Source organism: Capricornis sumatraensis, chromosome 2 (genome assembly GCF_032405125.1).
Source record: "Capricornis sumatraensis isolate serow.1 chromosome 2, serow.2, whole genome shotgun sequence".
NCBI classification, from domain to species: Eukaryota; Metazoa; Chordata; class Mammalia; order Artiodactyla; family Bovidae; genus Capricornis; species Capricornis sumatraensis.
This window is the reverse complement of record NC_091070.1, coordinates 184009041-184496627: the sequence shown is the minus strand read 5'-3', so window position 1 is coordinate 184496627 and position 487587 is coordinate 184009041. Positions and strand designations below refer to the sequence as shown.

Below are 487587 nucleotides of genomic sequence, written 5' to 3'. Positions count from 1 at the left end.
CCAGTTACTTCACATTTTTGTCACCACTTACAATGATCTGTTTTGCTTTCAAGTTTTAGCCATTTTAGTGGCTGTGTATGGCTTTTAATTTGGATTTCTTGAATGAAATATTTTGATGGAGAATGTTCTTGAGGTTTTCTTTGACTTTTCTATAGGACTGTAGAATTGTATACACTAATGGAAAATAATTTTTCTCTATATTTAAATTTTTTTCTTTAGGTTTCTTTAAAAGTGATTGAAGACAGTAATTCAAAATGCCTGAAAATCCTGCTACAGGTAAACTAGATATATACTTCTTTCACTAAATTAATTATTCAAAAATGGAATGTAAGATGAGATTTAACTTGTACTCATTATCCTTTTTAAAAAAGATAAACTGCAGGTCCTGCAAGTTCTTGATCGCTTGAAAATGAAACTGCAGGAGAAGGGTGACACTTCGCAGAATGAAAAGCTCTCTCTTTTCTATGAGACACTAAAGAGCCCCCTTTTCAACCAGATACTCACACTTCAACAGTCCATCAAGCAACTGAAGGGGCAAGTAAGTTACCCATCAAGGTTTTACCTGTTGCTATTATTCAAACCAGCAAAGAAAGATAGAAGGAAATAGATACAAACAGTCTACTCTTAATTCTGCAAAGAGGCTGTATTGGGACTTGTGTGCAGGTAGCATTGGCATAGATAGTTTAAAAATGTTGATAATAAGTTTTGTGTTTGGCTTTGGATTCTAGTTTTTTATACTTATTTATGTAAAGTTCAGATGCTTTGAAAATTCTCAACATTTTCTTCAGAATTACAGGACACATAGCCCCTCTGCTTGGAGTGATATTAAGAGTTTTACCTACTCTTTTGGTTGTTCTATTTTGGGGTCAGGGATGGCAAATTGATTTTAAATAATCTATTCTAGATGCTGAACTTGCATAGTAGCTATCTTATAGATTAAATATGGGCAGAATTTTAAATGTAGTTAATGTAGCAGAGTTGTTATGTGAAAATTAACAAAATTTGCGGAAAAAAATGCTTTTTGCTGATAAACCAAAATGCCTATCCATAAATATTTAGCAAGTGATTTTTCTATAACTAACTAAGGATTAAATTCTGCACATATGTCTTTCTGTGAATTACTTTCTCTAGATCAAAATTTATACCAGAATTTTAGCACTCCCCATATTGAGGCTTCTATATTCTGACAATGGAATGAGTACATCACAGCAGTGAATGCTATTGGTGGCAATAGAAGTTGGGAAAGATCCCTACAAATCTATCACTCATACTGGACTAAAATTGGACTTAAGCAACTGTTCCATCATAATAACAATCTTTTATGTTTATTTAGTGTGCAGTTATTATGTAAATAATCATATTTTATTCAGTCAGCTATAAAATCCATATGATTTTTCATATCTGTGTTTTCATAGAGTTTTTATGGGTGTTGATATTTTTCTGTGAGTCTTATGACATTTGTTCTAGATATTTCCTTTGTTCTATTGTGTTGGTACTTGTATCGGCCAGTGGTATTTTTAAATCAATCAATTAATTAATTTGGTCCCACCATGAGCCGTGACAGATTTTAGTTCCCTGACCAGGGATTGAACCCATGCTCCCTATATTGGGAGTGCAGAGTCTTAATCTTAACCACTGGACCAACAGGGAAGTCCCTCAGCCAATGATATTTTAAAAATTAACCTCTATTTTTCTTTTTCCTTAATTTCCCACCTTCCCCCCGCCCCCCACTAGTGTTTAAGTGGCTTTGCAATACATTTGCTACTAATGGGCAGGTTATTTAATCCCTGTGTGCTTCAGTTTCCATGTTGACAAAATGAAGTAAGAGTATCTCTAGGGCTATTGTAAAGATTAAGTGAGATACTATATAGGAGTTTGGGTATAGTGCTTTACTTATAGCAAGCACTTAATAAATGCTGAGTTACCTTTGAATATACTACCTGCAGATCTTCTGTGTTTCCCCACGTGGAAATGTATGAAAGTGAAAGTTAGTCGCACAGTTGCATCCAACTCTTTGCGACCCCATGGACTGTAGCCTGCCCTGCTCCTCTGTCCATGGAATTCTCGAGGCAAGAATACAGGAGTAGGTTGCCATTTCCTTCTCCAGGGGATCTTGCTGACCCAGGGATCAAACGTGGGTCTCCTGCATTGCAGGCAGATTCCTTACCAACTGAGCCACAGAAATGTATAGATGAATGCAGAAGGGCTCAGGGCCTTACATGCATGTTTATGTGACTGGACATGTCTGTGTATGTAAAGTATAATGAGCTATACTACATGCTATATTAACCTGAGGTAACGGTAGAGGGCAGGAAATGAGAATAAGTTAAACATTTTGTATAATACTGAATAAAACATTTATAGCCTTATAAACACAGATTCATGTATCTGTATCATTTCTTTCACATGTCTATATTTAGCATGCCATTATACATGTGAGAGATAAAATATAATATTTAATAAATAGAAATACTTCTTGTCTGTAGGTTTCTGTTGATAACTCTCTCTTTTTTTCTCCAACAGCTCAGCCATATACCCTCAGATTGTTCAGCCAACTTTGATTTTTCTAGGAAAGGGTTATTGGTGTTCACGGATGGTGCCATTACTAATGGGAATGCCCACAGGTCCTCTAATAACTTGACTGTATCTGGGTTATTTTCTTGGACTCCAAAGTCAGGAAATGAAGATTTTAACTCAGTCATACAACAGATGGCCCAGGTAAAGTTATATCTTGTCAAGGGGCTATTTAGTTTTATTTCTATTGTTGGAGGTTAAAAAAGAAACCTACACTCACACTTTTTGCCTCTAAAATGTGTTACTCTGTATTTTGTTTGTTTGTGTTTTTACATTGTTAGGAGGAGTTGATACTACTTTCTAATCTGTGAGTTGGAAATTTGTTTAAAATTACATAAGAAAAATATCCATGTGCCTGGTGAGGATAGGTTTTAAGACAATGACTCCAGTCTGACACATCTGTACACTTGTAAGGAAAGAGATTCTCATAGTTTTGATCATAGAAGGAAAAATAATGTGTCTGCCGAAGTAATATAATTCCTTTGAAATTATTTTAAATTTTATATCAAAACAGAATTAATGGGAGTTAAAACTAATATAATTTGGAAAATCTAGTATATATAATTTGGAAATCTAGTATATATAATTTATAGTATATATAAAATCTAAATGTAATTTGGAAAATTATAATTTGGAAAGTCTAGGAAAACATTTGAAAGTGTAATCCCATTTCATCCTTAGTATCTATTAAAATCAAATGATAGTTGAATTTTTAGATGTGCTAGATTCCTTTATTCACCTTGCCTTCTAACAAGTACCCTAAAAAATGGAACTTGAGTTTGAAAGTTAAAAAGAATCTATTTAAGGTGTGATAGTTAAATAATGTTCTATACCTAATTCCTTTTTTGATTTAATTGCTCTATCCCCTTAATTTGACTAATAATTATTTTTATGTGATGCTTTTTTTAGTTGATTACATTTATGAAGTTCTCATGTAATAAATACAATTAATTATTCACCAAAGCAATAAAATACTTGTTTGTCACAGGTAGCCCCATTTGAATAGTGGCCTTTCTGTAATCTTTTGAATTAACCTAATAAAATATTAATTTATCACAATAGAATTAAAAACAGAATCCCAAAAAATGCAGCTGATTCTGATTTAGGTCTCAACACTAGAATATTTTTTGATAAGTCTAGTTTACTTTTCTTATTTAAAAATAATATTTTGCTTCAAGAGAATTTAGAGAAATTCATTATAAAAAGTAATTTAGAATTTACTATAGGAAAAGACATTTTTTCTCAGGAATTTTCATCTAGCTTGGGATTCGTCTCATACTGTGAATGAAGTGTGAAAATATCTCTCCAATTCTCTGAGGTTGCAGAACAGTGCACATGCCCCCTTATGTTCTACTGAAAATAATCAAGTGAGAGGATTTACAGAAATAAATAATTTATTACTGAAATGCTGAGTTTATTTGGTTTCGTAGAAATGACTGAAGAGAAGCTGTTTGGGGGCTATTTACAAAATAGAAATGTTAGTTCCTTAAAAAGGGCAAATGTAAATTTCATTGACTTTTTTAAACCCCTCTTCATTAGGGCCGGCAAATCGAATACATAGATATAGAACGGCCTTCAACTGGAGGCCTTGGATTCAGTGTGGTGGCCCTTAGAGGTCAACATCTGGGAGAAGTCGACATCTTCGTGAAGGAAGTGCAGCCAGGGAGTATAGCTGGCAGGTGAGGAAGCGTGGTCATTTGCTTTTTGCTAATTTTTTTCTAACAATTCTGAAGACATTAAGGAGAATAAGAGACTAGTCATACCAGAACAGTTAACGACAGCAGCTAATGCTTTCCTCTTCTTATGCATTTTTCAGGCCTTTTGCATATATTCTCACATACACTTGTGGCATCAATCTAGCTAGTAGTATCATTATTCCATTTTATAGATGTGAATGTTCAGAGAAGTTCAGTGGTTTCCCTATAGGCACAGAGCTATTAATGCTGGAACCATGATGTGATTCTCAGACTGTCTGATGGCAAAGCTCATGTTCTTTCCATTCCATCACACTCTCTCAACAACTGAATGTGGTACAGCAATGGTTTGATCAGTAAGATGGGCATATTGAAATTTACATTCTACATATTCTATTATTTATTAAACGAGATTGTAACAGCTTTTTCATTGGGCATAACATGCTGTTTATTTCACTTATTGTCAACAAAAATCTCCCTGAAGTCTATGTAATTCCCCGTCTGCACTTGTGGCTGAGCTTTATTATTTTAAAGGTTATGTATAAGACCTGTATTTTGTCTCTACTTGACTTCAGCTCTTTTTTTCATATTTTATTTTATTAATATTATTATTTTTTTTATGTTACAATATTGTATTGGTTTTGCCGTATATCAGTATGAATCCACCACGGGTGTACATGTGTTCCGAATCCTGAACCCCTCCTCCCACCTTCCTCCCTGTACCATCCCTCTGGGTCATCCCAGTGCACCAGCCCCAAGCATCCTATATCCTGCATCAAACCTAGACTGGCAATTCGTTTCTTATATGATATTATACATGTTTCAATGCCTGATTTCAACTCTTTAGTTTATTACTTATTTAAAAAGCACACTATTCATTATATTATTACTTTTTAAAAATATATATTAGTATTACTGTTGCCTTTTAGAAAGCTAGCAGCAGTAGCATAACTATTACAGAAAATTCAGTCAATAATAATATTTTTAGATTCACGTTATCCACGTATTAGGGGTCAGTTCTAATCTCAACTGAAAATTCAGAAATGATGGATTTTTATGACCTTTGTACCTTTATTCTACAATCTAATGGAGCATTTCCTGAAGTTTGTTCCAAGGAGTTATAGCAGTAGTCAGCTATATATTTATTTTATAATATGCTTTTATTTTCATCTGGCTTCTCTTGTTCAACATCACGTTTGTGAAATTCATCCACATGGTTGATTGTAGCACTTCATTCATTTTCATTGTTGTATAGTATTCAGCTATACAAATACACTGTGATATATTCATTCATTACACTTAAAGAATTTTTTTAAATTTATTTTTCATTCCGCTGAGTCTTTGTTACTGCATCTGGGCTTTCTCTAGTTGTGGCGAGCAGGGGCCACTCTTCGTTGGAAAGTGGACTTCTTTCCAAGTCCACTTGGACTTCTCATTGTGGTGGCCTCTCTTGTTGCAGAGCATGGGTTCTAGAGCGCATGGGCTCTAGATCACACAGGCTCAGTAGTTGGGGTGTACAGGCTTAGTTGCCCTGACATGTGGGATTTTTCTAGACCAGGGATCAAACCTGTGTTCCCTGCATTGGCAGGTGGATTCTTAACCATTGGACCACCAGTGAAGTCCAGTAGTCAATTATATTTGAGAAACTCAATCCTCTGTTTGGAGATTAGATATACATACCTCAGTTCAATTCAATTCAGTTCAGTCACTCAGTCGTGTCCGACTCTTTGAGACCCCATGAATCGCAGCATGCCAGGCCTCCCTGTCCATCACCAACTCCTGGAGTTCACTCAGACTCACATCCACCGAGTCAGTGATGCCATCCAGGCATCTCATCCTCTGTCGTCCCCTTCTCCTCCTGCCCCCAATCCCTCCCAGCATCAGAGTCTTAGGATAGTCATATAATTTATTGTCCAAGTTGGGACATTTTGTTGGAGAGTTAGAGGCTGTGCCATTAATATGACCCTGAGACAGGAGGTATAATTAGGACTATTCTGGCAAAGCTAGGCAATCCAGGGTAAACTGGACTTAGAGTCACTTGACAGCAGCTTCTTTAAGGCTATGGAGTCCCTTGACAAAAAGCCTACTTAACTTTGATTGACTCAGATTTTCTTTTAAATTTTTTTTGACTTAAGAATCATTATTGGGATATAATTCACGTAATGTAAGTGTCACCATTTTGGGGTATGTAATTCAGTGGCTTTAGCGTATTTTCAATGTTGTTAACCATTTTGTGGTCCATTCTTACGTCTCAATTACCCTCTACTAATAGGTCTGTAAGTACAACCTGAGGTGAGCACTTCTGAAAAGAAGAGTTTCATATTTGAGTGTGTAAAGACTTGTCCCCACAGCTAAGCAGTCAGGGAGCTTTCTGGAACCAGTGGTGCTTAAGGGAAATATGAGAGGCAACAGTGGAGTCTCCAGAGGGCAGAAGGTGCTGGGGAGAGGAGTAGATACTTAACCTAAAGCCCTGAGAAGAGGTGGAACACAGCTCATATCTTAGGAGTGTGTCTGGTGTTTAGCTGATGTGGTAGCTTAGTGCAAGGCAGTGCAAAAAGTCGCTAGAGAGAGGTAGAGGCCAGCCATGCAGGACCTTCTGGATCATTTTAAATGGTCTTTCTTTCTTCTGAGGATTCTCCACATAGAACTGTGTTATATCAGGAGCTTACTGAACACCCTTTGGCTCTTGAAGTCATGGAAATCCATTATTTCTGAATGTTGCAGTGGAGAGAAAAGAACTGGTCTCACCCTGAATGCACACTGTGAATTCATTTATATATGTAGTAGGAGAGAGTTAAATTATAAATAATAGTAGGAGTAAAATGAGTTCAGCTTTAGAATGCATCAAAATAATATTTGCCAGAAGACTTCTGCAGTTTGTTTATTTTGGGTTAAGTTTATATTCCCTAAGCAGATAATGACTGGAAAGAAATGAGATGTCCTGGCAGTCTACTGGGTAGAAGAAAAGGTAGATTAAAATAGAATTGATTTCCAGAAAATAGGAAATTTTAATGTGAGTAAATTAAAGACCAATGTATTGCAAGATGAGTTATTAATATATCAGGGTCAAAAAGATTCAAGAGTAACTCACTCATTTGGGATTAATTAAGAAATTTCCCTTAATGAATAAGCTGTGAGTAGGAATTTAGGTGAAGAAGTTAGAGGAAGGAGGATGTGGGAGATAGGAAAATGGAAGGTGATTCCTGGATATTGTCATGGAGAGGTCATATTTAAAAATAAATGTTCCTTAAAAAAAAAAAAGATTTCTTCAGGACTAGGGAGAAGTTCACAAGCAACATTTTCAATGTTAAAAAATATATATTTCAAAATTATGAAGATCATTATGAAAGTAATACATGGCTATAATATAAAATATAGAAATATATTAACTCCTCCTATACACCAAAAAGCTCCTGGACTTTGACTACCCTGAGACAACTGTAGGAAGCACATTGGAATGTTTTTTTTGGCTGCACCGTGTCACTTGCATAATGTTAGTTTCCCAACTAGAAATTGAACCCAGGCCACAGCAGTGAAAGTGCTGAGTCCTAACCACTGGACTGTTGAGAAATTCACTAGAACATTTTCTTTTTATATAGACAAGGTCTTAAAGTATGTACAATTTTATATCACACTCTTGTTCTCTAATATAAGCCTTTCCTAATATAATAAAAGGATATATATAAGCAACATTTTTAATGCAATGTGATCTATTGTAAGAGCCAACCACAATTTTGGCATCAAAAATGAAATAACCAATTTGTTAGTTCCAAAGGAGAGTAGACAATGGCACCCACTCCAGTACTCTTGCCTGGAAAATCCCATGGATGGAGGAGCCTGATAGGCTGCGGTCCATGGGGTCGCTAAGAGTGGGGCACGAATGAGTGACTTCACTTTCACTTTTCACTTTCATGCGTTGGAGAAGGAAATGGCAACCCACTCCAGTGTTCTTGCCTGGAAAATCCCAGGGACAGGGGAGCCTGGTGGGCTGCCGTCTATGGGGTCGCACAGAGTCGGACACGACTGAAGTGACTTAGCAGCAGTAGCAAGGAGAGTATAAAACATAAGAGTCCCTCTTCTCAGGAAGCTTAAAATCTAGTAGAGGAGGATGTAGCTAGCTCTGTGGACAGCGCACTTAGTAAAAATGAACGCTCAGTGAGTGATAAGCAAGTAGCTCAGAGCATCATGATAATGAGGTGAGTGATGAAGAGACAGGAGACAGAAGCAAAGACACTTTATTGCAACATGGAGGGTGGATTGAATTTGGCTGAGTGGAGGGGAAGGGCATTAGAGATGGAGAAACCCATTTACACAAAAGCAGGAAATACCAGACATGTTTGAGAGGAAAAGGGTAGATCAGGATAGTTGGAAAAGGGGTTTAACTATAGAGAGAGGAAGCCAAGTTAGAAGAGTACTTTGGGGCCAAATGGGGCCTTTGAATACCAGTCAAGTTTACATTGTGTCCTAGAGGTCAGGAGCTACTGAATTCTGGTCCTGGATGAAGTTTTGCTGAATCTGCTGCTGTGACCTGAGAAAAGCATAAGGGTGATATAATGAATTTTCATAATTCTAAATTTATGAATTATACTTCTCTGTTCTGAGATGAATCCCTTCTCAAGAGATTTTTACTTTTGAAGGTTAAAGAAGTTCTTTTATGAAATAGTCATGGCAAAATTCTTTCCTTTGACGCTCCGCTCCTTACTGGCCAACAACCATAGACAGTCATTATATACTTTTGAGATGAGAAATACCGGCACAGTTCAGTTCAGTTCAGTCGCTCAGTCGTGTCCAACTCTTTGCGACTCCATGGACTGCAGCACGCCAGGCCTCCCTGTCCATCAGCAACTCCCAGAGTTTACTCAAACTCATGTCCATTGAGTAAGTGATGCCATCCTACCATTTCATCCTCGCCTTCAATCTTTCCCAGCATTGGAGTCTTTTCAAATGAGTCAGCTCTTCGCATGAGGTGGCCAGTGTATTGGAGTTTCAGCTTCAACATCAGTCCTTCCAATGAATATTCAGGACTGATTTCCTTGAGGATTGACTGGTTGGATCTCCTTGCAGATTCAGCACAGGAGAGCCTAGAAAAATAAACCTTGAGTAATTTTGCAAGTCAGGCTTTAGGATTAGATATGGATCTCAGTTAGATGGTTGACATTGAGAACAGAAGGAAGAGATGGGTGGATACAACAGAGATAAAGATAAGAAGGAACTGTGGAGATAATGAAGAGGAGGAGGGGTGTTTGGGAGATAATGAAGTCATATATAGTAAACCAGAGTAAATCCTATTCTTAGTATGCTCTTTAAGAAGTTACAGAGTATGGTTTACAGTCAGACTCTTAGATAAGATGCTAAACTCCCTTTAATTTCTTACATGTAAAATTTAACTAAAGTACTTTAAAAGGTGATTGTAAAGACTAAAGTAGATAATGCCTGTAAAGCATTTAGCAGAGTTTCTGGCTCCTAATAAGTGCTCAATAAATATTAACTATATTGAACATTTCTGGAGGAGGGCATGGCAAGCCAGTCCAGTATTATTTGATACTTGAATATTCAAGACTGATTTCCTTGAGGATTGACTGGTTTGAACTCCTTGCAGTCCAAGGGACTCTCAGGAGTCTTTTCCAGCACCACAGTTCAAAAGCATCAATTCTTCGGTGCTCAGCTTTCTTTATAGTCCAATTCTCATATCCAGACATGACTACTGGAAAAACCATAGCTTTGACTAGACGGACCCTTGTTGGTAACAAGTCCTCTTGCCTAGAAAATCCCATGGATGGAGGAGCCTAGTGGGCTACAGTCCATGGGGTCACAAAGAGTCAGACACGACTGAGGGACTTCACTTTCTTTTTTGGTAAAGTAATGCTTTGTAATATGCTGTCTAGGTTTGTCATAGCTTTTCTTCCAAGGAGGAAGTATCTTTTAATTTCATGGCTGCAATCACCATATGCAGTGATTTTGAAGCCCAAGAAAATAGTCTCTCACTGTTTCCATTGTTTCCCCATCTTCTTGACATGAAGTGATGGGACTGGATGCCATAATCTTTGTTTTCTGAATGTTGAGGTTTAGCCAACTTTTTCACTCTCCTCTTTCATTTTCATCAAGAGACTCTAGTTCTTCAATTTCTGCCATAAGGGTGGTGTCATCTCCATATCTGAGGTTATTGATATTTCTCCCTGCAATCTTGATTCCAGCTTGTGCTTCATCTAGGCCAGCATTTCGCATGATGTACTTTGTATATAAGTTAAATAAGCAGGGTGACAATATACAGCCTTGACCTACTCCTTTCCCTATTTGGAACCAGTCTGTTGTTCCATGTCCAGTTCTAACTATTGCTTCTTGAGTTGCATACAGATTTCTCAGGGGGAAGGTCAGGTGTTCTGTTATTCCCATCTCTTGAAGAATTTTTCACAGTTTGTCAAGATCCACACAGTCAAAGGCTTTAGCCTATTCAATAAAGGAGAAGTAGATGTTTTTCTGGAACTCTTTTGCTTTTTCAATGATCCAACGGATGTTGGTAATTTGATTTCTGGTTCTTCTGCCTTTTCTAAATCCAGCTTGAACATCTGGAAGTTCATGGTTCATGTACTGTTGAAGCCTGGCTTGGAGAATTTTGAATATTACTTTCTTAGCGTGTGAAATGTGTACAATTGTGCGGTAGTTTGAACATTTTTGGACTTTGTCTTTCTTTGGGATTGGAATGAAAAATGACCTTTTCCAGTCCTGTAGCCTGGAATTTGGCTGAATTTTCCAAATTTGCTGGCATATTGAGTACAGCACTTTCACAGCATCATCTTTTAGGATTTGAAATAGCTCAACTGGAAATCCATCATCTCCACTAGCTTTGTTTGTAGTGATGCTTCCTACATAGTCCACCGGAGAAGGGAATGGCAAACCACTTTAGTATTCTTGCCTTGAGGACATACGTATCCCTATGGCTGATTCATGTTGATGTATGGCAGAAACCAATTAAAATAAATCAATTAAAAAATATGAACTATAATGGCACTTTTTTCCCTTAAGATTTTGCTGATTTCTTTTTAAAAATATCCTTTTTTCCTTGGTTAGCAGCTGGGGATTGGTGATGGGAAGGAGATAAGGGCTCAGATATAGATTTGGAAATAATCTGTCTTGCTTTTCAAGGAGAGTTTAGCTTCTATTGACAAATGTTGGAGAAGTTAGGGACAATGGAGATGGGGTGAATCTGCTAGAGTGGAGGTTACTGGTGACCATGTAGCCCTATATGGTACATGGAGAAGTCAGATTGGAAGTTCAGGGGTACAGGGTAGTGCCGCAACGAGGACAATGCCTGTACTTGCAAAACTTTAGCACTAGGGCCCTATACATTGTTTTTGCTTATTTTCCAGCCAAATGGCTTTTAAAATGGTGTGGTGTGTAGGGATGCACTACTTAATTGGTTAATTAGCTAATAAGTGCTTTGATGAAAAGCACTCTGAAGAGCTCTGTTACATTATGCAATTAAATATTTCAATAATTGTGTTACGTGAAGTAGTACCATAAGGTATAAACTACTTGAATAATACATCTTGAAAACCAGGCTATTTGGATGGGAGGGGAGTTTGGGGGAGAATAGATACATGTATATGTATGGCTGAGTCACTTTGCTGTTCCACCTGAAACTATCGCAACATTGTTAATCGGCTGTACTCTAAAATAGAAAGTTAGAAAAATCTGGCTGTTATATCACTTACTATTTTCTTCTATCATCAAGGGATCAAAGGTTAAGGGAAAATGATCAGATATTGGCTATTAATCACACGCCACTGGATCAGAACATTTCCCACCAGCAAGCAATTGCATTGTTACAAGAAACCACTGGATCTTTGCGTCTAGTCGTGGCCAGGGAGCCAGTCCACACAAAAAGCAGCATTTCTACCAGCCTACCTGATGCAAATCTGCCTGACACAGTGAGTTGCAAATTTGGAAAAATCCTTAATTTTCAATCATACCTTCATTTTTTAATAAGTGTAAAGATATTTAGAAGATGTCATTTTACTTGTCATAGTTCAAGAAAGATTACATCTCCAAAGACAGCATTGGCATGTTAAACAAGATAGTTCATGAACAGTTTTTGTTGTGTTTTTCAGTGTCCTCTGATTCTCCTTGTTTAAGGTTATTATTTAACGTAGGGGGTAATTTATAGTATTGGGTGTAATTTGTTTGGTAATGGAAAGAGTTCCTTGGTCATGTAACCACTTAACTAATTAAGCTGAAACTCTAGTACTTTTGCTGCCTCGTGTGAAGAGTTGACTCACTGGAAAAGACTGATGCTGGGAGGGATTGAGGGCAAGAGGAGAAGGGGACGACAGAGGATGAGATGGCTGGATGGCATCACCAACTCAATGGACGTGAGTCTGAGTGAACTCCAGAAGTTGGTGATGGACAGGGAGGCCTGGCATGCTGTGATTCATGGGGTCGCAAAGAGTTGGACACAACTGAGCGACTGAACTGAACTGAATTAAGCTAGAAGTTTTTATTAGAGATTTACTGTGAGTATCTTAAGACTTGGTTATTTGCTTTAAAAATATTATTTTTATAAATTGGATTTTTTATGCCTAGATTATGGATACTGCAAAATTACAGAAGTGTGTGTGTGTGTGTGTGTGTGTGTGTGTGTGTGTGGATGTGTACTGAACAATTTAAAAGAATAAAAGTTTTTTAAAAAAAGAATAAAAGTTTATGTTCCTTTGGGAATCTTTAAACTTGCTTTGTAACATTTCACAGCTTTTGACCTGCATCTTCAGAACACAATCTAATAAATCTTATTTTCTTATAACACTAAGTGCTGGCTGATTTATTTAATTTTCATTCATTAGGAAAAAGAAAAAATAGACTTTCTGGGTACAGTACAAGGTCACAACACTAATGTACAGACATTTTCCCTATTGTAATCAGTAATATTTATACAACACAATTTACATAATAAATGGAATGAACAAAGTGGGAAGTTGCTTAGCATAGTGGTTAAGGAGTCCGGAGTCAGGCTAAGGTGAGTTCAAGTCCAGCTCTTACTTCATAACTGAGTCTTACTGGGCAGATGCTTTGAGTTCTCCACATCTCAGTTTCATCCTCTGTTGCTTGGAAGTTAATAACAAAGTGTCTAGTTTACAGAGATGTTGTCTAGTTCACAGAGATGTTGTGAGGATTAAATGAGATTGCATTAAATGTGAGGCTTAAATGAGAATGCATGTGAAGAGCTAAGCATAGTGCATGGGGCAGAATGTTAACTGCTGTCCCTAATTCAGGCAGTTTTAGCAAACATTGTTGCTTCCTGGATACTAGATATTGTGCCAGGTGTGAATCTATTAGATATTCCTGATAACTCTGGTTATTTTTAACATTGTGTAATAACTTTCCAATTTAGTATAATAGAAAAACTAAGTATGTCCTAATGTCTTGAGGGGTAGACTTTTGCCCTGCAGGTGAATTATGTGGATTTAATGTATACTTCTGATGGAGCCTGCTGTTAGAGGAAACATGCTATGTCTTTTAGTCTGATTTTGTATAATCCTTTTGCCAATATCTTCAGTTGGGTCTACATTTCTTCTTCAGAGTCTCTTCAATCATTCTGATCACTCTGTCCTCCTTACCATCTTATGCTTCACACTGCTGCCAGATTCTTTCTAAATCACTGTTTTGCTCCTGTTGTTTCCTCTTCTAAAACCTTCATTTATTCTCCTTATCTAAGCCTAGCTTTGTTCTTAAATTTCCCTTTTGCTTGAATGTATTTTTTCTTTGTAGAGCAATTAATGCTGCCTTTTCCTTGAAAGTGTTAGTTGCTCAGTCATGTCCAACTCCTTGCCCGTGAGGCTCCTCTGGCCATGGAATTCTCCAGGCAAGAATACTGGAGTGGGTTGCCTTTTTTCCTTGAAGTCTTTCATAATTTTTCATTGGATTTGACCTCTTGTCTCTATTGCCCTCCCATCTTTATAATATTTTATGATTCTCTTTTAATTCAGATAAACACATATTTATTGGTTCCTACTAGATGATTGGCACTGTGCTAGGTATCATACATAGACAGGGGAATGAGGCAATGTGTTTCTGTCAGCTTGGAGCTACAGTGTCTTATGATCCAATATTCTGTCTTGTATTTTAATTGTTTATGTTTTAGTTTACCTCTCTACCAGGTTATAAAATCCTTAAGAGGATCTCTGATCCTATAGAAATCATCTCTGAGTCACTAGAAAGTTGACTTGATTAATTACATAAATGAATATTAAATTTTTTTGGCATATCTGTTACTCTAATAATTACTGTATTGGTAAGCAATGAATGTATGTGTTTTTACTAACACTTTGATTTTTGCTTGCTATTACTTTGCAGATTCGTTGGGGTCATATTGAAGATGTTGAGCTCATTAATGATGGCTCTGGATTAGGTTTTGGAATCGTTGGGGGAAAATCAAGTGGTGTCGTTGTAAGAACTATAGTTCCTGGAGGATTAGCAGATCGAGTAAGTTGACCTTCTTTGATTTCATTTTGGTTTTATACAATTTAAATTGTACAGCTTAAAATGTAATTATGTAACATGGGTTACTAGAATTATGATTCTGTGACCAGAACTTAAGGATAGCTAAAAATTTTTTTTTTCTATAAGTGTTAATGTGTACTCACTCTGCTTTATTTTAAAAAGCTCCTAAATCAACTTTTTTCGGTGTGTGTATATGGTTTTTTTTTTTTTTGCCCTGTGATTGACAGTCATCTTGACTCTATCAAAAGACAATATTTTTTATTGAAGGGAATCATTAATGGGTATGGCATTCTGAGTATCTATGTTATTTTCTCCCTGTGTATCTCTCAAGGGTGTAAATGTTAAGATCAGATAGTACAATGATTACAAAATTTTATCCCAATATTGCATGAGATAAATTTCACGAGAATTATAATTTTTTGACAGTATAAATAAAAATACTACCCTTTATGATTTAGCAGTGTTTAAACTGAAAGTGGGCCATTTAAAAATTTATCAACTATTTCTGCTTAGTTTTACATCGAAGAAAATGTTAAGTACTACAGTGAATTTTTAAAAAGCACTTTAGAAATTTGAAGCTACTTAATAATGAGTTCATGTTGCATAGACTGTCCGTGATAATCAGTATGACATGTAAATTGTATGGGTTCACATCTTTATTGTTGCTGTTTGGTCACTAAGTTGTGTCTGACTCTTTTGCTACCCTATAAACTGGAGCCTGCCAGGCTCCTCTGTCCATAGGATTTATGTCTAGTTACATAGACATTTATTCCTTCATATAAAATATTAATGAAAACATATAAACATAAAAGTATCAATAAATGTGAACATACAGAGTATTAGTAAAAAACATATAAAGTATCAATAAAAATGAACTTCCTGTGCATGTATAGCTTTGAGGAAAACTTCTCAGCTCCCTATTTCTAGTCAAGATGGTTTCTTCTTCTTTTTTTTTTTCCTTTTTATTTTTTTATTTATTATTTATTATTTTTTTTAATTAATTTTTTTTAATTTAATTTTAAAATCTTTAATTCTTACATGTGTTCCCAAACATGAACCCCCCTCCCAAGATGGTTTCTTCTTATACAAACTGGAGCTACGAATATTCCTATTATTCTTTCAGCAGCTAAGTTTATTTACTTAGCATAATGGCTTTCAGAGTTTTGTCTGTGGGCCCTGAGGGTCCCTGAGTTTCTTGCAGAGGGTTTATAAGATCAAAATGACTTACATAATAATACTAAGATGTATTAGCCTTTTCACCATGTTGACGTTTGCACTGATGATGAACAAGCAGCGGTAGACTAGGCCTGCCGTTCCCTTTGTATGTATTAGAGCAATGGCACCGAGCTGTACTAGGACTCACTGCTTTCTTCTTTACCATGTGCCGCAACAACAACAAAAATGGCAGTTTCACTTTAAAAAGTGGAATAAAAACTAATTTAAGTAGAGTTTGACCTTTAAGTGCATGTCTTTTTAATATTGTGTTGCAGAATGGAGTATACCATAGAGCACTTCTGCCATACACTGAAGTATGGTGGTTGTCTTGAGGAAAAACATTTGAGAGACAAAGTGGCCACTTTTTAATATGGAACAGCATTTTAATTTTTAAAATTTATTCGATTTTTTAGTTTTTTGCCTTTATTTACAAAATTTTTTGAGATTTAATTTTTTTTAGATATATTATTTTAGTTTTAGGTGTAAAGAATAATGATATGCACTGAGTCTAATTAACGTCCATTACCACATAGTTAAAATTTTTTTTCTTGTGAAAAGAGCTTTTAAGATCTACTCTCTTAGCAGCTTTCAGGTATACAATAGAGCATTTTCACCTATAGTCACCGTGCTATGGTTTACATCCCTATGGTTTACTTATTTTATAGCTGAAATTTTGTTTCTTTTGACCTTCTTCATCCATTTTGCCCACCTTGCACCCTGCCTCCCCAGCAGCTGCCAATCTAGAATGTTATTTTTATTTTTGAAAGAATAACTGATAGAAAAATTATTATTCAGCCTTGGCTATCTGGTAGACGTTTCCTTGAAATGAATGAAGTAAGCCTGTTACTTAAAGGAAAATAGCTAGCAGCATTTGTTACTGATGATAATTTGAATTTTCAAGCAGAAATTAGAATTTTAGAAAATATTTCTCTGATTAGATTCTTAGTGATATTCAGTTCAGTTCAGTTCAGCCACTCAGTCGTGTCCGACTCTTTGCAACCCCATGAAGCACAGCACAACAGGCCTCCCTGTCCATCACCAATTCCCGGAGTTCCCTCAAACCCTTGTCCATTGTGTTGGTGATGCCATCGAGCCATCTCATCCTCCGTCATCCCCTTCTCCTCTTGCCCTCAATCTTTCCCAGCATCAGGGTCTTTTCAAATGAGTCAGCTCTCTGCATTAGGTGGCCAAAATATTGGAGTTTCAACTTCAACATCAGTCCCTCCAAAGAACACCCACGACTAATCTCCTTTAGATGGACTGGTTGGACCTCCTTGCAGTCCAAGGGACTCTCAAGAGTCTTCTCCAACACTAGGGTTCAAAAGCATCAATTCTTCGGTGCTCAGCTTTCTTTATAGTCCAACTCTCACATCCATACATGACCACTGGAAAAACCATAGCCTTGACTAGACAGACCTTTGTTGGCAAAGTAATGTCTCTGCTTTTCAATATGCCATCTAGGTTGGTCATAACTTTCCTTCCAAGGTGCAAGCGTCTTTTAATGTCATGGCTGCAGTCACCATCTGCAGTGATCTTGGAGCCCAGAAAAATAAAGTCTGATACTGTTTCCACTGTTTCCCCATCTATTTGCCATGAAGTGATGGGACTGGATGCCATGATCTTCGTTTTTTGAATGTGGAGCTTTAAGCCAACTTTTTCACTGTCCTCTTTCACTTTCATCAAAAGGCTTTTTAGTTCCTCTTCACTTTCTGCCATAAGGGTGGTGTCATCTCCATATCTGAGGTTATTGATATTTCTCCCAGCAATCTTGATTCCAGCTTGTGGTTCTTCCAGCCCAGGATTTCTCATGAGGTACTCTGTATATAAATTAAATAAGCAGGGTGACAATACACAGCCTTGACGTACTCCTTTCCTGATTTGGAACCAGTCTATTGTTCCATGTCCAGTTCTAACTGTTGCTTCCTGACCTGTATACAGGTTTCTCAAGAGACAGGTCAGGTCGTCTGGTATTCCCATCTCTTTCAGAATTTTCCACAGTTTACTGTGATCCACACAGTCAAAGTCTTTGGCATAGTCAATAAAGCAGAAATAGATGTTTTTCTGGAACTCTCTTGCTTTTTCCATGATGCAGCAGTTGTTAGCAATTTGATCTCTGGCTCCTCTGCCTTTCCTAAAGCCAGCTTGAACATCTGGAAGTTCACAGTTCACATTTTGCTGAAGCCTGGCTTGGAGAATTTTGAACATTACTTTACTAGCATGTGAGATGAGTGCAATTGTGTGGTAGTTTGAGCATTCTTTGGCATTACCTTTCCTTGGGATTGGAATGAAAACTGACCTTTTCCAGTCCTGTGGCTACTGCTGAGTTTTCCAAATTTGTTGACATATTGAGTGTAGCACTTTCACAGCTTCATCTTTTAGGATTTGAAATAGCTCAACTGAAATTCCATCACCTCCACTAGCTTTGTTCACAGTGATGCTTCCTAAGGCCCACTTGACTTCACATTCCAGGATGTCTGGCTCTAGATGAGTGATCACTCATCGTGATTATCTGAGTCGTGAAGACCTTTTTTGTGCAGTTCTTCTGTGTATTCTTGTCACCTCTTCTTAATATCTTCTGCTTCTGTTAGGTCCGTATCATTTCTGTCCTTTATCGAGCCCATCTTTGCATAAAATGTTCCTTCAGTATCTAATTTTCTTGAAGACATCTTAGTGATATTAATGAATATGATTTTTAATATTAAATAATGTATTGATCGTATGTCAGCATTTAGAAGATCTGCATAGCTGTGAGTCAGTATTTTCCGAAGATAAATGTTCAGAATGGCAAAATAATATACAGGTAAAAAAAAATCTATTGATAATTCAAGATCGATGAATAGATTTTAATTAAACATTATCTGAAAACTTGTTGATGTTTCAGATTCCTCATTGCAACTAATCTTTAAGAAATCATCACTTGTCAAGTTTTGGTGTGTTATCAAAGAATTAGGCTGAAAGAGCTATGGAAATAGTCTCCCATTTTCCAAATATATATCTGATAAAGGCCAGATTTTCTTTGTATACTTCAATCAGAGAAACACATGGCAACACACTGAATGCTGAAGCAAATATGAAAATTCAGCTGTCTTCTTTTAAGTCAGATACTAAAGAGATTTGTAACAATTTAAGAATACTGTTTTTCTCACAATTTTTTGTTTGTTTTAGAAAATAGAATTTTTATATAATTTGGCACCAGAGTTTAACCAAGATGACACATTAAGTGTAACCATGGTACCATCTATCACTACAGTCAAGATAATAAACATATTCATCACCCACAAAGGTCTATGCCCTTTTATAGTCCCTATTCCTTCATCCCCAATTATTTTTGAGTGTAAAGGAGATCAAGAAGGTTTAGAATGTCTTTTTATGGGTGTTCAAAACACATCTGTGGCACAAAACAAATAATAATCTTTAAGGTTTTTTTTTTTGAAAAATTTAGCAACTTTGAGATGAAATATTGTGGAATATTTTGGCATCTTTTCCCACTCAATCCCCCTCCTTTCAGTTCAGTTCAGTCGCTCAGTTGTGTCTGACTCTTTGAGACCCCATGGACTGCAGCGTGCCAGGCTTCCGGGTCCATCACCAGCTCCTGAAGCTTAGTCAAACCTATGTTCATCGAGTTGGTGATGCCATTCCAACCATCTCATCCTCTGTTGTCCCCCTCCTTTAGCAATTTTAATAGACTTATTTGGTAGAGTAGCATTTTTCAAGATGCAAAGTGGTTATTTTTAAATAACAAAGGGTCAAAGAAATTTAGAAAGTACCAAGTTAAACAAAATCAAGTAGATTTCTTTACTGTAAGAATTATCCGAGCTATTAAATACTGATGTATATTATGAATTTTCACAAGCAGAATGTGATGTGCAGATTTTTCATTGGTGGCACTGTTAATAAAAGCCCAGGTCTGATTTTCACCCTTTCCTGGAAGGGATTGTCACTGTTTCAGGTCTTCAGAATGGGGTGGTCATGTGCGCATCAAAGTCATAATGTAGACATGAGTTTTTATGCTAGACTTTGTTGTCTGCCTAATATACAGTATTCTTGTATAATTCTTAAAACAGTCATAGATTTTATTACCAAATTATAGATATGGAAACTTAAGGAATTGCCCAAAGCTACACAACTTAAAAATGGCAGAGTCAGAATTGAGCCCACATGTGGCAGATTTACTGTTTAAATCTCCCTACTCAGAGTTGATCCCAGTGTTTTCATTTTCTTGTGTACACCTGTCCAGGGTTGGTCGAGCCTATCAGGGAATTGCCAGCTGTAACAGTAATATTGCTGTTGGCTCTCTTATATAAGGAATATATGCTGTGCTGTTTTAATCCCTCAGTCGTGTCCAACTCTATGGGACCCCATGAACTGTAGCCCACCAGGTTCCTCTGTCCATGGGGATTCTCTAGGCAAGGGTACTGGAGTGGGTTACCATGCCCTCCTCCAGGGGATCTTCCCAATCCAGGGATCAGACTCAGATCTCCTGCATTGCAGGCAGATTCTTTACTGTCTGAGTCACCAGGGAAGTCCAAGAATATCGGAGTGGTCAGCCTATCCCTTCTCCCGGGGATCTTCCTGACCTAGGAATCAAATTAGGGTCTTCTGCCCTGCAGGCAAATTCTTTCCAGCTGAACTACCAGGGAAGCCCATGGTGAGACCTAAATATAGGGGACAGAGCAGTATTCTCTTTTCTCTCCTCCTCATCCCAGCTAAATGGCAGATCAAATCTCTTCAACTAACTCTGTGTTTTGTTGCTAAATCTTTAGAGTTGTTGCTTATGTAGCCTGATTATGGCTTTAAAATTATTAAAGGGAATATTGTTTTTCATTAAAATGTACTCATACTTTTGACTATTAGTACTCACTGTTGACTATGGCAATCTTCATGGTAAGGGCGTATCAATGTCTTAGGTCCTTAGTTAGATGTGGTTGAGATTGATTGTAAAGTGATACTTACATTCTGCTAAAGGGGTTAATTAATACTAAATACTTTCTTTAAAGGCTATGAACTTGTGTAACAGAAAGTTAGAAAAGCAAGTCAGTGTTTCTTATTTTAAAAAGTTCATAAAATGGCCCCTTGTATTTCCTTTTGTGTACATATCAGTCAGTATGGGGTAGAGTTGGGGGATATGGCAAAGAAAACCTGAGTCTACAGAAGTATCAGGAATGGATGCATCTGAGAATGCTGTAAGCAAGACACTAGGCTGAAGCTTTTGACATGTAGTATTGAGTTTAGTGCTTACAACTCAATGAGAGAGGAATTTATCCCCATCTTGCTTAAAGAAGGACCTGAGATTTATGTAGGATCAGTAACTGATCTGTGGCCCTACACCTTAACCAAAGTAGTGCCAGGATAAACTTGGATGCGTCTGACTCCAGTGCCTTTACTTGTCATTTTACTGTTTACTGCCTCTAATGTTGTAAATGAAATGAAAAAATATTGATTTATATGAATTTTTTAGAAATGTTCATTGGTACATAGTTACAATGAGGGGTCTTCCTTGGTGGCTCATTGATAAAGAACCTACTAGTGCAGGAGAGGTGAATTTGATCTTTGGGTCAAAAAGATTCCCTGGAGAAGGAAATGGCAATCCACTCCAATACTCTTGCCTGGGAAATCCCATGGACAGAGGAGCCTGACAGGCTGCAGTTCATGGTGGGGTCTCAAAAGAGTCAGACAGGGCTTATTGACTAAACAAGAACAACAAGTTACAATGAGCAATCAGTAGATGTTATTAGGATTAATTCCATGGATAGGAAAATTATTTGATATTGTCCCAAGGTACTCTCCAAAATTCACAGTACCTGAAACATACATCTTTTGAGGATTCTGTTCAGCTATTTCAGAAATTTTCAGCAGTTAGAAGTGTTTTTTTTTTTTTTTAATTGGTATTGGTAGTGTAAAACTTCTTTGTTTTGCAGAAATGTCTTTCATGTGCTGTGGAGGAATTCTAGGGACATCACATATATTGAGTTACCCTGTTTTCTCCCAAAGGTGACTTGTAGAGCACAACCTATTTAAAAGTTGTCATGAATTATTGACTTTTTGGTATCAGGCAATTATGAATCATGTTATAATAGCTATCCATTAACCTTTAATATTAGGCTTCCGTGGTAGCTCAGCTGGTAAAGAGTCTGCTTGCTATGCAGGAGACCCCAGTTTGTCAGGAAGATCCCCTAGAGAAGGGATAGGCTGCCCACTCCAGTATTCAAGGACTTCCCTGGTGGCTCAGATGGTAAAGATACCACCTGCAATGTGGGAGACCTGGGTTCAATCCCTGGCCTGGGAAGATCCCCTGGGGGAGGGCATGGCAACCCACTCCAGTATTCCCTCCTGGAGAATCCCCTTGGACAGAGGAGCCTGGTGGGCTACAGTCCATGGGCTTGCAAAGAGTCGAACATGACTGAGTGACTAAGCACGCACAACTTTTAATACTAAGAAGGAATGGGACCAGCCAAGGATTAGAGAGTGGGCGTGAACTATTGAGGAAAGTGAGGAATTTTCTTTCTAGAATAATCAAGCATTCCCTGGTGGCTCAGATGGTAAAGAATAATCAAGGCCCAGCTTGAGGCCCCTGAACAGTTGGTTATTCCCAGTAATTTTGCTTTATGTCTATAAACTGGTATTTTTCCTATCCTTCAAATTATTGGCCAGGGCTTTGGAAATGTGAGTAGCATAAGGTGGGCGTACTTATTTTGGTTTGGCCAAAATTTTCATTTGGTTAGTGAATATGTTCAGTAAAATTCTTAATGAAAATTAAAATGTCTTTTATTTTTACTTAAAACAGTGTGCACTTTTTGGCCACCCAATACTTAGTACCTTCCTTTAATTCCTTAAGGGAAAGAGCATTTATTTTATAAAGTCATTATATTCTCAGAGAAGGCGATGGCACCCCATTCCAGTACTCTTGCCTGGAAAATCCCATGGACGGAGGAGCCTGGTAGGCTGTAGTTCATGGGGTCGCACAGAGTCGGACACGACTGAAGCAACTTAGGGGCAGCAGCAGCAGCAGCAGCAGCAGCAGCAGCAGCAGCAGCATTATTTTCTGCCAATGACATGCTGCCTTTTAATTAAAGACCAATGATAGAAATAGCTTGGAATCAAAAGTGGTAATAATTTCATTTTCTGAATTGGGTAGGTATTTAGTGTTATTTTTTAATTTTTGGAGAAACATTTATTTCTTTTGTAGCTCAGACCTAAAATCCTTTAGATTTTCAAATAGTTTTTGAATTGAAATTATCATGTATAACAATCTAGCAGAGAGCTTATAATACAGAGTAATAAATATTTTTTAAACCCATAAATGCTATGGATTATGCTAATTTAGCATGGACATGCTAACTTGAATTAAAGTATTTTTTTCTTAAAAAAATATATATAAATGATACTGTGTTTTCTCTGTAATAGTATATTACCCCTTTCTCAGCTATTTTAATTTTTTGCCTTTCATACTATCTTTGCCCTTATGCATAATTTTTTCTCTCTTTTGAAAGAATCTGTGAGTTAATAAACTTTTACATTTGAATGTGTGATTAGCATGCTATGACTTTGAATTTTGGCATAGCTATTTATTGGCTATCATTGATTTATGATTTCTGTTAAAGAACTAAAAGGATTCTATACCTTTTAGTTTCCTTCCACAATAGATAGGCTATGAAAGGAGAATGTTAATCAGAAAGTATCAGTAATATGCAGTATTTGGGGCTGCCGGACTTTAAAAGCTAGCTGTCATTTTGGTGTCTTTCCTATCAATCTGATTATGATTGTTTTTGCACTTGTGAATTCTGTATGACACCTGTTTTTCTGAAAGAAGAAAATGTTTGACTTTCAGTGACAGGTGCAAATTATCTGCATCATTTTAAATTGAGTTGAGGTAAAATAGGAAAAAAAATAATGCTTAGGAAATTATTAAATATGTACTTAGCATGAAATGTCCTTTGTCCAAGTCAAGTATGCAAATACTTATCTCCATATTCTTTATTCTGTGTTCAGGGCATAATTTTGTTCAAGAATCATTTATTCACAGAAGCATCTTACCCTTATTTTTCATGAATACTGACTGTCAAGTAGCTGGTTATTTTATTTCATGTTTGTTGCCTTAGTAAAAATAGAATATCAAATTATCAATGCTTAAAGTAGAAATCCAGCAATTAGTATTTTCTTCTTCCATAATAATTTCCTCCTTGCATCTATTACTTTTCTCTAAGTCTTTCCAAATGGTTCTGAATTGAATTGCCTTTCTGTTTCACAACTTCTGTTTGCTTGCAGTAGCTTCTAGTGCCTTCTGCAGAATTCACAGTAAAACATATAGTTTTCTACTCATTATTTTGATCTAACACCTTCTTTCATTCAGGCTTCTGCAAAACTGGGGAAAAGGAAGGGTGGAAAAAGGAAGGATGGGGAATAGACTTTAGTTTTAAGGCCTCCTTCCTTTCTCCTTCTGATGAATTGTTATTATGAGTGAAATTAGATCAATGATTTCTCAGAATAATTTTGTTTTTCTGTTTTCTTGGATTAAAGGATGGAAGACTCAAAACAGGGGATCACATCTTGAAGATTGGTGGCACAAATGTGCAGGGAATGACTAGTGAGCAAGTTGCGCAAGTGCTAAGGAACTGTGGGAATTCTGTCAGGATGCTTGTTGCAAGAGACCCAGTTGGTGAAATTTCCATAACCCCTCCTACTCCTGCAGCCTTGCCTGTTGCTTTGCCTGCTGTGGCCAACAGGAGCCCTAGTTCTGTGAGTATATAAATTATTCTTTCATCATAGATTCAGTACTGGGTGTGATACATTGCCGGATTAGAAATGCTTTCAGTTCCAAGTGCCGTGTGAATGTGGGTCATGTCTCAGTGCTCAACAATGAAGCAGAGGAGAGCCCAACTTGGAGACACTAGACAAGTTTGATTTTCTTCTTTGTCATTTCTCAGGGTTACGGTTTCAACAGGAGAAGGCAATGGTAACACACTCCAGTACTCTTGCCTGGAGAATCCCAGGGACTGAGGAGCCTGGTGGGCTGCAGTCCACGGGGTCGCACAGAGTCGGACACGACTGAAGCGACTTAGCAGCAGTAGCAGAGCCTCTACTACTCATCCGTAAATTGGAGACTAATAATATCTGCCATTCCTATTTCATTAGATTGGGAAAGAAATATCCAGGTAGTGGAGGGGAAACTGTAAATACTGGTCAATGTATGAGTATTATCATTGATAAGACCAAACTGGCCAAGGGCTGCTGCTGCTACTGCTGCTGCTAAGTCTCTTCAGTTGTGTCCAACTCTGTGAGACCCCATAGACGCCAGCTCACCAGGCTCCCCCGTCCCTGGGATTCTCCAGGCAAGAATACTGGAGTGGGTTGCCATTTCCTTCTCCAGTACATGAAAGTGAAAAGTGAAAGTGAAGTTGCTCAGTCGTGTCCGACTCTGTGCGACCCTATGGACTGTAGCCCGCCAGGCTCCTCCATCCATGGGATTTTCCAGGCAAGAGTACTGGAGTGGGGTGCCATTGCCTTCTCCAGGTCAAGGGCAATAGACACTAATAATAATAATATTCTGATTGCTAACAATTGTTATAGTTATATAATAATAATTATTATTAATCATTATCAAGCACCTAGATTTATCCAAGTCATCTGAATTCTTTGGAAGAATTCTGCAAGATAGGTCTTATCCATTCAATAAATGAGAAGATGGGAGTCCAAATAACTTATTAAAGGTCATATAGGTAGTAAGTTGCAAACTGGAATTTGAATTTAGATCTTTCTGGTCCCTTTTAAGCGCTTTGTTTTTTTCTTCCAGTCTTACTGAGATATAATTGACATACAGCACTTTATAAGTTTAAGGTGTACAGCATAGTGATTTGATTTATATACATCATGAAGTAATCATCACACAGTAAGTTTAGTGAACATCCATTATCTCTATCTGTATAGGTACACAATTAAAAAAGTAGAAAAAAAATTTTTCTTGTGATGAGAACTCAGGATTTACTCTCAGCTTTTATATATAACATACGATGCTAATTATACTTATCATGTTGTACCTTACATCCCTGGTGCTGCTGCTAAGTTGCTTCAGTCGTGTCCGACTCGGTGCGACCCCGTAGACGGCAGCCCACCAGGCTCCCCCATCCTTGGGATTCTCCAGGCAAGAACACTGGAGTGGGTTGCCATTTCCTTCTCCAATGCATGAAAGTGAAAAGTGAAAGTAAAGTCGCTCAGTCGTGCCCAACTCTTAGTGACCCCATGGACTGCAGCCTACCAGGCTCCTTCGTCCATGGGATTTTCCAGGCAAGAGTACTGGAGTGGGTTGCCATTGCCTTCTCCGACCTTACATCCCTAGGACTTATTTATCTTAAAACTGAGAATTTGTAGCTTTTGAACACCTTAATCTGGCCTCCTTACCCTTCAATTCCAAGCTCTTTCCAACCATATCACAGGCTCTGAATCAGGAGATAATGAGGTGAAAGGAAAGAAATAGTTTTTAAAAGGAGGAGCCAGGACGAAGAGGAAAGAAAAGAGAAGTGATTATGGCAGAAGAGGGTGGGAAGCCACCTCTCATATTCATTTGAGGAACCATTTGATGTCTTCTGGAAAGGCCTTCCCTAATGGGAACCACATGAGAAGAAGTTTTCTGTCAGAGATATTAGAATCTGTCTGAGGTAATAGAATTAGATATATAATTCTAATATCTCTGACATATATTCTTCTTTTGATTTCTTCTCCAAACTTGTTAGAATCATTTTCTTTTCCCTCCATTACTTTGGATATCTGAAGACTTCTACTTTGTAATGAGGGACCAATGTAGCTGCGTGGTCAGTGAAAATTTGATGCAAACAATTATTTACTTTTTATTGTTAAAGGTTTGAATTGAAAGCAAGGTGTTATGTTTTTAGACACCTTGAAGTTCAAGCTGGTTTTAGAAAAGGCAGAAGAACCAGAGATCCAATTGCCAACATCTGTTGGATATTTGAAAACACAAGAGAGTTCCAGAAAAACATCTATTTCTGCATTATTGACTATGCCAAAGCCTTTGACTGTGTGGATCACCACAAACTGTGGAAAATTCTTAAAGAGATGAGAATACCAGACCACCTGCCCTGCCTCTTGAGAAATCTATATACAGGTCAGGAAGCAACAGTTAGAACTAGATGTGGAACAACAGACTGGTTCCAAATTGGGAAAGGAGTAGGTCAAGGCTGTATATTGTCACCCTGCTTATTTAACTTATATGCAGAGTACATCAGGAGAAGGCAATGGCAGTCCACTCCCGTACTCTTGCCTGGAAAATCCCATGGATGGAGGAGCCTGGTAGGCTGCAGTCCATGGGGTCGCTAAGAGTCAGACACGACTGAGCAACTTCACTTTCACTTTTCACTTTCATGCATTGGAGAAGGAAATGGCAACCCACTCCAGTGTTCTTGCCTGGAGAATCCCAGGGACAGGGGAGCCTGGTGGGCTGCCATCTGTGGGGTCCCACAGAGTCGGACACGACTGAAGTGACTTAGCAGCAGCAGCAGCAGCGCCAGCACAGTACATCATGTGAAATGCTGGGCTGGATGAAGCACAAGCTGGAATCAAGATTGCTGGGAGAAATATCAATAACCTCAGATATGCAGATGGTACCACCCTTATGGCAGAAAGTGAAGAAGAACTAAAGAGCCTCTTGATGAAAGTGAAAGAGGAGAGTGAAAAAGTTGGCTTAAAGCTCAACATTCAGAAAACTAAGATCATAACATCTGGTCCCATCACTTTTTGGCAAATAGATGGGGAAACAGTGGCTGACTTTATTTTTTTGGGCTCCAAAATCACTGCAGATGGTGACTGCAGCCATGAAATTAAAAGACGCTTACTCCTTGGAAGGAAAGTTATGACCAACCTAGAAAGCATATTCAAAAGAAGAGACATTGCTTTGCCAACAAAGGTCCGTTTAGTCAAGGCTTTGGTTTTTCCAGTAGTCATGTATGGATGTGAGAGTTGGACTATAAAGAAAGCTGAGTGCCAAGGAATTGATGCTTTTGAAATGTGGTGTTGGAGAAGACTCTTGAGAGTCCCTTGGACTGCAAGGAGATCCAACCAATCTATCCTAACGGAGATCAGTCCTGAATATTCATTGGAGAGACTGATGTTGAAGCTGAAACTCTAATCCTTTGGGCACCTGATGTGAAGAACTGACTCACTGGAAAAATCCCTGATACTAGGAAAGATTGAAGGCGGGAGGAGAAGGGGACAACAAAGGATGAGATGGTTGGATGGCACCACCGACTCAATGAACATGAGTTTGAGTGAACTCTGGGAGTTGGTGATGGACAGGGAGGCTAGTTGTGTTGCAGTCTGTGGGGTCACAGAGTCGGACACCACTGAGTGACTGTGCTGAACTGAACTGCTTTTTTACAGAAAATTTTTAATTAGAAGACAAATAATGATAAGTTTTAGGTTAACATTTTTTGCTCGTAATAATTATTACTATAATTAGTCTTCCATTTGTTTCTTTTTCTTTACGTTAAATTCTTTCAGATACAAATTTATGGTGAGTTTTTTCTAAGTGGTTGTATTAATTTTTTGTCATTGTGTGACAAATTATCACAAACTTAGTGGCCTGAAGCAATACCCATGGTTGGTCCACATTTCTGTAGGTCAGAAGTCTTGGTGAACTTGACTGGGTTCTGCTTAGATTCTTACAAAAGCTAAATCAAGATATTGGCCTGGCTGAGCTCTTAGCTAGGTACTCTAGGGACGGTTCATTTCCAAACTGTCATATTGTTGGCGGAATACAGTTTCTTATAGCCGTAGAACCAAAATCTCTCTTTACTGTCTGCCAGCATAGGACATCTTTCAGCTCTTTAAGGCCCTTTGTATTCCTTCTCACATGATGCCTCCTTCTTTGAACCACAGGTCCAGTCCTTACGCTTCACATCTTTTTCACATCCCTTTCTACCATCAATAGGAGAAAACGCTCTGCTTTTGAAGGATGCCTTCTTAGGTTAGACTCACCTGGATAATTTCCCTTTTTCATGACATAAACACAAGAATGGCATCAGGGATCAAAAGACATGGGGACAATCTTAAAATTCTGTGTACCACAGGTCTTCAGAAAATACTTGACAAACCATTCACAAATTGCTTTTATACATACAGTTATATAACTAAACATTATACATAATAAGACTATTTTTCTTTTCAGGACAATTCTACTCTTTTTGAAACTTATGATGTTGAACTCATTAAAAAAGATGGACAAAGTCTTGGGATTAGAATTGTTGGTTATGTTGGAACGTCTCAGACAGGTAGATGAATCATCTCTGTTTTATATTTGGAAATAATTGTAAAGGATGTTAAAGTTTCTAGATAATAAAATTAAATATCTGCAGATTTTAGTTTAAACATTGAACAATAAAACCATGAATCTATAATAGCAACTAGTTACAAAAAATGATTAGAGAATCACAGTTTTATCTCAGTAGTTTTATAGCTGGCTCAATAGTCATTAACAAAAGAATTTAATTATCCAACACAATGTATAACATTTGAATTATACCTCCTCTTGTGTCTAAGATATATATTTTGAATATTGTGAGTGTTACATATTATGGCATTTTATATGTGATAAAGTAAAATGATTACTGTGTGTATTTCATATTGTGAATGTCAAAAAATATTGCTATTATGTTTAATCATCAAAAGAAGATAAAATGAACACTTTAATTAGAATTATTTTTCTTTCATATAAAGGGAATACTTGTAAGAATAAGTGTATACAAGAATAAGTGCCCAAGTATCTCTGAATAATATTCCCTGAACTCCTTCATGCAAAGCTCTGGTAATTTTCACTGTAAGAGTTATCCTATTATGATAAGAAATAACTGTAAAAAGGAAAAATAAATCTTTTCCATGAATATTTGCTTGTAAGATGAAAAGTTAGAGTTATAAAATGTTCTAGTGTTTTAAAACTTGCAAGGTTAGAGAGTTAATTTTTTTAAGTTATTATTTTGCATTTTATAGCAGGTGGGAAAGATTAAAAGTGCTAATGTATTCAGAGTCCTGAATGAAATTCATGTCAGACCACCTTGTGCTATTTTAGCCTAATGAAATAGCTGTTTTCAGACCTGTAGATTTTCCTGAGTGCCACCATTTTTAGGTTTAGAATTTAAATGAGTTCCAAAAGAGCTAAGTATGGATTATATAATAATGTTGCCAAAAAACTCTGTGTTGAGTAGCTCTTTAATATGCTGTCCCGTTAGAGAAATCATGGCTAAGTTCCTAAACTTGTGGTTTATATATACTAGCAGTATACTTACAGAGTAAAATGAAGTGAGTAGCTGATAGATAATTGAGAAAAATTCATGTTTATGTTACCAAATGAAGAAAAGAAACATTTTACTTTATCCTCAAAAGAAGTTTTTGGGACTTGAGCAGGGAATGGAGAAGTAGCATTGAATCAAAAAACTAGAATATTCCATAACTCAGTATGCTTTTTAATGTGCAGTCTTTCAAAATAATTTTTGCTTTATTTTTTGGAACTTTTGAGCAGTTGGTTTGCTTAGTTTCAGAGGGAGTAGAAAAATGAATGTAAGAAATGTCTGTTCAGGGAGACAAATGTGTAAATAACTCTCAGTTGTTTGAGGATAAATGAAATGTATGTTTTAGCAGAGATACAAATAAACTCATCATATGGCAGATGAAAAACTCATTCTGTCAGAGGGAAATGGAGAATTCACAAAGAAATAGATATTTGTACTAAACATGGTAAAGGAGAAGGATTTTGACGGCGGGAATGAGATCAACAGGAAGAAAAAAATGAGAAAAGGGATACAATCATGAAAATACTTGGAGCTTTGGTGGAACATCATGAGTCTCGTGTGTCTAGACTTCTGTCTTATTGGAGTGGATGGTAGTTGGAAGTCGAAATAAAAAAGAAAGTTTGGGGCAAATTATGGAAGTCCTTGAATGTGATTCTATCAAATTTACATTTTATTTCATAGGCTGTAGGAACCAATGATGTTTGTTTTCCTTCTATAGACAATATTTTAAGTGCATTTGAAATTAAAAGTATAAAATCATCCAGAGCTATGGTCTTTCTTTTTCTAACTTCTCTTCCAACCCCTTCCCATAGGCATGTATAGTTTCTATACAGTTGTAATTTATATATATGTATTATGAGATCTAAAGATAGATGGTCAGATAGAAGCGAATGTGAGTAGTCAACTAACTATAGGCAGGAAGACCTACTAGGACCCTCTTGTCTTCATGCTGGTAAGTAATGAATGATGAAGGCTTATGCCAGGTCACCAGTGAGAAGGGAGAAAGACTAAGAGAAGGGGAGACTTAATCTGAGCTCTCCTAAATTCCAGCTGATATTGGAGTGCATTTCATCGAGGTTCCATTACTGATTATTTTTCCAAAAATAGGTATCAGTCAAGTCATTTCAAATTCGAGTCACTTGTGATGGTGACAGTTTTAAATAATCCATCAGTTTCTCTGCTTGTGTTCAGAACAGCATTTATCAAGCCTCCAGTGAGCCCCTTTAGCTAATTAACCTCTAGATATGAATTTTGCAATCAAGGCCTAATTAGAGCTTTTTTCCATATGTTTTGTGCATCTTAGGAGAAGCTTCAGGGATCTATGTGAAAAGTATAATACCTGGCAGCGCCGCATATCACAATGGTCAGATTCAAGTGAATGACCAGATAGTTGCTGTAAGTAACTGCCCTCTGTTACAGGATTGAATCAAGTTGAGGGAGGGGGGAGTTATCATTATTATAATATATATGCAATGGAAATGGCTTAATTTAGTTTTATAATGTTTTAAAAAATTAAGTTTGTACAGTGAAATTGTATCATCAATTTGGACTCTCATGGTCCTTAATTTTTTTAATTAAAAACTTTTTTTTAATTGAAGTATAAGGTGATTTGCAATGTTGTGCCAATCTCTGCTGTATAGCAAAGTGACTTTGTTTTACACATATATATATATATTCATTTTTAATATTCTTTTCCACTGTGGTTTATCCCATGAAATTGGATATTGTTTTTCATATTATACAGTAGTCATTTATCCATTCTAATTTTTTTTAACTGTCTGTGAAGAAAGGAGTCATTAATGGTTTTGGTAAGGAAAAAAATACTATATACATATGTATATTATATAATATGCATACACATATATTTGAAAGATGCTCTAACATTCTCCTAGAAAACACTTTTCAAGCACCTCTTTGTGTTCTTCAAATTCATCAATTTTATATGCAACCAATAGACCATTTACTGGAACTGTTTATCATTGTGAAAGTAGTTTTTCTATTAACAGTAATTAAAAGAAATTTTTAATTGAAGGATAATTGCTTTAGAATGTTATGTTGGTTTCTGTCATACACATGAATCAGCCATAGGTATACATATGTCCCCTCCTTCTTGCATAGTAATTTTGAGTATATACAGAATTGAGATATTCTATGTATTTGAGAATATAGTCATTGCCTTTCATCAGTTGAGATTGGTATTTCCTCCATTTAGTAGAAATTAGTTTAATTTTGCAGTTTATTTTCATAATAATTTTGAAGCAGGTAGACACACATTTAATTTAGTGATTCAATCAGAAACAAATGTTGGTATAATTTGAATGTTTGTCCTTCAAGTCCATTTAAGGAAGCCCCTTTCATGACCCTTGGCTTTCCAGTGTTGGCTTAGGAAATGTTGCTGGAATTGACCATTTGGGGACTGGTGATAAAACTTTGGAGAAAATCTTAGGGAAAAAGTTAAGCAGTGGTTTGACTAGCTTGAAGATTGAGTGAGGAGACCTACTAGTTCTGTTGGACTTAAGAGTGTGATTCCCTGGGCCCAGCAAAGAGATGAAGTTTCCAGAGCCCTGAAGACAAGGAGTCTGCAAAATATGGACTCATTTTCCACTCTACCTTCATTGGCTGAGCAGCTGCTAAGAGCAAACACCGCATCTCCTGATGCCTGGCAAGCAAATGCAACTTTGCTCTACAAGTTGGTTGCTTCTCTGAGGTACCCACCTGTACATTTGGGGAAAGACTTAGGAACAAGGTGACAAGCAGCAGTCCTTCAGTGAGACTGGAGAGACCCTAGGAAAAAATCTGTTATGAAGGAGGGAGTGGGTCAAGTAGAGGAAATGGCTGTTAAGATGACTAGGACGCTGGCGAGACAGAAGAAATGCTTGAAGAAGGAAACGAGAGGGCTGGCTGCAGTTGCCCTGGCATCTTCAGAAAGCAGTAGTATCCCAGAGGAGTGTGAGGAGACAAGAGAAAGACTCAAAAAGAAGAAAAATGAAGAGCCCCAGGAGGCTCTCAGAAGAATGAAATGGAAGACCCATCTGTCTCCTCCTTCAAACCCAAGAAGAAGAAATCATTTTTCCAAGGAGGAGCTGGTTCGTAGTGATCTTGAAGAAATAGCTGGCAGTAGAAGTCTTTCCAAGAGGAAGAAAACTTTCACCAAAGAAGAACCAGTTAGTGACCCTGAAGAGTCAGGAAACAAGAGAGTCCCAAGGAAAAGAGGAAATTGTCTTCCAAGGAGGAGCCACTCAGTAGTGGACCTGAAGAGGTTACTGCCAGCAAGAGCAGTGACTCCAAGCAAAAGCAAAAGCTCAGAAAGCTCCCCTAGGAAAACCAGAATGGACATCTCCCTGGTGGGTCATAACTTGCAGAGATATTTCACAACCGTTTGTCTAGAGCCCAATAAAAACAAAAACAAAACAAACCCCTTCCAAAACAAAAAGAATGTATGACTGGACTTGATTGAGATTAGTAAATGCCTTCTTTCACATGCTTTTTAAAAATACTGGAAAACCTAATGGAGGGAGATTAGTTCCTTCTGGAAAATATCACAGTGTTATATGGTACAGGGGTGAAGTATTGGATGGTCTCTTTAGGCTTCTATTAATACATCTTGAGAGCTGTGTATAAAAATTGACCACATTTTATGGCACTTTGCCTGTTGAATAGCATCAGAGACTAAGATCCACTGCCTCTTTCAGGCTGTAAGTCAAATGTATGACTTAGGAATATGGGTTTCAGTTTGCTTTCTAGTTTCTCAGGAAGTTTGTCAACATGTTTTACTACTAAATTTGCATTCAAAAGAAGCTAACTCGAAACCTCTGTTTAATGTATCTCTTAATGTTGTAGGTTGATGGTGTGAATATTCAGGGTTTTGCCAACCAGGATGTTGTTGAAGTGTTACGAAATGCAGGACAAGTGGTACACCTAACCCTAGTTCGAAGGAAAACATCCTTGTCTGCTTCTTTACCTGAAGGCCCCTCAGACAGAGGTAATTAATTCCTTTGTCCCTCCTCCAACCTTGTAGTCTGGGTTTAGAAGAATAACTTAATTATGATGTTCTGTAAGTCTGGGAAGGAAAAACTGCCTACCTTATGTAACCCAGTGATGGAGAAGTGAATCAGCTCATTTATGCATTGAAGAAGAGTTTCCTTTGCCTATTATAATATGTCAGTCCAAATGTTAGAACGTGAACCCTGATATGCATTCATCTCTGACAGCATCTCTAAATGGAGATGGAAGTCATTTTCCCCAAAAGCTTCCAAATTTCATTTATTACTTGCATTTAAATAGTAAAGCTTTGCCAACCTTTGTTCCAGAGGCTCTCATTTGTCTAATGCTTTGACATTTGCAGACTTCAGGTTTCATAGTACTTCTAATATTTGATTCTAATATTTCTTGATTTACTCTGTGAACTATAGCAAGAGAAACTAAAACATGGATTTCAAAGGAAGCTTTGATTTATAAAATTATATTGTTATTTTGATTATAAGAATAGCAGATTTATGGAACAAATACATAATTCTATACATGCCAATTTTTAATTCTCAACTTACAGATAGATCAACAAATTTGGTAATTATGGGAACGCATTCAATTTAAGTTGAATGACTACTTACATAACTAGTGAGTGGGAAATAGTTTCATTAAAATTTGTTAGAAATTGAATATTTTTTTTTTCCCATTCTCTGAAGGTATATTATTATATCCTGGAAACTTTTGCTTTCAATTGATATTGAATTATATTGATATTTACATTGGAACTTTTAAAGTTTTGTATGATAGTGAAAATTTTGCTGAAAGGTAGATGTGCTGTCTACTGCATTGTATGTGTGAAATTTAAAATTGGCTAAATAATACAAATTGTACATATGCTATATTGACCTTAAAAGGTTTGCATAAATATTTATACCAATATAATAGTTTTCAGCAGCTCTGATAGAACCCTTGGCTTTAGTCTGCTGTCTCAAATGAACTGTGTCATCTGTGAATCGGCAGTTCTTTACTGGGCATGCCTACATTTTTAATTTTTATTGCGATAGGTTTTGACCCTAAATCTGCACTTCTTCCATGGTTTGGGTGTCCTTCCTATGTGTTTCATACCCTTTAGTACCCTTTGAAGAGCACTTTGCTGGAGCGTTTATCATACTACGTTGTGGTCACCTGTTTTGTGTGTGGCCACTGTAATGCAGGGGAGTGGTTATGTCTCTATCCACTGTCCCATCTAACACATCTCTGTGTGCCTTCTTTATAGGCAGCAGTTAAGTCTATTTTACTGAAACGGACTGCACAGCTTCTAGCTCTTGAGTGATTCCCCTTCCCCTGCCTTTCAAAAATCTTACCTTTTCTCCTCTAAACTCTTTTTATTTGCATACCTTGTGCATTCTTATTTGTATATCAATTTGCATACTATTTGTAACACACACACAATCGTGTATTGCTTTGTACTTTGCACTCTGCCTAGTGTGTAACTCTTTTCCCCAAGCTACATCAGCAGCGTCTGGCTGGCATTTGTTTTACTGGCACTGGGCTGTACATTTAGTGTGTATTAAAAGTTAGAACTGGACATGGAACAACAGACTGGTTCCAAATAGGAAAAGGAGTACATCAAGGCTGTATATTGTCACCCTGCTTATTTAACTTCTATGCAGAGTACATCATGAGAAATGCTGGACTGGAAGAAACACAAGCTGGAATCAAGATTGCTGGGAGAAATATCAATAACCTCAGATATGCAGATGGCACCACCCTTATGGCAGAAAGTGAAGAACTAGAGCCTCTTGATGAAAATGAAAGAGGAGAGTGAAAAAGTTGGCTAAAACCTCAACATTCAGAAAACGATCATGGCATCTGGTCCCATCACTTCATGGGAAATAGATGGGGAAACAGTGTCAGACTTTATTTTTTTGGGCTCCAGAATCACTGCAGATGGTAACTGTAGCCATGAAATTAAAAGACGCTTACTCCTTGGAAGAAAAGTTATGACCACCCTAGATAACATATTCAAAAGCAGAGATTACTTTGCCAACTAAGGTCCGTATAGTCAAGGCCATTGTTTTTCCTGTGGTCATGTATGGATGTGAGAGTTGGACTGTGAAGAAGGCTGAGCGCTGAAGAATTGATGCTTTTGAAGTGTGGTGTTGGAGAAGACTCTTGAGAGTCCCTTGGACTGCAAGGAGATCCAACCAGTCCATTCTGAAGGAGATCAGCCCTGGGATTTCTTTGGAAGGAGTGATGCCGAGGCTGAAACTCCAGTACTCTGGCCACCTTATGCGAAGAGTTGACTCACTGGAAAAGACTTTGATGTTGGGAGGGATTGGGGGCAGGAGGAGAAGGGGACAACAGAGGATGAGATGGCTGGATGGTGTCACTGACTTGATGGACGTGAATCTGAGTGAACTCCGGGAGTTGGTGATGTACAGGGAGGCCTGGCATGCTGCGATTCATGGGGTTGCAAACAGTCGGATACGACTGACTGAACTGAACTGAACTGAAAAGATGAATGTTCTAAAAATCCTATGGAACTTCCTTGGTGGCGCAGTGGATAGGAATCTGCCTGCCAGTGCAAGACACACAGGTTCGATCCTTCAACTAGGAAGATTCCACATGCTGTGGAGCAGCTCAGCCCATGTACTGCAACTGCTGAAGCACTGCAACGACTGAAGCCCGAGTGTCTGGGGCCTGTGCTCTGCAACAGGAGAAGCTACCACAATGTACTACAATGAAGGGTAGCCCCTTTTCATCACAACTAGAGAAAGCCAGCATGCAGCAACAAAGATCCAGTGCAACAACAACAACAAAAAAAGTGTGGTTTAAAATGTCATATTAAGATCTTAAGGTCATATTAAGTTTCATATAAGAACTTTTAACTTATTTTTTTAACTTTTTATTGTAAAAATGTTTGAACACACAGGAAAATTGGAAAATGATATGAAAAATAACCACAGAATCCATCATTTAGATTTCAGCAGTTAACTTAGCCATGTTTGCTTCATCTATTTAGCTTTTTCTGAACCATTTAAGAGTGAGTTGTAGATATCATTAGTCCTAGGTACTTCAGTTTACAGCTTCTAAAAATAGCCATGATATCATTATCCAGAGAAAATTAATAGCAATTCAGTTCAGTTCAGTTCAGCCGCTCAGTCGTGTCCGACTCTTTGCGACCCCATGAATCGCAGCACGCCAGGCCACCCTGTCCATCACCAACTCCCGGAGTTCACTCAGACTCACGTCCATTGAGTTGGTGATGTCATCCAGCCATCTCATCCTCTGTCGTCCCCTTCTTCTCCTGCCCCCAATCAAATACCTAACACATAGTTAAATTTTCCCAATTGCTCCCAAATGTCTTTTCTAACTCCTTTTTCCACTTCCCTTACTCCTCTTAAAATCCTCATAAAATCAAGATAATTGATTTTTATGCATTGTACTCATTGCATGTATTATACTTCTTCTTCTTTTTTTTTTTTTTAGTATAGAAGAATCCCTTGTCCTTGCCTCCATAGCATAGACTTTTTGGAGGGATTTGCTCATTTGTCACTGGAATACTACGTTCAGAATTTGATTGTTTCCTGTGGTGTTATTTAACTTGTTCCTCTATCCCGCATGTTTCTTGTGAGTTGGGAGCTAGAGCTAAAGCCTGATATTCAAGTTTATTTTTTTTGTTGTTGTTAAGATTTATTTACTTATTTAGTTTTTTGGCTGTTCTCGGTCTTCATTGTTGCACACAGGCTTTCTCTAGTTGCAGTGAGCAGGAGCTACTCTTTGTTGCAGTGTGCAGGCTTCTCAATGTGGTGGCTTCTCTTGTTATAGTGCACGAGCCCTAGGTGCAAGGACTTCAGTAGTTGCACCACATGGGTTCCAGTAGTTTTAGATTGCCAGCTCTAGAGTGCTGGATCAGTAGTTGTGACTTGTGGGCTTAGTTGCTCTCCTACATGTGGAATCTTCCTGGACCAGGGATTAAACCAGTGTCCCTTGTATTGCAAGGCAGATTTGTAACCACTGGACCACTAGGGAAGCCCGAGTTCAATATTTTTGTAGGAATACTTTATAAGTCACTTGTAGTTATTTATGCATGCAGGTCAATCTGTATGCAGGTTAAGAAGCAACAATTAGAACTGGACATGGAACAACAAACTGATTCCAAATCAGGAAGGGAGTACATCAAGGTTGTACATTGTCACCCTGTTTATTTAACTTGTATGTAGAGTACATCATACGAAATGCCAGGCTAGATGAAGCACAAGCTGGAATCAAGATTGCCGGGAGAAATATCAATAACTTCAGATATGCAGATGACACCACCCTTATGGTAGAAAGCAGAGAACTAAAGGGCCTCTTGATGAAAGTGAAAGAGGAGGGTGAAAAAGTTGGCTTAAAACTCAACATTCAGAAAACTAAGATCATGGCTTCCAGTCCCATCATTTCATGGCAAATAGATGGGGAAACAGTGGAAATAATGAGAGACTTTTTTTGAGTGGCTCCAAAATCACTGCAGATGGTGAATGCAGCCATGAAATTAAAAGATACTTGCTCCTTGAAAGAAAAGCTATGACCAACCTAGACAGCATATTAAAAAGCAGAGACATTACTTTGCCAACAAAGTTCCATCTAGTCAAAGCTATGGTTTTTCCATTAATCATGTATGAATGTGAGAGTTGGACTGTAAAGGGAGCTGAGCACCAAAGAATTTATGCTTTTGAACTGTGGTGTTGGAGAAAACTTGAGTGTCCCTTGAACTGCAAGGAGATCCAACCAATCCATCCTAAAGGAAATCAGTCCTGAATATTCATTAGAAGGACTGATGTTGAAGCTGAAACTCCAATACTTTGGCCACCTGATGCAAAGAACTGAGTCATTGGAAAAGACCCTGATGCTGAAAGACTGAAGGCAGGAGGAAAAGGGGATGACAGAGGATGAGATGGTTGGCTGGCATCACTGACTCGATGGACATGAGTTTGAGCAAGCTCCAAGAGTTGGTGATGGACAGGGAAGCCTGGTGTGCTTCATTCAAGGGGGTCGCAAAGAGTCGGACATGACTGAGCGACTGAACTGACTGACTGAACTGTGGTTATTTAAAAATAACCTAAAATGGTTCTGGCGGGCTTCAGTCCCTGCGGTCACAAAGAGTCAGACACGACTGTGTGACTAACACAACAAAATGGTTCTCATACAACCTTCTTGTGTTTAAGAGAGAGTAATTGACATTCTTGAGATTAAAAGCTTAGCTAAGAGAAGAACCTCTGCAACCAGAGGAATTATCTCACTTTTCCTTCTCATTCACAAGCTTTCTTCTGTATAGTTCTTTGTTAAACTCATGATGACATCATACCAGAACCAAAATTGCCCAAAACAATGGAACTGGCTTCTGCTTATCTGCTCCCTGCCCACCACAGCAGTGAGCACTATGGCCCCCAAGGTTCTCCTCCTCCCCCACTCCCCAAGGCTGTATTGTCATCCTGCTCCGTGGTAAACTTTACCTTGCTTTTTTCTTCTTGTTGCCTAGTTCCTTGTTGTTCACTTGTCATTCAGTTGCTCAGTCGTGTCCTGTTCTTTGCAACCCCATGGACTGCAGCATGCCAAGCTTCCATGTCCTTCACCATCTCCCAGAGTTTGGTCAAACTCATGTCCATTGAGTCGGTGATGCCATCCAACAGTCTCATCCCCTGTGATCCCCTTCTCCTGCCTTCAATCTTTCCTAGCCTCAGGGTTTCTTCTAATGAGTCAGCTCTTTGCATCAGGTGGCCTAATACTACAAGTGTGTTTTCTAAAGAATTGAGCCATTATCGCAAATGGCATTTTAAAAAAAGGAATAAAATGTGTAAGTTACCTGAGATGTTTGTAATAAGGTTGTGAAATGGAAGAACAGCAGTGAAATAAGCTGACTTAAATATGATCTTTATCTGATAGTGATTCAAATTAACAATTCCTATTTTAGGAACTGTGGTAGAACCACCGAAAACACCAGCCTTGTTTCTGACTGGAGCAGTGGAAACGGAAACTAATTTGGATGAAGAGGAGAAAACTGAAGAAAGAATGGAGGATCTAAAAAACGACAACATGCTAGCCTTAGAAATACTGGGTAGGCACAAAGCATTCAATTCAAAGCAGTCAAAGTAATCTGACTTTATCATTTGTTAACCATTATCTCTCTTTATAGTTAACATAATGTGAAGAATTTTAGAGGTATTTTTGAAGATATAAAATAAGATATTCTTAATATCAGCATCTTAACACTTATGGCAGTTGATAATAAGCATATTTTTGTTTAATCGCTGTTTAATTATGTTGATTTCGAATACATTTTTATTAGTGTGATGATGTCAGCATTTTTAATTACTGCATACTTTAGCTTGTGTATTAACATTGATATAGCTATCTGTATACATATAGTAATATTTCCTTTTCACCATAACAATAGTGTATACATTTTTATATATCTTACCAAATTTCCCAGTTGCTATATATTTATTATTTAATTTTCTTTGTAATTGATGAGTACCTTTACCTTTGGGCTTTGTGGTATGTCTCCTTTGCTACTCTAGTTGACTCTATTCAGCATGCATTTTCAGTCAAAATCTCACTCAGTTCCCTGTACAAAGGCATTCAGGAAAGGCTTGCCAGTTGAATGAAATGGAATGCTTAAACTTCATCCATGTCCAGAGACACTTTGACTTTTGGCTTTGTTTGTCTTCTGTCAGGAAAGAAGGGCCTGAAGGAAGGAGTAAACACTTCAGTCAAATTTTAAAACTTCATATTGTTTGGAAATTTAGGTTGTTCTTTTTGATCCAGGTAAATTGCAGTTAATTTTTTCTATTTAAATTCATGTGAGCCCAGATAGGTGAACCGTGAATTATCAAGTGAAAATCAAATACTTTCTAAAGTTAGAAATACGGGTTTTCCTGATGGTCCAGTAGTTAAGACAGTGCGTTCAGAGCGTGTGGCACAGGTTTGATCCCTGGTCAGTGAACTAAGATACTACATGCCATGAGGCTCAGCCTAAAAGAAAAAAAAAACAGTAAAAAAGATAAAGTGAGAAATATTTTTAGAAATATCTGCTCAAAGGATCAACCTCACTCCTTTTTTTTTTTTTAATGTGTGTATATAATTTCAGTTAGAGAGTTAGACCAATTTCTTCCAACTTGTTATCATGTTAACTCTTTTTGCTGTAGGGGCAGACCCATTTTCCCTCTTCCCTTCTAGTTTCTTTGGTTGGTCTAATAATTAAATTAACATAAGATAGAGTCACACAGGAGAAACACAAATTTTCTATGTGTAGGAGTCCCATAAAAATGTGAGCCCTTAAAAGCAAGTTGGGCAATTGAGGCTTCTACGCTATCCTGAGCTAAGGAATGGGATGGGGGCCTGGGCCTTCCAATGGGAGGAGTAATTTACAGGATGACAAGAAGAGCAGATGTTTGATAATTAGAAATTTGCCCAGCTATGCAGATAGGTTTTTCAGATTTAAAAAGTTGTCTCTGGTGTGATATATATATACAATGAAATGTTGTGTGCTTAGTTGCTCAGTCATGCCTGACTCTACGATGCCATGGACTGTATCCCTCCAGGCTCCTCTGTCCTTGGAATTCTCCAGACATGTGTACTGTAGTGGGTAGCCATTCCCTTCTCTGTGGGATCTTCCTAACCCAGGGATCGAACCCTGGTCTCCTGTGTCACAGGTGGATTCTTTCCCATCTGAGCCACCAGAGAAGCCCACAATAGAATATTACTCAGCCATTAAAAGGAATGAAACAATGCTCTTTGCAGCAATGTGGATGGACCTACAGAGTGTCCTATTGAGTGGAGGAAGTCAGACAGAGAAGTAGAAATATCATGTGACATCCATTATATGTGGAATCTAAGAAGAAATGGTACAAGTGAACTTGTAAGACAGAAACAGACTCACAGACTTTGAGAATGAGGCTGTGGGGATGGGGCTGGGGGGAAAGTTGAGGGGAAGGGATAGTGAGGGAGTTTGGGATGGATATGTACACACTGCTATATTTAAAATGGATAACCAACAGGGACCTACTGAATATAGAACATGGAACTCTGATCAGTGTTATGTGGCAGCCTGGATGGCAAGGAAGTTTGAGGAGAATGCATGGCTGAGTCCATTCTCTATTCACCTGAAACTGTCACAGCTTTGTTAACTGGCTGCGTGCTTAATGTGTGCTTGATCACTCAGTCATGTCCAACTCTTTTCAACTCCGTGGACAGTAGCCCACCAGGCTCCTCTGTCCATGGAGTTTTCCAGGCAAGAATGCTGGGGTAGGTTGCCATTCTCTACTCCATAATCAGCTATACCCCAATATAAAATAAAGGTTTAAAAAAAAAGAAAACTCTAGGAGGGTCTGGTCATACAGGGGGGCCTCCACAATATTGTGGAAAAAAAAAAAAAAAACTTGTCTCTGGTTATAGCTCTCTTTCCGGTACATGTTCCCTAGCTAGATTCCTTTAGGTGGTTAAGGGAGGGATGAACGTATTTCCTGAGTCTGCTGGATCTTGGCTGTCTTTAGTTCAAAACAATCCACATTCCGAGGTGGCAATAGTTGGCATATTCTTAGTTGCCAATGAAATAATTGCGTCAGATCATCTTAATATTCACTTTTTGGGTGTGATCATTTTGTGTTGCCTAGCACTTATTGAGCTGCTGAAAGTAATCTCTTTCCTCTGGTACATAGGCCTTTGTTCTCTGCTTTAAAACTCAGGACTGTGACTTCGTTGTATGACTGAGGTAAAAATAAACTCAAAAGAATTATAGGTGAAATAAACATCTTATACATGTGTATAAAATTTCTTTAGATATCATGTTTGCAAGCTTATAGGTCAACCAACACATTACAAATTTTTTTAAATTAGCCTACCACAAAAGAAACTGGTGTCTGTAAGAAATGTAATAGAACTCTTAATGTAATTTCTTATGGAAATGTTAATAGAGTAGGCACAAAGGTGCAGTACCCACATGAAGGATATTTTGTTTTTAATAGGCTCTTTAGTCAGTTATCCTCGAAATGTAATCTAGCACATCAGTTAATGCAGTTACTTTGTGGATATGCTTTTGTAAATCTAGTAATGTAAGTTTTTTAGTGTTCATTAGTCTTAGTTTCTGATTTTTGAGGTTAGTCTGTTTTACTTAATGATTTGTACTACGTAATTAAGCATTATATGCATCTGAGATTAGATGTCTGCAGAAGGCTTGAAAAAGCTGATCTTGCAAGTTTGATTTTAGACAGATGGTTATATCAGTTGTGGTAAGTGTTCTGTGACTTGTCCACTCTTGTGACAAAATTGAGTTTTTCTTAAAGAAAAAAGGTGGAGATCTGTTTATTGTCTGCTACCATTGTGGATCTAAATTGAAATTATAGTTTTAGTACTTTGATTTTTGTCTATTAGGTATTATTCAGACTGCAAACTGCATTGAGCTTCTGGCTAAGGTCATATGGAGGATAAGCAGGACACTTAAAATCTGTCTTCACTTTTAAAAATCATCTGACCTATGCAAAAAAGGCAGTACCCCTTAAGTAAGAAAATCATAAAGGTATGATAACCACATAGCCACAAAGGACCAAAGTAAAACCAAAGTTTTTGTTACATTAAAGCTCATGCAACTCATTGGTTGAATTAGATCAGACAAACTTTTATATCCAGCCAAGTAAAAAGCTTGATTGGGTCATATTGGTGTGCCTTGTTGATAGTAAAGATATCTTGATAGGTTTTTACACTTCTGTGGGTGAGTGAAAGGTACTACGCTGAAGCGATTAACGTTCACCTTAAATTTTCTTTTTCCTAACATAGCATAAAGCAAAGACAGATAACATTTTACTTATAAACCACAGGATGTTTGCATATAAACTATATAATTCAGATTTCATTGATAACTTATCATTTCCTTTTTTGTTTAAAATATTCCTTAACAGCAGAAGCCCTATTCATAGTTTGGTCACCGCCAGTCTTTTACATGTCTTATAAGTCACCTCTGATTAACTTTACCTAAATAGACCTAAGTTAATACACTTTCCTTTTTATTCATTTCCCTTTTACTTACTCAAACTGTGATGTTATGGAAGAATTCAGTAGTTTAGTGGGTTTAACTCACAGTAGCTTCAACTTTTTTTTTTTTTTTTTAAATCCAGAAAAAGCCCCAGACTCTCCAGAAAATGAGCTGAAATCCAGATGGGAAAATGTACTGGGCCCTGATTATGAAGTAATGGTATGTAAAATCTTCTAATAAAATACACTCATGTCTCATTCTATGTCATTCTCCTAATGCCACAATTGAAAGAAATGGGAGACTCAAAGAATAACCAGCCTGCCTTTATTTTTTCTTCCTGTGCTTTTTTCCCTATTGGATCAATTAATTAATTTTATTTTTTCATTTTAGACTGCAAGAACAGGTAAGGACTGCAAACAAGTTTCAGTTACAATTAACAAACACTCAGTTCATGTTGGGACCATTAAAGTTAACAATAGGCTGAAAAATGTTAGGGGAGAGAGCACTTGCCTCTAAATTTATAACCTGTATCAGCTGCTTAAAATTGCTGGCATTTTTATGATTGCTTTTATGATCTGTTTGTTTTATTGTACACTGAAAGGGCTGTGGATATTAGTCCTATGTTTCACAAAGAATGTTACAGTTTTATGAGAAAAATGAAAGAATGATTATCAAATGTATTTGGGAGAACAGGAAGTAATTTAGGTTAGGTATAAGTTTATAGTGCCAGTGGTCCATTAGACTTCCTTTCACCTGTTATTAGATTCATTGAGTAAAGGATTGATTACATTTCCCCAAATGAATCCACATGAAACCAGAAAGCTGCGCTTAGAAAAGCCTCTGCAGTGCCCATTAAACGTGTTAGTAATAAAGTATTCTATTAAATTTCTATTGTTATTCACATTTTCTTACATATGTTTGTCATTAGTATTTGTTGGCTGGTTGGAGAGATTTTTTTTCTGTTCTAGCCACTATCTATTGTCACACATTTTCCAGTGTCATTAACATGAGTCAAAATCGTTTATACTTTCTCTTCTTGCTGGTTTTGAGCTTGCATGTTGGTCATCATGAACCGCTGCTTCTTTACTTCGTAGATTTTGGAGCTATTTTGTCATTCGCCTATCACCTAGCAAATGACCTTTCTACAGTTCAGAGTGGTTAATATTCAAAATAGTTTGGTGTACCAGTGTTTTTAAATGGTTGGTTTTAAATGAGCTCTTTTTGGTTAAAAATTTGTCCTCTTTGGGGCATCCCTGGTGGCTCAGCGGTAAAGAATCTGCCTGCAGTAGAGGAGACATAGGAGATGTGGGCTCGATCCCTGGGTTGGGACGATCCCCCAGAGGAGGAAATGGCAACCCAGTCCAATATTCTTGCCTGGGAAATCCTATGGACAGAGGAGCCTGGTGGGCTACAGTCCATAGCGTCACAAAGAGTTGGACACGACTGAATATGCACATTCTCCTCTTTATAACGACCCTTCCAAATTTAATCTCTCACATGATGAGGTCATAACTAAGGGGCTTGAAAGAGGAGACAGAATTTGGAGTTGGAAATTTAAAGTGAAAGGGATGAGGCAATGAAAGGAGAAGCCAGGCAAGATGGATGAGTGAATGTGTACATACAAATGTGCATATCTGCCTGCGTGCACATACTCTGGTGTTTCTTACTGTATTTTCATCCAGAATCTATTTATCTGAAGTGCAGTACTTGTAGAAGATTTAGCTGAACCACTGTTAAACTTATCCCCTCCCTCCAGACGCACTGTATTTTATTAACAACTTACAGATGCAAATCATCAGTGAAATGTTTTTCTTGCAAGGAATTCATTTCTGTGGATGTCTACCACTGAAGCTCAGAACAATAGTTTTAGGCCAGGATTAAAAGCTTTCAGGATTCCACCGTCTGCCCACCAGTCCAGGTCTTTTGTTTCTGTCCTCGCTGACTCTTTCTCCTAGGGAAATGGTTTGAGCTTGCTGTGGAAATTCAGGTGCTTCAGTTTTTCCAAACTTCTCTGATTTTAATGACCTTTCAAACTTTGTTTCAAGGATTAGGTTTAGAAATAAAAATGACCATAGTCTTGGTTTTGTGAAAAGAAAAACATTTTTATGGCTTTAATATAATGGAGGATTAAATTAAAATTTTAGGTGTCATGGATTTTTAAAAATAGTACATATATTTGCCTATCACCTTCTAGTTCCACTTTTGAATCATTTATGAAAAAAGATTGTTGTGGAGAACAATGACAACAAAAAAGCAAATATTCTCTGAGATTTTATATTGTGTGTTATGGATTTTAGAAACATAGAAAAAAGATTAGATGGAGTTATCAATATATAGGTTTTATACAGATTTTTTTCAGAAAGCCTAGGAAGAAATAAAGTTATGCTTTTACAAATATTGACAGTATCTTTTCTTGTGAATTTAGGTCGCTACTTTGGATACACAGATTGCTGATGATGCTGAATTACAGAAATATTCGAAGGTAAGCACATTGTTTAAACTGTTGTCGGTTTTTTGTTGTTTGAAGAACTTTCTCTAAATTCTTGTCAAAGTAACTCTACTAATGCTGTGACCTAAAGTTTTCAGAATTTAATTTTAGAAGGTTTTCTGGAAATGTAGTAGGTTCTGACTGGTATGAAGTGTGATAGTTAGATGTGCCTGGGAAGAACATAGGCCACTTCAGATGCCAAAATTCCAGGCTTGAGTGCTTCGCCCACCTTAAAGGTAGTATGTAGAGCAGGCTTTGCAGAGTGTGTCAGTTTTTCAGATATTATAAGTCCTTTTAAGTTGTTTCCCGGACTTCCCTGGTGGTCTAGTGGCTAAGAATCTACCTGCCAATGTAGGGGATATGGGTTTGATCCCTGGTCTGGGAAGATTCCACATGCCGGCAGATCAACAAAGCCCATGTGCTACAACTACTGACCCTAACAAATATGCAGTTAGACTGAATATTTGATATTATGTACGCCAGCTACAGAAGGCTTAAGGTGATGTTATCTCTGTCCAAGGAGACACTGTGCGTGTGTGTGTGTGTGTGAGTGGGTGTGTGCAGTGAGGCAGAGGAACAGTTCGGGTAAGGTTTGGACTCTCTTGGGTTGCCTTTGCTCCTAACACATGACCTCCAGGTATTCCATCAAGTCTGAGGTATTTATCCGTTCTCGCTCCCTGGTGGAACCTGGGAACTCCAAGTCTCCCTCAGTACTTTGGGATTGTAGAAATCTGCTTAGCTCTTCAGGGGTTTCCTGATTAGCCTTCAGCTTGCTGTTAGAACTCGAGATGTCCTTGGAGGAAACCATGCCCTCGCTCAGGCTCAGTTCATCATATAGGTCAGCTTTAGTTGTTCTTACATATTCCAAGCCACAAGACCCCATATCATCATGTTCTGTCCTGAGGAAAGAGTATAGTGAGCACACTTTGTACATCTTAAAGAATGTCATTGTCTTTCTCCAGGCAGAACATCTTCTCTTTCATCTTCATCCCTAGTTCCTTGCCACCAGTCTACTTATCTTCTTCCTGATCAGCTTCTATGCATTGTATCTATATGCACTGAGTTACTCTGATATAATGGTGTGGAAAGGTTTTGAATAGAACAGATGTTCAGAACCACCTCACCAGTACATTCAGCTGTTCATTTGTTCATTCATCAAGTATTTATTGATACCGACTCAGTGCCAAGTCCTCCACTGGGTCTGGGATTTCAGAAGAGAACAGGAAAAAAAAAAAAAAAACAATCCCTGCCCTGTAGAACTTACATTTTAGTAGGGGGAGATAGAAAATAAGTAATAAATTATATAGTATAGATGATATGCGCCAAGCAGGAAAGATGAATAAAGAATTCAGGAGAGAATGTGAGTTTGCAATTTTAGATAGGTTGATCAGGAAAAGCCTTATTAAGAAGGTGACATTTGAGGAAATACTTTGGGGGTGAAATAAGCAGCCTAATTTTTCTTCTATATAACACAAACAATAATATCTACATTGTAGAAGGTTGCATATATTTAATATATGCCCCAGTTAGTATAGCTCAGAACCATTCCATAAATGATAGTTTTGTTTCCTAGTTGTATGCTTCTAGTACTTTTAACCTCTGGCCTATTAAAGTCTCCTTTAAAAAAAAAAAAAAGCTGTTTTAAAACATTTAATTGAAATTGGAGTAGTAAACAATCCACTTGCCAATGCAGGATGCAGGTTCGATCATCCCTGGATTGGGAAGGTCCCCTAGAGGAGGAAATGGCAACCCATTTCAATATTCCTACCTGGAAAGTTCCATGGGCAGAGGAGCCTGGTGGTGGACTATAGTCCAAGGGGTTTCAAAGAGTTGGACACGATTATGTATGCACACACTAGATTATAGCAAAAACTTCGTTTTTAAATTTTTTTGCACTAGAAGAATTTCGCTGTTAATCCTTAATAGTGCAATCCTTAATTGCACTATTCTTTTTTTCATATTTTGTTGTTACCTGTATATGTTTACATACTTGTAGTTGGTATACTCATTTTTTTGTATATGTGGCAGAGAAGGGATGTGTGCCTTTTTTAATGTAACATTATCACACGTTTACTTTTTTAAACATTGACTATTAAATGTCCACAGATTATTTTAATGACCTATAATTGAAAAAAATCCTCTTAAAATTGGAAGTTTGGTTCTTGATTTAGTAGTTTCTACTTTCTGTCTGCAATATGTAAAGAAAACTGGCCCGTCCAAACCCATTTCTCACACGAGGATCCTAAAGTTTGCGTAAGTTGAATGAGTCACCTCAGATTATACAACTGGATAATATAGTAGCAGAGGCAGCTTTCAGCTTAGAGAGCATTTTTTTCCTTCCTGTAATATTTACAGAGCTCCTACTTCACACCAGACACTGCTGCCAGCTGTGGGGAGCAGAATATAAAGGGTCCTCTCTCTCCTGGAGCCTGGGTTCTGGGCTAGGTTTGTTGTGCTGTGCTTAGTCACGCAGTCATGTCCAACTCTTTGTGACCCCATGGGCTGTAACCTGCGAGGCTCTTCTGTCCATGGGGATTCTCCAGGCAAGAATACTGGAGTGGGTTGCCATGCCCTCCTCTGGGGGGGGTCTTCCCAACCCAGGGATAGAACACAGGTCTCCTCCATTGCAGGCAGATTCTTTACCATCTGAGCCACCAGAGAAGCCCAAGAATATTGGAGTGGGCAGCTTATCCCTTCTCCAGAGGATTTTCCTGACCGAGGAATCAAACCAGGGTCTCCTGCATTGCAGGTGGGTTCTTTACCAGCTGAGCTACCAGGGAAGCCCTGGGCTTGGTTTGGGTCATGATAATAAACAAGTGAAAAATAACCTGAGAAGATAGCTATAAATTGTAAAAGTGATGCAAGGTAGTGATTGTAAGAAGTGATGATGATTTAAGAAGCATAAAAAGAATGATGAAAGCAAGTACAGTTGGGAAAGAGTTGGCCTGTGTGGGGAATGGAAGTTGTTTTGGAGTGTCCAGGTCAAACTAAATGAGCAGGAGGATGTTTTTAGGTGAGGAAGACCAGGTAGGTACTCCAGGGCCTTGAGCTCCACACTGATAAGCCTGGGCTTTATTCTCAGTGCCAGGTAACACCAGTGGAACATTCTTAGCAGGTTAATATCATGCTCTGAGATCAAGGCTGTAGGTTTTTCCTCTGTCTTATTAGCTTTCTGATTAGGAAAATCATATTTCATGACTATTGCTGGTGTTTCTAATTGTTTATCTGTCTTTAGTTGGTCACTGTGGTAACCACTTCATAGCCCGAAGAAATTGTTTTAAGGGATGCAGATTCAGGAAGCATCTCCCTTTATGACAGGCCAGTGTTAATAGAGACTTTCTTTTGAGGTGGATGGCGTTGTAGGGAAAGAGAGAGGTGAAAGCACTTTATAGTGGTTTGAGCATTAGCTGAACTGCTTCTAGGAATCTGTTAATCATGACACAAGAACAGTTTTCCCGCATCTGGGGAGACTTGCACTCTTAGGGATGGCTTTCTTGGCAAGTGTTTACTCTTAAGATAATCACAGAGCTATGAGGGAGAAGCATTATGCTCATGCCAGTGACCTTTCTGCCGGCCATCAATTGTAATACAAAGTGAGCATTAGTAATTAGTGATATCCCTAGTGTGGGCAACAAAAAGACCAGGCCCTGTTCTCTGGCTTTGACAAGACAGACTGACAAATTTCACTTTGTTTCCTTCCTAAATTACTTTCTCAGAGCCAGAGGGCATTAAGATATGAGTTTGCTCCTCGATCTGTTTGAGCAAGTAGAGTTGTGAAGGCAGTGGAATGTACTGGGGCCCACTCACCCACCAGGGGTAGTGCTTTGCTTTAAAGACATTTCTCCAGAATAACTCTATTGGTTAGCATCTATTTCCTCCTTTCCATTTTTAGTATGTGGAAACTGAGTGTCAGGTAGGTGAAGTGACTTGCCCAGGATCATACACAGCTTTTGCTCTTCAGTCGCTTGGTCATGTCCAACTGGGGTCTTTGTGACCCCATGGACTGCCGTATGCCAGGCTTCACTGTCCTTCACCATCCCCTGGAGCTTGCTCAAACTCATGTCCATCGAGTCGGTGATGCCATACAACTATCTCATCCTCTGTCGTCCCCTTCTCCTCCTGTGTTCAATCTTTTCCAGCATCAGGGTCTTTTCCAATGAATTGGCTCTTCATGTTAGGTGGCCAAGGTATTGCAGCTTCAGCATCAGTCCTTCTAATGAATATTCAGGATTGACTTCCTTTAGGATTGACTGGTTTGATCTCCTTACAGTCCAAGGGATGCTCAAGAGTGTTTTCCAACCCCAAAGTTTGAAAGCATCAGTTCTTTGGGACTCGGCTTTCTTTATGGTCCAACTCTCACATCCATACATTGGAAAAACCATAGCTTTGACTAGAGGGACCTTTGTCAGCAAAGTAATGTCTCTGCTTTTTAATATGCTGTCTAGGTTTGTCATAGCTTTTCTTCCAAGAAACAAGTGTCTTTTAATTTCATGGCTGCAGTGACCATCTGCAGTGATTTTGGAGCTCAAGAAAATAAAGTCACTGTTTCCATTGTTTCTCCATGTATTTGCTGTGAAGTGATGGGACCAGATGCCATGATCTTAGTTTTTCAAATGTTGAGTTTTAAGCCAGCTAGTAAATGGCAAAATTAGAAAACAAATCAGGAGTTTTCTGGCTCCTGAGTCTGTGCCATTTTTTATGCTTTTCCTTTTGGGTAGATAATATATGGACAAGACATGAAATCTAAAAGTTTCAGAGGCAAGTACTGCAAAATATGTTTCCCACCCATCCCAGTCCCCTTGTTCTCCCCAGAGGTGACCAGCCACTGTTACCAATTCTTAAGTATGTGTTTTATATTCATAAGTATATAATTTTCTGGCCTCTTTTTGAGTGAATAACATAAGATACAGAATCAAATAACTGTAGTGACAGTGGTTATCTAGTAGGGCAGGTGGCCTGTCAGAAACATCAGAGCAGCTTTTTCAAAATAGGCATGCCCTATCAATAACCTCAGATATGCAGATGACACCACCCTTATGGCAGAAAGTGAAGAGAAACTAAAAGCCTCTTGATGAAAGTGAAAGTGGAGAGTGAAAAAGTTGACTTAAAGCTCAACATTCAGAAAATGAAGATCATGGCATCTGGTCCCATCACTTCATGGGAAATAGATGGGGAGACAGTGGAAACAGTGTCAGACTTTATTTTTTTGGGCTCCAAAATCACTGCAGATGGTGACTGTAGCCATGAAATTAAAAGACACTTACTCCTTGGAAGAAAAGTTATGACCAACCTAGATAGCATATTGAAAAGCAGAAACATTACTTTGCCGACTAAGGTCCTTCTAGTCAAGGCTATGGTTTTTCCTGTGGTCGTGTATGGATGTGAGAGTTGGACTGTGAAGAAGGCTGAGCGCCGAAGAATTGATGCTTTTGATGTGTGGTGTTGGAGAAGACTCTTGAGAGTCCCTTGGACTGCAAGGAGATCCATCCAGTCCATTCTGAAGGAGATCAGCCCTGAGATTTCTTTGGAAGGAATGATGCTAAAGCTGAAACTCCAGTACTTTGGCCACCTCATGCGAAGAGTTGAGTCATTGGAAAAGACTCTGATGCTGGGAGAGATTGGGGGCAGGAGGAAAAGGGGACGACAGAGGATGAGATGGCTGGATGGCATCACTGACTCGATGGACATGAGTCTGTGTGAACTCCGGAAGTTGGTGATGTACAGGGAGGCCTGGCATGCTGCGATTCATGGGGTTGCAAAGAGTCGGACACGACTGAGCGACTGAACTGAACTGAACTGAACTGATTTTGTTCCTCCTGACTAATATTCTGATTTTGTAGGTTGAGGGTGAGGTCCCTAAGGGGAACTGTGATTCCTTCCTTGCCTCACTTTATTGAGAATTATTACTCAGGTTTTGCTAGGATGCCTTATGTGTACAGTTTACCCTTGAACAACATGGATGTGAACTGCATGGGTGCACTTACACGCAGACTTTTTTAATGGTACATTCTATAGTGCTGTGGTCTTCCTGAGTGGCGCTAGTAGTGAAGAACCCGCCTGCCAATATAAGCGATGTAAGAGACACAGGTTTGAGCTCTGGGTTGGGAAGATCTTTTGGAGCAGAACTTGGCAACCCACTCCAACATTCTTGCCTGAAGAATCACATGGACAGAGGAGTCTGGCAGGCTCCAGCCCGTTGGGTCATAAAGAGTAGGGCGTGACTGAGTGAGTAAACAACAGCAACATTACAGTACTACGCCTTCCTCAGCTATGGAGGGACCTCAGCTGTGGAGGGCTGACTGTGAGTTATACCCAGCTTTTCAGTTGTGCAGAGAGTCAGTGCCTCTACCCTGAATTATAAATGGTCAGCTGTATTCAAGGAGGGAGGGGTTACTCCCTCAAGACAGATGAAGGAGGCTTATGTAAGGATGAACTATCCTCTCAAGAATGAGTCTGGAGAAATAAGAACAGTGCATTTTCAAGGTGGATGAAATCCCGAGAGCAAAGGTAGAGAGAAGGAGCCATAAGGGCAGAGTGTTAGGTTAAGTGTCAAAAGCTCAAATATCTCTTGGGCCAGACAGGTAACAAATGCTATCTGAAATGAAAAATGGCAGCTAATGCTTGACCTCAGTGTAAAGTAGCTGAAGAGATCTTCAATATATTTCTCTACAGCAGAGTATGTAATGTTTATTTTTTGAATATTCAGAGTTAAAATGTTAATTTTTTTTTAGTCCATGACGTGTGACCTGTGGCATCTTAGTTCCTTGACCAGGGATTAAATATGGGTCCTTGGCAGTGAAAGCATGGAGTCATAACCACTGGGCTGCCAGGGAATTCCCCAGAATTAAAATTTTAGACAGATGAGAGAAACTAATATAAATCAAGCTCTGCTAGGCTGACTGTCTTGCACAACCTCTGCGTGAATATACCTCACTTTGGAGGCCATTTTCCTGTGTTTCATCATGAGTTTAAAAGTCGTAGCTGCATTCTTAGAAAGTTTGTTTTTATTTGGGGTAAATTTACCAACTCTTTCTACCTAATCTTTAAACATAAATGGTTATGTAATATCTCCAGTGAAAGAAAGAGAGAGAGAGTGTGTGTGTGTGTATAAGAACTAATCATAAGATCCTTTCTGTTCTATTTGAAGTTCAGCTTTTTTGGAAGCCTCCTCCCCATACCACTGACCATACCACTGACATAGCTAGTCCTTTCAAGAAGCTTTTTTTTTTTAACCCCGGAGCAACATTTATATTCCTACTTGAATACTTTAATATCTTATTTGGGAGACAAGATAAAAGGAATGAACTGCTGCTTATTTCCTGACTGTTCTCTCCACTCATAGGTTGAAGGCCTCTAGCTTTCTTGATCTCATTTGATCTTCATCATTTTAGCATCTACAGTAAATCACCCAATGATCACACTTTCCTTGGATCGGTTTCCTTGTATCCTTTACTTGTCATATCAGGATCATGAGCATCCTGCTGCTCAATTAACTTTGTCAAGTTAAGTAGGACCCCTTGCAAAGCACATTGAATTAGCAGCAAAAAGCATAATGTGCTTTGTGTGTGAAGGCATCAATCATCTGTTGACACCTACTCCTGTCATTTTAGCACTTTCTGCTCTCAGAATTCTGAAAGGGTGGACTACTGAAAGAGACAGATGAAATGGTTGATTTGTTTAGTTGCTAAATGCAGCTGGGACAAGTAATTAAATAGTCCTGCTCCCACAGAGACACCTGGAGCCACATAACATGAAGTCTCAGAAACCCAGCTGTACTCGGATTTAGATTTGGAACTAATATTAGGTAGGCATCTTTCAGATTGACAGATTTTGTAAACATCATTTCTGGTTTATCTGTTCAGCGTGATTGAAGGTGGAGCATGCGTGTTTCATGCAAGCTTCTAGGGAGCGTGTGTTATTCACAGATACCTAGGGGCGTAGCCTAGAGGAGCACAGCTCTGCCTCTGGCGGGCAGGGTATTCCCTGAGTAAGCTGCTGTGGCTCTGCCGTGCTCCAGCCTGCTCCTGACATCAGCTGTTCCATTGAGAGGGGAAATAGAGCAGGTTTAGTAAGGGGCTTACTTTCATGCATTGGAGACGGAAATGGCAACCCACTCCAGTGTTCTTGCCTGGAGAATCTCAGAGACAGAAGAGCCTGGAGGGCTGCCGTCTATGGGGTCGTGCAGAGTCGGACACGACTGAAGCGACTTAGCAGCTTGGAGGGGAGCCTGGGATCAATTCCCTCCTTAATCCTTCTATTTTTTATGGGGACATGCTATTATACAAGCAGTAAATATCTCCCTGTGCCCCAATGTCTGTTTTAATTTGGGCACTTATTTCTATGTAGGAATTACTACCACTGTCTACCCTGTTGCTCAAACCAAAAATTTAGCAAATACCTTTCTCACTTACCTCCCACAAGCAATCTACGAGCAGGTTCTTTGTAGGGCTGACTCATTCTTATCCTTGGAATCTCACCTTACATGTCCCCATCTGTGTGAAACCTACTCTGACCAACTTTTCAAAACAGCCATGACGGTTGTGTCTGATGTCCTGACATTGATTAGCTCCTTCATAGCACTTACCACAGTAATTTGGGGTTTATATTTCACTTGTTTCTTGGTGCATTGTTTATTGACTTATTTTGTTTTGCTTGAGCCTGCCTGCTCTCTTGCTTGTTTATATTATCTGTCTTCTACACTAGATGTTAGTACCATAGGATAGAGACTGTGGACTCTTCCCAGAACAGGGGTTGAACTGGTGTCCCCTGCATTACAACATGGATTCTTAATCACTGGACCACCAAGGAAGCTCCATGATATTTATTTGTTTAATTGTTAAATAAAACATAAATTCATTTATTATTTATAAATTTATTTTTTATTTTTAAAACTGTTAAATAAATTTACTTAATTTATTTTTAATATTACTTTTTGTTTAATTATTTGTGTAATTTCATGTTTAATAATGTCTGTCATCAACAACTGGCTTGCAGAATTCTTGAAAATGGAACAATCTGCTCTTACAAGCACACTTCAGCAAATATTTGGGGATGACTTACAGGGACCCACTGGCCACTCTCTGCTCTAGTGTTTGGCTCGTAAGGAAGGAAGGAAGAGAGCTGGCAGAGATGGTGGGTAAACTGCCATTACAGAACATTTCTCAGAGCTTTTATTCACCTTTCAGTGCTAAAGGAAAGGACCCTAATATCTCCTAGCATGATAGCAAAAGATCGGGTACAATGACGAAACAGAATGAGATAGCAGCAGTGACAAATGAAGAAATCACAGAGAAGAAACAAGAATAAAAACAATCTTACTTTCACACTGCTAAAATAGCTCATTGCCCGAGATGACTAGGTCCTGAGGTGCTTGGTCAAGAGCGTTTAATTTTCAGAAAATTAGCCCAAGGCCAGGAGTTCCTCATGCCTGGTTTAAGCCATTGCAGCCACGGACAGCTGGCTTCATTGCCACTTCACATTTGTCTGTGTGTCTGTAGTGGAATGGAAATGAGCCCCAGGTGGTGTCTGAAGCAAGGTGTGTGGAACTCTGGGGACTCAGAGCAGATGACTAAGGGGAGGTGACAAGCTTCAGGATAAATAATCACAGAGAAAAGGAAATATGAGGGAAAGAGCCATGTCATGAGTGTATTGCCACCTTGTGTAGGGTTTTCTCCTCAGCAAATACACCATTAGAGATGGGCCTGGTATTTTAGATAAATGGACTGTTGATATAGGAAGTATAAATCCTAATTAGTTTACCATATTTGAATTTATATTGCCACAGTGAGAAATCATTAGCTCTAGTTTTGAAAGTGAACGGCTTGGAGTTTGGTGATTGCCCTTGACCTTTATAGCCAACAACACTAAGACACTCATTTTCTCACCTTCTGAGAGTAGAATAATGATTGCCTTCTTTATTTCACACCCATGCCTTCCCCACATCAGAAAGTATTCTAACTTAAACTGGTGAGATGGAAAAGACACTTGAAAGAGGTACAATCTTTCATGCTGCTGCTGCTGCTGCTGCTGCTGCTGCTAAGTCGCTTCAGTCGTGTCCGACTCTGTGCGACCTCATAGACGGCAGCCCACCAGGCTCCCCTGTCCCTGGGATTCTCCAGGCAAGAACACTGGAGTGGGTTGCCATTTCATTCTGCAATGCGTGAAAGTGAAAAGTGAAAGTAAAGTCGCTCAGTCGTGCCCAACTCTTAGCTACCCCATGGACTGCAGCCTACCAGGCTCCTTCATCCATGGGATTTTCCAGGCAAGAGTACTGGAGTGGGTTGCCATTGCCTTCTCCAATCTTTCATGAATTAGTTCAAATAACATGTTATGAGCCCATCTTCAGAGGCCTGGTACTATTCTAGGGTCTAATGTTATAGAGAGAAAAGATATCCTCAAGTAGGGGGCAGTTAAGAAAACAGCAGTTTTAAAGACAATGTGTTGTGAACTGTGATAGAGATGTATACAGGGTGGTCTTATAGCCACCCTTGTTTACGGCTATATGGTTATATGGAGGTGATATAACTCTGATATCAGGAAGGGGTTCATGGAAGTGACACTGCTTTTGGTATTGAGGTGTGAATGGAAGTTAAGTTACATAAAAATGAGGGATGAGAAGCCCTGCAGAAAAGTGAAACACAGAACACGTTCTGGGACCAGTTGGATGTTTGGAGTGCCAGAGCTTAGAACTGGAGACTTTGCATGTCTGTCTCTATTCCCAGGGAATCTGAAAGGGAAAGAGTGAGAACAAGATGACAAATGACTTCATATTTTACTCGAGGCTAGTCTTCCAGTTCTTGTCTCTTTGAGGATTTTCGTGATCTGACTCAAGGGGTGGGACTATCATGTCAAACTGACATTTGACGGAGGTCTACCAGCCAGATGTGTCCACGTCATGCTTACACTACTGCTCTGTGTTTCTGTGCAGCTCCTGCCCATTCACACTCTGAGGCTTGGCATGGAAGTGGATTCCTTTGATGGGCACCATTATATCTCTTCGATTGCTCCAGGTGGTCCTCTTCATACACTGAACCTCCTACAGCCAGAGGATGAACTTCTTGAGGTAAAATATTTTGGGGGGGGGGGGGGGAAAGATACAGGGCAAGAATATTTAAGTTGTAGGAAAATGTGTCCTCGCCAGAAATCCACTGAGTTATATCACCAATGCCAATATAATGTGAGCTACTAGAAACTGAAAAATACTTGTTGACTATTCACGGGGTTGCAAAGAGTCAGACATGACTGGGTGATTGAACAACAACAACAAATACTTAACAAAACTGTACTGTATACTTGAAAGTGGCTGAAATAGTAGATAAGTGTTCTTGCCACATACACACACACACAGTATGAAAACTATGTGGGGTGATAGATATATTAATTGGCCTCATTGTGGTAATGATTTCATAATATATTTATCAAGTCATTTACATTGTACGCCTTAAATTTGTACATGTTACATGTCAATTATATCTAGATAAAGCTAGAAAAAATAAAGATGAAGAAAAATGCTAACAACTTTATGTAGTGATAAGAGAAGCAGATGATATACTTTCAGTTCATTATCTCTATCCTTTGAGACTCCTGAGATGTTCTTTTTTTGAGAGTTTATTTTCATGATTAAGAAAGAACCTAATGTCCCACTTCAGTTTGATAGCATTTTTTTTTTCAAAATTCTTTTTTAAAGACTCTAATCCCTGATCCTTGTTTGAAACATGCACTTGTATTTCTTTGCAGGTTTTGATGATTATTTCTAGTAAGGATTAGAGCTGGATAACCTCCAGCTAATATTTTACTGACTGGCTTTCAAACGGTCTCTTTGGGACTCCCTCCCCCTAAGATGGCCCCCTCTGGTGGGCTTACTCAGGTTTCTGAGCCTCTCTTCAGTTGGAGCATTTCTAGAGCACTTATGCTTTGACCTGACTCCTTGAGAGATTGTATTAGATTGGAAAGTTCTATCTTCAGCAGAGCAGACAAATCCGAGCAACAGCCCTTAATTTTATAGATGAGAAAACAGGGCATTGATTTCCCCCAACTTTACCCACTGATAGAATTATGACTTTAGTTCGACTTTTGTAACTCCCATTTCACTGGTTTTTCAATTCATCACACTACTTCCAGAGTGTCTAAAAAAAAAAATGTGGGCAATAGTCAAACTTAGAGAAGGCTGTGTAGAAAAGGGTTCTTCCAAGTGTTAGATCCACGAGACATCCTAAGTTGGGTGTAATAGAATCAGCCTAGTTGCCTTGGCCAAGATGAGAATTTCCTGGGCCTGGAAGTGGAGGCTTCTTTCTAAAATTATATGTGTTTAAAGTGAAGTGGCAAGGATAGCAAATTGGTTTCTTGTTGGATTTTTTCTGAAGTAGTGCTCAGTCACCTGGAGGAGTATGTTGAGAATTTCGAGTTGAATTTTAAGGTCGGAGAAAAAAGTACTATGGCTATTGGCAAATTCGTTCATAAGCATAGGAGGCCAGGTGTTGGGATGCTGTTTTAAAGTGTAATAAATGGCTTATTTTTTATAAGTGTTCAAGAAATGATGTTGGGATGCTTAATGTGAATTAATGCCGTAGACTTTATCATTTATGGGAACTTGGTGCTGAATCATGTCTTTCTCTTCTTATTTGCACAGTATATGGCCTAATTTTATGGTATTACACATGATAATCTACAGATTGGAGGCCATTTGGAAAATATTTCCATAATATGTAGTTATGAGATATTGAGAAATGGGATATATTTATTTGGGAGATATGGAAATATGAGTAAAAACCAGTTTAGTTTACATTTTGTAGTAAATATACATAACATAAAATGTATCATTTAAAGCATTTTTAGCTTACAACTCAGTTGCAGTAAGTATAATTCATTACTAGTACATGGTAGGTGACAAAGAAATGTTGGCTGGATCTGAGTAAAGAAAGAGTGGGTGATCCCAGCCATCAGCTGAGTCCCCCTGTGCCTTAGCTGAGATTGGAATTCCAAGGGCCTTCTGCCCTTGTAATAGAATGTGTTGTAACAAGGTAGCATTACAGGTTGAATGAAGACTGGTTGAATTCTTAAGTGTAAATTTGTGGTGAAGGAACTTGGAATAGGGGAAGAAGCACAGATTTGGAAGTCAAAAGAACTGCTTTTGGTTCTGAGTTTGCCGCTGCTGAACCATATGTCCTAGCATATCCTCCCCCCCCCCCACCCTTTTTTTGAGAATCATTTCGTCATCAATAAATGCCTGCTTCACTCTCTGTGAGGATTAAGTGAAATATCGTCCATGTAAAGATAATGCTTTATAGATTATCTCACTGTAAGATACTGGCAACATCACCACCATGTAAAGTTATAAGCAACCTTTATGGGATAGAATTGAATGAATAGTGGGACAATACTAGTACAGTATTATATTCTCTGCAGATGAATGCATGTGGGTGTGTTTTCTAAACCCCAAATTCTGAGTAACTGAGACTTGACAGTACTTAAGAGGGTTTCAAGAGTCTAGAAAAATATTGTAAACTCTAAAATAAAAATTGGCTTCTTCTGAGCAACCAAATATAGAAATTAAAAAGTCGCTTAAAGTTAGCCAAATAAACTCCTAAACTCTGTGTGTGTGTTTAATGTACTGCTTAGAGCCTAAAACCAGGAACACAAATATGCTCAGGGTTAGAACACTGTGCCAAGTCTCAGCCCAGAGCAGCTATTTACAGTGGCCATAAATCCCCTTAGATAGGAGTTGCTAATGGGAAATGTGACCAGTCCCTTTAGCGATAGAGAGTGGTGAAGAGGACCACCAGGCATTGCTATAATAATTGGAGACAATTCAAATGAATAAATAATGAGCTAAATAAATATTTAAGTGTACTCCAAGATAAAAACCTGAAAAGTGATTTTCTAATTTATTGAAGTAGCATAAAGCACAAACTAAAATACTTGTGCATGGGTAGGATTCCTGCTTTGGTTATATCCACTTGCCTTATTTTCAGTATGAATTACTCCCTATTTGATTCATTTTAGAACTTTCTATGCTTGTGGTGCTGGTTGGCACCATGGATATGGTGTGAGCAGTGACATGGATCTCCCCGTTTTTGTGTGAAGATTGACTTGCAGTTCTTCCAGGAAAAAAATCTTTCATCCGATAACTTACTCTCCTCTGGACCCCTTCCTCAGTCATGAAGTCCTGGGAGACTTCTTAGGACTAGTTCCCTGAAGTACATGTGGGCCTCTTTATTACGTGGTGATTCCTTTGTAAATAATTAAGAGGCAGGGAGATTATGTCTGGTCTGATGCTAAGTGCTGGGTATGTTATAGGTGAGAGTAGTTCCAAGGGATGAATGACTGGGCTCAAACCACTGTTGATGGGATGCTTCTAACAAACCACTGTGCTCGTATTCTCTGAGCAATGATAGATTTTGTGGAAAGGTTCTCCCAGGAAAGTCAGCCCTGTCAGTTATCTGGACATTAGCACTGCGCCTGTCAGAAATTAAGACCAGACCAGAAATACCTTTAAAACTAATAATGCTGCTGAACTCTCCCAGGAAGGTAGGAGTCATATGTGAAAAGATTATTTGTTGCCTGGATTGTGTTCATACCTTAGCTTTTTGGGAGTGGCAGATGGATGAGAGAGCTCCTGGAGCTAAAGTCATATGTATGAAAAATTAGAATAAACTTATTTTTATTAGTTTATTTATTCTAATAAACTGACTAGAATAAACTAATGTTTCTAAATCATCTTTAGTGTAAAGAATTGTTACTATGCACTAAATATATGAAATTTGAATAATCTTTTGGTGATAAGCAATAATTATTAATAATGAACAGTTGATTATCGTTTTGTTCTTTTAAACATGTGGGACCCTGTGTATAATAATTTGGAAATCTGACACACTTCTTACACTTGATAGCTGTGTAAGGGCAAAGTGTGTAAGAATAAATCTGAGGCCAAGTTATGTGTATTTTTTTTCTATAGAGGTGATTTTTCTAGGATGATATTAAGAGTTTATGGAATGAGAAATAAAATTGTGAGCTGATGCTAAATTTGACAGCTGAGTATCTTAGATTTTGTTACCTACACATTGTAAGTTGAACAGTTTGTAATAGCCTTAAAAATCAGTGTTAATATCTCTATCAATATGCCTACAAAATGAAAAAGCAAAAGGAGGCAGTCTTAAGGCTGTAATTGGTGTTTAGCGTGTTTAAGGAGAGATGGGGAGTAAATGAGAGAATACTTTGGGATATAGCAAGGAGAAAGCAGGGAGGTGTGAAAAATTAGGCAAATCACATTCCCAGTAATAGTTGAACTCTGAGCACATTTTATACTTTATTCACCAAACTCCATAAAACCTTAACCTTCATTTTTATCAGTTTTAGAGATTTCTGTTTTTTTTTGTTGTTGTTGTTACTACTAAAATGATTACACTTAGGCCCTTTTGTTTATAGGGAAAAGAAAGTGATATCCTGCTTTCATTTTGATGGATTGATGCAAGCAAGAAGTTTATTTATTTATTTATTTTTTAATTTGGGTCCTCCTCAATTCTGACTTATCCCTTGTCTTTCTAGGTCAATGGCGTGCAGCTCTATGGGAAATCTCGCCGAGAAGCAGTCTCCTTTCTTAAAGAAGTGCCACCCCCCTTTACCTTGGTTTGTTGTCGACGGTTGTTTGATGATGAAGCCTCTGTAGATGAACCAAGGACCACTGAAGTCTCCCCTCCTGAAGTGAAGGTACTGAGTGGATACATGTACTGTGGTTCTCATAAGCAGGTCCTGTCATCAAAGATGCCCCAACGATGTATTGAGATATGAAGGAGGTGGGAAAAACCTCCTACATCTCTTACTTGACAACAGTATCTCTCAAAGACAACAATGTATAGCTTTTCAGATGGTTACTTTACATTCATGTCATTTTTTTTACTTGAAAGATTGGTGACATTAATGTGCATGCTCTTTGATTTTAGAAAACCCCTTTTTGGTAATTGCCTGAACTCGTTACTTTTAGCTCCCAGTTCTACTCAGTTTATCTTAATAAGTTTAAGATGTTGGTAAGTGTGGAATATCTAATGGACTTCCCTTTTTCAGAGCTTTAAAAACATGAAGATCTATGGCCAATTTTGAAGTGAGTCTAAAAATTGCTGTAAAAGCCTTTTTAAGGTCAGAGAATAAAATAACACTTTCTGTGCCTCTGGAAGTCTTTTTTTAAGGAGCATTTTATTCATGAAAACAGTTTTAAGCACAGGCTTTGCCATCTTATGTTATTCGTAGCTTTATCTTTTTATGTCACCTTTCCCCTTTCTGGACCCTTTTAGGTTGTGATTCATTAATACCAGTTTAGAGGCTCAGGGCTGGCCCTTTTATTCACCTACCATCTGATTTTCAAGATACGTAGACTCTAATGCTGCCTCTACCTCTTAATGATTTTGAATCCTTACGCAAATAGCTTGACTTTCTATTGATCTCCTTCTTCTGAAAACAAGGGTTCTTATTGTACGTACCTCATCAATGGTGAGAGAAGGAATTGAAGTAATGTGTGCATTCTTAGCACAAGGTCTTGCATAAAGACAGTGCTCACTGAAAATCAGTGATGGCTGTTCTCAACTCCTCCCACCCACCTGTCTTTGTTTTGTGATTTCCTAAAATACAAGAGTTAGTACTGTCCTGTAATCACAGATACTTTAGTGTATGTAAAGTTTGTTTTTATGGCTCCTGTGGGCAGAGACCAAATCTTAAAATTATTTTGTATCTCTAGGTGTTTTTATTCTTTACTGAGCATATAAGAAATGTTTAGTAAATCATTGATTGTTGATGATGATTTTTTAAAATGTTTATCTTGGTATTTGTATTTCAAGAAAGGGACTCAAGTACCACACTTTGTGATTTTTGCAGTCTTTACTAAAATTAAATGTGGGCAATAGCTTACCTCAAAAGGTTGATAAAAATGCCGTTAATCTAATCTTACGGTGTGTGTAAATCACCAACTCAGCTTGCTGACTGTACTACCATCCGTCATGCTTTACCACAATGGGTAAACAACAGCTTTGAATTATGCTGAATGTCAACCTTGCTGGCCATTAGTTGATTGCTTTCTATTCTGTAAATACCATAGTTATGCAGAATTGATTGTATCAAAGTGATATATATATCAGGTTGGCATATAATATCTTATCTACTTTTGGTGCCTTGAAATTTATATAAACTTGGGTTTTAAAATTACATGTGGTTTCTTAAAATCTGGCTCTCTTTTCCATCTGTCTCTTTCTCATTTATCTCAATACACTCTTAGGTTCTTAAACCCTCTCTGGTTAGGCAGCTCAGCCAAAATTCTAATGCTCATTAATCAGTGAAGGTATTAAATGCCCCAGTAAAACATCAATCATATTGTATTAACCATTGTGACTTTACTTTTTATTGGAAAGTATAGTTTTCTTTTTAAATGTATCATTTCCTCACATCAGACTGATATAAACAGAAGTTTATTGATCCAAAATATTCCCCCTTATTTCAAGTTCTATAATTCAAGAACCAAGAAATTGTTCCCTTGTTTAGATTCAATCTACCATGTCCTTCAGGGACAGTTTGAGATCTGGTCCAGCCCTAATTTTAAAATGTTTTTGTATTAGCTATGGTGCCTTACTCTTCCATAATAGAGGAGTGTCATGACCACCAGCTTTGATTCTGTTATATGGATTTTCTTAAACCGGTCACTCAAAATTATATTTGTAGGAATGATATCAGTTCAGTTCAGTCACTCAGTCATGTCCGACTCTTTGCCACCCCATGAATTGCAGCACGCCAGGCCTCCCTGTCCATCACCAACTCCCGGAGTTCACCCAAACTCATGTCTGTTGTGTCGGTGATGCCATCCAGCCATCTCATCCTCTGTCGTCCCCTTCTCCATTTTATTTACTAAGATCATTCAAAGTTTTTAGAAGTAGACTTCTTAAAGTCTTACAGCTTTGTTTAGAAAGAGTGTCAAGGGAAGGCCACTCAAAGATAGATTATCGATTCATTATGTATTGAGCAAGCATTTATTGAGTGTCTGCTATGAGCCATGCAATATTTTGGGTTGAGGGGATGACCATGGTAAACTCTATGATAGCCCACATCAGTGTAGCCCAGAAGCCAGGCATTTTGTTAATTGCCAAGGCCACAAAGAAAAAGAAGATAATTCTTGAGCCTTAGTTAGAAGTTTAGACTATTTGGAAAAGATAAGTCACATGAAAGTAACGTATGTGTGTGTGCTCAGTTGCTCAGCCGTGTCCAACTCTTTGTGACCCCATGGACTGTAGCCCCAGCCAGACTCCTCTCTCCATGGGATTCCCCAGGCAAGAATACTGGAGTGGGTTGCCATTCCCTTCTCCAGGGTTTCCTCCTGACCCAGGGATTGAACCTGCATCTCCTGCATTGGCAGGCAGATTCTTTACCAAAGCACCACCTGGGAGGCATGCAAATAATACAATGCTATAAATAGTGTAAAAGCAGAAGATTGGAGCAGCTTATTCTGCATAGTCAACTCATTGATACTCTATCATTTAGCTTCCTAGAAGTGTAAATGGCAGTGACTCTCCCTGAAAGGAGGAAGCTTGGAATAGCGGGGTATAGGAGTGTGAAGTCAGGGAAAGTAACAAGGATCTGTGTACTGTGGACAGTTGTGCACGCCTGCTTCCTCCAGGATCAGGGGTTCATTGTTTCAACTCTGCTTTTCCCCTGTTTTTAGACTTACATGAGTCCCAAAGACTTGGATTTTTTTCAGCTTACTTTTCTAGTTAAATTTTTCTTGAAAACATCTAGGAGCCAAAAGAAGTGGCATCTCTGTGTCCTGTCTTAGCCTCTCTCTGTGTTGGTATCTTTCTCTTTCTCACTGTAATTATAAATTCAGGTGTTGCTACTGAAATGTCTTATAAGCTTTGACTTTGTGTGATGTTTTCATATTTTCTTAAATTGCATATTTTTCCTTTTATGCTTCTAATGGGATGACAAAGAACTCATTTTAGTATAAGAGGTCAGTGTTAATACTTTGAATGAAACAGATACTTTAACTTAAAAAAAGAAACTATATGAACAGTCTGGTTTTTTTCAGTGCTTTAATTTTCATGAAGATTTTATATTAAGTATATGTGCCCCAGTGCATGCTCCTTTTAAAAAGATTAAAAACAAAAACTATGCATGCCAAAAAGTATCCTCAGTTTGAGGAGAAGCAAAGAGATTGCAGATGTGTTCATTCTTTTCAGTATTGAAAGGAGAGTGTTTTGAAGCATTTATGTTTCTTGTTATTTCAGGCTGAATACAATGTAGATGTCAATACCGAAGATGATGATGATGGGGAATTAGCACTGTGGTCTTCTGAAGTCAAGATTGTTGAACTAGTGAAAGATCATAAAGGCTTGGGATTCAGCATTTTGGATTACCAGGTATAAGAACCTGTATAGAATTTTTTGAAGCAATTAGTTGGTATTAAAGTTATATGAAGTAGTAATTGTTTTAAGCTCCCACTGACTTAGGCAAAACTGAGTTGTTTAATGTAAAATGCAACTGTCCAAAGGCAGGGTATTGTAATTTTTATTGTTACCTTGAAAGTTGATAAGTCCCTTAGTTAATAAAATGCTAGATGATATAATAACTGGACAATAAGGGAAGCGATAGTTTTATACCCATGGATGCTTTTAGAGACTGGAACTTGATGAATTTTTTTATATGGAGGTTTTTTTTTTTCCCTCCAACTTTATTGAGATATATTTCACATACCATAAAATTCACCCATTTAAAGCATACAGTTCGGCTGTTTTAGTATATTCAAGTTGTGCAACCTTCACCACAGTCTAATTTAAGAATATTTTCATCACCCCAGAAAAAAAACCTATACATATTAGCAGTCATTGCCAATTCTCACTCTCCTCTCCCTTCCTTTCACAGGAAGGTTTTTATAGTTTTGCTTACCTATTAATCTCAGTGAGCGTAACTAAGTAGAACTGTTCTTGGTGAAATTTATATTTATATTTAATATAGAACATATAATATTTATGTATTTGTATGCCTCCTAATTATAACTACAGTAAAGTTACTGATGCATTTGGGGTGGGGAGAACAATGTGAAAGGTCATAATAAGACATTTATATGTTATACCAATTTACCAGTTAAAGTATTTTTAGACCATCTGATTATCATGGGGAATTAAAACTGTTGGCAAGAAATTTCTTCACTTTTAAGATGCATATTTTAATACATTAGTGCTGCCTAAACACATTGTGGTTTAATAAAGCAAAATGTACTCTATCAAAGCACATAAAATGCCAAGTGATATAAAAATCAATTTTTTTTAAAATAAGGCAATCGGGAATAGATGGAAAGAAAAATACTTTGAGAATTATGTAAGAACATTAAATTCCATATTTTGGCAGTGTGATTTAAGATTACTGAAATAGATTATGTCTATTTTATTTTTGCTGGCATATTTCTGTGCCAGATAACCCTCTTCATTATTGGAAGTTCTCTTTGGAATATTATTGAATTGTGAGTTGTTGATTCCAAATAATGCATATTTTGAGAAATCTTTATCAAGAAATATTAATACTGTAAGATTCTGGAAGTTTATATGTTGGTTAATATTAGGGTATATAAAATAAATGGCTGATACTTTTTCCTCTTCAGTGTTGCCTAGTACAGATGGTAGGTGATTGATAAATATTTGCATAATGATCAAGTAACATTTAGGTTAGATGAAATTAACTGGGACTGAATGAACACATTCAGTTGTCTTTATTGTTGTTGTTAACATGTTGATAGTTGTGATTTAGTTTAGAAAACGCCTTTCAGATGTGGTCTTAGATATTCAGCTGTATTTCCACTATTATTGGAATCTATATGTTTTTGCATTCTTATAATGATTGCTCTTATCCATTTAAAAATGTTATCTGCAAGTTTTATTTTTAGAATATTGCACATGTTAGAGAAATGCTTCAGAAATTAAAGAAAACTCAAAAACGTCAGTAGAAGATGGAAAGAAAAACTTGATAGTCTTTAACAGTTTAATCCCTAGCTAAGAGAAAAATTCTTTTAATCAGTTCTGAGCTTTAAACACACACACGCATATAGTATAGTATATATGTGTGTGTGTATTATATATGTATATGAGTCAGTGCTTAACACCTTTCATTGTATTCATTTAGGTATGTGTTGTAACAACCTTTGTTTTTTTTTTTTTTTGCAAAATTCTAGGTACCCCCCGCATCCCATCTTCCTCACAATCACCATTATACATATAGATGTTTATTTCTGCACAGATTTTATAAAGTAATTTTACAGCAAAAGAAATGTTAGATATTCTTGCTTTTGTGCTTATGGGAGAACTGATTGAATAAAAATTTCATTTTCTAAATGCTACTGTGATTCACATTAAAGGGCTCAGCATATTTATTTCTACAGCTAAACCTTGAAAGAAAAAGCATTGTCTTAAGTTGAATGTTTTTCTTAAGTCAGTCTTAAATACGCTTATAGTTGTACACAGTACGGTTTCACCATTTGTCAGCTGTATGTAGAACTTTGACATTTAGATGGCATATAAACACAATTTAAAATTTGGTTTTGAGCAAGTTAATTAATCAGTTGTACCATCCCTTGTTGATAATTAGGTAATAAATTCTAAAGTTCAAAAATATTTTTTGCAGGGCCAGGTGAAAGTTTAGCAAAAGCCATGAGAGGCCACGTTCCTGGCTATTATTGAATTTGACGCTTCATGTATGAATTGATTAGGCAAGCTGAATAGGGCTGATGCTGATCTTCACCCCCAACTCCAGGCTTAGCATATTTCGAATAAGAAGTGCTATAGGAATATCTTAACCACAGAGAGAATACTTTAGTAGAGCAGGAGAGCTTCCAGGTTGTAAAGGACCTGCATCAGCAGTATTGAAGAGACTGAAAAGTTAGTTTGGAATTTTAAGTTAACCATGTTTCTCACTAATGAGTTCTTCTCTAGAAAAATAAGAACTTCCTCAAAAGCCTGACAAAATTAGATACAATATCTAATTTGTAGGTGTTTTTACAATGTCTTTATGTATAAAATGAGGATAATATTTGGCTGAAACAATTGTTTTGGACTAAGTAAATTAATATGTGAAGAAGTGGGAAATGTTATATTTATTTTGGAAATGTCAGTGTTACTAGTAATCATCTAATTTAGAAGACAAGTACAAAAAGTCTTGATACTGTCCTCATACTATAGTGTAACAGGGAACCATACCACAGTATTTTTGTATGCTATCAATTTTAACAGTCTAGTTAGATTCGAGAAGCTGATGAGTAGATGCCTTTGTAAGGACTTCCCTGGTGGCTCAGACGGGAAAACGTCTGCCTACCATTCGGGAGACCTGGGTTCAATCCCTGGATCAGGAAGATCTCCTGGAGAAGGAAATGGCAACCCACTCCTGTATTCTTGCCTGGAAAATCCCACGGACAGAGGAGCCTGGTGGGCTACAGTCCATGGGGTTGAAAAGAGTCGGACACGACTGAGCGACTTCACTTTCACTTTACCTTTGTTTTAGACTGTAGCCTATCAGGCTCCTCCGTCCATGGGATTTTCCAGGCAAGACTGCTGGAGTGGATTGCCATTTCCTTCTCCAAACCTTTGTTTAGTGAAGTTTAAATTTAAGCGTGAAATTATGTTCTGAAATGCAGCCAATGCTTGATGACCATATGTGAATTACCCAATTGTGGTTATAGCCCAGAAATTTACTTTTTACCTAAATTGAGCCAAACCTTAGGAAGAGATAAGTGAGCAGACAAAGGATCTTGAATTGGCCTTGGAATGATGGGGTGACAATCTGGGCAGGGAATTCAGTGAGTGACCAGTGATAGAAGTTGTGTAGCTGAGCAGAGAAAAGAAGGAGGTCTCTGTACTTCAATGAAAGAGCTGAATCTGATACACAGTTCTACAGCTGAGTCATATGGCCAAAGAGGAAAGTATGGCAATTCATTTTCATGAAAAGTATTTTAAATAGACTGGGGCAAAGGAAGAGGAGAAAGCAACACAGAAGACTTCGTAAATGTAACTCAGGTTGTAAGTCTCCTCAATAAATTCAGGGTAAAGTGATTGTAGCTTTTTTGGCTGTGATTTGAATGGAAGTAGGACATTTGTTAGTCTCATGTGTGTCTAGATATTGCTTCATGTCATGGTTACTTAAATTCTGGCCCGGTGTGTGTACCATATTGAAGGAGTCCTTTGTCACATAACATCATGCCTTATAGGGTTGTGTTATAGAAAACAATGATGTGCACTGTTTGTCAAGGACATGAATGTTATGGCTCAACTGTGTACTGTTTCTAAGCAACATAGAATTCTTCAGAAATTTGGTTGTAAGTTTTTAGAGTATATATATATATATTTTTTTTTTTTTTTGCCAAAGATAAGTAGATTACATACTGTGCCCTACTTATCTTTGTCTTGATTCCCCGTTACTGATATGTATTATCTTTATTCTTGGAAATATAACTAATGCTAATATTGATACTGGGCTTCCCTCATAGCTCAGTTGGTAAAGAATCTGCCTGCAATGCAGGAGACCCTTGTTGGATTCCTGGGTTGGGAAGATACCCTGGAGAAGGGATAGGCTACCCACTCCAGTATTCTTGGGCTTCCCTTGTGGCTCAACTGGTAAAGAATCTGCCTGCAATGTGGGAGACCTGGGTATGATCCTTAGGTTGGGAAGATCCCTGGAGAAGGGAAAGGCTACCCACTCCAGTGTTCTGGCCAGGAGAATTCCATGGACTGTATAGTCCATGGGGTCGCAAAGAGTTGGACACGACTGAGTGACCTTCACTTTTATATTACTATTAATCCTAATATTAATCCAGATAATGAATACAAATTCAATAATAGCTAACATATAGTGAGTGTTTTCTGTTCACTAGTCTCTGTTCTAATTGCTTAATGTATTCCTAGTGAGAACTATATGTTATCCTCATTTCAGAAATGAGGAACCTAAGGAACAGAGAGGTTAAGTTAGTTGTCGAAATTCACACAGCTACTATATGGCAAAACTAGAGTTTGAACTGCCAGAATCTGTGCTTTTAACCACCACACATACTGCTTCTTTACTTATCAGTGGTATTTCCATGCTCATTTTATTATAGAGAATTCCTGTAATAAATTTATTGCAGCAAATCTTCCTGTGTTTTTCAGCTTGCTAAACAGTTTTGTATCTTAAAGACAAGCTGCTAGATAGTATTCTCATTTTCAATGGTTATATGAAAGTTTACTAAGTATTAAAAATTAATAGAGTGTGCTTATATGCACTGTGTAAAAGCTAGTGTTTATTGCTTCAAATGAAAATGATTACAAATTTAAGAATCCTAAATTAGTGCAAGTAATTTGTTGTGGAATAATGTTCAATAATGAAGCAATTATTAGGTAGTCTGAGAGCCTGTAATTTTTAATTTCTACCAAAAAGCTTGAGATAAATTTGGAAGTGTGTGGATTTTACCTTCAGTTGACCTTATAAATTAAACATTGCAAGTGGATATTTTCTGGTGTTTTGATTTATGTTGAACTTTAAATAACCTCTCATGATTATAATTCACTGGAAATGTTTGACGTTAGCCAATTTTTGAACATTAGCCATGATATTGCCATTCTTGATACTTTTGAATTTCAGTGATTTAGCAGGTAAAATTTATTAACCAATAATTCTCGTCCCTCCTACATCCCATTCCTCAGTTCTCTCACTTCCTGATATGGAAACCAAATTCAATTTTTGCCAAAGCAGATATTTTTGAAGGGCTTTGGGTTTATCTCAGATACTGAGAGAAAGAAAAATAGAAAGCATGATAGCACAGCCATTGAGAGGTAATTCATATGTAAATTCATACATAAATACTGTTAGTAACACTTGAAGAACTCGTTTGAAAGACCAAAGATTGCTGATTTTTTAAAAAAAATTGTAAAAATATAACTCCCTATAAAAATTAACAGTGATTATTTTTTCTTAGAAGAAATGGGTTATAAAACTTAAATAGTATAAATATGAATATAAAACATTGTGGTACTGCTGAGTCTTGGATATATTATTCCTTAGTATATGTGAGAAAAACCTAGTGTGCAGTTTTTACCTGACTTACTCTATTAGATGGAATTGTTAAAAATTTTTTGAAAATTATTGGAAGGGAGTCTATACATTTCATGTATTTTCTTTTTCTTATGTGTGCAACATAATAACATTTGGTACATATTAAAAGTGTTTTTAAAATAAGTACTATATACATAGTGTATAAAAATTCAAAGGTACGTAATGCTATCCTGTGATGGGTACTTCTGACCATATCCTATGATATGTATCCATCCTCTGATATGTATCCACAAGTATCCTGTGATGGATACTTCTGACCATAATCCCTCAATTTTTATGTCCCAGATAAAAACTCCTGATTTTCTTGTCTGCCCTTCCAGAGATATTTTATACAGGTACAATTATATAGTGGTAGTTTTCTGATAGTTTAATATTTTTTAATTTTTAATTTTTTTAAATGCATAAATAGAATATGTCATACAGTCTTGCAATACATTGCTTTCCCCCCTTCCATTATATGTTCTTGAATTTTGGTATTTATGTGCTAAGTCGCTTCAGTTGCGTCTCACTCTTCGTGACCCTATGGACTATAGTCCACCTTTCTCCTCTGTCCATGGGATTCTCTAGGCAAGAATACTGGAATGGGTTTCCATTCCCTCCTCCAGGGGATCTTCCTGACCCAGGGATCAAACACTTGTCTCTTGAGTCTCTTGCATTGGCAGGTAGGTTCTTTACTGCTAATACCACCTGGTAAGCCCTTAGGGCTACCTTATATTTTTAAATGCCTGCATACTATATTATTGCTGTTGTGTAATAAGTTATTTAACCAAGCTCCTGTACTCAGTTGAGGGGTATTTCAAATGAGACTGTAGTGTATATCCTTATCATACTCTTTTATAAAAAATATGCAAGTAAATCTTGTGACAAACTCCTAGAAGAGGAATTGCTCATCAAAAGAGCATTCATCTCTTAAATTTTGGTACGTTTTTACCAAACTGCTTGAGCATAAATGTTTGTGAGACCCATGTACTTAGACCACTTAAAATTGATATCTTCTGTAATCTCTTTGTTTAAATAATTTTCTGAAAGATAAAGTGTAAGTAGGTGCATAATTCATGGGTTTGCTAATGGTTTTCCACAATATAGACAGATTAAGTAATAGCAATATATAACTATCAACTTTGTTTTAACTGTATATTGTCAGTAATTAATTTATTGACTTTTATAGCTAAGAGATGGAGAAAGGAATGGCAACCCACTCCAGTATTCTTGCCTGGAGAATTCCAGGGACAGAGGAGCCTGGCAGACTACAGTACATGGGGTTGCAAAGAATCAGACATGACTGAGCGACTAACACTTTCACTTACTTTCACGTGTAGCTAAGAGAAGACATAAACTATTTATATTCAGACTATGATATTAGTGCACCAAAATCTATTTCTACTTTTCCCACCACTTTTAATCTTGTTATCAGAAGCTGGACTTTTAAAATGGAAGAAATTAAGGCTTAATATTTGCAACAAGAGTTGAGATTTTTGAGGGGCTTCCCTGTAGCTCAGCGGGTGAGATTTTGGGTGAATGCTGCTATCATTACATAGTCTTTAGTAACTTGTAGAAGCCCAGTATCTTTATGTTCATGCCAATAGATTAGTTTATAGAATCTGGGGTATAGAATTTGATAGATAGATATTGATATAATTTAAACATGTAGTAGTACCTATATTAGTAACATTAAAAAGTCAGGTTCAAACCTGTACTGTTTCCAGAATCTAAAATATTCAGGATGGAAATGTATTGTAAATTGTTATACAGTTCCATTTTAATGCTCAAGGAATCTTATAACGTGGCCACCAGGATCTGGTTTTGTTTTATTTTTTTTTTCTTTTTCTTTCTGTTTTTATCTTTCTTTTTATTTTAAAGGAACTCTGGGTCTTATTCATCCATGTAGGATTAAGATATTGGTACTAGGTAAAATGCAGTCAGTCTGCTCCTAATGGTAGTATCTGTGTTCTTGGAAATATCAATATATCCCATAGCCTACTGTTGAACAAACCATGCAGCTACATTTAAAGGTCACTTTTGCTCAGTGGAACTTAGGACTGATAAAGACCCAATCTTTGCTCATCCCTGATCCCTATCTACATTTATTTTTATTAACATCAAAGTACTGTAATCTCCAGTGCCAACTGGGCTGAAGATTTCTTTTCACAGAGGATTTGCTTCCTTCCCCTCTATGGGAAAGTTCCATATCCTTTAAATCATTTTAAGCTGCTTCATTTGAAAAATAATTCTTCATAGTGTGTTCATGGAGTGGATTGATTGTGGCTACTGGGGAAATTCTCTCATGGCTTAAAGATTGCTTTTCAAGCCTGCGAAGTGGGTGAATGAAGGGAGGCCACTCCTGGTGTGTGGAGTTTGTAGTGTGCTCAGGATGATGACTGACTCGCAAACACCACAGTGCAGCAAGACTAAAGGCATCAGGAGACCAGAAGCCACTTAATCAGAGATCAAAGAGGCTGTGTGTATATCAGCTTGAAACCCAGATAGTACAGATCAAAAGCTTGCCTTAGCAAGACAGCTGCAGGGGGATGAGGTTAGCAGGAGGCCTTAAAGATCTTAAGTCAGGCCTGATGTTGAACTTTGCGGGAATTTCATGGCTCCTCTGGAATATGAATTTGGCAAAAAAATCCCATTGTGTCTAACGGGGGAGAGAGAGAATAGAGGGCAGGCAGCAAATGCTTCTCAGCTGGATGGTGCTTTCTCATAGGGTCGCTCTCCTTTTCATAAATGTTTCTTAAGGACTGTTTCTGCATTAATAGAAGGCATTGCTGAGGAGGAGGAGATTCTGAAAATGATACATTTGTTATATTTAGTGAGTATTCCAGAAATGACAGAATGATAAATATTAGTGTTTATGAAACGACCATGGAAAGCTAAAATATAGACACAAAGGTGCTCAGGTTTACTGCAATACCTGGTAAATATTTCTTTTCTGTGAAATGCTCAAGATATTCCAGGAAGTCAGTTACTGTCAGTCTGGCTTTGCATCTCTGTGTCCCATGTAACTAAACACAGAAGAATAACTTTTTTTTTTTTCCTAAAGCGGAGTTTGTCTAAAGAGAAAACTCAGCCTCTAGAGGTGTTTCGTCACCAGTCTACCTCTACGTGTGGGTGTGTTTGGAAAGTTCCGCTGGATTCTGATGTCAGTGTTGAGAACTATGCTAGTAGATGAAAGTCATAGCCCTTCCTAGAGTATGACAGAAGGATGGAATCAGATCCACCTACAGGTATTACAAACCTGTTTTCCTAAGGCATGGTGGTTTCTACTGCGCTGCCCTGTTTGCAGGTGTCATCTGGAGCTGGGCAATGATCCAGAGAAGCCATGCTTTCCCAGTGAGGGCTGGACAGTGGTGTTGCCTCCTTCTGGTACCAAAAGCCTAATTTGTTAATGAGGCATGAAAGGAGATCGTCCGCCTGATCTTGACATACCTCTTTCTAGGGCTCAAGTTTCACTTACGGCAGTTCCCACTGTGTTTTACTTTAATTAGGTATTATGTTCACCAGTATGCCGCTGTGAACATAGCATCAGAAAGGACCGGGATTTGCCTTCTGGCTATGACTCCCTCCTAGGACTTCGGACAAGCCTGTTAATCTTTTTTATATAATAATCTCTAAAATAGAAATAATATTTGCCTTTTAAAGCTGTAAAAACTAAATAAAAGATGTATATAAATGCCTATGCTTTTCTGGATATAAAATAATGTGTTCCTAGTTACTGAAAAATGATGACGATGATTCATAAAAATAAAGTCTAAGCATAGACTTGCTATACTTATTATTCATTATCTCCTTCCAAAAATTATTATTCATTTATGAACTGGTATGGGGATATAAAGATGAAAGGACCCACTTCCTTTCAAGATCTTATTTAACAAAAGTATATGGGGCATCTCCTATGCTAGGCATTGTTCCAGACACTGGGAATATAGAAATATACAAAATAGATAAGAGACCCTGTGTCCTTACGGAGTTTAAATTCAACTAGGAGTAAAGAGACAGTGGATAAATAATTGTATGTTAAAATAGAATGAAAGAAACAGACTTTGGGACAGTTCTCTATAACACATTATGATTTGACCAGTGGTAAGAGGCTTTGTGATGATTGTTTCTTAGGATCCAGAGAGGCCTCATGGGGAACTGAGGAACACTTTGTACACAAACAGGTAGTAGGCACAGGAATGTCCTAGAATTGATAACTTGGCCCTGATTTCATGTCTTTATTTTCTTTAGTAACTGTGAACTGTTTAATATCTATCTAAACTTTCATGTTTTATTCCTTTTAATGAAAAAAATCCCTTGAGAAATTTTCTAGTATTTATAAGATACGGCTACCATTTCACATGATGATAATAATAGCCAGTAATTATGTACTGCTTACACATACTGGTTTAATTATCCCTGTAGCTCAGATTGTAAAGAATCTGCCTGCAATGCAGGAGACCTGGGTTCAATCCCTGGGTCAGGAAGATCCTCTGGAGAAGGGACTGGCAATCCACTCCAGTATTCTTGCCTGGAGAATCCCACGGATAGAGGAGCCTGACAGGCTACAGTTTGTGGGGTCGCAAAGAGTCGGACACGACTAAGCGACTAAGCCACCCACCCACCCATAGCACCTTGAGGCACATCCTACAATCATCCTCACTTTATAGATGAGGACCTTGATGACAGGAGGCTAAGGAATTTGCTCAGGATCATCCAGTTAGTAAGCAGGGGAGCTGGGCTCCCAAGTCTGTGGTCCAGCAGCGTGAAAGTATGGCTTTCAGACCGGAAGCAACACCGATTCTTCATAATTGTGGCTTCAGTGAAAGATGATAAAAATTTCTAATTTTCTTTCCAGAGAGAAACATTTAGTACGGTCCCAGAAGGTTGACTTCACATTTCCCTGAATCCTGCGGTCTCTCGCTTTTCCTCCTCTTAGCTAGCCGAAGCTCTTCAAAGACCCAATGGCCATTTCACTGCCAGAGAGTAGAAACTGTACATGTTTTACCTTGTGTTTCCTAGTAGGACTCCTTACCGTTTCTCTGGTGTGGTTTCAAAGTTGGCGAAGTTTTGTTCTTCATATCCCAGAGTGCTGGTTGCCCTTTCAAGGACTGAAAAAAAAAAATTACAGAATCTTTCCTAAAGAATGGAAAGCGTCCTGTGTCCTTTGATGGTGGTTGTCAGAGAAGCTCACAGGGTAGAGATGGCTCCTGTCTTTCAGTATCTGCTTTAAGAGGGAGTGAGGACTAAGGAGCCCATGCTGCTTTGAGCCTCCCTTCAGGTACAGAGGTCTGTGTATCTGGAGAGTAGGAGGTCAACACTTCACTGTCATGTATTAACATGTAAATGTATTATCAGGGATGGTTTAGCAAGAGCCTCCCTTCAGGTGCAGAGGTCTGCATATCTGGAGACTGTGAGGTCAACACTTTGTTGTCATGTATTAAAATGTAAGGGTAATTAATACCAGGGATGATTTAGCAATTGATAGCACTGTTGGTCTAAAGCACACATGCTCAGTTGAATTTAGAAGGCAGTAGATAAGACAGTAATTGTTAACTCCTCAAACACATATGTCCAATCAACTTCTTTTCCATCATCTTCCTGGTAAATGATAATAAAAGGAGTTATAGCAAGAATAAGAGTAAAAGCACTTATGAAGTGATTACTGTGGGTTTTCCAAGTACTTAATCATGCCTTATCTCATTTAGTGCCTTAAATAACTCTACAAAATCTGTATTATTGCCATTTCCACTTACAATGAGAAACTCAAGTCTCAGAGATTAAACAGCTTGAACAGTATCACTCAGCTGGTATCTGTAACTGTTTAGCTTAAGCTGAGAGTAATTTGTTTGGATAATTAAAATAAATTTCAAAACTAATTCTTTAAAAAAGCTTTTAAAAGTTTTCTGTGTCTATACTTTTCTGGCATCATAATAACTTTCAACTAATATAGTTTTTCTCTAGAAGATAATGGGATATCAGTTTCAGTTTAGTTCAGTTCAGTCGCTCAGTCACGTCTGACTCTTTGTGACCCCATGGACTGTAGCATGCCAGGCTTCCCTGTCCATCACCACTCCAGAAGCCTGCTCAAACTCATGTCCGATATATCTTATTTATAAATTCATTTTCTTCTAAAAATTTTTTCCTTCTAAAAATTCATTTTCTTCTAAAAATTTTCTTAAAAAATATTTAGATATTTTAGATAATATACATAACATATAATACACATAACATAAAATTTACCACCTTAATTTTTAAGTGTACAGTTCAGTTGTGTTAGGTATATACACATTTCAACTGTTACTTTAAAAATATTTTAATATATTTATTAATTTATTTTGGCTGGGCTGGGTGTTCATTTCTGTGTGGACTTTTTTCCTAGTGTGCTGAGCAGGGGCTGTTCTCTAGTTTCAGTGCATGGGTTCTCACTGTGGTGATTTCTCTTGTTTCAGAGCATGGGCTCTAGGGTGCCTGGGGTTTAGTAGCTGTGGCACGTGGCCTCAGTAGTAGTGGCTCCCCAGCTTTAGAGCACAGGCTCAATAGTTGTGGCACATGGCCTTAGTTGCTCTGTGGCATGGGAGATCTTCCCAGATCAGGGATCAAATCTGTGTCTCTTGCATTGATGGGCAGATGTAATGTAGTTAAAATAGAGGGTGGGACTTTGTCCTTGAGTACTACCATCAGCCTGGTGGAATCCCAGCCATTTCGACCAAGTGACGGTGGGGCTTTGAGATAAAGGACAGCTGTGTGGTTCATTTTGTTTTGTTTTCCTTACAAATAGTAAAATTCCTGGGCCAGAAGTGAATAGTAAATATGTAAACAATTACAGCATGATATAAAATTTTCAAAAGATGAGATATCCAGAGACAATATTTAGTATTCAAGGAGAATACCAACTAGGAGGTTAAGAAGGGGAAAAGGTAAAGTCACGGGACTCTGCTTGAATCAATCAAATTGTTATGATGTTTAAAATAGATTTTTAAAATGTGAAACTATACAGAATAAAATGCTGTGCAAGCCTATGTGTTTTTTCCTCTACTTTAGATTATATGTTGATCTTTTAGCAAGTTTCTCTGTCCACTTCTCTTCTGTTGCGCTTTTAATTGCCTTGTGTGCTGTACTTACTGTGCTGCTCAGGGACGGTTTCATTCTACGTGTGATGCGTGGAAAAATCTATTCTTAATGCCTAAGAGTATTTAGGAGGTAATAAGACACAAGGAGCCAGGAACCATATCAGTTTAATTTATCTCGAGTGCACTGAAAGTATTTTGTGGGCACTTACATTTTGAATGTGATGGTATTGTGGTAATTGGTATGATTAGTGTACAACTTGGCTATATTATAAAATAGTAAAAAATGGGGTTAGATTCTGATAAGATAGCATAGTCATTATTCATTAGAATCATTTAGTTATTGCCTTGCATTCACTATAAATCCATTTCTTTCTCTTTCCTAAAAGTAAATGCTTAGCTTATTGGTCAAGTCAGAAGATGCTCTTTTAGTGTAATTAATTACCTCCTGTTATCTTAAACCAGAACTGATTTTAATTCAACTAATAGTCTCTAACATGTCTTTTGTTGCTATCAAGAAATGGCCAAAAAAAGTTGTTTTAATATTCATCTTATAAAAAAGAGCACATGTAAATATTTTGTTGTATCTTTTGTTTTGATGGTGGAATACTCAAGGAAGTTAGAGATTGTGTAGTTAAGCAGCATTTTTATGAGTCCTTTAAAGACATTAGTAACTGCATTTATTCCATGTTTGTGACCAAAGTGTAGTCTTTTTCATTGCTGATGCTGTGTTTTGAATTAACTTCTGCCATTCCCTACTTTTTATAGTGGTTTTGTGACTGTTTTGGTAAAAATTAGTAACAAATTTGACTCAAGCTATTCTGTCAAATTTAGTTATAGGATTTGGGAGTTGGGGAAATGGATCACAACTGTCACGTATCCTACTTTCTCATTTTACAATTAAGGAAACTGACACAGAAATCAAGAACTTGTGAAATTGTACACAGTCAGGCTGGGGGCTCAAAACTTGTTGCTTGACTTCTAATATACACCCATTCTACCACTAGTGGATTGAATGGCTGTTTTCACTGTCTTCTCTTTATCTATATTTTCTTCTTTTTAGAAGAATGTTTGGATTCCTGTTTCCTGACTGACATCAGGCACTGAAAATTTTAATTCACGCCAGTTGTGCATCAGAGCTCCTACAGATCACTCTTTTTTCATTAAGATCTACACATCTCCGTGTGTCTGTGCATGTGTAAAAGAACCTTTGCTTTGCCCTTCTTTACACTCAATTCCTTCTTCTGCCTACCTCTACTATGAAATAGCTGGCTGTCTTGTTTTTAATCTTAATGGTTTCTTTCTATGTTCTCCATTTCAGTAACTTCCTTGAGATTTAGCTGTTAACTCACTTATATTTTAACTTACTACTCTTTGGTTCAAAAAATTATTACCACATTTAAGAATATAGTCTTCAAACCTAGAACAAATTCATAGAGACAGAAAAAAGAATAGTGGTTACCAGGAACTGGGTATTGAGTGGCCAGCGGTGGGGCGGAGTGGGGGAATAGAAACTCTTTTAATGGGCATGGCGTTTCAGTTTGGGAAGATAAAAAGGTTCTGGGGTTAGATAGTGGTGACAGTAGTTACAGCCATGTGGATGTGCTTGCCACTGAACTGTACAGTTAAAAATGGTTAAAATGGTAATTTTTCTGTTATGTATTTTATTTATAGTGTTTATTTATTTTTGGCTGTGCTGGGTCTTCGTGGCTGCGGGGGCTATTCCCTGCTGTGGTGCACAGCCTTCTCTGCAGCGGCTCTCTTGTTGCAGAGCGCAGGCTCTAGGTATGCGGGCCTCAGTAGTTGCTGCACGTGGGTGGGTAGCTGTTGCTCCCAGGCTCTAGAGCACAGGCTCAACAGCTGTGGCGCATGGGCTTAGTTGCTCTGCAGCGTGTGGGATCTTCCTAGACCAGGGATCAAACCCATTTCCCCTGCGTTGGCAGGCAGATTCTTTACTATTGAGCCACCAGGGAAGCCCTATGTTGTATATTTCAATGCAACAAAAGGTAATAAGTCAAAAAAGAAACGAGTATACCCTTCAAGAAACAAATATTGGTCTCCTTGCTACTTTCATAGTTTTCTCTCAGTTGACCATTATTTAGTTGGAGCAATTCTCTTATCAAATAGTCTGTGCTAGCTGCCTTGTGTTTTCCAGAAATTAATGTATGTAGAGACTTCCAAATAATCCTTGAAAACACAATTCCTCACTCTAATGTGAGTAACTATTTATGGAGTAAAATTCAGTAGCCTGATTCTGTAATAATGTCACCACAATATTGAATTCATTGGTTGGGAGCTCTGGTTCATAGAGCACTTTGTGTCTCACAGTTGTCTGAAGTTGTTTTCCTGGTCATTCTTTGGAATCACTTCCTTTTGGTGAAGGACTCCTGTAAAAGAGGAGAACAGGTGATTTGGTGTGGTGAACTACCAGCATAGAGCTTTAGTGACGTTGAATTAAGGGACCATGTTTTCCTCTCATGAGCTTACTATAGGCCAGATTTATATTTTATTTTACCTAGTTGACAATAAGTGTGAACGTTATCTCAGGTAAATAATTTATACCCAACTTTTTACCCGAAATAAACTATGGCCTATGTCTTTGCCATCCTATTGTGGTCTCTACATTCTTATTCCATTATTTAATGTTTTAAAAAATCTGATCCATCACCTAGGGTGGATTTTTCAAACAAGAAGAACAACCTCAGATTTAGCTGTTGTTTTGCATTCGTGTAGTTAAGTCACTGTTACACCTTGATTTTTGTTTTCCTTCATTGGAGTAATATCGCAAGCATCTAAAAGATGAATGTCAGAAGTGTCCTTGGTTTATATGTCTTATTCCTGTTTTTCTAAAAAATGCCTCTTCCTGAGGCATTGGCCAGTTATTCACTGTGAGCACTTTTCTTCCCGCTTGTTTCCTCTCTTTTTTATGCAACATTTCCTGCTCCCTGCCTTTCCACTGAGTTTGCCTTGGTTGCTTGCTTGTGTCTGTTGTTTTAGTTTTGGAGCAGCTTTAGGGACAGAGCTCCCTACATCTTCTGCTTGATACCCTTGTCTCTGAGAGAGCCCAGTTCCAACTGAACCACCCCTGTACAGTGCTGTCGTTTATGTGAACTCCTGTCTCTTTGCTCTAGGGGAATGTATACAAATATTCATATAGTACATTTTTATAGACACTTCAAACTTTGAATTCCATCCATTCAGTCATAATGGTTGTCACATGTTTGTATGTATTCACCTGTAAATGTTCTTAGCTCACCAAAGGAATGGATTCTTGAGAACCTAAGTGTAAATTAATATTGGCAAGGTACTTCTTTGGTGGTCCACTGGTTAAGAATCTGCCTTGCAACACAAGGGACACAGGTTGGGGCACTAACGTCTCACATGCTGTGAGCAGCTAAGCTTGCCTGCTGCAACTACTGACGCCTGCGTGCTTTGGAGCCTGCATGCCACAACTTGAGAGACCAGGCACCACAACTAGAGCGTACGTGGGCCACAGTGAAGATCCCACATGCTGCAGCCAGGACTCGACAGAGTCAAAGAAAATAAATAAAAAATGAAATCAGCAAGCGCATGTTTTAACTGTCTATGTAGGCTGCTGTACATTCTGTGTGCTCTAACTTTCGACTAAGTACCAACATATAAACCTCTGGTGGTCAAGTGTGGTATGTAAGGGGCTCAGTTTTATACTCTTTGGCAAGGTAATAATAAATATATGTTCTAACAGTTTGCTTTTTCTCAACATTCATTCACTCAGCAAATGCTTACATGAAGAAGCTGTATCTCATAAGTGGCTAAAAGCATAAACTCTGGAGCTTAACTGGCTGGTTTAAATTCTGGTTCTATTACTTACCAATTGTGTGTTTTGGTTATTTATTTTTCCTCTGTCTTAGTATTTTCATCTGCAAAGTAGGAATGATAATGGAACCTACCTGACGTTGCTGTGAGTATTAAAGTGATTCAAAGATGTAAGATATTTAAGTCATGCCTTGTGGCATGGCAAGAGCTCAGTAAGTGTTAACAGTTGATTGTTACAAATGATGGAATGTGGCCTTTGCCTTTGGTGTACTTACAGTCCAGCAAAGAGTATGAAACTAAATAGATTCAGTCATTTGATGTTTCAGCTATTATTCAGTCCCTTCTATGTGGCAGGCTCTGTAGTCAGCCCTGGGAATAAAATAGCAATAAGCAAACATATCCTTGTACTCATGAAGCTTATTTTTAGTAGGGAAGACAGTTAAAATAATTCCAGTAAAATGTCAAAAGAGTTGTAATAGGAATAAATGCAGAATCCTGTGGATACATCTAGCAAGAGGGCCTTCAGTTCAGTTCAGTCGCTCAGTCGTGTCCGACTCTTTGTGACCCCATGAATTGCAGCACACCAGGCCTCCCTGTCCATCACTACCTCCCAGAGTTCACCCAAACCCATGTCCATCAAGTCGGTGATGCCATCCAGCCATCTCATCCTCTGTCGTCCCCTTCTCCCCCGTCCCCAATCCCTCCCAGCATCAGAGTCTTTTCCAATGAGTCAACTCTTCGCATGAGGTGGCCAAAGTACTGGAGTTTCAGCTTTAGCATCAGTTCTTCCAAAGAAATCGCAGGGCTGATCTCCTTTAGGATGGACTGGTTGGATCTCCTTGCAGTCCAAGGGACTCTCAAGAGTCTTCTCCAACACCACAGTTCAAAAGCATCAATTCTTCGGTGCTCAGCTTTCTTCACAGTCCAACTGTCACAAAAGATCAGGACACTAAGGAAACTATATTATGAAAAATGCTGTAAGGAAAGGTCTTTTTTAGGTTTAGAGATATTCAGAGTAGGAAGTGCCTGAGTCTTATTTGGGAGATCAGGGAAAGCTGCTCATTGGAGGAAACGTGAACTGACGCTAGTGGCAAAAATACAGATAAGGGCAGTGGGGCGGGGAAAGCATTTCTGGCCGATGGAATGGTTTGCAGAATGTCATGAAGCATACCAGTGCCTTTCACAGTCATGAACTTCAGTAGTTCTGGATTGTTGGGACAATGTGTGGGGCAGATGAAGGTGGGCAGTGGCATATGTGGGAGGATCAAAGGGAGATCCGAGGAGAGTGGGAATCTGAAGGAATTTCTCTGCCAAAGAGTTAGCACTTTATTCTGAAGGCGGTGGAGTCATTGAAATGCTTTATGAAGAGGAGGAATTGCAATCCCATTTTTACCTTTAAAAATCATTAGTTTCTCTCTGTAAACAATAGACCGAAATGGGTAAGACTGGAGGCGGGTAGACCTTTGGGGAGACTGAAGCAGCTGCATAGGCAAGAAGTAACGAGAAGCAGAAATGAAGAGGATCGGATAGAAGAGACAGAAGACGAAATTAATATGCCTCAGGTAGCAACTCAGTGAAGGGGCGAGGGAGAGCGAGTGAATGCTTGGGCATGTGGCGGTGCCGCTCGGGGACTGTGGGAGAAGACGTGTTTATTTGTCACCCTGGGTTTCCTCCAGCATCGAAACATCCTGTGTTTATAGTAACTATCAAACATTAGAATCACCTCAAGAGACCTCAAAAATCCTCATACGCTCTTTTCTTCAGGCACTTTTATTCCCCTACGAGACAGAGCAGTTAGATTGGTTCTCTGTCGATTTCATAGCTCGGTAGTGAGAAGTCAGGTTAGAGCTCCTATCTTCCCATGCAGCATTCTGGTGAAAGTTGGTTGTGCCTAGTGGATGTGTAGGGAATGACTTTCATAAATGGTTGAGTTAAAGCAAATATATGAGATACTGTTAGAACATGTGTAAGAATATAAGGGTTTTGAATAAATAGGAAAAAAAAAAACAGAGGAGGAGATGGCTTGCATAGTAGAGGATGTATCTTGTCTTCTGTGGTTGGTATTTAGTGCCCCCTATTGGCTGTTTAGTTTAAAGCAACACCTTGGTTATTGAATATGATGTTCCTTGCAGTATTATTTACCTAAATGAGAAAAAACCATAGATTTTAAGATTACAATAAAAGGTGATAAAATATGATATGGGCCTGAAAAAAATCTGGTAGAGGTCTTGAGAAATGTCTTTATAACATTTTGTTGTATTTAACATGGGTATGATCTTACAGTGTGTATTTTCAGAAAACAGACTTTTCTGACGAGAAGCAAGTTGGTTTTGAAGCATATTGTATGTGGCAAAGCCTTAAGAACAGTAGCTGCCCTGGTAGGCAGTGACAGCTGCTGTTTTTCCATAGAGTGGCCACTACATGTCATGACAATGAAAGGAAATGACTGTAGCTCAACTCCATTCAGCTACTTGAGAAATCACCTGGTCAGAGAACTCATCACAGCAAATAAAGTGGTGATTATCCACAATGGGGTATCACCAGAAGCGGGTGGTTTGTCTTTTTACAAGTGACAAGGAAGCTGCCGTTGGGTTCTCTCCTCCAGGAAAAGGAGTAGTAGGTTAGACTTAGTGTTCAGAATAACTGGGAAGTCCAAGCCTGGATAAATTTTAGTAAGCAAGCCCACCTGGTACTACTTTGTGGTTGAAAGACGGTTGCATTTTGTAGAAATAAGTCCTCACCATGATTTTCCTGTAAAGGAAATCTAAAATCTATTTTCTCTTTCCATTATTTCCTGGTTAATCTTCCTTTGAAATGTTTCTAATTATTATTTCAACTGGATTGCATCTTGAAAACCAGTTCAGCTATTTATTTGGCTTAAAAATAGTACTTTTTGATTAGGTGTTATATGAAACTACAGAGATGGCTTACACTACCCAGTGAAATCATTTATTTGCTTTTGGTATATTTTACTGTTGCAGTTTTCTCTGAGAAAGTTTAGTAATTATTAATAAGAAGTAATGCCAGCTGCTTTCTGTGCATTTCATGAGGGGAATAAGCTATTATGTAGTTTCCCTTCCCCCCCAATAAAAAAGCCTTCCATCAAAAACTGACATCCTAAATGAAGGACATAATGGTGCAGCTTATTTATTAGCGTGTCAAACTTAAAATGTAACGGTTTCATATTTCAGAATGAAAAAGTGTGTTGTGATTCATGGTTGTCGGCGACAAAACAGACAGCTCCTTTACATTACTGCACTGATTGCCGCTGATATACCACTGTACTTTTTTTTGTGTGTGTTCCTTTCTGTTTTCTTCTTATGCAACAGCTCCCTCTACTTGAAAATATTGGTGTAATTATAGTTTAACACTGTACTTTATTAGTGAGTTCCCATGACTATTTTTACTTCCAATCCTCTTGATAAGTATGTGGTGTTATACAACAGAGTATATTAGAAATTTACCTAGGATCTCTTGGTACTGGAAACGCAAGGCTTCGTTAAGGAAAGTAAAATAAATGGTTTGAAGGCATTTTTCAAGGGATTAGCTCTGTAGCCTTTGTTGATATAAATATGGTATATTTGGTTAAGATTCCATGCAGTGTGGAAAATAAGCCTCGATGTCTACAATAGAAAGGTATAGAAAACTGCAACAGAAATCTTCAAAAGAACCATCAGCCAACTTCAAACAGACATAGCCTGGAACATGGCAAATTCTCACTTTTGTGATTTCAAAGTCTTGCAATTCTAACACAAAAGGTGGTCGTTGTTACTTTGTCAGGAGGGGTTTAATAGAAACCAGCAGTAGTAGAATCTCAGTTCAGTTCAGTTCAGTCGCTCAGTCGGGTCTGACTCTTTGTGACCCCATGAATTGCAGCACGCCAGGCCTCCCTGTCCATCACCATCTCCTGGAGTTCACTCAGACTCACGTTCATCGAGTCAGTGATGCCATCCAGCCATCTCATCCTCGGTCGTCCCCTTCTCTGCCTGCCCCCAATCCCTCCCAGCATCAGAGTCTTTTCCAATGAGTCAACTCTTCACATGAGGTGGCCAAAGTACTGACCTATATGGAACAGTATGTGCGTAATGAAACAGTAGGAGCAAAGTACACAAGCCAAGCAAGGGATGGGTTTGCTGTAAGGAATAATTGAATTAATGATTGTCAAGCACTTAGAACACAGCCTGACACATAGTAAGTGCTATATACCAGTACTGAATAAAATAAAAAAATGATAGTGTGGCTATAAACCGGTTCATCAGCCAAATTTATTTATAGAGTTTTAGTGTTATTTTCCAGCACTCTTGCCTGGAAAATCCCATGGACGGAGGAGCCTGGTGGACTACAGTCCATGCAGTCATGAAGAGTTGGACAGGACTGAGTAACTTCACTTTCACTTTTCACTTTCATGCATTGGAGAAGGAAATGGCAACCCACTCCAGTGTTCTTGCCTGGAGAATCCAAGGGATGGTGGAGCCTGGTGGGCTGCTGTTTATGAGGTCGCACAGAGTCGGACACGACTGAAATGACTTAGCAGCAACAGCAGCAGTGTTATTTTCTGTGCTTAATGAAAAGAAATAGGGGGCCGTCCCAATAGATGAGGGCCCTCCCAATAAAACATCAGCTTTATTCATGAATTGATATTCATTTTCTCTATATTAGAATAGTTTTCACCTCAGTTCAGTTCAGTTCAGTTGCTCTGTCGTGTCTGACTCTGTGACCCCATGAATCTCAGCACGCCAGGCCTCCCTGTCCATCACCAACTCCCGGAGTTCACCCAAACTCATATGCATCGAGTCGGTGATACCATCAAGCCATCTGATTCTTTGTCGTACCCTTCTCCTCCTGCCCCCAATCCCTCCCAGCGTCAGGGTCTTTTCCAATGAGTCAACTCTTTGCATGAAGTGGCCAAAGTATTGGAGTTTCAGCCTCAGCATCAGTCCTTCCAATGAACACCCAGGACTGATCTCCTTTAGGATGGACTGGTTGGATCTCCTTGCAGTCCAAGGGATTCTCAAGAGTCTTCTCCAACACCACAGTTCAAAAGCATCAATTCTTCAGTGCTTAGCTTTCTTCCCAGTCCAACTCTCACATCCATATATGACCACAGGAAAAATCATAGCCTTGACTAGATGGACCTTTGTTGGCAAAGTAATGTCTCTGCTTTTGAATATGCTATCTAGGTTGGTCATAACTTTCCTTCCAAGGAGTAAGCGTCTTTTAATTTCATGGCTGCAATCACCATCTGCTGTGATTTTGGAGACCCCACCAAAATAAAGTCTGACCCTGTTTCCACTGTTTCCCCATCTGTTTCCCATGGAGTGATGGGACCAGATGCCATGATCTTAGTTTTCTGAATGTTGAGCTTTAAGGCAACTTTTTCACTCTCCTCTTTCACTTTCTTCAAGAGGCTTTTTAATTCCTCTTCACTTTCTGCCATAAGGGCGGTGTCATCTGCATATCTGAGCTTATTGATATTTCTCCCGGCAATCTTGACTCCAGCTTGTGCTTCTTCTCGCCCAGCATTTCTCATGATGTACTCTGCATACAAGTTAAATAAGCAGGGTGACAATATACAGCCTTGATGTACTCCTTCAACTAGGGGTATCTATACCATGTCATAATTTTAGGTTATATTATTTTTAAATATACTTTTGAAATGCAGTGATATATGCCATGGTTTTCATTTCTTTTTGGAATTTAAATGATTTAGTGAGAAGATTTTATACTGGTCGAGTGCTGAAGAATGGAGTATCATTTCCCATAATACACTTATCTTAGAGCTTGCCTGTTGCCCAAGAACGATCATAGATGGGCTTGTTTTAGGTCCATAGTATGACTGTGCTTCAGGATGTCAGAGCCTTTCCCAACTCTCCCTACACCTTTTGTGCTGTGTCCTTAGTCGCTCAGTCATGTCCAACTCTTTACGACCCCATGGACTGTAGCCCACCAGGCTCTTCTGTCCATGGAATTTTCCAGGCAAGAAAATTCCTGCTGAAGCAGGTTGCCAGTTCCTACTCCAGGGAATCTTCCCAACCCAGGGATTGAACCTGTATCTCTTCCCTAGACCTTTTGTGATACAACAAAGTATTAATTACCACAATTTTAAAAAAGAAATTTATATGTATTGAGCAGTAACTCATACATACAACTAAAATTGTTAAGTTTATATCTTTATTTTGATACAAGCTGATATTCTTGTGGCTGTATAGAGTGATATTTGAATAGATTTTGTCTCTGGAAGAATACCACCAGAATACTGGACACATAAAGTAAATAGTCAGACATACTCTTTTCTGTTGAGCTCTGCTGTATTGCACTCTGTAGATATTTCATTTTTTACAAATTGAAGGTTTGTTAATAACCCTGTATCATCAGATGATGGTTAGCATTTTTTAGTGCTAAGGTATTTTCAGTTAAGATATAACATTTTTTTGAAACATAATGCTATTGCACTCTCAGTAGAGAGAGTGTAGTATAGTGTAAGCTTAACTTTTATGTGCACTGGGGAAATGAAAATACTCATGTGACTCGCATTATTATGGTAGCTGCTTTATTATAGTGGTCTGGAACCAAATGCACAATATCCCTGAAGTGTGCACAAAGAAGTGCACACCTGTCTTAAGGCTCTCTATTTGTTTTTAGAGGACTGACTCATCTTTCTATTTTCGCTTGATCTTTAGGACCCCTTAGATCCCACCAGATCAGTGATTGTGATCCGCTCCCTGGTGCCGGATGGTGTGGCAGAAAGAGGTGGAGAACTATTGCCTGGTGACCGTCTGGTCTCAGTCAATCAGTACTGTTTGGATAACATCACACTTGCTGAAGCTGTGGAGGTGTTGAAAGCTGTGCCACCAGGCTCTGTGCGCCTTGGCATCTGTAAACCTTTGGTGGTAAGTGTCGAATTTTGTTAATATAGTAAATGATAATACTGTAATAGTTAAAAACATGGATTTTGCAGACAAATTCATCTGGCCTGACATCTCTGTTCCTCTGCATATTATACACGTGTCCTTGTGCAAGTTTCCTAATGTCTTTGACTTAATGCTCAGAAAAAGGAATGTCTACATCATAGGATTTTGAGGATTAAAGATGATATTTATTAAGTGCTTAGCACATTACATACTAGCTGCCAGCATTAGTAGTCCAACTACTACTACTTTTATCTTCATACCTTTGGCACAGAACTCTAAGTTCTCACTGCATTCCATATTGCATGAATTAAAATAAGCCTGTTTACGTGTTTTAACTTTCATTTGGGCACAATGTCAGAATGGTTCAGCAAGTTGAAATCAGTTAACCATTATCATTTTAATGATGTTGCAATGAAATCATATGATTTTCTGACCATCACAGTGCCTTGTAACCCCTAGCATCTAAACTCTGATTTGGTTAAGCTACCCTGAAGTCATCTTATTGTTTAATTTCATGTACTACGTCAGATCACTGTTTCTTTTTCTTTCTTTTCTTTTTTTTTGCAACTTCCCTAGATCACTGTTTCTGGCTGAAGTATTATTAGTTATGATGCTATTGAGGTTCCCCAATGCCCCACTTAAAAAACGACTAGTTGATAATTGGTATTGAAGTATTATTGAGTGCTAACTTTATGTCAGTCCGTATTGTAAGCTCTTTACACAGACTAGTTTACTCATCACAGAAACTTTAAGAGGAGGTAGTCCTCTTATTACCATCATTACAGATGAGTTAGTCCGGACATAGAGTTGAGTAACTTATCCAAGATGATATAATTAGTAAGGGGCAGAGTTGAAATATGAACTCAGCGGAGTGACTTCAGACCCTGTGTTCTTAGTCGCCATGCTGTATATTCCTATTTTAAGTTGTTGTCACTAGTTCAGTTTCATGCAGCATGTCTGAAACAGATACCATGATTGTAATAGAGTGTTGGACTGGATTTCAAGAAATCTGGGCTCTGTTTCTAATTTTGCTGCAAGTTACCTCAGTGGGTCTCAAATTCACCCATATTACATAGACATAAGAATCACCTTGAAGATGTTTAAAATGCAGTTTCCCAGGTCCTACTCTCAGAAATTCTGATTTGGAGGTTCTCAGATTCTTAGGAATCTGCCTTATGTGAGTCACCATTGTATTTCTGACGCAGAATTTTGTACTTTGAGAAACATTGTACTGGTAATTTGGTCATAGGTACCCCATTTTTCTAAGCCTACTTTTTCATTTCTGAAGACTGAAAAAGACTAGAGAATCGATAAGATCATTCTTAACTCTAAAAGTTCTTTTATTCTGTGAAATATATTAGCATACTATGGGCTTCCCTCCTGTCTCAGTGGTAAAGAATCTACCTGTCTATGAAGGAGATGCAAGTTTGATCCCTAGGGTGGGAAGATCCCCTGGAGAAGGAAATGACTACACACTCCAGTATTCTTGTCTGGGAAATCCCATGGACAGAAGAGCCTGGCAGGCTACAGTTTATGGGGATCACAAAAGAGTTGTACATGACATAGAGACTTAACAACAACAATGAGTGTTCATATAGATAGATATCTGTCTATATACAGTTATATGTTCATTTGTAAGATGTAGATAGATTCATGTATTACGCATAATATTTTTGCACTGGAGAATTTCACATGACCTTCATATATTATTCATCACATATTACACATAAAGATGCCTATATATTATACCTATCAGTTACTTTAAGCACTTCAAAATGGAATATGGCACATAGCTAAGGCAAGGTCTTGACTGTATTATGTATTTGGTGTGTGAGTTTTGCCATGGTCAATATATACCATGAGACGCTTGGTTTGATTTTGGGACAGATTAAGGAGGGGGAAGTTTGATGTGTTTTGGGGGACCTCTTTATTGGCATTTTGGATCGTGGCAAGAACTTTGTCTAGATTTTCCCTGATGATTATTTGCCTGATTATTGGGGTTGCCAGAGGAAGTCCTAATTATTTATGGCCTAAAGGACCTAAACAGTGTGACTTTACTTTCAAGCAGTTTAAAGAAGTCTCAGGCAGTGTAAAGAGCAGAACGTAACACCAGCTGGCTGTGGGTTCCTGCTTCTGTTTCTGGTAGAGCTAGAGCTGCAGAAACCTTGGGGCCTTGGAGTCCTGCTCTGAGAGGTTTTGAAATGCACAGTTGTGAGGGGGCTCCTTGCCTCAGCTTCCCTCAGTGGGTAAAAGGCTGCCAGGGTGCTGGGGAGTATGAGGCCAGTAAAGGAATGAGAGAAAGTCACTTTCAAGAACATAGAAATTCTTAGTGGAATTACCACTAAGCATTGCTTCTTTAACATCTGGGTTCTTTAAGCAAAACTGTCTGTGAATGGTAAATAGCCACGCATGGGTCTTTTCTGAGGCCTATCTGTCTCTGTCTCTTTCTCACAGTCCAGTGGGTGGCCACTTATGCCATCACCTAGTGTTTGCTGAGCATTTGTTCTGTCCTCAGCAGAACTGGGGGGAGAATGTGAATAAAAAGGTCCAAAGTCAAGTTCAGGCAGAAAGACTATGCATATGTAACAGGAGAACAGAATTCTTTTTTGTTAAGTCTTATACCATAGGTATAGATATGTACTATCTATATAATATAGATATTATGTAATCATATATTATAATCTCATGTAGATACTTATTTGCCAGGGTCCAGCCCCAGTGGATCCAGGGAATTCGAAGGTGGGGATGGCGTCAGCGTCCTTGGAAAAATACATATTTAATTGCAGATATAGAGAGAGATTAGAAACGGATAGTGTAGTAGGAAGATTAGTGAAGAAAAAGAGGCTGAATAACTTGGATTACGTGGAATAGCATCCATGCTCCAGATGGGAATTCAGCCAGAAAAACGAAGAGCAAGAAAGAACGACATGGGGGTATCAGTCTTTCCGGAAACTGACCCCATTTCTTTATTTTTGGGTTTGCTTATATACCTTTTGTTACACATAGGGATGAATACAGAGTCATGTGGGGGTCAGCAGTCCTGACCTTTATCAAAATCAGGTGCTTCACATAAAAAGGTCTTAGGGATTTTATGATCCTTTCTTTCTGATAACCAAAAAACTTATTTCTTCCAAGGGTGTTTTTTCTTAAACCAGGCACCACCCTCCAAATAAAGTTACATTCCTATAGGGTGAGGGTGTAGTGAGTTACAGTCAAGAAAGGAATTTATTTAACCCAAGGTTAACATGATTAATCTTAAAGGTTAATACTTATTTCTCCTATATGTTAGTTATATTCATTATAAGGGCAGGGAACATGGAGATTTAGCAACAAACATCAGCCCAACAAATGAAAATCCTTTCACCAATCCTCCCCTTAAGATCTATTTAGTCTTAAGATAGCGATAAAGTTACATTTTTACATAGTAAGGACACAGTGATTTATAACAAAGCACAGTGATCTATTACAGAAGAGAAAACTCATTAACTCAAAAGTTCTAGTATTGCTAACATCAAAAACTACTATATTTCCTTTGCTATATTCCAAATACATTGATTAATATATTCCCAGGTGCCTAAGGATATGGAAGCCTGGCGGCAATCATTGACTCAACAAGAAGAAAAAGCCCTATGCTAATTAAGACTCTCAAAATACTCCAAAACTCTCTGTGCTGTTTATGGTTAAGAGGTAGTAAACAGTCATGTGCATAGTGGCAGGAGTATGGATAATCTTGTCACACAAGCTAGTCTGTCAGCAGAGAGGTTTGACCTGAGACATCCTTGTCCCACCCAGAGCAGGGAATTAGCAGCAATTATTGACACAACAAATGAAGAACCCTTCATCAATATAATTCCTAACCAACACACTATACTAATAATTTCTAACTCCCCAAAAGATTTTGCCTTTAGTAAGTCTAAAACATCTCGTGCCTCTCAGATTGGGAGGCTGTAAACAATCACATGTGGCCGGACTAACCTATACAGGTGGGCTAGATAACCTTCAGAGGAGTCCGTAAGCTGAAACACTCTCGTCACACCCAAGAATTTTTATTGCCTTGGAGCTGCACGTTTACTCCTTCTCCGAGAGAAACGGTTATGGGGGAGAGCCCCCGTAAAGTCAGAGGTGTAGGTGAGAGCATAAAACAGACTCTGGCTTTGAGGTTAGATGCTCAGGAACAGGGGGTTTCCTGAGGCTTGATCACGCCTTTGCGTATGCCAAGCCTCCTTCCTCCTGACCTTTGCCATGGGCGGAGTTCCTCATGCTGGCCCCCGGCACTTATTATCTATATATTTTCCTGTTAACTACAAATGTGACTTCTCTTTTCCACAAACTCACCTCAAAGGTCCTAGATAAAAAATGAATGAGCTGACTTTAAAAAGTGCATCGTATCGGACTTCCCTGGTGGCACAGTGGATAAGAATCTGCTTGCCAGTGCAGGGCACATGGATTTGATCCCCGATCTGGGAAGAGTCCACATTCTGCAGAACAACTAAACCTATGTGCCACAACTACCAAGCTCGCGCTCTAGAGCCTGCGAGCCGCAGCTACTGAAACCACGTGCCGCAACTGCTGAAGCCCACATGGTCCAGGGCCCGTGAGTCAAACTACTGAGCCTGTGCTCCAGAACTACTGAAGCCCGTGCACCCTAGAGCCTGCACACCCCAACTATTTATTGAGCTCACACACTATAACTATGAAGCCTGTGTGCCTAAATCTTGTGCCCCACAAGAGAAGTTGCCACAGTGAGAAGTCTGTGCACTGCGGTGAAGAGTAGCCCCCACTCACCGCTGCTAGAGAAAGCCTGTGCAAAGCAACGAAGGCCCAGCACAGCCAAAAATAATACGAGAAATAAATTAATGAAACAAAGACACTGTATCTTCAGAACTCACAGGACAGAACTGTTGGTGGAGTTACTGAGCCAGACAACTGTGGGTTTGGCTTAGCTCTGTGATTTGCCAAGCTATGTGTCTCTGTGCCTATTATTTAACCTCACCAGTTCCTCCTTGGGACCATGTAGTATGCTAGAGTCAGACATGACTGAGTGACACTTTTCTTTTTCATGCATTGGAGAAGGAAATGGCAACCCACTCCAGTGTTCTTGCCTGGAGAATCCCAGGGACAGAGGAGCCTGGTAGGAGATCATCTATGGGGTCGCACAGAGTCAGACACGACTGAAGCAGCTTAGCAGCAGCAGCATGCTAGTTTAGAGCACAGGCTCTAAAACAAGATGGCCAGGATTCAAATTCTGGGTCTGTAACTGCCTAGTTATGTAACTTTGAGCAAATTACTGTGCATCTGTTACTTATCTGTTAAATAGGGTTATTAAGGGCACCTACTTCTTAGAATATATATTAATATGTTAATAAATATATTAAATAAATTGATATATTTAAAGTGCTAAGACCTGTACCTGTGATATACATATACATAAATATATATATTTGCTATTATTTTTATGTAAATATAAAATCCTGACTTAATAGAATAAATAAATAGAACTGGTACTCAGTTCTTAATATAAAGATTAAGCTGAGACAAAGCATGTAAGTGTCTACCATGGATTGTGATGTATAGCTAGGACTTGGTAGATAGTGGCTGTGTTATTACCTGGAACTGATGCTGAGCTGGTGAGCACTAGGATGGTTGTCCTTCTGATGGAGAGTGGCTACACTGTACCATTGTTAAATATTTTGAGTATCATCCTGTATAAACTTAGGCATTTCTTAATATTAAGGTCTGTTCCTGGGAAAGTGATTTTTTATTTAAGGAATACCTAAAAAGAATTAAAAGTTGGAGAAGTTTTGACCTGAATATGGCTTTTTAAAAATTATTAAATCCCGGGGTCCAGCCCCAGTGGATCCAGGGTGATTCGAAGGTGGGGACGGAGTCGGCGTCTTTGGAAAAATACATATTTAATCACAGATATAGAGAGATTAGAAATGGATAGTGTAGTAGGAAGATTAGTGGAGAAAAAGAGGCTGAATAACTTGGATTACGTGGAATAGCATCCATGCTCCAGATGGGAATTCAGCCAGAAAAACGGGAGCAAGAAAGAAGCGATATGGGGGAATCAGTCTTTCCGGAAACTGATCCGATTTCTTATTTTTAGGTTTGCTTATATACCTTTTGTTACACATAGGGATGAATACAGAGTCACGAAGGGGTCAGCAGTCCTGACCTTTATCAAAATCAGGTGCTTCACATAAATGTATAAAAAAGGGTACATCATCTTCTGGCCATGAGTGAGACCTGCTGACATTTTATGATCCTTTCTTTCTGATAACCAAAAAACTTATTTCTTCCAAGGGTGTTTTTTCTTAAACCAGGCACCACCCTCCAAATAAAGTTACATTCCTATAGGGTGAGGGTGTAGTGAGTTACAATCAAGAAAGGAATTTATTTAACCCAAGGTTAACATGATTAATCTTAAAGGTTAATACTTATTTCTCCTATATGCTTAAAGGTTAATACTTATTTCTTCCTATATGCTAGTTATATTTATTATAAGTGTAGGGAACATGGAGATTTAGCAAACATCAGCCCAACAAATGAAAATCCTTTCACCAATGCTCCCCTTAAGATCTGTTTAGTCTTCAGATATGATAAAGTTACATTCTTACATAGCAAGGACACAGTGATTTATAACAAAGTACAGTGATCTATTACAAAAGAGAAAATCCATTAACTCAAAAAGTCTAGTATTGCTAACATCAAAAACTACTATATTTCCTTTTCTATATTCCAAATACATTGATTAATATATTCCCAGGTACCTAAGGATATGGAGGCCTGGCGGCAATCATTGACTCAACAAGAAGAAAAAGCCCTATGCTAATTAAGACTCTCCAAATACTCCAAAATTCTCTGTGCTGTTTATGGTTGAGAGGTAGTAAACAATCATGTGGCAGGAGTATGGATAATCCTGTCACACAAGCTAGTCTGTCAGCAGAGAGGTTTGACCTGAGACATCCTTGTCCCACCCAGAGCAGGGAATTAGCAGCAATTATTGACACAACAAATGAAGAACCCTTCACCAATATAATTCCTAACCAACACACTATACTAATAATTTCTAACTCCCCAAAAGATTTTGCCTTTAGTAAGTCTAAAACATCTCGTGCCTCTCAGATTGGGAGGCTGTAAACAATCACATGTGGCCGGACTAACCTGTACAGGTGGGCTAGATAACCTTCAGAGGAGTCCGTAAGCTGAAACACTCTTTTCACGCCCAAGAATTTTTATTGCCTTGGAGCTGCACGTTTACTCCTTCTCCGAGAGAAACGGTTATGGGGGAGAGCCCCCGTAAAGTCAGAGGTGTAGGTGAGAGCATAAAACAGACTCTGGCTTTGGGGTTAGATGCTCGGGAACAGGGGGTTTCCTGAGGCTTGATCACGCCTTTGCGTATGCCAAGCCTCCTTCCTCCTGACCTTTGCCATGGGCGGAGTTCCTCACGCTGGCCCCCGGCAATTAAAGAAAAGTTTGGTCTAATGAAACAATGTACATTAAGTACTATGTACTTGCACTTAATCAAAAGATGAGAATTAATTTGAAAAACATTTGAAACCAAAATGTTTTCTTCAGTACAGAAGTGCTTCTTTGGTTGCCAGAGCTGGGGGCTGGGAGTCGGCGAAATGGGTGCAGGTGGTCAAAAGATACAAACCTCCAGTTATAAGTCCTAAGGATGTAAGGTACAGCATGAGGACTGTAGATAACAATACTGTGTGGTATATTTGAAAGTTGCAAATGTTTTCATGGTGATTATTTTGCAACATATACATATACCAAATCATTATGTTGTATACTTAACACTAATATAATGTTGTATGTCAGTTGCTGCTGCTGCTAAGTCGCTTCAGTCGTGTCCGACTCTGTGCAACCCCATAGATGGCAGCCCACCAGGTATCCCCATCCCTGGGATTCTCCAGGCAAGAACACGGGAGTGGGTTGCCATTTCCTTCTCCATTGCATGAAAGTGAAAAGTGAAAGTGAAGTCACTCAGTCATGTCTGACTCTTTGCGACCCAATGGACTGCAGCCCACCAGGCTCCTCCATCCATGGGATTTTCCAGGCAAGAGTACTGGCGTGGGTTGCCATTGCCTTCTCCATGTATGTCAGTTCAGTTCAGTTCAGTCGCTCAGTCGTGTCCGACTCCTTGAGACCCCATGAATCACAGCATGCCTGGCCTCCCTGTCCATCACCAACTCCTGGAGTTCATTCAAACTCATGTCCATCAAGTTGGTGATGCCATCCAGCCTCATCCTCTGTCTTCCCCTTCTCTTCCTGCCCCCAATCCCTCCCAGCATCAGGGTCTTTTCCACTGAGTCAACTCTTCATATGAGGTGGCCAACGTATTGGAGCTTCAGTTAGAATTCAATAAAAAATATGTTCATGGTTTACAAAACAATTCTTCAATCATGCTAAAAAAATTTTAAATGCTTCTGTTTTCAGGAAGGTGATAAAGAGGAAGAAAGTCACATTTTACTTTCAAGCAATAATGAAGACAAGACTGAGATTTCAGGAACAATTCATGATATAAATTCATCTTTAATACTTGAAGCACCCCAGGTATTTAGTACATTTTTTTCCCATGTAAACAGTTGCTATTATAAAGAAGACAAAAGTTTGTTCTTACTGTCTTGGCTAAATAGATACAAATTAAATAGTCTCCCCCTTAAAAAAATTTTTTTAAACTGAAATCTTTTCTCTTTTGTATCACATTGCCTCCATAAATGACATCGGCTAGGTATAAGACATTTTCAAAGAACAAACATACCTGACTTTATATCACTAATACACTCTTAAAATTTTGAGAGCAGAGAGTTTTGAAAATAGACCTGCATTTAAAATGCTGTAGAACAAGAGCTATACTAAAGAACTTTTTTTTCCCCAGAAGAACTTATTGAATACTTTCTAAAGAAGAATTATTTAGTCAAATGTTACTTTATACTTTAATATTAGAAAGTATATTTTGAAACTGTTCCTTTTTCACTCTTAAAGTGAATTGTGTTTATTTTGCTTTTAGCAGTTAGAGTATGGTTTTTCTTAACTTGATAACAACTGTCTTTTGATATTCTTTGCATAGTTTGTTGACAGTGTCGAAACCTGATATGTAGTACTGTAGTGTCCATTATATATTTTTTTCAGTTTATACATTTTTTGTTACAATTTCTTAACTGTGTGACATGTTTAAATATACCTTCTAAATACAGTTTTTTTTCTTTTTTTAAATAGGTTACAGTATTTGCCTCACTATATTAACTTAAAAGCATCCCTGCAATGATGTCTAGCTACAAGTGAGGAAGCAATGGGAAGGTGTAGATTCTTTTCACGAATGTACATTTATTGATATTTAATGACTAGGACTTAAAATAGGAAATGTCATTGATCCTTCAGAGGGAATTGGGCCTTATTGTGCTTAGCACCCTCAGGTCCCTTGAAGTTAGGTCAAAGGCTCAGCTGATTCATATATTCCTCAAGTGTTCCTAAGAACTCAACAAAATTCCTGCTCATGTGTGGGGACCATCTAGCTTTAGTTCTATATTCTTGCTCTTTTGATTAGTGAAGTTTGAATTAATAATAAAAAATAATTAAGAAATAATTAATTCCTTTTTGTTTTATATTATTAGTGCAAATGCAAAAATCAACTTTTGTTAAATGGTGTATTATGAAAGAGTCATACTCAAAGTAGTTGCACATATTCCTTGTATCTTTAGTTTATAGAGAAGGTTTTGTAAACATTCAAAGAGCCATGAACTTTTGAGTTACATAAACCTGATAATCCTGACTTTTAAGTCTTTGTTTTCTTCTGAGATGGTATGAGTGCATCCATACTTATGTGTTACTTTTTATATGAGATGCATAAGTTAAACATTCAGTGTAGCAGTTTAACAAAATTCCTGCTTCTGAGAATTTTCAGGTGGTTAATGTGTAAGGAACCTTTTAGACTACTCAGTCACCTTGCCAAAGGCAGATTGTTGCCTCTTTTGTTGTTTCTTTTCCAGGTTGAGGTTTGTGTGGCAGTAAGGTTATATTTTCCTTTATTGTAATGGAGAGCTGTTCGGGTTAACCATGCATTGGCATATAATACTGTTACTGCAGTTATGCCAGGGGTTAATTTTCCAGTTAATGTGTAGAGTGCAGCTTTAAGACAGAGTTTAAAGTTTCGTTTTGTTTTGCAATTTTTATTCACAGGGATTTAGAGATGAGCCCTATTTTAAAGAAGAGCTTGTGGATGAACCGTTTCTAAATTTGGGAAAGGCTTTCCAGTCCCATCAAAAAGAGATAGACAATAGCAAGGAGACCTGGGAAATGCATGAATTCATGGTCCCTAGGCTGCAGGAGATGGGTGAAGAAAGAGAAATGCTTGTTGATGAAGAATATGAGCTCTATCAAGACCAACTTCAGTCCCTGGAGTCGTATCCCTCATCACACATTCAAGAAGCTGCTCCTGTTCCGTCCATGAAGGAGGTTCACTTTGGTACACAGTGGTTCCCGGATCGTGAACTGCCCGAGCCTCAAGAAGTGGGACACATGATGAGCATGTACCCTCAGGACATGCAACAGTGCAGCTGTAACCCGGACGAAATGGTAAGGGATTAGAATGCATTTTCCGCATCCTTCCTGACTCCTCCCCTCCCCATCTCTGTGCATCAATCATGTAACTTTTAAACACACGAACACAATTTAATGGATATTTTCATCATTGAACATTTTTTTCCCCAAAAATGTACCATACAATGTGTTGGTTTTAAGTAAAAGCTCATCATTTCTTTATTGTATAGCTTCTAGTTGGAGTCAATAAGCTACAGTTGCTTTGCTGTTATGATGTGGTTTTTGTTGTTGTTGTTGTTTTTAACCTTGCCTTTTTAGTGATGTTTTCCTCCTGATACCTATTTCAAGGAAGAGTTCTTTCATCATTTGTGATTTAAAAAAAAAAAAAATTCCCTCAGGGAGATATAGCTCTGTATTTCTCACATAATGTGTTTGTCAAGAAAAATCAAGGCAAAATTGATTAAAAGATTTGTTATTTCTGTCTTGCTTACCCACATTGTCCTCTGTTTTATATATAATACTAAACAGGAAGTCACTGAACTCTAGACAACTATCTTTACATTTGTGATACTGCCTGTGGACAACTTGGCAGGAAAACATTGTATTTACTAAGTTTGCTCTTGCTATTAAATCACCAGTAAACTTATTTTTAAAAATAAAATTAAGGTTAACTGGCCACCAACTGGAATCTTTTGGTAGGGATGTTTTTAATGTTTTATTTTTGTTTATTTCCTGACCCAAATTAACTTCCAAGCAAATGAAGAGAAAGTTTTCTGTATGGAGTACGTAGTGGCGTGTTCGGAACAGTACGGTACCCTCCTCAGTGAGGTCAGCAACTTCCCTGCAGTGGTGTGCAAAGTGGCCTTTGTTTGTTCCCTCACAGGGCAGATAGAGCTGGGTATTGTCCTTGCCTCCCTTCGACCTTCCTCCGCTTTTCATTTCATTATGGGTCTCTCTGCTATGCGAGATGCTATATTTATGTATTTAAGGAACCCTTGAGGATTACCCTTGGTACTGGACTCTGGGCAGTCTACCAGAGAACAGATGTTTTGGAATTATGTGAATCATGAGGGAAGAGGTGACATAGAATCACCTGGTATGTTGCTGTTGACACTGGTTCTTTCTATCTCCGCCAGTCCCATTCAGTCCCATTCCTGTGTCTGTTAAGTGCTTGACCTCAAACAGAATATTTAGTTATATGGAGCAAATTATGAATATATAAATAAATACTCTTGTTATATCTGTTTTCTTCTATAAAAATAAAATTTTCCATTTACTCAAATATAAGGCAACCTGAAATATAGTCCCATTTTAATATATAAACTTTTAGAGATATAGATGAATAATATATTCACAATATTTACTTTATATATTTAGTTAAGTGTCCCTGTTTTAAACGCTGTAAAATATCAGGTGTTTGCCTGTTCTTGGATTTAATGAGGGAATTTTACTCATATTCCTTCAATGCATATTTAATGTCAGAGTCTACATTATTACTAGAATCACTTTTTGGTCTTCCAATACTGTTTTTCAGCCATACCATCTTCATTTCCATCTATGTTGTTTGAGATATAGTAACTTTTGAATCCATACTATCAGTCAAAAGTTTATTCTCAATTATCATGGCGTAACGTTAGGTTTTAAAAAAATTCCTCTTGTAAGTTTATATTGATGACCCAATCAATCCACAGTGTAGCCACTTCCTCTATTATTTATCAAGCTCATTATAAAGCTTGTTTTAACAACATTCAGTGCTCACAGTTTGAATGATACACATCCTAGTTACTAACTTTGTTAAACTTCCCAGCTTTCTGATTCTGCTAGGTAACCTGTAGGAAACTACAGGCTCCTTAAACTGGCATTGATTAAGATTGTTTTAATCTTACCTAACAGTACCTAACAGTACCTAATCTTACCTAACAGATTGTCTTACCTAAACAGTATTTCTTTCTTTAAGTAATTATATGTTCCTGCTTTTGGGCATTAACTCTCTCTTTTAAATTGAAGTATAGTTGATTTGCAGTGTTGTGTTAATTACTGCCGTACGGCAAGATGATTCAGTTATACATACGTTGCTGTTCAGTGGCTAAGTTATGTCTGACTCTTTGTGACCCCATAGACTGCAGCATGCCAGGCTTCCTTGTCACATTTTTACCTGTTCCATTATGGTTTATCATAAGATATTAAATATAGTTCTCTGTGTTATACAGTAGGATCTTGTTGTTTATCCATTCATCTATAAAAGCTTATATCTACTGACTGCAACCAGGAGGAGGGCCATCTCTTCCCCAACTCCATTCCCATTGGCAACCACCAGTCTGTTCTTTATTTCCATGATTCTGTTTCTGTGTCATAGATAGGTTCATTGGTGTCATATTTTAGATTTCATGTAAGTGATACCATATGGTGTTTACTTAGTATGATAATTGCTAGTTGCATCCATGTTGCTGAAAATGGCATTATTTTGTTCTTTTTTATGACTGAGTAGTATTCCATTGCATATATCTAAACATCTTCTTTATCCACTCATCTGTCAATGGACATTCAGGCTGTTTCCATGTTTTGGCTATTGTGAATAGTGCTGCTATGAACATGGGGGTGCATGGGTCTTTTTGAATTATAGTTTTTCTGGACATATGGGCATTAGCTATTTTCCCCATTTCCCATCCATATTCCCACAGTGATGAGTGTAGGTGAATAAAGAAAAATGTTTTCCTTTACCTTCTTAGGTTCCTTTGGGTAGGGCCCTGGAAATTAAACTGACAAAAGACAGATTATCAGAAGCAAAACAATTTATTAACACCTGCAGCATGCACACACACAGGAAAAACTCAGTGATAGGTCACTCAAAGGAAGGGTTAGAACGTGGGCTTATGCAGCATCTCAATGAAGGACGGTACATTTGTAGATGAGTGTCAAGATAGAGGGAAAGGGATTCAGGCTTTTAGGCTTAGCTACTGTGTGAAGGTAAACATTATGGGGGAAATTGATGGAACATAAGGGTTGTTTTAGTAACGTTTGTCGTATACATTTCTCTTGGTGTCATCTCTGAGGTGGAAAGAGTCTAGAGTCATCTTTGGTGATTGAGAACCAGGGGAGGATAGGAAACTTATCTGTGTCTCTTCTTTTTCTTCAGCTCAGAATAATCTCTCTGCCAAAGTGGTGTATTTCCAGGTGGGATATCCCAATCCTCTGTAACAGTTGTGCCCACATGATCAGGATGGGTTTGGATCTTTATCTGTCTTACTGTCGTTATGGTGGGCTCCATGGTGATCATTTATTATTTAATATTATAAGCTCTGGGTGAGTGGATTTTAAAACCAGTCACATGCCTTACAAATATGTAATTCCCGGTACTCTTCTATTTAGAGGCTGTCCTCTAGAAGGCAGTGAAACATTATCATTCTGTCCTCATTATAGCTGATAATATCTATTTTGGGCTACAAGTATAGCTATGTTTGTGGAGTGCAATAGTACCCAGCTACTTATAAACTTATCTTTCTCTGCACTCTCTTACTGCATTTTAGTTGAAGGATAAAAGCATCAAGGTTGATAGATCTGGTTCTTTATTTTTAGTTGTGATCAAATATACATTATATGAAGCTGAGCATTTTAACCATTTTTAGGCTGACTGTTTTCATGGAATGAATATACTCACACTATTGAAGAACCATTACGAGCACCCATCTCTAGGATTTTTACGTCTTCCCAAACGGAGACTCTGTACCCAGTAAACAATAAACGGCCCATTCTCCTTTTCCTTTATCCTCTGACAACAAACCACAGTTTTACTTTCTGTGTCTAAGAATTTGACTGTGCAAGAACCTCATGTAAACAGAATCATACAATATGTATCTTTTGTGTCTGACTAATTTCACTCAGCGTGATGTCTTCAAGGTTCATACCTGTTGCATGTCAGCATTTGCTCCCTTTCTGAGGCTGAATAGCGTTCCATTGAATGTATGTACCCCATTTTGTTTGCTTGTCCATCAATTGATGGACATCTGGGTTGTTTCTGTCTTTGGCTATTGTGAACAATGCTGCTGTGGACACTGCTATACAAACATCTGTTCAAAACCAAATTTTGGGTGGTACACACCCTGAAGTGAAATTGTCGGGACATGTGGTTATTCTGTTTATTTTGGGGGAGAATCATGCACTGTTTTCATAGCCGCTGTGCCATTTTACATTCCTGCCAGCAATGCATGGATTTTCTAATTTTTCCACATCCTCACTAACACTTGCTTTCTGTGTTATAGATAGGTGTGAAGTGGTAGCTCACTGTAGTTTTGATTTGTAATTCTCTATTAGTGACATTGAGCAAATTTTCACATGATTATTGGCCATCTTCAAATATTCTTTGGAAAAATGTCTAAGTCCTTTTCTCTTTTTGAAAATATCTGATTCTTTTTGTCTGAGACTAAATTTATGCTCTCATTGTCTTCTCTATTTAGCAAAAAAAACTGAATTAATTTTTCTAAAGGTCTAACCTTTCATATTCACTGTATTGAAACCTCAGATTTAGGTATCAATTCTTATTCCTCAGTCATAATTGCCATTAATTAAAATAACCAAATGGTTCAAAAATGATTGTAAATTTTTTTCTTTTTATTTTACTATTTTTTCTTTTTTAATATAAATTTATTTATTTTAATTGGAGGTTAATTACTTTACAATATTGTATTGGTTTTGCCATACATCAAAATGAATCTGCCACAGGTGTACATGTGTTCCCCACCCTGAACCCCCCTCCCTCCTCCCTCCCCATACCACCCCTCTGGTGCTGGGGTCCTGCCCCGGTCGATCCAGGGAATTCGAAGGGGAGATGGCGTAGGCGAGGAAAAAATTTATTTAATTAGAAATATAAAGAGAGATTAGGAAAAAATAGTATAGTAGGAAAATTTAGTGGAGAAAAGAGGCTGAATAACGTGGTTTACGGGGAAAGCCAATAAAACTCCAGGACAAGAAGCTTGCACCATCTACATTAGGCCACCGGTGCTAGTTTGAATAGTGGAGGGTGCCGCGCACTGGGCTCCCTCTCTCACGGGACTTAAAAGCCAGGGCAAATTAGTAGACGTGGCGAGCCTCCTTGCTCCAGATGGGAATTCAGCCAGAAAGAGTAAAGAGGAGACACGGGGGAAACCAGTCCAGCGACTGGCCCGTCCTCTATTGTCCAGAAAAGCCTTTTATACCTTATTTTGTACATAGAGATCAATGGATAATATAAAATTATGCAGCATCAGCAGCCCTGACTCTTATTGAGAGCAGGCTCTCCCTCTGCATACCTAGTTGTATACACAAGTCTTAGGTGATTTACATCATCTTCTGGCCAGAGGGCCAATTAACATTTTACAGCCCTTTTTCTGATAAGGGTTTGTCAACCAGAAGACTTATTTGCCCTAACAGTGTTGTTCTTCCCAAAGTCTGGTGCCACTCTCAGAAAGCACTAAATAAAGTTACATTCTTACATAGCAAGGATACAACAATTTATAACAAGTAAAAGGAGTATAGTGATTTATAAAGAGAAAAGTAATTAACTCAAAAGTCTAGTGTTGCTAACATCAAAATACTGTATTCCTATTTCTGCATCCCGATTATGTTGATTAATATCCCTCAGGTGCCTAAAAGATAAAGAATATGGAGGCCTGGCAGCAGTCACTGAGTCAACAGTGAAAACCTGTCACCAATATAATTTTTAGCTCTTTAGAAAAGGCTCTGTATCTTTAAGATGCTTTAAGCTTTGTGCCTCTCACGGTTGGGGGGCTGTAAGCAATTCACAAGCTGCAAAAAGTCCAGGGGAACCTGTCAGGCAAGTTAGAGAGCCATCAAAGGGGTTTGAGCTGATGCAGGAGACTGAAGCCCTGAATTAACTTTTTTCCAGAGAATGTCCGAAGAGTGAAAAGCACAATAATAAAGCAGGCAGACTCTGGTTTTGGGGGTAGATGTTCAGGAAAACTCAGGGGGAACCCCCGAAGCTGGATCACGCCTTTGCGTTTTGTCGGGCTTCCTTCCTCATTACCTTTGTCACAGGCGGGATTCCTCACACAGGCTCCTGGCTCTCTGGGTCATCCCAGTGCACCGGCCCCAAGCATCCAGTATCCTGCATTGAACCTGGACTGGCGATTCGTTTCATATATGATATTATACATGTTTCAATGCCATTCTTCCAAATCATCCCACCCTCTCCCTCTCCCACAGAGTCCAAAAGACTGTTCTATACATCTGTGTCTCTTTTGCTGTCTCACATACAGGATTATCGTTACCATCTTTCTAAATCCCATATATATGCATTAGTATACTGTATTGGTGTTTTTCTTTCTGGCTTACTTCACTCTGTATAATAGGCTCCAGTTTCATCCACTTCATTAGAACGGATTCAAATGTATTCTTTTTAATGGCTGAGTAATACTCCATTGTATATATGTACCACAGCTTTCTTATCCATTCATCTGCTGATGGGCATCTAGGTTGCTTCCATGTCCTGCGATGAACATTAGGGTACACGTGCCTCTTTCAATTCTGGTTTCCTCGGTGTGTATGCCCATCAGTGGGATTGCTGCGTCATAAGGCAGTTCTATTTCCAGTTTTTTAAGGAATCTCCACACTGTTCTCCATAGTGGCTGTACTAGTTTGCATTCCCACCAACAGTGTAAGAGGGTTCCCTTTTTTCCACACCCTCTCCAGCATTTATTGCTTGTGGACTTTTGGATCACAGCCATTCTGACTGGTGTGAAATGGCTCTAAGAAGTTCTCTTGTTTTATTCTAGAGTACTAACTAGTCATATTTCCTTTCTCACCTCTATTTAATATTTGAATTGAATTCTATGTACTCGAGGCTCCTTTGGGTATCTGATATAGTTTTAACTCAATTATATTCATAATCTATTTGATAAAATCTAGCAGTATTTGGTACATCAGCTTATGAGAGGTCTTTTTCTTACTGTTGAAGTGTGACCCATATAATCATGAAAAAATTTGGACTGTTGTAAAAAATAAAATTTATATATTTTTTGGACAACCTAAATTTCCAACAACAGAGAATAACACAGTGCTGTTAACCTTAAAAGAATTAAGGCAGTGGTCCCCAATGTTTTTGGCACCAGGGACTGGTTTTGTGGAAAACAGTTTCTCTACGGACCATGGTGGGGGAATAGCTTCAGGATGATTCAAGCATATTACATTTATTGTGCACTTTATTTCTATTATTATTACATCAGCTTCACTTCAGATCATCAGGCATTAGATCCTGGAGGTTGGGAACCCCTGATTGAAGGTGTTTGTCTGTGGTGGCCATATGCTGCAATTTAATTTCATACATATAAATGTTTTTTTAATATCATAATAAAATACATCAGTGAAAATTGTATGTTCTGGAAGATTATAACTTTGGAAAACCATAAAAGACATGTGTACAAAAGGAAGACCGGGAAAGCGTAATAACTACTGACTGTGCTTATCTGTGGGTTTTAGGTTCGGGGAACAGGTTGTTTGTTAGGTAGATAAGAGTGTAAGGGACGGCATAGCAGAGGCTTAGAACTATGAAAATTCACCAGATGTTTCTTAAGGCTGTGAAATTCACCAGGTGTTTCCAGATCAGCAACGAAGCTATTTAAGTTGTGATCCAGCATAATCCAGAATGTAACGTGTATCAACCATTGACCTTGCTTGCCTTGATAGATTGTTTATTCCTCTACCTTGGTGAATGTTTATTTGAATGCATTTATTAATGTTTATAAAATAATTTTTTTGTTAAAAAATCCAGTGTTTGGAAAAAACAGATTTTTACTAGCCTGTTCTCTTGCAGATATTAAGTTACTAGCATTTGTAACTGCTTACCACAGTATAAAACGTTACTTGAGAAGGCCTGTTTGCAGGGCCAGTTTTCCACTATCATTATGATCTGGATTGAACAACATTATGGTGTTCCACATGTTATCATAAAGTGCTAATGCATTTCTGTTTTTCTTCCTCTCGAGATGAAAGAGAACTTTGGCATCGATTCCCTCTCCTCCATACCCTCAACTGAAGGAAACACTCAACAAGGCAGATTTGATGATCTGGAAAATCTTAATTCATTAACAAAGAGTAGTCTGGATTTAGGTTTGTGATTTTCATTTCTCATAAACACAAGTTATATTATTTTGCAATCTTTCAGTATTATTTGTGTATATGACAAATTTTACTGTCATATTTTCATTCATTATATTATTTTGAATTGAAATCTGCTTATTAATTAATCTGTTTCAAAATATCTGGAAAAGTAATGTGACTCATATTTCAACTTAGAGCTTTCAGATTCTTTCTGCTTTCTGTGAGGGCTGCATTTTCCCTGCGTCATTTTGCTTTTTATTAGCTGTGTGAATTACAACTAAAACTACTACCATATACTGAATCTGAAATAAGTCTCTGCTAATATATATTAAAATCTCTGATGCTATTAAGTGATACTGTTAGCTCATTGAATGGGGTTGTTAAATATTAATAAAGAGAGACATATTTTAAACATTTATGAAACATTTTTATAGCCATATATTACAGTCAATTTTGGCACATTAATAACTTAGTTTCCATTAAAGAATCCTAAAAGTATAGTGCTTCTCCTTGCCTCTTCCCATATTGATTCTTATATATTTTTGAAAACTTGACTAAAAAGTAATCTTTCCTTATCCAACACTGCAATATCAAATATCATTGTAATATTAAGATTCCCTAGGAGAGACTGGTTAAGTTCTTTCAAAGTATTGGGATTTATAGAGCCATTGTTCAGGATTTATGCTGTCCTTCACCTGTTTTGACTCTACTTATGGGAAAAGTCTTTCTCTATGGGCAGTTCTTGTCTTATATGATAATATATTTTTAGGAGAGAGAGATACCTGTAGAAAGTTATATAACTGGTTTATATGAATTCAACATTCTATCAAGTAAAATCTAAAACAATGAGGTTCTTTTAATGTCATTAAAGATTGAAGGCATCTATGAGATGATAACAATTGCTAGTTCCCTGCCAGTCAGAATACATCATGAATAGTTAATTTAAAAAATTAAGATAGTTAATTCTGAATATCTTAGATTAAGTGAATCTATTCAATTTTTCATAATGTATAACTGATTGTGGCTAGGAGAAAAATGTAACTTTTTTCACAAAAATTCTCCTTGCCTACTGTTTTTTGTCTTGTTTTTTAAATTCACCACATTTCTGTAGCCCTCTATTAAATACTTGAGGAAGAGTTATGGCACAAATGAACGAATTGATGTGTTTGATTACCATTGATATTAATAGTTTATAGTAATATCCAGCATTGTTCCAGATCAGATAATTTTGTTGTGGAGAGCTTCCCTGTGCACTGTCAGAGGTTTAGCAGCCTCCTTGCCTTCTCACCCTAGATCCCAGTGGCATTCCCATTTCTAGTCATGATCAAAATCAAAATGTCTCCAGACAATGTCAAAAAGTCCCTTGGGAGACAGAATTTCCCCAGGTTGAGAACCATTCACTGTTTTATACTGTCAGGATTGAAAGCAGTGGGCTGGAAATACGGGGTGAGTGTTTGTGAAGACGGACATTGGAGTTAGGAGAGAGATAGGGGAAGGGACTTTGTCCTCATGGGATGATTCAGCCTTCCTCTGAGTCCTCCTCTGGGTATCATTTAAGTGACTCCAAAGTTATTTCCTCTGCCTTCTGCTGCCTGCACGAGTTTCCCAGGGCCCTGTAACAAGTTACCACACACCTGGCGGCTTAGAACACCAGAAGTTAACTCTCTCACTGTCCTGGAGCCCCTGAGTCCTAAATTAGATGCTGTGCTTCTTCTGAAGGCCTTGGGAAGAATCTGTTCTTTTCCCTGTCCAGCGTCAGGTGACTCCAGCATCTTTTGGCTTGTGGCTGCTTCCCTCTAATCTCTGCCTCTGTCCTCACGTGGCCCTCTCCTCTTCTCCATGTCTTCTCTCCTTTTGTCTCTTACAAGGACACCTGTTGTTGGATTTAAGGCCTGCTTGGATTGTCTCATCTCAAGATGCTTAATTTAGTTACATTTGCAAAGCCCTTTTCTCCATGTAAGGTCTCATTTATAGGTTCTATGGCAGATATAGATATCCAGATGAACCATCAATCAACCTCCTGTACTGCCTTAATCTAATATTTAGCAAGGCACTTGGATTCTATTTTTGGAGATTATAGCTTTAGGTATTTAGCTACATTTGTATACCTTAGGCCTGTCCTCACTAGGAAAGTGCTCATAACCACATGTGTTTTGGAAAATTTTTCAACTATCAGTGAATTTATTTTTGAGCATTCAGAGCAAAAAAAATTTTGAGAGCTGCCAGAATGCTGTCTGGCAGTTGCAAGTACTTGGATTAATGCTAACCATGTGTGAACTGAGAAATTATTGATACAGTCAGTATAGTTTCATTCCCAGGTCCCTCAGTACTAAGCCGTTGATCTGCTATGTCACCAGCAAACCACCCACTTCTCCAAGCTTCCCCACTTCCGCAGCTGTAAAATGGTGCAGTTGGGCTAAGTGTTCTATAAGGCCTTTTTCAAATCTGTAGCCCTTTGACAGAGAAGGCAATGGCACCCCACTCCAGTACTCTTGCCTGGAAAATCCCATGGACAGAGGAGCCTCGTAGGCTGCAATCCATGGAGTCGTGAAAAGTCGGACACGACTGAGCGGCTTCACTTTTCACTTTCATGCATTGGAGAAGGAAATGGCAACCCACTCCAGTGTTCTTGCCTGGAGAATCCTAGGGATGGGGGAGCCTGGTGGGCTACCGTCTATGAAATCGCACAGAGTTGGACATGACTGAAGCGACTTAGCAGCAGCAGCAGCAGCAGCAGCAGCAGCCCTTTGACTACTCTGTTAGTAACAGAAACTTTAAGAGTCACTTATGAGCAATTAAATTAAAAGTTATTTTTGAAAACCTGTATGTTAAGGGCTATTCTTCACCCTTTACTTAATCTAAAATTGTTGTTCAGTCATTAAGTCATGTCTGACTCTTTGTGACCCCATGCATTGCAGGACGCCGGGCTTCCCTGTCCTTCACCATCTCCCAGAGTTTGCTCAAATTCATGTCCTTTGTGTTGATGCCATCCAACCATCCCATACTCTGTCACCCACTTCTCTTCCTGCCCTCAATCTTTCCCAGCATCAGGGTCTTTTCCAGTGAGTCAGCTCTAAAATCAGGTATCCTCAAAGACAGAAAGTAGTTATATTTCCCAGTCTGATTGGCCCTACCTAAAATGGGCCTCCAGTGAACCTGGATGAATTTCTGTCATTGCACCCAGAGTCAGGTACACTTGTGAATTCACACAGTGGTCTCTTACAATAAGCTTCTGGAGGGCAAGGCTTATATCTGATTATGTTACCACAGTGGGTGCTCAAGAACTATTTCTTGCATGAGAAGGTGATATGCTGCTCCTGTGTGGTGATTTAACAGCATGCCAGTTCTGGCATGATTTAACTGGCATGATTTATCAGTATGCCAGTTCCCTACCTATTTTTTTCTTGTCTGGTTGCTAAGTTGTACAGCAACCCCTTTTCTGCATGGATTCTTCTTGCCTTTATTTTGTTTATCTTTCTCTTCTTGCACCTCACTAAGTATAGACCTTTTGGAAATCACACCCATTCCTCTCCTGGTAGCATTAACTTCCGTTTATCCAGGGACTTTTTTTTTTTAACTTTCCTGTTTTCCTAACTGTGTTTTCCTGTTGTGGCCGTTACCTAACAACCACATAGGCCCCAAAGGATATGATTTATTTTACGGGCTCCCAGATACCATGGTGCACCTGACAAGCAGGTCTGTTAAGTCACCTATGTCAAGCACGGTGAGAGAGGAGAGATGTGTACCTGAGCACTGCCAAGGAGGAGGAGTGGGCAAAGGGTATGGGCAGCCCTGTGTGGAGCAGGTAGTGAAAAGTTTTAAACAAACTGCAGCCTCCTAGGAAACTCATGCTGTAATTTAATAGGCTGCTTTACCAGTGTAGCTGGATGGGAATTAGCTCTGCAAATAGAGCCAGTTCTCTGTTCTTTCAACTCTCATTTTAGGCCATTTCTGCAGAATCTCTGTCCCACCCAGTCCCTCCTTAGGGGAGAAGGTAGACACAGGGAGCTAGAGCAGTGGTGCGTGTCTGTGGATTTGACTGCATGCGTGAATGTGGGCCCAGGGGATGGGCTGAGGGGTGCCCGGTGATGGGGGAGAGGCACCTGAGACTTTCTTTAATACCACCTGAGTGTCACAGTTACTTTCACCCCCACCCCCCACTTCAGATTCTCTGCTGTATTTCCTATACTGTATTAATCAGTGTTACCAACTGATCAGATGCTGGCTCAAAGCGTCTAGACAAGATAAAAAGCGGAAGTACAAGTGAGTTTACTAGAAAATCTGTTCAATATGAAGAAATGGAAAGTTTAAATGATGCTTATAGGAGAAGTTTTCAAAGAGTATCTAAATCTCCTAGTGATCAATTTTAATTTTCTAATAAGCCACTTCCAAAATATACTATAAATGTATGGATTTAAGGGAGGCATTTGAAACACCATTTTTTATATTTGTATAACATAGTTAAGAAAGATTGGCTGGGAATTTGTAATGGATTAGATGTAACGGATACTGAGGTGCATCCTAAGAGCGACGAATGGGTTTATGCCAGCCTGCGTGCAGGTCTCTAAACATGCACCACAGAACTGCGTGCACAGCCCTGCTGCCCTAGGTATCCCTTTTTCTTGCAATAGGAAGGTGACACAGATGACATGTTAGGTAAATTCACACTTTCTGTTTGGCAAAATTCCTCGGCCTGGAATTCCCCATCTATAAAATATGATTGCTGGTATCTCTTGTAACTAGTTTAATGTGAGAATTAAATAAGATAACAAATGTAAAAGAATTTTGGAATTTATAAACAAAGCCCCTTCAAAAATGTGTTTTCATTTGATTATTTGGTTTTCTGTGCATTTTTTTTTTTAAGTCAGTGAAATGTTAGTGTGTCTGTAATTGAGACAGCCTAGATCAATGAAGGAAAATTTGTAGTAAAATAAGGAGATAATCTCCATCATAAAGGAGATTAGCTTTTTTTTTTAATTGAAAGATTCTTTAAATTCTACAGTCGTTTACATTTTTAAAAAGTTTCACAGAATCCAATAATAACCCTTTCCCCCCTCCGTAACCCTATACTGCTCCTCCCTGCTTCCCTCTCCCCACTGGCCACCACGAGTTTGTTCTCTGTATCTCAGTCTGCATCGCTCTTGCTTTATTTGTTAGTTTGTTGTATTTTTTAGATTCCATGTATGAGTAATACCATACAGTATTTGTCTTTCTTTTTCTGACTTATAAGAAAGAGTCTTTTGATAAAAGATTCATATTGCTAAAATAGTATCTTTTCACTGAAGCCATGCTTAACATTGTAACCCTCTTCCACTGAGCAATCCCTATTTCCCTTCCTTGCAGAATTTTTTTTATCATAGTACTGCCATCATCTGACATGTTAAATATTTTGCTTATTTAGTTTAGTATAAATAAGTCTTCTACCTGCAAGGGGTCTGCCCGTGTGGATATCCATAACTCTTTGTTGAATGAATGATGAATGAATGTATCCTGTGCTCACCAACATCTGGTTTTGCTCTTTAGGCATGATGATTCCAAATGATGTGCAGGGTGCTGGCTTGCTTGTTGAACTTCCTGTTGTGGCTCAGAGAAGGGAGCAAGAAGATTTGCCTCTATATCAACTCTCCAGGACTCAAGCTGTTCCCAAGGTTTCGGCATACGCAGGAATGTTGTCTTCTAGATATACCCCTGATGCATGGTATGATATTATTTCTCTGCATTTTCACATTATAAAGTAGCTTTCTTTTAGCTTCTATTAAACAACAACAACAACAATAGGTCATGTTTATGGTGGAACATTTGTAAAGTGCACAAAAATATTTTGAATAAAACCCACTATATTAAACGATTACTGTGAGAATTCCCCATGCTTAAAATTGTACCATATATATAATTTTGTATTCTCTCAGTTATGTGCAAAATGGATTACATAGAGTTTTTAATCAGATAATGGAGGTTAATTAAGAATTTAACAACTCAAGCAAGAAATACACGAGGACAAATTGAGGAAGGATTGGACTTAAGAGTTGGAGGATCTATAGGAATTGTTGGCTGATAACATGTGGGAAGTGAGAAGGAGAAGGAGGTGACCTGTGTTTCTGAATGGAGCAACTAGATGGCTAGCAGGACCATTAATCCTTTGGCATAAGATTATAGGAGCATAAACAGGTTGAAAGGAAAATGATGAGTTCAGTTTGGGACATTTTGAGGGTTCAAGTATCCATAGAACGATGAAGTGAAATGGAGTTAATTAAATACATGTCTCCAAGGATTAGTGTTGAGGTCTATCCTGATGTGGATACCTGGGGAACAAGATCAAGTGAAGGTGAAACTCCTGGATTTGAATAGTCGTCCAGGGGAGGCTCAAGTAATAACAGAACAGGGCCAAAACTGGGGTCCTGCAAAGCAGCAAAATTAAGGGCATGAATGGAGGAAGAAAACAGTGAAGCGGAGTGAACAAAAGATGGAAGGAAATTGATGAGCTGGAGGTTGATATAGAAACCAAGGGAAGAGAGCATTTGAACAAAAGCATCATTACAGAGTATTGTTACATGCTACAGAGAGAGGTCACGGTAGATAAAATGGAAGTTTTCATGGGACTTGATCACATGGATGCCCTTGGTAAGCTTAGAACAGTTTCATTAGAGTGGAAATCAGAGAGTAGTAGGTTGAGAATTGAACAGAAGTCAGAAATTGGATAAAGTAAGAGTAGACTAGTGTTTTGAGAAACCTGATCATGAAAAGAGGCAGAAAGAATGCATGTTACCTAGACAACTGGAGGGCACTGTAGGACTGGGGCAAGGGGATGTATATATGTATACACACACACATACACACACAGACTGTAAGTGTGAAAGATCCAGAACACACACACACACAGACACACATAGATTGTAAGTGTGAAAGATCCAGAAAAGGAATATGTAGATGCTAGAAAGTGGGTGATTAAACACAGTCCCTGGAGAGGGTGGAGGGAGAGGAGGACATGGCACCTAGAGAGATTACCCTTTAATATCTGGTAGGAGGAAGCTCATGGACTCAGGTGCCAAGAGTGAAAGGAAAGCACAACTACAGATATTGCTAGTACCTTGAGGACTGGAATCTGAAGAAGTTTTTACCCTATGGTCTTGGGTTTTTTTTTTTTTTTTTTTTTTGTCTTTTTTGTCATTTAGAAGAAAGGCTATTTACTCAAAATGATGGCGTGCTAGTAAATTGGGCCGTAAAAGGAGAGGTGTCGTAACAGGGATTAGCGTTTGAAACAAGAGTAGGAGAGTAAAGACCTAGTGTGAGAAGGACTTTAGGAAAATATTGATTCCCTTTTCCCAGGGAGTGAGAGAATGAACATCACCCTCTCAGGTGTGGTATCTGTGGCTGAGAAGCAGAGCTGCCGACGATCGGAGGAGGCTGAGAGAACACTGAGGGAAGAAGTTAGGGTGTGGGTGGTTTCTTTACAATTGAAGGAGATTTTGTGGAGTGTGACGGGTAGTTTGGCTGAGTAGGCCTTGGCAGTGGGGTATGGGAACAGAAGCACAGCTGAAAGAAACACCAGTGCAGTGTAGCACTGTGAGTACAGGACGGAAGAAGCAAATGAAGAGCTGGAGGTATTGCAGAATATAAGAGGGATGAGAAAGAGGGTAGGATTAATTGGCCTTAATGCTGTTATTCATTTCTGTTTGAATATAGTTCACCTACAGTGTTGTGTTAGCTTCAGGTGTACAGCAAAGTGAGTCATTATGCATGTACGTGTATCATGCTAAGTGAAGCAAGTCAGACAAACACAAATATCCTATGATATCACTTAAATGGGAAATCTAATAAAAATGATATAAATGAACTTATTTACAGAACAGAAACAGACTCACAGATCTCGAAATCAAACTTATGGTTACCGAAGGGGAAATGTGGGGGCAGGGGGAGTGATAAACTGGGAGATTGGGATTACTGTCTATGCATACTACTATCTATAGAACAGATAACTATGGGGACCTACTGAATAGCGTAGGGAACTCCACTGAATGTTCTATGATAACTTACATGGGAAAAGAATCTTAATGCTTTTATTTAAATTTTAGTCCAAGAAAGATTCTGTCTTGTTATATGAAGTGTCTCAGACTTATGTCAATTCTCTGTTCAGTGGTCTGTGACCTTTGCCTAGAGTTTTAGATAGAAACTTAATAAAAGTTGTTTCCTGGGCTTCTGCATAGCTTATGTCTGAGTGGAAAGGAAAGACTAGTAAGCCCAGCTAGTTGGAGAAATTGGTGACTTTTTACTCAACAGACCTGGACCAATGTGCACAGGGGAGGAGCTGAGAGGCCCAGGGTCCTGGCGCAAGAGATCTAACCAGTTCCCAAGGGAACAGAGAAATGCCTAGCAGTGGAAGTACTGGAACAGTTAGGAATATGTTTCAGCTTTTTTTATGAGGCCAAATTACTTTTCAGAGACATTTCCGTTTTTTAAATTTCTCTTGTGCTGAGTGTTAATAATGGACTCTGGCCAAAGAATTCAGAATTGAAGCTGCTTTTCTCATTATAGAATTCAAAGTGTAAATTGGAAAAGATTTAAACAAATTTCCAAACCCGCCCCTCTATCCTTACACAGAAGATGAAACATTCCATCAGTTGTATCTTACTCAGTTCTCCCAGTTTCAGGGAGAAGAGGCCCACTTTACTCCTAATGTGAGCACTTTGACAAGCTGATTTCTTGTGTTGGCACAGGCATGTAAAGGCTCCAGCCTAACCTTTGTCTTGGGAGATCAGTCTTGCATTTGAATGTTGTTGGTTTTTTTTTTTTGCTTGCTGTCATAGATTCAGTGTATATATTTCAGTCTCAGCAGGCTCCAGAAGTGTTCCTGTAAATCATACTACCCCTTTTAATCTTTCAGGGTATGACCCATGGAGTTAGGTCTATAGATGAATATTTATTGCTACTCAGAAGACTTCCTGAGTAATGCACAGATTCCTTTCAGAATATAGTTTTTCAGATCATCAGGGTGTCAGCTAGTGCTAAATGCTATTTTACAGTTTCTTTGCATTAATTTCTGCGTAGGACTCAGCAGAGTTATTTTGTTAGTATTCACTGTGCTGTTGCATAAGCCAACTTCTCTTCGCCTCTAGGACTAATTTAAGAGGTCAGATGCATACTGAAAGGGAAGATCTCTAGGAAGGAAGAATGGTGGGCAGACGGAGTGTGGTAACTCTGAAAGGAATCTAAGTGATCTTGTTCTGAGTATTCTTCTTTTTTCATAAAGTTCCTTGGGATGATGTTTTCAGAATTCACCTGGCTTCAATCTTTTTCTAATTCAACTCTGTCATCACTTGCTGCCTAAGGACATATGTGTGCCCATTAGTGGGGGCATGACATTTCTCAGACTAATAGGAGATGTGTAGTATAGTACTGTGCTGCTGCTGCTGCTGCTGCTAAGTCGCTTCAGTCGTGTCCGACTCTGTGCGACCCCATAGACAGCAGCCCACCAGGCTCCCCTGTCCCTGGGATTCTCCAGGCAAGAACACTGGAGTGAGTTGCCATTTCCTTCTCCAATGCGTGAAAGTGAAAAGCGAAAGTGAAGTCGCTCAGCCTTGTCGGACTCTTCTGGACCCCATGGACTGCAGCCTATCAGGCTCCTCCGTCCATGGGATTTTCCAGGCAAGAGTACTGGAGTGGGGTGCCATTGCCTTCTCCAGTATAGTACTGTGATGCTGTTCAAATATGTTCTCTGTTATTTATGGCTACATGACCCTGAAAGAGTTTCCCTTGTGTCTGTATTTCCTCACTTGTAAAGTAAGGTAATTCTAAGGTTCAATAAAGTGAACATAAATGATTTCATATAATGCCTTGAGCATAGTAAATGTTTAATGGAAGGCTGGCAGTGATGCTTGATGATAGTGACAGACTCCTGGCCCTTGAGGTGTATCTAGGGTATTCACTGTTGCTGAGTTTATTAAAACACTCAAGGAAGTTGTAGTGTTTTTTGTTTGTTTGTTTTTAGATAAAATAGGATCAGATCACAGTAAGTAAAACAGGAAAGATGTCAGAGGCTAAAAACTGGGAGGATGATGAACTTGAGGTGAAAGGCATATTTTAAATTGAAAAAAAAAATCATAGGGGTGTGTGTGTACTCAGTCACTCAGTTGTGTCAGACTCTTTGTGCCCGCATGGGCTGAAGTCTGCCAGGCTCCTCTGTCCATGGAATTCTCCAGGCAAGAATACTGGAGTGGGTAGCCATTCCCTTCTCCAGGGGATCTTCTTGACCCAGGAATCAAACTGAGGTCTCCTGCGTTGTGGGAAGATTCTTTACCAGCTGAGCTACCAGGGAAGGCTGTGTGTGTAATAGGATGCAAATGAAAAGAAATACTTTCAGATATTGGATACTTTGTTATGACTAGTAAGAAGCGAAATATGAGACTGAGTGTCATAGCTGGGGAAAGGATTAAATGAGTTAATGTTATATTTTAAGTCCCCAACACTGCTTGGCATTTAGTGCCTTTTAAACAAATGGTGAGTTTCTGATAGGTTTACCTTTGAGTTCCACTGCCAAAAATTATGTGTAAATTAAGAATATTGGTGGAGGACTAAGCGTAAAGGAGAGAATAAATACATGGATGTGAGAGAGGAGTACTCAGGAATGTTTGACTTGGAAGGAAAAAGGGGAAGTTTCCAAGGACTTTATAATGTTGCAGCTGTGGTCCACACTGCAGGTGAAGATGAGTGTGAGAAATTAGGACAAGAGACACAGGAGTATTACACTAATGCCTTTGGAAATATAATTAGATATTTCATTGCTAAAGCAGGCTCTACAGAAGGTCAAAAAAGGTAAAGACCTAAGGAAGTGACTCACCCTTTATGAGCTGAAGGTTTGTTTCTTAACAAAAGTCTTAAATGCAATTTTATGAAACAGTTTTCTTAATTTTGATAAATGTATAATGGTGGCTCAGATGGTAAAGAAACTGCCTATAATGCAAGAGACTTGGGTTCGATTCCTGGGTCAGGAAGATTCCCTGGAGAAGGGAATGGCAACCCACTCCAGTATTCTTGCCTGGAGAATTCCATGGATAGAGGAGCATGGTGGGCTATAGTCCCTGGGATTGTAGAGTCGGATGCAACTGAGCAACTTTTACACACACACACACACACACACACACACACACACACACACACACATTCATGTTACCAACATTCCAATCAAGATATTATACATTTCCATCCACCCGGAAAGTCCTCTGCTCCTGACTTCTAATACTGTAAATTATTTTTTTCCATTCTAGAACTCATGTATATCATACAATAGGTACTTTTTTGTTATCTGGATTTTTACTGAGTACCACGTCTGTGTCATTTTAAACTTTCATATATAGTAATGACTAATTCTTTATGTATACTGGTATCAGGTAATAATTTGCTTGTAACTTCAAGGTCATAGTGTTATATTTGTGTAACTAACCCTACTAGTTTGGAAAACATTAGTGCCTATTCTGCCTGGCTCCAGATGCTCATATTCCCTCTAGTATGTCACAGAAAATTGCCATATAGAGTTTATATTTTAAAAGGAAAAAGAAATCTCGAGATAACTTAGCCACAATTGTAACTCTTCCTGCGTAAATCATTTTGGGGTGCTGAGTTTGCTTGACCCTTATATGGCTTAGTATACAGAACTTTTATGTGAAAAAAAGATATATTAAAAAGGAAAGGTCACCTTGGCTATCTGGATTCATCTGATTTTGGTATGACGTAGAAAATTTTAATCTCAAAGATATTGTATCTTATGATGAAGTTTTACTATTAATATCCACTTGTTCATTAATGGGGCACTTTATCTTTCCTCCCAAATCTGTAAAGAATGATAACTTTGGGCATTTGTTATAAAGGACTGAAATAAAAAGCATTATTTCTATTAGATGGTTAATTCATTTAGGGAAAAAGTGGTTATAAAACTCTGATTAAATGTAAAAGGCAAAAGTTCAATTATTTTAAGATTTGAGATTCTAACTGATCGAGCTATTGACCATGTTTAATCAAAGTGCGAATTATAAAATTAGAGTTTAGAATTCTCTTGTGAAAGATTCAAGTACATTTGGGCAAATTTACATCTTAATATGTGCAGTAAAAGTATTTTACTTTCTCCATTAAATTTTAATTTGGGTTAAAAGGTATATGCATTCATCAGTGTAAAGTGACTACATTATTTTGGATAGTTGCTCATCTCCTGTGACTTTCTTTCTAAAACTAATCACACTATGGTTTTGAAAGTTTTATCTCTCTTTAGCTATGAAATAGTGTGAATAGAATATGTTCATCAATTTCCTGAAAAATAATAATATACTTTGAAAAAGTCTATCTAACGGAATAATCCTTTTGTTACAGATTTTCTTAAAGAAAACTAAAACTTTACATATTTTAGATAACATTTTTCTCCCTTCATTTAATATTATATGTAAAAGTCAGCAGTTTAGGATATTTTTTATTTTATTTTTTAAAAAGAAAAGCATATAGCCCATACCAATGTGAAAACTTGACTTCCATTCTACCTTAGGTAATTTTAAATTTAAGAATTTAATTCTTATAATGATGTTATATATGTGCCATAATAAAAATATGTACATTTTTTTCCTTAATATATTTCATGTACTGTTTCTTACCCACAAAAAGTTTGAATTTTTTCCTTCACCCACCAACCAATTTTCTGATTCTTTCGACAATGTGTCCTACAATTCATTTCCGTTCTGACATTAACTGCAGAGTTAGTACAGCCCCCACAGGTTAAAGGCTCAGTCCCATAAGACTGTCCCAACTTCAGAAGCCAGGCACAGATTCCAGGTGCCAATTCTACTTCTGACCAACTGACTATGAGTTGGGGGTTCTCATATCACCTTCCTGAGGTTCAGTAATTCGCTGCTGCTGCTGCTAAGTCGCTTCAGTCGTGTCCGACTCTGTGCGACCCCGTAGACGGCAGCCTACCAGGCTCCCCTGTCCCTGGGATTCTACAGGTGAGAACACTGGAGTGGGTTGCCATTTCCTTCTCCAATACATGAAAGTGAAAAGTGAAAGTGAAGTCGCTCAGTCATGTCTGACTCTTCGCGACCCCATGGACTGCAGCCTACCAGGCTCCTCTGTCTATGGGATTTTCCAGGCAAGAATACTGGAGTGGGGTGCCATTGCCTTCTCTGCAATAATTTGCTAGCATGGCTTATAGAACTTAGGAAAGTGCTTCACTATTACTGCTTTATTGTTAAGGATACGGCTCCGGAATAGCCAAATGGAAGAGATGCATAAGTCGAGGAAGGGAGTGTGTGGGATGCGAGAGCATCCATGCTTTCTTGGGGGCACATTGCCTTCCCAGCACTTTAATGTGTTCTCCAACCCGCAGGCTCTCTCAACTCTGTTGTTCGGAGGTGGAGAGAGGTTTATGGAGGCTGCATTATGCAGGCACAATTGATTACATCATTGGCCATTGGTGATTGAACTCACTTCTAGCCCTTTCCAGAGGTGGGGGTGGGGTGGAAAGTTCTAACTCTAAATACATGGTTGTTTCAGAGAAGGAAATGACACCCCTCTCCAGTATTCTTACCTGGAGAATCCCATGGACAGAAGAGCCTGGCAAGCTACTGTGTATACCTGAATATAAATTCAAGTGAAAAAATTTAAGAGAAATGGATATTGGTTGAGCCTCAGTTAAATGCCAGTAATATTTCATTTAATCCTTGTTGCTGTTATGGGATAATCAAAATATGAAAGTTTATGCTATGATTACCACTATCCAATGAACATATATGTACATGTGCCAAAAATAATATGACATCATAAAATGAAGACTTAAATTGGTGGAATCATGGGTATATCATTTAGTGATTGCATTCAGCTGCTTATAAACTGAACCTCCCTCTTCATTCCCACACCCGTCCCCCTACAACTGTTAGTGTGGCTTAACTCAGCTGGGGTTTGATTTCTTCCATGTAGAAAAGTCCTGAAGAAGTCCTGTCAGGGTCTTGGACACCTTCTTCCTTTCTGCTCTGCTGTCATGAGTGAATTGCTTTAGTTCTCATTGTGTCTTCATGATTTTAAGATGGATGTTCCATCACCAATAATCACCTCTGCCTTCTAGGCAAGAAGGGAAAGAGCAAAGAGCAAAAGGTTCCTGTCAGCTGATTCTCCCTATCCAAGGACTTTTGCTTCCTTGTTGCTGATCAGAGCTCTTGCACACAGTTACCATTAGTTAAGAGGAAGTACAGAAAATTTAGTTTTTTGAAGCTGAGGGTAGTGCCACCTGGAGTAAAGGGGTGTTATATTGGTAAGGAAGATGGGAGACAGGGCATTAACCAGAAATTATCTGCCAAGTTGTTTTCCTTGAATTTTATGATGCTTTTAATCATAAAAAGTAGACTGGCTAAGGCAAGAAGATTGTCTGCAGTGGGTGAGAAGTTAGTGATCCTTAATGATCTCAGTTCTTTAACTGATTTTCAGATTGCTTAGATCCTTTCACTTTCTCTTTTCAATCATCCTTAAAACCATTGTATCTTAGAAAATTGTAGAGTGACAAGTAGCTGGAGTTTCGTGCTTTTGATAGGACTTATTTGAGAATTCAGAGGAAAATGGAGCATTGAAACTCCATGCTGAAAAAAAGATTTGGATACTGTGGAGAGGTTATGTAGTACATCTGAGTCTTCTCTGAGCTTCATGTGGAAAATACAGTAATATGACCTGCTGTGCTTACTTCACAGGGGTTTTTGTGAAAATGAAATGGAAGAAGTAGTACCGACATTTCTATATAGAATAATATGATTGGCAGTACATGTTATTTAATTTGATGGTCCAAAGGCACATGCCTATTTTGTGGTACAGGTTAGATGGGAACTTAGAAATCCTGGCTCCTCTTCCAGGTCGTAGATGATAATGCCTTTACCCTATTAGATAGCATTACTTTTATAACTACTCTCTGATTCAGCATCCCGCTAGGCAGTTCCATGTTAACAGAATTTGATGGGTGGAGGTATGATGGTAGTAGGTGAGAGGATTGTATTGTTTAACAAATCCTTCTATAAACTGAAAAATACACAAACTGTAAACTGTGGAAACTTCTATAAGCTGTGGAAATATACAAAATAGTCACAGAATACAAATGACTGGGACATTATTTAGAGAGACAAAAAAATCTAGAAAGAGCAATCATGTTTACTGACTATTTAGTCATTTCAGTTGTTTGTGTCAGGTTATACTAGATTGTTAGCTCATCAGTCACAGCAAGTTTTAAGAAATATATTTTATAATATTTAAATGTTGATAGAAAAACAAACGTAAAATCATACAAATTCAAACACAGATTTTTAGAAAATAGCATCTACAGTGTCACCAATGAAAGTGTTTATAATCAGTGATTTTCTGGTACTGGCTGGATATTTATTAATTTGAACATTTAAGCAATATATCTTCGTATGGATAGTCAACTATTGATGTAAATATTTTTAAAGCTTAGAAATTAAGAACTTTTAAACTGCATATAGATTGTATAATATAAAACTTTTTAAGAACCTTTAATAATGTGTGTGTTATAAGTTACATGTATGTATGTTTTTTTCCCCTTTCTTTCTTCTCAGTGAATTACCTGAGAGAGAAGAAGGTGAAGGAGAAGAAACTCCAAACTTCAGTCACTGGGGACCACCAAGAATGTATGTTGATAACATCATTGGCTTTCTCAATAGGACAGTGCAGCTGGCTGTGTTTTCTTCAGTTCTCTAATGATTGCCATAGTTCACATGTTCATTGGCCTAAACTGTAGTTGCATTTGGTCTTGCCTAGAGGTTTTTAGCCAGGCAAAATGACCGTAACCAGTATTAGGAAAATCATTGTCATACTTTTTCAGAGAAAGGAACTTACAGATGTCCATCTATGAGGAACTAAGTATACTTTCTCCCTGTATCACTAAGCAAGGCAGGTAGGGCTGTCTTGAAGGCAGTAAAGCTCTTCTTTTCTTTTAAACAAACAAGAGCAATAGTTGAAGCTTCTGTTACATAGCCCCCTCCTCCTCTTATGTTAGTCCAAGTTTGTGTCTTGTTTGCACTAACAGAGTGTGCTGGGCCCATCCTCCTATGGATACTCTCGTTGTTTTATGTAGTAACCAGGGCTGCACTTTATTAAGATTATAAGAGTCTTCCATTAGCTGCTCTTTGTATCTTTACTCATTATTAATTCCACCATGCCACTCACATTGGTTTTTTTTTTTTTCACTTTTGAGTTTTGTCTTAAAAACTCTTAGCTGTTTTCTGAGCTACTTTTTGGAGTTAATTATTGGCCATGTTTGTGCAGTTTGAACAAAATTCACAATATTTTGAGTGACAAGCTTTATTCCATACTTTATGAAAATGATGTGGAGGTGGGAAGAAAAGAAAACCTTTCCAGACTCTGGAGCAGTAAAATCTGTCCTCTGCTTAAAGAACCACAGGCTAGCCTGGCTGACTGGGAACAGCAGTATGAAAGAAACAAAGTATGAAAAAAAAAATGTATGAGAAAGTATGAAAGAAAGAGAGAGTGAGAGAGAGAGAAAGAAAGAAAGAAAGATGGACTGTAGCCTACCATGCTCCTCCCTCCATGGGATTTTCCAGGCAAGAGTTCTGGATCAGGTTGCCATTTCCTTCTCCATTTCTGAAGGTCTGTGCTTTTTTGCGAAAATGATACATGTGACTTTCTTGATTTTTTTTCCCACTCATTTGTTATTTCCTCAATTCATTCTTTGCTAATGTTACATATGATATAGATGAAAAGGACTCATCAGAAAAATATATGGTGGTGGGAGATAGGGATATTGAGATCTAGCTCAATTTCTCAATATTAAGAGTTGTATTTGTTGTTTTAGACATCATCTTCAGAATATACCATGAAATTGCTTTAAGAATCTAATAGAATTTAATCTCATTCTATAGAAGTGATAGGTTCTTACAATTTAGGAACTAGGTATAACTTCTATAACATTTGTGAAAATGTATTTATATAAAATGAGCCACAAGTATATACACATTGAACACAATGATGATACAACAAATTTCCTTGTTCATGGGTGAATTCTGTTTTCTTGTTTGTTTTTACAGCGTTGAGATTTTTAGAGAACCAGATGTATCTCTTGGTATTAGTATTGTTGGTGGACAAACTGTCATAAAACGTTTAAAGAATGGAGAGGAGCTTAAAGGTATATTCATTAAACAAGTTTTGGAAGACAGTCCAGCAGGAAAAACAAATGCTCTTAAAACTGGGGATAAAATACTTGAGGTAAATAATGTTAAATTTTTGTTTTTGCTTGAAATGTACTGTAAAACAGTAAATATGTGTGTGCCGTTGGTGTATTTTATTCGGATGCCTTCGTTTGTAGGTTTACACCATTTTATGAGATTCTAAAGTTGGACTGTAGTAGTAGCGTTAGTTGCTCAGTCGTGCGACCCCATGGACTGTAACCCCTCAGGCTCCTCTGTCCATGGAATTCTCTAGGCAAGAATACTGGAGTGGGTTGCCAGTCCTTTCTCCAGGGGATCTTCCTGACCCAGGAATTGAACCCGATGTCCTGCATTGCAGGTGGATTCTTTACCATCTGAGCCACTAGCAAAGCCTTAAAATGATAAAGGAAAAAGCATCAGCTGGCTGAAGAAACAATTCCACAAGTTGACAGAATGAGGCAGAAGGTGGGCCTCATGCTTCTCCCACAGCCTTTAACAAACTTTGAACTGTATATGGCAGTGGGAGTGCTGTCTTCCCAGAGTTGACCCCGAAAGTGGAAGATTGTTGGGGGAGGGGTGAACCCATCCTTTACACCTGGCAGGCTTTGCAGAGTGGAGTTTTAAGGATACATCAGAGGCACTGAGAGGTCTAAATCTGATGCATTTCTTTGCATTGGGTTTATTGGATGACACCATGTTGCATATCTTTAACCCCAGAATCTGCTTGTCCTTGACTCATGGTTTATGATGCTAAACATCAGCTGTGGTGTTTCATCTCTGACAGCGTGAAAGTGCTCTGGAGATGATGGATTGAAGTCTAGATTGTCCTGTTTGTTTTCTATTCTTGGACAAATTATGAAACATATTTTCAGTTTCCAAACAAAACAGAAATGAGCTTTTAAAACTCATATAATCATTGTGAGGATTAAAGAATTGCATAAAACTGTTCTGTGTATACAAATTTGAGGTTATATTCACATTTGTGAAATTGTAAAAAAAACTCCAAACACACTGGAGATAAAGAAATGAAGAAAATGACCACAAATCTCTTCTCTTATGGTGTTTATATGATAGTGGGGGAGATAGACAATACACAAAATAAGTAATATAGAGAAAGTTAGATTGTTATATGGAGCTATGGAGAAAAATAACGGGGAGGAGAATAAGGAATGACAAGTGGTGATGGCAGCAGTTGCAACGAATAGATTTGTTATGGAAGATGATATTGGGACAAATACAGGAAATGACCAAGTGAACAGTGTGGACACAGAGGGGAAGATGCCTCCAGACAGAGTGAACGGAAGTGCAAAGGCTCTGAGGTGGGAGCTTGCCTGGATGTATTGAAGGAACAGAAAGAGGTCTAGCACTGCTACTATAGGCAGAGTCAACAAAAAGAAAAGGTAATGGGAAGCCACATTATGTAGAGCTCAGAAGGTTGTCCGCTCTGAATGCTCGAGAATCCGTTAGAGAATCATGAATGCATACATATTTTTAAAAAGGGTTATTCTGGCTTCTGGGATAGGTGTAGTTTATTTGGCATTTGTGTGGTACATTGTTTTTGTTTTTCATACTTATTTGTGATTTTGTTTTAGTTGTATTTTTTAAGCAACATATAACTGGATTTTGCTTTTTTAAAATCTAAATTGATAATATTCATCTAATAAATCATTTATTTTTAATTTTATTACTGAAACATATGCACTTAGAACAAAATACAGAAGATAATGTTTAAAAATTAGCTTTTTCCTTTATATAGTGAAATAATGATAAATTCATAGGAAATTGCAAAGCAATATAAGCATAAGGAAGTCCCATGTACTCTCTTCACTTAGCCTCACCCATTGTTAACATCTTACATGACTACAGTAAAAGCAAAAGCAAAATGCTAATATTGGCGCAATTCACAGACCTTAGTCAGCTTTCACCGGTTATATACATGTACCACACGTATGTATGTTTATAGCTCTACACAGTTTTATCACATGTGTAACCTTGCATAACCCCACAGCAATCAAGAAACTCAACTGAATCATCACCACAAGACTCCTTGTCTGACCCCTCAAAGCCACTCCTCTCCACTCCTCTCCCATCTCTAGCCTCTGGCCACCACTATCCTGGTTTTCCGTATTTATAAGTGTGTTATTTTACAGTTGTCACATAAATGGAATTATGCATTCTGTTTCAGTTTGAGGTTCTTTCTTTACTCAGTGCAATTTCTTTGAAGTGCTTTCAATTTGTCAGTAGTTCATCGCTTTTTATGAATGAGTGGTATTCCATGGTATGGAGGTACCACAGTTTAACCATTCACCCATAGAAAGATGTTTGGGTGGTTTCCAGTTCTTGGCCATTATGAATAAGCCCTATAAACACTGGTATATAAGTTCCTGAGTGAAAATAAGTGTCCATTTCTTTGGGATACATGCCCAAGAGTGTAATTGCTGGGTTGTATGTTAAGTTCCTTTCTTAGTGTTAAGAAACTCTCAAACTATTTTCCAGAATGGCTGTATCATTTTGTATATCCACAAGCAGTTATGAGTGATCCAACTTCTCTGCATCCTCACCAGCATTTGGTATTGTCGCTATTTTTCATTTTAGCCATTCTGGATAGGTACATAGTGATATCATTGTTGTTTTAATCTGTAGTTCCCTAACTGCATTTGAGTAAACTCTGGGAGTTGGTGATGGACAGGGAGGTCTGGCGTGCTGCAATTCATGGGGTTGCAAAGAGTTGGACACAACTGAGCGACTGAACTGAACTGAACTTTTCATGTGCTTAATTGCCATCTGATTATCCTCTTTGGTGTAATGTTTGTTCAAGTCTTTTGTCTTTTTTCTAATTGAATTGTTCATTTTTTCTTATCTTTTTGAATTTTTTTCTCATCTTTCTCTGCTGTCAGTGAATAAAAAGTATTCTCTCATCTAATCCATCATCACTTTTACACATACTAATAAAAACCCATTGCTTTATCTCAGATTTAATCATTTATATTTCTTCAGATTCACAACAGACCTGAAATGTTAAACTCTAATATTTATTCTGTGAAGCATAATGAGTCATTTGTTTACTTTTTTCTATGAAAAGCATTAGTTGTTTGTTAGTGAAGTTTAATACTCATTTTTGTCTTAAGACAATTGCACAAAGGGTTTAGGTCCATATAAAGAGCTTTTTAAACTAGAAAGTTTGAATTTAATTTAATTTTAAATTAAATTAAATGGGTCTTCATCTATGTGAATGGACATTTTTTAGGTTATAATTTTAAAGTTGAGAAAGACTAAGATTATTTTTCTGTTGTAATATGACAGAATTCTTTTTCCTCACTTCTCAGCTTCAGTGATTCCCATTTAACACTGTATAATCTCTGTCGGGGAAAAAAAGCTGATTATTACTGAAGAGGATGTAGTTCTCATATAGCCTTTACTTTTCTTACTGTTGAATGTTACAGGGATCAGGTTTTTTGAAAGAAGCTTCATCAAACTAGTGACAGCTTTTAATCGTCACTGTAAATTTTTTCTATTTTTTTCATTTACTATTATTCATATCCTTCCTCAGCTCAGATGGGAAAAGAGCTTTTTACAGCATTAAAATCTTTATGGATACCTATTAGAATAAAAATCCAGAGTTCTTGCCATGGCCTTCTGGATTTTACATGATGTGGCTTCAGCTGCCTCCCTGACATCCCCTCTTTCTGCCCCCTCCTCTTTCTCTCTCCTTTAGACTCACCTCCATTTAAATCACTCTAACACGCAGGGCTCCCACCTCCTGCCTCCATGCAGTCGCTTCTCTGTCCCTCCGCTTCCGGCATGCTCACTTTCTTCCTCACTCCGCTCAGATGCAGTGACTTATCATCCTGTCACTCCTGTGCATGTGCTTCCAACTCCTTTGATCTTCTTTCCTTTCACTGAACTTTTCTGGGACAACCACATCCTAGGTAAGTGCAACTGTTAGCTTATTTTGTGATTTCTTTCTTGATTTGAACCAACAAAGTTATACCAACAAACAAGAAATTGTGACACTCTGAAGCTTTTGGAATTAAAAGTTGTAAAATAGCAAAAAAAAAAAAAAAAAAAAAAGCCAAGAAACCAACAAAGAACCCCATGCATACTGTCTGGTCTCATTTTAAAGTCACGACTGCTCCCTCAAATGGGTCTTTAATTCTGTCCTGCTGTCCTGCATTTAACAAGTTGTTTCATTCTTCTAAGTAGTTACTTCAGACCTCCTGTGCTTCCTTCCTTAGTCTTCATCTCAGTTGGTGGTCCTTCTTTCTGATTTCATTGAGAAAAGAGGAGTCCTCGAAAGGGGCCTTCCTCTTGCTCCTTCTACATCCTTTTTTTCTCTCTGTGCTTGCTGCAACAGATGAACTGTTTGTGTTTCTTCTATCTGGAGTCTGTCTCTCTAACTTGTGCAGCAGGAGTCATTCCATCTTCACTTTCCAAGGGTTTGCTTCTGCAGTCATCACTCTTCTCTACCTTCATCTTAAAAAAGCAAAAAACAACCTTGATTCCACTGTACCCACATTCCTATTTCTTTGATCCGCTTGTAGCAAAACAATATTCACAAATTGTCATTATCCTCTGCCTGGAATATGCTTCCCTGGTGGCTCAGATGGTAAAGCGTCTGCCTACAATGTGTGAGACCTGGGTTCAATTCCTGGGTCGGGAAGATCCCCTGGAGAAGGAAATGGCAATCCACTCCAGCACTCTTGCCTGGAAAATCCCATGGAAGGAGGAGCCTGATAGGCTACAGTCCATGGGGCCTCAAAGAGTCGGACACGACTGAGCGACTTCACTTCTTCTCACTTCTTCTGACTGGAAACCACCTCATCTTTTACCAAGGCTTCCTTACATTATGAGTTTGAAGAATTCATTCTGTTAAATAAATGCACTTGGTAAGTAGAACGCTCTTTGAGACTATGGGCATGTTCACAAGTTATCCTCTCTCAGATTTGAATAATGAGATGTTTACACTTTACCCAAATTTGTTGAATGCAGAACCCTTTTAGTAAAAGAACCCATGGGTGTTTTCATACTTCTTTTTTGAACATAATTTGAGAAATGTTCAACTACTCGATTTGATAATGGGCAGTTTGCTTAAAATACCTTTCTTCTTAGTTTAATTCAGAGAAGATGAGCCCAAAGAGATCCCCAGCCCCTACCCCCATTCAGAATTGTGTCCTCTAATAGTGGCAGAGGTGACATTATAAGCTCAGAAGCCTCTTAAGTTTCTGTTATTGATTAGGCTACCTACTTTTGCATAATTATTTTTAACCTCAGCCATTGTTATTAAGGTATTTTTCTTATTTACTTTTGTTGAAGGTAAGATGTTAATTTTCTTAAACATGGTCTCCTAAAACAGCAGAGCTTTTTATGTGCCAGTGTTATTTTTTTTTTCTAGCTGTCATCTAATTCATTCAACTCTGGCTGTTCTCATAACTAGATAATATGCATGAACTTGAATTAACTTATCCACAAGATCTGCTGCCTTGCTAACTGAAATAAATTACCTCTGTGTTTTTAGGTGTCTGGAGTGGATTTGCAGAATGCTTCACACAGAGAAGCGGTTGAGGCCATTAAGAATGCAGGAAACCCTGTGGTGTTCGTCGTTCAGAGCTTGTCATCCACTCCAAGAGTAAGCTTTAGTTTACATATTCAACAAGTTTACAAATAGTCTCTAGATCTTTGGATCAAGCTTTTGCCTCCAAGTGTTAATATTTTCCAACATATTTTTTACTGTTATTCTACTGTTGCTTAAAGGAAGTTAGCTTTGTAAAAATTTAATTATTAGCTACAGTTTTCCCTTTTTTTCTCTGATTTCAATCTCCTGGTCAAATTTGAGTTATTCCAGTGTACAGTGGAGTCCAACAGACCTATTTTTGACTCTTTGATTCCCTATTTACCAGGTTTGCTAATTTGGAGGCAAGTTACTTAACCTTTCTGAACTTGTTACTTTGTCTATAAAACACTTCCAACACAGAGAAGGTCGGTTATAAAAACATTCTAGAGAGACTATCAAATGGTCTGTGTATCTATTATAGCATATAAAAATTCAAATGTGTTGCGCTGAATGTTCTGTTGGAGATTCTGAATTTACAAAGAACAGTATTTCATCATAGAGTTTTTTCCTGTAATAACCTACTCATTTGGTATGGAATTAGAACTCTGATACACAGATGTCAGTGACAGGATGTGTATTTTATATTGCAATATGAGGCAGAAATGTCACCAGTAAGCCCTGTAACCGAAAGCTATGTTTAATTTTCTATATTTTAGAATGGAAGACAGCTGTTCAAAACATAGGCACTTCTGAACAGTAGAAAAACTGCATAGTTTTTAAAAATATGCTTTTCAGTCCACTAAAATGCAGTGCTTTTCAACCTTTTTTTATATCAAGGCATACAGAAAATAATATTTGTTTAGCAAACTGGATAAACAGATATCTGGCTGTCCCAGGGGCAGGGGGCATCAATGTGTATTTTTTGCATGCTTATAGCCTCCCCATACCCAGGGGGCTGCAGCCTCACCCCATATGGGCAGCTCTGCTGTGCACTGTACTTGCAGCAAGGTCCCTTCCAGACTTAATGCTAGTTCATACCATCAAGACTAATTGAGAGAGGGAAGCAGAATAAAGTCTTCACATTTTTTTATGCAGTTTGAAATTCTAGATTTATTAGAATCCACCCTTAAGCTCTTAGGATACTGAGAAAGTTGTTGAAGCCATCACTTTTATTTCTGGAGACTGAATTTAATAGGAATGTTGGCCAGATTTTCCCTGCCAAATGACAATTCCAGAGAAACAGTTCTGAGCTAGAATGAGCCAATGATACATTTATACAGCCACTTGTGAATGCTTCGCCAAAAAATATTCAAAGTATTTTATTAGGTTATAAGTTCAGCTATAAAGGCCAAGCTTTTAATCTAGTCTTTGTTGGTGAGCTGTGGTGGAAGTTTTCATTCAAGTGACCAGTACAATATTTTCAACTGCTAAAAAAGAAATAATGTCTTCAGCATTACTACATGCCCAAGTCACTTATCCCTCAGGCAGCATCACAGAGTGTCACGTTCTTCGAACATTGAACTGTCTATGGTTCTAGCCAAAGAATGGTGATGATATTAATGTCCATTACTTGCTCCATTTTTTCAGCACAAAGTTGATTCCACCTGAATAAGGCAATGAAAGGAACCAAGCTTCATATTTTTGTATCTTTGGCTGGCTTATTCTTACATTTATTATTGGTCATCACAGAAATAGAAAATATAGCCAAATTCTTAATCATTTTTGATCAGTTTAATTAAACTTTGAGACGTTCTTCAAAACTCCCGAGGAAGTCATTTCCTAATGTTTGGCCATCAAGGTCCTATGTCTAAATGTGCCTTGAAAAAGAAAGTGTTAGTCGCTCAGCTGTGACTTTGAGACCTCATGGATTATAGCTTGCCAGGCTCCTCCCTCCATGAAATTCTCCAGGCAAGGATACTGGAGTGTGTAGCCATTCCCTTCTCCAGGGGATCTTCCCAACCCAGAGGCTGAACCTGGGTCTTCTGCATTGCAGGTGGTTTCTTTACCATCTGAGCCATCAGTGAAACCATCATGAAAATTCTCATCAACATGATGGATTGAGTGTTGGTGTTTATGTTTGCACTTTTTTTTTAAGTTTTAATTTTTTTAATATTTGTGCTTTTAATAGGTGCTTTAGGAGCTTTTTTTAAAGCTTTTTCTCCTAAATTTCTCAACTACATTTTTAGCATGCTAGAAAGAAATATTTATATCTACTTAGATTTACTTGGTATATGCTTATTTGAGAGCAGAATTCATGATCTATACTGTACACCTCAATAGAAAGTTTTTATGCCAAAGTAATTTTTTCTACTTATAATTGCATTTCACAGTAGCATTAAGGTTTTCTCTGTATATCCAAAACCAAACCCTTTTAAAATTGGTATCATTCTTTCAGTTCACTAAATTTATTATCATGTGTTGTTTTCTTTTTTCCTGTCTTCCATTTGTATTTCCCTAATATCATTGTTTGATAATGGCATCTAAATGTTTTTGGACATGTTCATTTTGTGTATTAGTCATATAGAAATATAGTTTTTACTTTCATAAGAAACATGTGCTCTCCTACTTTTCATAAAGATGTGGTCTTTTTTGGTGGGCCATTTGTCTTCCAAAGTTTGCTAATGATATGTGTAGAGAATAATATTTCTCTGCTATTTGAAAAACAAATGGTATAAACCTTATGAATGGCAGCTAACTTTTATCCCATTTCAAAGCTTCTGCCATTTAACTTTAGCTGGTTTTTCCATAGGAGAAAGTAGGTCCAGTATAGGCAGGTGTTATGACTTTGTAGGGAGGCAAAGGGTTTTAAAGTCTTCAGAATTAGAAACATATACCTGTAGATCCACTGGTTTTTGAACTCTGACTTAGGTTGTCCTGTGTGTTAAATAGAGAAATAAATATTAAGCACAGTCTCTATTCACGTAAGAAGCCACAGATATAAATTAATTTATCACTGCTATTGCTTTTTACTTTAGAGAAACATTTCTGAGATGGTCTCACTTATTCCAAAATTAATTTATTCCCTTAGACTCTAAAAGTAGAGAAGAATTAATTGTAAATTGCCTTTTTGAGAAAAGTGCTTTTTTTTGTTTTGTTTTTTAAATTATCCCTAGGAAGGCAGTTCCTTTAATTTTCTGAGTAAGGAGATTTATTTTTCCTTTTAATCTGCATGTCTGTCATCAGATTTTATGCCAATTACTTGTGTTAGCTATTTGAGGAGTCTTTAAAATAATCACTTTTAATAATACAAAATAATTTTGTATTTTCTTAAGATATTTTACAGGTAGTTTTACAAAAAGAAATGAGTCAAAAAGTAATCTGTGCTGTTTGCACCATTAAGAATTAAAATCATTTCTATGAAATTGAACTGTTTGATTCACTTATAAGCATTTATTGAACACTACTATGTGGTGCTTTTTCTGAGCATCAGGGTTATAGTGATAAATAATCCTAAATTCAGCTCTAATTGAGCTATTATCCAGGGGTGTAAATAGCTTTGTTTAATTTATCTATATGCTAACAGTGATGGTTAAATATTTATTGAACGTACACAGTGCGCTAGGTACCATACTCAAACTGTATGAAGATATTACATAAGAATGATTATTGCAACATTGTTTGTAGAAGAGAAAATTGGAAATGAAGTATGTAAAAGCCCATGAAAAGAATGATTGACAGCAAGAAATGTTATATATCCATGAAAAGAAACGTATCATAATCATTCCAGGTGACAGGATTTACAGTTCATTAAGTAAAAAAGAAAAAGTAATATTTACAGAGGCATCCATTTTTTACGTTAAGAAAAGTAAAATCAAAGCCTCAAATAAGTGGGCTGAAGTGATATCACTTCAGTGTTAGCTGCCCTTGGTGACTGGAATAAACATATACAATAACCTTAAAAAAAAACCAAAACACCAAAAAAGCAAGGCTTGAGCTGGAGTACACTGATGAATAAGGTAGATCAATGAAATAAATGTTACATCCAGCATTATAGGAACTAACTTTCTGGATCTAAAGAAGCCTGTGAATTTATTGTCCCTTGATGCTTCACATAAACACACACACATGCAGGCATGCACATTTGGGTTATATAACTTGCTAGATGTCCCGAGCTGTGTTGTTTGCCTTAACTATACTTCTCATATCTTTATGTTTTAGATGAAGTTAGAGATATAGTTATGTAGGATTTTAACTTTTTTTTTTTTTAATGCATGGAGCAATGTAATGATTGTGACATTTAAATTCTTTCTTTCTCTCTTCCTTGTCTTTGTGGTGACAGGTCATTCCTAGTGTGCATAGCAAGGCCAAAAAAATCACTACTAACCAGGACCAAGACACCCAAGAAAAAAAAGAAAAGGTAAACTTTTAAAAATGTTTTTGGTTTCTTTTTGCTTATCTGAGCTGCAATTAGTATGTGTTTTTTTGGATGAGTATCTGGGTAGAAGTATGGTAGGTTTAGGACTCTCCTGGTGGCTCAAACATAAAGAATCTGCCGGCAGGAGACCCAGGTTCGATCCCTGGCTTGGGAAGATCCCCTGGAGAAGGGAGTGGCAACCCACACCAATATTGTTGCCTGGAGAATTCCATGGACACAGGAGCCTGGTGGGCTACAGGCCATAGGTTTGCAAAGAGTCAGACACGACTGACCAACTTTAAGTTCACTTCACGGTAGTTATAATATCTCCTTTCTATGAACATACCTAATTCTGGCCTGGATGAAGGCCAAGTGAAGTCCAGGTGTAAGATGTCATGAAGCCATTATCAGCCATTATCATCTTTTTCTAAATCCTAAGATATTAAGTTGAATTTCTATTGTTTAGTATTGTTTCTTTTTTTAGCTTCCAAATGATTTATTTTTATGAAAAATGTATTTTTAATTTTCATACAAATATTTTAAAAAACTTATTGCTGTTATTTTCAAACCTATTTCAGTTATAACCACAAATTATATTTTATATAATATCTTGTACCTTGCACATTGGTTGAGACTTTTTTTATGGCCTAGCACATAGGTATTATAAATATATATTTGTGATTTAAAAGAATAGCTATTATCTAGTTACAGATTTTTATACAGAGTTATTAGGGAGAATTAACTAACTGGGTTATTCAGGTATTCTATATACTTACTGATTTTTTTGATCAGAGTAACTCATCTTCCATTTTGATGATTAAATTAATCTACTTTTCATGTAGTTTTTCAGTTTTTATTTTATATTTTTCAAGATAATTTATTAGGTTAAATTTAAAAGTTTAATATCCTCATAGGTAAATAATTGACCCTTTCATTAATATGTGGCCTTACTAAGTAGTGCCTTAGTATCTTGTTCATCCAATATCTTTGAATAGGACGGATTTCCTTTTATATTGTTGTCAGATAGTTTGTCTTGGAAATTTATGAGCCACACAGAATGAATTCAAGTCTCTAACCTAGTGGATCTGGGCTTGTAAGGAATTCTCAGGGGACACCTTTTTTCTTTTTCTTTTGTTTCCTTCCATCTCATTTTAAGACCAAGGCCAGGAAATATTCCTGTTGTCTTCTGTAATCAAAATTTTGTTTTGTTTGCTTTGTTTATTTTAAACTTTACCCATTGAAAGTTTCACCCCATTAAAGGAAAAAAAAAAAAAAGCTATGCTTGATTTGATCACTTGGGAATACTTTATTTACAGAAATGTATGAGGGCTAATCAAGACCCCTTGAGGATTTGGGGAGAAGGGTTCTTGAAAAGGATAAGTAATTAGGATAGGAATTAAGTTGGTACCAAATTATAGAACTATCTGTTTTATCCTGGTTGTCCACCTTCTCAGTTCAGATCTTAATCCCAAAGGTTATACTCAGATTAGCAGTAACATACACTCTGTGTTCAGGATTCTGTGGTTTGTTTTTGGCAACTGCCAGTAAACACAGATAATGTGTAGAATCTAGAAGACCATGGTTATTGTTGCAGAGGTATTAGTTTGTACAAGTTGCAAGTCATCTCTTGCAGAATACTTTAACCTGTTGGTCCTTTTTTGCAGGGATTGGGTTTTGGGGGTTGATATCTTTAGTCCTACTTCACACCTTGTTTGACCTCAAATAGAAACTTTGGGCTAATTAAATTTCTAGCTCTCACTAGATAAAAATGAGTACATACTGCATGATTATATTTATATAAAAGTTGAGAAAATATGTTTTTGTAGTGACAAGATCATTGGTTCAGGAGAATAGATAGGGTGCCAGGGAAGAGGGTGATTAAAAAGACTCATGAAGAAACTTTGGGGTGATGGTTACATGTTCGTTATATTAATTATGGTGGTGGATTTGAATTGTACACTAAAATCTGTGCAATTTTTTGTCAGTTATACTTCAGTATATTGGAGTGAAGCTATTTAAGACAAAAATTCCCTGTTTTTCTGGAGCTTGCATTTTACTAGGGCAAAGCAAACAATATAGAATTCAGTGACTGCTAACTTTAAAGCAATATGGGAATGAGACCTGAAGACCCACAAAATATGACATCTGGTATATAAGCTCAAAGAAGGGAGATGATCTATCTCATAATTGCTCTTTTTCTGCATCGCCCAGAATGCTGCCGGCCACCTATTAGGCATACAATGCATATTTATTGCGTAAATAAAGAATTCTAAAAACAGAACAAAACTAAATCTCTGGTTTCTGGTCACTAGGGATTGGCACATGCCCTCTGGGGATTTACCTTCTGATTTGGAATTTATGGTTGTTTCTGGCCTCAGTTATAAAAATATAGTTTTGATTTTTTATCTGTGATATACATATATATATGTGTGTGTGTGTGTGTGTGTGTGTTTTAAAGAAGGGCTTCTCAGAATATTTAGTCTGTCTTATTGCTGGAATTGTGTTGATTCATGTATTGATTCAAATATCTGAACATTAATCAATTGTCTATTGGAAACCGATAGTGTTACAGTCTCTGTGCTATAGTCAGTGGATATAACATCAAAAAGGAAACAGACAACAGGTTGTGGAGACATGGACAATAAACACACAGATGAATACAAAGTGGTTACTGATTTAAATACTTTAAATACTGATTTAAATACTACTGATTTAAATACTGATTTAAATACAAGGTAATTAATTGACTAAGGAAAATTCCACATGAGATTTCATGAAGGAAAAGATAAATGTATGATACTTATCAACTCTGGTGCATTAAATCAAATTGAATTTCAATATATAGCAAGAATATTTGCATTCAAATTTTTTAAAAAATCCAGTAAGAGCCCAGTAAAACCAAAAGTCAATGTATAAGTCTACCCAGCTGAATTCCTTGGCATGGAGAAGAAGTCATCACTAAGTTAACATGGCAATAGTTAACAATGCAACCGTAAACCCCAAATCAGAAGGTTAAATGGAACACAGGAAAATGACTTTTGTCCGGAAAGCATTTGCCAATATCTGGTGACCTAAGCCAGAGATGTTTGTTTTGTTTTTAGTTTATTTATTCAATAAATATGTATTGTGTGTCTATTAGGTACCAGGCAGTGTATCAGATAAGTGTACCAGATAAGTGTACTTATCTTCCCATAAGTACCAGGCCTTATGGGAAGATGACAGTTAGCCATGTTAGTGAATCTTTGGAGAATTCAGAGGTGATTATTGCCCCCAGTGGACAGAGGAGCCTGGTGGGCTACAGTCCATGGGGTCTCAAAGAGTCCGACATGACAGAGTACAGCACAGCAGTATATTGTTGCCCCAAAGCACTCCCACTTGTGAGTCAATTGATCATATGAGAATCTACATCTCCATTACAGGATGATGTTTCAGTGGTTACAGGATGTCCTTCACTAGGCTACTGTTCTCTGTGATTATAGCTTGTGTACAAAGCATTATTCTACACCCTGGAATGACAAATTACCTTCACTCCAAGAAGTGCATATATGAATGTGATAGGTAGTGAAATAACTGGAAGTGTAATTGGTATGATAGAAATATGCCCAGAGTACTAGGGGAGACGTTCCCAAAGATGGGAGGTCACATGATGACTAAACTCTCTTTAACAGTTATTATTGATAGAAATAATTCCTTTTAGGCATTTTTTTTCCTCCTTAATACAAAAGCAATCATGTTCTCTAGAATTCCTGACCATCAGAAAGGAGACAATAAAAATCACTTGAAACTATTAGTAGAGGTATAGGTTAGAAATAAACATTTGGGCTTGAAATTATTCACATTAAAAAAGATAGAGGAAGAAAGTGACTGAAAAACTAAAAAAAAAAATCAAGCAGGTCTTAAATAAATCTCTAGGTTTTTCTTTTTTATTTTTTCTGTTTTATTTCAGTTCAGTATTTTCTGACCTCTTATATAGAATGTGGAACATCAGACTTCATAGAAATGCTATTCTCAGCTGTAGATTCATAACTCTTTGGTATTTTCTTTCTAAATTTTCTTCAGTATTTCATATGTTTTCTTTCTTTTAAGAAAATTGTGGACAGTCTTCACAACTGGGAGATGTCATTAATAGAGTAGTCCTCTGTAGTTAGTTATCTTCGTTTTCTTTTTGAGTATTACCCAAATGAAAATGCTGTTTCCCACTAAACATAGTAACATAGTAATCCCTAAAAGTATGGTTACATTAACCTTATAAAAATATATCTATCCCAAATAAATATATTTTATTATATGTGAAATATTACTCTAATAAGGTTGCTATTAAGGCATGCACCTATTCCAAGGGAAAAATCTGGATTTGTCAGACTCTGGAACTAAGAGGAACCTCATGAAGGTATTTGCAAAGATCAGAATGATCTCTTGTGACCCTCTTGATGACACTTAGAGTATTATAGGATGCATGCTCTCTGATTATTCTTAATAGCAACAAATAAAACAGCATTCTATCAGGGATACTCTACATTGTGCTAATGTTTAGAACTGGCTGATAATTCTCAGGCTAATGTGTATCCAATTGTGATACACACATGTACAGCATGTGGACATGTGGCTATCATGCAACATTAGTATAAATGTTTTTATTATCTGATATATTTTTGTGTTATAGTAACACACCAGTGAGATCACGGAGATCAGGGAGAAGGTATAAGCATTTCTAATTAAAATTACCAAATCACTTTGACTTTATGAATCTAGATTCACATATAAAAATGCTTCTGAGTTAGTTGTTTCTGTGAAAAGGGATTTCTTAAAAGACTGGCACATCTAAAGTAATATACGTTTAGTTTCACTATTTCTTAAAAAACTCGGGGAATATTAGATTTAAATAATGCTTCTTAGTCTCTTAACCAATCAGAAAGAGAGACTTTAAAAGACTGAGTTTTTAATACCCCCAAAGGTAGGAGAATATTTTGTGTTCACAGTGAAGGTAAGAGTCTTTCTCCTTTTCAGATACACAGAGGATTTCAGCTTTTGTCCTGTAACTTTAGCCATGTGTCAGATGTAGACACAAAAATGCAAAAACACTGGTCTGTCTGGCAAAAAGCTGTTCTTTACATTGGAACTGAGACATGTTCTTGTACAAAAGGACATCCTGGCAAACAATCTAAAAACATGTTTGCTGTTTTCTCTCAATCAAGAGAGAGTAGATGCCCAAAGAACCAGTATGTAATAGATCCTCATCATTCCAATAAATATCATTAAATTGCCAGATCATAAAACCAGACTCCACTCATTACTTCTAATGGTGAATAATTTACAGCTGAAGTACAAATCAGAACCAAAGCTAGCTTAATATTAGAAACAACAACAACCACAAAATAGAATTGAAAATTAAAAAATGGAAAAACAGTTAAAAAGACAAAGTTCTGTTGCCATTGGGAATTTACCATCGGAACCAGGAAATCATGTGTATGGGCTTAAACAGTTTATGGGATTGTATGTCTTAGCCATCACAGTTCATTGTCTCTGGAAGATGAGTATACTTGAACATATCAGTGGGGCTTTCAAGACTGACTAATAAAATTAAAGAAAAGAAACTTGACCTTTGAAATTATGCAGAATGTAACAGTGCCAGATGTTTATTAAAATTACTAACATGGGAACCTAAAAGGTGGTTATCCTGGTTCAGAGAGAATTGGAGAGAGTATTTATATTTACTAAAAAAAATGTTTAAATAAGATTCAGATTTAGACACTAAACTTGTTAATGTCTTATAAGGTAATGCAGCTATAATTTGTTAAAATAACTTACATTTCTACAAGAAATCTAAATGCTCTTTTTACAAAATTTATTTATTTATGTATTTGGCCGCCCTGGGTCTTTGTTGCAATTCATGTGCTCTTGGTTGCTGCCCATGGGCTTTTCCTGGTTGCGGCGAAAGGGGGTTGCTCTCTAGTGGCAGTGCATGGGCTTCTCATTGTGGTGGCCTCTCCTGTTGTGGAGCATGAGCTCTAGGGGAAGGGTTTCGGCAGTTGTGGTGCGCAGGCTTAGTTTTCCCACGGCATGGAGGATCTTAGTTCTTGGACCATGGATCGAACCCATGTTCCCTGCATTGCAAGGTGGAGTCTTAATCTTGGACCATCAGGGAAGTCCTGAATATGCAATGCTCTTGAACAAGAATGGTTTGTGTTACTGTCATTTTTCTCAATGTTAATATGTCAGAGAACTGGAACAACATGAATGACAACCAGTTATTTGCTCATTCAGCAAACAGTTAAGGACGCTGTTCTCAGAGCTGAGCATGTCCTATGGTCTGTTTTCTCTACCCTCACAGAAGTTCTGTTCACCTGGCCCTCCCTATGCATACTTGCTCCAGCCTTTGTTGCCACAGTGAGAGCCTGGACCTGCCTACACTCTTCTCCCATATGTGGTAGAAAGATGCCTGGACATCTGGCAACCCACATTCATACTGTAGGGAGCCCAGAATATGCTTATCCTACATTCTTTGTGAGCGTGTTGGTAGAAGTGAAATAAATAGGTCATATAAACAATTGCCCCTTAAATATACTTTTTAAAGTGCTATTAAAGAGAATTCATATCTTTTACTACTATTTTAAAAGCTAGCTCTCCTTGTCCTTAGCTTTGTCTTTCACTTAGACTGACCTTTGATTAGATGTTATCCTGAATAAATTTCAGTGTGTGTTTTTCCTTATGGATGCCAAACAGTGTTTTCCATTTTGGAGGAATTTATTGCATGTCTGCTTTCTGTAATGGACCAGTCATTGTCCATTTACTGAAGTGTATCCTGCCATTAGTGGCTTTGTCCTATAAAGCATAATTGATTGTGCTTTATTGAAATCCTGTAGCAAAACAAATCTTAATTCAGTTATTTTGGCATCTGTAGGGAGCTTGGGTATATCGGCTCCTATTCTTTCCAGCAGCTTGGATCTCTCCGTAGTTTGGCATATTTTATTTTTCCCAGCATTTAAGAAAAGGTCTGCATTGTATAAAGGTAATATGATCATAAAGTCTACTTTAATTAAATCTCTTTAAACCAAATATTGATATACTGTATCATTTGGTTTGTAAATGTAAAGAATGCGTATACAGAAATACAAAAGGTATTCATCGTAAAGCTTTTTCTCTCTCTCTTTTTAAAGCATTGAAATATGTGTTAACTATTTATAAATTATAGATGAATACCTCTTCAGTTAGAAAATCTTGGTATTTCAAGTGTTTATAAAGAATGAAATCTGTACCTTTTATAATTGAATAAAAAGTTGAAATAATCATAAGATTAACACATGGGGTCATTTTTATATCTAAGACATTTTTGAAATGTCTTTCATTTGAGTTATTTGGTCAGAAACAAAGAAAGCTAACTCTCAACAGTGTAAAGAAGATACATATAATTGATTTTGTCAGTGGAGAAAGGAATGCATGCTTCTGGGAGGGTCAACAGTTTTAAAAGTTGTGCTTTTGAATTCCTGTTTTCTGTATTGGTGTATTTATATCACATAGTCACTTTACATAATACCATAGAGAATAAAAAAATTATAATCCTAGTGATATGATGAAAGTTGGATACAGTCAAAATATTTACAGATTATCTTTTAATCCTGTTTGTCATTGAGGAAGAGGTTGAACAAAGGCAATTAACTCTTCTCCCATTTTGCATCTTCAGAGGCGAGGAACTGCTCCACCGCCAATGAAACTGCCTCCTCCTTATAGAGCTCTATCTGATGACAGTGATGAATCTGAAGAAGAATGTGCATTTACCAACAGTGAGTTCCTTTTCATTGTTTGGGATAGATGCATAACATTAAATTATACTTTAATGATTGTTGTAAATTATCAAATACAGTGGTGTGGGTTCTTAGAAAATGTATATGAACATATCTTGCTGAAAAAGAAAATTCAGATCTCCTAACTTTTGTGACTTTATTTTCCTAAGCTTTTGCCTTTGACATTAATATAACAGAGTGAATATCAAAGGCAACTGGGTGGTAAACTTTTATCTACAGTCCATCCTAGTCTTACTATTTGGTTGTGAATATAGAAATGCTAAGAAGTCCTTGAAATTGGAGTTTGACCAGTAGTAATCAGAGTTGAATGTAGATGTTAGTCCTTGATTGCTTGCTGTGCCCAGATGAATGGTGATATTGACAATGCAAAATTATAGAAGGCCCACCAAGTCATAATTTTCACCTTTAAATGTCATTTCATGATGTCCTTTTACATTAGTTGCATCAAGTATACATTTACACATATTTAAAGGAGGCTTTATTTAAAAGCATTTACATTCCTTTTATGCATGTAAACTATATGTAGTTAGATCTCATTGCTGTTGTATACAGAATTTGTTTCGGAGTGATGAAAATGCTCTAAAATTAGATTGTGATGAGGTTGCACAATTTGTGACTATACTAAAACCTACAGGATTATGCGTTTACATGGTTGGCTGTAATGGTTTTTGAAATTTGTATACTTTAAAATAATATTTTTCCTTATATAGAAAAGGAGTTTGATACAGACATTGAAAGAGTGAAAATTTGGTCTCCAGTACTTCATAGTGTGTGACCTTAAGTATTCCTTCTATGAAAATAATGGTACCTATTTTATAGTGGTTGTGATGAGGATTAAAATACAGTGATAAGGCTGTTAGCCTTTTACATTGTGAATCTTCAAAAAGTATTATAAAGTTGACTATAACTTTATAATTTTCTAAATATATAAATAAAATATAAAAATAAATATAAACAATTAGGTTGACTTTATAAAAACTTGCTTTGTACTTTGTGATTTTATAGAACACTTTCTCATGCACTTTCATTTATTTGACAATCTTTGTTGAAAACCAACTGTTTTTCACTAACAGTGCTAAGAGAGTCTGCTGTGAGATAAATGAAACTTTGCTGCTTTTTTTCTCAATGGGGTAATCCACCTGGAATGGAGGATACAAAGGCATGGAAACAAAATTTAACAAAAGTAGTGAAACGCCTTGGTTCTCAACCTCTTTGAAGGCGCAGCACATACTGGATACAATTGATGTATGTGTGCACTTGTGTAATGTAACCCTTTGCTTTGATAATAGTTATTACAGAAGCTGCAGCAGAACGGAGGTAGCTTGTTGATTATTCATAATTTCTGGGTTACTAGAAGGCCCATATTTGCTTGATTGTTAGGAAACCTGGTTTAAGCATATGACTAAGATTACATTCTAACCCTATTCACTTAGTTGTGAATTCATGAACAAGTTTCTTTCTTTTTTTTTTTTGCAGGTATATACTTTTTAATTAGTTTTTACAATGAATCAAAAGAATGTCTAGAAGTTGTAAAGATCTTACTAGACATGCTCCCACAATTTACATTTTTTTTTCTTCTTCTTTTTTTTTAAATTGGTTTTGCCATACATTGACATGAATCCACCACAGGTGTACATGCGTTCCCAAACTTGAACCCCCCTCCCACCTCCCTCCCCATAACATCTCTCTGGGTCATCACTGTGCACCAGCCCCAAGCATGCTGTATCCTGCGTCGGACATAGACTGGCGATTAGATTCTTACATGATAGTATACCTGTTACAATGCCATTCTCCCAAATCATCCCACCCTCTCCCTCTCCCTCTCCCTCTGAGTTCAAAAGTCCATTATACACATCTGTGTCTCCTTTGCTGTCCTGCATACAGGCTCGTCATTGCCACCTTTCTAAATTCCATATATATGTGTTAGTATACTGTATTGGTGTTTTTCTTTCTGGCTTACTTCACTCTGTATAATCGGCTCCAGTTTCATCCATCTCATCAGAACTGATTCAAATGAATTCTTTTTAACGGCTGCGTAATACTCCATTGTGTATATGTACCACAGCTTTCTTATCCATTCATCTGCTGATGGACATCTAGGTTGTTTCCATGTCCTGGCTATTATAAACAGTGCTGCGATGAACATTGGGGTACATGTGTCTCTTTCAATTCTGGTTTCCTTGGTGTGTATGCCCAGCAGTGGGATTGCTGGGTCATAAGGCAGTTCTATTTGCAATTTTTTTCTTAACCTTTTCATGGCTTTTCACTTTCTCATGTATATGGAGGAGAGGGGATATCATATAATAACCTGTCTCGTAGTATTGCTGTGAGCATTAGAGGAGAAAACATTTAAAGAACTTAGTGTAAGGACTGTGATACTTAGTAAATACTCCACTTTACCATGTGCCAGGTCTTCATATGTATTATTAACTCAGTCAACATAATAATTTTGTGAGGTCTCTATACAAATAAAGAAATAGGCTCAGAGAAATTAAGAACTATGTCAAAAATTACACAGCTAATAAATAGTGGAAATGGAATTTAAACCCAGGCACTCTGACTCCAGAGCTGGTACAGTCTATCATCTATTCTTCCCATTAATTAAAATGGTAATATCCTGGAAATAGGAGCAGCATGATTGGGGGTGGCCCAGGGGTAAAGAATCTGCCTGCCCATGCAGGAGACAGGAGATGCAGGTTTGATCCCTGGATTGGGAATGTTGGTGACTGAGCATACATTCAGTGTCAATCACTGCGCCTCCTGACCCCCACTAACACTGTGAGTGTGTGCTGTGAACACACATGTACACGTGGTCTTGGAACGGCTCTGTCTAATGGCGTCAGATGGTATCCACTGTGTGTGCATGTGTGTTCAGTTGCTCAGTCATGTCCAGCTCTGACCCCATGGACTATAGCCTGCCAGGCTCTTCTGTGCGTGCAGTTTTCCAGGCAAGAATACTGGAGTAGGTTACCATTTCCTACTCTAGACACTGAATGCAGATACAGACTTCTAATAACAAAGTCATCTTTTAATTATGACATTTCGCAGATTTTCCAGCAAATTTGAATTTCACAAGTTTCTCCAGCTGTGAATATGACTTTCCATTCATTTTGCTCCCCAGTTTTTTCCTTCTCAGTGTACATTTCCTTCCCATTGAATTTACTTTTAATTTCTGCAGAAGGGTTTGAACTGTATGGAGTCGTGACATAGTTCATAGTTAAAATGTATGTGAACTTAAAGCTTCTAGCTTTCCTGAATTTCTTCTTGATATGGATCCTGTGAGTTTTTATTTGTTCCTTCAGTTCAGTTCAGTTCAGTTACTCAGTCGTGTCCGACTATTTGCGACCCCATGAATCGCAGTATCCCAGGCCTCCCTGTCCATCACCAACTCCCGGAATTCACTCAGACTCACATCCATTGAGTCGGTGATGTCATCCAGACATCTCATCCTCTGTTGGCCCCTTCTCCTCCTGCCCCCAATCCCTCCCAGCATCAGAGTCTTTTCCAATGAGTCAACTCAGCATGAGATGGCCAAAGTACTGGAGTTTCAGCTTCAGCATCTAACTCTTATTAAATGACTGCTCTGCTCATCTGTTCAAAAATTAAAAGTAAATTAGTTCATTGTTTTATCAGATTCTTATTGTTCCCACACTAAGCATTTCTTTTTACAATGGTGAAAATATGATTATATAACTTTTCCACAGTTCACAACAAGGAAGTGGACAACTGGAATCCATGCCTTAGGCCTACTAGGAAGTGATGATTGTATTAGAGAGATCACTGTCATGAGGTACGCATGATTCTAAAGTGTAGTTTAATCTAACTTAAGTCAGCTTTAGTAAGTTACTCATTTGTAAAGTTTATTCAGTCAAGAGATACTTACTGAGTGGGTATTTTAGGTGGGCAGACACTGTCTTAGGGGTCGGCAACATAGCAGGGAACAAGGTTTCTACTCTTACTGGCTTATATACTAGAGAGGCAAAAAGCTTATAAACAATAAAATAGGTTAAATATTATAAGTACTATAAACACCAAATAAACAAGGTAGTTTGAGAATAAATCCCTTGGAGGAAGCAAAATTAAGTGAAATGGGAAGTCCGAGCAAGGTAAGACCTAAATGGCAAAAAAGGACCAAAGAGCTGGCTTTTTAGTCATCATATTGATCAGTTGTTTGTTTGTTTTTTTCCCCAAAACTGTGCTTCTCAGTAACACATTTAACAACCAAATACAGATGGGCACGTACACACATGCACACATGCTAATATGCATATATAATTAAAATAAGGGTTTCATGAAATATTGCTTATCTTTATAACATATGAAGAACTTTTTTCTTACTACTTTTTTTTTGGCCCTGCTGCATGGTTTGCAGAGCCTTAGTTCCCTGACCAGGGTTTGAAACTGGCTCACGGCAATGAAGGGCTGAATTCTAACCACTGGACCACCAGGGAATTCTCCCTATATGGTTCTATTTCAGTTTTTAAAATGAGTTTGCATCTCAGTTTATTTCTTGATCGACTAATGAGTCACAACCTGGAGAATGAAAAGCAACATCTGGATCTGTGGTTCTCAAACGCTGGTTTGCATTAGAAGCACCTATTGGAAGTTGTTCAAACACTAATTCCCTACCCCAGTTTCTAATTCTTCACACCTGGGAGCGCCCAATAATTCACATTTCTAGGTAGTGTTAATACTTCTGATTCAGGGCCCACATTCTGAAAACCACTGATCTGGATGGTATTAAACTCATGGAAACTGGTGAGGTAGTGTAACACATAATAGACAGCAGCAAAAAGGGAGTCCAGCCCTTGCCCAGCATAAGAGCATCCAAGCGTAAGAATACTCTCAGAGTATAAAATTAGTTTAAGAGAATGTGTTTCAAGAAGGGTTATGTCACTGAACCTTGGTGGTCAACTGTGGAAGGATTCTGAGAGGCTGAGGAGGTTGGAGACAGAGTAATAACCCTTGAATTTAGCAACATAGTATTGCTGGGGATACTTAGTAAAATAAACGAAGTAATTATTGTTCAGGTTGTTGTGAGAATTCAAGTGTTTCAACCAATACAGGCATACCTCCTTTTATTGTGTTTTGCTGGATAATTTTGTAGGTTTGTGGAAACCTGCATTATCAGATGACGTTTAGCATTTTTTAAGCAATTAAGTGTTTTTAAATTATGGTATGTGCATTGTTTTTTAGACATAATGTTATCGCATACTTAGTAGATTATAGTATAAACATAGCTTTTATCACTTCGTGGCAAATAGAAGGGGAAAATGTAGAAGTAGTGGCAGACCATGGCATCCAGTCCCATCACTTCATGGCGGCTGGACAGGGAAACTATGGAAATAGTGGCAGACTTTCTTTTCTTGGGCCCCAAAATCACTGCAGAGCATGACTGCAGTCATGAAATTAAAAGACGCTTGCTCCTTGGAAGGAAAGGTATAACCAACCTAGACAGCATATTAAAAAGCAGAGACATCAGTTTGCCAACAAAGGTCTGTGTAGTCAAAGCTATGGTTTTCCTGTAGTCTTGTACAGATGTGAGAGTTGGACCATAAAGAAGGCTGAGTATCATAGAATTGGTGCTTTCAAATTGTGTGCTGGAGAAGACTCTTGAGAGTCCCTTGGACAACATGGAGATCAAACCAGTCAGTTGCAAAGAAAATTAACCCTGAATATTCATTGAAGGGATTGATGTTGAAGCTTAAGCTCCAATACTTTGGCCACCTGATGTGAAGAGCTGACTCATTGGAAAAGACCCTGGTGCTGGGAAAGATTGAAGGCAAAAGGAGAGGTGGGTGGCAGAGGATGAAACGGTTAGATAGTATTACTGACTCAATGGACATGAATTTGAACAAACTCCGGGAGATAGTGGAGGATAGAGGAGTCTGGTGTGTTACAGTCCACAAGGTCACAGAGTCCTGTATCACTTCATGACTGAACAACAACAAAGCTTTTATATGCACTGTGAAACCAAAATGACTCAAACTATTAGTCACTTTTTTGCAATAGTCTGGACCTGAACGTCACAGCTCCCAAGTATACCGATATAGACAGTGTGTTACATAACAGGCATTTATATTATAGATCACTCATCTTATTTAATGCAGAGTTGAACATATGACATTCTGCTGTCTAATTGCCGTAAGATGTTGCACAATCATCTTAGAAATAAAAACTTTTTGAATTTTAATTAAGAGTTTTGAAACATTCAAAATTAAGAAATAGGGCTTCCCTTGTGGTTCAGTGATTAAAAATCCCCATGCCAATGCAGGAAATCCAAGTTCAATTCCCGATCCAGGAAGATCACACATGCCCTGAAGCAGTTAAGCCTGTGCACCGCAACCCCGGGGCCCATGTGCTGCAGCTACTAGAGCCCATAGGCCCGAGAGTCTGTGCTCCATAACAGGAGAAGCCACCACAATGAGAAGAGTGCACGCCACAACTAGAGAGAAAAGGGAAAAGCCCACACAGCGACAAAGACCTAACACAGCCAAGAACAACAAATAAATAAAATTCTGTTTTTAATCAAGAGGCAATATCCACATAAATGCTTACCTGTTGACAAAACTACCATTATCAAACCGGCATGACTTGTCAAAGGGAGGTATCAGTGGTGCATGGTATAGTGTTTAATACCTAAATTTAAAGTTATTTAGATTGCCTTGTCAGAGGTTTAATAGCATCGAGGGGATGAAGTGATAACTCAGTTCACTGACATGTGATGACTTTCCAGTCTATTTCTGGCCCTAACTTTGCTCTGATATTCTGACCCAGATTTTCAGTTGGCTACTGGAAAGATGTCATAACTTTATTGTCTTTCTTTCTGAAAAGTGAAAAGTGAAAGTCGCTCAGCTGTGTCCAACTCTTTGCGACCCCATGGACTATACAGTCCGTGAAATTCTCCAGGCCAGAATACTGGAGTAGGTAGATGTTCCATCTTCAGGAGATCTTTCCAACCCAGGGATCAAACCCAGGTCTCCCGAATTGCAGGCAGATTTGTTACCAGCTGAGCCACCAGGAAAGCCCTTCTTTCTGAAAAAGAATCAGCAAATATAGATAAATCTTCTTTCTCAATCTCCTCATATTTGTAGTTTCATGTTTTTATTGCCACAATTTTAGTAGCTATGTGGTAGTAGCCACAGTTTATTAAGTACCTACTATGTGCCATAAATTCTCTTCAACTCTCTAAGTGCATTCTCAGAAGAGCCTTTGAAAGGTGATCTCTTCTGCTGATTTCAGCTGCATGTTACATTCTTTGGAAAATCTTGCCTGACTCCTTATTCTAATACTTATTCCTGTATTTTTTTTTTTTTTTGGCAAATTAATGAAAGAAGGTAGGTGACTTGCATAGTCCCATGGGGTGCACTGAAAACCCAGGTGTGCTCCTGGTGCTTTGGAGGTACCTTTTCTCCTAAACTGTACCATCCATGTGGTTTCAGAGCATTCTGTCCAGAACAGCTTGACGTCTCTTTCTTAATGTGCCACCCATTATTCTATCTTAAAGTTCTGATCCTCAGGGAGAGGAGCCACAGTCTCCACAGAGTCCTGCTTTGTTCACTTTCGATCCCAGAATGTAAATGCTTTTATATCACTTGGGTCATTCTAACCTGGTGGCATTCAGTCTTCCAATTACAGTTTTAAACTGCAGGGAGCAGAAGGTTTGGAATGACTTTTTGTTACATAAGAGAGTGAAGCAATGAGAATCTTACATTTGACCTGTCTCTTGATGCATATGAAGTCTTAGGAATTCAGAATGTAATTGACTTGTCTGACACCTTGCTTTTAAGTGATATAACAAAGATTTGAATAGAACCTCCTGCTAAAGACCTTTTAAAGCCCCTTCTTTATCCCTTAATTCCAGAATAGCATACTCTTCTGAGGTGTTTTGTTTTTCCACATTTTTTTTCCCTTCAGTAAGGATTTGATTTAACTATGACTCTGATACATCATTTTAGCATTTTGCTCAGATTTCCTCCCCCCCCATTACATGTCATAATGTCATATTCAGTATAAGGAATATATTTGGAATATGAAGCGCAATAAGGTTAGCCTGTGAACCACATCACACAAATAAAAATTAGATTACCAATACCTTGCATTTTGTGTTTTACTCTAATTCTTATTTTATGTCAGTTGTTTTTAAGGATTGGATACTAGCTAAGACCCTCTGAAATGTGATTTATTACCAGATCACTCAGAATCAGACTATGTATAAGTTTAGAGGGGATGGCTTTTTAAAAAACAACTTTATTGAGATATAATCCACATAATCATACAATGCACCTACTGAAAATGTCCAATACAGTAGCTTTTAGTTTCATACTAAAATAACTGTTAACTGTTTTAACAGTTATTCACAAATAATAAAACAGTTGTCAATCTCAAAAACTCAACAACTAAAATAATATTTTGACAACAGTATGTCGAGCTATATATTAACTGTAAATATGAAAAAATCTTCTAATCAGTATTATCTACTTAGAAAATATGAGAACTTTCCTAATAGAAATAACAGAAAATTTTTTAAAAATCCATTAATAAAATATTTATAAATGTAGATCATTCAATGTTCCATAACTTTTTGAGTTACTGTTTGGCAGTGTGATAAAAACTATAAACCCACTCACTCTCAAGAAAAATGTGTACAGATTCACAGAAATAGTCCTCTGTATGCACACACATGCACACACTCACACACACTTCTAAATAGGCATCATATGGCGTTAGTGAAAGTCTTGAAACCCATGTAAAGTAATTTGAATCTAATTAAATGTGTATGGGGCATTGGTAGTGGTAAAGAATCCTCCTGCCAGTGAAGGAGCCACAGGAAATGCAGTCTGATCCCTGGGTAAGGAATATCCCTTGGAGAAGGGAGTGGCTACCCACTCCAGTATTCTTGCCTGGAGAATTCCATGGCCAGAGGTACCTGGAAAGCTACAGTCCATGGAGGTCACAAAGAGTTGAACATGACTGAACATGCACACACACACACTAAGTGTATATAGGCTTTTTAAAGTATGAAAATTTTATTGAACATTGACTTAGAAATGAAATGTTAAGTGATTTTGGAAAAGAAAACGAGAGAATGGGGCCATGCACTTCCCTAGTATCTGAATATATTCTTAACTGATTGCTTTCAAACTCAACTTGGAACTTTAGAAATGAGTGAGAGAGTTTTTGGCTGTCTGAATAGTTTTTCTCAACCCTGGACTACTGACATTTGGACTTTAATTCTTTATTGTGGAGGACTGACCTTTCATTATAGGATGGTTAACAGCATCCTTGGTCTCTACTCACTAGACGCCAGTAGCGTCTCCCTCCCACTCCAGTTGTGACAACCAAAAATGTCTTTATACATTGCCAAGTGCCCCTGGTCTAATGGATAGGGTATTCTACTGTTATTTGTTAGTTGGGTGCCAAAGGCACTCTGTTGTATGTATGGGATAATCTTGTACAGTAAAGAATTACCCTGCATAGGATACCAGTAGCACTGTTGATTAGAAATATTGTTTAAAACTACTTATTAAAGCAATTTAGTATTTGCTTTAGAATGATCTATAATAGACCTAGAGTCTATTCAGAATTTAGAATATAAAATTATTTTTGAAATACTAGAAATAGGATAAATTGGTCTATAAACAATGGGTTAGATAATCATTTGGGGAGAAAATATGCAGATATTCACTTCTCACCAAAATTATAAGTGAATTCCAAAAGAATCATGTACGTCTGAAAACTGAAATCCTAAAAATGTTATAAAAGTCTAAGATTTTAAAAAGATACACTCTTGGTACAGGTTAACATCTTTTGATTTATTATATCAGCACAGTAAAAGAGAATGATAAGTTGGCTTACAGAAAAATTAAAAACATAAAATGTATACACTTATTTTTGAATACATATATATTCAGCTAAAGGTAAAGGAGAAAAGGAAAAATATACCCATCTGAATGCAGAGTTCCAGACAATAGCAAGGAGAGATAAGAAAGCCTTCCTAACTGATCAGTGCAAAGAAATAGAGGAAAACAATAGAATGGGAAAGACTAGAGATCTCTTCAAGAAAATCAGAGATACCAAGGGAACATTTCATGCAAAGATGGGCACAATAAAGGACAGAAATGCTATGCACCTAACAGAAGCAGAAGATATTACAAAGAGGTGGCAAGAATACACAGAAGAACTGTACGAAAAAGATCTTCAAGGCCAAGATAATCACGATGGTGTGATCACTCACCTAGAGCCAGATATACTGGAATGTGAAGTCAAGTGGGCCTTAGGAAGCATCACTATGAACAAAGCTAGCGTAGGTGATTGAATTCCAGTTGAGCTATTTCAGATCCTAAAAGATGATGCTGTGAAAGTGTTGCACTCAATATGCCAGCAAACTTGGAAATGCAACAGTGGCCACAAGACTGGAAAAGGTCAGTTTTCATTCCAAGCCCAAAGAAGGGCAATGCCAAAGAATGTTCAAATTACCACACAATTGCACTCATCTCACATGCTAGCAAAGTAATGCTCAAAATTTTCCAGGCCAGGCTTCAACAGTATGTGAACCATGAACTTCCATATGTTCAAGCTGGATTTAGAAAAGGCAGAGGAACCAGAGATCAAATTGCCAACATCTGTTGGATCATGGAAAAAGCAAGAAAGTTCCAGAAAAACATCTACTTCTGCTTTATTGACTATGCCCAAACCTTTGATTGTGTGGATCACAACAAACTGTGGAAAATTCTTCAAGAGATGGAAATAACAGACCATGTTACCTGCCTCCTGAGAAATCTGTATGCAGGTGAAGAAGCAACAGTTAGAACCGGACATGGAATAACAGACTGGTTCCAAATTTGGAAAGGAATATGTCAAGGCTGTATATTGTCACCCTGCTTATTTAACTTATATGCAGAGTACATCATGTAAAATGCCAGGCTGGATTAAAGCACAAGCTGGAATTAAGATTACCAGGAGAAATATCAAGAACCTCAGATATGCAGATGACACCACTCTTATGGCAGAAAGCAAAGAAGAACTAAAGAGTCTCTTGATGAAAGTGAAAGAGGAGAGTGAAAAAGCTGGTTTGAAAACTCAACATTCAAAAAATGAAGATCATGGCATCTGGTCCTATCACTTCATGGCAAATAGATGGGGAAACAATGGAAACAGTACTGACTTTATTTTTGGGGGCTCCGAAATCACTGCAGATGGTGATTGCAGCCATGAAATTAAAAGACGCTTGCTCCCTGCCAGAAACACTATGACCAACCTAGATGGCATATTAAAAAGCAGAGACATTACTTTGCCAACAAAGGTCCATCTAGTCAAGGCTATGGTTTTTCCAGTAGTCATGTATGGATGTGAGAGTTGGACTATAAAGAAAGCTGAGTACCAAAGAATTGATGCTTTTGAACTGTGGTGTTGGAGAAGACTCTTGAGTCCTTTGGACTGCAAGGAGATCCAACCAGTCCATCCTCAAGGAAATCAGTTCTGAATATTCATTGGAAGGCCTGATGCTGAAACTGAAACTCGAATACTTTGTCCATCTGATGTGAGGAACTGATTCATTGGAAAAGATCCTGATGCTGGGAAAATTGAAGGCTGGAGGAGATGGGGATGACAGAGGATGAGATGGCTGGATGGCATTACCTACTTGATGGACATGAGTTTGAGCAAGCTCTGGGAGTTTTTGATGGACAGGGTGGCCTGGTGTGCTGCAGTCCATGGGGTTGCAAAGAGTCAGACACGATTGAGCAACTGAACTGAGGAACTGACATATTCAGAGGAAAAAGACATGTACAACAATGGAAAAATATGCATATATCAGATCATGTAATAGATTTGAACAAAAAATACAAAAATTCTGTTCAGTGTCATTTAAAGTGAAGTGACATCACTCAGTCGTGTCTGACTCTTTGTAACCCCATGGACTACATGTAGCCTACCAGGCTCCTCTGTCCATGGGATTTTCCAGGCAATAGTACTGGAGTGGATTGCCATTTCCTTCTCCAAGGGATCTTCCCAACCCAGGGACTGAACCTGGGTGTCCCGCATTGTAGACAGATACTTAACCGTCTGAGCCACCAGGGAAGTCCTTGTCATTAAAAGTGAGAGATATATAAATTAATAAAAATCAGATTTTTTTGACCCTCAGATTACTTTATATTTTAAAAACTAGTGTTGCTCATTGTTGGAGAGATTGTGGAAAAAGAGAGTTCTGTATACTGTTGATGGGATTCTGAATTCATGTACCTCTTTCTAGAGATGTTTGGCAACACATGTAAAGTATTTCAGTGTGCATATTTTTTGACTGTCTCAATTTCCAGTGATATATCCTAAGGAATGTGTTGCCCTTATACATGTATGTATAAATGTATGTGTGTGTGTGTATACACACAAAGAGATTTCCTACTGTATTTTTCACTAGTAGCAATTAGATCAATGTATATTTTATGAAATTAATATACCCTACAGTCTTTACTCAGTTAATCTCTGAGCATTTCTAGCCATTTGACCTGGAACAAGTTGCATGCCTTTCCCTTAGTTTTCTTGTCATATTATAGGGATGAGAGTAGTACTCCTTTCACTGGAAGCTTGTGAGAGACTAGAAGAAATGATGTGTGCCGCGTGCTCATGTAGGAAGTGACACATAGTGAGTACACTAAAATGTTAGCCGCTGCTATTTATTATTATCAGTACTAATTCAACATTGTCCAGTGTTTGTAAATATTGCCACTAAAGAATGAAATTCTGCCATCAGTTCAGTTCAGTCGCTCAGTCGTGTCCGACTCTTTGCGACCCCATGAACCGCAGCACGCCAGGCCTCCCTGTCCATCACCAATTCCAAGAGTCCACCCAAACTCGTGTCTGTTGAGTCCGTGATGCCATCCAGTCATCTCATCCTCTGTCATCCCCTTCTCCTCCTGCCCTCAATCTTTCCCAGCATCAGGGTCTTTTCAAATGAGTCCGCTCTTGGCATCAGGGGGCCAAAATATTGGAGTTTGAGCTTCAACATCAGTCCTTCCAATGAACACTTAGGACTGATTTCCTTTAGGATGGACTGGTTGGATCTCCTTGCAGTCCAAGGGGCTCTCAAGAGTCTTCTCCAACACCACAGTTCAAAAACATCAATTCTTCGAATTTTTATCCAAAAGTTATTATTATTTAATTTTTAAAAATTTTAGAAGTCAGTTTTTTGAAATTTAACTTTCTTATGTAGGAACAGTACTTTTTTAGCACTGTCTACTACCCAAAGGTCCTTGATCAATTGGATGCTGTGATACTGTTTTACTTCTACTCTCAGGGGGTTGATTAGAAAGATACTTTGGATTACTTCATTATTTTGTGGTATATTTTCCCAGTCTTATTCCTTATTTTTCCCTGGACCAGAGGTGGAATTATCACAGAAAGATTTGTTTATGATTTTATAGTTTTTCATTCCCATGGAATTTCAGTGTTGTGGGCTAGATATTTTATTTTCATTTCATCCTTCCCAGTGTAGAAAGAATACACAGGAAATTTTTTTGAGAAAAATTCGTGGTCCAAGACGAATGAACATAACAAAACAGAAAAGAGACTCACAGATACAGCTACGTAACTATTGGTTGCCAGTGGGAAGAGGGAAGTGGGGAGAAGAAATTTAAGGGTAGGCAATTAACAGGTACAAACTACGAGGTACAAAATAAATAAGTTGTTACAAGGATATAATGTACAGCACAGGGAATATAGTCAGTATTTCATATTAACTTTATTTTTTAATATAAATTTATTTATTTTAATTGGAGGCTAATTACTTTACAATATTGTGTTGGTTTTGCCATACATTGACAAGAATCTGCCATGGGTGTACATGTGTTCCCCATGCTGAACCCCCCTCCCACCTCCCTCCCCATCCCATCCCTCTGGGTCATCCCAGTGCACCAGCCTCGAGCATCCTGTATCATGAATCAAACCTGGACTGGCAATTCATTTCACAAATGATAACATACATGTTTCAATGCCATTCTCCCAAATCATCCCACCCTCTCCCTTTCCCACAGAGTCCAAAAGACTGTTCTATACATCTGTGTCTATTTTGCTGTCTTGCATACAGGGTTATCATTACCATCGTTCTAAATTCCATATATATGCATTAGTATACTGTATTGATGTTTTTCTTTCTGGCTTACTTCACTCTATCTAATAGGCTCCAGTTTCATCCACCTCATTAGAACTGATTCAAATGTATTCTTTTTAATGGCTCAGTAATACGCCATTGTGTATATATACCACAACTTTCACAACACAATATACAAGCAACTCCTGCAGCTCAATTCCAGAAAAATAAATGACCCAATCAAGAAATGAGCCAAAGAACTAAGCAGACATTTCTCCAAAGAAGGCATACAGATGGCTAACAAACACATGAAAAGATGGTCAACATCACTTATTATCAGAGAAATGCAAATCAAAACCACAATGAGGTACCATTTCATGCCAGTTAGAATGGCTGCTATCCAAAAGTCTACAAGCAATAAATGCTGAAGAGGGTGTGGAGAAAAGGGAACCTTCTTACACTGTTGGTGGGAATGCAAACTAGTATAGCCGCTATGGAGAACAGTATGGAGATTCCTTAAAAAACTGGAAATAGAACTGCCTTATGACCCAGCAATCCCACTGCTGGGCATATACACTGAAGAAACCAGAATTGAAAGAGACACCCAATGTTCATCACAGCACTGTTTATAGTAGCCAGAACATGGAAGCAACCTAGATGCCCATCAGCAGATGAATGGATAAGAAAGCTGTGGTACATATACACAATGGAGTATTACTCATATTAACTTTAAATGGAGAATAATGAAAAGTTATGACCAACCTAGATAGCATATTGAAAAGCAGAGACATTACTTTGCCAACAAAGTTCTGTTTAGTCAAGATATGGTTTTTCCAGTGGTCATGTATGGATGTGAGAGTTGGACTATAAAGAAAGCTGAGCACCAAAGAATTGATGCTTTTGAATGTGGTGTTGGAGAAGACTCTTGAGAGTCCCTTGGACTGCTAGGAGATCCAACCAGTCCATTCTAAAGGTAAGCCCTGGGTGTTCTTTGGAAGGAATGATGCTAAAGCTGAAACTCCAGTACTTTGGCAACCTCATGCGAAGAGTTGACTCAATGGAAAAGACTCTGATGCTGGGAGGGATTGGGGGCAGGAGGAGAAGGGGACGACAGAGGACGAGATGGCTGGATGGCATCACTGACTTGATGGATGTGAATCTGAGTGAACTCTGGGAGATTGTGATGGACAGGGAGACCTGGTGTGCTGCCATTCATGGGGTCTTAAAAAATCGGACATGACTGAGCAACTGAACTGAACTGAACTGATTCTATGAAAATACTGAATTACTGCATTGTACATCTGAAACTACTCTAATATCATAAATCAACTATTCTGAAATAAAGTTTTTAAAATTCATGGCCCAAGTAGAATTCAAAAGCTAAAAGGCTTTTAAAGATTGCTTTCCTTAATATGCATACTGGTTTGCTGAACAGTCCATGATTTAATCTCTATTTTTGTGCTTTGTAGTTTTTAAATGTTAAAAAAAAAAAATCAATGAAATCAACATTTATTGATTCACAAAGGTTATAATGTTCTTTGTAGTGTTACTTCTCAATATTCATAGAACTGGCAACATATTGATGTACTTAACCTTTAAAAACTTTAATAATTTTGATGTAAAAATCAGCTTTTATTCTTATCTCTAATTACTTATAGCATTTTACTCTTGTAAGCATTTATACTTCAGAAAGCTGATGAAATTTCAACATATCAAGACAAAATGAAAAATTTCATTCCATGTTGTATCAAGAATGCTAACTTAGATAATAATGGGAATAGAAATGTCAGCTTTGTTTGAGTCACTGCCACTAATACATGGTTTAGTGTTCTATTGTTAGTCCATGTTGCTTGAGTGTCATTTCTCTTGTCCCGGTTCAGAGGTGCCTGCATGGTATCCAAGTGATCTTTGGCCTCCTGGAAGCAATGCCAAATCGCAGATTTCAGTCAGATTCTAAGTTCAAAGCTGAACTTTGTAGAATCTCAAGTATTTTTTTCATTGAAAAAATTCAGAGGCATGTAGGGCAAACTGTTTTGAGAGGGGAGTTTTGAGAAGAAGCTTCTATTCATTTGATTTGATCCACTTGAATTTTGGATAACAAGATATGTTTATTTGGAAGAAAAGCATTTCATCTTTACAGCTCAATAATAAGAAAACAAGCAACCCAATTTTAAAAAATAGGCAAAACTTAAATGACATTTCACCAAAGAAGATCTAAAAATGGCTAATAAGCACTCAAAAAGGTGCACAACATCATTAATTTATTGGGAAAAGCAAATTAGACCACTGCACACCCACTAGAATGATTTTAGCTAAAAAAATAAACATACATCTAGAACCCTCGTACACTTCTGGTGGAAATGTAAATTAATATGGCCACTTTGGAAAATGGTTTGGTACTTTCTTAAAACCATAGAACCCAGCAATTCTACTTCTAGGCATGTACCTTTAAAGGAAGTGAAAACATATGTCCACACAAAGACTCCTATATGAAAGTTCATAGCAGCATTATTCATAGTAGCCAAAAGCTGCAAGTGGCCAAATGTCTGTCAGCTGGTGAATGGATAAACAAAATGTTACGTTTGCATATAGTAGAATAATACTCTTCAGTAATAAAAAGGAGCAAAATACTGATTACATGCTCATTATCCTAGGTAAAGGAAGCCTGATGCAGAAGAGTACATACTGTAGTACATACGTTTATATAAAGTATATGCATTTATTTGTAGTACATACATTTAAATAAAGTGTCTGTGAGAAACAAATTGTTCGAGATAGAAAGAAAGTTAGTGGTTGCCTAAATTTGAGTAGGAATTGAAGGAATTCAATTTTGGTTGAAATGTTCTTAACCTGGATTGTGGTGATGGTTGCCCAGCTCTTTAAGTTTACTATAAATCACTGAGTTGTGTGTGTGAGTGAATTTTATGTTGTAAAAATTATGCTAAATAAAGTTTTTAAAATTATCTCCAAGTTAAGCATCATCTTACACTACAGAACTACACCTGTAGAGGATAGTTAAAACTTATTATTAAAACATCTGTTAAATAGCAAATTACTTTAAAGAAGGGAATAAAAAAAAAGAAGAGAATTAAAGTATCTGAATCAATGGGTTTCTCGGTGGTGATGGGATTTAAAAATCATCAAGTTCAACTGATCTGATTAATTTTACAGTCTAAGACTCAGACCAATTAATTTATCACAATTCACAGAATTAGTTATTGCTGAGGTCAGTACTGGGATCTAGGTCTAGTTTTAAGACCACATTTAGCCTTTCCCTTCAGTGACTTCCTATGTTTACCATGGTAATTTTTAACATGAAGGGAGATCCCCCAGAGAAGGGAATGGCTACCCACTCCAATATTCGTGCCTTGGAGAATTTCATGGACAGAGGAGCCTGGCAAGCTACAGTTCATGGGGTTGCAGAGTTGGACATAACTGAGTGACTAACACACACACACACACACACACACACACACACACACACACACACTGACGATTAATGAAGATTTGTTGAGCAGCTAGTCATTATTTTGTTTTAAAATTTTTGTTTGCTTTTTTTCCTTGTGGGCTCTGCAGTTGATCTCTACCTTGCCAATAGATGTCACTACAATCAACAGCAATTATTACCAAGGACTTAAAGAATCTTAAGAATATTCACCTTATAAAAGCAAACAGCATTCATTAATGGCTTCTAGTCGTAACTCCATGTTCATTTTACTAAATATATGAATTTATTTTCTCCAGTTTTGTTTTTTGTTTCTGACACTGCAAAGTAGGAGGGAAAATACTAAGATATAAAAGCTAAAATTTAAAATTTCAGTTTTCTATAAATTCTTTTTCTCTTTTCTTAATTATCCTTTTCTGGAGCCTTTTCTTCATCAATAAGTAAATTTTTAAGAAGAATTCTTATTCTAGCCCTGTAACTGGAGACTGGTAAACTTTGATTTCTATATTAGTCAATTTTTATTCGAAGAACTTCCAAAGCTTGAGTCCTTGAACTAATTTGGATACATTTACTGGAACTATAAGCAAAGAAATGTATTAAGATCTCTTGAGAAGCATTTAAATTATGTTCAGGTGTTCTTGACTTTATATTATTCATCTATTTGATCAGTGATCACAGAGATGACTTCTTATTCTACATTTTATAAAGAATAGTCAGCAGATACTCTAGTGATGGATAGAAAAGTAATTCTGAAGCAATTGCAGTTGGTTATAAGATTATATTAATAAGGTCTACTGGGGTTGGGGTGGGATAGGCAATGCAATGTAGCATTTTAAATGAAATTGGAGAAAACTCAACTATTTCTCTAGTGATTACTCTGATGCTCCTAGGGGTTTTTCCACCCCCCCCCCCATAATTCCGCCTCCCCCTACCCCCAAGAAGCTAACTTGAAGACTTGACTGCTTAAATAGAATCTTTACTGCACGTTTAGATTGTTACTGAGACACAAATGAATCTCACTAGGGGATATGCGTGTTCAATGTGGTTCACCAGTTTCTTTGTTATAAAAATGATTCAGTGCTGTGAGCAGTAGGAGACAGTAAGTTGATGACTATTCCCTCCACTTCGGACAGGCTGAAATCGACTGCTGTTTCTTTTAATCTGCACTAGAAAGATGCAACTAATGTGATGAACTATTTCTCAGCAGGAAAACTGGGTCATTAAAATGATATTCATTGAAGCTGGCCACAAAATAAATGGTTGTGTTTATATTGCCTCCTGTTCTGGAATAGAGCTATCATCCTGATGCGAGCAGGGTAACTGAGTGCCACAGTCGGCAGCGTGAAGCATCCGAGGGTCAGATGTTGGAAACCCGGGATTTTGTTTCTCCCGGCAGACTTTCCCAGGCAGCTCACCTACTTGACAGATGTGACTGTTAGCTGGAGGGGTAGCTGGAAATTAGCTTAACTGATTGCTTCTCTTGATAGAAATAGATTGACAAGTTGTCTTGAGGGAGAATAAAATCTGAGGGTGGATGTGGTGGGGAATAGGCCCAAGGTCGACAGAAGAGGACAGAGTCTGTGGTGAGGATCTGAGCTGCTTCCAGCATTGAATGTTTATCAGGAATGCAGATACCCTGAAGGGAGCACTGGTACAGCAATGGTCCAAGGGGGTTTCCCAGGTAAGAGATCTGTACCTCTGTGATCTGGGGTTCTTTTAGAATGCAATGTTAAGCTGTTTTAGTGATGGTGCAGAATGTTGTTTTAAAGGTTTTGAACAATAGTAAGCTAAGGCATTTATCTTGAGTCAGAGAGTAAGGGTACATGTGCATGTGCAAGGCAATTCTATATTAGAAACAAAGCTTTAAAAATTTCCTTTCATGTGTGTTGTAGCTGGAATCGTCCCTATGTTTTTGAAAAGTGGAGCAGTTTATCAGACTGTCAGGAATATACTAGTAGTTTCAGGGCCAAAATTCTTAGCACTGTGTTCATGCAGTATTCTCTCAGAATCATAGCTGAGAAGGAGATCTTGTGGACATTTATTCTTGTTGTTATTTGTGACTTCAACATAACCAAAGGGGATGTTTTACATTAGAACAAGGTTGTTCTGATTAATTTTTGAAAAACTGATCATTCAGCATTTTGTTGTAGATAAAAGCAGAAATCATTAAGGATTCACAGTGCTAAACAAAAGGCTGCTTTGTCTCCATAGTAAGATAGCACCTTAAATAAGTATTACTTGCTATTTGTGATTGAGGTCCCATTCATCTACAAATTCAAATTCATTAGGGGTGGGGGCTCAGCACTTGGAAGTATTATCAGGAACTTCCTTGTTAGCATGCGGTTCTCAGAACCATTGCTAGATTGGTAATATAATTTCATGCAGTAAAATGCTCTGTATGCTTTTGTCCTGACTTTTGAAAATTAATTTATTAACATCAGAGCTTCTTTTTTTTATCCAAATAAGATATGGAATACTTAGACATAATAGGGATCCTCTTGTCTAAGCATTTATTGCCTAAGGGAGGCAATTGTAAACTCAAAGAGTTAGACATCACTTTACAGCCTTTTTCTTTTCAGCAGTGTACACACAAATTAGGTTATTTCTACTGCAACAGCAGGATATACGCTGCATTCCTGATTTAAGCTAGCAAACCTTATTCCTGGCTATGCTGTCAGAATAATTGAGCCAGAACTTTTCGTTTGTCTAAAATATAATTTCTAAAGATCTTATTGTTGAAATCCTAAGCTTTCTAGATTCCAGTTTTGTGATTTTTGACTTATAAGAAAGGTTATAGCTCCTAAATGGATATGTCATAGATTCCATCTAGTGACAATTGTCCATATTGTGTCTTTCCATTCTATACTTGGAATTGCTTTCAAGTGTCTAAATGTCATCTTTTTAAATACTATTTCTCAAACTTTTATTGACAAAGTAGCTGTAGGAATGATCCTGAATATCTGTGGACCCTCTCTGCTTTTTCATCAGAGTCCCTAGAGTAGTTTGTTCATTTTCTTTTGAAGGTGTTTCTTTTATTTATTTATTTATTATATATTAGATTAAAGTTGATTTACAATGTTACCTTAGTTTCAGCTATACATGTTCATATATCTGTTCTTTTTCAGTTTTTTCTTCCCCATTTAGGTTATTGCAGAATATTGATTGTCTATTTTATATATAGTAGTATGTATATGTTAATCCCAAATTGAAAAATACATGAGTACTTTCATTTCTTCAGTGTAACCAGCTACCCCTGATAATTTCCTTAATTTCTGTCTTATCATCATGAAGTTGCCACTGTCCAGGCTTCATAAACCCTGATAGAACCCTCAGGAATCCCCACAGTTGGTTTTCTAGAAATCAAATAGAGTATATGTAGTCAATAGGAATTTCTGTATCTTTTGCATTTTATTCAAAAAAATGTATGAACTTGATTTTTAAAGAATTATTAGCTATAAATATCTCCTAAATAGATATATATTTGTGTTTCATGTGTACTTTCCTGTGTTCCTGCTCAGGATTACCTGTTTATGCTTTCCATAATGAATATATTCAGCATTTATTAAAGGTTCCTCTTTCTGTATATACTTTAACCCCAAAGTACTTTAATACTTTGTGATAGTCTTTATATTACTTTTCTGTTCAGCATTCAGTTAATTTTAAAAACATTTTTCTATTTCATGTCTCGTTTTGACATGTTTTACAAAAAGTTATACATAAGACGGTAAATAAAAGATGAGATCTCAGTCTGTAGAGAATTTACTTTTCTTTTGTACTTGCTTGAAAACATGTCATTTTGAATGGGTTTATGCTGCTTTGATATCAGCAGTTTCATGTTGCTTTAAAATATTTGAAGTTTGCATATTTGAATTTAGGTTAAGCACTCATCTTTTTCATTGATCCAATGTTGAACAAAGAAAGAGTATGATAATTTGAATTAGAGAGGGCATATGTCAAAAATTAAGTAGTATTTAAAATTATTTTCTTGAGAGACTGCCTCTGTTTTGTTGAATATAATGGGGATGGAGAGTAAGAAATATTACCCTTAGGTTTCTGTTCTCTTTAGATATGTCTCTTCTGCTATGTTTCTTTAAATATCATATTTATCTCTTTTTCTTTACAATTATGATAAGTCAAGACTCTTAAGATACATAGTGTAAAGCAGTCATTTTATATATTCTGAACATATCCCAAGTGGATTGGTCTTATCCCCATTTTATAGATAGTAAAACTCTTTTTGTAGAAAGCTTGGGGTAGTTTATGCATGGGTTGTTAGAAGTATGACATAACCTCAGTTACTATGATTATATAATATTAAACATTAAATATTTTAGAGCCCAATTCAGTCCTAAGCCTATGGGGAGGAGCATACTAATGTGATCTCTGCCCTCAAGAAGTTTATGATCTTCCTAAAAAGAGAAAATGTGGATAGGTGCTGAAGCAGATGCATTGGAAGGCCCCCTGGAAGAGACTGAGCTTGAGAGGTTGGTAGGATTGGCAGGAACATGGCAGTTCCAGACTTGGGAGTCCGCTAAAATGTGATGAAATGTCCCAAGCCAGGCGTGTAGGAGACAGAGGGCAAAGATCCTGTTGTTGTTCAGTCACTCATTCGTGTCCAACTCTTTGCGACCCCATGGACTGTAGCCCTCCAGGCTCCTCTGTCCATGGGATTCTTCAGCAAGAATACTGCAGTGGGTTGCCATTCCGTCCTCCAGGGGATCTTCCCAACCCGGGGACTGAACCCAGGAGTCTCCCACATTGCAGGCGGATTCTTTACCATCTGAGCCACCAGGGAAGCCCTAAGGACCTTGTACCAAGAGGGAATACATGCAGGAAAGCAGAACGAATAGGTTAGAGGAACAAGACTTCTAAAATTTATTAGTAAAGCATAAGAATTTGCTACTGTTCTGAATACATGTATTATTTTCTTCAATCCATATAATTTTATAGGTTTCTTATTAGAAGTTTCAGTCTTTTTAAAATGAAGTACAAAGCCTATACTTTTAACTGGTTTTAATTTTGCATATTTCAATGATCCTCTCAGGTAAAATACAAATTGATTACCATCTTTCTATTAAATAATTGCAATTGGCATGTAATTATATTTCAAAAAAAACCCCTAAAATTCTGAATTCTTAAAAATGTTTATTGTATTCTTCAGCAAACCACATTTTAATATTGAAAGTTCCAAATTAAAAAAGTCACAAACCAAATAAAGGTGAATTGGGGAAAAATACAGTAATGGAGATATGCCATTAGTCTTCAGGGTACACCTCACCATGGCATCACACACAGCACAGCATGAATCAAGCTTCTGAGCGTAAACAAATTTCTTTTCCATACTGAAAAATTTCTGTATTTGGAGAAGAAATAGCAAGTCTCCTGATGCTGACCAGAAGGGAATGGGTAAGTATCTAAGGTTAATCAGATGTTTACATGAAATTTAAAAATAATTAGATTTTCATGTTCATCCTAGGCAAGATGGGAATGTATTAATTAGCCTTTTGGTAAATGTTTTGAATTGCATTTGGGTTTGACTCAGTGTTGCCTGTTTCAAACTTGCTCCCTCAAGTCTTTCAAAAGCCAATGCAGATATAAGAGCCTGCTGGGAATGAGAGAATAGCAATTTTTAGCTTCATAAAGCAAATTATCATGAGATATAAAAGATTTTAAAAATCTGCATTTAATGGACAGTTCACTAGCTTCCCATCTAGTTGTTTCCTTGAATACATGTGATGTTTCTTGAAAACAGTTTGTTATACCTGCAGGGATAAAATATGTACATGGTGATAGTCTAATAAACAAACAAAATAATACTGCTTATGGCTGTTCATCCAGACCATGCAAAATCTCTGACATCAGCTCTCTGTTTCCAAGCAAAATTAAGTTAAATGCTTTGATTCATCAAATGACAGATGTTGCATTTGATTGATTTCCAAGGCACATTTATGTAATAATTTTCAAGTTGTTTAGTCTCCTGTTTCGATTGTTCTTCAAGAAGACTCATTTTAGCAGATAGATAATCTGTGCTATTACAAAAACTGCCTTCCCATTCTTCAGTTCCTACAGAGTCTATAACTTTCATAATATGTCTGTATTCTTATTTCGTTCAGTTTGTGCTAAAATAATCACCACACCCCCCATGTGAATATAGCTCTTAATGCATTTACAATGCTATACTGAGATTAGGTGTTTAGGTGTTAATTTCCTACATTGCTAAAGGTTAGGTCATTTTAGATGTTCAGTAAATGCTCTTTGAACTGATGTAGAAAAGTCTTTTTTGCATGTAACCTGATAGATATGCATGAAAGAATGGCCAGATCTATTTGATTTGTAAAGTGAGCATTCTCTTGGAACCATGGCTCACTAAAGAAAATGAAATTATTCTACCATCTACATGTATTACTTAGATGGTTCTTTTCATGGCCTGTATAATGCAATGATAGCCTGTAAGAAAAGGACATTTTCACCCAGTGGAACAGTGGTTTTTCTTGAAAAAGTGTTTTTTTCAGCAATCATAAAAAAGTTCTTATGAGGATGGGCAGGAGAATAATAAGCAGGCACATTCATTTTCCTGTGTCTGTCTTTTTTTGATCAATTTATTGTGTTTACTTCTTTTTGTTTCCTAACAAATCGGTAATATGGTTTATGCATTGTAATCTGTTCAGGGAAGTAACAGAATAGTTTCTTGGTCAAGTAGAAAAAAGTAGCAGCTTTTCCATTTTGCAACTAGCAAACCTTTAGCTCAGGGTGAGCTAATTTAAAATTAGTTGTTTATCCCAGGATTCAGTAAACTATAGCCTTGTACCAGATTTGGTTCACTGCTTGTTTCTGTAAATAAAGTTTTAATGGAGCATAGATATACCCATTTATTTACATATTGTCTTCTGAAGTACAGGACCCAGCAGACTTAGCCATTGTAACAGACACACGGCCCACAAAACCTAAAATATATAGTGTCCAGCTCTTCCAGAAAGCTTGCTGAACTTTGAGTTACTCCATAGAAATTAAACCTTTGAAGCAGGTGTGAATTCAAATCTTGCCTTACAGCTTGCTACTTGTGCAGCCTTGAGCAAATTATTTATTACAAGATTGTCTGATCTTTGATTTCTTTTTTTTATAAATGGATAATACTACCTACCCCATATGTTTTTACTGGTGATTAAATGGCATGAAATACATAAAGTACTTAATCTATTGGTTTTTAACTGATAGGCATTCTGAAAAAATTAGCTATGTATAAGAAGTATATACTAATATATTAGTTTTCCTTTGTGCAAGATCAAAAATTAATTTTATTGTGATGCATTCTTACTATGAAAAAGTTTGTTTCCTTGTTTATTATGTTATATTTTTATCCCAAAGATACAGATGGTGGTATAGTCACTATTTCTAACTCTCTGTTATTTATTCAATATCAGTATTAATCGTATACCACTTTGATGAAAGTCTGATATCTTTGACCATATATAATTTTATATAACCTATAAAGTAGTGGTTAAGAGTCTAGAATTTGGAGTGTCATAATTTTAGTCCCAACTCATCTCTTTATTAGTCTTTCTGAAACTCTTAATTATAAGGTGAAGACGAAAGTATCTTCCTCATTAGATTGTTTAAAATAGGGATCCCCAAACTCTGGGATCTAATGCCTGATGATTTGAGAAGGAGCTGATATAGTAATAATAGAAACACAATAAAGTGCGCAGTAAATGTAATGCCCTTGAATCATCCCCAAACCATCCCTCACTCAACCCCCAGGCTGTAGAAAAATTGTCTTCAAAAAAACCAGTCCCTGGTGCCAAACAGGTTGGGAACCACTGGTTTCGAAGACTGAGTGACATCATGTATATAAAATGCATAGCATCTTGTCTGCATGGAGCAGATATCCTGCACATTTTTTTTTTTTTAATCATCATGATCATCCTTTTCCTGTGCCTTCCTATTGTACAAATCTAAGCTCATCGTAAAAATTGTTTTAGTGTAATGTTATGGACAACATTTTACGTACTCTTGATTCTTTAAAGATTTCTCCAAATCTTTTTACCAATGAGTTCTCTAGGAAATATAATTTTATGGAGCATTTTTCTTCGTGTTCTTGATTTCATTCATAGTTCCAGATGGGGGAAACACTGATTAGAGATGCTCTGGTTTTAACAGGATGCATCTTCACTGAAGGGAGCAGAGTTAAAGATGGAAGGGTTAATATATCTTGTTAACAATACCTAAACATTCAGATGGAAAAAGATGGAAAGAGAAATAAGGGTCCAAGGATATGCTTAAGCTCTCAAAAGGGGTCTGAAAAGAAGTAAGACTAAAGCTCTCCTTCTCTCTACTACCATGTGGAACACCTAGAACTACGTCTTTATGTGTGTTGGGAATAACCCCTCCTTTTGGAAAAACATTGGCTTAGAAATAGACAGGTAGACTTAGTAAGATGAAGGTCTTTGAGCAAAGGAAAAAGAAACCCCTTGGTACTTGGTATGCAATCTCTCACAAGGGTGCCAACTATGAGTGGGGCATGGATTGAATGTCAGCCTCTACTTGCTGTCTCAGGCACTCTTGTGCAGTGCACATACTGTGCAATGAAAGATGGATGGTTCTGCTACTAAATCTTATGAAATTCTGCTTTCTGACATGCTGACTATTCCTAGCCTAAGCACAAGGCCATGGAAGAAATGATTGGAGGTATCCAGAGGCCAAAATGAATATGAGTACATTTGTACTCATAGCACATTTTCTTTGCTCAAAAATGAATCCCCAACTTGAAGTTCTTGTTAATTATCAATTTGCAGATAAAACTTTCACATTCATATAGAAGGAGACAGAAGCTATTTGACGAAGAGACTTTAGACAGACCTGCTGACAGCAGGATTCACAAAAATGTATCAACCCGACAGTAAAAGAAGTAGAAAAACTAAAGTAGACACAAGAAATATGAATATAGCAGCCTCTATTTAGCTAGACAGCAAGCAGACTTTCATACCAAAGCTCCAACCCTGCCATCTTTCCTTCTTGCAGGGAAACCTTGCTTGATTATCTCTGCCGAAGGTGTTCTCTTTTGTAGCTCTTTCTATTGATTCTTCTCTTATTTCACTTTTATTTTCAGCCTACAGTGATATAATAGTTATTCATATATGGTTATTCATTGTGTTTATAGCTTCAAGAGAATAGCTCGTCTTGATGTATGTTTAATTCAGTATTTCTTATCTATGCCTTTTGCAGAGGACACTCAATAAATATTAAATGAACAAGTAGAAGGACAAACATCAGAATATGTAAAATTATCCAGAAGGCATGTGAATGGGATGGGCTTGTAATTGACTGTATTTTTCTATTTTTTAAAATTTTTTTCTCTTCTTGAAATATTTATTTCAAATACCCTGTTTAGAGTTGAGTTTTGAGTTACTAGTACAGGGCAATTTTAAGATAAGAGGCAAATCAGCCTTTGTGTGTTGAGGGATCGGATAATGTTTGTAGTGTGTTGCTGCAGGGCTTGGAGAGAGACTTGATCTTATAATGAGGAGAGGACTCAGAGCTACTGAGGCCATGAAATAATCTTCTGACGATAATCTTAAAGGAAAATGAACTTGATACATTACAAGGAAAGAAGGTAAAGAACTACTTAGAAGATAGTTCAATTAGCATGAAGTTCTAACTGTGAGCCAAGACGCCGCCCCCTAATAACAATTATCCTAGAGGACGGAAGTTTATTTTCCTCCCAGATCTGTGTCTAGAAGTGGGGACCACCCAGTGTCTGCGATCCAAGCTCCTCTCCTCTTGTTGCTCTTTAATGTGGAAGTTCCATTCCCTGCATCGCTTCAGGGCCTGGGGGATACTAACTCCAGCCATCAGAGCTTATTCCAGCTGCCAGGAAGAAAGAAAGAGAAGGGAAGGACAACCTGCTTCCTTTTATTGATGGTCTCTGGAAAGCTGTACATAAGTTAGCTTATATTTCATTATCCAGAGCTTAGCAGTATAAATAGGTATAAATGAGACTGAGAAATGTTATTTTTATTCTGGACAGACAAATAGATAAAAAACACTTGTTTCTATTATTCAAAAAGGAAGGAATAATGGATATCAGACTTTATTAACAGACTTTTTGATGGTGAGGTTTTTTTGTTGTTGTTTTTAATATTCTAGGGCGTATGGAGAGAAAGCCATAAGCTAGAGTTAAGTAGAACTCTTCTTAGAAGATAGTGCACACAGTCAGTCATTCAGCAAACATTTATTGAGAGTTGTCCTGAGAGCCTAGAGTAGTTCAAGGTGTAAAGGGAGTTATTGGTATGAGGCAGTGATCAATGCTCTGAGAGCAGCTGTAATGGGAGCGAGGATAAAAGCCTGGCACGAGACCCCCGAGGAACATCAGAAAGAACCTTTAAGAGCAGTGCCCAGGCAGCGTGGGAGAGGTGGGGCATTTAAGGTTAGGTAAGAGGAAAAGCGCCTCTTCCAATTTCATAAGCGAGAAATAGCCTAGCACCTTCACTCTTCTGCTCCATCAGCCTTATCATTTATTAACTTCTTTTCTGTTCCATTCTGGCTTTAACCATCATTTTATGTTTATGTTACAGTCTTCAAACGTTGGAAATAAGAGTAGGGAATAGTCTATGGTATAATATTATGTTTGCTTCATTCTAAAGTGCATATTTTTTTTTACATTTGTAGAACTCAACCAAAATATACTTTCTGCATAGTGCTTCAAGAACTTAAAGAATAGAATAAAAAGCAGCTGCCTTTTCCCCTTTAAAAATGTGTTTATTTGCTTGCTTTTACTTATCTATTTAAACTAGAAGAGAATGAAAATTTTGGCTCGTATAATATTTTATGTCTTGGAGCTATTTCTAAAATCTTAAGATTTTAGTTGAATGTTGTTTATTTTACTATAATGATTTCTAGAAGGTAATATGTATTTTGTTATTGTTTATTATAGTTTATATTAAGGTATATTAAAATGTGATTTCTTATGTGTTCTTGACTTTTCTTAAAATAGCCAGCAAAATTAAAATGTGACATATTGGCAGATTGAAACTTTCAGAATTTTCTTTGACATATAGAAAAGGTATTTAAATTCTGTCTAAGTCGTAATTTGAAAAGAAGATAAGGCAGCATTTACTCTCAATGGAGTTTGTAAGTTAAAACTTAAAAGCAAATCATATATAAACACCCTACTTGACTACACTGCTTGATAATTGATTATATAATATAAAAATGAATAAAGGTATTAGAAAACTTAATTTTATAGTAAAAAGTAAAATATCTAATCTATGGTTGCATACAGAAATAATATTTTCTATCTATGCCTGATTATTAAAATCTGCTGCATTGCCTAGAGAATACACTTGTGGACACAGTAGGGGAAGAAGAGGGTGGGATGAATTGAGAGAATAGCATGGAAACGTATACATTACCATATGTAAAATAGAAAGCAAGTGGGAAAAGAATTGTGCTGTATTGATGAATTCTCTTTTCCTTTTTCCCTCTTCCTTGTTTTTTTTTTTTTTTTTTTTTTGTCTGCTACAAAATCTGTTTGCCTGCCTCTTTGGAAATTAACACTATAGTGTTTTTGCATTTAATTTAATTATACTCTAGTCTTAAAGAAGGCTCTAACTTTCACTTATTACATGGCTGTTCATTTGGATACCTTCGTAGATGAGTCATTCATCCTGTTTTGCTGACAGTCCCTGCTCCCAGTTCAGTGACTTTCCATTATAATTGTCTAAGGGGTCTCATGGTCTTGCCCAGGATCTCTTTCCACGTTCCTCCGATGTCTGCTGTGCCCCCTGCCCTCTGTAGTGGGCTGGGTTCCCCCTATAGTGGCAGTTTGTCCGCAATGCCATCCTCTTCCTTGCCTCAGAGCCTTTGCACACAGTTTTCCCCTGCCTTATAATACTCTGTCAACTCTCTTAACTCAAACCTCTCTTCTTTATGGAAGTTCTCCTTGATGTCCAGTTCAGATACAGATACTTTTACCAAGCATGACCTATGGTGCTTTTTCTTTATACCTTTTATCTGAGTTTGTCTACTGATTATTAGATTAATTCTGTCTCTTCCTCTAGGCGATAACCTTCCAGGCCAGGTCTCCTTTGCCCATCAGCATTCAGCACTATGCTTGTCATGTGATACGTATCACTAAAAACTTTTATCTGTTTGACTGCCCTGATCTTTCAGTGCATGGGTGCAGAGGTTGTTGCCCTGAGGCTTGTGGGATCCTAGTTCCCCCACCAGGGATCCATGGTGCGTGGGCAGCCATGTGCCCTGCATTGCAAGGTAGATTCTGAGCCACTGGACCAACAGGGAAGTCCCAGTATCACTAAACACTTTTTTGAGTAAGAGAATGTATAAGCATAATTTTTAGCTTCATACTGAAGAACTAAGCGAAGTTTACTTTATATTTCCTTCTTCAGATCAAGAAAAATACATACATAAATTTAACTCACTCTTATCTTTGGAATTAAACCATATAATGTTGTTAAAAGCACCTTTATATATAGAGTCAGAGGTCTGTATTCAAATTTGAACTCAGTCACTGTGTAGTTGTGCCGTCTCCATCAAACCACTTAAACTTTCTGGACTTTAGGTTATTCATCTTCAATATACATGGCTAATGCCTACCTTGAATATTAGTTTAAGAATTAAATGAAAAAAATATATATAAAGGAACCTGTTGCAGTACCTAATATAAAACCCTTTCTCAATAAATATTATTTGCATTTGAATATAGTCTTCATTACGCTCTATGTTCATAATAATTGTTTGATATCTCTAAACTGAAAGTGGGCTTCTCTGGTGGCTCAGACAGCAAAGAATCTGCCTGTGATGTGGGAGACCTGGGTTCGATGCCTATGTTGGGAAGATCCCCTGGAGGAGGAAATGGTAATCCACTCCAGTATTCTTGCTGGGAGAATCCCCGTGGGCATAGGAGCCTGGCGAGCTATAGTCCATGGAGTCACAAAGAGTGAGACATGATTGAGTGATGAAGAACAGAAACTGAAAGTCACATATTTAAGTGAACCCCGTGGTTCTCAAAGTACAACCTCTCCCACCACCCCCACCCCGCCCCGCATGTCAATCAGTGGAATCTTTTTTATTTCTAGTCTTTGATCTCATAGGATAGAATTAGGGACCAAGGAGTTAGGCAGTTCAGTTGACCAGGGGCAGGGTAAACCAGTGACAAGGGCAGAAGGCCAGCAGTAGAGAAGGCACACAGTCTGTGGGCTATACAGTAGCCTTGTTATTCTGTGGAAAATTGCATATGTGGGGCGCTCTGGGACTCTACAAAGTAGTAAAAGTGGAAAGTAGGACCAGGTGTTGTGTTATGCTTCAAACATGTCATCTTACATAGTCCCCCAAACAACTCAAACATGTGATTACCATAATTATTTTCACTGTATACATGAGGTGACAGAAAGAAATAGGAGGTTAACCAACCCAAGGCTTCCCAACTGCAAGTGGCAGGAACAGGATCTGAATTCACAATCTGACTCCAGAGCCCACAGTCTTGGTCAGTAGATTTTGTTGCCCACTTTACTGAGGAGGCATTGCTTTGGATAGTTAAGTCCTAGGGATTTGTGCCGGGAGGGTTTGGGAGAGTGAGACAGGAAGATGCAGGCTTCTGAGGAGCACCCACCTGGGAATTCACCCAGGAAAACTGTTTTCTAGGATTTAAGATGGGGTTGGGGTGCCCTTTGTATCAGATTGCTCAGATTTTCTCCAGCCAGTGCCCCTTGTCTTCATTTTTAAATGATAATCTTTTAGAGCCAAAGAACTCCAGCAAGATGTAAGCAAAAGTGAATTGCCAGGAGAGGCAAACCTGAGAAAACACTCAGTCTCTTCTTAAATTCTTTGAGGCTGAGAAACCCAGTGTTAAATCATTTAACCGAGCACTTACTATATGCCAGATTCCATGATAGGTGTTGGGGCTACAAAATGAGTCCGACACAGACATGGTTCTCAAGGAACCCCACTCCTATGGGGAAGGTGAAGTCCGTCAGTTTTCACAGTGGAGGAAGAGCTTTGATGGAGGAAAGCTCAGAGTACTTTGGAAATAAAAAATAGACTCCTAATCCTGCCCGAGGAGTCATGCAATGCTCCTCTGAGCACTGTGCAACGTCCCGAAGGCATGGAAAGACAGAGGAGCCTTGGTTAAGGTGCATCCTGCAGGGAAACATGGCAGAAAATGGAGCTTCACAGGAGCGTTCACTGAGCGCCTTCACATGTTATGGACTCCCATGTGTGAAGGCTACTGAAAATAGAGGAGTCACTTTAGTTTTATCTGGTTGTACTAAATTAAGAACTCTCCATTTAGTCCTAAAATAAATATATATATATATATTTTTTTTAAGAACTTTTTTCTAAACTTTGGATATTTTTTGACGAGTTTTAAATTATCTCTTTAGAGTTGAACTTTCTGTTTAAGGAAAGATACTTTAACAAGTATTCAATACCTGCTCTTTATAGGAATGACTTGACTACACATTAAAAAAAAAAAAAGTTGAGTATTAGATACAGTTTCACATTACCTCTTAAAGAAACACATGTGGTTTATAGTGTATAAAAGTGATAGTGATTTATGTTGAAATAGCGACTCAACCCTTTGCTAGCTAGTGTTTGGGGCCATTCAATTAATCCCTCCCAGTTTTAGTGTTTCTTATTTCCAGAAAGGATGGTCGAAGTATTAAATGAGATCATTTATTTGGAAGTAACTGTCACTCAAAAGGCAGGATTTGTTATTATAAATCTGAGTTCAGAATTGCCCTTAAGAGAGTTTAGTCTTCAGCAGATGTTTCCTTGCTGGCTTTCATCCTCTGCCATTGCTTTTGCCTTTTATTATACTTGTTTCTTCCTCGCAGTTCAGTCCCCTCTCATTTTTCTTTTCTTTTATCTTGTAAGAAAGCAATTGTTCATTGATGTATAAGATCCCATCCAGGTTCTGACTGTCAGCTGCTTTCAGAGTGTGGTCAGTTTAAAGATGAGATACAAGTGAGAGAAGACTGGCCGAAATAATTCCTTTCTTTATGTTATCATCTTGACTGCCTAAAAAGAGTCCAAAGATATTAAAGCCTAAGGGGTAAATATTAAATGGCACAAAAATACCAGTACTAGAGAAGCAACAAGTTATCCGTTCCTCTGTGGGCAGGAGGTGAATGGCAAGTGTTATCAGTCTATTTTGACAGTCTCTGGTATCTTTTCTGTATGTTAGTTACAATCATCTTAGCTACGGATTTTTTAAAACTTAATTTTTTTTGTTGTTGTTGGCTTCTGCAGGTGTGTGGAATACTTCCTTCCCTTCATCAGCAGTTTTCCTACAGAATTGTATGTGGTCTTCTTAACTGCTAGATGGTATTTTGGCAGAAGTAAATGAGATCTCTCTAGTGACTGGTTTCTTTAAAGTCTGTTTAAAAGATCTGAGATGCTGTGGGATGAAATTGTTAAACAAAAGTTTTGCTATTGTTTAAAATTACATGAGCAAAATTAATTATGTATAAATCATATTATGACAAATTATAGAATTAGTCTTCTTCCTCATAAAACCTTTAAAAGTGGCATGGGATACCACCTTTGTCATTATTTTAAAATTAAATGTTAAAATATACAATGTACTTTGAAACCTTCTGCCTGTTACTTAAACTCTCTTAGTTTATTTATTTTTAAAATAAAGACAATAACTTTAGAAAGCAATGTTATGTGATTAAAACCAGTTTGTGTGGTCCTTTAAGGAACTCTCCAACTGCAAGGGCTTAGGAAGGAAAGTTTAGCAGTTTAGAGAACAGACCTCATAGAAGTGTACAATGCCTACTATGTTTGGCATTAAGGTAGCCACTTTTTACTCTTTAATTCTATCTTCTCAAATTCATAGGAAAAGAAAGGTGATTGTTCTTAATTTAAAAAATTGGAATGTGAGGGTTGGTGTCTTGTGGGCGGGTTCACAGGCACTGTGTGTCATCAGTGAAATCTGAACAGTAGTTCTTTTTGACTTCCCCTTTCAGTGAAGATCTTTCTAAAGCTTGTATACTTTTTTCCTGATTGACTCTTGTTCCTTATACCTAAAAGATAGTGTTTTTAATAATATTAAAACATCTGAATTGCCCAAAAAATGTATTTTCAGCTTAATTTTGGAGTCTTTTATTACAATTTAATTCTTAGGGAAAACAAAACTCTATATTTACTAGAAATTTTGATTAACCTAAATAATGTTGACCAATTCAGATAATGAATTGTAAGTTTTGTGTTTCTATAATTCATTCATATGTTTATGCTGTACCTTTTCTGGGCTAGGAACTCTAATCAATAAAACAGTTTCTCCTCTTATGATAGAACAACAGAAGACACACCAAATACTGTCAAATTTCACCTAGAATTATACTTCTTCCCTGAATCTTAATCTGATGGTTATTAAAACTAACATGTATGTACAGGGCCCTGGGCAAATATAATCAGATGATTTCCTAAGCAGATATGCAGAGGGAAATTTGCTTCCAAAGTATCAGTTCTCAAGGGGACCGGGTAAATGCGAAAAAAAAATTGTTATATTCCTTTTTCTGCATTTTGCTACAGTTTGCTTTAATTACTGGAAACTGCCATTCCTGCTGCCCCCCTGCCCCACGCCGCTCAGAAAATATAATTAAACACCTTAATGCTGTCAGTGCCACTGCCGATCACTGTGATCTGTTGCCAGTGTGGAGCTTTTCTTGAACATCATCCAATGACTGGGTAATGACAAGGAAGCAGAATCAGCCCAAGTCTAACACAGTGTACAGCATAGTGACCATGAGGAACTGCAGCTCAGTGCTTTGATAGTGATTAAAGAGCCATATTCCGTGTTCTCCTGATATTTAATGTGTACAACGAATGATTATAAAGGGTATTTTAAAAGTTACTTTGGGCTTTTCTCAGTGCTGTTTCAAAATCAAAACATTGCAAGTTTGCTTCAAGATTTAGGAAAAATCTGAGGTCAGTAATAAACTCTTTCTATACCTTGTTTTCAGGCATCTCTAAGGGTCATTAGGCATTTTGAACTTGGCTGGGGACTTATCTTGGTTTGTGGACTTGTTTTCCTAATGTGTATAAGAATTACCTGCTGCTGCTGCTAAGTCACTTCAGTCGTGTCCAACTCTGTGCGACCCCATAGACAGCAGCCCACCAGGCTCGCCCATCTGTGGGATTTTCCAGGCAAGAGTACTGGAGTGGGGTACCATTGCCTTCTCCGAAGAATTACCTACAGATGTGTTTATTAAAAAAAAACAACAACAACAAAACTATGATGACTCTTTGGCTGTATTGCAAGACTTAGATTTTTTGACTGTGACATGGAGCCCAGACAACTGTGTATTTTCCTTACAACTATCTTGGGTGATCCGTGAACCACACTTTGGAAAACACTGGTTTGAGTATGACAGTGCTCTCACAGAAAGGCCTCACTGGCCATATCCATCAAGACTGATAGTGTGAAGCTACATGTTTGAGTATGGGCGCCATCTTCCTTGGGCTTCCCTGGTGGCTCAGATAGTAAAGAATCCACCTGCAAAGGGTTGGGAAGATACCCTGGAGGAGTGCATGACAACCTGCTCCAGTATTCTTGCCTGGTGAATTCCATGACAGAGGAGCCCGGCAGGCTACAATTCATGGGGTCACAAAGACTCGGACACGATAGAGGGACTAAGCACAGTCATCTTCCCTAACTAAGATGAATTAACTTTCCTGCTTGGTAACTAATTTCATTTTGTATTTTAAGCCTAAACGTCCTCAGTGAGCTTGCAGTTTGCAGACAGATCATTTGCCAACAGCATCTCCCTCCCTGAATGATCACCTTGTGTCACACCCCTCATTATGAGAGGGATTTAGTAGACTGGTCAGTGTTCTCACAGCAGTAAGTAAGGAATTGGGATGAGATTTTAAAAAATGAGAGATGAAGATAACCCACCTATAACTTCAGTTTAGATTTGGCCTAATTGCCCCAATATCTGAGACCTAGGTAGTGAAAGTGGCCTAATTAATGACAACTCTTGAGTTCCTTTCCTGGTTTTGCCATTTGTTGCTGATTGAACTCTGATTCTTGACACCCTTGATCATGAATTTTCTTGACTGGTTTCTGTACCTCTCTAAACTAAATGTGATTCAGAGGAGTTTAGATACTGATTTGGAGAAGGCAATAACACCCCACTCCAGTACTCTCACTTGGAAAATCCAATGGATGGAGGAGCCTGGTGGGCTACAGTCCAAGGGGTCACTAAGAGTCGGACACGACTGAGTGACTTCACTTTCACGCATTGGAGAAGGAATAGCAACCCACTCCAGTGTTCTTGCCTGGAGAATCCCAGGGACAGAGGAGCCTGGTGGGCTGCTGCCTATGGGGTCGCACAGAGTCGGACCTGACTGAAGCGACTTAGCAGCAACAGATACTGATTATCCAATCAGATCTTTCTCTGCTATTAAGTGACTGAAAGAAAGAACCCAAGTATATTTTCCACAGTTTGTTGTGGTCCACACAGTCAAAGGCTTTGGCATAGTCAATAAAGCAGATGTTTTTCTGGAACTCTCTTGGTTTTTTGATGATCCAACAGATGTTGGCAATTTGATCTCTGATTCCTCTGCCTTTTCTAAATCCAGCTTGAACACCTGGAAGTTCATGGTTCATGTACTGTTGAAGCCTGGCTTGGAGAATTTTGAGCATTACTTTATTAGCATGTGAAATGAGTGCAATTGTGCAGTAGTTTGAGCATTCTTAGGGATTCCCTTGTAGCTCAGTTGGTAAAGAATCTTCCTACAATGCAGGAGACCTGGGTTCGATCCCTGGGTCAGGAAGATCCCCTGGAGAAGGAAATGGCAACCCACTCTAGTATTCTTGCCTGGAGAATCCTATGGGCAGAGGAGCCTGGAAGGTTACAATCCATGGGGTCGCAAGAGTCGGGCACAACTTAGTGACTAAACTACCACTACTACTATTTGAGCATTCTTTGGCATTGCCTTTCTTTGGGATTAGAATGAAAACTGACCTTTTCCAGTCCTGTGGCCACTGCTGAGTTTTCCCAATTTGCTGGCATATTGAGTGCAGCACTTTCACAGCATCATCTTTCAAGATTTGAAATAGCTCAACTGGAATTCCATCACCTCCACTAGCTTTGTTCATAGTGATGCTTCCTAAGGCCCACTTGACTTCGCCTTCCAGGATGTCTGGCTCTAGCTGAGTGATCACACCGTCGTGGTTATCTGGGTTATGAAGATCTTTATTGTATATTTCTGTGTATTCTTGCCACCTCTTCTTAATATCTTCTGCTTCTGTTAGGTCCAGACCATTTCTGTCCTTTATCGAGCCCATCTTTGCATGAAATGTTCCCTTGGTATCTCTAATTTTCTTGAAGAGCTCTCTAGTCTTTCCCATTCTGTTGTTTTCCTCTATTTCTTTGCACTGATCACTGAGGAAGGCTTTCTTGTCTCTCCTTGCTATTCTTTGGAATGCTGCATTCAGATGGGTATATCTTTCCATTTCTCCTTTGCCTTTCACCTCTCTTCTATTCACAGCTATTTGTAAGGCCTCCTCAGACAACCATTTTGCCTTTTTGCATTTCTTTTTCTCGGGGATAGTCTTGATCTCTGCCTCCTGTACGATGTTGCAAACCACTGTCCATAGTTCTTCAAGCACTCTGTCTATCAGATCTAATTCCTTGAATCTATTTGTTACTTCCACCTTATAATCGTAAGGGATTTGATTTAGGTCATACCTGAATGGTCTAGTGGTTTTACCTAAGGTTTTCCCTAAGTGAAAGTTTTACCTAAGTGGTTTTACCCAGGGTTGAGTTAGGTATTATCAAAAGCATTGTTGTTGTTCAGTTGCTAAGTCATGTCCAACTCTGTGACCCCATGGGCTGCAGCACACTAGCCTCCTCTGTCTTCCACTATCTCCCAGAGTTTGCTCAGATTCAGGTTCACTGAGTTGATGATACTATCAAACCATCTCATCCTCTGCTGCCCTCTTCTTCTTTTTCCTTCAGTCTTTCTCAGCATCCACATCCTTTCCTGTGAGTTGGTTCTTTGCATCAGGTGGCTAAGTATTGGAACTTTTGCTTTAGCATCAGTCCTTCTAATATTCAACCCTATTTCAAGGTTGATTTCCTTTGGGATTGACTGGTTTGATCTCCTTGCAGTCCAAGTTCTTTGACGCTCAACCTTCTTTATGGTCCATACGTGAATACTGGAAAAACCATAGCTTGGAGTATATGGACTTTCGTTGGCAAAGTGATGCCTCTGTTTTTTAATACATTGTCTAGGTTTGTCATAGCTTTTCTTCAGAGAAGCATCTTAATTTCATGGCTACAGTCACTGTCCGTGATGATTTTGGAGTCCAAGAAAATAAAATCTGTCACTGCTTCCACTTTTTCCCCTTCTATTTGCCATGAAATGATGGGACTGGACGTCATGATCTTAGTTTTTTAAATGTTGAGATTCGTTAGCTTTTTCACTGTCCTCTTTTACCTTCATTAAGAGACTCTTTAGTTCCTCTTTACTTCTTACCATTAGAGTTGTGTCATCTGCAAATCTGAGGTGTTGATATTTCTCCCAGCAATATTGATTCCAGCTTGTGCTTCATCCAGCCCAGAATTTCACATAATGTATTCTGCCTATAAGTTAAATAAGCAGAGTGACAATATACAGGCTTGAGGTACTCTTTTCCTAATTTTGAACCAGCCCATTGTTCCATGTCCAGTTATATATGATGTTTCTTGAACTGCATACAGATTTTGCAGGGTGCAGGTAACGTGATCCAGTATTCCCAGCTCTTTCAGAATTTTCCACAGTTTGTTGTGATCCAGACAAAGACTTTAATATTGTCAGTGAAGCAGAAATAGATATTTCTTGCTTTCTCCATGATTCAACGAATGTTGGTAATTTGATCTCTGATTCTTCTGCCTCTTCAAAACCCAGCTTGTACATCTGGAATTTCTCGGTTCATGTACTGCTGAAGCCTAGCTTCAGGGATTTTGAGCATAACCTTGCTAGCACATGAAATGAGTGCAGTTGTACAGTAGCTTGAACATTTTTTGACATTGCCCTTCTTTGGGATTGGAATGAAAGCTTACCTTTCCAGTCCTGTGGCCACTGCTGAATTTTCCAAATTTCCTGGCATACTGAGTATAGCAGTTTAACAGCATCATCATTTAAGATTTTAAATAGCTCATCTGTAATTCAGTTACCTCCATAGTAATGCTTTGTTCATAGTAATGCTTCCTAAGGCCCATTTGACTTCACACTCCAAGTTGTAGCCTACCAGCCTCTTACTGTCCATGGGATTTCCCAAACAAGTATACTGAGGTGGGTTGCTGCTTTCTTCTCCAGGGAATCTTCTTGACCCAGGGATTGAACCTGTGTCTCCTACATTGGCAGGCAGATTCTTTACCACTGAGCCACCAAGGAAGCCCCATTCATACATATAAATCTCTAAAAATACAACTATAATATAGTGCAAAGTATACTATATAATATGTATAGTTGTGTATGATTAATACATATACATACAATATAACACAGTAATTTGGTGTTATCTAGTATATAATCCAGAATCAAGTTTCTTTATTGTCTCAAAATGTAGTTGGTTTGTTCAAATCAGAATTCAGTATACTCACATTTCATGATTTTATTGTCTCTTTTTAAAAAATAGTTTTATTTAAATATGTATAAACAGAAAGCTGTATTACAGTTTGATGAATATTCACCCACCAACCGGCATATTATTAGCACTCAGAATCACTTTATGCCCCATCTGATTCACTGTTCTTTCTTCCCCAAAGGTCAACACTGTCTTGATTTTGTTGCAAATAGATTAGCTTTGCTTGTTTTTGAACTTGATAAAAAGTGGAATTATGTAGGCTGCAGTCCATGGGGTCGAGAATAGTCAGACACGACTGAGCGACTTCACTTTCACTTTTCACTTTCATGCATTGGTGAAGGAAATGGCAGCCCACTCCAGTGTTCTTGCCTGGAGAATCCCAGGGACAGGGGAGCCTGGTGGGCTGCCGTCTATGGGGTTGCACAGAGTTGGACACAACTGAAGCGACTTAGCAGCAGCAGCAGCAGTGGTATATACACTTTTCTTTCTTGGTTTCTTTCCAACATCCATTGGATCATATCAAAAGAAAGAGAATTCCAGAAAAACATCTACTTCTGCTTCATTGACTATGCTAAACTCTTTGTATAGATCACAACAAACTGTGGAAAATTCTGAAAGAGATGGGAATACCAGTTAGAACTGGACATGGAACAACAGACTGGTTCCAGATTGGGAAAGGAGTAGGTCAAGGCTATATATTGTCATCCTGCTTATTTAACTTATATGCAGATTACATCATGCAAAATGCCAGGCTGGATGAAGTGCAAGCTGGAATCAAGATTGTGGGGAGAAATATCAATTACGTCAGATATGCAGATGACACCACCCTTATGGCATAAAGCAAAGAGGAATTAAGGAGCCTCTTGAAGGTGAAAGAGGAGAGTGAAAAGCTAGGGTTAAAGCTCAATATTCAAAAAGTGAAGATCATGGCATCTGGTCTTGCCACTTCATGGCAAATAGATGGAGAAACAAAGGAAATGGTGAAGGACTTGATTTTCTTGGGTTCCAAAATCACTGTGAATGGTGACTGCAGCCATGAAATTAAAAGACGCTTGTTCCTTGCAAGGTAAGCAATGGCAAACCTAAACAATATATTACAAAGCAGAGACATTACCTTGTCTCCAAAGGCCTGTATTGTCAAAGCTATGGTTTTTTTCAGTTCAGTTCAGTCGCTCAGTCATGTCTGACTCTTTGTGACTCCATGAATCACAGCACGCCAGGCCTCCCTGTACATCACCAACTCCTGGAGTTCACTAACACTCATGTCCATCGAGTCAGTGATGCCATCCAGCCATCTCATCCTCTGTCGTCCCCTTCTCCTCCTGACCCCAATCCCTCCCACCATCAGAGTCTTTTCCAATGAGTCAACTCTTCGCAGGAGGTGGCCAAAGTACTGGAGTTTCAGCTTTAGCATCACTCCTTCCAAAGAAATCCCAGGGCTGATCTGCTTCAGAATGGACTGCTTGGATCTCCTTGCAGTCCAAGTGACTCTCAAGAGTCTTCTCCAACACCACAGTTTGAAAGCATCAGTTCTTTGGTGCTCAGCCTTCTTCACAGTCCAACTCTCACATCCATACATGACCACAGGAAAAACCATAGCCTTGACTAGATGGACCTTTGTTGGCAAAGTAATGTCTTTGGTTTTAAATATGCTATCTAGGTTGGTCATAACTTTCCTTCCAAGGAGTAAGCATCTTTTAATTTCATGGCTGCAGTCACCATCTGCAGTGATTTTGGAACCCTAAAAAATAAAGTCTGACACTGTTTCCACTGTTTCCCCATCTATTTCCCATGAAGTGATGGGACTGGATGCCATGATCTTTGTTTTCTGAATGTTGAGCTTTAAGCCAACTTTTTCACTCTCCTCTTTCACTTTCATCAAGAGGCTTTTTCAGTAGTCATGCACTAATGTGAGAGGTGGACAATAAAAAGTGCTGAGCACTGAAGAACTGATGCCTTCGAACTCCGGTACTGGAGAAGGCTCTTGAGAGTCCTTTGGACAGCAAGGAGATCAAACCAGTCAGTCCTAAAGGAAATCTATCCTGAATATTCACTGGAAGAACTGATGCTGAAGCTCCAATACCTTAACCACCTGATGCAAAGAGTTAACTCATTGGAAAAGACCCTGATGCTGGGAAGGATTGAAGGTAGGAGGCGAAGGGGATGACTGAGTGGTCATGAATTTGAGCAGACTCCGGGAGATGGTGAAGGACAGGGAAGCGTGGTGTGCTGCAGTCCATGGGGTCGCGAAGAGTGAGACACAACTGAGCAACTGAACAGCAACGACAGACACTGTTCTTTTTTGGTCTTTCAACTCAACAGTATGTTTCCTGTATTCAAACATGTTGCCTGTAGTATTATTTGTTTGTTTCCATTATCGAGTAAAGTTCTACTGTATGAATATACAACAGTTTGCTTTTTCAATTTACTGTAAATGGACGTCTTGAGAACTACATTTCATAATCCCAAATGTGCCAAGGGATCAACATAGTGTCTAACAGAGAAAGTCCAATTGATATTTATATAGTGCCTTTTATTTAATATTTGCTTATTACATATTGATTCATTTGAATTTTGTTTCATCTAATGGGAAAATTTTAGATTTTCATTAGTTGAGTATTTTTTTTCTCACGCTGTGGTCTTTTAATTGTAGTGACTCTTGTTCTAATTGGCAGCCTGAACTATGTCACTTTAACATTATGGTTGCTTTCCTTTTCCATTCAATATTTAAAATAGATTGAGTTTTTGTGAATGAAAGGAAGGAAATAACTTGACTTCTTTGTTTTTCCTCCAAGTTCTGTATGTAGTACTTTTGTTTAATTCTAGCCCCGACTCTCACCTGAGATTATTGACTGCAGAGCCACAGCCTTTGATTTCAAATCCCTGTCTTATCACTCACTAGCTGTGTTACTCTGCAGGTTTGTGTCTTCTCTGTGCCTTTGTTTTTTCATCTGTAAAGTTGGGGATAATAATACCTATTGCATAGGGTGTTCATAAAAGTTAAATGAATTAAACTAAAGTACTTAGAACAATGTCTAGCTGTTATTATCATCCTTATCTGTAGTTCTCAAGTTTTGTGTCTCAATTATTAATTTTTATCTGTAAGTCCACGTACTATCACTCTTACTTACTGGCAAAGTATCTTCATTTAAGAGGAAAGTTTATTTATTTGTCACATCAAATATAGTTTGTTTGCACTGACACATTTTCATTATTTTCTTTATTTGGCTTGAAATTTCACTTGAGATTTGCTTCTTACTACAAGAGTTCACATGTTATTTCTTCTGATTGGTTTTTTTCGTATTTTTACTTCTCAAGTCTGCAGGTACTAACAGAATTAAAAGTTGATTACAATGTAAGAAAAATAGATTAAGAAATGCTTCTCATAATCTGATTGTTTAAAAATGGAATTGTATTTAATATATAAGAAACACTCTTAAATATTTTCTCTGTATTAAATTGTTTTCTGTTGTTGGAAACAGACCTGGTGACTAAATGCTTCTGAAATTGTATTGGGTCTTTATTCTGGTGAGTTGAACATTTGCTGTTAAAACCCTGGGCAGTGACTTGAATTGTTTCTTTATTGGGTGAAAGGCTCTGTTACTTAGCAACACCTAATATCCTATGATGATAGGAAAACACCCAGAGACCACACAGGAGAAATCTTACTGGCTTTTGTGGCCAAGGACAAGCGCTGATGCTTTGATACAGAATTATGAGCAACTTGGGATTCTTTTCTTCAGATAATGTTGTCATGAGGCTGGAGAATCCATGTTTAAAACAATTGTGACTGTTCAGCTGAGTCAAAAGACTGTTCTCTCTTTCTCTCTCTCTGTCTCTCACTTGCTATTCTAATCTGATGTTCATTCAGGGATACTAATGCCTGGAGCCCAAAGAAGGGAGTTACATATCTCCTAATCTTTGATTTGTATTTAGAAATGGAAGATGTCTAGGTTATTTGGAATAGGAACTGCTTCCACTATACTAACACGCTGTGGAAATCAATGAAAATCAATGTAAAGATTGACTGTTGCAAACATTTTTAGGAAATACCAGTACTGGGTATGTTACTTGATTTATCTGGGTGGATGGATGTTTGTGTATAGGAAACAAAGTATGAATTCTTTGGATTTTTTTTCTTAATTTTAGAGGAAAACCTCATTGACTTGAAATAAAATAATACTTTTTACCCCTCCTCAATGTTTTTTTAGTGACACTGAAATGAATACATTTTTAAAATACTATTCTCTTTTTACCTCGCCTCGTCCACATATCTGTTCCCCCATCTACTGGTTGCATGGAAATGCATCCCAGTACCCCTTAGAGCAAATGCCAGGCAGTGTGGGGTTCCCTTGTAGTGAGGTGGAGTCTTAAATGCTGTGGGACAGTTTGTGCTGACTCACCTGTACACAGAAAGACCTCAGCTATGACTTCTCTCTTAAATTCTTAATTAGCGAACTTGCTTGAGATTTCTCAACTTTTCGAAGATGAGAATTCAGGTTTACTTTTCCTCCAAACACTAACTAACTTTTCTTCCCTTCTCCCCTTTTGAAATTCTGGTTCAACATTTATTATACCCACAGAGTAGAAGCAATTGGTAATGGAAATTACAGAAAACATTTGAAATTGGAGAAGGAGAGGGGCAGCCTAGGAGTGTAGGAGAAAGATTGAGGTTCAGATTTCAAAGTGATCTATTGTATAGTCAACAGATTATACCAGATTATAATTAAATTATAGTATAATTTACATATTATATATAATATGATTATAAATTGTAATAGATTATGATAGAATATTTTATAGTCAACAGATGGACATGAATTTGAGCAAGCTCCAGGAGATGGTGATGGACAGGGAAGCCTGGTGCGCTGCATACTATGGGGTTGCAAAGAGTTGGACATGATCGAGTGACTGAACTGAACTGATCGTATAGTCAAGACAAATCTCTCATTTAATCCTAAAGTATAATCGTGGAGCCAGAGATAATCTCCATATTAGATTAGTTCTGTGTTGGACATATCTAAAGCCTGTCTTAACTTTGGTGTCTGTGAATTTTATGGTTGACTGTCATGACTGCTGTAGAAAAAAATTGTTGCAATTGCATGGGAAATTAGTCTTTTATTTACATACCCAGCTGCCCATGAGAATCATCTAAGGAACTTTACCCTATTTCTAAAATTTTCCTCAGACTTGCGGGCTTAGGATCCGCTGGTTGGAGCCCAATCATAATTCTCTTTTATAGGGTCTGAGGATAAATTTTAGGTAACCAGCCTGACAAATAATCTAAGACTAAAGCCTGGCATTGTTTGAGTTCTCTTAAGGGAGCACCTTATTATTTAAAATTCTTCTAATTTAAGAGAGAGCTGTGTTGTGAGAGCACATAGGTCTTATTTTCTTCAGTAAACCTGGCCCCAACTCTGGCCAGATCACCTTACTTCTCTGAATGTCAGTCCAGCTCGCCTGCAAATGGAGGTATTTACAAAAATGTGGGAAGGGTTCAATGATGAATGATGAATTCATAATGAAATGTTAATTTTTTTTTCATGTAGGAGATGTTATGATAACTTGAGGATCCTAAAGATAGCTTTTTAAATGAGGGAGAAATTGGAAGTCATTTTTGTTCTTTAAGATGCTATTGGAGAAACTTAACATAATATGGTAAAGAAAAAATTGAAGTACAAACTTCATTCAGTCTTTCACTCAGTTCAGTCACTCAGTTGTGTCAAACTCTTTGTGACCCAATGGACCACAGCACGCCAGGCCTCCCTGTCCATCACCAGCTCCCAGAGTTTACCCAAACTTCTGTCCATTGGGTCGGTGATGCCATCCAACCATCTCATATCTTTTTCTTCCGGCCTTTAATCTTTCCCCGCATCAGGGTTTTTTCAAATGAGTCAGCTCTTCGCATCAGGTGGCCAAAGTATTGGAGTTTCAATTTCAACATGAGTCCTTCCAATGAACACCCAGGACTGATCTCCTTTAGGATGGACTGGTTGGATCTCCTTGCAGTCCAAGGGACTCCCAAGAGTCTTCTCCAATACCACACTTCAAAAGCATCAATTCTTCTGTGCTCAGCTTTCTTCAGAGTCCAACTCTCACATCCATACATGACTACTGGAAAAACCATAGCCTTGAGAGATGGACCTTTGTTGGCAAAGTAACGTCTCTGGTTTTTAATATGCTGTCTAGGTTGGTCATTCTTTAATACACTGTCTAGGTTAGTATTCTTGCCTGGAGAATCCCAGGGACGGCAGAGCCTGGTGGGCTGCCGGCTATGGGGTCGCACAGAGTCACACACGACTGAAGTGGCTTAGTAGCAGGTTGGTCATAACTTTCCTTTCAAGGAGTCAGCATCTTTTAATTTCATGGCTGCAATCACCATCTGCAGTGATTTTAGAGCCCCCCAAAATGAAATCAGCTACTGTTTCCACTGTTTCCCCATCTATTTCCCATGCAGTGATGGGACCAGGTGTCATGATCTTAGTTTTCTGAATGTTGAGCTTTAAGCCAACTTTTTCACTCTCCTCTTTCACTTTCATCAGGAGGTTATTTAGTTCTTCTTTGCTTTCTGCCATAAATGTGGTGTCATCTGCATATCTGAGGTTATTGATATTTCTACCTGCAATCTTGATTCCAGCTTGTGCTTCATCCAGCCCAACATTTCTTATGATGTACTCTCCATATAAGTTAAATAAGCAGATTAACAATAAACAGCCTTGACATACTCCTTTTCTTATTTGGAACCAGTCTGTTGTTCCATGTCCAGTTCTAACTGTTGCTTCCTGACCTGCATACGGATTTCTCAGGAGACAGATCAGGTGGTCTGGTATTCCCATCTCTTCCAGAATTTTCCAGTTTATTGTGATCCACACAAAGGCTTTGGCATAGTCAATAAAGCAGAAATAGATGTTTTTCTGGAACTCTCTTGTTTTTTCAATGATCCAGCAGATGTTGGCAATTTCAACTCTGGTTCCTCTGCCTTTTCTAAAACCAGCTTGAACATCTGGAAGTTCATGGTTCACGTATTACTGAAGCCTGGCTTGGAGAATTTTGAGCATTACTTTACCAGCATGTGAGATGAGTGCAATTGTGCAGTAGTTTGATCATTCTCTGGCATTGCCTTTCTTTGGGATTAGAATGAAAACTGACCTTTTCTAGTCCTGTGGCCACTGCTGAGTTTTCCAGATTTGCTGGCATATTGAGTGCAGCACTTTCACAGCATCATCTTTTAGGATTTGAAATAGCTCAACTGGAATTCCATTACTTCCACTAGCTTTGTTCGTAATGATGTTTTCTAAGGCCCACTTGACTTCACATTCCAGGATGTCTGGCTCTAGGTCAGTGATCACACCATTGTGATTATCTGGGTCATGAAGATCTTTTTTTGCATAGTTCTTCTGTGTATTCTTGCCACCTCTTCTTAATATCTCTGCTTCTGTTAGGTGCATAGCATTTCTGTCCTTTATTGTGCCCATCTTTGCATGAAATGTTCCCTTGGTGTCTCTAATTTTCTTGAAGAGATCTCTAGTCTTTCCATTCTATTGTTTTCCTCTATTTCTTCTCATTGATCACTGAGGAAGGCTTTCTTATCTCTCCTTGCTATTCTTTGGAACTCTGCATTCAGATGCTTATATCTTTCCTTTTCTCCTTTGCTTTTCACTTCTCTAATTTTCACAGCTATTTGTAAGGCCTCCCCAGACAAACATTTTGCTTTTTTGCATTTCTTTTTCTTGGGAATGGTCTTGATCCCTGTTGCCTGTACTATGTCACGAACCTCCATCCATAGTTCATCTGGTACTCTGTCTATCAGATCTAGTCCCTTAAGTCTATTTCTCACTTCCACTGTATAATCATAAGGGATTTGATGTAGGTCATACCTGAATGGTCTAGTGGTTTTCCCTACTTTCTTTAATTTAAGTCTGAATTTGGCATTAAGGAGTTCATGATCTGAGCCACAGTCAGCTCCCAATCTTGTTTTAGCTGACTGTATAGAGCTTCTCCATCTTTGGCTGCAAAGAATATAATCAATCTGATTTCGGTGTTGGCCATGATGATGTCCATGTGTAGAGTCTTCTCTTGTGTTGTTGGAAGAGGGTGTTTGTTATGACCAGTGTGTTCTCTTGGCAAAGCTATTAGCCTTTGCCCTGCTTCATTGTGTACTCCAAGGCCAAATTTGCCTGTTACTTCAGGTGTTTCTTGACTTCCTACATTTGCATTCCAGTCCCCTATAATGAAAAGGACATCTTTCTTGGATGTTGGTTCTAAAATGTCTTATAGGTCTTTAGTTTCTAGCTATAAATTACCATTATAGCATTGTGTTCATTTCTTCCATCTTATTTCTTTATTTATAAATTGGATGGAGCTGTGCAATAAGAGAAGGCAGCTTTACACAATAATGTAGTTTGTTTTGCCTGATTTAAAAGTCTCTGGTTTTATGATGTGATGAAATATAGCATTTAATTTATCTGAAAGTTGAACCTGTCATCATTTAAGGCCTTTGTAGCTGTGGATTTGAATAAACATTGTAGGATAACTCAAATTCTGAAGCCTTAAAATGGTAATGCCAATTTAACTAAAAATTAAAGGTCATCTGTGTTATAGAACATTGGACATTTTCATTGTCTTACTGCTTTTCCTGTTTTGTAATCCACTGGAAAAAAAAAGAGAGAGAGAGGGTGGCGAGAGAGAGAGCATAAGATAAGGTTATCAATCTTTTTTGCTTTTTAAGCTGCTTCAGTTTAATAGAGTTGATTTTTTAAAGATGGAGAAGGTGATGGCACCCCATTCCAGTACATGTATACACAGTACTTTGATTTTCTAGTAGTCCTAATGGATCTTGTTACTTATGTATACAAATGCAAAAAAGAAACAAGCCATTTTTCTACTTCCTTTACCTGAAGGAATTCATTGTCTTTGCAACAGATTGCATGTGTCTGATGCTTTTAGGTCTCAGATGACTTTCATGTAGCGTTGTTTGGGGCAATGGCCAAAGTGCAGGCAGAGCAATTGAAGAAGGCCTTAGAAGTCATGTTTATGCTTCCAACAGGCATATATTGTATTAACACGTATTAACCACCTAATGTATACCAGGCACTAAGTGCAGAAGACAGCGGGATATGCAAGAAACTGTGGGGTCTATATTCTAGGCGAGGGCAATAGAAAGAAAGAATTCTAAAAAGATACTTTCAGATAGTGTTGTAGGCACGCCTTCTGGGAAGCAAGCTCACTGAGAAGGACAGTGCAGATAGTGGAGTGCAGTTTATTACTTCGGCGCGCCCAAGGCAGAGTCTCTTAGCCAAGGACCCCGACCAGTTTTTGTGAAAACCTTATGTACCCTAAGTGTACTTGCTCAAACCCACCTCCCCAAATTCCTTGAAACTAGTCTGGACAAGATAAATGAGAGATGCGGTCAAAGTTAACCCATGATTCATGTGTCACAAGACTAGATAAACAGTGGACATTTATCAATAGGACTGTGGTCATATCCTGATAAACATAATGGAATTTACGACTTTGTTCTGTTACAGAGATAATTAGCATATTCTTTTAGGCAATGGAGAGTCTAAGTACAAGTCCTGAGACTCTTTTATCTGGGGGTCTGGTTTTCCATTTGTATGTCACTTCTTTGGCTACAGTCCATGGGGTCGTTAAGAGTGGGACACGACTGAGCGACTTCACTTTCACTTTTCACTTTCATGCATTGGAGAAGGAAATGGCAACCCACTCCAGTGTTCTTGCCTGCAGGAGCCGTAATTACAGGCTTTCGCAACAAAACTAAAGCATCACTTGCCCATTTCCTACCACAAGGAACACCCACCCCACTAATCCCAAGAATCCCAGGGACATGGGAGCCTGGTGGGCTGCCGTCTATGGGGTCGCACAGAGTCAGACACGACTGAAGCGACTTAGCAGCAGCAGCAGCCGCAGCCGCCACTTCTATAGACACTGGGCACAAAGTTCAGAGTCCATTGGGAGGGTGACCGTATGTGTACCCTAATATTCGCAGCTTAGCCTAAGATGGAGTCAAGCTCTGTCTGTTTCCTCCTTCAATAGTACCATGAAGACAGACAAACAAAACTGGGTTTGCAATCTTATTATATCAATTTCCACCTGGGTAAACTTCAGCAGGTTATTCAACATCAGAATCTTATTCCCATATCTTGATTACAGAGATGATAATTTCTACCTGATAGGGTGTTTTTTAGCATAAATTGAGAAAATTTATTGAATGGTTTTTAGCACAGTTTCTACAACTTAGCAGGTCCCCAATAAATTATTACTAAAACTTCAAAACCATTCAAGGATGCTCAGCTCTTTCTTGTTCTGGGATTTGCTTTTTTTTTTTTTAAACTGAGCTTTATTCTGTTGATCTTACCCCCTTTCCTAAGTTTTTTTTAAAAATAATTTAAAAAATCAAGGAAAGCTGAATAACCCTTTTGATAGGCAAATAAAGCTGGAATAAGTTGGATGTGGGGTTATTGGAAATGACAGCTAAAATGAGGCTTGAGCATTATGGAATAGAACGTGTATCTGACCAATAAGATGAGAATTGGCTAGACTATCTATAATATTTATTGTCATTTCCAGACATTAATTGGTTTTCCAGTTGATACAGTGAAATGGATGGGTGACTTCAGCTGCTGGTATTTCTCTCCCAGTTTTTCTCTCTCTGAATTAGAATTACTGATATGTATGCTTGTCTTCAGTGATAGATTTTAATGCCCTTGAAATACTGTAGTGTGCCCTTCACAACACAAGCCTGACATGAATTTGGATTCAATCAATATTTGTTAATTGAAAAAAATGGGAATATGCTAGTGTCATAACAACAGCAAAAATTGGCCAGAATAATAGGGCTGCCAGTTTCAAAAACTAGGATAACAGATCTACAACCTAGTTCCTTGGTGGAATGTTGATGAGGGAACTAGCTTTTTGAAGGGTCTTTTAAACCTGTAGATAAGGTGTCAGTTTTTTTTTTAAATTGTGGTAAAATGTACATAAAAAATACACCATTTAAATTACTTTTAAGTGTAGAGGTCAGTAGCATTAAGTACATTCACATTGTTGTACAACTCTGATTACCATCCACCTCCAGATCTTTCATATTTCCCAAACTGAAACTATGGAGGCTTTTAATTTCACACTTGACTAACACAGAGTTTTAAAGCCACCTCAGTGGCCTACAGATCAGGGACAGTCACTGGAGACAGTGCTATGACTCCTTTGCACCTCACAAAGTTGTCCTTGGAACTCCTCAGTATAAGTAACTCAAAGAAGAGAGTCTGGGAAAGCACGACGTCGGCCCCTCCCTCTCCTGATCGCCGTTGGAGGACAGTGTGCCTGCTCCCTTCACTCCATCCTGGGGAACCACTGCTTCCTTTCACAAGTCTCAGTTTTCATCAAGACAGACAAGGGAGAAAAGAGTAGCTTTGGCACCAACTGGAAACGAACTGGGAATACCAGACCACCTGACCTGCCTCTTGAGAAACCTATATGCAGGTCAGGAAGCAACAGTTAGAACTGGACGTGGAACAACAGACTGGTTCCAAATAGGAAAAGGAGTACGTCAAGGCTGTATATTGTCACCCTGCTTATTTAACTTCTATGCAGAGTACATCATGAGAAACGCTGGGCTGGAAGAAGCACAAGCTGGAATCAAGATTGCCGGGAGAAATATCAATAACCTCAGACATGCAGATGACACCACCCTTATGGCAGAAAGTGAAGAGGAACTAAAAAGCCTCTTGATGAAAGTGAAAGTGGAGAGTGAAAAAGTTGGCTTAAAGCTCAACTTTCAGAAAACGAAGATCATGGCATCTGGTCCCGCCACTTCATGGGAAATAGATGAGGAAACAGTGGAAACAGTGTCAGACTTTATTTTGGGGGGCTCCAAAATCACTGCAGATGGTGACTGCAGCTATGAAATTAAAAGACACTCCTTGGAAGGAAAGTTATGACCAACCTAGACAGCATATTGAAAAGCAGAGACATTACTTTGCCAACTAAGGTCCTTCTAGTCAAGGCTATGGTTTTTCCAGTGGTCATGTATGGATGTGAGAGTTGGACTGTGAAGAAAGCTGAGTGCCGAAGAATTGATGCTTTTGAACTGTGGTGTTGGAGAAGACTCTTGAGAGTCCCTTGGACTGCAAGGAGATCCAACTAGTCCATTCTAAAGATCAGCCCTGGGTGTTCTTTGGAAGGAATGATGCTAAAGCTGAAACTCCAGTACTTTGGCCACCTCATGCAAAGAATCAACTCACTGGAAAAGACTGTGATGCTGGGAGGGATTAGGGGCAGGAGGAGAAGGGGACGACAGAGGATGAGATGGCTGGATGGCATCACTGACTCAATGGTCGTGAGTCTGAGTGAACTCTGGGAGTTGGTAATGGACAGGGAGCCCTGGCGTGCTGTGATTCATGGGGTTGCAAAGAGTCGGACACGACTGAGCAACTGAACTGAACTGAAAACTAACTTAAAACCTCAACATAACTCAATGATAAAGACAAAATCATGACCAAATCAGTCTCTGATGTTGCTTGGAGTCTATGTCCCAGGAATTTTTAGTTAGCATCCACTTTAAGCTAACAGCCCTATTACAAATAAGAAATCTGCCATTTGTAGAGATTTAGTATTTGTCCAAGAAACTAGTGGTGTTAAGTGCGTCAACTAAGGATTTGAATTGAATTCTAACCCTTGAGCCCTTGCTCTTTCTATTCTGCCACAAGAATGTATTGCTAGAGATTCACCTTTTGTAGCACTTGGGTTGTTCATCAGTTGTGATAGAGCCACTATTTACCAAGGGAGGATCTGTCTTTATCCTCCTTTAGAGGAGAATCATTAATCATTTGCATGTCTAAGCAGTTGAATATACAGTTGATGGTCATGAAGTTTATTTCTTTTTTTCTCGGAAGGTTGAACAAGTCAGACAAATTTTGGAAACTGGAAGTCTTTTTATATTAATTTAACACTAAAACCTTTCTCAGCTCATCATTTTTTTTCAGCTCCCAGGGGCATGAGATTGCATTAAATATAATCTTTCATAGCATATTACATCATTGGTCAGCTGGGAGTCCCTGTTTGGTTTTCTTTGCTCCCTTTTGTTCCTGTCTCTTTCCAGCCACTGTAATTAACCATTCTAATGTGTTAGCCATTTGTGTTTTTATATATGAACTTCCAAAATATGTGTTGTGGTTTTTGTGCAGAATCTTAATTCACATAAATAGTATTACATAGTATTTTGATCCCATTCTGTTTGTCCCCCTTTTCATTCAGTACTGTTTACAATATCTCTTTATGTTACTATTGACATTAATTTATTTTAATTATTAAACAGAAGAGAACTTTATTTTTTGTTGTTACACGTTTTCATAGTTTTTTGCACTATGTCCAAAGAGACAGCTTATTGATATTGATTTTTCTGAGACTTATTGTGGTTTCTTTTATGGTCTAATACACAGTCAGTATTTGTAATTGTTCTGTGTGTGCCTCCCCAAAATGTGTATTTTCTGACAGATGTAACATTCTCTTAAATACAATACCTTGAGCCTATTGAGTTGTCAGTCTTCAGTTTATTTTTTTAATCTTCTTCTGCTTTATTATTTTCTGAGAAAGATGTGTTAAAATTTTATTTTATTTGTTTCCTTAACTGTGATATCATTTCTTAACTATTTATTTCACCCTAGAAATCCAGTAAGCAATATAGTTGAAACGATAACTGCTCTGGTTGAATCTGGAAGAAAATGTCTTAAATTGAGGGTCCTTTCAAGATCCCATCTCCAGAGTACCTTAAGGCACCTTTGCAGTATCCCTAAATTGGAATATTATTTCTGTAAACAAGCTATCAATTAACTCTTTACCCTTGCACTCTTATTTCTTGTCACCCACCCACTAACTTAAACAATTTTCAGTTCAAAGCCAGATGGACTTTCACATCCCCTTCCTCATCCCTCTGCATGGAAGTTTTTTACCCTTGCCATTTGGTCCACCAGAATTCTTCTCCACATAACCAAACTCTGTGACTTATTCGAAACCGTTCTTGTATATCCAAAGAACAAAAAAACTAATTAAAAAAGATAAATACACAATTCAGTGTTAATAGAAGCTCTATTTACAATAGTCAGGCAACATAAGTGTCCATCCATAGATGAATGGGTAAAAGAGATGTGGTATGCAATGGAATACTACTCAGCCATAAAAAAGATATTGCCATTTGCGACAACATGATTGGGCCTAGGAGGTATTATACTAAGCCAGATAAAGACAAATACAAATGTGGAATTAAAAAAAAATACAAAAACAAATGAACAAACTAAACAAAACAGAAACAGACCTACAGGTACAGAGAACAAGCTGGTGGTCACCAGAGCTGGGGAGTAGCTGGGCAAAATAGGTGAAGGGCATTAAGACATACAAGCTTCCACTTATTAAAAAGCCATGGGATGTAATGTACAGTATAGGAATTATGTTCAGTAATATTGTAATAACTTTGTATGGTTTAGCTTTGTAATAGCTATGGGTGGTTACCAGACTTACTATGGTGATCTATTTGTCATGTATATAAATGTTGAATCACTATTTTGTATACCGGAAACTGATAATATATGTCAGCTTTACTTCAATTAAGAAAAGGAAAAAAAACAAAAACCTTCTCAAATTCTGCTTCTTTCAAGAAATCTCTTCAGGCATATCATTCCTTAGAATTCTAAAGGCAATGATTGCTCAGTTCAGTTCAGTCGCTCAGTCTTGTCTGACTCTTTGTGACCCTATGGACTGCAGCACGCTGGGATTCCCTGTCCATCACCAACTCCTGCAGCTTACTCAAACTCATGTCCATTGAGTCAGTGATGCCTACCAACCATCTCATCCTCTGTCGTCCCCTTCTCATCCTGCCCTCAATCTTTCCCGGGTCTTTTCAAATGAGTCAGTTCTTCATATCATGTGGCCCAAGTATTGGAATTTTAGCTTCAGCATCAGTCCTTCTGATGAATATTCAGGACTGATCTCCTTTAGGATGGGCTGGTTGGAACTTCTTGCAGTCCAAGGAACTTTCAAGAGTCTCCTCCAACACCACGGTTCAAAAGCATCAATTCTTTGGTGCTTAGCTTTCTTCATAGTCCAACTCTCACATCTATACATGACTACTGGAAAAACCATAGCCTTGACTAGACAGACCTTGGTTGGCAAAGTAATGTCTCTGCTTTTTAATATACTATCAATGTTGGTCATAGCTTTTCTTCCAAGGTGCAAGTGTCTTTTAATTTCATGGCTGCAGTCACCATCTGCAGTGATTTTAGAGCCCCCCAAAATGAAGTCAGCCACTGTTTCCACTGTTTCCCCATCTATTTGCCATGAAGTGATGGGATGACTACGGCTATATAAACAGAAATTCCAACCATGCCACATGCTGGTCACTAAATACATATTAATCAATTAGTAAATTTAGGTCAGTGAGAAAACATTAAATTAACTGCACTAGCAATCATTGGAAAACTCAGCAGTGGCCACAGGACTGGAAAAGGTCAGTTTTCATTCCAATCCCAAAGAAAGGAAATGCCAAAGAATGCTCAATCTAAGATCATGGATACCATGATCTTAGTTTTCTGAATGTTGAGCTTTAAGCCAACTTTTTCACTCTCCTCTTTCACTTTAATCAAGAGGCTCTTTAGTTCTTCCCTTTGTGCCATAAGGGTGATGTCATCTGCATATCTGAGATTCTTGATATTTCTCCCAGCAATATTGATTCTGGTTTGTGCTTCATCCAGAAAGACATTTCTCATGATGTACTCTGCATAGAAGTTAAATAAGCATGGTGACAATATACAGCCTTGACGTACACTTTTCCTGATTTGGAACGAGTCTGTTGTTCTATGTCCAGTTCTAACTGTTGCTTCTTGACCTTCATACATATTTCTCAGTAGACAGCTCATGTGGTCTGGTATTCCCATCTCTTGAAGAATTTTCCACAGTTTGCTGTGATCCACACAGTCAATCAAGCAGAAGTAGGTATTTTTCTGGAACTCTCTTGCATTTTTGATGATCCAGTGGATGTTGGCAATTTGATCTTTGGTTCCTCTGTGTTTTCTAAATCCAGCTTGACCATCTGGAAATTCATGGTTCATGTATTGCTGAAGCCTGGCTTGGAGAGTTTTGATCATTACTTTACTAGCGTGTGAGATGAGTGCAATTGTGCGGTAGTTGGAGCATTCTTTGGCATTTCCTTTCTTTGGGATTGGAATGAAAACGGACCTTTTCCAGTCCTGTGGCCACTGCTGAGTTTTCCAAGTTTTCAAATGATTGCTAGTGCAGTTAATTTAATGTTTTCTCACTGACCTAAATTTACCAGTTGATTAACAAGTACTTAGTGAGCAGCATGTGGCGTGGTTGGTATTTCTGTTTATATAGCTGTAGTTGTTTACTAGTTCTTGTGTGTGTTTGCTTCCTCTGCTTTGTTGTATAAACATGTTGGAGGTAACGTGTGTTTTGTATCCTCTATTAATTAAGGTACCCACATAATGGCTTGTTCTTAATAGTTGACTGACGGAAACACTTTGAGTTTATTTACTTCAGTGTTAATGGGGATAATTTTATTTCTATACAGAGGACAGTTTTGTTACATTGCAAGTTCTTTAGTTTACTGTATTTTACAAAATATGTTCTTTATTATTCAGAAGCATGATCAGTGAAAGTTCTTTAAGATTCTCTTCAAAATCCTTATAAACTAGACAAATTTAAGCTCTTTCTAAAATTAGCATTTATGATTAATTATTTCAATGTAAATTTATGTACAAATTAGCCTTTGTGAATTTAAATTTATCTACTCTCTTTTAAGGCAGTGTTTGTTATATCTGGTAAAGTGATGAGATGGACTAGGCTCTCTTCCTTCCCTTCCCCCTTAACATTAATTATTCCAGCTAAGCTTTCAATTTGCAAGGTTCCCTCTAAGGGCAGTGAACTTAGTGTTAGAGCATAGAGAGTTCCAGCATAGTTGCAAGGATAGCTTGGTTTTCAGCTGATGAGACGATTGCAGCATGTGACATAGTCACCAGCAAGCCTTTGATCGCTGGTAGCACTCCTGGCCTGAGCTGGTGCTGTTTGGTGTACAGGGCATGTTTAAAGCTGTGCTGTTCCCCACACTGACTTGCCAGTGTAGTTGTGTTGCACAAGTGAAGCCTAACCAGCCACATCCTAAAATAGGTAGTTTAGGCTGTAAAATGGAGGTTGCAAGATGAAAGAGAAGATCAAATAGAAGAATTGTAAAATGCCTATAATCCATGAGCCTTTAAGTCCTTTATATTTTCTTTCATTTTCCCAATTTCCGTGAAGTGGGAATCATCATGTCCATTTTAAAGATGAAGTGGAATTCTATAGAGGTAAAATGATGTATTAATTAATGGACATTGAGTAAGTGGTAGATGTGTGTATTAACTTCAGATCTGACAGCTAAAGCAGCATCCTTAATTCCCCTTGTTTTTACTCGCATAACACCAGTCTTGTTTTGTACCCTTTGTATACTTGAAAGAAATGTCATTATTTAGAGTTAATGGTTGATTTTCTTTCCTGCTGGACTACAGATCCGTGAGAGTAGATCCATGTCTGTTTTGTTCAATCAACAGACCACACACTTTGCTTGGCACATACCTGGTGATCCCTATATATTCATTGTTTCCCTTGTTCTTTTTTTTGAAGGGGAATAAGTAGTGCAGAGAGGCCAGGTTTTCCACCACATGATGTTAACACTCTTAGGTAAGAAAATGTGTAGAAAATCTAGGCCAGCCCTTGAACCTACAGTCAGGGAAGGTTTTATGGGGAGCCATCTTCTTAGATGGAGATCAAATAATCTTTAACTGTAACCTGTATATAAGGCTGTGAATGACTTCAAGTATTTCACTTACAAGAAGGGACAATTCATTGTAGTGGCATCAGTAAAAATGGGGAAATGCCAATATGCCTTGATAATATAGATTTAGGCGCTCTATTTAATTTTTTTAACCTTTTTTTTAATTAGAAAAAATCAGGCAAAGATATGCAGACCTGCCTGGAGAACTGCACATTATTGAACTTGAAAAGGATAAGAATGGACTTGGACTCAGCCTTGCTGGTAACAAAGACAGGTCACGCATGAGCATATTTGTGGTGGGAATTAACCCTGAAGGACCTGCTGCCATGGACGGACGAATGCGTATTGGAGATGAACTGTTGGAGGTAAGGGGTGTATATTCTTCATTTGTGTTTGGGTGAGATGATTGAATATAGAGGATAGTGTATAAGACGATGAAGTAAAAGGGTAAAATGTTATAAATCACATTTTCTTCAACTGTTTGTTATCATTTTCCCCAGCAAGAATGAAAATCATATTGTTGCTTACAAATACTATTGGCTGCTTGAGTAAAGACTAATCTCACAAAATAATTTAAGGGCCTTTAAGTAAAATCTCATGAAAACATATTAAAAGAATAGAGCTAGTTTTTTAATATAAATTTCAAAAGATTCAAAACTAATTTATGTGTTAATCTGAGATTATTAGTATTTAACAAAATCCTTTTCAGCTTCTGAATTAACTGTAAGTATAACATTTGTTTTTGTTGCTGTTGTGGTTTAGTTTTTCTGGAAGGTGTTACAGCCAACAAAATCTTATGAACTGGTTGTCAAGGACTGATTAATATCTGTGAGTTGGTAATGTGGTTAAAGTCACATAGGTTCCTTATTTAGGAACAGGAGAGAGAAAAGAGAAGTTAGGAAGGGAACTGATCCTCTGCACTATTCCAGATGATTTCATCAGTAATCTGAAAAGGTTATTCTCATATTCGTAAGCTTAAAGTCAGGGTCTCTGCTCTGCTGCTGCTAAGTTGCTAAAGTCGTGTCCAACTCTGCATGACCGCATAGACGGCAGCCCACCAGGCTCCCCCATCCCTGGGATTCTCCAGGCAAGAACACTGGAGTGGGTTGCCATTTCCTTCTCCAATGCATGAGAGTAAAAAGTGAAAGTGAAGTCACTCAGTCGTGTCCGACTCAGCGACCCCATGGACTGCAGCCTACCAGGCTCCTCTGTCCCTGGGATTTTCCAGGCAAGAGTACTGGAGTGGCCTTCTCCCTTGCCATTGCCTTCTCCCTCTGCTCTGAGTTTATCTTATTTTTATATTTATTTGCCAGTTCAATCATTCATTAATTCAACTAACAGTTTTTTAAGTGTCTCTGAGGGCTGGATACCAAAAAAGAGATGAATACTCCAGTCCCTTCATTCAAAGAGCTCACAGTCTCAAGGAAGAAAAGAGACATAAAAGATTGTTGCACAACAAAAATTAAAAAAGATTATAATAAAAGCAGCAATATGTACTTGGTACCGGACATAGCTTTACTGAGGTCACAAAGTAACGAGGTGAGGTGGCAAAGTAAACGAGACTTTCGGATTCAATATCAGGCAGTTTGACTTCTTAGCTGCTTGTTAACCAGTGTGCTCTAAGGCCTCTTGATAAGATGCTCCAACTCTTGGACATTTAGGGGAGCTGAATCACAGAGGCACTGAGTGTCAGATGCTTACTTCACATGAGGCCTTACTAATTTTTCATTTTATAATTTCCTCTTCAGACTCTACTCAGAATAGAATTCATAGTCATCTGTAATGTGATTTGCCTAATAATACCCACAGCCAAAGCTGTTCAGACACAACTCTAAGATCATTAGTATCACCCTCTGTCTTCCCAGCCTTGGTAGTTTCTCCCCATTTTGAAATCTGTTTTCACCAAGAAGTCATTCCTGGAATTACTTTTCCTGTTGTTTGTAATATAGCATTATGAAAGTGACCCACATCGGGTAGTAGTATTGACTAACATAATCATCAAGTAAATAAAAATCAATGGTATTAGTATGGATTAACCAGTATAATTCATTGCTTCAAGTTCATTTTATTTAGAGATTTCTTCATAAACAAAACTAAAGTGATGGTGGTGGTAATAATGATGAAAGGAAAAGCTAGTTTACTGAGCTATTCTTGGCATTTTACCTATGTGATAAAACATTTGTATTCTTAAGAAACCCTATATGGTAAGTGCTGTTATTATCCCAATTTTCTGGATAAGAAAACTGCATAAGTAACAGAACTAAGTTGCTAAGAACCCAGGCTTGCCAGGCTCCAAGATCAGTGCTCTAGCAACTGAAGTACACTGCATTCTCCACGGTACTTCCGGCAAATCCTGTCTGTTTAGATCCGTGAGAATCCTGACTTATGATACTCTAGGCTTTAGGAAACCATATATATTAAATCATACTGTTGTATTATGCACACCTAAACGCATTATTTCCTGTCTCGTGTGGTACATAGAAATGTTCCAAAAGCTATCATTTGGAACATGACGATTCTAGTTCTATTTTCTCTGCCTTATTAAGACTCAAGATGGAATGACTGATGTGGTCCAGACCGAGAAGAGAAGTGCTATGTTATTCTGTGTCTGACATTTTATTAGATAGAGGAAAGAGATGAGCTAAGGCTGCAGGGTGATGAGAGTGCTTCATAGGCCATACAGTAAAGTCAACATTGTGTGCAGGGCAGAGAGCGCTAGACTAGGAAGACCTACTTTAATTATTCCAGTTCTTTCAGTTATTAGCTGCATTTCAGAAGGGATTTAATACAGTGTAGAGCACATGGTTGACTATTAATCAGATCATATTTCCTCTCTTAAAGACAGAAACTTCAGGTGTATGATTTCTATCTAGGCTAGAAGCTAGAAGAGCTCTCCTGAGTAAAAAAGTATATTAGCGTCTTGCTTTTTCAGACTCCTCCTATTCCCTCCTTTGACTTTCTGAATTTGGTTCTCTTGTTGCTCTTCAGTGATTTTATCTTCACTCAGAGATTAAAGGAATAAGAAGATTAAATGTGGCAATAAATTAACCACCCCCCATACCCTCCACGGAATCTTTTAAGTAAAATAAAATAAAATTAAAAGTTGGAATACAGAGTTTAGCATCACACATCTTTGATTGTTTATTTATCTTCTCAAACCCTCAGTTATCTTCTTTATCAAATGGAAATTTTTTATTCATTTAGCACATACTTTGCTAGGCATCTATTGTGTAAGAGGAAGTATAGGAGCAAGGTGCTGATTTTACATTGGTGAAGAAATTCATCATACTGTTCTCATAGAGCTCACAGTGTAGTGATTGTGTAGCTTCAACCTCAAAGAGTGTTAGAAGAATTAATGAGAACATAGGTCATGTTTTGCCACCACATCTGGCACTTACTAATACCAAAATACATTTCAACTGATAATATTTATAAAAAAATTTTATGTGGATTTGTGGGTTTCAGTTCTTTTTAGCTTGTTTACATTAATATATTTGTCTCCAAAAGTGTGTTCCAGAGGGAAACCATCATACTCTTCAGTAGCTCCATGGAGCATCTTGAATAGCTGAGAGAGTAGAAAAATGCACAGACTGGATTCTTATGCAGTTATAAGCCTTCTCATGGGCTTCTGGCTTTAGGTCAGGGATGACAGTGAGAAAATTCATGTGGGAAACATTTTCCTGGTTTCTTTTTATAGCCGAGAAAAAATTTCAGTCATTTCTCTATGATATGTAAAGAATTTGTTTATAACATAATATCAAATCCAATGTGCTTTTGAACTGAAAATAAGGCATTGATGTAATGATGAGTACCAGGAAAGCTGGAAGCCAGTGTTACAGTAGCTGTTCTTGGATATGCAGTGTATTAGATGTTATCGAGGGAGACTGCATCACGAAGGAGACATTTACAATGGGCTTTTAGATGGTACTCTCTGGGTTAGAGCAAATCTTGTGTATTTGCTTACCCATCCACACTTCATTTATTTTTGTCAATTGAGGTAAAGTTATCCATGTCTTGATTAATCTTACAATTCTACTATTTGCTCATAGTATTTCTCATAATTGCTTTGTTGTTATCATTATTACTTTGCTCACAGCCCCCTTTTATTTAGGGTTGATCTGACTTTTTTAGGCCCTCAGATGTAGTTAATTTATAGGAAGTAGAAAAGAGCATGGTCAATCATACATTGTAGCTTGCTGGAAGCCAGAAATTCTGCACCTCTTCCCGAGCCCTGTCCATGACTGATTTTTGGCCCAACACCCACCAGCAGTTTTGTTGCTGTAGGGCTGCATCATTGCAGTGTAAGAGCAGTCAGCAAGTTCTGCCGATTGATGGCTGAGTTCATGTATAAAAGAAATCTTACACTGAGCCCGCAGAAGACAATGTGATTAAATCTCAGCTTCTTTCTCCTTCACTAGGATGCTAGTGTGGGGGTTCTGAATTAATTTCAAAATGCATTAGCATATAATTACCATGTAGACTGGAATGAGACTTTCTAGAGTATTGGCTTTCCCTAAGCAATTAGTCCCAGAAAATACACAGGCCCAGGCATGGTGCTGTCTTGTGAATATAGGATTTATTTATAATCTTCCCTACAGGGCAAGTGTGGGAAGAGAGCTGATAGTGCCATGCGGGGACTGGAATGATTTGTCAGGTGAGGGAAGCAGCCAGAAGGAACAGCGTGGGTGGCATTTGGAAGTGTGCAGTGGATGGGCTTGCGTGTCTGGCTCCCACACCCTTCAAGACAGAGGAAGTTCATTCCCTTTGTGACATTTACCTGTAGCATAGCCTAAATTAAATCTTGTTATTTTTGTGTGTGTTTAATAGGTTTATTTAAGAACCATTGAAAATACAAAGTATGAATACTACCTATATTTGCCAAGAATAAAGACACAGGACTATAGGGAAACGCAGATCTTTTTGTTTAGCAATACTTGCTTTATAAGAGGAAAACCCTGAAATTATTAAATGACTGACTCAGGTCCATGTAGGTGCTTTATGACACACTGCTGTCCGAGGGTGCTTACCGCCACACCAGTCCAAAAGGTCGATCCTTCACTTGTTGCCAGCGAATTATTTTTGAAATCTTTCGGAAGAAAGAATTTCGGAAGCCTAATTCATAGCTCTGAAAGTCAACAGAAGAACGTGGTGTTGGCTGAGTGGCCAGCATCACACATAAAATTGTCCTGGGATCCCAGAGGGGTGTATGTTTTTCCTTCCTTTCAAGTGCAGTCTCCCTTGTCATTAAAACATTGTAACTCATACTTATCTGGATTTTGCTTAATTATCTTCCCTAAGTAATCCATTGCGTTACATCCAAATTAAGTTACAAAAAGATGAGTTTATTAAAAGAAATCAGAGGTAGGGGAGCTATACTGGGAATTGAGTTGACACTGAGCATTCATAATCTGCTAGGCTTTGCTAAAGTCTTTACAAGCATTCTCTCTCTTTTTTAAACAAAAGTAGATGCTGTTTCAGTACCCATTTTACAGATAAGGAAACTGAAACATGAGGGGCAGAGTCAACATGCAGACACTGACTTTTCAGACTCTAAAGGCTATGTTCCTAAGGTTTGTTCTGGGTGGATAATGATTCTGGAAGATAATCATGAATTTTTCATCATTCTGTAGTTTTGGTTGATCTAGATTAACCCAGTGCTAGTTTAGAATATCAGAGATAATTTTTTATGATACAATACCTACCCTGTTACTCTTTTTATCTCCTTAAAATTTAATGCCACTTGGAATTTATTAAAAGAAGACTGCAGTCAGTGAAATTATACCCATCTCTCAAGAAACAAAGAAGAAAAATAATCTTTTTTTTTTTTTTTTTGAGGTTGTTCTTGCCTGATTTGAGAGCTCATCTATGCTTCATAATTTAAGAGCTTTCACCCTCAGTGCCATTATAGAGTTAAAATTTTATTTCGGCTGTAGGAAATAGTCTGTAAAGCCTTACTCATACTGTTTGGCCTGGTTCTTTTCTGTGTTTCCTGGAGTGAAGTCTTTGAGTTCTACTCTTGGATTTTTGTTTCTGTCTCTGGGTGGTTGGGGGAAGTTTTTTGAATTATATGGTCGTACATCATTATCTTTATGCTGCTGAAATATTTAGGCCAAAACTTTATATTCTTACTGATCTTTTGGAGGAATGCAATCATTTAATTTTTATTTTCACAGTCCTCAATATTGCTCCACAAAAGCTTTAAGTGGGATCACTACAGTGAGCCACACTGTCTTAAAATTAGGAAGGGAAAGTGACATGGAAAAAAAAGTAAAAATGAAGATGTTCAAAGGAACTCAATTACTGTGGAAGCTTATAAAAAATAGGCAGAGGAATGTACGCAGGGGAAGAAAGGTACCAGTGGATTTCAGGAAGGAAGGAATAAGTGGATTTCAGCAGTGATTCTCCAGACTCTCCTTTCTGCAGTTTTCCCTCAGACTCATATATTCCATATCAGGCTAGTTCCAGGCTTCTGGTCCCTCCTTTTACCAATTTCTTCCCCACTCACTTCCAGCCCCACTCATGGTCATACTGAGATGCAGGCTGGAAAGATATGCTCTTAGGTTATGGAGAAGTGCTTCCTTATATCAGCCTCATCATATTTTTTTTTTCTATATTTTGCTTTGTGTGCTAAGTTGTTTCAGTCATATCTGACTCTTTGCAACCCTCTGGATGGTAGCCCGCCAGACTCCTCTGTCCATGGGATTCTTACAGTTAAAATTTCTTACAGTCACCGTGCAGGCTTTTTATGTAGTATTTATTTTGCTCTTTGAATCTCTGGTGATTTATGACATTGTTCTTTGTTGTTCAGTTGCTAAGTTGGATCCGACTTTTTGTAACCCCATGGATTGCAGCATTTCAGGCTTCCCTATCCTCCACGATCTCCTGGAGTTTTCATGTCCATTGAGTCAGTGATGCTATCTAACCATCTCATCCTTTATGACATTATTTCATCACAGATTACTGTAAGGATAACCACTGCTCACACATGAGGTGTTCCAAATTTACTCATAATTCAGGAATGAGATACTTTATGTTCTCTCAAAATGAGTCAAAAAGTCATCATTCTGCATATTTACAATATTTAAGCAACGTGAAGGATAACTAAAAGATCAAGAATTTAAAATGGCATATGTTCAAGACCATGTAATCTTAAGGCACAAAGATCGAAAGGCAAGTGTTAATGAAATTCTTATTCCAGGTTTGACTTACTAACAATATCAAGCACCTGCTTGAACTCATCACAAACATGGGTCATGTATGTGTGTTTTAATTTTAGTTTGTAAGTGAAGTGAAGGTTGCTCAGTCGTATCCAACTCTTTGTGACCCCATGGACTATACAGTCCATGGAATTCTCCAGTCCAGAATACTAGAGTGTGTAGCCTTTCCCTTCTTCAGGGGAATCTTCCCAACCCAGGGATAGAACCCAGGTCTCCCGCATTGCAGGCAGATTCTTTACCAGCTGAGCCACAGGGGAAGCCCAAGAATACTGGAGTGAGTAGCCTATTCTTTCTCCAGCGGATCTTTCCAACCCAGGAATCGAACCGGGGTCTCCGGCATTGCAGGTGGATTCTTTACCAGCTGAGCTATCAGGGAAGCCCATTGTTTGTAAGAGGTAGGTCTAAAATCAGTAATCCAACCTGAAAACCAGCTGTTCCACCCAAAGCAGTAGGCTTGTGCCAATTTCACATCCTGTTAGGAAAAATTATGCATTACATGTCAACCCCATCAGTTTCCCAAAATACAACTAAAGCATTCTAGTGTAATATATACAAAGATATTATATATAGGTAACATTAATCATGTGAAGTATCTAATATTACTTCCGAATCACCGAACACTATGGTTGCTAACACACAGCTGCTTTATATGCACTACCATGGCTTCCGTTAGCTCTGCCAACATCTACGCTATACATCCTCCTTGTTGACTCTGAGTGTGTGGCTTAAAACATCTCCCTGTGGTTCTGTACTTGAAATGCAACTTTGACCTTTTCCCCCACGGTTTTTTGTTTAAAATCTTTTACTTTGTATTGAGGGGTATAGATACATTTTTTTTTCTTTATAAGATAAGGATTTACTGAAAAATATTATATTGAGAGAGATAGAGATTCTATGAAGTTTGAATATTAAAAATCAAAGGGTATTGGAAATGTTACCTGGGAAGGTATACCCATATATATTTTCTGCCCTTTAAAAAAAAGTTGTTTTTTCTTTTTAACATCTACAAAGTAAACAGAATAACATAATGAAATTATTTTGTATAGCCATCACATAACTCAACAATTACTAACACTCTGTCATTCAGGTATCAACTATAGCTTCATATACCCACCCCTACTCAGAATATTATTATTTTTATAGGCACGTGTGTATACGTATATGTGCTAAAATTTACATAACATGAAATTCACAGGATTTATCTATACAATTTTGACAGTTGTGTACACCTGTATTACCCAAACACCTATCTTTTCTCTCACCACAGAAACTTTTATGGGGTGTTGACTCAAGTGACTTCCTCATTTTAAATTATTTGTTGTTGTTGTTGTTGTTGTTTTGTAATTGAATTGAATTTGGAGTTCTTTATATGTTCTGGAAATATCTGGATGCTAGTTCTTTATCAGATAGACACAGCAATGAAAATGTTTTGAAGGCAAGAGAAAAAACCTCTAGTAGCATAGGTAATTGGAGTAAAGTGCTCATCAGATCGTGTGTTTGAAAGAAGCAACTATTACACTGGCCCTTGCTAGTTTGGGAGTCTCGACTTCTAGCATGTTCTGATGTTCTTGGAAGAAGGAATCCCAGGTCGCTGTTCACTTGAGATCCTGTTTACTTATGTGACTCAGTTCAGTCGCTCAGTTGTGTCCGACTATTTGCAATCCCAGAGACTGCAGCACACCAGGCCTCCCTCTCCATCACCAACTCCTGGAGCCTGCTAAAACTCATGTCCATCAAGTCAGTGATGCCATCCAACCATCTCATCCTCTGCCGTCCCCTCCTTCTCCTGCCTTCAGTCTTTCCCAGCATCAGGGTCTTTTCCAACGAGCAGATGACCCACAAACTACAGAACAATTATACCAAAGAAATTCTTGCAAAGAAATTCTCGCACTGTTAAGACAGCTCTAGGACCCAAAACAGATTTCCCAACCTGGGGATCTGGCAAAGAGACTGAGAACCCCTAGGGAATTTGACTTCGGAGGCTAGTGGGATTTGATTATAGAACTTCCACAGCACTGGGGAAACAGACTCTTGGAGGGCACAAACAAAAGCATGTGAGCACCAGGACCCAGGACAAAGGAGCAGTGTACCCACAGGAGACTGAGCCAGACTTGCCTGTGAGTTCCAGGAATCTCTGGTGGAGGCGTGGGTCGACAGTGGCCTGCTGCAGGGTTGGGGCACTGAATACAACAGTGCGGGCATAAGTCCTTTTGAAGGAGGTTGCCATTACCCCTACCATTGTTTAGCCTCAGGCCAAACAACAGGAAGGGAACACAGGCCCGAATATCAACAGGAAATTGGATTAAAGATTTCCTTAATATGGCCCTGCCCATCAGAATGAGACCCAGATTCCCCCACAGTCAGTCTCTCCCATCAGGAAGCTTCCCCAAGCCTCTTATCCTTATCCATCAGAGGGCAGGCAGTATGAATACCACAAGCACAGAAAACTAACCAAACTGATCACATGGATCACAGCCTTGTCTAACTCAGTGAAATGAGCCATGCTGTGTAGGGCCACCCAAGATGGATGGGTTATGGTGGAGAGTTCTGACCAAATATGGTCCACTGGAGTAGGGAATAGCAAACCACTTCAGTATTCTTGCCTTGAGAACCCCTTGAGCAGTATGAAAAGACAAAAAGATATGACACTTATGTGACATTAATAGAGATAGGATGTAATGCCTCAGCATCCTAGGAAAGAATGACTCCTCTCCAATATGAATGAGCCCTTAGAAGTAGATTAAACTTTTGACTCCATTCATGCATTCCTTTCTATGCCCTGCCAATAATAAAAAGTTAGCCACAGATACCTACTTCATTTGGTCAAGTGAACCAGCCTATAGCAACTAGGGCAGCTTCCATAGAAACACTAAGAATCAGAGGAATGTGTGTGTGTGCTGCGTGCTAAGTCACTTCAGTTGTGTCTGGCTCTTTGCAACCCAATGGACTGTAGCCCGCCAGGCTCCTCTGTCCATGGGATTCTCCAGGCAAGAAGACTGGAGTGGTTTGTTGTGCCCTCCTCTAGGGGATCAGAGCAACACATAAACATATTTCTCTGCTCACTTCCTTGAAGTCAATATTTTTCTATAGTGTTAGGATTCAGAGGAGTATCTTTTACTATTTTCCCAGTATATCAAATTTAGAGAGATGTGAACTACAAGCTACTATACTTTGCCTTCAGAAGGCACTTCAATTTAATTTGTTCTATTTGAGAGAAAATAAATCTCTCATGCTTTATCCTTGTAAACGAATGTGTTTCTTCACAAGAAACAGATTAAATGAAGTCACAAAAGACCTTATTTCAGCACTGTGTTCATTAAACTTAGTCCTTAAAACCTGTTCCTTGGCTCAAACTATTAAGTTGTTAGAGCTTGACCTGTATTATTTTGTCTTTCGAGGAAAAGAAATCAATGTGAAATTTATTCAGAAATACTGTTTCATTCCAGTGAAACTGTGTTTCCACGTGGGTGGCAGTCATCATCCCTGTTCCATTCTTGCCTCGCTTCCCCTTTCTTCCCTTCAGTTCTCCCATCTGCAAAATTGAAAGCAGTGATTTGGAAAGTGAGGATGGAAAGTGATGGGGGCTAGTGACCAAGATTTTGGGAAGGGGAAAACATTGTATAAAGTCTTGTTTGAACAGGACTCGGTTACCTCTATTCTGTTAGTCTGTACCCCACCCCCAAAGCTATACGCATGGTTCCTAGGAAGAGACCTACAGTTTCCTACCTGCGTATCTTTTCATATACGGGAATAGCTTTTCCGCAGTCCTGGTGTTCTTAGTGCCTCTCAGTTCTCCCTAGGCCTGCTAGGATTCCACAAGACCCACCTACCCACCTGCAAGGAGAGATGATCATCTCTTGCTTTACATCCGCATCCATCACATGGCAATGCATTTATTTGTGTCCAAGACCCTGTCACTTACTAGAGTACCAGGTGTATGTGTGCAAGAACCATATCTGACCGAGTAAAAGCAATTCCAGTAAAGTAACTTTCAGAGAATGGGTATCTAGAACATACTTCACGCTCAGTACATGGCAGCTGTGGTGATGATGGTAATGAAAATTCCTGTTTCCTCATCACTTGCACAATGACTGTTGAATAAGTGAATAAATTCATAGGTATGACACACATCTATTATACTTTTATTGGAATATTTCTTGGTCTGGAATTTCTATTTTTTGAGACCCTGTTAATTGGATTTAAAATTTCTTAGGATTAAAAAAAAAACCAACTGTATAGCACATGGAACTCTGCTCAATGTTATGTGGCAGCCTGGATGGGAAGGGAGTTTGGGGGAGAATGGATACATGTGTATATATGGCTGAGTCCCTTCACTGTTCACTTGAAACTATCACAGCATTGTTAATCGGCTATATCCCAATACAAAATCAAAAGTTTAAAAAAACAGGCAGGAAGTTGCTTATCCTGTGACTTTTACCCCCTATCTCCATACTTTTAGGAGTGGTTTCTAATTATTAATAGGACAGGCTTTTGGACTCAGACAGATTTGGCTCTAAATACTGTGGTCAAGTTCCTAAAGCTCAGTAAGTCTCAATTTCTCCATCTGTAAAATGAGGTAGTAATGCATTTCTCTACTGATTTGTGTGAAAGAATGTATCTAAGGCATGTGTGTACGTGTGTATGTGCATGTGTAGTGTATGTGCTTTGTATGTTGTGAGCACTTATAAGTGGTATTGTTACAAAGTAGTTATAAAATATCAATATGAAAACACTGGCTATCACCTTAAATCCCACCAGTCAAAGATACCATCATCATTGACAGTTGAGATCCTTACAGAGCTTTCTTTAGACCCGGATGGAAATTTTTACATAAACAAAAATAACGTGACAAATAGGTTACATTGTGTTTGGTCATGTTCACTTTATAATGTTAGCCTTATATGGCAATGGATTTAGATCTGTATCATTCTCCTTTACCTCCTTTTAATGACAGCAGTTTTCCATGTATTGATGTATGAAGACAAATATAATAAACCTTTTATTGATGAGTGTCTAGTTTTTCCTATTATAAGTTATAGCCATGATAAGTATTTTGACATCTTTGTCTTTAATCTTTTGGGAATAAATTCTTACAAGTGGAAGTGCTAGATCAAAAATTAAACCATAAGAAGATCCATCAAGTTATGAACACTTAGGATCTGTTTGTTTTCTACATCTATGTTAAAGTCAATAAGAGTGTTTATTAAAGAAAAAAGTTAACCTATAGATAATGTTTGCAAATGTAAAGTCTAGAATATATTTGTAAGTGAGTTAGGGAGGACTCTCAGATTTCATCAGCAATTTAGTTACTTGACTTATAACTCAATTTTTAATAATAATTTATTACCATTCATAATAAATCATACTGCATAATAAAAGCATGGGTAAAGGGTGTGTTGTTGAGTCTATTTTAACATGATATTCAAACCTCAGGCAAACCTGTTGCTTGAACTAAATTTTAATTTTTGTATAATTAATATTTCTAATCTAAGCTTAGAAATCAAAGCTAATTAACTTTTACTTCCAATTTGGTACATTTTTGAATAGACTTAATTGAGCTACTTACTCTCCAATATAAATTTATATTCATGTTCAATTTAATTATGGAAAATTGAGTAATTGAAACCTATCTCTTCATGATATTTTTGAATAATTTCATTGAAACAAATGTCATTAAGGACCACTAAAGTGAAAATTTATGTAGTATAACAAAAGGATTTCTGTTTATTTTTGCTGAATTGTTTCTGGATTAACCCTAATTCTACTTCTTCTATAAGCTACACATAAAATATTGCAATTAAGTATTCCATCTCTAGTATCTAAATAGAGTTTAGCTAAAATCATTGTATTTTGTTCACCACCACCCCTCTTCCCCCTTGACCACCCCCTCCCCCGGCTCAGCTATAGTAGCAGAAACCAGCTCATGATGTTTCGGAAATATGGATCAAAATGAAAACCTATTATATCCTTCTTGGCCAAAAAGAAGTTTGTTCAGGCTTTTTATGCTATTTATGTTTTACAAATACAGATGTTTCTTATTTGGGGTTATTGTTTTCAGTATCTAGAACTGTTGTTAAGTTGTTCCTGAATGCCATTTCATTCAGTTGGAAGTTCAGAACCTTGGAAGATGAGCTATGATAAAATAATTGTGTCATTCTGGGACCAAGGATAATGGAACTGAGATAGAAGTTACTGATCCTGTGGAGGATTTCAGAAAGGCCTTTTGTCAGTCAGAGGGCTTCCCAGGGGATGCGGTGGTAAAGAATCTGCCTCCCAATGCAGAAGACACAGGAGACGTGGGTTCAATCCCTGGGTCAGGAAGATCCCCTGGAATAGGAATGGCAACCTGTTCCAGTATTCTTGCCTAGAAAGTTTCATGTTCAGAGGAGTCTGGTGGGCTATACGTAGCCCATGGGGTCACAAAGAGTTGGACGTGACTGAATGATTGAGAATGCACACACCCAGTAATTAGGAAAGACAAACACAGATGAAAAAAACAGAATTATAGGTCAAGAGTATGAAAATCTTGTTTATACAGAAAGCCTTTTTCCTTTGTCCTTTTTTCCCCTTCTGAATGCCAAGGTAAATTACTGTGTGTCTGAAAGAGTTTAAGACTAGGAGATAGAGTCACACTTGGAGGTATAAATTAATGTTTATAAATTAGAAGTCCCTGATAGTGTATTGGTAGAGACTTTTCATTGGTAAAGAACAGAAATTAGCTCAAGGCAATTTAACTCCAAGAAGGGGAATTTGTTGGAATGGTATGTGTGTCCCTCCTAGAACCTGAAGATTAGGATGCCTGGTGGCCTTAGAAGGTGGTGGCTTTTCCTATCCCTTTATCCATGTGGCATATTATGGCTACATGAGGCTAAAAGAGAAGTAGAGAATTGCTGCATGTGGTTTAGCCTTAGTTTAAACACCTCTCAGAGGAGAGAATCTTGATGGTCCTGGCCTGTGTCATATGTCTCCCAGTTTTAGCCTGGAGTGGCATGACAAGCAGTACTAACTTGACTGTCAATCATGATGGATGGTGTTTGTGATGGGAAGGTTTGAATGACCATCCCTTCTAAAGAAAAGTAGTTGTGTGCTGGCAGCAACCCCCCAAATCTCTACTACATCCCCAGTCTGGTCTGGCTTTCTCACTTGGTAATATGCAAATCAAGATGAAGTGGCATAAAATATACTCCCAATTGTCATGGCTGGATGAATGTGGGAAAAACTATTTATCATCCAAACTGGGTTACATTTGAGAGAAGGCACACTATAAATAGCGGGAACAACATGTATAAATTGGATTGTCCCAGATTTTAAAATATGGTTACCCTTGAGTGGAAGAGTTGTGCATCTCAGATTTTAACATAATAAATAGATTATTTAGAGGGAGTTGGAATACCAAGTCAGTACTAAGGAGAGTTCTTCCTACCATTATTAGATAGTATCAAAGATAAAGATATATCCAAATAATTTATTATTCTTTCCATATATCATTGAGTCACTCTTTAAAGGAGAAACTTTGGGAAAGCACTTAGTTTCTCTACTTCTTAGTTTACTGGAAATAAATGGAAAATAGTATTTTTTCCAATTTCTAGATAATCTGAATGATCACTTACATTCTGAAAAGATGAAATATTTTAATTGTTTTTCTTTGGCTTGGGTTAGAAAAAAGTTTAAAAGGTGATCAATGTTTCTATAATGAACTGTTATATAATTGTTATATGTTTCTATTATAATGTTTCTATAATCATCGTTTCTGTAATGAAAAAGTTGTAGTAAGCATATACTACTGTTCAGGGTGCAGCTTGTTTACACAAGAAGAAAAGTACAGTCCGTACAGTATGTACGGAACTACATACTGCATTAGGGATTTCAAAAGCCTAACAGAGTGTCCAGGCCTTACCTTCATACACTGTGATAAAATGCTTGATTCTGACTTGTGTTGTGCTGTAGCACATGTTTGCTGTCTTGTCCAACTCTCTGCACCCCCATGGACTATATCCCATCAATCTCTGTCCGTGGGGTTCTCCAGGTAAGAATACTGGAGGGGGTTGCTATTTCCTCCTCCAGGGGATCTTCCTGACACAAGGATTGAACCTGCATCCCCTGCATTGGCAGGCAGATTCAATTCTAACTTGTGTATATCAAAATTCCAGGACCTAAGATGGTAGGTGTCCAGTGCAGAGTTTATTTAATAGATACCTTTACAGAGATGACTTTAGAAATCAGCTGAGTTTTATGTGCACCATACGGATGATATGACCTCTAGGTGTGCCTTAAGAATACAGGGTTTTCAACTAATATTTAAATCAAGCTCTTGGATGCCAGTTTCAACATCTGGTGAAAGTACATAACACCCAGCCCTTCTAAGATTTAACTGCGAACCTGTGCATCAAGAGCTTTGCAGTGTTTGGCACAGAGTAAGCACTCAATGACTGATAGCTATTGATAATTAGAATTAACCTGAAAACCTTCCAGGAGGTGTAAAACGCTTTCTTTCCTGTCTACGCTATACTTGGAAGATGCCCTTTATCTATTGTTTAAACAACAGAAAACAGCAGCTTCTCAGAAATAGGGTAAGTGACAACCTAAAGTTAATTTGCATAAAATGCATCATATTCTTTCTAATTACTTATTGAATTTTCTCTGGAATGTGTTTCCTTAGAAATAAAGAAATATAAAGATCACTTATGTTGTTGGAAGCTGTATACCTTTTATTTACATAGTGAAGTTGCTTTCTAAACAATGAGATCTAGAGAACACAAAAGAGATCTTCCTCTCCTGAAACTCAGAGGACTGCTAATGTGTAATTTGTGAAGCCAGAAAAGAGGCTTTGTCTTGGAGTTTTTTTTATCCAAAGATCTGCATTTTCCTTTTACATTTAATCCTGTAAAATCAAGTTTCACTCTATCTTCAGTTTCCCATTCTGTTCCCAGTTTTCCACTCAGTAGCAGAGTCTCTCCAGAGGTCCCTGAACATTGGCAGGGAGCAGCTGGCTTAGCAGTAAATGCCACAGTTGCTGGCACTGGAAAAACATCGCCAGCAAGCAAGCTGCCTTGCTGTTCTACTGCCAGGGCCTCTGAATATTCAGAAACAGCACCATGAAAGACATACAACTTCAGATTTACGCTTAGGTAAATTAAAATTAATGACTTGGTTCCTTCGTTTGGGCTGTGATTTTTCCTTCTTAGAATAATAGTGCCATGAGTTCTATTCTATCAAAATGGAGAATCGCAACTAAAAAAAAAAAGGCATATCCATAAACATGAAACAGCTCAATTTTCTATTTGCTCAAGTTTTTGCTAATTAAAAAAAAAACCCAACTTTTTCTTTTTTTAAATGTCAATTGTGTTGAAGGTTAGAGCCCACCTCAGAGACAGCATACTAGCAGTTGAGTAATGGAAGTGTTCCTTTTACTCAGGGATCTGTGATTCAGTGCCTCCTGGTTGAGCCACCACTGTATGCAAGCTATGGGTGAGAGCTGGGGAATGCATAGAGGAGGTTGCAGGTTCTTACCCTCAGTTACTGTCGTGTGCCTGCACTGATGCTCTCTACCTGACAGTGGCTGGCTTTACCATGTGGGTGCAGTACAAGTGTAATAAGAGAAACTTTTTTAAACCTAGTGCCATAGAATTTGGGCTTCTCTGGTGGCTCGGTGATAAAGGGACCTGCCTGCCAATGCAGGAGGCACAGGTTCACTCCCTGGGTCTTGAAGATCCCTTGGAGAAGGAAATGGCAACCCATACCAATATTCTTGCTGGGAAATCTCATGGACAGAGGAGCCTGGTGGGCTACAGTCCACGGGGCCACAAAAAGTTGGATATGACTTAGCAACTGAGCACACACGCAGGCCACAGAGTTCGAAGACAGGAATGATGCATAGGTCATGGTTTAGGAAACACTTTCTGAAAGCAGACTACAGACACAGTGGGGAAGAGTGCCAGGCACTGGTCAAGCGTATTCCATGCATCATCTCAATTTAAAATTGTGATTTAAACTTTCTTATTTTCAGTTCACTATCCATTAAAGAGATTAAGAAGTATAGTTAGCAAAAAAGATGATCATGCTAGACATACTATGTTGTAGCCAGGCTTTGTCACTTAATATATTTTGGATATTTTTTAATGTCATTAACCATGCTTTTTCACATTACTCTTAATGACTACATGACTTATTTATTTTTCTAATAGCTAAGTTAGGTAAGAAGATGTAAGTATAAGAAAAATAAAACCATGAAAGTATTAGGAGAAAATATATTATATGGATGGTGGGCACTCAAGAATTTTTTATTTTTTATTTTTTCAGAGCAGACAAATTGAGAGGAAGATTAAAGAGATGTCCTGTGTAACCCTTTCCTCCACACATGCACAGCTTCCCTCATTATTAATATCCCCTTCTGGAGTGGTGCATACATTACAATTGATGAACCTACATTGACCCATTGTTATCACTGAGTTCATAGTTTACATTAGCGCTCACTCTGGGCATTGTACATTCTATGTTGTTGTTGTTTGGTTGCTAAGTCACGTCCAACTCTTTTGTGACCCCCATGGACAATAGCTCACCAGGCTCCTCTGTCCGTGGGATTTCCCAGGCAAGAATATTGGAGCGGGTTGCCATTTCCTTCTCCAGGGGATCTTCCTGAACCTGGGATCAAACTTGAGGCTCCTGCATTGGCAAGCGGATTCTTTACCACGGAGCCACCAGGGAAGCCCCTGTATGTTCTATATGCTGCGTGCTCAGTCATTCAGTTGTGTCCTACTCTCTTTAATCCTGTAGACTGTTGCCCACCAGGCTCCTCTCTCCATTGGATTATCCTGGCAAGAATACTAGAGTGCGTAGCCATTTCCTCCTTCAGGGATCTTCCTGACCTGGGGATCAAACCTATATCTCCTGTATTTCCAGCGTTGGCAGACAAATTCTTTACCACTAAGTCACCATGATGGCATGTATCCATCATCAGAGTACCATACAGAGTTTGGATATTTTTAAAGATATGTCATATGAAAAAGACAGAAACCTTAATCCCTGGTAGCTCAGTTGGTAAAGAATCCACCTGTAGTACAGGATACCCTGGTTTGATTCCTGGGTCAGGAAGATCCGCTTGAGAAGGGATAGGCTACCCACTCCAGTATTCTTGGGCTTCCCCTGTGGCTCAGCTGGTAAAGAATCTGACTACAATGTGGGACACCTGGGTTTGATGCCTGGGTTGGACTGTATACTCCACGGGGTTGCAAAGAGTAGGGCACTACTGAGCAACTTTCACTTTAACAGAAAAGGTGAGTAGTTTTAATGCTTAAAAGTTAAAAACTCTTTGGACATCAGTTCAGTTCAGTCATGCAGTTGTGTCTGACTTTTTGTGATCCTGTGAGCTGCAGCATGCCAGGCCTCCCTGACCAACACCAACTCCCAGAGCCTACCCAAACTCTTGTCCATTGAGTTGGTGATGCCATCCAGCCATCTCATCCTCTGTCGTCCCCTTCTCCTCCTGCCCTCAATCTTTCCTACCTCAGGGTCTTTTCAAATGAGTCAGCTCTTTGCATCAGGTGGCCAAAGTGTTGAAGTTTCAGCTTTAGCATCAGTCCTTCCAATGAATATTCAGGACTGATTTCCTTTAGAACTGACTGATTGGATCTCCTTGCAGTCCAAGAGACTCTCAAGAGTCTTCTCCAATACCACAGTTCAAAAGCATCAATTTTCAGCGCTCAGCTTTCTTTATAGTCCAACTCTCACATCCATACATGACTACTGGAAAAACCATAGCCTTGACTAGATGGACCTTTGTTGGCAAAGTAATGTCTCTGCTTTTGCATATGCTGTCTAGGTTGGTCATAGCTTTCCTTCCAAGGAGTAAGCGTCTTTAAATTTCATGGCTGCCATCACCATCTGGAGTGATTTTGGAGCCCCCCCCAAATAAAGTCTCTCATTGTTTCCACTGTTTCCCCATCTATTTGCCATGAAGTGATGGAACCAGATGCCATGATCTTCATTTTCTGAATGTTGAGCTTTAAGCCAACTTTTTCACTCCAAGATTACTGTAAATAAAATTTAAAGACATTATCTCATTTAATTCTCACAATATTTTTATGTAATAGACGCTTAGATTTGTTTTAAAGAAGAAACCGAGACACAGAGAAATGGCAGTGTGATCAGTAGTTTTCTGGGAAGCTGATTATCTTGGTGAAGAATAAAAGCTGACAAAATGAGAGACATAATGAAGCGGTGGTTCAAGTTTAGCCTTTGTAACAGCCTTTCACATGAATCCCAGCTTTACCACTTCGAGGTGATGGATGAGCTTCGTTTTCTGTAGTTAAAAATATTATATCTTCATTCCTTCCTTTGAAGTGTTAATTTCTGTATACTTTATCACAACAGCTGTTAGAACAAAAATGAGACCTTTTCCAAGTGTTTTCAAATGCAACAGTTCAGCGGCATCCAGGACAGGCTAATTAAATGCTAAGTACAGAAAGCATAAATCCCTTTTTTTACCATCCCTTATATAGTATACTATACTATCCCTTGAATAGTAGAAGGTATCAAGGCCTCAGTTAAATAGAGACAATATGACATAGATCACCAACTACTTATTGAAGAGACAAGAGAGAAAAAGCCAGAAGTGAAGTGTGTGAGCTATTATCAAATGGTTGAAATAAAATAAAAGGTTGATTGTGGCTGTCATCATAGCTTAGCAATGGGAAAATCTGGAGTGAAGAAATTTAGAATATAAATGTTTTCATATAGTATTTAGATGAATTCAGTGAAGTTTAAAAATCCCACCTCATCTTGGATAAGAGCAGATGTCTCATTCATTGGGTCCTGTAAAATATTCTGTGCAATTGATCTAATATTTGACTTAAAATGGGAATGTAATATTTACATCCTCTGGAGTTACACAATTTATGCTATGTAATAACCTTGACATGTTTACAGAATCATGTTTAATGGGCCCTCCAGAGCTCTGATGAATACCACAGTTTGGTCTGTTTTCTGCATTTCTTAGGAGTCTGGAAAAGCTGTAGGAAATGAAATATCTATCACAAAGTTTTTGCATCTAGCTCAACTACTACTCTCAAGTTTAGCCAAAAGGCCAAAAATTCTGAATTTAAGAGATTTTAGTAGCTGGTTAGAATTAGTTTTTGAATCTGTACTATGAAGAATGTCAAGATTTTTGGCATTAAAGAGTCCTACATCTACCCACTTAAAAATGAAGGAACTTTATTGTTTAATTCCAAGTATATGCACATATACTTGCATACATGTATATATATACATACATGTATACATGTATACATATGTATACATACAAATGTTTATACATATGTATACATTTATATATATACATGTATACATTTATACATATGTATAAACACATATATATGTTTATATATATATACATGAAATATATATATTATAGTTTCACAAGTGCATTTTATTTTTTTCACCACAGATAAACAATCAGATTCTATATGGAAGAAGTCACCAAAATGCATCTGCCATTATTAAGACTGCCCCGCCAAAGGTCAAGCTGGTTTTCATCAGGTAAGACGGATATGTCTGGTTTCCTAAAACTCAAGATCTCTTCTGGAGATGTTATTATTTTATCTTATACATAAAATATGTAATACTATTTTATCTTTTGTTTGTTTAAAACTATCACTGTGCTCTAAAAATACAGTTCCTTTTATAATTGTCACTTTAAGAAAAGCACGTGTGCTAGGTCTTGTGTCTGACTCTTTGTGACACCGTGGACGTAACCTTCCAGGTTCCTCTGCTCCAGGCAAGAATACTAGAATTCTCCAGACAAAGAATACTAGAGTGGGTAGCCATTCCCTTTTCCAGGAGATCTTCCCGATGCAGGGATCAAACCTGGGTCTCCTGCACTGCAGGCAGATTCTTTACCATCTGAGCCACCATGGAAGCCCAAGAAAAGTGTAGATTGCTTTGATTCTGAGGGGTTCTTGTTATGCACAGTTCACATGATAGAACTGGTAGTTGAGGCTTATATTTGTATTTCTATTTTGAAAAACTCTTTCTTGATCTGATTATCCTCTTTTTAAATATAATAGAACATTCTAGCTTGTCATCCTCCCATCACCATCAGTTGGTACATTTGCTACGTTTGCTATCTCATTAATGCCTTCATCAAAAAATAGGCAGGAAAAAAAAAGAATCCAGGGAAGTTTTAGGAGCTTCATGTTAAGAGGGCAGTTGAGAAATACAGAGGGGAGAAGATGTGAGCTCTACTGTCTGGAGTCGTGTGGTCCATTTGGGGCTCCACATTTGCCCACACCTTATCTGCCATCAGACTGAGCCCTTTTGGTATAAGTGAGTCGGAATTGAGACCCCTCGTTGGTGGGAGCCATCATTGCTCCATCAGCCATGGAATGAGGTTTGAGTCCATTACTGAAATGACAGATAAATCCGACTTATTTTTAGAGGATGTAACTGTATGTTAACTATCACTCTGTTTCGTTGCCTTTGGGGCCTCAGTTACTATCTATAAACTGGGGATTATAAAGCACTTACCTCATTCATTGTGGTATTTTGAAAATTAGAAATAACACAGTGTTAAGGAGAGAGTAAAGGCTTGAAGAAATGCTACCTGTCCTTATGATGGCGATGATTAATATTACGCTTCCTCTTCTCAGTAGTTACTTTTTAGTAAGACCCATCTGTTCCCAGCAGACAGCTGGGATTAAGAGGTTGTTTATTCCCAGTTTTGGACACTAGTGTAGATGATTGAAATATTCCTTCCATGCCATCACTTCAGCCTCACAGGCATAGCTGCTTTGCTCCTGAAAAAGTCCTACATTAATGGCACCCCACTTCAGTACTCTTGCCTGGAAAATCCCATGAATGGAGGAGCCTGGTAGGCTGCAGTCCATGGGGTCATGAAGAGTTGGACACGACTGAGCGATTTCACTTTCACTCTTCACTTTCATGCATTGGAGAAGGAAATGGCAACCCACTCCAGTGTTCTTGCCTGGAGAATCCCAGGGACAGCGGAGCCTGGTGGGCTGCCATCTATGGGGTTGCACAGAGTTGGACACAACTGAAGCACCTTAGCAGGAGCAGCAATGACCTTTTATCCTGTTCATTAGCACTTTCTGGATTTCCAGGGTTTGTTGCTCTTGTATCTAGGGGGAGAAACCTTCCTCCTCCCCATTTGTGTAATGACAGTCTCCTTTGGTTTACTAACCTTTAAGTTCTGTTAGACACCAGTCCCTTTACCCTTCCTATTGCTAGACGCTACAAATTTAGTTAGATGATGAAAACATGAACAGACTTGAGAAAAGGTCAGCGACTCAAAAATTTAAAGTGTCCATCAATAGAAGTCCATACAAGTAAAGAGTTGAAGCCATTTAAGCTTGAAAACTTGGTTTAAAGCTGTGTGAGGATCACATGAGATGTTACGTAGCATTCAAGAGTGTCTGCACATCAGGGCTTGGCACTTTGTGGCCACTGCCACAAGGGATGTTATTACTGATTAACATTATTGTTATGTCTTTGTCATCTGTGGGGCCTTTATACTCATGCTGACTCATCCCATTTTAAAGGGAGCAAAAAGAGAATTGAATAGGATCCAAAGGAAATCATTTAATGCAATTAAGTAGTTGGGAAATAGAACTCCTGCTTCAAGAAAGAAAGATTAAATGATTTGAAGTTATTTAGAAGACAGAAGAGAAAGCTGAGTAAAATTTTAATAATAATAATAAAGTCCCATTAATTTAGTGTCTGGTAGTTTCAGTTTTGGACTGTTCAGAAGGGATCAGCATCAAGGAAAAAATTTGCTCAGCAGTTAATGGTGTAAGTGTGATTGAGGATGCTGCTGAATACTTATTCACTAGACATGATTTTAAGCAATTTACAAATATCAATCAGAATACATCATCAGGTACAATCAGAATACATCATCTAATTATGAACCTTTCTTGCATGGTCATTAAATTACTGTGTCTAGCACATAGTGGGGCTTCAGAAAGCTTTATAGAATAAATTTCCTTTCAACTCTTACTGAGCAATCCAGATCATATATTCTCCAAATGCACCAATCATAGTAAGTTAGTTTTATAAAACTCCTTATAGTTTAGTCCCTCTCCCCAACTTAAGAAGATTTTCTGTATCTTCTTTTGTAAGGAGAAAAATAACATGGGCATGATTCTGAACAATCTATTGTTGTATCTACTTTTAGACTGTCTAAAGGAAAAGGAGCTTGAATTGAAGCAAGAAAGATGTTCCTCTGCTCATAGCTTTTGTTTGATGCAATAGATACATATCTAGTAATTTGCATGCCAGCGCTTTATTAATTAATTAATGATTCAGTTTCTATAGGGAAGGAACTAATCATTTGACTAAGAACTCTTATCTAAAGTGATCAGTTCTTTTCTAAAGCAAAACTGAACTCTCAGGCTTAGTGATTATAAAAAGAAACCATCAATTCACTCAGCCTGGACTTGAAATTCACTCATGATACCACAGCTGTTTGAGCTTGGTCAGTTTCCTGAGCTATTTCATAAATTGTCTAATGTATTAGTACATGTAAATTGCCTGGAAATATGGACTCAACATATATGGCTGCTATAGAGATGAAGATGGTGGTGATGATGGCAAAAAATGTGGGAGGGGGACAGGATGAGGTAAAAGAGAAGGAAAGTAGTAGTTAGGGTGAAAGAAAGAGGAGGGAAAAAAAGAACCACTTCTCATATATACATTGTTTAATTCCAGAATCTTGACTATTTTTTGAGTGAATCACATTCACAGTTTAAGAATGCTCTAATTAACATCATAATGGTTAAGCACTGGAAGAGATAGCTACAGACATTATATACAACCATTTCTAGTAAATGTTAGAATAAGAGATGAGGACACAGCCTACCTAAAATGTCCTTTTTAGTTTCCTGTCTGCTGTTGCTAGACTGCTGCTGCTGCTGCTTCTCTGTTGTCTTCTATTTTTAATGATGACCTGATATTCTAACAAGGAGTAGAATGCTCATTAATTGAGGAATGTACAAAGAGAAACCTAATTAACATGAATGAATCCTCATGTCAATATAATATAGTAAATTTTACTAATATTAAATAGGGCCAGAATTCAAAGCACTTAAGGAGTTAAGAAAGAAAATCTAAATGAAAAAATTTTATTGTTCATTAACTGTGTACATCACTAACAGGGGTAGCTTGGTAGATTGGTGTCCTATTCATGTGTGGTAACCTGTGCATTTATGTGCTGAGCAATATGGCATCCTTGCTTCTTTGGGCTGATTGACTAGTTCATGCCTCATTTAGAGACATCTTTCAACCTCTGCCTATGTATTACCTCCTTCAGACTATTATCACAAGAATAGTTTTGCCTATTTTGGAACCAAATCCTGAAACAATTAAGTACTGATTTGTTACCAAGTTTTAAGAGGTTAGCACTTAAATCATCTCAGTACAACAGATGCAATTATACTTTTCTTTAAAATGGCATAACTTGCTTTGTGTTATATGTGTGCTGAGTCACTTCAGTCATGTCCGACTCTTTGTGAACCCACGGACAGTAGCCCATGGCTGCAGGCTTCTCTGTCCATGGAATTCTCCAGGCAAGAATACGGGAGTGGGTTGCTATTTTCCTTCTCCAGGGGATCTTCCCAACCCAGGAACTGAACCTGCATCTCTTAACACCTCCTGCATCGGCAGGCGGGTTCATTACCGCCAGTACCACCTGAGAAGCCCTTGTGTTATATAATGTTACTTTAAAAACCAATCTTTATAAATTATATTTCTTTATTGCTTCTATATGGCAGTATTTCCTTCCTTTGTTGAAACTGCTGATTCCCTGTGCATTTCCAACATACAGAAAATTTTGGCTTTTATACCTGAGTAACTCTTTTTCAAATTTATTGACAAGGGAGATAGGAATGGGAACTGGCTACAGGTTTGGGAGAATGAGTAACAGTAAAATAATCACAGGAAGGTGTGAAAATATGCCGCAGGTAACATTTTAATTAACTAGGGCTTTTAGTCTGTAGTGATATACGTTTGTGTAATCACGTCCTTGTTGTAACACTTGCCTTTGTTCATATACTAATTGATCTATAATTCAAAAAGTGGGTCTGTGAGTCATCAGGGAAAATGAGCAAGTTGCTGCTGTGTGTACATGACATGGGCTTCCCTGCAGGCTCAGATGGTAAAGAATCCGCCTGCAAATGCAGGAGACCTGGGTTCCACCCTTGGGTCAGGAAGGTCTCCTGAAGAAGAGAATGGCTACCCACTCCAATATTCTTGCCTAGAGAATTCCATGGACAGAGGAGCTCAGCAGGCTATAGTCCGTGGGGGTCACAAAGATTTCGGACACGACTGAGTGACTAACACTTTCACCTTCAAACACGACTTAGTTACATAATCACTTTTGCCCTTTTCTCCCCGCCTTATTAGCTTTTGGACGATACTGTAATCATGTGATTGTGCCCTGTGGCACATCTGGGCTGTGGTGTACTCAGTGATTCTACTCTAGATCATCTAGGTGCATATTACACTGTGGGTGCTTACTATGTACCACACATTCAACTCTGAGATTTCCTGTTCCATACGTTCTCCTCTACACAAGTACTCCAATTTCAGTACAGGAGAAGCAGTGTATTAATATGATGAAGAATGAGTTGCTGTATTTGGCAGTGCAAGGATCCAAGGAGATTAATGATCTCGCCTGCAGCTCTTGTCATACCTTCCCCCACTATCGAAAATTAAATGTCATGTATAACAACTCACTCTCCATTACTTAATTACATGTGGAAAATGTGTAGTGTTAAAAACTCCTGGGGCTAAAGGAGGCCACATGAAACTGAAACCCTTGGAAAGATTTAGTGCTAGCTGTCAAGCCCTACCGAGTGAAAGTGGACTCACCATGGGACCCACCTCACTGTATCCATTGAACACATGTCTTGTTTTCATAATTAAAAAATACGGTGTGGCCTGTTATCCTCTAGTCTTGTCCCTAAAAGATGATATTGATTCTAAATTAATGTGAATGTCAAAGTAAGTCCATTTGAATAAGATCCTTATTGTGCTCTTGCTTCTTTATATCGAGTTTTGATAAATAGGAGGGAAAAAAGATTGTGGGATCAAGTATGAGTTTGACTTTTACTAGGAAACATTCATGCATTTATTGTATAAGTATTTTCAGAGTGCCTACCTGTGCTGGTGCTGTGGAGTGACACAGAGAACATAATTTCTGCCCGAAGGATGGACACAGAGAGTAAAACAGTCTGGTGCCTTATCCAGCGGTGTAAGTGCCAGGACACTGTAGGGACATATAGGAGACACGCCTAACCTGGTCTTTGTAGCCTATGGGGAAGTGTCACAGATAAAGATGTTTAAGCTCAGAGTAGAAGGAAGGAACATAGCTGCATATGTCATTTGATATGATTTCTGTAAATAAGCATTTTCTTACGCTCATGGATCATTACAGGATGCAGTGCCCCTTTTCAAGTGCACAGTAGAACATCATCCATGGCACACATGACAAGGAGCTTTGAGGAAGAGCCCTATCATTAGCACTGGACTATGTTAGGAGTTGTAGAGGGTGGAGACTCTCCCGCAGTTTCAAGGCTCTTCTGTTTCTCTGTTTAGTTGGCCTGTGTGATAGATCCATAGGTCTCTCAAATGCTCCGAAATCCTGACTCTTTCTTCAGTACTTGTTTTCTGTACTATCAATTTTAAATAGTAATTTTAATTATTAATTTTATATTCATAAGTAGAATTTATAACACTTTTAGTTCAAGAGCAAGGTGGAATTGGAGTGTTTTATGTTTTGATCTTTTGTCAAAAGCATTGGAATTTATGTATCCAAATAAGAAAAATTACTCCCTTTGACAGATTGTGGTAACCTTGGGAAGTTGTGTACATTTCATCCAGTTATCATTCCATTGGGCCATACACTTCTGAAATCATCTTGAAAGCCTAAGACATACTTTTTTGAATATCTACAGTAGCCATAGATTTTCCTCTTTCAAGGGTGGTTGTAGCTAGGTTGCCTGAAATAACCAGAAATTTTACATGAATTCAGGTGCATTTAGTGAACTGTATTTAGTCAGTTAGGTAAAGTGCTTAGCAAGCAAGCCCATCTTTCTTGTTTGACTTGTAAAGGATCTTTGAAAGCCATTTTTATTATTTCATGAATAGAATTGCAAATTTTGTTCTTTATTGCTCCTATTTTTTAATACCAGCTTGTGGGAATTATGACTACATGTATTTCACTTTTAGCACTCAGAAACAACTAATTGTGATGGTCACAGAGATAACAGGGGTGTTTTTTCTTTATACTTTGTTGGGGGCAATATTTTTCTTCTCTCACTGTAGAATGCCTATTTCCTTGGTAGATGCCCCTCCCCTGAACACACATACATGCCCACAATGTATGTAGTATGATGAAAGAGTAAAACTATTAAATCTAGGTGGAATCTAAAGGAACCAGATCTTTCTCTCACTGCCAAGGTGTCACCAGTGGGTGGACATGAGACCTAAGTTTGAGCAATATGATGCTTTAGGCTTAGAGCAGAAAGCAAGAAATTTGAGTGATTTTATATGTATGGTTCTTATTCATGGAGTCACATGGCCTTGATCAGAGGTGCCTGCTGTGATTTCCTTCTTCTTCCTGCTTCCTTGTCCTCTGGAGGTCTCTTAGTTCTCATTTGTTCTAAGTCTGATAACATAGCCTGCCTATGTTCTGTGAGATCCCAATAGCCCTCTAATAAATTACCTTTTGCCTCAGTTCAGTTCAGTGACTGTTGTGTCTGACTCTGTGACCCCATGGACTACAGCACGCCAGACTTCTCTGTCCATCACCAACTCTTGGAGCTTGCTCAAACTCACATCCATCAAGTCAGTGATGCCATCCAACCATCTCATCCTCTGGCATCCCCTTCTCCTCCTGCCTTCAATCTTTCCCAGCATCAGGGTATTTTCAAATGAGTGTTTTTCACATCAGGTGGCCAAAGTATTGGAGCTTCAGCTTCCGCATCAGTTCTTCCAATGAATATTCAGGACTGATTTCCTTTAGGATTGATCAGTTTGATCTCCTTGCAGCCCAAGGGACTCTCAACAGTCTTCTGCAGCAGTCTTCTCCAACCCCACAGTTCAGAGGCATCAGTTCTTTGAGTCTAAGCTTTTTTTATGGTCCAACTCTCACATCTATACATGACTACTGGAAAAACCATAGCTTTGACTATGCTGACTTTTGTCTCTGCAAAGTGATGTCTCTGCTTTTCTATATGCTGTCTAGGTTGGTCATAGCTCTTCTTCAAAGGTGCAAGCGTCTTTAAATTTCATGGTTGCAGTTACCATCTGCAGTGATTTTGAAGCCCAGCAAAATAAAGTCTGACACTGTTTCCATTGTTTCCCCATCTATTTGCCGTGAAGTGATGGGACCATATGCCATGACCTTAGTTTTTTGAATGTTGTGTTTTAATCCAGCTTTTTCACTCTCCTCTTTCCCTTTCATCAAGAGGCTCTGTAGTTCCTCTTCACTTTCTGCTGTAAGGGTGGTGTCATCTCCTTATCTGAGCTTGCTGCTGCTGCTGCTAAGTACCTTCAGTTGTGTCCGACTCTGTGTGACCCCATAGGCGGCAGCCCACCAGGCTCCCCCATCCCTGGGATTCTCAAGGCAAGAACACTGGACTGAGTTGCCATTTCCTTCTCCAGTGCATGAAAGTGGAAAGTGAAAGTGAAGTTGTTCAGTCGTGTCCAACTCTTAGCGATCCCATGGACTGCAGCCTACCGGGCTCCTCCGTCCATGGGATTTTCCAGGCAAGAGTACTGGAGTGGGTTGCCATTGAGCTTAAGTTGGCCTAAATTACTGCTTGCTGCCAAAGAGTCCTAATGAATAGGAAGGACGATAAAATTAGAGCTCTCTGAACAAGTTATGAACAACTGGTGCAAGTTCCCTCTGCTTATATGCATGTCACATGTTAGCTTTTAGCCATGATCCTGAAAAGATATTGTCCTTCAGACATCCTTAGCAGAACCATAAGACCTCTAAACAAGTCCCTCCTGGGGATCCCCAATATGACAAGTTACCACTGCTACTGGCTCTTGAAATGAGATTACTACGATGATTTCAGAGAAATCAAGCAGGATTTTACTCAGTTTTATACTTGGTAGGAAGAGTCACCTTTTATAGTTCATGGCCTTTTGGTGAGGATTGGATGTCTGAACAACATTCAGGCTGTTCCTGATAGGATGAAGAGAGTGGCTGTGAGTATCTACTGTACTGTCTTTAGAAAGAGTCTCTATGAGAAACTTGATAAGCTATCATTTATCCCATCCAGTCCTAAAGCTCCCATATTAACTCTCGCACCAACCTGCACTGTGAGATAATTTGAGTCAACTTTTCCTCTGTACAGTTGGCAATCATTATTTAGAACTTGCCTGGGGCCACCTTTGCAAACTGTGGGTTTAGATGCTGAGTTACTCCCAGCAGCCCTCATTAGTGATTGACATTGTTTGGAATGCCAAGGAAATAGAGGTCATAATTCCACTGTCGTTGGACATTTATTTCAGATTCAGCATGGTCAGCTATTTTGGTGGTTTATTCCAGTTGGGAATTAGAAACTATTTAGTGTGTTCATATGGTTAGAAATATCTCCTGGAATCTTTTCAGAAAGGAGTTTTGCTTCCACTGAGATGTAATGATCTGCTTTGTATTACATGTTACTTCTGGTTCATTTGCATAGAACTTTCCTGGATGAATGTTAATTTATTGTCATGTTTCAATTAATACGGCAAATATAGATTTTATTTTTTCCATCCTCAAGTATCTCACATCACTATTTTTAGTACAGTCAGAAAAAAAATTATCTAGGCCTGTTTAGTTGTATTCATATCTTCCTCATATATGCAGCTTTGTGTGTATATGCACCTAAACAATGTGCTAGGCTCCAGACTGTAGTAGTAATCATTCTATATAGAACAGGTTGCACAAAATTAAATCAACTTACTTAGGAATCCAGGTTGAATTCAGGCACATAGCTTCTACTTTTGATATAATGCTATTTTGTTGATATGAAATAGGATTCTACGGCTTTAGTGAAAATGAATTTCCAAGAGGCAAGACCAGATCTGTTCTGAAGACAAAATGATTTTAAGTGATAATGTAATTCAAATGTATTCTCATCACACTTGTACTTTTTTGTCTTAGTCAATTTTTTAAATTGTGATAAAATATGCATAACATAAAATCCACCTTATTAGCCATTTTTAAGTGTACAACTAAGTAGCATTAAGTATATTCATATTATTGTACAACCATCACCACCATCTATCTACAAAACAGTTTATACCTTGCAAAACTGAAACTCCATACCCATTGACAAGTAACACCCATTCTCTCCTTTCCCCCACCTCCTGGCAACTATCTTTCTGCTTTCTGAATTTAACTACACTGGATACCTTGTAAAAGTGGGCTCATACAGCATTTATCCTTTTGCTACTGGCTTATTTCACTTATCACAATGTTTTCAAGGTTCATCCATGTTGCAGCATATGTCAGAATTATCTTCCTTTTTTAAAACTGAATGATGTCCCATTGTATGTTTGTCCATTCATCTGTTGAGAAACACTTGGGTTGCTTCTACTTTTTAACTATTGTGAATAATAGTACTATGAACATGAGTGTACAGATGTCTGTTTGAGACTCTATTCTCAATTCTTTTCCATATATATCCAGAAGTGAAATTGCTGAATTCCGTGACAATTCTAATTTAATTTTTGAGGAACTACTATATTTCCCGTAGCAACTGCACTGTACTGCATTCCTACTGACTGTAGGCGAGGGTTCCAGTTTCTCTACAACCTCACCAACTCTTACTATTTTCTTTCTTTCTTTGATAGTAGCTGGGTATGACTATTGAGTATGACTTCTTCTTTGGAGAGATATCTTTTCAAGTCATTGCCTGTCTTTTAGTCAGGTTGTTTTGTTGGTGAGTTTAGGAATTCTTTTATGTATTCTGGATATTAACTCATCATCAGATATATGATTTGCAAAAGCTTTCTCTCATTCCAAGATTGTCTTTTCCACTCTGTTGATCCACTGAGTTTTTCATGTTAATGTAGTCCAATTTATCTATTTGCTATTGCTTGGGCTTTTGGTGTCAGATCCAAGATATTGCATCATTGCCAAATCCAATGTCATGAATTTCCCCATGTTTTCTTGTAACAGTTTTATAATTTTAGCTCTTATGTTTAGGTCTTTGATCCATTTTGAGTTAATTTTTGTGTATGCTATAGGGGAATAATCCAACTTCATTCTTTTGCATGTGGATATCCAGGTTTCCCTGTACCATTTGTTGAAAAGATCATCCATTCTCCCATTGAATAATCCTGGAGCCCTTGTTGAAATCATTTGCCCCTACATTCGAGATTTATTTCAGGGCTCCTATTTATTCCATTGGTTTATGTGTTTGTTCTTAAGCCAGTACCATGTTGTTTTGATTACTGCAGCATCGTGGTATATTGTGAAATTAGGAAGGGTGAAACCTCCAACTTTGTTCTTTTTTTCAGGATTGTTTTGGCTATTCCATATACATTTTAGGATGGAACACATTTTTACTTTTAAAAGAAGGAAAATGGCTCCTTGGAGATATCTCAGACCCTAATAAATTGAAAGTCATGGATTTCTACAAATGCATGCAGGCACATACAGCTCATTACATCAGATGTCTTTTTTTCATCATTCAGAAATTTTTGTCATAGGCTCAGTGTCTTTTCCTGAAGGATAAATACATTTTCTTCATATCTCATTAATCTTTCTTTTAGCTACAATTTGTAGCATTCTTTTAGAGCTTATGTTAGAGAGAGAATCTCATATTTAATCCTAAGGCATTAGTCAATGATTGCTGGATTGATGCTTCAAATAGCATGTTATTGAAATCTCTTACTACAATTTAATTATGATTACAACTTTGAGGGATAAGATATAAACATAAAGGGTTTTTATCAACAAATGTCTGTATGTGACATGTGTATACTTATAAGAATGCAGTGAGGTATTAGAAGAACAGAAAAAAGTTGCTGAGAAAACCCATGCAAGCAGTTTAGAAATTCAGAGGAGAGAGAGATTACTGTTGTAGAATTGGATACAGCAAGAGCTAGTTAATGCTACCTGAGAATATTTACATAGGAAAAAAAAAATGTCCAAACTACATTAACAAATTTCAGTATTTATTGAGTACCTACGGTATCTCAAATACTATATAAGACATGCACATATATAACTCTGCATCAAGCAAAGCAAGCACCAAAAGAGGGACCTCTACGCTGTTGGGTTATTCACAGTATATTTGCAGGCTTGGTTGCACAGAGGGGTTTCCACAGTTGAGAAGGGAGTGATTTGAATTGACTGAGGCACGCAGAAAGCAGAGCAAGGAAACCAGCAGGGACACTGTTGTTAACTTGAAAAGTATTTGAATTAGATGGTGACATAGGATCAGAACAAAAGAGGAAAATAAAGAATGAAATCTTTAGAATGAATCCTTCAGACTTGGTAATTTCTTTGGGTATAAGGGTTGATGGTTGAATGAATTAAGAGTAACTGAGAACTTTGCTCCTGGATGTGAGAATCTGAGACTTAAATTTATATTATAAAACATTGAATGTAAACTATTGTTACTATGAGATAAGGTTCAAACACGGGGTCAGGAAGATCCCCTGGAAGGAAATGACAACCCACTCCAATATTCTTTTCCTGGGACATCCTGTGGACGGAGGAGCCTGGCTGGCTACAGTCCATGGGGTCGCAAAGAGCTGGACATGAGTTAGTGACTAAATAAGAACAACAACATTGTTACTATGCTTTAGTGTTATGACATATTATCCCTTAATTCTATTAGAATATATTATCCTAATTTTATAGATTAAGAGGTAAGATTTTTTAAAAGTTGCTTAGTATATTGTTTATGTCTTACTGATGGAACTGAAGATAGAACTGTACCTCTACCTAGGTGTCCTTAGGACTGGATTTCTTTCCAGAATAGCACCTAGTTGTCTTACACTATAGATAATCCTGAATTCATTTTTTAACTAAGGTATAATTTCTACTCAAAGCAATAGATTTTAAGTGTTCAATTTGTTGAGTTTTGATAATATAAAATATATGCCTGTGTAGCCATCACTCAAAACAAAAATATAAGAAATTCATTCACCCTGGCAAGTTTCCTGGTGCTCCTTTCCAGTTAGTTCCTCCTCCCAGAACCAACACTTCTGATTTGTCACCAAAGATTCGTTTTAACTTTTCTTGAGCTTCATGGAAAAAAAAAAAAATCAAACAGCATCTATTATTTTGGGTCTGGTTTCTTTCATTTTATATAATTTTTAAAAGATTTATCCTTGTTGTCATGTATATCAATAGTTCCTTAAATTATTGAGGAATACCACCCCAATCTGTGAACATTCCACAATTTGATGATCCATCCTGCTGAAGGTGGATATTTGGGTTGTTTCCAGTTTTTAGCTATTCTGATTAAAGTATAAGCATGATTTTGGGGGGGGAAAGTTATAGAATAAACTTGTTTAGGACATATTTGAGTCAGGATAGACTCAGTTATGCTTCAGTAACTAGCAGCCCAAATCTCAGTGGCTTAAAACAACAAAGATTTATTTCTTTCTCAAGTTACATGTCCACCTGGGCTCAGCAAGGGGGCCTCTCTGCTCACTACGGTCCTTCAGGTACCCAGTCAACAGAAGTTCCATCTCAGCTTGTGTTTCCATAATCACCAGGGCAGAAAAGCAAACATAGTTAATCAAGTACTGGTTCCATTTTAAAGGTGAAGAAAAACACAAGCCAGAGGATTTATGAATATCCCTAATTACTATCACAGGAGACTACTGGGAGAATTACACTCCATTGTACTGTTCACCACCCGAACTGCGCTATCAAGCACAATGAATATTTCAAAGCACTGTATAGTCATTATATTTATATGAGGGATGGGTAATGTAGATGTAACACTCCAGAGTTTTTTTTTTTTTAGTTGCTCAGTCATATCTGACTCTTTGCAACCCCATGGACTGTAGCCTATCAGGCTCCTCTGTCCATGGGATTTTCCAGGCATGAGTACTGGAGTGGGTTGCCGTTTCCTTCTCCAGAGGATCTTCCCAACCCAGGGATCAAACCCGGGTCTCCCACATTGTAGGCAGATGCTTTACTGTCTGAGCCACCAGGGAAATCCACTCCAAACTTGAGTATGAAAAGTTGATCAAGTCAGAGTGAACAAACTTAGAACTCTGCACTGCATCTTCATCTTGAAGAAAATTATGAAATAAATTTATGAGTAAATTGTGACCCAGTGGAACTTTTCCCCAAGGTAGATCTGGGGATAATAGCTTGGGTATATGAGAGAAGATATTTGTGGCTTTGGGTCAAGCTATTAAAATGGGAAACACCATAACACAATAGTTAAAAGAGTAGGTTTTGAAACCAGATAGCTGGATTTTAGCCTCAGCTTGCTATTTATTAGCTTTGAGACTTTGGTCAGGTATCTTAATCTCTGTGTAAAGTAAAGAAAATAATTGTAACTACCGCATAGAGCTATTATGAAGGTTAAATGAGTTAACGTATAAAAAAGAACAGTGGTACATGGCAAGAACTCAAAAGTTATGCTTTTGGTGATCACGTTTTCCAAATCAATACATTTTGCTATGTATTACTTTTCTCGTTGTGTAACAAACTACCACAAATTTAATGGCTTAGACCAACACACATTTATTATCTGGTAGTTCAGTAGGTCAAAAGTCTGACACAGAGGGATTGGGCTCTCTATTTAACATATCACAAAGCAGAAATCAAGATGCTGGCTAGATTGACTTCTCTTCTGGAGCCTTGGGGAGAAATTCACTTCCAGGCTCATTCTTCTTAAGTTTATTTCCTTGTTGGTTCTTTTTTTTTTTTCTTTTAAACTTTTTATTTTGTCTTGGGGTATAATCAATTAATAATGTTGTGATAGTTTTAGTCGTATGTATGCATGTATCCTGGAGAAGGAAATGGCAACCCACTCCATGGCAAAACTCATGGACAGAAGAGCCTGGTGGGTTACAGTCTGTGGGGTCACAGAGTCAGGCACAGCTCAGCGTCTACTACTACTACTACTATACATGTGTCCACTCACCCCCAAACACCCCTTTCATCCAGGCTGCCCTATAACACTGAATAGAGTTCCCTGTGCTTGTCCTTGTTTTTTTTCTTCAGTTGCCATGGTTCTTTGTGACCCTATGGACTACAACATGCCAGGCTCCCCGGTCCTTCACCATCTCCTGGAGTCTGCTCAAACTCATGTCCATTGAGTCACTGAAGCTATCTAACCATCTCATTCTCTGCCCACCCTCTTCTCCTTTTGCCTTCTATCTTTCCCAGCATCAAGGAGATCTTTTCCAATGAGTCGGCTCATCACATTAGGTGGACAAATTATTGGAAATTAAGCTTCAGCATCAGTCCTTCCAATGAATATTCAGGGTTTATTACCTTTAGTATTGACTGGTTTGATCTCCTTGTAGTCCAAGAGACTCTCAAGAGTCTTCTGCACCGCAATTTGAAAGCATCAATTTTTTGGCACTCAGCCTTCTTTATTGTCCAGTGTTCATGTCTGTACCTGACAGAAAAAAACTATAACTTTGACTATACAGACCTTTGTTAGAAAAGGGATGTCTCTGCTTTTTAATATACTGTCTTAAGTTTGTCATAGCCTTTTTTCCAAGGAGCAAAAGTCTTTTAATTTCATGGTTGCCGTCACTGTCTGCAATGATTTTGGAGCCCAAGAAAAGAAAATCTGTCACTGCTTCCACATTTCCCCCTTGTATTTGCTTGTTGGTTATCCTAAAATGGATATAGCAGTGTATACATGTCCATCCCAAACTCCCAACTATCCCTTCCCTCTGTTCATTCCCGCTGCAACCATAAGTTCATTCTCTAAGTCTGTGAGTCTCTTTCTGTTTTTTAAGTTCATTTGTATCATTTCTTTTTAGATTCCATGTATAAGGGATTCATACAATATTTCTCCTCTGTCTGACTTACTTCACTCAATATGACAACCTCTGGGTCCATCCATGTTGCTGCAAATGGCCTTATTTCATTCTTTTTCTTGTTTGAGTAATACTCTATTGTATACATGTACTACATTTTCTTTATCCATCCCTCTGTCAGTTGACATTTAGGCTGCTTCCATGTCTTGGCTGTTGTAAACAGTGCTGTAGTGAACGTTGGGTGCCGGGGTCCAGCCCCAGTGGATACAGGGTGATTCGAAGGTGGGGACGGAGTCGGCGTCCTTGGAAAAATACATATTTAATTACAGATATATAGAGAGATTAGAAACAGATAGTGTAGTAGGAAAATTAGTGGAGAAAAAGAGGCTGACTAACTTGGTTTACATGGAATAGCATCCATGCTCCAGATGGGAATTCAGCCAGAGAAACAGAGAGCAAGAAAGAAACAATATGGGGGAATCAGTCTTTTCAGAAACTGATCCGATTTCTTTATTTTGGGGTTTGCTTATGTACCTTCTGTTACACATAGGGATGAATACAGAGTCACGCGGGGGTCAGCAGTCCTGACCTTTATCAAAATCAGGTGCTTCACATAAAAAGGTCGTAGGGATTTTACATCATCTTCTGGCCATGAGTGAGACCTGCTGACATTTTATGATCCTTTCTTTCTGATAACCAAAAAACTTATTTCTTCCAAGGGTGTTTTTTCTTAAACCAGGCACCGCCCTCCAAATAAAGTTACATTCCTATAGGGTGAGGGTTTAGTGAGTCACAATCAAGAAAGGAATTTATTTAACCCAAGGTTAACATGATTAATCTTAAAGGTTAATACTTATTTCTCCTATATGCTTAAAGGTTAATACTTATTTCTCCTATATGTTAGTTATATCATTATAAGGGCAGGGAATATGGAGATTTAGCAGCAAACTTCAGCCCAACAAATGAAAGTCCTTTCACCAATGCTCCCCTTAAGATCTATTTAGTCTTAAGATAGTGATAAAGTTACATTTTTACATAGCAAGGACACAGTGATTTATAACAAAGTACAGTGATCTATTACAAAAGAGAAAATTCATTAACTCAAAAAGTCTAGTATTGCTAACTTTAAAAACGACTATATTTCCTTTTCTATATTCCAAATACGTTGATTAATATATTCCCAGGTGCCTAAGGATATGGAGGCCTGGTGGCAATCATTGACTCAACAATGAGAAAAGCCCTATGCTAATTAAGACTTTCAAAATACTCCAAAACTCTCTGTGCTGTTTATGGTTGAGAGGTAGTAAACAATCACGTGTGTAGTGGCAGGAGTATGGATAATCCTGTCACACAAGCTAGTCTGTCAGCAGAGAGGTTTGACCTAAGACATCCTTGTTACACTCAGGGCAGGGAATTAGCAGCAGTTATTGACACAACAAATGAAAAACTCTTCACCAATATAATTCCTAACCAACCCATTATACTAATAATTTCTAACTCCCCAAAAGAATTTGCCTTTAGTAAGTCTAAAACATCTCGTGCCTCTCAGGTTGGGAGGCTGTAAACAATCACATGTGTCTGGACGAACCTATACAGGCGGGCTAGATAACCTTCAGAGGAGTCCGTAAGCGGAAACACTCTTGTCACGCCCAAGAATTTTTATTGACTTGGAGCTGCAAGTTAACTCCTTCTCCGAGAGAAATGGTTATGGGGGAGAGCCCCCCGTAAAGTCAGAGGTGTAGGTGAGAGCATAAAACAGACTCTGGTTTTGGGGTTAGATGCTCAGGAACAGGGGGTTTCCTGAGGCTTGATCACGCCTTTGTGTATGCCAAGCCTTCCTCATGACCTTTGCCATGGGCGGAGTTCCTCACGCTGGCCCCTGGCAGTTGGGGTGCTTATATCTTTTCCCCACTCCAGTATTCTTGCCTGGAGAATCCCCTGGACAGAGGAGCCTGGTGGGCTACAGTCCACTGGGTCACAAATAGTCGGACATGACTGAAGCAACTTAGCATTCACCCACACATATCCTTTTAGATCAGGTTTTGGTACAGTATGGAGGTTCCTTGTTGGTTCTTAGTTGGAGATTTCTCTTAGTTTTTAACGGTCATTCACATTATTTGTCATGAGGCCCCTTTTATCCTCAAGCCAGAGATGATACTTGTAATCTCTGACTTTCTATCTCCGACCTCCTGACATTCCTTAGAATTCTTGTAGGTCAGCCTACTAACTTTAGAGATCAAGACAATCTCTAAAGTTAGTAGGCTCCAAAAAGTGAAATTTCCAGATTTAAAGGAGACATGTGATTAGGTCTTGCCCAACATGGTAATCTGCCTTTATCTTAAGGTCATCAGTGCTATGTAATATAACCTAATCATGGAAGTGAAATTCATCCTATTTACAACCGATAAGCCAGAAGGCAGGTGTCTTGGGAGACCTCTTAGAATTCTGCCCAATACATATTGCATGATTTTTACCAATGTGAATATAACAGCATTGAATTGACATCAGGATCCAGAATATATCTTTGTCATAAATATAAATATATTCTGCAAACAAAAAACTGAAATTGGGTATGTTCCTAGTATCCTTTTGGAGAAAAACTACACTGATAGTTCCTAGATAGAAATTCCACTGTCATAATTGTCTGTTTACTTAGCTGTGTTCCTCACTAATTGCTAACATCATCAAAGGTAGGAATCATGTTTTATTCATCTTTGTTTTCATAACATAAATATTTGTTAAATAAACCAATGAATATATTCAAAATAAATTCAGAGCTATATTGTTGAGCTGCAATCAATTAAACTCTAGCTAGCGTAAATTAAAAGAAGAATTTATTGTAAGAATGCAAGGATATCTTGTGGACTCTTAAGAATAAGTCGTGCAGCTGAGACTCTGAAGAGAAGGAACCAGAGCAACTCCAGAGACATCACCAGAAGGAAGTTCTAACCTCATTGTTTAGTGAGGTATTTTCTAGATACCACACTCTTGAGTCCCTGAGTCTGTTCTAAATTTTCAGCCCCTGGGAGAGAGAATCTCATCTGCTTAAAATGAGACAGATGTCTGCTTCTTAAATCCACTGAAGGTGAGGTCAGCTGTTAGTGTTACAAAGTATAGACCATCCACGTAATCACTGTGAGTTGGGCAGACACCCCAAGAAATGTTCATTAATTTGTTAAGTACCAATTGCTGGCTGACTGCAGCCAGCACATTGTCACTAATTGGTGAAGAAGCTTGGAAAGCATAGGGCACACCTTTGATAGTTCTGCTTCATATCTTTTCCTGCTTGTTAAGACCTCTTTTACTCAACAGACATTTATAGCATACTTACTCTCTCCTAGGTGTTCTGCTACAAGCAGAGGACATAAAGAAATAAGACCCTATGTCTGTGTTTAAAAAGGAGAGAGAATAGCACAAATAATTTTAATAGAGCATGGCAAGTCCAGTGATAAGGACATACCTATATAGGCTTCCATAACTTGGAAATCTCACTTTTTTCCATGATAGAAGTCAACTGTCTGTCTGCCAACAGCTGTTACATCCTCAACAGGGAATGTAAATTGGTGTAGCTGCTCTAGAAAAAAGAATGGAAGTTCCTCAAAAAACTAAAAATAGAGTTGCTATATGACCCTGCAATCCCACTCCTGGGCATGTATCCAGAGAAAACTATAATTCAAAAAGATGAATGCACCCCAGTGTTCATTGTAGCACTACTTACAATAGCCAAGACATGGAAACAACCCAAATATCCATTCATAGATAAATGGATAAAGAATATTTATACAATGGAATATTACTCAGTCATCAAAAAGGATGAAACAATGTCATTGGGAACAACATGGATGGACCTAGAGATTACATTCTAAATGAAGTCAGAAAGAAAAAGACAAATACCACACTGAGGTCACTTATATGTGGAATGTAAAATATAACTCAAATAAACTTATCTACAAAGCAGAAACAGACTCACAGACACTGAGAACAGACTTGTGGTGGCCAAGGGGATAGGGCTTTGGAGAGAGATGGATTGGGAGTTTGGGATTCACAGATGCGAGGTGTTATATAGAGAATAAACAATCAAGCCCTAATATATAGCACAAGGAACTATATTCAGTATTCTATAATAATAGAAATTACATCATGGAATAATATCATAATAGAAAAGAATAGAAAAAAGGATGTATATATATCTATATTATATATATATGCATATATATAATCTCCCCTCTGGATATAAGCAGGATTATATGGCAACTCTGTTTTTAGTTTTTTGAGGAGCCTCTATGAATAACCATATTCATATAACTGTATCACTTTGCTTTGTAGTAGAAATTCATACAACATTGTAAATCAAGTATGCTTCAATAAAATGAACTTTTAAAAAGGTACAAATCATGCAAAATAAATAAATGAAAATACCAGCAAATAATTTCAACTACAGTTTCTGATTATGTGCTGTATGGGGCGCCAAGATATAAGAAATTTGTGTTGATTATACTGGAAATGAAAAGTTAATTATGAAGCAAACAGATTTCATTCCTTGTGAATCATGGACTATGAGAGGTCAGAGGATCCCCAGAAGTCTTTCAGGCTAACTGCCCTTGTGAAGCATAACTGCTTTCTCTCCTTTAGTTTCCCTCTTCCCACTTCTTTCTCTTTAAAATTGTTGTCTTGTTTGTCATACAGAGTGAAGTAAGTCAGAAAGAGAAAAACAAATATCATATATTAATACATATATATGGAGAAGGCAATGGCACCCCACTCCAGTACTCTTGCCTGGAAAATCCCATGGATGGAGGAGCCTGGTGGGCTGCAGTCCATGGGGTCGCAAAGAGTCAGACATGACTGAGCGACTTCACTTTGACTTTTCACTTTCATGCATTGGAGAAGGAAATGGCAACCCACTCCAGTATTCTTGCCTAGAGAATCCCAGAGATGGGGGAGCCTGGTGGGCTGCTGTCTATGGGATCACACAGAGTCAGACACGACTGAAGCGACTTAGCAGAAGAAGAAGAATACATATATATGGAATGCAGAAAAATGGTACTATGAACCTATTTGCAGGGCAGGAATAGAGACACAGATGTAGAGAACAAATTTGTGGACACCAGAGGGAGAAGGAGAGGGTGGGATGAATTGAGAGAATGAGAGTGACATCAATACACTACCATGTGTAAAATAGCTAGCTAGTGGGAAGCTACTGTATAGAACAGGGAGCTCAGCTCAGTGCTCTGTGATGACGCAGAGCGGTGAGATGGGGACAGTGGGAGGGAGGCCAAGAGAGAGTGGATATATGTGTGTATATATATATATACACACACACACACACACATACACATATATAGCTGATTCACATTGTTGTACAGCAAAAACTAATACAACATTGTAAAGCAATTATTATTATTAGGGACTCCCCTATAGCTCAGATAGTAAAGAATCTGCCTGCAATGCAGGCGACATGGGTTCCATCTCTGGGTGGGGAAGATCCCCTGGAGGAGGGTATAGCAACCTTCTCCAATATTCTTGCCTGGAGAATCCCATGGACAGAGGGGCCTGGCAGGCCACAGTCCATAGGATCACAAAGAGTCAGACGTGACTAAGCGACCAACACACACAAAGCAATTATACTCCAGTTAAAAAAAATCACTCCCCTGATGACAGTGTCTGTGAACACTCACTCATGAGTGGATTGTGAAGGATTATGAACTGTAACTTCTTACAGCTTTCCTCTCTCCACTGAAGTTTTCTATTCTGTGAGGTTTAAAAAAATTAATATGGACTTTAAAAGCCATTAAAGTCATACTATTTGGGGGGAAATTATTAAATTATGAAGTGATAACTTGGTCCAGTTAATCATTATTTCTCAATAAAAACTTATGTGGAGCTATATTTTTAATGCCTGTAACCTTTGAAAGAGATATGAAAGGCCATCTGCTTAATTACTGCCAAATTCTGCCCCATGGGCTCTGAATCTGGAGCAGACATGTCCTGTTGGCTTTCAGTTCTAAGCTAGAGCTAAGCTCTATTGTGTTACTCCCTGGGGGAAACTGAGTGGGAAAGGAAATCACCTCTGGGAAAATGCTGTTACTTACCCAGGGGTGACTGATTGCTTCTTCTGTGTATGAGAAAACTGCTGAGAAATAGATTGTACTCCCTGAAAAAAACAGCCATCTCTTAACATAATAGTGCATGCTTAAGGCATCTATAATGCTGTCAGAAGAAACAGACATATTCTTCATGCTCTATGTCACTCTGTGATTTTAGTTTTCTCCCTTTTGCTTTGGTTTGGCTGGTGTGCTAGATAATTCAAGAATTTTAAAAGGTTAAAGCCCAGCTCAATGGACATGAATTTGAGTAAACTCCGGGAGTTAGTGATGAACAGGGAGGCCTGGCATGCTGTAGTCCATGGGGTCACAAAGAGTCGGACACAACTGAGCAACGGAACTGACTGACTGAAAGCAAGAAATGGGACCTAGACCTCATCTCTTTATGTTCTGCCTTATTCCAAAAGAATTTTTGTCAGCTTAGAAGTTTTACAGTTCATCCTACTTACTTAAGAGGTCAGGAAACTGATTTTCTTAGAAGTGATTTCCCCAAAATCTTAAAGTCAGTGGTAGTTCTAGAACTGAAACTACTTCCATCTCCTTATTGAAATTAGTGATCGTTACATTATTTATTTTATTTTTATTTTTTTTATTTAGACTGCACGGGGTCTTCATTGTAGTGCACAAGCTCCTCTAGTTACAGTGCATGGGCTTTCTCTGATTATAGCATGCAGTCATTAGCTGCATCATGCCAGCTTATTTGCAGTATTTGCCATCTTAGTTCCCAGGATCAAACTGGGCCTCCTTCATTGGAGTGCAGAGTGTTATCCACTTGACCACTAGGCAAGTCCCTTAAAATAACTGTGTTTAGTAAGTCCCCTACATAAGAATCTTCAAGTTGTGAACTTTCAAAGATGTAAATGTGCTTTCCATCACTGTCAGCCATGAGCGAAACTGCAGCTTGCCCTCTGTCTGCTATTGCTGACGATCCTTCAGCTTTCCTGTCTCCCATCTCCTCTCTCTCCTCTAGTTAGTAGCTCTTCTTGCCTGTTCACTTGATGCCAGCCCCTGTATGGCAGCTGTAAAAAGTATTACTATACTTTTTAAGGTACTATACTGTAAGATTAAATGTATTTTCTTTATTTTTGTATTTTTTAATATATTTTTGTGAAAAGTATTATAAACCTATTACAATACAGTATTATATAGCCAATTATGTTAGTTGGATACCTAGGCTTTGTTGAACTTCAAACAAATTGGACTTAATGAAAGTGTTCTAGGAACAGAACTCATTTACATGTAGGGCACTTACTGTACAGACAGTTGACCAGGCACTGTGTTTGCCTTAGGTGATGTAATAGTAGGAAGGTTATGAGTCCTGTCCTTGGAGTGCTTACTGTCTAAGGTGAAGACAGATTTGAAACCAATGTGCATACAAACCAGTTAAGTAAACTGTGAAAGTAAACAGATCTAGGATTATAGATAGGTGCTATAAGCATATAGTGAAAGTCATGGAATGCTTGTTTCCAGAAATTACATTTATTGTGACCTATGGAAAAGAAATTTTAAAAAAATCAGACAAAGGATTTGAGCACCAAGCATTCAGAACAAAAAAGAGGACTAGAAAAGGCCATGAGGTGGATGGAGCTTGGCTCAGCTGAGAAATGGAAAGAAGGCCTGTGTAGCTGGGTTTGAGAAGTGAGAACAAGACAAGTTCAAAGATGGGGGCTGGGGCCAGATTCATCAATGCCTGATAACTTCCCTAACAATTCTGTACTTGATCCTCATGCATTAAGGAATCATAGGAAGATCTTAAGCAGGGGTTAGAAATATAATCAGATTTATATTTTAGAACTGTAATAACTGCTGGGTGAAGAATGGACAGAGGATGAAGAGTATAAGTAGGGAGACCAAATAGGAGGTTTTTACTTTAATTCAGAAAAAAAAATGATGATAACTTGTACTAGGATAGATGGAAAGAAATGCAAACATTCAAGATACATTTTAAAGGTTGAATCAATAAGACATCTTGATGGATTGGGTATACAGTTGAGGGGTGAGAGTTCAAGAATGACTTTAGGTTCCTGGTTAAACAATTGGGTGAATATTGTTGATATTTACTAAGCTGTGGAGGAAGTTGACTATGGAATCCTTTGGGAACTGAGTGGGACAAAGAACTCTGTTTTATTTAAAATATTGCTAAGACCTCTAGTGGAATATAATGTAGGTGTTGGGTTTGCAGATCCTAGGTACAGAAAAATATCTAAGCTAAATGTGAATTTGGAAGATATCAATATATAGTTTTTTAATTAAGGGAAATAAACATAGTTGAGATTATTGAGAAGGATGAGTAGGGTATAGATTTAATATAAAGAAAGGCATTTCAGGTAAAGGCAGTGATGTGATTAAAGCCTCAAAGTAGGAATGACATCGACCAATGGATCTTTTTCCAATTGGAGAGACATAAAAAATAAAATGTGAAAAGTGCATCTGAGTGCCCTCCTAAATCAGGCAACGGTTGTCATATGTACACCGAACATGGAGATCTGTGAACAGTCTTGGATCTTTGCACACCAGTAAGAAGTCTCTTTGTTTTATATTGTGAAACCTAAAGTTCACATAAATCTGAAGATAATTATTTTGGTCCTGTGAAGTGAATAAACAGTAAAAGACAGATCTCCTACAGAACCGCTGCCTACATACCATTTCTAGTAATGTAGTGGAAGTAAGCCCAAACCATCAGAACTGGTATTGATGTTGTTCTGTTCCTGACCCCCAGTAATGAAGTTTCAGCTCCCACTTCTTCTGCACCAGTTAGGGTAATGAGGAGAAGAATGAACTTAATCCACAAAGCACTGTCTGTCTGGATCTCTGTTCTCCCCATCCATTACTCCTCCTCACACAGTCTGCCCATGCAAGAACTGTCATATACGTCCCATCATCCTTCATATGGCAGAACAAAGCTAGGAGCCAAGTGAGGAGGCTGGGAATCTTTCCAGTTCAAAGAACAAAATGCTCTAGACATTAATAGGCCCAGAGGTTACACCCGCCCTGATGAAAATTTTATACTCCTCGGTGTTGAAAGAGTTGGTACCTTTCCAAAAGTATCCTCTGCAGCACCTGACTTACCAAGCAGAAACTGGCCAACTTCTAGCATCATCATTCTTTGTCACTAATAATTGTATCTTAGATTCCCTTGAGTAATACATCTCTGTTTGTGCCTAATGGCTTTGCATGCTTGAAACCAGTGTATATTTACATTTTTAAAAATTCTGCAGTGCTGTGTGTGCATTTTCAACTGAGAACTGAGGAAATGATTCTAATTTGAGCCAAAATTTAGCATTTGCTGTGTATTGATTCTGCTTATTTTAACGTTTGCAGAAATGAAGACGCAGTCAATCAGATGGCCGTTACTCCCTTTCCATTACCATCAAGTTCCCCAACTTCTATTGAGGTAAGATAACTCCTGATTAGCGCTTAGTGACTGAGTTACATGGATTTTCAGTATCTGGTATTCCAAACTCAGAGTTTATTAGCTGGGGAGTTTCCCTAATTAAAATATGAAGTATTTGAGGTATAATTGTAAAGTAATATAAATCAATGTTTTTTAAAAAAAACACATTAGAACTTAATCATATCAGTACTGCCTTCCTCAAAATTCCTGAAGTTTCATTCTAGATATGCTCCTGCTGCTAAGTCGCTTCAGGCGTGTCTGACTCTGTGTGACCCCATAGACAGCAGCCCGCCAGGCTCCTCCATCCATGGGATTTTCCAGCAATTTGTCCTAATTAAAGATTTCAGAATTTATTAGAAAATTCTCTTTTTTAATGACTGTATTGTACCTTTCTTTATGGTTTCAAAACTCTTTAATACTATGGTTTTGCGTGTCTTTAAATACTTTCATCTATTAATGAAGAAATTACTAATATTTCAAGATTGCTAACATAGTGATCTGCTTCTAGAGATGAATGGATGGATGGATGGTTAGATATATAGATTAATTAACTAAGAGATTCTCTGCTGAGAGAACATTACATACTCTTCTCATTTTTTACTTATTAATATTAAAAAGCAGAGACATTACTTTGTCAACAAAGGTCTATCTAGTCAAGGCTGTGGTTTTTCCAGTAGTCAGGTATGGATGTGAGAGCTGGACTATAAAGAGAGCTGAGTGCCGAAGAATTGGTGCTTTGGAACTGTGGTGTTGGAGAGGGCTCTTGAGAGTCCCTTGGACTTCAAGGAGATCCAACCAGTACGTCCTAAAGGAGATTGGTCCTGGGTGTTCACTGGAAGGACTGATGTTGAAGTTGAAGCTCCAATACTTTGGCCACATGATGTGAAGAGCTGACTCATTGGAAAAGACCCCGATGCTGGGAAAGATTGAGGGTAGGAGCAGAAGGGGACAACAGAGGATGAGATGGTTGGATGGCATTACCGACTCAATGGACTTGGGTTTGGGTAGACTCTGGGAGTTGGTGATGGACAGGGAGGCCTGGTGTGCTGCAGTTCATGGGGTCACAAAGAGTCAGACACGACTGAACTGAACTGAACTGATTATTTTTAATTCCCACAATGCATATTTATTATAACTAATCAAACAATGCAGTGTTAGAAAATTTGATTTTCCTTTCCATACTTCCTCGAGCAAGTTAATATTTACTGTTTAGCATCTTTCCATACTTTTTCCTTTGCTTCCATAACAAAATGAACTGTATGAATAGTGCCCCTTTTAGTAAATATTTGATTGTATAATGCTCATTCTTTCCATTCAACAAATAGTCAGTGAGTGCATATTACATGTCAGGTACTCTTAAGGGTATTAAATGTCTAGTTATGAATCAAACGGATAAGGCTCCCTGCCATGGTTCAGCTTACATTCCAGTGAGAAGATTAACTAGCAAACACATAAATAAACTTAGAGAATTATCAGATAGTGTTCAGTGTCTTGCAGATAATTAAAATTACAATAGGGAATGTGGCTTGTGACCACTTTGATTGGTTACAGGGAAAGCTTCATAGACAAGGTAAAATTTAAATAAAATCAAAATGATAAGAAGGAGCCAGACGTGCAAAAATTAGGAGGGAGAGCTCTCTCTGCAGAGGGAACAACAATAACTCTCAAGTGAGAATGAGCTAGAGGGTACATTGGGAGCCTGGGGAGTGGTGGGCTAGGATGAGAGGGAGGCAGTGTGAGGTGGGAGGGAGAGAAGAGTTTGATGAGTCAGTCAGAAGCTCAGGTTTTAGTCTGTGTGCAGTAGAAGCCACTGGGTATTTTTTAACAGGGAGTGAGGTGACCTGAAACAGTCTACCAGGTAGAGAATGGACTCTAAGAAGGCAAAAGTAACATGCTAGGCAGCAGACACACACAGACGGCAGGAGCCCAGGCAAGACCTAATCGCAGTTAGATGAGGTGTTGGTGTTGGAAGCAAAGCTGATTGTTGATGTTTTGGATGTTGTGTGTGTGTTAATCACTCAGTCTTGTGACACTAGACAGGTGAACTTGAGTGGTTACAGTAACTTCTTGTACTTCATAAGGTTAAGAATAAATGGGAGAATGAGGAGACGATATCTATATCTGTAGATATCTTGTGCCAGGTACATGGTGAAGTGAAGTGAAAGTGGCTGAGTCGTGTCCAACTCTTTGCGACCCCATGGACTGTGTACAGTCTGTGGAATTCTCCAGGCCAGAATACTGGAGTGGGTAGCCTTTCCCTTCTCCAGGAGACCTTCCTAACCCAGGGATCAAATCTAGGTCTCCTGCATTGCAGGCAGATTCTTTACCAGCTGAGCCACCAGGGAAGCCCAAGAATATTGGAGTGGGTAGCCTATCCCTTCTCCAGCAGATCTTCCCGACCCATGGTAGCTACCCAGTAGATGTTAGTACTTAGTTACTAATTCATTTGTGTTTACAGAATGTCATCCAAGTCCTTTTTTTAGATGGGAGGAGGTTAATACTTAATAGAGTAATTTTTCCTATAATATTGTTAGTTACAAATTTTCCCATCAAAATAGCATCCCCTTGGAACTGAATTTTTCATTTATCGCCCATACTTTTTCTCAGTACAATGATCAAGGAAACCGGTCTGTCATCACACTGTAAATCTACTATGAGATCCAGCTCCTATATTTCAGAATGAGTAAAGGTATAGTGTTGGTGTCAACATTTAATTTGAGAGGACCATTTCTGAGGTCTCTGGTTTCTTTTGTTTTCTTTCTTTCAGAAATGACTTCTAATATTAGCTGTGTATTTTCTCTAGTTTAGTCCCAGCCAAATGATTTCTGCTACCTTCCTGTTGACAGGGCAACCACTTAGAAGAGGATGATTGAACATAGTACCTACTGTGTTAAACACTATCTTGAATGCATTGTCCCAAGTCCTGTTTACATTCATACCTCTGAGAGACAGTATTATTATTTCCACTTTATAGAAGAAGAAACTGAGGTCTAGAGAGGCTGTGTAGCATACCCATATGCCCAGAGGCAGCTGTTATTCAGCATTAGTTTCCTCATCTGTCCCTGGGAGTGTTACCACCAAACCTTCATAGATTTGCAGAGAGTAAAGGAAGTAATGTATATAAAGCATTTAGTACAGCTCATGGCACAAAGTAAACACTCAATAAAGGTGAACTATTTATTCTAATATTTAAATGCATTATTCAATATTAGCTACTATTTTCCTCTTTAAAATTGTGCTAACCACAGAAATTATTCTCATTATTCAATTACCTGTTTTAAAAAAGTGCCTTTTACTTTTATTTATACATAGCAGAATCAATAATAAGTCAGAAAAATAATTTGTATTCTGAAAATTTTAAATATTGGTTTTATTTTTGAATAAAGACCAAAAATAGGTATAAAATATAAATAATCAGTATTAAGTTTCAAGAGCCTTATCACAATTCTTAAATATGAATATGCCATTATTTAATTTTCCAAAATAGATCATATTAGACATTTAAATTTGTTAATAAATAATTCTTTTCTCTAAAATAATGTGCTATGTGATACTTGTATTGCATTTTCACAATGAATTATATAATAAAGAGTTGTTTCTTTATTATATTTATTTATAAATATTTATTTACTTTATTAAAGTTCAGTTTCTTTCTGGACTTTTGGCCTCTGATAACTGTCACCAAATTCCGAGTGACAGCCACCCTGCAGGTGGTATCTGAGGTACTATGTAGGACTGCTCTGGGCTATAACACTTCCTTATCCCTTCCATTCACTCGGGTACCCCCTCACTGTGCCGTTTTCCTTTGCAGCAGTTTCCAGTAAGTACTTAAGCATAATTCATATCAGATGTATTATTGAGAGAACCAGCCCATTTAACCAAAGAGATGAAGTACAGCCATATGATTGTGAATTTGAACCTGACATCATAATTCCACATAATTGAATAGCACTTTTATTAAACGCTAATGGGACCTCATATTTGTTCTTTTATTGAACAAATATTTATTGAGCTCTTATTATGTCTCAAGGACTGTTCTAGACACTGAGACTATAGCAGAGAACAAAATCTCTTCGTGCAGTTGTGTGCTAGCAGAGTGAACAAGAGTACTGGTTGAATACTGAACAAGAAAACATGAGTTCTTGTTTCAGCTCTACCAATCATCTGCTGGGCTTCTGACCTCCATGAATATACTTAACCTTGCCAAGTCTGCCTTTTTCTGTAAAGCAGATTAATAGCCTTCCCTGCCTGTGTGAACAGGTAGCTATGAGGATTGAATACTAAATGTAGGTAAAAGTATTTTATAATCCACACAGCTCTATACATATGTAAGGGATTATTAGCATTTCTGCTGCTCTACTTTTGGCAGTTGTAATATTGTTGGGGCACTTACAGAAGTGATTAAGAACATAAACTTGGAAGTTGATAGATTTGAACCCTAATTGTTGCTTTGACATTCACTAGCAGAATGAACCTGAAACTTAAGCTCAATAAGCTTGTGTTTCTTTACTTTTAAAAGGCATTTGATAGTAATAATTTTCTAGATTTCTTAGAAGAGCTGAATAATGTTTATAAAACTTTTAGCATTGTTCTTGGCACACACTAAGAACTCACCATAGTTGTGGCTGTACTTGTATTGCACAGGCCTCTAGCAGGACTCTCAGCCTCCGGCATCTTTGGTATTCAGCAGTTAAAAACATTTAATGTAGGATTTCTTTTCTTCTTGTATTTGTCTTCTTGATCAAATATTTTTAATACCCTTTTCTTGCTTATCAGAGCTGTATTTCAAAATCTTGTTTCAAGGTTATAATTAAGGCTTTATACTTGCCTCCACTAATCACCCGTCTTTTCTCACTAGTGCGAGTGCAGGGGCACTCACATATACATGTGTTGAATTTTCCCTCCTTATGCTTTTGTTCCTGTTGTTTCTACCTAGGTTGCGTTCCCACTTCCTCTTTATTAGTTAATAACCTTTACTCATTCATTGACTTTATTAATTCATAAGTCCTTGGAGAATCGCTTTTTTGAATCCTCTTTCCAAGTTTTCTATGACTTAAAATGAATAAAACAATGTACATAGATTAATAAACAGAGCACCTGAAATACAAGTGCTCAAAACCATGAGATACTATTCTTATGACCAACTTCATCCCACACTGTTCCCTTTGGGAATCTTTACTCCCTTCATAGTTAAGTAACACTCATGATTCTTTTAAAAAGTAAAAATTTCCCCTTTTTCTTTATGTGACATCACTTGAGCATATAGAAAAAGAAAGACCCATTTCTAAATGGGTTTATCAATTAGGATTCTGTCACTTTTCCTTCCCTTGTTATCACCATGTTTTATTATAATAATGTAGGACTGTAAACACCGCACTAAATTGTATTCTTTTTTAGGGCCAGGCTTATTGTCTCCCTGATCACTGAATCCTCAGTGCTTAACATGTAGCACTTGCTTAATAAATGTTTGTAGAATAAGTGAATGGCTTTCCTACTGTATCCTTGATGCTTCATTTTAGTGTTGCATACTTACTTCTTACTGATTCAATTCATTCCATTACTCGCCAAATACCTACTTTGTAGAACATAAAAGAATTAATTGCACAAGTCTCTAGACTCAAAGAACTTGCAGTCTAACATGAGAAATAACACATGTATGTTACTAAAATAAGGTGTCCTCAGAGATACAGTTTTAGGAGGAGTTCACAGAAGATGAATACCAGAAGATGTTCTCCTGGTAGGAGAACAGATATATTGAATTTTAAAATATGAATATGGTTAGATAAGAATGTAGGAACAGCACAACCAAAAGCCCAGAAATAAGAAAAATCAGGGTGTGGAAAGGGGAGAATACAATAGGTACGTGAAAGAGAGTAATAGAGGATGGAATTGAAAAAATAAATTGAGGTCAAATGAGAGAGACTTGAATGTAAATCTCAGAAGGACTGGATGTTATGCATTAGGTATTTGGAGCTGTTGAAGGTGTTTTGAATAATGAAATAGTCTGATCAGGGCTCTACTCCAGATAGCTTAGTCTAATAGCAAAGTCAAAAGTGTTTTGACATTAGAAACCCAATTAGGAGGTTACTGCTATAGTGTCTCCTAAGAGTTATGAGGACTCGTGTATACTTGGGAGTCAAGATGTTTATTCCATTCCTCCACAAAGCAGGCAGAATCTTTTAGATTATCTTTATTGAAGAAAGAACCTTCATTTTCTTTTTGTTTCAGAAGTTGTGCTTTTTTGAATACCAAGTGAGATGAAACAGACTTCATAAAGAATGGAGAGGTTGATTACCCAGGGAATCCTATTAGCATAATTTCCATTTAATCTTTTATTGTGTATTGCCTTTCTGGAATTCTGAATAGCCTTGAAAATATGGTCACAATTAGGGATAGGAGAAAGAAATTTAATTTGTCACATCAAGCAAACATGACTTTGCAGAAAGAAATATTGGTGAACTTAGGTGGCTGGCGATGAAACTAATAAATCATTTTTTGGGTTTTTTTGAAGGGAGTATTGGATTTATGAAATATGGGGATGACAAAATTTAAACTAACTTAAGTTTCATTTTGGGGAAAAAAGAGTTTTTAATTATATCAGAGAGGTATAGTTGCTAGGGTTTATTATTAATTTTGCTTGCTGATAAGTCACTTCAGCCGTGTCTGACTCTGTGCGACCCCATAGACGGCAGCCCACCAGGCTCCCCCGTCCCTGGGATTCTTCAGGCAAGAACACTGGAATGGGTTGCCATTTCCTTCTCCAATGCATGAAAGTGAAAAGTGAAAGTGAAGTCACTCAGTCATGTCCGACTCTTAGCGATCCCACAGACTGTAGTCCACCAGGCTCCTCCACCCATGGGATTTTCCAGGCGAGAGTACTGGAGTGGGGTGCCATTGCCTTCTGCCATTAATTTTGTTTAGTAAAATCTTAAAAGGAAAACAGTTGTATATACTGATATGCTCCTTTGTCATGTTAAATAAGGAGAGGAGGAAAGAAACAACACTATGTCACTTTTATCTCATCAGAAGTGTTTTTCTAATCCACAGTAATATCCTTAACTAATTTAACTTTCATTGATAGTCTACTCTTAAATAAAATAGAAATTCCTACTGTCAACGTTCTCAGTGTCTAGTTGGTGAAAACTATAGACATTTAGTGGGTATGAGAAAAAGTAGTACAAAAAATATAAAATTTATCATCACTTTATGTAGAAGATCTTGGAGGAACCCACTGCAGGAAGTTTAAAACTTTCAGAGGGTTTGGAAGAGACTTCTCAGTAGAGATTGAATAGCATTTATCAGTCCTTTTTTGGTGACTCTGGAGTGGGGGGTGGGGGAGGTGGTAAAGTCTATGTTAAATGTATGAACCATGAGCCTTGCCGTTTCCTTTCATTTATCTATAAAGCATAATTCACTATGGAATCTTCTGACCGTAGTCTTCATGGAGAAAGGTTATTCTCTTTGAGCAGCCTTGGCTGAACAGGCAGCTTTGGACAGGTGGTCTGAAGATCAGCAACAGGGGAAGGGAACACCCAGCCATCCAGAACAGCTGAATCATCTTGGGTGTTAGTGGGCTGCTATCCATCAACCAGATGGTCTTCAAACCACCGTGATGCGATTGTGCTTTGGAAATCATGCCTACTGACCTGTTTTCTCCTTTCTATCTCTGACTGACTCCTGTTTTTTAAGCTCCTAGTCAGCAGGGTAATTTATACATATGAGCCATTCTGTTCTCAGAACAGAACCCTCATTGTTTTGCTCTGTGCTTCATTTAAGCATGAAAACTCTTAGGTAACCTTTGGCTCTCCTAGAAAAGTAAATACATTATTTGCTAACCTCTTTCAACTCCAACTTCCTTTTTACCTGTCTCTTCTCTCCATCTAGATTTTGACTTCAAATCCTCCTTTATGGAGCTATCTCAGACTAAACAAGTAACTAAAAACAAAAGAAATGTTTTAGAAGAGATTCAAGGTACAGTTATAAAGAGCATCAACCTTGAAATGAGACAGAACCTAGGATGAATATAAAAATGAATTAGACTAAGGAAATGAATGAGGCACAGATGTTGGATTCTAGCATTTTTCCATCTCATTGGGGAGATCAATTCTTTACATACATAATTGCGATACAAATGAGATGATGGAAGTGACATAAGAGGCTCATGTAGACTGTTAGGTAAGCTGAGGGGAAGAAGAGACATCCTTCAGCTAAGAATAAGGAAAGGGTTTATGGAGTAAGGTGCATTTGAGACATAGCATTGTATGATAAATTCTGTGGATGTTAGATATAAAGGGTATTCTTTTTTTGTTTTTATTCAAATCTTAAAGGATATATAGACCATCTGTCTTACACATATTTTCTTGAGTTTTCAAAGCTGAAGCATCAAACTGCTGTTTTCTTTCCCTCTTTAGTATTCATTTTATAAAGACCAAGAAAATTTCATTTCTTATGCTTCCATGCTGAAAGAAATGTAAAGATTTCTCTGATTCTCTAAATAATACTTTCCTTTCCCTAAGGAGACATATGTAATTAGATGAATGGCATCAGCTAACCACCAACTTGGTAAAAAAATCTCTCATCTGGGACAGAGGAGGTGGCCATTTGCAGGGTTACTTGAGAAGCCACCTGTGGATTTGTCTTACAATCCAATGCTATAGTTACAAGCATTGTTTCTATTACATCCTCCAGTTGGATAGCATAACCTCCCCAGGGCCCCTACAGGGCTTCCCACAGCTTACAGAATCAGATACTAAGTAACCAGGGCATTAAAAGTTTTTCTCCCTTTTAAAAGTATAATTTTTTTCTGTCTCTAGAACTTACCCACTATCTAAAACACTGAAAAGCTATATATTTTCAAGCTTTGTTTCTTAACTTTGACATGTTTGTATTATATGGTAATTTCTTGATTATGCAAAATTCATGGAGAGATGTTCTATCTAATGAAATTTTCTGGGTAACAGACTCTAAAATACTTTTTGGTAATCTAATGACAGTGATATTTTTTAAGGTTGTGAATCCTGTCTTTCATAAGATTAGTTATCAACACTCATAAATAAAAAGAAAGAATAAGAAACAGGAGCATCATTTAATTTACTTAGGGCCTGAGGCATAGTTACCAACAATGTGGCCTTTGGTGGTAGTCTTACCTAGCTGTGAATCCTGGGTCTGCCTCTTACTGGCTAGGGTTCTTTAACAGATTATTTTAAATGTGTCACTTTTTCTTATTTGTGAATTGGGATCACAGTGGTACTCATTTATTTAGCCTTTTTATGATAACTACATGAAACAGGTCATAAACAAAGCCTGTCTCAACAAAAAGCTAAAAATAAAAATTAATAGCACGTAAGTCAGTTCAATTCAGTCACTCAGTCATATCCGACTCTTTGCGACCCCATGAATTGCAGCATGCCAGGCCTCCCTGTCCATCACCAACTCCCAAAGTCTACCCAAACCCATGTCAATTGAGTTGGTGATGCCATCCAGCCATCTCATCCTCTGTCGTCCCCTTCTCCTCCTGCCCCCAATCCCTCCCAGTATCAGAGTCTTTTCCAATGAGTCAACTCTTCTCATGAGGTGGCCAAAGTATTGGAATTTCAACTTCAACATCAGTCCTTCCAATGAACACCCAGGACTGATCTCCTTTAGGATGGACTGGTTGAATCTCCTTGCAGTCCAAGGGACTCTCAAGAGTCTTCTCCAACACCACAGTTCAAAAGCATCAATTCTTTGGCCCTCAGCTTTCTTCACAGTCCAACTCTCACATCCATACATGACCACTGGAAAAAACATAGCCTTGACTAGATGGACCTTTGTTGGCAAAATAATGTCTCTGCTTTTCAATATGCTATCTAGGTTGGTCATAACTTTCCTTCCAAGGAATAAGCGTCTTTTAATTTCATGGCTACAATCACCATCTGCTGTGATTTTGGAGCCCCCAAAAATAAGGTCTGACACTGTTTCCACTGTTTCCCCATCTATTTCCCATGAAGTGATGGGACCAGATGCCATGATCTTTGTTTTCTGAATGTTGACCTTTAAGCCAACTTTTTTCACTCTCCTCCTTCACTTTCATTAAGAGACTTTTTAGTTCCTCTTCACTTTCTGCCATAAGGGTGGTGTCATCTGCATATCTGAAGTTATTGGTATTTCTCCTGGCAATCTTGATTCCAGCTTGTGTTTCTTCCAGCCCAGCATTTCTCTTGATGTACTCTGCTGCTGCTAAGTCACTTCCATCGTGTCCGACTCTGTGCAACCCCATAGACGGCAGCCCACCAGGCTCCCCCGTCCCTGGGATTCTTCAGGCAAGAACACTGGAGTGGGTTGCCATTTCCTTCTCCAATGCATGAAAGTGAAAAGTGAAAGTGAATTCACTCAGTCATGTCCGACTCTTAGCGACCTCATGGACTGCAGCCTACCAGGCTCCTCCGTCCGTGGGATTTTCCCCGCAAGAGTACTGGAATGGGGTGCCATTGTCTTCTCTGCATGATGTACTCTGCATATAAGTTAAATAGGCAGGGTGACAATATACAGCCTTGATGTACTCCTTTTCCTATTTGGAACCAATCTGTTGTTCCATGTCCAGTTCTAACTGTTGCTTCCTGACCTGCATACGGGTTTCTCAAGAGACAGGTCAGATGGTCTGGTATTCCAATCTTTTTCAGAATTGTCCACAGTTTATTGTGATCTACACAGTCAAAGGTTTTGGCCTAGTCAATAAAGCAGAAATAGATGTTTTCTGGAACTCTCTTGCTTTTTATATGATCCAGCAGATGCTGGCAATTTGATCTCTGGTTCCTCTGCCTTTTCTAAAACCAGCTTGAACATCTGAAAGTTCACAGTTCACGTATTGATGAAGCCTGGCTTGGAGAATTTTGAGCATTACTTTACTAGCGTGTGAGATGACTGCAATTGCGCGGTAGTTTGAGCATTCTTTGACATTGCCTTTCTCTGGGATTGGAATGAAAACTGACCTTTTCCAGTCCTGTGGCCACTGCTGAGTTTTCCAGATTTGCTGGCATATTGAGTGCAGCAACTAGTGTTGTGCTAATAGACATTTTACAAGTTAGTGCATTACTCTTTATGACAACCTGATGGGATAGTATTTTTAACTTGATATTTTTATCTATACTTTAAAAAAAAAGTACAGTTGACACTTGAATAACATGAGGTGGGTCCACTTATGTAGATTTTTCCAATAATAAATACTGCAGTATTACCCAATTTGCGATTGGATGCCAAAGGACCACAGATACAGGGGGCAAACTATAAATTATACACAAATTTTCAACTGTGGGGAGGATCTGTGTTTCTAATCCTCACATTGTTCATGAATCTGCTCTACTCAGATTTAGAAAGTAACTTGCAGATAATCTTATAATTCTCATGGCAAGTTGAGACGTGAGTTCAGATCTGGCCAATCCTAAAGCCCATGCTCCTTACCTTGAATTTTTTTTTTTTTTTAGATATTTCTCATAACTCTCCTTTATTGTTTTACAACAGGCAATTGGTTCATTGTTGTTCAGTCACTGAGTTGTGTCTGACTCTTTATGACCTCATGAACTGCAGCATGCCAGGCTTTCTTGTCCTCCAATATCTCCCACAGTTTGTTCAAACTCATGTCCATTGAGTCAGTGATGCCATCCAACCATCTCATCCTCTGTCACCCTCTTCTTCTCTTGCCCTCAATCTTTCCCAGCATCAGGGTCTTTTCCAGTGAGTTGGCTCACCCCATCAGGTGGCCAAAGTATTGGAACTTCAGTTTCAGCATCAGTCCTTTCAATGAATATTCAGGGTTGATTTCTTTTAGGATTGGCGGTTTGATCTCCTGCAGTCCAAGGGACTCTCATGAGTCTTCTCTAGCACCACAATTTGAAAGCATCAATTAATTATTTAATATATACTAATTCTTCTGTAATTGAACAGTGTAGAAATAACTAAGGCAAAATTCCCCAATCCCTAATCCTACTCTCCAGAAGTACAGAATTTAAAAAATTTGTGCTATATGCTTTCAAGTATTTCCCCTGCATCTGTATGTATATGATGTGAAGAACTGACTCATTTGAAGATGCTCATGCTGGGAAAGATTGAAGGCGGGAGGAGAAGGGATGACAGAGGATGAGATGGTTGGATGGCATCACTGATTTAATGGACATGAGTTTGAGTAAATTCTGGGAGTTGGTGATGGACAGGGAGGTGTGCTGCAGTCCATGGAGTTGCAAAGAGTTGAACACGACTGAGTGACTGAACTTAACTGATATCTATATGCTGTATGGGGCTCTTTTCTGAAAAGATTGTGCTAATTTACACTTTCAATGGTGTGCAAAAATTCCTGTTTCCCTGCACCATTTTTAATACTGAATGTTCTCCGTTTGCTTGTCCATTTGATAGATGAAAGAATGTCATATCTTTGCTTTAATTTGCATTTCTTAAATTATGATGTTGAATGTCTCAAAATCAAAACAATTTCTCTGTAAACAGTCCCACAGGAATTTGTAATAATCCCAGATGGTGGTGTTTTAAAATAAAATTCCATATAAATATAATGTAGATACTCCATTTATTATCCTTATTCTCCTCTATGTGCCCCCAGAAAGCAAAGCAAATAACTATAATATTTAATATATCATAATTCAATTGAGAAGATGCCTAATGTGCCTTGGAATTTTAATATGGCTTATTATTACCAGATGTCTCATTTACATTAAGTAAATATTTTTAGGAATTTTCAGAAAAGAATCATCAAGAAAGCAAGTACTGTATTCCAGCCCAGTATTTATCAAATGTTTTCCATGTGCCAGGCAGGGTACTCAGTACCTAAGTTTTAGAGAGAAACAAGATAAATATAAGCTCTTATCAAATAGTTTAGCCTTGTGCAGAAGATAAGCAAATGTCTCTGAAAGTTTTGACTGGAGAGGGCAGAGTAGCTAATTCAGACTGACTGAAGCAATAAATAAGTGTCTTAGCTCTCCTTAAAAAGATTGCTAAGAGTAAAGCTGAGCTTCAGGTCTGGTTGGCCCGGTGCCCTGGTTTTGTCTTTAGAGAGCCAGTTCTTCCATCTTTGTCTTTGCTCCGTCATTCAGTCTAGTTTCCTTCTGGCTATGGGATGGCTGTCCATGGCTATTTGCATTTTATACTCTTGTTAATTTGGGAGCCATGGGGACTCATTGTGGTTCTTTTGAGATCTAGGAAGGACCTTTTCAGAAGTCTCCAAGAAACCTCTCTTGATGCCTCGCTGACAAGAACTGGACCACATACCCATTCCTGGCAGAATCATTGGCCAAAAGAATTGAGATTAGCCTTAAGACAACCAGACCTACTCTGGGGGCAGAGTCATCATCCTTGTTCAGTCACTCAGTCATGTCTGACTCTTTGCGATGCTATAGACTGCAGCACTCCAGGATTCCCTGTCCTTTACTATCTTCCAGAGACTCAAACTCATCTCCATTGAGTCGGTGATCCAACTATCTCATCCTCTGTCATCCCTTTTTCCTCTTACCCTCAATCTTTCCCAGCATCAGGGTCTTTTGCAGTAAGTTGGCTCTCCCCATCAGGTGGCCAAAGTATTGGAGCTTCAGCTTCAGCATCAGTCCTTCCAGTGAGTATTCAGGGCAGAGAGTAGGGATCAGCTTTCTCTTAGGTATATCTCTGAGCGACAGATAGATACCTGAAAAAAAAAAAAAAAAAAGAAAGGCCTTCCACTGGAAAGGAAAAAGAGGAAACCATATCCACAATATCCACTGCAACAATAAAGCAAGCAACTCTGATAAAGTACAGTTTAGGTGACTGTGAGTGAAGAATGACATCTTTGCTACTTTTTTTTTTTTTTTTAATGTCTCATAGGATCAGAGCGGCTCTGAACTGGTTAGTGGTGAGGAAGACTCCAGTCTCGAAGTTGGTCTTAAACCATCTCCTGAAAGTGAAAGCTCCAAACTGGTAAGGATCCTGGTTATTTCATCCAGTGTTCCTTTTAGGGATGAATTGTTTATATTTTGGATTAGTTGTTGTATTTACTTCTCTTTGAATCTTGATCTGTGAGACAGCGGAAGCTATTCTGTATAGCAAATGGCCCATCCACATAGCGAATGACCTAAGGAACAGAGCATCCTCCTGCTTTCTTGAATTGTGCTGTCTGGGACTAAAGAAGCAATCTCTTTTAAATCTTGTTTAAATTGGGTTTCTTTGGGCTAAGGTGGTGCTGAATTAGTTCTAGAGGCAAACAAATAGATACTAAATGTATTCCTTTGTTTATAATAAGAGTTATTTAAACTTACCCAGGGGCTAGAGCATTAGGAGAGAGTCAGTTTTAGAGAACTCTCCCTCCTTCTGTGTGCTACCTAATATTTGATATCTTGTTATTTAATACTTGCTGTATACCATGTGCTGTGCTGTGTTCTCCATTCATTTTCTGATCCTCATAGTGTAGGTGGCAATATTTTTCTTTTACACATGAGGAAAGCTTGCCTTGTTGTTGTTCAATCACTAAGTCATGCCCAACTCTTTGAGTCGCTATGGACTGTAGCCCGCCAGCCTTCTCTGTCCAAGAGATTTTCCTGGCAAGAATACTGGACTGGTTTCTGTTTCCTTCTCTAGAGGATCTTCCCTGACTAAGGATTAAATGCATTTCTTCTGCCTTGGCAGGTGAGTTCCTTACCACTGAGCCACCTGGGAAGCTCAGACTTGCTTAAGGACATTAATTAACTTGCCAGAGGCCAGTCACTAGTCTGTCTGGAGATTGATCTCATTTGGTCTGACTCCCAGCCTTTGCTCATAATCTACCTTCCTGTTTTGCAGCCTGGCACTTCCAAGGTTAGACTGCAAGTTCTCGAAAGACATGTGGGCTTTTCCCCACCTCTGTTTCAAAATCTCTTATGAATCTCAAAGAATTAATCACTTGGGAGGGTCACTGTGATTTTATGATAGCTAGAATTGTTCATTTTACTTAAAAGATTTTGAAAAATCATCCGTTTATCTTCTTTCAACTTTTAGAAAATATGTATCAGACTGGCTTGGGGTTCATGTCCTAGAAAATGAACTGATTCTTTCTGGAGGATGGAAAAGGACATCTAGGGAAAAGTGGAAATTATCAAGGTCCACTCTTACACAAATCCTACATGAGGCATCAGGAGCAACAGATTAGGACCATTGTTCTTGAGCAAGATGTTCCAGGGTTACACTATTCCCTTTCCAAACAATAAATTGCATCTTTGCACTGAAGGGGATGAGGAACATTAGCAAATTTCAAACTCAAACTCCTTCTTTCATTTAAAAAATACTATTAGCTTGTTCTTTTTGACATTGTTTTTCCATAGGTAGATTAGGGAAACGTCTTTTAAAGAAATAGGATTTTGTAAGTGTGAGCCCCTGATTTCATCCATGGAGAAGATGGTAAAAAGAGTGAGAACACTCCTTTGCTTGTTGGGAGAGGCTGATAGTCCTACAGAGGCTCAGTTGTAGGCTGCAAACAAAAGCCATCTATCATCTACCCTGTTCCCAAGAAGGCAGCACAGGCAGAGGACATGAAAGGCTGGGGGTAATTTTTAGATATTGTTTCATGCTGCATTTTAACAGGAATAAAAGCCTTCCCAAACTCATTGACTGGTATTTATTTTTCCCTTTCCCCATGACCTCTTTTTAGTATTCTGCAATTTCTTTTTACCATTTCCAATAGAATATGCATGGTCTAGTCAATTGAGGAAAGATAGCCTGAATTTGAACAACTTCTATAGCATAAATATAAATGGCTTACCATAAATTATTGCTTAAGACTGTGTTTAACTTGGGCTAGTTAGATCTCATCAAGTGTCAGTTTACTCATCTGAAGAATGGGAGTAATCAGGATGAGGAACAAATAGGCAGTAAAGTATGTTCAATCCCTGGGTTGGGAAGATTCCCTGGAGAAGGAAATGGCAACCCACTCCAGTACTCTTGCCTTGAAAATCCCATGTACCGAGGAGCTTGGTGCAGGCTACGACTGAGCGACTTCACTTTCACTTCACTATGTTCCAGGCAATGGCGATATAAAAGTGAACAAAATGTACCAACATGCCTGCATTTGTGGAGACTTATTCATGAGTAGATGGGGGAAGGGAGATAGATAATACATAAATTAGCAAATTAAATTATATCAAATTGTTGTTCTTGAGGATAGAAATTTTATCTGGCTCAACCTCACATATTCATTATTGTCTCATTATAAAGTACAATTGACTCTTGAAAAATGTGTTGGTTGGGGTGCCAATCTTCTGCACAGTGGAAAATCTGTGTATAGCTTATAGTTATAAGGCCCACTGTGATTGGGGTTCCTTCAGATCTGTGGCTTAGTATTTACTTGAAAAAAAATCTGTATAAGTGGACCCACATGGTTCAAACCAATGTAGTTAAAGGATCACCTGCATTAGTAGCAGTTTCTCACCATTAGCCCATCATTTGGTTGTTTCTATTATCGATGGTGCGAGTATCTGTGTGCCGCCCACCATTCTAGGATGGCTGCCGGATGCGCCTTGTCGGAAAACAGCGTGTGATCGTTATGGGCCTTGACTCCTCTCACCTTAGTTTATGTCAGTTGGAAACAGTAAGATCTAACCCTCTAAAGGTTGCACTATTTGTTTCCTGTAGGAGCATATGTCTCATCAATCACTGCTGGCCTTTACAGGAGAAACCAGGAGAAAATCGCAGGCCTTGCTCTTAGGCAGCTTACCCTCGAGCATCAGTGAAGATAGGAGAATTTGTTATCTGGAAGATCAGACCAGGCAGAAGTGTATTAGAGAGAGGGAAAAAAATGTTACAGGGGTTCAAAAGAGGATGGAAAACCATCTCGTTCAGGGATTAGGGATGGTTTCTTAGACTCTTGGCCTTTAAGGTGAACCTTTACAGATAAGAAGGTGATTGACTGCTGAGGTTGAAGTGAACAGGAGAGGTTCACTAGGTGAATCAAACAGCGAGGGTGGTGGAGTTAAGAGTAAAGACTAGGCTTTTGTACAGTGGGCAATAGAAGCTGAATAGTAGAATCACAGAACTATGACTTATACTATGGATTATAGATTAATGTGTTCATTATTTCATGCTCAGTGTTCAATAAATGTCTCATTAGCTACATAGATACACATATATACTAGGTGCCACCTGTGAGAAATTATACTCCAAAGGGCTATGAAATTGCTTCTCCGAGATTACCTGCTTTCAGAATTAGGACTAAGCCATGAGTCTCCATATGTTCCAGTGCTTATTCCTACCCTTCAGTTATGATTTGCTTCCATCCATATCTCTATAGTCCCCAGACTCACAGCCAAGGAGTTTATAATAACTTCAGTAGATATTTGATTTCTCTAAAATATATTTTAAAGGGAAAATAGCTTGTTTTTAGACCACCGATCAGATGATGGTTTGTGAAGCATAGATTCCAATTGTGAGAGACTGGAGGCAGGGTAGTGTCTGGAATCTATTTCAGAAGTCTAGGTGAGAGCCTGTTAAGACTATTTTTTAAGCCTTTTCAAAGGAACTTAAAAACAAAAAACAAAAAACAACCAACTATTTGTACAGAGCGTTGCAATTTGTAAAACAGTCTTTTTTATTGTTAGCTTAATTTTTTTAGTATCTAATTTTTCAAACAAGATACTAGTTTGTGATTTTATTCAATTTTATCCCCAAAATAGCCCAATGTAAGAAGTAGGGCAGGAGTTACTTTTCCCTGACTTACAGATGAGACCTTAAGCTGCTTAGTGAAAAATCACAAAACTAGAAATTAGAAGAGCTGGGCCTCATCCTGAAGGGTCTGTTTCTGTCTGGTATTTTGACATAGAAGAGCATGAATCCCTAAAATAATTATTTTACTTTTTTGGTATAAACCTATGTCTTTATCATGTTGGGGATATCTGTGTTAATATACTTTTGGCTGGGTAATATAACTAAGTTATTAAGAATGCAGAGATTAGAGCCATTCTACTTATATTCAAATCCTGATTCTACCGTTTACTAGCTATGTAACCGTAGGCAAATGGCTTTGCCTCTTCGTGCCTCAGTTTCTGTGTCTGTAAGATGGGAGAAAGAAAATAATGGTTATTGTGAGAGTAAGGAGTTAGTAACTATAAAGTACCATGAAGAACTATGCCAGAGTACATGGAATCACTGTCTAAGAGGGAGTTGTGTTAATGATGGTGATGATATTATGCTGATTAAAGCATTAAAGGTGAGTCAGATAAGGATTAGCTGTTCTACATGAAGCATTAGGTGTAACTTGGAAAACTGAAGTGAATTTTCAACCCCCAAAATGCAATTGCTGATAACAGACAGCATCTATTGAATGCTTGTGTGCCAGGCATTATTCTAAACTTGTTCACAAAAGAGTTCTGTGAAGTTAGTACCAGTATTATCCTCATTTAAAAGATGAGAAAACTGAGGCACTGCAGTGTTAAGTAAGTTGCCTAAAGAATCACCCAGTGAAGCTAGGATCCAGGCCTGTGCGCTCTGAGGCTGGAGCCAGCACTCTAAACCACTATGCAGGACTGCCCTCAGCGAGACTCAAACGGAACAAAACCGAATCAAGGGACAGCAAGAGAATAACACCGAGATCTGAACTTTGTTATTTTCATTTCCTTTTTGTCTAGATCTTGAACTCCAACACAGTTATGGCATAGAAATAGGTAGATTCTGAAAATTACCTTTCTCATTGGTAGATGAAGTTATATAGACTTCCAAACCAATGTTGCATAAAATAAAGGAAACTAAGACTTTTCAAGAAGTTAACCTTTGCCAGACATTTTCTTACTGGTTATTGTATTTAACCCAGTGATGCACCTGTTATTAGCCCTACTCTGTGGAAAAGATACTGAGGGTAAGAGATGGCAAATGTTTTTCCTCAGGTCTCACAGCTGGAATAATATGGTTGGGACTCAAACCCAGTTCTCTTTGCCTCTAAACCCCATTTTCTTGTCACTTTATAGTTCTCCTAACCTTCCTTGGAACATTAGAAATATCACTGTGTGATCTATTTGTTCAAACAATAAATATTAATGGACTTTTCTAATGACTCATCTGTTCACATCAGATGACCAAAAGACTGGAGCTTCAGCTTCAGTCCTTCCAGTGGATATTCAGGGAGACTGATCACCTTGCTGCCCAAGGGACTTTGAGGAGTCTCTCCAGCACCACAGTTCCAAGGCATCTATTCTTTGGTGTTCTACCTTTTTTATGGTCCAGCTCTCACAACTGTACGTGACCACTGGGAAAACCATAGCCTTGACCATATTGTACCTTTGTTGGCAAAGTAATGTCTCTGTTTTTCAACACATTGTCTAGGTTTGTCATAGCTTTCCTGCAATCATTTTCTAATTTCTTGGCTGAAGTCACTGTCTGCAGTGATTTTGGAGCCCAAGAAGAGGAAATCTGTCACTACTTCCACCTTTTCCCCTTCTATTTGCCGTGCAGTAATGGGGCTGGATGCCATGATTTAGTTTAGTTTAGTGTAGTTTTGTTTTTTTTTTAGTATATGGTCTTAAGCCGGCTCTTTCACTCTCCTCCTTCACCCTCATCAAGAGGCTATTTAGTTCCTCTTCACTTTCTGCCATTAGAAAGGTATCATCTACATATCTGAGGTTGTTGATGTTTCTCCCACTTATCCTGATTCCAGCTTGTAACTCAGCCATCCTGTGTTTCTCATGATGTGCTTAGCGTATAGGTTAAATGAACAGGGTGACTGTGGACAGCCCTGTCATGCTCCTTTCTTGAACCAGTCAGTTGTTCCATACAGGGTTCTAACTGTTGCTACTTGATCCGCATACACGTTTCTCAGGAGACAGGTAAGATGGTCTGGTATTGCTGTCCCTCTAAGAGCTTTTCACAGTTTGTCATCATCCACACAGTCAAAAGCTTTAGTGTAGTCAATGAAACAGAGATAGATGTTTTCCTGAAATTCCCTTGCTTTCTCTATAATCCAGCAAATATTGGCAATTTGAGCTCTAGTTTCTCTTCCTTTTCTAAACCCAGCTTGGACATCTAGAAGTTCTTGGTTCCCGTGATGTTGAAGCCTAGCATGTAAGATTTTAAACATAACCTTCCTAGCATGGGAGATGAGTGCAATTGTTTGATGGTTAGCACATTCTTTGGATCTCTAATCATGTCTCATTCTATAGTTTTCTTCCTTGATGTAAACCTAATTTACATTTTTTTTTGTTCTTGTCTGTCTCCTTCTCCACGTTGTTACAGATACTAATAGCCAGTAAAATGATTTCAAAGTTACTTCCTTACAACAAAATAATAAAAAGACAACTCAATTGAAAGATAGGTAGGATCTAAATAGACAATTTTCCATACAAATGGCCAATAAGCACATAAAAAGATGGTCAACCTCATTAACCATTAGAGAAATGCACATCAAAAACCACAATGAGATACCACTTCATACCTGCAAGGAGACAATAAATAAACACATAGATAATACAAGTGCTGACAAGGATTTGGAGAAGTTGGAACCCTCCTATATTGCTTGTAGAGATGTAAAATGACACAGCCAGTTTGGAAAATGGTTTGCAGTTCCTCAAAATATTAAACAGAATTACCATGTGACCGAGCATTTTTACTCCTAAGTATGTACCTAAGAGAAATGAAAATATATAACACAAAAACCTTGTACACAAATGTTTACAGCAGTATTATTAATAGCACCTCAAAATGGACACAACCCAAATGTCCACTGGCTGTAAGCATGCATGCCAAGTCACTGCAGTCGTGTCCAACTCTTTGCAGCCCTGTGGACTGTAGCCCACCAGGTTCCTCTGTCCATGGCATTTCTCCAGGCAAGAATACTGGAGTGGGTTGTCATACCCTCCTCCAGGGGATCTTCCCGACCCAGGTATCGAACACAGACTCTTACGTCTTCTGCATCGGCAGGCAGGGTCTTTACCACTAGTTCCACTTGGGAAGGCCTGTTATACTCACACAATGGATTCTGTTATTTAACAGTGAAAGATAAAGAGGTACTGATACATAATGCTGCAATAATAAAAATCTATAGAGACAGAAAGTGAATTAGTGGTTGCCTATGTCTGAAGGATGGGTAATGATCCTAATGGGTACAGGGATTCTTTCAGAGATTATGAAATGCTCTAAACTTTGATTGTGATGACACTTGTACAATTCTGAATGGTAAAACCATTGTATTGTACACTGTAGATGGATAAATTTTATGATATTTTAGTTATGTCTCATTAAAGATGTTTTTAAAATTACAGGAGGAAGAAGAAAGGGGGAGACAGAAGATAGACGTTCCACAAACTAAAATCAAATCAGAAATTTAAAAAAAAAATTATTTTTTGGGCTGCTCCAGGTCTTAGTTGCAGCATGCAGGATCTTTGGTTTTTATTGTGGCATTGTGGCATGTGGGATCTTCATTGCAACATGCAAACTCTTAATTGTGGCATGTGGGATCTAGTTCCCTGACCAGACTGAACCCAGGCCACCTGCATTGGGAGCTTGGAGTTTTAGCCACTGGACCACCAGAGAAGTCCTGCAAATCAGAAATATTATTCTAAGCAAGCTCTAGACTGGAAATTCTGTGATTCTGTTAAATAACTGTAATATGATCCCATGCAAGGAGCTTTTCATGTATAATCTCACCACCTTTTGGAACTTTTTGCAAGTGTTCAATAATCTGCACCCTAACAGAAGAAGCTTGACTTCTTTGTCCATCAGAATTAAAGCCTGAGTTTATTTTCATACATTCTTGTGTTTGGCCCATTGCTGCACTCTGTGCCGGTTCCTGGGAAGATACTACCGAAGGTAAACAGATGCAGTCTCTCTTCTTCTGATGCTTGCCGTCTTCTTAGGACAGTGACATCAGGTAATGTTACAAATAGATTGAAATCTAAACGTTGATCAAAGCCAAGAGCAAGAGGTGTTTCGTGCTAAGAGAGCATATTATAGGGGGATTTGACCTTCCTGGGGAGGTCTCTCCCAGGGAAAACTGAACTGAGATCTAAAGGAGAAGCTGGTGCTCCCTGACAGGGGGAGAAAGAAGAAACAAAGGAGGGAGCTAGGCAACCTTAGAGCCACAGTGGGTCTGGAAAACTGACATTCTGAACATTCACGGTTGCCAGAACTGGTGAGGTAGGAACTAAACTGGAGTGGATGACAAGAACCAGGCCCCACTGATGAGATGGTCTCTCCGCTTACAGCAGTGGGAAGCCATGGGGGGCTTTGGAGGTGACTCTAAACTGTAGTTGAACTGTAGTGAGTGATCAGATTGGACAGCGGCCAGCATGAATGCTGATGTGCTGGCTGGGAGTTTACTGTAGCAAAGGCAGTGGCAGTCTGGGAGAGATGGCGGTGGCAGGATAGAGTCTCATATTCTGTCTTTGCAAAAATTATAATAAACTTCAAGGTAATATATGTGTTTACCAGGTATATTCCACAGAGTTCCCAGTCAAAGAATTTGCCTTTCTTGCTCCCAGTATGCAAACCTACTGCTGTACGTGTGCTTTAAAGCTTTCCTCTGAATGCAGGTTTAAAGCTATTAAAATGGCAATTGTTACACCATCTGGGTCTTGAGAACAAGCATCATCCCAGGGCTTGGCTAGCAGCCCATGATAACCCTGCTAGGAAATGCCCCCAGCAGATGTGCCTGGCATTCCTGCTTCGTTTTATGACAGTGCTTAGCAACACTGCAGTCTGCGTGTCAAGTGATCCCTGTCCTTACAGACCTGGTTCATGTCCAGCAGCATCAAGAACACTTAGATTTTTCAGAATTTTTCAAAATGTCTAGATTTTTTTTTCAAACTGTCTGCAGTGTTTGTCTTTACTATTGTCTTTCACTATGAAATGTAATTTCTGATCCTTAGAACAAGAAGAGAAGATTGAGAGGAGTATTGCAATCAACTCAAAGTGCATTCAAACTATGGTTTCTCTGTGGAGATTTTAGAATTTACAGGGTGGCAAGATGCCTGGGGAAGTATGAATTGTTTCTGAATTAACTATCATTAACCTAAATGGGCTGTGACATGGAAATTCACACTGCAGCTGACAGTACATTTTACCATTTCAAGTCCCCACCAGCCAGAATAGCAGCATCTTAGGAACACTTTTTACTCTTTACCTTGATGCACTTGATCTGTATAAAATTTTCAAACATGCTTATTGAAAAATCACTGTTGAGTGTTATAAATAATACCCATATCCTCAAAGGGCCTGATTGTACTTGCTTTTGCAGATTAAAAAGACTGTCAAATATAAGTCATGGGCTCTGATATCTGAACAAACATGAACTTCCCTACCAGCCTTCACTAGCTCTGACCTAGAAAGTGACTTATTCTGTCTTCACTGGAAAATGGGGGTGTGGGGGGAGGAGGCTAGTCATTTTGTCCTATGAAGATCAAGTGTGACTTTGTATGTGAAATCCTTCATAATGCTTGGCATGCAGAAAGGCTCAGTAAATGTAGCTATTGTTAACACCAGATTTTGTTTATATAAAATCTAGGTGTGCTAGAACCCTCATTTTCCATACACATTTCCTGAGAATCTGTGATGTGTCAAACTCTAGGAATGTAAAGATAAGATATCGCTCATCCAGGAGTTCACCACCTTAGGTCTACTGCAAAGGTTACAAGCTGCTTGTCAGGATATATTTACATTAAAGATCCTTGTTTCTATTTTCTGCTGAAAACGGACCAGCATTCCAAGCTGCCCTTTTCATCAGTTATTCACTTCGAGTTTATTTCAGTCCCTACCTTCCCACCATTCTCTAACCCTAGCCTGCTTCCCATCACCTCTAAGTACCTGAGTACCTACATCATCCCCATCACCTGTGAGTACCTGAGGCTGCATCCCAGGTCTACAAGCTGTGGTCAGGCGTGTGGGCCTGGCAAAAAGTGAAAGCTGAGAAATAGGCAGGAGCTGTTGGTGGAGAGCCTTGTGGACTAGGAGAAAGGGCTTAATACCTTTGAGATGTTTTTTAAAGGGAGATTATAATGATGAGATTAGCCTATTGATAAGATCATTCTGAGCTTATGTGCGAAGAATCTGATAGAAAATGTCAAAACTGAAGACAAAGAGTTAAAAAGCTATTGGAGTAAAATGAGATGACAGTTGATAGTGACCTAAACTAGGGGATCTGTTAGTGAGTGCTGATTTTCAGTATATACAGGAGTTAGAATTGATAGGACTTAATGATTGTGTGCGGAGAAGGCAGTGGCACCCCACTCCAAAACTCTGGCCTGGAAAATCCCATGGACAGAGGAGCCTGGTAGGCTGCAGTCCATGGGGTCGCTAAGAGTTGGACACGACTAAGCAACTTCACTTTCACTTTTCACTTTCATGCATTGGAGAAGGAAATGGCAACCCACTCCAGTGTTCTTGCCTGGAGAATCCCAGGGAAGGGGGAGTCTGGTGGGCTGCCGTCTATGGGGTCGCACAGAATTGGACACAACTGAAGCGACTTGGCGGCAGCAGCAGCAGCAGCAGCAATGATTGTGTGAATGTCAAAACTGAAGAAGAGGAGTGTTGCAAGGACTCTCATATTACAACATGGGTAGCCAACTGGCTGGTTGGTTGACGCCACTCACCGAGAAAAGAAAGAGAAGAGGAAGGGAATTCCCTGGTGGCCCAGTGGGTTAGGATTTGGCACTTTCATTGTTATGGCCCCAGGTTTAATCCCTGGTCTCGGAACTAATATCCTGCATGCTGTGCAGAGTGGCCATATAAATAAGGTGAAAAAATAAGAGGAGGAGAAGCAGATTTTCAGGGAAAGATTATTTGTTCTGTCTTGTCTACTGAGTTTTAAGTCTCTTTGTAAGACAGAAAACTGTTATGTAATAACTATTTATTAGTACCTGTCCCTGTAATAGACACTTGAAAAGATTATCTCATTTATCCCAACAAGAGCAGTAGTAGTAATAATATATGACCCATTTTTGCTGAGCACTTATCATTTGTTAGGAATGAACACAGTGTATTATCTCCATCCTCCCCACAATAAAGCATCATTACCTCCATTTTGCAGACCAGGGACCTGAGTATCTGAGATGCTGAGTCACTTGCTCAAAGGCTTAGGGGCAGAAAGTGCCACAGTAAGGATTCAAAGCAGTATGTGTTTGACTCATGGGCCTGACTCATGCTACACTGCCTCTCCAAGAGGTATCTGGTATCAACCCATGAAGAAGCTGAAGTTTCAGTTCAGTCAGTTCAGTCACTCAGTCATCTCCGACTCTGTGACCCCACGAATCGCAGCACACCAGGCCTCCCTGTCCATCACCAACTCCTGGAGTTCACCCAGACTCATGTCCATCGAGTCAGTGATGCCATCCAGCCATCTCATCCTTGGTCATCCCCTTCTCCTCCTGCCCCCAATCCCTCCCAGCATCAGAGTCTTTTCCAATGAGTCAACTCTTTGCATCAGGTGGCCAAAGTACTGGAGTTTCAGCTTTAGCATCATTCCTTCCAAAGAAATCCCAGGACTGATCTCCTTCAGAATGGGCTGGTTGGATCTCCTTGCAGTCCAAGGGACTCTCAAGAGTCTTCTCCAACACCACAATCAATTCTTCAGCACTCAGCTTTCTTCACAGTCCAACTCTCACATCCATACCTGACCACAGGAAAAACCATAGCCTTGACTAGATGGACCTTAGTCGGCCAAGTAATGTCTCTGCTTTTCAATATGCTATCTAGGTTGGTCATAAGTTTCCTTCTAAGGAGTAAGTGTCTTTTAATTTCATGGCTGCAATCACCATCTGCAGTGATTTTGGAGCCCCCCAAAATAAAGTCTGACCCTGTTTCCACTGTTTCCCCATCTATTTCCCATAGAGAAGTCTTATTTGTCATAGAGCATGTAATCTAACTAAAACTCTAGGATCTGACCACAGTCAAACTCCAAAGTCCAAGCTTTTTTCTTTATCCAGATAATACTAAAGAATTTTTAATTAGACCCACATGGATCTGTGACAGTGTTTACTGGGCAGTGGGAAATATGAAAAATAATAACCACATGGAGAGTTCTTCATAAAGCTAAATTTATTTGATTTAAAGGACTGTCCTTTAAAACTGTGTCCTAGCTAACAGTGTAAAAATGGCTCTTCCTACAGGACATTATGGTGGTAATAAGGACCTGAATAAGTTGAACCCTCTTAAATCACTGATATTTGACCATTTCTTGATTCATAAAATAGCAAATTCATATGCTCCAACCTAATATTTCTATGCTCTCAATTACTTGCCCCCCACAGAAGGTAACTCTGTAACCCCAAAATTCTTTTGAAAAATTTCTGGCTTGTGAAATCCCAAAATCTAAGAAAAATCTGCTTTGCTTCATATGTGTCCTTGAAGTCAGGAATACTTTGCAAATGATTCAATGGAAGCAGACAAAGACAGAGATTAGTAAAAGCTGGCTGCAGTTTTAAACCTGGCTAACTGGGGGGTTGATGTTGTCAGTAATTAAAAGAAAAAGGAAAAGCATAACAGAGAAACAGACTTATGGGAGAAGGTAAGGAGTTCAGTGTGGAAGTCTAAAGACATAACATACCCCTGTATCAGGTTCAGTTCATCAATTTTGACTGCTGCGCTTGATTAAAAATTATTTCTAAGTGCTTTTGAAGTGCTGGCATCCAAGATTGGAAAAAAATAGTTTAAAATGTGTTTCTGATGATTATGGGCTTCTTCTTAAGTCTTCTGTATCCAGGCTGGAATTCTCAGGTGTAATACCCTGCTCATTTTTAAAGTAAGATCTTAAACTATTTGCTTAAAATCCATTTTTATCCCGTTTGCTCTCCATCAAGAACTGCAGGATTTCTAGTTTGGCTCTGGAAGCTGAAGCCACGGTGTGAACACTGTTCTCTGTTTCAGATCCAGCAGGAAAACAGCATCTATAGCAGGAGTGTAGCGTTTCCTATAGGAGAATTTCTGTGAGTCAGCATCAGCCTCTCTTTTGTGACAGTATGCAAATTACCAATGGCAGCATTTTTCGCAGCTCGTCATACTTTATGTCTTGTATTTCTGAAAATCACTTGAGATTTGCCTACATGATAAATTTCCCTTTCTTAGTAATAAAAAAAAAAAAGACTATATCTGCAGTCAAGTCTACTTCTTGTGCAAAAGTCACAAGAGAAAACCTTTGGTCTTTTCATTCCATTCTCTTCCCCTCTGCATTGTAATGAAGATAATACAGAGATGTGAAGTAACCTCACAAACTCAAAGACAGTAGAGATATAGATACACATTTTAACACAGATTCACATCTTGGACATCTGCTGGCTTTCTTTCACTCCCATCCGATTTAATGGCCTGCTGTGGAGACTTGTTACTCAACTTCGAATTTCATCTTGCCAGAAAGGAAGCTATTGCTTACCAGATATTTCTAAATTGAGAAAGTAATCTTTTTTATTTTTTTAAAGATTTTTTCTTTGATGTGGATCATTTTTAAAGTCTTTATTGAATTTGTTACAATACTGCTTCTGTTTGGTCTTTTTTTATTTGTTTGTTTTTTTGGCCCTGAGGCATGTGGGAGCCTGAAGGGCCTCAGTCCCCAGGGTTGCACAGAGCTGGACATGACTGAAGTGACTTAGCATGCACACATGCTTGTAGAATCTTAGCTCCCTGACCAGGGATCGAACCTGCACCCCTTGCATTGGAAGGCAAAGTCTTAGTCTCTGGACCACCAGGAAAGTCCTGAGAAAGTAATCTTATAATCATAATTATTTAGCAAGCATGAGAGGCCCAGAGAAGCTCTCAGTTGTGACAGCCAGAGCCCTGAACTCATACTTTCTCTCCTGTGACTGGTGCTCCATCATCTGAATCCCAGAGCTTCTCAGAAGTGTAGTGGTGTTTCTTGTAAAGTTTTCATTTCTCTGTGCATACATGCTCAGTTGCATCAGTCGTGTCTGAGTCTTTGCAATCCTATAGACTATGGCCAGCCAAGCTCCTCTTGTCCTTGGGATTCTCCAGGCAAGAATACTGGAGTGGGTTGTCATTTCCTCCTCCAAGTTATCTTCCCAACCTAAGGATTGAGTCTGTTTCTCCTGTGTCTCCTTCATTGCAGGCGGATTCTTTACCCACTGAGCCACCACTTGCTTGCTTGCTAAGTCGCTTCAGTCATGTCCGACTCTGTGCGACCCCATAGATGGCAGCCTACCAGGCTCCCCCATCCCTGGGATTCTCCAGGCAAGAACACTGCAGTGGATTGCCATTTCTTTCTCCAATGCATGAAAGTGAAAAGTGAAAGTGAAGTCGCTCAGTCGTGTCTGACTCTTAGCGGCCCCTTGGACTGCAGCCCACCAGGCTCCTCTGTCCCTGGGATTTTCCAGGCAAGAGTACTGGAGTGGGGTGCCATCACCTTCTCCGGAGCCACCTCTGGGGAAGCCTTATTAGTGAACATAATTTTAAGATCCTATAACCTAAAACCTATGTTTATTATCTTATTTTTCAAAGAAAGCAGTCAATAAGCAAGTTTGTATTGAAGTCCTGTTATATCCCCAGCACTGTGAGAGCCACAGGGCATATCACAGTGAGCAGGACACATAGGTCTTCCCTTCAGAGCTTTCAGAATTCCTGAGAATGATGGCAGCTAATGCTGTCACTGCATTTACTATGTGCTCTAAAAGACATCATTCTAAGTGCATGACTTTGTGTTTCATATTAGGTGAGTCCTATTACTATCCCCAGTTTATAGATCAGGAAACTGAGGCTCAGAGACACACAACTAGTAAGTATCACAGGCAGGATCTGAATCTGACTTTAAATAACTTTGTGTTGGTGAGTACTATTGAAGGGGGAATTAAGATGGGACCTTGTGCTAATGTGATTTCACTTGATCAGGTGATTAGATGAGTGAGTAGGAATTAGGGTGGGACTGATCTAGGCAAAACTTCTTCAGTCTGTTGTCTTATGCTCAGTTCACTTCATCTTCATTTAGGTGCCTTATTGGCTACAGGTGGTTTTTGTATAACTGAAGGCCGGTACGGTTGGAAGCGGAGGCCTGGTGCTGACAGAGGTGATTCTGCACATCTGCCTGACTCTTCTCAGCTTCAGCCCTGCTTCCTCAGCACTGTGGGAGCACAGCTATTCCCAGCACCTAAGCCTCTCTGCTAGAAAGGGGCTGATTTTCTGCCTTTGGGTTCACTTTTGCTCTTGTGTGGTTTGAGTGTCCACACTTGGACCAGTCATGTGGCCAGACAGACAGGCCTGTTGAGTAGCCATCTTGGGGACCGAAGTCAACCAGTTTTGGTGAGTGTAAGCTGAACATCAGTCCCATTATTCTCTCTCATTTAGGATGTTCCCGGGGGTGCTTTTTATGTCTACCCCCCGAAGCTCCTGCTCTAGATCAGAGTGATTTACCTGGCCCACCAAGCATTTGTTTTAGGAACTCACTGGCTGTGCTGAATGTGTCACGGAATGTGTCATTTCGGTTTGTTTCATGAAGACCTTTCTGCTTTCCTTCCTCAGTTTTCTTACTTAGAGGTCCCCTGTGCAAAGTCAACCCCGTAGAGTGTCCCAGAACCTCATCTTTGAAGGCGCTAACATCTCCCTTGGTGCTGTAGTTGGGAAATTAGTGGTGGAAGTGGTTGTTTAGTCGCTAAGTTGTGTCTGACTCTTGTGACCCCATGGACTGTAGCCCGCCAGGCTGCTCTGTCCATGGGATTCTCCAGGCAAGAATACTGCAGTGGGTTGCCATTTCCTTCTCCAGGGAAATTAATAAGTTCTAAATTCATATGCAAACATGAAGGAAAGTGACTCACCTGAGGTCAGTGTAGTGGCTAATGCCACGAGTTTTGTTTTTCCTGCCCAGGCTCACAATAAGCAGGCATGGCTTGTTCTGACCTGCTAACTCTAAAACGGAGCCTCGGTGTTGAGGCTGACTCCTGGGAATCTTGTATGAGCTGTGGGAGCAGGCGAGCCCTTTCCTTGGCCCTGCGGTTTGCCCCTTGGTTAAGGCAGGGACTCTGCAGCAAGATGTGTCTGCGTTCAGTTCTGACTCAGCGTGTACTTTAGATTCTCAGTACTTCAGCTATGAAATGAGCATGATGAAAGTACCTAACACAGCTCTATTTGTCCATTGACATCTCAACATACAGGTAGCCCACCTGACTTGGTAACTGGCAGCTGTGCTCCTTAAATTCTGGTGGTTCTTTTATCCCCATCATGTGCTGGCTCCATACCTTGGACCAGAGGCTTAAGGGTAATCGGTATAAGAAATGGGGCATTGTGGTGGACCAGATGCTTTTCAGAGCTCTGCTTTCATCCTTCCACACTTCTGGGGAGAAGGAAAGAGAAAGGGAAGGAAACCAATACCTCTCTGGTACTTGCTACCTGCCACATACCTTCACACACATATCATTCAGTTGTAATGCAGTGTTTCCATCATTAATTCTCTAATATTTGTTTCACCAGATGTATACATGTCCTATGTACAGGACCCCATTAGTCTTTTCTCACACTACTGAGCAGATGCTCAAGCATGTGTTGAATTCAACCTCGATCGCATCCCTTTATTTAGGTAGCAGTTACTGCATTCTTACTGTTGGGAGAAATGAAGATTTCTAAGCACTTTGTTGCTGTTCACTCGCTAAGTTGTGTCCAACTCTTTGCAACCCTATGGACTGCAGCACACCAGGCTTCCCTTTCCTTCACTGTCTCCTGGAGTTGTCTCCAACTCATGTTCATTGTGTCAATGATGCCATCCAACCGTCTCATCCTGTGTTGACCCCTTCTCCTCTTGCCCTCAATCTCCTGCTAATAGGTAGTGGAACCAATCTGAACCCAAATTTTTGCGGCTGCTAGTCCAGTGCCCTTTCTTTCTATTTAAAAGTGCAAATGATGAGGGCAAGTTCTGCGAAATTAGTAGTAGCTCTGTGTGTATGCATAGTTGCTTAGTTGTGTCTGACTCTTTGCAACCCCATGGACTATAGCCCTCCAGGCTCCTTGGTCCATGTAATTTTCCAGGCAAGAATACTAGAGGGAATTGCCATTTCCTATTCCAGGGGACCTTCTTGACCCAGGGGTTGAACACACACCACCTGCATTGGCAGGCAGATTCTCTCCCACTGAGCCACCTGGGAAGCCCAGAAATGAAAGTGAAAGTGTTAGTTGCTCAGTGGTGTCCAACTCGTTGTGACTCCATGAACTGTAGCCTACCAGGCTCCTCTGTCCCTGGAATTCTCCAGGCAGGAATACCAGAGTGGGTAGGTAGCCATTCCCTTCTCCAGGGGATCTTCCTGACCCAAGGGTCAAACCCGAGTCTCCTACATTGCAGGTAGATTCTTTACCATTTGAGCCACCAGGGAAGCCCCCAAAGTGAAAGTGTTAGTCATTCATTTGTGTCCAACTCTGCAGCGCTATGGACTGTAGCCCACCAGCCTATTCTGTCCATGGAATTCTCCAGGCAAGAATACTGGAGTGGGTTGCCATTCCCTTCTTCAGGGGATCTTCCCAACCGAGGGATTGAACCCAGGTGTCCTGCATTGCAGGCAGATTCTTTACCATCTGAGCCACTAGGGAAGTTCAGTACCTCTGTATAGTACCTCTATGTCATATGCAAAGCGAGTTTTAAAGTATGTAGCAGGGAAGTCAGCTTCTTTGTCACATTGCTGGTTAATCTAGCTTTAAGCAAAGATAGAATTGCAGACTGCTGTATCGTTTTCAGTAGAGGCACTTTTCACTCTTCCAAAGTCTGTTAGATTCACACTGGAAGGAATAACACCAATAGTTTCCATTTATAAGACAGTTTAGAACTCTTATTCTGAAAATTTCCATGAGCACCATTTATTGACTTTACAATGTCTTTCTTCTCTGTTTTTGACTGTGATCCTTTAAAGTAGAGGCCACAGGGTCACTTCCTCTGTGTGTTCTTCTTTCATGACTGGCTCTGAAATCTACCCAGATGCATTCAAGATTTAAGTTCCTGAACTTTGATTCATTCAACACTAGCCCTTTATCAAGCTCATGTTCTATTCTGCCGTATGTTCAAGAAGCAAATAAGACAAAATCAGTTGTATTAGTATATTAACTCATATATATTAAATCTAGAAAATGGCACAGATGAACCTATTTGCAGGACAGGAATAGAGATGCAAGCATAGAGAACAGGCTTTGGACACATTTTGAAGGGAGAAGGGGAGGGTGGGATATATATATCTGACTCTTTGCGACCCCATGGATTGTAGCCTGCCAGGCTCCTCCATCCTTGGGATTCTCCAGGCAAGAGTAGTGGAGTGTGTTGCCATTTCCTTCTCCAGAGGATCTTTCCAACCCAGGGATCGAACCTTCGTCTCCCCCTTTATTGTCTGAGCCACCAGGGAAGTCCTATATATCTACACTACCGTTTGTAAAATAGGTGGTCAATGGGAAGCTGCTGTATAGGCACATGGAGCTCAACCTGGTACTCTGTAACAACCTAGAGAGGTGGGATGGGGGAGAGGGGAGGGGGGAGGTTCAAGAGGAGGGGACATACGTATGCTTGTGGTTGATTCACACTGTTGTATGGCAGAAGCCAACGCAATATTGTAAAGCAATTATCCCCCAATTAAAAATTTTTAAAAATAGTGATAAAATTAATCAGTCATACTGTTAAGGGGCACCATGCCAGGGCTCAAGGAAGAATTAAAGGATGAGGTAATTTTAAAATTCATTTTATGTCACATAATCTGTTTAGAAGTAAAGTTTAAAAAAAGAAAAAAGCCAGGAATGAGGAAAAGAGTTCTAGGCTCTTTCTCCCATATGGGGAAAAAAGAGAAAATCTAAATGAGAGATAGTTATGGTCCTAAAAAATAAGTTACAGGTAGGCAGCTAGTGATACAGTCATCCAGGAGTCCTAAGCTGTAGTCTCAGAATATTATGTGGTGGGGTTAAATCTCTCAGGTTAGAAGCTAATAGGAGATAAAGGAGACAAAATAAATTATAACCTAATCTAATAATAATGAATGACTGGGCATAATCTGATCATTATATATGGTGTATTTACAAATCTGATGGGACCCTGTTGAAGAAAGAGTATGCCAGTATGTCCAGAGAAGAAACCAGAGTGGGGACTGGGGTGGGAGTTTCAGATAATACGCCAGCATTCCCCAAAGGAGAAAATGTCCTATCCAGGTAATTTCACCAACCCTAAAAGAGAGTTAGGAATGTGGGTTTATCATAGGTAGGTTTCATTCACTATCATCATTCAGTTCAGTTCAGTTCAGTTCAGTTCAGTCGCTCAGTCGTGTCCGACTCTTTGCGACCCCATGAATCGCAGCACACCAGGCCTCCCTGTCCATCACCAACTCCCGGAGTTCACTCAAACTCACGTCCATTGAGTTGGCGATGCCATCCAACCATCTCATCCTCTGTCTTCCCCTTCTCCTCCTGCCTTCAATCTTTCCCAGCATCAGCGTCTTTTCAAATGAATCAGTTCTTCGCATCAGGTGGTCAAAGTATTAGAGTTTCAGCTTTAGCATCAGTCCTTCCAATGAACACCCAGGACTGATTTCCTTTAGGATTGACTGGTTCGATCTCCTTGCAGTCCAAGGGACTCTCAAGAGTCTTCTCCAACATCACAGTTCAAAAGCATCAATTCTTTTGTGCTCAGCTTTCTTTATAGTCCAACTCTCACATCCATACATGACTACTGGAAAAACCATAGCTTTGACTAGATGAACCTTTCTCGGCAAAAGAATGTCTCTGCTTTTTAATATGCTGTCTAGGTTGGTCATAGTTTTTCTTCCAAGGAGCAAGAATCTTTTAATTTCATGGCTGCAGTCACCATCTGCAGTGATTTTGGAGCCCAGAAAAATAAAGTCTGTCACTGTTTCCATTGTTTCCCTGTCTATTTGCCATGAAGTGATGGGACCACATGCTATGATCTTAGTTTTCTGAAGGTTGAGTTTTAAGCCAAATTTTTCACTTTCCTCTTTCACTTTCATCAAGAGGGTCTCTAGTTCTTCTTCACTTTCTGCGATAAGGGTGGTGTCATCTGCATATCTGAGATTATTGGTATTTCTCCTGGCGATCTTGATTCCAGCTTGTGCTTCTTCCAGCCCAGCATTTCTCATGAAATTTCTCACTCTGCATATTAGCATCGTTATTAAACACTTGCTATTTGCCAAGTACCATGCTAAGTGCTTTTCATGTATTGCTCTGTTTAATCTTTTCAACATCCCTACTGTGTAACTGCTCTTATTTTTTCCCACTTTGTAGATGAAGAAACTCAGGCTTAGAGAGGTCAGGTAACCTGATCAGGATTTCAGAACTTTTAAGTTCAGGAGCTAGGGTCACAAACTCCTAACACTCTACTCTACAAGTCCCACCTTTCTTCTCATCTTGAGATAGCTTAACTACCTGCCAACTGTGTACTTGACCTCTCCGCCTGGGTGTCTCTCAGACATTTACCAAGGGCTAGAATAAACCCATGGATGGCACAGTGGTAAAGATTGTGCCTGCCAGTGCAGGAGACGTAAGAGACCCAGATTCGATTCCTGGATCAGGAAGATACCCTGGAGGAGGAAATGGCAACCCACTCCTGTATTCTTGCCTGGAAAATCCCATGAACAGAGGCGCCTGGCGGGCTATGGTCCACGGGGCCACAAAGAGTCAGACACAACTGAGCACATGTGTTATTGTTGTTGTTAGAGTAAACCCATCCTTTCTCCTATCCAGATCAGCTTCTCTCCATATTCCCTGCTTGGTCGAACAAAATGCATGAGTTCATGCCTTTGAGTAAACCATCATATAATAATTTCCCCTATAAATTGCCTGTAAAAAAAGGATGAGATATGGTGGGAGCAGAGATAAGCATTCTGCCCAGTTTATTGCTGTTATCATTTATTTTGATTAACTGTACTTTTAACTGCACATCACTTTCACATATGTTTTGATACTTTGCATCTCTCTCAGGTCTGAAGTCCACATTTCTCCACGGAGCTCTGAGTAACATATCTTTTATCTCCCAGTGTCTTTAATGAGTGTGCTGTTTTGCCTTAAATCGGATATCTTAAGGGGAAAGAAATTCTAATATCAGGACTAGAAACTTGAAAGGATTTAACACTCGGTATAAATATAGATATGGGGATCACTGGCATGACAGCAGAAGAAAAACCTCTGGCTGAAATGACCATAAGAAGATATCTGATAGGCTTAAAGGCTGACATATCTGAAAGGACCAAAAGAGCATTCAGAAATGACAAGCTGCATTCATTTCTGAGAGTTATTACAGGTGGCTGAATAAAACTTTTCATCCTGGTGTGTCATTTTTGTTAGTAACTTGAAGCCTCATTAAATGGTGCTTAACTACTGAAGTTGGAGAGGGCAGTTGACCCTGTAATGCTGATAACTGGCCTTATCTTTTATGTTTCAGGAAGACATCTCCCAGGTGGTTGGTGTGCTGGCAGGTCAGCAAAAGGCACTGGAATGTCCAGCTGACAATGTACGTAACTGACCCTTTAGGTTGCTCTCCTGGGATGGTATGAATTATAATGATGGGTTCCAAAAGAAAAGGAGATGATTATAATGAAATCTGATCCTTTATTACTTGGCAGGAAGCTATGATGTGTCTACCAACCTGGTGACAGTCTGCAGCTGTATCACCTGTTCTATGCAGAGGATGTTTGGAAATATCCTCTGTTGTGTCCCTGTACCAACACCCTACGGAAGTGTTTGAAAGTGAGGCATCTCTGAAAATACACTTACACCTAAATTCTGAGGGCCTCATAATGTCCTACATAATGTCATGAATAAAAATTTTAAGAGAAAAAATTTATAGTTTTGTAGAAATACAAATGTAAGAACAAATGTTTCTTGTATGTATAGCTTTTCTTCTTAAAAAAATATAAATTTCTGTCAAATGTTTGTACTTTTGTCATTGTAGAACTTTTTTGTGCTGCTAAAGTTTACATTATTACTATATTAACTAGTTTTATGTTTAAGGAACTACAGATTACTAGAGTTTATGGGGAATATATGATATTTCAAACCTTACCAAAGAAAATGCCTTTGTAAAGTATCCAAAATTGTATGCCAGAAACCTAAATAAAAACAAATAGATGTAGAAAGAACCTTAAAAATAAGGTTCAACAGAAAAAATTTAGTTCAACTGAAAACTAAGGAATTTAAAAAAAAATTAGAACCAGATTTTTTTTTTAACTTAGGTAATGTATTTGCAAATACAATTAATGTGATAGTACTTTCTATACTTCCACCTGTCTCAAGACACATATCAAGCATCTCTAAAATTTTATAACCCATAGAATTTTAGAACTTGGGTAAATCCTATACATCCTCTGGCCTTTCTTTTCCCTGTTGAAAAATGAGCACTTAAATATATAAAACATTCTCCTTTGGGAAAGTGATGATGACCCTTTTCTGTGGCTGCAGAAGAGAAATGGCTCAGAGATCAGCGGGCAACATCTTCAGTGAAGCTGTGTCAGCTCGTCATAAAGAACTTCCCCACCATTTCAGCTGTTCCACAATGGAATAGATTCCTTGTGGAAATGGAATTTTTCATCCCTGAAGGTTTTCAATCAGAAACTGGCTGATCATTTATTAATATGTTATCAAAGGACATAAAACCAGTAATAGCTATTATTAACTGAACTCCTAAGTTGTTCTTGAAATAGTGATAGGTTTATTTATGTACTTTTCAATCTTCATAACAACCTTGCAAGGTGAAAAGTTATCACCACTGATTTAAAGATGAGGACATGTGGGAGGTTGAGTGGCTTGTCAGTGGTCACATAGCTAATTAGTGATAGAAAACTCAGCAATTCATATCTTCTTTTGAGTATTGATTTTTTTCCCTATCATGAAGATCTGATGAAGTATAGACTATTTTCCCAGAAAAACACTGGTATACTTTGCTACAAACACAGAGGTTATGTAGCTCCCAGGATTCCCTCTGAAAACCATTTAGAAGCTCATTTATCCTGGGTTAATGATAGAAGCTCATTTATCCTGGGTTAACGGAGAAGGCAATGGCAACCCACTCCAGTACTCTTGCCTGGAAAATCCCATGGATGGAGGAGCCTGGTAGGCTGCAGTCCATGGGGTCACTAAGAGTCAGGCATGACTGAGCGACTTCACTTTCACTTTATCCTGGGTTAAGAATCCATGGTTTAACTTTAAAAAATAAATCTCAACTTAAAAAGACAAACATCCCCACCCCTACCTCTGAAAACATTTGTCTGAGCTCCATATCCCTAGTGCCAATTTCTTTGGTCTAGAATAGGAGTTCTAGCATTCATAAATGTTAAACTCCCTAACAGCTTCTGTTATAAAGACAGGGTTGAGAACCCCTGGTTTAGTTGGTTGCGTGACTTATAAAATCCATTCAAACTCTAATGTTAGAATATAGTAACACTCAACAGCAAGTGCAGTCCTTCATCTTTTAAAATATTTTTATGTAACTTTAAAATACTCAAATTTTACAGTCTACAAATCCAATCTTTATCTTTCAATACTTAGTAGTTTGATTTTATGTCAATGGATGAATCATGGCGGCTACATTCATTCATCACCACACCTACCAACAATAAGCCTCTCAATATATGTGCTTGTTTCACTTGGTTTCTATGAACTATTTCCTCGTTTTTCCAACCTATATTTATTGGAAACTTTCCTAGTACACACAGTGAAATGGGATGCTACATGAACTGGGAAATAAAGATGAGCAACAAACATTCCCTGTTGTTATAAAAGTCATAAGGTAGTGATGCCTGTCTCATGTGCTTTCCTGTTTTAAAATTCACAGCTTTTCATAAAAGCTTTTCTGTAGCCTGCACATAGCTTTGTTATCAATTTTCTGTTTTGAAATGATACAAAGGAGAGGTGACATAAGTCCTGTGTGTATTAAGATTACTTTCAATTGCTGCAAGAAGTTTCTCTTTTACATAACAGGGTGGCTGTGATCAGTTTGAGGATGACAGTGTCTCCACGGTGTCATGGACCCAAGCACCTCTTATCTGATTACTGCATCATTATTTGATTACTCTTCCATCTTCAAAATTTAGCATCTATTTTTTTTTTAATCTAAGATTGCTGCTCCAGTTGTTTACATTACATCTGAATTTCATATAAGGAAGGGGAAGGCAGGATTGTTCTTAAGAAAACAACCTGAAAATTGTACATTCATGTTTATTTACGTGCCATACCATAACACAGACTAGTCTGTGGTTATGTCTGGTTTCAAGGAGGTTGGGGAATATGGTCCTTAGAATAATTGGATTGGTGGTTCCATTGTTCAGTTTTCTCATAGTAACTCCTGGTTTGTCATTTTTCTACTTTCCTCTTTTTAAAATCACCAAAAATATGTATTCCAGAAAGTCTTTTTAAATAAGTGTACAATCACTGTTAAATGATGTTAATAGAAAAACTGCAGAGAAAAAAAAAAGAACATCAGTAGAATCATTGCCTAGCAGCTGTTTGATAAACACTTTAAACTTGTAGCATTCTTCAAATACCACCTTTTCGTCCTACTCCTTCCTTTAATTAACTGTGTGATTTCAGATGTCACTTGACATTTGTGTCTTGGTTTCTTCATCTATAAAAGAGAGTAACATTATCTAATTCTCCAGGTTATTCTCATGATTAAATGAATTCATGGATATGAAAGTATTTTTGAAAACTGGCGAGCACAATACAGATATACAATGAGTGGTATTGCTTTCCTTGTTGCATACTGCACAATGCCTTGTATTGAAGCATAGACTTCCACTGCTGGAATCTTGGGGTGTTGTTGTTCTGGAGCAGTTACCGTGATCCTATTTCTAGACTCCAGGGACAGGCTGGTGCTTCACTGTCTCCACCAGAATCTTCCAGCTGGGGATGGGTTCCCTGGCTAACTACAGATCCAGAAGGCAGGTCAGGTTACTCTGTATATTTCTTAACTGCCTGTTAAGCAAGCATGGAGTCCTTTTGGTTTTTCTTAGTTTTCTAATACTAATACTCATTAGAGGTTTTAGCAACAAAAATTTAGAATTACAAGTTCATTTTCTAAAGCTCACACAGCAAAGGTCTCTGTACTTTCATTCAGTTACAGATTTATTTCCCACTGAGTTTCCATGTCTTCAATTATGCTCTGTGCATTCATTCATTCATTCAGCATTTATCCAGGCTCTACTATGTTCCAGGCACTGGGAATTGAAGGTGAATAAGCTTTTTTTTTTTTTAGGTAAATGAAGTGTAATGATGTACCTGGCACTTAGTAGGCTTTCAGCAGATGCTTGTTACCTTTCCTACCCCTCATGTCAATTAACCTACCTCATGAATCTTTGACCATGTGAATGTGTCCCCAAGAGACAGGCAGTGTCATGTACCCAGAACATCCGCAGCATAGATTGTTTTTCACTGGGCTCAGCACAGATCTATAAACTTCACATTGATTTCATCATGTAAAAATGCTTGCCAGCTCTGGCTTCATACATAAACCACAATGATGGTTTCTGTCCTTCTTCCCTTCCTTGATCCATCCTTCACCAAAGTGCTTTAAAGTTAATTAAGGAAGCATGGGGAATGAAACAAAAATCATCCTAACTTCCCCTTGCCACCTCTCCAACTTGAATTTTCAAGAGGCATTATTGGAGTGTTTTGGTGACAATACCCCAGTTTTTAAGTCTTCTCCTTTTGTTACCTTCCTCTTCTCTGACATTCATCTAACCTTCCTTCCTTTTGTAGGCCAACAGCCAAATGAAACAGCAAAAATGCTCAACGAAAATGTCCTTCAGTTCACAAGAGATACCTTTGGCACCAACTTCATACCCTTCAACAGATGCAGACTTCACAGGCTATGGTATGACTCTTTCTCTGAGCAGACTTGAGTTGATTCATCAAACCTTAGAAAAGGAAAGGATTGTGTTGTCCTGAAGAGAGCACTGGATCAGGAGTCAGGAAGCCTGGCTGGCATCCTTGCTCTACTTCCTGAGCTTTGGGACTTGGATTGGTTGCTTGATTTCCAGCATCTTTTTCCTCATCTCCACCAGTGGGATTGCTTATTGTTCATTGAATATAAAAGTACTAGAATAAAAAAAAGGCCCTCAATATATGCTACTTGAATCTGAGGCTTCCGGATTATTATCTAATCATGCCAAAGGATTGTATATAGTTCACAGGTAGTATATCTTAAAAACCACATTGAGCAAAATTGTAGACTTGCATATGTTGATATGAGCTATTTATAGACTGTTAATTTTCAGTGCTTAATGAAATAAGTATTTACTTTATCTCTGAATTGCTAGATTGTATTATGCTGACTAATGGTTGAAAATAGAACTTCAAAATGAATAATGAATATTTCCACCTGCTTTTATCCAATATAAATCATTTTTAAAAGAAGGACTATTTAAAACACCTTGCTCACCAGTGGTAAACATGACCCTGCGTGAATTTAGGAGACCTGACACCTTTATGGTATTTGCCTTTTACATATTTTTTTTTTTCATGAACATTAACTCTTAAAAATTTTACGAGGCAGGTATTATTCTAAAGCACTAGATTTTTACCAAAATACTTAATGAATGTGGTCAGCAAACTCTGACCCCTGGGTCACAGTTGGCCCACCATCTGTTTTTATATGGTCCTGAAGCTAATAATGGTTTTCACATTTTTAAAAGGCTAGAAAAAAATCAAAAGACTGTTTCATGAAAATTGTATACAATTCAGATATCAGTGTCCATAAATAAAATTTTATGGGAATACTGGTTTGTTTACATATTATCCATGGCTGCTTTCGCGCTATAAAGAGAGATGTGAATAGCTGCACCAGAGCTGGTATGGCATGTAAAGCCCCAGATATTTACCACCTGGCCTTTTACCGAAGACGTGAGATGACCCCTGCGTAGACCAGTGGAATCTTGATAATAAATATCCCACATTTTTACCTCGTTAACAGAAGTTAATCATCCCACAATTTAATCTGTGGAAATTAGATTCATTCAGCCATCCACTTGCCAAACATTGATTGGGGACTTGGTAGGAGTCAGGCCTTGGGCTGGATTCTTTGAGAGAAATAAACACCGAGACTGACTTACAGCTGGGCTAGGGTGAGGCAGAAGCAGAAGAGGGAAAGAAATGCCACCTCCAGTGTCTCTGACTGCTTTCCCTCAGTCAAGAGACTAAACTAGTGATTTATGTAAGGGCATAAACTTTTTAAAGCATTCGTGAAGCTCTACTGCCATGGTACATTGTTTTTATTGTAAATTAGTGAAAAATAGAGCATGAAATACATGTGTTGTATAAATATCTAGAGTCAAATTAGGTTTACAGTTTAATACTCGTTTAATACGGCATTTTAAAATTGTTACTGAGGCTATGTCACTAAATTTCTCACTGTTAAACAAGAGGCCATTAGATTTATAAATTCCATGTGGTCAGGAATGGCACCTATGTGAATGCTACACTATGCCGGACCCTGGGCTGAGCCAGCATGTTATTTATTTGATCCCCTAAACAGCCTCTTAGATAGCAATTACATACATTTTCTGATGACCAATGAGCCTCAGTTTCATCCACTATTCGTTTCCTTAATTTCCTTGGAAACTCAAATCCATTTCTGCAACATCTGGAAACCTGTGCCCTTTTGTCCCAGAGACAATGATTATTGCTGAGTCAGAGCAGAGCCCCTACAGGCTTACCTGGAGCCTGTTTTCTTTTGTTTTCTAGGAAGGATTGGCAAACATTCTGTAAGGAGTCAGGTAGTAAATATGAGGCTTGTGGGGCATATGGTCTCTCTTGTAGCTACTCAGCTCTGCCATTAGCAGCTGTAGACTGGATATAAATGAATTAGTAGAGCTGTATTCCAATAAAACTTTATTCACAGATATTAAAATTTAAATTTCTATACTTTTCACATGTGTTGAAATGTTATTTTTCTTTTGACTTTTTTTTTAACCTTTTGAAGTAGAAGCCATTCTTGGTGCTGGGGCCATGGTCTACTGGCCCTTGCTTGAGCAGAGGTTTGTGGATGTCAGCTTGGCCACTGTGCATTAGCCACAGCTGACCAGCAGATGGGGCCCTTTATTATCAGTCCTTTAGCAAATTCTGTCACGAGGTAAGGATCCTTGTGGCTCAGTGGTAAAGAATCCACCTGCCAATGCAGGAGACTTCAAACACTGGGTTGGGAAGATGCCCTGGAGAAGGAAATGGCAACCCACTCCAATATTCTTTCCTGGGAAATCTTGTGGACAGAGGAGCCTGGCAGGCTACAGGCCATGGGGTTGCAAAAGAGTCAGACACAGCGACTAAACAGCAACAAGAATCAGTATTCACAGTGATCAAAATTAATTATAAAATATATGAAGTTCTCTAGAAACTATTATAAGATTCTCTTGAAACTGTAATTTTGAATGTTTGGATTTTTCAAACATTTGAAAAATGTGTGAGTGACTTTTGACTGAAAATGGATATGTGTAAATATTTTTTCTCCCAGTTTTTAGAAAAACTGGCCTAAAACAATGAGTTTTAAAAGTAAAACAGCAGTGACTCTTTTAACAAGCTTTTCATTTATGGACCCAGCAATTAATTTTACAGTTTATGACACAATTTTCTTTTACTATGTTTCCATTTGGGGATTATTTTCATTTGTCATACTTTATTGATTGGATCCTTTATATGTCTTAATTCATATGATATGCTCTAACTGAAAGTATTGAAGCACTATTTCTAATATTTTAAAACTATAGCTCAAAATTTATGTCATATATATCATTATTAATATATGTAATTATGGCATATACCTACATGTACTTAATTATTTAATCAACTTAAATTTCCAGTTTTCATGGTATATTTTGAGATTAAAAAAATTTCAAATACTATGTAACTAAAGTGGTTGATGGTTTGGGTTGGTGGTAGCTATTGTCTTCATCTCAAAAGTGTCATAGGAATGTCATGTTTCATCCATGGCTGAATGGGGAGTGGTGACCCAGTGTTTCCCTTCATGATACTTGGCAGGAAAAGAGTGCAATGATAAACACGTACAAACCCTGCACTCCCCGAGCAGTAGAGTGTACAAGCTGAGATGCTTCTCCTGCTTGCCGTCACTCTGTGCTCACTTCTTCTCCAGGTGGTTTCCAGGCTCCTCTGTCAGTGGGCCCCGCCACGTGTCCCATCCTTCCTGGCCAGGAGATGATTATAGAAATATCCAAAGGGCGTTCGGGGCTTGGTCTCAGCATTGTGGGAGGAAAAGACACACCCTTGGTAAGTTTCTAGAAGTATAGTATATCCACGGGTACAGAGTTAGATACTGAGCCTTATTGTGGCCTCGTGTCACTTCTATGAAAGACTTGGCTTTTTCTTGGCGTGTAAGTATATAAACTATATTGCTATTATATACTGCTATTATGATCATTTTAATCACTACTATTTAGTGAACTGATACATAAAAGTGTACATCAGTTCCTCCAATCTCAAAATTTAGCCTTGGCTTTATTTTGACCATGTTCACATCTACTCATAATTTTTTTAAAAACTGGCCTCAAAGGTCAGTTTTTACGTATGATGGATCTTTCGTTATTCAGTACATTTGATTGTCACTAATCAATAGAGTCACTGAAATGTAAAACTCCTTGGGTTTTGATTTATAAAAATGTGATTAATCAGTGCATATTATTTGAATAAGTAATACATGCACATTATACAAAATTAAATTGACACAGAAGGATATAAACTGAAAGATAAATCTGTCTCCTACCCTTGTTCCCTAGCCTTGCCTTCAACCCTAACCCCAACCAGGGCCTCTCCCTAGAGAAAATCACTCTTATTAATGAATATGCTTTTAAATGCACATTTTGGTATTTCTTTTGTCCATTTTATTTGGTAAGAAGTAAATTGTATATAGGAGAAGGCAATGGCACCCCACTCCAGTACTCTTGCCTGGAAAATCCCTTGGACGGAGAAGCCTGGTGGGCTGCAGTCCATGGGGTCGCTAAGAGTTGGACACGACTGAGAGACTTCACTTTCCCTTTTCATTTTCACGCATTGGAGAAGGAAATGGCAACCCATTCCAGTACTCTTGCCTGGAGAATATGGGTTTCCCAGGTGACTCAGTGGTAAAGAGTTCACCTGCCTGTGCAGGAGCCACAGGAGACCCAGGTTTGATCCCTGGGTCAAGAAGATCTCCTGGAGGAGAAATTGGCAACCCACACCAGTATTCTCACCTGGACAATCCCATAGAGGAACCTGGTGGGCTACAGTCCATGGCATTGCAGAGTCGGACACAACTGAGCACACACGCAGCTAATTGTATATGCCAGATTTACAGACAGAACAAGTATAATGTCAATAAAATTATTCTTTCCACTTTTGACAGGAATATAATATTTCTGTGTTTAGTACTGTTGTGGGGGATGAGGAGAGATCCTGCTCTATTTTCCTGTAATGAATATTAGTTCCCTAGTTAGTTAGTTAGTTCAGTCGCTCAGTTGTGTCCGACTCTTTGCGACCCCATGAATTGCAGCACACCAGGCCTCCCTGTCCATCACCAACTCCTAGAGTTCACTCAGACTCACATCCATCAAGTCAGTGATGCCATCCAGCCATCTCATCCTCTGTCGTCCCCTTCTCCTCCTGCCCCCAATCCCTCCCAGCATCAGAGTCTTTTCCAATGAGTCAACTCTTCGCATGAGGTGGCCAGAGTACTGGAGTTTCAGCTTTAGCATCATTCCTTCCAGTGAACACCCAGGACTGATCTCCTTCAGAATGGACTGGTTGGATGTCCTTACAGTCCAAGGGACTCTCAAGAGTCTTCTCCAACACCACAGTTCAAAAGCATCAATTGTTCGACGCTCAGCTTTCTTCACATTCCAACTTTCATCCATACATGACTACTGCCTTGTAAAACCATAGCCTTGACTAGACAGACATTAGTTCCCTAAGGCACTAGGCAACTCAAGAACAACTTATGTTGCAGAAACCAGGGTCTTACTGCCTTCTATGTGTTTCCTGGTCATGCTCCCTCTCTCCTGCTATCAGGCCTTATCTAGAGAACCCTAGTGGTTCATTTGACCCTACTAGTGAGCCACCTGAACCTCAGTGTACACAGAGGCTTGTGTTTATTTATTAAAGGATTTTATTTCCTTCAGCTCAATTAAAATATTGTTAAAACTTTTCTCCAGGGTTCCAGCTAATTATTTCCTACGTTACTCTCGCTTGGCCTATGCTAGCAGGAACTGCTGTGTGTGGCTCCCCATGTCCACAGTGATGTTTTCATCAGCCTGGGTGGAATTGGGAACACTTGGAGTTAGCCAGCTTAGCAGCCAGTTTTAGCTCCCAGCTCTTTCATGGGTCTTTGCCTCTTTAAGGTCCCAGACTTTTCTACTATTTTGTGGTCTGGCTTGGAACACTCCCTATTCAGCATTAGTTATTGAGGAAAGAAGTGAACTCTTCCTTAGAAGCTTCCCTTTACATATTTTGGTCTAGGTTACATTTTCAAATTGTGTTTTTAATAATGCCTTCTAGTTATATGTGATCTGGCCTTTGAATAGTCCATGGAAACACTTTGGCTATCCCTCCAACCACCAGTGAGCTTCTTCTGTACCCCAGAGGATATACACCACTGACAAAGGACCAGAACAGTTACCCAGACCGACATATGCATTCCAGCCTCTCAGCCTCTGCTCACCTCCCCTCAACCTGCTCTCTTTCTACACCTTCCCGCTTCTTCCTCAAGAGTCTGTACCTCCTCCAGTCCCCGATGCAAGGCTTCCCTGGCTTCTCCAACTTCCATGATCTCTCCTGAGCCGATCTTGGAGCTGATAGTCGACCATCCACATATATGTCATATACTAAGATTATTGGGGTGGTCTTCAGAAATTGCTGGTTGACGGTGAACATTAGGGCTGTCTGCTTCTCATTCTGTTGCCTCATTTTCCCAAACAGATGTTCTTGAATAGGAAATAAATTGAAATTGGTATAAAGTTATATTTGAAATGAACCAGAGAAATTACATTTTAAGGAGATTCTTCAGTGAATTCTTCATAAAGAAAAATTAGCCCTCTGATTTATTTTTTGTAAATATGAATCTCTTAATAACTGCTTAAAATAAGACAGAAACTAGATTTTCCAGAGGAAGTTATAAGACTTTAATCAGCATATCTGACCTAACTGAATGAGTTTATTGGCTGATTTGTTTTTATTTTCCTTCTTCTTTTGTTGTTATCAATTTGATCTTTTGCTTTGTGAGGGTTGGCTAGATATACCTGTCTGCTCTTGGATCTTAAATACCGTGTATGTTTGTGCTGCTGGTTACTAGCTCGAGGGCTTCCACTGCTTGACAGCACCTCCTGCACCCTGGTTGGGAGGCTGTTTGAGAAACACTATTCTCTGCCTTTCTTGCCACCATGAGGCAACCAAAAAAAAAGTCTTTAAGAGCATCTTGAGGTTCGTAATATATGCTTCTGCCTTTTGAGACTGTAAATCCCATTGTCCTTGGAAGGATAAGCACCACTTAAAAATGAGAAATGAGACACAGTTTTTATTTCTTAACCTCAGGTACCTCATCAAAAGCTGTAAGTTTGACTCACAAGTAATATACAGGCATGCTATTTTGGTGAGGCTGAACAGCAGGGGGGTGGAAGGTGCTTTAACAAAGGAACACAGAGTTTACCACAACAAATATCTTTCTTATTTCCTTTCCCCACCTCCAAATTTTGACATAGGTCACATGGGATATACCAGCTAATTGACACTCCAGGTCACTTTATCCAGTCAGGTCCTAGAAGTGCATCCAGGCAGCAGGCAGTCAGCAAACAAAGAGAAGACCGTATTAAAGGAATCGAGGGCAATGCTGAGATCTGCTGACAAGTTCTTGCCTTTGGACTTTTGATTATGTGACACATCCTTATTTCAGCTCTGGTGCTAGAGTATTCTAAGGGCTGGTGGTCTTTCTTAAGGCTTTTCCCCAGCCCTCCCAATTAAGGTTTCTGTGCCCTCTTTATTGGGTATCCAACAGATATTTTTTGCCATCTTTAGAGGTATTAAGCCTCTGGGACTTGGTCTTGACACCACATCAGTTCTATCTGCCATAAATAGTTTATCTGGAGCCAAGACAAATGGTTTCTGAGATCACAGAGAGAGAGAGAGCTCACTTAGCATCCCATTGAATTTGCAGCCAGCCATCTAAATAGACCTCTTAAAATACTAAGGTAATGCTGAAGTAACCTCTTTGGGAAGGTATATTGCACACCTGGACCAATGCTCCTTGACAACCTTTGTCTCTGTTGCTTGAACCAAATGATGTACTCCCAAGTCTGCTTTTGGGGAGTGTGGCTCTTGTGTGATAGGAAGCACATGTGTGCTCAGAGGCTAGCCTTTGCTTACTCCTGAGGATACAAAGCTGAGTGAAGCAACTCTGACCTTAAAGAGCTCACACACTCGTTCAAGTTGATTCTACTGCCTTTAATGTTTTTAATGAAAAACGCTAATAGGGACTATTAAACAGGGAATTTCTCTGGAAAGTAGAAGGAAGTCAAACCGTTGCATGAACTTTCTAGATTTAATCAGTATGGGCTAGTTTTTATGTGTGTTTCTCATTAGCAGGTGCCATTAGTCTGTTCAGGCTGCTGTCAGAAAACATCACAGACCGGGTGGTTTAAAAACAACAGACATTTATTTCTCACAGTTCTGGAGGCTAGAAGTCTGGGTGCTAGCACAGTAGGATGAGGGCCTTCTTCTGGGCTGCAGGTTCTCATATCTTTCCATGGAGAAAGGAGCAAGTGAGTTCTGTGGGGCCTCTTTTATTAGGGCACTCATCCTTGAAGGCTTTGCCCTCATTACCTTATTTCAGTTCAGTTCAGTTCAGTCGCTCAGTCGTGTCCGACTCTGCGACCCCATGAACCACAGGATGTCAGGCCTCCCTGTCCATCACCAACTCCTGGAGTTCACCCAGACTCATGTCCATTGAGTCAGTGATGCCATCCAGCCATCTCATCCTCTGTCGTCTCCTTCTCCTCCTGCCCTCAATCTTTCCCAGCATCAGGGTCTTTTCCAGTGAGTCAGCTCTTTGCATCAGATGGCCAAAGTATTGGAGTTTCAGCTTCAGCATCAGTCCTTCCAATGAATACCCAGGACTGATCTCCTTTAGGATGGACTGGTTGGATCTCCTTGCAGTCCAAGGGACTCTCCAAGAGTCTTCTCCAACACCACAGTTCAAAAGCATCAATTCTTCGGCTCTCAGCTTTCTTTATAGTCCAACTCTCACATCCATACATGACCTCTCAGAGGCCCTGCCTCCTTTGAGGAGGGTCACTAAGATTTCAACATAAGAATATGAGTGAGACATGCAACCAGGGAGCTAGATAAGGCCTATTACATAAAAGAGACAGTATATTGATTCCTATTTTTAAAATTTACCTCCATCCATCTTATCTAGCCATCCTTTCATCCTGTCTCTCTCTTGCGCCCTTTTTGGTCTTGGAGTAGCAAATTTGCATGAAATCTTGTGGCTCAGAGACTTGGAATATTCTTCCAAATGAAAGACCAAGGACTCTTACCTCTTATGATACTTGCCTTGTATTGCTAACACCTATCCCTAAATCCCTTGGGCATCAGAAATGTTTGCTTACTAATTAGAAGTTTTATTTGCAGTGTCCTATAAAAACTAAAATATAGCTCTCCAGTGTCATTAATTGGGGTTATTTTATTATCAACCTTGGGAATTCTAGAGAAGAGAAAGAAAAATATTTTAGAGTATTGTCAAAAAAAATTAACAAAGTCCTTCCCCTTCCTTGGCTATTGGGACCTCCCTGGCGGTCCATTGGTTAAGCCACTGCAGAGGATGTGGGTTCGATCCTTGGTCAGGGAGCTAAGAACCTGCATGCCACATAGCACAGCCAGAGAGGGGATAAAAAAAAAAAGGGTGTTGGCAGACTTGAACTATGTTTTTGGGATTGAGCAAGTGAAGTGAAATGAAGGTAAGTTTCTCCAGGACCCTCACTCTCTATTTTTCTTTCTCTGAGTACTGTTGTTAAAGGTCCCAGACTACAGACAATGTTTCTATTAAATCTAACAGGAAGCAGAGCAGGGTAATGATGCTAATTCTACAGTATCAGAATCCCAGATCTTTAACTGTCGGGCCTTGGACAAGAGCAACTTTCTAAGTTAAATCTGCTTCTTCCTTTGTAAAAGAGTGGTGATGACCAAATCTACCTCTTAAGGCTGGTATGGAGATGAATTAACATAAAGAATATAAAGAAATTTTCCTAGTGCCCGTCTACATTGAGTTCAGCAATGATTATTATTAAACATATTATCTTCAAGTAGGTCCTTTGCTCTCTTCATCTGTGTGTCTTTGGTATGTTACCTGAACACTGAGAAACATGGCTCTTTCCAGATAATTAGTTATTTGTTTTTCAGCATGAAGCTTTTAAAAAATGATCCCAGCACTGTTCTTAAAATATAATTGATTAATATCATCTCATTTACTCTTCACAACAACCCCATAGGAGAAGTAGTAGCATTATCCCCATTTTATAGGCGAGGAAACCAAGATACAGATAAGTTAGATAACTTCTCCAAGGGTATAATTCTAGCAGTTGGTCCAGTTGGAGTTTAATCAGATGATCTGACTCAAAAGCCACAGTATTTGGGCCCCTTTCCTAGCACTACCACTCTGTGTCATCAACCTTCACCTGAAAAAGGGAGTTATCCATCTCACCCACCAGAGCTCCTTGAGAACAGGCCTGCTTTATTTTATTTTGTATCTTTAGTACTACCTTACATTGCCTTGTACACTTAAAAAGATGACTCCATCCAGCCTCATGATGCTCACTGTGAATTCCAGCCATGTCAGCCTCACTTAGTTCCTTTAATGAGTCTTGTTCCCTCTTGATGCAAAGCTTTTGCACATACAGTTACATCTGTCTGGAGTGCTCCTCTGACCAGTTTTAACTATAAGCTAGAATATTCTGTTCATTTGGGGGCATAATTATGTGGTTGACAAGAATAGTGTTGAAACCACATTATCTCAGGGATAATTGAACAGACTGCGAAAGGGAAGACCAGAAAGGACGATGACGACTTTCTGCAAACACATAAGGTTATCTTCTTGTGGATGAAGGATGAGAACAATTCAGATGCTCCAAAGGGACTCAGTGAAAAACAAGCTTCACATTATTTTAAGGAAGAACTTTCTAAGCATCAGCTGATCAAAGATGAAATGAACTTCCTGGGAATAGTGAATGCCCCATCTCAGGGAATATTTTGACAAGCACAGGTGGCCACTCTGCAAGAATATTAGTATTATTAGGCTTTTTTGTTTGTTTTTGCTTTTCAAGATGTATTTATTTTATTTGGCTGTGCCAGGTCTTAGTTGTGGCATGTGGGATCTAGTTCCCTAACCATGGATCAAACCTTGGCCCCTTGCACTGGGAACGCAGAGTCTTAGCCACTGAACCACCAGGGAAGTTCCAGGCTTTGGTTTTTAATCAGGGTGGAACATTTACCATTTTAACTCTCTTTTTCAAAATGATGACAATATAAGAAGATGCATTCTCCTCCCACCCTTTGCATTCTTATCTCACAAATTTCTTAAAACTTTGGAATCTAAAGTTTTTTAAACTAGAGAATAAGGTTCTATAATTATTGTGCTGCTGTTTTGTTTTAGGGAAACTGGTCATTGTTATCACTTTTGCAAAGGAACATTCATAAATATAACTCCTAGTTGCTATACTGGTATTCTTCTGGGTCTCGAGGTAGCTTATCTCTTTGCAAGAGGCATACGATTAGACTAGAGCAGTTGTTTTATCTTTATTTTCTTGGTACCATCCTGTTGTAAATGAGGTCAGTGGATTCCCAGGATAGATTGTAAAATTTAGGTATTCTTAAATAACAGCAGTCTTTCTTGGGCCTCCCAAGTGGTTCAGTAGTAAAGAATCAGCCTGCCAATGCAGGAGATGTGGGTTTGATCCCTGGGTCAGGAAGATCCCCTGGAGGAGGGCATGGTAACCCACTCCAGTATTCTTGCCTAGAAAATCCCATGTATAGAGGAGCCTGGTGGGCTACAGCCCATGAGGTGACAAAAGAGTCGTACATGACTTAGCAACCAAACAATGACAAAAAATACTGGGAATGTCATATTCAGAATCTTGTAGTTTCTCTCCTACACCTGTATTTTTTTTTTCACTTCCTGATTTAATACCAATTTAATTCATTCTTGTTGAACATAAGTTCTCTAGGGCAGAAATACATTAGCAAGAAGCATCATGGTAGAAGAACTCTCCTATTTGGATACTATGTGGTAAAGTTCTTCCATCTAGAAACTGAAGTGGAGAATATCTGGCCTTAAGCTGAAACCATGTGTCAGGTTCTGAAGTGACCTGCTTTAAGACTTCAGCATGTCACTTGCCATTGTTTAGCTGTTACAGCTTCTGATTGTTTAACTGTAGGACTGTGGCAACTTGAAGCACTAGATATTTTTTAAAGTAAGCAGAGTAAAAAGCTATTTTATATTTGATTAAGTGTTTTATTTTGCTATTCTCCTTCAAATGAACTTTGCACAGTCTATTTCATGAGGAGTGTGGTTTGCTTTGGCGTGTAATCCCCTAAAGCCAAGTTCCTTTTATTGTTATTGCTTAAGTCATATATTTTTATACAAAACATCTTATTACCTTAGTTTTATTTTAAATCAAAGCAAAGTTTGCAAAATGTCTATGAATCACACTGAAAGAATGTTAACGAATAGGGCCTCTGAATTTCCAGATTTGGGCATTTCTGATCTTAAAGAATATGACCATAAGCAAAAATATTATGCAAGCTGAGTAAAATTTAGATAAATAAGTACCAGATGGAACTATAGGGACTTATAAGCTTTAATGCAAATATTATACCATTTCCTTAAACCTATATTTCAGTATGAAAAATTATATTCATATTGATGAGTATCAACTTTTTGTTAAATCAGACTTGGCAAAGGAACTCCATTTTAAGTAAATATAAAGCAGTTTTTTTCTGCGCTTGAAGAGAAAGCTTTTCAAAGTCTTAAAATGTGAAACATTTTTATATATTCAGAGAAATTCTTCTGTTAGCTATTTTATTGCTGTGATTTTCATTCCATATTTTAGTTATCTGTAAATAGTGTGCAAGAATTTGAAATCCTTGAGTTTGAGTTTTAGGATAGCTTACCTAGTCCATTGCTTTAACACATACACCCACACATACAGACTGGTGTTATTGCTTGCTATGTAACTGATCATTTAATCCTTACTCTTGCTTTTTATGTCAAAAAAGCCTCTATTGCTGATTTAATGATTATTTTGTTGTCTATAGTTTATTACCTGAGAATATATCCATGTTCCAAAATAACAGGTACTGAACACTGTGATCCATTTTCCTTCACTTTGAAGGAAAGGTTTGATAGGTATAAATCTTCATACCCTACCCCAAGCACATTAGAATAGATGAATAAATTGAGATTAGGATGTAAATAGACTCTTCATTCCTTTTGCAGCAGTTTTACAGAGACTGTTCTGAGATTCTTTGAAAATTTGTGTAGTGAATTCTGTTTAAAAGTGAGCAGAATAGAGAATCCAGATTTTAAAAACTGTGATTCCAAGAAGGATAGATAAGTTCCTTTGACTCTTGCTGGCTTCCCCTGTATAACTGTAACCCTCTCAGGTTCTCTGAACAGAAACAATTATATATTCACTCTTTGAAGTTGGCAAGCAAAACTGCATCAGTTTGACAAATACTATACTTCTTCGTAAATAATTATCTTATTGTATCCATGGTGGGAAAGCAGTATATTAAATGTATGCCAAATTATAAAATTGTTAAGTAAAATGAAAAAAAAAATTGTCTTAAAGGAACTATGACAATTATTGACCATATTCTGCCTTGGGTCCTGCATGTCCTTATGAGATATTGAAAGTAACCTCCTAACTTTTTGCTTCTTATGAATCAGTGAGGGCATGTTAAATGCTTTTTGCATCAAAGAAAGGGGAAAATTCTTGGTCTGTTGAAAGTGGGGAAGATTAGTTACTTTTCAACTTGTTTTGAATCATCTTTGCATTTTACCTTTGTCATTGGTTCAAAAAATATAGATCCACAAAACCCGCTGAGCATAAGCATAATAATACATGCCACAGCATAAGAAAAGTGCATTAGTTCTTCCAACCTTGGATTGCAACCCACTGCCTCGGTGTAGTGAGAACAGCAGAGGACTGCCTTTGTCCACGTGAGTCCTGCCATCTCTGTTATAGATAGCATTTGTCCGCCTTTCTCCTTCCATCAGGTTTCACGTTAGGCTTCTCAGTTTTGATGTAGTGAAGTATCACCAGGGGAAAGGAGGAAGTACAGTCAGTTCTTGTTACTCATGGTAATTATGGTGTATAAAGACACAGCAAACCCTGAATTAATGAATACTAAACCATTACTGCTAGAGGAAAGACATGGTTAGGTTCCTCCTCCAACCTCTGGTCACAGCATTTTTAACAGATGAGAAATATATAACTTTGTTTTATGTGTGTTTCTGATCAAAGATACTTTATTCACTACATATTGTTGATTCATTAACATTGAATGGCAAACAGCTCTATAACTCATAACTGAACGAAGGTTGTCTAACACATGTATTTTCTTGGTCAGGCCCATAACAGCACAAAAATGCGAAACACATGGTACTAAAAAAGACTATTTTAAGGAAGCTTGTTTCCGGTCTGAGAGCTGAAACAAGAAAGCATAATGTTGCCTTGTTATACCTCAGCTGTGAACAAATGAATCTAGCAACTAAAATTTTTCACCACTCTGCTTATATCCACAAATTACCACGAGTGCACCTAGAGCATGTATTTGGGGAAGTAGGGGAATTTGCAAATATGGAATCCACACAAAATATGTTTCAACTTGATTGAAATAGAAAAATAAAAATATTTAGGAACAGGACTCTTGTAATCTGGTTTATCTCTTATTGGCATTTGGATGGTCCATTGAACTTAGCCCTGAGCAGTCCATAACTTGAGTAAAAATAACCTAAAATATCCTTGTTGAATAATCTTTCTTGGAAAAGAAGCAATCAGTTATCTTCTAGGATTACCAATATAACAGAAAAATTAGAAATTAAAAAAATGGGTGAAGACTGGTGTCATTCATCCTTAGAGTCATGAATTTTGACCGCTCTGACATATATGCATTTTTGTCCTTCATATACCAGATGTGCCTCTTAAATCTTATATATATATGCACTGGGAGCCCCGCAGTTATTTAATGTCTATTTGGCTGACACTTTGTTTGACATTATTGTTCAAGTTGCTAAGTTGTGTTCAACACTTGGTGACCTCAGGTACATGTATAATCTTATTTCATCCTCAAACTCTAGCAGGTAGGATTTGAGTTCTATTTTACAGAGATAAAAACACTGGTCCAGAAAGGTTAACTATCTTAATAGAAATACCATAAAGTTATGATAAGTGGCAGAGCTAAAATCTGAACACAGGTTTTTATGGCCATAGCCAAGACCACTCCACCATATGTTGCTGCCTGGTGGCTCAGAGGGTAAAGCGTCTGACTGCCTGCAATGCAGAAGACCTGGGTTCGATCCTCGGGTTGGGAGGATCCCTTGGAGAAGGAAATGGCAACCCACTCCAGTACTCCTGCCTGGAAAATTCCATGGACGGAGGAGCCTGGTAGGCTATAGTCCATGGGATCACAAAGAGTAGCACACGGCTGAGCAACTTCACTTTCATTGTTTACAGGCTGGAAGAGTCCTCTGGTCAACTTGATAAGTCTGTAGTAGATAAAATTGACCAGAAAATTTGTGCAGCTCTTTACAGATTGAATTTGAGCTGACCCATTGACTTGCTTTGGCCAATAGTAGTGAAAGTGGCATTTTGTGGCTTCCAGGTGGTATTGAGAGGCTTTGCTGCGAAGCTCTTGTCCTCTTAAAATACTGCCACCATGAGAACAAGCCTGGACTGGCTTCCAGGAGGAAGACATATGGAGACAGCACTTGGAGGAAGAGTGACCCAGCCATCCCAGCTGAAGCCCCAGCCAACCTAACTGCAAACTCACAGGAGAGCCCAACTAACACAGGATAGAGCAGAACTGTCCAGCTGAGCCCAGCCCTAAGTTTCACCCTACAGAATTATGAACAGACAAATGGTTAGCTTTCATTTTAAGCCATTATGTTTTGCAGCAATAGATAACTAATACACTGTGATCCAGCTCCCATCTTTCTGATCTCTCTTAGCCTATAAGATTTGGGATTCTTCTGGTCTATTAGTTAGAAGGAGTTCTTATTCCTAGGCAAAGCCTAAGCATCAGTGTAAAACAAAGACTTTCTCTGCTTTGCTGGATTCATCAAGGTCTAAAGTTTTAGAGCTGGAATGACTTTAAAAGTCATGTAGCTCAGCTCTGTGCTTTAGTGATAATGATGTGTCATGAACAAAGTGGTTCTTGCAGAACTGGCTACTGCAAGAGCTGTCAGAAAATTTGACTCATTTTATTTCCGGGTCCTTCTTCCATACTCTGCTGCTTTTTTTTTTAACCTCTCTTTACATCAAAGCTCAAATCACATTCTAATTGAAATGTAATAGGAAAGCTTGGTTTTTAAAGGATATGTTCACAAAGGATTTATAATAGAAAAGAATCATGTTCTTAAACATTCCTCCCTGTATTTATATTAATACAGTTTGGAGCCTATCGACTTTGCTCAAAGGGAGATATACTTTAGCAGTTTCAACCCACACTTTCTTTTTGAACTCTGTAATGGCCATAGACATCACAAATTAGTAACTTAGTACTTCTACATGTGTTTTGCAATATAGAGTTTAATGTAGTTTTGGTTTGCACCTTTTATTATCCATTGATTTGACTTTCCTGCTGAGAAGGTGGTCTATAGTATAGAAGACATGTCTGTATGATTTCTGAATTTTGATAGCCATAGAGGGGAACTTTATTAAATGATGTTTAAAAGGAGCATTAATCCTCTAAGGCTGCAGATATGAACCATCACTTCTGCCAAAGGAACAAAAATGCCCATTTTATATATAACATTTAAAATTATTCTTTTAGTCTTCATAGACCTTTCCTATTAGGAGGGATTTTTTTTCCCATAAAGCAGGAAAGAAGGATATAACATTTTTATGGATTATTGGTAAATATATTTTCTACCTAAATGTGAAGTTTAATATGAAACTTTCCTATAGTTAAAATGTCCCTTAGGAGTGGATATGGGGACTTTTATGAGTATGACAAAGTTTAATTCCAGAGTGATCAAAATTAAGTAGCATGTGCCTTCAAGCAGTAAAATTAAGCCATATTATATACAGTTCTTTATATTGAGTTGACCAATTGGTTCAGTGAATATGTTGTTCAATAAAGTCCTTGGTAAAAATGGAAAATGTGTCTTATTATTACTTAAAACTGAATGAACTTTTTGGCCAACCTAATAATAATATCTGTTATACAAATCTTTATCAAAGTTTCATCCTAAAATGCTTGTTAAAACAATCCACTGAATATCTAGAAATGAAAACTGTAAAATGTCATTCTATGGAAATAGTTCACCCGTACGAAGGTGCTTCAGTTCACAGGAGATCCTTAATTTTTCTAACACATGGCTTCTTTAAGTGTTATAGGCCTATTGTGACAACAGTAAAATTTTCTTTTGCTAGAATGACTGGTGTGTTTATGAGTTACTTTATCTACTTGTTGGCAGCTTACACAGTAAAGAAAATGGTGATTGATGGGCTGAAATGTCTGATGACTCTGACTCTATTCAAGAATATGTTACTGCGTGCTGTGAAATTCTTTTCCAGCAATTCAGTTTAAATCCCCCTGGAGGTGTTTGTGATTTTTGTGGGGCTCTGTGATAATTAAGTCCCCCATACTTGGCTTTGTAAAATTGCCTTCCAAGCTGAAGTAAATCTTCTGGAAATTCAGATGGATTTAATATCCATTTGTGATGGATATATTGGTTGTGTATCACTTTTACCATCAGAAACTTGTTTGGGTTAGAGTAAGATTATGACATGCTAACCCTGCCAGCCTCCTCTTTCTGGGTCATTTTGATGCCTTTTTCTATCTACAACTAACTTCTTGATAATCATTTAGCAAACGTTTATTGAAGGCTTACTCGGGGCTCAGCACCAGGATATAGAGAGAAGTTGGTAACACTTCCCATCTGGAAGGGTTCCACTGAGGGTAGAAGGCAGTACAGGACCTAGGTCTATGAACAAGCCATCACAATACCGTAATTTCAATAATACTAAGATGTAGTAGTGACCACCAGACAGGCTGATCCACTTAACCAGGCAAGAGAGTCAGGGAAAGTTTCAAAGAAGAGGTGGCTCTTGGGTGGCTCTAGTAGAATTTCATGAAACAAAGGAGGGAGCTTAAAGAGGGTACAACCTTCAAGCATCTTGTGCTATTGGTACTTTCCAAATATAGATATATAGAATAACTACAAATATACAGGAAACTTATTACTGTATGTTTCTGGTTAGGGAAATTGAGTGAAGTACAGATGCTGGAGAGAAACTTCTCAGTGTATATTATTTTGGGTCTAACACCATGTACGAATTTTCTTTATATTTTAAAATAAATAAATACTGTTCTTTTAGGAATGGAGACATTAGGACAGTGGTTCCTTAAACAATGTGATGAATCCCCTCACCAGCTCTTTCTTTCTGGCTGTCTGTTTTTTTTAATGTTATCCCTAATTGTGGAATAAAGGTGTTTCTTTTTTCAAGTTAGACATGTCTCAGAGAGAGAAGTTTTTATGCAGAAGATTTTCCAGTGTCTCTGAAACCTTGCCTTTCCCTTCTGTTTGGAGGAAACCCGTTATTTGAGAGGCTCTCCCAACTCACTCTTTCAAATTCTCTGGCTCTAGAGTTGGCAAGTCAAATGAGTAATTTAGAGTATCCAGGGGAAACTATTGGTCTTATCTCAGGCAGTAAGTAAACAGGCCATCTTACTTAAATTCCTATTGTCTCAATGAAAGTCACACAACTACCATGAGGAAATTAGTTTATATATATATATATATATATGTATATATCAATCTTGGTTATGTATAAATGATTCTCAAGTCTGCCATTGGTTAGGAGAAATTAATCTGTTGTCTTGGATTGAACCCTTTTTATTTTAAACATTGATTTATCACTTGTATATAATGTGATACATTATATAGAAATAGTGATTTCTACTCCAATAGAAAAAATGGTTCAGTGAATAATACAGGTACACAGAAAGAGGACTAAAAAGATGAAGGAAGGAAGGAGACAGGTATTTCAACAAAATTGATGCCATTTGGAAAATCCCAAGTTCGTTTTTAGACAAATACAAAATAAAATATTTAAAGCAGATAAGAAGCTTGCAATAGTGGTAGGAACACAGGTTTTGGTGTTAAATAGTCATCCCAAATTGCAATTTCACCTTTCCTCCTTAGAAGCTGCAAAGACCTGGTCAGATCTGACCCTTCTGAGCCTTCTTTTCCCTAACTGTACCCGAGACTAATAATACTGAACTTGCTTAGTTGTTATGAGGACTAAATGGCACAAATGGAAAGTGTGTGGCTTCTTTGGCACAGATGTTACATAAGTGAGATGTTACCACTTCCTTACTGTGTGCTGGCATTGTACATGAAGCTTTATGTATAGGTAATATTGTTTAAACCATAAACAATGAGAAAGCTGAGAGGTTAACAGTTTTCCTATGGCCAGAAGTAGCAGGACCAGGATTTGGACTAAGTTTGACTCCAGAGGCCTAGCTCATAATCATTTGTCTCTACAGCTTCTTTCAGCAAAAGCCAGCAACCCACCCACGGGGAAATGATTAATAGGTTGCTTAGGGGGTAGGGAGGTCTAAGAGGGAGGGGATATATGTGTACATATAGTGATTCACTTCTCTGTACAATGTAAACTAACACAACAGTAGAAAGCAATTATACTCCAATTATATATATATATATATGAAGAACACAGCTCAATAACAAAAAATAAACAAACAATTTAAAAGAAGTCATTGGTGCTGGTAGATGTGACCCTGACTGCTGAGTCAGGAAGCAGACAGTGAATCAGACAAAACAATGGCAGGTATCAGGTGACTTAGTCCAGGTGAGGAACAAATTACTTCTGGGAAGGGACTGATGCCCACCTAAGCATGATGTGAATCTGCCATTCTGCACAACTTGCCTTTGGACTCTGCACAACCAAAATCTTCACTGCAACAAGTTCAGGATGTAACAAGTTGTCAGCTTCCTCTTGGTAAATATATAAAATGTGTGGAGCCAATTCTCTGACAAAAGCTTATGAGTTCAATTCTTTTCAGTTATTGCTGCTCCTAAATTTTTTTTTTCTCAACATATTCTAAATGAATTAGCTCTGAAGAATGTCACTTACCAGCCATAATCATAACATCGTGGGTAAGTGTTTAGATGAGTACATAAGTTAAACATAACACTGATGTCCAAAGTTCTTTAGTATAGCTGACATGGAATGTTATTTAAATACGCAAAGATAGGAAGTGGGGGGAGGTGTGCAGCTGGTGGGGGAGAAGGCACTCAGAACTGTGCCAACGAACAGTTTTGCTTGAATAGCTCAAGAGCGTTAAAATTAGGAGAATACAATGAGCAGATAAGAATCATGTGTATGCTGCTGCTGCTGCTGCTGCTGCTGCTGCTAAGTCGCTTCCTTCATGTCCCACTCTGTGCAACCCCAGAGACGGCAGCCCACCAGGCTCCGCTGTCCCAGGGATTCTCCAGGCAAGAACACAGGAGTGGATCGCCACTTCCTTCTCCAATGCATGAAAGTGAAAAGTGAAAGTGAAGTTGCTCAGTCGTGTCTGATTCCTAGCGACCCCATGGACTGCAGCCTACCAGGCTCCTCCATCCATGGGATTTTCCAGGCAAGAGTACTGGAGTGCGTAGTCATTGCCTTCTCCAAGCAGTATAATCAACTCCAAATTTTCATTTGACATAATAAAGATCAATCTTTCATCAATGAGCCACTATTTCATCTAATCATACTTTTTTTAAAGCAATAAGTAAAATTTTAATATAGCCTTGTCAAATAGATGCCTGAAATATCCCAAACCAATATCTATTTTACTATTCTGTTCTGTGCTATGAACTGTATACGTTTTGAAAAAGAAATCCTTTTTTTTTTTTTTCCAATTCACTAGCCCACATTTGTAATTGAGCTGGTAATCTCTACCTCTCACCTCTATCACCCCCAGTTAAAACAACTATTGCAAACCACAGCTTCATAGAGCACATGGGGTACACAAGGGCACATGGTAAGAAATGTGACCTTTTTCTATCATCAGGTCAGAGTATCTCACATTTTCTTGTGTTTTCACTGATGAATTTAAAACCTCAGCAGTAGTCAAGTTGATAGAAAGGAAGAGAGTTTTCAATCCAGAAAGACTCATGGACCAAAAACAGATCCTTAAAAGTAATTTTAGCACTTATTTGAGCCTATTAACAGTATATTTGTTTTATATGTGACAGTTCATTGAGCAGTCAGAAAGTATCTCAGAGTTTTGGATTCAGGCTACTTTTACTGTATAAAAGCTCCAGTAGGTCTTTTTCTTCTTCTGAGTATGAACAAAGAGAAATTTCCCATTTGGCTTTTGTAATGTTCCAAGATCAAAGGAGTTTATACAGAAAATTCAGCTCTATAAAAGCCATGTGTAGCATGAATTCAGTCTGATTCTCCCAAATCCAGTGCAAAAGGGGTGTTTGGCCATCAAGCTTTGAAAACCAGCATTATACAGGGTATAACTAGGACCCTGCATTAGTTTCTGCCTTCATGGAAATGGCCCCTTAGTGTTATCTTGGCAGTGTTGTTGGGATGGCCTGAAGCCACTGACCTAGCAAATTTCCTCAAAATTGTTCCCCTGAAACAGTGCAGAGAAAGAAACTCTTGGCGGTATAAATGCTCCCTGGGTCTGGAAATTTCATAAGTCAGAATTAAAACAAAGGTTGGTCTAAAGTCTTGCTGGTGCAGAGTTTGAAACATAAATTGTCTGGAGCAAGGAACCTTTCCTGGCTCTTTGGCGCTGCCTCTCTAACTGTTATAATAATAAAAAATGTTTTCAGAACTGTGTGGTGATAAAATGAAAGCCTTTAATATTAGAAAGATATTTGGAATCTAGATTGGTCATCTGGTTCAAGTCCTCTGGTTTTCTTTTACTGCTTCTCCAGCATTTGCATAGGACACTCACTTTTGTTTTATTATTTTTTTTTGAAAATCAAGTTTCATCCTTATTCAGTCACTAAGTCATGTCAGACTCTTTGCCACCCCATGGAGTGCAGCACACAAGGCTTCCCTGTCCACTATCTCCCCGAGCTTGCTCAAACTCATGTCCATTGAGTCAATGATGCCATCTAACCATCTTATCCTTTATTGCCCACTTCTCCTCCTGCCTCAATCTTTTCCAGACTCAGGATCTTTTCCAGTGAGCTGGCTCTTTGTATCAGGTGGCTGAAGTATTGGAGCGTCAGCTTCAGCATCAGTCTTTCCAATGAATACTCAGGTTTGACTTCCTTTAGCATTGACTGGTTTGATCTCTTTGCCATCCATTTGGAGGTTTTTCTTATATTACATATTTTGTAAGAAATATTTCATTCATTTACTTCAAGTCAATTTAATTCTAATTCTGAGTCTCTATACTTCTGGACTGAAACAGTATCATTGTCAGTCCTTTTGGAGGCCCATTAGCTGTCAGGGTTCTGGTTCTGTCACAGAGCAACCCCGACACTGGGGACCCTTGGTCACTGTCATCAGTTCACCCTGGTAATCACCAAGCCATGCTTGCCCTAGCCTGCTGATCTCTTCAGAAGTCCTGCCACTTCCAGGCCCTGATGCTTGGGACTCAGGGCTTCTTTCAAGGTGGGATCCATTACACCTAGAGTCCGGTGCCCTTGACCATTGTGTGCAGGTTCTTGCAACTTGTGTGTGGGTGGGTGTGGCAGGGAATGGGAGGACTCTGGGCAGCGTGGGGCTCAATTCCTCAGTTCTAAGGGGACACACAAATCTCCGTTTCTAGTCTCCATTCAAAAGCGTTTTTCTGCATTTCTCTAATAGTTAATGATATTTAGCATCTTTTCATGTGCCTCTTGCCCATCTATATGTCTTCTTTGGAGAAATATCTCTTTAGGTCTTCTGCTCATTTTTTGATTGGATTGTTTGGGTTTTTTTGTTATTGAGCTGCATGAGCTGTTAGTAGATTTTGGAGATGAATCCCTTCTCAGTTGCTTCTTTTGCAAATATTTATGTGGAATCTAGAAAAATGATATACTTCAGTTCAGTCGCTCAGTCATGTCCAACTCTTTGCAGCCCCATGAACTGCAGCACGCCAGGCCTCCCTGTCCATCACCAACTCCAGGAGTCCACCCAAACCATGTCCATTGAGTCGGTGATGCCATCCAACCATCTCACCCATCCTCTGGTGTCCCCTTCTTCTCCTGCCCTCAATCTTTCCCAGCGTCAGGGTCTTTTCAAATGAGTCTGCTCTTTGCATCAGGTGGCCAAAGTATTGGAGTTTCAGCTTCAGCATCAGTCCTTCCAATGAACACCCAGGACTGATCTCCTTTAGGATGGACTGGTTGGATCTCCTTGCAGTCCAAGGGACTCTCAAGAGTCTTCTCCAACACCACACTTCAAAAGCACCAATTCTTCGGTGCTCAGCTTTCTTCACAGTCCAACTCTCACATCCACACATGACCACTGGAAAAACCATACCTTTGACTAGATGGATCTTTGTTGACAAAGTAATGTCTCTGCTTTTGAATATGCTGTCTAGGCTGGTCATAACTTTCCTTCCAAGGAGTAAGTGTCTTTTAAATTCATGGCTGCAGTGATTTTGGAGCCCCCCAAAATAAAGTCTGACACTGTTTCCACTGTTTCCCCATCTATTTCCCATGAAGTGATGGGACCAGATGCCATGATCTTCGTTTTCTGAATGTTGAGTTTTAAGCCAACTTTTTCACTCTCCACTTTCACTTTCATCAAGAGGCTCTTTAGTTCTTCACTTTCTGCCATAAGGGTGGTGTCATCTCCCTATCTGAGGTTATTGATATTTCTCCCAGCAATCTTGATTCCAGCTTGTGCTTCTTCCAGCCCAGCATTTCTCATGATGTATTCTGCATATAAGTTAAATAAGCAGGGTGACAATATACAGCCATGACATACTCCTTTTCCTATTTGGAACCAGTCTGTTGTTCCATGTCCATTTCTATCTGTTGCTTGCTGACCTGCATACAGGGTTCTCAGGAGGCAGGTCAGGTGGTCTGGTATGCCTGTCTCTTTCAGATGAACCTATTCGTATGGCAGGAATAGAGATGTAGACATAGAGAATGGGCATGTGGGCATGGGGGTGGGAGGAGGGTGTGGGCTAACTTGGGAGAGTAGCATTAGCATGCATACACTACCATAGGTAAAACAGATGGCTGGTAGGCACCTGCTGTGTAGTGCAGGGGGTTCAGCTTCATGCTCTGTGGTGACCTAGATGGGTGGGATGGCGGGGAGGGAGACCCCAGAGGGAGGGGATATGTGTATACACACAGCTGATTTACTTTGTTGAACAGCAGAAATTGTAAAGCATTGTAACACAACTGTACCCCCAACAAAAACAAAGGCACCCAGAGAAGCACACACAAGAAAGTGCTTTCCCTCTTGCAGCGGTCTGCCAGCACACCTAGCACCTGCTTTGCCATCATCTTTTCAGTGCCCTTCATTGCAGTTTTATAAGCAGTGGAAAGAACTAGTGATTTCTGGTATATTCAGTTTTCAGAAACTGAAACACCACAAAAATCCCCAAGGCAAGGAATTTCCAAGCTTGACTTCTTGATCAATATGATGGGGGAGAGGGGGAAAAACTGTATGAACATAGCAGTTGAGTATTTTTTAAATAGTCTTACCAAAACATATATATGATTGGGTGCTCAATCAGCTCAGTCATGTCTGACTCTTAGCGAGGCCTATGGACTGTAGCCCACCAGGCTCCTCTGTCCATAGGATTTTCCAGCCTAGAATGTGATACGTAGGTACAAATTCATCTGGAAGGATCCTTAGGAAACTGAGATAGTTGATGGTGGTTGTTTCTGGGGAGCTGGACTGAGGGCCAGGTGCAGAAGGCAGTCCCTTTCTAGTTCACCACACCCTGTAGTTTTGCTTGAGTCCTTTATATTGGTATTTTGCATATGTTATATTTATGATGATAAAAAATTTAAGGTTATTAATTCAAAGAAAAAAATTTTTTCATTCATTAACCGTGAGACACTTTCCTCAACCAAGCCTTACCTATCTTAACTAATTGTCCTGATTCTGTGGCTCAGAATCTTGAGTTCAGGAGTTAATTTGCCCAAGATTTCACGATGCCCAAGAGTCAGGATTTGAGCCCACATCTATTTTACGCATAGATCTGTGAATGCCCTTTCCCCCACCCCATGCTCTGCCCTCCAGGGCTAGTTCATTCCACTAAGTTCTTGTCTTTCACTGCCCACGTAATGAGGCCAGACAGACCCCCTTCATCAGGCCACACATTTATGTCAAATCCTTGAATACCAATAAATACCTGAAACCATGTTTCAAAATATACCATAAAAAGTAAATAAGAATGACACATAGTTCACGTCAAGTTTATACACAGCAGCAGCAGTGCAGAGTTGACAGTAAAGCACATGGGGGAAGTTTAACTTGAAATAATAAACTTAGGAAAAATTAATTATACCTCTGAATATACCATAAATGTGTCTTTTGTTTAAGTCAAATAAAAATGGCTTTATTAGCCAATAGCAAATTATGAGTTGCTGCCTATAGTTTCAATGTTGGCTTAAGGAAGCATTTCTGGTTGTTAAAAATTAATAAGCATTTGTTTTTTATAGGATGCTATAGTTATACATGAAGTCTATGAAGAAGGGGCAGCAGCCCGAGATGGAAGGCTTTGGGCTGGTGACCAGATATTAGAGGTATGTGACTATGCATTCTGGTTTATACCAGCAAGTATGGGTCCTAATTTAGTGACCTTGATCCACAGTCTGTGTACCAATTCACAGTCTTCTACTTAATTATTTTGTTGTAGTCACCAAGTTGTGTCTGACTCTTCTGTGACCCCACGGACTGTAGCCCATCAGGCTCCTCTGTCCATAGGATTTCCCAGGCAAGTTGCCATTTCCTTCTCCAGAGGATCTTCCCGACTCAGGGATTGAAGCCATGTCTCCTGTACTGACAGGCAGATTCTTTACCACCGAGACACCTAGGGAGCCCCTACTCAATTATATCCTCACTTATTTCTTTCTCAGTGTGACAAAACATGTACTTTATTCTTTGTTTCTTTTTTTGATGTCTATCAAATAACTGTCAGTAGAATCATGACAGGTTATCAATCTAAATCTGTCTGTGAAAATTTTTTTTTTAATTAAAGGGGAAAGTACAACTAAGCATTCTATAATCAGATGAAACTGTAACTTCACAATTTGATTTTTTTTTTTTGCTTCCCTGCTATACCTTACTAAGTTCCCTTCTAAAAACACATACATATAGATGTACACATAAACATGCACATCTAGTATTTTAAAAAACTTTATTGCAGCTTTAAGTATTAAGATAATGTTCTTATTCCTAGTAAGTGTTTGCATCAAATGGAGGTCCCTGCCCTGGCACCTTTGTTTCCTAGCTGATGAAAATGTAGAATTCTCTCCCTTTAGGTGGTATATGGTACTTATTAAAAATTGAAATGCTTAACTTGCCTCTTTTTAAAGGACTCTCAGTTAGCAAAGGTGTTAAAGCCTTTTAAAAAGAGCTGAGGCTGGCAATGTCTAAACTAGGGAATGGATGAATGGAAAGTTAATGCCAGGCATTCTGGTAGGTGAAACTAAAGAGCTTTTTCAATGGTGTGAAACTTTTAGGCAACATTTCTTTCTTTCATTGGATGAATTTAATTGAATAGTTAACATTTTATGGTGGATATGTGCATTTTTCCTTTGCAGCTTTAATACAGCACATTATGAATGACATCATAGAATTTTATTTTTCCCCTTGGTGGTGCAAGTCTGCCTCCCAAGATGAAACCAGAGATATAATTAAGGGTAGAAAACACAGGCAAGAAGGAGTTAAAAGAGAGACCAGGCTGACTGCATATTAAATTCAGGGCAAGTTATAGGGTTTCTCTGCAGGCCTTTACTGTGCTTCATCATTGGATTAGGACATATTCCCAGTGCATTCATTAAGGTGCAAGTGTATGAGGTTAGAAAAATAAATGTAGCCTCTTTGGGAATTGGCGTGACTGCTTTAGCATACAGCACCATTTTTTGGTGGTCAGGAGTTTTGAGAGTTTTTTTTCCCCCTCTGTAGATTTTCTAATTAACTGGTACTATCATAGTTGGCTTTATAGAGGAATAGATTGAATATTCAAAAGAGTACAGATACATACAGGCCTTGATACTTAACATGATTTGTAACCCCACAAATTTTTCTGTAATAGTCATGTGGAGTTAAATCTAATATGTGCATTGCTTTATTGTGGCAGTGGTTGCACAGGTATAAATTCACAGTATAAATTGTATATTTTAAATATGTACATTTTAAATATGTATGTATGTGAGTTATACTTCAATAAAAGAAGAAAATTTTAATTTATCTACTCGTTTTGAATAGACTCTCAGCTGTAGCCATTCTCTTTCATAAAATATATTCATGTACAAGTGAACACTCAGGACAGAGTAGCATGAAGAAAGCAAATGTGTTTTAAGTGCAAGGAGAATTTGAAAGGTCAACTAAACCATTTCCTGGCATCTGGCCGAATTATATTACCCAGCGTGGATGGATGGTCTACACTTCTCATTAAAGATAGCCAGACAGGCTCTTCTCTTACACCAGGCAGGATCTTGTCACAAAAGCATATTGTGTGTTTAGCTAAGAAATGTACCTCTCAGTTTGGTCAGGGAACACGTTTCCTTCCTAAGTAGCTGTAGACTCCACATTTGAGCTTGTTCTAATTGTGGTTGCTGTATATGGAGCCATAATGAGGCCTAATCAGCCTGGGGTCTGGAGATTGCCTCAAGAAGAAGACAGGCAAACTTTGGTAATACATTTCTGAACAATGGCCCTTCTGCTCTTGAGAGTTCTCTGCATGGTGCAGCCTGGCCTTCATGAAAAGCGAAAGTGGAAGTTGCTCAGTCGTGTCTGACTCTTTGCAACAGCATAGACTATGCAGTCCATGGAATTCTCCAGGCCAGAATACTGGAGTGGGTAGCCTTTCCCTTCTCCAGGGGATCTTCCCAACCCAGGGATCAAACCCAGGTCTCCCGCATTGTGGGCGATTTATACCAGCTGAGCCATAACGGAAACCCAAGAATACTGGAGTGGATCGCCTATTCCTTCTCCAGCAGATCTTCCCAACCTAGGAATCGAACCAGGGTCTCCTGCATTGCAGCCAGATTCTTTACCAACTGGTAGCTCAACCCCTGATAGTTCAGTTGGCCTTCCATGGTTTTATACTATTGTTTTATGTTAAATTAGGACAAGCCAGATTTTGCTTACAAGTAAATAGTGAAATAATAGCCTGGCAAGATTTATGATTCTATGATTAACATGGGCTGTTTTCTTTCTGGTTCTTTTTTTTAAGGGTCAGTCCCTCCTCTTACCCTTCCTCTATTCCCATTATCCTCTTCTATTTTTGTGCAAGTGGGGGAAGAAAGAATAGAGAGCGAATACCTGGTTTTCCCTGTGGAATAAAATAATGAGGAGCTGCTGGCCTAGTTTGGTTATTCTTTCCTTCTAAAGCAGCAACTCACCCGTTTCCCCACATGCCTTTCCTCCTCCAGGGACATGATAGACCCCCATTGACAGCTGGGGCTTCCTATAATCCTTCTCAAACAAGAAGCCCTGCTGTTACCACTCCTCATCCTTTACAATCAATATTCTAAATAATGCATCTGGGGCTTATGTAAGGCACTTAATACATCACTGTACCATATTCTAACCACTCAGCAATGTTTCTCTTACAATTATTGGTGCATTTAGTGGTGTCTCAGTGGTAAAGAATTTGCCAGCCAATGCAGGAGACATGAGTTTGATTCCTGGATCAGGAAGATCTCCTGGAGAAGGAAATGGCAACCCACTCTAGTGTTCATGGGATTCCACACCAGCATTCTTGCCTGGGAAATCCCAAGGATTGAGGAGCCTGGCGGGGTACAGTCCATGACATCACAGAGAGTCAGACGGGACTGAGCAACTAAACAGCAACAACTCGATTCACAGATGAGAAAATGAAAACTTTGAACTTGCAACAGATCACTTGAATTTGAACAGACATCTTGATGCTGGTATCTAGAGTGAATTGCTTTTGTAATATTAGAGTTTAATGACAGTGCTTTTAATTAAAAGCATAATTGTTAAGGCCTTTAAAAGGGTATTTTAGAGGCTTAGAGAATTCACCTTCAATCCATGGAGGTAACTATTTTTCAGTTGAGTAGCAGAAGTGGTCTTGTGTGCCATCTATTGGAATACAGGAAAATAATCAGCTCAGACCACATTTTCTGGAGACATTGTTTTCCCCTTTGTCTGTGGGTTTACCTCGTAAACAAAGGAAGTGTGATCATGGCCCTGAAGTAATAGCGAATGCTGTCACTGAGCACCAGCCCTGACTGTAGTTACTTCAGCTCCTTGTAAAATATGTTTCTATTTTCTGTCAACCACGTGCCAAGTCCTGTGCCAAACGTACTACAGGGTTTATTTCATTCAATCCTCACAACAAAGTATATAGATACTATAATGATTGTTGTTATTATCTCCTCTAATTCATGGAAGGCAGACTTGAGTTATCTCTTTAAGGTTTCATATAGTAAGTTGAAATCAGCATTCAAAGCAAATTCCATCTATACCTAAAACCTACGCTTAACTATTATTATTCTGGGTGTTGTTAATCTAAGTGATTCACAAACCCACCAAGATATATCAGAAAAGAAAAAGCAGCTTGAAAATTAGGCCTTTAAATATTTTCTTGACTCACAGCATCAACTATAAATAATCACTCAAAAGTCACTTTCTCCAGGAAGGGCTCATTCCTCTTTTCTCCCATCTATGTAATCACTCTTTAAGCACAAGTAGTGAGTCTTTGGAATGTTAGGAGTGGAAAAGCCTTAGCCCAGCCCCTCATTGTATAGAGGAAGGAATGGCGGTCCAGAGATAGATGGGACATGCCCAAGCCACACAGACTGAGACCAACATCTTGAGAGAAACTGGCCCATGGCCTGGGCCTATCCTTTCCTTGGTTTGGCTCTTTTCCTAACTATGACCTTGAAGAGGGGGCCTACGACTCCCTTCTTCTGAGTCTGGGTTACTGTGTCCATCAATTAGGCCCATGTGTCAAATTGATTTAGCAACATCCATACTAGACTTTCTCTGTGGCTGGGGAAAGTCTAAGAGTGAGATGAGGCAGCACGGTATAGAGACTATGACTGGAAAGATAATCTGGTTTCATATTATGGCCCCTCCATGTCCTAGCTGTGTAACTTTGCTCAAGTCACTTAACCTCTGCATGCCTCAGTTTCCTCACCTGTAAAATGGTAATAGTATCAGAGAGTTCGTGTAAATGCTCATAAAAGGCTAATTTAATTTCAATCTCTGGATCAGGAAGATCTTCTGGGAAAGGAAATGGCAACCCACTCCAGTATTCTTGCCTGGGAAATCCCATGGACAGAAGAGCCTGGTGTTCTGTTCAGCCCCATGAACAGAACAGTCCATGGGGTCGCTAAAGAGTTGGACACAACTTAGCAACTAAACAACAACAACACAACTATTTGTTAAGTGAAAAATAAGTTGGCTATGCTTTCCATTGAACAGACAAGGGAAATGGAGCTTCACAGAGGTTACATAACTTGCCCAGATTCACATGACCGACTGGAAGCAAGGCCTGTTTCACTCAGTGCTGTTTCCAGTATATTTGCTGTCTAATGAATGGCCCTGTCTATACTCACTTAGATCCAGATTCAAATCAGTGGACTTCAGAAAGTATTTGACCATGTCAGAAATACCAGCCGCTCATTTCCTCCTGGCCTGTTCTGAAGTAGTCATGATGTTAGCAATTAAGAGTGAGGATGTCAAATTCAATTAGCAAACTGAATCCAAAAAATGCTGATCAAATACTAATATTTATTTCCCCGTTGACCTCAATTGAATGAGCCAAGTAGTCCCTGCTGTCTCGTGTTGAGTCCGTAGTAAAGTTCACAGCTACCTAAAATTGCATTATCATGTGACTAACCTACCCTCTGTAGTTACTTGGGCAGGGGAGTGTAAGGGCCACGTCCATTGTACTTGAAGCAGCTATGACTGCTAGTGGGCACTCCCTGTGTGCTTTGGGACTGGCTGGAAATTTCTGGAGGTTTTTCACCGATCGGGTCAAGGAGCTGCTGAAGGCAGAGAGGTCTCTGCCATTGCATCCCCGTCTCAGATGCCTGTTGTTCTAGGTTAATGGGACTGACCTGCGGAGCGCCAGCCATGAGGAAGCCATCACAGCCCTGAGGCAGACCCCCCAGAAGGTGCGCCTGGTGGTGTACAGAGATGAAGCGCACTGCCGGGATGAGGAGAGCTTGGAGATCTTCCCCGTGGATCTACAGAAGAAGGCTGGTCGAGGACTGGGCTTGAGCATCGTTGGAAAACGGTAAGGAAGTGGTGTCAGAGTCCGGATCAATCAGCCTTGTTCCTTCAGAGTTCTAGGGACTAAAGCCGATAAAGACTGAAAGAGAAAGCCATGTATAAACTAATGATGTGATTTCTAAAATTAACATTTTTATGACTATTTGAATGAGATAGGTCATGTTACTAAGCAAGACCTTAGCCAAAAAACATGTCATATAAAGATAAAGTGAAGTGAACTGAAGTGAAGTCACTCAATCGTGTTCGACTTTTTGCAACCCCATGGACTGCAGCCTACCAGGCTCCTCCGTCCATGGGATTCTCCGCAAGAGTACTGGAGCGTGTTGCCATTTCCTTCTCCAGGGGATCTTCCCGACCCAGGGATTGAACCCAGGTCTCCCGCATTGCAGGCAGACACTTTACCCTCTGAGCTAACCCAAATCAACCCAGACTGTTTCGACTTTTTTCCTCTTAAAGAGTAAAAACAGAGTCAACAAGGTTCTTTTTACTTGGAGTCACTTAGATCTAAGGCTGGCAGGGGCTGATTAAAGCAACCATACCTAAGAAACAGCTGGTATCAAAAAAGAGATTTACATATACAGTGTTGGGTTAGGAAAATTGCTCTACCATGGAGTGCCATGTTAATTTCATACTCTGTTAAACCAGTTGAGGAGTTACTGAAGCTAGCTGAGTTGACATGGTCAAGAGACATTGATTCTTCATGACAGTAGTCTTCTATTAAGAAAGATATCCTGCAAATAATAGCTTGCACCAAAAATATAGGTAGATCCTGGTGACCAGGCTACTCTTTTGAAATCTATGCTCCTTACCCATGTGATAGGAATTGCAGTAATTATTTCAGAATAGTATTAATATACTAGAGAAATCAGTAAGATCTTGAAACTGTAGTTCCAGCTTCCACAGTTTACTGACTTTAGATATCTAGTGTGTATTTATTCCAACAGGGCTGCAGGATTTTCATGTGATGCCCCAATATAGCCTTAAATGGTATCAACCATATTCTTAGGAAGAATCGAAGTTGGTTTTATATATTGTGTCATGTACCCCCACTGACCTCTGTTGACTAGCCTAGTGCTTTGTTCCAAATGGTCTGGTCTATTATTAGGATATTAGCTACCATTTTTGAGCATTGGTTTTGTGCCATGTACTGTGTACTCATGATCTTATATTTTATTTCAACACCATAAAACCATCACTTTGGAAATGTATTACAAAACAAAAGAGCTGAGACTCATATTTATAAGCATACTCAGGACACGTATGGGTGCAGAATAACTGACAGAGCCCATGTTGAAGCTTGCTTTCTTGTTGTGATCATACATGTGCCTGGAGAGAGTCCTTTTAGAGTAATGGTTTTTTATTTATTGTCTCATAGTGGATTGATGAAATAATCTTCATACAACATAAGCACTTTAGAGTGAGTTTGTAAGGAACATTTACATTCTTAGCACAAAAGGTTTTATTGTAGAAGATCAGATATATAAGCTCTCAAAATTCTTTGCCTAGCAATTCCACAACTAGGAATTTACCCTTAATACAGGCTTGTAGATATGTTATTCACTGCACATTGCTTACAGTAGCTAGAGAAGTAAATAACCTATTTTCTATCAACAGTTTACTAATAAATGAATGCAGGTCAGGAAGCAACAGTTAGAAATGGACATGGAACAACAGACTGGTTCCAAATAGGAAAAGGAGTACGTCAAGGCTGTATATTGTCACCCTGCTTATTTAACTTATATGCAGAGTACATCATGAGAAATGCTGGGCTGGAAGAAGCACAAGCTGGAATCAAGATTGCTGGGAGAAATATCAATAACCTCAGATATGCAGATGACACCACCCTTATGGCAGAAAGTGAAGAGGAACTAAAAAGCCTCTTGATGAAAGTGAAAGAGGAGAGGGGAAAAGTTGGCTTAAAGCTCAACATTCAGAAAACGAAGATCATGGCATCTGGTCCCATCACTTCATGGGAAATAGATGGGGAAACAGTGGAAACAGTGTCAGACTTTATTTTTGGGGGCTCCAAAATCACTGCAGATGGTGATTGCAGCCATGAAATTAAAAGACGCTTACTCCTTGGAAGAAAAGTTATGACCACCCTAGATAGCATATTCAAAAGCAGAGACATTACGTTGCCAACAAAGGTCCGTCTAGTCAAGGCTGTGGTTTTTCCAGTGGTCATGTATGGACTGTGAAGAAAGCTGAGCAACAAAGAATTGATGCTTTTGAACTGTGGTGTTGGAGAAGACTCTTGAGAGTCCTTGGACTGCAAGGAGATCAAACCAGTACATTCTGAAGGAGATCAGCCCTGGGATTTCTTTGGAAGGAGTGATGCTAAAGCTGAAAATCCAGTACTGTGGCCACCTGATGCGAAGAATTGACTCATTGGAAAAGACTCTGATGGTGGGAGGGATTGGGGGCAGGAAGAGAAGGGGACGACAGAGGATGAGATGGCTGGATGGCATCATGGACTCGATGGACATGAGTCTGGGTGAACTCCGGGAGTTGGTGATGGACAGGGAGGCCTGGCGTGCTACGATTCATGGGGTTGCAAAGAGTCGGACACGACTGAGCCACTGAACTGAACTGAACTGAACTGAACTAAACCGAATGAATAGTAATAGTTCCTCAAAACACTGGGTAAGCTCTAAGTGGTAATAAAGACCAATTGCCAAAGTGTGTAAAGTGAAAGAAAGTTAAAAGAAACAAAGCTGGAGGGAAAAAAAAGACTATATGTTCTTTTATATCCATTCACACACATATGTACTATACACACGTGCATTGCTTATATAGCTACAGAACATTGGTCTTCCCAGATGGCTCAGTGGTAAAGAATCCATCTTCCAATGCAGGAGACATGAGTTCAATCCCTGTGTTCAGGAAGATCCCCTGGAGGAGAAAATGACAGCCTCTTCCAGTATTCTTACCTGGGAAATGCCATGGACAGAGGAGCCTGGTGGGCTGTAGTCCATGGGGTCACAGAGAGTTGAACACAGCTGAGTGACTGAGCACACACATGCACACAGAATGCCTCATGGAGATAATAAAGAAATGTGAAACACTGGTTATTTCTGAGAAGGGAATTTGGGGACAGGGAACAGAGACGAGAGGGAAAATTTTCAAGGTCACCCCTTTTTGACCTCTTGAATTTTGAGACATACACTTATTTATTCATCAAATAAATATAATTAAAACCTTAAAGTAATAAAGGCAGGAAAAGAGAGGAAGAGTGAGATAGAGACTAGAAACAGATGAGAGGATAATAATTGAGCTAATTGCTAAAGAAATAATGTGTCTAACAGTAGTTAGCTGTTTTTTAAAGTGAATTTCCATTTCATTTCACTAAAGTTATCCTCTTGCAGAAATTATGCCCTTGGGCCAGTGAAAGTGAGTAATATAATAGGCAACATAAATATATATAAGCTATTTAAAGGGTTGGCACTGTGAGGCTTATCATTTGGGAAGAATATCTGTAATCTCAGCTTTAGCATAGAAATATTGGGTTGTGCCATTATTCTGCTTTATGGTATTCACAGAAATGGAAGTGGAGTGTTTATTTCTGACATCGTGAAAGGTGGAGCCGCAGACCTTGATGGGAGATTAATTCAGGGAGATCAAATCTTATCTGTGAATGGGGAGGACATGAGAAGTGCTTCTCAGGAGACGGTGGCTACTATCCTCAAGGTGAGTCCGTAGCTGATTTCTGCCTGGCTGGTATAACTCAAGTCCAATGGGAGTGGTTCTAATTTAGCTTTTTTATAAAAGTGTTGAATTTTATAAAATGCATTGATGCTAGTTTTTTACTAGAGACCTAATCTCTGATTATTTTGACCAATTAGGAATAGCTCCTAAAGAAAGCTATCGTTTTGACTAACAGGATTGAAGGGAACCTTGTTTGGGGATTTAAGCTAGTTTTTCATACTTTTGAGAATTCCAAGTACCTGCAGTTGTCCTCTAAAATCATTTGATGGGATAGGTTCTCCTGGAGTCACAAAATGTATCCTTTTTCCTCTTGGGCTATATTATCATGAATTCATCAAATTCAGCTTTTATTGCTTGAAAGAATATTAAAGATGCTGAAGACCAAATCCTCCATCTCACAATGAAGTCCTGACAAAGTAGAGTGGCATGCCCAGATACCAGTGCTGTGCTTGAGGAGTTTTTCTGTCTCTCAAGCTGTTTCTCACTGAGGCTGTAGAGTGACTGGGACTCAAGATTCCCTTCCAACTGACTGTTTCTGCTGCATGGACCCTACCTGCCTTGGAAGAAACTGGTGAATAAAAATCCTTGTAAATGGCCATTCAGCTCTCACCAGGTGTATCTTATTCTGCTTCACAAATAATAGTTGTTGTAGGAGCTTTTACAAAATAAATGAATTCTGTTTCTTTTAAAATCCTGATTTTCTAAAATAGTAAACTATCAGTCATTACTCAAGAGAGGACTTCTATCAGATTACCCGTCATTATCTCTGTGTTTGATTTTTTTCCCATCCTCTTTTTCACCGCTTTTTCTTCATCATTTCACTGTTCACCAATGCTTTCATCAGAAGGAAAAAGAAAGAGAAAGGAGGTGAATTGAAATATAATCTTTTTAACATGTTTGAAGAAGTCAGGAAATCGTGAGATGAGTAGTGTTGAGTTGATCAATTTTTGTGACCTCACGTGATTTTTTTTGATAACTGAATTTCCTTTCTACCTGTGGCCTTCATCAGCCATTTATGTTCTTGGCTGCAGAGATTAGTGGAGGCACTACCATAATAATTTAGGACACAGGTGCTACTGTTTCTCACCTGTTCTTTTCTTGTCTTCCCCAGTGTGCGCAGGGACTTGTGCAGCTAGAGATTGGAAGACTCCGAGCTGGTTCCTGGACCTCCTCGAGGAAGACATCACAGAACAGTCAGGTTGCTGATGGCTTCCTGTTAGACTCACTCACTCACCTGTCCCAATTGGGAGAAATTTTCCCATTTCATAAATGATCGTTTGGAAATAATATGTAATATATAGCATATCCATGACACTAAGTTTGGTGTACTTTAATGTGTTTGAAATAAAAAATGAAAGGTGGGATGGAAACTCATTAAGCCCTATATTTTTCTCTCCTTTATTGCCTGCAAATATTTTCCTAGAACCACTTTTCTCTCCCACTATTCTATATTGCCTAGGCATTGCATGTACACAGCTGTGTTTATTTAAAAAAAGAACAACATCTGGTGGCAATTTGACCCTCATTAGCACAACATTGTTCTATTCATTCAATTAAATATTGCTATAAAGTTAACTTGTGAATAGCCACTCACACATGCTGAGGGCAGTTAATGGTATATTCCTGGGAGAGCAAAGTATGGGGGTTTCTCCTGTAGGAGGGAGGCCTTAGTGGGTGATATTTTGTGGGTTAGCAAACATCTCATGTTTATTTGCAATGCTGATGTAAATGCCACTTTTTTTTTCTAACAAAGTATATTTCACTGTATTTTTTTTTCACTGTGATGTCTGACAAAATCAAGATGGTAGACTATAAGTTAAGTCTTATTTCACATATAATTAAACTATAGAAATGTACATGTGACCCCCTAATCCCCTTTGTGGGTTATTAGATGGGCCTTTGTTTTGAGGTTAAAAGCATGATGACTTTTGGTCTCCTTTCTAATTTCCTTAGACTTAAAACCTCTCCAAGGCCTTTGTTTGGAAGGCATTCTGATTTTATGGTTAGCCCACAGGTGCTTCTGGAATCCTATTAGCTGCCCCTTTTGCCTCATTTATGTTAGGAAATGAGTGAAGAAAAATACCATTGTTCAGATAGAATCACAGGTTATTTGGCTTGTCTTAGATAATTTTTAGGGCAAGCAAACCGAGTAAACATCGTTAAGTTTTTTGGGCTTTTTGTTGTTGTATTTGAATTTCTGGCTTATGTAATGGGCAGCAAATATCATGTATATTAAAAGAGTGGTGCAGTAGGATTCTAGATATCAATAAATGGTGAAAATTCTGATCAAACTTGTATCAAAAGTGGGAACTTGAGATTCAAAATAGTTGTCTTGGGGGTGTGGGCTCAATTGCTCTGTTGTGTCCAACTCTTTGCAACCCCATGGACTGTAGCTCACCAGGTGCCTCTGTCCATGGGATTCTCCAGGCAAGAGTACTGGAGTGGGTTGCAATTTCCTCCTCCAGGGGATCTCCCCAACTCAAGAGCTGAACGATGTCTCCTTCATCTCCTGCATTGCAGGCAAATTCTTCACTAGTTGAGCCATTGGGGAAGCTACTAGTTGTCTTGGCTTCTTCCTTAATGGAAGATTCAACTTAAGTGATTTCATCAAAGCCCCATTGTACATAGGGGTTACAATGTAGAATAGACAACACTGGAGATGAAATTTTTCTTCCTATAGAGTACATGAAGGTGACACAGAAGAAAAGGAGTCTGATAAACTGAAGAGAACGAGAAGGCCTCCCAGACAGAATGTAGCATAGGCAGAAGTGCAAAGGGGTACAAGGAGCCCTGGTGTTTTAAAAAGGGTTTGAACTGACAGGTGGGGTGGTGGGTAGAACTGGACTTCTGTCCTTGAAGATTGTATATATGCATCCAGGAGATTAATAACGTTCATACTCAGGTGAAATACAAAGATAACAAATTTAGAGACTCTACCATTAAATGTCAAAAGCCCACCATTACCATTTATCTGGTAGGTAAATGTGAGCTGTCATATTTTGGAAACCTGGGACGAAGTACCAAATACTTTTCTCTAACCTCTTTACACAGAATTTTCATTTAAGAGGATAGAAGTTTAATTCAATGTGAAGAAAAACAGCAAATATATTCTATCCTTACCTTATCCTTAAAAGGAAGACCCACATGAAATGCATCTGTACTGATACGTCGCTAATGGGAAGGAAGCCAGTAGCAGGCTTTGAAAAGGAAGTGTCCTGCATCTTCATGAGCTGAAGACCAGCACATGACCCAGACGGAGAAAAAGAGGAACCTATTCCCAAACATTTCCCCTAACAAAGAAAATATAGTAAAGTATTAATTTTGGAATCTAGGTGGTATGTCTACTGTATCATTCAACTTTTCTATAAATTTTAAATGTTTCATATTTAAGGAACATTAAAATATTAAACAACTTGCATCATACTAAGGAAATGGATCAAATTATAATTTGTCAGGTGATAATTGTAGTCTTAGATTTACTTTAAATTTTTGAGGCAATTAAGGCATAACCTTGAGAATTTGATAGAAAAAAAGTTCTTTATTCATTATTAATGTCATTGTTGTGTACATTGGGAAGATCTTCACTGTGCATATGATTTTCATTAAATAGCCCCAGCCAAACATGACTATGGATTATCTAAATTTATTTAAATTAACATTAGCTTTATTTAAAAGGACAGTAATGAAGGTGGCACTAGTAGTAAAGAATCTGCCTGCCAGTGCTGGAGACATAAGAGACCTGGGTTCAATTCCTAGGTCAGGAAGATCCCCTGGAGGAGGAAATGGCAACCCACTCCAGCATTCTTGCCTGGAGAATCCCTGGACAGTGGAGCCTGATGGGCTATGGTCCACAGGGTCACAAAGAGTCAGACACGACTGAAGTGACTTAGCACAATGGAGGTATAGCAGGTTGAGCTGAATTATTACCAACACTGGGAAAATCTTTGAGAAAAAAAAATTTTATATTCCTAAAATAACATATTCCCTTGATATTTGCTGCTTTTTCTTACAGTTGGGCATTCTATATAATCAAGTTCCTGTTAATCTACACTTTCAGTTCAGTTGCTCAGTCATGTCCGACTCTTTATGACTCCATGGACTGCAGCATGCCAGGCTTCCCTGTCCATCACCAATTGCCAGAGCTTGTTCTACCAAAATAGCTCATGTATTTGAGTAATAAGAAAATAAATGTTAACTGTACCCCCCACTGACACTTAGTGTCATTAACTGATCATACGTAAACACTGTGTAACACACTAGGAAAATGTTTCTGAAATCATGTGGAGCACAAAAAGCTGAAATTACTGCATGCTTTCTACCTTGATGATTGAAACTACATATAAAAGCACATATAATGGAGAAAGTAGTGGAGCAAATGTTAAATGGGGTTATTCAGGGTGATGAGAAAGGGAGTGTGAGTTTTCCTTTTTGTTTGCTTTTTTGGTCTCCGCAGAATTTGCTATTACATGGCTATGGTTACTTCAGCAAGTAAAACAGTAATAACAAGTATGGACTTCTAAAACTGACCACTGAGTTTCCTTTTCAGGGGAGTCAGCATAGCACACAAAGCAGCTTCCATCCTGCCCTGGCTCCTGTCATCACCAGCCTGCAAAACCTGGTTGGCACAAAACGAGCTTCAGATCCTTCCCCCCAAAATTCAGGTATTGCTTCAGACACACCATCAGCAAAACCATCCTGTTACCCAATTTTTTATAAAAATTAAAAAAAAAATTTACTGGAGTATAGTTGATTTACAATGTTGTGTTAGTTTCAGGTGTATAGCAAAAATGTTTTTAAACCTTTGAACACGGCCACATGAGCCCCAAACTTTCTGAAAGCCCTGTTCTAAAGGAAGGAAAGCCATAGAGATCTGTGTTTGAAATGTGCCTTAACTTTACACATGGAAAGGAGAAAAGCAGAAATCTAAGGTACTTCATAAAGTAAAACCATTTCCAAAGAGAAAATTTAAAGATTATGGGTCACTCAAGGAAGGTCAGAGTGCATATCCCATCATGGGTGGGGCAGCAAAGGGGGTTTTTAAGTCTTTCCTTGGGTCAAGTTATCTTTGATTAAGGCAGAAAAATGTGCTGTGAGACACAAATGGCTCACCCTCCAAGCCATTTACTCGCCATATTCCAGGCAACCGCTGCTACAGTCCATCAGCTTTTGTCAGACCAAGTGATTGCAGCCACATCTATCTCAAGCAGAAGGACTTGTTAAAAAAAGAGGACTTAGCCCCTGATAGATGGTCGCCAGTTAGAATTTTGAGAAGGGGTATAATGCCTTCTTGCCTCACTATTCTCTCCTTAAAGACCTAGAAAATGATGCTATTTTCATGGGACAATATTATATCCTAGATATGTTATCTCTTACTTTTAAAAAGTTAATTTGTTGCTTCTTTATAGACACAGATGTGGGACCAAGGGCCGTTGAGATAATCAGGGTAAGTCAATGATTTTTTTTGTTTGTTTGTTTTTCTGATTTGTTTTGGATTTGCATAATATGTACATCTTCCCCTCAATACAATGTATTGGATTGTTAGTGTGCTCTTTTAAGTTACTGAAGTAAATATATGGTCTGTGTAACACAGACATACTTAGAAAAAGAAAGCAAAGCACATTCGTGACCACTGTGAATTTTTTGGTGCATCCCATCCACTTCATTTTTTATGTTTAAGTTTTATAAAAACAAACAAAAAAATGGTATCAATTAGATGTACTGTTGTAGCTTGCCTTTTTTACTTTACAGCATGGACTCTTAGTCATGCAAGTCAGTATTTTTTGACAGCATATGGTATGATTTTTGTCAGTTAACATAGTATTCCATCATATAAGTGTGCTGTAATTTTGCTTAGCCAATGTCCTCTTATTAAACCAGTAGCATATTTCTCAACTTTTGCCATCTTTTATAGCAAAAGATGTCTTTGTATTTTCTTTTTGGCTCATATCATGGGTGTTTTCTTTAGGCTTAGTTCTTAGAAATGAAATTGTTGGGTCAAAATCCACACTTGTTTTTTAAAGGCTTTTTATGCATAATGCTAAATTGCTCTCCAGAGAAGACTGTGTAGGATGCATTTCAGTTCATAAAGTCATCAAATCCTAATTTTCAGACTCCTGTGTGATATGCAGAGTGTTAGAAAGCACTTTTATTTTGCTCATGATTATTATTAAATTTGGGATTCAAGAGTAATGAGAAAAATTATGACTTTGTTGTATTCATAGTTCAGCTGTAGTAAAGTGATATCCAGCTTAACTGGGTTCTCTGGACTCAATTAGAGTTATGTTTAAAGACACTTTACCATTTATTAGCTCTATGACCTTCGGCGAGTTACTTAAGCTCAATTTGCTCATCTGTAGACTGGGCTTATAACACCTCTCAAGGTAAATCTTGTTGTTTGGATTAATAAGGTCATACACACAGTGTACTTAGCAGAGTACCTAGTTCATCAGGAATGTCCAGGAAGTGGAATCCTTTATCACTGGCTACAACTTTGACTAAATCTGCCTGATTATTCCAAGTATCTTTCCAGCAGAGTGGCAACTCAAATGTTCCTTGGATGGGGAAGTAAAAATGTACCAATATGTGCATAATTATGGATAAATTAAAGAAACATCATAATGAATTTGAACATAACCAAATTATTCCATAAATTTCTCATTCCAAGATTTATAGCATATCATTTTCTGTTTTCTTAGTCATTTCAGCTGCTTGTTTTTTTACAGGCTTTTATAAAAAGGCCAGTTCCTACCCACCCTGTTTTTCTACATATAGTCAGAGCAGAAACTTTACAATGTAACGCATCTTGCCATTTGCATGTGGGGCTTTATTATTGATGCATTCAGATGCATATAGAAGCTGGGCACAAACTTTGGAAAACAGGGTGTTGAAGTTTTTTCTTGTATGGCTTTTTGATCCTTCTTTTCTTTTTCCTTTTCCCAACTTTACCGAGGTAAAATTGAAGCACACTGACCTATGTATATTTTTAAGTGATCAGGTAAAACTACAGAAGCCTTGCAACCCTGTAGGTCCTTTTTCCCAAACCACTCCCCTAACATGTATGTTCTTGTTATCATATGTTCACAGCTGCATAATTTGAGAGCCCTGCCAGACAATGGTATCATCTTGGCTTTAAACTGTCCTACATATTTGAAAGAACTTAAGAAAATTCGTCACATTTCCCTGGTTCTTTGCATGCCAAGTAACTTGGGGTTTTTCCAACCCTGCTGAATGTTATGCTATATAGACCCTGAAGAATGTTGTTCATGTTTTAGCAGGTATCCACCCAGTTAGGCTCATATTGCAAGTTATAGTACCTTTGGTGAGTGGTGGTTCAAATCTCAGTTCAGTTCCTGAGTGTGGGGCTGTCCCTCATGAGTGTGGCTTAGAGTTGAGCTTCAGAATTCTGTGGGTTCCCAGGACCCCTCTCTCTGACTCTTTCTACTCTAGTTTTCTTCCTTCATTCTCCAGCCATCGAGTCTCCTTTTCCTGTTTCCCCCGACCAGAAAGATGAGTTAACTTCAAAGTTTTAACAATTTTCACCAACTTTATGGGGGCTTCCCAAGTGACACTAGAGGTAAAGAACCCACCTGCCAATGCAGGAGACACAAGAGATGTGGGTTCGATCCCTGGACCGGGAAGATCCCCTGGAGGAGGAAGTGGCAGCCCACTCCACTATTCTTGTCTGGAAAATTCCGTGGACAGATGAGCCTGGCAGGCTGCAGTCTATGGGCCTGCAAAGAGTTGGACACGACTGAGTAACTGAATACAACAACAGGCAATTTTATTGCCCCTTGACTTCAGGTCAAAGCTGTACGGAAAACAACTAGAAAATACACCCTCTGCTATTGTTTCTCCAAATTTTAGCTCTCCACCACAATTTGAGTGTCTTTACTTTTCAGAAGCCTCAGGTAGTTGCTCTCTAAGTTTTGGCAAAAGGTCTTCATTTTAATCAGTAGGAGCAAGATGCTTTAGGGTATGTATGCCACCACATTGAAACTGGAACTTACCATTTGTTCTTTTAGTGATTTTAAAAATATTAACCCTGTGATATACATGTAAGAGAAACCTGGACAAAGGCCAGGGTCTCTTCAGCAGGGTCAGAGTGAGCTAAACGGTCTCACCTAATAATCTTAGGGAACATTTTCAGCCACGTTACTTCTCTCTCTGAACTGTAGTCACTACAGTGGGCGTCCTTGAAGATCCTTTGTTCTAACTCGGTCCTGCAGCTGCTTCAGAGCCAAGTGTGTTTGTTCACACCCAGAAGAGCATGATATGTGCGGTAATTTAATCATAAACACCATATGAGGATATACTTGCCAAGTCTGCATCAAAATTGGCCACTAAACAGCAGTAGCATAGCGTTTGCGTTTTTCTTTCTTTAATTTTTTTACTCCTACTATTGCATTTTATTGAGCTTTTTCTGTGGTCCAGAACTGCACTATATCACCTCATTTAATCTTCAGATCAACACTGAGATAAATGGTTTTCTTCCCACTTTATGAAGAGATGGAAGCTCTAAGAGGTTAAGGAACTTCCTAGGACACCGTGCCCCCATCCCTTTGTCCCAGCTAATTAAGTACTTCAGTTAATAAAGAGCTGAAACACTGGTCTTTCTGACTTCAAAAGCACTGAAGTTAATTCCTATGCTCACCTAACCTCCTGTGTCACAGAGGAATTTTGTTCAGCAACTCTCTGGGGACCATCAGGTTGTGACTCTTTGTTAAACATATAAGCATTGTTTTTCTTCTTTTTTTTAGGAGCCCAGTGATGCCCTTGGAATCAGCATTGCTGGAGGAAAAGGAAGTCCCTTAGGAGATATCCCAATATTTATTGCCATGATTCAGGCCAGCGGTGTGGCTGCACGGACACAGAAGCTTAAAGTAAACAGAGCGGGTGGGGAAGTGCTCACATCATGTGATGGGGTGGGGTGGGAGAGGATGCCAGGGGCAGTGGGTTAAACTAGAATTCCAGCAGCCATCAGAGACCCACACTGTGGGCAAAATGCACTGGAGACAGTTTGTACCTGAAATTCATTATGTCCCTAAGCATATAAAAATATTATTGTTTATATCAAAGCTTCTCAGTGAAAGATGAAATTGCAGCTCATTTGCAGAGCTTCCCATATCATTTTTAGTACCACGTTCCACCTGAAATTGATTTTCACCTGAGAAAGATTTGACCTTAGAATCTTCCTTCCACCGAAAGCATCAACATTCTTATGATTTTTTCCCCCCATCACGCCTTAATTTTAATTTAGGTGGAAAAAAATAAAGCAGAAAATATTTGGCTTCATTAGAGCTTCATTGAACAGGTAATTTGTGCACCCCACTATTACTAGTAAATGGATGTATGCAACACCACCATTACCCAGGTACAAAAGTGGCCTGCCGGGCCTTTTAATAATCAAATCTGACCCCCTTCTTGTTTCTCTGATTGGTGTGTATTTGGGCGAAAGCCATAAAAATTCCTCATGCTTCTGGAGCATGCATACACAGTAGAAACACAGAATCTTCACAATAGCCACAAATGGGAAATATGACTTACAAAGAATTTTAAGCATTCTTCTCAAATTTAATTTTTCTTAATGATAGTGATTTTTCTTCCACTTTTGTACTTCCAGGTTGGAGATCGGATTGTCAGCATTAATGGGCAACCTTTGGATGGGCTGTCTCACACAGACGTGGTTAATCTGCTGAAGAACGCCTACGGGTGCATTATCCTGCAGGTATTCCGATCAATGGAACACGCAGCTGGGAGAGGCAGATAAGTGGCGAGCAAAAATGATTGAGCGTCACTGGCAGGAGGCATCACCGCCCAGCAGGGTGCTTGCTGATGTGAATTATGAAGGTTGAAAGCAAGAAATTATTATTTTTATTCAGAAATTCTTTAATGCCACCCATACAGGCAGTGAGCATGATTATATGAAAGCATAACAAGGGGAGAAAAATTACTCTTTGCTTCACGTGATAAATCAACAAGGCTTTTAGCTTCTGGTGTTCTTTTGTAAATCAGAGTTTGCCTGGAATAGGAAATGATTTCTTTTCCTATTCCCCAAAACTGCGTCTGAACTGCCCAAGTGCTGTTTCTTCCAGTCCTTTAAAGGACAGGAAAGGTAACCATGCTTTTTTTCTGTAGCATAAATGATTGCCAGCACTGCTAAATACTGCATAGTAGTCACCAGCTAAGGCAAACAATCATTTCAGCTGTGGTCCCCAAGAGTATTCTCCAGAGGCACAAGGAAATATACTAGGAAGTAAAAACAAGGTGTGCTCTTAGTCACCCCTCCTTCTCTTTCAGCACTTTGAATATCTCTGAGATTGATATCATGCAGTGAGCTAGAGCAGCGTACTGGCAGCCAGTTTCATTACTGAGCTCCCCCCAAAATCTATGATTATAAACACCATCCTCCTGCAGGGGTAATATTAAATGGTCTATAGGTAAAAAGAATAAAACCCACCGTTTAGTATCTCAAAGAAAGGGCTAGCCACCCCCTCTAATCATTCTAGTCTTTAAATAATAAGTTTGAATTGAAAACCATTACTTTGGGGAGGAACAATTTATGGTGCTTAAGTCTCACCATCTCAGAGGTCTAAGTCGAAAGTGCCAAAACAGACATTTAACAAAAGTCGGTGGCTTTCGACACATAGGAAGGGAATTGTAAAATACTGCCAGGGGTTTCCAGGGAGTTTATGGAAACAGAGTGAACTGGGTGTCGAGTCATGGAGACGGCTTCCTCATGTCCTCATCCTCAGGGGTTACCTGTCATTTCGCCTTCCACCCCCGTCCTCCTCAGAGCCTGCAAATCCTGGCTTTTTCTTGTTTCCAGCTCTTGCCATTCCTTCGAGTTATGCTGACCCCTAGAGGCCATGCAAGTGCAACTCTTCAGTCACAGAGCTGTTCCCCATTAGTTACATAGGATTTTACCGGGAAGTTGTTTCAAAGGATACCTATGTACCAGAGGGGATTGGGGTGGGGGGAGGGAGTGGGGAAAGTGTTTCCCCTAGTGGAATCTACTGTTATTGACATTTTTATTTTCCAGTGTAATTTCTTCAGCTCCATCTTCTTCACAAAGAATGTGACACAATGTGAAAGTATGACATTCACTATGTAAAGTACCTTCAGTGGGAATGAGCTCATGGTCTCCCTATGCAGAATTTAATGCTCCATTCAGCCAAATTGCCACTATTTACATACTTCTGAAGGGGTTCTTTATTTTTCCTATTTCTTCATTTTAAGAAAATGACTTTTGGTTTCAAAATGTTCTCTTGCATTAATCACATTAGATGGTGGTGTTATTGTCTAACAGGTGCTGTTAAAAACTTAATAGAATCCTTTGGGATTTTGACACTTGTGATCTACACAACTCTGTATGTGTATGGGCATGGGTATGGGGCATATGTGCTGCCAAAAGCTTTAGAGACAGAACTCGGGAGATTCTTACATCTTGTGTCGGACGCCTTTCAGTTGCATAGTCGTATTCACTTTAATTGAAACAGTGTGCATGGAGTGGTACCAGCAATACATTAGCACAGCTGACTTGTCAGTAGGTGATTATTTTCATATCAGGTGAGCCAGTCCAGTAGCAGAGCAGTAGGAAGGTCAGGTAATTGTGTCTGATGTTATGGAAAATACTTCTTGTTGGTGCACGTGCAAAGCGATCAGCAACTGCTGATGGCACAGGGGAGATTAGGTCTAGGTCAGCAGACCGTGGGGTGGAGAAGGGGAAGAGAGTGGAGGAGACCACCAACACTTCTGGAAGCTTCTTCCCGTAGTTTAAATTGCTAGTGCTAGGTATAGTAAAGAAGCAGCTTTTTCTGCCCTTGAAGTCTGATGGTATCTTATTGTCAAATAAAGATTGGTCAGTGGGAATTGATTTGGATGTAAGGGTAATTTTAAATATTCTCAACTATATTTGGAGATCTAGTTTGCCTAGATTTGCCTGGTTTTGAAAGTTTGCCTGGTTTAGCACTTTTGTCTATGAATTACTATACAACCTTTTTTGGACAAAGCCAGGTAACCCAGACTGTTATGGAAATTTTTGTTTTTTCCTCTTTCTTTGAGAACATGGAGGATAAAATGAGGGTATCAGGGATTTTTGTCACTACAGGACCCTGTGGGGCTTTCTCTGGATCCAGACTTTTTAGTGTATAGACTGTGGATCAAGGCAGCAGTACCTAAACTAGGAAATACAGGAAGGGTATGTTGGGAGAGAAGAGAATGTTGTATTTGGAGGCACCCAAGGTAGAGATATCCAGCAGACAGAGGAAGTGTGCTGCCAAAGCTTGGGGAGACTTCAGTGCTGGAAATGGGATAAATATAGCCATCCACAACTTCATGGGGTTGATATTCCCACTGCCTGACACATTATACCTCATAGTTATTGGTTGAATAAATGAAACAGTAGAGACAAACACAGAGAATAAGACTTGGAATCAGTAACAACTATGGACTTCCCTGGTGGCTCGGACGGTAAAGCATCTGACTACAATGCGGGAGACCTGGGTTCGATCCCTGGGTTGGGAAGTTCCCTGGAGAAGGAAAAGGCAACCCACTCCAGTACTCTTGGCTAGAAAATCCCATGGACAGAGGAGCCTGGTGTCCATGGGGTCACAAAGAGTTGGACATGACTGAGCAACTTCACTATGGACAGCAGGAGAAGGAATTTCTTGGCCAACCCAATAGCTTATGCTTTTCTCTTTGAAAGCTTTAGAATGTAGTGTACAGGTATTTTTCTTCTTTTATTTAACTTGTTCACTTGTTAATGGACCTGAAATGAAATTTACTTCATTGCTTGTTTGTTTCTCTTTCTGTTTCTCTTTTGTCAGTTCCTCGATGTTGGATGCTGCATCTCCTGAATTAATCCTGTGTCTTATTTTTTCTGTTTCATTTTCAGTCTAGGGCTCCCAAGAGAAGTCCCTCTTTTCTCTATATTATCTTGAGCATGGCATGTCTCTCCTAACCAGCAGTTGGGCCCTTTTACATCAGTTTTTGTTTGTGTGTGTTCTGCAAGATGCCCTCAAGGACCTCCCAGACACACACTTATTAATCCCCCTGACTTCTTCTGACTCTCTTCTGCTCCCTGAGAAAATTACTTTAGGATATACTCCAACAAAAGAGGAAAGTAGAGAGGGAAGCCAGTGGATCCAAAGCTGAGGAACAGGGAAGTCCTAGGACAGCTATGCAGAAGGCAGAGAGAACAATTTATCCAAATTGAAGCAGGGAGACCAGAAGACTCTAAAAGAGATGCCTCTGAATTAAAGAGGGGGAAAAAAAGAGGGACAGATGGATTACCTTGTATATTTAACTGCATTGGAGGTTTAAGGTCAGGTGGAAAGTTTGGGGCTGAGTTATTATAATATATAAAAAATTAAACAAAATAAGATTATTATTAACCTTGAGGACAATAAACTTGTACCAAAGAAAGGGGGAGAGATGTAAACATACAACAGAAGTCGGCTCAATGTGAATAACATTTACGTAAGTCATAATAAAACCAATAGAACGAAACATCATGATGCATGAAATATTAGTAGCGTGACACTGAGATGTGTTCATAGGAAAATATGAGAGTTAAATCTTTGAAATTGAAATAAGATTGTTGGAAATTGTTAAAACTGCAAAGATTTAAGCATTTAATACATCTAAAGAAACACAGGGAACAAGTAGAACTTAAAAATATAAAAGGTAAGTGTAAAATTTTGGCAAACTAAATTTTCGTCTGTTGGAATAGGTAGTCTATAGATGTGATCGAGTAGTCTATAGACGTGATCAAGATGATAAAGTGCAAAGTAGTCTTATAAAGTGTATTATTTAGCTTATATCTCTAGAATGGAAAAGAGAAATATTCAGTATGTCTCTAGGGAATAAGAGTGTTGAATTTTTTATCATGTACTGTATTACTTAATTTAAAACCATGTGCACACAAAAGGAAATATCCTAGAAAATTGAAAGGAACCAAGAGTTAAGAATATAGGTCCTAGACCCTAAAGGAGAAAATAATTTTAAAAACACCACACTTACAATGAGACAAAAGTAAATAAAACTGTGGGAAGGCAGCTGTCAGATCAATCACTGGCAATCTTTAAAATAATTGATTTCTCTCTTTCGAAATTGGTGGCAAGTCAGTAGGTGCAAGGGAGTAATTGGGAGCAAAGGACATAGAAAAAAAGATGGAGGTGATGTTATCTCTGAAAAAGAGGGTAAGAAGTGTTTCACAGCATTTGAGTCTGATGGCTTTCCTTTGAGGATAATCATTTTCTATGAATGAATAAAGAAGTGATTTTGACATTTGAGAAAAGTGCTTCTCAAACCTCAGCATGCTCCAAGATCATCTGGAGGGCTTGTTAAACAGATGCATTGCTGGGTCCCACTCCCAGAGCTTCTGATTCTGTAGGACTGGGGTGGATCCATGAATTTCCTTTATAACAGGCTGCCAGGTGTTGCTGATGCTTCTAGTTCAGAGAGCAATCTGAAACCCAGTGGGTAGTGCATCCTTTAGAGATGAGCAAAGATTTGCACTGCTCTTTTCTCTATGTCTGGAATACCCATCTCACCCTACCAGTATCCCCTCTTTATAAAGGTACATGTGAGTAGTTCTTAACCTTAATTGCCCAATCAAATCGCTGAATCAGTTCCTGGGTCTCACCCTATGAATTAATTGATCTGGGATGTGGCTTGAACATCGGAATATTTTAAAGCTTCCCACGTGATTTACTATGTGGCCAGGGTTAAGACCAGCTATCTGTGAGGGTTCCTTATGGGTAGAAAGCCAAGGACCAAGAGCTAACGGTTTGCAAGTTGAAGTGATGACCTCAGGTAAGTTCTGTAGGACATGTAGGTTTCAGTGTCAGAAAGCTGAGTATTTTTGAATCCTCTTAACTCTTCAGCTTCCTCTAGGAAACTGGATCATTGCTCCTTTCTTCCAAGGTTGCTGTGAGAATTAAATGAGGTGTAACATTTAGTAAAAATGGTGGATTATAAGTGGCATTGCCTTCTCCGTATCAGCATAAGTGTTAAGCGTGAAATAAAGTGGAAAGTGAAAGTGTTAGGCTCTCAGTCGTGTCTGTCTTGGCGACCCCGTGGACTGTAGCCCTCCTGGCTCTTCTGTCCATGGTATTCCCCGGGCAAGAACACTGGGATGGGTTGCCTCTTCCTCCTCCAGCGGATCTTCCCAAACCAGGGATTGTACTGGGGTCTTCTGCATTGGCAGGCAGATTCTTTACTGTCTGAGCTACCAGGGAAGCATTAAATAAGTGATTCTTTATTGCTCTCTGTCTGTCATTGCTTCCCAGGTGGCCCTAGTGATAAAGAACCCACCTGCCAGTGCAGGAGACATAAGAGATGTGGGTTTGATCCCTGGGCTGGGAAGATCCCCTGGAGAAGGAAATGGCAACCCACTCCAGTACTCTTGCCTGAAAAATCCCATGTACAGAGGAGCCTGATGGGCTTATAATCCATGAGGTCGCAAAGAGTCAGACACGACTGAGTGACTTCACTTTCACTCCATTCCAAACTTAAAACATTTCATGCTTCAGACCATGTTTTTAAAACAGATACATTAAAATCAGTATATTCTGATGTTACTAGAATCAGTGTCACTAGATTCTAAATAAAAGTTTTAATCAGATGTGCTTTCTACTCCATTAAGTTACACCAGATGCCAGGCATGGGACAAAGCAAGCTCATTTTGTTCTGTAATGTGCCCTCATCTTAAGATGCCAACTTTCTCCGGGTCACCTTAACTTGACAGTCTTTCTCTCTGTCTCTAGTGTATTTGTACTGTGGATCCAGGATGCAGGTTGGGCATGAGTATGGAGTTTGTATTTTGTACTACAAGATTTTGTTGTTGTTTAATTGCTAAGCCATGCCTAACTCTTTTGTGACCCCATGGACTACAGTCTACCAGGCTCCTCTGTCCATGGGATTTCCCAAGCAAGAATATTGAAGTGGGTTGCCCTTTCCTACTCCAGGGAATCTTCCCAACCTAGGGATCAAACATGTTTCTCCTGCATTGCAGGAGGATCCCTTGCCACTGAGCCACCAGGGAAGCTCATTATAAGATTTGGGTCTTAACAGATCTAAAGGTTAATCTCATTCCTTTACAAGACCAGCGAGTCAGGAAAGTTCTAGGCAAGAAGCTCAAGCTTTTATGCATTGTAATGTTCTGGATGTAGATTTGATGCAATGTAAATACTTACCTGGAAAATATTTTCACTTCTCAATTCTTCAAAACATAATCCACCCCAAACCTGTTTTTGAGCAAAGGTATTTATCCTAGGGTCTATGCAATAAAGACTTGTGTTTTATTATTCAATTAGAATATGTACCAACATACATGGCTCTGATATACAATTCCGATTGAACGTAGTTTTGTTTTTAACAAAAAAATTAAAGGCATGAAGAGAGAGCATATCAGAACAGATACCTTCCTAAGGTCAAGGTTTGAGGAGACAAAAATCTAAGGAGATAAATATTGAAGGAGAAATGCTTTGGGAGGGGGAAATTCATTTGGAGGGGGAAACACAGAGTGAGGGGTTGGGGCGGTTGGAGGGGGAAACACTGAGTGAGGGGTTGGGGCAGTTGGAGGGGGAAACACGGAGTGAGGGGAGAATTCATTTGGAGGGGGAAACACGCTTATTGGTTCTTCCTCTTCCTGGGATTCACGGGTCTTTCTTTGTTCCATAAGTTGAAAGGATACGGCCTCTTCCCCATCCTTCATTTCACACATCTTGCCCTCGAGTGAAGTGACTTCCTCCTTCTCTTCTTTCCTTTCACAAGTCTCCCCCTCCTCAGGTGAAGGGATTTCCTCTTCCTCTTCCTCCAAATCAATATTCTGCCACTTCCAAGGTAGGGAAGCTTCCTTTCCTTCTTTCAAGTCCATGGTCTCCCTCTCCTCAGGGGAAGAGACCTCCTCCTCCTCCTTTGGGTCGTTGGCCTCCCTCTGCTCAGGTAGACATTTACTGAATGTTTGACCCTAACACGGTTGCAGAGATATGAGAAAACAAAGTACTTTCATTAAGCATCTGGTGAGTCTAAGCTGGTGAACCCACATGGCAGCTTAGGACACTCTATTAATTTAATACGTGTATCCCCATCACCCAGCAGTTCCATATCTAGTTCTCCATCTTAAAGCATGTCTCTTGGGATGCTTATCACAGCACCATGTGCAACAATGGGGAAGAACAGAGGCTTAGAGGACTTGCAGGTTTTGAACCAGGTTAATGACTGTGAGAAGGAAATGGCAGTATTCATGCCTGGAAAATCCCATGGACGGAGGAGCCTGGTAGGCAACAGTCCATGGGGTTGCAAAGAGTCGGACACGACTGAGTGACTTCACTTCACTAATGACTATGAAGGATAAGTGGGAGCAAAGAGCACATCTGCCTCCTCCGGGCCCCTGGGGGCCTGAGGGATGAGGGGAAGGGTTGCTGACCTGAGTGATGTAAAAGGGCCAGACCATAGGTTGTGGGTCCTACAAGTTGGAGCTCGCCCTCGCCAGGTCCAAGGACTCCAGGCACCACGGCTCATTCAGGTTGCACAGACCTTAGACCTCATCACCTCAGGACCCGGAAGCCTCTCTGCCTTACCCCAGAATCCCTGTCCATTCCCCCACCCCCCTCCACTTAGAATGTCCGTGTCTGCCCCTGACACTAGGTGACAGCAGTGGCAAGCCTGCTTGTTGCAGAGTGAGGAACACATTTGCTGTCCTCAGAATCTACTGCGGAAGTTTGCACCCAGTAGTTCAAGATTTACTTGAAACAACAGCAACAACAGAAAAAGAGCAGACTTCCTGTTAGCCTGATGGCCTCCCCCTTCCCCACAAGTTAAACTCACAAATTAAGCCGTCTTCCAGTCTTACCTCCATGCCTGGTCCCTGGTGCTGCTGGGCGAAGAGCACTTCAGACAGCAGGGCTGAACAAGACTCAGACCACGTCTTTGTCTCCTCAAACTTGTAACTAGCTGAGCATACCTTTCCAAGATCAGATTATCTCCTTCTACAAGTCTGGAAGACCAATCAACTCTTAAGACCAAGATTGTTGATGCAGATGCCTTGGGGCTATCAAGTCATTCTGAGGATGATGGGTTTATCTCTTTGTTTCTCTGCAAAAGACCAAAAACTGTCAGTGAAAGTCCTTCCCATTTCCTATCCAGCCCCTTATATTCCACTTCTGAAAAATAGGCAGGAGCTGGGGGATCCTAAGCTGCTCCTAGGATTTAATATCAGTTGTCGAGAGGTCCTTTATATTTCAGGGTAGGGATCAAGCAAGAGGCCTTACCACCCTGTAAGATGGCGCTGCCAAATGTTTTTGTATTTTCTAGCTAGACTTTTACCCAAGTAGAACTATGACTTTGGTTTCACAGTTTATATGGGCTCCTGAAAGTTTATTAAAGTTCAAAAGCTTTCTTCCTAGAACATCCATGGAGTGTGTATTTCCTACATCCCAAACCCTCTCCATGTAGTCCTGCGGGGGGAAGGGTGCATGTTTCCCTCCTGTTGCTAAGCACCCACTGTGAAGTTCAGCTCTGCTTTCAGCTGCTTGTTTGGCTCTGCCCTTCACTCTTCCTGGGTCCATGTGTGAAAGTGAAAGTGAAGTTGCTCAGTTGTGTCCGACTCTTTGTGACCCCATGGATCACATGGCTCCATGTGTAGACTCTAGTTCACTATATGCAGGATGAGGCATATCTCCTGGTGTGAGGGTCCAAGACCAGGTCTGTACCCTCTCACCAGGTGATTTGCCTGACACCGCATGGGCTTCCCAGGTGACACTAGTGGTAAAGAACCCACTTGCCAATGCAGGAGACATAAGAGATGCAGGTTTCTTTCCTGGGTTCGAAAGATCCCCTGGAGGAGAGCATGGCAACCCACTCCAGTATTCTTGCCTGGAGAATCCCATGGACAGAGGAGCCTGGCGGGCTACTGTCCACAGGATCACAAAAGAATCAGACATGACTTAGCGACTAAACAACAACTACAACATAGGAATCCCCTTCACCATATCCTAAATCCATAGAGTTTGAGTCTCTACTTGAGTGCTTCCTTTGTGGGGGCTCATGTCCTAACCAGCTGAGCCTTACCATTCTGTAACTGCCTTAGCTGCTAGATTTTTTTCTTCTTAAAAAGACCCCAAACCAATCTCACTCTGTTCTGTGGAAATTCAGAAAATTGAACCCCATGTGCTCTATTCGTTAGGAAGGTTTTCAGTTCAGTTCAGTCACTCAGTCGTGTCCGACTCTTTGCGACCCCATGAATCACAGCACGCCAGGCCTCCCTGTCCATCACCAACTCCCAGAGTTCACTCAAACTCATGTCCATCGAGTCGGTGATGCCATCCAGCCATCTCATCCTCTGTCATCCGCTTCTCCTCCTGCCCCCAATCCCTCCCAGCATCAGGGTCTTTTCCAATGAGTCAGTTCTTTGCATCAGGTGGCCAAGGTATTGCAGTTTCAGTTTCAGCATCAGTCCTTCCAATGAATATTCAGCACTGATTTCCTTTAGGATGGACTGGTTGGAAAGACTGTTAACAATCATACAAAATGTATTAATATCATGACAATTTGTGAGGAATATTCAGAGTGCTCCAGAGAGGAAAACAGGAAAAATTAAACATAGGTAATCAAAGAAGGTTAGTATAATGGAAGTGACTTTTAAGCTGATGCCAGGCCAACTGGTTTGGCTTCAGGGGCCAAACCAGGTTGGGCTGGGGAAGGGACTCCAGGCAGAAAGAACTGTGGAATGTGGGGAGGAGGGGATGATATAGATGGGATTAGAGGAGTAATTCTGGAAAGGACACTTGCATAGATAGATCACTGAAAGGATTTAGTCAGGGGAGGGTCATTATCCCTTTTATATTTCAAACAATAACTGTCTATTGTGTAGAAGAGAGTAAGTGGGGATTTCAGGTAAAAGGCAGCCAGTGATAATGGATTGTATTAGGATGGTCACTAGGGAGATGACAGAAAGCAGACTTGAGAAATATTTTGGAGGTAGAGTCCAGAGGATTTGGTGGTAGATTATTCAGAATAGGCATCAGTATGGTTAGCATCCTAGCACCTTTCCAGCTGGGCAATCACCAGCCAGCAATCAATCGGGTATTTTCAAGATTATACCTAGTGGGTTTCTAATTAGGCAGCTGGAGGTGCTATCTACTCAGAAGAGGAAAACTAAAAGGAAAATGAATTGAAGGGATTTGGTTGTTGGATCAAGAATTTGGATTTCGTTGTATTAATTTTAATAAGGCTTTGAGGTAGTAAAATGCAGATACTGAGTTGGCAATTGGATATAACAAACTAAGTTGGGAACTGTCAGCACATGATTGGAATTGAAAGCTGTGGGAATGTGGATGCTGTACCCTAGACCCTGTGTGTACAAGTGGGAAGCAGCCAGGCCTGAGCCATGAGGGGTGTGTAGAATAGCAGAGATAGAAGAGTGGCCCAGCAGCAGGAGGAAAGCCAGAGACGGGGTCTTGAAGTCCGGGTCGGACCCTGGGGATGGCAACTGGAACGGAGTGGGCTTTTGAGAATGATGTAGGCTGAGAGGAGGTAGGATTACTTAAGTCACAGGCAAAGATAATTCCTCCACTACACTTGCTGGGGAGGAGAGGAAAGAAAACTGGTGGGAAGTGTAGAGGACAGTTTGTCATTTTCCTTTTTGTTGTTTATCCTAAATGTCCCCCCAATTCATTCTTTCTTTATGTGATAGTATTTCTAGAAGATCTTATAACTTATGCAAAACAGTGTTTTCCCCCCAGAATAGGATGCTTCACCCAAAATATGTTCTGATCCAGCCAGGGTCAGACTATTAGCAGATGCAACTAAGCTTCAGTTCAGTTGCTCAGTCGTGTCCGACTCTTTGCAACTAAGCTTACTTATTCGTATTTTGGTAGTCATGCCCTCTGTTGGCTTATCCTGAAACTGCAATCAAATCAAGCTCTTGCACTGCTGTTAAGTAAAGTCCTTTCACCCCATTGTTGTTGTTCAGTCTCTCAGCCCTGTCTGACTCTTTGTGATCCCATGGACTGCAGCACGCCTGGCTTCCTTGTCCTTCACTATCTCCTGGAGTTTGCTCAAACTCATGTCCACGAGTCGATGATGCCCTCCAACTATCTCATCCTGTGTCACCCCTTTTCCTCTTGCCCTCAGTCTTTCCCAGTGTTAGCATCTTTTCCAAGTGAGTCAGCTCTTCGAACCAGGTGGCCAGAAAGTATTGGAGCTTCAGCTTCAACATCAATCCTTTCAAGGAATATCCAAGGTTGTTCTCCTTTAGGATTAACTGGTTTGATCTCCTTGCTGTCTAAGGAGCTCACTCTGTCCTTGTGTGCTAATATCATCTAGAAGGACAGTTCATCAGAAGCAAGGATAGCCCAAGAGCCCTTGAGAAAGAAGTTTGGATAACTAGTTGAGGTAGAAGACACCTCCAGAATAAGCATACAAGGCAGGTTTTTTATGAATCCTGTTTAACAGGTGAAAAAACTGAAACTTAAGCATAGTACCATTTAAGTGGCAAAAACAACTTCAGATCTTCTTTCTGTCAGAGGTATACCATATTTCTTCTTAATTCTTTGCAACATTTTTGCAGAATAGAAATATAACTGATTATTTACATGTCAGTTCTATACTTTTGTTTGTGTGCATGCTCAGTCCCTCAGTCACGTCTGACTCTTTTTGACTCAGGACTATAGCCTGCCAGGCTCTTCTCTCTATGCAATTTCCCAGGCAAGAATACTGGAGTGGGTGGTCATTTCCTATCCTGGGGGATCTTTCTGACCCAAGGATCAAATCTACATCTCTTACTTTGGCAGGCAGATTCCTTACCACTGCACCACTCTTTGTTTGTGCCATACTTTTGTTTGGGACCATCTAAATGCAAATCGGTGAAGAAGAACTGGAGAATCTCTTGATGAAGGTCAAAGAGGAGAGTGAAAAACCTGACTTAAAACTCAACATTCAAAAAACTAAGATTATGGCATTTGGTCCCATCACTTCATGGCGAATAGATGGGGAAACAATGGAAACAATATATAGACTTTATTTTTTGGGCTCCCAAATCACTGCAGATGGTGACTGCAGCCATGAAATTAAAAGACACTTGCTTCTTGGAAGAAAAGCTATGATAAACCTAGGCAGCATATTAAAAAGCAGAGACATAACTTTGCTGACACAGGTACATCTAGGTAAAGCTATGGTTTTTCCAGTCATCATGTATAGATGTGAAAGCTGGTAAAGAAAGCTGAGGGCTGAAGAATGGATGCTTTTAAACTGTGGTGTTGGAGAAGACTCTTCAGAGTCCCCTGGACTGCAAGGAGTTCAAACCAGTCAATCCTAAAGGAAATCAATCCTGAATGTTCATTGGAAGCACTGATGCTGAAGCTGAAGCTCCAGTACTTTGGCCATCTGATTCGAAGAGCTGACTCTTTGAAAAAGACCCTGATGCTGGGGAAGACTGAAGGCAGGAAATGGGGAGAACAGAGGACGAGATGGTTGGATGGCATCACCGACTTGATGGACATGAGCTTGAGCAGGCTCCAGGAGATGGTGAAGGATGGGGAAGCCTGGCGTGCTGCAGTCCACAGAGTTGCAAAGAGTCAGACATGGCAGAGTGACTGAACAACAACAAGAACAAACACAAATCATAGGAAATCAAGAGATGTTCTTTCATCAGATATTACTTGAACACCTATATAGACATGTTCTACATAAAGGGGATACGGTGGTGAATAAAACAGACAAACTTCATGTCCTCACATGCTAATATGAAGCAATAAGACAGGACAGGGCTTCTCTTGTGGCTCAGCTGGTAAGGAATCCGCCTGCAATGCAGGAGACCTGGGTTTGATCCCTGGGTTGGGAAGATACCCTAGAGAAGGGAAAGGCTACCCTCTCAGTATTCTGGCCTGGAGAATTCCATGGATTGTATAGTCCATAAGGTCACAAAGAGTCATACACGACTGAGGGACTTTCACTTTCACACTTTCAAGACAAGACAAGACAAGGCAAAATATATATATAGTTAATTAGATAGTAATAGTAGTAAGAAAACATAAAGCAGGGAAGGAGGAGATTGTTAAACAAAATTAAACTGAGTAAATTTGAAGGTCTGTTTGTCTTTATTTTATAATTCATGAATATTATTATTCATGAATTATATCATTATTCATGGATTATTATTATTCATGATAACTGGGATGCATCCCATTTATCAAATAGAATGGTACTCCAAGGTTCTATACAAAACTGAAAGGCTTTTATAGGAAGAAGAGTAGGATAAGAAGTTAAAAGAGTGGATTATTTCTGGTAGGACTTATTAAGTAGATTCTCTGATTGGTCTTGATGAGGAAATTCCAGACTGATTGGTTTAAAATTCCACTCTAAGGAGCAGCTGAAACTGCAGTTAGGCTAGGTGTTAAGTCCTTGGAGGGCTTAGCATATGTGGCTCTATTTTGGGCCAGTTTCTTTTCTTTTTTTTTACTCAATTTTTTAAAAAGTTTATATTTTATTGAAGGATAATTGCTTTACAGAATTTTGCTGTTTTCCATCAAACCTCAACATGAATCAGCCATAGGTATACATATATCCCCTCCCTTTTGAAACACCCTCCCATCTCTCTCCCCATCCCACCACTCTAGGCTGATACAGAGCCCCTGTTTGAGTTTCCTGAGCCATATAGCAAATTCCCATTAGCTATCTATTTTACCTATGGTAATGTAAGTTTCCATGTTACTCTTTCCATACATCTCACCCTCTCCTCCCCTCTTCCCATGTCCATAAGTCTATTCTCTGTTTCTCCATTGTGGCCCTGTAAATAAATTCTTCAGTACCATTTTCCTAGATTCCTTATATATGTGTTAAAATATGGTATTTATCTTTCTCTTTCTGACTCACTTCACTCTGTATAATAGGTTCTAGGTTCATCCACCTCATTAGAACTGACTCAAATGTGTTCCTTTTTATGGCTGAGTAATATTCCATTGTGTATATGTACCACAACTTCTTTATCCATTCATCTGTTGATGGACATCTAGGTTGCTTCCATGTTCTAGCTATTGTAAATAGTGCTCCAATGAACAATGAGATACATGTGTCTCTTTCAATTTTGGTTTCCACAGGGTGTATGCCTAGGAGTGGGATTGGTTTTACTCCTAGTTTTTTAAGGACTCTCCATACCGACTTCCATAGTGGCTATATCAATTTACATTCCCACCAACAGTGCAAGTTTCCCTTTTCTCCACACCCTCTCCAGCATTTATTGTTTGTAGACATTTTGATGAGGGCCATTCTGACCAGTGTGAGGTGATGTCTCATTGTAGTTTTGATTCACTTCTCTAATAATGAGAGATGTTGAGCATCTTTCATGGGTTTGTTAGCCATCTGTATGTCTTCTTTGGAGAAATGTCTGTTTAGGTCTTTTTCCCACTTTCTGATTGGGTTGTTTGTTTTTCTGGTATTGAGTTGTATGAGCTGCTTGTGTATTTTAGAAATTAAGCCTTTGTCAGTTGTTTTATTTGCTATTATTTTCTCCCATTCTGAAGGTTGTCTTTTCACCTTGCTTATAGCACACTTTGCTGTGCAAAAGCTTTTAAATTTAATCAGGTCCCACTTGTTTACTTTTGTTTTTATTTCCATTATTCTAGGTGGGTCATAGAGGATCTTGCTTTGATTTATGTCATTCTGAGTATTCTGCCTATGTTTTCCTCTAAGAGTTTTATAGTTTCTGGTCTTGCATTTAGGTCTTTAATCCATTTTGAGTTTATCTTTGTATATGGTGTTAAGAAGTGTTCTAATTTCATTCTTTTACATGTAGCTGTCCCATTTTCCTAGCACCATTTATTGAAGAGGCTGTCTTTGCCCCATTGTATATTCTTGCCTCCTTTGTAAAAAATAAGGCACACATAGGTGTATGGGTTTATTTCTGCTCTTTCTATCTTGTTCCATTGGTCTGTATTTCTGTTTTTGTGCCAGTACCATGCTGTCTTGATGACTGTAGCTTTGTAGTATAACCTGAAGTCAGGAAGGTTGATTCCTCCAGCTTCATTCTTCTTTCTCAAGACTGCTTTGGCTGTTTGGGGTCTTTTGTGTTCCCATATGAATTGTGAAATTTTATGTTCTAGTTGTGTGAAAAAATGCCATTGGTAAATTGATAGGGATTGCATTAAATCTGTAGATTGCATTTGGTAGTATAGTCATTTTCACAATATTGATTCTTCCTACCCAGGAACATGGAATATCTCTCCATCTGTTTATGTCTTCTTAAATTTCTTTCATTAGTGTCTTATAGTTTTCTGTATACAGTTCTTTCATCTCCTTATATAAGTTTATTCCTAGATATTTAATTCTTTTTGTTTCAGTGGTGAATGGGATTGATTCCTTAATTGCTCTTTCTGATTTTTCATTGGTCGTATGTAAAAATGCAAGTGATTTCTGTGTACTGATTTTGTATCCTGCAACTTTGCTATATTCTCTGATTAGCCGTAGTAATTTTCTGATACTATCTTTAGGGTTTTCTATGAAGGAGATCAACCCTGGGATTTCTTTTGAAGGACTGATGCTAAAGCTGAAACTCCAGTACTTTGGCCACCGCATGCAAAGAGTTAACTCATTGGAAAAGACTCTGATGCTGGGAGGGATTGGGGGCAGGAGGAGAAGGGGATGACAGAGGATGAGATGGCTGGATGACATCACGGACTCAATGGACGTGAGTCTGAGTGAACTCCGGGAGTTGGTGATGGACAGGGAGGCCTGGTGTGCTGCGATTCATGGGGTCCCAAAGAGTCAGACATGACTGAGCGACTGAACTGAACTGATGTTCAGTATCATGTCATCTGCAAACAGTGAGAGCTTGACTTCTTTTCTGATCTGAATTCCTTTTATTTCTTTTTCTTCTCTGATTGCTGTAGCTAGAACTTCCAGAATGATGTTGAATAATAGTGATGAAAGTGGACACCCTTGTCTTGTTCCTGATCTTAGGGGAATGCTTGCAGTTTTTCACCATTGAGAATATTGTTTGCTATAGGCTTATCATATATGGCCTTTACTATGTTGAGGTAGGTTCCTTCTAGGCCCATTTTTTGGAAGAGTTTTAATCATAAGCAAGTACTGAATTTTGTCAAAGGCTTTTTATACATCTATTGAGGTTATCATATGCTTCTTATCTTTCAGTTTGTTAATATCGTGTATCACATTGATTGATTTGTGTATATTGAAGAATCCTTGCATCCCTGGAATAAACCCAACTTGATCATGGTGTATGAGCTTTTTGATGTGTTGCTGAATTCTGTTTGCTAGAATTTTGTTGAGGATTTTTGCATCTATGTTCATCAGTGATATTGGCCTGTAGTTTTCTTTTTTGTGTGTTGTCTTTGTCTGGTTTTGGTATCAGGGTGATGGTGGCCTTGTAGAATGAGTTTGGAAGTGTTCCTTCCTCTGCAATTTTTGAAAGAGTTTTAGAAGGATAGGCATTAGCTCTTCTCTAAATGTTTGATAGACTTCTTCTGTGAAGCCGTCTGGTCCTGGGCTTCTGTTTTTTAGGTGATTTTTGATCACAGCTTCAATTTCAGTGCTTGTAGTTGGGTTGTTCATAATTTCTAATTCTTACTGGTTCAGTCTGGGAAGATTGAACTTTTCTAAGAATCTGTCCATTTCTTCCAGGTTATCCATTTTATTGCCATATAGTTGTTCATAATAGTTTCTTATAATCCTTTGTATTTCTGCATTGTCTGTTGTAACCTTGCCCTTTTCATTTCTAATTTTGTTGATTGGAGTATTCTCTCTTTTTTTCTTGATGAGTGTGGCTAAGAGTTTGTTAACTTTGTTTATCTTCTCAAAGAACCAGCTTTTAGTTTTATTAATCTTTACTATTGTTTCTGTCATTTTTAAATTTATTTCCACTTGGATCTTTATGATTTCTTTCCTTCTACTAATTTTGGGCTTTTTCCTTCTTTTTCCAGTGGCGTTAGGTATAAAGTTAGGTTGTCTATTCAATGTTTTTCTTGTTTCTTGAAGTAGGATTGTATTGCTATAAACTTCCTCTTAGAACTGCTTTTGCTCCATCCCATAGATTTTGAGTTGTCGTGTTTTCATTGTCATTTGTTTCTAGAATTTTTTTTTTATTTCCCTTTTGATTTCTTCAGTAACCCATTGGTTACTTAGAAACATGTTGTTTAGCCCATGTGTTTGTGTTTCTTACAGTTTTTTTTCTTGTAATTGATATCTAGTCTCATAGCATTGTGGTCGGAGAAGATATTTGTTATGATTTCAGTTTTCTTAAATTTACTGAGGTTTGATTTGTGACCCAGGATGTGGTCTATCTTGGAGAATGTTCCACTTGAGAAGAAGATGTATTCTGCATTTGGATGGAATGTCCTGAAGATATCAATGAGATCCATCTCATCTAATGTATCATTTAAGACTTGTGTTTCCTTATTAATTTTCTGTTTTGATGAGCTGTCCATTGGTGTGAGTGGGGTGTTAAAGTCTCCTACTATTATTGTGTTACTGTCAATTTCTCCTTTTATGTCTGTTAGTGTTTGTCTTGTGTATTGAGGTGCTCCTATGTTGGGTGCATTGGATAAGGAAATGGCAACCCACTCCAGTACTCTTGCCTGGAAAATCCCATGGACGGAGGAGCCTGGTTACAGTCCATGGGGTCACAAAGAGTTGGGCATGACTGAGCGACTTCACTTTCACTTTTCACTCTCATGCATTGGAGAAGGAAATAGCAACCCACTCCAGTATTCTTACCTGGAGAATCCCAGGGACAGAGGAGCCTGGTGGGCTGCCGTCTATGGGGTCACACAGGGTCGGACATGACTGAAGTGACTTAGCAGCAGCAGCAGCATGTTGGGTGCATAGATATTTACAACTGTTATGTCTTCCTCTTGGATTGACCCCTTGATCATTATATAGTGTCCTTCCTTATCTCTTGTAATCTTTATTTTAAGGTCTATTTTGTCTGATATGAGGATTGCTACTCCAGCTTTCCTTTGCTTCCCATTTGCATGGAATATATTTTTCCATACTCTCATTTTCAGTCTATATGTGTCTTGAGGTCTGAAGTGGGTTTCTTGTAGACAGAGTATACATGGGTCTTGTTTTTGTATCCATTCAGCCAGTCTGTGTCTTTCGGTTGGAGCATTTAATCCATTTACATTGAAAGTAATTATTGATGTATATGTTCCTATTGCCATTTTGTAATTGTTTGGGGTTGGTTTTGTAGGTCTTTTTTCTTCTCTTGTATATCTTGACTATATAAGTCCATTTAACATTTGTTGTAAAACTGGCTTGGTGATACTGAATTCTCTTAACTTTTGCTTGTCTGAAAAGCTACTTATGTCTCCATCAATTTTGAATGAGATTCTTTCTGGGTACATTAATCTTGGTTGTGGATTTTTCCCTTTCAGTACTTTAAATATATCCTGCCTTTCCCTTCTGGCCTGCAGAATTTCTGCTGAAAGATCAGCTGTTAAGCATATGGAGTTTCCCTTGTATGTTACTTATTGCTTCTCCCTTGCTGCTTTTGATATTCTTTCTTTGTGTTTAGTCTTTGTTAGTTTGATTAGTATGTGTCTTGGCATATTTCTCCTTGGGTTTATCCTGTATGGGACTCTTCATGCCTCTTGGACTTGATTGGCTATTTCCTTTTCCACAATGGGGAAATTTTCAACTATAATCTTCAAAATTTTTCTCATATCCTTTTTTTCCCCTTCTTCTTCTGGGACCCCTATAATTCGAATGTTGGCGCATTTGATATGGTCCCAGAGGCCTCTGAGGCTGTCCTCAGCTCTTTTCATTCTTTTTACTTTATTCTGCTCTTCAGAAGTTATTTCCATCATTTTATCTCCCAGCTCACTGATTTGTTCTTCTGCTTCAGATATTCTGATATTGATTCCTTCTAGAGTATTTTTAATTTCAGTAGTTGTGTTGTTTGTTTCTGTACATTTACTCTTTAATTCTTCTAGGTCTTTGTTAATTGATTCTTGCATTTTCTCCATTTTGTTTTCAAGGTTTTTGATCATCTTTACTATCATTATTCTGAATTATTTTTCAGGTAATTTTCCTATTTCCTCTTCATTTATTTGAACCTCTGTGTTTCTGGTTTGTTCCTTCATTTGTGCAGTATTTCTCTGACTTTTCTTTTTTTTTTTTTTAAGTTATTGTATTTGCAGCCTCCTTTTCCCAGGCTTCAAGGAAATTGAATTCTTTCCTTGAAGAAGGTTGAATTCTTTCTTCCTTTCAGTTTCTGCCCTCCTAAGGTTGGTCCAGTGGTTTGTGTGAGGTTCGTATAGTGTGAGATTTGTGCTGAGTTTCTGTTTGTTTGTTTTTCCTCTGATGGGCAAGGCTGAGTGAGGTAGTAATCCTGTCTGCTGATGATTGGGTTTGTATTTTTGTTTTGTTTGTTGTTTAGATGAGGTGTCCTGCACAGGGTGCTACTGGTGGTTGGGTGATGCCAGGTCTTGTATTCAAGCGGTTTCCTCTGTGTGAGTTCTCATTATTTGATATTCCCTAGGGTTAATTCTCTGGTAGTCTAGGATCTTGGAGTCAGTTCTCCCATTCCAAAGGCTCAGGGTTTGATCTCTGGTCAGGAAGGAAGATTCCACAAGTGGTTTGTTATGACATTAAGGGAGGGTAAAACAAATATCTGAAAATGAGAAACCAAAGATGAACACCAGGCAAATGGCAGTTAGAAAATCAGGCAAATAAAAATTAAAATAATGGAATATACATATATACATATACACCCATGAGCAAAGTGAAAACAGCCCAACAAAAATAAAGCAGTAGATTGACCCAGCAAACAAAGGAAATAAAAATTTATATTTACTAGTTAAGGACAAAACTAACTTAAGCACAAACTGGAAAGTGAAACAATAAATGTAGAAAAAATATAATAGGTTAAAAAAAATTAAAAATTAAAATTATAAAAAGAGAAAAAAAAATGGAAGAAGAAAGAAAAAGGGGATAAAAAGGAAAACTCCACAGAACTGCAAGAGCCCAGTGTAGAGGCAGAGGTTTATAACAACAGTAGAAAGTGTGACTGAATAGACACATATACATACACACCCATAAGCAAAATCAAAGCAGTACAACAAAAATTAAGTACAATAGATTGACCTGGCAAACAAAGGAAAGCAAAAATTATATCTACCAGAACAAAACTAGTTAAAGCACAAACTGGAAAACAAAACTGAAGCAAGGTGCCAATTGGGGAATAAAGCAATGAAAATAAACCTACAAATACATTGAGAGGAAAGGAGAGAAAGAAAAGAAGAAAGAATAGATATGCAAAGTTAAACAGAGGTAGATAAAGAAGATTTATATACTTTAAAGATTAACTGCAAAGGGAAAAGAATAGTAGGAAAAGCAAACAAAGAATAAATGTAGAAAAAATAATAATAGGTTTAAAATTTTTAATTTAAAAAAGAGAAAAGAAAAAAAAAAGAGGAAAACTCCACAGAACTGCAAAAGCCCCTCATAGAGGCAGAGATTTATAATGACAATAAAAAATGTGACTGAGGAAAAACAAAAAACAAAAAAAAGCTGAAATGCTTAATTGGATTTCTTAGTGCCAATAAAATTGACAACTACAACAGATGGGGGGCGGGGAATCCAAAAGAATCTACAGAACAAGTCAAAAAATAAGAATAATAAATGTCTTCCTTGAGTCACTGCCGTCAGAGTCCTTTCCCTCACTGGGAGTCACAGTCCACCTCACCTCCCTAGGATGCCCTCCAACACTGTACTGATCTCTGGACCTGCTGTGGGGGCTGCTCACATTCTAATCTGTCCCGCTCCTGTGTGTTCTTGCCTCCAATGTCCACAGCTATCAGAGCTAGGGCGTTTTATTTTGTGGGAGCTCTCAATGGCCTTTTATATATTCCATAGACACAGTCTGCTTAGTTGATGTGTGGATTTAATCTGCAGCTTGTACAGCTGGTAGGAAGGTTTTGGGTCTTCTTCCTTAGCTGCACTGCCCCTTGGTTTCAGTTGTGGTTTTATTTCCACCTCTACATGTGGGTCGTCCACTGGGGTTTAGCTCCTGAGGCCACGCTGGAGGGCTTGGGTTTGCCCTTGTGAAGGCCAGGTATGGAAGTGATGCAGCTGATTGGTTCGCAGTGGTGCTGGCAGCACCAGGTACTCAGGGGGGTTGGTGCCTAGGGTAGTAGAAATATAGTCCTCTAGAAGGGTATGGCAACTAGTATTGGCCAATACACTTCAGTATTCTTGCCTGGAGAACCCCCTCTCTGGCAGAGAAGCCTGACAGGCCACAGTCTACAGGGTGGCAAAGAGTTGGACAGGACCAAAGCGACCCTATGCACATAAACACAAGACTTTTTTTTTTTTTCTGCCTGTGGCAGCTCTGCCCCAGTGTGAGTTGAGTGTGAAGATGGTGCAGCTGCTTGGCTTGCGGGGACCCTAGTGGCACCAAGTATTCAGGGACACAGACTGCCTCCGCAGCGGGAGTTATGGCCCTATCAGAGTCTTTTTTTGAGCCTCTTGTAGCTGGCGATCAGAAGGCTTCTTTGACCAGTCTTTCTCCCTAGCTCCACCCGTTCAGGCATCTAGAGGGCTCCCTTGGCTGGGGTCCTTTTCTGTAGATCAGTGCATCAGGCACTTAAAGGGGCACCTGGCTGGGGTCCTTCTCTGTAGTTCAGTGCCTCAGGTGTTTGATGGTCCAGCCTCTCTATTGTTCCTCTGCTGTTGTTGACACGTGGAGAGAGAGAGGCTATGGCAAAGTCTCCAACCCCTATGCGTGACTCAGCAGTGTTGCCTTGTTTTCATGGCTGCCTGGCTCTCCTCCACAGGCATTTCCCACCATGATCTCCTCCCTCATATCCCCTCGATCCATCTCTCCACAGTTAACAGCAGCCCTCCAGCTCCTGTCTCTGCCCCTTCCAGGAGACCCGCATTCCTGCCCAGCATATGTATGGCTGTGGCAAGGACTGCCTGATTCTCATTCCATTTAGGCTACCACAGATCAGCTGTTTCACTCTCAGCCTTAAATGTTTCTCCTCTGACTCAGACAATTGCCCCGCTGTCGGGATCAGACCCCTGCTTCAGTCCGTCGAGGGCAGGTGCAGTCCTACTAACACTCCTGTTATTCCCGCTAGTTCCTTCATCCTACCGAGTTTTGCGTGGTGGTTCTATATATTCTTTCCCACTGGTCAGGTACTCCTGTCCACTCTCAGCTGGTGTTCTGCACGCATTGCTCTGTCTGAAGGTGTATTCTTGATGTGTCCGTGGAGAGAGATGTACTCCACATCCACCAGCTCCTCTGCCATCTTGTTCTCTCCTCTTTTGTTTTAATTAATTTTTTAAATTGAAATATAGTTGATTTACAATGTCTTAATATTAGTTTCAGGTGTACAACATATACTCTATTTAAAGTCACCATATAATATTGGCTGTATTCCTTGTGCTGTATATGACATCCTTGTATTTTATTTATCTTATACCCAGGAGTTTGTACTTAATCCCCTTCCCCTTTCTCACTCCTCCCCCCTTCCCAACCCCCCATGGATAACCTAGTTCTCTGTATCAGTAAGTCTGTTTATGTTTTGTTATATCCATTCACTTATTTTTTAGTTCCCATGTATAAGCGACTGAACTGAAATGAACTGATGTATAAGTGAAAACAGTATGTACTTTTCTCTGACTTACTTTACTAAGCATAATATCCTGTAGGTCCATTCATGTGGATGCAAAGTTTTGCAAAAATTGCAAATTTTTTACGACTGAATAGTATTCCATTGTGTCCATCTTCTTTGTCCATTTGTGTGGGTTTTTTTTTTTTTTTAAGTCAAGGGTTCTTTTATTTTAAAATAAAATGAAGTTTTAAAAATATTTTTATTTATTTATTTATTTGGCTGTGCCCGGTCTTAGTTGCAGCACACAGAATCTTCTATCCTTGTTTCAGCATGTGGGATCTTTAATAGGATCTAGTTCTCCAGCCAAGGATGGAATCCCTGCATTGGAAGTACAGCATCTTAGCCATCAGGGAAGTCCTTACCTACTCCTCTGTTGATGGACACTTACATTGCTCTGTACTGTTCTCCATTACAGCAGTGTCAATTCACACTCCAACCAACAGTGTACCAGGGTTCCCTTTTCTCTCTAGTCTTGCCAATTTATTATTTGTGGTCTTTTTGACAATAGACATTCTGATAGGTATAAAGTGCTGTCTCATTGTGCTTTTGCTTTGCGTTTCTAGGATGATTAGTGAAGTTGAGCATCTTTTCATGGGCCCTTTCGCAATCTATATGTCTTCTTTGGGAAAATGTTTGTCAGCTCTTCTGACTATTTTTAACCAGGTGGTTCATTTTTTTTTTTAAATATATATATTTTGAGTTGTATAAGCTCTTTAAATGTTTTGGATATTAACCACTTATAAGACATGTCATTTGCAAATAACTTTTCCCATTCAGTAATTTGCCTTTTCATTTTGTTGATGGTTTCCTTCTTTGTGCAAAAACTTTTAAATTACTTTCCATTGTTTATTTTTGCTTTTGTTTCCCTTTCCTAAGGAGACAGATTCAAGAAATTATTGTTGAGATTTATATTAAAGAGTGCACTGCTTATGTTTTCTTCTAGGAGTTTTCCAGTTTCCAATTTTACATTTAATCCATTCTGAATTTATGTTTGTATGTGGTATGAAAAAAAATTCTAATTTCATTCTTTTACATGTACTTGTCTGGTCTTCCCAACACCACTGTTGAAGATACTGTCTTCCCCATTGCATAGTTTCGCCTCCTTTGTCCTAGATTAATTGGCCATAGGTGTGTGGGTTGATCTCTGGGCTCTCTCTTCTGTTCCACTGATCTGTGCATCTGTTTCTGTGCTGGAGGCCTGTTGTTTCTTTTTAAACAACATAAAATGTTGGGCTGGGACATTGCTGTGGGAATTTTAGTTACGGTGGTCAAAGAAGGTGATTTTAAAGACCTGAGAGAAGTGAAGGAGCTAGCCATGAACATACTGGATGCAGAAATTCCAGGAAAAATGCACATCAGTTACAAAGCACCAAGGTGGAGATGTCTCTGGCACGTTAGAGGAAAAGCCAGGAGGCCAGTGTAGCTGGAGCAGAGTGAAACTGAAAGTCGTTCAGTCATGTCTGACTCTTTGTGACCCCATGGACTATACAGTCCATGGAATTCTCCAGGCCAGAATACTAAAGTGGGTAGCCTTTCCCTTCTCCAGGGAATCTTCCCAATCCAGGGGTTGAACCCAGGTTTCCCAACTTGCATGCAGATTCTTTACTGCCTGCAATGCAGGAGACCTGTGTTCAAGAAGCAGAGTGAACACAGGGGAAAAAGTTTGGAGACCAAAGTGGAGTCATGAGCAGGTCACCTACTGATGACCTCATAGACCATCTAAGAACTTCAGCCTCTTATCCAAGGGAGTCCAGATTTCCTTTGGATAGTTTTAAGCAGAAGAGTGAACTAATCTTCTGTATTTTAACAGAAACATTCTAACTGCTATGGGCTGAGTGGGGGTGGGGGGCTGAAGCAGGGAGGCCAGTGAGGAGGCTTTTTTAAAACTCTGAGCAAGAGATGATTTTATAGGAAGACCAGTTGCATGAGGATTGAAAAGGATTGTAAAAGGAAGAGGGGTCAAGGATGACACCAAGGTATTTGCTAAGGCTGGAGGAATTCAGTTGCATTACCTGAGATAAGAAAGGCTAGGGAGCAGAGACGGGGGCCGGGGGGTGGCTCAGGGTTGGACAAATTAGTTTGAGATCCTACCGGGCATCCTGCTAGGGGTGTCAAATTGGTGATTGGATACATAGGTCTAGAGTTAAGTAAGAGGTGGTGTTGAAGGTATAGATTCAGGAATTATCATTACATATTTAAATTCTGAAGGTGATATGATATCCCCTGAGATAACTAAGAGGATGTTGAGATGGAAAGAGAAGAAGGTCCAGGAGTGAATCTATGGCCCTCTGGGAGTTAAGAGTTTTGTGAGCTATGAAGGAATGGCCAGAAGGTAGAAAGAAACTAGTGAAGTGTAACAGTATGGAAGCCAAATGAGGAAAACAGTTTAAGAGAAAGAATAATGCATTGTGTCAAATGCTACAGAGAGGTTAGATAAGGCAAGACTGAGAACTGATGGTTGGATAGAGTATGATTTCTCTAATTCTCCCCTGACTTATGATGGGTTGTCTTGCTCTGACTTCCCCCCAACAGGTTGTAGCAGATACCAATGTAAGTGCCATAGCAACTCAGCTTGAGAACCTGTCTACGGGCCACCGCATTGGTTCGCCCACTGCCGAGCATCATCTGGAGGACACAGAGTGAGTATTCTAGAAGCAGAGTGCCTCTTAAGTGTGTGGGCAAAGCTCGGCGAGACCTTGTCCAGACTGTAGAGTGTGCTCCCTAAGGGAGAGGAATGGATAGTGCACGTTACATTTTCTGAGTCCTGGAGAACCTCCAAGAAAACACCGGGTGGCTCCACATCTCAGAGGGCTTTGTTCCATCACGTGAGCTCTTCATGAACTGTTGCTCTCGGGCCTGCACACACTGCATCTGGCCACTGTGCGTGTGCCCTGTCTGCCCAGAAACCCAGATTGATAGCCTAGGCTCACCCTGCTTTATTATGCAGAGAAGCACGTGCCCTCAGTTTCTAAGCTAAAGTTTTGTTCTGAGGTTAACTCTTCTTGTCATACTTGCTGGCTTTTTTTTGCTAAAACCTGTCACTGAAATTAAAGTCGCTCACCAAAGCAGTGTTTCTCAAACTAGAATATCCATAAAAATAATCTAAAAGGCATATTTTAAAATGCTGATTCTTCTGGCCCATTCACAGAGAGCCTGAGAAAGGTGGTCAACATTGGGTTCTCCAGGGAAATGTTACTGCAGATAAGCTGGGGACACAGACTTTGAGAAATGCTGCCCCAGAAGTTACTCCAGTTCCACAAGTCACTAGCCAGTGCTCAATAAATGTCTGTGGACTGATCTGAGTGATTTATTGGAAGGATCTGATGATTACAGCCATTCCCAACTTTTTCCTGATTGTTCATCAATTTAAATGAGAGCTTTGAGTTTGTTTTTCTTAAGAATATTGAACTAGGCTCATTTTACTTTCTTTTCATTATGAAAATAATGAATGCTTGACAAATACATGAAAGTATAATACTTTCAAGCCATAGTGGCCCTTTATTTAAAAAAGAAAATCAGGACCCTTGTATGAAGAATAGTGTTCATGTAACACCCTTCAATGTGTTGTGGAATTGCAGAGGTGCCCTGTTACCCTGGGTACTTTGCTATGATCCCACAGCTGCCAGCAGGCTGGGAACCACTAGCATAAAAGAATTTAAAGATCGTTATAATCTGACCACTGTTAACATTTGGAGGTTTTTATTTTTTTACTAGTCTTCTACATGAAAGTGTATTAAAACTAATAAAATGAATTGAAAGTGTGAGATAAATGGAGACAAACTCCATGTAGTGTTGCCAGTGGAGGAGTGGAGCTGGTTTCCTCCTCTCCCCAAGAACACAGGCTCTAATTGTGAATAGGCACAGTTATGAAGGTCTCTAAGGATTTGGCCCCAGGGACTAGCTTTAAAACAATGGCTTTGGACTTCAAGGTTCCCACCTCAATATCCTTGGAAATGGGGGCTATGTTTAAAAGAGGAGACATGAATCTTCATGTCTAGTCAGTGGGCTATTACTGAGAATGCTTATAAGGCCACAAAGTGATGAAAGGTAGAGTCACATTCATGACATCATTACCATTCAGCCATAGGGGGTAATATGCCATTATTTCAGCAGATATTTATTGAGTGCCTTCCTAAGACACTGTACAAGTGCTGGGTCCTGAGGACTCAAACTCAGAAACATAGGCGAAGGCCATTGCCCCAGTTCTCATGGAACTGCCAGAGAATTAAAAACACAGACCCATAAATCCATGGTTATAAAACAGTTGGTAAGTGCTGGAGAACCAAGTTCAATGAGAGAGAGAAGTAAGCACAGGGTCCTCTGAAACCATGGAAGAGAGACAACTCAACTAGGGAATGTACTTGGCACTAAATGCCTAAGCTGAATTTTAGAATAATTGAAAAAAGCTGGAGTGTCATTGGAAACAGTTAAAATATATATGGCATAGACATTCAGAAATTACTATAAATGCCTGCTGTAAACAACCAGTAGGTGCATCAGCAAACAGCAGGTGTCAACGGGAAGCGGCTGAAAATCAAGCTTAAAATAAGCCAGGCAAAATCAAGGCACGGAGGAAGAGTGTTTGAGGCAGACAGCATATTCAGAGGTTGCTCGTATCCCAGGTTTGCAAATTTCTCTGAGTTTGCAAATAGCGCACGACTGGCTGCACTTATATTAGATGTTGCTGCCTCTCAGACAAGCATGCTGTTGCAAAACAAGTGATACTGCCAGGATACACAGACAAACCTGCAAATAAGGCAACAGGCCCTGGGGTGTTGGAACTCTTTTAGGTTTTTACCCTTTGGACAACTACATACAGGAATAAGAAACTGGTGTTAGTTAAGCTTAACTCCTTGTGAACCCACACAGGTAATTTAATTTTTAGCTATGTTGTTTCTGAGAGAGATGACTTCCACACTGGACGAAGCTTTGACAATCCAAATGATACATTTGAAACAAATGCTCTTTAACCATTTTGCTTCACCTTGGTTTCTCTCTTCTAGATTTCAGATCTCATTTACAAAGTCATGATCCTGAGGCTGTGACAGGCACAGTGCTTGGTGCTGGGAATACTCAGAGGGCAGAGCCTGCAGGAGTTTTTAGGCTGGTAGAGGAGAAGGATGGTTAAGGAATATGGCAAGTGCTGTATGGAAATGTAGACCAAGTACAAAGAGAGGACAGAGAAGGTTGGGGTGAATGCTTCCAAAGGCGTCAGGGAAGATTAGACGTGGGCTTTGAAGAATGATTTCCCACTCTCCGTGAAAGTGGGGGTCACTTGTGGTGAGGATATTCAGACAGCAAAAGAGCAGCCATTCCCTGAACGCTCGGGCTGACATCACCTGTTCAGAAGTCCACCTGCAGACTGCGGGGTACAACAAGCTCAAGTGATATCCTACCTCGCCATCTCCACGCACGTTCTTCACAGATGTAAAGACAGTTCTGTTCGGCTTTAAACAGTAATTTTAAAAGTTAAAACCTAAGCAAATAGAGTACTTTGACAACTTCAGCATCATGACTTTATTTTGTAGTTAAAAAAACAGTGGGTTTATGAAAGAGAAACCTCTAAAACATCCAGAATATTGGCATAATATGGGAAATTCAAAATAAGTTTCTAGACTGCTGACAATTTGATTTGATAAGCTGACCTTCATTGTTTCGCAGTATGAAAGTCTCTTTCAAATCTGTGTTCTTCCATGAAAATGAAATTTCCTCTCAATATCTATTCTTGAATTAAACAGCGTGCATTGTGCTTTCAGAACACCTCCACCTAAGATTATTACTTTGGAGAAAGGCTCTGAAGGATTGGGGTTTAGTATTGTAGGGGGTTTTGGAAGTCCCCATGGAGACCTGCCAATTTATGTCAAGACTATATTTGCAAAGGTATTTTTTTCCTTTTTACTGTACTTTTTTTTGTTTTAATGAAACTTAGGTGAGATTTTTTTTTTAATGTTTTACTTTACTTCACTTTGACACCTGAATGCATGCATGTATGCTTGTTTCATTTTCATCTTATAGAAAATTCCTGCATCACACAAGTGCAAGAAGAATTCTTTTATAAAAGTGGAATCACAAGAAGTATAATATTCTTTGGACCCTTTTACAAAAGTAGATGCTAACAGATTTCAAAGAGTGTCTTCTCTAAACAACCAGTATAAGGAGCATGGCACACTCTCTGCAAAAGCTCTTTGGCCTTGGATGTATTGTTCTGGCTAGAACAAAGATTTAGCTTTCTACTAAAGAAAGATAGCAGAGGGCCATGGCATAAAGCTTTGTACAAGCCTGGGATCAGTGCAGCATTAATGGCTGCCCATCACCAAAACCTCAGGATGTTTTAGCTAAAGGTGGTTTTCTCTCTTCCAATAGCCTGCCAAGTACTTACAGGACAGCCCAGTGTGTTAGACTAAGCCTGGATAATGGTGTTTTTCAGGAGTTAATTAGTCCAATTCATCCTACTTAATACACAGGTCATGGTGTGAATTTCATTATTAAAGTTGGAATCTAAATTCTTTATAAACTTTTAAGATCTCTGAAAAGTATTTAGTACTGATATTGCAACTTTATTCTTCAATGCTTTTATCACAGTCATTTGTTTACTAATTGATCAAATTGCTTCCTAGTGCTTTATTTTCCTAAAGAAATAAAGGCCCTCACAAAAGATATGATAGATTCTTTCTCTTTCTAGAAAGCTGTGCTATACCCTACATACAAGTTTGCTTTTACCTGTGCAGACTTTATCACTTGTTAACTGGGTCTGTGATCTGACACAGATTTAATCCTCCAGCTCCTGCTTTTGGAACACATTAGGCAGCTGCAGATCTCCACTCCTATTGCCATCTCGCAAGATTGTCTGTTAAGGAGGCATGTTATTCCCAAACACACAGCTGGTGATGGATGAAAAGGGAGAGGAAGGCAGATCAGAAAGATTCTGGGACTTCCTGGATGGTTCAGTGGTTAAGACTGCACTTACACCACAGGAGAATCGATCCCTGATTGGGGAACTGAGATCCCACATTCCACACGGTGTGGCCAAAAAAGGAATAGATTTTTTTTCTAAATATTTAAAAAAAGAAACATCCTGGATAACAGTGCTGTCCCTGTCTGATAATCTCCAACGTGGATAAACCACCTATAGACCCTCCTTTTCCTAAGATAACACTGTAAGTAGCTGTGGTCATGATCTTTGAGGGGGTTGTTATGTGTTGCATTTAAAAGAGCCAGCTCTGGAGATAATTACAGTGGAAAGGCTGCTCAGTGAGCCCCCACCTTTCAGCAAGTTCTGCCTGCCTGCTTTTGTCTCTGTAAAGTCCCTCCGGAATGTCTAATCATCAGCTCCCTTCCTACTTGTCTCTGGAGAAGGAAATGGCACCCCACTCCAGTATTCTTGCCTGGAAAATCCCATGGATGGAGGACCCTGGTAGGCTACAGTCCATGGGGTCGCAAAGAGTCAAACATGACTGAGTGACTTTACTTCCTACGTGTGAGGACATGGGCTACAGTCCCGAGAGAGGACAGGTTAGCTCTAAGGTCTTTTGCCCTGGGGCCTAGTTCAGCAGTCTGTGCCTATCCCTACGCATTCACAGAGACTGTGGAATGAGTCAGGTGCTGTTTCTCAGAACACCAGGACGTGCATTGCTGGCAGTTTTTAAAAAGAAACTATTATCAAATCAAGGGGGACAAGATTAGTGTGAATAATGGACAGACTGAAGCTCACACAGAATGCTCTTTTCATTGAAAGTGATCATTTAGAAAGCACCTACATAAGTAGTCACATTGTAATAAATATTGAGGATCCTTGGTATGTTTCATATTTTAAGGAATGGACCTTTTTGGTAAAGTGAGACACACATGAAATGAAAAACTCTGAGCAGAAAAAAAAAGTTCCCAGGTACTAGCTTATAACCTACTTAATTCAGTGTCAGTAAAATATTTCAGTGCAAATTATCATTATTACTATTCATACAGTTTCATGGAGTTCATTATAATATATATGATTTTTTGGCCACACCTCAAAGTTTGTGGGAGCTTAGTTCTCCACTCAGGGATTGAACCTGGGCCTCCAACAATGAAAGTACAGAGTCCTAACCACTGGACTACCAGGGAATTCCCTATGATAGGGTTTCATTTAATGACTCTCTTTTTTTCAGAGTGAACTAGTATATCATAATATAAAAGTTTTCTATAGAGAATCAATAAACTAAAAGCTAGCAAAAGAGTTCTTTTAAAGTGAACTCTTTCTACAACAGATTTTGACACCAAGCTAAAGATTCCCCCCATAGGACTTTTGAAGCTCTAAGAACTATAGCTATATGTTTTCTATTTTTTTTTTTTAAACACTGAACATATGTCCTATAAAATATTTATCTCTGATTCAGGTTTCTGGATCTCAGATGTCCACAGGGTGTGGGTTATCATGTGACCTTTTTGGTGTCCTGTGCATCTTTTAACAGTTCTCTTGCTCAACTAAGAAATTAATTTGGCCCATCCAGGTCTTTTTTTTTCCCCCTCCAAAAGTAGGAAGCCTCACAGGCTCTTAGGGCATATAGGATTTGAAAGGCTTAGTCAGTCTGATTAACAGGCTGCCAGGGCCTTCTGTTTTCTTTCAGGTGTTTGATTGAAAACTTCAAAATCAAAACCAGCTTTTGGTCTTAGTCCCATCAGCAGCCTGATTTTACTATAAACCAACATGAGATTGGCCTCAAGACTTCAGTAACCCTGAAAATCGAGGGAGCAGTTTTTTGAAGCCTGTGAAATCAGAAAATATGAGTTTGATCATCATTCATTTCATTATACTACCACAATTGTGCAGATACCCTGTGCCATACACTTAATCTTTGGAGCAGGCCCAAAGGTAGCTGTTTGAGCCCGTTTTACAGCATCAGGGAAGGGGAAGTGACCGAGCTGAGACACCACAAAAGGGTAAGGCCATGTGTCCTAGCTCGATGAAAGTCAATCTGTGAGCCATTTATTTCTTTCTTCCCTTGTTTAGCCTACAGATACCACACTGATAAAAGAGCAGAGGAGATACAGGTCAGTGTAATTATCAAGTAAACACAGCAACACCTGAAACAGTGTACACATCCTAGAAAGCTGAAAAACCATCCTTTTTCCATTGGTGGAAATGAAAACTTGAAGAGCTTAACATGCTTTTTAAAAAAGTAATTACACAGGTATTTGAGTTTACTGAAGCCCTTAAATCTCAGCATGTAAAATTTATTTAAATCAAATTAGATTTATCCATACACACTTTCTTAAAAAAATGAATATAGGTGCAAATTGATCTTGGTATTTTCCCCCCCAGTATAATCCTGGTTTTGAGTTTTTTTTATGACACCTTTATACAGGAATTCCACCCTTGTCACGGTTTTGAAATTCTAGGTAATTCTACCAGGTCAGGACCGCTACACTATGGGACACAGGTCCCTGGAGTGTCAGCGCCTCTTAGCTCGGCTTCTACAGGAGTCAATCAGGGACCAGGTGCCTGCATGCCTTGATTAATTTCCCCATAATTCAAAATCATGTAGAGTACTCCTTTGGCATGAACTTTTCAAAGAATTCTCAAAATTACCCTGGCAGATGGAGAAAGCTTCCTGTGAATCATTTTCTATGTCTTGTCTTTCTTCACTCTTCCAAAGTATTTCTAATAATATCATGATGTTTTTGATCCTCAGCTTTAGAATGAAAAAAAGCCCAAGTTTCACTTGCTTTGTGCCATGCCGAAGAGCCATGTATGACTGAATATGTAATGAAAGTAGTCATTTAGAAACTTGTTTAGGTGGATCAAAGATAAAGCTGACAGTTTTGAATATGATATTATAAAATGTTAGAAATGCTCCACTTCTGTGTATTTACATATAGGACAGTTTTATTGAGATCTAATTCAGATAGCATATAGTTCACCCATTTAGAGGCTATAGTCACTTTTGATAGATCACTACAGTGCTGACACCTTTTCAGTATAATGGAACCCTGTATGATGATGGTGTTGGCGATAAAACGAACACCAGATTCCGTTCTGCCTTTGTATGCTACATATTCATGAAAATGACATGATATGACATTCAGATTCCATTCAGTACTGAATATTGAAATAAGGTCCTACTTGTATTAAAAAAAAAAAGTGAATGTCAGGACATTTCTAGTAGTATATTATGTAAACAATGCATAATTATAATTACTATTCAACCTTAGGTCAAATAACATCCTACATTTTTCTTAGTTTTCTTAATTTAAAAACATTACCTAGAAATCATTTTAATTGGTAGTTTTAAAAGTTTTCTTTTACTATGCACACCATAATATTAACATTATTTGAATATTCATTGCTTCACCCTGGTTAAACTGGAATGTTTCTTATTTGTAGGGAGCAGCTGCAGATGATGGCCGATTGAAGCGAGGTGATCAGATTTTAGCTGTTAATGGCGAGACTCTGGAAGGTGTCACACATGAGGAAGCTGTGGCCATTCTGAAACGCCAGAGAGGGACTGTAGTCTTAACCGTGCTATCCTGAGCCTTGGGTCACAATCACAAGATAGATGTGGTTGTAGAATATTCACAGGAAAACAAAGTTCTGAGAAAGGATAAAACCCAGCCTCAACTAAAACCCATCTCCATCCTTACCGTCCCAACCTCTCTGCTCAGGAAAGATGGCCTGGGTTTCACATGAATTCCCCACGTCGACCATAATGTTTCCCAGCATCTCTCATCTCTTGCTGAGGTTAATTTCCAACAGCTGAGTCTTATGCATTTTGCATTTAACATCAGTGTTTATCAACTACTAGTAAGTGGTTCTGATTATATTTGCTTAAACGGAAGTTAACAACCTCTCATTCCTTATGGTCTTCTCTCCCCATCCTGACTCATATAGAGGCTGAGCAGCAACCAGATCACATCCGATGAACAGAAACAAATGTTAAGCAACTTGTCATCTCACTCCTGATTTACGTATGCTAATTGTCTCTTCAAATACGCCAGAAAACATTAGCAGTGTAATTAACTTAGCAGTGATCCCCGTGATGAAAAAGCAAATTCTCCTGTGGGAAATTACTGTGCTCTTTTCTGTACGACTTATCGTCAAATAAGTCTCGAATTCATTTCTCTGGATAGATCTTTATAAGTTAGTCATTGGTGATTATGATGAGCCAATTTGCAGACTGTAATCTAAAAATTTTGAACGGCTTTCTAATTGTTTTCTTAGCTACATAATTGCATACCACCGAGCAAATGTACCTTCTTCTCAGCAGAAACAGTTAGCATCCATGTTCTGAATTCTAACAATGCTAAGTTATGCTCAAGTCTGGGAAGTTCATCTGGAGTTAATGGCATCTCAGTGGGCAGGCATCATTCCTACCCCTCAGGCTTCAGATGAGGAGGTGGAAGTCCCAGAACCACTGCAGAGATTATCAAGTTTTTACTAAAGTAAACCCAGTTCTGGGTGGCCTTGGCATTGTGCAAAGTGGAGTGACAAATTGCAGCATCCGTCTCCTTGGCTCCATACCTGTCAGTGTATCAGCACAGTGGGTAGGAACGTAGATAGAGCAATGCACTTAGTCACAGAGTGACTGAGCATATGAACTGAGTCTCAGAATCAGTCATGGCTCCTTGGTGAATATTTTCTGGTCTCCAGGGAGCCTCGCATGTGCTGCAGTGTGCCTGCTAAGAAAGTAACCACAGCAGAAAATACAAGAATACTTTTAAAAGTTGGTTAGGGCCTTCTTTTTCGGGTGTTAGCAGGAAAAGGGGGGAGATGCTTATCTGTGAATGTTACAGGTTCTTCTATAAAAAAACGCACCACAAAAGATGAGTACCACGATGAGCAATAGAAGTAGAATGGCATTATTTGATGAAAACACAATGCTGCAAATGGTTTGCAATAATGATAAAAATATAATGGGCTCTAATTTAAATGTTATTTAATAATATAGATTTTAATTGAGAATTATCTTTTAGTAGAGGTAATCACAAAGTGCATTAACTCTTGTTGGAATATTTTGTGGCTATTCCAAAGTAAAGAGTGCCTAAATTTTATGTTGAAAATGTCTTTCATGACTGGTATTACGTTTTCTGAAATTACACATGGCTTTTGAAATTTTTATTGTATCCCAACATGCGCAGTGTTATTAGAAATTGTCTTTCATTGCATGAGGACCTATTAGCCTCAGAACGTCCTATGTTAATTGTATCTGCAAGAACACCTGAAGCAGCTAAGAAGAAATAAAGCCCAAATAAAACTTGAAAATGCACCTTAAAAAAATATATATATATACTTTTGAAATGTGATTCTGCTTGATTTTGATGGAATGACCATTAAATAGACATTTTTAAGTAATGTACCGTTGTTGTGTTTCTTTACACATTACCCTTTTAGAACATGCTACTAAAAGTCTCTTGATAGAGGAATTGTGGATGCTCCTTGCAGTAAATTGATATAACTAGTGCTTCTCATAACTGATTCTGTCTCTGCTTGCATGACTAGTAAATAACTGCCTTCCTAAAACCTTTTTTTTTTTTCTCATTAGAACTTACCAACAAGCTAAGAGAATATGAAGATGTGAATTTGTGAAAGGAGTAGTTCTCTCATAGCCACATATATTGTTATAGCCTCATTGTTTGGGCCGCTTAAGTGTAGGAATGATATCACTATTTAGCAATAGCATGAGGGGGAAGTAAACCAGGAAAGATAAAACTCCTGAATGTTTATGCATGAGATGTTTCCAAAAATGCTAAATAAACATAGTTGCCAAGGAGTAAATGGAGTTTCATTGTATATGTAAAAGTTTAATTCCTGCAGCTAATTTTGTGTTTTTATCAGCTCTTTTGTTCCCTAATAGAAAAAGGATCAACTTTTCACAAACTTTTCCAGTGTCCTATTATAATCTAGGATCCATTAATAGCTATCTCATATTAATAGCCAGTATGTTATCCAGCATTAGAAGAGATGCTTTACAAAGGAGAGCATATAGCAATCCAGAAGGTGAGTCTCAGCATCACACTGCCTGAATTTGAATCTTGACTTAGTAGTCATGTGACCTTATCCAAGTTAGTTTCTTTAATTAGAAAGGGAGAGCAGAGGGGATTCTCAGCACTACAATGAACCAAATTCAAGTAGAATTCTTAAATCTAGTGCCTGGAGTGGGTATCCCTTCCCTTCTCTAGGGGATCTTCCCAACCCAGGGATTGAACCCAGTTCTCCTGCACTACAGGAAGATTCTTTACTGTCAGGAAGCCCATAGTAAGTACTACATAAATATTAACAATAAACCTTCAATACTATTTATGGAGGTGGTCTGAAATTTGACACATACTGGAAATTAGTGGTTTCCATCATTAATGATGTTTGAAAAACAATTTTTTTTTTTTCTGAAGGTGGCTTAGCTCTGAATTGTTGCCCCAAATCAGGTAGCAGAGTGTTTAACTGATTATAATGGTGTGAGCTTAAGTAACTAGAACTTGTGTTATCAGAAGGCTGAAACCAAAGCTTCCGGCATCAACCATGCCACTGGAATATACCTGGGATGGGGAGTAATACCAACTCCTTACACCTGTCGCCCACCTCCAGAACCAAGCAAGGCACTTCAATTACCATCAGCCCTCTGCAAGGACTTTTAACCTGGTATATACCTTCATTCCAAGAATTTGCAGTTGTAAACTATTGTTTTACTAACCCAGCCACATTCCCTTTCTTCCCTTGCTTCACACCCATCCATTGTCAAAGAAGTCAGCCTCCCCCATCAGATGACAAACTTCTTTGAAAACAGGGACTAAGTCCCATCCACTTTCATGTTAATTTCATCTGGTGTACTTTTCAAATTTTGTATGTCCCATCTTAAGATGTTTTATTTGGCTCTTTTAAAACGTCTTCCATTTCCTCTTTATGTTCATGTTTTCCTATACATCAGAAGTCAGCAAACTTGATGTGAAGAACCAGGTGATATTGATATTTTAGGTTTTTCAGGCCTTTGCAGTCTTTGTCATAACTACTCAACTTTGAGTACTTCCCTCATGGTCCTGTGGTTGAGAATCTGCCTGCCAGTGCAGGGGACATGGGCTTCACTCCCTGGTCTGGGAAGATCCCACATGCTGTGGGGCAACTAATGCCATGTACCACAGCCACTGAGCCTGTGCACTAGAGCCCATGCTCTGCAACAAGAGAAGCTACCACAATAAAAAACCTGGGCAGCCCTACGAAGAGTAGCACCCACTCTCTGCAACTGGGGAAGGCCCTTGTGCAGCAGTGAAGACCCAGCACAGCCAAAAATAATAAATATGTAACTACCCAACTTTGCCATTATAGCATGGAAGCAGCAATAGACAATACATAAATGAACAAGTTGGCAGTGTTCTAATAAAGCTTTATTTGCACACACGGGAAATAAGCCAAATTTGGCCCGTAGGCTGTACTTTGTCCCTGCTTTATATATGTGAATATACTTTAAGACTATAGTAATTAAGAGCCTTATCTACTATAGTATTCCATCTTTGCTATACCTGGAGCTCTCTCTATTGATTGAATTAGCTTTCCTGATTATAAAAGGATCTTCTCTTTTGGCTTCTTTGCATGTCTGATAATTTTTTTATTGGATGCCAAGTATTGTAAAATCTACATTGCTGTAGATGGATTCCATTGCGTTCCTTGAAACAGCAGTGGACTGTGCGGTTGTGCAATTATGTTAACTCGTGCTTAGTTTGATCCTTTTAAGTCTTGTTTTTAGGCTTTCTTAGGGAGGGCTAATGCAACTGTTAGGGCTCATTTTGTCCCACTATTAAGGCATTATTCTAAAATTTCTACCCAGTGCCTGTACACTATGAGTTCGTTCCACTGTGACAGATTGAAAGTATCCAGAGCCCTGTCTGAACTCCACGTGGTTCTTTCCTGGCCTTGAGGTGTTCCCTCTCATGCATGTGCAGATTCGTATTCCAACCAAGACTTTAGGGGCCCCTCTGCAGGGCTCTGTAGCCCTCCACACAGCTCCCTCCTAACAGCTCTCTGCCTTACAGCTCACCCACCCTGGCCTCCCTGAGCTTTGATCTCTCTCTGCTACTCATGGAGTCTCTTTGGTTCCCCTTTCCTGGGTTGTAACCTGGGTACTGCCTCCAGGCAGTCAGCTGGGGCCCTTGTAGCCCTTCCCTTGTTTCCCTTCTATTGGGCATTAAAATCCAGCACAGCCTGTTGTCCAGTGTCTGAAAACTGTTGTTCTATGTGTTAATGTCCACTCTTCTAGTTGTCTACTACAGCAGGTGGGCAATTCCCATAGGATTTAATTCATGGCAAAAATCCTGTATCCTTGACCTAATCAAAAGGATTTAACATGTTAATAAGAATCGATTTCTTACAGCATGATGAATCGATCTTCTATAATCTTTTGCACTTAAAGAAGTGCTCTCCCTGTAGGCCCCCTTAGTTTCTCCCAGTTTCTAGAATCAACAGCCCATTTGACTCAGTTCTTGGGTTGCTTCTCCCACACATGTCCGGATGAGCTAGGTAGATCTCTCTTCAGAAGCACATTTGATAAAGATCGGGATTCCCACCATCTTTTCTTAGAAGATGGAGCCACATCACCTTTCTTTACAGCGCTGGATTTCAAACTTTATAAGAAGTGGAAACTTTCTGTCCCCAATTCCCCTCCCCAATTTTATACTTTATTTATACTCCTATTTTCCTATTAAAGTCAACCAGAATAGTGAGACTTTTTTGAACACACAATTTTAAATTTAGGTAATAGTTCCAGTTTTATGTCAGCCTCGTGCAAATGTTAAATTTTTGACAGCTTGACTCTCAAACTTCAGATTCTCTATATTTAAGTAAAGATGAAAAAAGAAACATTTCACTGTCTGCATAACACCAAGATAAACTGAAATTTGGAAGACGTGTGTGTGTGTGAGAGAGAGTCCCTAACCTCCACCCATTTTGAGCAGCGCTTCCATTTCCAGTCACTTTAAGGAGGAAGAAGCTGTTTTGATCTTGGGTGCCTGAGAGGCTGCTGTCAAGTTTCAAGGCCTGTGCTGGCAAAGTTAGTATAGGAGGAAACATGTTTTTCTGATCTTCCTTCTAGAATCAGATTTTAGAAATTGTGGCCGCCTCAAAATTGGTTCCCAGGCCAGAATACTTAAGTGAGTTGCCATTTCCTTTTCCAGGGGATCTTCTCAACCTAGGGGTTGAACCCATGTCTCCTGCGTTACAGGTAGATTCTTTTGCTGCTGAGCCACAGGGAACATTTGCATCAGTAGGCTTTGAGTTAGCACATTGCCTTCTGTAACATGGGTGGGCCTCATTCAATCAGTCGAAGGCCTGAATAGAATAAAAAGTCTGGCCTCTCTGAGCAGGAAATTCTCCTGCAGCCTTCAGAGTCCATCTGCAATACTGACTGACTCCTGGGTTGTGAGCCTGATATCCATAATTGCATGAGCCAGTTCCTTAGAATAAATCTTTTATGCACACACACACACACACACAGCCTATTGGTTCTGTTTCTCTGGAAAACCCTGGCCAATATGATGTCAGACAGGAAATTTCTATTTTCAACTTTTAAAAACAGGTGAATCCCATCCTTCAGGGTGTGAGGCCTGTGGGAACCCATTTTCACACAGTTATCCTGAAGTTCCTAGAAAAATAAAACAAGTTTCTGGAGTTAAGTGGTGGGTACCCCTCACTCCATCACCATCTCTTCTGCTCTCCCAGGAGGGGAATGCCGAGCCCAGGCTCTCCTGCAATGCTGCTCAAGGTTTAACCACGGACAGGCATCATCTGCATCACCTGGGAGAGAATTCTGAAGGGCACCCTGCCCTGGACCAACTGAATTAGAATCTCTGGAGTGGGGCCCAGCATGCTGTGTTTTAGCAGACTCTCCACTGTATTCATACACACAAAAGTTAGAGAAACACTAGGTTGGAGCTCTCTCCCCCCTTTCCCTTCCAGTCTGTGGTCAGTTAACAATTGCCAAATTGTTTTTGGTAAATATAAGTGGCCTCCAACTTTTAGAGGCAGACAGGAAAGCAGGCCTCCTCCTTCACCACCTTGCTATCTGAGGCATGCTACACTGACAGCAGATTGGCCTGAGTCAGCCACCTGCATAAACATTTTTCAGCAGGCACACAACACACAAGCCCTACCTGTTTGGAAAGTTTGGTGAGCTACCCTCTGTCTTTTTAGGCCACTGGTTCCTAACTTTGGCTGTACATTAAAATCACCTGGGGGAAAAAAATCACCTGGGGATATTTTAAATACTCAGTGCTTGAGCTACAGCTTCCCAGGTGACTCAGTGGTAAAGAATTCATCGGCCAACGCAGTAGATACAGGAGATGCTGGTTCGATCCCTGGGTCAGGAAGATCCCCTGTTGTTTCCAGTATTCTTGCCTGGGAAATCCCATGGACAGAGGAGCCTGGTGAGCCTGGTACAGTCCATGGGGTTGCAAAGAGTTGGACACGACTGATCGAGCAGGCATACCACACAGGGCATGGGGACAGAGGGGAGAAAGGGTGAGATCCAAGAATTTTTTTTAAAAGCTCCACGCAGGGATTCTCCTAACCCTGCAGACAGGGTTAAGAATGAATGTTTTCGATTTTCCCACAAACACCTGGTTTGAAAAGTTTCAGTCCCAGCCAGCTGCAACAACATTGAGACTTTCTGTCCCACAGATAAACACTTCCTAAGGAGGGAGTGGAGGTGAGAGGGGACATGCAAAGCTGAGGGTTCCGGGTTCCGACCTAGAAGGCTGCCCTGAAGGTGTCAGGTTTTAGATTCCTAGGGCCTGTTTAAGCAAGCAGGGAGGGCTGCCTCTTCCAACCTCCCACCAACTGCAGCTCTTGTGCACATTCATTCCACAAACTTAAAAGTTAACTCTAGGTAATTAATGCACCCTTTAGTGTAATTTTACTTTTTTTCCCCTTTACTTTCTAAACTTTAATTTTTTTTTTTTTTTGCAGTGTACTTTTAGATGATGATGCTTGAAGCCATCCCAGGAGTATATTATCTTTCCCTTGCTATTGAAGCCATTCCAAAAGTATATGGTGTTTCAAATGCTAATTATCCATCTGTGGACCTAAGATTCCTGCTATGGGTATAGCTTCAAGGTTAACTCACCACCTTGGGGTGTAGACTAAAGCTTGTTTATCACACTGTATTACAGTAGTTATAGAAGCTATCATAAAATCTCCTTTGAAATACTGCTTCCTCCAGGAAGACTTCCCTGACCTCATAGACCTGGATAAGTCTCTCTCTTCTGCTTGGGGTTCACCCTGAGCTTCCTCTATCATGTCAACAGTGGGAGAGCTGGTATCTGTTAATCTGCCTCTTGTTCATGCCAAATTCTGAACACTTTGAGGACATAAACAGTGTCTTTCTGACTTGTATCCACAGCACCTAACACAGATCGAACTCACATCTCTTACGTCTCCTGCATTGGCAGGTGGGTTCTTTAGTGCCACCTGGGAAGCCTGTACTGCTGGCACAACACAAATGTTCAGATATTTGTTGAATGGAAATATCTGTCAAGGCACTGTGCCAAATACAGACTGATCAATTTAAAAAATCTGCAATTTTCTTTGAAAAGATTTTTTTTTAAGATGGATTCATGGCTGAATGGATGATATATAGACAGCTGTATGATAAAACAAATCTAGTGGGTATTCTCTGTGAAATCTTTCAACTGTGCTGTATGTTTGAAATTTTCTATAATAAAATATTGGGGTTAGGGGAACCCAATGAATCTTCACAGTCCTTCAGAATAGGCATTATTGTCTCCACTGTTTAGAGAAGGTGAGAACTAACCAAATAACAAGTTGGGGGTTGGGGTACAAGTAGGACTCACAGTCTCTCTGCCAAACCACCTCCCCATCTGCTCTGGAACAAACTCCCGTTCTGCTGTCAAATAGAATGTGGACCCCAGGAGCCGGTAGATCAGTTCTGACCCACGGGTTAAACAAAAGGCCACAACAGCTTGTTTTGGACAGAGGCAGAGAGTGAGGGTGGGGCTCCCTGTTTCCTTAGGGGCTAGAAGACTCGCTTCCCGGAAGTGTCCTGACTGCTCACTGGACAATTCCTTACATAAAAGCCCTGCGGCCACAGCGAGGGCTTCCCAGGTTATTAGGTGTGATAGCTTGGCAAGACAAAGATGCATTAATCGTTGTCCTTGTTATTGCTCAGTCTCTGGACTGCAGCACACCAGGCTTCCCTGTCCACCATCTCCCAGAGTTTGCTCAAACTCATGTCCATTGAGTCAATGATGCTATCCAACCATCCCTTCCTCTGTCGTCCCCTTCTCCTCCTGCCTTCAACCTTTCCCAACATTAGGGAATGAGTCGGCTCTTCACATTAGGTGGCCAAATTATCAGCTTCAGCATCAGTCCTTCCAATGAATAGTCAGCATAGACTTCGGTTAGGATTGACAGGTTTGATCTCCTTGCAGTGCAAGGAACTCTCAAGAATCTTCTCCAGCACCACAGTTCTAAAGCTGTAGCTTAAAGATCAGAGCGGGGCATAAATGACTCGCCTGAACCACCACTGTGACTTCTCTCCCACCACCTCAGAGATGCATGTCCATATCTGAAGTTTAATTACTGCTTTCCAACCCTTCCTTGATCACTGGTTTTCTAGTGACGTGAAGATTCTAACCAGGTAGATTTGCCAGGTGTTTGGTTCGCGGCACTCTGGTGAGGACAGGATACACGCCTCCTTGGCAGGTTGATTCTCTTTCACCCACAGAGTCTGGAAATGAAATCCCGGTTGGGGCCAAGAACACCCAAACTTGTTCTCTTCTGGCTGCGTGTGCACCCGACAGCCGCAGCCTGCGAAACCGGAGACGGTCGCGCGGGGGCGCAGGAGAGATGCTGCGAGTTTCGGGAGTCTGCAGTCTGGGACGGTGCAGCAGGGGGAAAAGTATGTTTAGCTGAGTCTTCAGTAACTGGAAGGGGAGGTGAAGGATGGCGGGGGAGTCTTGGTAGAGAGAAAGCTTGCAAGACCTCCGATGCGGGCAGAGCTTCGGAAGGTTGGAGCTACCATACCGCCAGGCTGTGAAAAGTACTGGATGATAGACATCTTCCTCATTGCCGCTGGTAGTTCAGTTTATGGCCAGGTTCTGTTCCTTTCTTTTCAAGCTCCGCTTTTCCTTTAACCAAATTGCCTGGCCCTTGACAGTGAGCAATAAGCTGGAGATGTTAGGGTTTCAGCCACTGGGACACGTAGTTCAGTCCTCCACCCCCGCTTTTTCTCTTCGTCCCTCCCCTCCTGTCCTGCTTCCTTTCAGGACCTACATTCTGGAAGAATCTTGTTGCTGAAATTTATCATTTTACTGTGTATTTTAAATAAAATCGTTTTGTGGGATGCACTTAGAAAGTGCTAGAAGATGTGAGAGTTGGACTGTGAAGAAAGCTGAGCGCCGAAGAATTGATGCTTTTGAAGTGTGGTGTTAGAGAAGACTCTTGAGAGTCCCTTGGACTGCAAGGAGATCCAACCAGTCCATTCTGAAGATCAGCCCTGGGTGTTCTTTGGAAGAAATGATGCTAAAGCTGAAACTCCAGTACTTTGGCCACCTCATGCGGAGAGTTGACTCATTGGGAAAGACTCTGATGCTGGGAGGGATTGGGGGCAGGAGGAGAAGGGGACGACAGAGGATGAGATGGCTGAATGGCATCACCAACTCGATGGACATGAGTCTGAGTGAACTCTGGGAGTTGATGATGGACAGGGAGGCCTGGTGTGCTGTGATTCATGGGGTCGCAAAGAGTTGGACACAACTGAGGGACTGAACTGAACTGAACTGAGCAGTCATTGAAATTGACTTTAAAATAGGGACCTCCCTAGTGGTCGGGTCATTAGGACTTCACCTTCCAATGAGGGAAGTGCTGGTTCGATCACTGGTCAGGGATCTAAGATCCCACTTGCCTGGAGGCCAAAAACAAAACATAAAACAGAAGCAATCTTGAAGCAAATTCAAAAAACAAATTTATTGAAATAAACAATAAAGATTTTAAAAGTGGTCCACATCAAAAAAATAAAAAATTTTAAACAAAAAAAGCATGTGAGGTAAGACAAGACTTTTTCTCTTACTCACGTAACACTTTGTAAAATTGACTATGTTAGGTTCAGGAAACACAGAACTGAATGACACATTCCCTCCCCTTGAGTTGCTTAGTCTAGAGAGGTGGCAGATAAGGAAACGATTGCAGTAGAGGGGATGATAGTATGATGGAGGGAAGTGATGCTACGATAGAGGGAATAATGGAGTGTTATGGAAGTGCTTACCCGAGGCTGCAGGTGCAGTCAGAGTTGGTTGGGTGAATGGGTGATGGGGTGTCCAGGGAGAACAGCAGAATTTTCAAAGTGAGAATTGAGAATGGTGAGTTCAGCAAACTACCAAGTCAAGGGTGACCAGAACATAGTCTGTGAGAAGTGGAAAAAGCTGTAATAGGCAGACAGACAGAGTCCAAATCAGGAAGGACCCTCTAGGCCACATGACAGACAGCCTTTATGTATCCTTGGGTCACTGAGGTCATTTAATCTAAGGAGTTTTGTGATTGTTTTTGTCCTTTAAAGAAGTCTCTATAATAGTGGAGTAAGAACAAAATTTCTGTCTGCCCTAATGTCCAAAATATGCTGACATTCCCCTTTGGAATCAGTTTGCAAGTTAAATGGGAATAGAGAAGGGTAATAAACCTACTAATTGTGAGTAAGGAGGGCTAGAGTAAGATTGAAAACACAATAGCTCCCTCAGAAGAGGGACGTGTGGGTGAACCATCCAGATAAGATTCCTGACCTCTCAGGTTGTACAGTCTGGAGTCAGCATGAGAGCCTCCAGGAGGAAGGAAAGATGGATGAGTGAGGTCCAAGGAGCCTGGAACCATCGCTCACCCCTCTGACATCTCAAGATTCCAAGTCACGTTGCTGTTGTCGTAGGTATTATGTTTTTTCTTAGAGATGGAAGAGGGAGTCAGTTATGAATTGTGCTGAAAAAAACAAGTATTTTTCTATTCTTTGATTCACTTCTGGAAGCTGGATTAAGAGAACTTCCGTAAACCCTCCAGAATCTGTTCACCCCCAGGTTTTTTCATCTCAGTAAAACCTTTACATCCATCTAGTAGACTTCCCAGGTGGTGCTAGTGGTAAAGAACCCGCCTGCCAATGCAGGAGACTTAAGAGATTAAGGTACAATCTCTGGGTCGGGAAGATCCCCTGGAGAAGGGCATGGCAACCCACTGCAGTATTCTTGCAGGGAGAATCCCATGGACAGAGGAGCCTGGTGGTGGGCTACAATCCAGAGAGTTGCACAGAGTTGGACACTACTGAAGCGACTTAGCACACATCCATCTGGCAGGCAAAATAAAGACCTTAGAAGTCACCCTAAAATCGAAGCCACCCACCAGAACTGTTGACTCTGCTCCTAATGCATGTCTGTAGGATGCTCACTTTGTTCTGTCTCCAAAGCCATCAGCCTGTTTCTGGCCATCATCATTTTTGCCTGGAGATACTTCTAACTGCTCTTCCAGTTTTTCAGTCTCTCAATGTTCAGTTCGTACTCTGTAGAATCCAATAACCTTCTTGAAATGTTCATAGGTCCTTGTAACCACTTCCCCACCCTGGCTTCAAACACGTCGTCGACCTCAGGATAAATTCAGCTTCTCTTAGCATGTCCTAGGATGATCTGTTCTCATCAGCATTTCCCTTGCTGTTGCAACTGCTCTTTCAGTTCCTCTTGACCCAAGTTCCCTACCCAGGACCTGCACTCAAGTTCTTCTTTCCACTTTTGTGCCTAAATCCTCCTCCTCCTTCAGCTCCAGGTGTGATGACTCCTCAGAAGGCCATTCAAAACACCACAGTAACCTAAAACTCCTTGTCCTTCTGGTATTATTATTTTCATATCAGTACTTGGTTCTTTGCCTTCATTACACGTAGACAATTGTGTATTCATTTGTGTTTTTATTTGTTTACTGTATGGCTCCCCCACTGGATTGCAAGTGGAAAAACAAAGAATGTTTCCCACTCTCCAGTTCTACAAGGATGTCATTGGCCATTGCAGTCACTGGCCAACAGTGCACCCTGAGAGAAATTAAGGATGAAGAACAGGATGGGTCACTCTGAGCTTTGGAAACAAGCCCGTTAGAAAATTAGATACATTTTAGGGAAAAATTATGCAATATTTACGAACCTTTCTATATTCACAAACATACAAAAGTGCTAAAATCATTGACTGAGATATCTGTCCCTCATGACTGGCAGTAACCTTTTGCTGAGAGGTATGCTTGACTGCGCATGTTCCCTAGCCAAGACTGTATTTATTCTGGCCTCTTCCCCTTCCTCTTTGGAGCAGTGCCTCAGAGCTATTTGAGGAACAACTCTTCACAGACTATATTCCTCAGCAAAGTCCCAGAATAAAATGGAAACTTGCAACTCTTATGCTGTGTGTCTTTCTTTAAGTTGACCCAAGCTTTGTGAAGACGGGAACCATGACTATCTTTCTGACTGTTGTATATCTATCCAGCTCTTTACACATTGCTTGCCATGCAGTAGATGCTTGATTAATATTAGTTGAAAGTATGCTTCCCTGGTGGCTCAGACAGTAAAGAATCTGCCTGCCATGCGGGACACCTAGGTTTGATCCCTGGATCAGGAAGATCCCCTGGAGAAGGAAATGGCAACTCACTCCAGTATTCTTGCCTAAAGAACCCCATGGACAGAGGAGCCTGGAGGGCTACAGTCCATGGGGTCACAAAGAGTTGGACACAGCTGAAGCGACAGAGCACAGTAGCATACAATTATTTAAATCCTTCTTGATTCTCCAAAGTTATAATTCTTCCTTCATTGATATTACAGAGAGACATTAATGTTTAGTGGTTATGTGCATGGACTCTGGAGCAGGAACACCTAGATTCAAATCCTGGCTCTTAGAACTCTGGGCAAAGTTACACTGCTTTAGTGTCTCCATGGACTGATATCTACCTTATAGGATAGCATAACATAGGATGATTACATGAATTGACATAGATGTACAAGCACCAGTGCTTGGCCCATAGTAAAAATGAACTATTATGACTATATCTGTATCTTGTGCATTGCTTTATTAATGCGAGCATCGCTTCTTTTTGCCATTATTTTCATACCTATGTCATTGTCTAGGTCATGAATTAGATTGTTGCTTACTTCCTACTCATGAAGTCTCAAACAGTGCCTGATCAAGTCGGCATTCAATAAATATATACTTAACAAGGCATATTACATCCCATTCAATTATAACTCTCCTATTATGGAAACTCTTCATTAAAATTAGATTAATAATGAATAATAAATCATCAAAATTTAAGATATTTTTTGTTTTAACCTGCAAGGAATAAAAAAGGAAAACAAAGAACACAAGTAAAAAAGTATACAGGGGGAGGAAAGAACTCTTGGGTTGCAAAATTCTATTAAACTTTTAGAAGGACAGATTTTATGATTCTAATTAGAGATTATCATGTTTGTAGAGAAATTGACTCCTTTCATCTATGCAATTCCATGTTTTTGTACATTCTGCCTAAAATGTATTAAATCATGCAACAGTGAGCCAGTAATATTATCACGAATCAATCCAAACCATAATCTTTTCTAGTGTACCCTAAAGGAATAATCAAAGTTGTACACAAAGATGAATGTAAATGGATGGTCATACAAATACCACACTATGATACACAAAAAACAGCCTAAAGATCTTCCATAAGCCAAGTGGGGACAATTAAACATGACATGGCACAGAGTAACCCAGGGGAAAACGTTGCAGCTAGTTCAAAGCATATTTTCAAAGAAATTTTTGTACTGGGTACACAAAATTAAAAGGCACCAAAATAAGATTATAAACTGGTTTTTATTTGGGATTATATGTGATTTTAAGTTCCATAGTTTCATCTCTAATATATTTGCACTTTCTAAACTTTTATGCTTTAGGAAAAAGTGCTTCTGTGTTTACTTGGTGATGCCATGTGGCTTGTGGGATCTTAGTTCCCCAACCAGGGTTCAAACTCTGGCCACTCAGCAGGGAAAGTGCTGAGTTCTAGCCACTGGACCACCTGGGGATTTCCAAAAGTTTGTCTCTTTTTCAACCATGAAATGATTTTAAACACTCATTATTCATTTTATAATTTGGCATTCATCACATTATTTTTACTGTTTCTCAAGAGCGTAGTCCATAAACAGTTTACATCAGTATTCTGGTGCAGGCAGGTATACACTTAGGAATCAAAATCTGCCTTTTCATCTAATTACACAGGTGAGTCTTTGCTGAACACATGTTAAAGTTCACAAAGTTTCAGATTTAGCAACTAGAAGAAAAAAACCTGCACTTGATATTAAAGAACTATAAATGGAGTACAACCTTAAGAAATTGTGAATCACTTTATTGTACACTTGTAACTTATATAGCATTGTACATCAACATATTTCCATATAAAATGTTTTTTTAAAAGAATAGTCTAAAAAAGTTACACACACACATGGCCAGAAGATGGAGCAGGTTTTCTGTTTACCTGATCCATGTCTTCAGAATGAAATCTTGTTCAAAATAAATTGCTTGATCTCATTACATAAATCCAAGTGAGCGTCCTGAAATGAGAAATTAGAATCTTTAATATGGGATGGGATTAGGCATCCTTTTTCACAGGACTACTCTCCTCTAGAAGTGTAGTCCATAAACAGTTTACAGAAAAAGAGTAGTAGGTTATGATATGGCCCAGAACTGTACCTCACTCCAAAGTAAAGCTCTAACCAATCCCTTGTTTTATCTTAGCTTCAAAGTCAAGGCCAGTTGTTAGGAAAACATCGTGGAATTTAGGAACAGCGGGAACGAAAAAAAAAAAAAAAAGAGAGACAGGGTCTCTAGTCCTAGGCAGGTAGAGATGATGTAACAGACTCTCTAAACTGTTCTCTTCTTTTGCCTCCACTCTAAGTCCTGGCATCAGAGGCAGAGCCCACCATCTTGGCACCGCCAATGAACAGGAGTTAAGCAGTTAACGGGAGCACAGCACCAGCAACAGTTGCAAAATGCCTTGTCCCTGGAGAAGCAGCCCCCTATGACCGCTTCCAAGAAATCCTTCCAAGAGACTTGCCCAGACCTCCCCTGCAAGTGTGACTGACAGCATTTTCTACCATTCATAAAACTTTTGCTTGCCTTTATCTTTTCAATCAGCATGTTGTGTTAAAAACAATCTATTTATAAGATCTGTCTCTCTCGGAGATACTACAGTATGAGCTACCAGCCATAGGCTATTAAGTACTGCTTTCCTACCCATCAGCCGTAGACTGGGGAGAAAATCATTCACAATGGCAGTAAATATAATTGCTACTCAGGGATAATATTAACCAAAAGAAAAGAAAATGTGTAAGACCTACTTGAGGAAAAGGGGTGCCAAAATTTTAAACAAATTATAATAGCAATATTAATAGTAAATGGTTTACCATCTTCTTCTTGCTTAGTCAATCAGTTGTGTTTGACTCTTTGTGACCCTTTGAACTGTAGCCCACCAAGCTCCTCTGTCCATTAGATTTTTTAGGCAAGAGTACTGGAGTGGGTTGCCATTCCCTTCTCCAGGAGATTTTCCTGACCCAGGGATTGAAACTGCTTCTCCTGTGTCTTCTACATTGCAAGCTAATTCTTTACCCACTGAGCCAAATGATTTACCATAGCACCATTCTGAGCATTTTTCCATATTTTGCTTCATTTAATCAACAATCCATGAGATTGGTACCACAGTACTTCTCATTTTACAGGAAACGAAGGTATAAAAAGTAACTTGCCAGATGAGATTTTATCTTCATTGCTGGAAAGGTATATACATATATATCTTCCCCAATTGGTTTTAAAATATTTAACTCAAAGCTTATGAAAATCCCTGAACAAGGAAGTTCCACTGTTGTAAAAGGTTGATATTTTATGTAAGCACTTAAGTTCTTGAAAAAATCCTAAAGAATGTTCATCCAGTGTTGAAGTTACCTTTGATTCTTTATACTTTCAGGTATTTAACAAACTTGTTACAATACGCATGTATTGCTGAATTTTAAGCATTGTGAAAGACATTTTACCTGAATTATCTTAAATTCTCCCAGTGTGATGAGGTAGGTACTATTTTGCCTTCATAGATTTTTAAAATGGAAGCACAGAGAAGCCTGCTAACTACTTTAGGTCACACAGCTGGTAAAGTGGTGGTTTCAACTCAGCAGCCTAAATCTAGATGGATAAGTGTCTTAATAGCAGAAGTCCCAGGGTGCTGGGACTCAGAAGGGTTCCTAATTCAGGCTAAAGAGTCAAACAAGGCTTCCTCTTGTTTGATGGTCATCAAAGAACAGTGCTTCCGCATAGTATGTACACACTAACTTTTTGACAAATAAGTTGATTAACCTAGCAAAGTGGGTAGAATTAGGATGAGGAAGGGCATCTCAAGTAGAGTAAGTCTTAGCTCCAAATCCAACCTGGACTTCATTTCAAGATTCTGGTGCTGCAAGTCTAGGAATGACTCTCCCTTTGGGGCCTAGTGTATCCTGGCAGGTGCCAGAGGTGCCAATTTGATAATCAAGCTGGAAACACGCCAAATCTTCTATGCTGACAGTCCAGACAAGGCTGAAGAGCTGGTAAGACTCAAAGAGGAACTGGTGCCAGGCAAGAAGCCCAGTGCAAGGCTCAGCCTGTTTGCTCAACCCCCCTGGTTAGCTCATCTACTGTTTCCAAAGTGATTTCCCTAGGATCATTCTGAACCAAGTAGGGACCTAAGGGGCCGTGGTTTTCAAATACCTTTTGCTCGTATTCCTCACAAAACATGTTTTTACGTTCATATCTAAAATTTTTGAATCATAAGTTTAAATAGTTTCAAAAGATATATTTTTTCTAGTGTGGTTTTTTTTTCTTTTCTTTTCTTTTCTTTTTTAATGTTCTGAACATACCTTCAGTGTGTTTTTGTCAAAAACGGGTTTAGTTCATCTGGATTATGGAAAGTATTCTTATAAACAAATTGGCAATGCCAATCCCATCCGACAAATCATACTTTCTATTTTCTTAACTTTTTTAAAAAATTAATTATTTATTTTGGCTTCACTGAGTCTTCGTTGCTGCTTGCAGACTCTATCTTCTTTGCATGGGCTTCACGTTGCCGTGGCTTCTCTTGTTGTGGAGCACAGGCTCTAGACCCACAGGCTTCAGCTGTTGCCGCACTGTGGTCTCAGTAGTTGTGGTCTCTTGGCTCATGGGCTCTAGAGCTTCAGGTTCAGTAGTTGCAGCTCACAGTGTTACTTACCCCACACCCTGTAGTATCCTCCCAGACCAGGGATCGAACCCATGTGCCCTGAAGTGGCAGGCACACTCCCAACCACTGGACTACTAAAGAAGTCCCAGACAAATCATACTTTCTATCAGGAAACTTAGACTCCACATTTTAGTTCAAATAATGATGTTGATGTACCTCTTGGGAATATGTATCTTACTTCTGATTCTCAGTCCAATAGAGACAGAGATGGAGGGAGAGAGGGAAGGATGAGTGGATACATAAAGGGATGTATGGATGAATGGATATGTGGATAGATGGATGAATGGATGAGTGAATGGACGGATGGGATGGAGACGTTTGTTGCCTGGATAAGATGAAGTACCTCTTCTTTCAATATTTCTTATGGAAGCCTCTAAGCTGGGCATGTTAGGAATTCCTACTGAGGAGCAGGTAGTCTCAACCAGACTTTTATACCAGGAGGAAATGCCCCCATAGTGAATCTAGTGATCATTTCATAAAGAGGGAAGAGAAAGATTGAGCAAGAGATAGGGGAAGGTCATACCTTAGTCATCTTCTCAGGCATATCATGTGGAAGCTGAGATACTGGAAACCAAGGCTTTTAAAGGCTTGGTTTAATCAAAACTAAGGCTTTTATTCAGGAGCAACAGTGTGTGGGCTGAGGGGCTGTGGTGCTGTGATCTTGTTCTCAACTTTTCCTCCCTCATGCTCTTGCACAGACTCAAAACTGAGAATGTGCAAAGCCACAGAGAAAATGGTAGGAAATTCACCATGGCTGTTGCTGGAAAGAGCAATTCATAAATGTGCTGGTCTCTTTTTAACCTTCCAGTTTGGCTTCATATTGTATCTTGTGTAGGCTTTTATTCCTGAATGCTGGCTAAAATTCATAGGCTTAACCTACCGGCCTCAAAAATACTGGGTAGCTGCAATATCTATCTACATCTTTATAATAATTGGCTGTGTGGTTTTATTTATTTATTTTAAATTGACATGATGAGGACCTCGCCACACAACTCCATTCATACAATCACAGAAAAAATACCAAGAAGAAACCACCTCAGCATCAAGAGCTAATTCTTATCAATGGAACTGACGTATCAAAAATTCTTTTCTTTTTTTTTCAAATATTCTTTCTTATAGCCAAGGGACTTTGCAACAAAAACTGAATGCAAGCATGTGAGCATCAAGCATTTATAAGTTTTTGGTATTATAATGTTGGCCATAATTAATCAACTCTCTCTTTTCGAGGTATAAAACAATATAAACTGAACTTTTGAGATTAAGTACCATTAATATTATAAATGTTCTCAAACATGAGTTATAGATGATGTTATAATGTGATTTCTTTTGTTTTGTGATTCCTACTCTTTTTGTGTGAAACTTGTAGGACTGTAAGCTGAGTTAAACATTGTAAGCCTCAGTGGCCAGGGTGAACGTCCATTTTTTTTGTCTTGAAAAGTTGGCTGGAGGACTGAAGCTGTCTTAGAGGGATAGGCTAAGAGAAATCAGATGAGTGGCACAAGTCACTGGAGCAGGAGAAGCAACTGATGAGTAAGGTCCCCTCCCCAGGGGTAAATGTTATTCCTTAAAATGAGACGCGTCACTGAGGACCTGACCACCTGCTGAGAGCTGCTGCAGACGGACACTGCCAGAGGCCCTGGGAGCGGAGGCCCGCTTCCCGCTCACACTGTCTGGAGACCCACTGCAGACAGCAGACCACTGCTCCTGCTGACATGTCTCCTGCCCAGACTTCTCCTTGGAGAGGTTCCCTACCCTCTTTTCTATATTCCCAACTTCGACTAACATGTCTTGCATGCTAATTGCTTGCAATAAACTGAGTGATTTGTGAACTGAATATTGGCCATGTTTTATTTATCTCCAAGCCATGATGTGTGCCTGTACTTACTGCTGGGCCCTGCGACAAACATTGGGAACTTTCACTGAACCAAACTTGGGTCTGCTTGCCTGCATGTAGTAAAGCCAATTTACTGACCCTGGGTTATGGTAAAGAAAAGTATAGGGCACCAAGCAAGGAACCCAAGGTAGCTAGTGCACAAAATACTTGAACTCCCTGATGGGTATCTAGAAAGCGGTTTTTCTTGGAAAGCATTTTAAAAGCCCAGGTGAGGGAGTGGAGTCCCAGGGTATGTGATCAACTTGGGCACAAGTTTCTGGTTGATTGATGGTGAGATAACAGGACAGTGTCACTTTATCAATCCTCAGGCTCCAATAGATCTAGGGGCTATGTGCTCATGGTCATCAAATAGTGAATTTCTTCTGTTTGGCAGAGGTTTTAGCATCTGTGAAGCAGCTCAGGAAATGTGCAGCAAATACTATTGTCTAGGTGCTTCAGAGAGGAACCGAAGCACAGGATGGGGAGGGCTCTGTCCCAGGAAGGCTGCATAGAGTCCAGTGTGATTACAGAGCCATGGAGAGAAAAGGAGGCAGACATTCCAGGGGACTGGGAATGATTAAATGTGGAGATGGAAGAAAAGATGGAAGTCAAGGTTGACTCCTGGGGTCATGGCAGGAAAACTTAGCAATGAGTGGTGGCTTCATCTCCTTGAGAGGCTGAAATCCTGGCAGTGGGGTAGGGGTGGAGCACAGAGGTGCCCGAGAATCAGAGCTGGAGGTAGAACTCTGTGGTTATGGATTGGAAATCAGCAGTGACTTCTGGGCTGCATGAAATATCCTGAGGAAAACCGCTAGACCATTCAGGTACAACCTTAATCAAATCCCTTATGGTTATACAGTGGAAGTGAGAAATAGATTTAAGGGCCCAGATCTGATAGATAGAGTGCCTGATGAACTATGGACGGAGGTTCGTGACATTGTACAGGAGACAGGGATCAAGACCATCCCCGTGGAAAAGAAATGCAAGAAAGCAAAATGGCTGTCTGGGGAGGCCTTACAAATAGCTGTGAAAAGAAGAGAAGTGAAAAGCAAAGGAGATAAGGAAAGATATAAGCATCTGAATGCAGAGTTCCAAAGAATAGCAAGGAGAGATAAGAAAGTCTTCCTCAGTGATCAAAGCAAAGAAATAAAGGAAAAAAAAAAAAAAACAGAATGGGAAAGACTAGAGATCTCTTCAAGAAAATTAGAGACACCAAGGGAACATTTCATGCAAAGATGGGCTCGATAAAGGACAGAAATGGTATGGACCTAAGAGAAGCAGAAGATATTAAGAAGAGGTGGCAAGAATACACAGAAAAACTGTACAAAAAAGGTCTTCACAACCCAGATAATCACGATGGTGTGATTACTCATCTAGAGCCAGACATCTTGGAAAGTGAAGTCAAGTGGGCCTTAGAAAGCATTGCTACGAACAAAGCTAGTGGAGATGATGGAATTCCAATTGAGCTATTTCAAATCCTGAAAGATGATGCTGTGAAAGTGCTGCACTCAATATGCCAGCAAATTGGGAAAACTCAGCAGTGGCCACAGGACTGGAAAAGGTCAGTTTTCATTCCATCCCAAAGAAAGGCAATGCCAAACAATGCTCAAACTACCACACAATTGCACTCATCTCACATGCTAGTAAAGTAATGCTCGAAATTCTCCAAGCCAGCCTTTAGCAATACCTGAACTATGAACTTCCTGATGTTCAAGCTGGTTTTAGAAAAGGCAGAGGAACCAGAGATCAAATTGCCAACATCCGCTGGATCATGGAAAAAGCAAGAGAGTTCCAGAAAAACATCTATTTCTGCTTTATTGACTATGCCAAAGCCTTTGACTGTGTGGATCACAATAAACTGGAAAATTCTGAGAGAGATGGGAATACCAGACCACCTGACCTGCCTCTTGAGAAATCTGTATGCAGGTCAGGAAGCAACAGTTAGAACTGGACATGGAACAACAGACTAGTTCCAAATAGGAAAAGGAGTCCATCAAGGCTGTATATTGTTACCCTGCTTATTTAACTTCTATGCAGAGTACATCATGAGAAATGCTGGACTGGAAGAAACACAAGCTGGAATTAAGATTTCCAGGAGAAATATCAATAAGCTCAGATATGCAAATGATACCACCCTTATGGCAGAAAGTGAAGAGGAACTAAAAAGCCTCTTGATGAAAGTGAAAGAGGAGAGTGAAAAAGTTGGCTTAAAGCTCAACATTCAGAAAATGAAGATCATGGCATCCAGTCCCATCACTTCATGGGAAATAGATGAGGAAAAAGTGGAAACAGTGTCAGACTTTACTTTTTTGGGCTCCAAATCACTGCAGATGGTGACTGCATCCATGAAATTTAAAGACGCTTACTCCTTGGAAGAAAAGTTATGACCAACCTAGATAGCATATTCAAAAGCAGAGACATTACTTTGGCATCTAAGGTCCGTCTAGTCAAGGATATGGTTTTTCCAGTGGTCAGGTATGGATGTGAGAGTTGGACTGTGAAGAAGGCTGAGCTTCAAAGAATTGATGCTTTTGAACTGTGGTGTTGGAGAAGACTCTTGAGAGTCCCTTGGACTGCAAGGAGATCCAACCAGTCCATTCTGAAGATCAGCCCTGGGATTTCTTTGGAAGGAATGATGCTAAAGCTGAAGCTCCAGTACTTCGGCCACCTCATGCGAAGAGTTGACTCATTGGAAAAGACTCTGATGCTGGGAGGGATTGGGGGCAGGAGGAGAAGGGGATGACAGAGGATGAGATGGCTGGATGGCATCACTGACTCGATGGATGTGAGTCTGAGTGAACTCCGGAAGTTGGTGATGGAGAGGGAGGCCTGGCGTGCTGCGATTCATGGGGTCGCAAAGAGTGGGACACGACTGAGAGACTGAACTGAACTGAACTGAACTGAAGAGGCAGCAAAGGGGTGGGATTGAAAAGGAATTGGTCCTAGAGATTTGCAAACTCTGCAAGGGGAAGGAGGAGCCAACAAAAGACTAGGTCAGCCCTCCAGCCTCCTTCCTCACTCTGCTCAGGGCTATGTCCTAGGGCTGGAGCCCCTCTCCAGGTAAGACTGGTAGGAGTGTGGGGCATGGGGTGGATGCTGTCCTGGCCCCCTAGCTTTACGACCTGCTCTGTCTCTCACTGGCTCATGAGAAAGACACCTTCCTAGGCCTCCGTTACTCTGAAATTGGGGATACTAAAATAGTAGTGCCACAAGAGGAGAAAATGAAGACCAGGAGGAAATGAGGAAGGACTAAAGTATTTGCTTTAAAGGTTGGGAGGTGAAATTGACAGTGTCTTTGGAAGCAATGGTATAAGTGAGAGCTTTGGAGCTTAGGGGACCCAGACTTTTGATTCTGTCTCCCCTAGTCCCTCGATGTGAGGGGTGAACTATATCCTCTATCTATTTCTTCAGAGTATTTCTGACTGGGGATAGATTTGGAAGTAGTCACTTTTTCTCCATTTCCTTCATTGTTAGAAGATTGATTTAAGTTCTTTTTCTAACAACAGAAGGAATAATGTTTACTGTTATGATCATATAAATTTAAGAACACACATAACTAGAAAAGTAACTTGTTTTTCCTCCTGAGTACAAAATGGGTTGCTTTTCTACTACTAAACCTTAAGCTTTGAATTCTATTAATATGTCATGTGCTTTGCTTGAATTCCAGGCCCTGAGACACAGTTGCACAGGAGACTAAGCTCTGCTGTGCAGAAACTCATCCTCCTTCCACGACAAGGACCTCTGTGGGTGAGCAGTGGTAAAAAACACAATTCAGCCAATTTGAAGGTCAAATTGGGGAGCATCCCCTCTAGCAACTAGAAGGGACTAGCTCACAGACTTTCCACAAATGGAAGGTTTTTGATAAGAAGAAGGGTGGGGAGAGAGCCCTTAGGGAAAGAAAAGATTAGTTTTAGTCCAGGACATCTTTTGAGGGAAAAGAATGGCAGTTTCATCATGTAGACAGCTTTTTCTTCTGGGTGCAGGCTATGGAGAAGGCCCACAGGACAGATTATCTCCTTGGTGCCAATCAGAAAATTCCAATCCCATTGGGTAAGATTACATTTCTGGGAAAGGTGGAAACTGCAAGTAAGTCAAGTGTGGAGTCTAGGATTGGTGTCTGGGCTTTAGCATAAGTGATGCCATTTTGGGCTTGTGGTTTTTCTTTAGCAGCGGCTAAGACTTGATAGTTGAGTGTCTTGGTAAATGGAGGAGTGGAGGGGGTGTGGGAGCACACATATTTTAGTGAATCAGGGAAACTGACCTTTTGGACTGATGAGGAATGAGTTTAGGGTGGGGATCCTTAACCTGGAGTTTTGGTGGTCTGATGTTATTAGTAGAACCATGACTTTGTCACCACTAGAAATCATAGCTTTTTTCCTTTCATGTTACAGTTTTGCAGGTATTATGAAACACAGTCTTATACTTTGTCAAAATTCAAAAATAGTTTAGATCTGCCAATCTTGTTAAATAACAGGTTAAGAAGCTCACATATTCTGTATCTCAAATTATTGTTTTGATAACTGTACCATGCTAAAATCCATTCAGATATGAATGAAAATTCCAGTCTTTCCTGCTGGAGATCCTAGACACCTTAAAATTCTACCCACTCTGGGTTCAGAACCCCTAAATCAATATGGACAGCAAGGTTTAAACACCGAGTCTGGAGCAAACTTGGCAAGGTTCAAGTCAGGCTTGGAGTGCCATCAAAAGGGGTTTAGCACAGAAAGACTCAAGAAGCTTTTAATCCATGCAGTAATGAATGCTGATTTATGTTCTAAGGAACTTGCTGTAACAATATACAACAGGAGGGTGAACTCTGGAGACAGGAAACAAGAAAGACTAGAAACATTTGGCAATAAACACACCAAAGATATAGGGGAGGGGGAGGGCATAACTGTTTCAATGTGACATTTAATCATTCTATTCCTACTCACCTTATGTGACAATATGCTATGTTAAGTAGTTCAAAATGGAGTAACAGTGGCCAATGTGAGCCTCCACGAAGACTGCTTTTAAACATCTGATGTTAGACTGAATATCTAAATGTGACATACTGAGTGTTAATATGGGTAAGGAATTTGTTTGCTAAGGGCCAAGGTTTGACTTCACTGGAACAGGAGCAACTGATGGAGACAAGATCACTTGGGGCTTAACTGTTACTCCCTATTACTCCTTAAAGGCTCCTTAAGCCTTCTAGCCTTAAGCAGCTAGAAGGCTCTTGTCTGGGGACTGAGCCCATGCAGGTGGAGGTTCTGTGACTTCCTGCTCACACTAGTCCTGAGACTCATTTCCTGGGATGGAATAGGAGGGGCACCACTCTTTCTTACTCACATGACTAACTTATGGTGCCTGCGTGATTGTGTACAATGAATAGAGCAAATTGTAGATTGAATTTGGCTCTGTTTCGCAGTCTTCAGTTCCAGACTCACCTGGCCTTCCTGAGAGACTGCGCCACCATAAACCAATTTCCCCTTAATCAGGGATGGAAAACAGCTTGTTTTGATTTGCATTTTCTTGGCTTGTGACTGACATCATTTCATATGTTTGTTGTCTACCTGCATTTCTTTCATGCTGAATTAACTTTCAGAACGGGTGCTTCCCACCCCCCGCCCCGAGTTTGCTGGCAGTTTTGTGGACTTCCTTTTAGCTAGAGACAGAACAGATCATATTCCCACCCCATTCTTTGTGACCACTTAGAGTTTGGCATTACTGTGTACTTTTCGGAGAAAGCAATAGCATCCCACTCCAGTACTCTTGCTTGGAAAATCCCATGGACAGAGGAGCCTGGTGAGCTGCAGTCCATGGGGTTGCACAGAGTCTGACACGACTGAACGACTTCCCTTTCACTTTTCACTTTCATGCATTGGAGAAGGAAATGGTAACCCACTCCAGTGTTCTTGCCTGGAGAATCCAAGGGACGGGGAGCCTGGTGGGCTGTCGTCTATGGGGTCGCACAGAGTCGGACACGACTGAAGTAACTTAGCAGTGTACTTTTCACATTTTAATTGCCTGAAAAGTCTAACAGTTCCTGCAGCTCCTTTGAAGGTGGAGAGGAGGGATATTTGGCCCAGCACTGGCCATCATCAGTTTTCTCCAACCATGGAACCAGTTTTGGTAACATTCCCCTGACTAATAAAATTGAGCATATTTTAATCTATTTACTGTCTATTCTAATTTCTATGGTTTTATAATGGGTTCATAATAGCCATGTTACCTACAGCTTGTTTTTTCCTCTAACGTATCCAGGACATCCTTAACCAGGGCATTGCATTTCTGGTGTAGTGTCTAGTAGCCACTCTGACTCCTCAGTGGGCACTGAGCTCCTTTGGCTCAATCCTTCTCTTATTAAAGGGCATTATTTTCTGAGTCTTTGTCGTGAAAAGCCCAAGACTGAACATTTTGTTAAGTCCTGGTTGTTTCACTCCTGGGGTAGCTTTTCAAAGGGAGAGTATATGTTATTATTTCTGATTTTATTAGGTGTTCCAAGTTCCTAAAAAGTCATAACTATTCCCAATTCAGATAGGTGATAGTGATCCCATTTTTTTACACTCTACCCTCAACTTCTGGGCATGGCCAACGTATCATGTTTAGTACTCATTGCTTTCAATTCTCCTTTTTAAAATTTAGTTTATCAATTTACACAAAATTTTATTATAAGAAACATGAAGGATTTTTGTGGTGGTTTAAAATTTGTTATTTTCTTTTCTGCAAAGTACTTTCCTGTTTTAGCTTTTTTGCAGTTTACAACTCTTTAATGACAGTTGTCTGTTCTGTATTGTTAAATGGACTGTTCTGCACATGGAAGCTATTTAAAATCTTGAACATTGTATTAATTTTTCTTTATATTCTTCTGATGAGGATTATGTGTTTGTTTTTACCTTTTGGATCACTATTTGATTATTTTAGTTTTGCCATAATATCATTTATTTCAATTTTAAAAATTTATTACCCTACATTTGCAAATTTATCTTTTAATATCCTCACATTGGGTCCTTTTTCATGCTCAATTTTGTACACTGTAATTTTTTCTCTCTAAGGAAAATGCTTACTTATGTTTTGATTTTATTCTTAACAGTTTTCCTTTAAATTTCTACTTTTATCTCAGCCTTTTGTCTTTTCTTCTCTTGGTTTTGATTTAGCCATGTTGTTTAGGGTACAAAGATATTTATATTTGTGGATTACCATAACTGAAAATTTTTCTTTGCTTCATTTCATACTTTTGACCTGAGTTATGTTTATTGGTCAGTGTTACCTTCTTCATGCTTTAATTTTGTCAGCATTGATATGTACAATTTTGCTCTTATTTCCGGTTTTCTTTGGTGGTTTGCTTTAACACTGTTTGTAGGACATATAGAGCAGTCTTGTTGCTGAACTGAACTTGATTTCACTCACCTGATGCACAGCAGCCAATCTACCGACACTGGGTCATAAGGAAAGTGCAGCATCTATTTGCAGGGCACCAAGCAAGGAGAATAGGCAGCTAATGCTCAAAGGACCTGAACTCCTTGCTTGGTGCCCTGAAAATCAACACTGTACTTTTCCTTCACCAAAACATGGTGTCAATAGACTGAATTTGGTGCGAGTGAACCTAAGTTCAGTCATGTAACAATTTTGGTGACCGTGAAAAGACCACCACCCCAGGTGTGTGTCTTTGCGGCACATTGGCTCCTGGCAGGAGAAGGCACTGAGATTCTGTCCAGCAGCTTCCTGAACACCTTTGTCTCAGGGACAACCCAGAGCATCTGCCACCAACTGGGGGTCAATGGCCCTTGGTGCTTTCATGGTGAAGGAAACAAGACACTTATTTAAGACATTTCTGCTTAGTAGAAGGGCTCATGTATGATGACACCAAGGTATTCATTTCTCCACTTGGCCCTGTCTGTGGTGGGATATTGATTTGGGGGATTTTCTGTATTGGACTAAGGAGTCTGTAACCTTGAGAGATGCCTTGTGTTTGTGTGCTTGCTTGCTTTCTTATGTTTGATAGTACCAGCTGTGTACAACAAAGATGGGTAGTCAGAGCTCTGCTCCATCTTGTAACCCCTTAGGGTATATTTTGCAGAACTGGAAAATTTTTAGTTAAGCACCTCGGAAAAGGAGAAAAAAAGGTATTCCATTGTAACACTGTTTAGTCTCAGGACATCTAAAGATCTGGAGAACACTGCTCCCTAATGGCTCTCTATATTATAACACTGTCTTTGAACCAAAACTATTTTGTGAAAGGGGAGGAAAACTTATGCTATTGATTCAAAGTAAGCCTATTTAGAGAAAAATGTAGCATGCATGGAATTATGATACAGAAAGAAATTTCCTCCAATAAGAAGATTTTAAAAGGTTTACCCTATTCTCAGGAATCAAGAGATGGGGAATTAATTCAACAAATAAATGCTTCTAGATATCCATCACAACTGCCTCTGTATGGTGGGCAAAATGAGGAAGCAGGGGCTGGAGCTATAGATCCCACAGTAGCCAATTCATTCTCACCTGCTCTGGCAGGAGCTGAGGAAGGGGAGGTTGTCTTCCTCTCATACCCGACAGAGCTTCCATTTTGGTCAGGGAATCACTAGTGTTTATTCAGGGTGATTCCCACTGAGGCAGATTCACACTGGAGGAGTAAATGCCCAAGATCATCCGGCAGGATTCATGTGGATCCACTCTCCCTTTTCAACCTCAGACATGTTGAACTGCAAAAATAATATGCCAGCCTACTGGGATGACACTACCAGGATGGAAAATTCATTCTCTTTCATCTTTGCCAACCCAGTTGGGCTGATATCAAAGTTTGCTAACCACTCTGTTGGCTGAGGAAGAGAAGAGGATGGAAATATTGCGTTGACTAAAATATTCATATGTGTTTTTCTGTACAATGTTATGGAAAGCCCTGAATAAACTTTTTGTGAACCCAATGGAAAAGGCTAGAGAAGAGGTAGGTAGAATGCATGTTGCTGCCCCTGGCAAACCCATCATAGCACCAGCAGCAAAAGCAATTCCCATCATAGATCCAGGCTGGGAGGAGAGTAACCTGGGAGATAAAGTTGGAATTGAGCATTACAAGGAGTGCATCATGATAGGGCTCCAAAAGGGAGAACCAATATTGGAACTTTCATAAGGTGCAAGGACTGTGCAAAGAGCCACAGGAAAACCCTGAGGTTTTGGAAGAGAATGTACAGGGCATATCTCCAATATGCAGATGTGGATCCAGATAATCCAGAGAATTTCAAATTAGTTAATTGGACTTTGTGACTTAGAGTGCCCCAGTTGCAGAAAACATAAGGACTTTTTGGCCTGTTGTTATCTCATTTGGTAGAAACTGCTTTCAGTGTTTTACAGTTGGGAGGGAATATAAGATGAAAAAGAGACCCGTGAAATGAAGCAGCAAAAGTCCCTTTTGGCAGTGACACTCAGTGGAGAAAGGGGAGACAAAAATTTGAGCAGAGAGTAAGACCCAGAGAACCAAGAGAGTGAAGGGTGACCCACAGAAAAAAGCCCACCAATGGGACATGTAAAAGTGGGTTGGCAGCAGTCCTTACTTTAAGACAAGAAGGCAACTGAAAGAAAGTCTGCCTCAGCTTACAAAAGAAACTGGAAGTGGAGGAAAAAGCATTGTTCATGCTGGAAACAAGAGAGAGTGACAGAGGATTCTCTGAGGGGACTCTGCTTGGGGAAATAGTTTCCCATCAGGAGCCCTGGGTAACCCTTTTGTGGGAAATAGATTGTCTTTCTGACTGGTAGTGGAGCCACTTGCTCTGTTTGAACACTGGATTCACAAGGAGTTGGACCCAAAGAGTTAGCCCAGAAAAGCATCTTGACAAGAGGATTATCTAGAAAGCCTCTCCAAAAACTGTTTTTGCAATCCCCAGACTGTCAGACTGAGGCTCCTAATCTAAAACACAGCTTCTTTTTTGTACATGCCAGAGTGCCCAGTTGCATTGCTGGGGCAAGATTTTTAAACTAAATTAAATGCTAAAGTGGCTTTCACTCCTGAAATACTGGATATAAAGGTACCACTGGAACAAGCTTGTGCCTTGCAGTTAGCCCTCCTGTCAAGGGATGGAGGATCACCACCAGCATCCCTGAAGACATCTCGCAGCAGGGACGCCTGGGAGCATGGGGTGATAGATGGGCAGGAAGAGTCTGGATGGCCATAGCAGTTAAGCTGGACACTCAGGCTCTAAGCTTAAGGCAATATCCCTTAAAGGAGCAGGCAAAACAGGGACCCAGTGCAAGGCTGGATTGGCATTTTGAAATACTTGCTTATTGGATTCCCTCAGTCACTATATAATACTCCCATCCTGCCTTTAAGAAGCCTGGCACTGAGAACTACTGGTTTATAAATCAGATAGTGAAAGATATTCACCCTGTAGTCCCAAATCCCTATATTCTTCTGATCATCTTATCTGGAAACTTTCATTAGGCTTAGCAGGGGTCTTTTTTCTCTGTTATTTTGGGTCCTGAATCCCAAGAGTTATTTGTATTTGTTGGGAAAATCTAGAAACCAAAGCAAGCAGCAATACTGCTGGGCAGTATTGCAAGGACTTAAAAACACCTTCACGGTGTTCGGGAAAGTGCTAGTTGAAGATATAAGGGAGCTCCAGCTACAGGAGGGAGCTCTGCTCAGATATGTGGATGATCCCTTCACGGCTGGCAATGCAAAGAACACAAGTGAAAACACTGGGACTACTTTGAACTGTCTGGCCAAATGAGTCTATAAAATCTCTTGGAAAAAGGCCCAAATTTCCCAAACGTCAGTGAAATATCTGGGATCCAAACTGGGAAAAGGCCAAAGGAACTGGCTCCAGGACTGCCAAGAGACAGTAGCCAGGGTGTGGTGACCACTACCAAAGGCAGTTGCATCGGTTCCTGGAATGGCAAGACTCTGCTGCACTTGGATCGCCAGCTTAAGCTAATAGTTAAACAGTTGTATGAGACCCTAAAAGGGACTGACAATAATGCCTTAGTGGGAACTGGAGAATGTCGAGACTTTCCTAACGATGGAGAAAAAAACTACGGACTGCTCCTGTTCTGTGTTTGCCATATTTGAAAAAGTCACTTGATCTTTTTAAACATAAAAGACAGGTAGTGAGACTGGAGGGGCTTCCTTGGCAGCTCAGCTTGTACAGAATCCACCTAGAATGCAGGAGACCCTGGTTTGAATCCTGGGTCTGGAAGATCCCCTGGAGAAGGGATAGGCTACCCACTCCAGTATTCTTGGGCTTCCCTGGTAGCTCAGATGGTAAAGAATTCTCCTTCGATGCAGGGGACCTGGGTTCGACCCCTGGATTGGGAAGATTCCCTGGAGGAGGGCATGGCAACCCACTCCAGTATTCTTGCCTGGAGAATCCCAATGGGCAGAGGAGCCTGGTGGGCTACCGTTCATGGGGTCACAAAGAGTCAGATGACTGAGCGGCTAAGTACAGCACCGTGAGAGTAGAGGTACTGACCCACTGTCGTCAAAATGCCCGGTATCCCATTTCACAAAGGCTTGGACAGTGTAATCCAGATGTATTTGAGAGTTATACTAGATTACTCTAGATTACTCTAGTTACTCTAGTTACTCTAGTTACTCTAGTAATTTGGAAAGAGAGATTGTTCACTTTTGAAAGAAAAGAAATCAAACATGGCAAAGAAATTTTGAAACTGCTAGACACAGTGCTCAAGCCAGAGGAAGTGGTAATTTGTTCATTGCCCAAGACATCTGAGATTTGACTATTTTGTTTTGAAAAGGAACAACATAGCTGACCAAGCCTTCAGGACAGCCTTCAGGACAAAGCGCCTTTGGTTATAGCCCTGTCAATTTAGCCCCACATACCCTAGTGGCTCAGACAGTAAAGAATCTGCCTGAAATGCAGTAGACCCAGGTTTGATCCCTGGGTCAGGAAGATCCCCTGGAGAAAGGAATGGCTACCCACTCCAACACTGTTGCCTGGAGAATTCCATGGACTGAGAAGCCTAGTAGATGGGGTCAACAAAGAGATGGACACAACTGAGCAGCTAACACACTTACACACTCACCTGAGAACCTCGAAATATCAAGAGAATGGGGATATGACCTTTCCCATTTAGGATCAAATGATAAATGACCAAGGAGTGGTTTTAATTCATGACTATCTAATGGAGAAAGTAATTGGAGCAATATACATGAGCTCCCATTAATGGCATCCAGTGGATACAGGACTACATTGAAAGACCAAATATGCAAGGACAATTCAAAGAGTATTACAAAAGCGTATGCTTTGCACTAAAAATAATTTCAAGATGAGGACTCCCCCATCCTGCACAGAGTCCAGGCTAGAGGGAAGTGCTTGAGAAAGATTGGCAAGTAGATTTTACAATCATGCCTAAAGTAAAAGGAACCTTACTTACTAGTGATGGCAGACGCCTTTACAGTCTGCTTAGAATCATTCTCTTGCTGGATTGAAGAAGTTCCAGAAGTAGTAAAGGTCTTGCTCTATGAGATAATTCCTAGATTTGGGTTACTGAGCTCAATTAATGCAGAGTAATAAGAGAGGTAGCTTAATTGCTAATGTGAATCAGTAGGCATATAAAAAATGTGGAATAAATGGAATTTGCATGTATTTTGGAGGCTACAATTAACTAGAAACAAACTTTAAAGAGGGAGATAGCTAAAATCTGTCAAGTATTAACTTAACCTGGGAAAGAGTGTTACTTCTTGCATTCCTTAGAGTGGGTCCTAGAAGTAGACTCCAACTGAGTCCTTACGAAATACTGTATGCTCTATTCTGAGCAGTTTTATGATCAGACGTGATCAAAAGGTAAAAGAACTAGACACTGTAAGTTATGTGCGTATGCTGGGGTTAGTTGTAAATGCTATTTCTTTAAATGCTACTAGTAAAGTGATGTTTCCCACAGATGTCCCCCTCCAGCATTTTAGACCTGGAGACTGGGTGCTCCTAATAACATGGAAAGATGTATACCCAACAGCCAAATTCAGCCCTGGTGGGTGAGGACTTAGGTTCTACTACTTACTAACTCACTCTTCTGTTAAATTGACAGGAATCAAACTGTGGATCCATTGCATACGGGTGAAACTGGCTTCTGACCCAGCAACAAATTCATAGCCCTCAGAAGTTACAGAAAAGACAACAACAAAGCCAGCTGAAGCCAGTACTCCTTGCTGCAAGTCTGGACTAGGGCTTCAGTTAAAAACAGAGAAAGTATCTTAGATAACTAGTGAATGACTAGTGGCCATCCATTATAACATTTACAATTGACTAGAGCATTTTTCTGCTTTATTACTTGCTTTTATCCTTTTGTTTGCCATTTCATCTAATCATTTTACCTGTGATTATATCATAGTCAAGCAAATCTGTAATTTGTTGTGATACTGATAATAGGAGAGACTTAAACCTTCCTTTATTTTAGTTTAAGCCTTGTGATAGTAGGGTTAGTACCAAAGTTGAGCACCAGTGCTATTTTCCTATACAAGCTGTTGGCCCCAACTATAATGATGGCTCTTGTTTTCCTTTACTGTTTCATTCCACTGGTGTCTGCCACTTCCTGGAAGGAAGCTAGGTTATACCATAACAAAGCCAGAGGTGGGAATTTAAACGATTGTGTGAAGTGTCATTTGAAATCTCAAACCATCCATGAACAATATATCCCATCAGTGGTTCCTGTAACAGATTTTGATACTGTTCCAGGACCCATGACCTTCTATAATCGTCCTCCTTCAAGTGTCACATGGCAAGTTCAGCTAACCAAGGGACATCACAGTATTCCAGTCCCTTGTTTCAACCTGTCTGAGGTAATTTCCATTGGAGGAAAAGTTACTACTGGTCCCCCTCGGTCCCTCAAATTTATTCTGAAAAAATGTGATGAACAAAATCCCCTGAAATGTACAATTGACAAATGTGTAAAGTCTAAAAATGACACTAATTTGTGTCAGAGAGCCAAACAAGTTGGGTATCATGTAAATGGACTATGGAAGGCTTGCAGTGGCTCTCATCCATGGCTTGATAACATAATCTCTGAACTCCCCCAAAATGAAAGAATCAATGACACTACCTTGGGAGGTATAACATGCTCCCCTCCAGGATATATCTTTGTCTGTGGCACAGGGAGTGACTCACCTACACGGGGATGGGCACATCACTGTTTAGACAGCTGGCAAATGGAAGGGTCATGCCTACTGGGACATTTTAGGAACTCTTTTTCTGTGCACAGCCTTAGGAGCGTTACTTCCCTCTCTAACTCAAACTTGCGTCTTAGAAGAGAGATAGCGTCAGGGTATTAGGACAATATAGGACAAAGCATTTTTGGCAACCTCACACCGACTGCCAGAGTTTATATCAATAGAGATATGATTCATAATCTAGCTACCACAATTGGGAAATCTGCCAAATTGCTGAGGACACAGTTTAAAGTATTCCAGCCCAGCAACTATCTTTGAACTCATGTGGTCCTAGATAATGGAATAGCCTGTGATTTCCTATTGGCAAAACAAGGAAAAGTATGTGCAGTGGCTCATACCACATGCTGTACATGCATCAATACCTCCAGAGAAGTTGAAATCTGAATAAACGGGATAATTCAAAAGGCTACCTAGTTATAGGATGTACATAAATAGAATACAAAAATTATATAAATAGAATACCAAAAATTATTTTCCTGGTTGCCATCTGGAATAGGGGGACTCTTTTGAGTACTGTTACAAAGTTCCATTGCTCATCATCCTTTTGTAATAGTTTTATTAATTTTCAAATATTTGTTCAGATGGTATAACAAAGTGGTCAAAAAGAGAGATCATGTTTTCATGGTGCAAAATATTGACACTAGGCCTGGGACTCGAGAATTCTTTGAGAAGAAGGTCCAAGACTTTTGCTCCTCTAATCCTGGAGAATCAACTTCGCCCTTGTTCAGCAGGAAGTAGCCAGAGCGGTCGTCGCCCCTGTTCCCCTCTGGAGTGAGGAGTATCAAAGAGCAGAGGGACCTGAAACTGAGCAGGACCCTGTAGGGCCTTCCTGGGTACAATCCTCTCTTGTCCCTACGTCTTGTCTGTAGAAAAATCTTTAGATTTTTAAGTCTTCCCAGAGCTCTAAAGAGCAGACTCAAGCAGTTGATGATTATAGAAATGAGTAAATGTAGAAATAAAGGAAAAGCAATCAAGCTAGAAAAGTTTAACCATAAAACAAAGTCAACAAGAATCCTAGTTCTTCCTCAAGGCATATAGATAACAATCTGATGCAACATATTTTTGAGTTGTTTTACAGAGCCAGTACCGCATGATGAAACCTGTTGACCTCAGCCAAGGTGACCCAAACAAGTTGGAGCCAGAAGAATGATGATCAAGACGCCAGATATCACTTTGTTGCTTAACACCCAACCAATCAGAAGAATCCATGAGCTAATCACATGCTTAAGACCCTTACTCTTAATTTTAGTCTTTAGAAATCCTTGCCTGAAAGCCATTGAGGAGTTCAGGTCCTCTAAGCATTATTTGCCCATTCTCCTGCTTGGCATCCTGCAAATAAATATTGAATTTTACTTTACCACAACCCTATGTCAGTAGATTGACTTTGCTCATTTGGATAAGCAAACTCGAGTTTGGTTCAGTAATAACCTGTGTTTCTGCTGGGAGAGTTCAGTGTTTCCTTAATGATTTGGAGCACTTTCAAGCATAAAATAGAATAAACACTCATATCCATTAGCCAGATTCAGAACAAGCATATTCTTCATTTTTCTCATCTATTTCTGCTCTTTTTTCTAAAATGCTGCTGCTGCAGCTATGTCGTTTCAGTCGTGTCCAACTCTGTGTGACCCCATAGACGGCAGTTCACCAGGCTTCCCCGTCCCTGGGATTCACCAAGCAAGAACACTCGAGTAGGTTGCCATTTCCTTTTCCAATGCATGAAAGTAAATTCCAGACCTCATGCCACTTCACCCTTAAAAACTTCAGTCTCTAAAACTATATGGGTGTTTTCTTTTAAAAAATCCAACATTTTTGTCCCAGTTAATAATTTCATATTCTCTAATATTGAATACTCAGTCCATATTAAAAATTTCCTGCCCTTCTACAATTAGTTTATTCAAACTAAGATCAAAATAAGGGGAACACAATTCTCTCCATCTGCTAAATTAGTACAGCTTCTCATTCCCCCAATCATTAAAACACTGAAGCACTGTTGAAGATTCTATCTGGTGGATTTTTCTGGTTGCTTCATCATTGTTATTCAGTCACTCAGTCATGTCTGACTCTGTGTGACCTCATGTACTGCAGTGCACCAGACTTCTCTGTCCTTCTCTGGCTCCCAGAATTTGCTCAGACTCATGTCCACTGAGTTGGTGATGCCATCCAATAATTTCATCCTCTGTTGTCCCCTTCTCCTCCTGCCTTCAATCTTTCCCAACATCAGGGTCTCTTCCAATGAGTCAGCTCTTTGCATCAGGTGGTCAAAGTATTAGAGTTTCAGCATCAACCCCTCCAATGAATATTTAAGGTTGATTTCCTTTAGAATTGCCTAGTTTAATTTCCTTGCAGTGCAAGGAACTCTCAAGAGTCTTCTCCAGCACCACAGTTCAAAAGCATCAATTCTTCCATGCTCAGCCTTCATTATGGTCCAACTCTCACACCTGTACATGACTACTGGACAAACCATAGCTTTGACTAGACAGACCTTTGGCAAAGTAATATGCTGTCTAGGTTTGTCATGGCTTTTCTTTAAAGGAGGAAGCATTTTTAAATTTCATGGCTGCAGTCACTGCCTGCAGTGATTTTGGAGCAAGAAAATAAAGCCACTGTTTCCTTTTTCTTCCCCATCTATTTACCATGAAATGATGGGACCAGAGGCCATGATCTTCATTTTTTTAATGTTGAGTTTTAACTCAACTTTTTCACTCTCCTCTTTCTCCGTTATCAAGAGGTTCTTTAGATCCTCTTAGGTCCTCCTTTGATTCCTCATAGTAACCTTGATAACTTCAGATGCAGCTCCTATTTTCAGTTTGTTTCATTAAGAAGGAGACAATGAGAGAAGATGTTCACATCCTAGGTCTCAGGCAAGTCTCTGAAATAGGCAGCCAGGTGTGGATCCTTGGCTTCACACACAGAAAGTTCAAGAGCAAACATAATAAAGTGAAAGCAAGTTTATTTAGAGAGATACATATTCCATAGACAGAATGTGGTCTGTCACAGACTTTGAGAGTGGCCATGGGAGAAATACACTCCACAGAGTGTGAGCCATCTCAGAAGGTGAGCGGTCCCAAGATATGTGAGTGATTAGTTTTCGTGGGCTGGGTAATATCATAGACTAATGAGTGAGATCTAAATCAAATCCCTTATGATTATACAGTGGAAGTGAGAAATAGATTTAAGGGACTAGATCTGATCAGTGCCTGATCAGACGGAGGTTTGTGACTTTGTACAGGAGACAAGGGATCAAGACCATCCATGGAAAAGAAATGCAAAACAGTAAAATGGCTGTCTGAGGAGGCCTTACAAATAGCTGTGAAAAGCAAAGGAGAAAAGGAAAGATATAAGCATCTGAATGCAGAGTTCCAAAGAATAGCAAGGAGAGATAAGAAAGCCTCCCTCAGGGATCAATGCAAAGAAACAGAGGAAAACAACAGAATGGGAAAGACAAGAGAGCTCTTCAAGAAAATTAGAGACACCAAGGGAATATTTCATGCAAAGATGGGCTTGATAAAGGACAGAAATGGTATAGACCTAACAGAAGCAGAAGAAATTAAGAAGGGGTGGCAAGAATACACAGAAGAACTGTACAAAAAAGATCTTCATGACCAAGATAATCATGATGGTGTGATTACTCACCTAGAGCCAGACATCCTGGAATGTGAAGTCAACTGGGCCTTAGAAAGCATTGCTACGAACAAAGCTATTGAAAGTGATGGAATTCCAGTTGAGCTATTTCAAATCCTGAAAGATGATTCTGTGAAAGTGCTGCACTCAATATGCCAGCAAATTTGGAGAGCTCAGCAGTGGCCACAGGACTGGAAAAGGTCAGTTTTCACTCCAATCCCAAAGAAAGGAAATGCCAAAGAATGCTCAAACTACCGCACAATTGCACTCATCTCACATGCTAGTAAAGTAATGCTCAAAATTCTCCAAGTCAGGCTTCAGCAATATGTGAATCGTGAACTCCCAGATGGTCAAGCTAGTTTTAGAAAAGGCAGAGGAACCAGAGATCAAATTGCCAACATCTGCTGGATCATGGAAAAAGCAAGAGAGTTCCAGAAAAACATCTATTTCTGCTTTATTGACTATGCCAAAGCCTTTGACTATGTGGATCACAATAAACTGTGGACAATTCTGAGAGAGATGGGAATACCAGACCACCTGCCCTGCCTCTTGAGAAACTGATACACAGGTCAGGAAGCAACAGTTAGAACTGGACATGGAACAACAGACTGGTTCCAAATAGGTAAAGGAGTCCGTCAAGGCTGTATATTGTCACCCTGCTTATTTAACTTCTATGCAGAGTACATCATGAGAAACACTGGGCTGGAAGAAGCACAAGCTGGAATCAAGATTGCCAGGAGAAATATCAATAACCTCAGATATGCAGATGACACCACCCTTATGGCAGAAAGTGAAGAGGAACTAAAAAACCTCTTGATGAAAGTGAGAGTGGAGAGGGAAAAAGTAGGCTTAAAGCTCAACATTCAGAAAATGAAGATTATGGCATCTGGTCCAATCACTACATGGGAAACAGATGAGGAAACAGTGGAAACAGTGTCAGACTTTATTTTTGTGGGCTCCAAAATCACTGCAGATGGTGACTTCACCCATGAAATTGAAAGACGCTTACTCCTTGGAAGAAAAGTTATGACCAACCTAGATAGCATATTCAAAAGCAGAGACATTACTTGGCCAACTAAGGTCCGTCTAGTCAAGGCTATTGTTTTTCCAGTAGTCATGTATGGATGTGAGAGTTGGACAGTAAAGAAGGCTGAGCGCCGAAGAATTGATGCTTTTGAACTGTGGTGTTGGAGAAGACTCTTGAAAGTCCCTTGGGCTGCAAGGAGATCGAACCAGTCCATCCTGAAGGAGATCAGCCCTGAGATTTCTTTGGAAGGAATGATGCTAAAGCTGAAACTCCAGTACTTTGGCCACCTTATGCGAAGAGTTGACTCATTGGAAAAGACTTTGAGGGGTAGGGGACGACAGAGGATGAGATGGCTGGATGGCATCACTGACTCATTGAACATGAATCTGAGTGAAGTCCGGGAGTTGGTGATGGACAGGGAGGCCTGGCGTGCTGTGATTCATGGGGTCGCAAAGAGTTGGACACCTGAGCGACTGAACTGAAGGAAAAAAAATCAATAACTGATAATCATTAATCTTAAGCCCATACATCTGGTCCAGTGTAAAATGGCCAGGGGGCATGAAAAAGGGTGGTGACTTAATCTGAAGATCAAGAGAAGCCATAAAGATGTTAAGCTAAGTATCTTGATCTTTAAACTGACTGGTTAGAAACAGTGATTTAAGAACAGGAGGCAACCAAAAATGTACAGATTAATAATGGTAAAGGTATAAAACTGCTATAATCCCTGCCTTTTGGGGGACTCTTTACCCACTCTCTGTGTCTTTGCTGAGAGCTTTGTACTTTCCTCCTCTCTAATATATCCTATTTGCTTGCTACTGTGAGTGCTTGCGTGTTCACGGATTCCATTCTTGGGCTCTGTGAATAAGAACTTGGATTCCCATTTCACTTGCAAAACTAAAGAACTTGGGATGTGGACTCAGCTTTCTACCCATTAAATCTTTTTTCTCCTCTGGTGGTGGTGGTTTAGTCGCTAAGGTGTCTGACTCTTGCAACCTCATGGACTGTAGCCCGCCAGGCTCCTCTGTCCATGGGGTTTTCCAGGCAAGAATATTGGAGTGGATTGCCATTTCCTTCTCCAGGGGATCTTTCCAGCGCAGGTATTGAACCTGGGTCTCCTTCATTGCAGGCAGATTATTCATGTTTTCAACTTCTTATATTCAACATAGCCATTGATTCATTTAGGTTAAATACCCTTTATCACATATTCTTGGAGTTTCCAGTGCTTATTTTTTAATTTTGTTTCATTTCTTTGACCAATATTTGCTTCCCAGCTGACTCAGTGGTAAAGAATCTGCCTGCCAATGCAGGAGACATAGGAGATGTGGGTTCAATCCCTAGGTTAGGAAGACTCCCTGGAGGAGGAAAAGGCAACCCCCTCCAGTATTCTTGCCTGGAAAATCCCAAGGACAGAGGAGCCTGGCAGGCTACAGTCCATGGGGTCATAAAGACTTGGACAGGACTGAGCACTTATTCTTAATGTAGTTAGTTTTAAGTCACTTTGAAACAGGCATATAGAGGGCAGGGCACAAACTTTAAAAGAATAACATAGCCTGAGGACAAGATACAACCTGATTAGAACCAAATAAGTCCTTTATTTTCTTGGGCTTCAAAATCACTGCAGATAGTGACTGCACCCATGAAATTAAAAGATATTTGCTTCTTGCAAGGAAAGCTATGATAAATCCAGACAGCATATTAAAAAGCAGAGGCACCACTTTGCTGACAAGCATCTGTCTAGTCAAAGTTATGATTTTTCCAGTAGTCATGTATTGATGTGAGAGTTGGACTATAGAGAAAGCTGAATGCAGAAGAATTGATGCTTTTGAACTGTGGTGTTGGAGAAGACTCGTGATAGTCCCTTGGACTGCAAGGAGATCCAACCAGTCCATCCTAAAGGAGATCAACCCTGAATATTCATTGGAAGGACTGATGCTGAAGCTCCAATACTTTGGCCACCTGGTTTGAAGAACCAACTCATTGGAAAAGTCCCTGATGCTAGGAAAGACTGAGGGCAGGAGGAGAAGGGGATGACAGAGAATGAGATGGTTGGATGGTATCATTGACTCAATGGACATGAGTTTGAGCAATCTATGGGAGAGAGACAAGGACAGGGAAGCCTGGCTTCTGCAGTCCATAGGGTTGCAAAGAATCAGACACAACTGAGCAAATGAATGACTGAACAACAGCAACAACAAAATAAGCCCAAGATGGCTGTGTCAACTTCCACTAGACCTTGAGCCTCAGTAGATGCTCATCATAACATATCAGCAAGTTAAGTGACACACACACTGTGGCAGTTTGGAGGTCAATCATCAAAGCCAAACTATGGGCGGTGGCCCAATTCTTGAAAATCCCCACTTCTCCTCCCAAAATGTGAGATAATCCTCTCACTCATTACCCTATGAAATTGTTGTTCAGTCACACAGTTGCGTCTGACTCTCTGTGACACCACGGCCTGAAGCACATCAGTCCTTTACTATCCCTGTCCTTTACTATCTCCTTGAGTTTACTCAAACTCATGTCCATTGAATCAGTGATGCCATCCAGCCATCTCCTCCTCTGTCTCTCCCTTCTGTTGCTGCTCTCAGCTTTTCCCAGCATTAAGGAGTTTTCCAGTGTTTGCCTCAGGTGACCAAAATACTGGAGCTTCAGCTTTAGCATCAGTCCTTCCAATGAGTATTCAGGGTTGATTTCCCTTAAGATTAAGTGGTTTGTTCTCCTTGCTGTCCAAGGGACTCTAGAGTCTTCTCCAGCACCACAGTTGGAGGGCATCGATTCTTTGGTGCTCTGCCTTCTTTAGAGTCGAGCACAACCGTATGTGACCACCTGGAAGACTATAGCCTTGACTACGTGGACCTTTGTCAGCAGAGTAATGTCTCTGCTTTTCAACACACTGCCTGCATTTGTTGTAGCTTTCCTGCCAAGAAGCAATGGTCTTCTGATTTCATGGCTGCAGTCACCGTCCACAATGATTTTAGAGCCCAAGAAGAGGAAATTTGTCACTACTTCCATTTTTTCCCCTTCTATTTGCCATAAAGTAATGGGGCCAGCAGAGAAGGCAATGGCAACCCACTCCAGTACTCTTGCCTGGAAAATCCCATGGACGGAGAAGCCTGGTAGGCTGCAGTCCATGGGGTCGCTAAGAGTTGGGCATGACTAAGTGACTTCACTTTCACTTTACACTTTCATGCATTGGAGAAGGAAATGGCAACCCACCCCAATATTCTTGCCTGGAGAATCCTGGGAACAGAGGAGCCTGGTGGGCTGCCGTCTATGGGGTCATAAAGAGTCGGACACGACTGAAGTGACTTAGCAGCAGCAGCAGCAGCAGCAGCAATGGGGCCAGACGCCATGATCTTAGTTTTTTCAATACTTAGTTTTAAGCTGGATCTTTCACTCTCCTCCTCCACACTCATCAAGAGGCTCTTTAGTTCCTCTTCACATTCTGCCACTAGTGTGGTATCATCCACATATCTGAGGTTGTTGATATTTCTCCCACCTATCCTGATTCCAGCTTGTAATTCATCCAGCCTGCCATTTCTCATGATGTGCTCAGCATATAGGTTAAATAAACAAGGTGACAGAATAAGAGCCTTATTGTACTCCTTTCTCAATCCTGAACCAATCAGTTGTTCCACACAGAGTTTTAACTGTTGCTTCTGATCACATGGACCACAGCCTTGTCTAACTCAATAAAACTATGAGCCATGCCGTGTAGTTCATGCAAGACAGACAGATCATGGTGGAGTGTTCTGACAAAATATGGTCCACTGGAGAAGGGAATGGCAAAGCACTTCAGTATTCTTGCCTTGAGAACACCATGAACAGTAGGAAAAGGAAAAAAGATATAACACTGAGAAATGAACTCCCCAGGTCAGTAGGTGCCCAATATGCTACTGGAGAAGAATGGAGAAATAACTTCAGAAAGAATGAAGAGCTGGAGCTACAGTCCATGGGGTCACAAAGAGTCAGACATGACTGAGCAACTAACACTTTCACTTTTCACTTTCAAAAAGAGAATAAGAAAGCAAAGGTAGAAGTTCAGAGATTGAGAAGCCAGAAAAATGTGCACCTTAAACTTATACACAGTATTATATGTCACTGTATCTCAATAAAATTTTTGACCTGAAAATGGTAATAAATAAATAATTTTTTAAAAAGGACAAAATTCAACTGAAATAGAAATAGCAGAATGCAGCAAGATAATGCACTGTGGAGCATCCTATCAAGTGGGCAGGGGGAACTGGGGATGTGGATGTGGGTTCTTCTTCATCTGGATGGTGAGGGACAGGAAAGCCTGGTGTGCTGCATTCCATGGGGTCACAAAGAGCTGGACACGACTTGGCAACTGAACAACAACAACAAGCTTGGTCCTGGCTCCAACTCCAGCTATTCATTAAAGGCCAAGCCTGAGGGCTTTTTAACCCCAACTCCTACAGGCTGTCTTTGTCCTTGCCCCTCTTGAGGGTTATACAACCTCACTATTGCTCTATATGCAACAATGGGGGAATCTTCTTTTCTTACCTTTGAGACATGTATGCTTAAAATAGTTTGATCCCAAATATTTCAAATAATATTCTGTCTAGCATTTCTATATTTCAGGCATGGAAGGGGGTGTATTCAGTTCAGTTCAGTTCAGTTGTTCAATCGTGTCTGACTCTTTGTGACCCCATGAGTCGCAGCACGCCAGGCCTCCCTGTCCATCACCATCTCCTGGAGTTCACTCAGACTCACGTCCATCGAGTTGGTGATGCCATCCAGCCATCTCATCCTCTGTCGTCCCCTTCTCCTCCTGTCCCCAATCCCTCCCAGCATCAGAGTCTCTTCCAATGAGTCAACTCTTCACATAAGGTGGCCAAAATATTGGAGTTTCAGCTTTAGCATCTTTCCTTCCAAAGAACACCCAGGGCTTATCTCCTTCAGAATGGACTGGTTGGATCTCCTTTCAGTCTAAGGGACTCTCAAGAGTCTTCTCCAACACCACAGTTCAAAAGCATCAATTCTTCGGCACTCAGCTTTCTTCACAATCCAACTCTCGCATCCATACGTGACCACTGGAAAAGCCATAGCCTTGACTAGATGGACATTTGTTGGCAAAGTAATGTATCTGCTTTTTAATATGCTATCTAGGTTGGTCATAACTTTCCTTCCAAGGAGTAAGCCTTTTTTAATTTCATGGCTGCAATCACCATCTGCAGTGATTTTGGTGTATTAGATTATGCCAATCTATCATTTTGATCTAAAATTTTAATAGAAGTTATTTTTAGTAAAATACTACTTTTTAGTAATTTTTAAAATAATCTCTTTACTCGCCTCTTTTATTTATTTATTTTTTGAGCAGACTCAAGTTGTTTCTGGGGTTTGATTTTTTAATTTTTTTTAGATATATAGTCATATCAGTAAATAATGACAGTTTTGTAACCTCCTCTCTATAATTTACAAATTTTAATTAAATCCTTTTCTAACTGTATTGCCAGGAACTTCAGCTTCAGCACCAGTCCTTCCAATGAATATTCAGGATTGGTTTCCTTTAGGATTGACTGGTTTGATCTCCCAGGCTTCCCTGGTGGCTCAGAGGTTAAAATGTCTGCCTCCAATGCGGGAGACCTGGGTTCAATCCCTGGGTCGGGAAGATCCCCTGGAGAAGGAAATGGCAATCCACTCCAGTATTCTTGCCTGGAGAATCCCATGGACGGAGAAGCCTAGTAGGTTACAGTCCACAGGGTCGCAAAGAGTTGGACACGACTGAGCGACTTCACCTTACCTCACCTTACCTTACAGTCCAAGGGACTGTCAAGAGTCTTCTCCAACATCACAGTTCAAAAGCATCAACCCTTTGGGGCTCAGCTTTCTTTATAATCCAACTCTCACATCCATACATGACTACAGGAAAAACCATAGCTTTGACTAGATGGACTTTTGTCCGCAAAGTAGTGTCCCTGCTTTTTAATATGCTGTCTAGGTTTGTCATAGCATTTCTTCCAAGGACCAAGCGTCATTTAATTTCATGGCTTCAGTCACTATCTGTCGTGATTTTGGAGCCCAAGAAAATAGAGTCTCTCACTGTTTTCATTGTTTCCTCATTTATTTGCCATGAAGTGATGAGACCAGATGCCATGATCTTAGTTTGCTGAATGCTGAGTTTTAAGCCAACTTTTTCACTCTCCTCTTTCACTTTCATCAAGATGCTCTTTAGTTCCTCATTGCTTTCTGCCATTAGGGTGGTGTCATCTGCATATCTGAAGATATTGATATTTCTCCCAACAATCTTGATTCCAGCTTGTGCTTCATCCACCCCAGCATTTTGCATGATGTACTCTGCATTTAAGTTAAATAAGCTGGGTGGCAATATATAATCTTGCTGTACCCTTTTCCCAATTTTGAAACAGTTCATTGTTTCATGTCTGGTTCTAATATGGAACTACCGTTAATCTCTTGATTCCAGAAATGAACCTCATTTGGTTTTGGCATGTTATTCTTTTAATGAATTTCTAGTTTGATTTGATACATATAATTTATATGTGGAAATATATATTTTTAACCCTTTAAAAATCTTTATTTCTATTCACAAGTAAAATTAATTTATAGCTTGTCTTTATTATGTTTGTATATTAATGATTTGTCAATTGCAAAAAATGGATTATTTCTATATTTTAATAATTAATTTAATTTAATAATCTAAATAGTTTTCTAATTATTTCTGTATTTCTCTGCTCTTGAAAAGTTTAAACAGTATCTTACATATATGTTAGTTCAATATTTTAAGGATTCACATGTGAAATGATCTGGGACAAGGTTTTTTGAAAATAATTTTCTTAATGTCTTCCATATTATTAACTTCTTCAGGTTTATCATCTCTTTCCAATTCAATTTGGTAATTTATAGAAGAAAGCATCAGTTTTATTTGGGTTTTCAAATATATTGTTATAATAGTATGTAATAGTCTCACGCCTATCCATATTTCCTCTGTATATGAGTCTTTCCCTTTATCCTAATTAGGTGTTTTTATGCTTTTCCTCCTTCTGCTTCCTCTTTAAAGGTAGCTACTGACAGCCATATAGTTCAGTAATCCAGCTTTTAGATTTACAAATCCACTTTTAATAATTAAATTCTTATTTTAACCTGGTTGCTTCCTTATTTTATTTTCTTTGGGTTTCTTTCTTTCTTTTTTTAAACCGTTTTTTTAACTTCTTAAAATAGATGATCTTCAAGCATTTTTTCTATAGTGGCAGTTATTGTAACTGGATTTTTCTCTGAAGTGGTAGATGTATGTATGTGTGTATTTAGTTGGTCAGTCATGTCCGACTCTTTGCAACCCCATGGACTGTAGCCCACCAGGCTCTTCTGTCCATGGGATTTCCCAGGCAAGAATACTGGAGTGAGTTACCGTTTCCTTCTCCAGGAGATCTTCCCAGCCCAAGGATCTAACCTGAGTCACCTGCATTGCAGGAGGATGCTTTACCATCTGGGCCACCAGGGAAGTAGGTATGAGCCATCTATTGATTTTCCAAGATACTACATCCACTAGAGATGGCCTTTTCGAAATTTATTACATACATTTTCCAGGCTTCCCTGATGCCTCAGCAGTAAAAAAAAAAACCAAAAAACAAAACTCGCCTGCAGTGCAGGAGACTCAGGTTAGATCCCTGGTTTGGAAAGATCCCCTGGAGAAGGAAATGGAAACCCAGTCCATTATTCTTGCCTGGAAAATCCCATAGACAGAGGAGCCTGGCAGGCTATAATCCATGGGGTTTCAAAAAGTGTTTGACATGACTTAGCGACTAAACACAGCAATAATGTGTACTTTGCAAGATATTTTGGTACCTTAAACCCAAAACACTAGATAAGAACCCTGGGTGAGATCTGAATATGCAGAAATTGGGCATGAAAAGATTGTAATCACTGAGATAAAATTGTAAGATGGTCTCAGATGTGGGGGAAGTTTAGGGGTATTGTCTAGCTGGAGGGTTTGACCATAGGATGGTGGTAGACTTTCAGAATCCATACTGCACTGGATCTTGAATCCAAGGCTAAAGCTGAGTAGCATTTCTGTAGGCTGAGAGAAGTCCTTAATAGACTTTTTAAGGATAGAATTCTATGACTTTGAAGGGGTCTGGCAAATGCCAGGATGAGTGTGCCAGGCCTAGTGGACAGTGCAGAATGTTGGGGATGCCTGCATGATCATAATTCAAGTCGGAGGGGATGATTGGAGCTAGGGGTTGGGAAGGAGGTGCAGTAAGAGCAGAGAAGCAGAAAGTGGTTTGCATGGAAGTAATCACAGAAGTCCTGAGTGTTCTAAGGGGGTGGAGGGAAGAGAGGAAGAGTTGAAGATGAAACTGTATATAAAGGGATTTAAAGAGAAGAGCCCGAGATGCGGATCTGGAGGAGGAGACCATGGAGAGCAGTTATAGAAGCTGAGGGGCAGAGCTGCACTGAGCTACAAGGAGGCACCAAAGCGAAGCTGAACACCAGTGGAGGAGGGGGGAATGTTGGTGAAGACCTCTTTTTCTAGATGGTGCCCTCACTGGTAGTACTAAACTAGTGAGCATTAGAGAGCAGAATGGAAGCACTGATAGGAAGTAAATTCTGGAGAGAATGGAATCTTCATCCCTCAGATTTTTTTCATTTTATTCATAATTAACAAACAAAATACTAGAAAATAGTGGTTGCTGTTGCTTGGACTAGAAGGTCAAATTTCACCTTACCTATCTGGGTAGTGTGTATTCAGTGGAAAATATTAACTGATGTCTTCAGTCAAAGAGAAGTCAATTAGAGGAGAAAACAAAACAGAGGAGGTATCCTTCATTTCAAAAATTTGCTACAAATTTATTTTAAACAGAGATATGTCTTAGAGTACTGAAAATATTCAACTTACAAAGATTTCGGATTTGCTGAGCTTTTCCACGAAGTGAAGTGTGCAAAATGCCTTGTTGCTATTTAGTCACTAAGTTGTATCCAGTTCTTTTGTAACTCCATGGACTGTAGCCCACCAGGCTCCTCTGTCCATGGGATTTTCCAAGCAAGAATTCTGGAGTGAGTTGCCACTTTCTCCTCCAGGGGATATTCCCAACCCAGAAATTGAACCCATGTCTCCTGTGTCTCTCACTCTAGCTGGTGGATTTTTTTGTTTGTTTGTTTTGTTTTGTTTTTACCAGTGAGCCATTTGTGAAGGCCCTCAATAAATGTTAGTTATCCGCCTCTCCCACTTCCCACTCCCAATACATATCTAGGCAAATCAGGCATGGTGCTCTGTCACAGGGAGCTATGTTCTTCCTGCTTAGAAATTAGATTAGTGCTTCTTATCTGGGGCCAGATGCCTCTTTGTCTCTCTTAACCAGAGGCTGTGTGCTCACCAGTGTTGACCTTTCCGACATGCATCAGCACTGACCGCTTCTAGGCCTGCTCATTTTGACTGATATCTGCAACAGGATAATCACTTTGGAAGCTTATGGGCTGATCTCCTGGTCCTGGAGGGGTGTGGAAAATGTCACGTGTGCGGTCTTTTGTGACTTGGCTACCAGCAAATACTCACACTGGCTGTGGTGGCTCTGGGACAAAAGGGGAAGCCTAACCACTCAATATACCAGCAAATCTGGAAAACTCAACAATGGGCACGGGGCTGGAAAAGATCAGCTTTCATTCCAATCTCAAAGAAGGGCAATGTCAAAGAATGTTCAAACTACTGTGCAATTGCACTCATTTCACATGCTAGCAGGGTAATGCTCAACATCCTTCAAGCTAGGCTTTAACAGTACATAATTTGAGAACTTCCAGATGTACAAGCTGAATTTAAAAGAGGCCAAGAAACCAGAGATCAAATTGTCAACATCTGTTGGATCATAGAAAAAACAAGAAAATTCCAGAAAAAAACATTTACTTCTGTCTCATTGACTAAGCTAATGAAGTTAATGAAGCTTTGATTGTGTGGATAACAACAAACATGCTAAATCTTAAAGAGACTAACTTACCTGCCTTATTTGCAGCCAAAGACAGAGAAGCTCTATACAGTCAGCAAAAACAAGACTGGGAGCTGACTGTGGCTCAGGTCATGAACTCCTTATTGCCAAATTCAGACTGAAATAGAAGAAAGTGGAGAAAACCACTAGACCATTCAGGTATGACCTAAATCTAATCCCTTATGATTATACAATAGAAGTGAGGAATAGGTTTAAGGGACTAGATCTGATAGACAGAATGCCTGATGAACTATTGACGGACATTCATGACATTGTACAGGAGATAGGAATCAAGACCATCCCCAAGAAAAAGATGCAAAAAGGCAAAATGGCTGTCTGAGGAGGCCTTACAAATAGCTATGAAAAGAAGGGAAGCAAAAAGCAAAGGAGAAAAGGAAAGATATACCCATTTGAATGCAGAGTTCCAAAGAATAGCAAGGACAGAGAAGAAAGCCTTCCAAACTGATCAATGCAAAGAAACAGAGGAAAACAACAGAATAGGAATGACTAGAGATCTCTTCACGAAAATTAGAGATACCAAGGGAACATTTTATGCAAAGATGGGCTCAATAAAGGACAGAAATGGTAGGGACCTAACAGAAGCAGAAGATATTAAGAGGTGGCAAGAATACACAGAAGAACTATACAAAAAAGATCTTCATGACCCAGATAATGATGATGGTGTGATCACTCACCTAGAGCCAGACATCCTGGAATGTGAAGTCAAGTGGGCCTTAGAAAGCATCACTACAAACAAAGCTAGTGGAGGTGAAGGAATTCCAGTTGAGCTTTTTCAAATCCTGGAAGATGATGCTGTGAAAGTGCTGCACTCAATATGCCAGTAAATTGGGAAAACTCAGCAGTGGCCACAGGACTGGAAAAGGTCAGTTTTCATTCCAATCCCAAAGAAAGGCAATGCCAAAGAATGCTCAAACTACAGCACAATTGCACTCATCTCACATGCTAGTAAAGCAATGCTCAAAATTCTCCAAGCCAGGCCTCAGCAATACGTGAACCATGAACTCCCTGATGTTCGAGCTGGTTTTAGAAAAGGCAGAGGAACCAGAGACCAAATTGCTAACATCTGCTGGATGATGGAAAAAGCAAGAGAGTTCCAGAAAAACATCTCTTTCTTCTTTATTGACTATGCCAAAGCCTTTGACTGTGTGGATCACAATAAACTGTAGAAAATTCTGAAAGAGATGGGAATTCCAGACCACCTGACCTGCCTCTTGAGAAACCGATACACAAGTCAGGAAGCAACAGTTAGAATTGGACATGGAACAACAGACTGGTTCCAAATAGGAAAAGGAGTACCTCAAGGCTGTGTTTTGTCACCCTGCTTATTTGACTTATATGCAGAGTACATCATGAGAAACACTGGGCTGGAAGAAGCACAAGCTGGAATCAAGATTGCTGGGAGAAATATCAATAACCTTAGACATGCAAATTTCACCATCCTTATGGTAAGAAAGTAAAGAAGAACTAAAAAGCCTCTTGATGAAAGTGAAAGAGGAGGGTGAAAAAGTTGGCTTAAAGCCCAACATTCAGAAAATAAGATCATGGCATCTGGTCCCATCAGTTCAGTTCAGTTCAGTCACTCAATCATGTCTGACTCTTTATGATCTCATTAATTGCAGCCGCCAGGCCTCCCTGTCCATCACCAACTCCCGGAGTTCATCCAAACTCTTGTCCATCGAGTCAGTGATGCCATCCAGCCATCTCATCCTCTGTCATCCCCTTCTCTTCCTGCTCCCAATCCCTCCCAGCATCAGAGTCTTTTCCAAAGAGTCAGCTCTTCATATGAGGTGGCCAAAGTATTGGGATTTCAGCTTTAGCATCAGTCCTTCCAAAGTACATCCAGGACGGATCTCCTTTAGAATGGACTGATGGGATCTCCTTGCAGTCTAAGGGACTCTCAGGCGTCTTCTCCAGCACCACAGTTTGAAAGCATCAGTTCTTCGGTGCTCAGGTTTCTTCACAGTCCAACTTTCACATCCATACATGACCACTGGAAAAACCATAGCCTTGACTAGACGGACCTTAGTCGGCAAAGTAATGTCTCTGCTTTTGAATATGCTATCTAGGTTGCTCATAACTTTTCTTCCAAGGAGTAAGTGTCTTTCAATTTCATGGCTGCAGTCACCATCTGCAGTGGTTTTGGAGCCCCCCAAAATAAAGTCTCATCCCATCACTTCATGGCAAATAGATGAGGAAACAGCGGAAACAGTAGCTGACTGTTTTTCTGGGCTCCAAAATCACTGAAGATGGTGATTGCAGCCATGAAATTAAAAGACACTTACTCCTTGGAAAGAAACTTATGACTAACCTAGAGAGTATATTAAAAAGCAGAGACATCCTTTTGTCAAGAAAGTTTCATCTAGCCAAGGCTATGGTTTTTCCAGTGGTCATGTATGGATATGAGAGTTGGACTATAAAGAAAGCTGAGCACTGAGGAATTGATGCTTTTGAACTGTAGTGTTGGAGAAGACTCTTGAGAGTAACTTGGACTGCAAGAAGATCCAACCAGTCCATCCTAAAGGAGATCAGTCCTGGTGTTCATTGGTGGGACTGATGTTGAAACTGAAGCTCCAATACTTTGGCCACCTGATGTATAGAGCTGACTCATTTGAAAAGAGCTTGATGCTGGGAAAGATTGAGGGAAGGAGGAGAAGGGGTCAACAGAGGATGAGATGGTTGGATGGCATCACTGACTCAATGGACATGGGTTTGAGTGGACTCCAGGAATTGATGATGGACAGGGAGGCCTGATGTGCTGTGGTTCATGGGGCCGCAAAGAGTCGGACACAATTGAGCTACTGAACCGAACTGAAGTGAACCTGCCTTCTGAGAAACTCGTATGCAGGTCAAGAAGCAATAGTTAGAATTGGACATGGAACAACAGATGGGTTCAAAATTAAGAAAGAAGTACATCAAGGCTGTATATTGTCACCCTGTTTATTTAACTTCTATGCAGAGTACATCATGCGAAATGCCAGGCTAGAGCATGCTCAGGCTGGAATGAAGATTGCCGGGAGACATATCAACAACCTCAGATATGCAGATGATACCACACCAATGGGGAAAAGTGAAGAGGAGTTAAACAGCCTCTTGATAATGTTGAAGAGGAAAGTGAAAAAGCTAGCTTGAAACTCAACATCCAAAAACAAATATCATGGATTCTGGTCCCATCACTTCATATCAAATAGATGGGGGAAATAATGGAAACAATGATAGACTCTCTTTCCTTGGGCTCCAAAATCACTACAGATGGTGACTACAGCCATGAAATTAAAACACACTTGCTCCTTGGAAGAGGAGCTATGAAAAAGAAGGAGAATAGCTATGACAAAACTAGACAGTGTATTAAGAAGCAGAGACATCACTTTGCTGACAAATGTCCATATAGTCAAAGCTACGGTTTTTTCAGTAGTCCTATAAGGATGTAAGAGTTGGACCGCAAAGAAGGTTGAGCATGAAAAAATTGATGCTTTCAAACTGTGGTGCTGGAGAAGACTCTTGACAGTCCCTTGGACTGCAAGGAGATCCAACCAGTCAATCCTAAAGGAAATCAACCCTGAATATCCATTGGAAGGACTGGTGCTGAAGCTGAAGTCCCAATACTTTGGCCACCTGATACAAAGAGATGACTCATTGGAAAATACCCTGGTGCTGGGAAAGACAGAGCAGGAGTAGAAGGGGCAGATAGAGGACGAAATGATTGATTGGCATTATTGAATCAATGGACATGAGTCTGAGCAAACGCTGGGAGATAGTGAAGGGCAGGGAAGCCTGGTGTACTGCAGTCCATGGGATCCCAGAGAATTGGACATGACTTAGTGACTGAATAACAACAAGCAGATTTGGGGCTTCCCCAGGTGGCACTAGTGATAAAGAACCCACTTGCCAATGCAGGACATGTAAGAGATACAGGTTTGATCCTTGAGTTGGCAAGATCCTGTGAAGGAGGCATGGAAATCCACTCCAGTATTCTTGCTTGGAAAATCCCATGGACATAGGAGCCTGGTTGGCCTGCAATCCATAGCATCGCAAAGAGTCTGACATGACTGGAACGACTTAGCAGGCATGCACAATCAGATTTTAGACACCTATCTAGCCCTGTGATTGAGTCAAGGCTACACCATAACCAGAAGGAGAGGGAAAATGGAAGAGAAAGATCAAAGAGTTTCCCCTGGAAACAGTGGTGAAAACTCAATGCCAAGAGAACAGTGAGCATACATTCACATGACATTATTGTGTTATGTGGTTATGAGGGACAAATATTTTTCATTGAAAGTATTTCTTTAGCATCATGGTAATCACTGCAGATGGTGATTGCAGCCATGAAATTAAAAGATGCTTACTCCTTGGAAAGAAAGTTATGACCAACTTAGGTAGTATATTTAAAAGCAGAGACATTAGTGTGCCAACAAAGTTCCATCTAGTCAAGGCTATGATTTTTCCAGAGGTCGTGTATGGATGTGAGAGTTGGACTATAAAGAAAGCTGAGCACCAAAGAATTGATGCTTTTGAACTGTGGTGTTGGAGAAGACTCTTGAGAGTCCGTTAGACTACAAGGAGATCCAACCAGTCCATTCTAAAGGAGATCTTTGGAAGGACTGGTTGTTCTTTGGAAGGACTGATGCTACAGCTGAAACTCCAATACTCTGGCCAATTCATGTGAAGAGTTGACTCATTGGAAAAAACTCTGAGGCTGGGAGGGATTGGGGGCAGGAGGAGAAGGGGACGACAGAGGATGAGATGGATGGATGTCATCACTGACTCGATGCACACGAGTTTGGATGAACTCCGGGAGTTGGTGATGGACAAGGAGGCCTGGCGTGCTGTGATTCATGGGGTCACAAAGAGTCAGACACGATTGAGCGACTGAACTGAACTGAAGCAACTGATCTTGTCTGGGCCCATCAGATCTCCACTCTTTCCTGCCTCAGGTGGGTCACCTGACTCAAGGGAACTAAAACCATCTACACCCACATAGAGACTGTCTACAGTAACAAAATTTTCCTATTTCCCTCTTTGTGTCAACATAAGTTGACTCTTTCAGGGAACTCTTGCCCAGAAGGTGAAAGCTGAAGTAACTATTGTTTGTTCCTGGAAGTTTCAAAAAAAAAAAAAAAAAAGCTTTAAATGATCATTCAGTTATTCAACTTTTTAACAGAAAACATCAACAGACAATTCACTTCCCAAGATTCTCTAAACCCTTGCTGCTTCTCTGGCTGTGGCCATCAGTCTCAAACTCTAATTTGTGATCCTTCACTTCAGTTAAGTCACTAAGTTGTGTCCGACTCTTTGCGACCCCATGAACCGCAGCACACCAGGCCTCCCTGTCCATCACAAATTCCTGGAGTCCACCTAAACCCATGTCCATTGTGTCGGTGATGCCATCCAACCATCTCATCCTCTGTTGTCCCCTTCTTCCCCTTCCCTCAATCTTTCCCAGCATCAGGATGTTTTCAAAAGAGTCAGCTCTTCGCATCAGATAGCCAAGTATTGGAGTTTCAGCTTCAACATCAGTCCCTCCAATGAACACCCAGGACTGATCTCCTTTAGGATGGACTGGTTGGATCTCCTTTCAGTCCAAGGGACTTGCAAGAGTTTTCTCCAACACCACAGCTCAAAAGCATCAATTCTTCAGTGCTCAGCTTTCTTTATAGTCCAACTCTCACATCTATACATGACCACTGGAAAAACCATAGCCTTGACTAGACGGACCTTTGTTGGCAAAGTAATATCTCTGCTTTTTAATATGCTATCTAGGTTGGTCATAACTTTCCTTCCAAGGAACAAGCGTCTTTTAATTTCATGGCTGCAATCACCATCCATGATGATTTTGGAGCCCAGAAAAATAAAGTCAGCCACTGTAGCCACTGTTTCCACTCTTTCCCCATCTATTTGCCATGAAGTGATGGGACTGGATGCCATGATCTTTGTTTTCTGAATGTTGAGCTTTAAGCCAACTTTTTCACTCTTGTCTTTTACTTTCATCAAGAGGCTCTTTAGTTCTTCACTTTCTGCCATAAGGGTGTTGTCATCTGCATATCTGAGGTTATTGATATGTCTCCTGGCAATCTTGATTCCAGCTTCTGCTTCCTCCAGCCCAGCGTTTCTCTGACTTACTGTGCATATAACTTAAATAAGCGTGATCCTTACCCAATCTTAATCAAGCCCTTCCATGAAAAAGCTTTTGAAACCAGACTTCAAAACCTTATACACATCCTGACTTTGCCTTCTTCTGTCCAAGACTAAGACTCTGTCTCACTGAGAAAAGAATGAACTCAGTCCTGTCTTAACAACAGGTTGTCCTGGTGCTATTTGGTGGGAAGGCAGCATTTGACAATCTCATCTGTCATCTCTATCTCCCTACAAGTTCTGAAAGCCATTTGGAACTCAGAGAAAGAGAATATGGGATATGGATTCTGATTGAGCAGAAGGAAGACTTTAGTCTTATGTTCAGCATACAGGGCTCTAGGTGATCTGCTTGGCCTTACAGGTATATTCAATGTATTATTGTCTACTGTTTGTCAGGTCAGATGCTAGACATGGGAATTTAAACCTGAAGATATATGGAGTAACCCTATCTGTCTTCAGTGATTACACTATTAGTGGGAAGAGAGTCGCTTAAAGGTAAAATACATTGTATTATGTGCAGTGATGTTATGCAGAATAGTGCTTCTTAAACAATGTGTGGTTAAAAAGAAATGCCCTTCCACCTCCAAATCCATTGTGGATCAGTGCTTTTGTAGAATGCCATTGTGTTCATTATCTATGGCTGCTACAACACATTAATACAAATTGAGTTACTTATATGAACAGAAATGCATTCTCTGGCAGTTCTAGAGCCCAGACATCTGAAATCAAGATATTGGTAGGGATATACTCCTTTTGGGATGACCATTCAAGCCATAACATCCATAAACATGAATAAGTAGGAAAAGGAAATTAAAAAATAGACACAGTAGAAACCCATAGACTGCACAGCATCAAGTTACTGTAAAGTACTAGCCACATTTTGAGTGGCACTGATGTGAAGCTTCTCAAGAGGCAGGTCAGGTGATCTGGTATTCCCATCTCTCTCAGAATTGTCCACAGTTTATTGTGACCCACACAGTCAAAGGCTTTGGCATAGTCAATAAAGCAGAAAGAGATGTTTTTCTGGAACTCTCTTGCTTTTTCCATGATCCAGCGGATGTTGGCAATTTGATCTCTGGTTCCTCTGCCTTTTCTAAAACCAGCTTGAACATCTGAAAGTTCACGGTTCATGTATTGCTGAGGCCTGGCTTGCAGAATTTTGAGTATTACTTTACTAGCATGTGAGATGAGTGCAATTGTGCGGTAGTTTGAGCATTCTTTGGCATTGCCTTTCTTTTGGATTGGAATGAAAACTGACCTTTTCCAGTCCTGTGGCCACTGCTGAGTTTTCCCAATTTGCTGGCATATTGTGTGCAGCATTTTCACAGCATCATCTTCCAGGATTTGAAATAGTTCAACGGGTATTCCATCACCTCCACTAGCTTTGTTCATAGTGATGCTTTCTAAGGCCCAGTTGACTTCACATTCTGGGATGTCTGTCTCTAGGTGAGTGATCACACCGTCGTGATTATCTTGGTTGTGAAGATCTTTTTTCTACAAATTCTTCTGTGTATTCTTGCCACTTCTTCTTAATATCTTCTGCTTCTGTTAGGTCCCTACCATTTCTGTCCTTTATTGAGCCCATCTTTGCATGAAATGTTCCCTTGATATCTCTAATTTTCTTGAAGAGATCTCTAGTCTTTCCCATTCTGTTGTTTTCCTCTATTTCTTTGCATTGATCACTGAAGAAGGCTTTCTTATCTCTTCTTGCTATTCTTTGGAACTCTGCATTCAGATGCTTATATCTTTCCTTTTCTCCTTTGCTTTTCACTTCTCTTCTTTTCACAGCTATTTGTAAGGCCTCCCCAGACAGCCATTTTGCTTTTTTGCATTTCTCTTCCATGGGGATGATCTTGATCCCTATCTCTGGTACAATGTCACCAACCTCAGTCCGTAGTTTATCAGGCACTCTGTCTATCAGATCTACTCCCTTAAATCTATTTCTTACTTCTACTGTGTAGTCATAAGGGATTTGATTTAGGTCATACCTGAATGGTCTAGTGGTTTTCCTTACACTGTTCAATTTAAGTCTGAATTTGGCAATAAGGAGTTCACGATCTGAGCTACAGTTAGCTCCCAGTCTTGTTTTTGCTGACTGTATAGAGCTTCTCCAACTTTGGCTGCAAAGAATATAATCAATCTGATTTTGGTGTCAACCATCTGGTGATGTCCACGTGCAGAGTCTTCTCTTGTGTTGTTGGAAGAAGGTGTTTGCTATGACCAGTGCGTTCTCTTGGCAAAACTCTGTTAGCCTTTGCCCTGCTTCATTCCGTACCCCAAGGCCAAATTTGCCTGTTACTCCAAGTGTTTCTTGACTTCCTACTTTTGCATTCCAGTCCCCTCTAACGAAAAGGACATCTTTTTTGGGTGTTAGTTCTAAAAGGTCTTGTAAAAAACCTATGTGGTTTTGACAAACCTATATACAGGTTAGGAAGTAACAGTTAGAACTGGACATGGAACAACAGACTGGTTCCAAATAGGAAAAGGAGTACATCAAGGCTGTATATTGTCACCCTGCTTATTTAGCTTATATGCAGGGTACATACACCCCACTCCAATACTTTTGCCTGGAAAATCCCATGGACGGAGGAGCCTTGTGGGCTGCCATCTATGGGGTTGCACAGAGTTGGACATGACTGAAGCGACTTAGCAGCAACAGCAGCAGAGTACATAATAAGAAATGCTGGGCTAGAAGAAGCACAAGCTGGAATCAAGATTGCTGGGAGAAATATCAATAACCTCAGATATGCAGATAACACCACCCTTATGGCAGAAAGTGAAGAGGAACTAAAGAGCCTCTTGATGAAAGTGAAAGAGGAGACTGAAAAAGTTGGCTTAAAGCTCAATGTTAAGAAAATGAAGATCATGGCATCTGGTCCCATCACGTCATGGGAAATAGATGGGGAAACAGTATTAGACTTTATTTTCGGGGGGGACTCCAAAATCACTGCAGATGGTGATTGCAGCCATGAAAATAAAAGATGCTTACTCCTTGGGAGGAAAGTTATGACCAACCCAGATAGCATATTCAAAAGCAGAGACATTACTTTGCCAACAAAGTTCCATCTAGTCAATGCTACGGTTTTTCCAGTGATCATGGATGTGAGAGTTGGACTGTGAAGAAAGCTGAGTGCCGAAAAATTGATGCTTTTGAACTGTGGTGTTGGAGAAGACTCTTGCGAATCCCTTGGACTGAAAGGAGATCCAACCAGTCCATTCTAAAGGAGATTAGTCCTGGGTGTTCATTGGAAGGACTGAAGCTAAAGCTGAAACTCCAATACTTTGGCCACCTCATGCGAAGAGATGACTCATTGGAAGAGTCGACTCATTGGAAGAGTCCCTGATGCTGGGAGGGATTGGGGGCAGGAGGAGAATAGGATGACAGAGGATGAGATGGCTGGATGACATGACTGACTCGATGGACATGAATTTGAGTGAACTCCTGGAGTTGGTGATGGACAGGGAGGCCTGAAGTGCTGTAATTCATGGGGTCGCAAAGAGTCGGATACAAGTGAGCTACTGAACTGAACTGAACTGATGTGAAGCTTATGAGAGCTGCATGTCATCCCTCCAGATTTGTGAGTATCTGCGGTGGTCCTGGGGGCAAAGTCATGGAAATCTTCCTAGAGGAGGTCATGCTGACGTACAATTTTAAGAAACGTTAGGCATTGCTGTGAGGAGAAGTGAGGGCTAAAGGGAAGAGCATGTTTAGAAGAGAGGAACAAAAGCACATGTTATGTGTTGAGTTGTGTCCCCCTCTTTCCCCCAAAAGATATACTGAGTCCTAACCCCTAGCACCTCACAATGTGAACTTATTTGGAAACAGTTCTTTACAGAGATAATCCAGTTAAAATAAAATACTTAAGGTGGTCCCTGGCACCCTTATAAAAGAAAACCTTTGTATGTAGAAATAGACATTCATGGGACTTCCCTGGTAGCACAGTGGTAAAGAATCCACCTGCCAATGCAGGGGGTGGGGATTTGGGAAGATCCCCTGGAAAAGGAAATGACAACCACTCCAGTATTCTTGTCTGGGAAATCCCAGGGACAGAGGAGCCTGGCAAGCTACAGTCCACAGGGTCACAAAGGGTCAAACACAACTGAGCATGCCCATTCACAATAGACATGCACAGAAGGAAAATGATGTGATGACACTCAAGGAAAATCAGTCCCATGAAGGAGGAGACAGAGACTGGAGTCATGCTGTCAGAGGCCAAGAGGCCCCTAGGGCCACCAGAACCTGGGAGAGAAGCCCTGGCTGAGCTGATCTCTTGGGTCCCGTGTCTGTTCCTTGTTAGGGCTATGACTGCTTTTAAGCCTAGATCGTGTCAACTGGGGGTAGCACTCAGGTGGCTTTAAAACCATGTCAGCCCGAATTCTCACCCTCCTTGCTCCCTGGCTGACAGCCCCCTTGGACCACTGACTCTCTCCTCCTGAGTCCTGGATGGACTCCTGATGTGCAAACCTTGCTCCTTTGTAGGGTCTTCATTACTTATATCTCAGTTCTGCACATCCTGACCAGATCTCTGAACTCTGAGACCCAGATACCCCAAATTACCCTCCAGTGAAGCTCTGTCCTACCTTACCCTGACTCAGAGCACCCTCTTCTAGCCATCTAGGGGAATCATTGTGTCATCTGTGAATGGCTCCTCCTGAAACACAGCAGCAGAATATGATGTTCACTTGTTACACTGAGACAACACTCCCTGGAGTTGTGCAACAGAAGTGACTAGTAGCACTGTAGGCTCAAACATCCTTTGAATGTGGCAGTGCCTCCTTCAGACAAGATTCCTTCATTTGCTCCTGGACCCCGCCCCTCTTTTCCACTCCACTTCACCAACTGTATCAGACTGGACCACATCCACAAGACCAATGTGCTGACCAGGGAGTGAAGGGAACTTGGAGCAGGAATTTCAGGGCAATACATTTTGTTAATTTTCACATTTCCCAAGCTGGAAAACAACTGGGAAATGAGACACCAGAAATGTCAATTTTACAACTGATCAGAACTGGAAAGAAGGACATGGAACCATGGTAAAGAATCAGCCTGCTGATGCAGAAGATGAGATGAGAAGATCCCCTGGAGAAGGAAATGACAACCCACTCCAGTATTCTTTCTTGAGGAACCCCATGGACAGAGGAGCCTGGTGGGCTACAGTCCATGGTGTAGCAAGAGTCAGACATGACTTTAAACAACAATAGCTGGAAAGAAGGATGTGACTTACGTGTACACAGCGAGTATCTCACACTTGAACCCAGAATCCCATGTTCACTCTGGTCACAGGCAGAGGTGCAGTGCCCTTTCCGTTTTCCTGTGATATTGTGACTTTAATAAAAAATATATGTTGGACTTTGTTCCATTTGTGGCACAGGGCTACTAAAACCCTGAATCTCCTAAGTGATGAGAGCTGTAAAGGGGTCTTTTGTATGTTAATGAACAACTTTTGGATGGCACCTAAGGGTGGAGATTGATTTTCAGGAGAACCAACCATATAATTTAAGGGTTGGAACATTCAGTCTTACTCCTCTGACCTCCTGACTTCTGAGGAGATGAGAGGGGCTGAAGACTGAGATCTATCACCATTGGCCAATGATTTGATCAGTCATGCCTATGTAGTGACATAACAACCCAAGGACCAAGGTTCAGAGAGCTTCTCGGTTGGTGAACCTCTGTGGAGATGCAGAGAGCAGTGTGCTCCGAGAGAATAAGGAAGCTCTGTGCCCTTTCCCCATTCCCTACCCTACACTCTCTTCCATCTGGTTGTTCCTGAGTCCTTTTATGATAAATCTGTGATCTAGGAAGTAAATCTTTCTGTGAGCTCCATAAGCTGCTCTAACAAGTTAATCGAACCCAAGGAGAAGGTCATGGGGACCTCTAAGCTATAGCCTGTAAGTCAAAAGAACAGGTGACAACCTGGGCTTGTGACTGGCATCTGAGGTGCAGGGCAGTCCTATGGGACTGAACCCTTAACTTGTGATATCTGATTCCATTTCTAAGCACATAGTATCATACAAGTTGAAAGGTAGGACACCCAGCTGGTGCCTAAGAACGGCTTGGATGAGGGGAACACTCTATGCACTGTAATTGGTGTTCAGAGTCTTAGTACCCTAGTGATGGATGGCTGGGCCTGTCTGCTGAGGCAGCAGTAGGTAGAAAACAGACATGCGTTAATCCTCTCTGTGGGCAGGCAGAGCAGAAACAGGTCTTGGCCTTTGCTCTCACACTGCTCCTGATCCACAGTCCCCTGGGTTACACATAGGACCCTGTTGTTTATCCATCCTATAAATAATAGTTTGTAGCTGCTAATCACAAACTCTCAGTCCTTTCCTCCCCCACCACCTTGCAACCCCATGTTTATGAGTCTGTTTCTGTTTCATAGATAAGTTCATTTGTGTAATATTTTAGATTCCACATAAAAGTGATATAACATGGTGTTTCTGTTTCATTGATAAGCACCTTTGTGTCATATTTTAGATTGCACATGTAAGTGATATGGTATTTTTCTATTTCTGACATTCTTTGCTTAGTGTGATAAACTCTAGGTCAATCCATGTTGCTGCAAATGGCATTATTCCATTATTTTTATTGATGACCAGGGTTTCTATATATACACTTATATGTGTGTGTGTGTGTGTGTGTGTGTATGTATATATGTACACCTCATCTTCTTTGTTTGTCTTTCAATGTACATTTAGGTTGTTTCCATGTCTTGCCTATTGTAAATAGTGTTGCTAATGAACAAAGGGTGGATGTACCTTTGCAAAGTATAATTTTATATGGATAAACTCCTATAAATGGGACTGCTACATAATATGCCAATTCTATTCTGTTTTTTGAGGAACCTCCATATTGTCCTCCATAGTGGCTGTACCAATTTACATTCCCATCAACAGGGTAGGGGAGCTCCCCTTTCTCCATACTCTCTCCAGCATTTGTTATTTGTAGATTTTTAAATGATGACCATTCTGACTGGTGTGAGGTGGTACCTCTTGTAGTTTTGATTTGCATTTCTCTAATAATTAGTGATGATGAGCATTCATTCATATGCCTATTAGCCTTCTGTATGTCTTCATTGGAGAAATATCTATTTAGGTCTTCTGCCCATTTTTCTAAAGGGATTTGAGGGGTTTTGTTATTGACTTGTCTGAGCTGTTTGTATATTTTGGAAATTAAGCCCTCAACAGTCGCATCATTTGCAACTATTTTCTCCCACTTGGTAAAACCTCAGCTTTAGACTGTTGAGACTGCCATGGGATTCTGAGTGCATTTTTCAAGTTCCTCCTACAACAGAGATCCTGAATGTGCAATGGAGTAAGCAATCTAAAGAATTATTTCTTGTTCACATATCAAGTGGGGAATAAACAGTCAGGAGCAGATTCAATGGCTTTACAATGTTGAGGGCCTAAACTTTATTTGACTTGCTATTCTATGATCCCTAGACTGTTGGCCTAATCATGGATCAAAATTTATCACTACCACATTCTAGCCAGTGGGTAGGGAGAAATGCATTTTCCTTCTTTAAATGCAGGAGTTAGAGTTTGCACACATTCACAATGCTTCACTCACATCTAATCAGCAGGAGCTTAGTTACATGGCTATATCAAGCTGTGAGGGAGATGTACAAGTGAGATGTGTCTACTAACCTTCTCAAATCTCCTCTCTTGTCACTTGTCCTGTGCAACCTAAACTCAAGTCTTCCTGAAATGACTCTGAAAGAGTGGGCCCTGCTCTTTCACACTCCACGTCTTTATGCCTCCTGTTCTTACTGGAAGGCCTGAGCAAACTCTTTTGCATGTTCATGTGTGTGTAAGTGTGTACTTGGTGGCTTCAGTCATGTCCTACTCTTTGTGACCCTATCCACCAGGCTCCTCTGTCCATGGGATTTTCCAGCCAGGAATACTGGAGTGGGTTGCCATGCCTTCTTCCAGGGGATCTTACCAACACAGGGATCGAACCTGTGTCTCCTGCTTCTTGCTAACTGTTCTGTTTCCCTTAGTAGATGAAATGGCTGTCTGAACTGTATCACTGTGATGTCTCTAATTCGAGCCCAGCAACTGCACACAGTAGGTGTCTAGAAATATCTGTGCAATGAACTGTGCTATCTGGTCTTATTCTTTCCTATTAGCAAGTGTGTTTTGTTGTCCTAAAGCAGATTTCAAGGTCTGAAGGCAGGGAGGGAAGCTGAAATACCTGTAAATCTCTCCCCACCCTGTGGTTAATGCCTGTCTCCAGGAAGCCTGATTTATGCTGCTTGGAAACGGTGCTGTCAGGCACTTGACAAATGTATCAATCAGTGGAACCTTGGTTTAATGTCTGGTCAGCCTGGAATTGAGATCATGGTAACCCTAGACACTGAAAAGCCAGTACTGGAAACAATGTCAGGCATCTGGTCAGTCTCAGATATTTGTGAAGTGAGTTCTAGAGCAGTGACAGTGTAGGGAGGCAGGCTGTGCTTGTTCATCTCACCATGTTCTGGGCTCAGACATTCCAATGGAATGGCATGGTTATAAGGGCTGAGATCATATATTCACTTTCCAGACTCATGATGAAAAGAAACTTATTTAAAATCTCAGAAAGGGAGGACAAAGTCTTTTTGATAATGACTCAACTGCTTCCAAGTTCTAGGAAAACAATTTGCTTCTAGGGTAAATGGGGCTTCCCTGGTGGCTCAGATGGTAAAGAATCTGCCTGAATTGTGGAAGACCCAGGTTCAATCTCTGGGTTGGGAAGATCCCCTGGAGAAAGAAATGGCAACCTACTCCAGTATTCTTGCCTGGAGAATTCCATGGACAGAGGCTATGGCCTGTGGGACTTGCAAAGAGTTGTACATGACTGAGCAACAAACATTTTCACTTTCTATGGTAAACAAGCCATACTTAACAGCTGGACTCCAATGAGATAACTTTTAAAAATGTGATCAAATACAAGCTGCCACCCAACAAGATGTGGAAACAGACTCTAAATAGGCAACATGGGACACATTGCCTACTGCCCTCTGCAGAACCACAACAGAAGACCCACATTACAAATTCCCTAGAGCTGAAACCAGAGAAATGCAAAGAAACTGGAGACAAAAGGCAGAGAAGCAATGGAGAAATGTCTATTTATTTCTTTGGCCCATTTTTTTGATTGGGTCATTTATTTTTCTGGAATTGAGCTGCATAAGTTTCTTGTATATTTTTGAGATTAGTTATTTGTCAGTTGCTTCATTTGCTATTATTTTCTCCCACTCAAAAGGCTGTCTTTTCACATTGCTTATATTTTCCTTTGTTGTGCAGAAGCTTTTAATTTTAATTAGATCCTATTTGTTTACTTTTGCTTTTATTTCCAGAATTCTGGGAGGTGGATCAAAGAAGATCCTGCTGTGATTTATGTCAGAGAGTGTTTTGCCTATGTTCTCCTCTAGGAGTTTTATAGTTTCTGGTCTTACATTTAGATCTTTTATCCATTTTGAGTTTATTTTTGTGTGCGGTGTTAGAAAGTGATCTAGTTTCATTCTTTTACAAGTGGTTGACCAGTTTTCCCAGCACCACTTGTTAAAGAGATTGTCTTACTCCATTGTATATTCTTGCGTCCTTTGTCAAAGATAAGGTGTCCATATGTGTTTGGATGTATCTTTGGGCTTTCTATTTTGTTCCATTGATCTATATTTCTGTCTTTGTGCCAGTACCATACTGTCTTGATGACTGTGGCTTTGTAGTAGAGCCTGAAGTCAGGCAAGTTGATTCCTCCAGTTCCATTCTTCTTTCTCAAGATTGCTTTGGCTATTCGAGGTTTTTTGTATTTCCATACAAATCTTGAAATTATTTGTTCTAGTTCTGTGAAAAATATCGCTGGTAGCTCGATAGGGATTGCATTGAATTTGTAAATTGCTTTGGGTAGTATACTCGTTTTCACTATATTGATTCTTCCGATCCATGAACATGGTATATTTCTCCATTATTAGTGTCCTCTTTGATTTCTTTCATCAGTGTTTTATAGTTTTCTATATATAGGTCTTTAGTTTCTTTAGGTAGATATATTCCTAAGTATTTTATTCTTTTCATTGCAATGGTGAATGGAATTGTTTCCTTAATTTCTTTTTCTACTTTCTCATTATTAGTGTATAGGGATGTCTGATGCAGGATACAGCATGCTTGGGGCTGGTGCATGGGGATGACCCAGAGAGATGTTATGGAGAGGGAGGTAGGAGGGGGGTTCATGTTTGGGAATGCATGTACACCCATCGTGGATTCATGTCAATGTATGGCAAAACCAATACAGTATTGTAAAGTAAAATAAAGTAAAAATTAAAAAAATTAAAAAAAAAGGGCAGAGAAGCAGCATTTTAATATATAAACTGTCAAGATAGGCCAGAGTCTTGCTGCTCCAGACATGGTGTGGCCCAGCAGTGTCAGCATCCCCTGAGAACTGGTTAGAAAGTTCTAACAGACTCTCCAGCCCCCTTCCCTCCTAGACGGACTGAATCTTCCAACAAGATCTCCAGGTGATTCGTACGTACATCAAAGTTTGAGAAACACTAAGCTAAAACATTAGTAATGTGGGATTCTGCTCTTAAACTGTGCTTTGAAATCAAAGTAAACCCACTTAAAGCATTTTAGACCACTCTTTGCTCCATTCTCTGAGCAACACCATCACACATCAGTGTCTTGCTCTGGGACTTTGAGCCTTTCTTATGTATGAGTCACAGAGTTGTTATGACATTGGCTGTGCCATTTCTGTAAGACAGTCTGCATGGATTACAAATTGGATTCCAAGACTTCCTTCAGCTATTCCTTGCCCAGCACCCCAAGGAGGTAGGTTATATGATGATCTCCATTTTTAGAGATGATGAAACTGGGGCCCAGGGAGGTTCCATGACTCACCCAAGGGGCACCAAACTCTTGGTATCTGAATCACAAGAGAACTCAAGCTTTTGAGTTGCCAACTCGAGGTTCACTCAACTTTGATGTCTTTACTTTTTGTATAAAAGAAATAATTTTGTGTGAGAGATTTTTGAGAAAGAACAAATTCATAGATTAAAATCATGCATATTTGGGCCCCTGGGATTGTGGAAGTTTTAGAACAAATTTCCAGGTAGAGAGACATGTCAGTGCAGAGCAGGCCCTGTCCAGCCCAGCTTCCCCATTCCTGTATCAGCCCAGGAATGCTCTGTCTCCAGAACCACCAGCCTGGTCCAGGGCACCATCATTTCCTGCCTGAAGCTACTTCTAATTGCTCATTCAGTTTTCAGTCTTTCAACCTTCAATTCATACTGCGTTGAATTGAATAACTTTTTGAAATGTTCACAGGCCCTTGTAACTTCTTCCCCACCCTTGCTTCAAACCCTTCATTGACTTTAGGATAAATTCAGCTTCTCTTAATGTGGCCTAGAATGATCTGTTCTCACCAGCATTTCCCCTGCTGTTGCAACCACTCTTTCAGTTCCTCTTGACCCAAGCTCCTGACTCATAACCTACATTCAAGTCTTCTTGCCATTTTTGTGCCTGACTAACTAACTCTTCCTCTTTCTTTAATTCCAGAAGTTACGTCTCCTCAGATGGGTCATTCATGACACCAGCATAATCTCCTTATCCTGGTATTTTTATATCAATCCTTAGCTCCTTGTCTTTAGTGGGTGCATGTGTACTCAATCGCTTCAGTCATGTCTGCCTCTTTGTACTCCTATGGATTGTGGCCTGCTAGGCTCCTCTGTCCATGGGATTCTCCAGCCAAGAATACTGGAGTCAGTGGCCATGCCCTCCTCCAGGGGATCTTCTTGACCCAGAGATCGAAGCCATGTCTCCTGCATCTCCTGCACTGTAGGCAGATTCTTTATCACTGAGCTACCAGGGAAGATCCTCTTTGTCTTCAGTACACTTAGGCAATTGTGTATTCATTTGTGTTTTTATGGGTTTACTGTATGGCTCTCCCACTAGATTGTGTAGTGTAAAACAAAGAATGTTGCCCATTTTCTGTTTCTACAAGGATAAAATCATTAGCTACTACAGTCAATGACCAACAGTGCACCCTGAAGGGAATTCAGGATGAAGAAAAGAATGAGTCACTCTGTATTACCAAATTCAGATTCAAATTGAAGAAAGTAGGGAAAACTGCTAGACCATTCAGGTATGACCTAAATCAAATCCCTTATGATTATACAGTGGAAGTGAGAAATAGATTTAAGGGCCTAGATCTGATAGATAGAGTGCCTGATGAACTATGGAATAAGGTTTGTGACATTGTGCAGGAAACAGGGATCAAGACCATCCCCATGGAAAATAAATGCGAAAAAACAAAATGGCTGTCTGGGGAGGCCTTACAAATAGCTGTGAAAAGAAGAGAGGCGAAAAGCAAAGGGGAAAAGGAAAGATATAAGCATCTGAATGCAGAGTTCCAGAGAATAGCAAGAAGAGATAAGAAAGACTTCCTCAGTGATCAATGCAAAGAAATAGAGGAAAAGAACAGAATGGGAAAGACTAGAGAGCTCTTCAAGAAGATTAGAGATACCAAGGGAACATTTCATGCAAAGATGGCCTCAATAAAGGACAGAAATGGTCTGGACCTAGCAGAAGCAGAAGATATTCAAAAGAGGTGGCAAGAATACACATAAGAACTGTACAAAAAAGATCTTCATGACCCAGATGATCACGATGGTGTGATCACTCACCTAGAGCCAGACATCCCAGAATGTGAAGTCAAGTGGGCCTTAGAAAGCATCACTACAAACAAAGCTAGTGGAGGTGATATAATCCCAGTTGAGCTATTTCAAATCCTGAAAGATGATGCTGTGAAAGTGCTGCACTCAATATGCCAGCAAATTGGGAAAACTCAGCAGTGGCCACAGAACTGGAAAAGGTCAGTTTTCATTCCAATCCCAAAGAAAGGCAATGACAAAGAATGCTCAAACTGCCACACAACTGCACTCATCTCACATGCTAATAAAGTAATGCTCAAAATTCTCCAAGCCAGGCTTCAGCAATACGTGAACCATGAACTTCCTGATGTTCAAGAAGCTTTTAGAAAAGGCAGAGGAACAGAGATCAAATTGCCCACATCTGCTGGATCATGGAAAAAGCGAGAGTTCCAGAGAAACATCTATTTCTGTTTTATAGACTATGCCAAAGCCTTTGACTGTGTGGATCACAATAAACTGAAAAATTCTGAAAGAGATGGGAATACCAGACCACCTGTCCTGCTTCTTGAGAAATCTGTATGCAGGTCAGGAAGCAACAGTTAGAATTGGACATGGAACAACAGACTGGTTCCAAATATGACAAGGAGTATGTCAAGGCTGTATATTGTCATCCTGCTTATTTAACTTCTATGCAGAGTACATCATGAGAAACGCTGGACTGGAAGAAACACAAGCCGGAATCAAGATTGCTGGGAGAAATATAAGTAACCTCAGATATGCAGGTGATACCACCCTTGTGGCAGAAAGTGAAGAAGAACTAAAAAGCCTCTTGATGAAAGTGAAAGTGGAGAGTGAAGAAGTTGACTTAAAGCTCAACATTCAGAAAACGAAGATCATGGCATCTGGTCCCATCACTTCATGGGAAATAGATGGGGGAACAGTGGAAACAGTGTCAGACTTTATTTTGGGGGGCTCCAAAATCACTGCAGATGGTGAATGCAGCCATGAAATTAAAAGACGCTTACTCCTTGGAAGAAAAGTTATGACCAACCTTGATAGTATATTGAAAAGCAGAGACATTACTTTGCTAAGGTCCATCTAGTCAAGGCTATGGTTTTTCCTGTGGTCATGTATGGATGTGAGAGTTGGACTGTGAAGAAGGCTGAGCACCAAAGAATTGTTGCTTTTGAATGTGGTGTTGGAGAAGACTCTTGAGAGTCCCTTGTACTGCAAGGAGATCCAACCAGTCCATTCTGAAGGAGATGAGCCCTGGGATTTCTTTGGAAAGAATGATGCTGAAGCTGAAACTCCAGTACTTTGGCCACCTCCTGCGAAGAGTTGACTCATTGGAAAAGACTCTGATGCTGGGAGGGATTGGGGGCAGGAGGAGAAGGGAATGACAGAGGATGAGATGGCTGGATGGCATCACTGACTCGATGGATGTGAGTCTGAGTGAAGCCTGGGATTTGGTGATGGAGAGGGAGGCCTGGCGCCCTGCGATTCATAGGGTCACAGTCAGACACGACTGAGTGACTGAACTGAACTGAACTGAACTGTGCTTTGGAAACAAGACTGTAGAAAGTTAAAATATATACGTGTGTGTGCTAAGTTGCTTCAGTCATGTCCAGTTCTTTGTGACTCTATGGACTGTAGCCCACCAGCCTTCTCTGTCCATGGGATTATCCAAGCAAATATAACATGTATATATATTAACATTGTTATAAAATTTTTATGGACTCTCGTACCTTTTGAAGCCTGCAAAAGCACTGAAATCATTTACTGAGATACTGTCCAGCACAACTGGCAGTGACCTGTTGTTGAGATCTATGCTTGACTTCATGTGTTCTCTATCCAAAACTTTATTTATACTGACTTCTCCCCCTTCCTCTTTGGAGCAGTTTCTCAGTGCTGTATGAGGAACTCTTCTCAGGCTATAGTTCTCAGTTAGGTCCCAGAATAAAACTGAAACTCAAAACTCTCATGTTCTGCCTCTTTCATTAAGTTGACACAAACTTCGTGAAGACAGGAACCATGACTATCTTTTTCAGTATTTTATATTCACCCAGCTCTTTGCACATTGCTTGCCAAGTAGTAGTTACTCAATTAATATTTTTGAAAATATTAATTTTTAAAATAATTCTTGATCTTCCAGAGTTATTTTCCTCCTTTTGTTACTGAGTCCAAGCTTGCTCTGCTCATGAAAAACCGGCCAATAAATCTGAGATAAGATGTTAAGGAAGTGTCGTCACTCAGGGAGCCGACAGACGGGAAAGATGTCAGTGTAGCGCCTCAAAATAACCATCTTGTAGGGGCCTGGATGCCAGGTTCTTTAACAGGTCAGAGATGGGAGGGAGGTGAAGAAACAAAGTTAAAAAAACCATCGCATTCTTCCAAATGTCTCCTAAAGTGGCAAGTTTCAGGCAGCGGAATGTGTTTCACTTCCTTACAGCCCTGCACAGGTGGACAGGGTCAGGCTATCTCCCTGAGGCAGGTCATTATGTATGCCTACAGTAACGAGAGGGGCAAGATAAAGGATAAATTCACAGAACCATCCAATATGGATGAACAATTATCCGTCCCTAGTTGCACTGTGCTGCTACAGAGAGACGGGGCTCTTCGGTGGTCATGTGCATGGACTCTAGGAGAGGGACGTCTAGACTCATACCCAGGCTCTTACAGTTTTGAGTGAGCTCCCTGCCTGGCGTTCCCATCTGTAAAGTCGGGAAGACGATGATGATAATGATAACAATAACTACTTTATAAGATAACATAGGCTCTAGTGGTAAAGAGCCAACTCAGGAGATCTAAGAGATGTGGGTTCGATCCCTGGGTCAGGAAGATCCTCTGGAGGAGAGTGTGGCGACTCTCTCCAGTACTCTTGGCTAGAGAATTCCATCATTGTACAGAGGAAACTGGAAGTTCTATGGTCCATAGGGTCACAAAGAGTCGAACATGACTGAAGCAACTCAACACACACAAGATAACAGAGAATAATTAAGAAAGTTGACATAGATGTAAAAACAGCAGTTCTTGGTTCATAGTAAAATTAATTATTATTGCAATATCTGTACCTTGTTCATTGCTTTAATAGTGCATGCATCACTTTCTTTTGTAATTATTTTCATACCTATGTCATTCTCTAGGTCATGAATTAGATTGTTGTTCAGTTCATATTCAAGAAGTCTCATACAGTGCCTGGTCAATTAAGCACTCAATAAAATTGAACTTAACTTGGTATAGTATATAACATTCAATTATGAAAAATGTATATCTTTTTCTCACTATATGTATGCTTAGTTGCTCAGTTGTGCCCGACTCTTTGTGGCCCCATGGACTGTAGCCTGCCAGGCTCCTCTATCCGTGGGGATTCTTCAGGCAAGAATTCAGAGTGGGTTAGCATGCTCTCCTCCAGGGGGTCTTCCCAACCCAGGGATTGAATCCAGATCTCCCATATTGCAGGTGGATTCTTTACTGTTCGAGCCATCATGGAAACTATACTCTCCTGTTACTAAACCTCTTCATTAAAATTAGGGTTATAATGAATAACAATCAAAATGCAAGATGTTTTTTACATTGTGGAAAAGAAAAAGGGGAAAACAAGAACACAAGTAAAAAGAGATACATTTTGAGGAAAAATAGCTCTTGGATTGCAAAATTCCATTAAACATTTTGAAGGACAGGCTTTATGATTCTAATTAGAGATTGTTGTGCTTGTAGAGGAACGGACTCCTTTCATTTATGCAATTCCATGTTTTTTACATTCTGCCTAATGTATTAAACCTGGAAACAATGAGCTGACAATATTATCAAGAATCAGTCTGTACCATAGTCTTTCCTAGTGTACCCTAAGAAAGTGAAGGGAAGTCACTCAGTTGTGTCCGACTCTTTGCGACCCCGTGGTCTGTAGCCTACCAGGCTCCTCAGTCCATGGAATTTTCCAGGCAAGAGTAGTGGAGTGGGTTGCCATTTCCTTCTCCAGGGGATCTTCCCAATCCAGGGATTAAACCCGGGTCTCCTGCACTGCAGGCAGATTCTTTTCCATCTGAGCCACCAGGGAAGCCCCTGGTGTACCCTAGGTTTAGTGTACCCTAAATAAGTAATCAAAGTTGTACACAAAGATTAATGTAAATGGATGGTCATACAAATACTATACTATGATTTCTAACAGAGAAATCAGCCTAAAGATCTTCCATAACCCAAGTGGGAACAGTTAAACATGACGTGGCACAAAGTCACCAGCGGAAAATGATGCAGTTACTTCAAACCATATTTTCAAAGGAATTTTGTTGCAGATGCAAAATTAAATGGAACAAAAATTGAATTATAAAGTGATACTTTTATCTGGTGTTTATGTGATTTTAATTTTCATCTTTAATGTTCCTGCACTTAAAAAAGTGTGTTTTTATTGTTTGATTTTTTGTTTTGCCACGCAATGCAACTTGTGGGAACTTAGCTCCCCCATCAGGGATCAAATCCAAGCCCACAGCAGTGTAAACACTAAATCATAACCACTGGATAAACAGGAAATTCCCAAAAGAGTAGTTTCTTTTTTCATCATAAAATATTTTTTAAAATCCATAATCATTTACATTTTGACATTTGACCCATTATTTTTACTGTTTCTCAAGAGTGTTGTCCGTGAACAGCTTACATCAGATCAGGATCCTGGTGCAGGCAGGTGTACACTTAGGATCAGAATCTGACTTTTCACCTAACTCAGGTAAGTCTTCACTGAATACATGTTGAAGTTCACAAAACTTTAGATTTAGCAACTAGAAAAGAGAAACCTGTATTTAATATTAAAGAACTATAAATGGAGCATAAACTTTAAAAATGTGAATCACTATACTGTACACCTGTAACTTATCTAACATTATACACCAAATATATTTCAAGTATGGCAAAACCAATACAGTATTGTAAAGTAAAATAAAGTAAAAATAAAAAATTTAAAAAAAAAAGATTATTTGGGTAAATAAAGCTAGACTTTGAACCTTCCCTCCCCGCCACACACACACAAAAAAGAAATTTTCTAGACACCTACTCACACACATGGCCAGAAGATGGCGCAGGTTTTCCATTACCTGATTCACATCATCAGAATAAAATCTCCTTCAAAAGAAATTGATCTCAAATACAGGAAAGAGTCCTCACTCTGAAATGAGAACTAGAATTTTTTAATACAGGATGGAATTAGGCATCCTTTCTTCAGAGAAACCACTTTCCTCTAGAGAAAGATTACTAGGTTAGGATATGTCCTCTGGGCTAAAACAGTGCTACACCCCAAAGGAAAGCCCTATGTTAGCTGCAAATCTCTGTGGAATTTAGGAGCAACAGGAGTGAAAAGCAAAGGAACAGGGTATCTAGTCCCAGGGCGGGTAGAGATGAATGCAGCAGACGCTCTAACTTTTCTCTTCTTTTGCCTCCACTTTGACTCCTGGCATCAGTGGTATAACCCACCTCTTTGGCACATCCACTGAACAGGAGTTAGGCAGTGATGGGAGCGCAGTACCAACAACAGGTGCAAAAGGCTTTCACCTCGAGGACCCAGCCCCCTCTGACTGCTTCCAAGAAACTTGCTCAGACAACCCCTGCAAGTGTGGCTGACAGCCTTCTCTGCCATTCACAGAACCCATTCACAGTAAGCTTGCCTTTACTTTTTCAACTAACCTGTTGTGATAAAATTAATCTGTTTCCAAGATCTCTCTTTCCCAGGAGATGTTAAGCTGTGCGCTACTGGCCACAGGCTGTCAGCTACTGCTTCCAATTTATCAGTCATAGACTGAGGGTGGGGAGTGCAATATCATTTACAATGGTGGTGAAAATAATTATTACCCAGGAATCAGTTCAGTTCAGTCGCTGAGTTGTGTCCGACTCTTTGCGACCCCATGAATCACAGCACACCAGGCCTCCCTCTCCATCACCAACTCCCAGACTTCACTCAGACTCACGTACATCGAGTCAGTGATGCCATCCAGCCATCTCATCCTCTGTCGTCCCCTTCTCCTCCTGCCCCCAATCCCTCCAAACATCAGAGTCTTTTCCAATGAGTCAACTCTTCGCATGAGGTGGCCAAAGTATTGGAGTTTCAGCTTTAGCATCATTCCTTCCAAAGAAATCCCAGGGCTCATCTCCTTCAGAATGGACTGGTTGGATCTCCTTGCAGTCCAAGGGACTCTCAAGAGTCTTCTCCAACACCACAGTTCAAAAGCATCAATTCTTTGGTGCTCAGCCTTCTTCACAGTCCAACTCTCACATCCATACATGACCACAGGAAAAACCATAGCCTTGACTAGACGGACCTTAGTCAGCAAAGTAATGTCTCTGCTTTTGAATATGCTATCAAGGTTGGTCATAACTTTTCTTCCAAAGAATAAGCGTCTTTTACTTTCATGGCTGCAGTCACCATCTGCAGTGATTTTGGAGCCCCCAAAAATAAAGTCTGACACTGTTTCCACTGTTTCCCCATCTATTTCCCATGAAGTGATGGGACCAGATGCCATGATCTTTGTTTTCTGAATGTTGACAGTTAAGCCAACTTTTTCCAATCTCCTCCTTCAATTTCATCAAGAGACTTTTTAGTTCCTCTTCACTTTCTGCCATAAGGGTGGTGACATCTGCATATCTGAGGTTATTGATATTTCTCCCAGTAATCATGATTCCAGCTTGTGTTTCTTCCAGTCCATTGTTTCTCATGATGTACTCTGCGTATAAGTTAAATAAGCAAGGTGACAATACACAGCCTTGACATACTCCTTTGCCTATTTGGAACCAGTCTGTTGTTCCATGTCCATTTCTAACTGTTGCTTCCTGACCTGCATACAGATTTTTGAAGAGGCAGGTCAGATGGTCTGGTATACCCATCTCTTTCAGAATTTTCCAAAGTTTCTTGTGATCCACACAGTCAAAGGCTTTGGCATAGTCAATAAAACAGAAATAGATGTTTTCCTAGAACTGTCTTGCTTTTTCCATGATCCAGCGGATGTTGGCAATTTGATCTCTGGTTCCTCTGCCTTTTCTAAAACCAGCTTGAACATCAGGAAGTTCACAGTTCATGTATTGCTGAAGCCTGGCTTGGAGAATTTTGAGCATTACTTTACTAGTGTGTGAGATGAGTGCAACTGTGCAGTAGTTTGAGCATTCTTTGGCATTGCCTTTCTTTGGGATTGGAATGAAAACTGACCTTTTCTAGTCCTCTGGCCACTGCTGAGTTTTCCCAATTTGCTGGCATATTGAGTGCAGCACTTTCACAGAATATCTTTCAGAATTTGAAATAGCTCAACTGGAATTCCATCACCTCCACTAGTTTTTTTCGTAGTGATGCTTTCTAAAGCCCACTTGACTTCACATTCCAGGATGTCTGGTTCTAGGTGAGTGAATACACCATCGTGATTATCCGTGTTGTGAAGATCTTTTTATACAGTTCTTCTGTGTATTCTTGCCACCTCTTTTGAATATCTTCTGCTTCTGTTAGGTCCAGACCATTTCTGCCCTTTATTGAGGCCATCTTTGCATGAAATGTTCCCTTGGTATCTCTAATTTTCTTGAAGAGATCTCTAGTCTTTCCTATTGTGTTGTTTTCCTCTATTTCTTTGCATTGATTGCTGAAGAAGGCTTTCTTGTCTCTTCTTGCTATTCTTTGGAACTCTGCATTCAGATGCTTATATCTTTCCTTTTCTCCTTTGCTTTTCGCCTCTCTTCTTTTCACAGCTATTTGTAAGGCCTCCCCAGACAGCCATTTTGCTTTTTTTCATTTCTTTTCCATGGGGACGGTCTTGATCCCTGTCTCCTGTACAATATCATGCACCTCCATCCATAGTTCATCAGGCACGCTGTCTATCAGATCTAGGCCCTTAAATCTATTTCTCACTTCCACTCTATAATCATAAGGGATTAGATTTAGGTCATACCTGTATGGTCTAGTGGTTTTCCCCACTCTCTTCAATTCAAGTCTGAATTTGGTAATAAGGAGTTCATGATCTGAGCCACAGTCAGCTCCTGGTCTTCTTTTGCTGACTGTATAGACCTTCTCCGTCTTTGGCTACAAAGAACATAATCAATCTGATTTCGGTGTTGACCATCTGGTGATGTCCATGTGTACAGTCTTCTCTTGTGTTGTTGGAAGAGGGCGTTTGCTATGACCAGTGCATTTTCTTGGCAAAACTCTATTAGCCTCTGCCCTGCTTCATTCCGCATTCCAAGGCCAAACTTGCCTGTTACTCCAGGTGTTTCTTGACTTCTATTTTTGCATTCCAGTCCCCTATAATGAAAAGGATATCCTTTTTGGGTGTTAGTTCTAAAAGGTCTTGTAGGTCTTCATAGAACCATTCTACTTCAGCTTCTTCAGTGTTACTGCTTGGGGCATAGACTTAGATTACTATAATATTGAATGGTTTACCTTGGAAACGAAGAGAGATCGTTCTGTCGTTTTTGAGATTGCATCCAAGTACTGCATTTCGGACTCTTTTGTTGACCATGATGGCTACTCCATTTCTTCTGAGGGATTCCTGCCCACAGTAGTAGATATAAGGGTCATCTGAGTTAAATTCCCCCATTCCAGTCCATTTTAGTTAGCTGATTCCTAGAATGTCAACGTTCACTCTTGCCATCTCTTGTTTGACCACTTCCAATTTGGCTTGATTCGTGGACCTGACATTCCAGGTTTCTATGCAATATTGCTCTTTACAGCATTGGACCTTGCTTCTATCACCAGTCACATCCACAGCTGGGTATTGTTTTTGCTTTGGCTCCATCCCTTCATTCTTTCTGGAGTTATTTCTCCACTGATCTCCAGTAGTGTGTTGGGCACCTACTGACCTGGGGAGTTCCTCGTTCAGTATCCTATCATTTTGCCTTTTCATACTGTTCATGGGGTTCTCAAGGCAAGAATACTGAAGTGGCTTGCCATTCCCTTCTCCAGTGGACCACATTCTGTCAGACCTCTCCACCATGACTCGAGCATCTTGGGTTGCCCTGGGGGCATGGCTTAGTTTCATTGAATTAGACAAGGCTGTGGTCCTAGTGTGATTAGATTGACTAGTTTTCTGTGAGTATGGTTTCAGTGTGTCTGCCCTCTGATGCCCTCTTGCAACACCTACCATCTTATTTGGGTTTCTCTTACCTTGGGCATGGGGTATCTCTTCATGGCTGCTCCAGCAAACTGCAGCCACTGCTCCTTACCTTGGATGAGGGGTATCTCCTCACTGCCACCCTTCCTGACCTTCAATGTGGGATAGCTCCTCTAGGCCCTCCTGTGCCTACACAGCAACCTCTCCTTGGACGCTCCTTGGACGTGGGGTGGCTCCTCTTGGCTGCAGCTCCTGGCCTCGGAGTCGTGGTGGCTCCTCCCTGCCGCCGCCTCTGACCTTGGACGTGGGGTAGCTCCTCTCAGCTGTTCCTGCGCCATTGCAGCCTGGCACTCTCAGCTGCTGCCCCTGACCTCAGACGTGGGGTAACTACTCTTGGCCTCCACCCTTCGGACATGGGGTCCTCCTGGCTTCTGCCCTGACCTCGGATGTGGGTTAGCTCCTCTCAGCCACAGTTAGTGCGCTGGTCACAAAAAAAAAAAAAAAAAGAAAGAAAGAAAATAGGTGAGAATTATTTGAGAAAAAATACAGCCAAGTTTAAACAAATGATAGTAGCAATATAATAGCAAACAATTATAGGAGGCTTACATCTCACTGGAGAAGACAACGGCAACCTACTCCAGTACTCTTGCCTGGAAAATTCCATGGATGGAGAAGCCTGGTAGGCTGCAGTCCATGAGGTCGTAAAGAGTCAGACATGACTGAGCAACTTCACTTTCACTTTTCACTGTTATGCATTGGAGAAGGAAATGGCAACACACTCCAATATTCTTGCCTGGAGAATCCTAGGGACAAGGGAGCCTGGTGGGCTGCCATCTATGGGGTTGCACAGAGTCGAACACAACTGAAGCGACTTAGCAGCAGCAGCAGCTACATCTCACTATTCTAGCATTTTTTTCATATTTTACCTCATTTAATCTACAATCTACGAGGTAGGTAGCACAGAATTTCTCATTTTATAGGAAATGGAGGTAAAAAGAGCTTAAATAACTTGCTGGATGAGATTTCATCTTCACTGTTGGAAAGCTTGAATTATATCTTACACTTCCCCAATTGTTTTTTATATTTCACTGAAATCTCATGAAAATCCCTAAAGAAGGAAAGTTCACTGTTATAAGAGGTTCATATTTTATGTAAGCAACATAAGTTCTAGGAAAAAATCCAAAAGAACATGCATCAAATGTTGAAGGTATCTTTGATTCTTTTTACTTTCACGTATATAACAAACTTGTTGCAATATGCGTTACTGAATTCTAAGCATCATGAAGGATATTTACCTGAATTTTCTCTAAGTTCTGCCAACAACATGAGGTAGGTACTACTTTGCCCGCTTCATTTATTTTAGAAATGGAATCACAGAGAGGTTTCCTAACTTACTGTATTAGGTCACATAGCTGGTAGAGCCTGAATCTGGATGGATGAGTGCCTTAATAGCAGAAGTCCAGGGTGCTGGGACTCAGAAGAGTTGGAATGTATGGAACCTGAGATCCTGGGAACTGAGCCTCTTAAACTCTTTGGGGGCCATAGCATAGGGGCGGGGGCCTATAGCATAGGGTGCGGGCCAGAGAACAGGGGTGGGGGGCCTTGGCTCCACAGTCTTTCCCTTAGTTTTCCTCCCTCATGCTCTTGCACAGGCTCAAAACTGAGAATGTACAAAACCAAGGAGGAAGTAGAAAATTCACTGTGGCTGTTGCTAGAAAGAGCAAGTCACTAGTGCTCTGTTCTTTTACCTTTCTTTAACCTTTTACCTGTTCTTTAACCTTCTACCTGTTCTTTAACCTTCTACCTGTTCTTTAAGCTTCTAGTTTGGCACCATACTATAACTTGTGAAGGCTTTTTATCCCTGAATGCTGGTTAAACTTCATAGGCTTAATCTACTGGCCTCGAAAATATTGGGCAGTTGCATTACCTGTCTACCTGTCTATTATTATAATTATAATAATTGGCTGTGTGCATTTTTAAAAATTACCTCACCACTCAATACCATTCATATAATCACAGAAGAAATACCAAGAAAAAGCCATCTCAGCATTAATATTTTAAAGTAAATCACAGACACCATGCCATTTCACCCTTAGAAACTTTAGTATCTATCTTAAAATATAAATGTTTTCTTAAATAACCAGAATATGATTGTCCCAGCTAATAAATTTCATATTCCATAATATTGAGTACTCAGTCTATATTGAAAATTTCCTGGTCTTCCCTAATTGATTTATTCCAGCCAGAATCTAAATTAGGGGCACACAATTATCTTACTCTGCTAACCTAGAAAAGCATTTTATTCCCCAAGTTATTAAAGTATTGGAATCCTATCAAAAGAGTGAACTAAATGTTCTTTCTTATAGTCAAGGAACTTTACAATGAAAACTGAATGCAGATATACGAACATCAAGCATTTATAAATTTGGCATTATATGTTTGACCATAATAAATTTGACTCTCTTCTTGAGATGTATTGAGATGTGAAACAAAATGTAAATTGAACATCTTAGAGTAAATACCATTAAAAATATAAATGTTCTCAAATATTAGTTATAAATTATGTCATGATATAATTTCTTTTGTGTTATAATTTCTATTCATCTTGTGTGAAACTTGTTAGACTTGAAGCTAAGTTAAGTGTTTTAAGCCTCAGTAGCCAGGGTGAAATTCCACTTTTTTTTTTTTTTGGTCTTGAAAAGTCGGCTGGAGGACTGAGGGATAAACTGAAGGAAGTTTGATGGGTGACACAAGTCACTGGAGCAGGAGAAGCAACTGATGAGTCAAGGTCCCCTCCCCAGGGGTAAATGTTATTCCTTAAAATGAGACGCGTCACTGAGGACCTGACCACCTGCTGAGAGCTGCTGCAGACGACACGGCCAGAGGCCCTGGGAGCGGAGGCCCGCTTCCCGCTCACACTGTCTGGAGACCCACTGCAGACAGCAGACCACTGCTCCTGCCGACATGTCTCCTGCCCAGACTTCTCCTTGGAGAGGTTCCCTACCCTCTTTTCTATATTCCCAAATTTGACTATTGTGTCTGGCAAGCTAATTGCTTGTAATAAACCAAGTGATTTGTGAACTGAATATTGGCCATGTTTTTTCTGTCTCCAAGCCATGATGCTTGCCTGTCCTTACTGCTGGGCCTTGTGACAACCACTGGGAGCTGTTACTGAACCAAACTTGGGTCTGCCTCGCCTGCATGCAGTGAAGCCAATTTACTGACACCCGGTTGTGGTGAAGGAAAGTGCGGAGCATCAGGCAAGAGTCCAAGGCAGCTAGTGCTCAAAATACTTGAACTCCCTGATGGAGTTCCGGAAAGCACTCTTTTTGGAGTAGGTAGCATTTCTAAAGGCCATGTTGGGGGGTGGGAGGGGGCGAGTGGTCACAGGGAATGTAATCAGGTTGTTTATAATTCTCTAATTTGTTGGCGGTAAGGTGACAGGACAGTATCACTTTGTCAATCCTCTGGCTCCAGTAGGTCTGGGGGGCTGTGTGTTCATGGTCTTCAAGTAGTTAATTTTGGCAGCTACCAATTGACACTTGCCATCTACCTCTACAAGGGTTAAATCATGTGCTGCTGCAGCTGTTGACTTTCAACACTCCATGAAAAGAGTTCTGGGTGGAGAGCTGAATGAGGCACTCTGTGCTCTGGAAAAAACTGACAGGTTTTTAGAGAGATATTTTCAGAAGATGGCCTTATGAGCCCAGTTCTTGCATCTTCTCATATCCAGAAGCTTTCACGAGACTAGCAGAAAACTTCTACAAAAATGATGCAGTTGATTGCATGGACTCCCCCTTCACCAAAATCACATCAGTGCTGACCTTCCCCAGTACCTCTGTGGAGCAGTTTATCAGAGCTATCTAAGGTGCTTCCCCCAGGCTACAGTCCTCAATTTGCTCCCAATCAAACTTAACTTACAACTTTCACATACATTTTTAAAAGTCAATAACTTCCATTATGTGGGGATTTTAGCATCTGTACAACAGTTTTGGAAATATGCATCAAATATTGTTTTCTGGGGACCTCAGAGAAGAGTTAAAACAGAATACATAGTAGGACTCTGCCCCAGGAAGGCTGCATAGAGTCATATGTAACTACAGAACCACGGAGAGAGAAAGAAGTGGACAAATTCAAAGGTTTGAGCATGATTAAATGTGGGGATTGAAGAAAAGGGAGAAGTCAAGGTTGACTCTTGGGGCTGTAGCTGAATAATTTGGTAATTAGTGTTGCCTTTATTGCCTTGAGGGGTCTTCCCAGTAAAGAATCCAGCTGCAATGCAGGAAACCCAGGTTCAATTCTAGGGTCAGGAAGATTCCCTAGGAGAAGGGAATGGCTACCCACTCCAGTGCTTTTGCCTAAATTCCATGGACAGAGAAGCCTAGTGGGCTGTGTAGTCCATGAGGTCATAAAGCATCAGACACAACTAAGGGATGGACAGTTTCCTTTTTTTTTTTTTTTTCATTTTTATTTCCTTGAAAGCCTGGAATCCTGGCAGTTGGAGATTGGAGGAGAACCAGAAATGCCCAAGAATTGGACCTGAAGGTGGAGCTCGGTGGTTATGGGTAGAAAGTCAAGATTGGAAGTCAGCAGTGGCTTCATGGTTCATGAGATGTCAGGAGATAAAGTAGGGAAGGGGTGGGATTTAAAAGGGGTTGAGCCTAGAGATTTACAAACTCTGCAAGGGGATGGAGGAGACAACATAAGATCAGCCTGGATCAGCTGGTCAGCTGGCTCAGCCCTCTAGCCTCTTTCCTCCCTCTGCTCCGGGTTGAGTCCTAGGGCTGGACCCCCTCTCCAGGTAAGGCTGACAGAAATATGGGGCATGGGGCAGATGCTGTCCTGGGCTCCCCTTGCTTTGTATCTGCTCTGTCTTTCACTGGACCATGAGAAAGTCACCTTCCGAGGTGTCTCTTATTAGGAAATTGGGAATATGAAAATAGTAGTGCCATGAGAGGAGAAAATGAAGACCAGGAGGAAATGAGGAAGGACTAAAGTATTTGCTTTAAAAACATGGCTGGGAGGTGAAACTGACAGTGTCTTTGGAGGCAGTGGTACAAGCGAGAGCTTCAGAACTTAGGGAACCCGGACTCTGATTCTTTCTCCACCATTCCCTAGACATGAGGCCTGAACTTTATCTCCAACCTATATCTTCAGATTTTTGTCTGACTGGGGATAGAGTTGGAAGTAGTAACTCTTTCTACATTTCCTTCATTGTTAGAAAATTGAGCTCTTTTCTAAAAACAAAAGGAAAAACATGTTTACTATTACAGTCATAAAAATTTAAGCAAATGCATATCTAGAAAAATACCTTTTTTATTTTCTGAGTACAAAATGGAGGTACTCATCTGCATCTTGCTGCTGCTGCTGCTAAGTCACTTCAGTCGTGTCCAACTCTGTGCAACCCCATAGATGGCAGCCCACCAGTCTCCTCTGTCCCTGGGATTCTCCAGGCAAGAACACTGGAGTGGGTTGCCATTTCCTTCTCCATTGCATGAAAGTGGAAAGTGAAAAGTGAAAGTGAAGTCGCTCAGTCGTATCTGACTCTTCACGACCCCATGGACTGCAGCCTACAAGGCTCCTCCGCCCATGGGATTTTCCAGGCAAGAGTAGTGGAGTGGGTTGCCATTGCCTTCTCCACTTATCTGCATACTAAACCTTAAACTTTGAATTCTGCATCAATGGCTTTGCTTGAATTCTAGCTCTGAGTCACAGCTGCACAGGAGACCAAGTCCTGCTCTGCAGAGAACTCATCCTTCTTCCAGAACAAGGATCTCCGTAGGTGAGCAGAGGTGTAAAACAAAACTCAATCAATTTGAAGGTCAAACTGGGGAGTATCCCCACTAGCCTTTAGGGAAATAAAAGATTATTTTTTGGCCAGGACATCTTTTGAGGGAAAAGAATGGCAGCTTCATCATGTAGACCGCTTCTTGCTCTGGGGGCAGGCAATGGAGAGGGCCCACAGAACAGATAACCTCTTCAGTGCCAATCTGAAAATTCCGATCTGGCTGGCTAAGGTTATATTTCTGGGGAAGGTGAAAACTGCAAGTGAGTTAAGTGCAATGTCTTGCTGGATATCATGTGTTCCATCTAGATTTTTTCTTTATTACCATACATTTGCTGATGTATCTTTTAAAATCCTCACACTGGCTCACTTTATTTTTAAATTTAAATTTATTTATTTCAATTGGAGGCTAATTACTTTATAATATTGTATTGGTTCTGCCACACATCCACATGAATCTGCCACAGACGTACACGTGTTCGTCATCCTGAAGCCCCCTCCCACCTCCCTCCCCATACCATCCTTCCAGGTCATCCCAGTGCACCAGCCCCAAGCATCCTGTATTGAGCCTGGACTGGCGGTTCATTTCTTATATGATATTATACATGGCTCACTTTTTATGCTTAAATTTGCACATGGTTATTTTTTCTCTTTAAGGAAAATCCTTACTTGGCTTTTGCTTTTATTTTTATAGTTTTCTCTTAAATTTCTACTTTTAGATCAGCATTTTGTCTTTTCTTGGTTTTGTCTTAGCCATGTTTTTTGGAGCACAAAATATTTTATACTTCTGGATTGCAATAACTGAAAATGTTTCTTTGTTTTATTTCTTTATTTTGACTTGGATTATGCTATATTAGTCAGTGCTTTAATTTTGTAAGCATTTGCCCTTTTTTTCAGTTTTCCTGGATATTTGCTTTAATGGTATTTGTAGGACATATTGGGCAGTTTTGTTACTGACCTGAACTTGGGTTCATTCACCTGATGCGCAGCGGTCAATCTACTGACAGTGGGTCATGCTAAAGGAAAGAACAGCATTTATTGGCAGGGCACCAAGCAAGGAGAACAGGCACCTAAGGCTCAGAGGACCTGAACTCCTTGCTTGATGACCTGCAAATTAACACTGTATGGTGGGCAGAATGGGGAAGAGGGACAGGGGCCGTAGATCCCATAGCAACAAATGCACCTTCACCTGCTCAGGTAGAAGCTGAGGAAGGAGGAATTGTCTCCCTCTTATATCCGACAGAGCACCCATATTGGTCAGAGAACCGCTTATGTGCAGGCCAGGCATTCACACTGAGGCAGATTCTCATTGGAGGAATAAATGCCCGAGATCAGCCAGCAGGATTCATGTGGACATGCTCTCCCTTTTCAAATTCAGACTTGTTTAATCGAAAAATTAATATACCAACCTATTGTGATGACCGTACCAGGATGGAAAATGCATTCTCCTCCATCTTTGCCACCCACAGTCCAAACTGGGTCAGAGCTTCCTAATTACTCCATTGGCTAAGGACAAGATAAGGATGGTAATAGAAAATGCTAGGGAAGAGGCAGGTAAAATGCCTGTTGCTATCTCGGGCAATCCCTTCCCAGCACCAGCAGCAAAAGCAATTCCCACCACAGATCCAGACTGGGAGGAGAATGACCTAGGAGATAAAGCTGGCTTTGAGCATCACAAGGAGTGCATCATGGTAGGGCTCCAAAAGGGGGAACCAATACAGGAGTTTTCATAAGGTGCAAGGAATGTGCAAACAGCCACAGTAAAAACCCTGAGTTTGGGGAGAGAATGTACAGGGTGTATCACCAATATACAGATATGAATCTAGATAATCTGGAGAATTTCAAGTTAATTAACCAGACCCTGTGGCTCAGAGTGCCCCCAGATATCTAGAAATTGTGCAAAAGATACAAGGTCTTTTTCTGCTTCTGATACCTCTTTTGGTGTAATAGAAACTGCTTTCAGTTTCTCACAGTCAGGAGGGCATACAAGAACAAAAAAGACCCTTTAAATGAAGCAGCAGATGCCCATTTTGGCAGCAAAACTCACTGGGCAGAGAAATGGGGAGACAAGAAATCTGAGCAGAGGATAAGATTCCAGGGATGCAAGAGAGTGAAGGGTAGCCCTCAGAAAAGAGACCCCTAAAAGGGACATGTTAAAGTGCATCCCCAGCAGTGCTTATTGAAAGCCAAGAAAGCCACTGAAAAAAAAATCTATCCCAACTTAAAAACAGAAACCAGAAGAGGAGGAGAAATCATTCTTCATGCTGGAGACAAGAGAGAGTGAGGAAAGCCAGGGAGTTCACTTGGGGAAACAGGCCCCATCCCAACTCCCACCAGGAGTGCCAGGTCACCCTTTCTTGGGAAATAGACAACTGACTTTCTGATTGGTACTGGAGCCACTAGCTCAGTTTTGAACATGAATTAACCCCATAACAAGAGCCATGTCAAGCGGAGTCTACAGAATGCCTCTCCCAAAACTGCTTTGCAGCCCCTAGATTGAGGTGCTTAACTTAAAACACACTTTTATATACATGCCAGAGAGCCCAGTCTCGTTGTTGAGCTGAGATTTATTATACTAAAATGACTTTCACTCCTAGAAGACTGAATATAGAGGGAATACCAGAACAAGCCTGTGCCTTGCAGGCAGCCATCCCGTCAAGGGATGGAGCCACTAGCGCCCCTGAAGACATCCTGTGCCAGGGAAGCCTGAGAGCATAGGCTGATTAGGGCGCAGGTACAGCAAGGAAGGCCATAGCAGTGAAGGTGAAACTGAAAGTGGACACTCAGGGTCTGAGCTTAAGGCAATACCCTTTAAAGGAGCAAGCAAGACAGGGATGCAGACTTTGATAAACTGGATTTCAAAAATACCTGCTTGTTTTCCTCCCGCAGTCAACTTACGGGCTTCCCATGTGTCAGTAGCGGTTAATCTGCCTGCCAGTGCAGGTGATGTGAGAGACATGGGCTCAATCCTGTGCTGGGAAGATCCCCAGGTGTCGGGCTCAGCAACCCACTAGCATATACTTCCTTGGAGAATCCCATGGACAGAGGAGCCTGGTGGGCTACAGTCCACAGGGTCGCAAAGAGATGGGCATGACTAAGAACAACTCTTCGAAGAGTTGACTCATTGGAAAAAACTCTGATGCTCAGAGGGATTGTGGGGAGGAGGAAAAGGGGATGACAGAGGATGAGATGGCTGGATGGCATCACCAACTCCATGGACATGAGTCTGAGTGAACTCCGGGAGATGGTGATGGACAGGGAGGCCTGGCATGCTGCAATTCATGGGTCGCAAAGAGTCAGACACGACTGAGCGACTGAACTGAACTGAACTAAACTGAAAAGCAACTCAGCATGCATGCATGCCTTCACCGTATAATACTCGCATCCTGAATTTACGAAGCCAGGCACTGAAGAACACTGATTCATTCAGGACATAAGAGCATAAATCAGATAGTGAAAGATACCCAAACTGTATTTGAGTACTTATATTCAAATTGACTATCTTAACCTGAAGATTATTGTTAGACTTAGCAGAGGTCTTTTTCTATATAACTTTGAGTCTTGAATCCCAAGAATTATTTGCATTTGTAAGGAAGATCTGAAAATCAAAGCAATCAACAGTCTCAACTCTCTGGCCAAATGAAGCTCTAAACTCTCTCGGAAAAAGGCCAAAATTTCACAACTCTCAGGGAAATATCTAGGAATCAAACTGACCAAAGGCCAGAGGAATTGCTCCAGGACTGCCTGGAGACAATAGCCAGAGTAACAGTGTCTAACACCAAAGACAGTAGCCTCGGTTCCTGGAATGGCAAGATTCTGCTGCACATGAGTGCCCAACTTAAGCTAATAGTTGGACAGTTACATGAGGCCCTAAAGTAAGTCTGACAATAAGCCCTCAAGGGGAGCAGAGAATGTGAAAAACCTTCCAGTCAATGAAGGGAAAACTACTGACTGCCCCTGTTCTGGGTTTGCCACATTTGAAAAAGTCATTTGATCCCTTTAAACATAAAAGACAGGTAGTGAGACTGGAGGTATTGACCTACAATCTGAGAGCACAAAATGCCCAGTATCCTATTTCACAAAGGCTTTGGACATTATAATCCAGGGTTGGTCAATGTATCTGAGCATCATAGCTGCTGCTCTGGATTGGTGCAAGAAGCAGAATTCGCTCCAGGACAGCCAACTCTGGTGTTTACATCCCACTATGTGTTGCTGCTGTTGGAACTAAAGGGTGGATATTGGCTCACTTCAGACAACCTAGGAGGGTATCAGTCAATTTTATTTGATAATCCTAACTTGACCCCAAAGACTATGTCCTTTGTGAATCTGGTCTCATTGCTCCCCACCCCTTTGGGTGGCCCACAAGTCCAGGTTCATGCATTATTGTTTGCAGATTGTTGAGCAGCTGTTTGGGCCTGATTAATGATTCCTTGGGAAGTCTAGGCATCAAGAACTTCTCAAATGGAAATAGTTTCACGGACCATGGAAACTGAAAGAGCAGATACACAGTGATAACCTTGCAGGAGATCCTAGGAATGGAAGCTTTGCCATCACATACTTGGCCCAAAAGGTTAAATTATTGTTCTCACTTGACTTTTCTGTCTCTGTGAGGTTAAGACAGTTAACATCTATACTGACTCAAAATATGCCTTTTCAGTTGTGAATGCATATGGGGCAATTTGGAAAGATAGATTGCTCACTTCTGACGAAAACAAAATCAAACATGCCCCCAGGAAGTTTAGAAACTGCTAGACACAGTGCTCAAGCCAAAGGAGGTGGGAGTTATGCGTTGCCCAGGACAGTCAGCCAAAAACTCTTTAGTTATAGCATGGATTCTAAGTATAAGCCTGACCGATTTTAACCTGACATACTGAGAACCTTGAAAGGTCATGAGAATAAGTACTAAGTCTTATGTATCTAGGAGCAAGTGGAAAATAACTTAGCAGTGTTTTAATTCATGTATATCTCATGGAAGAGGTTATTGGATCAGTATACCTGAGCACCCATCATGGACAACAGATATAGGATTACATTAAAAGATCAATATGCAAAGGACACTTTAAAGAATATTATGAAAATGTATCTTTTGTGCCAAAAGTAATTCTAAGACTGGAACTCCCCCACCCTGTATGGAGTCTAAGATGGAGGGGAGAGCCTGAGTGAAGATTGGCGAGTAGATGTTACAGTGATGCCCAAAGTAAAAGGAGAATTTCACTACCTACTAGTGATGGCTGACCTTAACAGGCTGCTTAGAAACATTTCCTTGCTGGATTGAAAACACTCCAGGAGTAGTAACGGTCTTGACCTAGGAGATAATTCCTAGATTTGGGGTACCCAGCTCAATCCAGAGCGATACTGGAGATGCCTTCATTGCTAATATGATTGAGGAGGAATCTAAAATATGTGGAATAAAAAAGAGTTTGCATGCATCTTAGAGCGTGTGACCAACCAGAACCACACATTAAAGAAGACAATGGCTAGAATCTGTCAAGAAACTGACTTAGCGGGGGTTAAGTTGCCAGTGGCATTACTTAGAGTTAGAATGTGTCCTAGAAGTAGACGCCGACTGAGTCCTTATGAAATGTGTGTGGGAGATCCTTCCTCTATTCTGAGCAGTTAAGTGGTCAGACATGTGACTGAAAGGTGAAAGAATTAGACACTGTGAGATGTGTGTGAACACTGGGGTAAGTTTGAAATACTATTTATAAATTTGGAACTAATAGATAATGGTTCCCACAGATGTCCTCTTCCAGTGTTTTTGAACTGGAGACTAAGTGCTCCTAACAATGAGGAAGAATAAACAACAAAGAACCAACTCCAGCCTCGGAGGGTGAAGCCTTACCATATTCTACTGCTAACTAGCTCTTCTGTTCAATTGACAGGAGTCAAGATCGCTTCTGACCCAACTACCAATCTAGAGTCCTCAGCAGTTACAGAAAAGAAAACCACAAAGCTGAGCAAAGTCAGTCTGCCTTTCTACAAGTCCACAGTGGGACTTCAGTTAAATCAAAGAAAATATCTTTTATAAGTTGTGAATGACTTGTGACCATTTATCATAACATTTATAATTGGCTGGAGTGTTTCTCTGTTTTATTATTTGCTTACAGTTTTTTCTTTGCTTCTGGATTCATCTAATCATTTTACCTGTGATTATATTGTAGATAATCAAGCCCATCATTTGCTGTGATATTGATAATAAGAGATATTTAACTGTTGCTCTATTTTAATTTAAACCTTGTAATAATACAGTTAGTACCAAAGTTTAGGGCTATTGTTATTTTCCCACATAAGAGCATGGCCCCAGCTATAATGATGGCTCTTACTTTTCTTTACTGCCTCATCCCACTGGTGTCTGCTGCTTCCTGGATGGAAAATTCTCTAATTATGTTATCTCAGAGTATAGTCATAAGGTGAGAATGTAAGTAATTGTTGGATATGCCATTTGGCATCTGAAGTCATCCAAACAGACTATGTCCCACTTATAGTCCCCATAACTAACTTTAGTACTGTTCCGAACCCCATGACCTACTATCATCTTCCTCCTCCAGGCCTCACATTCAAAGTCAGGCTAATCAGATTACCTAAGAGTGCCCATACTCCTTGTTTGACCTGGTCTAGGAAAGTTTTCACTGGATCAAGAGTTAAGATTGGTCCACCGCGGTCTCTTGAATTTCTCCTGAAAAAATGTGATGAACAAAACCCCCTGATATGTACTAATGACAAATGTGAAAGAGCAAAAAATGACACTGATTCATGCCAGAGAGTCAGAAAAGTTCAATATAGTGTAGCGGGAATATGGAGGGCTTGCACTGGTAGTGATCCCTGGCTAGAGAACATACTGTCCGTGCTCCCCCAAAGAGACAGTATCAATTTTACTACCCTGGGAGGTATAACTTGTGCCCCTCCAGGATATTACTTTGTCTGTGGCACAGGGAATACCCCAAGAAGGGAAGGGAGGGCATATCGCTGCTTAGACAGCTGGCAAATAGAAGGGTCATGCCTACTGGGATATATAAAGATGCCTTTCACCTTGTATAGTCTGGAGAGCATCTCTTCCCTCCCTAAATCAAACACCTATAATAAAAGAATGATATTGGCAGTGTATGAGGACAATATAGGACAAGGCCCTTTGGCAACCTCACACCAACTGCCAGAGTTTATGTCAACAGAGATACAATTCATAACCTCTCTGCCACAATTGGACAAATTGCTGAGGACGCAGCTGAAAATACTGCAGCCCAAGACACATCTTTGTATTCATTGACTTGAGTGTTCCCGGGCAGTAGAATAGTCCATGATTTCTTATTAGCAAAAGAAGGAGGAGTGTGTGTAATGGCTAATACCACATGCTGCATATACATCAATTCCTCTGGAGAAGTTGAAACCCGAGTAAACAAAATACTTCAAAAGGCTACCTGGTTATAGGATGTACATAAAGAGGATTCACATCAGGACTTATTTCAGAACACATCTGAATTAGGGGGAGGTTTTTGAGTACTGTTACAAGGCTCCATTTGATCATCATCTTTCTAATGTGTTTCTTAATTTTCAATTATTTGTTCAGATGCTATGACAAAGTGGTCAAAGAGAGAAATCATGTTTTCATAATTCAAAGTACGATGCTAGACTTGGGACTTGAGAATTCTTTGAAAAGAAGATCCAAGACTTTTGCTCCTCTAATTCTGAAGAATTAACTTCGTCCCTGTTCAGCAGAAGTAGCCAGAGCGGTCGTCGCCCCTGTTCCCCTCAGGATGAGGAGTATCAAAGAGCAGAGGGACCTGAAATTGAGCAGGACCCTGCAGGGTCTTCCTGGATACAATCTCCTATTGTCCCCACTTCTTGTTTGTAGAAAAAAGTTGAGATTTTTAAGTCTTCTCAGAGTTCCAAAGAGTAGACTCAAGTAGTTAATGATTACAGAAGTGAGGAAATGCAGGAACAAAGGAAAAGCAATCAAGCAATAAATGTTTAGCCATAGAACAGAGTCACAAGATTCCTAGATCTTTTTCAAGGGATATAGATAATAAACTGATGCAACATATCTTTGAGTTGTTTTCTGGAAACCAGCATCTCATGATGAAACCCAGTGACCACAGCCAAACAAGTTGGAACGAGAAGAATGATGATCAAGATGCCAGATATCACTCTATTGATTAAAACCGCATCAATCAGAAGAATCTATGAGATGATCACACACTTAAGCTCCTTACCCTTATTTTTAATCTAAAAATCTCCTGTCTGAAAGTCACTGGGGAGTTCAGATCCTTTAAACATTTACTGCCCATTCTCCTTGCTTGGCACCCTGCAAATAAATGCTGCACTTTCTTTCACCACAACCCTGTCAGTAGATTGATTTTGCTTATTTGGGTAAACAAACTCAAGTTTGGTTCAAAAACAACCTGTGTTTTGATTAGGAGAGCTCAGTGGTTTTTCTTAATGACTTATCAGTTTATTGAATGTTAGGAGCACTTTCAAGCATACAAAAGTATAAATTCATATCCATCACCCAGATTCAAGAAGAACTGTATTCCTCATTTGTCTAAACTGTTATTCTTTTTGTTCAAATATTTTAAAGTAAATCACAGACACCATGCCATTTCACCCTTAGAAACTTTAGTATCTATCTTAAAATATAAATGTTTTCTTAAATAACCAGAATATGATTGTCCCAGCTAATAAATTTCATATTCCATAATATTGAGTACACAGTCTATATTGAAAATTTCCTGGTCTTCCTCAATTGATTTATTCCAGCCAGAATCTAAATTAGGGGCACATAATTATCTCACTCTGCTAACCTAGAAAAGCACTTTATTCCCCAAGTTATTAAAGTGTTGGAATCCTATTGACGGTCCTACCTGGTGGATATTCCTCATTACTCCTTCATAGTCATCTTGATAGCTTCAAGTACAACAAATTTTTTCCATCTTTCAAAACTGAAACTCTACTCATTAAACACTATTTCTCTATTCCCCTCCCTTTGCCTTCCCCACCCCAGCCCTTGGAAATACCTGTCTACATTGTTTCTCTCTGAATCTGACTATTTTAGGTACCTCATATAAGTGGATTCACACAATATTGGTCTTTCTGTGACTGGCTTATTTTGCTTAACATGATATCTTCAAGGTTCACCCATGTGGTAACGTGTAGTATTTTCCTTCCTTTTTAAGACTGAATCCTGGAGTAGGAAATGGCACCCCACTCCAGTATTCTTGCCTAGAAAACTTTTTGGACAGAGGAGCTCAGTGGACTACAGTCCTTGGGACCACAAAGAGTCAGACATGAATGAGCAACTGAGCACAAAGCTGAATAATCTCTTGTGTGTATATATATATATATCTCATATTTTTATCCACTCATCCTTTGAAGGACACTTGATTGGTTCCATTTTTTGACTACTGTGAATAATGCTTCTTTGAATATGATTGCATAAATAAATAACTTTTGTCCCTACTTTTAGTTCTTGTGTGTATGTACCCAAAAGTGGAATTGCTGGACCACATGGTAATTCTATAGCTAATTTTTTGAGGACCTTCCCTTCTTTTTTCACAGTGACTTTCATTGCACTCTTGAATAAATCAAGTTGATCTTGGTGTATCTGTTTAAATAACTTGAATTTGATTTTTTGCTTTTTTCTTTAAGATTGTGCCACCTCTATATATTTAGGAGTTTGAGGAAATCTCTTTTATTCTTATTGTCCTTTGCTTTGTTATTGAATAGCCTCCTGGAGCATATTGAAATACTGTCTCTTTTCTGTCCTATAGAAGAGTCTAGGTATACCAAAATAAAAGTTGTGTCTCAATTTTCAAATTTAATTGTGAAAGTTCAATAATATTCCCTTTTATTTATCTGTGACTGTACTCTCTTTCTGTTCACTCTGTTATTTGTACCTTTTCTTCCAGGTAAGTCCATGTAACTGAAAGTTTCAATGTTGTCAACTTTCTGGGTCCATTTGGTTTATCTTGCAATTTATCTCAATTTTCACCTATTCTAGTTTTCTAATATTTTAAGTCTGTAAATTTCCCTCAATTTTCCACTTTTACAAGAGGCAGTTATTATTATTGATATTTAATAGTTTCAATTTTCCCTTAGGTTTTGGCTGATGAGTGTTTTTAGAATTTAAATAAATATCTTTTAGTATATAAATGCCAAACGTAGAAATCATTATCTTTTAATTTTATGCCATCTTAATTTTTCTTGGTTTAGTTTATATGTAATGGAAAATTTTGAACTTCTTGATTCTAAGTATAATTCTTTCCTTAATATTGACATTAATGCTGTTAGATGTTCATATGAATCTTACATCATAGTCATTAAAAAAACCTTTATTTATTTATTTATTTGTAGCTTCACTTGGTCTTTGTTGCAGCACGTATGATTTCATTGCAGTGGCTTCTCTTGTTGCAGAGTACAGGCTCTAGCGGTACAGGCTTCAGTAGTTAAAGCACATAGATTTGATTATAGTGACTTGTGGCCTCTATAGCACAGGCGCAGTAGTTATGGCATGGGGATTTAGTTACTCCATGGCATTTGGAATCTTCCTAGACCAGGGATCAAATCTGTGTCCCCTGATTGGCAAGTGGATTCTTATCCACTGCACCACCAGGGAAGTCCCATCACAATCTTTTTCTAATACAGTAAGTCCCCTCCATATGAACGTGTTCTATTCTAAAAGCAAGTTTCCAAGTCCAATTTGTTTGAAAGTCCAGGAACGTTAGCCTATGTAACCAACAAACACAATTAGCTATCTAGTACTGAACTGTGAAAGTGAAGTCGCTCAGTCATGTCCGACTCTTTGTGACTCCATTGACCATAGCCTACCAGGCTCCTCAGCCCATGGAATTTTCCAGGCAAGAGTATGGAGTGGGTTGCCATTTCTTTCTCCAGGGGATCTTCCCAACCCAGGGATCAAACCCAGGTCTCCCGCATTGAAGGCAGACGCTTTTTACTGTACTGAAGTAAGTTTATAATAGTTTTCACACAAATAACATATTTTTAAAAGCAAACACACAAAAATAAAACATTTTTAATCTTACACAGTACAATACCTTGAGAAGTATAGTCATATACAGTACAACAGCTGGCATACAGGGGCTGGCATCAAGTGAAAAGGCAGAAGAATTACTGGCTGGAGAGGGGAGAGGAGGGGAGAGAAGCAAACGCTGAAGGGTCATGAGAAGTAGAAGTTTGAGGGAGAGCTGCAGTTTCCCTCATGCCTGACATTGATGTCTCAGGTCCTGGTTCTTTTCTGGATTCAATTCTATCTACCCTCTTAAAATATGTCCAGTGACATCTGGGTAGTAGCTCTGTTTTTCTCATCATAGACGCTATAATAGTGCTGGATTGCATTCTGAACAGCTCCTGCAACCTTCCTATACCATCCTAATTTCAGGTCCCATACCGCAAAAACTAACAGTGCCTTCTCCAAGAAATAAAATCCCCTCTCCATTTCCTGCACCCCAAATCTCTGGTTCTTCAGTTACTTCTTCTTCTTCTTGTCTCTTTTTCTCCTTTCTCTGCACCTCCAGTTCCATCAAGTCTTCGTTAGTAAGCTCCTCGTGTTGCACAGCAAGGAGTTCAATGAAGTGTCCCTCTTGCAGTTCTAGCTTGAAATATAGATGTTGGGATGCACATTCCTGAAAATGTAGGCCAGACTCATGAACTATAATAACTCATGTGATTGGACATGCAAACCCACATTTGCATCTTTTAAAGTTGACAACTTCAAGGTTCATATGTAGGGGACTTACTGTAGTCTCTAGTGTTCTAGGTTTTAGACTTCAGCATCAGTCTGAATAAGAGACTCTCTTTAGCATCAGAGAATAAGAGGCAATATGTCTTATTCTCAATCGTAAAAAATCAATAGTTAATGTTTTTTTGAGCAGCTTATGTTTACAACCAATTGAGTGAAAAGTACAGAGAATTCCCACACACTCCAAGCCCTTACACAAGCACACTCTCCTCCTCCTCATCCCACACCAGAATCACAGTTGTTACAATCCATGAACGTACATGATACATCTTATCACCCAATGTCTATAGTTGACAGTAGGGCTCACTCTTCATGTTGTACTTTCTGAGTTTGGACAAATGTGTGACTTGTATCCACCATTGTATCATATGGACTCATTCCACTGTCCTAAAAATCGTCTGTGCTCTGCCTAGTCATCCCTCTTTCCCAGTCCCTGTGAAGGACTGATCCTTTCACTGTCTCCACAGTTTTGCCTTTTCAGGAATGTCATATATTGGAATCTACAGCATGTAGCTTTTTCAGATTGGCTCCTTTCACTTAGTAATGTGTATTTCAGTTTCCTCCCTGTAATGTAGGCTGTTTTCTATAACATGGCCTCCAATCCAATGACTGGTGTCTTTATAAGAAGACAACACAGAAGACATATGCACACACACAGCAGGGAGGCAGTGTGAAGAGAAGGCAGAGGCTGGAGTGATGGACCTGCATGCCAAGAAAGCCCACGTACTTCGGGCACCCCCAGAAGCTGGAAGAGCAAGGAAGGGTTCTTCCCTGGTCCTTTGAAGGGGAGCGTGATCCTGCCTATACCTTGATTTCAGACATCTACCCTGGAGCATTGGGAGACAATGTTTTTGTTTTAAGCCACCTAGTTGGTGGTACTAGGAAACTTAATACAACGGTCATGAACTCATGTCAGCTTCAGAGCCAGTGCTATTATTCCCAAGAATAATAACCCATTCCTGCCTAGATACAAGAGGAGAAGGACTGGTGGAGGTCAAGCTGTAAGAGTCTGCTGACACATTTAGTTGCAGTAACCAAACTGAGAGACAAGCCTTGTGCAGAATCCTCCAATAGGGATGTTTACATTGACATAGCCGCACAAACTCAAGACCCCTTGTCCTGTGAGATTTACTTGGGGATAGTTAGTAAATTTTTTTTTCTCCAGTACTTGGAGAGAGGTAAGAATTTCTACTAAAAAGTAAACAGCTGATAATATCCTTATAATACTTTTTAGCCTCTGCTCCTCTATCATCAAGTATACAAAAGATCCCTCTCCAATTTTATTTTCATCCTCTATCCTCACTTGCACTTCCCATTCCCCAGTATTCATCCACACTAATGTGTGTTGTGTAAGTCCTTGGATTTATGTGTTTCTACTAAAATATGTCATTCTGTGAATGACTGTGTCTTTAGTTTATGTAAATCTAATTATGCTTTACACCTCAATTATACTCAGCATTCTTTTTAAAAGATCTATGTAGGTTTCCATGCACATACAATTCATTGTTTATAACTTGAACTTTACTGTATGTATCCACCAGATTTTATTTATCAGTTTCTCTAGTGATAAACACCAAGCTGCCTCTGACTTCCCACCACTGCAACAATGCTACTTATGAAGAGCATTTAGGGATCAGAGTGAGTCCGTTTGTTGGCTCCTAAAGTAAGTTTATGTTTAATTCTGCTGTGTATTGCCAATTTGTTCAGGGTGACTCTGGCATTGTGAAAATGAAGAATCATCCAAATAATTTCCATTTGTTCCATCTTGGGGAGAGGCCTCACTCTGTCAGGTCCAAGTCACCCACAGCCCAGTTCCCCAGGCTTGAAACATTCAGGGAAACAGAAAGTCCCTCACCTTTTTTGTTTTTGTGTGTAGCTGAAGCATGTGGAGACTCAGAGAGATAGTTATATTTATGACCTAGAAGGTTGTCAGTTTAAATACAACAATACTCTTCTTTAAAAAAAATATATATATATATATAATATATATATATATATATATACATATATATAGAATTGAACTAATATACCACATACTCTTTGTCCATCTGTCTGCACATTAGGGTTTTTTATATCTCTTGGCTGTTGCAAATAAGGTTGTAATAAATGTGTGCGTGCTTTGTTGCTCAGTCATGTCTGACTCTTTTCTACCCTGTGGATTGTATCCTGCCAGGCTCCTCTGTCCATGGGATTCTCTAGGCAAGAATACTGTGTGGGTTGCCATTCCCTTCTCTAGAGAATCATCCCAACTCAGGGATTGAACCTGGGTCTCCTGCATTGCAGGTAGATACTTTACTGCCTGAGCCACTATGAAAATTTACAGTGCAAATACCTCTTTGAGATATTGCTATGAATTCTTTTGGATATCTACCTAGGACTGAGGTTGTTGGATCATACAGTACTTGTGTTAAAAAAAAAAGTTCAGGAAGCCTGGTGCTGTTTGACATAGCACCTGTACCATTTTACATTCCCAACTACTTCCAGATTTTTTAAGAAATATGAACACCCTAGGGACTAAATCCTTACCCACATAGTGTCCTTGTCTTTACAGACAGGATGTGAAGAGAGCAGAAGGCATCTGTGGTTCTGACAGTCGTTAAATGGTTTCATCCATTCTCAGAATTTAAATGCTCCATGCAGAGGTGCATAGTCTGGTGAGTCAAAACCTTGTTGTTCTCATTCAGTCACTCAGTCATGCCCAGCTCTGAGACCCCACAGACTGCAGCACGTCAGGCTTCCCTGTCCTTCACCATTTCCTGGAGTTTGTTCATATTCATGTCCATGGAGTCAGTGATATCATCAAACCATCTCATTCTCTGTTGCTCTCTTCTGCCCTCAATCTTTCCCAGGATCAGGATTTTTCTGTTGAGCCAGCTGTTTAAATCAGGTGGCCAAAGTACTGGAGTTTCAGCTTCAGTATCAGCCCTTCCGATGAATATTCAGGGTTGATTTCATTTAGGATTGAGTGGTTTGATTTCCTTGCTGTCCAAGGGACTCTCAAGAGTCTTCTCTAGCACCACCATTTAAAAACATCCATTCTTTGGCCTTCAGCCTTCTTTATGGTCCAACTCTCTCCTCCATACATGACTAGTGGAAAAACCATACCTTTGACTATACCAACCTTTGACAGCAAAGTGATGTCTCTGCTTGTTAACACACTGTCTAGGTTGGTCATAGCTTTCCTCTGAAGGAGAAAGTATGTTTTAATTTTGTGGCTGAAATCACCGTCCACAGTGATTTTGCAACCCAAGGAAATAAAATATGTCATTGTTTTCACTTTTTCCCTTTCTATTTGATAGGAAGTGATGCTACTGAATGCCATGATCTTAGTTATTTGAATGTTAAATTTAAAGTTAAGTTAAAGACAGCTTTTTCACTCTCCTCTTTCACCTTCAACAAGAGGCTCTTCGGTTCCACTTTGATTTCTCCTGTTAAGGTGGTATCATCTGCATATCTGAGATTGTTGATATTTCTCCTAGCAATCTTGATTTCAGCTTGTGATTCATCCACATGACATTGCATATGAGAAGTGTTAAAGGTGGTGTTATCCCACACTAAGCCTTGAAAGGTCCTAGAAGTTAGCTGTAGCAAGACAGCAAGAAGGGCTTCCAGGTTGATAATGCAGCCCGGAAAAACACAGAGAAGAGAGAACTTGACTCATACAGAGGTTTCCTGATTCTTCAGTATGACTGGGGCTTAGAAATCTTATTAAAATCTGCAATTTTGATTTTCTATTTAATCATTAGCTTTTCTGTGGCATATGTAGATGTTTAAACTTTTTATGTACTAATCTCCCTAGTCAGTCAGCAAAGGCTGGGCTGTGATGTCCATCTTTCTTTTCATGTAACAACAGAAGTTGCTAACTGAATACCAAAGGTATGAATATCTTCATTACACTAAGAGACACTCCTTGACTTCATACAGTTTATGGTCTTAGTGGGAAAAGGTAGTGAAAGTGTTGGTCATTCAGTCGTGTCCAACTTTTGTGACACCATGGACTGTAACCTGCCAGGCTCCTCTGTCCTTGGAATCCTCCAGGCAGGATCCCCTTTTCCAGGGGATCTTTTGAACCCAGGGATCAAAGCTGGGTCTCGCACTTTACAGGCAGATTCTTGACCATCGGAGCCACAAGGGAAGCCCCTTAGTGGGAAAGCCAGGCATTAAAGAAGGATTTGTGAATTTTATAAATAAGAACTGTGTGCTGTACACTGTATGCTCTGGGAACCTGTAGAAAAGGAATGGAGGAGGCTCAGAAGGTTTATCTGGTGAAACGGAAGCAGATAGGCTAGATGGTCTTCAGAGGAAAAGAGTCAGGTAATTTTAGTGTAGGAGAAGCCATTTTAGGCCGTAAGCTATTTTATGATCTAAGCCTGGCCACAAAGCTCACCCTTGAACAGGCCTTAGTAATAATGTTCATAAGAGAATAATATTACTGTTATCAAACAAGAAAAGCAACAATAGAAAATATAGCAAATTAATGTTTGCTAATTGAAGTCACAAAATTCAGGAAAGGTCAACATCATCATCCCTTTATTGTAGTACTTCGGTCATTAAGTCATACCTGACTCTTTGTAACACCAAGGACTGTACATGCCAGGCTTCCTGTTAATTGCCCTCTTGACAAAATGGCAAATTTAAAAAAGATTTCCAATTCTGTTTCAATGATATAGATTAGCATAAAGCACTTTCTTGAGGTTTATTGCAGAATTTTAACCCTTCCTCCAGCACTCAATCATTAGATCAACAGAAACCTAAGGGATGATGACTCTTGAAAGTTTCTTGGTCAGAAAGGAGATCAAGCAAATCAATCCTCAATGAAATCAACCCTGAATATTCACTGGAAGGCCTGATAATGAAGCTGAAGCTCCAATACTTTGACCATCTCACACAAAGAGCTGACTCTTTGGAAAAGACCCTGATACTGGGAAAGACTGAGGGCAGGTGGACAAGGGGGTCAACAGAGAATGAGATGGTTGGTTGGCATCACTGACTCAATGGACATGAGTTTGAGCAAGCTCCAGAGGAGGGCAGATGACAGGAAGCCTGGCATACTACAGTCCTTGGTGTTACAAAGAGTCAGGTATGACTTAGTGACTGAAATATCACAATAAAGGGATGATGATGTTGACCTTTCCTGAATTTTGTGACTTCAATCTACTAGCGCTTGGGATTCTGTCAACCTTTGCCCAAATTCTCTGCTGACTTCTCTCTGCTCAAGTCCCTTAATGAGTATGCATATACACTTTTAGCTTAAAACTTCCCCAATTTTGCTATTCCTGGAGACACTGCTTTGGGAAAGAGCTCCAATGTTCTCCTTATTTGCTGCAAGTAACAAACCCTTACTTCTCCTTATCTCTGGTTTGGTTGACATCCATCAAGAAATGAACCCAGTTTGGGGATAACAAAGGGAAGAAGAATAACACCTAATTTACTGCTGAAACATCATAGCTGTTATTAGAACATCAATTTTTTTTAAATGACGAGTTATGTCCCTCACATAATTTTAGAGCGCAGTGAATTTTATTTTCAGCATATGTCTCCTAGTAAATTGTCAGCAAGCGTTTAACAGGAGGCTTCCTGTGTACTGTTTTGGATCTGTCAGGAATTGTCTGTTCCTTATTAATTCCTAAATATTCAGGTATTAAGAGGAGAGGTAGGCCTCTCCGGGGGGCTGAGGAATCTAGGCATTTCCTTCGTTTTTCTATACGGTGATAAGTACCCTCTTCCTTTTTATGAACCATATGGTAAAAGTGATTATTTACAACTCTCTCTTTAATATGGATCGCCTATGTTTTGTAAGTCTGGAATTTTAATCTTTATCTTTGCTGAGAATAACTACAGTATATATGCTCATACCATGTTGATTAAAACACCTTTGCTCCATCAGAGCTTTGGTCTCCCTGTCTTGCTTTCTCTCTCTCTCTCTCAGGCTATTTCTTTGGAACACAGAGGTCCTCTGGGTTCACTTTCTTGCCCGCGCTTCTAAGACCCTCTCGAGAAGGTGCTCTGCACCTTCACCCCATCGAGAGGGCACCTGAGGCCTTCATGAACACAGCAAGCCCTGTGCAGGGGCTTTATTGGCTTTCTGTGTAAACCAAGGAATATCGGCCTCTTTTTCTCTCCTTTACTTTCTTATCGGTCGACTCTGGACCACCAGGTTCCGGTCCATTAAAGGACCTCAACAAGTGGCGCCCAGAACAGGAGCTTGATACATGTAGGCAGATTTGGACGGAGTGACCCCAGGGCTTATTAAGGCCAGTAAGTACTAAGACATGGGTAAAATGGCTGAAAAGCCCCATCACTTTTCTATTTTACTTCATCACTTGTTTAAAGTTCAGAGACTTAATGAATGTATGCTGATTTTTAGCTAGATTACAAACTGCTATTTCCCATACTGTAATTGGAGAAGAAGCCAAAAGACAACTAGAGAAATTACTTGATTATGAAAATGCAAATCAGGAATGTCAAAAAGCTATAGCTCCAATTCCTGAGACAGGGACTATTATTGATTATTTGAAGGCTTCTCAAAATCTAGTATTAGAAACTCAAAAGATGCAAATGCTAGTTGAAACAATGGTTGCTGTCTTAAGAAAGGGAAATGAAAGATGCTTTATATGTGGAAATAAGAACCATTTAAAAAGGGACTTCCCTAAGAAAGCTGGAAAAAATAAAAATAAAAAACCTCCAAAAATCTGCCCTCACTGCCATAGAGGAATACGTTGGGCCAAAGATTGCAAATCTGTTTTTGACCTTAAAGGGAAACCTATTCCGAGAAACTCCAAACAGGGAGCCCCTAGGTCCCCTTCAACAGAAACCTGGGGCAAATTTCAATGTTTTTCTTCAAACTCTCAACATCCAGCAGTGCTGCCATCGATATACCAGCTTTGTTTTTAGACAATATGTAGTTAATGAGCTCTATTTAAATTCAAATTCAGGTAAACTAAAAAATATTTACTATTAAATATAATGTTTATTTAAGTATAAATATAATTTAAATATAATTTTTTGCTAATCTAATTAGGACTTGTCTTAAGTCATCAACATTATATAATACTTTAAGGTAAGCTAATTTGTCAACAAAAAGGTAACTCTTTATATATATATATATATGAGATAAAAACTTCTAGATAAACTCTATTAAAAATAATTATATTTTTTATAGAATAATCTATTATTATAATCTAAAATAATCTCTTGGGTTGGGATAACTTAAATTTCTAGAGCTGTACTAAACTAAATAATAAAAGTTTATTTAATAGTTAGGTGATTTCCAAATAAAATAAGACTTTAAAATATTAATTACTAAACATTAACTTCCTCTTACAGAAAAACTGAAGAGATTTTAAACTATTAATAAATATATTATATAATGTATAATATATTGATATATATAAGTATATATAATATATATTATAATATGGTATAAAAAAATAAATTCACCAATCTATAAAATGCTAATATACAAGGCACTTCATAGTTGCTAAGGAAAAGTAAGATATATGCTTTTAATAAAAAGATATAAGATATGACAAACTCAGATATATATTCCTCATTTTTCCTGGGGGCCACTGCTCACTTAAGAAACAATAAATTACTAAAATAACTTGGAAGTATGACAAGCCTATTTGGACAGAGCAGTGGCCGCTCATGAGAGAGAAATTACAGGTGGCTGAGAAACCTATAGATACACAGCTAAAATTAAAACATATTGAGGAATCTTGTTCTCTTTGAAACTCTCCAGTTTTGTTATAAAAAAGAAATCTAACAAATGGCATCTCCTAACAGACCTTGGAAAAGTTAATGCATCTGTGAAACCTATGGGTGAATTACAACCAGGAATCCCATCACCTACCACTATTCCTCAAAATTGGCATATCTGGAATATTCTGGACAAATTTCATTTCATTATCCTTCTGATAAGCTGTGGATTTCTTCAAAAATACTGAATTTATTATTTCTCGCGTTATCAGCTCACAGCCTATACCACAGGCTGAGGAGGTTTTTTTATATAAGTTCAGTTTAGTTCAGTTGGTCAGTCATGTCCGACTCTTTGTGACCCCATGAATTGCAGAACGCCAGGCCTCCTGTCCATCACCAACTCCCAGAGTTTACTCAGAATCATGTCCATCGAGTCGCTGATGACATCCAGGTATCTCACCCTATGACATCCCCTTCTCTCCCTGCCCTCAATCCCTCAAAGCATCAGAGTCTTTTCCAATGAGTCAGCTCTTCACATGAGGTGGCCAAAGTATTGGAGTTTCAGCTTTAGCATCAGTTCTTTCAAATAACACCCAGGACTGATCTCCTTTAGAATAGACTGGTTGGATGTCCTTGCAGTCCAACGGACTCTCAAGAGTTTTCTGCAACACCACACTTCAAAAGCATCATTCCTTTGGTGCTCAGCTTTCTTCACAGTCCAACTCTCACATCTCTACATGACCACTGGAAAAACCATAGCCTTGACTAGATGGACCTTATCAGCAAACTAATGTCTCTGCTTTTCAATATGCTATCTAGGGTGGTCATAACTTTTCTTCCAAGGAGTAAGTGTCTTTTAATTTCATGGCTGCAGTCACCATCTGCAGTGATTTTGGAGCCCCCCAAAATAAAGTCTGACACTGTTTCCACTGTTTCCCCATCTGTTTCCAATGAAGAGATGGGACCAGATGCCATGATCTTTGTTTTCTGAATGTTGAGCTTTAAGCCAACTTCTTCACTCTCCTCTTTCACATTCATCAAGAAGCTTTTTAGTTCCTCTTCACTTTCTGCCATGACGGTGGTGTCATCTGCATATCTGAAGTTATTGATATTTCTCCTGGCAATCTTGATTCCAGCTTGTGTTTCTTCCAGTCCAGCATTTCTCATGATATACTCTGCACAGAAGTTAAATAAGCAGGGTGACAATATACAGCCTTAACGGACTCCTTTTCCTATTTGGAACCAGTCTGTTGTTCCATGTCCAGTTCTAGCTGTTGTTCCTGACCTGCATACAGATTTCTCAAGAGGCAGGTCAGGTGGTCTGGTATTACCATCTCTCTCAGTATGTTCCACAGTTTACTGTGATCCACACAGTCAAAGGCTTTGGCATAGTCCATAAAGCAGAAATAGATGTTTTTCTGGAACTCTCTTGCTTTTTCCATGATCCAGCAGATGTTGGCAATTTGATCTCTTGTTCCTCTGCCTTTTCTAAAATCAGCTTGAACATCTGGAAGTTCATGGTTCATGTACTGCTGAAGCCTGGCTTGGAGAATTTTGAGCATTACTTTACTAGCATGTGAGATGAGTGCACTTGTGCAGTAGTTTTTTGTTTGTTTGTTTGTTTGTTTTTGCATTTCTTTTCCATGGGTATGGTCTTGATCCCTGTCTCCTGTACAACATCACGAACCTCATTCCATAATTCATCAGGCACTCTATCTATCAGATCTAGGCCCTAAATCTATTTCTCACTTCCACTGTATAATCATAAGGGATTTGATTTAGGGCATACCTGAATGGTCTAGTGGTTTTCCCTACTTTCTTCAATTTAAGTCTGAATTTGGTAATAAGGAGTTCATGATCTGAGCCAGTCAGCTGCCGGTCTAGTTTTTGCTGACTGTATAGAGCTTCTCCATCTTTGGCTGCAAAGAATATAATAAATCTGATTTCAGTGTTGACAATCTAGTGATGTCCATGTGTAGAGTCTTCTCTTGTGTTGTTGGAAGAGGGTATTTGCTATGACCAGTGCATTTTCTTGGAAAAACTCTATTAGTCTTTGCCCTGCTTCATTCCGCATTCCAAGGCCAAATTTGCCTGTTAGTCCAGGTGTTTCTTGACTTCTACTTTTGCATTCCAGTCCCCTATAATGGAAAGGACATCTTTTTTGTGTATTAGTTCTAAAAGATCTGGTAGGTCTTCATAGAACCATTCAACTTCATCTTCTTCAGCGTTACTGGTTGCGGCATAGACTTGGATTACTGTGATATTGAATGGTTTGCCTTGGAGACAAACAGAGATCATCCTGTCATTTTTGAGATTGCAACCAAGTACTGCATTTCAGACTCTTTTGTTGACCATGATGGCTACTCCATTTCTTCTGAGGGATTCCTGCCCACAGTAGTAGGTATAATGGTTATCTGAATTAAATTACCCCATTCCAGTCCCTTTTAGTTCACTGATTCCTAGAATGTTGACGTTCACTCTTGCCATCTCTTGTTTGACCACTTCCAATTTGCCTTGATTCATGGACCTGACATCCCAGGTTCCTATGCAATATTGCTCTTACAGCATCAGACCTTGCTTCTATCACCAGTCACATCCACAACTGGGTATTGTTTTTGCTTTGGCTCCATCCCTTCATTCTTTCTGGAGTTATTTCTCCACTGATCTCCAGTAGCATATTGGGCACCTACCGACCCGGGGAGTTCCTCTTTCAGTATCCTATCATGTTGGCTTTTCATACTGTTCATGGGATTCTCAAGGCAAGAATACTGAAGTGGTTTGCCATTCCCTTCTCCAGTGCACCACATTCTGTCAGACCTCTCCACCATGACTCGAGCATCTTGGGTTGCCCTGGGGGCATGGCTTAGTTTCATTGAGTTACACATGGCTGTGGTCCTAGTGTGATTAGATTGACTAGTTTTCTGTGAATATGGTTTCAGTGTGTCTTCCCTCTGATGCCCTTTTGCAACACCTACCATCTTACTTGGGTTTCTCTTACCTTGGGCTTGGGGTATCACTTCATGGCTGCTCCAGCAAAGCGCAGCCACTGCTCCTTACCTTAGATGAGGGGTATCTTCTCACTGCCACCCTTCCTGACCTTCAACGTGGATTAGATCCTCTAGGCCCAGCAAAATGGCTGTCTGGGGAGGCCTTTAAAATAGCTGTGAAAAGAAGAGAGGTGAAAAGCAAAGGAGAAAAGGAAAGATACAAGCATCTGAATGCAGAGTACCAAAGAATAGCATGAAGAGATAAGAAAGCCTTCTTCAGTGATCAATGCAAAGAAATAGAGGAAAAGAACAGAATGGGAAAGACTAGAGAGCTCTTCAAGAAAATCAGAGATACCAAGGGAACATTTCATGCAAAGATGGGCTCAATAAAGGACAAAAATGGTATGGACCTAACAGAAACAGAAGATACTAAGAAGAGAGGGCAAGAAGACACAGAAGTGTACAGAAAAGATCTTCATGACCCAGATAATCACAATGATGTGATCACTCATCTAGAGCCAGACATCCTGGAATGTGAAGTCAAGTGGGCCTTACAAAGCATCACTGTGAACAAAGCTAGTGGAGGTAATGGAATTCCTCTTGAGCTATTTCGAATCCTGAAAGATGATGCTGTGAAAGTGCTGCACTCAATATGCCAGCAAATTGGGAAAACTCAGCAGTAGCCACAGGACTGGAAGAGATCAGTTTTCATTCCAATCCCAAAGAAAGGCAATGACAAAGAATGCTCAAACTACCACACAATTGCACTCATCTCACATGCTAGTAAAGTAATGCTCAAAATTCTCCAAGCCAGGCTTCAGCAATACATGAACCATGAACTTCCTGTTGTTCAAGCTGGTTTTCGAAAAGGCAGAGGAACCAGAGATCAAATTGCCAACATCCACTGGATCATGGAAAAAGCAAGAGAGTTCCAGAAAATCATCTATTTCTGCTTTTTTGACTATGCCAAAGTCTTTGACTGTGGATCACAATAAACTGTGGAAAATTCTGGAAGAGATGGGAATACCAGACCACCTGACCTGCCTCTTCAAAAATCTGTATGCAGATCAGGAAGCAGCAGTTAGAACTGGACATGGAACAACAGACTGGTTCCAAATAGAAAAAGGAGTCCGTTAAGGCTGTATATTGTCACCTTGCTTATTTAACTTATATGCAGGGTACATTATGAGAAACGCTGGACTGGAAGAAACACAACCTGGAATCAAGATTGCCAGGAGAAATATCAATAACCTCAGATATGCAGATGACACCACCCATATGGCAGAAAGTGAAGAGAAATTAAAAAGCCTCTTGATGAAAGTGAAAGTAGAGAGTGAAAAAGTTGACTTAAAGCTCAACATTCAGAAAACGAAGATCATGGCATCCAGTCCCATCACTTCCTGGGAAACAGATGGGGAAACAGTGGAAATAGTGTCAGACTTTATTTTGGGGGGCTCCAAAATCACTGCAGATGGTGACTGCAGCCATGAAATTAAAAGACGCTTACTCCTTGGAAGAAAAGTTATGACCAACCTAGAGAGTATATTGAAAAACAGAGACATTACTTTTCTGACTAAGGTCAGTCTCCTCAAGGCTATGGTTTTTCCTGTGGTCACGTACGAATGTGAGTGTTGACTTTGAAGAAGGCTGAGCACCGAAGAATTGATGCTTTTGAAGTGTGGTGTTGGAGAAAACTCTTGAGAGTCCGTTGGACTGCAAGGAGATCCAACCAGCCCATTATGAAGGAGACGAGCCCTGGGATTTCTTTGGAAGGAATGATGCTAAAGCTGAAACTCCAGTACTCTGGCCACCTCATGCAAAGAGTTGACTCATTGGAAAAACTGTGATGCTGGGAGGGATTGAGGGCAGGAGGAAAAGAGGACGATAGAGGATGAGATGGCTGGATGGCATCACGGACTCGATGGACGTGAGTCTGAGTGAACTCCAGGAGTTGGTGATGGACAGGGAGGCCTGGCGTGCTGCAATTCATGGGGTCTCAAAGAGTCAGACATGACTGAGTGACTGAACTGAACCGAACTGCGCAGTAGTTTGAGCATTCTTTGACATTGCCTTTCTTTGGGATTGGAATGAAAACTGAATGAAAACTGACCTTTTCCAGTCCTATGGCCACTGCTGAGTTTTCCCAATTTGCTGGCATATTGAGTGCAGCACTTTCACAGCATCATCTTTCAGGATTTGAAATAGCTCAACTGCATTTCCATCACCTCCACTAGCTTCGTTCGTAGTGATGCTTTGTAAGGCCCACTTTACTTCACATTCCAGGATATCTGGCTCCAGGTGAGTGATCACACCATCATGATTATCTTGTTCGTGAAGATCTTTTTTGCACAGCTCTCCTGCGTATTCTTGCCACCTCTTCTTAATATCTTCTGCTTCTATTAGGTCTAGACCATTTCTGTCCTTATCGAGCCCATCTTTGCATGAAATGTTCCCTTGGTATCTCTCATTTTCTTAATGAGATCTCTAGTCTTTCCCATTCTGTTGTTTTCTTCTACTTCTTTGCATTAATCGCTGAGGAAGGCTTTCTTATCTCTTCTTGCTATTCTTTGGAACTCTGCATTCAGATGCTTATATCTTTCCTTTTCTCCTTTGCTTTTCACTTCTCTTCTTTTCATAGCTATTTGTAAGGCTTCCCCAGACAGCCATTTTGCTTTTTTGCATTTCTTTTCCATGGGGATATTCTTGATCCCTGTCTCCTCTACAGTGTCACGCACCCCCATCCATAGTTTGTCAGGCACTCTATCTATCAAATCTAGTCCCTTAAATCTATTTCTCACTTCCACTGTATAATCATAAGGGATTTGATTTAGGTCATACCTGAATGATCTAGTGGTTTTCCCTACTTTCTTCAATTTAAGTATGAATTTGGCAGTAAGGAGTTCACGTCTGAGCCACAGTCAACTCCCTGTCCTGTTTTTGCTGACTGTATAGAGCTTCTCCGTCTTTGTCTGCAAAGATGGATATAATCAATCTGATTTCAGTGTAGACCATCTGGTGATGTCCATGTGTAGAGTCTTCTCTTGTATTGTTGGAAGAGGGTGTTTGCTATGATCAGTGCATTCTCTTGGCAAAACTATAGATGTGACCAAAAACGCCAAAGCTTCATTCTGGTCTCTTAAGGAATATAAAGTCTTTTATACTAAATTTCATTCTGCCCAACAAAATAAATTATATGCTCTTATTTAAGTTATTTGCCTACATTCTTGTTGGCTATGGTCCATGGGGTCGCTAAGAGTCAGACCCGACTGATCAACTTCACTTTCACTTTACCCCATTAATATAGTCTCTGAGTCTATATAGTCTGCTTTTGTGTTTACAAATATAGAAACCTCCACCATAAACCTCAATCAACCTATTATTCAACAATGCTTTTTGGAACTACAATCTGTCATTTGAAACGGTAATTCTCCCATTTATATTACACATATTGGAACACATTCTTGTATTCAGGGCCCCATGACTTATGATAATGAACAAGCTGATAAACTGGTTTCCTTTGCTACTCCAGAGGAACAGCTTGCACTGTTGCCTAACATTGCTGGCTCCCTACACCAGCTATGGAAAATCCCATACCGCCAGGCTAAAGAAATTATTAGTAATTGCTCTACTTGTAGACCCGTATCTTTGACCCATCACACAAGGTATTAAACCTCGTGGTTTGCAACCTAATGAACTATGGCAAACGGATATAACTCAGTGCCCTGAACTTCCTCCGTTTTATTTCCTACATGTCTGTATAGACACAAATTCCTCTTTTCTCTGGGCCATACCTCTTCGTGGTGAGGCTACACAACATGTTATTCCCTGCCTATATTTCTAGACACTTTAAACAATTTTTACAATCTTTTTCTATTAAACATATTACAGGTATTCCTTATAATCCACAGACACAAGATATAGTCAAATGAACACATCACACACTAAAGTTGCAAATAAAAAAATTTTTTTTAAAGGGGGTATACACAGGTACACTACTGTCTTCCTTATCTAAAGCAGACTTTACTAGATTCCAACATAAGATATTTTCTAAACTTATAACTATTGTTAATACAGTTTTATTTGTTAAAAGAAAAATTTTTTTAACCTCTTGGAAAGGTTTGACCCGAAGCGGCCCCTGGCATTCAAAATGGAGATGAAACAACAAGAACCCCAGGAATAAGAAACTCCAATATGTGTAAGAATTAAAGATTTTAAAATTTAATAAAAAAAAAAAAAAGAAACTCCAATATGGGCTATATCAGCTCTAAAGATATCCAGAAAACACCGCCCTTGGCGACATCACCCCTATGATCTCCCCACTTGGGGACAAATAAAAACCCTTACTAATCGAGCTGAAAATTTGGTCTCTCAATAGCAATTGCCTCGGAGTCCTGAATACATTCTCCTGGCAATGCTCAGTCTTTTGCCCTGTACCTCCCCGCAGCTCCAGCTCGACTAATACCCAACCCCCCTCTATTATAGGTGGTCCATTGGAGAGAGAGAGGACCAATCCTTTCAACTAATGACTCTATACTTATGCCCCCTCCCTAGAACGTGAAGGAGCCATCACACCCTGGGGAGGAAGGAACACTAATTAACATTTCTTCAGTCTATGAAGTCCTTCCTTTGTGTTAAGAGCCCAGCAGTTCTACGCATAAACGTCAGCCAACAAACTTGGGTTTTCGTCCTGCCTCCAAAAGAAGACCTTTGGACATTGCTTGGGTTATTTACTGTGAACCATGTTTACACTTACTTGGAAGAAAAGTTATGGCCAACCTAGATAGCATATTCAAAAGCAGAGACATTACTTTGCCAACTAAGGTTCGTCTAGTCAAGGCTATGGTTTTTCCTGTGGTCATGTATGGATGTGAGAGTTGGACTGTGAAGAAGGCTGAGAGCCAAAGAATTGATGCGTTTGAACTGTTGTGTTGGAAAAGACTCTTGAGACTCCCTTGGACTGCAAGGAGATCCAACCAGTCCATTCTGAAGGAGACGAGCCCTGGGATTTCTTTGGAAAGAATGATGCTAAAGCTGAAACTCCAGTACTTTGGCCACCTCATGCAAAGAGTTGACTCACTGGAAAAGACTGTGATGCTGGGAGGGATTGGAGGCAGGAGGAGAAGGGGACGACAGAGGATGAGATGGCTGGATGGCATCACTGACTTGATGGACGTGAGTCTGAGTGAACTCTAGGAGTTGGTGATGGATAGGGAGGCCTGGTGTGCTTTGATTCATGGGGTCGCAAAGAGTCAGACATGACTGAGCAACTGAACTGAACTGAACTGATGTTTACACTACTGAAACTTTAGGGAAAGAACAAAAAATATTATGTAAATGGTTACTAATGAAATATTACCATGACAAAGGACTTCTTGGCTGGCTTGATGCTGGAATGGCACCCACTCCTCCTCTTTGAATCGTCCTCTATAAACAAATTGGGCCTGAACAATGGGACATTTGGAAACTTGCTGCAAACACCAAAAAATCTGGAACTTGGACTGGACATTTCACAGAGACATGTCGTGGTATTAGTAACTATCTCTTTCGCTATAACTGTTGCAGGAAGAGGGACCCCTTCCAGGGCCCGAAACTGGGCTCTTGTGTAACACTCAGAATTGAATTGTCTGAGGAGACACATGTGCTGACAAAGAAAGAGATTTTATTGGGAAAGGGCACCCGGGTGGAGAGCAGTAGGGTAAGGAAACCCAGGAGAACCGCTCTGCCACGTGGTTTGCAATGTCGGGTTTTATGGTGATGGGATTAGTTTCCGGGTGGTCTTTGACCAATCATTCTAATTCAGAGTCTTTCCTGGTGGTGCATGCATTGCTAGCGAGAGGGATTCTGGGAAGTGGACGGACACGCAGTGTCTCCTTTAGACCTTGCCCGGACTCTTCCAGTTTGTGGTGGCTTATTAGTTCCGAATTCCTCATCAGGATCTCTTGTCATAAAACAAATGGTTACTATGGTACCTGACCAGGGTGGGCAGTTTCAATCAGTGTGTTTTCCCTAACAGTGTCACAAAGAATTGGACATGACTTAAAGACAACAACAAAGGGATGATGATGTTGACCTTTCCTGAGTTTTGTGACTTCAATCTACTAGAGCATGGGATTCTGTTAACCTTTGCCCAAATTCTCTACTGACTTCTCTTCTGCTCAAGTCCCTTAATGAGTATGCATATACCCTTTTAGCTTAAAACTTCCCCAATTTTGCTGTTCCTGGAGACACTGCTTTGGGAAAGATCTCTGATGGTCTCCTTACTTGCTGCAAGTAACAAACCCTTCCTTCTCCTTATCTCTGGTTTGGTTGACATCCATCAAGAAGTGAACCCAGTTTGGGGATAACAAAGGGAAGGGGAATAACCCCTACTTTAGCACTGAAACATCATAGCTGCTATTAGAACACTAATTTTTTAAAAAAATGATTTGGGTTAAATATTTTATAATTTAATTTAATTTATATATAAATATATATAATTTAACAATTTTAGAGCACAATGAACTTTATTTTCTGCATATGTCCCCTCATAAATGCTATCTTTTCATTAAAAGTCTTTATGACTGTTAATTTAATTGCCCACTCAAGTATTCCTGCCTGGAAAATTCCATGGACAGAAGAGCCTGGAGGGCTATTGAATCGTGAAGAGTCAGAAACGACTGAGTGACTGAGAAGTAGCAGCAGCAGCAATTCACTGAATATACATGTGGGACCAGGAGGATCACCTATGGTCATGTATGCTGAAGATAAGACTAAGGTCTTTGATCGGCTAGACCAGAACACCTCTAACCCATATCACCTTTGTCTGAAATCCGAATGGCTTTCAGAACTTTTGGGGAGATGGAGATGTCAGATGAGATTGTTGAATGTTGCCTTTCCCCTAAATAGCACCAGGACAACCTATTGTTAAGACAAGACTGAGTTCATTTCTTTTTTTTTTTTTGCTGCGTAACTCCTCAAATGAATGCACCATAATTTGTCAATCTTTCCCCAACCCCCTCTAGACATTTTACTGTTTTAAGTTTTTAATCAATATAAATACAAAGATAGAAAATTTCATGGATAATAAAGCAGGGTGAAGTGTGCCACCCAAAAATGTGTTTTTTCGGCATACGGACTACTTTAGGCTGATTAATTTGGGGGCCCAAAAGACCAAGAAGAATCTTTTGTTGCAGGAAAAAGTGGGGCAAGAGTGGATGGTTATGTCCCAGGCCAGTCCCTGGGATGGGCTGCCATGAATGGATCCTTAGCTTCACACAGGAAAGAATTCAAGAGTGACCAATAGTAAAGTGAAAGCAGGTTTATTTAGAGAGATGCACCTTGCATCAACAGCGTGCTGTCAGTCTCAGAGAGTGAGAGTGGCCTTGAAAGAGTGTGGGCCATCTCAGAAGGTGAGAGACCCCAAAATATGGGATGGTTAATTTTTATGGATTGGATAACTTAATAAGTAGGAGGATTATTTCAAGTACTTTGAAGAAGGGGTGGAGATATTCTGGAATTGGGTCACCTCCCACTTTTTGGCCTTTCATGGTTGGCCTCGGAAGTGTCATGGCACCTGTGAGTGTGTCATTTGGCAGTTGATGTATTACAATGAGCATACACTGAAGTATGTAGTGGGAGTTGACTTGTCCACCATCTTGGACCTAGTTGGTTCTAGGCATTTTATGTTGTGTCTTCAATGGCTATATCATTCTTTTAAAGATTATGTCCTTCTCCTTTCCTGTCTCAATTTGACATTCGCTCTGACTGCCTTAAAGAATGAAGATAAAGGACCTATTCCAGAAAGAGAGCTGTCAACATGGATAGAATTATTGTGTGAACTAAATGTGTACACAGGAAGGAATCTAGTAAAGTCTGTTCAAATTTCTCTGTGTCCCATGTCTCTGCAGGATCCAGTAAACATTTATTTACCAAATATTTGCTTTTCCTTCTCCATATAAATTGCATTCCTCTCCCTTTGAAATTGCAGTACAATACCCTTAACATCCACTTTGTCATCATTTAAGTTGAGGGTTTTGGCTATTTTTGTGAGTTATTCAGCTTTTCTGGCTTTCTCTCATGTATGTTGCTCTTTAGTCGCTCAGTCATGTCCAACTGTTTAGTGACCCCATGGACTGTAGCCCACCAGGCTCCTTTGTCCATAGGATTTGCCAGGCAAGAATACTGGAGTGGGCTGCCATTTCCTTCTCCAGGGGATCTTCCTGACCCAGGGATTAAACATAAGTCTCTTATGTCTCCTGCATTAGTAGGCAGATTCTTCACTACTGAGCCACCAGGAAAGGCCTCTCTCATATATGCATGCAAGTGGCTTCAGTCATGTCCAACTCTTTGCGACCCTGTGGACTGTTGCCTGTCAGGCTCTTCTGTCTACAGGATACTTTTGCTTGCACTTTTCTCCTGTTAATCTGTAATTTGTCAATTTCATTCTTGGAACAGTCAGAGGAACCTAGAAAGGTAGAGGAAATTTCTTCCTCAACAACAATAGGAATGTATCCTTTGCCAGCCCTACCCCCTTGGTCACAGAATTAATGGGTCTGTGGAATTAATGGGTCAAAGACCATGGCCATGTTACAGCTTTTGCTAAATGTTATCCACATGCCTTTCAAAAACTGTTAGTGATTTAGATTGCCTTGGCTGAGAGGGCCAGCTTCTTGCCTGTGGCTGCCAACAGAGTGCACAGTAGTCCCCCCTTATGCATGGGAAGTGTGTTTCAAGACCCCTGGTGGGTACCTGAAACTGCAGATAGTGAAACCGTGCCCCATAGAGTTAACAGAAGCTGAGAACTAATAGAAATCTTTGAACTTGTCTTCCAGAGAAATACATGAAGGTACAGCTTGTTAAAACACCTTTGCTTGTAAGTTGCCTTCCCAGTTTCATGTAGCGCAGTCGTTTTACATAACTGCATATGCATGCTCAGTCATGTCCAACTCTTTGAAACCCCATGGACTGTAGCCCACCAAGGGTCCTCTGTCCATGGTATTCTCCAGGCAAGAATACTGGAGTGGGTTAACATTTCCTCCTCCAGGGGATCCTCCTGGCCCAGGAATAGAATCCAGGTCTCCTGCAACTCTTGCCTTGGCAGCCACATTTTTACCACTGAGCTACCTGGGAAGCCCCTGTTTTCCAGGAACTTCAAGTCAATTCCTGTCCAGTTTGAGCCAGCTGGGGCTTGACTGAAGCCCTATAACTGTACAGGCATCCAAAGAAGAGAATGTTCCACCTTCAGATTGACTGAGCACCTCCCTTTTGAATATGCAGTTTTAACTGAGAGGCACCTGTACAGAACATTGATTCCCTTTAACTTTTCCCTGCCTCCAATCACCTTTCTTCTCCTCTAATGCCATCCTTTGCCTTCTGGGGTTGGTTTGAGAATTATTTATTTTTTTTCCCCCTCATTTGACTGCTTGTGAATAACTCTCTCAGCTATAAACCTGAGCATCTCAGCATCTGGTTTGCTGCAAGCCCGGCAAACAGACCTGGTTTGTAACAATTGTATTGAACGCTATATATGCACTTAACCTTTAAACAAGACTGGTTTGAATTGCACCGATCAACCTGTACATGGATGTTTTTCAATAGTAATACTACAGTAATGCATAATCATGGTCAGTTGAGTCTGTGAATGTGGAGTTGCAGATACGGAGGTACCTCGGATATAGAGTTCTTCACAAGTTCTGCTTGGGTTTTTGACTATGTGGAAGTGCCCCTAATCCCCTTGTTAGTCAAGGATCAACTGCACTGTTTCATTTTTTTCTGCATAAATGTATCTGTGATAAAGTTTAATTTATAATTTAGGCACAGTAAATGATTAACAACATTAATTAATAATGCAATAGAACAATCATAACAATAGACTATTGCCGGGGGCCAGAGTGAGGAACTCCGCCCATGGCAAAGGTCATGAGGAAGGAGGCTTGGCATACGCAAAGGCGTGATCAAGCTTCAGGAAACCCCCTGTTCCCGAGCATCTACCGCAAAACCAGAGTCTGTTTTATGCTCTCCCCTATCACCATTTCTCTCGGAGAAGGAGTAAACGTGCAGCTCCAAGGCAATAAAAATTCCTTGGGCGTGACAAGAGTGTTTCAGCTTATGGACTCCTCTGAAGGTTACCTAGCCCACCTGTATAGGTTCATCTGGCCACATGTGATTGTTTACAGCCTCCCAATCTGAGAGGCATGAGATGTTTTAGACTTACTAAAGGCAAATTCTCTTGGTGAGTTGGAAATTATTAGTATAGTGGGTTGGTTAGAAATTATATTGGTGAAGGGTTTTTCATTTGTTGTGTCAACAATTGCTGCTAATTCCCTGCTCTGGGTGGGACAAGGATTTCTCAGGTCAAACCTCTCTGCTGACAGACTGGCTTGTGTGACAGGATTATCCATACTCCTGCCACTACGCACATGATTGTTTATTACCTCTCAACCATAAACAGCACAGAGAGTTTTGGAGTATTTTGAAAGTCTTAATTAGCATAGGGCTTTTTCTTCTTGTTGAGTCAATGATTGCTGCCAGGCCTCCATACCCTTAGGCACCTGGGAATATATTAATCAATGTATTTGGACTATAGAAAAGGAAATATAGTAGTTTTTGATGTTAGCAATACTAGACTTTTTGAATTAATGAATTTCCTCTTTTGTAATAGATCACTGTACTTTGTTATAAATCACTGTGTCCTTGCTATGTAAAAACGTAACTTTATCACTATCTTAAGACTAAATAGATCTTAAGGGGAGCATTGGCGAAAGGACTTTCATTTGTTGGGCTGATGTTTGCTGCTAAATCTCCATGTTCCCTACCCTTATAATGAATATAACTAACATATAGGAAGAAATAAGTATTAACCTTTAAGCATATAGGAGAAATAAGTATTAACCTTTAAGACTAATCATGTTAACCTTGGGTTAAATAAATTCCTTTCTTGATTGTAACTTACTACACCCTCACCCTATAGGAATGTAACTTTATTTGGAGGGTGGTGCCTGGTTTAAGAAAAAACACCCTTGGAAGGAATAAGTTTTTTGGTTATCAGAAAGAAAGGATCATAAAATATCAGCGGGTCTCATGGCCAGAAGATGATGTAATATCCCTAAGACCTTTTTTTTTACATTTATGTGAAGCACCTGATTTTGATAAAGGTCAGGACTGCTGACCCCTGCTGACTCTGTATTCATCCCTATGTGTAACAAAAGGTATATAAGCAAACCTAAAAATAAAGGAAATGGGATCAGTTTCTGGAAAGACTGATTCCCCCATGTCGCTTCTTTCTTGCTCCCGTTTCTCAGGCTGAATTCCCATCTGGATTCAGCCTCTTTTTCTCCACCTCACTATCTCCTACTACACTATCCGTTTCTAATCTCTCTCTATATCTGTAATTAAATATGTATTTTCCAAAGACGCCGACGCCGTCCCCACCTTCAAATTCCCTGGATCCACCGGGGCTGGACCCTGGCAGACTATATGATAAGTTATAGGATTGTGTTTTTCTTCCAGTCTCCAGATATCTTATTGAACAAATTTATTACCTTTTCCATCTTATCTAAGCTCTTACCAGGCGCTGTGGCTATAACTTTTGTAATATGAGATGCAACAGCAAAACTAGCACAAATTTCTCTTTACTTCTTTACAATTACAGTAGTATTCATCCTTACAGTAATATTCATTCATCCATTCTTAAGAAAGAATATCCCTAAGTAGATCTTAGGAACTTCAGCATATAGGTTTTTTTCTTTCCTTATTAAGTTGAGAGCTTTCAACTTTTCACTTAAAGGAAGCACTTTATGGCTTCTCTTTGGCATATGCAAATGACCAGCAGCACTATTCTAATTTGAGGGCCATTATTACATAAAATAGGATCACGTGAACACCAGCACTGCAATACTGTAGCCAGCTATCTGACAACCTAGACGGGTTCTAAGTGGGTAATGGATGTGAGATGCTGGACAACGGGATCATTCAAGTGACACAACAGAGCAGGACACTTGAGATTTTATTACACTAGTCAGAACTGCATGGCATTTAAAACTTATGAACAGTTTTTTGCTGGAATCTTCCATTTAATATTTTTGAATTGAAGTTGACCATGGATAACTCAAAACATGGAAAGTGAAACTGGATTGGGGGGATTATTAAAATTAAAACATGTTTCAATAAGAAAAAGGTGGCATTTTGTTATATAACTTTTGATGTTGTCTACTACGATCATAACATTTCTGTGTGCATTATTTCACTAGGTATTATGTGCAGGCACTGCACCTATTGATCTACTTATAGATTGTGCTTTTAATTTTTTATCTTTAAGTGCTTTCTATCTTACTTCTCCTTGCAGGAAGAAAGAGTTGGGGCTCTGGGCTCACTTTCTTCCCACTAAATTTTTTATTGCCTCTATTTTCATGCTTTTAACTTCTTGTATTGGTTTTCACATTGGGATCACATATGTTAAATATCCTTTATCATATCTTTTTGGGGTTTCCAGCATGAGTTTTTGCTTTCTTTTACTAATATTTACCCTTTTTTTTTTACTCTTGATTTAGTTTTCCTTTTACCCTTATTTTCTACTTCACTTTAGAGTTGTATTTGATTATGTGTTTATTCCCTTACTCTCCTGTGTTTCATTTTAGTTTGTGTTTAGCACAAGAGCTAGAGATAACAGTTCCCCAAGGAGGAAATGTAGAGAGAGCCCAATGTGTTCACAAGCAAACTTGAAGGCCACCACAGCCTTTAAACTCCACCTCATGCTGTTCCTTACCCCACTGGTTTATCCAAAGCCCCTCACCTCTTGGACCCTCCCCCAAACCACAAGAAGAGTCCAAGAAGCTGATGGCGCAGCCCACACAGAGAGTCTGCCCTTTCCCCCACTGTCTGGATGTCCACCTCCATCTGTGTATTATGAGAATCCTCCAAATTCAAGAATGAGCAGACAGTAGGAAGAGAGCTATGGTTTTTCTGGTAGTCATGCATAGATCTGAGAGTTGGACCATGAAGAAGGCTGAGTGCCAAAGAACTGATGGTTTCAAACTGTAGTGTTGGAGAAGACTTTTGAGAGTCCCTTGGACTGTAAGGAGATCACATCAGTCAATGCGAAAGGCAGTCAACCCCTGACTGTCGCTGGAGCTGAAGCTCTGATATTTTGGCCACCTGATGTGAAGAGCCTACTCACTGGAAAAGACCCTGATGCTGGCAAAGATTGAAGGCACAAGAAGGGGGTGGCAGAGAATGAGACATTTAGATTGCATCACTGACTCAATGGACCTGAATTTGAGCAAACTCAGGAAGATAGTGGAGGACAGTGGAGCTTGGCATGCTGTGGTCCATGGGCTTGCAAAGAGCTGGACACGACTTAGGAACTGAACAACAACAGGAAGAGAAAGCGATGGATTGTGGGTCAGAGATGACCCTCTCCTTGTCTCCATATTCTAATATGGAGCTATGAGAGGTCTGAGAACTCACAATTTGAACTTGGCATTTCATGTCTGCATGAAGGCGCATTTGTAGTAGTTTGTTATGTCTATAATTTTTAGATGTTTAGGTAGGCTATGAGCCTACATCTTTTACTCTTACTCCAGAGTTAGGAGTGAGCCATTATGACTTATTGGAACCTCAGCACCTTTGAGGGACATTTTTCAGGGGGATGTCATGATCAAAACTATGGCCAAAGATTTAGGCTGTGATTTTTTTTTTAAAATAGGATCAAATGAGGAGATATCAGGCAGGATAAAGAAAGAAGTGGTTTCTTATGGAGAATAAGCCTCCATAAAAAAGACACAAGCTGTCTTTATGCTTTCAATTAAATTAAAATACACACCAATTATTTTTACCTTTAGTTAGAAGTAAAAAGAGAATAGAAAAACTAAGGTAGAAGTTTAGAGATTGAGAAACCGAGAAGATGTACACCTTAAACTTATACACAATTTTATATGTCATTACATCAGAATAAAACTTTTCTGACTTGAAAATTGTAATAAATAATTATTTTAAAAGAAAAAAGTTCAGCTGAAATAGAGTCAGAAATAGCAGAGTGCATTAAGGTTCACTTCTAATCTGTGAATGTGACCTTATCTGGAAAAAGTCTTGCTGATGTGATTAAATTAAGCATGGCAAGATGAGCTCATCCTGGATTTTCCAGGTGAGCCCTAAATCCAATGTTGAGAGTCCGTAAAACAGTCACACAGAGATGGAAGCAGAGGTTAAAGTAATACACCACAAGACAAGATGATGCTGAAGCTGAAGTTTCAATACATTCGCCACATGATGGGAAGAGCCAACTCAGTGGAAAAGACCCTGATGCTGGGAAAGATTGAGGGTAGTAGGACAAGGGGGTGACAGAAGATGAGATGGTTGGATGGCATTACTGACTCAATAGACATGAGTTTGAGCAAACTCTGGGATACAGTGAAGGACAGGGAAGCCTGGCATGATGAAGCACATGGGGTCCCTAAGAGTCAGACAGGACTTAGTGATTGAACAGCAACAACCAAAAGCCAAAGAGCACTTGGAACTATAAGAAACTGGAAGGAGCAAGAACTGATCCTCCCGTAAAACTTCCAAAGGAGTATGTCCCTACCAACATCTTGGTTTCAGACATCTGGTCTCTAGAACTGACAGAGAATGCAATTCTGTTGATTCCAGACACTCAATTTGTGCTAATTTGTTGTAGCAGCCATAATGAATACAATGGCATTTTACAAAAGTATTGATCTACAATGGATTTGGAGCGGGGAGGAGATTTCTTTTTCACCACACATTGTTTAAGAAGTGCTATTCTGCACAATATTGCTGCATATAGTGAATGCATTTTATCTGTTTAAATGTCTCTTTTCTCACAAAGGAGATGTGGGTGACTCCATATAGCATCAGCTTTTAATTCCCATTGCCTGGCCTCTGACCTGACAAATAGTAGACAATAATACATTAAATAGGGCTTCCCAGGTGACTTGGGGGTAAAGAGCCCACCTGCCATTGCAGGAGACACAGAGATGCAAGTTTGATCCCTGGGTTAGGAAGATCCCCTGAATAAGAAATGGCAACTCATTCCAGTATTTCTGCCTGGAGAATTCCATGGACATAGGACCTTGGAAGGCTATAGTCCATGGATTGCAGAGTCAGACACAACTGAGTAATTGAGCATTAGCAGCAGCAGCAATACATTGAAAAAACATGTAGGGCCAGGCAGATCACCTTGGGCCGTGTATGCTTAACACTAAGGTCTTTGTTCGGCTTGACTAGAGCACCTCTAACCCATATTACTGTTGTCTGATTTCTGAATGGCTTGGAACTTGTGGGGAGGTGGAGATGTCAGAAGAGATTGTCAAATGTTGCCTTTCCCCTAAACAGCACCAGGACAACCTGTCATTAAGACAAGACTGACTTCATTCTTTTTTCAGTAAGATAGACTCTTAGTAGTGTCTTTGAGAGGAAAAGGCAAAGTCCGGGTGTCTATCCGGTTTTGGGATCTGGTTTCAGAGCACTTTCAAGCAAGGGCTTGATTAGAATTGGGTACAGATCACGAAATAAGAGTTTAAGATTCATGGCCACAGCAGGAGAAGCAGCAAGGATTCAGAGAATCTTGGGAAGTAAATTGTCAGTTGAGGTTTTCTGTTGAAGTGTTGAGTAGCTGAATGATCTTTTAAATCATGTCTTTTTTAAACTTCCAGTAACAAACAATAGTTTCAATTTTCATCCTCTGGGCAAGAGATAGCTGAAATAGTCAACTCTTGTTGATGCAGAGAATAGAATAGAGTAATTATGTTACTGTAGATAGTTGCTGTGTGCTTGTACATATGGTTTCAGTTTTCTCAAGTCAGGTGGCACACCTGAGAGAGGAGAGCTAGTGGATGCTCAGAGAGGATGGGCCCAGACATGATCAGTTGCTTCTCAGGATGCTAAAAAAAAAATCTTGCAATGGGAGAACTCTTGTTCTCATAACCACATAGCTCTATAATGTCATTTGAATGTATGCTTACTGTTCTCTAGGCATTGACTTTTCATCACTGATCTCAGAGGAAGCCCTTTGTTCTCTCCTCTCCATCTTTCCTCTCCTTCTGGCCCAGGCATAGCCTTGACACAGTTATAGGGCTACATAGGTGTCTAAAATCTGGTTAGGCTTCCCTTTTTGTCCCAGCGCCCACCTTGGCCAGTGTGAAAATTTGCTGGTAGGTAAGTCACAGAGGACTGCATAGGTGACTTTTTCCACATCCCCCCAGGAGGAGGAGATCTGCCCAGAAGCTTCCAAAGTAATTATCCTGTTACAAGACATCAGGTAAAATTAGCAAGCCTAGAAGGGGTGACTGCTGATGCATGTTGGAAAGGTCAACAGTGGCCAGCTCACAGCCTCTGGTTAGGAGAGACACAGAGGCATCTGGCCCCAGACAAGAAGACCTAATCTAATTTCTAAGCAGGGAGAACATAGCTCCCTCTGAACAAACACCAGGGCTGATGTGCATAGATTTGCACTGGGAGTGGGAGGTGGTTGGGGGGATAACTAACATTGATTGAGGGCCTGCAAGGCATTTTTTGCACATGATATCATCAAAAAGTTCAGCATATCTACAATCTTTGAAATCAAATAGTATTTCAGTACCCTTACAAACCTCTGTTTAAAATAAATTTGTAGCAAATCTTTTCTAAAATTAGGACACCTCCTTGTGGTTTTTTTTTTTTTTTTTGGTTTTTTTTTTTTTTTTTTAGGCTGACTTCTCTTTGACAAAAGACATCGTTTAATATCTTCCACTGAACACATGCTACCCAGATGGGTAAGGTGAAGTTTGACCTCCTAGTCTCAACAACAGCAACAGTTCTCTAGTATTTTATTTGTTAATTGTGAATAAAATGAAAAGATATGAAGGATGAAGAGCCCATTCTCTGCAGAATTTACTTCCCACCAGTGCTTCCATTCTGCTCTCTAACCCTCACTAGTTCAGTGTTAGCAGTGAGAGCAAACTCTGGAAAGGGGCGTCTTCACCTCCACCCCACCCTCCTTCACCCGTGCTCAGCTTTGCTTCCTTGTAGCTCAGCGCAGCTCTGTCCCTCGGCTTCCATGACTGCTCTCCATGGTCTCTTCCTCCAGATATCTTTCTCAGGCTCCTCTCTTTAAATCCCTTTATATACAGTTTCATCCTTGACTCTTCCTCTCTTCCCTCCACTCCCTTAGAACATTGAGGACTTCTGTGATTTACTTTCATGCATACCACTTCAATCCTGCTTCTCTGCCCTGATCTTCTGAGCCCCGTTCATCCATTCATGCCACCTGACTTGATTTCTGATCATGCAGGCGTCCCTGGAATCCTGATCCACCCACTGCATCTGGCACCCTAGTCCTAGCATCTGCCTGAACCCCCTCTGAGCTTGTGGCATTCTACTACAAAAAATGCCCCAAAAGGACTCTGTCTAGCCTACAGAAATTCTCTCAACTTTAGCTTTGGCTTCAAGCTCCAGTGTGATCTTGCTTCCAAATGTCTGCATGTGCGCTGTCGCTTCAGTCATGTGTGGCTCTTTCTGACACTGCGGACTGTAGTCCGCCAGGCTCCTCTGCCCATGGGATTCTCCAGCCAAGAATACTGGAGTGGGTTTCTGGTGCTTTCCTCCAGGGGATCTTCCTCACCTAGGAATCCAGCCCTTTTCTCCAGCAGCCCCTGCATTGCAGGCTAGTTCTTTACCAGTGAGTCACCAGGGTGTGTTAGTCACTCAGTCATGTCCAACGTTTTGTGAACCGTAGCCTGTAGACCATGAGGTTCCTCTGTCCATGGGATTTTCCAGGCAAGAATACTGGAGTGGGTTGCCATTTCCTCCTCCAGGAGCCACCAGAGAAGCCCCTCCAAATGTCTACACCAGCTTATTGCCATACCTTCCAGCTAGACAATACCCCTCGTCTTTCCCTACATTTGAGAATGTCTTACAGTTTTTCCTCAGTTATTACAATGTTTTCATGTCCAGTTTCGGCATATTCAAATCTCACCAAGTGTTCTTATCTTGTCCCTTGGGTTTAAGGTACCAAAGTCTTCTGGAAAGTACTTATAATCAATCCCAAAGGCTATCTCCACTGAGTGTTATCCTGAAGTTCAGCAGAAGATGCATATCCACTACTTCACAAGAAAGGCCAGTTACATTAACTGTCATTAAAGAAAAAATACATGAAGGGGAATCCCCAGGCAGTCCAGTGGTTAAGACCCTGCACGTCCAAAGCAGGGGTCATGAGTCTGACTCAGTTGTGGAACTAAGGTCCTGCATGCCCCATGGTGTGACCAAAGCAAAAAATAAAAATAAAGTATACAAGGACTCACCTATTACTATTTCAAGAAGTTAGAAAAAGTAAAACAAATCTCAAAAAAGCAGAATAAGGAGACAGTAAGGTAAGAGCAGAAATTAAAGTCAAGAAAACAACACAACTCTAAATGCTGTAACTTTGTAACTTTAAAAGCTGGATTGCTGAAAAATGTGGATGTTGGTACTTTCTTTGAAGGAGATACAGGAGGAAAAAGCACAACAATATAAAATTATGCCAAAGAGAGACTTGCCTCATATACAGAGGAAGGATAGATATGTGTGAGACTATTATGTACTATTATGATTAATTTATTTGAAAAGTCAAACAAAATTGATGCTTTTCTATGAAAATATATCTTATCAAAATTATATTAGAAAGAGACAGAAAACCCAAAGAAGCTAATGAAATAGAAGAAATTAAGAAAATTCTTCTCAAAAACCCTAGTCCCAGATCATTTCATGTGAATCTTTCAAATACTGAACAGATATTTCTGAAGCTGTTTAAAGTATTCAAGAGCAGAGATAGGTGGAAAATATCTTAATTCATTTTTTAAAATTGGTAAATCATTAATCTTGTAACCTAATAAAAACAAAGCTACAAATTAATTTTACTTCTGACAGAAATGAAAAAGAAAAAAAGTCTAAAAAACATATATCTCCACATATAAATTTTATATTTGCTCAGTTGTGTCCAACTCTTTGTGACCCCATGGACTGTAGCCTACCAGGCTCCTCTGTCCATGGGATTTTCCAGGCAAGAATACTGGAGTGGGTTTCCATTTCCTTCTCCAGGAGATCTTCCCAAACCAGGGATTGAACCCAGGTCTCCCTCATTATAGGCAGGCGCTTTACCATCTGAGCCACCAGGGAAGTCCATGTATATATATATATATATATATATATATATATATATATATATATATATATATATATATGTATGTATATCAAATCAAGCCAGAAATACATTAAAAGAATAAAACACCAAGACCAAGAGAGGTTCATTTAATGAATCAAGAAATTAAGGATGGTAACATATTAGGAAATTTGACAATATAATTTAAATTTAAATAAATAAAAAGACAAAAACCATCTTATTGCCTTTCGGAATGTTGAAAATGCATTTCATAGAATTCCTCTACCCATTTCTTATAAGCCTGTTAATAAAATGAAAATGTAGGGGTGTTCCCTTGTCCTGAGGACAACATTTCTCAAAACCAAAGCCAGAATATGTTTAATGCTAAAACACTAAAGGCATTTCTAATAAAGTCAGATACAAGCAGGGGTCTGATAGCACCATTATTATTGTATATTGTTCTAGAACTTCCTCCAATACAATTAGAAAAGGGTGGAATTTAAACATATAATTAATAAAAAGGAGTTTGCAAAACTCATTATTTACATATCATACGGTTGTACATCTAAAAAGAAGAAAAAGAGAAGCATCTTAAATCTGCTAGAAAAATAAGAGAGTGAGGAAATAGCTTATTTACTAAATTAACACTAAAAATGTATTTTACTAAAAATAACTTCTATTAAAATTTTAGGTCAAGATGGTAGATGAAGAACATGCTAAAGCACTTGCTTCCATGCCTAAAACATAGTAATACTAGACAGCATGTTATTTAAAATACTTGAGTATTCAAATAGTTGAGGAATACATGTCTCAAAGGAAAGAAAAAAGGAATTCCCTGGTGATTCAGTGGTTAAGAACTTCACTTCCAGTGCAGAGGACCTGGGTTTTT

The 487587-nt window shown here is 39.4% G+C and overlaps 2 protein-coding genes and 1 long non-coding RNA gene across 5 annotated transcripts; 2 read left to right on the top strand and 1 right to left on the bottom strand.

Annotated features, from left to right (window-relative positions):
• The first annotated feature begins 254 nt into the window (after window positions 1–254).
• Window positions 255–364882, top strand: PATJ (PATJ crumbs cell polarity complex component). Of its 3 annotated transcripts, none has more exons than XM_068992464.1 (43): window positions 255–276; window positions 372–538; window positions 2524–2718; window positions 4114–4253; window positions 12001–12196; window positions 14616–14744; window positions 24495–24713; window positions 29152–29254; window positions 31572–31663; window positions 34109–34250; window positions 40194–40337; window positions 44392–44468; window positions 46675–46731; window positions 57665–57799; window positions 62281–62442; window positions 65994–66125; window positions 89357–89566; window positions 98036–98152; window positions 99779–100174; window positions 108115–108238; window positions 113753–113927; window positions 123814–123885; window positions 125302–125479; window positions 130937–131047; window positions 135252–135329; window positions 143008–143107; window positions 200265–200461; window positions 220755–220846; window positions 245722–245794; window positions 259634–259726; window positions 285404–285518; window positions 288789–288922; window positions 310545–310628; window positions 316128–316321; window positions 319857–320004; window positions 321134–321220; window positions 324569–324683; window positions 325428–325465; window positions 328779–328901; window positions 329642–329746; window positions 355191–355297; window positions 358415–358538; window positions 363019–364882. In XM_068992464.1, the coding sequence occupies exons 1-43, from the start codon at window positions 255–257 to the stop codon at window positions 363163–363165; spliced, it is 5649 nt and encodes a 1882-aa protein (XP_068848565.1). In that variant the 3' UTR covers window positions 363166–364882. The 3 variants fall into 3 exon arrangements, with proteins under 3 accessions (XP_068848565.1, XP_068848583.1, XP_068848574.1); XM_068992482.1 differs by lacking the exons at window positions 135252–135329; window positions 358415–358538 and adding exons at window positions 131574–131590; window positions 134725–134737 and having other exon boundaries at window positions 130937–131074; window positions 363019–363152; XM_068992473.1 differs by lacking the exon at window positions 358415–358538 and having other exon boundaries at window positions 363019–363152.
• LOC138073598 (nucleolin-like) lies at window positions 336479–337885 on the bottom strand. The gene is made up of 2 exons (XM_068965428.1): window positions 337880–337885; window positions 336479–336994 (listed from the first exon to the last, which is right to left on the bottom strand). The coding sequence occupies exons 1-2, from the start codon at window positions 337883–337885 to the stop codon at window positions 336479–336481; spliced, it is 522 nt and encodes a 173-aa protein (XP_068821529.1).
• Window positions 364883–385815: 20933 nt separating the features above from the next.
• On the top strand, window positions 385816–398282 carry LOC138072865 (uncharacterized). Its single transcript, XR_011144414.1, has 3 exons — window positions 385816–385840; window positions 386448–386527; window positions 395795–398282. It is a non-coding gene; the product is annotated as an uncharacterized lncRNA (long non-coding RNA).
• The last annotated feature ends 89305 nt before the right edge of the window (window positions 398283–487587 follow it).

What these genes read in the sequence shown, in the direction of transcription:
- PATJ (XM_068992464.1), top strand. Translation starts at nt 255, where the DNA reads ATGCCTGAAAATCCTGCTACAG. An exon ending in GCATCTGTAAACCTTTGGTG is followed by an intron (nt 89,567 to 98,035) that starts GTAAGTGTCGAA and finishes TTCTGTTTTCAG; the next exon opens with GAAGGTGATAAAGAGGAAGA. An exon ending in CCCAAGAAAAAAAAGAAAAG is followed by an intron (nt 135,330 to 143,007) that starts GTAAACTTTTAA and finishes TTGCATCTTCAG; the next exon opens with AGGCGAGGAACTGCTCCACC.